We start from the raw sequence: 576,716 nt of genomic DNA, 5'->3' as shown, positions 1-576,716 counted from the left end.
TTTGCTTTGTGGTCACCCTAGGGTTTTCATAAAACATCTTATACTTAAAAGAGGCTATTTTAAGTTGATAACAACTTAGTTTTTGATTGCATAAATAAACTCTACACTTTTACTCCCTCTCATCTTATATTTTATGGTTTTGATATCACACTTTACATCTTTTTATAATTTGTAGTTTTAGTTGCTTTTAGTAGTTTTGACTTTTAACCTTTATGCTAAAGATGTAATTGATTTACTCACTGCCATTATAGTATTACAGTGTTTTGGATTTAACAACATTCTTACTTTTACCAGTGAGTTTTATACTTTCATATGTTCATATGTTACTAATTAGTGTCCTCTTTCTTCAGGCTGAAGGACTCCCTTTGGGATTTCTTGTAAGGCAGGTCTAATGATGATAAACTCAGCTTTTGTCTCAGGTCTTCATCACTTCTTTTTTTGAAAGATGGGATTGCTGGGTATAGTATTCTTGGTTGACTATTTTCTTTTCTTTTAGAACTTTGAATATGTCATTCCATTCTCTTCTGGCCTGCAAAGTTACTGCTGAGAAATCTGCTGATATTCTTATGAAAGTTCCCTTTTATGTGACAATTTGCTTTCCCCTTGCAGTTTTCAATACTCTTCCTGTCTTTAACTTTTGATATTTGCTATGATGTGTCTTGGTATGGGTCTTTTCTGATTCATCTTATTGTGTGTCCTTTGGGTTTTCTGGATTTGGCTTTCTATTTCCTTACCCAAGCCTGTGAAGTTTTCTGTTATTATTTCTTTAAACGTGTTTTCTGACTTTTCTCTCTCTTCCCCTTCTGGAACACAATGTGGCAGTTGTTCTGCTTTAATGGTGTCTTATAAGTATTTTAAGTTATCTTCACTTTTTTGAATTCTTTGTTTCTTTTTGCTCCTTGGATTTGTTGATCTCCAGTGACCTGTCTTCAAGTTCACTGATCCTTTCTTCTGCTTGATCTAGTCTGCTGCTGAACTCCTCTATTGAATGAGTTTAGTTTAGTTATAGTATTAATTCAGCTCTATGATTCCTGTTTGGTACTCTTTTATACTTTTATCTCTTTGTTGAAGTTCTCAGTTTGTTCTCACATTGTTCTTTTAACCCCAGTATGCATCTTTATGACCATAATTTTTGAATTCCCTGTCAGGTAAATCACATATCTCTAATTCACTCAGATTGGTTTCTGTATCTTGTCCTTCTATTTGGAATATATTTTTCTGCTTCTTCATTTTACTTGTCTTTGTGTTGGTTCTATTCATTAAAGAAAACAACTGCCTCTTCCAGAATGGTCTGGTGAAGAAGAAGGATTTTACCAATTAAGTTAGAGATTTTAAGGTGTCTCTCAAGTCTTTGTCCATACTACTGTCTCTGTTTTTGGTAGGCCCCTAGAGATTAGGATGTGCCATGTCCTGTAAGTACCCTATAATCATTAAAGTAGAAGCCAGATCCTCCAGATGTAATTGGGAAAGTTGAGGTTTGAATGCATGTTCCAGTGTTCCAGTTTCTTCTGTCTCAATGTTGAAGCTGAGTATAGGTGTTTTTCTCCCACTTGCTCTGCAGTAAGTTTGAGAGTCTCTGTGGCAAATGCCTGTACTTGCTTTCAGTCTTCATCCTCTAATCCTGGGGAAACAGCTGCTGGAAATCAGCCCATTATATGCCTATGTCTTTGTTTTCTGTGACCTAGAAAGTTTCAGGAATGCAAAGTCTCATTGATTCCCTTAGGTAAGAGATATAGAAGTTGTGACTTTTAGTTCATGGACAAACTCCTTCAAGGAAGAATGGGTAAACCTGGATTTATCACTGAATTGGGCCAGAGGAAAGGCTAAGGATGCATTGTTTCTGCTCAGACTGCCTGAACACTACTGTTTGTCTGCCCAATTACCTCCCTAATGCAAGTTAGTTAGAGGCCAGATCATCAAGTAGCCACTAGAAGAATATGCAGTAAACTCCTTCTGGAAAGAAAATAAAAGATGAACATTCCAGCCCCTTTTCTTCACTGTTCCCGTGAAATGTAGCCCCAGAAATGTCTGTGAACCTGTTATAACTACCTCTTTCTTCTGTAATCTAAGAAGACTCACATATGATTAGTCCTTTCTGCTCCAAGAGTTAGGAGGTTTGGGATGCAGTCCCATACTGGATGGGTGGATGTTGTAAAAGTTGAGACACTCAATGTATGGACAAACTCCTTCCAGGAGAAATTAGTAGAAGTGAGTCACAGGAAAAGGCTCAGGAAGTGCTGAGCTGCTGCCCCGGCTGCCAGAGTGTTACTTGTTGACTGCCCCCGTTAAGTCCCAGTGCAAGTTAGTTAGAAACTGACTGTCATGTAGCCATTAAAAGAGTGTGCCATAAATTACTTCTGGGGAAACACAGAGAGCTTCACTTTTTAAGTACCTTCTTCACACTGTTCCCAAAAGGTTTAGCCCCTGAAAGTATTTGCATGCCCATTTAAAACTGCCTCAAAACCACCTCTTTGTTTAATAATCTAGGAAGAGTTACACATGTCCATTCTCTTTTGCTGTCAAAGCTAGAAGATTTAAGATGCAATATTTTGGGTGGAAGCTGTAAAAGTTGGGGTGCTTAATATGCGAACAAACTCATTCCAGTAGGGCTTAATAGACCTGGAGTTATCACTGAGGTGAGCAAGAGAGGAGGCTTGGCAAGTACTGATCTGCTTCTCAAGCTGCTAGATTATTACCAGCAGTTGTATACCCCTTTAACTCTCTGGTGCAAGTTAGTTAGAATCCCAGCCGTCAATTAGCCACTGGAAGAGTGTGTCATAAACCCTTCATGGGAGAAATGGTAAGCTGTATTTTCAAGCCCCTTCTCTACTCCAGGAGCCTAAAGCCCAAGGATGTGCTTGTGCACCTGCATAAAACTGCTGCTTTTTCCCTGTGATCTAGGGAGACTTGTGGATGCCTAATGCCCTCTGCTCCCAGAACTGGTGAATTAAGAGCCGAACCATGGGGCACCTTAGAGTTAGAACGTTGTATGTGAGGTCCAAACCCTCCTCTCCACAGGAAGAAGCTGGATATTGGGAATTCATTTTTCAATTGTATAGCAAAGTACCCAGGACAGAGTCCATGCCCAAATGTGCCTCAGCTTTTCCTATTCATTCCATGTGGATGTTTTCTCAATTGCCTGGTGGGTAGAAGTCTCTCTCCTGGTCTCTGACTTTCTCTCAGAGGGAATTGATTCAGGAATGGACGCTCATTCAATGAAAGAAGAGTCAAGATCCTCCTCTTCTGACCCGTGACTGGCATCACTTTGAGCCCCTTAAATATTTACAAAAAATGAGGCTGTTATTCCCTCCTTTTGCCTCCATCTTGTACTGTGGTTACCCTTAGCCCAATTTGCTCACTGACTAGCACCTGGGAAGTACTTAATTAACACTCACTTCAGCCCCTGCCTGGGTCTGAAGCCCAGTCAGCTGTGACTCTCAGACTGAAAAGTTTTGTGCACAGCGCTCAGGGTTTTATGCAATAGGTCAGGATCCCAGTGCCAGGCACTGACACCGCATACTCAGGAGAAATGTTGGTGCTTAGAAGAGCTGGACATAAATGAAGGAATCAGGGAAAGTGGTGGAGACTTTTGAAGAGACGAGGATGGGTGGTCAGTGGAGAGTAGAGATTAGCAGACCATGCTCTATGAGGGTTGCTGAGCTGTGGAATATTCCACTTAGAGGATGACTCTGCATTTGACTCCTAAGCACACTCCTGTAACTTCTGGTGAGTCCTGGCAAGCTGAGGAGCTTGGAGCTCAGCTTAGACTAAGCCTTCCCTTCCTAGAGCCAAACACAGTTAAAGCCATGAAGGAAGAGAAACTTGTTTTCAATCATGCACCATACCTTCCTGGTGAGCACCCTGGTGAGCCAAAAAAGGAAGGTAAGGGAAAGGTTGGAGAAATAGAATGCCTTTATCTTCCTTATTGTGTCAACATATTGTAATGCTTTTAATGGCATTAATTTTAGCAATTTTTAAATTGGCATGATACAGGAGAAGATTTCCAAGAGGACAATGCCAAGTATAATCATGATCTTGTTACAATTGGGATGGCAAGGTATTCTAAACTGGATAGTGCCACGGATTAGAAGCTTAGCCCCTCTGTTCAGTTAACCTAAGCTGAATGTAAAAGGGAAAGTGTAATTCCTGTTCTACATTGTAGAATTTTGAGTATAAATAATTAAATTCACAATAAATAAATACCCATAAAACAGCCCCAGAGCTCCCTGATTATGTGGGGAGTGGCCACTTCTGCTTCCTCAAAATAGGCCTGGAAAATCAATCCTCTGGGGCAGCAGAAAGGAAGACCCTTAACATAACTAATGATCAAAGTATCTGGCTGCCTGTGTGGGGAAGCTCTCCAGGCTGTATTTACCAACGCCCTGCCTTTCTTCCTTCTAAACACAGAAGAAAAACAAAGAGGAATCCTGAAGTGCGTTTTAGAAAACCTCAGGCAAATTTCAGGATTAAAATCAGGGACACTCAGAGCTATAGAAACAACTGAGTTACAAAGCTAAGATGGATGCTGACAAATAAGCACAGGAAATGTCAGAGATGAGATCCACAATGTGAGGAAAAGAAAAACAGGTCTTTTAAAAGTTAATATTTTTGACTGAGTTTTCCCCAAACCTTTCAGAATTATAGTTACATATTTAGATGAGTGTTCTCCTTCTCATTAAGGAAGACAAGTCATTTATAAAAATAACCGTGGGAGACCACATGGGGAGAAGATAAGTTCTCTAAGATTTATATGCAATGCATGTTTGATGCATCTAAGAGGGAGAGACTTTCCTGGCTGGGGGAGTGGGGACGACTTCATAGAAGGGAAGACATATGGACTGTGTCTTCAGCGGTTTTGACAAGCGGAGATGAGGATGAAGGGCATTCAAAGAGGAAGAGAGCAATATTAACAAAGGCGTAGAGGGAGTTCAGTTTGATTAATGGGTAAGATTCAAGAATTATGAGAGTAATACAAAATTGGAATGAAAGAGTGAACTGGGAACAAATTATGAAAGGCCTTGAACACAGTAACCAAGAAGCTCAGACTGTATTCAATAAGCAATGTGGCATCATTGAAGGTTTACAGGTGGCAATGTGATCCAAGCTATGATTTTTTTGATTGGTTGATTATTTTCCAGGTGAAAGGCCAAGAAATAGATTAGCCTAGAGAGGAGAGTAGGGAAGAAAGACCATTTGGGAAATTTTGCAATAATCTGCTGAAAGGAGATGATGCTTTAAACTAGCGAAATAGAGACTTCTAATGATGCTGCTACTGACATTGATGGTCCAGAATAAGCAAAAAGACCTTTAAAGGTGATTGAATGAAGCAGAACTGTCAGTATAAGCATCTCAAGTAGGTATGATAGTAAGACACAAAATGTTTTTGTAGTTCAGGGAACTAAAAGGCAAAGTATGTAATGCTTGGTTTTCTGAAAGGCTGACACAGCTATTAATGAAAAAGCCAAGTGTCTACTCCCAATCAGAAAAAGTTACTCTGGAAGCCACAGGGCTGGGGCAGCATCTTCAAATAAAAACAAATGTAAACATCAAATGTACTTAGAAAGAGAAGATTAAATAAAGAACTCTTCTAGAGGCCAGGTGTAGTGGCTCATGCCTATAATCCCAGCACTTTGGGAGGCCGAGGCAGACAGATCACTTGAGGTCAGGAGTTTGAGATCAGCCTGGACAACAGTGAAACCCCGTCTCTACCAAAAATACAAAAATTAGCCAGGATTGATGGTGGGTGCCTGTAATCCCAGCTACTTGGGAGGCTGAAGCAGGAGAATTGCTTGAACCCAGAGGCAGAGGTTGCCATGAGCCAGGATCACTCCACTACACTCCAGCTTGGGTGATAGAGGGAAACTCTGTCAAAAAAAAAAAAGACCTTCTCTTCTCTGCCATTCATAAAAGAAGAAATAACAATGGCTGATATTACTTTTTTAAATCTTCATTCTCACTAACAACAAAGAAAAACAAATGAAAATGTAAAAGATTTTGCCTATTAATTTTACAAAGATTTTTTAAACTTTTAATATTCAAGTTGGTGAGAAAACAAAGCCATTTGACAATATGTATCAAAATTCTTAAAACTGTTTATACTCTTTGGCCCAATAATCCCACTTCTAGAAAATTATTCTAAGGAAATAATCATTGCTATTTGTAAACACTGAATTTGTTTACATCATTGAAAATTAGAGGTAACCCAAATAGTTCATAATTGGGGATTTCTTGAATAATGTTTGGTTCCTCCACTATGAAATAGTAGGTAACCATTTAAAAATATGAATTTTACAGCTGATGTATAATGAAACAATTTTGAAATCATTGCAAACATAGTGATTTCAAACTTGGTTTATTATTTATTAAATAAAAAATTAGTGAGCAAAAGAATATATTAGATACGATCTCATTTTTAAAACATATGTGTGATACATGATTGAAAACCATACCATTCTCTAAAGTTAACCATGCTTATCTCTGAAGGGTAAGGTAATAAGTGATAGGTTTTTTTTTCTTGTTTATCTTTTTTTGTAAAATTTCTATAGCAAATATTTACTACCATATAAGAAAAATGGATATCCTTAAAACACCTAGTCAATGGGCCTCATTAGTGTAATTATTGTAATAAACATTTATTGAGCACACACTGTGGGCCAGGCACTGATCTAGGTGATGTAACAGCAGGCACTATCCCTCCTCTCATGAGACTTAGCATTCAGAAGATTTACTTCTCTTGTTCAGTCAGTTAAAATGGGAAAGATACGTGCCTTTGCATCTGGACTCCTTCTGTTGCAAATGACAGCATCCAATTCAAAATAGCTTCTGCAAAAAAATAGAAAATAGAGTATTTGGGAGTTCATGAAACTGAAGTCCATGAGTAACTGACTTCACACATGGCTAAGATCATTTGGAATCTTCAGAACTTGGCATCTCACAAAATTTCACCCTACTTGTCTTTGTGTTTGCTCCATTTTCAGGATCTCCTGATAATGTCAAGACGACTGCCAGCAGCTTCAGACTTATATACAATGTCCTCAACAGACAGTAAAAATACAGATACTTTCTTCCCAATTGTTTTTTAAAAAAATGCTCAGATGGTTCTAATGGGGTCATGTGCCTGTCCCTGAACCATTGTCGATGACCTGAGAAATGTGATGCACTAATCAGTGAGTCTGAGGTCATGTAGGCTCCCTTAAATATGAACTGAGGGTGGAGGAGAGATTTTCCCCAAAGAAAATCATGAAGCAGGGACTGGATGCTGAGACTGCAAAATAACAGATGTCCACTATGGTCTTATAGCAGAAGCATGGAGCAAGATGAGCAAGTTGGAGTCCGGGCTTCAAGTATAAAACTTAATTCAAAAAACAAGCTGCATTTTCACACTATATTTAGTATAAGTAGATGACTTGAGCGTCACTAGGCAAATTTGCTTTTAGATTCACGTCAACCTAATTGCAGAAAATATACTTACTTGCATGTAAGAAATATGCTTACTTACATGTATGTTTTGACATATAAATTCTAATCTCATACATATTACAGGCGAAAAGAGAATTATCCATGTTAGAAATCTTCTCCTTTGGCAGGTGATGTGAGCGGGGCCCAAACAGCGCACATGGTAGACCCAGTGTCTTGCACCACTTATCAGCAGGCCAGGGCTACAGCCCTGACTCATCTCGACTCCCAGTGATGCTGCTGCACCTTAAAGACTCTCTACCCCATATAACTCCAGCCAACAATAAACTCTACATATTTTGAAGATTTCACTGTTTAAATGAAGCACACTTAAAACTTTAATAGATCAGCTCATAAACACCTTGTTTTTGCTCTGGTGAAAGATTAAACAGTGGTTATCTGCAGGAATAGCTAGCTAATTAGCAATATATGTCCCCCATTTAAGCAAGTGCTTCCTCATTAATTATTTTTCATAAATATTAACATTTCAAAGCTCATACTTAAGACTAAGAAACCAAGCTTACCAAGTATACTCATGGTAGAACATCTGTCATTCTGAATCTAGTTACACCCTCTGCTAACCATCACTCCATAACTGAGCCTTTTGATATATTTTTTCCAACACTGCACACACACATACACACACACACTCACTCGCTCACACTCTCACAGACTCAGATTTATCACAGGCCTACTCCTACTGATTACTTGGAGGAATGTGTTGAGAACTGTGAAGCTATGATCAGTTAATGATGCCTGCCATGAGCCCAGGAGGGGAATTTGGTATCATGTTCTCCTAGATTTCCAGTCCCATCCAGGATTTAATCCTAATCTTAGACTTAAGAGACTCCCAGGAGGACCCATCCAGGGGACTCAGTGTCCAGTCTCTCCTCCCAGACAAGCAGGAGGCTGGGCCACTGGACACAGGTTACCCTAAGCCCAACTGGAATCTCCAGGGCCTGGGTGAGGCATAGGGAAAAGGCAGAGAAGGACTGGCCACGAGCTGCAGAACATATTATTAAAAGCCCAAGATGGAGCAAGGCAACCCAGGCAACTCAGTTATCAACCCAAAGGGAATAAGTAAAGAGGGAAAATCCAGATTCAAGGAAACAGGAAGGAACCAGGGAAACCAGACCAAAACAATAGGGTTCAAAGTAAAGAATGGGAGGTAGAACCTGAAGGAAGTCCCTGAGCCATGGAATCATAGACGCAGCTGCGTATAGGGTCTTTGACCAAGTGCACAGGTGGAAAGGAAGCTATTTATTTTTTAAGGGCAATGACTTTGACTACCCTCGGCATCAAATCAGACTCACTGTTGGACCAAATACTAGATCTTGACCTTATTTCCAAAATGCAGCCCCTCTGTGTAACCAAGTCCTGGAATCCAGCATTAGTCATGTTCCCAGCATCTGATTCCCTATCTCACCTTGCTTTGGCCAACTCCCCACCTTCACCACCCCAGGAACAGGAATTTTACACCTGAAGCCCAGCTCTGCAGCTGGAACCTGCTAGCTTCCAACTGTTAACCACACACCTTTGGTGTTAACAGCACACCTGGCTTCAATCATTTTTTCTACAAATTATTGACATACTGTGTTGAGTGTCAGGAATACATTAGTAAGTGTTCTTCCCACTGTGGAGCTTTCAGGCTATTGGGATGATAGACATTAATAAAAGAACCATACAAATAAGTGCCAAATTATAACTGTGAAAAGCATTGTAAAAGGAAAGTGTATGATGCCTTTAACAGAGGCATCTACCCTAGACAGAGAGGTCATGGAAGCCTCCCCTGAGGAAATAAGACTGAACCAAACAAAGGTCAAGAATTCACTCATTCACTCAATTGTTCATTTATTCATTCAGTCAACAGACACTAATTGGACACCTGCTATGTTCCAGACACCGCTCTAGGTGCTAGGGATATGGCAGTGGACGAAATAAGACCTCAGGCCTCATGGAGCTTATAGTCTGAATAGAGAGTGAGAAAAACAAATATATAAGCAATTAGTCAAAATAATAATGCTCACAAGTCAGGTTAGGATTGTGCTGTAGTGAAAATAAAACATGGTGATGTAGACAGATTCTGGGGAGGTCAGGGAAGACCTCTGTGAAGGCAGATATGAGTGACAAGAAGGCAGAGCTGGTCGCTGGTCTCCAGAAGATTTGGGGAAAGAAAATTTTGATGCAGAGGAAGCAACAGATATAGAGGCCCTGAGGCAGGAATGAGCTTAGCATCTTTCAGGGATGCTAAAAAGGTCATCAGGAATGGAGCCCAGAGACAAAGCCATCATCAGCAAATAAATAATTGGCTTTAAACATGAAAGTGTCCTCAGAAAGCCAGCTTAAAATTGTGCAATTTTTCTTCCTGATTCAACTAGAACTGCGACTTAAATATGACTCATATTGCTACATGTTTGCGTGGGCACAAATCTTATTGGCAGTTCTGGTAAATAAATGTAGGACCAGTTTGGGTCTCCCTGACGCCTCTCACCACTGTGAACACAGCGTCTGATAACATTGTTTTGTCACTCTTCACTCCCACCAGCAATGAAGACAGATAAATGGCTTCCTGACAAATGGCCCCACTTTCCAAGGTCTGGGGCTCTGAAGGAAGGAGACGTGAGCCTTGAAACACTTCTGGATTGAACTCCTTGGAGGGTTCGTGGCCGTGAGCTCTCTGGGGCTACTGCATAAGGAGTCACTGCATTATTTCTGCTGAAAAATTAGATTTTGCTTGCAACCCATTACAATTTCCAAAGGTTCATGAAATGGATTCCAGACTATGTATCATTGTAATTTGCAACAAACAATGCCTGATCGTAGAAATAATAGAGATTTAAAGTGAAATATATTTTGCCTATGTCTAGCCACAATGCCCTGGAAAAGGCTGAAATATGTCATTTCTGATGTATTCTCACCCAGGTAAAATTCCTTCCCAGAGATAACCACTGAATAATGTCCCCCTAAAATTCACATCCATTTAGAATCTCACAATGTGACTTGATTTGGAAATAGAGTCTTTGCAGATGTAATTAGTTAAGATGAGGTCATATTGGATTAGGGTTGGCCCTAAATCCAGGGACTGGTATCTTTATGGGGAAAAGGAGAAGGAAATTTAGACACAGACGCACACACAGGGAGGGAGCCATGTGGAGATGGAGGCAGCTACTGGAGTGCTGCAGCTGTGAGCCAAGATCTCCAAGGATTGATGACAACCATCAAAAGCTAGGAAGAGTCTACAGCTGAACCACACTGAACGTGCCTGATCTCAAAAGAAGCTAGGAAGAGGCAAGAAAGAATTCTTGCCCGGAGCCTTCAAAGGGAGCATGACCCTGCCAGTACCTTGATTTCAGACTTCCAGCCTCCAGAACACATTTTTGTTGTTTTAAGCCCTCCAGTTGGTAGTGATTTGTTACTGCAGCCCTGGGAAACTAACACAACAGCCATGAGCACATATGACCTGGCACACAAGGAGAGAGGGAACCAGCCCAGGAAACTGCCAGATGATGAGAATCAATGGTACCTACTCTAGCAAAGCAGAAATGAAGCAGTTGTTTGATGAATTTGACTACTGATAATTTGGGAAAAAGAACTTGAATTGCACAATGGTTAAAAATTGGGGATTTGCAGCAATCCCATTACCAGGTATATGCCCAAAGCAAAATAGATCATTATACCAAAAAGACACATACCCTCATATGTTCATCACCAAGCTGCCCGTCAATGTTGAATTGGATAAAGAAAATGTAATACATAGACACTGTGGGATACTACACAGCCCTAAAAACAATGAAATCATGTCCTTCACAGCAACATGAATGGAGCTGGAGGCCCTTATCTTAAGCAAATTAATGCAAGAACAGAAAACCAAATACCACCTGTTCTCACTTATAAGTAGGAGCTAAACACTGAACACATATGGATATAAACATGGGAACAACAGACACTGCAGACTACTGGAAGTGGGAAGGAGCAGGAGACACGGGTTGAAAGACTACTTATTGGTTACTGTGCTCCCTACCTGGATGCAGTATACCTATGCAACAAACCTGCACATGTACGTCCTGTATCTAAAATAAAAGTTGAATTAAACAAAACAAGTACACATCCATGTGCTGGGAGGCTGACACACCCCAGCTCCATGAGGACAGAAGTTCCTGTCTCCAGACACTTCCAGACCTACTCTATGTACCTCTTCATCTGGCTGTTCATCTGTATGATTTCTCATAAACCAGCAAACATTAAAAAAAAAAAATGGGGATTTTGGAATCAGAAAATTCGGGCTGAGTCCCCGGCCTGTCATTTACCTTGTACAAGTTACTAAATCTCTCTAAGCCTCTGCTTTTCATGGATAAAACAAGGACTTACCTCATAAGGTGGCTGTGAGAGGTAAGAGGGGAAACCCCTAAAGAGCTTAGTGAGTGCCTACCCCATAGTTAAGCCCCCAGTAAAGGGGAGCTGCTATTACCATTATTACCATTACCATTATTATCACTCTTCCAGCCTCAGAAAGGCTTCCTCTCCCCAGAAAAGGAATGACTGATTTTATTCAAATGTGCTTTTAGAATCTATTCATCGGCTTTTGTTCCACCACCACTAAGCTAAAAGCATTAAATGTTCAATTCTGAATGATAGATAATCTTGCTATGTTCATAGTGAGTCCAGATCCAAGAAAACATATTTTTAAACAATTTCTTGCCTATCCCAAGATATAAATTCTTTTCCCAAAAATAAATTGTAAAGACCGTAGTATTTTTTCACAACAAAATTTATTGAGAGCCCACCATCTGCCAGGTCCTTTCATCTAGGTTTTGCAACTCTGCAAACGAGGCTACAGTAATCTTGTTTTGCAGATGAGGAGGCTGAGGCTCAGAGAAGCTTCTGACTGAGGACTCTGGACTGACTCCAAATTAAAGGAGGAGATAAAAGCAGTACTGGGGAAAGGAATTAGGGAGGCAGGAATGTTGCTGCAAATGCTCGCTTTCCAAAAGGCAGAGTGAAATACTCACTCAGAGCCATAACTGGGAATTAGGGGGCCTGTCTGAGTTCTAGTCTGGGGTCCACCATCACCCAACTGGGCAAAGCACTGTCAATCTCTGGGCCTCAGTTTCCCTAGATGTGAATCAAGGGATGAGGAAAGGATTCCTCACAACACTCTCATCTCCAAAATTGTATGAATATGTCCCTTCATTTTCGTCTTTTTAGGCAATTTAATGTGAAAAAAAATTAAAGATGCTGAAGTCGATGTTTTCCAAATTCACAATATTTACAATACAGTATTGTCATTTTAGTTTTCATAAAACTGATCCTACTCCTTTATTTCTGCAGCTAGCTCATAGCAAAACAGCATGGCAACATTTTTCACCAAAACCATATATTTTTTTCTTCTTACATAGGAAAGTCTGAGTAATACCAAAAATAAAAATCATAGTGCTTCACATTTAAACAGTATCTTCAATCCGAGGCCTTCCTGTATGGTATTTTTACAAGCCATGCATGTTGTTGTTTTTCAGTCACGTTAAAGCACTAGGATGTCTAGACCACTGATATTGTGGGAGCTCTTCAAAGTAACACATGACATTTAATAATAAACTCAGCTTTTTGCTTCATTGTACCTTACATCCAAGAAGTGTTGAACTTTTTAGTCTTAAGTAATGTTTCATCACCCTGTGTATTTTACAGATAGGAAAACAGAATCGAAGCAGATTCTAAAGAAAAATCCATTTTGGCTTAACGTGATGCTTATTAGAAATAGCAGCTCACGCCTGTAATACCAGCACTTTGAGAGGCTGAGGTGGGTGGATCATGAGGTCAGGAGTTCAAGACCAGCCTGGCCAAGATGGTGAAACCCTATATGTACTAAAAGTACAAAAATTAACTGGGCATGGTGGTGGGCGCCCGTAATCCCAGCTACTTGGGAGGCTGAGACAGAGAATTGCTTGAACCCGGGAGGCGGAGGTTACAGTGAGCCGAGATCACGCCACTGCACTCCAGCCTGGGTGACAGAGCGAGACCCCGTCTCAAAAAAGGAAAAAAGAAAGAAATAGTGGCAAGCATTTGTTAGGTATTTATAGCTCAGTTTTACAGATGAGGAACTAAGGCACAGAGAAGGGGTAATCTGGTACAAGGAGTGACTGATGATCCCTTACGAAACTGGGATCAACTCCAGAAGCCTGGCTCTAGAGCCCACAGTCATCACCATCAATCTGATGTGGGGAAACTGAGGCTGAGAATAGTGTAGTAACTTGAACATTTGCCAATAATCTGCATACACTCACTACCTTATGGTGAAATTCCATCAGCTGGCCCCTTTCAAGAGGAAATTATCATACTGTTGAAACGCTCCACCAACTTGCATTGTTTTCCCCCTTAGCAAGTACCACGCTGAAGACTTCACCAGACCACATCCATCTCTGATGGTAACTGCTTCAGCTGTCACATACTTGATCCTCACATCTTATTAAAATATACAGCAAGAAAGAGCAAAGTTTGGACTAGTCTTTATTTCTGAGCAGATTGAGTTTCACATCAAATATTTAATCTCCTTCCAATATATAAGCCAACCTCTTCCAAAAATCCATTACTGTTTTCATTGTATATTCATGCATTGTAAGAAATATAAAAATAAAAATAAAACTGAAAAAGCCCTAAGCATTGGATCAAATTCATTCTGTGCTATTTTTTATTCCTTGAAATCACTCTAGGTCACCTTGGCTAAAATTGCTATCATCTGTGAAACATTTTAAATCCCTTGACTCAGAAGTGCATTGGTCAAACTTGATTTTTACTGAGTTATTTTAGCAGACATTGCCTTATTTCTATGATGTCGACTCTAGTTCAGGGGAAACAGACCTCATTTCTTCCCCAGAGGAAGATGGAATAAACTTTGAAGCTGATGTAACTGCCACTAAGGAGCTGTGATAATGGCTGCTCTTTAATTAATAAGTTCTAGACCATTTAATTTTTAAAAAATTATTTGATCATGTATGTCTTTATTCTGTACCTGTTCCACAAAAGATTCAAACCTCATACGTTTTTAAAGATACATTGCTTAAGAATTTTTATCTTCCATGTGGCAGATTTCTTCATGGCTACAGACAATGCCCTCCTCTTATTTCTGACTTTCCTCTGTTCTCATGTCAGGTAAGGTCTTAGATCCGGACACATGAATGTTCCTCCCAACAGAACCCCTCTCCTACAACCCACTCCCACCAATTTCCTAGGGACCTCTTTAAAGGAGCCCAGAAATTATTTAGAAATAAACACAAAAAACAAAAAATGCATTTGTTTGTGTGTGGAAATTGGTTTTATCTCCCATCCATTGGCTTCTGTTATTAAGGAACCCATGACCTCCATCTTCTCCCCATCTGCTAAAAAGAGCTGACCTCAGTTTGAGGCATTCAAAGTTATCAAGGGGAGCAAGTGAGGGGGGTGGGCTGAGGGGGTGAATGTGCAAGCCTGGCGATGTCATAAGCATTCTTTCCAAAGGAAACCACGCTAAAAGGCTGATAAACCCCAATCTCTTTTCACAGCTGGCCTTCGGCGCCCCTTAATGTAACTCCCTCATTTGTTCATCAGCACTTTATGAGAAAATAAACAAAAACATGGCCTGTTTCCTCATTGTCAGCACATCAGACACTTCCTGCTCGGAGAGGCCACCATCCCACCCTAAGAGTCAGAAGCCCACTCCCTATTTTGCCTCAGCTTTTTAACAGCCATTTTTCTAAGCTGCATTCCAAGGGCCTAATCAAATCCGAAGGCCCCTCTGGGTGGATGTCATAGACTCTAGTGCTCTGCAGGGCACAAGGCTCATTTCAGGCCAGCCACTGTGGAAGAATAAGTGGGTGAGCTACACCGAAATCCTCAAAGTTGCTTCCCTTTTCTCCATTATCAGTTTACTTTAAAAAATAAAATGAAATAAGCTGAGGAAAAGGAGAAACATTTAAAATTAACTTTTCACCAAATCACTAGTTCTATCTATAGGGTATGCAAATTCTGTAATTTTTGTAACATTCTCAAATCAATCCAATCATTCCAGGTTTTTCACTAAATCTTTAAAAAGAAGATGAAAGAAATAGGGCAAATGTGAGAACTGAAGGGTTATGACCCCCATTTCTGGTTTTTGTTTTTAGAGAGAGGGTCTCACTCTGTCACCCTGGTTGGAGTGCAGTGGTGCAATCATAGCTCACCATAACCTCAAACTCCTGTGCTCAAGCAATGCTTCCTCCTCAGCCTTCCAAGTAAGTGGAACTATAGGTGCATGCCACCACATGGCTAATTTTAAATTTAAAAAAAAATGTAGAGAGAGTCTCGCTATGTTGTCCAGGTTGGTCTCAAACTCCTGCTTTCAAGGGATCCTTCCTCCTTGACCTCCCAATGCACTAATCACAGGTGCAAGCCACCAGGCCTGGCCCATGACCATCATGTTTAAATTCTCAATTGGCTCAATCATGCCCTAAGACAGGCTGGCATGGATATCTCCCTTGTTGAAAAGATTTGAAAGTTTGAAGAGGGAAGGCATGGATGCAGAGTCTGGCTGGGGGATGCAGCCAAGACTCTGGATGAATGTTGTAATGTTTCAGTGGCTCAGAGGTGTGTTGGACACCCACCATGCCAACTTCTAGGAGTCTGGCTTTTGAAATACACAAGTGGTATGGAGCTGCAGTTCAGAGCACAGGCTCTGGTGCCTGACTTCTTGGGTTCACAGCATGACTCTGCTACATGCTATCTCTGAGAACTTAGACAAGTTACTTAAACCCTCTAAGCCTCAGTGTCTGCCTCACAGGACAATTATGATGACTGAGTGAGGTGGTACGTGCAAACAGCAGAGGCCTGTGAGGTTGTGCTCAAAAAAAAAGTTAACTGTTAAATATCAGATGACATGAGTGAATTCTAGTACTTTTTACACAGTACAGATTATGGGCATGATCCTAAGGAGTTGTTTTTAAAAAATGCATACATAAAAGAAAGAGAGAGAATATAGTCACACAGTGGAACTTCAACATAGTTGCTGAGGAGTAGAATTCAGTATAAGTTGCATCTGTTTTAGAACTTATATAATAGAAGATTTATTATCACAAAACAAAGAGACCTCATTTAGAAATAAAGCAAACTCCTGCCATGAGCCTGAGGCTCTAGCATACTTTGGAACCAAAATCCTAGGGAAATGGTGAACATTACCACTGACTGTGTGATTTGTGATCTTGGCCAAGTCATTTAACCTCCCAGAACAAAAAACATTGAACCTCTCATCAGAACTAAAAAAAAAAAAGGAATTGGACTGAAAGGCATCAAAGATCTCTGAGAAGTCCCATTTTACCCTAACATTCTATGATTTTACATAACGCTATGAACTGTTTGAAGCTGAGTCAATGCAGTTAGTGAGAGTAATAACCCCCACATCTAGGATAGACAATTTAACACTGTGTCATTTAGACTTCAGCAAATAAACTATTGTTGAAAGTGTTTTAGTCTTGTCTCCCCAGCTAGACAAAAAAAAACTCTTTGAAGATAGGGCCCATGTGTCATTCTTATTCCTCACTGTCCTAAGCATAGCATTTAACACAGAGTAGCCACCAGTAATGTGTGAGGTAGAACCTAGTTCCATAAACCTTATACATCCAACTATATCATGACTTTATAATTGTTTGAGGTACTTATTGATCAATCACAGCAAGCTAACCCAAAACAGACTAGCCAGGCATGTGACTCAATAAAGCATATTTCTAGCCTTTCATTTATTCACAAATATTTATTGAATAACTACGACATGTCAGGCACTGTGCTGATTGTTAGGGATGCTCTGTGCCACCATCACAACTGAAGGTCCTCATGCACACAAATGGGCACCAATGGAGCATAACTAGAAACTCACTTGGCTCATCAATCCTTTTTCTCCCAAACCATGCTTCCCCTCACCAATGAAAGGACTCTGCAGCCACCCCTGGAGTTTAACTGGTATTTTATCTTACTAGCAGGTGTGACGTTACTATATTTGAAAAACAACAACAACAACCTGCATGCATGCATAAGGTTTCCTACAGATCTAAAACCTAGAGTGTTTATGAAATAATATTTCAGCCTTTCTTAAAACAGAAATATTACACTGTAGGCTAGTGACTCCTATTCCTAGAAGCCTTCTGAACTTAACATTTCCTGCTGCTGTGTTTCTGGTCTTAAGTACATCAGCAAAATACTCTGTGGTCTGTAGATTATTTGTAAACCAACTGACAGGTATCCAATGCAGACCATGTGCAGACGTTTCTTTCCCATCTATCACTGCCCTCAGATGATGCTGTGAAAAGTAAAAGTTCATCAGATGCTGACGGGGTTCGTGATAGAGCTGCACTGTGAATTCCTAAGGCTGAAGGGCTATTTGTGATTTATCACAGCTCCTGCTTATCTGCCATGGAGTGACTTTCCTCCACTTAAATAGCAGCCTGCTTCCCTCCTGTGGCTCCATCTCAGTTGCCAAGGTTCTCTAAATGCTAATCAGGAGATAGAGGACACTCTGTGATCTTGTAAAGTGCTCACCCAGCAATTTGGTAAAAACAGAGTGCAAACATCATGCCTGGGTACCTGTCTTTGGTGGTCAAGGTTCAGTTCAGAAATGACCACCACCGAGGCTGTGTCTGCCATTGCAAAGAGAAATGGAATATTCAAACACTTTTCTAGAAATTTTAGATGTATTTAAAATAATAATAATACGGCTAATACACCATAAAAAAGAATGAGTTTATGTCCTTTGCAGGGACATGGATGAAGCTGGAAACCATCATTCTCAGCAAACTAACACAGGAACCGAAAACCAAACACCGCATGTTCTCACTCATAAGTGGGAGTTGAACAATGAGAACACATGGACACAGGGAAGAGAACATCACACACTGGGGCCTGTCACGGGATCAGGGCTAGGGGAGGGATAGCGTTAGGAGAAATACCTAATGTAGATGACAGATTGATGGGTGCAGCAAATGACCATGGCACATGTATACCTATGTAACAAACCTACATGTTCTGCACATATATCCCAGAACTTAAAGTATAACTTTAAAAAAAAGAAAAAAAATAAGGCTAATACGCTTACACCAATGGCTATTTGTGGCACACACACAAAACGAAGAGACAGTTAAGATTATAAAGCTCACAGACCTAAGGCTAATACGCAGAGAAAAAACCTTGTTCTGTGGAAAATGTTTGAGATAGAAATACATAAAAGTGTCCAAGCAATGTGAATAATGGTATCTGGGTTCTTGTTTAGCAACAAAGACAATCACCAATAATATGTTTGATAGTCTTTTTAGAAGGTTGCTGCAATTTAGTGGGTAGAAAAATCAATTTGTACTTGAGATGTCATTGTTTGATTCAGTAACTATTTCCTGACGGCCTTCTTAGCATCACCACAAATACAATGAGTGTCTACGATGAAGTCATACCCCCTCCCTATATGTTACTTTTTTCAAGTTGTCAGTGAAGAGATCCAGTATCCACCTCTTTTGAAGGCTCTGAATCATCAGTAGTATTTATAAGAAGTATAAAAGATAATCCACCAACACATCATTTCACTTGAAGGCTAGTAAAGAGTTCTGTCTGATGACTTTTTAAAAGAATCACCTGCTAATTTTAAATGTATTCAGAGTGTCACAGAATCTCAGAGCTGGAAGCATCCTCAAGGGGTCACCACATGAAGTAAAATTTGGAAGCCATCCATATATACATAAATCAACTGAGACAGAACAATTAATGTTCAGCATTAGTCAAGTAGGAACTCATGAGGGACTTGAAACTGTGCAGGAATCAAGATGAGATGGTTCCCTGAAGGAAACAACAAAGATAAGACATTGAGCCAGGATTACAGAATCAAAACGAACCTCAAAACCTTCAGAGAAATCTATCCTCTCGGAAGTGGTGGTAATTTCAATTCAGCACAACTTCTTCTTTTGAATTTTTATTCATTAATGTCAGGCCTGGTTTTAATATTAATTGCTCCGGGTCAAGTTCAGATGCAAAAAGCACAGGCGTGCAAGTAGATACAACCTGATGTGTTTATCTTTTCAGTGCACACTTTCTGCTGTAGGCGTGTGCCAGATGTAGCAGCAGCTGTAGGAAGTTGTTTATCTATCCTCTTAACCTTTAAAGTGTTAAGAGATGGCAAAAATCTTGTTTTTAAATTATAGGCATCACCATCCAAACTAGCATCTTCTTAGTATTAGTCAAAACACATCAATAAAGGCATAAGAAGGTCAAGATTTGATTGTGCCCCAATGATATCTGTAAAAACATACTTCTGCTGTGATTTACATGCCCCAATAGCTCTCTGCTTATTTCCAAATGCACTTCACCCATTCAACATTCAGAAAATATTTCTTGAACTCCCACTGTGCGCAAGCTACAATTGAAAGGTACTGGTTAGGTAACTCTAATACCTGTAACTTTTGTGTCTTGCCTAAAGTTTTACAAATGTCAGTTGTTCTTTGTAAATTTATCCTTTAAATTTTTCAAAATATATTAATAGTCCCAGAATGAGAGATAGTTCAAAATCTTCAGGTATTCTTATTAAGAAAGCATTATTTGGGGGGTTCATAGCCAAATATCAACATTTCAGCATCACGGGACATTTTTCTTGCAGAGAAGAGAGCTTCCGCCAAGCTTCAGAGCCACACAGCTTCTATACTGATGGGCTTCCCACTCACACCTGCAGGGATTATGCTAAATGCAAGTGGGATTGATCTATCAACCTAATCACTCATGAGAAATAATAACAATGTCATTAGCTATGTTTCCAAAACAACCCAGTTCCTGCTTGAAAGTCAATCCTTCAGTAGCATGCTAAGCCTTACTTTTGTTATGACATTTGGATAAAGTCACAAAGATTCCTTTGGCCTTTGTCTGTCAACGTCAATGTCCTCTAGGGAAACCAGTGTGACGATATCAAAAGACAAAGAGAAACAAGTCAGGATCTCCAAAGAGAAAGATGCAAACAGTAATTATTTTTAAGAAAACCGGTTAGTTTCTCATTTTAGTTCAGAAATAATTAGAAAATAAATTTCTTTTCCCAAAAACCCCATTTGCAATCAAAATCAAAGTGTACTCTCATACATCTTTGTTGTGTTTACTGATTTGCCAGACTTCTAAATAATAAAATATTTGTAAACTTGGAAGTTCACATTAAGCTATATTTAGACATATTTACTATGTGTATATGATTCAATTATAGAGGAATAGATGGATTTTTTGGAACTCTAAAAGAACTGACAAAAAATTATTTCTCTTTGAGATGTATGTTTCTTCATTATGCATGTAGGTGCATATGTGTGTGTGCAGGTGTGTGTGTGTATTTGCTGGGAATACCAGGATTGACATACGTGGCCCTTGCCTTCAAGGAGCTCTTAATCTAGTAGTTGCATTGTTAGCTCATGACGTTAGAGTTTGACATGATTTTCTCTGGAAATCTTTGTTTGTATAATGAAAGTCCACTTGTACAACGGGCAGTGAGATGGTATAAGATTTAATTTGCATTTTTCTGATGGCCAGCGATGACGAGCATTTTTTCATGTGCCTGTTGGCTGTATGCATGTCTTCTTTTGAGAAATGTCTATTCATATCCTTTGCCCACTTTTTGATGGGGTTGTTTGTTTTTTTCTCATAAATTTGTTTGAGTTCTTTGTAGGTTCTGGATATTAGCCCTTTGTCAGATGAGTAGATTGCAAAAATTTTCTCCCATTCTGTAGGTTACCTGTTCACTCTGATGGTAGTTTCTTCTGCTGTGCAGAAGCTCTTTAGTTTAATTAGATCCCATTTGTCAATTATGGCTTTTGTTGCCGTTGCTTTTCATGTTTTAGACATGAAGTCCTTGCCCATGCCTGTGTCCTGAATGGTATTACCTAGGTTTCCTTCTAGGGTTTTTATGGTTTTAGGCCTAACATTTAAGTCTCTAATCTGGAAGGGGAACATCACACACTGGGGCCTATTATGGGGAGGGGGGAGGGGGGGAGGGGGGAGGGATTGCATTGGGAGTTATAACTAATGTAAATGATGAGTTGATGGGTGCTGACGAGTTGATGGGTGCAGCACACCAACATGGCACAAGTATACATATGTAACAAACCTGCACGTTGTGCACATGTAGCCTAGAACTTAAAGTATAATTTAAAAAAAAAAAAAAAAAAGATTTAAAATGTTCAGCTTCCACAGCTAGTTTTCCTATTTTCCAGTCAGTGTGTAACCTGAAGTTACCCTTTAAACTCTCTGGACCTGGGTTTTTCACTATCACATCAGCTTGCCCTAGGGAGCCGACCTGAGAAAACTTTCAAAATAACAATGACCAAACATTCAGTTTTGCAACAACAATACCAAAGGATTTTTCCGGCCACAAAAATTACATACACACAGAAACTGAGGAATTGACTGCAGCAGGACTAAAAGAAACATAAAAAACATTCTGAAAATATTTGCAGATTCTAAAGAACAAGACAATCATTCAAACATCCAATAAATATGTCCTAGATATCTACTTAGTGCTAGCTGTTATGACAGGAAGTTGCTTCCAAATGTCCTCCTAACTCACTTCAGGGCCATGGCGAATCATGAGGACCAAGGCTTGGTTTTGATCATAGAAAAATAGCCCAAATCCTTCCTAAGACATTCTTGTTAGAGTTCCTGTGAGAGTATGTTGACGGGGAAAGTGTTGAGTGTTGCTGAAGACAAAAATATGTATATTATTAGAATGATATATGGACTATTTATATGGTGTGATACACATAAATATGGCATAATTTTAGGAAAATAAAAAACCATAGCACAGCCAAGTTGACATGTAAAATTAAGCATTACAGTAATAATAAAGATTTTCTTTTAAACAAACATCTGTGTCTGTATATGTGAATTTTCTTTTTTCTTATTATTTTTTTCTTCTTGTAGAAATAGGGTCTGTCTGTCACCCAGGGCTGGAGTGCAGTGACTCAATCACAGCTCACTGCAGCCTTGAACTCCTGCATTCAAGCAATCCAAGCAGTTGGGACCACAGGTACGTGCCACCACATCTGACTAATTGTTCTATGTGTTGCAGAGACGAGGTCTGCTATGTTGCCCAGACTGGTCTTGAACTCCTGGGCTCAAGCAATCTGCCCACCTTGGTCTCCTAAAGTGCTGGAATTACAGGCATAAGTTGCTGCACCTACCCTGTGTAAGTGAATTTTCTAATTCCAAGTAGTCACCTTGGGAAGGTACACACTTACTCCATTGATGCATTCTTTGTTCCGTTTTGCAAGTCTCTTTTCATATCAGCCACAGAGCTAGTCACGAAGCAAAAAGGTAAATCTCTTCACTTATTGTAACTTTTCAACACTAGCCAAAATGATAGTGTTTGGTTTATTGAATCATGTCACTGAGGTAACTTTATTCCAAAGACTTCGGGGCTATTTGTAAAAGTCAAGTTCACTTTCAAAGTTGAAAAGGTACTACCTTTGAGAATCTTTAAAAGCATGTGCCACTAAAAACCATTGCAAAGGAGTTATTTCAAAAACTTTTCAAATACTAGCATCACTGAATTTAGTGTAACATTCCCAAAGGTAAAATCTTCAAAAAACTGTCTACACTCTTCTAGATGTGTAAGCACTGGCTGTTTATGGTTCAACCTTAGAACTAAGTTGTACCTCTGAAGTTGTACTATTGGCAATTTCAACGTGAAGGAATTATATAATGATAAACGTAGAAAACCTCAATCACATTGTTCATGATAGGGAAAAAATCTCTACAGGACTCTGAGTAAATAGATGATAGTATTAATTTAAATATTGGATGGAATATTGTGCAGCTGTCCATAATGGTACAAGCAGAGACAGGAAATATATGGACAATTTTCACTCAGTGAAACTCCTAAAATTCCTTGCAACATTATATGTGCACATTCATTTTCTAAGGAGAGAGACCATCACTTTGATACAATGTGTCATAACCCAAAGAGAGTTAAGAAGCTGTGTAACAGAAGAATATTTAGTGTAATGGAAAAGTGTTCAAGTTATGTTTCTGAGTGAAAAAGGCAAAATATAAAAGAGCAGGGACAGTATGCTGTATTTAAAGTATTTTTATGCATGCTTAGTAAATAACACTGGAAAAATATACACCAAAATAGCAGTAATAATCTCTGAGTAGCAGGATTCCAAGTAATTTTTTTATTGTCTTATTTTGTTTTGCTGCTGGCTTTTTGATATTTTCTCATTTTTTATAGTGTTACATATTGCTTTTACAAAGGAGAAAAAAAAAATTTAAGAAGCAAATGGAATACTGGAGAGAAAATCAATTTAATGAGAAGTGTACTAAGACCATGAGCTCTTTTCTTCTAGAACCAGTAAGTAGTCATCCTCAGAGTGAAATAATTTTTATACTAATCAGCAAGGCTTAATTACAGCAACATAATCATTTCTTTTATTAAATTAGTTATTAATCCAAGAATCTACTACTCCAAATCTATACCTGCAAAAATTTCATTCAAATTTCTAATTTTCTACCATCACAGATCACCAAGAATTCAAAAATATCGATCCCCCTTGACAAAGACACAGCTGAATCATATTAATACCAAGCAGAGGCCAGGCGTGGGTGGTTTATGCCTATAATCCCAACAATTTAGGAGGCTGAGGCAGGAGGATCACTTGAGTCCAGGAGTTCAAGTCCAATCTGGGCAACATAGTGAGGTCCCATCTGTACCAAAAAAAATTGTTTTAATTAGCTAGGCATGGTGGCATGTGCCTGTAGTCCTAGCTGATCAGGAGGCTGAGGTGAGAGTATTGCTTGAGCCTGGGAGTTTAAGGCTGCAATGAACTATGATCCTCCCACTGCACTCCAGCCTGGGCAACAAAAAGAAATCCCATCTCAAAAAAAAAAAAAAAAAAAAAAAAAAAAAAAATACCAAGCATAAATAATTTTTCACAACTAAGAGTCAGGACTCACCTTTCATTCCAGGCCACAATCCCTGAAATTCAGTTTACCTGGCCCTTTCTCACAGATAGAAAGGCAACCCACAAAATAAGAAGAGTGGACTTGGTATCCTTGAAGTAGAAAGGAAAGGAGATGTCAAAACCACAGACGTTGATACAATTTTCAAAAATGCAGACAAACAAACAAAACTCTCAGTAGACGTCCACTTCATAGGCAGAAGAAGCCACAAATGGTTTGAGCAATTAGCAGATGTATATCATTCTTTCAGTCCATTATCAAGCATTTGTGTGTGCCTACTATATGCCAAGCTCATCTGGGCTGAGCACATGTAATCATACTCCAGGTTCAGGCAACCCAAACAAAACCACCCTACAAGCAATCAGTGTGGTGTGAATTTCAGGTTTGATTCATAATAACTCAGTCCCCCGTATGAAAATAGGATTCTTCTGCTGTAAAGTCAGTAAGAAAATAAATCATCTTTCCCTAATGTCTCAGATACTAAAATTTACTTCATTATTTCTCTGATGTATCTAAAAACCATAACAATTATGCTCATTAACACAGAGAGTTAGAAAGACGGTACCAGAGGCTGGGAAGGGTAGTGGGTACAAAAAAAAATGGAAAGAATGAATACGACCTGCTATTCAGTAGCACAACAGGGTGATTACAGTCAATAATAATTTAATTTTACATTTTAAAATAACTAAAAGAGTTTAATTGGATTGTTTGTAACATAAAGGATAAGTGCAGGAGGGCATAGATACCCCACTCTTCATGATGTGACGATTACACATTGCACGCCTGTGCCAAAACGTCTTGGGTACTCCATAAATATATACAGCTACCATGTACCCGCAAAAAATTAAAATTAAAAATTTAAAAAGGGGATTTCTATGGTTTAAATTTCTTTCAAGTACAAATCAAAGACCTAAACCAGATATTTTTGTATCAAGTCCAAAAGGAAAAAAAGCAAAATGAAATGTAGCAAAATTTCTCCCTTTCCACCTCACCCACACATGTTGGTTCCTCGTGTGCACAAAATTTCCAAACATACGTCCTTAACATCTCTTCTAAAACATGTCCCGGCTGAAAAGAAACAGAGCAAATATTGAGAGAGGGGTTAGATGTGCCGTACACTGATCAGAGGGCTAAGGTTTTAATGCAATTTTGTTACTGAAGTTTGGAATCTAAAATATGAGTATCGGGGGAGGAGATAGAATTCAGGGTGGTCCTGGGATACCCTATGTCCTTGTTCACTCTGCCCAGCATTAACATAATCACAGGAGTTGTAAAGCCATAGAAAAATGTTTGCTATTCTGAAAAGCTTCATTCATTCTGGTATTTCAGCAAACCCCAGTATAAGTTTGGTTCCCTGTTATGAGAAACAGTATAATGCTCTGAGCCACAGCAAGTCATTAAGAAACCACAGAGGACAATTTAAGTGTCAGTTTTCATTTTCATCCCAAAGACCCTTGTTCTTGTCATCTTTATTGAGACATCAATTTCCCACTCAGTTCCCTCTACCCTTGAAGTAAGGAAAAGCAATTCCTTGGAGAAGACTAAAGGAAAAGAAAAACTGATAGGGCATTTGAAGAAGAGATAAAAATGGGTGAATAGAAGGTTCATAGACCCTTAGCCGCCCAAAACAATAACCAGGTCTATTTAGAAAATCTGCCCTAAAGTGGAAACCTGTAGCAGAATAGAACAAGGCAGTTTTGTTCTGGAAGGTTAGGATTGGTGGAAAGGAGACTAAAACAAAAATAAAGAAAAATATGAATAAATTATTGTGTTTTAAGAGAAACTTTGCTTCGTTCCATAAAACCACTACTTTCAATAATTATTATCATAGTTGACATTTAATCAGTGCTTAGTAAATGCCAGGCACCATATTAAGCCCACAGATCATCATATTTAATTCTCACAAAAATCCTATGAGGAATGTACTATTATTATCCCCGTCTTACAGATGAGGACACTGAGATACACTGAAGTGGAGGAACTTTCACAGGGTCAAGAAACTAGTAAGTTACAGATTCTAATTCCAAAACCCTACTGATCAACTCTAGCCTAGGAGTTTGGCTTCTTGTCCCAGAGGAATTTTTCCAGTTATGTATTGTTGGTAACAAACCACCCCACAACTTTGTGGCTTAAAGCTGTCATTTGCTCTTCCCTCTTGTGGTTCTTGGAGTCTCTCATGTGGCTAAAGTCAGATGATGGCTGGGCTAAACCTTTTCCAGGGCTTGACAGGGCTGGGCTGGATGTCCAAGATGGTGCAGTCACACGGCTGCCAGACAATGTGAATTAGGTTCCTCAGAGTATGGCATCTGGGTTCTGAAAAGTGTGCTGAGGAGGAAGCATCCTGAGAGTGAGTATTCCATGAAACCCAAATAGAAACTGTAAGGCTTCTTATCCAGCCTCGGAGGTGAACCCCCCATTTATATGGAGTCTACCCCTTCCCCAGAGAGTGTTGGAGGCATGGATCACTGGTGGGAACAAAGGAAAACACAGCTCCCCTCTCTATGGAAGCCCTCAGTATTAGAGACATACAGAGGTAGGTGAACAACATCTTTAGAATTCCCACCACATCAACTGTACAGAGACTCCCATACAGCAGCAGAAAGATCCAGGTAACATCAGACCCAACCCAAGGACAACCAGGGATTCCTTCCTACCACTGACTCAGATGCAGAAATCTAAGGAGATCTTGCTCTTGCATCTTTTCTCCTGGATCCAGCCCAGAAAGGTTCTAGTAGTTCCCAATCAGGGCAGCACAGCCCCTTAAGAGGTGTTTGAGATAGTCAGGGAAGAGGGTGGTTGTCATAAAGACTGGAGGGGCCTGGACATGACGGTTTACACCTGTAATCCCAACACTTTGGGAGGCAGAGGCAGGCAAATCACCTGAGGTCAGGAGTTCAAGACCAGCCTGGCCAACATGGTGAAACCTGGTCTCTACTAAAAATACAAAAATTAGCCGGGTGTGGTGGCAAGCGCCTGTAGTCCCAGCTGCTTGGGAGGCTGAGACAGGAGAATTGCTTGAACCAGGGATGCAGAGGTTGCAGTGAGCCGAGATTGTGTCACTGTATACCACTCTAGGCGGCAGAGCAAGACTCCATGGCAAAAAAAAAAAAAAAAAAAAAAAAAAAAAAAAAAAAAAAAGACTGAGGGTACTATGAGAATTTGTGTTGTGGGAAAAGGGGGACAATATTAAATATTCTGAAATGTGCAGATCAGTTCCACCCTAAGCTTTGTCCCAACCAAAATGAAAATAGCACACCCATACTCCACCAAAAAAACCCTGGTAGACCTGGGAGAGGAGGAGGTGTACATCTCAGGGCAGACTATTTCTCCTCCATCCTCGCATCCCCACCCACACCCAACACCACCCTCTCTATTCCAAGGCACTTGATTGGGGGAAGAGTGAAAAGACTCTCACCTTAGATCTTCCAGGTCTCAAGTCAAACCTGCAGGAAGACGGAAGAGATTAGACTTAAACTGCATCTGAGATTGATGTTTTAAACCAAAACGGACTGAAATGTTTATAATTGAAAGAGAGCAGAAAGTTAGGGAATCTGCCAAAGGTGTCAAAGGGCGGGAAACGGGCATTCAACTGAACATCATAGAAATCAATAATTGGAAAAAACACCAATATTTCATGTTTATCCCCCACTTAGTTAAAACTCTTCAGTTCACTCCGCCATACAGGGGAGTAGGGTCATGGTTTTCAAACATGCCAAGGAAGGAAGGTCACTGAGAATGTTTCTGTCTGCCTTACTGACCACTGCAGATAAGCAGCCGCTGCTCGGCCCGCTTGGAAACATTACATCCTGTTTCCGCCAAGGGTCCTGGGTGGAGCCGCAGAGCCTGCCGTCTAGGGCTGTGGCAGTTGGATGGGAAGCTCGTTGGAAACCTAGCAGGGGTGCTGGACCCTAGGCACAGATGCTGCATCCCTGCTAAAGGAGAACAATGGGTAAGTCATCATCGTGAGATGGGTTTTCCTCTCTCCCTGCTATGGACAGGTGCTTGATAGCAGAGCCCACTGCCAAGTGACCCCAGAGGGGAAAAATGCCCAGGTCAGAGCACGCTAGACTGGGATAAGCAGGCCTAGAGAGCATGTGCCTCTGATACAAATCAGAATTTACACTGAGTTTCCATCCATCCAGCTCAGGGCTGTCTCGACTCATGCAAAATGCGTGAGTCTAACCCCATCTTTCCTCAGCATTTTCCAGTCTCCCTTTCTTCCAATCTTTTTATCCACATTCAGAAAAACAAATCATTGGGAAGTGATTATTAACACCACATTAACCCTGTTAACACCACATCAAAATTATCCCACTTAATAAAAAATACCAGTTGATACAGATTTTGGAGGACAATTTGAATATTTATTAAAATTTTAAATGTGCTTTTACTCTGACCCAGCAATTCTCCCGAACCCAGATATTTCCAGCAGCTTTATTTGTAATTGCCAAAACTCAGAAGCAGCCAAGATGTCCTTCAGTAGATGAGTGAATATGTAAACTTTGGTACATCTAGACAATGAGATCGTATTCAGTGTTAAAAAGAAATGAGCTATCAAGCCATAAAAAGTCATGGAGGAGCTTTAAATGCTTATTACAGTCCTAAGTAAAGGAAGCCCATCTGAAAAGGCTATTTACTATATGATATCAACTACAAGACATTCTGGAAAAGACAAAACTACAAAGACAGTCATTGACAGCGTGTGGGGACAGAGAAGGGAGAAGCAGGCAGAGCACAGAGGCTTTTTAGGGCAGTGAAAATACTCTGCATAATACTGTAAGGGCAGGTACATGTCATTACACATTTGTCCAAACCCATAGAATGCACAGCATCAAGGGTGAATCCTAATGTAAACTGTTAACTTTGTGTGGTTACGACATGCCAATGTAGGTTCACCTATTGTAAAAAATGCACCACTCTGATGAGAATGTTGATTATGAGGGAGACTATGCATGTTCAGGGGCAAGGAACATATGGGACATCTCTGTACCTCCCACTTAATTGTGCTACGAGCCTAAAACTGCTCTAAAAGACAGTCAAAAAAAAAAAAAAACTAAACAGAAAATACCAATTGGTCACGGATTTTTTGGAGGACAATTTGACAATATCTATTAAAATTATTTGAAGTGCTTACCCTCTGACCCAGCAATTCTTCTAGGTATTCATGTAATTTACAGCTGTATTCCCAGTGCCTAGAACCCTAGATCAGTGGTATATAGCAGGTGCTTAATAAAAATGTGTGATGAATATGCAATTTTAAAAGATAAACTGGCAAGAAAACCAACATATTAAGTTATGATTTTATTTAGGTTTATTTAAAAAGCACAATTTTTTTTGAGACAGGGTCTCACTCTGTCACCAGGCTGCTACTGCAGCCTCGACATCCTAGGTTCAGGTGATCCTCCCACTTCAGTCCCCTAAGTAGCTGGGACTACAGGTGCACCCCACCATACCTGACTAATTTTTTGTACTTTTTGTAGAGACAAGATTTCACCATGTAGCCCAAGCTGGTCTTGAACTCTTGGACTCAAGCAATCCACCCACCTTAGCTTCCCAAAGTACTGGAATCACAGACATGAGACACCACACCCAGCTGCACAAATTTATTTTTCTGCTGTTTAAAAAGAATTTGTAAGCTTTTCCAGTTCACAGGTCATGCTTGGAGGTATAGAAGTTGGCACACTATCTGTACAAGGTAGCATGCTGCTTCTTCCCCTTCACATTCTTCAAATTCCCACTTTTGTTTTCTGCCCATTTTAATGTTTAAGATATATGCCCTCCCAACTGTATGTAGATAAAGAATGTTTTTCTATATGTTTGTATTTTACATAAGTAATTTGCATATAACTTCTTGCATTCAATTTCTTGCCCTTTTCACTATGTTAAGCTCAATCTGTGTTAATCTATGGGTACATTTATTAGGTTGGTGCAAAAGTAACTGTGGGTTTTGCCATTAAATTGTTTTTGCCTTAAAAGTAATGGCAAAAACTGCAATTACTTTTGCACCAATCTAATAGTTCATTGAATTGTGACTGCCATATAGAACTCCATACTAGATATCCACCATCGTTTACTTATCTGTTCTCATGGTGATGAACAAGTTCCTTCCAACTCTCTGCCACCACAAATGATATACAAAAAAAATGCTCTCCTATGTGACACGTTCTCGCCCCATTCTAGAGTGTCTCTGGGGCCAACGGCTAGGAAAGAGATCGTGGCTCAGATGGAATGTGCATTATTTTCCATTTCACTAAGAAATGCCGGATTGCTCACCAGAATGGCTGCACCAGCTCACACTCACACCAGCAGTGGCTGAAGGTTTCACATTCCCCAAGAAAAATTCTAAACAGGACAAAGCACAACAGGTCCATTACCTCCTATGATCTCTCCATAATTCTATTAATGCAAACTAAGGAGGCCTTCCCTTCTTAGCAGCACCAGCCGCCTGATGGCTCACTGAACTTGTGGCCAGCTAAATCCCCTGGTTTTTTTCGCATGAACGGTTGCTTATACCTGTGGAATTAATTGGCGCAGGGTGGGAGGCCATTTAGACAGTTTAGAATGCAAAATGAAATCAAAATATGTGGTTCAACCTACGCTTCAAACACTCTCACCCAATTTAATTAATTTAGTTCATGATTTTTCTCCCTTCTTGCCCCCATTCAGCTGCTATATGATTGATCAGACTTCAGAACTAGGTAGATCTGAGTTCAACTCCCACCTCTGCCTCTTACTAATTCTGTGACCTTGGAGAAATTATTTATTCACTCTAAATTTTTGTTGCTTAGATTTCCTTGGAAATAATAACATTGACTTCATAGTAACATGAAGTAAGTGTAATGAAGATTACGTGACATGCATGTTATAAAATATCTGACATGTAGCAGCCCCTCAGCATGCTCGTTCCTTTCTCCTGACTGTTTCCCTTTCCTGCCTAGACCTCAAAAGGAAAAAAAGCACCCAATTTATTCCAGATAGGTCTAGATCCCTGATTCCCACAATAAAATCTACCTGTCTCCTTTCATGTTCTCAACTCTCTGCTCTCTGGCACAAAACATGTTAACCGATCTATGATAATGCAGTGAGAAGTCATAGTGGATCAAGGTGTTCCTCTTCCAGGTGACATTTGGAACTTTACAGAAGTTTCCCAGACTCTCAATGCCTTAATGCTTGTGGGACCAAAGGTTAAGAGAAAGGGATTCTCTCCACGTCAGTGGTTTGATGTTGGCACAATGTGGCTGTGATATGCATCAGTAGGAGTGGCAGAGATGCGGGCATCAGATTGAGGAAGCGCCCTAGTCAAATGGGACCACAGTGGTGAAAAGCTTTGCATGGTATGGGGGGACCCAGAGGCTTTAGCACCTGACATTGTTGCACAGAGCTCCAGCCACATGTTTGCAATCACACACAAGGTCCCCCTGCACATTATCAGAAATCACTGAGGTGAAGATTGAGGTTTGCAGCAAATCATTTTTGAGCCCCTTCTTCCCACTCCCATCAGCCCACCTGATGTTAGCTCTGCTATGGTGGGCAGTTCTGCTTCTAAGTGCAGTGCCAGATTCCAAAACCCAAGCTTCTACCAAAGAATCTCCAGCTTTTCTGCTCAGGGACTTTCTCCAAAACCAGGGAAGGCCACTAAGATGGCATATAGCCACACCCTGGAAAAGAAAGAGAATTAATACCCCCAGAGGCTACCATCAACCAACAGAGTACAAGAGTCCATAGATAAGTGCCCCAGCTTCCTGTCATTGGAAGAATAATTCTGAGATGCCTTTTCCAACATTCTTCAAAATATCCCCAGTGGGACAGAGCCCCATGTTTTTCACTGCAACAACCAGCTCAATAATGCAACTTTATTGAATTTTCTCCCTTCCCTGTCTCATCCTCCCTACTCTCTCACTGCTTCCTGGGATGGTCTCCCCAAAACTACCTGCACCGTTGTCTGTATCCTAGACTGTCTCTGGAGATATCTAACCAAGGTTTAACATCAGCTAAACGAACAGTGGTGGGGGTGGTTTCCTGTTAATATAGCACTACTTTATCTTTAGACAGATATGGCCTGAGAGATGTAGAAACTTCTTGAATGTTACTGGGGACACTTGGTTATTTTCTAACTCCCTTTCTACTGCCAATAGAATTAATTTTTCTTTCTTCTGTGATATTTAGTGTCTTATACAAGCTTTTATTACATCACTTCTAACATTGCAACATAATTATTTGTTAAACATGTCTCCCTCTAGATTTTGAAAATCTATGTCTGATTCAATTTTGTGTATCTTCTGCCAATACTTCAATAAGTATTGGTGAATTAATAAATTCCCAAAGGGAGTGAGGGAGTTTCCAGTTCAATCTGATAGGCTGAGAATATTTATTTCCTCTCCCTCCTGGGCTCTATTAAAATGCTAGGGGAAAAAGGCATTCAAATGATGCAAACTCACAATAACTAAAGAATGCTTCTGGGATCATGAGTACCCAAGAGAGCTCAGCAAATTTGTGGAAGATGAAAAATACATGAAAGTCTGCTAATGGGTAAATGAGAAAAATACTTAGAATGTACACTTCTCGAGGGATAGGAGCCATCTATCTAGAGGAATTCCAATAAGACTCTGAAATCAAACATGGCAAGTGTCAGGGAGATGAAAGTGAGAAGTGCCAATGAAAGTGGGCTATAACCAAAGATCTAGATATAGAATAAGCACATCCCACTCTTCTCCTACCCCCTCACAAAAAGACTGCCTATAGAGTAGGCATTTAACCCAGGAAAAACTCAGAAGGTTCTTGTTCAAGGAAATTGAACATAATGTCAGAAAAGTAAGGTGCCTGGGACAAGTGTTAGTGCTCCAGAAAAAAGTCTTCCCAAATCTAGCATCTACCCTCCTCTCCGGTGTTGGCTTAGCTCTCTAGGGACTCACAGTAAAGCAAAGCATGCCTGTCAAGAAGCCATACTAATATAAAAGGAGCTCCTAAACATCCCTTCTGTCCACATGTGTGAGAAAACCTGCAACATGAAAGTGAAATGTTAAGACAGAGAGCTAGAGAGTGAGAAAGAGAAAAAAAGAGAAAGAGGGAGGGAGGAGCAGAAGGAGGAAGAGGAGGGGAAGAGGAAAAGACCCTTTTTAAAATGTTGACAGATTGTAGATTTGAGAAGTTTGTCTTTGAAACAAAAACAAGATGCTGGTTTAATGAAAAAAAAAAGAAAAAAAAACGTGTAATCAGGGAAACAGTAGAAAACAAAGCTAAAAATATAATTGTCTTTATAAAAGTTTAATGGAAGAGTTGGGAGGTGAAGTTGAAGAAAACTCTCAAAAGGTATACAAATACACACATGCATGTGCACACACACACACACATTCATACGAAAATAGGAAATACGAAGAAGATCAAGCCAATATATTCTAATACAAACTAATACAAGCTTCAGGGAAAAAAACAGAGAATACAAATGGGAGACAATCATTAAATAAACAATTGAAGAGAACCATCTATAAGTCAAGAAGGATGCAAGTCTTCAGAATGAAAGGACTGGCATGTTCTGAGTAGGACAAATTTAGAAAGACTGCCAACTAGATGTATGCACAGAAAATCTTAAAACACTAAAGATAAAAAATATTTAAAGTGGAGAAAGCAGGTCATCTATAAAGGAATGAGAATAAAATCAGCATCAGATTTCTCATCAGCAACACTGGATACTAGAAAACAATACAACAAAGTCTTCACATTTCTTTTTTTTGTTGTTCTCCTTACATAGAAACTTGTTAAACTTATTCAGGGTTAATTTAGTTTAGCAGTCATTCAATTTGTCAACCTTAGGAGTTAAATGATTAAAAATATTAGTGAAGAAAAAGTCCAATGTGGTGAAAAGGTAGCAAATGTAAATTATCTAAAAGTCAGTACATATGGATTCTTTTAACCAGCTTTATTAAGGTATAATTGACAAATAAGAATTGTATGCATTTAAGGTGTACAACATGATGTTTAATATTCATATACATTGTGAAATGACCACAATGAAGCTGATTAACGTATCCATCACCACACACAGTCACCATTTTGATTTTTTGTGGTGAGAACATTTATTGTTTAAATGCTAAGATCTATTCCCTTAGCAAATTTCAAGTATACAATACAATATTCTTAGCTATAGTACCATGCTATACATTAGATCTCCAGAATGTATTTATTCTGAATAACTGAAACTATGTACCCTTTGAACAATGTCTCCCTAAGCCCCTAGTAACCATCATTCTATGCTCTGTTTTTATGAGTTCAAAAAATTTTTTAGACTCCACATATGAGATCGTGCAGTATTTGTCATTCTGTATCTGGCTTATATCACTTAACAATGTCCTTCAGGTTTATTCATGTTGTCACAAATGGAAAGATTGTCTTCTTTTTAAGACTGAATAATATTTTATGTATACAAAAATTACATATATGATTATATAAATATATGTTAAATATATAAATATTGAATTATATATAATTATACAAATATTGAATTATATATAAGCATACTTTTATATAATTATATAACTACATAAATATAATTATATATAATTAAATATATTATATATTATGTATTTATGGAAATGAAATCAGTTTCTTGATGAGATATCTGCACTATCATATTTGTTGAAGCATTGGTCAATATCGCCAACATATGGAAACAACCTAAGTGTCTCTTGATGGATGAATAAAGAAAACATTATATATAGTAGATTATATGTATTTATGTATTTATACAATAAATATATAATTATTATATATGTATATAATTATATATAATCATAATATATTTATGTTATGTAATTAATAAGTATATTAATTAACATACTTATTAGTTATATTAATTTATACTTATAAAAATTAATAATTTCTATAAATATATAAATATATATTAAATGTTATGTTGATTAATATATAATTACATGTTATACATAATATATACTATATAAATACATAACTATATAAAATTATGTAATCTATTATATATGTAATGTTTTCTTTATCCATTCATCCATCAACAGCCACTTAGGTTGTTTCCATATCTTGGCTCTGTTGAACAATGCTGCAATGAACATGAGAATGCAGATATCTTATCAAGAAACTGATTTCATTTCCTTTGGATATATATCCAGAGGTGGGATTACTAGATCACATGGTAGTTTTATTTCTAAATTTTTAAGGAACTTCCATATTGCTTTCCATAATAGCTGTAACGATTTACATTCCCATCAAGAGTATACAAAGGTTCTCCTCTTATCTACATCCTCGTCAATCTTTTGTCTTTTTTGTAATAGTCATTCTAACAGGTGTGAAGTGATATCTCATTTGGTTTTGATGTGCATTTGTCTGATGATTAATGATGTTGAGTACCCATTCATAGGCCTGTTGGCCATTTGTGTGTCTTCTGAGAAATGTCTATTCAGGTCCTTTGCCCATTTTTCAGTTCGGTTATTTGAATTTTGCTATTGAGTTGCTTGAGTTTCTTATATACTTTGAATACTAACCCCTTATCAGATGAATATCCAAATTCATAGGTTGTCTTTTCACTCTATTGATATTTTCCTTTGCTATATAGAAGCTTTTAGTCTGATGCAATTGTTGATGGCTGATGTGATATCTCGATTCTTGTCTTCTTAGTTTAAACATATTTAAACAAAAGACATACAACAAAGGAGATGCAGCATAGAGTAATTGTATTGCAAAGGAAAAAGAATATTTTGAAAGTTAGGTGCAGAATAGACAGTACACCCTGAGAGAGAGAGGATTTCAGGGTGGGCTGCTTGTAAGGATGATATAGCAAAGACTGGCTCTAGGGAGACTCCCTTTATGAGGGTCTTACATGATTATTTATAAGGAGGTGGAAAGAGGGTTACTAGTAAGCATGTTCTGGGTAGTCCTCTGGGTGCACATGTGCAGTCACTGTATATACTTGTTCATACATCACATGTCTCATTGGCATCTTCAATCTCCACCCAGGGATATGTTCTTTACTATTATAATGAGCAAAGGGTCAGTTTGAGGACAGGTAAAATCAAAATGCGCATGCTCTCTAGAGGAGAAAGTCCCTACTGAAGATAGCTTTGCCAATATTAACTCAATTACAATGTGAATGCTGAGGCTGAGGATTATTGTGTTGACTGTAAGGTCACCACAATTGCCATGTCCCAAGAACTTGGTCACTTCCTTGACTACAAATTCGGCCTCAGTTCCACTTTATTTTTACTTTTATTGCTTGTGCATTTGGGTTTATAGCAAAAAATAAATAAATAAATAAATAAATAAATAAATAAATAAATCATTGCCCAAAGTAATGTCATGGGGCCTTTTCTCTAAGTTTTCTTCTAGTAGTTTTACCATTTCAGGTCTTATGTTCAAGTCTTTAATCCATTTTTAGTTGATTTTTGTATACCGTGTGAGATAAGGGTCTGAATTTCTAAATTCATTCTTCTGCGTGTGGATATCTAGTTTTTCCAGCACCATTTATAGAAGAGATCAGCAAAGCCATGCAGGGGGTGGAGGGGGCTGCCTGAGGCCTTGAGGGCCCAACCCCCACCCCAGTGTGTCCAGGAGGTGGCATGTGGAGTCAAAAGAGATTATTCTCCAACTTTAAAATTTAATGGCTGCCCTGCCAGATTTCAGACTTGCCTGGAGTCTGTTACTCCTTTCTTTTGCCTATTTCTCCCTTTTAGAATGGGAATGTCTGTTTTATGCCTGCACCATTACTGTATCTTAGAAGTAGATAAGCTGTTTTGATTTCACAGGCTCACAGGTGAGACTCTGGACTTGTGACTTTAGAGTTGATGCTGCACTGAGTTAAGACTTTGGAGCTGTGGGGTTGGAATAAATGTATTTGTGTGTGAGAAGCACTCGAGTTTTCAGGGAGCAGGGGCAGAATGCTAAGGTTCCAATCTTTGTCCCCTCCAAAACTCATGTTGAAACTTAATCCCCAGTGTGGCAGTATTGAGAAGTGGGACCTTTAAGAGATGATTAGGTCATGAGGGCACTGCCCTTATGAATGGATTAATCCATTTTTAGATTAATGGATTATCACAGGAGTGGGACTGGTGGGTTTATAAGAAGAGGAAGAGAGACCTGAGCTAGCCCACTCAGCTCCTCACCATTTGATGCCCTGAGCCACCTCAAGACTCAAGACTCCCCACTAGCAAGAAGACTCTTACTAGATGCAGCCCCTCAACCTTGGACTTCTCAGCCTCCATAACTATAAGAAATAAATTACTTTTCTTTATAAATTTCTCAGTTGCAGGTATTCTGTTTTAAGCAATAGAAAACAAACTAGGACAGATTATGTTATCTGCAAACAGAAACAATTTCTCTTCTTTCTTTCCAATTTGGATAACTTTTATTTATTTTCTTGCCTAATTGCTCTGACTAGGACTTCCAGCACTATGTTAAATAGAAGTGACATGAATGGGCACCCTTGTCTTGCTCCTGATCTTAGAGGAAAAGCTTTCAGCTTTTCACAGTTGAGTATGACGTTAGCTGCAGGCTTGTCTTACGTGGCCTTTATTATGTTGAGGTAAATTCCTTCTATATCTAATTTGTTAAGAATTTTCATCATGAAAATATGTTGAATTTTGTCAAACGTTTTTTCTAGAGAAATGATCATGTGACTTTTTAAAATTATTCTGTTGATGTGGTGTATCGCATTTACTGATTTGAGTATGTTGAATCTTCCTTGCATTCCAGGGATAAATCCCACTTGATCGTGGTGTATGATCCTCTTAATGTGCTGTTGAATTCAGTTTGCTAGTATTTCATTGAGGATTTCTGCATCTAAGTTCATCAGGGATATTGACCTAAAATTTTATTTTCTTGTGTTTCTTTGTCTGGTTTCGGTATCAGGATAATTCTGGCCTTGTAAAATCAGTTTGGAAGTGTTCTCTCCTTTTCAGTTTTTTGGAAAGGTTTGAGAAGGATTGGTATTAATTCCTTTTTTAAATGTTTGGTAGAATTTACCAGGGTAATCATCTAGGCTTGGGCTTTTCTTTGTTGGGAGGTTTTTGACTACTGATTCAATCTCTTTACTCATTATTGGTCTGATCGGATTTTCCATTTCTTCATAATTCTGTCTTAGGAGATCATATTTTTCTAGGATTTTACTTATTTCTTCTAGGTTATCCTATTAATTGTGATGTAATTGTTTATAGTAGTCTCTTATGCTCTTTTCTATTTCTGTGTTATCAGTTGTGATGTCTCCTGTTTCATTCATTATTTTATTTATTTGGGTCTTCTCTCTCTTTTATTTGGTTGGCCTAAATAAAGGTCAATTTCATCAATTGATCTTTGTCAATTTTGTTTTATCTTTTCAAAAAACCAACTCTGTGTTTCATTGATGTTTTCTATCATTTTTCTAGGCTGTATTTCATTTATTTCTCCTCTAATCATTATTATTTCCTTCTTTCTGCTAACATTTTTTTTTTTTTTAAGATGGAGTGTCACTCTGTCACCCAGGCTGAAGTGCAGTGGCACGATCTCAGCTCACTGAAACCTCCGCCTCCCAGATTGAAGCAATTCTCCTGCCTCAGTCTCCTGAGTAGCTTAGATTACAGGCATGTGCCACCACACCTGGCTAATTTTTCTGTTTTTAGCAGAGACCGGGTTTCACCATGTTGGCCAGACTAGTCTTGAACTCCTGGCCTCAAGTGATCTGCCTGCCTCGGATCCCAAAGAGCTGGGATTATAGATGTGAGCCACCATGCCCAGCCCTTTCTGCTAACTTTGGACTTTGTTTGTTCTTCTTTTTCTAGTTCCTCAAGGTGTAAATTTAGGTGGTTTATTTAAGATCTTCCTTCATTTTTAATGTAGACTTTTGTCATGATAAACTTCCCTGTTAGAACTGCTTTTGCTGTATCTCATATATTTTGGTATATTGTGTTTCTATTTTTAACTCAAGCTATTTTTTTATTTTCCTTTTGATTTCTTCCTTGATCCATTGGTTGTTCAGGAGTTTGTTGTTTAATGGACACATATTCATACATTTTCTAATTTTCCTTTTGTTATTGATGTCTAGTTTTATACCATTGTGATTAGAAAATATGCTTGATATAATTCCACTCTTCTCAAATGCATTTAGACTTGTTTTGTGGTCCAAACATATGATCTGTACTGGAGAAAATTGTGTGTGCTTTTAACAAGAATGAGTATTCTGCTGCTGTTGGATGGAATGTTCGGTATATGTCTGTTAGGACCATTTGGTCTGTAGTATGATTCAAGTCCACTGTTTTCTCATTGATTTTCTGTCTAGATTATCTATTAATTGTTGAAATGGCAGTACTGAAGTTCCCTATTATTATTACTCTCTATTTCTCCCTTCAAATCTGTTAATATGTGCTTTATATGTTTATGTGCTCCAATGTTGGGTGCATGTATTTTATAATTGTTACATCCTCTTAATGAATTTATCCCTTTGCCATTATATAATGACCTTCTTTGCATCTTGTGACAGTTTTTGACTTAAAGTCTATTTTGTCTGATGTAAGTATGTTCATTCATGCTTTCTTTTGGTTATCATTTGCATGGAATGTCTTTTCCATCCCTTCATTTTAATCCTATCTGTATTTTTAAAGCTAAAATGTATCTCTTGTAGACAGCATATTGTTCAATCTTGTTTTTTATCCATTCAGCCACTCCAGGTCTTTTATTAGAGAATAATTCATCTGCATTTCAAATAATTATTGATAGGTAAGGACTTACTATTACAGTTTTGGTCATTGTTTTATGACTGTTTTGTTCTTCCTTTTTTCCTCTCTTGTTGTCTTGCTTTATGGTTGGTTTGTTTGTTTTTGTGGTAGTATCCTTTGATTCCTTTCTCGTTATCTTTTGTGTATCTACTAGAGGTATTTTCTTTATAGTTACCATAAGGCTTGCATAAGACACCATACAATTATAATGATCTACTCTGAATTAATAACAATTTCAGTTTCACGGAAAAACTATAGACATTTACTTCTACATACACACATTTTATGTTATTGATATCACAATTTACATCTTATATTGTGTATCCATTAATAAATTATTTTAGCTGTAGTTATTTTTAATACTTTTGTCAATTTTTGTTCTAGAACTGAAAGTTATTTACACACCACCATTATAGTATTTTAGTATTCTGAAGTTTACTATATGCCTACCTTTACCAGTGAGTTTTATGCTTTAATATATTTTCATATTACTAATTAGCATTTTTTCATTTCAACTTAAGGAACTTCTTTTATCATTTCTCATAAGGCAGGTCTACTAGTGATTAATTCCCTCAACTTCTGTTTGTCTGGGAAAATATCTCTCCTTTATGTCTGAAGGACAGCTGTGCCAGGTATAGTGTTCTTGGTTGGCAATTTTTTATTTCAGCACTTTGAATATGTCATCCCACTCTTACTTGGCCCACAAGGTTTCTGCCAAGAAATTTGCTTATAGCCTTACGGAGGGAGGTTTCCTCATATGTTACAAGTTGTTTTTTCTCTTTTTGCTTTCAAGATTCTCTTTTTGTCTTTAACTTTTGATAACTTTATTATAATGTGTCTTGGTGTAACCTTCTTTGGGTTGATTCTATTGGGGACATTGGAGTTTCATGAACCTGGTTGTTCATATCGCTCCTAAAATTTGGAAAGTTTAGCCTTTATTTCTTTAAATAAGCCTTCTGCCCTCTTTCCTGCTTGTTTTTTCTGGGACTTCCTAATTGTATATATTGGTCCACTTGATGGTGTCCCATCAATTTGCAGAATTTCTTCGCTCTGTTTCATTTCTTTTTTTCCCCTTCTGACTGGATAATTTCAAATGACCTATTGTGAAGTTCACGAATTCTTTCTTCTTTTTGACCCAGTCTGCTGTTGAAGCTCTCTATTGCTCTTTTCATTTCACTCATTGTATTTTTCAGCTCCAGAATTTCTGTTTAAATTTTTTTTTTACATTTCTCTTTGCTCATCTTCTAGCCTTGTCCATGTATTGTTTTCCTGAATTTACTGAGTTTTCTGTGTTATTTTGCAGTTTGCCGAGCTTCCTTAAAACAAGTATTTTGAATTCTTTGTCTGGTAATGTCTAGATCCCCATTTATTTGGGGTTGGTTACTGAAAAATTACCATGCTGTTTTGGTGATGTCATGCTTCCTTGATTTTTTGTTTTTGTGTTTCTTGAAGTCTTACATTGCTCTCTTTACATTTGAAGAAGCAGTGACATCCTTCAGTCTTTGCTGGCTGACTTCAGGATAGAAGGACCTGCACCAGTCAGCCCAGTTGGTAATTCTGGGGTCGCTCAGACCTTTTTTATGGATGTACCTGCTTCACTTCTCTTGCCCCTCTTTGGTTGATGGGGTTGGGGGTGGGTCTTAAAATTGTTATGACTTCTTTTGGTCCCACACAGGCAGGCCAGGTGCAGGGAGTCTCCCATTTATTTTCCCTGGGGTAGTTCCCTGAAGTGTTTAATATCAAACACCTTTACACCTTCTGCCAATCTTGCAGAGCTGATCTAGCTGTCTGCATGTGTTTGTGCATAATTTGCAGAGACTCACATGCACCATCTGTAAGGGCATGCATGGGATGCCAGCTACAGGAGGTGGGGCTTGGAGTGCTGGGGGTGCCTGTTGGTCAGTTAGGGGAGCTGCAGGTGATGTGTTCTATGAGGTTTGTGGGCAGTCTTCTTAGTGAAGTTCATGAGGCAGTTAGTAGAAACCATGGCCCTTTGTTGAATTCCACCCCCCACTTGCGGTGAGACCCCACCTTTTTCCTCTGCTCCTAGCTATCCCCTGATTATTCAGCTGTGCTGATATTCCCAGTGATCTGAGTGGAATAAGACAGAAGTGTGGCTCCTGAGCATCATTCTGCATGACTAGGGAAGCCAGTTCTCACTATGCTTTCACATTCCCCTGTTGGAGAAATTGCAGGCTGAAGGAGTTTCTCTTGGCACCAAGGTGTGCCACATTGGATAGATGATGTGGGTAAAGTGTTCAAAACTGTTTTTCCTAGCCTTTTCAATACATCTATTCTTGGATTTTTTGTTTGTTTGTTCCAACAGGCACTGGGACTTCTTCACTGGGCTCCTGAGTACTCTCATCCATGGGTGATTATCAAAATCAGTGTTTCTGTGGGGAGCATGAAGGTTGAGAACTCCTATTCCTATCTTGCCTGTATTACCTCAAAGCCTTCCAATTTTAGAGAAAAAACTATTTTCAACCTAGAATTTTATACCTAGTCAAATAATCAATCAGAAAAGAAAAAACAAAAGCCTTCCTTATTTGATCATCCAAAACTATATCAAGGAAAAGAGTCACTTTCTCTTAAGAAGTTACAGGAAGATATCCTCCAGCCCAACAAAAGGAATAAAAAAGAAATGAAGGTTTAAATTTGTTTTTGAAATTGAATATAGAGATACAACTGTATCTAGAGGAGAATAAGGATGGATGAGGTAAGAGTATGAGTGAGCTAAATTATCAACAGAAAATGTCTAAATTGGATAGAAGAACTAATTCTATAAATACATCTTCTAGATTTATGGATAGATATTCCAAAAGAACACAAGCAAACTGTCAAAACCAATTGCTTCTGGAGAATTAAAATGGAGTAGACATCAGTGGAGCTAGGGACTATGACTTTTTATTACAAGCTCCTTGTTCTACTTTGTTTTTAAGCATGTATATCAATTACTTTCATTTAATTATTTTTACTTTAAATACTTTAAAAGATTTAACAATGCCTCAAATTACGAGCATCATTTATCAATGTGCAGACACATGATTGAAGTACAAGTCAATAAGTCATTAATATAATTAGAATGTCTCAATTTTTTAACTCTAAAATGAAGATATTAATGCCTACATCAAGGGAATATTATGATAATGTATGAATAGAAATTAGCATGATGCCTGACACATCATCAGGTCTCCAAGAATGATAGTTATTGTTACTGGAAGACAGATGATATGCTTGGTGATTCAAAGCCTAGCTCTGCCACTTACTACAAGCTATGCAAGCTTGAATAAATCTTATTTTCCTCACCTGTAACTTGAGAATAATAGTAACCTTGCCTTTAAATAAGTTAAAGCATGTAAAATGCTTATCACATTTCCTGTACTTAGTAAATACTTAATAAATGATAGATATTATTATTAAATAAATCTTAATTGTAATTCTTTTATTTTGATAGTTTTCATGATTAGATATGTCTTAAGTGACAGAGCACATACAGATTCATTCAGATCCACCAGAAAGGACCTCCTGCCTAGATTTTCTTTACACCCTACTCTACTTTTTAGTGTGGCTAAAAGTGTGGCTCCTGAGCATCATTCTCTATGGTTGGGGAAACTTTTAATATTCTATTTATCAGTGTTTCTCATCCCAAATTTAACAATGAACCAAAGAGAAAACCAAGTAAATTATTTCCTGAGTACCCTTTGGGCCCAGAGATGAAGAAGAGGAGGAAGGAAGAAAAAAAATCTATATCTCAACTTTTGTTATCAAGGATAGAAAAGGGAGATTGTATAGGTAAAAATTGCTTTTTTTAAAGTGCATTAGTGTTTAGTGGGAAATACTGCTCAAATACATGTTATACAAGTTATTTCATAAATAATACCAGAGAATGTATTATTAATAGAGTCCAAGATAACTTGCAAAAAAAATCAGTGGACAGTTTTCCTTATCTTCAGAGCAGGGTTTTTCCTGAGTGATCCAAAACAAGAAACATTCATCCTCTGTGAGAGAAGCATGCATATGATTACTAACCAGAGGCAAGAGAAAAAGGGCACAGACATGGTATACGTGTTCTGTGCCAGACACATACAGTTAACTCCTTGAGTGCTCACAAAAAATCCCTTGATGGACGTATGTTTGACTAACGAGGTCAATAAGGCTCAGAGACATCAAATAACTTGTACAAATGTATGCGGCTGGTAAGGGGTAGAGCAGAGATTGGAACCCATGACTCCAAAGTCTGTGCTGTTTCCACCAGACCTCCCCGGATGTCAGCCAGTCCATCACTGCCTGCTAGAGTGTCCTGGTTGGGGAATCTGGAGATGAAGGTTTAATTCCTGGTTTGACCACTGAATAATTTAGGCCAATTTACCCTTTTAAGGGTTTTACTGACTCTACTCAAAATATAAGAAAGAGAAAATTCATGTTTATAATGTACTATGTAAAGCCTAAATATACTTTTATTTTAAAAAATTCTTACATACAGATAAAAATTATACTCTCAAAAAGGAGTTTTAGGAGCCCAAATTAAGATCAGATTTCAATGTCTCCATTTCTTAACTAACCAGACACCAAATGATGTCTTTTGCTTGGAGCCTAGAAAATAAATGTCAATACTTGTGGTAGTTTCTGAAAATTTAAAAGTGCTAGCCCCGGTAAATATATACTGGGGGAGAAGGCAGTATAAACCAGGCCAATAAATATTCATCAAAAATGCTCATAGAGAAAACATGTGGGAATATGAATGTTTTGATTCAGAAGAAAGAAAGTAACTTGATGCCAAGATCGAGCTGGGATAAGACTTTAGCTCAGGCCTTGCCTGGCTGCCTATGATGGCTGGTGCTGCTCACTATTACCTGTGAAGTCTGGGTCAGGCACAAAACTCATATACTTCTAGTGGGATGGAAATGCACTCCAGATATCTAAAACAGCCTTCTTTTTACTACCATAATAAATTGGAGGCCAGACATGATGGCCCAGCCCTGTAATCCTAGCACTGTGGGAGGCCAAGGCAGAAGAATTGCTTGAGACCCAGAGTTCAAGACTCAGCCTGGGTAACATAGTAAGATAGATCTCTAAAAAAAAAAACTTTAAAAAAAATTAGCCAGCCACAGTGGTGTGTACCTGTGGTCCCAGCTATTTAGGAGGCTGAGGTGGGAAGATCACTCGAGCTCAGGAGTTCAACACTTCAGTAAGCCATGATTGCACCACTATACTCCAGCCCAGGCAACAAAGTGAGACCCTGTCTCTTAAAATAAGTAGATAAATAAAAATGGGTCTGGGCAAAGATTTCTTGAGTAGTACTCCACAAACACAGGCAACCAAAGTAAAAATGGACAAATGGGATCACACCAAGTTAAAAAGCTTCTGCATAGCAAAGGAAACAATCAACAAAGTAAAGAGACAACCCACAGAACTAGAGAAAATATTTGTGAACTACTCATCTGACTAGGGTAACCACAATATATAGAGTTCAAACAACTCTACAGGAAAAAAAATCTGATTTTAAAATGGGCAAAAGATATAAATAGACATTTCTCAAAAGAAGGCATACAAATGGTAAACAGACACATGAAAAGGTGCTCAACATCATTGATCATTAGAGAAATGCAAATCAAAACTACAATAAAATATTGTCTCATCTCAGTTCAAATGGCTTTTATCCAAAAGACAGGCAATAACAATTGTTGGCGAGGATGTGGAGAAAAAGGAACCCTCATACACTGTTGATGGGAATGTAAATTAATACAATCACTATGAAGAACAGTTTGGAGGTCCATCAAAAAAAACTAAAAATAGAGCTACCATATTATCCAGCAATCCTACTCCTAGATACACACCCAAAAGAAAGGAAATCAGTGTATCAAAGAGATATCTGCACTTCCATGATTATTGCAGTGAGCTGGGGTCTCACTCTGTCACGCAGGCTGGAGTGCAGTGGCATGATCTCGGCTCACTGAAACCTCCCCCTCCCCAGGTTCAAGTGATTTTCCTGCCTCAGCCTCCCGAGTAGCTGGGATGACAGGCATGCCACCACCACGCCCAGCTAATTTTTGTATTTTTAGTAGAGACCAGGTTTTGCCATGTTGGCCAGGCTGGTCTCGAACTCCTGACCTAGGTGATCTGCCCACTTCAGCCTCCCAGAGTACTGGGATTACAGGTGTGAGCCACTGCACCCGGCCTAGATATATTGTTCTAAAGATGATCAGTGTTGATAATCCAAGCCTAACATTTTCCAAATTCATCAAGGAATGATTCACACTTCATGCCTGCTTCCACAAAGGCTACTGCAGTGGGAGCTCAGCACTTGCCACCTACTAGGCTCAGTGAAGTCCCTATTTCTGAGCCTTAGTGTGATGATTAATTAATTTTATGGATCAACTTGGCCAAGCCACAGTATCTAAATATTTGGTCAAACATTATTTTAGATGTGTCTCTGAAGCTATTTTTTAGATGAGATTAACATTTAAATTAGTAGACTTTGAGTAAAGCAGGCTGTTCTCCATAATGTGGTGGGTTTCATCCACTCAGCTGAAGATATTAATAGAAAAGACTGCCCTCCCTGGGAGAAGGGGGATTTCAGACCAAAGTTCAATTCTTCCCTGCGTCTCCAGCCTCCCTGCTCACCCCTGCAGATTTTAGACTTGCCAGCTTCCACAGTCACATAAGTCAATTCCTTAAAATAATCTCTCTCCGTCCCTATGTTTCTCTCTCTCTCTCTTTCTCAAGATATAAATCTAGATTAGATACAGATATAGATTAGATATATAGATACACATATTTACAACAGGATGAATATACATATACATACATATACATCCTGTCAATTCTGTTTCTCTGAAGGACCATGACTAATAGACCTAGTTAGAATCACAGAACTGACGTTGACGCCAAAGGGCCTAAAAGAGCATCTGCAAAGCTGCATGCAGGCTGTCTTCCTAGGCCTGCAAGATTTAACCACAGGCATTTCACAGGTATCTGCAATACAACAGGTACCAATCCAAGAGACAAAAATTCAAATTCTGGCTGTGTCACTTGTTAGCTGTGTGACTTCAGGAGGTTACCTTACCTGCCTGTGCCTCGGTGTCCTCATCTGTCAAAGAATAATGGTATCTGCCGCATAAGGTTATCATATGGATGAAATAAGTTACTACACAGAAGGCATTTAGAGGTATGCCTGCCACCAAGTAAGGCTTCATTAAATGTTGTCATAATCCTCTCAAACACCATCTGCTGCTGCTTTCTGTTGTACTCCTGTAGGAATGTCCCAACAACATAGACATAATACCCAAAACTTCATTTTATCTTCATTTTCTGCCTTCCCCTCACCCACCCCAATATGCTCACAACCTATGGATTCATTGATTCTACATTTCCAATGTCTTCTCTATTTGTGCTTTATTTACTCAGTCTTCTATACTTCCCAACCTCTTATTCTGGGCCTGACACTGGGTTTGGAGGTGTTGTGGATACAAAAATAAGTAAATACTGGCAAATGGAGGGGACTTTGCAGCCCCATTGCCCTGGCTTTGGTTATCTTCAATACTCTCCCTTGGATTATTGATGGAGCTTTTTAAGCAATTTTCCAACTCTCCCCCTCAATCCATCTTTCATAGTGATGCTTCCCCAAACTCAGGTCAAATTGCTGCTCTTGGCCTCTAGAATAAAATCCACAACTGTCCCCAAGCAATCTTTATTTTTTTGTCTCCCAGAGTTATTCTCCACAGCAGGCCTCTGACCACTCCCCAGGAACACTGTGCTCCTCTGTGTCCCGTGACTGTGCTCCTGCAGCTGGTTCATTCCTCTGATCACCTGCCCGATGTCTTCTTTGACCTTCCCAGTCAGAAGTAACTGTTTTTCTCTCTCTTAGTTCTTGTCCTTCCATTTGACATCCCAGCTGTCATTGTTTATGTAGCTGGACCCTGGCTTGAGCCCTGGCTGCCTTCACTCCAGGATCCAGACAGGACCTGGCCAAGTCTGGAGGGCCCCCAGGGTGGCTTTGCCAAGGTTCTACTTTCATGAGGGTCTGAGAAGCCTCCTGGGAAATGAACTCATCTTGAGGGAAGAGAGGGCCAAGTCACACTAACACATTCCAAGGACAGTCAGCCAGTGTCAGAAGAAGGGATAATTTTTAGTACGGCATGGTGTGTGCCACTCAGCTTGTCTTGGCCACGTTCACAGAGATGCATGCCTGAGTCATGGAGTCATCCATTTGCATTTAGCAAAATATTTATTGAGTGGATAACATGGACCAGGCTCTGCACTGGGCATAGGCAGCAGGAGATGAAATAAGAGAGACCCAGTCCCTGACCTCAGGGAGCTTAACTTAAACTTAAAGTCTAGTGGGAATTCTAAAAAAAAGGGAGTTGCAATATAAAAAGTGAATGAATTTTGTTTTTTTATTTGTCTACTTATTTTTTTTTACAATTTATAATTTGAAGCGTTCCTATAAAGCAGGGAAAACACAAAGTACCTCTGCTTTGTAATCAATGTGTGAGAGTATAACAGGGTTATACTGTTGGCTCAAATGAGCAGTGAGCTGGACCAGCCAGAGAAAGAGCTGGAGATGGCAGCATTTTCCAGAGTCAGAACATCCGGATGACCAGCAACCTACTTCTGCACAGGGACAGACACCATGGGGGCTGGCAAAGCACTACTGGAAAGAGATGTGCGTAGAAGCCCTTCAATTCTGTGTGTGTCACAATCCTGTTTCTGCCTCCAGAGAATCTTTGGAAAACCAACTTTTTTTCATTTCTCAAAATCTGTCAGCTATGTGAGGGTGGACACTGTGTCTCATTGTTTGGACACTTAACCAGGAAAAAGCCAAAAATAGGCATGGAACAAAGTTTTAGTGAATTAAAATGAATATAAAGAACTTTTCCTTTAGGTAAAATAGACAATGTATACAAGTGAATAGAAGAAGAAATGTAAAGATTGCTTATAGTTGGGTGTGGTTTTTTCTCCCTTACTATAAAGCAAATTTGGCATTTAGTCTTCATTCCACTTTGGAGGCTTAAGTTACAATTAAAGCAGAGTTGGCAGGGCACAATAGCTCACTCCTGTAATCCCAGCACTTTGGGAGGCCAAGAAGGGAGGATCACTTGAGCCCAGGAGTTCAAGACCCGCCTGGGCAATATAGTGTGACCTTGTCTCTACAAAAACCTTTAAAAAATTAGCCAAAAGTAGTGGCATACAAAAGTGGTCTCAGCTACTAGAGAGGCTGGGTTGGGAAGATCGCATGAGCCCAGGAGGCAGAGGTTGCAGTGAGCCAAGATCGTGCCACTGCATTCTAACCTGGTTAACACAGTGAGACCCTCTGTTAAAAATAGTAATAATAACAATAATAGAGTAGAGTTAATTTTTTGCAGGCCATTTTATATAAAAATAATACATTCCGGGCCAGGGTCAGTGGCTTACGCTTGTAATCCCAGCACTTTGGGAGGCCGAGGCAGGCAGATCACCTGAGGTCAGGAGTTCGACACCAGTCTAGCCAATATGGTGAAACCCCATCTCTACTAAAAGTACAAAAATTAGCCAGGCACGCTGGCAGGTGCCTGTAATCTCAGCTACTTGGGAGGCTGAGGCAGAAGAATTGCTTGAACCCGGGAAGCGGAGGTTGCAATGAGCCAAGATTGTGCCATTGCACTACAGCCTAGGTGATAAGAGTGAAACTCTAGTCTCAAAAAATTAAAAATAATACATTCTTATGCTGAAAACAATAACACCTGGTGAAGGATGGAGAGGGGAAAGTAAAAGTGAATATCACACAAACACGTGGTGGAATGTTCCATGGCAGGATGGAAGTAAATTAAGTCATTTGGAAATTTCAAAACAATCTTTCTTTTCCTACTTCACTATACTTCAAGCAGCATATAATAATTCCCCATAGCCTGGAAAAGAGATGGAAATAAGAACAGAGCAATAAGGTGACATTCTTGCAGTCATACTAGCCAGTTGGGTTCAATAATCCAGACTCATGTACGAGTCAGCTGGATTTCCAGACAAAACGATTTGATCACTGGTCCAGCAACCAGAGCTTTGGCCCCTTTGAAGTTGCTCATCACAATCACCGCCCTAACACACTAGAATTTGTCAGTGAGAGGAAAGGTAGTAGCAATAGCCAAGCCAGTCAACAGGGACTGAAGTTCATTTTTCATTTGTTTTCTGGGAAAGCAACAAAAGTAAAGTTTCAATTATGAAGACAGAAGATGTTAGTTTTTGTTCATTGTCTGCTTGTACAATCACAGAGAAACAGGGCGCTGTGGGGAAAGGAAACAGAAGTGCTAAACCTGCTTCTCTGCTTAGTAGCTGGATGACCTACAGCCAATCATTTTGCTTTCTGAGCTGCGGTTTTCAGCAAAAAAATAAATAATAATGATAATTCCTACCCCACCTGGCTCACAAAACTGTTTCTGTTTTTGAAAACTCTAAACAGTGATAGAGACGGATGGTACGAAGCCTACATGATTCTGCAATATTTTACCAAAGGGTCTCAGACATTTTCTCACTGTATTTCTCCCAACAGGCCCCCCAACATGCCGCACCCTAAACTTAACCCCCACTGCTTCATACTATCACATCATCCTTCCTCCAGCAGGATTCTCTTATGACTGGGAAAAGTGCCGAATACCCACGGATCACTCAGCACAAGGTCAAGGGCTGACTGAGCAAGAAGGAAAGGCAGACTGAAGAAATGAAGACCACATGAAAGGAAAGCATTTTGCTTTCATGGCTCTGTCTATAAAGTCCACATGAAGGTCAGTATGACATAAAAAAGCTCTGGCTGCTACAGCGAGGATGGTGGAGGATGCAGAATATTTGCTAGTGTAACACACAGAGGTCCCGAGAAAAATCTAGGTGAGTGTAATGTCCTGGAGCTAGACCACAAGGGTCCCTAGATGTGACCTTGAGCAAATCGGTCTTTCTATGCCTCAGTTTCCTCATCTGCAAAAAGAAGTTTATAATTACGGCACCTACTCCATAGGCGTTGTGAGGATTCCATGAATAAACATGGATGGAGTGCTCACTTTGGCAGCACATATACTAAAATTGGAATGATAAGAGAAGATGATTAACATGGCCCCTGCTGAAGGATGACACACAAGTTCATGAAGCATTACATATTTTTTACCAAAAAAAATGTTTAAGTGAAAATAAAAATATTAAATATGGATAGAATACTTAGCATAGGGGTTGTGGTGGTGGTGGTGGTTTTGATTATATCTGCCAATGCTCCTGCATAAAACTAAGAGACAGAATGGAACAGAGAAAACAATGCCCCAGGAAGAGGCAGCGGAACTCTGCTTTCTGCAGAAGGCACAATAAAGGAAATCAGGCTTCTTCAAGGTCAGGCAACACAGAGGTCTTACAATAGCAATAGCAAATTAAAAACACCAAGAGTCCAGGTCATTGAAATAGGATCATCCTTAAATTGTAAACTTTGTACAACTTCATTCAGATAGACTGAGAAGTCTTAAAAATTTCTATTAAAATTCTCATAAAGGAAAGAACCCATTCCAGTGCACACAAGTGTGGGATTCAGAGGAGTGAGGCATTGACAAGAGGCTTTGGGACAATGCAATACTAGGGCCAAAAAAGAAAATTTGTCAGGGTATATGGAGCCAGGGCAGAATGAATTCTTCTGGCCTCTCTCCACTGAAGAGCTTACCAATTTCATAGTGAGGAAAACAAGTTAATAGTAGACCAATGATCTTCGCAGACTTATATTACTACATTTGTTTAAGCTAACTGTCTAGTAAAGTACTCATAGCTCATTCCATAGTGTGGATTCATCAATGAATTCTTCTCTTTCATTTTTTGTTTGTTTGTTTGTTTGTTTTGAGAGAGAGTCTCACTTTGTCCCCCAGGCTGGAGTACAGTGGTGCAGTCTCAGCTCACTGCAACCTCTGCCCCCCAGGCTCAAGTGACTCTCGTGCCTCAGCCTCCAGAAGTAGCTGGGATTACAGGCATGTGCCACCACACCCAGCCAATTTTTGTATTTGTAGTAGAGATGGGATTTCACTATGTTGGCCAGGCTGGTCTCAAATTCCTGGCCTCAAGTGACGCTTTCGTCTCGGTCTCCCAAAGAGCTGAGATTACAGGCATGAGCCACTGCATCTGGCCTGAATTCTTTTCATGCATTAATTCATTCATCAGATATTTATGGATTGCTACAGAACACCATGCCTTATGCTCAGGAATGAGAATCCAGTGCTCACAACTTACTGGGGGAGATAGAGTGTAAGCAACTGTTACACTGCAGACTGAAGTTCAACAGGAGTGATAAGTGCCCAAGGATCCCAAGGACAGAGGACCACTGGATTGGCTAGAGGGATAGATTGTAAAGGGCCTTAAAGCCTTGTTAAGAAGTTTGGATTTTATTTTGAGGGCAATGGAAGGCCACAGAAAGATAAACTGACTTAAATGCTCTACCGGTATTGTTATAAATGATTGCTCTGGGTGAACTCTGAAAATCTCATCCTGATACTGGCACCCAGAATGAACTGAATTAAAATCTCCCCTTGGAAAATCATTACCATCCAAAGATGATTCGTTTTGAGGACGGCTCTAAGTTACACTTTCCTCACCCAAAAGCTGTACAGAGGTAGCCAAGAGTTTCTCTGCAGTTCAGGAAAGAAATAAAACAGTGACCCAGAAATCCTCAATCTTAAATATATATATTGGAATCATATTTAGGCAAGCAAAGTTTTCATTTACTGTAAGATGTCAAAGATTATTCAAGATCAGAGGTGCCCAAGGCCAGTCGACTACTAAAATTTTAATGGCAAAAGGAAGGAATTTGAGTCATTTTGTGGCAAAAAATAAAACTACAGCATGCTGGATAGAGGCCAGCTCCTCATTGTAACAATCAGGGCATTGCTCTTCCTACATTTGAGGAATAGTGTCAAAATCCATGCCGGAATGTTTATTTTATTTTCTAAAACTGTTTTAAGAAAGATTTCTCTGTGGTAGCCATAAAGTCTCTACAAGGGCAGGGTTTAAAGGCAGCAACCCGGTTGGAAGAGATTTGTCATGAAGCTGCCTTTGGATAATTAGTAGCCTGTATTCATATTATATGTTTATTTGTAATGACATGGAGATTATAGAGAGAAAACTAATATACTCCTATTATGCTTGTGACATGCAACCTCTACCCCAACAACATATGTGATATATTTCACTCAGGGTAATTAACCTGTGAAGGTCATAAAGATTACTGATGGGAGCCTTAAAGAAGTTACAGAAGGTGGGTCTTCGTCCCTCTAGAACCTTTAGGATTAAGGGTTCCCTTGTAACAGGGAGGGGGGAAATATGTCAGAGGTGTTTGAACCAGACTCCATCCTGAATAGGATGGAATATTCAATAGGACTGGGTAAAATAAGACTGAGCCCTACTGGGCTACATTCCCAGAAACTTTAAGCATTCTGAGTCACAGGATGAGATAGAAGGTTATTAAAATCTTGCTGATAAAAGAGGTTGCAGTAAAGAAGTTGCCCAAAACCCACCAAAACCAAGATGGTGACGAAAGTGGCCTCTGGTCGTCCTCACTGTCCCCATTGGACAATCTCAACAGTGCTATGACAGCTTACAAATGCCATGGCAAGGTCAGGAAGTTACCCTATATGGTCTAAAAAGTGAAGGAACCCTCAGTTCTTGGAATTGCCCACCCCTTTTCAGGAAAACTCATGAACAATCCACACCTTGCTTAGCACATAATCAAGAAATAACTGGCTTCCAAGATGGCCTAATAGGAATAGCTCCAGTCTGCAGCTCCCAGCGAGATCGAGCAGAAGATGGGTGATTTCTGCATTTCCAACTAAGGTACCTGGTTCATCTCATTGGGACTAGTTGGACAGTGGGTGCAGCCCACAGAGGGTGATCCGAAGCAGGGTGGGGCATCACCTCAACCAAGAAGTGGAAGGGTCAGGGGATTTACCTTTCCTAGCCAAGGAAGCTGTGACAGACTGTCCCTGGAGAAATGGTACACTCCTGACCAAATACTGCACTTTTCCTGCCATCTTAGCAACCAGAAGAGCAGGAGATACCCTCCTGTGCCTGGCTCAGTGGGTCCCACACCCAAAGAGCCTTGCTCACTGCTAGCAGAGCAGTCTGAGATCAACCTGCAACATTGCACATTGGCGGGAGGAGGGGCGTCCACCATTGCTGAGGCTTGAGTAGCTCACAGTGTAAACAAAGAGGCCGGAAAGCGTGAACTGGGCGGAGCGCACCACAGCTCAACAAGGCCTACTGTCTCTATGTATTCCACCTCTGGGGGCAGGGCATAGTAGAATAAAAGCAGCAGACAGCTTCTGCAGACTTAAACATCCCTGTCTGACACCTCTGAAGAGAGTAGTGGTTCTCTCAGCATGGGGTTCGAGCTCCAAGAACAGACTGCCTCCTCAAGCAAGTCCCTGACCCCTGTGTAGCCTGACTGGGAAACACCTCCCAGTAGGGGCCAACAGACACCTCAAACAGGTGCCCCTCTGAGACAAAGCCTCCAGAGGAAGGATCAGGCAGCAATATTTGCTGTTCTGCAGCCTCCACTGGTGATACCCAGGGAAACAGGGTCTGGAGTGGACCCCCAGCAAACTCCAACAGACTTGCAGCTAAGGGGTCTGACTGTTAGAGGCAAAATCAACAAACAGAAAGGAATAGCATCAACATCAACAAAAAGGATATCCACACAAAACCCCATCTGTAGGTCACCAACATCAAAGACTAAAGGTAGATGAAACCACAAACATGGGGAGAAACCAGAGCAGAAAAGCTGAAAATTCCAAAAAACAGAGTGCCTCTTCTCCTCCAAAGGATCGCAGCTGCTCGCCAGCAAGGGAAAAAAACTGGATGGAGAATGAGTTTGACAAGTTGACAGAAGTAGACTTCAGAAGCTCGTAATAACAAACTTCTCCAAGCTAAAGGAGCATGTTCTAACCCATTGCAAGGAAGCTAAAAACCTTGAAAAAAGGTTAGATGAATGGCTAATTAGAATACACAGTGTAGAGAAGACCTTAAATGACTTGATGGAGCTGAAAACCATGGCATAAGAACTTCGTGATGCATGCACAAGCTTCAATAGGCGATTTGATCAAGTGGAAGAAAGGATATCAGTGATTGAAGATCAAATTAATGAAATAAACTGAGAAGACAAGATTAGACAAAAAAGAGTAAAAAGAAACGAACACAGCCTTCAAGAAATATGGGACTATGTGAAAAGACCAAATATACACTTGATTGGTGTATCTGAAAGTGACTGGGAGAATGGAACCAAGTTAGAAAACACTCTTCAGGATATTATCCAGGAGAACTTCCCCAACCTAGCAAGGCAGGCCAACATTCAACTACAGGAAATACAGAGAACACCACAAAGATACTCCTCGAGAAGAGAAACCCCAACACACATAATTGTCAGATTCACCAAGGTTGAAAGGAAGGAAAAAATGTTAAGGGTAGTCAGAGAGAAAGGTCGGGTTACCCACAAAGGGAAGCCTATCAGACTAACAGTAGATCTCTCGGCAGAAACTCTATAAGCCAGAAGAGAGAGGGGGTCAATATTCAACATTCTTGAAGAAAAAAATGTTCAAACCCAAATCTCATATCCAGTCAAAATAAACTTCATAAGTGAAGGACAAATAAAATCCTTTATGACAAGCAAATACTGAGATTTTGTCACCACCAGGCTTGCCTTACAATAGCTCCTGAAGGAAGCACTAAAGATGGAAAGGAACAACTGGTACCACCCACTGCAAAAACATGCCAAATGGTAAAGACCATCGATGCTAGGAAGAAACTGCATCAATTAATGGGCAAAATAACCAGCTAACATCATAATGACAGGATCAAATTCAAACATAACAATATTATCCTTAAACATAAATGGGCTAAATGCCCCAATTAAAAAACACAGACTGGCAAATTGGATAAAGAGTCAAGACCCACTGGTGTGCTGTATTCAGAAGACCCATCTCATGTGCAAAGATGTACATAGGCTCAAAATAAGGGATGGAAGAAGAGCTACCAAGCAAATGGAAAGCAAAAAAAAGCAGGGGCTGCAATCCTAGTCTCTGATAAAACAGACTTTAAACCAACAAAGATCAAAAGAGACAAAGAAGGTCACTACATAATGGTAAAGGGATCAATTCATCAAGAAGAGCTAACCATCCTAAATATATATACACCCAATACAGGAGCACCCAGATTCATAAAGCAGAGCTTTAGAAACCTACAAGAGACTCCCACACAATAATAATGGGAGACTTTAATACCCCATTGTCAATATTAGAAAGATCAACAAGACAGAAGGTTAACAAGGATATCCAGGACTTGAACTCAGCTCTGGACCAAGCAGACCTAATAGACATCTACAGAACTCTCCACCCCAAATTGACAGAATATACATTCTTCTCAGCACCACATTGCACTTATTCTAAAGTTGACCACAAAATTTGTAGTAAAACACTCCTCAGCAAGTGGAAAAGAACAGAAATCACAAAAACCTCTCTCAGACCACAGTGCAATCAAATTAGAACTCAAGATTAAGAAACTCACTTAAAACCACACAACTACATGGAAACTGAACAACCGCTACTGAATGACTGACTACTGGATAAATAATGAAATGAAGGCAGAAATAAAGACGTTCTTTGAAACCAATGAGAACAAAGACACAACGTACCAGAATCTCTGGGACACATTTAATGCAGTGTGTTGAGGGAAATTTATAGCACAAAATGCCCACAAGAGAAAGCAGGAAAGACCTAAAATCAACACCCTAACATCATAATTAAAAGAACTAGAGAATCAAGAGCAAACACATTCAAAAGCTAGCAGGAGGCAAGAAATAAATAAGATCAGAGAAGAACTGAAGGAGATACAGACACAAAAAAACCCTTCAAAAAATCAAGGAATCCAGGAGCTGGTTTTTTGAAAAGACCAACAAAATTGATAGACTGCTAGCAATACTAATAAAGAAGAAAGGAGAGAAGAAGAATCAAATAGATGCAATAAAAAATGATAAAGGGGATATCACCATTGATCCCACAGAAATACAAACTACCATCAGAGAATACTATAAACACCGCTATGCAAATAAACTAGAAAATCTAGAAGAAGTGGATAAATTCCTGGACACATACATCCTCCCAACACTAAACGAGGAAGAAGTTGAATCTCTGAATAGACCAAAAACAGGTTCTCAAATTGAGTCAATAATGAATAGCCTATCACCTAAAAAAGTCCAGGACCAGAGAGATGGTCAACCAAATTCTACCAGAAGTACAAAGAGGAGCTGGTACCATTCCTTCTGAAACTATTTCAATCAACAGAAAAAGAGGGAATCCTTCCTAACTCATTTTATGAGGCTAGCATCATCCTGATACCAAAGCCTGGTAGAGACACAACAACAAAAAAGAGAATCTTAGGCCAACATCTCTGATGAACGTCAATGTGAAAATCCTCAATAAAATACTGGCAAACCAAATCCAGGAGCACATCAAAAAGCTTATCCACCATGATCAAGTGGGCTTCATCCCTGGGATGCAAGGCTGGTTCAATATATGCAAATCAATAAACATAATCCATCAGATAAACTGAACCAATGAAAAAAACCTCAATAGATGCAGAAAAGGCCTTTGACAAAATTTAACAGCCTTTCATGCTAAAAACTCTGAATAAACTAGATATTGATGGGATATACTCAAAATAATAAGAACTATTTATGAGAAACCCACAGCCAATATCATACTGAATGGGCAAAAACTGGACGCATTCCCTTTGAAAACTGGCACAAGACAGGGATGCCCTCTCTCACTACTCTTATTCAACATAATGTTGGAAGTTCTGACTAGGGCAATCAGGCAAGAGAAAGAAAGAAAGGGTATTCAATTGGAAAAGAGGAAGTCAAATTGTCCCTGTTTGCAGATGACATGATTGTATATTTAGAAAACCCCATCGTCTCAGCCCAAAAATCTCCTTAAGCTGATAAGAAACTTCAACAAAGTCTCAGGATATAAAATCAATATGCAAAAATCACAAGCATTCCTATACACTAATAACAGACAGAGAATCAAATCGTGAGTGAACTCCCATTCACAAATACTACAAAGAGCATAAAATACCTAGGAATCCAACTTATAAGGGATGTGAAGAACCTCTTCAAGGAGAACTACAAACCACTGCTCAATGAAATAAAAGAGGACACAAACAAATGGAACAACATTCCATGCTCGTGGATAGGAAGAATCAATACCATGAAAATGGCCATACTGTCCAGGATAATATTTTATAGATTCAATGCTATCCCCCATCAAGCTTCCAAGGACTTTCTTCACAGAATTGGCAAAAACTACTTTAAAGTTCATTTGGAACCAAAAAAGAGCTGGCGATTGCCAAGACAAGCAAAAAAAAAACAAAGCTGGAGGCATCATGCTGCCTAACTTGAAGCTATACTACAAGACTACAGTAACCAAAATAGCATGGTACTGCTACCAAAACAGGTATACAGATCAATGGAACAGAACAGAGGCCTCAGAAATAACACCACACATCTACAACCATCTGATCTTTGACTAACCTGACAAAAACAAGAAATGGGGAAAGGATTCCCTATTTAATAAGTGGTGATGGGAAAACTGGCCAGCCATATGTAGGAAGCTGAAAATTCCTTACACCATATACAAAAATTAACTCAGGATGGATTAAAGACTTAAATGTAAGACCTAACACCATAAAAACCCTAGAAGAAAACCTAGGCAATACCATTCAGGACATAGGCATGGGCAGAGACTTCATGACTAAAACACCAAAAGCAAAGGTGACAAAAGCCAAAATTGACAAATGGGATCTAATTAAACTAAAGAGCTTCTGCACAGCAAAATAAACTATCATCAGAGTGAACAGGCAACCTACAGAATGGGAGACAATCTTTGCAATCTACTCATCTGACAAAGGGCTAATATCCAGAATCTACAAAGAACTTAAACAAATTTACAAGAAAAAAACAAACAACCCCATCAAAAACTGGGCAACAGATATGAACAGACACTTCTCAAAAGAAGACATTTATGCACCCAACAGACATATGAAAAAATGCTCATCATCACTGGTCATCAGACAAATGCAAATCAAAACCACAATGAGATACTATCTCACACCACTTAGAATGGAGACCATGAAAAAGTCAGGAAACTACAGATGCTGGAGAGGATGTGGAGAAATACGAACACTTTTACTCTGTTGGCGGGAGTGTTAGTTCAACCACTGTGGAAGACAATGTGGTGATTCCTCAAGGATCTAGAACTAGAAATACCATTTGACCCAGTGATCCCTTTACTGAGTACATACTCAAAGGATTATAAATCATTCTACGATAAAGACACATGCACACGTATGTTTATTACAGCACTATTCACAATGGCAAAGACTTGGAATGTCCATTAATGATAAACTGAATTAAGAAAATGTGGCACGTATACACCATGGAATACTATGCAGCCATAAAAAAGGATGGGTTCACGTCCTTTGCAAGGACATGGATGCAGCTGGAAACCATCATTCTCAGCGAACTATCACAAGGACAGAAAACCAAACACCACATGTTCTCACTCATAGGTGGGAGTTGAACAATGAGAACACATGGACACAGGGCAGGGAACATCACACACTGGGGCCTATTGGGGTGTGGGGGGCTGGGGGAGGGACAGCATTAGGAGAAATACCTAATGTAAATGACAAGTTGATGTGTGCAGCAAACCAACATGGCACATGTATACCTACATAAAAAACCTGCATGTTGTACACATGTACCCTAGAACTTAAAATATAATGAAAAAAAAAAGAGATTGTTCATGCCTCATTCAACAATTTTTCTGACTAACAATCATTTTTCTCACTATGTCTCAGCAACAAGTCCTATGGCTTTCCTCTAGTAATTTTTATTTGTTGTATGTTTTTAACAGAATTTTATGTTTCCAAAAAAAAGAAAAGAAATAACTATAAGTATACACAGTTGAGCTGCCCATGTCACTGCTCTACCTATGGAGTAGCCATTCTTTATTCCTTTACTTTCTTAATAAACTTGCTTTCACTTAAAATATATGCATATATATGTGTGTGTGTGTGTATATAGATATATATAGATATCTCTCTATATATATAGATATATAGATCTATCTATATAAATATATAGATCTATACACACACACACACACACATATAACTGAAGGGGAAATTAAGGCCTAGGTCCTGAAAGGAAATGTAACTATACCTAAGTCATTTTGCCCATTGATACCTTCTTCTAATTCTCTGGGGGTAATTTCTGCAACTTGGAATGAAATGAAAGAATAAATGCCATGGCAATGTCAGGAAATTACCCTGTCATACGCATTACCTATGATATGACATATTGTATGAACCAAATATGAGGTATAATTTCAGGAGTACTGAGAGATCTCACTTCATCTCTCTCCACCCTCCAAGTCCTGCCAGGGTGCTAAAAATTGCCACATTTTTTCACTGTTTTGAGTTAAGTCTTTAAACTACTATGAAATGCGTATTTCATCTGGGAGGGGCAGCACTCTGAGTCATTAATAATAACAATTACTCGAATGACTTCATCGAGTTATCTGGCCCGTTTCTGGGCAGTCTTCAGGGTGGTAGTGATGGTGCTTTTGATCCTGGAGAAAAAACCAGAGGACGTCTGAAAGACAGACTCTGGGTGTGGACCCAGGAAGACAGTAAAAGGACCTTGCTACTTCCCCATTTTTCTAAGACTGGCCTGGTCTCATTGTTTGAGAGGTGTGGGATGAGATCATGAGAATTATTCTGGCTATAGCTAATTGCTCTATTGTAAACTTCAGGCTGTGGCTGGATTAAGTGTTTTGGTTACACACTCACCAACTATGTGAATTTGTATGTCTTACTTAAATTCTTGGATCCTCAGTTTCCCATCTGTTATGTAAGAATAAAAACACATGCTTCACTTAACTCCTGTGAAAATTGGGTAAATTAATGAATGTGAAAGTATATTGCAAATAAAAGAGGGTTATGCGAAGGACCATGTTTGACCCAGCAATACTCCTTGGTATTTACTCAAAGGAGTTGAAAGCTTATTTCCACACAAAAACCTGCACATGCACATTTGTAGCAGCTTTATCCATAATTGCCAACGTGGAAACAACCAAGCTGTCCTTCAATAGAAGAATGCATAAACAAACTCTGATACATCCATACAGTGGACTCTTTCTCAGCGATAAAAAGAAATGATCTCTCAAGCCATCAAAAGACAGGAAGGAACCTTAAATGCATATTACTGAGTGAAAGAAGCCAATCTAAAAAGGCTCCATACTGTATGATTCCAACTATATGTCATTCTGGTAAAGGCAAAAACTTGGGAGGGAGTTAAAAGACCATTGGTTGCCGAAGGCTTGGGGGGACGGGATAACTAGGTCGAGAACAAGGGATTTTTAGGGCAGTCAAACTATTTTTTTTTTTTTTTTTTTTTTTTTTGAGATGGAGTCTCACTCTGTCTCCCAGGCTGGAGTGCAATGGCACAATCTCAGCTCACTGCAATCTCCGCCTCCTGGGTTCAAGCGTTTCTCCTACCTCAGCGTCCTATATTAATGAGATTATCTAATCCGGGTTCTAGCAAACCAACAAATCCAAAGTTGTGTATGACATCATTCATTTATAGTATAGTCATGTGTTGTTTAACAATGGAAATATTTTCTGAGAAATTCATCATTAGACAATTTCATCATTGTGCAAACATAATAGAATGTACTTACACAAACTTTGATGGTATAGCCTACTACACAGCTAGTCTATTTGGTATAGCCTAATGCTCCTGGGCTACAAACCTGTACAGCATGTTACTGTACTGTATACCGTAGGCAACTGTAACGCAATGGCAAGTATTTATATATTTAAACATAGAAAAAGTACAGTAGCAAGGCGCAATGGCTCATGCCTGTAATCCCAACACTTTGAGAGGCCGAGGCAGGCAGATTGCCTAGCATCAGGAGTTTGAGACCAGCTTGGCCAGCATGGTGAAACCCCATCTCTACTAAAAATACAAAAATTAGCTGGCCATGGTGGCAGGCACCTGTAATCCCAGCTACTCAGGAGGCCAGGGCAGGAGAATCACTTGAACCCGGGAGGTGGAGGCTCAGTGAACCGATATCATGCCACTGCACTCCAGCCTGGGCGACAAGAGCAAGACTTCATCTCAAAAAAAAAAAAAAAAAAAAAGAAAGAAAGAAAAGAAAAGAAAAAGTACAGTAAAAGTATAAAAGTTTTCTTTTTAATATAAATGTTTTCTATAAGAGTACACTTATATGGGGCACTCACCATGAATGGAGTTTGCAAGAGGGGAAGCTGCTCTGGGCAACTCAGTGAGTGAGTGGCGACTGAATGTGAAGGCCTAGGACACTACCGTAGATTACCATAGACTTTTTATAACACTCTGCACTTAGGCTACACTAAACTTTTTTTTTTAATTCTGTTTTCAATAATAATAAATTAACCTTAACTCATTGTAACTTTTTTACTTTATAAACTTAAATTTTTTAACTTTTTGACTATTTTGTAATAACACTTAGCTTAAAAGATAAACTCATTATACAATGGAACAAAAATATTTTCTTCTTTTATATTCTTAATCTATAAGCTTGTTTCTATTTTTACATTTTTTTTTAATTTTAAACTTTTTTGTTGGAAACAAAGACACAAGAAAACACACACATTAGCCAGACCTACACAGGATTGGAATCATCAGTATCATTGTCTTCCATTTCCACATCTCATCCCACTGGAAGTCTTTGAGGTAAATAACACACATGGAGCTGTAGTCATCTTCTATGATAACAATACCTTTTTCTGAGTACCTCCTGAAGGACCTGCCTTAGGCTGTTTTACAGTTAATTGTTTTCTTAGAAGGAATATACTCTAAAATAAAAATATCCCTGGTTGTCTAGTGTTCAGGACTTTTTAAAAAGTCAGGCACAGTGGCTCACACTTTTAATCCCAACACTTCGGGAGGCTGAGGCAGAAGGATCTCTTGAACCCAAGAGTTCAAGACCAGCTGGGCAACATAGCGAGTCCCCCATAGCTACCAAAAAACAAAAAAATTAGCGGGGCATGGTAGCCCGCACCTGTGGTCCCATCTACTTGGGAGGCTGAGATAGGAGGATAGTTTGAGCCCAGGAAGTAGAGGCCACAGTGAGCTATGATTGTGCCACTGCACTCCAGTTTGGGTGACAGTGTGAGACCCTCTCTCAAGAAAAGAAAGAAAGAAAAATAAAATAACCATAAAAAGCATAGTAGAGTAAATACATGAACCAGTAACATAGTCATTTATTATCATTATCAAGTATTATGTACTGTACATAACAGTATATGCTATGCTTCATATAGCTGGCAGCATAGTAGGTTTGTTTACACCAGCATCACCACAAACATATGAGTAATGCATTGTGCTATGACACTAAGAAGGCTATGACGTCATTAGGCGATAGGAATTTTTCAGCTCCATTATAACCTTTTTGGACTGCTGTCATATATGCAATCCATCATCAACCAAAATGTGGTATGCAGCACATGACTGTAGTTAAAAATTGAAAACACTCAATATCTAACAACAGGAGAATGGTCCAGTAAATTTGAATGTATCCCCTGTGTTTCATATAATGTAGCCATTGAAACTAATGCTAATAAAAAGTACAACATAACATGGGGAATTAGTACAATGAAAAGAGAAAAAGGCAGGATACGAAATTGTAAACAGTATCTCAAGGATGCAAACACAATTGGAAAGAGAACAATAGTCATGACCAAACACTATCATATATTAAGCACTTACTGAATGCCAGGCATGCACTGTGCTAAGCACTTTACATTCATTTTCTCATTTAATCCCCAAGAACCCTATGAGGTAAATACAATGATTATTTCAATGCTATTAATGAGAAGACAGACTCACAGAGATTAAGCAGCTTTTCCAAAATTTCACAGAACACTAACTCAGCTGTATCTGACACTCACTTGGCTATGCTGCCAGCCAACTTTTTCATGAGGTTTTTGAATGATTTTTGCAGAAATCACGTTCTATTTTTCTTCAGTTTCTGATTTTTCTAAAAGTAGCGTGATTATCTTTCTAATTAAAAATATAAACACAAAATAAGTCCTTTTTAAAAAAAGAAAGAACAAGTCCCACACACACGCACACACACACACGTGCAAACAAAATGTTTTGCTTTTTCCTAAGATGTTGTGTCAGAGCAGACCACCGAGCCTCAGAAAAGAGATGGTAGAAGTAAGCTGACAACTGAGTGGGATTAGATTTCTCACATTTCTTCATTCACCTTTCAACAAAATCCCACTAGAAATACTATGGGTCAGTAGTACTTAACCTTTGGTGGGGTCATGATTCCCTTGAGAATTTGTTGAAAACCATGGACCCTCTTCCCAGGACAATGCAAGAAGCATGTCATGGATACACACACACACACACACACACACACACACAGACACACATATTTTGAATGCTATTTCAGAAGATTAAACAGATGCAAACCACGCCTATCAATGTGTCTCGGGTAAAAGTCCCTGACATAAAATAATATAAGAAGTCAACTTCCGTCTGATTTACTGAAGCTTGACTAAAGTTCTGAAATTGCTGTCTACATAATAAGTCATAGCTGGCAGCGTTGTTCGCTATGATGCCTTACCATCAGCAGGGATGTGCTCTGAAGTATTTCTTGGTGGAAAGATGGATTTCAGGAGATTTATCTTCATTCTTGACTGATTCCCTGATGGCCAACAGTGTCTGGGGATGGTCAGAGGGAAACTAATAGGCCTACATGAATATGAACTTAGGAGGAAAGTCATGAAAACAACTCAAGGGGTAATTCCCAGAAGTGTATCCCTTTACGGTTTACAAAGCATTTTCATACCCTTGATCTCAGTTGATCCCTCACAACCCTATGAAGAGAGAGCATTGGTTCTATTTTACATGTAACCCAGATCTGCACTCCCAGTTTCATCTACAAGAGCTGACTCTATTTTGGCCAACCCCCAAACTTAATGCAAATTCAACACCTTCATTATTTTAATGAGAAATTAATTGGTTTAATTAAGCATATTGTAATTTTTCTAGATTTTATTAAATATTCACGAAGGCCCATGGAAGGGTCACCTCACACAGAACACAGCTTTACAAAATCTCAATTAAACCCTTCTCAAGTAAGTCTCTCCTCCTGCCCCACTCACCAGATACCCTCTCCCCACTGAAATCCTGCATTACATAGAGTTGCTTCCTTCTTCTAGATGAGCAGGAGTCTTATTAAAGCATCTTATCCACAAGGCTGATGTTGTGGACATTTGTGGGTTTGTTGTTTTGATTTGTTTTTGTCTCTTTATCTTGTCACCCGGCATCCACTTCCCTTTCTTGTGGTAACAGCCCACACACCTCCCCCACTCCCAGTCCATGTGATTAGATGATGAAGAAGAGCTGATGCTAGGATCATATGACTCGGGCCATGTCAGTCAGAACCTCAGATTCCCCCCGGCTACTGGGATCAGTTTGGGAACAGATGGGTGACTCCTCAGATGTAAGGAAGCCCCAGGAGGATCTCACTGAGGCATCTGGGAGAAAAAGATTTGCTTCAACCAGATTTGAAGTTGAGAGTATATAAAATCTAGAGCTGTTGCCACCATCGTACTATAAATGGAGACTGAAATCAAAGCCACACACCAGAAGATAGTTGAAAAATGATGTGAAACAAAGTGCTGATGACATAATTTGGGTCTGATCCAGCATGTCTCAAGCCAGCTGCAGTGAGCTGAATGGTGGCCACAAAGATAGGTCTACATCCTAATCCCTGGAACTTACAAATGTTGCCTTAAATAGCAAAAAGTGAGCATTATCTTATATGGCAAAAGATGGGATTGAGTTGATGGTCTTGTGGGGAAGAGCTTATCCTGGATTATCCAAGTCCTGAATGCAATCTCATGCTTCCTTATAAGCCAGAGATTAGACATAGACAGAAAGGCAATGTGAAGATGGAGACAGTGTGAGACACAACCACAAACACTCCACTTTTGGTTCCAATGAACTCAAAAGAATGTTGAGCAGAAGCTAAACAGGAAAATTCCTTCAGAGCCTCCAGAGGGAGCACTACCCTGCCAGTACCTTGACTTCAGACATCTGGCCTCCAGAACTGTGACAGCACACATCGCTATTGTTTTAAGCCACCAAGGTTTTGGTACTTTGTTACAGCAGCCCTAGCAAGCTAATGCACCTGCTCTGTCCCTGGACTTTTCATTTACTGAACCAATTCCCCTTATTTTTAGGCCATTTTAAGTTGAGCATTTTTTGGTTACTTGTCACAGAAAAACTTTTAATTTATAAAGAAAAGTTGAATAGGCTATAAAATATTAATCTCTGTGAAAGTAATAAAATAAATGTATGAACATTATTTTAGAGCTTCTTTTCCATAGATGTTGACCTACTGAAACAAGAGCAAAACCTACATGAGATGAATGGTTGTAAGCTTCTCCCTAGATTGGTGTCCAGTAATAATGCCTTTTAAGGCCATTGGAGACTTCTGTAAGATACATGCATTTGTCACCACAAATGGCTCCACATCCACATTGTCTGTTTGTAGATAGCCCATTTGAATTAAGTCTGAATATGCCATGCATATAGTCTTAACAAATTTGTTTGTTTCCCCAAATGTAGATACTAGAGCGTGATACAGTTTAGCTGTGTCCCCAACCAAATCTCATCTTAAATTGTATCTCCCATAATTTTCATGTGTTGTGGGAGGGACCCGGTGGGAGATAATTAAATCATGAGGGTGGTTTCCCCCATACTGTTCTCACAGTAGTGAACAAATCTCATGAGATCTGATGGTTTTATAAGGGGTTTCCGTTTTCACTTGGATCTCATTTTCTCTCTTGCCTGCCGCCATGTAAGATATGCCTTTTGCCTTCCACCATGATTGTGAGGCCTCCCTAGCCACATGGATCTGTGAATTCATTAAACCCCTTTTTCTTTAAAAATTACTCAGTCTCAGTTATGTCTTTATCAGCAGCATGAAAACAAACTAATACAGAGAATGTGGAATTTGTTTTCATTGATTGTGAAAGTGCAACAAGTTCTCCCTCCATGTTGTTGCTGACTACTGACAACACTTTAAGACTCCTCATGTGTGGAGTAAGAGTTTCACTGAGATAGTGCCTACATTTTCTATTCTGTTAAAAGACAGATCTATTATTTCCAGGGTAGCATTGCTTTTCAGTATGACAGCCAAATATACCATCCCATCATGAGTTATTTTATTGCAGCCAACGTCAAGGTAATGTAGGCTACTGTTCAGATGCGGGGCATCACAGCTCCTAAGGCAGGGGATTTCAGAAAGCACTTTCTATATAATAGCAGGAAACCATCTGTTCTGAAGCAAACCATTTCAATCACTGCTTAATATTCAGAGTCAAGTCCATAAACTGTGGATTAGAAAAAGAAATAAGTAGTAGCCAACAAATAATTTTCACAATAGAACTGAAATGATTCCAAACATTTAATTCAACATGTCTCTTAACTGTGAAAAATTGTGCAGCCTTATGCATTTATCTTCACCATGATAAACAATATTCTTTTGCACTTATGGAAGAAAATCTTTCTCCAAGAATTTGGTGTGCAAAATGAACAGCCAATTGCCTCTCCCATTGGCTGCATTAGAGAGTGGGAAGCAAGAAGGTATCTTTGTCTCCTCAGTTGGCACAACCTAGGAGCTTAGTAAATGCAGCTGAGACACTGGGCAGGCACAGGCTCATGTTTAACTTGGAGCCACTGATTCCCTACCCTCTATCTGGTCCGTGCTGCTAGACTTTTTCCCAGGCATCTAGGGCACATCTATGTTTTCCAACAACAGTTGAGGAAGGGTTGCATGTTCTTTCCAGTTGGGATTCCTGGGCCTCATGCAAATTAAGGGTTATCCCCTGAGAGTGCTCCAAGACAAAAGACAATTGTAAAGTTCTCCTATCCCTCCAGGGACATTTAAGAGGCTTGTCTACTCCTAGAACACATGGCACCTCTGGGTCTGAAGTCCAATTCAGCCAAGATAGTTTCACAGATTGTTGAGCTTTTTAAAGCTTGTGTGAGAATCAGAATGAGAAAAGCACAAACACACTCATAAACAACCTAACAGAGGAAATAAGAAAATGATCTTCCTGAATGTTTAAAAAATGGTTATAGCAGGCACTTATAAAATCTAGATAAAAGGTAGATATGCTTGTACCTGAAACTGTGTTTTCCTCAAAACATCTATTTTTTCATCTTACCAATGGTTAAGATGAAACAATGGTTGCCTTTACATGGAAGACAGATTTCTACTTCTTTTAACTTTTCAAGTTTTAAATAATGTACACTTAGTACTTTCATAATCACAAAACTTTTCTGTATTGTTAAAATTCCACAGTGTAGGTCCTCAATTTAAACACAATTGGCATATTAGGCCTAACATACAATACGTATAAATAGGAAAACAAACAAGGGGAGAGCTGGCATGTGATCATTTTACAGCATTTCTAAACATATCCTAATATTCTAGAGCTGGATCATGGATAGGCAAGCTATGAGAAGTTCCAAAATAGGAGCTAAGCCCTGCGGGAGAGGTGTGCACATGTGGAGCTCTAGACCTCCCCACCATTCCAGGCATCTTCTCCAGCCCACACCCTGGGGTGCTGAGATACAGCAGATCTGGGGATGGACTCCCCACTGCTTGATAAGAACATGAGAACTCCCTAATGAGGACATTTTTGCCATGAGAAGAAAAGTAGAAAAAAGATGCAAATGAAACCAACAATGAAATTGTTATTGTTGCTGTTGTTGTTGTTTTGAGACGGAGTCTCGCTCTGTCGCCTAGGCTGGAGTGCAGTGGCACGATCTTGGCTCACTGCCACCTCTGCCTCCTAGGTTCAAGCAGTTCTCCTGCCACAGCCTCCTGAGTAGCTGGGATTACATGTGTGCACCATCATGCCTGGCTAATTTTTGTATTTTTGGTAGAGACGGGGTTTCACCATGTTGGCCAGGCTGTTCTCGAACACCTGACTTCAAGTGATCTGTCTGCCTTGGCCTCCCAAAGTGCTGGGATTACAGGCATGAGCCACTGCGCCTGGCCATGAAATGTTATTTTTCTTCATTCCATTATATTGGCAAAATGTGTAATGTTGAAAAATATCAGGTGTTGGGGAGGGTTTGAGGAAATGAGTTTTCTTGACAGTGTTGTCAGGAGCATATGTTGGTATAGCCACTTTGAAGGGCAATTCAGACTATACTATTAATCCATAAACTACACACACACACGGCCCTCAACCATGTCAAGTGCAGGGTTGATTATTCTAAGAGTAATGCAAACCATATTTTTCAATCTGTACTATCACAAAAGCCCAAAAATAAAGATCATGAAAATTATAATGTACACAACTGGCAATTTGCTGAAATTAGAAAACCCCAACGGATCATGGTAACTCCCTTTTGAGAATAGAGGTTAAGTGGAGGATGGGAGCTAACCAACTAATTTCATTGTGACTCTGTATCCAGAGTCACAATATTATAGCATCCACCCTAGAGAAATACTCACATATGTGTATAAGTTTTTTGTTGGAACACTGTTTACAATAGAATGAAAACAGCCTTTAAAAGTTCATCAGTAAGGCCAGGTGCGGTGGCTCATGTCTGTAATCCCAGCACTTTGGGAGGCCAAGGTGGGCGGATCACAAGGTCAAGAGATCAAAACCATCCTGGTCAACATGGTGAAATGCCATCTCTACTAAAAATACAAAAACTAGCTGGGTGTGGTGGCACATGCCTGTAATACCAGCTACTCGGGAGGCTGAGGCAGGAGAATCACTTACACCCGGGAGGTGGAGGTTGCAGTGAGTCACTGCACTCCAGCCTGGTAACAGAGCGAGACTCCATCTAAAAAAAAAAGGGTTCATCAGTAGGGAAATGCTTAAATTACAGTGGCTTCACACTGTGTATCAGTAAAAGAATGAAGCAGATGCTTGTGTCCAGATGTGGGAATATCTCCAAATTATGTTATTGAATAACTATTTTTCAACAAACTATAGAATGGTAAGTACAATTGATGCATATACAATTGATATATATGTTTATCTAGATCTAGATAAATGTGTATAAATGAATTTTTTAAGTTCTAAAAACATACATACTAAAATGACAGCAACCTCTGGGGAAGGGACTGAGAAAAAGGAGGTCAAAAGAGATGTTAACTTTACCTGTAATGTTCAATTTTTTAAATTTACAATGAAAATGTATTCATGTATTTTTATGCAATTAATATGAACAACATTTTTAAAAGAAAGAAGCTCTTATGGAGAAAGTCACAAACCCATGTGGGATATGCTCACCAAGAAACTCCATGTATCCACAGATTTACTTCTTTGGTGCTTTCCTCGGGATACTGGAAAAGCCATATTTAGTGAAGAGTTTCAACTTTTGCTCACCTGTCTTTGTTTTCAACTTTCATTTTAGTTACAGGGGTATATGTGCAAGTTTGTTATATAGGTAAATTGTGTCTTCTGGGTGTTTGGCATATAGATTATTTCATCACCCAGGTCATGAGCATGGTACCCAATAGGTAGTTTTTCAGCTCTCTCCTTCTTCCCACTCTTCACCCTCAGGTAAGATCCAGTGGCTCTTGTTCTCTTCTCTATCTCCATGTGTACTCAATATTTAGCTCCCACTTATACGTGAGAACATGTGATATTTGGTTTTCTGTTCCTGTGTTAGTTCGCTTAGGATAATGGTCTCCAGTTCCTTCCATGTTGCTGTCAAGGTCATGATCATGTTCTTTTTATGGCTGCATAGTATTCCATGGTGTATATGTACCATATTTTCTTCATCTAGTCTGCCACTGATGGATATTAGATTGATTTCATGTCTTTGCTATTGTGAATAGTAGTGCAATGAATATACATGTGCATGTGTCTTCACGGTAGAACGATTTCTATTCCTTTGGGTACGCACCCCATAATGGGATTGCTAGGTCAAACGGTAATTCTGTTTAAAGTTTTTTGAAGAAATTGCCAAACTGTTTTCCACAGGCTTACCTACGTTTTAATTCTTTTAAACTTATCCTGCTTCTTTGGCGAAGAAAGCTTCATATCACAAGAAAGAGAAGAAGGGGGAAAGAGGAAGAGAGGGAGCAGAAGGGAAGAAGGCAAGGAGGAAGAGGAAGGAGAAGGGGAAGGTAAGACAGGGAAAACCATATCTCTATATTCCCCATGAGAAAAAGCATCCCTATCTTAGAATCTTGGCCCTATCACTTAATAGCTGTGTGAACTTGAGTGAGTATCTTCATTTTTGGATTCTCAGTTTTCTCTCCTGCAAACCAGAGTTCATAAGAAAGCCTAGGTAAGTTGTCTACCATGTTCTTGGACGGGGACTGCACTGTGTACTTTTCACAATATAGATATGTAGGGAGTAAGAGCTGAGACCCTGAGAGCAAGATGCTGGCTGGCTCTTCTACGCTGGAACATGATTAATTCCGTCTGATGGAGGCTGACCAAGTCCTCCCATCTGTTATTTAACAAAGAAAAGGAAACAAGACTTCATCAGTGAGCCAAACCTCAGATCTGCAGAAATCCATCAATGCAAGATGAATTAATTCTGTATGTTATTATTATCATTAGACTTTACATGTATGGCACTCAACCATTTACAAAGCACTTGCCTTTCCATTACCTAATGTGATTCTCACCACAACTTAAGGTTATCAAGGCAGATGATGTTTGCATTTCCATAGGAGGAAATTAAGGCTGAGAAGTTAAGGGGTTTGCCAGGGTCACTTAGGAGTAGAGCAGAGATTCAAACTCAGTTTCATTCAGTTACAAAGCCTGTACTCCTTCCACTGCACCTCTGTGCCTTACCCTAACCATTGGTCCCTCAATGATATGAGCAAATCCGTGCAGGGGGAGTAGGTGTGGGATAGGCAGGAGAGTGGAGAGTAGGTGAGGAGAGTAAAGGGCAATTGTCTCTCCTCCTTCTCCTCCTCCTCCTCCTTCTCTTTCTCCTTCCATAATCATTTCTTGATTCCCCCTCGCACTACCAGTTTAACACAGGAAACAGTCTGCTTTATAGTTACTCCATAGAAAGGACTGCAAATACCAACTTCCTCTGTGGGAAAATTCTCTCAACTCAACCTTTTATACAATCCAAAACCATCAGGCTTGAATTGTCCTTCCCTGCTGCATTAAGGTATCATTCATGTCAGGTCCTTGCCTGCCTTTCTCCCTGATAAAGTTGCCCCTCCATCTCCAGCTCTCTTCTCCTTTTACAAACATCAGAAACAGGGGCATTTTTATACTCCGTATTTGTCTGGGCTCCTTCTGAGTCCTGAGGGAATTTTCTGAGATCATGCTTTCCCTGTGAATCTATTGAAATCGATTTTCCTTCTTCCTACATGTGAGGTGAACTGTGATCTCTTGGCCTAGGTGGCTTTGTTCCTGGCCAAAAATAAAAGAGGAAATTTGATCAGGAAAAATCATTTGGGCTGGTTTTCAAGAACCTGGTGAAAAGTTTCAGAATTTGCATGTTCTCAGATGGAGTCATACACAGACTAAGAAGAAAAAGGAGGAGGGAGAGAATGAGGAGGAGGAGGAGAGAGAAAAAGAAGAAAAGAAACAAACAAACAAACAAGAAACACTTTTATATCAGGAAATGTTGACATTTTTAAAACAACGCATTTTTTCCTGCCTGTGAACCTTAAGCTATGCTTCCAAATCAAGACCTAGAAAAGTCAGCCCAGAGTCACGTTTTCATAGTATCTCCTCATCAATAATATATTAAAGTAATTGTAAATCCTCTGTCTGAAATATGGGACGGAAAGATAAAAAATTTTCATCCAGGTGACTTGGATAAGATCAGGAACCAAATACCACAATGTCTTTACAAGCCCCTTTCCATGGTATTACTAAGAAAAGTGGCTTTCACTGCCAAAGCAAAGAACTGAAGTAGTTTGGTGCATAATTTAGATTCACCTGGCCTAAATTCGTCAAGGAATTGAGAATTTGGGGGCATTGGAGGCAGTAGACTTTCTTTGCCTGGGGAATAGTCTCACTTTTCACCTTCATTTGTCACTAGATATCAAATTCCTCTAAAAACTCAAGTAAGCAGGCATATGAGTAGCTTACTGATATTTCTGTATTATTATTGTTCTGCAAAATTAACATTTATTGAAGATTAACTATGTGCTAGAAACTTCGCATGTATCATCTCATTTCATTCTCATGAAACATCCTCAGGAAAAAAAAATATATATCTCAACCCTGATTTTCAGTTAAGGAAACTGGTATTCCAAGAGAGATTCAGTAAGCTACCCAAGATGACAGAGCTAGTAGGTGGAAAAGGAAGGATGTGAATTCACCTCTATCTCAGACACACACACACATACACACACTCACACACACAGCATTTTGTTTGGATTCATCAAAAAGGGAGCACATGAAAAAACTGCTGGGAAATCTATGTGTGATAAAATATAGTGAGTTTGCTTTTACAATGGTTACTGGGAGGAATTTATATTTGTAAAGTGAGTTGTCATGAAATCAGGTGATGAATTTGATCTATACATTCATGAAAGAGATTTCCTATTCACTCTGTTTTATACACTTAGAAAATGAGTTTAGTCAGGAGATCAAGACCATCCTGGCTAACACAGTGAAACCCCATCTCTACTAAAACTATAAAAAATTAGCTGGGCGTGGTGGCAAGCATCTGTAATCCTAGTTACTCGGGAGGTTGAGGCAGCAGAATCCCTTGAACCCGTGAGGCGGAGGTTGCAGTGAGATGAGATCGTGCCACTGCACTCCAGCCTGGGTGACAAAGCGAGACTCTGTCTCAAAAAAAAAAAAAAGGAAATAAGTTTAGGTGACTTGGCTTAGAGAGTCATTAGTTAAATGAGAACTATGACAAAAGGCACCTGAGCTTTTGGCTCTCTGGCCTTGTTTAAAGCATGTCATGGGTTATCATCATAAAAGACAACCCTCGCCCGATCATGGATATGTAGATTTGGATATTGTAGATTGTGGTTTTGGTGACTATTTTGTTGACTGATTGGTAAATTTAGCTTAAGATAGAGGAAGAGAGCTTCCTCAATGCAGTGTAGTAGTTAAGCGAACAAACCTTAGGATCAAACAGACTGAATATGAATTCACATTCTACTTCTTAATGGTTGTGTGCCCAGAACAAGTTATTTAATATCTAGAGCACCCATTTTCTCATTTGAAATGCGGGAATGAGGAAAGTATCCACCTCATTGGTTTACTGTGGAGGTGAGTTAACTCATGTAACCCACTTGTTCACAAAACCTAACATATTTTAGTTATCATTAGAGGTACACTCAGACAAAAGAAATATCAGCCTTTTAAAAAATGGACAGTGAGCATACCTTCTTAAAACTAAGTGTGAGTATTAAAATTATTTTTCCAGAAAAAAGTAATCTTTCAGGTATACTATCGCTGGTGTATAGGCAAAATTAGAGTTGAAGCTGAGGTTACTTTTTATATTCATCATTTCCCTTTCAGAAAATTCAATGCATAAGCCACCAAAACAAAACACCAATCATCCTGTATTAGATAAAATTGAAGATGGAGAAACGTTCTCCTCCTTCTCATAAACAATCATGTCACAAAGATATTTAAATCTGACATACACTAGTCAGCAATTTTCCCATTTTCACTGTGACTCTATTAAATACCTGGTCACCATCCTATATCTAAAAATATTATATAATCACAGATCAATCTCATACAGCTCCCTACCAAGAATGGATAACAATGACCTTAAGTGCTCCTTCTATAATTTACTTTGGCATAATTAATAATAACTTTATTAGACATTAGTTATTGGACAAACTTACAGAGAATATAATATACTTACCGTTAGTAAATTCTAGAAATAAAAATGATTAAATGAAAGAAGAAAGGAATAAATGAGTAAATAAATAAATAATGTAAGAATTGCAGAATTCTCACCTATCCAAAAATGTGTTTTCAGGGACAAAACAAAGAACATTAGCGCCACCTCGAGGCAGAAGTCTATTTGAAACGTAAGATAGTTCTCTTAGGAGAACGTGATTAGCACTAAAAGGAGTAGCAGAGATGGTCATTAGGGACCTGTGTGGCCACAAATGGTAGCAAATAGGTGGTGACTGAGCACTTGAAATTTGGATAGTCCAAATTGAGATGTACTGTGAGTGTAAAATACACATCAGATTTCGAAGGTGGAAAAAAGAATGTAAAACATCTCATTCCTAATTTTTATATTGATGACATGATAAAATAATATTTTTGATTATATAATGTAAAGTACAATATTATTATAATTATTATTAATTTTACCTAGTTATTTTTATCTTTTTAATGTGGCTGCTAGAAATTTAAAATTAAATCTGTAGCTCACGTTATCTTTCTGTTGGACAATACTAATCTCATCCTTACTGCTCAGAATGTGGGCCAGGGTCCAGCAGCATAGTTATTTATTACCTGGGAGCTTGTTAGCAATGCAGAATCCCTGGCCTTATCCCCAGCCTTCTGAATCAGAATTTGCATTTCAGCAAAATCCCCAGGTGACTGGCATGTATATTAAGTTTGAAACTTGCTAATGTAATCCAATCCCCTTGTTTTACAAATGCACAAACTAAGACCCATGGTGGTGGCAGGGCTTGTTCATGGTTATGTACCTGGTGACCCTAAAACCTCGGTGATCTTGAAACTACTAAATATCCACTTTATAATACATCCTCCTGAGAACCCATCTATTGCTTGGAGTAAAAATAAAGTAAGACTACTGCTTCACTGGCAAACAAAACACATTATTGTAAGTATACAAGAAAATGTGATGTCCTTAGGGATCCTTGTAACAGAATTGTAGGGTATTCAGTATTTGTGTAAGTCGGTGACTACACTTAGAAAACCTCTGCTGTGTAAGCTATTACTACAAATAACATACTTTGGCCATGAAAAAAAAGGCCAGAGTGCAGAATCAATAATGTGTATTCCAATCACTGAGTCAGTAAAATCAATTTAAAGAAGACTGATTCCTTTATGCTAAATAAGAAGGAATTATAGTTTTGTAACTGAGTTCCTTGTGGGAAGGTCTTATTCATTCTTCCAATGTCCAGCTTCCCACCATATATTTAGCACCTAGAAGATATTGAATAACTATTTGTTGAATGAAAACATTCATTTCTGTTTATTGGGTCTATACCTCAGGAAACATCCCCTTCTTTACATTGTCTGGTAACAATGTAAAGAAACTAAGGAAAACACTTAAGTAGGAACCACAGCTAAAATTAGTAGTGATTTTATGCCAAAATCTCTTTGTAACTAAGCACATTGTTAAGAGAAAATTCAAATAGATGTTAGCATTGGTTGTGAAAATAAAATCCATTGCATAGAAAGGTGAGGTTCCAATTAAAATAATATTGGCAGGTGACTCCAAGGAGCAAAAGTGGTTAAAATATTTTCACTCATCTTTGTAAAGATTGTTATAAGACAGATTAATCAAGCTTAATCAATTCCCAGTGTGCTGTGCATATGAACCAAATGTTCCTCTCATAAGAGAGCATTTTTTTGAATACCAAATGGAAAATGTAGATTTAACTTAGGAAATGAAGTTTTGTGTTATATAAATTGAATATACTAAGTAGAATAGGAAGCACCTTAATGAAATGATTTTTTTTTATGATGTAAGTCATATAGGAAGGAAAGTTTAACTCCCACTCTCTTCCTTTCAATTGTCCCATTTCCTCATGTTTTATCCATTACTCATGTCACATTTTGTTATTAACCTAAATAAAATAATGGGACATCAATCCTACTTGTTATACAAAATAACAGATTACAGTCACATATAATTATTGAAATGGTAATAATAACGGTAATAATAATAATAAATAGTAAACCAAAATATTAATTTATATATCATTAATTTGGCAATACCTTATAGCATTTCCTCTGTCTTGAATGTATATTGAATAATTCATTCATTCAATAATATTTATTGAGAACTTATATGCCAGGCACTGATACAGGCACTAGAAATACATACAGCAGGGAATAAAATAGTCTTTCCCTCCTGGAGTCTGTACATAAATGATGAAATGCACAGCATATCAGAATGTTATAAGTGATGTGGAGAACAGTAAGGGGGAAATGCCAAGGAGGCAGAGGAGGTGTTTTACTCGGATTGGTCTTGCTTAAGGGGAATTTTGAGTAGGGACTTGAAAGAAGCAAGGGAGGAGGTCATGCAGATATATGGGGGTGAGCTGCTAATAGAAGAGAAGGACAGAGGCCCCAAGGCAGGAGCATGCTTAGCAGGTTGAGGAACAACATAGAGGGAGGAGTGGAGTGGACTCCAAGCCAGAGAGGTAGCAGGGCCCAGATCAGTCAGGCCCTTGCAGCCACTGTAAAGACTTTGGATTTTCCTCTAAGTGAAAGAGAAAGCCACAAACTAGAGGGTTTAGCAGAGATGAACATGATCTATTTATAACATCTTTGGAAGGAATCACTTAACTGCTGTTTTGGAAATAAATCTTAGGGCCCTCAGCAGAAGAGGGAGGTGAGTTAGAAGATTGTTATAATAATCCAGGCAGGAGAAGATGATGACTTGGACCAGGATGGTGGTAGTGAAGATAACGAAATGGTATCAAATCCTAGACATATTTTGAAGTTTAAACCGGCAGGATTTGAAGATGGTTTGGATATGGTATATAAGAAGACAAGAGAAAATGTCAAGCTTTTTGAGTAATTTGAAGAATAGAGGTACCAGTTCCCAGGAAAATAGACATGAGTAGATTTGTGTGAGGGGAGGCAGGAGAATGATCAGAGATTGCTTTTGGAGATCAATTTAAAATGGCTTTTACTTATTCTTTTTTTTTAATTGAATACATAAGATCAGGATTCAAGAGAGAAGTTGAGGCTGGAGTCCTTGGTGTTATTTCAGTCCTGAGACTGGATAAGATCACCAAAAGAGTGTAGATGGAACCAAGAAGGTTTTTCACAACTGAGTCTTAGACTATCCAATACCTAAAGGAGTTGGCTATTGTTTAACTGTTCAGATGCTTAGTGTTGTTGTTCTTCAACCAAAATGCCAGATCCTTGAGGCTACAGCCCATGCCTTTGTTGTATTCACTAGGCATTTTGCCCGTGGTAGTTACTAAGTAAATATTTAGTGAACGAGTGAATAAATGGGTGCACCACACAATGTTTGAAGGGGTTACCAAGATTAAGGAAGAAAAAGTATGGTAAGTCAGACATGGTGGCTCACGCCTATAACCACAGCACTTTGGGAGGCAAAGACAGGAGGATCGCTTGCATTCAGGAGTTCGAGACCAGCCTGGGCAACATAAGGAGACCTTGTCTCTACAAAAAATAAGACATTAACTGGGCATGATGGTGCACACCTGTAGTCCTGTCTACTCACGAGGCTGAGATGGGAGGATTGCTTGAGCATGGGAGGTTGAGGCTGCAATGAGCCATGATTGCCTCAATGCACTTCATCCTAGGTAATAGAGTGAGACCCCGTCGAAAGAAAAGAAAAGAGAAAGAGAGAGAAAGAAAGATGAAAGAAAGAAAAAGAAGCAGGGAAGGAAGGAAGGAAAGAAGGAAGGAAGGAAGGAAGGAAGGAAGGAAGGAAGGAAGGAAGGAAGGAAGGAAGGAAGGAAGGAGGGAAGACAAAGCAAGGAAAAAGTATGGGAGACTGGTCTTTTTTCAGTCACCATCACTTAACTTCTCCATCTGTTTAATGAATGAATTTGAGAAAGGAAACTGAAACCATAAGGCTCTGTAGATTCTGGGCTGTCGCTTTTCCAGGAGAAGCTGGAGTTCTAAGTGAGATAGCCATTTCTGGGCCAGAAGAGGGACAGGGGAGTGATAAATTATCCTCTCTCAGACGTCAATGTGTTGTTATGTGGTCTTTCGTGGCTGGCTTCTTTCACTTAGCATGTTTTCGAGGGTCATCCATGTTGGAGCATATATCCATCCTTCCTTCCTTCTTTGGCCAAGAACTATCCTGTTGTACGGAATGCCACATTTTGTTTATTTATTCATCAGCTGATAGGTGTTTAGATTGTTTCCACCTTTAGCTATGATGAATAATACCGCTATAAACATTCACGCACAACTTCTTGTGTAGACGTATGTTTTTAATTCTTTGGGAAGTGAAACTAGGAGTGGAATTGCTAGATCAAATAGTATCTCTGTGTTTAACTTTTTGGGGAGCTTTCTGACTGATTTCCAAGGTGGACGCACCATTTTTCATTCCCACAAACAATGTATGAAGTTTTGAGTTTCCCCAAATCCTGGCCAACACTTATTATTATAGTCATGCTAGTAGGTATAAAGTGGTCTTTCATTGAGATTCTGCTTGTTGCATTTCCCTGGTGGATACCAATGTTGAGGATCTTTTTAATTTAGTTTAATTTAATTTGAGACAGAGTCTCACTCTGTCACCCAGGCTGGAATGCAGTGGCGCTATCTTGGCTCACTACAACCTCCACTTCCCGGCTTCAAGTGACTCTTATGCCTCAGCCTCCCAAGTAGCCGGGATTACAGGCATCCGCCCCCACACCAGGTTAATTTTTGTGTTTTTAGTAGAGACGGGGTTTCACCATGTTGCCTAGGCTGGTCTCCAACTCCTGAGCTCAAGCCTGCCTTGACCTCCCAAAGTGCTAGGATTATAGGCATGGGCCAGTGTCCGGCCCATTGAGAATCTTTCGATGTGCTTCTTGGCCATTTCTATATTTTTCTGTATTCCTTCCCTCACCACACCACACACAAACTGGTTTGGATCCTATTTCTATTACAATGGACCTTACATTTTTAACATAAACTTGAGGCTTTAAGTCAAACATGATATTAATAGTTCTTATTCTTCTCCCAAACACAGAGATCTTAAAAGAATTTATCACTTTATCCCATCTTAATGATTATCTAGTATCTTATTCCAACTTTATTTTTCACACTTTAAAAGTTTTATCATTTTTTAAGTCAGTATTTACTTAGTAACTTAACTAAATACTCATTTACCAATTATATTGTTTACCATTGCTCACTACACTTCACTCTTTTCTTTTGGGTTCAACTTCCTTCTTCCTGAAGGACAAGCAACGGGATTTTATCCAACAAGACCCTATAAGTGATAAATTGTGTTTATTCTATCAGTTTTAAAAAACTATGTCATCATTCTTGAAGGATAGTTTCTTTTGTATAGATTCTAATGGACACTTTGCTTTAGTATTTTGAAACATTATTTCATTTATTTCTGGCCCCTGATATTGCTGTTTTAAGTCTGACTACTGCTCCTCTAAGTAATTTGCCCTTTTTCTCTGGGTGCATTTAAGATTTTTTGTGTGCTTTGTTTCTAATATTCATTTTTACTTCTGCATCTAGATACCTATATTTACATATTCTGCTCATTTCATTGTGTGTCTTAAACGTGAAGATTTTTTTTTTTTTTTTTTTTTTTTTTTTTGAGACCGCGTCTCAACTCTGTTACTCAGGCTAGAGTGCAGTGGCACAATCAGAGCTAACTGCAGCCTCATCCTCCCAGGCTCAAGAGATCCTCCTGCCTCCTGCCTTAGCCTCTTAAGTAGATGGGACTACAGGCACATGCCACCACATCCAGCTAATGTTTTTTATCTTTAGTAGAGATGAGGCCTCACTGTGTTGCTCTGGTTGATCTTGAACTCTTGAACTCAAGCAATTCTCCCACCTTGGCCTCCCAGTGCTGGAATTACAGGCACAAGCCACCATGTCCAGCCAAGATTCACATTTTTTTTTTTTTTTTTTTTTGAGACAGAGTCTAGTTCTATCACCCAGGCTGGAGTGCAGTGGCGTGATTCTGGTTCACTGCAACCTTCGCCTCCCCGGTTCAAGCAATTCTCCTGCCTCAGCCTCCCGAATAGCTGGGATTACAGTCATCCATCACCACGCCCAGCTAATTTTTGTGTTTTTAGTAGAGACAGGGTTTCACTGTTTTGGCCAGGCTGGTCCCGAACTCCTGACCACGTGATCCGCCCGCCTTGGCCTCCCAAAATGCTGGGATTACAGGCATGAGCCACCACACCTGGCCGAGATTCACATTTTTAATCAATTTGGAAATTCTCAAACATTACCCTTTCAAACCTTACCTTTTCTTCATTTTCTTTTCTTCTTCTGGCATCACACTGTTTGGCTCTCTCCCTTTTCTCCTCCATGTTTCTTATCTTCTTTCATTTTCCATCTCTGTTAATCTGTGCTGCTTTCTGGGTATCTACCAGAAGATTTAGCTTCTAGATCACTAGTTCTCTAGGTATCCCTAATTAGCTATTCAATCACCACTCACCTTTTACTTTCTAATTTTGTTATATTTTTTCAGATGGGTTCTTACTTTGTCGCCCAGGCTGGAGTGCACTGGCATGATCATAACTTACCACAGGAACTTCTGGGCTCAAGCAATCCTCCCTTCTCAGGTTCCCAAGTAGGGGATTATAAGCACGCACTACTGCAATCAGCTAATTTTTAAATTTCTTGTACAGATAAGGTCTCGCCATCTTGCTTAGGCTGGTCCCAAACTGCTGGCCTCAAGTGATCCTCCCATCTTGCTCTCCCAACATGTGGGAATTATAAGCATGAGCCACAGCACCCGGCCCACCTATTTCTTTTGTAGAAGTTCTATTTGAGACCAGGCACGGTGGCTCACGCCTATAATCCCAGTACTTTGGGAGGCCAAGGATGGGAAGATCACTTGAGGTCAGGAGTTTGAGACCAGCCTGGCCAACATGGTGAAACCCTGTCTCTACTAAAAGTACAAAATTAGCTGGGTGTGGTGGTGGGCATCCATAATCCCATCTACTTGGGAGGCTGAGGCAGGAGAATTGTTTGAACCTGGGAGGTGAAGGCTGTTGTGAGTCAAGATCACACCATGACACTTCAGTCTGGGTGGCAGAGCAAGACTCCGTCTCAAAAACAACAAAAAAAGAAGTTATATATGGATCTATAAAACTTGCCTGGTCTTTTCTTAATAGTGCATTCTTTGCTAGGGTTTTAAATTCTTCTAGTGTGTCTTTGATCACTTTGAACATATTTATTTTATATTCTTTCCCATTGTCATTCAGTTATCTCAGTTTCTTAGTGTTCTGTATTCTTGATTTTTATCACTCATAGCAGATCACTTCCCCATGGGTTCTGTGCCTTTTTAGGAACTCATCTTTAGTGAGTTTTTTTTGTTTTTCTCTCTGACCACCTTTCCAAGTGGTTTGGTATTTGTTTGTGCTAGACAGAACTATCAAAAGCTTAGACTGACATTCATGTTACCTTCTCACCTGAGAAAGTTGACTAATGACAGAATCAGTAACCAGGAAATTAGATCTGAGGTAAACAACTAGAGAGCAGATAGGTTGATACTTTTCCCCTTCTCAAAGTCCAAGCTGCTACAGACAAATAATTTTTTAAATCTACCTCTGCCAGTGAGTAGAGTTTTTTTTTTACTCATATTTATACATTTTTTAAATCAAAAGGCTCCAGATAAATCTTATAAACTATGTATTATTGGTTTAAGATATAGATGATAGCAGCAGGCTATCACTCCTGCCATAAGAAAGAAATAGAAAAGAAAAAAACATGCTGGATGCAGTGGCTCACGCCTGTAATCTCAGCACTTTTGAAGGCCAAGGAGGGCAGATCACAAGGTCAGGAGTTCGAGACCAGCCTGGCCAATATGGTGAAACCCCGTCTCTACTAAAAATACAAACATTAGCCAGGTGTGGTAGCAGGTGCCTGTAGTCCCAGCTACTCAGGAGGCTAAGGCAGAAGAATCACTTAAACCTGGGAGGCGGAGATTGCAGTGAGCCAAGACTGTGCCATTGCACTCCAACCTGGGCAACAGAGTGAGACCCCATCTCAAAAAGAAAAGAAATAGAGAAAAACATAAGCAAAAATAAAAACCATATTTTAAGACACTGAAAAACTACAGAAATAAAATCTAGAGAAATTAAATTCCAGAGAGGGAGAAGTCCTTTCTAGGAAATTGGCAGTCACTTCTATTTTGTTGCTCTATGTGCAACAAGAGTAAGAGTAAAGGGTGGAGTCTCTCTGAGGGAAAACACTGACTTCAATCTCTATAGTCCTTTTATACATAATGTCTGACGTATAATGAAAAAGTATGAAATGTGAAGCACAAAAAATTGTGACCTATAATCAAAGGAAAAATAGACACTAGAAGCAGATACACAGATAACTCAAATAAATAGACAGATGCAATATATTTAATGCTTATGCACCTCATAACATAGTTTCAAAATACACAAAGCAAACTGACAGAAATAAAAGGAAAGACAGACAAATCCATAATCATTGCATATATTAATATATCTCCCTTAGGAAATGGTAGACCAAGCAGACAAGAATATCAGTAACGATAAAACCGTCCCTATGAACTTTATAAAATAAATCAGGAAAGAAAGGAGGGGTGGGAACAAAAATAAACCAAGCTTGCAACACATTTAGCATTTAATCATTAGATCAGCTTCCCCTCTGACCCACTTCCTCACAATTGTTTGCCTATTGTCTTAGAATTATGTAGGCCCTAGATTATAGTTCTCTTGAACTGCTCTATAAACAAAACTTATTAAACATTATGCAACATTAAGTTTTCCTTTTGAGATATACTTTCAGGTCCTGCACACCAGTGAAACTACTGAAGTCAGCTGGTCTGAAGAACCCCACAAGGAGCTGACTCTCCAAAGAATGCAGTGTCTACATCCTGATGATTTCATCCCCTTACCCCAACCAATTGATACCAATTTTATAGTCCCTTCCCCTTCATTATCCCCTTAAAATCTCCAGCCCAGTCCAGGCGTGGTGGCTCACGCTTGTAATCCCAGCACTTTGGGAGGCCGAGGCAGGCAGATCACGAGGTCAGAAGACCAAGACCATCCTGGCTAACACGGTGAAATCCTGTCTCCACTAAAAAATACGAAAAAATTAGCTGAGCATGGTGGCGGGCGCCTGCAGTCCCAGCTACTCAGGAGGCTGAGGCAGGAGAATGGCGTGAACCTGGGAGGCCGAGCTTGCAGTGAGCCGAGATCGCCCCACTGCACTCCAGCCTGGGCAGCAGAGCGACACTCTATCTCAAAAAAAAAAAAAAAATCTCCAGCCCAGAACTCCTTGGGGAGGTAAATTTGAGGGTCTCCTCCTATCTCTTTACTTAGTACCCTGTGATCATTAAACTCTCTACTGCAAACCCTGATGTCTCAGTGTATTCGTATGTTACTATGCAGTAGGTACATAAACCTGTTGATCTTTTAACAGGATATGAAATATTTGAGTACTACTAACCAACTTGATTCCATTGAAATTTACAAAATACCATACTCAAATATTATAGAACACATTTTCTTTTCAATTATACATAAATATTTACAAAATACACCACATTCTGGAACATAAAGCAAGTCTCCATACATTTTGAAGGATTGAAATCATATAAAAATATGTGTTGATCACAGTGTAATTGAACTAGAAATCAGTAACAGAAAGATAACTAAAGAATTCAAATTATGGTGGAAATTGAGAGAGGAAGTTACAATGAAAATTATAAATTTTATTTAACTAAACAATAATAAAAATTTTTCAGTTGGGTGTGGTGGCTCACGCCTGTAATCCTGGCACTTTGGGAGGCCAAGGCGGGAGGATCATGAGGCTAGGAGATCGAAACCATCCCGGCTAACACAGTGAAACTCCATCTGTACTAAAAATACAAAAAAAAAATTAGCCAGGCGTGGTGGCAGGCCCCTGTAGTTCCAGCTACTTGGGAAGCTGAGGCAGGAGAATGGCATGAACCTGGAAGGTGGACCTTGCAGTGTGCCAAGATCATGCCACTGCACTCTAGCTTGGGCAACAGAGCAAGACTCCATCTCAAAAATAATAATAATAATGATAATAAATTTTCTATAAAAATTTGTGAGATGCAGTTAAATCAATGCCTAGAGGGAAAACAATAGTTAAAATGCTCATTAGAAAAAAATAGATTTTATTTCAGTGATCTAAGCTTCCATCTCAAGAAGCTAGAGGCCTTGTAAAGTAGCTCACGTCTGTAATCCTAGCACTTAGGGAGGCCAAGACAGGAGGATTACTTGAGGCCAGGAGTTCAAGACCAACCTGGGCAACAAAGGGAGACCTTGTCTATCAAAAAAAATTTTTTTTTTAATTAGCTGGGCCTGATAGCACATAAAACCTGTAGTCCCAGCCACTCAGGAGGCTGAGGTGGGAGAATCACTTGAGCCTGGGAGGTGGAGGTTACAGTGATCCGTGATCATACCACTGCACTCTAACTTGTATGACAGAGCGAACTCCTGTCTCAAAAAAAACAAGCCAGAAAAAAGTAGATTACACTCAAGAAATTAGAAAGAGGGGAATAAAATCAGAGCAAAAAAATTTCAACAAAATCAAAGACAAATATAAATAGGGAAAAAAATCAACAAATCCAACAGTTTGTTCTCAGAAAAGATTAATAAAATTTTATAAAACTCTAGCAAGACTGGTAAAGAAAGAAAATACAAATTATCAATGTTAGAGAAGAAAAATGAGACATAACTATAGATCTCCACTAACATTTAAAAGGATACAAGATTATTCTGTATAACTAGATATTAACAACTTAGAAGAAATGGATAAAATTCTTGAAAAACACAACTTTCCTAAACTGATAAAAAAACAAAAAGTGAATAATCCTATACCTGTTTTTTAAAATTGAATCCATAATTTAAAACCTTCCTACAAAAACATCTTCAAAGTCAGGTGGCTTTACTGGTAAATTCTACTAGCATTTAATGAAAAATTAAGCTATTCATATATAAACTCTTTCAAAGACAAGAACAAAAAGGAACAATTCCCAGCTTGTTTTATGAACTCGTATGACTCTGGTACCAAAACCTGACAAGGACATTGTAAGAAAATAAATCTTCAAACCAATATTCCTCATAAACAAAGACACTAATAATCCTCATCAAAATACTAACAAGTCAAACCCAATAATATATTAACAGGTATATTAAACAATGATCAAGTGGAGTTTATCCCAAGATGTCCCATCCTGCGGGATCGTCAATGTAGGCCCTAGAAGAGGGAGTGGGAACTCGGGGGGACAAGAGACACGAGAAATGGAGACAAGACAGTATCCTGATCAAGTCTCGTTTATTGGTGGCAGTGTAATGCCTTATATAGACTGGCGGGGTGGAGGTTGGGCCAGGGCGATGATGGTGGCCCTGCAGTGGGTGTGGCCAGGTAGGTATTGGTTTCTTCGGTGGGACGTCATGTTGCGCCTGCGCCGTCGGTTGGTAATTTTCCCAGGCGCGGGATGGCGCCTGCGCTGTAAGTTGACCATTTTCTGGGGCGTGGGAAAATGGGTGATGAAGAACCCGGAAGAGCGCCATTTTGTACTGGCGTATGAGACAGCAGAACAAGGAAGAAAGTAAATCTAGGGAGGAGGCATAAAGTGGAAATGTATAGAGCTCAGGCGTCAGTCGTCAGTTATAATCGCTATGGCAGGGCCACGCAGCTCCAGACACCAAGAATGCAAGGTTGGTATAATTTTTGTAAATCAATGAAATTAATCACATTAAGAGAATGAAAGGAAAAACATGTGGTTATCTCAATAAACACATGAAAGTATATAATAAAATTCAGCATCTTTTGTGATTAAAAAAAACTCTTAACAAACTTGAAATTAAAAAAAAAACTTCTTCAACCTAATAAATGGTTATCTGTGAAAAACCTGCAGCTAACATTATACTTAATGATGTAAGACTGAATGCTTTGCCCTTAAAATCAGGAACAATGCAAGAATATCTGCTCTCATCACTTCTTTTATCATTGTACTAGAAGTTTCACTCAGTACATAAGGCAATCAAAATAAATAAATGCCATTCAGATGGTAAAGGAAGACAGTTTTAGCCCTTATTCACAGATGACATGAATCTAAATATAGAAATCGTAAGGTACTCACAACCTCTTAGAACCAGTAACTAAATTCTGCCGGATCACAATCTACAAGGTCATTGTTTTAAAAAGCAATTGTTTTTCTACATGCAACCTACAAAGAGTTGGAAATGACATTATTAAATATCATTATCATACACATCAAATACCTAGATGTGTAAGGGTTCTACACTGAAATTTTAAAAATATTGCTAGGAAAAATAAAGAATAAAAAGACAGATCATGTTCATGTTTTAGAAGATTTAATATTGTCGAGATGATAATTGCTCCCATATTGATCAAATTATTCAATGTAATTGAAATGAAAATCCCAGCAAGAATTTTGTGGAAACTGACAAGCTGAATCTCAAGTATATATGGAAAACAAAGGGTCTAAAATAGCCCAAGATAATGTGGGAAAAAAACCATGCTGAAGGATTTACATTATCATATTTCAAGACTTGATATCAAGCCATACTAATTAAGAGAGTGTGACATTAGTGTTAGGATACATAGATATATGGAATAAAAATGATTCCATAAATAGACCAACACATATTGGTTACTTGATTTATGATGAAGATCCATGCAATTCTGTAGGGAAATAGTCTTTTCAATAGAAGGTACTGAAGCAATTGAGTATCAGCAGAGAAAAATCATACATATTTTTGGCCCTCATCTAATACCATATACAAAATTTAATTGAGATAATTCATAGATCATAGATTTCAATGTAAAAGATAAAAGAACAAAACTTCTAGAAGGCCAGGCATGGTGGTTCAAGCCTATAATCCCAGCACTTTGGGAGGCCGAGGAGGGAGGATCATCTGCACCCAAGAGTTCAACACCAGCCTGAGCAACATAGTGAGACTCCATCTCTACAAAAATTTTAAATTTATCTGGGCATGGTGGCTTAGATCTTTAGTCCCATCTACTCAGGAGGTAAGGCAGAAAGATTACTTAAGCCCAGGAGCTCAAGGCTGCATTGAGCTATGATAGCACCACTGCACTCCATCCTGGGTGACAGAGCAAAACTATGTCTAAAAAAAAAGAAACAAACAAAAAACTTTTAGAAGAAAACGTAGAAGACTATCTTCACCATCTTAGGATAAGAAAAGATTTCTTAAATATGAATCAAAAGCACTAACCATAAAAAAAGATTGTTAAATTGGACATCATCAAATTTAAAATGCCTAGATATCAAAAGATACCACTAGGAAAGCAAAAAGGCAACAAATGATTTTTATCCAAAATATATAAAGAACTCCTACAGACCAATAAAAGACAAAACAATTTCAAAATGGGCAAAATCAGACCCTTTACAAGAAGATAGCCAAATAACCAATAAGTATATGAAAAGGTGCTAACTTTATCAAGGAAATGCCAATCAAGGAAATGCAAATGAAACTAAAATGAGATACCTTTACAAACTCACTAGAATGGCTACAATTTTTAAAGATTAATAATTTATCCAGTTGGCCAGGACATGGAGCAAGTGAAACTATTGATAGACATAGAAAATGGTACAATGGCCTTGGAAAACTGCTTTGTAGTTTCTACTAAAGCTAAACATATGCTTACTCTATAACCAGAAACTTGTCTTAAAAATGCATACCCAAAATAAATGAGTACTTATGTCCAAAATAATTATACAAGGATGTTCTTGGCAGGTTTATTCATAATAGATTTAAACTGGAAATGATACTAATGCCCAAAAGCAGGAGAAGGTATCAGTTGCAGTATATTCTTCACTGCAATAAAAAGAATGAACTACTGTTACATATAACATGAGTGAATTTCCCAGATATTATGTCACATGAAAGAAGCCAAGCATAAAGAATATATACTGAATGATTCCATTTACATGAAGTTCAGGAAACAACTCTATGAGGATAGAAATCAGGATGGCAGTTACTGCTGGGGACAGGTATAACCTGGGAAGGATCACGAGTAACTTTTAGGTTTTATAAATGTTTTCTAGCTTAATCTGAGTGTTGGTTACATAAGTGTATGGGTGGATGAAAAACTCAATTGGTGCACTTGACATACTTTATTATGTCATGACTCAATAAAAAAACTACTTAGCATTAACACTTGTATTTTAATCAAACATAGACCTAAATGTGAAAGACAAAATAGTAAAACTTCTAGAAGAAAACACTGAGACTATCTTCATGATCTTGGGATAAGTGAAGATTTTTAAATATGACTAAAAAATACTAACCATAAAAAATTACAAGAGATTGCAATAAAGAATACCAGAGAGTCTATTAGTCTATCACCTTAACACATTTATCTACAGTTTATCCTGTGATTTTTTGAGGGTCCCAGCCTTGTACAGAAAGAGAAGATCAGTTCCAATCCCCTCCATCACAAGGCCTTAGGGCCTTCTCTCAGTCTTCATGTGAATGCTAAAACCCCAAGTCCTTAAGTCAACAACTCCCACAAACAGATCGCTAATTTTTTCTCCCTCCCCAATTCGGGTCATCAGCCTTACCTAATGTCTGATGCTAGGGGAAGGGAAATGTTCAACAAGCATTCTTCCTCATCTTTGCCTAAACCTTTTTTTTTTTTTTTTTTTTTTTTTTTAAGATGGAGTTTCACTCTTGTTTCCCAGGCTGGAGAGTAGTGGCATGATCTCAGCTCACTGCAACCTCCACCTCCCGGATTCAAGCTATTCTCCTGCCTCATCCCGGAATACAGTAGCTGGGATTACAGGTACATGCCACCAAGCCAGGCTAATTTTTTTATTTTTAGTAGAGACAGGGTTTCACCATGTTGGCCAGGCTGTCTCGAACTCCTGACTTCAGGTGATCCACTCACGTTGGCCTCCCAAAGTTCTGGAATTACAGGTGTGAGCCACCATGCCCATCTTTGCCTAAATCTATATATTTGAGCTTAAGCCAAAAAAGAAGTGACATCTTTATTCTCTAGCTCTTTTATGACACTTCTCTCCACCCCCACCCACTGGGTTATCCTGTCCCATGATCTTCCAACTCAAATAGGAAATATTAACAGCAGCAGGGAAAACGTCAGTTAACCACATTGTACCACATTTTATTCCATTACATTTGAGAAGCAAAACTGGTAATATTCAGTGTTTAACTAAAGTGGGAAAAGAAGTCCAGGCTTTTGGTACATACGCTTCTTCATGTGATCTTTTTCATAGTTTCTCCTGGCAGTCAGCTATTCTCTCCTGACAGAATAACGAACCCCTGTCCATGACAGTGGAAAACAAATAGGAATGAATTCTATGACCACTGTGATAACTGAAAAATGTGGGAAAACAGTGAAGCAGCGTCGTTGTCAGGGGTAGATACCTGAGGTTCATTGTCTTACACCAAGGGAATCAAGGATGCTGACTCATAAGAAGTGAGTTTAAGACCAGAGGTTTAATAGGCGAAGGAAGAAAAGAGAAGGAAGAAAAAGAAAACTCCTGCAGAGTAGAGTATCGGGGGAACCCGCCCCCAATAGTTAACATGGGTTCTTTTCTATTTCCCTAAGTGTCGGTTGGTTTGAGAAATAAAGGGAAAGAGTACAAAAGAGAGAAATTTTAAAGCTGGGTGTCCAGGGAAGACATCACATGCCGGCAGGTTCTGTGATGCTCCCTGAGCCATAAAACCAGCAAGTTTTTATTAGTGATTTTCAAAAGGGGAGGGAGTGTATGAATAGGGTGTGGGTCACAGAGCTCACATGCTTCACAAGGTAATAAAATATCACAAAGCAATTGGATGCAGGACAAGATCACAGGACCACAGGATGGGGTGAAATTAAAATTGCTAATGAAGTTTCGGGCATGCATTGTCATTGATAACATCTTATCAGGAGACAGGGTTTGAGAGCAGACAACCTGTCTGACCAAAATTTATTAGGCGGGAATTTCCTTGTCCTAATAAGCCTGGGAGTGCTACAGGAGACCAGGACTTATTTCATCCCTTTGGCTTCAACCATAAAAGACAGTCGCCTCCATTCATAGACCTACCCTCAGGAGCACATTATCTTTCTCAGGGATGTTCCTTGCTGAGAAAAAGAATTCAGCAATATTTCTCCTATTTGCTTTTGAAAGAAGAGAAATATGACTCTGTTCTGTCTGGCTCACCAGCAGTCAGAGTTTAAAGTTATCTCCCTTGTTCCCTGAACATTGCTGTTATCCTATTCTTTTTTCAAGATGCCTAGATTTCATATTGTTGAAACACACATGCTCTACAAACAATTTGTGCAGTTAACGCAATCATCACAGGGTCCTGAGGCAACATACATCCTCCTCAGCTTACGAAGATGACAGGATTAAGAGATTAAAGTAAAAACAGGCATGGGAAATCACAAGGGTATTGATTGGGGAAGTGATAAGTGTCCATGAAATCTTCACAATTTATGTTCAGAGATTTCAGTAAAGACAGGCATAAGAAATTATAAAAGTATTAATTTGGGGAACTAATAAATGTCCATGAAATCTTCATAGTTTATGTTCTTCTGTTGTGGCTTCAGCTGGTCCTTCCATTCGGGGTCCCTGACTTACTGCAACAGTAGAGTAAGAGGGGCGCCCAAGTGGATCTTCTGGTTTTGTAAAGAAATGCACCGGGTTTTATAGACGTGCTTAAGGAGGTGGTGTGTGATTTACATAGGGCCCAAAGATTGGTTGGACGAGAAGTTCTATTTGCATAGCATAGGAAGAAGCTGGCTACACCACCCTAATCTTTCATTTTTTAGGTGGGGTCTCTCTACCTGGCCGGAGCCATGTTATTTGTTCCTTATTGTACACGTGGTTGGCAAAGAAAAGGGAGGAGGCTCACGCCTGTAATCCCAGCACTTTGGGAGGCCAAGGCAGGTGAATCACAAGGTCAGGAGTTCGAGACCAGTCTGGTCAATATGGTGAAACCCCGTCTCTACTAAAAATACAAAAATTAGCCAGGCATGGTGGCGGGTGCCTGTAATCTCAGCTACTTGGGAGGCTGAAGCAGCAGAACCGCTTAAGCCAGGAAGGTGGTGGTTGTAGTGAGTTGAGATCACACCACTGCACTCCAGCCTGGCGACAGAGTGAGACTCTGTTTTTTTAAAAAAGAAAAATCATAGCTAACTGCTGCCTCAAACTCCTGGGCTTGAGTCACCTACTAGCCTCCCCAGAGTGTTGGGATTACAGGCAAGAGCCACAGCACCTGGCCTTCTATGGTATCTTTTGATGAAGAGAGGATTTTAATTTTAATGTTGCAGAATGTTTGGATATTTTCTTCTAGTTGCTTTTCATATCTTGAATAAGAACACCTTCCTTACCATGAAGTCATGAGTCTCCAAGGCCAGGTGTGGTGGCTCATGCCTGTAATCTCAGCACTTTGGAAGGCTGAGGCGGGCGGATCACCTGAGGCGAGGAGTTTGAGACCAGCCTGGCCAACATGGTGAAAGCCCGTCTCTACCAAAGATACAAAACTTAGCGAGTTGTGGTGGCCAGCATCTGTAATCCCAGCTACTCGGAAGGCTGAGGCAGGAGAATCTCTTGAACCTGGGAGGTGGAGTTTGCAATGAGCTGAGACTGCACTGCTGCACTCCAGCCTAGATGACAAGAGCAAAACTCCGTCCCAGGAAAAAAAAAAAAAAAAAAAAAAAAAAAAAAAAAAAAAAAAAGAAAACACAGAAAATTGTCTATTGTCTCCTATACTACCTTCTAAAACATTTCATTTTACCTGTCACATAGGTCTTTAGCCCACCTAGAATTATTTTGATGAATAGAATAAGGAAGTGGTCTCATTTCTTTCTATCTCTATCATCTCTATCTCCATCTCTATCTCTCAGAGTTTGCTGATTTGTCCTAGCCTCATTTATTGTCAAGTTCATCCTTTCCCCACTGACACATCATGCAACCTCAAACATACACCCAGTGTTGACACATGTGGGTGTCTTTTTCTGGACTCTCCATCATGTTCCATTGTTTATTTGTCTGTTCCTGCTTCCTTTACCACACTCACATAATTACACATAGTAGCACTCTGTATTAGACTTGATGCCTCATAGAGTAAGGCTTCTAACATTTTTCTTCACCTTCAAGAGTGCCTTGGCCACCTTGAGCCCTTCTCATTTTCATATAAACTTTAGAATCAGCTTAAGTTCCACAAAAGATTGGGATTATATTTATTACAAAAATCAGTTTAGGGAGAATTGTCATCTTAACCATATGGAGACTTCCAACTTGTAGGCTTAATATACCTCTTCTGTTAAACACATTTTCTTTAATATCAGTAACATTTTATTATTTTATTTGAAGAAGTCTTATGTAGAAAGTAAAAAGTTTCCTCTTCAAAGTTTTCCTTCTTGTTAAAGAATAAATCATAAGTGTTAAAAATAATAGTTTCTTTTAAAGACTTGCTTTGTGCCAATAACTCTTTGTTAAGCCCTATCCTATGTAACTGTTGGACGTGCTCACAGACACATTCCAGCTCACAGCCTATGCCCCTTCCTTATCTGGAAATGTTATTGCTTCCTTAAACCTTTCGTAAGCAACTTCTTTGTTCTTCCCTGCACTTAACTATTTAGGAAAGTTTCAGGTTATTAGTAAATCGGGTATCAGTTTAACATTGTGAGGTCCCACTCCAGTCAATGGATGCAGGACACAGAAGTAAGCATGACTCAAATGCGTAAGGGATAAATATGTCTGCTTTTCCTTTGTTCAAGGGTGCTCTTGCCATGGTTCCATCTGCGACTGAGCGCCCTTTCTGCAGAAAGTAAAGATGGCCTTGCTGAGGGATCTTTTGTCTCTGTGCTGACTTTTCTTCATGGCACCAATTATCTCTTTCTAACAATTTTGGTGGCAACTGTATGGGGATACATTCTCCTTCAGGGCATCTCTAGTCCTCTCTCATGAGGCCCCACACTGCCTCTTGTGGTGGCCTCAGGGGTAAGGGGCTGAGACCCACCCAGTGTGATGAATAAGCCCAGACTCAGCAACACGGAAAGAAACTGGCCAGCAACTTGGGGTAAAGGATCCTCATATACCACGGTGACGACTCTGCACACAGACCAACGAAAAAGCCACGAGAGTCGATAAAGTACTTCCTTGGTGGTGAAATTCCACAGGGCTGAATGTGTATGTGTGTGAATGATCACAGATAACCCTGCTTGCCGTGTTGTTTGTGTGGATAGTGACAAGTCCTGCTGCTGGATGGAGTGAGTGGGTCCTCTCCGCGGTCCCCTAGCTACCTCATATGGCTTAGGGTAGATCCTGCCGTGGGATTTATACCAACATGCCAACACTAAGAGGGGCCTAATTCTCCCTTGGGGAAGTGGCCAGAGAGGACAACATGAGTGGGAAGTGTGCAAGGGACCTTCTGAGGGAGAAAGGGAGGAAACAGGTCAACCTCCCAGGGCAGGTAAGGCAAGACACACATCCCTGGTTTGAGGGGTTGAGCCTTCCGGGGCAGGCAACGCAAGACATCCCTGGTTTGAGGGGTTGAGCTTTCTGCTAATTTCAGGAGACTGAATCTTACCGGGTACCCAACATGGGAAACGTTTCTAGTAAAATGAGGACAGGGAGTAAAGCTGACTCAGGGAGAGGTGAGGGTGATCAGATTCCTTCTGGTAGTCCTTTAGGGCATAAGTTAAAATATTAGAAGGATAACGAAAGGCCCAAACACAAGAAAAAAAAGCTGCTATTCCATCTTTACCCTCCTTAAGCAGCCATTCCACCTTGTTGTCAGTGTAAACAAGAGCGTAACCTTGGTAATACCCTAATCAAAAATCCTTAACCCAGTAACCTGTGGATGGCCCAAATGCATTCAATCTGTAGCGGCAACTGCTTTGTTGTAGGAAAGTAGAAAAATAACTTTTAGAGGAAACCTCTTTGTGAGCACACCTCACCAGGTCAGAACTACCCTGTCCAAAAAAAAAAAAAAAAAAAAAAAAGGGTAGCTTGACTGACCCAAGAACCTTAAAGTATGGGGCTGTTCTCTTAGAAAAAGATGATTTAACATTAACCACTAATAATTCCCTTAACCCAGCAGGTTTTCTAAGAGGGGAAGATGGGGAGGCATCTAAATCTTAATTAATTACCATACAAAGGTCCGACCAGACCTAGAAGCAGCTTCAGGACAGGACAATAGATGGTTCCTCCTGGGTGATTGAGGGAAAAAGACAATGGGTACTCAGTAAGTAATAGGGAAACTCTTCTAGAAGTAGAGGTTAGGAAAATTGCCTAATAGTTGGTGAGTTGTTTGCACTTAGCCAAGTCTTAAAATACTTACAGAACTCAGGAAGGAGTCACCTATACCAATTCTAAGTTAAATTTGGACTAAACAAGGTCTTATTAATAGCAAAGGATAATTGAAATCCCAAACTTACAAGGTTTTCAACAAAAGTAAAGTTTCCTAAAAGTTAAAAGTGTCACATGCGTTATCCTAACTTCTAATCGTGTGGCCTTAGGCAGTCTGGTCCACAGACATGAAGGAAGTTCGCTTTGGAAAAGAATGGTTATCATCCTAGAGATTTGTTTTAAAGGTTTAAGCAAGCTTTGAAACATTAATTGTAAAGGAAATTCTGTGTGTAAACATTGGCTAACGTTAAAGGGGTATAATCCAGTTTTTCTGTGAACTGGACATTAAAATAAAAGCACAACAGGTTTTTCTTAAAGCACTAACCTGCTCTTTAACAACAATTATAAAAGGTTAAAAAGAGTCTATAAAAATCTTACCTTATGGTCAGACATTAAAATTGGATAAATATGTCTACAAGGCTTTGTTAAAATTAAGTGTAACATTAATAACACACTAATGTAAAGGTAAAATTCAGTTTATTTGGTATAAAATCATACAGGAAGCATTGTCAAATATAAAATGGTGTTTGGCTTTCTTTGGTCTAAAAAACTAATAAAAATAGTTGCTAAAGAAATTTATCAGCAAGAAGGCACTAAGGACTATAAAGTCCACTGCTGATGTCCCCATATTTAAAACAAAAGATCAATTTCTCGGAAATTATATACTTGGTTTACCTGCAACCTTCTCTTCCCTTAAAACAAAAGGTCTTTTAGCACAGGCACCACCCTTGGAGTTTCCAGCACCACCCTGGGGATCACGTCCTCATCAAAACATAGAAAGAAGGGAAAATCAAGCAAGCCTGGGAAGGACCCTACCTTGTGCTGCTAACTACCAAGACTGCTGTTCCTACAGCAGAAAGGGGATGGACACATCACACCCAAGTCAAGCAAACACCATTATCATAAGAATCACGGGCCATTGTTCCTGGATCAAGCCCTACCAAATAAAAGCTAAGAAAAGCTTAGTCTATCTATTCCTTTCCTAACCCAGTTCCTACATCCATTACTATTCCTACCACTAGCAACTCTAACCCCACTTTAGAGCGTTTCTGTGGTCTAGGAGCAGAGGTCACTGGAAAGGATCCTATAGGCTTCTTTAAGACGTGCTTTGTTCTCCCTCCTCCACCTCCTACAACTGCCCCTTTCTCAAACCTATGACATCAAACTATGACTCGCCTCATGCCAAATGACAAAAGTAAGGTCTCAGTAGTAGAAATAGGAGACCTGAGGTAAACCATAGCCATTGAAACAGGGTATAAAGATGTAAATGCCTGGTTAAAATGGATTAAATATTCCTTTCACACTTCAAACAAAAGCAACTGTTAGGCTTGTGCACACGGTAGGCCAAAGGCCCAGGTTGTTCCCTTTCCACTGGGGTGGTCCTCAAATCAAGCGGACATGGAGTGCATGGTAGCTCTTTTTCAAGATTCCACTGCCTGGAATAACAAATTGTACCAAGCTCTTTCCCCGCTATTTCCTGAAGCTCAACACCCTGTGGGTCAGCCCCTGAGGGCCATCCAGTCTCCATCTTCCAAAACCAACTTTACCTTGTGTCTCTAATGACAAAAGGAAAATTTTGGCATTTCTTGGAGACTTAACAGGATGCAGTGAAGTCAGGCACTTCCAAGAGCTGATCCATCAGTCTGCCCTTACTCATCGCTGAGCGGATGTATGTTGGTATTATAGAGGGGCTTTACTGGACACTCTGCCAAATAATTAGAGCAGTACTTACACTTTAGTTCAATTGGCTATCCCTTTTACCTTGACATTTCATCAACAGAAAAAGAAAAAAACTGTAGCCTCAATTCTTACCTCTTTAACAACTATAATAAGTGTACTCTACTCCTTCATCTTAGGTATTATGTTGTACCACACATCCAGGAGTTAACCAAAACAACTAAGCCAACACATGTTAATCAAGTTTGAAGAGGAAAATTAAAAGAGGAGGGATTGTAGAAAGTAAAAAGTTTCTGCTTCAAAGATTTCCTTCTTGTTAAAGAATAAATTATAAGTGTTAGAAATAATAGTTTCTTTTAAAGACTAACTTTCTTTCTTTCTTTTTTTTTTTTTTTTTTGAGACGGAGTCTCGCTCTGCCGCCCAGGCTGGAGTACAGTGGTCGGATCTCGGCTCACTGCAAGCTCCGCTTCCCGGGTTCACGCCATTCTCCTGCCTCAGCCTCCCGAGTAGCTGGGACTACAGGCGCCCGCCACCTCGCCCGGCTAGGTTTTTGTATTTTTTAGTAGAGACGGGGTTTCACTGTGTTCGCCAGGATGGTCTTGATCTCCTGACCTCGTGATCCGCCCATCTCGGCCTCCCAAAGTGCTGGGATTACAGGCTTGAGCCACCGCGGAAGACTAACTTTCTTCAAGCCTCCTTGCTTTGTGCTAATAACTCTTCGTTAAGTCCTATCCTATGTAACTGTTGGACGTGCTCACAGGCAGGTTCCAGCTCACAGCCTATGCCCCTTCCTTATTTGGAAACATTATTGCTTCCTTACACCTTTTGTAAGCAACTTCTTTGTTCTTCCCTGCATTTACCTATTCAGAAAAGTTTCAGGTTATTAGCAAATCAGGTATCAATTTAAGATTGTGAGGTTCCAGCCTGACCAACATGGAGAAACCCCATCTCTACTAAAAATACACAATTAGCCAGGCATTGTGGCACATGCCTGTAATCCCAATTACTAGGGAGGCTGAGGCAGAATTGCTTGAACCTGGGAGGCGGAGGTTGCAGTGAGCCGAGATCGTGCCATTGCACTCCAGCCTGGACAGCAAGAGCCAAACTCTGTCCAAAAAAAAAAAAAAGATTGTGAGGTTCCACTCCAGCCAATGAATGCAGCACACAGCAGTAAGGATAACCCAAATGCGTAAGGGATAAATATTTATGTCTCATTTTCCTTTGTTCAAGGGTGCTCTCGCCAGGGTTCCATCTGCGACTGAACGCCCTTTCTGCAGAAAGTAAAGACCGCCTTGCCGAGGGATCTTTTGTCTCTGTGCCGACTTTGCTGCACCAATGATCTATTTCTAACAATTTTGGTATTTCTAACATCTTTTATATCCTTATTAGATTTACTCCTAGACATATATTTTATGCCATTGTGAATTGTATCTTTGAAACATACAATATATTGTTTGTTGCTGAGAAATAAAAATGTACAATTTCCTGTTTGTTGCTGGGAAATAGAAATCATATTTATGAACAGATTTTTATCTCCAGCAACCTCCCCAAACTCTCCTGCTAGTTTTGATACCTTATCTGTGCATGCCATTGGAGTTTCTATTATTGGAGTTTCATATACTCATCAAATAATGACAGCGTTATTTCTTACTTAGTAGTCCTTATATGTTTTCTTTCTTTTTCTGATTTATTGAGATAGCTTGTGACCTAAAGCACTGACTCTAAGGGTGATTGAATTTAGATTCATATTTTGAAGGTAGAGCCAACAGGATTTGCTGACTGACTGTATTTAGGCTATGAGAGAAAGATAGGAATCAAGGCTGAGTTCAAGGTTTTTCCCCTGAGCAACTGGAAAAATGGCTTTGCCATTTACTGCAGGCAAGACCAGTAGTTTGTTGAACATATAGTGCAGTTAATTAAATGAAGAAAAAAATGCTCACTGATATTTATTAGCAATGATCTTTCTAACAGATGTTAGCCTGGTATTCCACTTTCCAACTAACTCACTCCAGTCAGGATTTACATTTACATATACTCCCCGGAGGGTGTAGCTTATAGCTTTCTGTTCAGCCACTGCCATCTACAGGGGGCTTCTCTGAATATAAACTGTGCATGCTGATTATAATCTAAAAAATATCCAGGCAGGGTGGCTCACGCCTGTAATCCCAGCACTTTGGGAGGCCGAGGCGGGCCGATCACCTGAGGTCGGGAGTTTGAGATCAGCCTGACCAACATGGAGAAACCCCGTCTCTACTAAAAATACAAAATTAGCCTGGTCTGGTGGCACATGCCTGTAATCCCAGCTACTTGGGAGGCTGAGGCAGGAGAATAGCTTGAATCCGGGAGGCGGAGATCGCGGTGAGCCAAGATCGTGCCATTGCACTCCAGCCTGGGTAACAAGAGTGAAACTCCATCTCAAAAAAAAAAAAAAAAAAAAAAATCTAAAAAATATATGGGATAATTTTCCCCTCCAGCCTCCTCAACCCTTCCTGTTTCCACAACACACACACACACACACACACACACACACACACTCTACCTTGTTTTCAATCCTCCCCCAGGTCAGACAACTGTAAGAGAAACTCCTACCTAGGAAACTGAGTCCCTGCAATGCACTTACACACACACACTGGAAAAGCCAGCTGTATTTCCAGGGAGTTAACCTAAGAACAATAAACAGTGAAGTGGTGCCAGGTGCGGTGGCTCATGCTTGTAATCCCAGCACTTTGGGAGGCTGAGGCAGACGGATCACGAGGTCAGGAGATCGAGATCATCCCGGCTAACACAGTGAAATCCTGTCTCTACTAAAAATACCAAAAAAAAAAAAAAAAAGAAAAAATTAGCCGGGTATGATGGCAGCTGCCCGTAGTCCCAGCTATTCGGGAGGCTAAGGCAGGAGAATGGTGTGAACCTGGGAGGCAGAACTTGCAGTGAGCAGAGATCAGGCCACTGCACCCCAGCCTGGGCGACAGAGCTAGACTCCGTCTCAAAAAAAAAAAAAAAGAAAAAAGAAAAAAGAAAGAAACAGCGAAAGGGAGACTCCTGCAAAAGAGATCCAGGATCACTCAATAAGGCCTCATTGTCCTAGCTAGAATACCAATTTGACCATCCTTTATCTCCTGGCTGTCAAAGGATTGGTAAAGCCTTAGGTGTTGTTGCACAAAGCAGCAAAATTCTAAAAGCTTGGTCATTTAACAATCCAAAGTCCCACTAACCTACCCACCCTGATGTTTATTCAACACACACATCGGCTATCTCATTGGGGTAAGGGTGATGAGTTGGCTACCTCTCCCCTCTTCCACTTCTCACCCACCACCCAGTCTCAAAAATATAAGCTCCAAACAGGCAGTGACAATTGTCTTGTAAACCCCTCTGTCCTCAGTATCCAAAATGATGCCTGTCATACAGTAGGCATACAATATTTCAGAATTAACATTTTAAAGGCTTTTAAATACTTAAAAGAGCTAGATTTTCACTTATAGTAAATAAAATCAGTGTTGTTTAAAATCAGTGAGTTAATAAATAGCATTATCACTACCTGAGATAAATGTTACAGGAAACAGCTGATGGAATTTAAAAACTTTGCTTCTAAGGATTGAAACCCTATTGGGAAGCGACCGCTGTTTTTTAAACACAGTTTTTACCACTATAATTTTTATTATTACGTGCAATTACTTGTCTACATGTTTACATTATACACATATGCAACACATTTCCAACATCCTAACACGATTATTCATTTTTGTGTGTGATCTGCCTTATCCATATATACAAACATTCATATTAATACAGTTGTTTGCAATCACAGCTATGTATTTTTACAGCTGGTTTTTTTTTCCACTTCACATACTGTTTCCTAAACAGCTTTCCGTGTTTCTACACTCGTCATAATAATTCTCAATGACTGCATGATATTCGAACATGTTAGTGTAGCACAATTTAGCTAAATAAAGTGGAACATGTAAGGTTTCCATTTTTTGCCTTGGAGATAATGCTGATAAGAGTGGCAGACACGTGGTCTCATCTGTTTTGCGTCTTTACTTCTGATTAATCATATTCTCGAACTCCATCTAAGTATCTCCATACCCAGATTAGGGACTGCGAGCGACTAGCCTGCGCCAGCACAACCGGGACCAAGGACCTCCGCGGCTGAGCAGCGACTCCGGGAGGGGCTCTGCGCGTCCCCGCCCCGCACCACGTCACCGACGTCCCGCTAGGCTGAGACCTACGCGCGGCGCGCCAGTGGCCGCTTTTCCGCGGACAAGCGGGCGGTGGGGGCGCCAGCAGCTCGGAAGGCGGGCACGCGGGACATGTCTCCCTGGGCGGAGGCCGAGCTCTCGGCGCTGAACCCGCTGCGCGCGGTGTGGCTCACGCTGACCGCCGCCTTCCTGCTCACCCTACTGCTGCAGCTCCTGCCGCCTGGCCTGCTCCCGGGCTGCGCGATCTTTCAGGACCTGATACGCTATGGGAAAACGAAGTGTGGGGAGCCGCCGCGCCCCGCCGCCTGCCGCGCCTTTGATGTCCCCAAGAGGTAACCGAGCCGCGGTGGCCCAGGCGCGGAGAGTTCAGGGCGCCCCGGCTCGCGGGCAACCGGCAGGGGGCAGCAGAGGCGGGACCCGGCCTATGAGGCCCCGGCGGGTTCCCGGGCGCAGCACGGCGCTCCCTCCGCCAGACCCCGGCCATGCCGGGGCTGCTGCGTCGCTCGGGGGAGCAGTGCCCAGGTGTCCGCGGACGCCGAGGGAGAGCGGAGCCGCTTGCACTCGGCTGGAGGAATGTGAACTGGTAGCCGCACGGAGCCTTTCCCTGTGGAAAGTGGCAACGCATCCAAATTTAGGCCTGGTCATCCGAATTTAGGCGGCAAAATGAAGTCCCCCTTGCCCCAGATTCTCCTCTTGCCGGTCCCCTGCACTCCAGTGGCTCATACTCTAACTTGAGGTCACCAGAATCATTTGTGGAAATGAAGTCAGGCTGGCTCTTCGGCCTCGGCTTCCCCCATTTCTCTCCCCAACCCTCGCAGTGGGAACAAAGGACTGAGTCGCCCTAGCCCGCACCTAGGCAGGTGCCCCTGGGGAAGGTGATCCAAGGTGCACGTCATAGGCAGGCCCGTCCCGAAGCTCCATTTGACTTTCGAAAGATTCTGTAACCCAGTTCAGCGAAAGATTAAATCGTCAGGGTTTGAATAGAATCAGAGATTGTGAGACCTGTTATAATTTTCTTCTCCTTTTTCCACTTTGAATTCAGGACACAGCTGGAAAGAGTTGGCCAAATACTATTCGAGATGGTAGAAATAGAACAGTGCCTCTTAAGATGCATCTTAGGCCGGGCGCAGTGGCTCACGCCTATAATCCCAGCACTTTAGGAGGCCGAGGCAGGCGGATCGCTTGAGCTCAGGAGTTCGAGACCAGGCTGGGAAATATAGTGCGACTCTGTCTCTCCTGAAAATATAAAAAATTGGCAGGGCGTGGTGGCGTGTGCCTGTAGTGCCAGCTACTTGGAATGAAGGCAGGAAGATCATTTGAGATCAGGCATTAGAGACTGCAGTGAGCTACAATCATGCCACTGTACTCCAGCCTGGGTAACAGAGAAAGACCTTGTATTAAAAAAATTTTTTTAAAAAAAGTTTAAAAACATCTGGGTTATCGCTTGAAACACTCATAGGCAGTGCCCCAGGTCCGCAGGCAACAAAGGGACGAGTATAACTTGGCTTCTAAAACTTGGATAATCTGTGAGTTTTGACTGTCGGAGAAAGATGTGTCAGGTGTTAACACAGAGAAGGGAGAACCAGGTCATTCTGAGGCACCCTAAAGGGAAGAAGTAGAAGTACATGAAACAAACTGATCAAACCTCCTGTTTCCTAGAGGCTCTCTTTAAGCAAAAAATTACCTGTTACCCCATTTGTAATCAGGGTTAAGTCCTTTTAACTTCGCAGCAATTTATTTTCTGAGTTTTGAGAAAGGTACTAGTCTAGTGTACCTGGATTAAATGGCACGTGTGAAATCATCCCCTGAACTTGCATACACACCAGCTGTTGCAACTCAAGTCTGTTATTATATGACAGTCAAGAAAGAGACTTGGTGCCTTTTCCTTATTCATTACTGTAACAATTGGTACTCTTTGGACTTCCTGTAATTTCTACTGTATTGTGAAATAATTTACACCTTTTTCTTCTTCCAGAATTCTACAGTAGAACCTCCCATAGTGTTCAAGTGCCCTTTTTCCCCCCTCTCTCTAAATTTAAACAGACGTTTCTTTTAGTACTGGAGAAGGTACAAAACATCCAGACCAGTAATGAAAGGCATTTTTATTGCAACAAAAAAAAGATAACTTGCATCAAAACTGACAGTGTCTCCAAAAAATTTATACATGTATTACTCTCTTTTCAAATTTTGTACCCCTGTTTATATGAAAAAGGGAGATAGACTTGGGTGGAGGTAAGAGTCTATGGCCTCTTTTTTATATGTCTCTGTATTTTCCAAAGAGTCTTCATTGACAAGATGCTTATCACTTTTATCATTTTTAAAAAGTATGTTAATGGCTAAGGAGCATGTAAGAGAGATTTTACTGGTTTATTAATAGTAACCACCATTGACTAAGTGCTTACGTATATGATTATGTGATGACTACTAAGGAGTACATGCCTTTCCTCACTTAATCCTCACAGTAGACCTGTGAGGGAGATGTTATTGTCATTATTCCCATTTACACATGTGCAAACTCAAACTTAGAAGATAGCACTTGTGCAATGATGCTAGTACTAGCAAGGGTGGTACCTGAACCCTGCCTGTTGGAATTTAAATCCCAAGCTCTTCCGCTCTGGTATACTTCATGGGAAATATCTTGTACCATGTGAAGCTCAATCTGTGTGAAAGATCAAGTAGGAATGGATTTATCCCAGATGGTAGCATTTAGTAAATATCTTGGTTAATCCAAATTTAAAATCATTTGGTAACGTTAACCTTGATACTTATATTTGAATATTTTTCCTGTGCAAAATCTAGTAGTACTCTTTTGTTTTGAGATGGAGTCTCACTGTCACCCAGGCTGGAATGTAGTGGCTTGATCTTGGCTCACTGCAACCTCTGCCTCCTGGGTTCAAGCAATTCTCCTCCCTCAGCCTCCTGAGTAGCTGGGACTAGAGGTGCACACCACCATGCCCAGCTAATTTTTGTATTTTTTAGTAGAAATGGGGTTTCAACATTTTGGCCAGGCTGGTCTTGAACTCGTGACCTCAAGTGATCCACCTGCCTTGGCCTCCCAAAGTACTGGGATTACAGGCATTAGCCATTGCACCTGGCCCTCTAGCAGTACTCTTAAAAATGAAAAGAAGTTCATAATTGCTATAGTTAAAAATAGGCAGTTGTAAATCACATTTCTGCAAATAAGATAGTATGTAGGTAATTTTGTTTGGAATTGTTTTTTTCTTTCCTAAGGAGGCAAGAATAAAACCTAAAATCGGTTCTTGGAATGTTTGTTTCCATGACTCCTGTCTGGTAGATTTTTTTTTTTTTTTTTTTTTTTAATTGAGGTGATGGTTGCTTTTTTTTGTTTTCCTTTTGGTTCCTAGAGTTTTGATTTCCCAGAAAGTCTGAATAAACAGGCAACCTCGAACATGTATCATGATGCTCTGGGTTGCATAGTGAATGTAGAAGAACTTCTTAAATTTCAAAATGATTCCAAATGGTATCGAAGCTTTGCAATTGAATTGGGCTCTAGAGGCAAAAAGAGCTGCCCAGACTTTCCCCACTGGAATCCAGGGAGCATTAACTGGAGGTTCAGAGGATCTGTGGATAGAATTCAGGGCAAACTTGGATTGGAAGAAAGTTATGTCGTTGTTTTCACTAACCTCTAGCTGAAATTTAGCATTGCCTTAATTATGAATATAATCTACAAACCACAGTAGAATTAGCAGTGCCTGCAACTCTGTGATAGTTTTTTTATATTACATTAAGAATATTGATGATACCTCAAAATATTACTGTTTTCATCGCTATGAGAACACTGTAGTCTTTCACCACTAGATCTTGTTATTAGACACATTAAGAAGTATACATATTACAGGCCGGGTGCAGTGGCTCACGCCTGTAATCCCAGCACTTTGGGAGGCTGAGGCGGGTGGATCACCTGAGGTTGGGAGTTCGAGACCAGCCTGGCCGAAATGGTGAAACCCCATCTCTACTGAAAATACAAAAATTAGCCAGGCATGGTGGTGAGCACCAGTAATTCCAGCTACTCGGGAGGCTGAGGTAGGAGAATAGCTTGAACCTGGGAGGTATAGGTTGAAGTGAGCCAAGATTGCGCCACTGCACTCCAGCCTGGGCGACAAGATTAAAACTCTGTCTGAAAAAGAAAGAAAGAAATATACATATTACTATATTGCAAATTTGTTTTTTAGTAGTTGCATTACTTGTATGTCACTGTAATTGGTTTCCTTTGTAAGCCCGCTGCATTTTACTTTATGCTTGTATAAAAAATTGACAATTTATCATCGTATAAATTTATAGGTTACAAAGTGATGTCATAAATTGTGGATGAGATGTGGAATAATTAAATCAAGCTAGTTAACATATCCAATACTTCAGATACACTTCTGTGATGAGAACATCAATTTTGAAATGTGTAATACTCCATTATTAAGCATATGCAACACACTGTACAATATAACTCAAAAAAGGCATAAAACGTATTTTTCCTGTCTAAGATTTTGTACTTTTCGACTATCATTAATTTTTTTTTTTTTTTTTGAGACGGTCTTACTCTGTCATCCAGGCTGGAGTGCCATGGCCCAGTCTCCGCTCACTGCAACCTCCACCTCCTGGGTTCAAGCGATTCTCCTGCCTCAGCACCCCCAGTAGCTGGGATTACAGGCATATGACACCACACCTGGCTAATTTTTTTTGTATTTTTAGTAGAGATGGGGTTTCGCCATATTGTCCAAGCTGGCCTGGAACTCCTGACCTCAGATGATCTGCCCACCTTGGCCTCCCAAAGTGCTGGGATTATAGGCATGAGTCACTGTGTGCCTGGACTAAATTTTCTTTTTTTTTTTTCTTTTTTTTTCTTGAGACAGGGTTTCACTCTTGTTGCCCAGGCCGGAGTGCAATGGCGCAATATCGGCTCACTGCAACATCTACCTCCTGAGTTCAAGCGATTCTGCTGCCTAAGCCCCCCAGCAGCCGGGAACACAGGTACGCACCACCATGCACAGACAGTTTTTGCATTTTTAGTAGACATGGGGTTTCACCATGTTGGCCAACTGGTCTTGAACTCCTGACCTTAGAAGATCTACCTACCTACTTCAGCCTCCCAAAGCACCGGGACCACAGGCGTGAGCCACTGTGCCCGGCCTTGCCTAACATTTTTATGAGACAAAATATCAATTTCAAAACAGCATCAAAAAGTGAGCAGGCCAAGCATGGTGGCTCATACCTGCAATCCCAGCACCCTGGGAGGCCAAGGCATATTTTTCTGTGCTAAAAATATGTATTTGTCTCTACTAAAAATACAAAAAAAAAAAAAAAAAAAAAAAAAATTAGCTGGCAACTCAGGAGGCTGAGGCAGGACAATCGCCCAAACCTGCGAGTCAGAGGCTGCAGTGAGCTGAGACTGTGCCACTGCACTCCAGCCTGGGCAACAAGAGCAAAACTTCATCTCAAAAAAAAAAAAAAAAAAAAAAGGCGGGGGTGAGCATATTTAACCATCCTCAGCTCATAATAGAGCAAATAGGTCAACAGAATAATAATTCACGCTCTTGCATGTGTAATGAACTGGCAATAAGAAAAAGTTCGTTGAAGAAAGGCAGAGGAACTATCTTATAAGAATTAGAATCGAGGGGCTCCATAATCATCTGGCATTCATTCAATGTTGTATCTATGGTTAGAAATGTACATGATAGGAACTCCAGGAACCTTAGGGATTCTTCTTTTAAGGTCCCAGTCAACTGTGGCCACAATATAACACTTACGCTGAGTTACTCTCTGTACTAAGCAGTCATCTGCATAGGTTCCTTTGTGTGTACATGGTAATCCTTCAAATCTTGGATCCTTGGTGATTCTTAGAGTCACTTGATACTTCTGCTCCAATTTCTCAATTTCAGGCATTATATAATCAGTTATACAAGGAATACACTTGGCATACAGACAGTCCCATCATGGACTGCACTAAGTCCAGTTCGGCTTTTATGGAAAAGTCGGCAAAGGTTGGTATCAATGAGGATGTGGTAAGGGGGGCCCAGCTGTGTATTATATTGGAAAAATAAGCAGGTAGGGTATTGGGGAATTTCTCTTTCCTTTAACACACTGGGATCCTTCTTTTCTTTCTTTTTAGGTTTTAATCTATCCTTTTCTTTAAGCCTCTGATCTCCGAGACTAAGCATTCGCTTCATGGTCGCATATTTCCTGGTTTTCTCTTGCTTCCCCATGGTCATGCCATACTCCTGTGCTTGTATTTTGAGAAGGGCTGTAGCCTTCCCCAAACTGTCAAAGGGGTCTATGATGGAGAAATGGTGAGAACCCCTGCTCTAGACTGTAAACTTTTCATGCGTTTATTTTTGTCTTGTTTGCTACCATATCCCTAGCGTAACGCCTGACTGGTAATAAGGACCTTGGTCAGTGTGTTTTGAATGAATGACAAAAAGTGGTTTGAGGTTTAATTAGTTTGTCGATCAGCTGGATGCCTACTCTGAGAGTAACTTCAGAAGAGGTGCTTACCTTCTCTCATTCATTTATTTAACCAGTGTTTATAGATACCTACTGTGTGCCAGGAATCATTCTAGGCTCCTTAGAGCTTATCTTCTAGGAAGGCAGACAGTAACATGTCAATAAATATTGTAAAACCAGCCAGATAATTTCAGATGACTACAAGTGCTTTAGAGGAAATCCAGCAGGGTTATTTGATCATGAGCAAGACTGGAGTGGGCATGAGTGACAACACAGAAGGATGGATGGGGTTGGGGGGACAGCAGCTTGCCGGGGCCTTGCAACCTATGCTGGAGTTTGGATGTTATTCTGAGTGAGTGGAAGCTACTGAGGGCTTTGTGTGGGAGGGGGAGGCATTGCATTGTGTGATTTATGTTTTAAAGGATGATTGGCCATCATGTGGAAAAGACTGGATAAGAGGCTACTGTGGTGGTCCAGGCAAGAGATAGTGATGGTGTGCATTAGAGTATTAGCATAATAGTGAGAGGTGAAGCCACCTGGACTTCCTGGGTTGAGTGGGGAGTTGGAGAACTTTTCTGTCTAGCTAAAGGTTTGTAAAGGCACCAATCAGCGCTCTGTAAAAACGCACCCATCAGCGCTCTGTGTCTAGCTAAAGGTTTGTGAACGCAGCAATCAGCACTCTGTAAAAACTGACCAATCAGCATTCTGTAAAATGGACCAATCAGCACTCTGTAAGATGGACCAATCAGCACTCTGTATAATGGGCCAATCAGCAGAATATGGGTGGTGCCAATTAAGGGAATAAAAGCTGGCCACCGGAGCTGGGAGCAGCAACCCGCACTTCTATGCTGTGGAAGGTTTGTTTTTTTGTTTTTCACAATAAATCGTGCTGCTGCTTACTGTTGAGGTCTGTACTACCTTTATGAGCTGTAACACTCACTACGAAGGTCTGCGGCTTCACTCCTGGTGTCAAGTGAGACCACCAACCCACTAGAAGGAAGAAACTCTGGACACATCTGAACATCTGAGGGAATAAACTCCAGACATACCATCTTTAAGAACTGTAACACCGCCAGGGTCTGCAGCTTCATTCTTGAAGTCAGCAAGACCAAAAACCCACCGGAAGGAACCAATTTTGGACACGATAGCACCTGTTGGTCTCATTGGTGGTGATATTAAAGCATTCAGCACAGGGCCAGGGATCTAACCAGAACTCAGTAAACATTAATTCCCCGCCTTAATCCCATAACGCCTCTGACTGGGGCCTGGAGTCTGTTCCAGCAGTCAGCAAGTACATTTTTGTTTGTTTGTTTTGAGATGGTCTCACGCTGTTGCCCAGGCTGGAGTGCAGTGGCGCAATCTGGGCTCACTGCAGCCTCCTATCTCTGGGTTCAAGTGATTCTCTTGTCTCAGCCTCCCAAGAAGCTGGGACTACAGGTGTGCCCCACCACACCTGGCTAATTTTTGTATTTTTAGTAGAGATGGGGTTTTATCATGTTGGCCAGGCTGGTCTTGAACTCCTGACCTCAGATGATCTGCCCACCTCAGCCTTTCAAAGTGCTGGGATTACAGGCGTGAGGCACTGCGCTCGGCCGGCAAATGCGTATTACTATTAAAAATAGATTATGTCTTGTAGGCCCCAAACCGTAGAGTAGCTTCTAACTCACAGTAAAAGCCCAAGACCTCATATGGTCTCATTCCCACTACCTTACTGACTTTATCTCTAGTTTGCCCTGTCTGGCTCTATTCCAGGTTTGATGGCATTTCTGCTAGTTTTGTCTCCTACCTGCACTGCCTGTTTCCCTCTACCTGGAAAGGCCTTTCCCCACATAGCCACGTGGTTTATCCCCTCACTTCCTGTAATTCTACTGAAATATTACCTTCTCAATGAGGCCCCTCCGTGTCTATTTTGTTTGATATTATAATTCTGCCATCCAAGCATTCCTTCTTCCCCTTTTCTACTTTAGTTTTCTCAGTAGTATCACCTGACATGCTATAAAATTTACTTTGTGCGTGTGTGTGTGCGTACGCTTGTGTAAGCTCCACGAGGGCAGGAATTGTCTGTTGCGTTTGCTGCTGTATCCCCAGAGCCTGGAGCAGTTGTGACTTAAAGTAAGCACTCAAATGTTTGTTAAGCGAGGGAGGGCTCACTCAGCACCTTGTATTATCCTATAAGGATCCCCTTATCCCTACTTGCAAGGACTTGGACAAGTGCTACAAGTAAGCATAGTGCCAAAGGAGGAAAAAAGGAGAGCGTCCAAAACAGACGACAGTGGAGATTTTAGATCAGCTTTTGGAGGTTCAAGCTGGGTCTTTAAAAACAAACAAGAGCTATGACTTGCTCTAAAGAATAGAAAATGTATAGGCCTGGTGCGGTGGCTCAAGCCTGTAATCCCAGCACTTCAGGAGGCCAAGGTGGGCGGATCACGAGATCAGGAGATCCAGACCATCCTGGCTAACACTGTGAAACCCCATCTCTACTAAAAATACCAAAAATTAGCCGGGCGTGATGGCAGAAGCCTGTAGTCCCAGCTACTCGGGAGGCTGAGGCAGAAGAATGACGTGAACCCGGGAGGCAGAGTTTGCAATGAACCGAAATCGTGCCACTGCACTCCAGCCTGGGTGACAGAGCGAGACTCAGTCTAAAAGAAGAAAAAAGAATAGAAAATGTATGGAGGGAAATCAGGCAAGCAAAACAAAATGTGGGAATAAAAAGCAACACAATATGCCCGTGAATGAAAGACACCATGACACAAGTAGAGCACAGCATGGTGTAGCCTAGCAACTTACACAAAACCCACTTGAGTGATATGCTTGACTTTAGGCTTGATATAAATCGGTACGTGTAACATAAGGATAGAAAAGCAAGTTCAGGCATGCCTAGATTGCATGAATGAGAGCACAATAGTATGATTTTAACTTCACAGTCATCAGGGCTGCCGCTTACTGTCTGACATTGGATAAGTAACTTAACCTCTCTGAGCCTTGGGTTTCTCATCTGCCACATGAAAATAACCATATAAGCTTCATAGGATTGTTGTGAAGATGAATTAAATAGTCTTAACTGTTTTGCCACGCTCTACCTCGTACCTCTTACCTCCACAACTAGACTATTCTCTACGTAGTTACCAGAGGGATATATTTTCACTTAAAGAATAATGAAATATATGACCAATGCTTTCTTTTGCCTCCTTTTTTTTTTTTTTTTGAGACAAAGTATTGCTCTGTCTCCCGGGCTGGAGTGCAGTGGTGCAATCTCGGCTCACTATAACCTCTGCCCCCTGGGTTTAAGCGATTCTCCTATTTCAGCCTCCGAAGTAGCTGGGATTACAGGCATGTGCCAGCACGCCTGGCTAATTTTTGTATTTTTAGTAGAAACAGGGTTTCACCATGTTGGCCAGGCTGGTTTGGAACTCCTGAACTCAGGTAATCCGCCCACCTCGGCCTCCTAAAGTGCTGGGATTACAGGCCTGAGCCACCGCACCCAGCGTCTTTTGCTGCCTTTTAAAATGTTTTTATTGTAGTAAAGTATACATAACTTAAATTTTACTTTTTAAATTTTTTTAAATATATAGTTAGGTAGCTTTAAATACATTCATCTTGTTATCCAACTATCACCACCACCTATCTCCAGAATCCATCAGCCAGAGGGATTTTTAGGGTTTTGTTTGTTTGTTTTGAGACAGAATCTCGCTTTGTCACCCAGGCTGGAGTGCTGTGGCATGACCACCACTTACTGCTTGGCCCCCCGAGTAGCTAGAACTACAGGCATGCATCATCACACACGGCAAATTTTTTTTATTTCTTTTCTTTTTTTTTTTTTTTTTTTGTAGTAGAGATGGGGCCTCATTATGTTGCTCAGGCTAGAGGGATTTTATTTATTTATTTATTTATTTATTTATTTATTTATTTAATTTATTTGAGACAGAGTCTCACTCTGTTGCCCAGGCTGGAGTGCAATGGCGCACTCTTGGCTCACTGCAACCTCCACCTCCCGGGTAGGCTAGAGGGATTTTTAAAATGTAAATTACTACCTCAAGTCACTCCTCTGCCCAAATGGCTCCTCATTATAAAACCCAGTGGCCTTACAGGGCTTCATGTCCTCTCCCCACTCCTGCCTCACCTTCTACACTCACTATTGGCCATGCCACAGCAGCGGCACAGATGTCTTTTAATGTTCCTTGAACACTGCTAATATACACCCACCTCATTGCTTTTGCAGTTGTTATTTCTTCTGCCTAGAAAGTTCTTCCCCTGGAAATCCAAACAGATGACTCCTTCTAGCCAAATGTCACTTCCAGAGAAGCCATCCTTGACCACCCATCCAGAACAGCCTCCCCTCTGCACCCTCTGTCCCCTGACCCAGCATTATGCTAGATGTCTGCAAGTTTAGTTGTTGACTGTCTGACTCTCCACTGTAAGGTAAACTCCATCAAGGCAGAGACCTGGTCTGTTTACTCCCTGCTGAGTCCCCAGCTTCTAGAATATTGCCCAACACATTCGAAGTGCTCAGTAAATATTTGTGAAAAAATTAAGTAGGTAAAGTGGCTGGTCGAGAAATTGTCCTTCAGAAGCTGTCCCTCCTGCCTTTCCCTGGGAGGCTGCAGAATAGCATGTTCTTGACCTTCCACTCTGCTCCACGAAGCTCAGCCCATACCTGGGGTCAGTTGTGGGAAGCGTATCTTAAGGAAGACCCTGTGGTATAACGGAAGATCAGTAGCCACGGGTGGCGATTGACCTTGATGCGTGAACTTCTGTGAAAAGTAGGCTCTTGAGCCTGGAGAAGATCCCAATTGGGAATCACAGGATGGCTCTCTTCAAATAGTTTAAGAGCTATTGTGTGGAAATAAAATTCTTGTTCTGTGTGGCCAGAGATGGCAAATCCAGTGGTAAAATTTTATTTATTTATTTATTTTTTAAGACACAGGGTCTTGCTCTATTACCCAGGCTGGAGTGCAGAAGCAGGATCATAGCTCACTATAACCTCAAACTCCTGGCCTCAAGGGATCCTCTCACTTTGGCCTCCCAAAGCCCTGGGATTACAGGCATGAGTCACCATGCCTGGCCAGTGATAGAATTTGCTAACAGTAATTGGCAGAGTGGAGTGGGTTGCCATGGAATGATCAGGTTGGATCAGAGTTTATCAGATTGAGTGTGTAGGCATGATCTCAGGGGCTGTGCATTCTCTTACAAGCATATTCTGGATCATCTGGAGGAGCCCCTGAGATTATGTTTAATCCTCTTTTGGCGCCAGGTTGTCTTTTATTGTCATAGACTAATGAGAAAAAGAAAAGAAGGAGTGGGATTTAATATATACACGATGTATTGAAGACCAGGGAAAGCCAGATGACCGCCAGGCACTCTATAGAGTCAGAAAGATTTCAGAATGAATAGAAAAAAATAGAAAAGTATACATAAACAGACCTCAAAAGAACCCATGAGGGGCTGGACATGGTGGCTCACACCTGTAATCCCAGCACTTTGGGAAGCCAATGTGGGAGGGATCTCTTGAGCCCAGGAGTTTGAGACCAGCCTGGGCAACGTAGGGAGATTGCATCTCTATAAAAAATTTAAAAGTTAGCCAGGCATGGTGGACTACTACACGCCTGTGGTCCCAGCTACTTGGAAAGCTGAGGTGTGAGGATCACTTGAGCCTGGGAGGTCAATGTTGCAGTGAACTGTGATCACGACACTGCACTGCAGCCTGGACGACACAGCAAGACCCTGTCTCAAAAGAAAAAAAAAAAAAAAGAAGAACCTGCTAGGCCCTAGGCCCTTGTGCCATATAGGGTGATTTTTTTTGTTTCAGCATATCAACATCGTCTTTCACATTAAATTAACATTGCTAATTTCAATTGCATTGGTTTTGTGGTCCTGTTTGTATTTAGTTTGTAGATGTGTTGATTGTAAAACAGGCCCTATAGTTGTCTGAGAATTATAACCATAAGGAGTTAATACCTAGTTTTATGATTGTAGTATTAGTCATGGTATAATAAAAGTAATTTAGGTCAACCTAATTTGGAAAAACACTGAGTCATGCCTAAAGATCTTTTACTTCCTCTAGCCCCAAGTGTCTGTGATTATGCAAATCGTGTGTAGCAGTTGTATGGCTATTACTGCAATATTGTTTGGGATATAGAAATCAAAATCTTTCACAGATTTAGCTTGTTTTAGCACAATCTAGGTTCTCTTTGCAAGGACCTGCAGCCTCCGTTTTGGGAACTTGAACCCAATTCTGTTACCCAGCAATCTGAGAGATTGCTAACTAAACTTTATTCTAAGTTTAACACAGTCGGTTGTGTTCTTGTTAACCTCAGAGAGGCCTCTATTTCCTGAAAGTTAACTGGTCCCATTATTTGAAAGGAAATTTTAAAAATCTGAACACCTACAGGATTCGGATTCTATTAAAAAGCAAAAGTATACTTTGGGAATGGAGGGGTGGGGAAAGACAGAGAAACTAAAAATAATCTTCCCGTATAACAGCTTAAAGTGGATTTAACCTAATTATTGCCTCACTTGTTTTCCTTTTGCAGATATTTTTCCCACTTTTATATCATCTCAGTGCTGTGGAATGGCTTCCTGCTTTGGTGCCTTACTCAATCTCTGTTCCTGGGAGCACCTTTTCCAAGCTGGCTTCATGGTTTGCTCAGAATTCTCGGGGCGGCACAGTTCCAGGGTAAGGACTCCCCCGGCTTATGACAACACTGCATCCTATTCCTGTCGTTCCTGTCTGCAAGGGAGCGGTTTTTGGCATTTTGTCTCCTCTCTCAGGCGCCTCCTCAGAAGGGCCTGGGAAGTGGAGGATGAGGGCAAAAAAGAGCTTTGCACGGTTCATTGCTGGATGGCCAAAGGGATGTCCCTAAGCCCTTCCCTGAGAAGGAGACAGAGCCAAGAGTTAGCACTTCTGACTTCCCAGCAAGTGCTGTGCTGTGTATAGAACTGGCTGTCCTCCCTCTGGTATTTTTAGTACTGTTGATAAATGTATAAAGAAGTCTTTACACAAAAGGGGGAAAGCTTTTAGGATCCATCGGTTTTGTCTGGAAACAGTTATCATTTATACTGTTCCAACCAAAATCATGACTTAGAACTCCAGAAATGTGATTTAAAAATTACTTTTTCATTCGTACCTGTAATCCCAGTACTTTGGGAGGCCAAGACGGGTGGATCACTTGAGATCAGGAGTTCAAGACCAGCCTGGCCAATGGGGTGAAACCCTGACTCTACTAAAAATACAAAAATTAGCTGGGTGTGGTGGCAGGCGCTTATTGTAATCCCAGCTACTCGGGAGGCTGAGGCAAAAGAATCGCTTGAACCTGGGAGATGGAAGTTGCCATGAGCTGAGACCGAACTACTGCACTCCAGGCCTGGGCAACAGAGGGAGACTTCATCTCAAATAAATAAATAAATGAATGAATAAAATAAATAAAAATTGCTTTTTGAAAAACATGGAAAAAAAAGTTATGCTGCAATGCTTTGGTAGTATAATAAAACTGACTAAACAGTTGTTGAACAGACGATTACAAAATAGCCTTTAAATTTGCCATCCTCAGCATCAGGATGAAGAATATGTAAAACAGTTTTTTGTTTTTTGAGACGGAGTTTCACTCACGTTGCCCAGGCTGGAATGCAATGGCATGATCTCCGCTCACCGCAACCTCTGCCTCCCAGGTTCAAGCGATTCTCCTGCCTCAGCCTCCTGAGTAGCTGGGATTATGGGCATGCCCAGCTAATTTTGTATTTTTGTTAGAGAGATGGGGTTTCTCCATGTTGGTCAGGCTGGTCTCAAATTCCCAACCTCAGGTGATCCACCCGCCTGGGCCTCCCAAAGTGCTGGGATTACAGGCGTGAGCCAGTGCGCCCAGCCAGCACAGTTTTTAAAATAACGAACTGGGCCGGGCACAGTGGCTCACGCTTGTAATCCCAGCACTTTGGGAGGCCGAGGCGGGCGGATCACGAGGTCAAGAGATCGAGACCATCCTAACAGGGTGAAACCCTGTCTCTACTAGAAATACAAAAATTAGCCAGGCGTGGTGGCGGGCACCTGTAGTCCCAGCTACTTGGGAGGCTGAGCCAGGAGAATGGTGTGAACCCGGGAGGCGGAGCTTGCAGTGAGCTGAGCTCGCCCAACTGCACTCCAGCCTGGGCGACAGAGTGAGACTCCGTCTCAAAAAAAATAATAATAAAAATAAAGAATTGAAGGTGAAAACTATGAAATGTCCTCAATTAAGGTCAGGCAGAGTGTGAGGGGCAGAATTAGAAACAAATTGTTCTGGTTTTATCTCTGTCCTTTGTTCCAGTGGCCAAACCACTGGCACCCTGGAAACAGTCCTTTTCTGTATAACCAGAGAAACTAGTTGCAAGAGATGACAATTAGAAGAGCAAACCCCAGCTGGGTGTGGTGGCTTATGTCTGTTATCCCAGCACTTTGGGAGGCCAAGGTGGGCAGATCACTTGAGGTCAAGAGTTCAAGACCACCCTAGCCAACATGGTGAAATTCCGTTTCTACTAAAAATACAAAACTTAGTTGGGTGTGCTGGCGCATGCCTGTAACCCCAGCTACTCGGTAGCCTGAGGTGAGAGAATCGCTTGAACCCAAGAGACAGAGGTTGCAGCGAGCCAAGATTGCACCATTGCACTCTAGACTAAGGGGACAGAGTGAGACTCCATCTCAAAAAAAAAAAAAAAAAAAAAGAACAAACCCTGCTGGGCACGGTAGACAGTGACTCATGCCTGTAATCCCAGCACTTTGGGAGGCTGAAGCAGGTGTACCACTTGAGGTCAGGAGTTCGAGACTAGCCTGGCCAACATGGTGAAACCCTGTCTCTACTAAAAATACAAAAGATTAGCTGGGCATGGTGGCACATGCCTGTAATCCCAGTTACTCAGGAGGCTGAGGCAGGAGAATGGCTTGAACCCAGGAGGCAAAGGTTGCAGTGAGCTGAGATCATGTCACTCCACTCCAGCCTGGGTGACAGAGCAAGACTCCATCTCAAAAAAAAGAGCAAACCCGTGTACATCCTCTTTGGGAGGGCAGGATACATCAGCGGATCTCACTCCACTCATTAAAACGTCATCTCTTTGTTTACTGTGGGACTGACTGGGGTGGTTTCGTATTTGGAGGGTTGGTTGTGAGGATATGAGGAATTCTATTTGTTTGCTTTAACTTGTTTCTAAGGAGTTAAAACTAAGTTTTAGTTCATTTAAAATACAAAAACAGTCAAAGCTAATCTGTGCTGATAGAGGTCAGGATAGGGGTTGTTCCCCATGGTAAGTTTGGGGGAGGGGTAGTGCCTGGAAGGGAACACTAGGGGGTGCTGGTCGTGTTCTGTTTCTTTTTCTTTCTTTTTTTTTTTTTTTTTTGAGACGGAGTCTCCCTTGCTCTGTCGCCCAGGCTGGAGTGCAGTGGCCAGATCTCAGCTCGCTGCAAGCTCCACCTCCCGGGTTTACGCCATTCTCCTGCCTCAGCCTCTCGAGTAGCTGGGACTACAGATGCCCGCCACCTTACCCGGCTAGTTTTTTGTATTTTTTAGTAGAGACGGGGTTTCACCGTGATCCGCCCGTCTCGGCCTCCCAAGGTGCTGGGATTACAGGCTTGAGCCACGGCGCCCAGCCCTTTTTTTTTTTTTTTTTTTTTAGTATAGAGTCTGGCTCTGTTGCCCAGGCGGAGTGCAGTGGCCTGATCTCAACTCACTGTAACCTCCCTCTCCCGGGTTCAAGTAATTCTCCTGCCTCAGCCTCCTGAGTAGCTGGGACTACAGGCATGTGCCACCATGCCTGGCTAATTTTTGTATTTTCAGTAGAGACGGGGTTTCACTATGTTGGCCAGGCTGGTCTCAAACTCCTGACCTCGTAATCCACCCACCTTGGCCTCCCAAAGTGCTGGGATTACAGGCATGAGCCACTGCACCCAGCCTATTTCTTTTGGTTGTTTCATTTTTTTCTTTTTCTTTCTTTCTTTTTTTTTTTTTTAAGAGAGAGAGTCCCGCTCTGTTGTCCAGGCTGGAGTGCCATGGCATGATCATAGCTCACCCCGGCCTTTAACTCCTGGTCTCAAGCGATCCTCCCTCCTCTGCCTCTTGAGTAGTTGGGACTACAGGTGCATGCCACCGTGCCCAGCTAATTTTTTTAAATGTTTTTAGAGATGGGCAGCCTGCTGTGTTGCCCAGGCTGGTCTCAAACTCCTGGTCTCAAGCACTCTTCTCCAACCTCAGCTCCCTAAAGTGTTCTGTTTCTGGATCTGAGTGCTGTTATATGGGTGGGATTGGTTGACTTAATTTGTAAAAGTTAATTAAGTTGCATCTTTCTGGTGTTGTGCATGCGTGTGTGTGTGTGTGTGTGTGTATATGAGACTTTTTTTTTTTTAATGGAGATACAGTCTCACTCTGTCTCCCAGGCTGGAGTGCAGTGGCCCGATCTTGGCTCACTGTAACTGCCCCCTCCTGGGTTCAAGCAATTCTCCTACCTCAGCCTCCCGAGTAGCTTGCTGCCATGCCTGGCTAATTTTTTGTATTTTTAGTAGAGATGAGGTTTCACTCCTGAGCTCAGGCAATCTACCCGCCTCAGCCTCCCAAAGTGCTAAGATTACAGGCATGAGCCACCACGCCCACCTGTGACTCATTTTTTTTTTTTTTTTAAGTGACTGGGTGTGGTATCTCACACCTAAAATCCCAGCACTTTGGGAGGCTGAGGATGGAGGATGGCTTGAGGCCGGGAGTTCGAGACCAGCCTGGGCAACATAGGGAGACCCTGTCTCTACAAAAATAAATTTTTTTTAAATTAGTCAGGGGTGGTGGCACATGACTGTAGTCCTAGCTACTCGGGGAGGCTGAGACAGGATCACTTGAGCTCAGGAGTTCAAAGCTGCAGTGAGGTCTGACTATGCCACTGCACTCCAGCCTGGGTGACAGAGCAAGACCCTGTCTCAAAAATAAAATAAAGAAGTTGACACATAAAATTAACCAAAAAACAAAAAATAAAGAGAAAAACTAAGTGTGTGTTTTTTAAAGCCAGCTTTTCTTCAGATTTTTTGGTGGGCAGGTCATGAAAGACAGGTGGGGAAGTAGATCTTGGGCTCACCATCCCTCTAAAAGTATAATTTCTTGTTTTTAATGTGGAAAGAAATGCATAACTCTGTTTCTGTTCCTGTCCCCGTCTCTGCCTCTGTGGTGCCTGAGATGCTGGGAATCCCATGGCTGGGGCCACTCAGAGGCCACTGGGAACTCTTCCAGACAGTTTGCATCTGGCTGTTAGTGCCAGGGACCGGAGAGCCACAGACCTCTTCACAGACCTCCTGACCATGATGTCCCATGAAGCCTGGAAGGCTGTCAAACAATGAAGCAGAGTCGAGGGATGGGTGTTTGGGCCAGCCCTGTCACTAGATTACTGTATAACTGTGTAATTTGAGTGAAGTCAAATTCCTTGACTTCATTTGGCCCATTTCTTCCTTACTACCAAAAAGGAAGATGTTAGACGGAATTTCATACTCTCCTTAACAGTAGGGAAAAACAAAACTTTGGATTAATCCCGGAAGAGAAATGCTGACCCTATCGCCTTCTGAATTGTAGGAGGGGAGCTGGCGCTGTCTGCATTCTTAGTGCTAGTATTTCTGTGGCTGCACAGCTTACGAAGACTCTTCGAGTGCCTCTACGTCAGTGTCTTCTCCAATGTCATGATTCACGTCGTACAGTACTGTTTTGGACTTGTCTACTATGTCCTTGTTGGCCTAACTGTGCTAAGCCAAGTGCCAATGGATGGCAGGAATGGTGAGTGGGTCCAGCCCTGCCAGGAGCTCCCTCCCACCCCAGGGTATATGAGGTGCTCTCAGGGTTTGTGCTGTGCTGAGCATTGTAAGACATGCAAAAGAAAGAGACAGGCCCAGTGCATTTTGCAGAGTTTTGAGGAGATGAGCCTCAAATCGATTTAAAAAGGCCGGGCATGGTGGCTCACACCTGTAATCCCACCACTTTGGGAGGCCGAGGCAGGTGGATCACTTGAGGCCAGGAGTTCGAGACCAGCCTGGCCAACATGGTGAAACTCTGTCTCTACTAAAAATAAAAAAAAAAAATTAGCCAGGTGTGGTGGCACACGCCTGTAGTCCCAGCTACTGGGGAGGCTGAGGCAGGAGAATTGCTTGAAACGGGAGGTGGAGGTTGCAGTGAGCTGAGATCGCACCACTGCACTTCAGCCTGGGCAACAGAGCGAGTCTCCATCTCAAAAAAGAAAAGAAAATGAGGGAAGGGAGTGGTGCTTGCATGGAGTTGGGATTTGCAGAGCGGGTGGGGAGCCGTTTTGTTGCCACTTAGTTCTTGTGATTGTTCCCATCACAACAGAGCTTTTCTTCAAGTGATGCTGCCTGAGGGGAGAGGACAAAGAGTACTGTGATAGTGAAAATTGTGTTTTAGTCTCTAAGCTCTCACTAGCCAGGAAGAGGGAAGCCAAACCATGACCTTGTTTAGGAGAAGGAAATGAAATGGATTTTTTGTTTTATGGGGGGAGGAGGGGACGTTATCTAACACATATGACTACCATTTTTGTAAAAACAATGCATGATTATAAAGAAATCAAGTCACTTGGGGTGATAGAAATGAGTTTATAGTGCTGAGGTTAACCTGACCTTGCAGCCTTAGTATCTGTCAGTCTAGACCCTGTAGGTCTGTAATGACCATTGTCTCTAAACCCAGGGCTCCGTGTTTCCAGCTGCCCTATCCATCCTCGTAAACTCTAGCGATTTCCAACAATCTGTGAGTGAGCTTCCTCCTCAGGTTAGATTTTGGTACGAGTGCCCCATGAAAGTCTTCTCTTTTGCTGTAGCTCAACCTAAGGCCTCTGACTAGAGGAGTGATTTTAAAGGAGGATTTATTGACGATCTTTCTCAATTCATGAATTATTCATTGGCTCCAGCCACTTAGCTAGCATCTCTCTGTCTGATTCCTCTGGACTTACTCCTCCCTGGCATGTCTGTGGTGGCATTCTGCCAGCCAGTACAATGGAAGGGGCTGTCATTCCTGGTGGGCAGTGCTGGTTCTCCCCCTAAAGGAACTTTGCAGAGCGCTTGGTGGCTGCTAGCTTTCAGTGTGTTCATGTCTGTTGGCATTACCTGCCTCTCCCAGAGTTTCCTCTACTGGCTGCATCTCAACTTCTGTCTTCCCTCCTGCATAGACAGTCAAGGAAGAGGAGCCCATAAAAATAACTTTCCAAGCACTCCTTCCTGAAGCTGTTTTCTGTTTCACCTCTTGTCCTTCAAGGGTCATCTGGGATCATTTGGGACAATATGGGGAAAGTTGGTTTCAGTAATTCATTGAGAGAAAACACATTGGGGCATTTGCCAACCAAAGGGTGTGATAGAAATAACATGGGCTCCAGAGTCTCTTGGGCCTGCATTTGGCTCATTGAGCTTCTCTGAGCCTCAGAGCCTTCATTAGTAATTACTGACACATACTGATTTCACAGGGTTCTTCTTAAAGTGAAAAGAAGACTCTACAAACTAGGATGTAACTCTATAAGGACTGGGATCTTGCCTGACTTATTTCCTGCTTTATCCTTTGTACCTGCAGCAGGGCCAGGCTTAGTAGGCACTCCTTAACTAGTGAATAAACAAATAATTAAATACTGAGTAGAACTGAGGAAATGTGACCCTTCCATCTGCCTCCCTTTTCCTGCATTATAATTCTGGCATTACCCTTAACAAATCCTTTTTCCCATAGGTAAATTCTCTGCATTTAGAGTAAAGGACTTGTTAGTGATTTGAACTTCCAGACACTCTAACTTTTCATCCTGTTGACTTGCTCTTGAAGCCTATCAGATTTAAAACTGTATTTTTAATATTTTGCTTATTTCATTTTTGTAGAGACAGGTTCTCCCTATATTGGCAGGCTGGTTTCAAACCCCTCAAGTGATCCTCCTGCCTTGGTCCCCCAAAGTGCCAGGATTGCAGGTGTGAACCGCTGTACCCAGTCTGTTTTGAACTTATAAAAATATAACCTAGTAGTTAAATGCCTCAACTTGTAAACACTAAAAGACTATAGTAGATTGATTATATAAAACAAGCTTTTAAAAAATAAACTGAAACAGGTAGACCGGTGGATTTTCATCAGTCCTTAACTATCATTAACTGATTCCTGCCTCGAGGTGGCCATGTGGAATTGCATGATCCTGGGTTCTCTTACTTGAATCAGCTTTTTAGGGTTCCGCCTTGGCTCCAGAGCCTCAGGCTCTTGCCCATTATCAGTGGACACATTTGTTTCTTCAGTCAAGCCTCAGACTAGGCTAACTGCTTCCTGCTGCTCAGAGGGAAGTCTCTGTTTGCTTTTCTGAAGCCAGTGGTTTGCTCCACAGGTCATCAGGTGGTCTGTGTTTTTCCCTTCTTCCTAGCAGCCAAAGAAAGTGGAAGATGCTTTGAGTGTTTCCACTCCTGAAACTCAGTCTCTCGACTGTGTTCTCTCTTATCCAGACCTGGATGGCATCGAGTTGTTCATCTTGCAGTTTACTGTCCCCCTCTTTTGAGAAAGCCCCCTGGTAGCCTTTCCACTGGTGATTTCCTTCATTGGCTCGAGCTAGTCAAGTCAGCATTCTGCTTTCAGGCTCTCCCTAGCAGGATGGTAGCTCAGAGAGAGATTTCCTTAGAAAGTGTTTTTCTTCACTGTAAAACATAAGAAGACTTAAAACTGGACTTAGCAAGGTGAACACAAAAGAGTCTTACCATGCGAAAGTAGATCACAGTAGGGGAGCTGAACTTTGTGCTTGAACCATTTAGAGAAGAAGCAAGAGAATGTGTCTGTATGGAATTCTCTGCCAGGGGGACTAAAGCTGCCCGTAACTGATGAACATATCTCCTTTGTCCAGAGAGACAGAGCTCTGCCTTCTGTACTGGGAAATTACATCAGGAAATTACATCGGGATATTGAGGAACAGGTTCCCCTCTTTGTACTTGGGAAATTACATTAGGATATTGAGGAACAGAATAAGTAGATAATTGTGTTTCTGCTGACTAAATGATTTGTTTAATTCCCTGAGTCTGTGAAATTGTTTAGTGTTGGCTAACAATTCTTATTCCTATAGCCTACGTAACAGGGAAAAATGTACTGATGCAAGCACGGTGGTTCCATATTCTCGGGATGATGATGTTCATCTGGTCATCTGCCCATCAGTATAAGTGCCATGTAATTCTCGGCAATCTCAGGAAAAATAAAGCAGGTGAGACCTCTTTTAAAGCCTCCGCATATGGATTTTAACCCTCAGAAGTTAGTTCTCCATGGGCCTGCATACTTTTCCTTCCTGCCCTAGTTAGTTGACTATATCAAATATTTATTTTTGGCAAGACACTTCTCTGGGCCTCGATCTTCCTATCTGTGAAAATGAGAGCCTTACATTGAAAGACCTCTCTGGACCCAAGTAGCCCCGACATTCTGTGATTCTACATTTTGTGTCTCATCAGTATGTGAGAACTAGTGTTACCATGGAGTTAGTACCAGCCACAGCATAAAAACTTGACCTTTAAGTTAGTTTGTGTTGACTTATCACAGGTACAGTTTCCATTAGGTTTTTTGAAATACTAGAAATTGAATAGGCCAGGCACAGTGGCTCACGCCTGTAATCCCAGCACTTTGGGAAGCCAAGGTAGGCGGATCACCTGAGGTCAGGAGTTCAAGATCAGCCTGGCCAACATGGTGAAACCCCGTCTCTACTAAAAATACAAAAATTAGCTGGGTGTAGTGGTGTGGGCACCTGTAGTCCCAGCTACTTGGGAGGCTGAGGCACTAGAATCACTTGAACCTGGGAGGCAGAAGTTGCAGTGAGCCGAGATCATGCCACTGCACTCCAGCTGGGGTGACAGAGCTAGACTCTGTCTCAAAAAAAAAATTGAATAGTGTTTTATTTATTTATTTATTTTATTTTAATAAAATGTGCTCCAATTACAGGCGTGAGCCACTGTGCCTGGCCTATTATTTATTTTATTTTATTTTATTTTATTTTATTTTATTTTATTTTATTTATTTATTTTGAGACAGACTCTCACTCTGTCACCCAGGCTAGAGTGCAGTGGCGCCACCTCAGCTCACGGCAACCTCCGCCTCCTGGGTTCAAGCGATTCTCATGCCTCAGCCTCCCAAGTAGCTGGGATTACAGGCATGTGCCACCACACCTGGCTAATTTTTATATTTTTAGTAGAGATGGGGTTTCATCATGTTGGCCAGGCTGGTTTCGAACTCCTGACCTCAGGTGATCCGCCCACCTCAGTCTCCCGAAGTGCTAGGATTACAAGCATGAGCCACCGCGTCGGCCAAAAAATTGAATAGTTTTAATATTTATCAAGTACTTATTTTGTCCCAGGCCCTGTTCTGAGTGCTTTACATACAGCTTCACAATGCCGACATGAGATGACAGACCAGTCTTCATTTTACAGATGAGGAAACTAAGGCACAAAGAGGTTAAGCAATTTATCTAAAGTTACACAGCTAGTAAGTGGGAGAGCCAGGATTTAAACTTGTGCAGTCTGACTCTGGAGTAGTCTGAGCTCTTAAGTAGTAGCTTGGAGAATTGCTGGAGTAACTGGCTTTTCTCTTGTGCTTATTGACAGTTGACAATTTAACCTAAGCAGATGACTTTTCAATATGTAATAGACTGACAGAAGTGTGACAAGATGGTGGTTTACACACATCTATGATACTCTTCTAAATAAGAGTTTCTGGGCTGGGCAGGTTGGCTCACACTGGTAATCCCAGCACTTTGGGAGGCTGAGGTGGGAGGATCACTTGAGTCCAGCGGTTTGAGACCAACCTGGACAACATAGGCAGACCCTGTCTTTACGAAAAATTCAAAAAATGAGCCAGGCATGGTGGTGCGTACCTGTGGTTCTAGCCACTGGGGAGTTTGAGATGGGAGGATTGCCTGGGCCTGGAAGGATGAGACTACAGTGAGCCATGACTGCACCACTGCACTCCAGCCTGGACAACAGAGCAAGACTGTGTCTCAAAAAAATAAAAAAAGTTTCTGTAAATGATTTGGGAGTGAAGTGGTGAAACTTTCTTTTCAAACCTTTAAATGCTTATGAGATCTTCTTTTACCCTTTCAGGAGTGGTCATTCACTGTAACCACAGGATCCCATTTGGAGACTGGTTTGAATATGTTTCTTCCCCTAACTACTTAGCAGAACTGATGATCTACGTTTCCATGGCTGTCACCTTTGGGTTCCACAACTTCACTTGGTGGCTAGTGGTGACAAATGTCTTCTTTAGTCAGGCCCTGTCTGCCTTTCTCAGCCACCAATTCTACAAAAGCAAATTTGTCTCTTACCCGAAGCATAGAAAAGCTTTCCTACCATTTTTGTTTTAAGTTAACTTCAGTCATGAAGAATGCAAACCAGGTGATGGTTTCAATGCCTAAGGACAGTGAAGTATGGAGCCCAAAGTACTGTTTCGGCAGAGCTGTTTAAAACTCTCCGTTCCATTTCTATACCCCACAGGTTTTCACTGAATGAGCATGGCAGTGCCACTCAAGAAAATGAATCTCCAAAGTATCTTTAAAGAATAAATACTAATGGCAGATCTGCGATTTCTGGGTCCACTTTCTGAGATGCTTTATAAAACCAATGAACTGATAAAAAGTAGATGAAACGGGCCGGGCACAGCGGCTCACGCCTGTAATCCCAGCACTTTGGGAGGCCGAGGTGGGCGGATCACGTGGTCAAGAGATCGAGACCATGGTGAAACCCCATCTCTACTAAAAATACAAAAAATTAGCTGGGCGCAGTGGCGGGTGACTGTAGTCCCAATTACTTGGGAGGCTAAGGCAGGAGAATGACGTGAACCCGGGAGGCAGAGCTTGCAGTGAGCCAAGATGGTGCCACTGCACTGCAGCCTGGGCGACAGAGCGAGACTCCGTCTCAAAAAAAAAAAAAAAGTGGATGAAACTTCTCCAAGCTGCTTTGCAAGCAAACTAACCAAAAATATACAAACAGCTTCACAGACACACACACACACACAAAGGAAGAGATAAGATCATCAATGGCTGCGGTAGCCTAGTAGGAATGGACTATATAATAATATAGTAGGTGCTCAATAACCGTTTGTTGCATTTCAGTAAAGGCAGAATAACCTTTCAAAATAATAGGCTGGGTGCAATGGCTCACATCTGTAATCCCAGCACTTTGGGAGGCCAAGATGGGCAGATTGCTTGGGTCCAAGAGTTCAAGACCAGCCTGGGCAACATGGTGAAACCCTATCTCCACAAAAAAAAATAAAAATTAGCCAAGAGTGGTGGTACATGTCTGTAGTCCCAGATACTTGGGAGTGGGCTGAAATGAGAAAATCGCTTGAGCCCAGGAGGTCAAGGGTACAGTGAGCCGAGGTCATGCCACTGCACTCCAGCTTGGCGTGGGCAACAGAGCAAGACCCTGTCTCAAAATAATATATAATTTTCCACCAAAAGTTTCAGGGAAAAATGAGTTTGTTGGAGTTCGTTTATACTTTCGCATGTTACCACAAATATCTCCAGTTAAATAACTATCATTAGCCATTTCCATTCATCTCCCCCTCAAATCATAGCCTAACAGAACACTTTGAAAGCTCTTTAATTTTTTTTAAGTCCCTTGTAGGGAGTACTTCAAAAGTAAAAGCATCAGAAGAAAAAATATTTTTATATTTATGCATAGCAAGCCTTCATGAACGGAAGTGACACACTCTGGATTGAATAATACTGTAGCCTCATTCATATGTAGTTATTCAAATTGGATTAATGTCTGTGTGAGTTTATTTGAACTAGCAGAATGCATCTGAAAATATTCAGGAATAAAGTTTATACTTAAAATAGTTTATGTTAAAGAAAGTACCTGTGATTAATTCAGAGGGAAATAAATGCATGGTATAAAACAAAACCAAAAACTTAAAAATAATACTATAGCCTGAGCAACACATTAAAACTGCACATTTGTGCAGCATAAGATTCTCTGGCTTATTGACTGAGGTGTTAAGTGTATTCCTTTTATGAAGATGTCCTATTACAGTCAGCTAAGCACTAAAGCTTTGCATTTATATGTACTTTGCTATGGGGGAAAGAACCTTATGATTAATAAAATACATATCAAATGCATAGTCAATCATCCCCACCCCCATCCCTGGAGCTATAACCCGAAACCGTTAAACTAAGAATCTTTTTTTTTTTTTTTTTTTAAGACAGAGTCTCATTCTCTCACCCAGATTGGAGTGCAGTGGTGGGATCCTGGCTCACTGCAACCTCTGCCTTCTGGGTTCTAGCGATTCTCCTGCCTCAGCCTCCCAAGTAGCTGGGATTACAGGCGCCTACCACCACACCTGGCTAATTTTTGTATTTCTAGTAGAGATGGGGTTTCACCATGTTGGCCAGGCTGGTCTTGAACTCCTGATCTCAGGTGATCCACCTGCCTCGGCCTCCCAAAGTGCTGTGATTACAGGTGTAAGTCACCACTCCCGAATGCATGTCAAGCACATTTGAAAGTTCTTACAACAATTCTGATGGAGCATTTTCTCTCCCATCAACCAAACACCACTTAAGATTAACCTGTGGCTCACACTACTTAAATAAATGCCATATTTATTTTACTTATCATTTAGAATTTGTCATTGTCAGGAACAAAACTCTTTGTACATTGGAAATGGAAAGCATATTGCAATTTGGTCTTAATTTCCACATGAATATCAAGTGTAATTTTTAATAAATTATTTGGAGAAAAATGTATTTTATTTCAGCATGCAATTTTATGCCCAGGTTAGACTAGAGATTTGGCTGATGTTCTGGAATCTCATTGTACTCTTAAGTAAAATAATGAGCATCCGATGACGCACCCTGTCAGGGGTTGTGAGAAAGCTGCAGTGTCCAGTTTCCCACCCCTGTTTCCTGCTGTCTCTCTCCCACTCATCCCTGTTTCTTACTTTCCCTTTTCCTTCTTTGCCCAAACATCACATTTCTAGGCAAAGATAAAAGAGGAAATAGTGATGGCCTGAAAGGGGTTCAGAACAACGTAGCACGGCCTTTGGTGAAAGCGTCACCAGTAGGAAATAAATGAGAATTGAGCAGTGCTTGCGGTGTCAGAATCAGCACTGTTTTTTGTGTTGGTGAAAATATTCCATGTGCCTAGAGGGAAAGCATCAGGGATTTTGCAGATTCTTCACAAGGACCCAGAAATAGCTTAAAGGTAGAGATTCATGATTTTCCTGTTGGCTTAAATAGCCTTAATCTTTCATTTTCTACTACCATTAAGTCAGGGGAAATGACATTGAACTACCTCATTAGCAGCCTTCCCTTGATTAACTACTGACTAAAAGTGTGCTGAAAATGGCCTTTGTTTTTGTGAAGCTCATCCTACACACTAACATTCGCTTACTCTAACATGGATTATTTTGTCTCTAGAAAGCTGTGCCCTGTATTAGATTTTTACTTCAGTGAGTGGTTATTGCTAGAATTCTCACACACACACACACACACACACACACACACAAAACCTTTGCAGATATTTTTTTTTTTTTTTTTTTTTTTTTGAGACGGAGTCTTGCTCTGTCACCCAGGCTGGAGTGCAGTGGCCGGATCTCAGCTCACTGCAAGCTCCGCTTCCCGGGTCTACGCCATTCTCCTGCCTCAGCCTCCCGAGTAGCTGGGACTACAGGCGCCCACCACCTCGCCCGGCTAGTTTTTTGTATTTTTTTTAGTAGAGACGGGGTTTCACCGTGTTAGTCAGGCTGGTCTCGATCTCCTGACCTTGTGATCCGCCCGTCTCGGCCTCCCAAAGTGCTGGGATTACAGGCTTGAGCCACCGCGCCCGGCCTAACCTTTGCAGATATTTTTGTATGTAGCTTAATAGATATCTGGTTTAAGGAGACTGCAACATTTGCATAAGGTGCCTGAAAACTCAAGAACCATTGATAAGTGAGATCTCTCAAAATGAGCTGATATATTAAAGAAGACCGTAAAACAGTAAATGAGCAAGTCGAATTTCTTTACCCCTGTAAACTATTTAAGCAACTTCTGCCCACTCTTTCACATTACTTATCAGGGGAAAAAAACAAAACAAAACAAAACATTCAACTGGTTTTTTGTAAATATATTAGTCTAATCTAAGATTTTCCTGATAAACAGACAAGAAACAGTGGAGAGACCAGTGATCCATAAATAATGCATATGATACCTCATCGTTTTTCTCAAATAGCAGTGATCTAGGAAGCCAAGTATTGGTTTTGGGAGAAGTAAAACCTAATTATCCCAATGAAACTATTATGTCAAGAGCTACTTTATACATATAATTGAGAAAGTATAATATCGGTCTCTTCGTTCAAAAAGACTGAATGCTTGAAGCAATCTGAGGATACAAGTCCACAAGGGATTTTTTCAACAAAAGGGCACATCTCCCTCAAGCCCAGCCCTCTGGCTTAAACCTCATGGTGCATATGCAGTCTTTATCAGAGCTCGCTGGCCTACACAGCACCATTCTGGGAAGTAGAAAAGGCATGACCCAAGGAACAGCCCCATGGTGGCAGGGCATGAGCCTTTGTGGGCCAAAAATGTCAACTGGTGATGGGGCCACAGTCAGTGAGCAGAGTTTGGGATGGATCTCAGCCCGGTGTCCCTTGTGCAGTGTACAAACTGCACAACCTTCCACAGAGACCCTGCTCATCATGCTGCCTGCCTGTCTGCAGATTTTATTCACTCTTGAAAAAACAAAACAAAACAAGAAAACTTGATTGCATGGAATCATCACATTGAGAGAGACTAGAAGGAATAAGTAAGCACTCCATGCAAAACATCTGTCCTCCTACACACAAAAAGGGGAGTGTGGTGGTTAGCAGGTAAGTGATCCTCGAACAATAGAATGTCTGTTCAGATGCTAGAATGCCGACCCCAAACAGAAATAGTGTTGTTTTCTTCCTTTCTGACTACTAACACCTGCCTTTCCAGCTCATTGTTTTAGTACTGCAACTCCAACAATCTGTCAACTCTACTGGGATCTCCAGTCTTTTGATCTCATCACATTTTCACTGTCATTCATTTCTCATGAATCTTCTCTTACCTCCTTACCTGGATTAAATTCCTAGTAAATCATTATAATCAGTCCTTTATATATATCCCCAACTCTCTTGCCTCCTTACATTGCTTTTGCCTACCCACTTACCAAAGCCAAAATCCTGGTTAATTCAACCCTCCCTCCTTTGTGTGTGCACCCATGCAGTTGAACTGTGCCTGGAGAAATTCAGTACATTAACAGCTTACTTTAAATTCATGACACTAACCGCAAGTGGCTTTTTTTTTTTTTTTTTTTTTTGAGACAGAGTCTCCCTCTGTCACCCAGGCTGGAGTGAAGTGGTATGATCTCCACTCACTACAGCATCTGCCTCCCGGGTTCAAGCAATTCTCCTACCTCAGCCTCCCAAGTAGCTGGGATTACAGGCAAGCGTCACAACGCCTGGCTAATTTTTGTATTTTTAGTAGCGACGGGGTTTCACCATGTTGGCCAGGCTGATCTCAAACTCCTGACCTTAGGTGATCTGCCCGCGTTGGCCTCCCATAGTGCTGGGATTACAGGCATGAGCCACTTTGCTTGGCCTCAAGTGGCTTTTAATGCTGCAGTCATATTAAAATTCTCTAGTCCATTTGCCACTCTCCTAACTATTTTACATCTCTTCTTTTCTCAGAAAAGTGAAGCTATTGGAAAGAACTTGCACTGGTTGGCACCACCACTTCCACCCACCTAAGCATCTGTGTCTGTGTGCATTACCTTCCCTCGTGTTATTATTGTTGAAGTAGAAGAATCCTTTTTTTTTTTTTTTTTTTTTTTTTTTTGGTAGAGTCAATGTCTTGCTATGTTGCCCAGGCTGGTCTTGCACTCCTGGCCTCAAGCGATCTCCCCATCTCAGTCTCCCAAAGTGCTGGGATTACATGCACTGCACCTGGCCTCTTTTTTTTAAAAGAAAAAAAAAAGTTTCTCATATAAATATAAAATGAACATGTGCCAAAGATTTTACTCAACTCACTAATAAAGGAACCACTAAGATGTTGGAACTAGTTTAAAAAATAATCCTAAAAACAGATACATATATAGATACGAGGCATGTCAAAATGAATTTGCTTAACAGATGCACAACTGGCCTCTATAATGGGGGAGGGTAATCAACTGTGCCTCCACTGGGCAAAAGTCACTATATGTCTATGGAAAAGAATTATTTGCATTTCTATCAGTTGTCTGCCACTTACAGAGTTGTAAAATACCTCAAAGACAATGAAAGATACAGATAATAACTTGAAGAGACTACTAGATAAGACATCAGTAATATTTCTTGTTCATTTCGTCCATTTACATTTTTTTTCCTGAAACTATAAACAAACTTTGAATTTCTACCCAAAACTCAGCCCTCTTGGGCACTAGATTGGATTCCTTTTCACCTATCTGAGGACATTGACCATTCTTCCCTCTATTATATCAATTATTTGCCCTCTTCTCAACATTCCCACTTTCCTATCAGAAGATAAATCTGTTTTTGAGACAGGGTCCCCTTCTGTCACCGAGGCTGGAGTGCAGTGGCATGATCACAACTCACTGCAGACTTGACCTCTCTGGGTTGAGGTGATCCTCCTGCCTCACCTTCCTGAGTGGCTGGAATTACAGGTGCACACCATCACACCGGGCTAATTTTTGTATTTTTTGTAGAGACGGGGTTTCACCATGTTGCCCAGGCTGGTCTTGAATTCCTGGGCTCAAGCAGTTGGGCCGCCTTGGCCTCCCAAAGTGCTGGGATTACAGTCATGAGCCACTGTGCCTGGCCCAATTTTTTTTTTTTTTTTTTTTTAAGACAGTTTTGCTCTTGTTGTCCAGGATGGAGCACAATGGCATGATCTTGACTCACTACAACCTCTGCCTCCCAGGTTCAAGTGATTCTCCTGCCTCAGCCTCCCGAGTAGCTGGGATTACAGGCATGCGCCATCGCGCCCGGCTAATTTTGTATTTTCAGTAGAGATGGGGTTTCTCCATGTTAGTCAGGCTGATCTCGAACTCCCGACCTCAGGTTATCCACCCACCTCAGCCTCCCAGAGTGCTGGGATTACAGGTGTGAGTCACTGCGCCAGGCCCAGATATCTTGATATTTATTTTACTTATTTATTTTTTTGAGACAGAGTCTTATTATGTTGCCCAGGCTGGAGTGCAGTAGTGTGATCCCAGCTCACTGCAAGCTCCACTCCCAGGTTCAAGTGATTCTCCTGCCTCAGCCTCCCGACTAACTGAGATTATAGGAGTGTGCCACCACGCCCAGCTAATTTTCATATTTTTAGTAGAGATGGGGTTTCACCATGTTGACCAGGCTGGTCTCAAACTCCTGACCTCAAGTAATCCACCTGCCTTGGCTTCCCAAAGTGCTGGGATTACAGGCATGAGCCACCGAGCCTGGCCCCAAATATCTTTTTAAAACCTAACTCCATTTCCCTCACCAGATACCACCTGATTTCACTAGTTCCTTGGCAGCAAAGCTCCTGGAAAGATTAGTCTGTTCTAACATCAGTCCTTTCCCTCCCACTGCTAAACCCCCTATAGTCACTTTTTTTATTTTTATTTTTTTAGCTCTCAGAACTTTATTAAACTGCTCTTGAAAAGGTCTCCAATGACCACACTGCTAAACCCGACAGTTGTTTCTCAGTGTTCATCCCAGCATAGTAGCAGTTGGTTACCTCATTTAAGATGCGTTCTTTAATTGGTTCTGAGACATTACACTGGATTTTCCTCCTACCTCCCTGGCTGTTCCTTCCCAGGTTCCTCTGCTGATCTCTTCTGTTTCCTGATGTCTGAATGTTGAATTGCCCCAGTTCTCAGTCCTGGGTCCCTTTCTTTATCAATACTTGGTGAACTCATTCAGTCTCATAATTTTAAACACTATTTATATGCTGAGAACTCCTAAATTTATATATTCAGCCCAGACATCACCCTGACCTCTAGACTCATATATCCAGTTGCCTACTTAACAGCTCTACTTGACTTGAACAGCACTAGCTGTTCTTAAGTTCGACATGATTAAAGGTGAATTTCTGATTTTCCTCTTCCCTGCACCTGAGCCACCTACATTCTTCCTGTTTTTTCACTTACTCGAACCAAAAGCCATGGAGTCTTCCTTGACTCTTCTTTCTTTCACAATCCAGAAACCAGTGGGTCTATGTTTAGAGCATGTCCAGAATCTACCTGTTATCATCTTTCTACTAACTACCATCGTGATTTTCATTCATTTCTTGCCTAGATTATTGCAACCGACTAAGTGAGCTCTCTGCTTTCCCCCTTATACCTTACAGACAATTCTCAACACAAGCTAGAGTGATCTTTCACAAACATAAATGAGATCATGCCACTACTGTCTCCAAACCCTGCAACGCAGCTGCCAATTTCTCTCGGAGTAAGGCTAAAGTTCTAATAACCCACTAGGCCCAATATGCTGTGGCCTCCAGTCATACACGTTACCTCGTCTGCTGTTCTCCTCAGTGGACTGTAGATGATCATGTATATGATACTCCTTATACACATCAGTCATGCCATGCTTCAGTGTCTCTGCACTGGCTTTTCCTCTGCCTGGAATGCACTTCTCCAAGACAGCCGCATGGCCTTCTCACTCAGCTTCTTCAAGTCTTTGTTCAAACATCACTGTATTAGTTATCTACTGCTGTGTAACAGTCTTTAGTCCCCTAAGACTCCAAGTCTTAGGATCTAAAAACATCTATTTTCTCATTGTTTCTGGGGTCAGGATTCCAGGTACAACTTAGCTGCGTGCCTCGGCCTCAAGGATTCTCTGCAGTCAAGATGTCCCCAGGGCTCTTGCTCTACTGAGGGAGGACCCACCTTCAAGCCCACTCACATGGTTGTTAGTGGGGTTCAGTTCCCCATGGGCTCTTGAACTAAAGGCCCTAGTTCCAGGCCAGGCACAGTGGCTCACACATGTAATTTCAGCACTTTCGGAGGCCAAGGCAGGTGGATTGTTTGAGCTCAGGAGTTCAAGATCAGCCTGGGGAACATGGCAAAACCCCACATCTACAAAAAATACAAAAATTAGCCGGGTATGGTTGCTTGCACCTGTAGTCCCAACTACTTGGGAGGCTGAGGTGGGAGGATCTCTTGAGCCCAGGAGGTAGAGGTTGCAGTGAGTCAAGATAACCCCACTGTACTCCAGCCTGGGTAACAAAGGGAGACCCTGTCTCAAAAAAAAAAAAAGAAAAAAAAGAAAGAAAGGAAAAAAAAAGGGCCCCTCATTGGCTGGGGCCTCCTTCAGTTCCTTGCCTCTATGGAGGGACCTCTGCATAGAGCATCTCACAACATGGTACCCAGCTTCCATCAGAGCAAGCAAGGAAGGGCGCCCACAAAGGAAGACAATCTCATTATAACTTAATCTTGGAAATTAAAGCAAGCAAGAGCATCCACAAAGGAAGACAATCTCATTATAACTTAATCTTGGAAAAGTCTTGTCACTTTTGCCATATTCTCTTTGTTAGAAAGGAGTTACTAGGTCCAGCCCATACTCAAAGAAAGAGGATACTCAAAGAAGCCCAGGAAATTCAGACTACTGGGGACCATCAAAGAGGCTGCATACCACAGCTGCCTTCTCAATAAGGTGATCCCCTTATTTAAAATTGCAACCCAACCCCCTTGTACCTCTCCCTCTCTCTTCCTCTTCCTTTCTCTCTATCACACACACATTTCCATTTTCCTTTCCATTTGCTCTAGTGAGCAATAATAAATACTTATTGTTTTGAGTCACCTGGTTTTGAAGGTGGTTTGTTCTGTAGAAATAAACCTCTACAATGTACTTTTTCACTTATGTGACTGACTGCCACTAATACTGCTTGAGACTGTCATTACAAGACTGAAGGAAGGGAAGGATGTAGAAATGTAAACTTAAGACAAAAGAAACTATTTTAAAGGAAGGGGAACCAGGAAAGAAGAGAGCTCCCCGCTTCTAGTGAGCAAAGGCAGTCCCTGAGTTTCCACAGCCCTTCTTATTTATTGGGTAGAAAGTGCAGGGAGGAGGAGGTAATGATTGGTCAGCTGTTTAATTGATCACAGGTTCATATTATTACTAATAGGCTTCAGATATACCTAATCACAAGAAACACTGTGCTTGGGGCACGACTGCTCTCAGCATTCCTTCTAGTGGCAGACGCAGTTTGTCAGTTTGCCAACATTCTGCGTTTATGAGAAAGTTTGCTGTTTACTCATATAGCCTCCAGTGGTATACTGAGTTGATCATGACCCTCAACCTTTTGGCCTCCAACACACTTAGGTACATTATTTTTTCCTTGTGTTTCCTCAATGTAATGTGAGCTACATGAGGGCAAACATTTTTGTTTTTGTTTTTATTGTGTTGTTCACAGATACATCCCCAGCACTATTAAAGTGCCGGATATATAGCAGACACTCAACATTTATTAAAAATATGACTCTGTTACTGTTATCTGCATAAGTAACTAGTCCCCTGGCTTACTTTACTCTGTTGCAGAATTGCAATAATATCTTTCTTTCAAAGATTGAATGCAGTTTATATTAACACGTGTGAAATGCATCCAATTGTGCATTTATATTACCAAGAATCTGGTAACAATTCTCATAAAGAGGAAGTAAAATGAAAGCCAAAATACTTGTCTGGGAATCCATAAACTGTTACAATCTTATCCACATCTTTTTGTCAGGTTTTTCGATTTTTGGTTTTTTTTTTTTCTTTGAGACAGGGTCTCACTCTGTCACCCAGGCTGGAGTGCAATGGCATAATTACAGCTCACACCAGCCTCAACCTCCTGGGGCTCAAGCTGTCCTCCCACTTCAGTCTCCCGAGTAGCTAGGACTATAGGCACGGGCCACCACACCCAGCCTTTATCAGGTTTTATTAGAGAAATATAGCATTTGTGGGAATTGGAATAAATATATTTACCCTTCAAAATATTAAGATTAAGACCTGTTGGTGAAGAAGACAGTGATTAGTCTTTAACTTAGAGACTGAGATCTTTAATATTTGTTCTTCTCATAAACTTAAAAAAAAAAAATCAGCACTTTGAGATTTCTTGCTTCCTCACATCTAGACCTATAATCCTGTGATCTGCTATTAACTAATAGCATGACTAGTGATCATGAATTTTTTTTTCCCAAGACGCCCAGACTGGAGTGCAGTGGTGGGATCTCGGCTCAGTGCAACCTCTGTCTCCCAGGTTCAAGCGATTCTCCTGCCTCAGCCTCCCGAGTAACTGAGATTACAGGCACTTGCCACCGTGCCCCACTAATTTTTGTATTAGTAGAGATAGGATTTCACCATGTTGGCCAGGCTGGCCTCGAACTCCTGACCTCAGGTGATCCGCCAGCCTCGGCCTCCCAAAGTGCTGGCATTACAGGCGTGAGCCACCATGCCCAGCCAATCAGGAATTTTTGACATGTAGATTGTGTAAAATCTTTGAGGTTAAAAAAAATTCATGCCACAGGAACCATGTAATCCAGTAAATGGGAAATAACTCATTCCTCTATAATGTTATCCCTCCTTTCTGTCCTTATGCAGTGAACGTAAATAATGTTCAGTGCAAAATGTAGCCCATAGTAATAGATGGAAAAGGATGGACTTTAGCTTATTAGGTTAATAAGTTACTTCTTATTACTTTAAGTACTTTAGCTTATTAGGTTCATAAGTTTCATCACCCTTTCCCACCTAATTGTCATGGCCAAATTGTACTTCCAATCTTTTTTCATCTTCCATCTGAAATTGTCTATAGAGTTTCCTTCTATGATTTTGCTTCTAAGACACAGAAACAAAGGGGAAAAAATGAAATCCATCATGCTCTGTATGTGCAAGCAAAACCAGGATTCTCCTCTACCAAACTCAGAAAGTTTATACAGGGCACATTTGTGGAAAGAACACAGAAAACACAATGCTTACTAATGATATTTCTCCTCCTGGATCAGACAAGAAGATCAGATTTTTTTATACCAGTTTTGATCAGTTTAATGCCTTAAATAAAAGGACCACCTGTTCCCAACTCTACACGTTACCCTTCTGAAACAGAAAAATAGCAATTTATGTGTTCAAACTAATGTACTTAACATGTGCTATATGAAAGGCACAGAGGTAGGTCCCATGGGGAATACAGGGCTGCATAAGACAAGATTCTTGCTCTCAAAGAGCATACATTTCAGTATGAAGATGATGTAGATTTATCAACAACCTATTGCTTTAAGTTAAGATCATGGAAGAAATCTGTCAGTGCCCATCATTTTCTTGTCACCTTATCCTCTCTTCTACACAAAGTCCAAATCCTGACACCTAATAGACTATTTGTAGGACCATATGCTGTGCAGTTGCACTCTCAGAAGGGGCCCATGCTTGGTTTAATCCTCTGCTGTTGCTGTCTTGGAATTCTTAGTGATTTTATCTTTGAATTTGTGTTTGGTAAGTGAAGCCAGTGAGACAATGAAGCATGCACATGAGCAGTGGATGCATGTGTGCATGATTCAGGGCAGTCCAGAGTGCAGCTGAGCCAGTACCTGGGCCCCGTTGCAGTGGTAATGGTGGCAGCAGCAGAAGTAACAGTCAGGAGAGTGGTGGCTGTGGCTCCAAAGATAAAAGGGCTCTGCATATGGGCATTGCCAGAACTAGCAGTGCTCCCACTGGTCGCCTGGGAAGGGACCAGCTCACCTGTCCCTTCCCAGGGCTTAGCCCTGCATCATCTGCACAAATAGTAACTCTCCACCCTGAGTACTGGGACAGGAACTCCTTCCGCTAACTTGTCAGTAAATTAGTACAACATGTATACAATAAAAGTGTATACATGAACATAGTCATAGCATAGCAGGGGGTTATTAGAATTCTTGAAGCATTTAGAATGTCTAGTTTTGAAAACTACTACAACACTGCAAAGCAAATAACCTCAGGCTTAGAAACAGAAATTAAGTTTAAAGATTGTCACATTCTACAGAAAAGAATGCTATTGTCCTAGGAAGTACAAACCAATTGTTTAGCTTGTTTAGCAGAAAGATAATTAAACATTTTTATTCTTGTAATTGAAGAGTCAGTGACAGAATACAAAAACAGGCCTTATGAATTATATACAAATTATGAAGCCACTTTCACTTTCTTGTAAGACCTCCACAAGTTTCAGGAAATATTTCCTTATGTCTGCAGAAACATTAAAATATCATTGTATAAATTTATACTTAAAATTAAATTCAGATTTTTACTTAAAACTGAGTTGTCTAAGGAGTTAAGTCCCTTTAGAAAAATTATTCCACAAGAACCAATAACTCTAGAAGTACTAAAATTTATATTTCAAAATAATTTATCAGAAATTTATATCAGTGCTGTCACAGTTTATGAAACACTCTTAACAGCTGCATCAGTAGAAAGATCCTTTACAAAATCAAAAATTATCAAAATTTATTTGTGATTTTATATTTCCCAAGACTGGCTGGTGTTGCTTTCAGTCTTATCTATTGGTAAAGAAATTGTGTGACATAAATTTCATACCTATTGAAAATGAAAGTGAAATGAAAAGAATAAATTTTGATGAATTTGCAGAAAAATGAGCCAGAAAAATATAGTAGTCAGGACATCACATTAATAAATGATTATTGTTTATTGTATTGTATAAAATTATGACATCACGACTATTAGTTTTGCAATGTTTAAGTTCATGTAGTTACTCCAGTATCACTATTATCCCTATTACATTAGTATCTTTAACTGTATTTTTTCCTGTTTTTTACAGAGGAGGTCCCGTATTTTCATTTTGCACTGGTCTCAGCGAATTACACAGCCAGCAATGACCACAAGTAAGAGTATTACAGATTTTTGTTATAAGCCATCATAGTAGAAAATGCATGCCTATGAATGCTTAAGGAGAGTAGAAAAAGAGCAAGAGATGCAAGAAAATGCATGTTCTGAATGTGTGCCATACAAAATCTATCAGGTAATAGGCATTTAATCTATGTTAAGAGTAAAGCAATATAGCCGGGTGCGGTAGCTCATGCCTATAATCCCAGCACTTTGGGAGGCCGAAGCAGGAGGATCACGAGGTCAGGAGTTCAAGACCAGCCTGACCAATATGATGAAACCTCGTCTCTACTAAAAATACAAAAATTAGCTGGGCGTGGTGGCGCACGCCTATAGTCCCAGCTACTCGGGAAGCTGAGGCGGAAGAATCGCTTGAACCCGGGAGGCAGAGGTTGCAGTGAGCCAAGACTGCACCACTGCACTCTACCCTGGGCGACAGAGAGACTCCACCTCAGGGAAAGAAACAAAAAAAAACAGAGTAAAGCAATATAATACTGTGGGCTATAGTGCAGAATTTGTCATAAGGAAAAATCTGTTTGCATTTGATCCAAGACTGATGTCACAAAGCAATCGGGGACAATGCCTTCAATGGATGCCATTCTCATTAAAATTAGGAGTTTCAGCTGGACCCAGTGGCTCATGGCTGTAATCCCAGCATTTTGGGAGGCCAAGGCAGGAGAGTGCTTGAGCCCAGGAGTTCAAGACCAGCCTCGGCAATGTAGTGAGACCCTCATCTCTACAAAAAATAGAAAAAAAACTAGCTGGGTATGGTGCCACGTACCTATAGTCCCAGCTACTTGGGAAGCTGAGGTGGGAGGATAGCTTGAGCCTGGGAGGTCGAGGCTGATGTGAGCCGTAATCATGCCGCTACACTCTAGCCTGGGCAACAAGAGGGGACTCTGTCTCAAAAATAATAACAAAAATTTAAAAATTACATGTTTTGCTGTCCAAAGCATAAGTCTGACAGGGTTAAACAAAACATCCATTCAAATGGGAGTCAAATTCAGGTGTCTTATAAATAGCAAGACTGTTAGATTGTCCTTCTACAAGCATTCTTAGTTTTCAAATATGGAGAACTATTTTTCTAAAGATCAGAGAAATGGCCACCACAATATGGGCCCACCTCATCTATTTTTGGTTTCTTCAAAAATGATGACTCCAATGAACTTTGCAGTAAAAAAAAAAATGACAATAAAGATGACTTACTTGTGAAAAGTAAACAGCAGGGAAAAGCATTGAAGCCAGATAAACCAAACCTGCTTCCCATAAAGTGAAAAAAGATCCACTGAATTATAGTTGTTTTTATTTTTATTGATGGTTGCATAAACGTAACTAATTTGTTGCTGAATTAAGAAATACAAGACACATATTTACCCTAAATAATTTTAGTTCTATCTTCTGACTTTTAGTGAAATTATCAATTTCTAGGTGATATAATTTGTGTGCTGGCTGGGCACAGTGGCTCACACCTGTAATCCTAACACTTTGGGAGGTGAAGGCAGGAAGATCACTTGAGCCCAGGAGTTCAATACCAGCCTGGGCAATACAGTGAGACTGTGTCTCTAAAAGGAATTTAAAAATTAGCTGGGCATGGTGGTGCATGTGGGTAGTCCCAGCTATGCAGGAGGCTGAGGCAGGAGGATCGCTTGACCGTGGGAGTGAGCTGTGATCACGCCACTGCCCTCCAGCCTGTGTAACAGAGTGAGACCCTATCTCCAAAAAAAAAAAAAAAAAAAAAAAAAAAGTGTGTCAATGCTTTTTTTTCTTCCTTCTTTTCATTTTTATTTTTTCCTCACTCTGTCACCTAGGCTGGAGGACAGTGGTGCAATTATATCTCACTGCAGCCTCTATCTCCTGGGCTTAAGTGATCTTCCTGCCTCAGCCTCCCAAGTAGCAGAGACTACAGGCACATGCCACCATACTCAGCTGTTTTTTTTTTTTTTAATTTTTTGTAGAGATGGAATTTCACCATGTTGCCCAGGCTGGTCTTAAATTCCTGAGCTCAAGCAATCTGCCCACCTCAGTCTTCCAAAGTGCCGGGATTGCAGACATGAGCCACTGTGCCTGCCCCAATGCTTTTAATGGGCCCATTTTAGCCACATTTCTAGTACTTATATTATTCAAATAGACTCAGAAAAGCTGTAAGCCTGTACAGAATTACAGTGTAAGACATCACAAACAATGTTTTAAAAATTAGAAAAACCAATTACAATACTTATAAGAAAGAAAAAATAAATATTCACAATATATAAACTGCTCTTACAAATCAGTGACAACACAACTTTACAGCATGACAGCTTTGAAAGAGGAGCACCAGATAAGAACTGTCTGGGGCGAGTATAGAAGAGTCTCACCCAGTAGGGTGAGTGGAATGGTTGGTGATTATAGGCTGACAAAGCCCTGGGCTTTTTCTTAGCCCCAGCTCCCTGCCTTCTCCCCTCACTGCCCCCTCCTGTGACTCTAAATCACTACCTAGCAACTGAGGTTTGGGTTTTACAGTGAAAATAATTTTCTGAGTCAGAAAGGAGTCAGAAAAGTGTGTTATCAGATAGCATTCCATCAGCACAGTGGTAAAAGCAACACAAACAAAAAACAGGACTCTTTCTCTACATACTGTCTGGGACTTTGGGACCTTCACTGCAGACCTCTTGTGGCAGTGTATGTGTGATTCCAGTCGTATGGTGGGTATGTGGTTAGGGTATTATTACATCGTAGGTCTATATAAAGGGCCAAGTCCCTTGCTCCGACATGCAAAGAAAGGACTGCAAACTGGCAGGCTGCAGGTCATACCCTGCTCATAGACAGCTACTGTTTTGTATGCATAGTTTTGTAAAATTGTGAATTAGTGTAATGGTTAATTATATGTGTCAACTTGGTTAGGCTATGGGGCTCAGTTGTTTGTTCCAACACTAATAACGATGTGGCTGTGAAGATATTTTGCAGATATAATTAATATCTACAACCAGTTGACTTTAAGGAGTCTACTGTCAATAATGTGGGTAGGCCTCATCTAATTAGTTAACAGCCTTAAGAGCAAAATCCGAGATTTCCTGGAGAAGGACTGTAATATAAAAATCTGGCTTGAGTTTCCAGCCTGCTGGTCTTTTCTAAGATTTCAGATTTGCCGTGTGCCTCATACTGGTTCTGTTTCTCTGGAGAACCCTGACTGATATAGTTACTATGACACAGACTATTAATTGCTGACCCCAAGAGTCTTTCTCCTTTTATTCCCTATAGAAAGCGCCTCTGAAATAGAGACTACATTTCCCAGCTTCCCTTGCAATTAGCTGTCACCATGCAGCTAAGTTCTAGCCAATAAGACGGAAGCAGATGTGTTTTGCGGCAGTTCCCTTAAAACATACCTGAAGCATACCCTGTGTCTCCTTGTTTTTCCAGCCAGTCCTCCATCCTTCTGCTGGGAAGTTGGATGCTAGAGCTCTTGCAGCCACACTGGGCCATGAAGACAAAGGTCACCCCCTAGGAATGATAGAGCAAAAGGCTGGAAGGAACCTGGATCCCTGATCTCTGTGGAGCCACTGAACTGCCTCTAATGAAGGAAAACATTTCTCTCTCATTTATGCTGCATGTTCTTTTCGATTTTATGCTATGTTTAGTGGAGTATAATCCTAATTTGATACAATTGCCAACTTTTAAAAATTAGGAAATTTCACACAAATATTCAGCTCTCTGGCTTTTCTCTTGAAAATTTGGTGCATCTGACAAAACTTGAGGTCATGCTTTCCATTGCAGCAATTGACCTGGCAGAATAATGGATGCCTGCTTCAGACAGGGCTGGAGACCCCACCAATTTTTTTTTTCCCCTCATTTAGACTGGGGAGTGGGGCAAGATGGAAAAACTGTGGATGCCTACTTTATAACTGTCTTTCTCCCTGCATCCTTTTTAGCAAGAACATTTCAACATTGATGTAGTCTACAAGGGAAGATACTGTGAGAGGAGAAAGGAAGAAACCCTTCAGGCATCAGTTAGGGTGGGTCTTTGGTTAAATTCTTTCAAACAAAAGAATGGCCTGAAAAAATCAAGCTGCAGGCACAGATAAGGAGATCTGCACAGAGGGCCTTCCTAAGACATTCCAACAGCCGCACAGATATAAAAGCCTACAGAGATGACTTGCCCAGATATGCATGCAGTGGAAAATTCCATCCCCTAACACATGCGCAGTAAGGGGAACAAAGCAATACGGAGTAAAACTTTAGCTAAGGGCCCACACTCACACTAGAAGGATGAGGTGGAGTTACCAGAAATTCATATCTTATGCAAATGAGATGCCCAGTCCTCACCAGTTTCTTATAAAAGCCTTTGCGGTCACCTGTAAAAACAGCAACCCTCTTCTGGGTCCGCTCGCCACCGTGGAGAGCTTTCTTCCTTTGCTTATTAAACTTTCGCTGCAACTTCACCCTTTGCATCCACGCTCCTTAATTTTCTTGGTCATGAGATGAAGAACTCCAGGTGATACCTCACAATGAGAGACTGCTACATTATGGTGCACTGGTGAAAATGTAACATTTCTGATGGTGGTGGAAGCAGAGGCCATCCTTTGCCGTTTCATGCCCAATTCTGTAGGCCTGCCTCAGGGAGAAGGGGTGCACAGGTCTCAGCATCCATAGACTTCATGGCGGTGAAGTTCTACTCTCAAGGTTTGGGAAGAGGGAATGAGAGGGTCTTCTACTCCATGGCTGCAACTTTTTCTCATTTTAAAGATCCTCATCTAGTCTAATGGATTTATATTTCTCTGGCTGATGTAATTTTGACCCTACTTCTTGGTAATATCCAAGCCTTAATTTGACGAAAGAGTATCACCCCCACCTAATTTCCAACCACCTCTCTGCCCTGAGTAGCCTCATCAAACTTCACACTTTGACTTGACAATGGAGAGAGGATTTCCCCTAACCTGGGGGAGGATGGAGAAGATGGAGGGGATGGTGGGTGGAGCCTCAGTTGCTGTCAGACCTAAACCAGACTTGGCAATAATTGGGGGAGATGGAGTACCCTGGGTTGAAGGATTCTTGGTGAGTTACAGACCCATTATTGTCTTTGGCTGTAAATGAACTCAAGGTCGCTAGGAAGTGAGCAGAAAGTCAGATGAACTCTGTCTCTCAGAGGCAGGCCAAGGGCAAAGAAGGCACAGAAGCCACTTCAAAACTGCTCAGGCCTTTTGGGAGGAAGGAGTGGGTAGGGAATGGTACGGAATGAGGCTGACTTTCAAAGATGAAGCTGTGACAGATCAGAAATCTGTATTTTTGAGCCAGACTATGTCTGTGTCTAGATTTGCCTTTGTCTTTTTGTTGTCAGAATTTCATTAAACTAATTCTTCATTCATGTATGAGTGTTTTCTACTGCCAGGCACTCTTTAGACAAGATTCTAACCCCAATGACAGTTACGTTTTAGTTGCTAATACAGATAATAAATATAAGAAGTAAACAAAGGCCAGGCATGCTGGCTCACACCTGTAATCCCAGCACTTTAGGAGGCCAAGGAGGGTGGATCATTTGAGGTCAAGAGTTCAAAACCAGCCTGGCCAGTATGGTGAAATCTTGTCTTCACTAAAAATACTACAAAAACAACAACAACAACAACAACAACAAAAACTGGGCATGGTGGCACATGCCTGTAATTCCAGCTACTTGGGAAGCTGAGGCATGAGAATTGCTTGAACCCAGCAGGCGGAGGTTGCGGTAAGCCGAGATCACACCATTGCACTCCAGCCTGGGTGACAGAACGCCACCCTGTCTCAAAAAACAAAAAGCAGGCCGGGCATGGTGGCTCACACCTGTAACGCCAGCACTTTGGGAGGCCGAGGCTGGCGGGTCACTTGAGGCCAGGAGTTCAAGACCATCCTGGCCAACGTTGTGAAACCCCATCTCTACTAAAAATATAAAAGTTAGCTGGGCATGGTGGTGCATGCCCGTAATCCCAGCTATTCGAGGAGGCTGAGGGAGGAGAACTGCTTGAACCAGGACTTGGGAGGCGGAGGTTGCAGTGAGTGGAGATCACGGCCCTGCACTCCAGCCTGGGCTACAGAGTGAGACTCTGTCTTGAAAAAACAAAACAAAACAAAACAAGAAGTAAACAATTAGATAATCAGGATGGCCAGGCATTGTGGCTCACACCTTTAATCCCAGTACTTTGGGAGGCCAAGATGGGCGGATCACTTGAGGTCAAGAGTTTGAGACCAGCCTGGCCAACACGGCAAAACCCTGTCTCTATTAAAAATACAAAAATTAGCCAGGAGTGGTGGCATATGCCTGTACTCCCAGCTACTCAGGAGGCTGAGGCAGAAGAATCACTTGAACCCAGGAGGAAGAGGTTGCATTGAGCCAAGATCGTACCACTGCACTCCAGCCTGGGCAACAGAGCAAGACTGTCTCAAAAAAAAAAAAAAAAAAGATAATTTCAGGCAGTGGTAAGTGCTACGAAAAAACTTTCAAAAATTCCCAAACTTAAAAAGAACCAACAATGAGACAGAGTGACAAGGGTGAATGGAAGAGTCTATTTTAGATGGGTGGTCTGGGAAGGTTGCTCTTGAGGAAGTGAACTTTAACCTAAATGACCAGAAGATCTTAAAAAAAGAATGTTCTCAGAAGAGAAGAGCAGAAGAAGTATAAAGAGTCTGAAGTGGAAAGAAGCTCTTGGTTGGGCATGGCACATGAGGTGGAGAAAGCCAAGAGACGAGGTCACACAGGGAGGCAGGGGTAGCTCACATTAAACTTTCTTTTCTTTTTTTTTTTGTTTTGAGACAGAGTTTCGCTCTTGTCACCCAGGCTGGAGTGCAATGGTGCAATCTTGGCTCACTGAAACCTTTGCCTCCCGGGTTCAAGCGATTCTCCTGCATCAGTCTCCTGAGTAGCTGGGATTACAGGTGCCTGCCACCATGCCCAGCTGATTTTTTTATTTTTAGTAGAGATGAGGTTTTGCCATGTTGGCCAAGCTGGTTTCGAACTCCTGACCTCAGGTGATCCACCTGCCTCAGCCTCCCAAAGTGCTGGGATTACAGGTGTGAGCCAATGCACCCGGCTTAGCTCACATTAAACTTTCATTCAGAGATAGGGGCTTTGGACTTTATTTTCTGTCCATTTAGAAGTCATTACTTTTAAGCAGTGGAATGAAATTATTTTAATTTTGAAAGCTCATTCTGGCTGCTGGTTAGATTCTAGATTGGCAGAGGCAGGAAGACCAATTAGGATGCCATTTAATGGCCTGGGTGAGAAATGACACCTGGTTTGTACAAGGTGGTAACAGCGGAGACAGAGGTGAACAGATTCAGATAGATTTTAGAATTAGAGACAAAATTTGCTGGTGGATTGGATGTGGGGTATGGGGGAATGAAAGTAATCTAACATGGTGGGTGTTGGTTCCATTTACTGAGATGGAAAGCCTGAAGGAGGAACAGGTGTTTGGAGGGAGATCAAAAGACCTGTTTTGCCCTTGCTCTGTTGGAAATGCCTGTGAAACATCCAGAAGGAGATGCAAGTAAACAGTTGGATAAATGAACCTGGAGCATGTATTTAGCATTCTTTTTGGAATTTTCAGCCTGCTTGTGGAAACCTAGGAAAACTCAAGAATGTAGGGAAAGGGTTGCCCTCCCTTTCCCCTGCACCAGCAGAGTTCCCACACAATGGTCCCCATCATTTAAAGGGGTTTAGCAAGCTGATGGGTAGCAGTGTGCTTTGTTTCATGTGCTTTAAAGAGTTGAGAAGGTCAAGCAAGTTGCAAATTGCTATTCGTCATTCACTTACATTTGCTGAGTGATTTTTTTTTTTTTTTTTTTTTGAGACAGAGTCTTGCTCTGTTGCCTAGGCTGGAATGCAGTGGTATGATCTCAACTCACTGCAACCTCCACCTCCCGGGTTCAAGCCATCTCTTGCCTCAGCCTCCCAAGTAGTGGGGACCACAGGCGCATGCCACCACACTCGGCTAATTTTTATATGTTTAGTAGAGATAGGGTTTCACCGTATTGGTCAGACTGGTCTCGAACTCCTGACCTCAGGTGATACACCTGCCTCAGCCTCCCAAAGTGCTGGGATCATAGGTGTGAGCCACCGTGCCCAGCCTGAGTGCTTTAAATTTGAATGATCTTCAGTTGACTCTTAGCGTGAAGTTTCTGGTTTCTGCTTTTCCTCTTTCCTTATATCTCCCTGCCCTGGCTTCTCTAACCAACCTTTGCTCTGTGAACTATTTAAGGCAAAAAACTTTAATCTGCCCTTTGCTGATTATGGGGAAGGAGGGTTCTCCAAAAGAGTTCAGGAAATAGCTCACTTCTCCCTATTTCTGAAACATTGAGGATGAAAACAGAGAGTGATACAGACAGGAGGCCGGGTTGGAAGGAATAATTTTAGGTCTGGTGGCCAGGTGAGCTGGGCTAATACTGAAGTCCAGAATCAAGAGCTGTTCCCACCCAGTTACATGCAGCACTGGGCTAGGGGCAAGCCCCGCAGAGAACAGCAGATAATGTTTTTCCTTTAGGTGTCCGTCTCCCCAGAGGAAGAAGGCAATGGAGCTGAGCCCAATATGCTCAGTTACACTGCTCAGATGGACTCTACATCATCAGAGGGGAATGACGAGGGCACTGAGAGAGGCCAGGAAATAGTCCTTTTCTTTCTTTCTTTTTTTTTTTCTGAGACAGAGCCTCTCTCTGTCACCCAGGCAAGAGTGCAGTGGCGTGGTCTTGGCTCACTGCAACTTCCATCTCCCGGGTTCAAGCAATTCTTCTGCCTCCGCCTCCCAAGTAGCTGGGACTATAGGCACACACCACTATGCCCGGCTTACTTTTGCATTTTTAGTAGACACAAGGTTTCACCATATTGGCTAGGCCGGTCTCAAACTCCTGACCTCGTGATCTGCCCGCCTCGGCCTCCCAAAGTGCTGGGATTACAGGCATGAGCCACTGCACCCGGCAGGAAATAGTCCTTTTCATAGAACCCTAGAGTGGAGAAACAGTGTTCCCTAACAGTTAATGAAAATGTTCACCATTAATTAATTGGCTGGTCTTATATGTTTAAATTTTCATAAAGTAGATTTTCAGTAAGTGGAGCATAGATGAATTCAACAAACAGATATGAGGCATAATTCTGCTACTTACTAGCTGTGTAATTTGGGGAAAGTTCCTTGACCTAAGTCTCAAATTTCTCATTTGCAAAAATGATGACAGAAATAATTCATGCAACAAACTTAGTGCTCTGACTGGATCAGAATAGCATTCAATAAAGTTTTACTACTACTTTAATAACTATTCCTATTACCTTCTTATATAATCTACCGGGTGCTAGGAATATAAAGATAAAAGGCATAACCTTACCATCTAGAAGCTTAAGGCCTAGTAAGGATGTTGGAACAAAAGACATTAAAATACAGTGTAGACCCGGCGCAGTGGCTCACACCTGCAATCCCAGCACTTTGGGAGGCCGAGGTGGGTGGATCACTTGAGGTCAGGAGTTTGAGACCTGCCTTGCCAACATGGTGAAACCCTGTTTCTACTAAAAATACAAAAATTAGCCAGGCATGGTGGCGGGCGCCTATAGTCTCAGCTACTTTGGAGGCTGAGGCAGGAGAATCACTTGAACCTGGGAGGTGGAGGTTGCAGTGAGCCGAGATTGAGCCACTGCACTCCAGCCTGGGCTACAGAGCGAGACTCCATCTCTACATAAATAAATAAAAAATAAAATATAGGATGGGTGTAGTGGCTCACACCTATAATCCCAGCACTTTTGGGAGGCCAAGGCGGGCACATCATGAAGTCAGATCAAGACCATCCTAGCTAACACAGTGAACCCATCTCCACTAAAAATACAAAAAATTAGCCAGGCATGGTAGCACACGTCTGTAATCCTAGCTACTCAGGAGGCTGAGGCAGGAGAATTGCTTGGACCCGGGAGGCAGAGGTTGCAGTGAGCTGAGATCACACCACTGCACTCCAGCCTGGGCAACAGAGCGAGACTCTACCTCAAAAATATATACATAAATAAAATAAAATACAATGTAATGCACATGTAGTAGTGTTTCTTTCCATAGGATGCCTGACAGTGGTTACATTTTAGTAAGACTATATCAGTGTAGGCTGCGATAAAAAAAAAAAAATCATTGTGGAATTGTTGAGCCACCCACATCCTTACTGGGTAGGGGGTCAAATAAGTAGCTTCAGTTGTTCTTCAAGGAAGGTATCAGGAAAGCTCCTACGGTTTTTAAATTTTTTTTTTAAGGGAGTTAGTCATCAATGAGGACTAGAAGGATGATGGCTCTAAACCCTCAAGGTGGTGAAAACTAGAATCAGCCTTGATTTAGCATGCCTGAGCACCAACCCCAGGAGGTAGATGTGTGTGGAAATAGAAATAAATCCCATGAGAATCAGACACCTAGAGCCTAGCCTGGCAGCACCTGAGGGCCCTTGGATCAGGGTGACATTGGGGCAGGCTAGAAAGGTCTTACTCTGGCCCAGAGTAAGACTCTGATGCTTTGCTGACACCACTGTGCCAGTTTGCCAATGCTTTATCTCCATTTATGTTACATCTTCTGCCAAATAGCTTTGCTGCCTTGCCCCTGAGCCACTGCACACTCAGGAGCTAGTGCTTCAGCATCCTGCAGCTGTAGCCCAGAAGTCCTCACTGCCTCATATGTTGAGATGACTGAATTTGGCCAGGAGTCCTTCCTGAGACAACCCTGGAGTGTGGGCAGCCCATCCTACAAAATAAACAAAGCAGCTTTCAGCAATGAGGGACACACAGCCAGTTTTGCTACATTCACCCTTCTGGCTCTGTCTTTAGTCTAAGCTGCTCCTTTCAGGTCCCTCCCTTGGGACCTCAAGCCTCCCTTTCAGGCCCCTTTTAAGCACAGCAATTCCTGTATGATTAAAGGGAGGTAGTTGAAGAAGTTTGGGCTTCTGGGTTTTATGTTATTACTGGCTTATGAAAGCTCAAACATTTGCACTCCAGGAATGATAGTTGCATCTGTTAAATTTAGTGTAAAGCTGCCTCCTTACGTATTTTAAGTTCAGCTTAAAGGTTTCCCCATACTTAGTGAACTGTAGCCTAACTCGGTGTGTAAACAGACTGTAACCTATTCTTGTACGAATCACAGAGTTTTGGCCAATCACAAGTGTCCAACTGTTCAAACCGTGTTCAAATAAGGCAAACCCCAGCTATAACCAATCCAGCTGTTTTGTTCCCTCAATTATGTTTTCTGTAAGTCACTTTATTTTTTCCGACCACTCGGCAAGACTGGAGCCTCTCTGAACTTACTTTGGTTTGGGGTCTTTTTGATTTGCAAATCATTCTTTGGGTTCTTTGCTTGATTAAACGCTGTTAATTTGCCTAAGGTTTTTCTTTTAACACACCCCAAACTGTGTGGCAGCATCCTACTTACACAATAATAGAAGCATGCATAAAGCTATAACATGAGGAACAAGTGACAAATTCTGTAAGGGCAGGTGTCAGGGAAAACTTCTGAGAGTGGAGGCCTGAATAGGTTTTGGAAGTATGAGTAGGAGTTTACAAGAGGAATTGCGGACAGAGCAACATGGACGGAGGCCGGAAGCGCACACCTGTAATCCCAACACTTTGAAGGGATAAGGTGGGCGCATCACCTGAGGTCGGGAGTTCGAGACCAGCCTGACCAACATGGAGAAACCCCATCTCTACTAAAAATACAAAATTAGCCAGGCATGGTGGACCATGCCTGTAATCCCAGCTACTCGGGAAGCTGAGGCAGGAGAATCGTTTGTACCCGGGAGGCGGAGGTTGCAGTGAGCCGAGATGGCGCCATTGCACTCCATCCTGGGCAACAAGAGCGAAACTCCGTCTCAAAAACAAAAACAAAAAACCCAAAAAACAAAACAAAAAAAATAGATGGAAATTTTACTATCCTATGACAAACACGGTATCTTCGGTGAACTCAAAGTAGGTTCGCCCACTTTCCCACAGATTGTTTTGGTAAATTAATTTTTTGTTTCAGTTAGTGATAAACTTCCTTAGCTCTTTACTGAGTACAGGTTTACTGTATGTAAATATGTGTAATATTAGATTAGTGCCTGGCACATGGTTAGCACTATCGATTTTTATTAGGGACTCGGTCTCAGTCAAACTTATGGTAGCTCACTTTTCTTTTGGGAAGACGTAAAAATATTCTCAAGCCTAACCAACCATCCTTTCCTGTCTTCTAGTCTTGCTCACCCAAAGCTCCATCCTGCAAAAGTCTTAAACAGTCCATTTCAAAAGCCCAGCATTTTTAAAGGGTCTAAGGAGTAACACAAAACAAGATGCACCCAAAACGTCAAGGCCATACTGGACGAGGGCAACGTTAGCCATTTTTGGTCTGGGGTAATTATAGGCAGTATCTTAAAACAAGGCTTGAAAAATGTCATGTTATTTCCAAATCCCATTTCAGAACTTAAAAAAAAAATAGCGTTTTTAGCTCCTAAGAACGTTTTTGGCGGTAGGTGGGCGCATGGAGGGTGGCACAGAGGCTCGGCAAGGGAGAGCGGAACACAGCTCGGCGTGGCGGTGCCTGCGAGCCAGCGCCACGTAACCAGAGTCGCTCGCGCTAATTTGACCTCTAAGAGAAACTAAGCGCAGGGAACAGCGGGTGCGGACATGACGGCGGAAGGCTCAGGACCAAGCAGACGTGAAGAGCCCCGCAGTCCTGGGACGGTGGGGCAGAGAGAGAAAGGAGGGCCCGGACGCGGCGCGGGTAGGATGCGAGCAGAGGAAGGACACGCGGTGCCGGGTACCTGCCGGGAGCGCCGGGTCCAATGGGAGGAGGGCGCGCGCCGCTCCTCAACCTGGCCGAGGACGTCACGACGCCGAGGCGGACGCCGGGCCAATGGGAGGCCGTCGCGGGCAGGGACGGGGCAGAGAGGAGTCGGGGCTGGGTCGCGCGGAGTCGGTTGGTTGACTCCAGTGTAGCCGCCGCCTGAGAGGACTGGGGACTGCCCCTCACCTTAGTCCCGCCGCTTGCACTTCCCGGATGGTGCTGACTGCTCTCTAAGGGGCGGCGGCGGCGAGTCGTGAGGACGCGCCGCGAAGGCTGTTCGGGTTGAGGCTTCCCGTCGCCGCACTTCCTCTTGCGGTGCCCGTGCGCGGCCGGCCCGGCGGGCGGGATGGCGGCCGCGGCCCCAGGGAACGGCCGCGCATCGGCGCCCCAGCTGCTTCTGCTCTTTCTGGTTCCACTGCTGTGGGCCCCGGCTGCGGTCCGGGCCGGCCCCGATGAAGACCTTAGCCACCGGAACAAAGTATCGCCGGCGTTTGCCCAGCAGCTGCAGCAGCAGCCGGTGGCCGTGCAGGGCCCCGAGCCGGCCCGGGTCGAGGTGAGCGGGCCGGGCCGGGGCGGCGGGGGATGGGGCCGGCGAGGCTGCGGGGCCGGCTGCGCCGGGTACCAGGCTTCAGGCCTCTGAGAGCGCCGCCCTCCGCCGGCCTCTGCTGGGGGAGGGGAGCCCGGCCCCTGCTCCCGGGGTGGAGGGCGGTCGGCTGCGCTGTTTTCCGGTGAGGCCTGGTCCTGCCCGCTCCTTTAGGGAAAGGGAGAGGGAGAGTCCAAGAGGAGTCCGCTGTAAACGTTGATCTCCGGAGGACCAAGGTGCTGCTCAGGGATGGGCGTTTTATTGATCAGATGTGTCTTAGAGTAGCTGGAAAGACTCATCCCTACCAAAAAGTTTTTAACAGATGGCTGCTAGGAGGCTTTTTGTATTCCCTGAGGATCATCACATCGGCCATTTCATTGTTGAAATAGCTTATCCCAAACTGCTTACCCAAATTCAACTTGGCACTGCCTGTGCTTCTTGCCAAATAAATATGGATTATGAACCATGACTCTCACTTTTTTAAAACGTGCTTTGGCTAGCAGGAAGTACCCTTTAGGAACGCAGAGGAATTAGTCGCCGGCAGTACAGCGTCCTGCAGCGGTGTGGGATGTCAAAACTACATTTATAAGTAAAACAGAATCGTGTATTTTGTCCTTCACTGAATAGATACTATAAATTAACTTTTTTATCTGTTAATAGAATCAGTCCTTAGTCATTTGGCAGCGTTTTAACATTTCTTCTCTCTCCCAGTCGTGGGCTTTCGCGTCATTTCCAGTATCTGCTACCTGAATCCTGGCCAGTGTGGCACTCAAACCCTCACTCCCACCCAGGCCATCTCCATGTAACTAATCTTCCCAAACATTGAATTCTGCCATCTTGTCAGAAGTCTTCGGTGAGTTGCCTGCACTCATTTCAGTCCAGCCTTTTTAGGAGAGTGATGTTCAGGTTTCTCCTGATCTGGCTCCAGCTCACCTCCAGGCTTTTTGTCCACCGCTTTCTTGGCTCATATGCTAAAGGGATGTGCTCATCTGCAAAAAAGAATGTGCTTCAAGAACCCTTTGGGACAGGCCTTGTGCGCTCTTGCCAGTTTCTCCCTAACACAAGACCTTTTCAAAGAAAAAGACCTAGAGTTTGAAGCCACGGATCAACTCTTCCCACCTTGGAGAACCAGCAGATACCTACTCTCTGTGAAGCCTTCCCTAAAATTTCTTGGTTAAGAGTGATTTATCTCTGACCTTTCCTTTCCTTTCCTCCCTCCTCTCTCCTCTCTCCTTTTCTCCTTTTCTCCTTTCCGTTCCTTTTTCCTTTCCGTTCTTTTCATTTCTCCTTTCCTTTCCGTTCTTTTCTCCTTTCTGTTCCTTTTTCCTTTCCGTTCTGTTCCTTTCCTTTCCTTTTCCTTTTCCTTTTTCTTTGTTGAGACAGGGCCTTGCTCTGTCACCCAGGCTGGAGTGCAGTGGCGCCATCTTGGCTCACTGCAAACTCTAATTGATCCTCCCACCTCAGCCTCCTGAGTGGCTGGGACTGCAGTCGTGTGCTAACACGCCCGGCTAATATTTGTTTATTTTTTTTTTAAGAGATGGGGGTCTCACTGTGTTGCCGAGTCTGGTCTCAAACTCCTAGGCTTAAGCGCTTCTCCGGCCTTGGCCTCTCAAGTGCTGGTGAGCTCTCACATTGGTGCATTGTTTTTGTGTTTCATGTTTTCATTACATGTTGCTTTCTTAGGCTTTTCCAGTTTTCTGTTGTTTTTCTGTGTAAGACCATAGGATAGAAATTTCTGAGAGACTGATCTTGGTTTCACTAAGCAAGAACATTTGTAAGAATCAGTGCTGTCCCAGATGTAGTAATCGATATTGAGAAATAATGAAGTTCCCCTTACTGGAAGTGCTCAGGAAGAAGTTGAATAACTAACTGCTTATGAGGAGATTCTGGTGTGGGAGGGAAGCTGGGAGCTAAAATTACTGGGAAGTGAAGATTTTGTGAGCCGATTTCATCCTCACAACAGCCCGTTAAACAGGCAGAGGAGGTGCCGTTTCCTGTTTGTGGATGGAGAAACCTAGGTTTGGAAGGAGTAATGGTTTAATATCACAGCTAGTTTTCAGCAGAACCAGAGTTAGAATCTGGACTTCTATGCCTTACTAAGTTTTATTAGCATTCCTTGTGTCTTAACTTTCTCTTTTGACTTATTTAATTCATTAATGGATTTTAATGGTTTATTTGGATTGTATGCTGGTGTAGTTCTTTGATCTTGAGCTTAAGCTTTCTCTTTCTCCTTTTTTGGGGCGCTTTATTGTGTATATTGTGGCATGTTTACACACACATCTTGCTGCCTTGGATTCTTGCAAGTTGTGTACATGTTTTTATCTGCCCCTACTAGCTTTTGGGTGTCTTGAGAGCACGACTCTGGCTTACTCATCTTTGTCTATTCCAGAGGACCTTGTCTGTTAGGCATTTATGAAGTAATTTTGAAAGGCTGGGTAGAAGTATTTGCATGTCAAGTTTATATCAGCTTTTAAATACCTTTATGGAAAAACTGGCTGTAAAATAAACTCAACCAGGAAAAAAAAACAACAACCCTTTTTTTAAGTGTCTATCCAACATTTTTTTTTTCTTTAAGTTGCAAAGGGATCCACCAGATGGAATTACGAAAATTCAGCTTTTATTATCTGCTGGATATGATGTGATTTTGTAACCATTATTGGATTGGTGTTGATTTAGACAATTTAGTTTTAGCTGACTATATGGTTAATTCTGGGACTCCTATAAAGTTTTTTTTTTTTTTAAAAGAGAGAAGATCAAAAGCACTGAACTCATGAGTAATAAATAACCCATGATAACAGAGAGGTATAATGGAGTGATGTCAGAGGTGTACAAGAAGTGTGAATCATTTAACATGTGAAGCCAGGGTCTTTAGTCCACTTGCGGGGGGCAAAGTAGTGAGTGGGCTTCTCCATCTTTTCCCCTCTACCTGCCCTGCTGTCCCCAGGCATATGCTTAGAAGTGGGGCTCCCATTTACACTGCCCTGCTTGTCTCTCCTGGGCTCCGCTGACCCTGTTTGACATGTCCACTCCAGGAATTGAACTGAAATGCTGATACATGAACTTTACTCTTAGTGTTCATCTTTTAGCCCTGTCATTTACCCCAGTATCACATTATTTTAAAACAATCACTATTTTGGATTAAGTTAATTGTGTGAGAGAGAGATTATGAATATGTAACTTTGCAGGTATTTTGTTGAAGTTTTAGTCATACTGGGATTTTTAAGATAGAAATAATGGTAGGTGTAGAGCTACTAATATCCTTTTTAAGAAGCTAGGAAAAATCTAGCCTTGCAAAATGCCACAGTGGTAGAAACAGTGTCCAGTAAACATGTTAAATGGTCTTAAGGATTCTTGTCTTTTAAAGTTTTATTTAATTTTTTTTATAGAGACAAGGTGGTCTTGTAGCTCATAACTCATTGTAGCCTCCAGCTTCTGGACTCAGGCCATTGTCCTGCCTCAGCCTTCTGAGTAGCTGGGAAGGGATCCTTGTCTTTAAAACTAGGGGTGTGGAGGGAAGGGTGGGTATAATATAATATGATTTTTCCCTTTAATATTTTCATATGTTGGTGATTCATTTTAGTTATACATTTATTTATTATTGTTTATTCTAATTTTGTATTATAGTAGAATATAATTGTCTTGTTGTCTTCCTTTTTTTTTTTTTTTTTTTAAGAGACCAGGTCTCACTATGTTGCCCAGCCTGCTCTCAAACTCCTGGGCTCAAGGGATCTTCCCCTCTTGGCCTGCCAAAGTGGTGGGATTACAGGTATGAGCCATCATGCCTGGCCTTGTCTTGTTTTAATTATATTTTTATGTAACTTTTTGATACTGCTCAAGTATGTTTTTCTCTATCTACAGTACTCACTATGCTGAAAGATTTTTCTTTCACATGTTTTCTAAACTATGTAATATAAGTGTCATTTGCTTCTTTTGTCCACCTGATGGAGGTAAGAAATGATCCAAGTAGTTTAACAGCCATATAAGCAAGAGTTGAACATGTAAGTTTCAACGGATTTGCTTTGCAACTACATGCAGTAGATCTTTTAAGAGGGTAGGATATTTAACTATAACCTTTTTTGTGCCACTGTGTGAGAGTGGGCTTCTGAAAATGGAGCGGGGAAGCATCTCTCCTTGGTTAGTAGGCATTCAAGTGGAAGATAATGTTATAAAAACCTAGTTGTATCTTATAGGGTGTTAAAAGCAAGGTGACTGAACTTCTAACAGGGCATGCTACATTGAGTATGTACTTTTCTCTATAATTAGGTTAAAAAAAAGTTGGTAAGTAATATGAACTTACAGTCATGATTAACCTCCAATTTACAAACCCATGATAAAAAGTGTTGTTGATTACTTGGATCCTATCTTTTCTGCAGTTTATGTTTCTAGTGACTTAATATGTTTTTTTTTTCTTATTCCTTCCCTGGGCAGAATATGTAATATAAGAAACATAAGTCCTTTTAGTTAAGGGAGATCAGAGATTTAATAAAAGTCATTTATACCTTATTGCATATTCTGGAAGTCCAAAGAAGAATGACTCTGGTTGCATAGCACTTTTAATAAAGCCACAGGCTGGGCGCGGTGGCTCAAGCCTGTAATCCCAGCACTTTGGGAGGCCGAGACGGGCAGATCACGAGGTCAGGAGATCGAGACCATCCTGGCTAACACAGTGAAACCCCGTCTCTACTAAGAAATACAAAAAACTAGCTGGGCGAGGTGGCGGGCGCCTGTAGTCCCAGCTACTCGGGAGGCTGAGGCAGGAGAATGGCATGAACCCGGGAGGCGAAGCTTGCAGTGAGCTGAGATCCGGCCACTGCACTCCAGCCTGGGCTACAGAGGAAGACTCCGTCTCAAAAAAATAAATTAATTAATTAAATAAATAAATAAAGCCACAGAATCATTACCTGACCCAAGTGCCAGTTCTTGTTACCATATTTTTACTTTACTGTTTTTGGTATTTCATTTATTTATTATGTTTCAGCTGTGAGAGTACCTTCTACAAAACATTTTAAACTTCTTTCTATTTTCATTAAGTTGCAGTCCCACTCCACCCAGTCCAGCCTCCTAATTCTAACCTCTGTACAGCTAAGATTGAGGCCATCAGTTATCAGGACACCTGCTCATAATTACCTTCTCAGAAGGTAATTATATTAATACTGAATTTATTTAGTGGTGTTCTGTTATCAAAAAGCTCATTAAAAAAAAATCAGTGAAGACTGGGCACAGTGGCTCACGCTTGTCATCCCTGCACTTTGGGAGGCCGAGGTGGGTGGATCACCTGAGGTCAGGAGTTCTAGACCAGCCTGGCCAACATGACGAAACCCCATCTCTACTAAAAATGCAAAAAATTAGCTGGGCGTGGTGGTGCATGCCTGTAATCCCTGCTTGAGAATCCCAGGAGAATCGCTGGGACCCAGAAGGTGGAGGTTGCAGTGAGCCGAGATTGTGCTGCTTACTGCACTCCAGCCTGGGCAACAAGAAGAAAACTCTGTCTTTAAAAAAAAAAAAAAGAAAAAAAAATCAATGAAACTAAACACATTTAATAAATTTCAAGTGCATAAATACATTACAAAACAATAACATTCATAAAAATAAACATTCATTAAAACAGAAAAGATAATTTTATAACAAAATAATTATTAAATATAAATTCTAATATAAATTAACAAGTAACATTAGTAAAGTATTTAAAAATAGTGAAACCATTCACAAAAATACACAATAATGAAAATTAAAATATTTTATCTTTATTTTATTTTATTTTATTTTTTGAGACAGAGTCTCGCTGTGTCGCCCAGGCCGGAGTGCAGTGGCCGAATCTCAGCTCACTGCAAGCTCCGCCTCCCGGGTTTATGCCATTCTCCTGCCTCAGCCTCCGGAGTAGCTGGGACTACAGGCGCCCGCCACCTCGCCCGGCTAGTTTTTTGTATTTTTTAGTAGAGACGGGGTTTCACCGTGTTAGCCAGGATGGTCTCGATCTCCTGACCTCGTGATCCGCCCGTCTCGGCCTCCCAAAGTGCTGGGATTACAGGCTTGAGCCACCACGCCCGGCCTAATATTTTATCTTTAATGACATCCTTCTAAATCAGGTTTATGTGTGGTGTCATTGTTTAAGTGCATGTATATATATTATATATAAACATATAAAATATATATAATATATAACATAATATATAATATATAATATTTTATATATATATATATTTTTTGAGACAGAGTCTCACTGTCACCCAGGCTGGAGTGCAGTGGCGAGATCTTGGCTCACTTCAACCTCTGTCTCCTGGATTCATGCAGTTCTCATGCCTCAGCCTCCAGAGTAACTGGGACTACAGGTGCATGCCCCAGGCCCAGCTGTTTTTTGTTTTTATAGTAGAGATGGGATTTTGCCATGTTGACCAGGTTGGTCTCAAGCTCCTGACCTCAAGTGATCCTCCCACCGTGCCTCCCAAATTGCTGGGATTACAGGCATGAGCCACTGTGCCCGGCCTAAGTGCATATATTTTTTTGTGCACATTTTTACAACTTTTAAAAAAAGCTTTTTTTTTTTGTTTTGGAGACAGAGTCTTGCTCTGTCCAGGCTGGAGTGCAGTTGTGGGATCTCGGCTCACTGCAAGCTCCGCCTCCCGAGTTCACGCCATTCTCCTACCTCAGCCTCCCAAGTAGCTAGGACTACAGGCGCCCACCACCATGCCCAGCTAATTTTTTGTATTTTTAGTAGAGACGGTGTTTCACTGTGTCAGCCAGGATGGTCTCCATCTCCTGACCTCATGATCCGCCCGCCTTGGCCTCCTAAAGTGCTGGGATTACAAGCGTGAGCCACTGCACCCAACCCCTAAAAAAAAGCTTCTTTTGACTTAATATTAGTAGTGCCCAGGAGACAGTTCTAAGCAAATTGTAAGCATTTTCTTCTGACTCCTTTATCTTCAGATAATCTCACCTGTTGTTTGATAACTTATTGAGCAACTTTGTTTTTGTTTTTTTTTGCAGGGACATCAGTCTTTTTCTTGGTAGCAAGCTGTAGATTTTATTTCAAAGAAAGCATCTTCATCTTCTCTAGTTTCATCATGTATAGATGAAGATTCCGATGCAGGTATCTGTATCAAATTTCAATACAGTCACATTTGTGTTCATTTGAACTCTAGAACTAGAATAGGAATTACTTTTTTCTTTGATTTTCTTTTTCTTCCTTCTCTTGAGGATCATGAAAGTATAAAAGAATACTTTCTAAATGAGGGTACTGTTTTCATTGTTTTTTTTACAATTTTTAAATTTGGAATTAAAATTTTAACTAGAACAGAGTTTTTATTAAGCAAGTTTTTTTAAAAAAAATCTAAGTTGTTAATCCTGCTCTCAAGATGTAAATAAGGTGTGTTTCAGACATTATTAAAACACAGAAATAGTGGTATTTGTACCAAAACCCTAGTATCTCATTACTTACCATTATGTAACACTGTATAACTGAATAGTGGAATACCAAAATTGGAATTGCACACTGCATCTAACCCTGTATGCATCGAAGTATTTTCTTCTGTGCCCGTACTTTCTGCCTTTTTAATGTTTTGGACAAAACTGTCACCCTTTGCGTACCTCCTCTCTGTGTCCACGTTCCTATTCTGTTCCCTCAGTGCCTTTATTTTCTCCCTTCCCATTGCTTCCTTTATGTCTTCTGACACGTGTTCGTATGTTCCTCCGATTTTGGAAAAGAAAAACGTCATTCGTTTAATCTTACTTATTAGTTTCTTTTCTTTCTTTTTCTTTTTATTTTTTGAGACGGTGTCTCGCTCTGTTGCCCAGCCTGGAGTGTAGTGGCACAGTCTTGGCTCACTGCAACCTCAGCCTCCCGAGTAGCTAGGACTACAGGTATGTGCCACCACACCTGGCTAATTTTTTTTTTTTTTTTGGTACTTTTAGTAGAGACGGGGTTTCATCATGTTTGCCAGGCAGCTCTCGATTTCCTGACCTCAGATCTGCCCACCTCGGCCTCCCAAAGTGCTGGGAGTGCAGGCATGAGCCACCATACCCAGCCATATTAGTTTCTTCAGTTTTATAAACCAAACTTCTGACTAGGGGATTTGCTGCATTTTCACTTTACTTTAGTCTGTTGTTATCTGGCTTCAGTCCTTGACTTTTTTTTGAAATTCTTTTTTTATTTTTTTATTTTATTTATTTATTTATTTATTTTAATTTAAAGACAGGGTCTTGCTCTGTTGCCCAGGCTGGAGTTCAGTGGCACAGTCATAGTGTACTGCAGCCTGGAACTCGTGGGCTCAGGTGATCCTCCCACCTCAGCCTCCCAAGTAGCTGGGACTGCAGGTGCATGCCACCACATCTGGCTAATTTTATTTATTTTATTTTATTTTTTTCTGTAGGTGAGGTCTCACTATGTTGCCTAGGCCGGCCTCGAATTCTTGGCCTCAAGCAATCCTCCTGCCTCGGCCTCCCAAAGTGCTGGGATTATAGGCATGAGCCACCACGAATTCCATTTTTTTTTTTTTTTTTTTTTTTTTTTGAGACGGATTCTGGCTCTGTCGCCCAGGCTGGGGTGCAGTGGCCGAATCTCAGCTCACTGCAAGCTCTGCCTCCTGGGTTTACGCCATTCTCTTGCCTCAGCCTCCGGAGTAGCTGGGACTACAGGCGCCCGCCACCTCGCCCGGCTAGTTTTTTGTATTTTTTAGTAGAGACGGGGTTTCACCGTGTTAGCCAGGATGGTCTCGATCTCCTGACCTCGTGATCCGCCCGTCCCGGCCTCCCAAAGTGCTGGGATTACAGGCTTGAGCCACCGCGCCCGGCCAAATTCCATTTTTTGAAGGAAACTTGTAAGTTAGCAAATTGCTAAATCCAGGGATCTTTTTCAGTTCTCATTTGACACTGTTAGTTCTCTACTTTTTAAGAATCCATCTCAGGTGTATGAACTTGGAAGAATAATGAAGCCCGTTTGACCTCAGTTTTCTTGTGTTAAAACTTAAAACAGCTCTTAAGTTTTTTTGAGTATCAAATATAACAATATGTCTGAAAATATCTGGCATCTAGTTAGTAGCTCAAAACTAACCTGACAGTCTGTGATACTTTAGTTGCTGCCTGGCTCTCGAAATATCTAAAATAGTTTTTTTTTTCCTATTTTTTTCCTCCCTCCATCTTCTTTAAATAAAGACATTCTCTAAGGCACATATTTTGAACTTTATCTCTTTGCCTTATCTGTTGGAAATCTCATCTACTTGCAGATCTCCAGCTGATAATTTTGGGCTGCCAGCAACCAGATACAGTACGTCCTCACTTAATGTCATTAATAGATTTTTGGAAATTGTGTCTTTCAGTGAAATGACATCAAATCATGTCATTTTAATTCAGTGTTGTTTCATTATAACATGGATTAGAAAAGAAAGTTGGTTTTCTTTTACATCATTTCACTTAAAGTTGCATTGAGGACATGGAGGCTGTCAACCTTGAGCCTACATATCTTGAAGCTGTCCTAGGCTAAACTCTGGTGATCCATTTCCAATAACCTCTTCCAAATCTTCATTTGAAATGCTTTTTATCATCCCAAGTGGAATGTATATGAAACTAAACCCATTGTTTTTATTCCCCTTTCACACATACCTTTTAAGAGTACTAAATACATACTAGCGTTTTAAGGGTACTAATATTTCTGCCAACCAGTCAGAAAACCTCACCACCATCCTTGATTCCCCCAGCCCGCCTACATTTTTTAAAGGTCTAGTGGTTTTTCTTTCCATCATGTGCAGAATTTTTTCCTTCTCTTATTTGTCCTTAACACAGGTTTCGTGCAGCTGACCTCCTGATTGATCCAGTGGCTGGTATTCTCCACTCTGCCCTGGTAATTGGTCACAGTGCCTTGATTGTGTTTATGTGTTACACAAAATATGTAAGGACTTCCCTCTTGCCTCTGAGCTTGTCCGCAAACAGCTTGTCCACAAACATGAAGGATTTCAGGCCCGGTTTATCTTTCTAATCTTGCCCCAACCATTCTTCTGATGGTTTACTTCCTGTTCTCAGAACATGCCTGTATTCTTCCACATTGTCAGTGCAGAGTAGAGGTATATGCAGGAAAGGTGTGATGTATTTTCTTTCTTTTTTTTTTTTTTGAGACGAAGTCTCGCTCTGTCGCCCAGGCTGGAGTGCAGTGGCTGGATCTCAGCTCACTGCAAGCTCCGCCTCCTGGGTTTACGCCATTCTCCTACCTCAGCCAACTGAGTAGCTGGGAACACAGGCGCCCGCCACCTCGCCTGGCTAGTTTTTTGTATTTTTTATTAGAGATGGGGTTTCACCATGTTAGCCAGGATGGTCTTGATTTCCTGACCTCGTGATCTGCCCATCTTGGCCTCCCAAAGTGCTGGGATTACAGGCTTGAGCCACCGTGCCCGGCCGATGTATTTTCAAGTTAGCTACTCCATGAGTGACTAGTACTGAATCCCTCTGAAACTTCCAAAGAGGCTTATGAAATGAATCTTAGAACCAGCTTCCATATTGGTTGCCCCACAGCTATTAACTCCCCACACTTCCAAGTAGTGAATGAGTAAGTACAGAGCAGTGCTTTTTGGTTGGACCTGCTCGAAGCCGGTCACAGCTTACACGAAATTGATCCTTCATAGCTGGCATAAGATGTTGGGTCAAGAGGTTTTTGAAATGGTGCATAGCATGTGTCTTATAATGGTGTGAAAGTTAAAAATTCCAGAAGATACAGAAGAATGTAAAGTGAGAAGTTATGTCTCTTTTCCTTTTTTGTATTCTAGAAAAAGTTTGCCAACCCCTGTTCTAGTCATTCTGGTTCCTTTCCTGGAAACATTCGTCATTAACTTGTTTCTTGAGACTTGGTGTGTATTTATGATACTTACACCGTCCACATACACACATACTTAGTGTATACTTTTTCTCAACTTCAGAATATCTTAATGATTTTCTATATTAGTATATAGAATATTCTTATTATTTTTTTAGCTCTATAATATTGTTATGTGGATCTACCATTTATTTAACTAGTTTTCTATCAATGGACATTCAGTTGTTTTTTTCTTTCTCTTTGTTTGGAGACAGGGTCTCACTCTGTTGCCCAGGCTGGAGTGCAGTGATGTGATGATCTCTGCTCACTGCAACTTCCACCTCCTGGGCTCAAGCGATCCTCTCAACTCACAGCCTCCCAAATAGCTGGAAACTACAAGTGTGTGCCACCACACCCAACTAATTTTGTATTTTTTGTAGAGACAGGGTCTCACTTTGTTGCCTAGGCTGGTCTTGAACTCCCGGCTGGGCTCAAGGGCTCCACCCATCTCCCAAAGTGCTGGGATTACAGGCATGAACCACTGAGCTGACATTTAGTTATTTTGTCTCTTTATTACAAATGATAGCATTACATTTATACATATTTGTAATCCAAAAAGGTCAATTTCTTGAGTGTTCCTATCTTGAACTTTTTTCTGTAATAGGCCTCCCATACTCATTGCCCACAAGTTTGCATCAGTTTTATTGTAGTGGGTCAGGATTGTTAAGAGCTAGAGTTGCTGGGATAGGCCTTTCTCAAGAGGTTCTACTTGAATTGGACCTTGAGGAATCTAGATGAAGAGGGGGATAATGAAAAGGAGGTGGGGGCCGGGCGCGGTGGCTCAAGCCTGTAATCCCAGCACTTTGGGAGGCCGAGACGGGCGGATCACGAGGTCAGGAGATCGAGACCATCCTGGTTCACACGGTGAAACCCCGTCTCTACTAAAAAATACAAAAAACTAGCCGGGCGAGGTGGCGGGCGCCTGTAGTCCCAGCTACTCGGGAGGCTGAGGCCGGAGAATGGCGTGAACCCGGGAGGCGGAGCTTGCAGTGAGCTGAGATCCGGCCACTGCACTCCAGCCTGGGCGACAGAGCTACACTCCACCTCAAAAAAAAAAAAAAAAAAAAAAAAAAAAGAAAAGGAGGTGGGAAGGGAAAAAGGACTGTGTGGCCAAAGTCTTGTGGTTAGCAAAAGGCTGGCATGCTTTTGAGCTGCACTGCCCAGCACTCTACCCATGAGCCATGAGTACGTGTGGCTGTGAGCACTTGCTATGTGGCAAATCCAGAGTTGAGGTGTGCAGTGAGTGAGTACCCACCAGGGTCTGAAGACTTAGTATGAAAAAAAGAATGTTACAATAGCTCAGTAGTTTTAAAAATACTGCTTGTAATTTAAATAGTAGCATTTTGAATATATTGGGTGAAGTAAAATGTTATTAAAATTTTTACCTGGTTTTACTTTTAAATACATGGCTACCAGAAAATGTAAAAATGCATTATGTGGCCCACCTTTTTGGCTGCATGGTTTTTTGTTAGACTCTGCTCTGGCTCATGCTTCAGGATGGAGAAGCAGGTTCAATTGGGGAACCTGGTATGTGCTTCAGTGCGAACTGTTGGATAGTTACCGGAATCAAGTATTTGGTATGAAAAAACCATTATGTTTCTTAAAACAGTAAAGTAACGTGAAATTAGTTTCAGGAAGATTCAACTGTTCATATTTTGTAGCACTGCAAAAACTAATTGAGTACTTACTGTGTACTGAGCACCGTCCTAAAGGGCTTTATTCATTTAATCCTCACAGCAACCCTTTGAGACATAAGTAGCCCTTATGTTATAGATGAACTTGAGTCTTAGGGAGGTGTACCTACTGGCCCAAGGTCATGCCATAACTGATAATGCTTTGGCTATGAACCCAGGCAGTCTGATTCCAGAGCCTATACACTTAACCACTACACTGTGTCCCTGTGAAGGTGAATTAGACAAAGATGATGATCCTTGCACATAGCAGTGAAGGAATGGTAATGGATCACTTTCTAATCCTGTTAATATTTTAATTTAAAAAAATCTTGTGTCTTCACAGTACCTTGATACTTTTCGTTTTTAAGTTCTTGTCACCATGGTTGGTTGTATGATTTTGGCCACCCAGGACCAGCATAGTATGTAACAAGCTTTAAGTTTATTTTGCTTGTGTTTCGTGTATAGGAAAGTTTTAAGAATATGTAGTTTTTTTAAAATTTTGTTTTGTTTTACAGTCATGCATCACTTAATGATGGGGGTGTGTTCTGAGAAATGCATTATCAGGCAATTTCATTGTTGTGCAGACGTCCTAGAGTGTACTCAACACAAACCTAGATGTATAACCTGCTACACACGTAGGCTAAACAGTATAGTGTATGTCTCCTAGGCTACAAATCTGTACAGGGTGTTACTGTATTAAATACTGTAGGCAGTTGTAACATCATATATATATATAAAAACATAGAAAAGGTACAGTAAAAAATTTGGTATTGTAATCTTATGGGACTACTGCTGTATATTCGGCCCATCATTGATCAAAATGTCGTTATGTGGTGCATGTGGGTACTCTTAAAGCAAATTTTATTTTATCCCTACATTTCACAAAGGAACAGAGATGAAATAATGTGGCTGAGGTTTCATGGCTGGGAATTATAAAACCATGAGACTATGTAGCTTTGATCACTATTGTGTTTGATTTAAAAAGTAAACATTTTGTGTTTGAGCTTAGAGCTAAGTGATCATAAATGGTGTATATTTATTCCTAAAATTTTTCTGGGATTTCAGATCCTGAAATTTTACACTAACCTTTAAAAAGCATATTCAGGAGGAAAATGTGTCAGAGCCAAATTGAAATTTGAAATGCCTATATATATATATATATATATATATATATGAATTCTTAATATTGGAAGAGAAAGGAAGTTGTTGTTTTGAGAAGGGAGCTTGCTCCGTCACCCAGACTGGAGTGCAGTGGTGCCATCATAGCTCACTGCAGGAAGCTCATTTTTAAAGGACCATCCATGTAGATGGAACCAAAATAGTAGTGGAGAAGCCCTTAAAATGATACTTGCTTAATTAATTAAACTTAATTCATTAAGAGGTAGCTGTCAAGGCAGCTTAATTAAAATTAAAATTAACCATTTTGTTAAATTTGTTAAATTTCTCCAGTATTTAGCTCAGAGGTCTAGTCTTAATGGTAATGCTTAAATTTTTCTCATCTTTACTGTGGAATTTTGGAATCAGGTTTATGTTATGTGTTAAGGAATGACATGCACACTAAGAATTTACGATCGTATTCTTATCTCTGACTAGGGCCTTTGTAATAAATCTGTTTTTACCCTGTCCAAAATGACTATGTTCTTGGGTTTCTTTTTCTTTATCTCTTGGGTTTCTAGAGATTCATAAGCTTTAAAATTAAAAATAAGCTATTAGGATTGGAAGAGACCTTTGGAAGTGGTTTTTCTAGCTCAGGGCATCTCAGTCTGGGAACTGTTGACATTTTGGATACATCATTCTTGGTTGTGGAAGGACTGACTGTCCTGTGCATTGTAGGATGTTTAGCAGTGTATCTGGCCTCTACCCACTAGATGCCAGTAGTTCCCCTTTGATTGTGACAACTAAAAATGTCTCCAAACATTGTCAGATGTCCCCTGGGAGACACAATCGCCCTGGTTGAGAACTGTTTGTCTAGCCCATTTCCCGGGAGTGGTGGTTTCCTTCTCTGGAACTCAGACATTGAGAAGAGAAGGGTATTTACCACCTCCTCTAGCAGTCCATTCCAACTTCAGGTGCCTCTTTGGAGATAGAAATCTCTCCTCTCTGTTAAGCTAAAACCTGCCATCTGTAACTTTTTAGTTCTGCCTCTTAGGACCATATACATTGGATAGATTCACATATACACTTTCCCAATTATTGGAACATGATACCCTGTCCTTCCTGGTCCCCCATGGGGTTGTTTTAGAGCCAAGTCAGCACACTTTGTAGTTGCCAGAAAGTAAGTATTTTAGGCCATGTATTTACAGGCTACCAGTCTCTGATGCATAATCTTCCTTTCCTTCCCTCCCTCCTCCTTGCCTTCCAGCAACCTTCCCTCCCTTTCTCTTTCTTCTTATTTCTTGTAACCTCTTAAAAATGTAAAAAAAATTTTTTTGTTCTTACAGGCTGGGTTTTGGCTTCAGTAACTTGCCATCCCTGGTTTTAGAGTCTTTGACATCTCTGCTAATCTTCAGAAGGCAGTGCAGTGCCTTAGAACTGTGTATAGAACTTTGGGGAAGGTCTGAGCAGCATAGAATAACATTGGACTTGTCACTAACTCCTTCAAGCGAAAAGCTTACTGCTTTTTTGTAGCTTGTCACATTTTCAGCATAATGACAGCCAAGACACTGGTTTGTCTTTTTCATTAGCCACTGTACCTTCCCCTCCCCCACTTTTTTTTTTGAGACTGAGTTTCACTCATTGCCCATTGTGCAATGGCACGATCTCAGCTCACTGCAACCTCCGCCTCCCAGGTTGAACCAATCTTCCCGTCTCAGCCTCTCAAGTAGCTGGGATTACAGGCTCCCGCCACCATGCCCGGCTAATTTTTGTATTTTTAGTAGAGATGGGGTTTCATCATGTTGACCAGGCTGATCTGGAACTCCTGACCTCAGGTGATCCACCCGCCTCAGCCTCCCAAAGTGCTGAGATTACAGGCGTGATGTACGGTGCCTGGCTAGGCCACTTTACCTTCTAAGATATTTTTAGACTTCAGCATAGGACCATCCGTGTAAACAGCTGTATTAAACTTGTCTTAGCTGGAACCAGCTCTCTATACCCTGCTGAGGTTTGTGGGTCTTAATTTGTCCTTTAGAGTGTTAATGAAATTTTTCTTAGCTTCATGTCATTCAAATATTTAATAAACCTACCTGGGTCTTTCACGTAAGTTACTAATACAAATTTGAATGAGACATAGCTAATAACTAAATTTCAAATCACAAATGCCTAACAAAAAGGTAATTTTGGCCAGGTGTGGTGGCTCACGCCTGTAATCTCAGCACTTTGGGAGGCTGAGGTGGGTGGATCACTTGAGGTCAGGAGTTCAAGACCAGCCTGGCCAACATGATGAGAAACCCCCTCTTGACCAAAAATACAAAAATTAGCTGGGGGTGGTGGTGCATGCCTATAATCCCAGTTACTTCTGAGGCTGAGGCAGGAGAATCTCTTGAACCCGGGAGGTGGAGGTTGCAGTGAGCCAAGATCGCACCACTGCACTCTGCACTCCAGCCTGAGTGACAGAGTGAGATTTTGTCTCAAAAAAAAAAAAAAAAAAAAAAAAAAAATTAATGGATATAGCAGGTCTGTACTCTGTTCTTAAAATTGTTTTGGAGAATTTATTTATATATATATATATGTATCTGCATCATACATGTTTAGTATCCTCAATCTAAAATCACAGTGTTCCAGAATCTGAAACTTTTTGAGCACTGACATACTCACATGAAACGCTCAATGGAACATTTTGGATTTCTGGATTAGGGATACTCAACTATGATACAAATATTCCAAAATCTAAAACAATCCAAAATTTCCAAATACTTCTGGTCCCAGGCATTTCAGGTAAGAGATACTTAAATTGTAGCAACCACCGTCAGAGGTTACTGTCATTACTGATGGCTTTCAGAGTGATTAGACAGTAAATAAGTGTAATGACCATGACAAGAAAGTTTTCAAAAAAAAATCTTATTTACATGTAAAATAAAATAATTTTAGATAATGATTTTAAGAAGTAACTGATCTTTTGTTTTGCAGAAAATATTTACACCAGCAGCTCCAGTTCATACCAGTAAAGAAGATCCTGCTACCCAAACTAATTTGGGATTTATCCATGCATTTGTCGCTGCCATATCAGTTATTATTGTATCTGAATTGGGTGATAAGACATTTTTTATAGCAGCCATCATGGCAATGCGCTATAACCGCCTGACCGTTCTGGCTGGTGCAATGCTTGCCTTGGGACTAATGACGTGCTTGTCAGGTGAGTGTACTTTTTCCCCCATGGGTTCGCTGAATTAAAGGGAAAGCGTGTTGTGTGACATGAAGTCCTTGAGTCATTGACCTAGTCCTATGGGAATTTGGCTTACACCATATTTGTGGTCTTCCAACCTTTTATTTGTGTATTCTTTCCTTGTGTATCCTCTAAAATAACTTTGTACCCTCTCTCGCATAGGTGTCTATAATTTTTCATCTTAAATTTAAGGAATTGTAAAGATCTAATTTCTGTTATATTGTGTAAAGTAAGACTGTTGGGGCTGTGCACAGTCGCTCACGCCTGTAATCCCATCTCTTTGGGAGGCCAAGGCGGGCGGATCACGAGGTCAGGAGTTCGAGACCAGCCTGACCAACGTGGTGAAACCCCATCTCTACTGAAAATACAAAAATTAGCTGGGTATGGTGGCGGGCGCCTGTTATCCCAGCTACTCAGGAGGCTGAGGCAGGAGAATCGCTTGAACCCAGGAGGCAGAAGTTGCAGTGAGCCAAGATCGTGCCACTACACTCCAGCCTGGGTAACAGAGAGACTCCCGTCTCAAAAAAAAAAAAAAGAGACTTAGGATGTTTTAAAAATATACCCAGTGACTCTAAATACCATTAGCAATTTGATACCCACTATCACCATCATTCCTTTAAAACAAATGTGAATATACTTTTTTAACAGTTGGAAATTTACATTTTTTTCTTCCTATAATTTATATTTTCATTAACTTTCCTTAATTTTACCCTAATGATTATCAGTTTTTGCTTCAAAATGTATTACAGAGCTGATCCAAGTGCAGTAGTGTTTACAACTAATTGATGACAAACCAGTTACGGATTTCTTTCTTCCTTGTCCACTCCCACTGCTTCACTTTATGAGCCTAAAGAAATATATGTATGGATCACCCCGTCATATCTACCTGCAATAAAAATATGCATTTAATATCATTGAATTTTCAAAGATATTGTAAATTTCTCCTAGTAAATCTCTAAGTGTTAACTCTATGAATTGAGTTGGTATAGTTATTAGTACTCAAAGAAAATATATTACAGATTTAAATAATCATTTTTAAAAAGTGGAAATACATCTCTTAATGAGATGATAGAGCTATTTTTTATTCATTTATGTATTTTTTTTTTTTTTTTTTTTTAGAGACAGGGTCTTGCTCTATCAGAGGGCTGGAGTGCAGTGGCATGATCATAGCTCGCTGAAACCTGGAGCTCCTGGGCTCAAGTGATCCTTCCATGTCAGCCTCCTGAGTAGCTGGGACCATGTCACTATGCCCAGCTAAATTTTTTGTTTTTTTGTAGAGACAGGGTCTGGCTGTGTTGCCCAGGCTGATCTTGAACTCGTGGGCTCAAGCTATCCTTCCACCTCAACAGTACCAATGTACTGATATTATAGGTATGTGGGCCTGGCCCATCCTTTTACCTTGTATTTATTTTTTAAATTTTTATTTATTTATCTTTTTATTTATTTTGAGACAGATTCTCACTCTATCACCCAGGCTGGAGTGCAGTGGCATGATCCCGGCTCACTGCAGCCTCCGCCTCCCGGGCTCAGGCAGTTTTCGTGCCTCAGCCTCCCAAGTAGCTGAGACTGCAGGCACGTGCCATCACGCCTAGCTACTTGCTGTATGTTTTGGTAGAGATGGAGTTTCTCATGTTGGCCAGGCTGGTCTCAAACTCCTGACCTCAAGTGATCACCCGCCTTGGCCTCCCAAAGTGCTGGGATTATAGGCATGAGCTACTGCGCCTGGCCCCTGGCCCATCATTTTACAATTTTTAAACATTTTATAGAAATAATTTTAAGTTTACAAAGCAGCAAAAATAAAATAGTACAAAGAACACTTATATATCTTTTGCCTAGATTCACCTGTTAACATTTTATCCCATTTGTTTTAGCATTTGTACTCTATCTAAATAAAATTATAAATGTGTATATATACTCATGGTTTAAATACCTGTCTATAGTGTGTACATATACATACATTATGAGCTATGTAATGCACACTCATACACACAACGTTTAATATATTTATGTATTGATACAGTACTTGAATCTGTCATCAATATTTTAATTTTGGATGACCCAATGTCCTTTCTTTTTTTGTTTTTTGAAAGGACATAGGCCGGGCGCGGTGGCTCACGCCTGTAATCCCAGCACTTTGGGAGGCCGAGGCGGGCGGATCACGAGGTCAAGAGATCGAGACCATCCTGGCTAACACAGTGAAACCCCATTTCTACTAAAAAAGTACAAAAAAATAGCCAGGCTTGGTGGTGGGCACCTGTAGTTCCTGCTACTCGGGAGGGTGAGGCAGGAGAATGGTGTGCACCTGGGAGGCGGAGCTTGTAGTGAGCCGAGATCGCGCCACTGCACTCCAGCCTGGGTGACAGAGCGAGACTTCATCTCAAAAAAAAAAGAAAAAGAACATAAAATTTATTAAATATTTTACTTGTGACAGCAGTTTTATGTAATTTAAGTGGATGTAACAGTCTTTTTATTATTATTTTGTCTCAACTGTTAAGTCATATGTCTTTATTTCTACATCTTCCTTCTCTTTCACAGCTTTAGTTTTATAGATTTAACCACTTTTTTTTTTTAATACTTTAAGTTCTGGGATACATGTGCAGAACATGCAGGTTTGTTACGTTAGGTATACATGTACCATGGTGATTTGTTGCACTCATCAACCTGTCATCTAGGTTTTAAGCCCTGCGTGCATTAGGTATTGGTCCTAATGCTCTCCCTCCCCTTGCCCCCAACCCCTCAATAATGTCCTTTATATCAGTGTTTTTCCCTTCGGTCTAGGTCAGGTATTGCATTTAGTTATTTATTTATTTTTTTTAGTCTTTTAATCTGAAATATGTCCATCGCCTTTTTAAAAAATGTTTTCTGACATCACCTTTTTTGGGAGAACATAGTGCATCCCCCCTCCCCCGGCGGAATGGACTGTTCCCCATTTCTTGTTTGATGTTTCTTCATGGTTAGATTGAGGTAGGCATTCCTGACTAGAAAACTGCATAGGTGATACTTTGTCTCTCCAAGAATGTCTCATCTGGAAGCACATGGTGTCCATTTATCCCTCATTGGTGACATGAATTTTGGTGACCCAGTCAGGATTTCTTTTCTGTGTTGTCTTTGTCTTCCCTTGTAACTAATATCTAATCTGTAGGGATATACTTAAAGGCAGTACAAACACCCTCTTCCTCATCAAAATTTCTCCAAAGATTTTGCATCAGTTGATGATTCTTGCATAATTAAATCTTTCCTTGATGTTTGCAAAATGACGACTTTTAATTCTAGTACTTGCATATTCACCAGTAAGCCTTGACATTCTACTGCCAGCGAGAGCTCTCCTTCCTTTCCCATTTGTCTTTTTACTATTAGTACAAACTCATGGATTCCTTTTTTCAGTGGTTTATAATTAATTATTTAACTATTTTGCTGATTAAATTATCCCAGGTTAGGCCAGTGGGAGCCTTTTCAAACTGTGTCCTGTGTCTTTGTGGCATGCTTCCATTTATTTTTGCTCCTCACTTTCTAGTACAACAAGATATTCCAGGTTCATCATGCTCCTGCTCTGCCCAGTCCTGGAACTGGCCATTTCTCAGAGGAGCTTTGAGGAGCTTTTTAGGGGAGAATGTTATTAGAACCCAAGATCTCGGTGCAAGGTTACTGAGCTCATTGTTACAAATTGCCTCTTGTCTTTTCAGCGGACAGAGCTAGAAAATATGTGCTTGTATCCTGTGTGTACACTTACATATATACAAATACACATCCATACATACACACACACACAATAATTTAAATACAGATATGCATGCAGACATAGGTTTGCTACATTTCTAACCATGATTTTAAGATCTTTTAAGTTTTGTAATGTAGGGAATTTACATACAGGTTATACATTTAATTTTCAGGCAGGTTTATAAGTGTTGCACCCATTTTATAAAAAAAGCTAGTGAATTAAAGAGTAATTGTATTTTTCTTTCTTTCTTTTTTGAGATGGGGTCTCACTCTGTTGCCCAAGCTGGGATGCAGTGGCATGATTACAGCTCACTGCAGCTTTGACCTGGGCTCGAGTGATCCTTCTACCTCAGCCCCTCAAGTAGGTTGGAACCACAGGTGTGTGCCACCCCATCAGGCTAATTTTTGTATTTTTTTTGTGGAGACAGGATTTCACCATGTTGACCAGTGGTCTTAAGTTCCTGGGCTCAAGTAATCCGCCCGACTCAGTCTTCCAAAGTGCTGGGATTACAGGCATGAGCCACCGTGCCTGGCCAGAGTAATTGTATATATTATATGTATGGTCGTATCCTCTATTCCTTATGTAGTTGTTTTTGTTTGTTTATGAGACAGGGTTTCACTGTGTTTCCCAGGCTGGTCTGGAACTTCTAGGCTCAAGCAGTCCTTCCGCCGTGGCCTCCCAGAGTGCTGGGATTATGCCACTTTGCCCAGCCAAATTTTTAAGTTTACTGAATTAGTATTACTGATGTAGTTGTGTTTCACCGTTAGGATTTGAGTTCTTGATATAGTTCCAAGCATCATTTTTTATATAACTTACACAGATGTCTTATCAGTGGGAAAGAGTGGAACTGAATGTTTGAGCCTGTTGTAATATTATTTTAATATATGTTATAAGAATTTTTAGGTTTTTTTTTTTTCATAAAATGTACTTATTTTAAATAGTTACAAAGGAGCAGAGTTTGAATCTTGCTATGTGAGAATCTTGTCATGATGCTTCACTAGAAGTTTGTAATTTAAAGATTTGTGATGAAGAAATACCACTATGAAAGTGGTGTGGCTTCCAGGTTATAAAATCTCAACTCTTGAGAGGGCCTCTGAGCTAATCTCTACCCCAGGTACTGTGCCTTGCACAACGTAAGGGCAAGCCAGCCTGTGGCTGAACATGCCTGGAAAGGAGTTCAGTATCTTATTTAACATCTTTCTGAAAGATGTGCCATCTTCGGCTGTACCATTGGCTTCTGAATAAGCTGTGTTAGGCCTGGGCTAGATCTGAGGGTTTATTATTGGTGGAGGGAAAGAACTGGAACTACTTGAGTTTATTACATGCTAGATTAGCTTCTAATGTGAACCATTTTTCTTTCAACAGTGATAAATTTTTATTTCTGAAGTTAACTGTTCCTTTAGTCGGTCGTGATACACACTCATTAACAAACATACTGTTGTATTTTTTCCAGTTTTGTTTGGCTATGCCACTACAGTCATCCCCAGGGTCTATACATACTATGTTTCAACTGTATTATTTGCCATTTTTGGCATTAGAATGCTTCGGGAAGGCTTAAAGATGAGCCCTGATGAGGGTCAGGAGGAACTGGAAGAAGTTCAAGCTGAATTAAAGAAGAAAGATGAAGAAGTAAGCCATGGCACCATTGATCTGGACCAGAAAGGCACTCAACTAGGAATAAACACTCCAGAGGTTTCTCAGTGGCCCCATCTGTGTGATATACGTGGGCTACACCAAAATAACATCTTTTGCTTAGTTCTGTTCTTATACCTTTCTGTGATCTGACTTGGGGTTGGTGTGAATGTAGTAGGGAAAGGAAGCTGAGAGATGAATCCTGAGCACAGGTAATCAGTTTCCTTAATTAGGTTGATTATAAGCTCCTGAAAAGCAGGAACTGTATTTTATAATTTTACATGTTTCTCCCATAGTGTCTAGGATAGTAAATGATCAGTAAATCCTGTTTGGTTTGTTCAGCTGAGGAGAAACGGAAGAATTGAGACTATAGCATTTGTTGCTGTGTGAGACCAGTGCTTCAGAGGGGAGGTTTGGGGGTCACATAATTGTAGTTTTTTTGGAGCATATCTCATAGAATTTAAACACTTATAAAAGAAAAATTAAGTGATTTGTGTGCTATTTTATTTGCTTCCTGTGCTTACTTTCATTTGTTTATTATTTATTTTAGTTCCAACGAACCAAACTTTTAAATGGACCAGGAGATGTCGAAACGGGTACAAGCATAACAGTACCTCAGAAAAAGTGGTTGCATTTTATTTCACCCATTTTTGTTCAAGCTCTTACGTTAACATTCTTAGCAGAATGGGGTGATCGCTCTCAACTAACTACAATTGTATTGGCAGCTAGAGAGGTGAGTGATATTTGAGAGGAGACTGTTTAAAACGAAATGCAATTAATACTACTTTGTTCCAGAAAACACTGGACACACTCAAGTGGGCCACAGCATTCCTTCATATGCAAGACTGTTTAACATCTGATAATTCTGCCAGTCTCTAAAATTGGCCTTCTCCCAGTTCCTGCTACCTGCAGGTGATATTCTTGTAACCAAGCTTAGTTGGACTGTTTTTACTCATCCTCTTCCCTTTGGTTTTGCCAAAATGATACTGTGATACTAGTCATCTTAGCTTGGTTTTCTTTCTTATCATAGAACTTTCTTTTTTATAGTTGTTGAGAATATGAATCGGTATAATATTATTGAAGGCCATTTTGGTGTTTAATAAAGTGTATAGCTTTTGGTTTATCTGTTACACTAAAGAAATTGAGTGTTGCACAGACTACTTATAATTATTGTAACTTAGTAGAAATTTAGAAGCAGCCTAATAATCCAGCAGAAAATTGGTTCAACTGTTTACAAATCTCTGTGTAGCTCTTAGAATATTCACTCTTCAACATCATTTTAGTGACATGGAAAAATTTTAAAAGGAGGTTTACTTTTAAAATATAAAAAGAAGGCTGGGCGCGGTCCCTTAGGCCTATAATCTCAGCACTTTGGGAGGCCAAGGTGGGCGGATCACCTGCGATCAGGAGTTTGAGACCAGCCTGGCCAGCATGGAGAAACCCCTACTACTAGAAATACATGTAGAAATACTAGAAATGCCTGTAATCTTAGCTACTCAGGAGGTTGAGGCAGGAGAATTACTTGAACCGGGGAAACAGGTTCCAGTGAGCCTAGATTGCGCCACTGCACTCTAGCCTGGGCAGCAGAGCGAGACTCTATCTCAAGAAATTAAATAAATGACACATAAAAAGAACAAAAAACACTTAAGGAAATAAAAACATTGTTTTTATTTCAGTGCTTATGTATTGTTGAGTACTGCTATTATGCGTAATTTGTTTTATTTATTTACTTTTTGGTTGGGGTGGGGTCTCACCATGTTGTCCAGGCCGGTTTTGAACCCCTGGTCTGAAACTTCCTGCCTCAGCCTCTCAAATAATCCTTTTGGGATTATAGGCGTGAGCCACTGCTCTGGCCTAGGTGACTTGTTTGTTTCTGTGTAGGAACTTTCTGTTAGGTCTTAGCCCAAGAATCCTAAGTCCTGGAGTGGGAAGCTAATGGCCTCAGCTCATCTTGTTGTAGCTTTTACTCTTCAGATGAAGAACCTGACACCCAGAGAGATCGAGTGACTTGTGTGAGGGAGTAAGCTGGCTGGCTGTGGCCTTCTTCACAGTTGTTCAATGCCACTTACTTAAAACATGCCCATTGATTTTTCTATTTAATTTTTCTTTTGAGGAATAGCGAGGTTTTGTATGAGGTGCCTGTCATTGTTCAGACGGTTTTATTAAGATTTCCTGTGCAGATGGTTGTGGAATGGAATACTGCTACTGCTTTTCAACCTCTTTTTGATCTTAACTAATATTATTTCTTATCTGTGTTTATATCAAATTCTTTTTATAAGATTAAAATTGTTTCTAATTCCTTGGAACTGTCTACTGTAAAAGAACAAGTTCTTTAATTATAGACTGTGGTTTAAAATATAAGACAGTTGAAGACCAGGACTAAGATAGATGGGAAAGGCTGTTTTGTCAGAGAAGCCTCAAAAATGCTGTAGTTTGAGGAAAAAAAATGGAACTCTGATTTTCACTGGATTTCCGTAAAACAAACTTTCTTTAAAAAATATCACTTTAATTAGCTGGGCGTGGTGGCAGGTGCCTGTAATCCTAGCTACTAGGGAGGCTGAGACAGGAGAATCACTTGAACCCAGGAGGCAGAGGTTGCAGTGAGCCGAGATTGTGCCACTGTTCTCTAGCCTAGGTGACAGAGTGAGACACTATCTTAAATAAAAAAAAATATATATATGTGCGTGTGTGCGTGTGTGTGTGTGTGTGTATGTATATATATAATGGCTTTACCCTATATTATTCTTGATTTCTAGCCTTTTATTGGCTTTCAGATTGCCAGAGTTGGGACTCAAAAGTAAGTAACTATATTGTTGAAGTGGTAGTGGTTCTACCAGGGTGAGTTATCCTGACAGCAGAATCACTGCGTTTTTCTGTCTGCTCTATGGCATACAGTCTGTGGCATAGACTGTATGCCATAGAGTAATGTGTGAAAGGCTCGAGGCTCCCTACCTACGAGACACCCTGGTCCATTCTAGCAGTATGGCACGTGCTGACTGGGTCTGAGTCTCTTGCTGTATAATCATGTTACTACACTTCCCTGCATTTCCTCATCCAAAAATGGGGATTACCTGCTTTGTGGATCATTTTGCAGATGAAATAACACACGCAGCGTATCTAGCACGGTCCCACACGTGGCACATTCAGTGTTAGCCACACTTCCATACTAACTGCACTGTGGGGATATATAATGAGCTCTTAAATGGCAGGAATGTTGTGTCTTTTTCTGTTCCCTTAGTATTCCTATTTTTGTTGGTAATTTTTCTTATGAACCATGCAGTTGTTCAGGCCATTTTAGTATGCAGTTTTATCTTTGCTTCCAACATGATTTAATGTTCCCAAATTGGATTTCACATAATCCTAGTGTCTTTTGAGATGTGAATTGGTTCTAGGCCAAAAAAGGGTGAGGGGGAAGGAAGAAATTCAGAGTCAAATTTGGCAAATAGTATATCCCTGGTGTTTTGTTTTTTAAGACTCAGGCCGGGTGTGGTGGCTCACGTGTTTAATCCCAGCACTTTGGGAGGCCAAGGCAGGCAGATCGCCTGAGGTCAGGAGTTTGAGACCAGCCTGGCCAACATGGAGAAACTCCGTGTCTACTAAAAATACAAAAATTAGGTGGGTGTGGTGGCACTTGCCTGTAGTCTCAGCTACTCAGGAGGCTGAGGCAGGAGAATCGCTCGAACCCCGGTAAGCCGAGGTTGTGTCACTACACTCCACTCTGGGTGAGAGCTAGATTCCGTCTCAAAAAAAAAAAAAGGAAAGGATGACTTAGTATACAAATAAAGACTGAAAAATCCTATATTAAAGGAACTAGTTTACTACTAGTTTATTTTACTTAATCTAGTGCATTTTTAAATATCATTTTATTTCTTTTTTTTTTTTGAGACAGGATCTGGCTCTGTTAACCAGGCTGGAGTACAGTGGCACAATCTCAGCTCACCTCAACCTCCACCTCCTGGGCTCAAGCCATTCTCCCACCTCAGCATCCCAAGTCTGGGACTACAGATTCCCGCCACCACGGCTGGCTAATTTTGTATTTTTTGTAGAGATGGGGTTTTGCCATGTTGCCCAGGCTGGTCTTGAACTCCTGAGCTCAAGCAATCTGCCCACCTTGGCCTCCCAAAGTGCTGAGATTACGCCTGGCCTAAATATTACTTTCAGATAGAACCATCTTCATGGATAGCAGTTTATAATAAACAAGTAGAATTTGGGAAATGTACTCCCACTCTTCTATTCTTCACAGTGGATGCTTCAGCCAGTTTCCTGTCTCTGCACACACACTGCCCAGCAGCGGGCTTTCCCTTCTCCTTCAGAACAGCAGCAGTTCCCTTTCTTCATTCCCACCCATCACAGTGGCAGCCCTTCTACCCTCCTGTATTCTGAATTTCCACCCTTATAATATGCTTAAATTTTGGCTTTCTCTCAGCCGTTTTGTGAACATTGTTCGTGTGTACCAATTTTTTCTCATCCTTTAAAAAGAGAAAGCCCCTTTCCTCAATTCTACATCTCAAATCCCACTTGTGTCAGAGGGCTTGGCTGTGATGGGAATAAGCCTTGGCTCTGCTCTCCTTGCATACTTAGCCCATGGAAACCCAGTTTCTGACCTCACCAGGAACACTGTTGTGCTTTGAGCTCCCCATGGCCTTCGATGGTGCCTCCATTGGTCCTCACAGGAGGTAATTGCCTGGCCACCTCACTTGCTTTCTCTAGTGGACCCTTCTTTATCCTTCCTTGAATGCTGCCTTTGTCCCTCATGATTATGTCATCAACATTCTGCTGTTTCTGCTTTCTCTATACCAGGGTTATTGACTCTTTTTTTTTTTGAGAGTCTTGTTCTGTCACCTAGGCTGGAGTGCAGTGGTGCAATCTTGGCTTGCTGCAACCTCTGCTTCCTGGATTCAAGCGATTCTAATGCCTCAGCCTCCGAGTAGCTGGGCTTAGAGGCATGTGCCACCAAGCTTGGCTAGTTTTTATATTTTTAGTAAAGATGAGGTTTTACCATATTGGCCAGGCTGGTCTCAAACTCGCAACCTCAGGTGATCTGCCTGCCTTAGCCTCCCAGAGTGGTGAGATTACATGTGTGAACCATCCACCCACCATGATTCAGCTGACTCTTAACTTTAAAAATCGCATTGGTCTTACCATAGTTCATCCAAAGAATTGTGGGAGAGAAACTTGGGTGTCATGCTTGATTTTTTTTTTTTTTTTTTTTAAGATGGTGCAGTGGTGTGATCTCGGCTCACTGCAGTCTCCACCTCCCAGATTCAAGCGATTCTACTGCCTTAGCCTCCCCAGTAGCTGGAACTGCAGGTGCCTGCCACCACACCTGGCTAATTTTTTGTATTTTTAGTAGAGATGGAGTTTCACCGTGTTTTGATCTCCTGACCTTGTGATCCGCCCTCCTCGGCCTCCCGAAGTGCTGGCATTACAGGCATGAGCCACTGCATCCAACCAATTTTTCTTTTTTTAATAAGAGATGGAGTCTTGCTTTGTCACCCAGGATGGAATTTGTAGCACAGTAGTGTGATCATAACTCGCTGTAGCTTCAAACTGAGGCTCAAGTGATCCTTTCACCTCAGCTTCCTTAATAGCTGGAACTACATGCATGAACCACTGCACCATTATTTTATTTTTAAGAGACAGGATCTCGCTGTATTGCTCAGGCTAGTCTCGAACTCCTGGCCTCAAGTGATCCTTCTGCCTTAGCCTCCTGAGTGGCTGGCTCTACTGTGCTTGGCTCTGATATTTTTCCATAAAGCCTATCATTCATTTATCATGGATGTATATTAATTTTGCCTTCTTAATTTCTCTCAAATTCACCTGCTTTTTGCCTACAGTCATCTACCCTGATCTGGGGCAGTGCTCTTTCTTTCCAGGGCTGTTGCTGTAGCATTGCAGTGGATCACCCTTCCTTCGGTCTTGTTCCCCTCCGGTTCTTTCTCTTCACTAGACTTTAAAAAATTTTTGAGATAGGGTCTTACTCTATTGCCCAGGATGGAGAACAATCACAGCTCACTGCAGACACAACCTCCTGGGCTCAAGTGATCCTCCCACCTCATCCTCCCGAGCGGCTGGGACCACTTGTGGTTGCTAGGATGCCTGGCTAAGTTTTTATTTTTTTGTAGAGATGAGAGGTCTCACTATGTTGCCTAGGCTAGTCTCAAACTGCCAGGCTCAAGCAGTCCTCCTGCTTCAGCCTCCCAAAGTGTTGGGATTACAGGCATGAGCCACTGCACCTGGCCTAGTGGACTTTTAAAGCATAAATCTGTTTTGTTACTTTCCAGCTAAAAACCAGTAAGTGTCTTAGGACACAGTTTAAACTCCAAGATGGTAGGGTCCTCCCTGACCTGGGCTTCCAGCTACCCTTTTGTGAAATGCTGAAGGGCTCTGCAGCTGGTTGTCTGGTACTGCTGGCCTTTGCTTTCTACTTAGCATGTTCCTTCTCCCACAAAACAAAATCACATTCTCACCACCCCCTGCTCATTCTTCAGGGCTATCTTCTGGGAAACTTTCACTAAATACTCCTCTCCTCCGAATCTGAGTGCCTGCTTTGCTCTGGTAGCATGTGTTCACTGGATAAATCCTTGGTTCCTGGCACTGAGGCAGGGTTTCTGTTCCCAAGAAGCAGAGGCATACTATTCTGCGAAAGATTGACTTGAGTTTCTCATAATACCAAGCAGTACCTGAGGGAACAACCGTCTAGCTTAAAATCCTCCCTAGCACTTGTCATAGCAGTGCTACGTATTGCGTGTGAAGGAAGTTTAATAACTGCTAAATGGTTTGATTAGCTTTATTTCATCAGGATTTTTTTGACTTTACAAATTGATTTGGGTTATTTCAATTTTTAGGTCTAGTCTTAAGTATAACTGGTACATATTCCTTCAAGCAGCCATTACACCTTTCATAAATTTATTATACACCTGCATTTTTATAACTATTATGCTTTTTAATTGTTGGCCACCATTTTTAGTGCTTCTGAATTGTTATGGTTCTTATGAATTAATGCTTGGTTTTGAATTAATGCTGTGACGCTTGCTTCCAGGACCCCTATGGTGTAGCTGTGGGTGGAACTGTGGGGCACTGCCTGTGCACGGGATTGGCAGTAATTGGAGGAAGAATGATAGCACAGAAAATCTCTGTCAGAACTGGTAAGTCTTGAAAATTACAAATCAGATAACATTTTAGAATCACAGAGAGATTAAAGGGTGTTAGCTTTATTTAAATTTCTGCTGCTGAAGCATACTTGGTTTTTGTAATTACCTACCTACCATCTCTTAGAGGTGTTACTCTTGGTATTGCAAATATGGACTCTTTTCACCTGTGTAGAAGTTAGCAAAATACAAAGTCATTTTTATTGAATTCATAGTAGCTTCTTGTTAACATACTATCTTAGTAAAACAATTGCCATTTGGAAGTATGAGAAGTTTTTGGCTCTAAAAATGTGCCTTACAAGACTGGAATCATATGTTCAGACCATATACTGATTCTGCTGAATATGTCCTGTGAAGCTAGTTAAACTAGGTCTGGAGATGGAAGAATTGTCTCTTTGCTAGTCAGAAGACTTGAACATTTTTTTTAATAACTGGATTTTAAAATGAGTTATAGTTCTCCTGTTGCTTGTCAGCACTGTCTGGATTTAATACAATCCTGTCATTTCTCAAAACAGTGCTGGAGAAAAACCTGATTCTTATTGTTCACAGTCAAGCATGTTAAGTGTTGTTCCTTGCTATTTAAAAGGGGTTGAAGTGATTCTAATTTGTTTTCAAGGTTAGTTTACTAGATTGGAAGAATAATTGGCCACCTCATCGGCTCCCTTTTCATTTTGTATAGTATCAAGGTATAGGAATTTTGCTGTATTTGACTTTTTTTTTCTCTCTTCCAGTGACAATCATAGGAGGCATCGTTTTTTTGGCGTTTGCATTTTCTGCACTATTTATAAGCCCTGATTCTGGTTTTTGACAAGCTGTTTGTTCATCTGTATTTAGTTTAAAATAGATAATATTATCTTTCTGTACATAGTGTACATTACAACTAAAAGTGATGGAAAAATACTGTATTTTGTAGCACTGATTTGTGAGTTTGACCCATTATTATGTTTGAGATATAATCATTGATTCTATTTGTAACAAGGAGTTTTAAAAGAAACCTGACTTCTAAGTGTGGGTTTTTTCTCTCTCCAGCATAATTATGTTAATATGGTCCCCATTTTTATTTTGGTGCAGAACTGTTGTGCAGTGGGGTCTACTATGCGATTTTCTTTCAGCACTGACCCCTTTTTAAGGAATACAAATTTTCTCCTTCATCACTTAGGCGTTTTAAAGATGTTTACCTTAAAAATTTTCTTGGGGAAAGAATGAATGAATTTCTATGTTTTAAAACATTTCCCTGAGCCAGTAAGCAGTAGTTTAATCATCGGTCTTTTCAAAATTAGGTGTTTAAAAAAAGAGACATATATGATATTACTGTTATATCAATAACATGGTACAGTAAGAACTGTCTGCCAGGTCATTCTTCCTCTCTTTTTTTTTTTAATTGGGTAGGACACCCAATATTAAAACAGTCAATATTTGACAACGTGGAATTACCAAATTAAAAGAGAATACTATGAATGTATTCATATTTTTTCTATATTGAATAAACAATGTAACATAGATACAATATAAATAAAAGTGGTATGACCAGTGCTTGTTCTTCCTTGTGTGTTATATGCAATTATCAGTATTGATAGGCCAATTTCTAAAGCTGATGTAAAAAACTAATATATTAAACATTTGAGATATGCCTAAAGTAGCTAAACAGGAGCCAGGCATTCATTGTTCGAAAGTATTGTCGTCACCCTTACAGTTCTGTGAGCTAGTAGGTACTAATGTAAGGTTAAACAAGAAAAAACTAACTCACCCAAGGTTACATGGTAGAGTCACACCAGGCAGTTTAATTCCAGAGCCTAACATCATTCATTATGCTATGACTGCCTTGTTTTTTCATAGCAACCTCAGTCGTCACTGTCGTTTTGAGTATATTCTGACTACTACTCCACCCAACAGCTGTCAGCCTTTTATATTCTAGAATCATATGCAGTAATATTCCCATTAGTAGCCTCACTAAACTGAAGGACAATTCTACAGAAACATTCATGTTATTTGTGTGAAGTGTAAGAGACCCAGAGCAATTCAGGTTTATGAGCTACTACAAAGGTCCACAATGTAGTTTGCAATTTGAAGAGATTGTGAAAGAACCCAGTTAATCACCCAGCACTGTAGGATGCAGCAATTGTCCTACATGGTAACTCTGTGAGGAAGATAGCTACTACTGTGGAGATCTTAGAGGGGTCTTCAGCTAAAAAGTAACTTTTAAATGCCAAGTAGCACATGTTGGTGAAAAAGGTCATATTTGTGAACTTTTCAGTTCTCTGCTATAGGAAGTATCAAAGGGTAGAAAACTCAATGTCTGTGGATTAAGATAAACTCTGTGGTTAGACAGTCTATATTGCCTTAGATTATTATAAAGAGTGAGGAATTCTCACTAATACTTTTTTTTTTTTTTTTTGAGACGGAGTCTCACTCATGCCCAGGCTGGAGTGCAGTGGCACGATCTCAGTTCACTGCAACCTCCACCGCTCGGGTTCAAGCAGTTCTTCTGCCTCAGCCTCCCAAGTAGCTGGGATTACAGGCGTGCACCACCATGCCTGACTAATTTTTTGTATTTTTAGTAGAGATGGGGGTTCGAACTCCTGACCTCGTGATCCGCCTGCCTCAGCCTCCCAAAGTGCCGGGATTACAGTTGTGAGCCACCATGTTCGGCCTACTAATAATTTTTTTTTGCGACAGAGTTTCACTCTGTCACCCGGGCTGGAATGCAGTGGCATGATCTCAGCTCCCTGCAACGTCCGCCTCCTGAGTTCAAGCAATTCTCCTGCCTCAGCCTCCCAAGTTGCAGGGATTACAGGTGCCTGCCACCACGCCCGGCTAATTTTTTGTATTTTCAGTAGAGACGGTTTTACCATGTTGGCCAGGCTGGTCTTGAACTCCTGACCTTAGGTGATCCACCCACCTCGGCCTCCCAAAGTGCTAGGATTACAAGCGTGAGCCACCGCGCCCGGCTGTTTTTTCCAATATCAGAAGAGACAATTACTCGTAGAGAGTAGCTGGTACCATCATAGCCTAACCTCAGTTCAGATAGCTTAGTCCCAATACTAGCTTCATATGCAAATAACAACAGCGTCGCACTCTGAGGCACCACAATCTTGCAGCAGGACATAATTCCTCTGAGAATTTGGTAAGTCAGACCTAAGCTACAAAAAATCGCTATTGCAGCAATTAGGCTCCATAGTTGAATAAAAGAAAGGGAAATGTCATTGATTGTGATCTTAAAATATTTAATAGTCTTTCTTTAAAATCCAAAATGTGATTCTTACAAGTTATGTGCCACATGAAGCAGGTATTATTTCTTGAGAAATGCAGGTGATACTGAAAAACATAGCACTGAGGTATTTTTTATTTTTAAAATTGAAGGAAACAAAGTCTGGATCTAATTATTTTTCCATTTACAAAAAAACTACTGCTTGGCTCTTTTGCTATAAGTTTAGGTTCTGACTACATGACAAGAGTATGGGAAAGAGCAGAATAATAGCACACGCAGTTTTAAAAGCTATGCACATCATCACCTGGAATAATGATTACACAGCAAGAGGCCTGAGTGGAGGTAGGCTAACAACACTTTGACTTTCTCCTCAAAGAATAGCTTTGAAAAACAAGTGTAACCAATTGTTACACCAAATTAAAATGGCAATATTAAATCGGTAACAAAACGATCCACATTTTATACAATATTGTATTTCCAAACATACATAGGTCATGAAAATCAGAGAACCTAATATAGCACCGTTGAAACCATTCATTATCCCTCATGCGTGTATGCAATTCAGAATTTTGGCAGAAGACAACAAATGGAAAATGTCAGTTTCATTTCTGTAAATCAATTTGGATTTCAATTAAATCTTTGCCTTAGTAAAGGGTATTCTTAAGATCAATTAGCCGCTTTTAGCTCCACCGTTTTGGAAGTAAAAATGATGGGCTATATCTACTTTTTAATTTAAAACCAAGAACCAAGCAGTAAGGACAGCAACGTCAAGAATATCACATTGAGAACTACACAGAACATTATAAAGAATTTGGTGCATGTTTTAACAACTACCAACTGATGTTAACAATGAAAAATTTACAAAGATAAATTTTTTTTTTTTTTTTTTTTTTTTTTTTTGCACTGACTGGTTTCAATACAGCACTGAATTAAACTCATCTTTGGGCTTCAATCTTTACATAGAGTGAATATGAAAGTGCCATACTGAGGCCTTCCCCAACTTTGTACCATAGTAAAGATTTCGAAATCATTCCAGAATGGTCTAAGTGATAGCTGTTCTGGCTGACATATATATATATTTTTTTAAATAAAGACATTTCCTGGCCAATTTTTTTGCTTGAAGATGATTGTCTGGTTATACAAGACATCAATCTGAAAGTAACAACTTATTTTAACTACTGGCACAACCACTGCCAGCATTGAACTTGTACTAGTCCAAGCCAACTCAAAAACACACATTATAAACATTTGAATGTCATTTTTAAAAGCGATGTCACAGTTTGTTTCCTAAGAAATGTAAAAGCTTTTATTTGAAAACATTGTGTCTTCATTTTAACCCTCAGAGTTAAGAAATGTTTTTTAGATCATTGAATTGTGGTTGACGTGCTTTAACTACCATTCTCTAAGTTGTGTGCTATACCTAGCCTGTGGGACTCCATAGCTTCTCTGAGTCCTAAAGTGGAGGATTCTGTTCTAATGCATGTGACCAAGAAGGATCCTCAAATGTCTAGGCTTCCAATATTCCAACACTGCTTTATTGGGCAGTGCTGTGTATGGAAGTTTTGTTTTGTTTTCAAAGGACCAAGTAACATGACACCATGTTAAAGACAGCAAACATTTTTTAGAAGTTTTCAGCCTGTATACATTCCATCAAATTTAAGAACTTTAAATGGATTTTAATATGGATATAATGACAGCCATTAAAAGATGCTATTTCTTTTACTAACATTTCCCCAGTTGGGCAAAATAGAGGCATCGTGTGCCATTGGTTGTCATACTGGCCTTTGGCTGTGTTGGGGAAGTAATCATACAAAAAGTGCCCATAAAACAGAGAAGGCAGCAAGTGAAACTAGAAAAAGGTTGGAACTATATGAACCAGATTTGAAAGAAGTTATTTTTAAAATTCTTTCTTAGATGACTTGAGGGAAGTGCAGGGGCTTCTGGAGTCGGCCCCTCCACTGCCGTCCTGAAGTAAAGTAGGTTCAGACTGTCTGTAAAGATTATCGTGAGAGTTGGTGACTGCACCCCAAACCAGAGCCAGTTCTCTAAGAAGAATATGGTGCAAAACAAAACAAACCACAAATTAAATACATGACACTGAAATCACTTTGATGAGAAAAGAGAACATACAGATATTTTAAAATACAAATAAATACATTTAGCCATTTCTATTCAACAACCCCAGAGAACTGTTTTCAAAGCAATTGCTTCTTTGAATCCCTTTCTAAATTCTTTCATAAATACTTACTAGTTTGATTGTCACTTAATGCAGCACCTCAGTGTTTGCTGGTGGTGGTGATGGAATTTCACTTAACAGTCTCTCCATAAATTATTCCACTAAATAATGTTTCCCTGAGGAAACCCAGGCAGCTTAGAAAATACTGTTAAACACTCACAACAAAACCTGCAGAGTATTTTATTTAAGAAAAGGAATGTAGTGTTATGACATAGGGGGAAAAAACTATGCAAAACAGTCACATGGAAAGAAAGTATTTTAATTTTAAAAATCCAAGTTTGCTTAATTTCTTGTGAGCTGTTCAACACTGTTTTAAATATCCTGAATAACTGTGTCAACAAAATTCATCCCCAGTGTTTCCACGGGAGACATTAAAATTAAAGATCAAATTCTACTTTTTTTCCTTTAACCAAAGTAGTCTTTTTCTCAGTCCTTTTTGTGCAAAAATATTACAAGAGCAATTCAAATGGAAACGCTGAAATGACATGCCAACATTTCAGGGCACATTTAAAACACTCAGAATAATTCTTGAAATTATTATATTCTAAAATATTACTAGCAATCACTTTTAGATTAGTTCTGTACATCTACTCACACGGATGCAATTTTCCTAGACCTCTGAAAAATAAACAGGCTCATTGGTCTCTTTTGGTGTCCACACAATAGGCAAGATAGGTTTACAATAGTGTTTAAATCAAACTAGGCATCTACAATCTCTTGACTCCACCACATTCAAAACAAAAGTCAAAGTTCATTTGGCTATCTTGAAATCGCTCCCATAAACCAACTACGGTTCACTGGATCTAAACATTTCTCAGAAATGTGTCATTTTATATAATTTCACCTAAGTGATGATTTGGGGATCCTTCAGAATTGGTTAACGCCTAAGAATAAACTTTATCAAAATGAGTAATTGCAATAAAGTGCTTGTTACATTTCCAAATGATGATTTTAGACTGTGGTATGTTGTTTTAAAAGTGTGTGCTATTCCTTCCGTAAAGGATCCCCAGGCATGAGAGCTGGGTCTTCTCACCTGTCTCATAAAGCAGCAGCACTATCTTTTGGTAGGCTGACAATAGGCACATTACCCATGCGGATGAGGCTATACTAGTGCTATGGCAAAAGGGGAAGTAAATTAGAAAAGTGGGAGGCATGTAGAGGGTTCCTATTATACTCATAGTTATATACAAATATATTAAATATGCTATAAAAATAGTCGATTCTATTCCTTTGCAATTACTTCAGAAGCTCCTTTTAGAAGAAAGCTCACCCAATCCAAACTTAAAAGGTTCTCTTTCTCCAAACACTTAAAATGGCAAGTGCCTTTGTGCTGTTTCTTCTCTACCATTCAGAAATTCCAATCAGCTTGTCCTAGCTAGAAAGACTCACTCAGCAACATTAATATCCAGTGTTTACCCCTTCCAACAGGGACTCCCGTGGGACTAAGACAGGGCCACAGGTAATTGGAAAGGTTATAGACTTGAATGAGTTTTACACAAATATTCATCAACAAACTTTCAATTACCAAAGAAACAAAGAAAAAAGCAGAAATACTAAAGTAAAATGCTATTTGCATTCCACTTTTAAAAAGTTTGCCTCAGTGTAGTGGAAACATCTGAAAACATGTTGAGTAATATCCAGTTTAAAAGAATTTTCACTTGTCTGCGTAGAGTACTATTTTAAGGATCCCTTTCTAAGGCTTCTTGAACAAGGGTTCTTCTCCCTTCAACACAGTGCTCTTGATGGAGCTGGACTGCTTCAGTGCTCCTAACGTCAAGGAGACTGCTTTAAGGCAATGACCAACAACTATAGCACTTCTGAAGAATCCAAGTATTTTCACTATTTTGCACTGAATATCTACAACAAACTATTCAAAATCACTGACATCTTGTTATTACTAGTACATTCCTAAGCCAGATACAAATGACAAAGGAGAGCACAGCACTCTCAAGTTACCCCTGGAATTTGGGATGCTGGAAGGCTAGACTGTAGTTATTTACTCACATGCTACCAGCATCTCCCATACTTGTTCCTCCAATATTTTCCACTCAAAAATGAAGTACTTAAGTGTCTGGGTTCTGGTCTGACACCGCTCTGAGGAGCAACTTTATTAACGCTTGTAGTTCTCACTTGCATTTGTTAAACAATACTGACTCCCCCAAAACTATGATAACTGTATATCCAAAGCACGGTAACTGCAGAGTAGCTGGCATTTTTCCTGAAACTCAATAGTTTCTTACCTAAAAAGTACCACCCAGAATAAGTGTTTTTAAGAAAGATGAATACCTGTGAGAGTAAAGCAGAGGGAAGAGACTTTTTTTTTCTCTTTAAGCTGGAAGGTGTTTCTATTTGGTGTCTTTAAATGATAAAGATTTGGGATTTTAACAAACAGCTTTGGCTATAGAAATGAATGAAGAACAGACACTGCTGAATCTTCATTTGAATGCTCAAGTTTCATGGGGCAGGGTGTAGGGCGGGATAGCTTTGCACCCCAAATTTAAGAGAAGCAGGAGGAAAACAAAGCAGCAAAGAGGCAGCTGGTGCTTACTACTTCTTCCACTACTACACTTCAGACTGACAGAAAAGCAGCTAGCTGCTCCTTTAAATTAGCAATGGTTAATTCTAAGCAGGAAAAGATGAGCTATGAAGAGCAGTAAGAATCATAAAGGAAAATTTTAATTTTTTCCCCCAACTATTTGTGGAGATGGGAAATAATTGAAGGGGCTGGAGTAGGACAATGTGAGTAAACAGTTTACACATTTACCTGGGGCTTGTCTTATGCTTTGTTGCTGTCAACCTAAGTAGTACTCACAGTTCACCATCTTTTAAGTGTGGTATGTAGAAGACATGCCTTAATACAATAGTTCTTCATATCTTTTGTTAGCTAAATCCATATCACTAGGAATTGCCAATAAATAAATGAGGCACAACTCAGATATATATGGAATGGCATAAGGTTAAGAAAGGCAATTTGAAAGGGGAGAAGAACAATCCTTTTGCCATATTCCACAACATCCCCCTTGTCTGTGTATGTATGCTCAGGTACATACATATTCTGACAACTATTCTTGATATTCATGGGAATGTGGGAAATCTCTACTGGATGGTCATTGAGCTAGACGAGCTCCTTGATATGTTAATTACTGATTGGTATCTAGTCGCACTTCTCTTGTAGAAGGGTAAGTACCAATTTTCTTTGGTTGTTTTCTTTTTCAACATTAATGTTCAAAGTAATTGTGGCCAGGTAGAATTTTCTGCAGAAAGACAAAGTATATGCCTTAAGGATAACAGCAAAGCAGAGGACAGAGAAGTCTTAAGAACTGGCTTAGCATTCCCCTGACCTCTTTACCTAGCAATTCTGCATTTAGATTAATTTTCATTGTTCAGAACCTTTTCTGTTTTAACAATCTCAACTCTGTTACACATTTTTTGAGGTCAATTTTGATTTATTACACTTGTTGTCCTCTCCTCCCTTTCCTCAGTAATAACTTTTTTGTATTCTAATAATGTATTTTCTACTAATCTTCTTTTGTTCTATCACTGTAAATTTCATTAGTACCATAAAATCTATAAAGTGTTTTTAAAATGTATGTAACTTGTATTGGAATTTACTACTTTTAGAATATGATATTGCTCAAGGAAATCTTAGTTCACGTTTAGAAGGCATGTGAGTTACAATATTTTAGTGTTGTAGTGAAGGCATAGCCAAATCCCTATCCCTTCTTTTTTTCTTTGTAGGAATATCAAGATCATATTGAGCAAATATTTCTGGTAAATTCTTAAATGACTAACTTTAAAGAAAAATGCTGATTTAGGAAACCATTTTAGGATCACATTAATAACTATGATAGTGTTAGGTTGTCATCTTTTATTTCTAAATTATTTGTATCTCCAGTCCAAGAGACTGATAGCAGTCTTCAAAGGAACTTATTAGGAGACTAATGATGACACTGACACCCACATGCTGTTAAAAAGGTACTAAGGTTGTAAAACTGCTACGGAAACCGGACAATGAGTTCAAGATGGTGAGTTATCACCTGAATTAAAATCAAGGCACTATGGGGTTTTTCCCCCTCAAATAACCCTGAATCATTTCTGACTAAAAGAAGCACTGAAATTGTGAAGGATAATAAAAAATATTTCAACAAATCTCAAAAGTTAAAATTCCCATGATTGAGAATGTTAAAAAGTGCCTAAGATGTTTTGTGTGCAAATTTTACCTCTATAACTGAAACATTCTTGAAATTACTTTCAGGCTTGTTGAAAACCATTTACACAAATATTTCCAACTATGAACTATAACAAAATATGCAATCAAAACTCCCAACCACCTAAAATAAAGCAGTGCAAATTCTGTTTTCAAACATAATTGAAAAATAATGAAATGAGGGATATTTCTGAGTAACTTGAAAATCCTGTTGTATCAATAATTTAACCTGAAAAAAAAAAATCCATTCCCAGCAGCACATCATACCTCACTGAACAAACTGTGACATCACAGCCAAAGTATGAACAAAAAAACTTGTGCCCCGGAAAAGTGAACAGAACACTATTGTGTTGTAAACAAAAGGAAAAACAGAGGATGGATCAGTTTGCACATGGTGTCAGAATCTCAGGAAAGGTGCTCATACCTGTAAGGAAGAGATAACGCTTTCATGCAGCATACAAAATGTTTTGCTTTCTCTCCTTTTATCCAGACATATACATATTTTTACATCATCTGTACATAGAGAATTTGAACCCACACAACATTCTGAAAGTAATTACTGTTCCATCATTATCTGAAAAGGGAGAGGGGTCGGGGGAGGGGGTCGCTACCAAGTCTACTGGACTGTCTTCATGGCATCACTGTAAGCAAACCCCTGACATGGCAGTGGTACGTCCTCTGTAACACTTGGTAAGAGGCACAGAACCACTAAAAGTTACTAACATCATTAGTGCCTTTCTGATTCCCTGGAGGTCATTTCATAGCTGAGCTTCTTAACATTTGGCAACATATTCTTTTTCCATCAAAAATATCCGGGCAACTAAAACACTGTCAGAATTGGCTATGCCCCTATGATCAGCTCCTGCTGGCTGGTATTTAATGTACATCGGTAGCACTAGGCAGCATTTTCTCTGCCAACTAATTCCAGGAACTAGAACACTCAATACCGCATCTCATGAAACTGCTGGAACTTTTCCTCCTTTCCTCAGGTCATTTGAGTAACTCTTAATGGGCCATCCCCTTCCTCCCTTGATGTCAGAGAGGAAGCACGTGTGCTACTGTGGTTGAACCTTGGAAGGGTCGGGCAAACTGTCAGTCCTGTGCCGGCTGAGTTGCTGCTGTTGCTGAGACTGATGTTGCTGGTGATGTGACTGAGAGAAGGTGCTCTGTTGTAGAGGAAATGCAGCAGAGAGGATGAGCTGAGTTGAGGGATTCCCATGGAGCAACCTAGAAGTCTAAAAAACAAATGGATTATGTAGCATTGCTTTACTCCCTTTATGCCACCCATGCAAGATTTACTCACACTCTCCCGTCCATAGGGACAAAATCCTTAAAATTCTACATAATGCATACCACTTTCACGCTCTGGTTTAAAAATTCTAATTTGGAAAATGCTTATGAGGTCGGTCTTCCCTCTTTCTGAAAGTATGAGAGAGTTTCATTTTTTACAGGAATCTCAGCTGCAGATTTTATGGTATAGAAAGCAATCTATATCTTGAGCCAAATCACACATGTTCTTTCACTTTATGTCCTAAAGACCCATATTTTAAATTACAAAATTTGAGCATAGTTATGACTATATGAAAAACAAATACTCCTAGGCCAAACAGACAATGCCTTCTCCACACAGGTTCGCTCAGCTGGTTAGAGCGGCACAGTTAAGCTGCCAGGACCGTGGGCCCTGAGGTAGACTGAATGGTTCAAACTTGGGCTGCCCTACTTACCACATGTGTGACCTGGTCAAGCTGTTTACTTCTCTGGGCCTCAGTTTCTTTCTTTACAAAATAGGAATAACAGTGCCTACCACACTGGGCTCTTAATAAAGATTAAATATTAATATTATTTAAAAGCATCATAATTATGAGGGCAAAGTTGGAGCCTTAGGTCCGGTAAGTAGCAGTGTGGTATACAGACAGACAAAACAAAACAAATGAAAAAAGGCACAGGATTTGCAGACAGAAGCCTGCATTTGAGTTTTGCTCTGCCATTTACATAAGTAAGCTGTGTGACTTTGGGCAAGACTCAAATATATGAGCTTCCGTTCCTTTCACCAAATTTTTACTTCTGACGTGCTGTTCATTAACGTGAAACTCTCGGATACAAAAAAACGTTAACGGAAAGAAAGTCAATTTTTACAATGAAAGTCCTTTCCCTATTACTGACAGTACAACTTGATGCAGGGTTCTTAATTTCAAAATGGAGCTGTGGTGGGCGATTTTTGCAAATGTACATGAAAGAAACATGCACACACACACACAAAAGAGCAAATTCTTGACAAACCTTAAAGACCACTACACCTTGTCAAGGACCTTCAGAGTTTTCTTTCGCTCTTTGTTACTAGGAAAAGCTGTGTAAGGCAAAGACTTCAGGATACTTACGAGCCTTATAAGATTACAACAGGAGCATGTTTTAGAACTAGGTGTTACATAATTTAGAAAGGCCAAGTTGTGTATTTATTACCTACATACAAGTGTATTTATGAGAGGTATTGCCTATCTTATTTCTTTGTGGGCCCTATGTCTTTGGGATGCCATTTTTTTTTCTTTTTTGAGAATGTTTATTCTTGTAAGGGCCTTTGTTCCTTGATAACTTAGAAGACTGAGATGTTAAGGCAGGTCCTCTCCTTTTTTTAGCTTATGCTTAATTCTCATTGGATATATTTTCCCTACATAATAATTTAGAACTTGTTTTAAATTTTTGTTATTTCTTTATTTGTAAGAGTAGCTACCCCAGTTATGTCTGCAGCATAGGCTTAAAGTCTAAGAGACTGTATGACTATCAGATATGATGGCAACGAGCCTGTTTTAGTTTTCCACACCACAGACAAGGATTATATTTGGACCAGCACACAAAGGGTGACAAATTAAGACTATATTTGTGCCCAAATATAGAATACAATAATCACATCACATGTTGTATAACTCAGAAATTAATGATAAGTGCCCGGCCTAGATGAAGTGGTCTCTAGTACACTTCCAGGCTAGCCTACATTCAAAATTGCTCCAGCTAGGCCAGAAGGGGAAAAGGTGGATTTCTAGTGAGGATCCTGAGGTCCAGATAAGGGTTTCGCTCATTTCTCTGATGAGGATCTCGCCCTAGTGACTTTCTTCTGTATCCCATAGATAAGGAGAGATGGTCTGATTTATCTACATGGTATCTGTGTCTATATTTTGGCTAATCCAAGTGTCTATGACATTTGTCAATATAGCAGTCACAAATAACAGCTATGTGCCTTGTCTTTCTTATATTCGGTGATTTACAAGCATTATTAATCCATGAGGTATCAACTATTATAACCTCCACTTTACACGTGACGTTTAGCAAGAGTAAGCAACCTGCCAAAGGTCACGCAGTACGTGGTGCAGCAGTGACTCACCCCCAGGGCAGCTAGACTTTACAGTCCAAGTTCTTAGCTATACATATACTTAGCTCATACATATACTACACCTCCACGGTATTTCTCCTCTGATACTAATTTATAACTCAAAAATTATAATAAGATTGAATTCAACAAAATAATTTAAGGTAACACCCATACCAGAAAAAAGAAATCCCTGCTCTGTACAGAGCAGAATTTATGGTTGGCTAGAAAAAGGAGGAAAGAGGTACTTGCTTAAGTTCCAGAAACTCTAGCCAGAGACTGAGAAAACAGGTGGGCAGGAAGTAGGCCACTCACTCTGTCCAGCAGTTCTGATAACTGGGTATACCCAAAGGCAGGTCTAAAGTCTTCCAATGACTGAACAAGGGAAGAAAAAAAATTGCCAACCAGGACAGCTTTCTATCTTTGTAGAGATTTAAACTGTACAATAAGCTTTGTGAATTTTTCACATCACTCACAAAACTGTTCACTTAATGCTTAATTTCATTACATGAAAGTAATGAGTTTCAAGCAGCTTCCCCATGGCGAGAATTACCTGTAAAAACTGTTGCGGTGGCTGGGTCAGCTGAGCCTGAGATGGTTGCTGAACTGAAGTGAGCTGCTGCTCCTGGGAACTCTGCTGCTGCTGCTGCTGTGTTACTGACAATGTCTGTGACTGTTGCTGTTGTGTAGCAAAAGTAGGATATGCAGTCACCACCTGGCCCATGAGCATAGTACTAGGTACCATGACTGCCCCACAAGCTACAGGAGCAGTCACTAATTTGGTCACAAGTTGTTGACCTTGAGAAAATCTGTTAGAAGAAAGAAGGAAAAAAATTGGAGTCCAAAGTACAAGGTATACATCATAAAAGGCAGTGGAGTAAATACTTACCTAAGATAATACCCAATGACATTGCCAATTTAGTTTTTCAAGGTCTGTATATTCCTACTTTGTTTCATTTTAAAAGATTCCCTTTGGTATAACAGTAAAACAAACAATTCATACAGCAAGATCAACGTGTAACAAAAATACAAAACATTTTTGGATATCCACATTCAAAAGGATAAAGTTAGATCCTTACCTCACATCATAGACAAAGATTAACTTGAAATGGACCAAAGACCAAAACATAAGAGCTAATGCTATAAAACTCTTAGAAGAAAACATAGGGGAAAAGCTTCATGACAATGGATTTAGCAATAACTAGCAACTGACATTAGCAGTAATTTTTTGGATATGATACTGAAAGTACAGGCAACAAAAGAACAGATAAACAGATAAACTGGACTATATTAAATTAAACATCTTGTGAATCAAAGGGCATTATCAACAGAGTAAAAAGGTAACTCTCCCATCCCACAGATGAGAGAAAATAACTGCCTATCATCTTTCTGATAAGGGATTAATAACCAGAATGTCTAAGAGCTCCTTCAACTCACCAACAATCAACCCAATTAAAAAAATGGGCAAAGGTCAAACTCGAACAAACATTTCTCCAAAGAAGATACACAAATGGCTAATCAGCACATGAAAAGATGCTCAACATCACTAACCATTAGGGAAATACAAATCAAAACCACAACAAGAGGCTACTTTATACCCATCAGGATGGCTACTATAAAAGACAAACAACAACAGAAAATGACCAGTGTTGGCAAGCAAGTAGAGAAATCTTGCGCAGTGCTGGTGGGAATGTAAAAATGGTGCAGCCACTATGGAAAACAGTATGCAGTTCCTCAAAAAATTTACTATAGGATTACTATATGAAGGAATTCCACTTCTGCTTACATAACCCCCCAAAATGAAAGCAGGGACTCAAAGAGATATTTGTACACCCATAATCATAAGCAGCGTTATTCACAGGAGCCAAAAAGTAGAAGCAACCCAAGACTCCATTGACAGATGGAATGAATAAGTAAAACACAGTAGAGTGGAATATTACTTAGCCTTAAAAAGGAAAGAAATTCTGACAACTGCTGTAACATGGATGAACCCTGAGAACATTATCCTAAGTAAAATAAGCCATTCACAAAAGGACAAATACTGTATGATTTCATTTATATGAGGTACTTAGACTAGTCAAATTTACAGGGGCAGAAAATAGAATGGTGGTTGCCCAGGACTGGGGAGAGAAGAATGGGGACTTGAATAATGGGTATGGAGTTTCTGTTTGGGAAGATGAAAACAGTTCTGGAGATGGTAACAACCGTACTCAATGACAAGGAACTGTATACTTTATGTCATTTGCATTTTTCCACAATAAATTTTTTTAAAAATCTATAAAAAAAGAACCTTTTTCTTTTTATAAAATTACTAGGTACCAGGGAGGCAGATACATGTGGTACATGATTCATCTGCTATACTGGCACACAGTTCAAGAATAAACAAAGCTATCATAATGTAATTTTTTTAAACTCTAGGTTTACAGAAGAAATTTACACAAAATTGTATCTTATAAATATAATTCAAAACCAAATGACATTCTAACAGTGAACAAAACTCCTCTCAATTTATGAATTTATCAATGCAGCATAGCATCTGCTGTGCTAGAATTCATTAATGTTTCCCTCTTTCCCTGCTTCCTTTTGCTTATTGAAATGAAAGAACAATAACACAAAAAAATGATGCTTCTTTGTGGAACAATATTATTTCCATTTGCCTTTTCTGTGAGATGAAGTTAGTTTATAACATTGGTCATTACAGTGAGATATGACTCTAACATAGATGTGGCATGACATAACTGTACTTACAAACTGTTTAAAGTATATAATATTACACTTAGTACAGATCTTGAAAATACTGTATTTTATATATTACACAACCAAATACTTTAATGCAAAACTATAAAGAATTAAAATTGTCCATATTAAGAAAGCCCAAAGAAATAAGTAATATTTACAAAGTACACTTAGTCACAGAAGTGCTAAGTGCTGATTTCTCTGTAATCTTAAATGAAATTAACATCTGAATTAGCCCATGGCTCACTGGTAAATGTGATAAGATCATTTTCTTTAATCTGCTTTCGTGTAACTCACACTTCTGCAGCTTTGTATACACGACTCCCTCTGCCCAGAATGCTTCCCTAGACTCCGTGCCCACACTCACACCAAAAGCCAAGCTCTTGAAGAGTCCGGGCAAGTATCTCTGCCTTTGTGAAGCTTTCCTGACCACACTGTTATTCACCTGCTTGACTCAACCCATGAAACTGCTTACAAAAACAAAACAACAAAACAAAAACAAAAAAACAAAAACAAAAAACTGCTCACTTCCTTTCTCTTTAGAATACTCTAAAGTATTCATCATACCAAACAATACTGATTTGTTTATCTTTCTATTGCTTTTACTAGTCTGGTCTTTCCCTTGGGGAAGGGACAATGCCATACTCATCTAGGTAGGCCTTCAAATGTTTGCTAAGATGTGGTTTCTGTCCTCCTCAATAGATAGATGTTCAGGGAAACGCAACTTAAAACCACAGTTAAATATCACCTTACCCCAGCCAGACTGGCCATTATTAAAAAGTCAAAAAACAATACACACTGCTGGTGGGAATGTGAGATTTCTCAAAGAAGTAAAAGTAGATCTACCATTTGATCCAGCAATCCCACTACTGGGTATCTACCCAAAGGAAAAGAAGTCATTGTATCAAAAAGACAACTGCATACATATGTTTATATGCATATGCAGTACAATTCACAATTCCAAAGATATGGAATCAACCTAAGTGCCCATCAACCAGTGAGTAGATGAAGAAAATGTGGTATGTATACACCATGGACTACTACTCAGCCATAAAAAAAGAATAAAATAATGCATTCTGCAGCAACTTGGATGGAGGTAGAGGCCATTATTCTAAGTGAAGTAACTCAGAAATGGAAAACCAAATACTATATATTCTCACTGGTAAGTGGGAGCTAAGCTATGGGTACAGCAAAGGCATACAGAGTGATATAATAGACTTTGGAGGAGGATGGTGGGGGTGAGGGATAAAAAAACTATATATTGGATAGAATGGGCGCTGCTCACGTGATCAGTGCACTAAAATAAGTCCTAGATGATTGTTTTTCCAGAGCAGGCCACAAAACCTTTCTGTAATACATGTTTAAGCACTTGAGCATTGAAATGATGACACCAAGCTCTGTGTTCAGAGCTCCCTCCCTCATCACCTTAGCTAGCTATAGACCCCTTGGCTAATTACTGAAAATTTACTTTTTTCTTATCCGGGAAATAAAAGAAGGCCCTCATGTACATTTTCTTTTAATAAATGACAATTTGAGACAACATATTTTGAGCATTTAACAAACTTAAAAAAGGTAAGCTACCCTAACCACTGTTACTACATGGACATTCTCTAGCGTCTATATTGAAAAGACAAAAGATTCACAGTGACACAGAGCCTGTCATAAACCTTTTCTAACAATGTGCTGTAGAATCTGTATTCTATAATATCTTGCAGCACATTTTTGGACAAGAAACAAAATTTGTTGTTACCCTTTAATTATGAAGTCTTTAAACAATGAATAAATTATGTGTTTTTATTTCAAATTTAAACACTGGCTGCAGTGAGCAACACATTAAAGTCACATTAAAAAATTTGATTAAAAAATCACAGTATTGTTTTCTAATTAATCGGTTTACAATTTTCAAAATAACAAATGAAATATGACAACTACCTTATCTGCCTGTCCTGAGTGAATGTAGTTACTGCAGCACTCTGGGTGCTGTTTTGTGGCATACTAGATGGAATCTGGACCATGCTTCCGGCTGCAGGCTGAGAAATCACCATAGTGTTATACAGTGGGGCTGTAAGAGTGCTCTGTGTCTGACTGGGTAGAGATGTTTGCTGACTGTGCCCACTCAGTACATTTTGTTGACTCTGTTAAAAATAAAGAGAGATTTTATAGACAGATTAACTGAAAATAATCATTTGGGAAGTATGCTAGAATTCATCATTCTAACAATATGACAATATGACAGAGAAAGAAGTGGCAGGATATATTACTCTGGGAGAAATATAACCACGAAGGAATGACTCGTGGTAATTGAGAATGAATTAGTCTGGAATATCTTGCTGGAAGGTAAGCTATGACTTTAGAAAGAAGTGTGACTATAATAGAGATGACATAAAATATACCCAAAGAATTTCTGTTAAATGCCCAAAGTGAATAACTAATTAGTGGGTATTTTGCTATTTTTCATTTAAATCCTTGGGATTCACAGTCACAGATGTACAGTAATTGCCAATATTTTCTGGAATAGTCAATAAACCATTACTGCCCCTTCCCCCAACAGTCTATTCTGCACCAGCAGGCTTCCTGGTCAGCCTCTTGAGCAAGTCATACCTTTTTAACATACAGAAATAGTCTAAGTTATAGTAACTTGGTATAATTACTAGACTACACCTTTAAACAGATTGTGATATATTTTAAAGCTCGGCTGGGTGCAGTGGCTCATGCCTGTAATCCCAGCACTTTGGGAGGCTGAGGTGGGCGATCACCTGAGGTCAGGAGTTCGAGATCAGCCTGGCCAACATGGTGAAACCCCATCTCTAACAAAAATACAAAAATTAGCCCGGCGTGGTGGCGGGTGCCTGTAATCCCAGCTATTCAGGAGGTTGAGGCAGGAGAATCACTTGAACCCAGGAGGCAGAGGTTTCAGTGAGCTAAGATCATGCCATTGCACTTCAGCCTGGGCAACAGGAGCAAAACTCTGTCTCAAAAAAAAAAAACAAAAAGTTGAAAATATTTGATACTAACATGATTAGCACAAAATATTTTCATGATCACCTTCAATGCTATGCTTTCTAAATATGATTAAATTTTGAAATGATATTTTATCATTAGAGCTTTATTTCTGTTTCAGCAATAGTGTGCATTCCAAACACTAACCACTCCATAGCCCGCTGTGCTCAGTAACATTACCTGAGTTGATGTACTACTCTGTAAAGTCTGTTGTTGTATCATGTGCTGAGTTGTGCCAATGTGTCCAGTATTCATTCCACTTTGAATCTGGTTAGTAGGAACAACTTGGCCTTGCATATTTATAGGTGCAAGTTGCTGGATGTTAGATGAATTTCCAGAAGAAAGTTGAACAGAACCAAAATTCAACCCAGGATTTGATTGCTGCAAAAACATCTTTAAAAATAAAGATTATGTTAAAATGAGCTTTGTAGATTGAAAAGAAGAATGAAAGCATTAAAAAGAGGGCAAAATCAAGCTACAGAGTACATTTAAAAAGCAAGTAACAAGGTTAAGTCACTTTGAAGAATCAGCAATAAATAATTAGTGAATAAAACACGAAACTTCATATTCAGTCTTTCAGTTATCTTAATTCTATGTTTCCAATTGTCAGAAAAAGTGTAACTCGGTGCTACTCAGTCTGTGGACTGACAGCTCTGTATCACTTATCATTTATACTTTATAACATCAGAGAGAAGTAGTTTTCACTCCGTTTCCCTTTACCAAAGTCATAGTCTCCTGGAGTGGTCCTGCTGGTTGGTCATGTAAGACTAATTTGAATCATACATACTGGTAGTTTAATAAAAATATTACTGATGATTGATTTATAAATTCTGTACCCAAGAGGTACCTAAAACTTGATGTAAAATATAATTTTTATATTATGGATTCAAACTTACTAAAATTTGGACTGGTAAAAAAGATGACTGGAGAAACAAGGATGTTGACAGAAATACCCTCAGGAATGAATTATCTTTAGAGACTGTAAAGTATAATCATACTGAGTAGGTAACCAGTGAATATTTAACTGAATTGATAAAACATATCTCTTGCATCTCACTTTTAATTAAGAAAAGTTAACTTTGCTAGAAATCCAAAATGTGAATGGGATGCTTTGTTTGTGTTCAAATATAACAACTACCTGCAGCCCCTGGCCATGGACCATCTGAAGTTGTTCTTGAATTTTTCTTAGTTCTTCTTGTTGCCGATGAATATTTGCTTCTATCATGCGTGTCCGTTGTTCCAACTGGTCTTTCAGATGTTGCATGGCTCCTAATTGAGCTGAAAACTGAAACTGAAGTACCACGTATGGCAAAAGTACAAAATATTTTAGAATTACTTACTCCTTGTAATTGTGCAATGTGAAAAGTAAGCAGTGTAACATGAGTGAAGGAGGCTATGCTGATTATGCCCCTTAGCTCCTAATCCACCCATCTTTGCTCTGCTTTGTGATATTGGACCTGGACCTTCAAAATATTTCTCCTTTGCCAGCAGGCACAAAGTTATCCACATCAGTAGGTGGTGCTGGAGGGACACTGCCAAGAAAGGTGCTCAACTCCTGGTTCTGGTGCTTTTCCTTCTTGCTCTTATGTCGGGAAGCCAACGGGAAGCTTCCCAGTTAGCCTTGTCAGCTCCCCGGCAGGTGGCTTTCCAGCAAGTCTCAATGACATCCTAGCGGGCAGCTTCCCTGAAAGCTTTACCAGTACCCCAGCTGATGCTTCCAGCTCTCTAGCTCTAATCTGCGGCATGTCAGTGAACTTCTCTATTACCCAGTTGCTACAGCCACATCTGCCCCAAGAAGATCTGTATCTTAGCCTGGCATGGGGGGAGAGGAGGTTGGCAGTTTGGGGGGAGTCTTTTAAGTATGTTCCTTCCTTGGGTACTCTCCATCTGCCTTACAGAGTGGTTGCTCTCTGCATCTGCTATTTCTATATTCTTTTTTTGTTTGTTTGTTTGAGATAGGATCTCCCTCTGTCATCCAGGCTGTTGAGCAGCAGTGCGATCATGGCTCACTGCAGCCTTAACTTTCTGGGTTCAAGAGATCCTCCCATTTCAGCCTCCCCAGTGGCTGGGACCACAGGCATGCACTACCACACCTGGCTAATATAAACATGTATTTTTTGGTCAGGTGCGGTGGCTCACATCTGTAATCCCAGCACTTTGGGAGGCCGAGGCAGGTGGATCACGAGGTCAGGAGATCGAGACCATCCTAGCTGACACAGTGAAACCCTGTCCCTACCAAAAAATACGAAAAAAATTAGCTGGGCGTGGTGGCGGGCGCCTGTAGTCCCAGCTGCTCTGGAGGCTGAGGCAGGTGAATGACATGAACCTGGGAGGCAGAGCTTGCAGTGAGCCGAGATCACGCCACTGCGCTCCAGCCTGGACAACAGAGTGAGACTCTATCTTAAAATAAATAAATAAAAATTAAAAAAAAATATATATATATATAGTAGAAATAGGGTCTTCCTATGTTGCCTATGCTACTCTTGAACTCTCTGGCTCAAGCAGTCCTCCTCCTTCAGCCTTCCAAAGTGCTGAGAATATAGGCATGAGCCACCACACCTAGCCTTATTCCTACATTCTTTAGGTTCTCTTTATTTCTTTTAGGAGTTAATCTGTGTTACCATTAATACTTTTTTATATTATTCCTGTTCAAATTTCTGGTATGCTTCTGGCTTCTGACTGGATAGTGACTGATTACATATACACCCTGGATTTACAAGACCTGAGCTCATATTGTGGCTATCACTTACTGGAAAAAAATTTAACTTTTTTTTTTTTTTGGAGACAGAGTCACCCAGGCTGGAATGCAGTGGTGTGATCATGGCTCATTGCAGCCTCAACCACCCAGGCTCAAGCACTCCTTGCACTTCAGCCTCCCAAGTGGCTGGGACTATAGGCATATGCCACCATGTCCGGCTAATTTTTTTTTTTTTTTAAGAGATGGGGTCTCACATGTTGCCCAGTCTGGTGTTGAACTCCTGAGCTCAGGCAATCCTCCCACAAGCCACCGTGCCCAGTCGTATTTAAACTTCTTAGCTTCATTTTTACCCCTTAACAAAGGAAAAAGTAGTCTGCACTTGGAGTTAATTTGTATCAATTTCTGTCATCCCTAGAATGTCCTCTATGTGCACATGAGTAGAATTACTCAAAGTTGCAAAAATCTGACAGATAACCAATAATAATATTTTCACTTCTATCTTCAATGGAAACTATCCTCAGGTAAGTATAGAACATGGGCTTTTAAAGACTAGGCAAGTATGAATGAACACACACATACATGAATGAAGATAAAATTATGTTTTCAATCTTATTTCTCTGTTTTATTTGAGTCATGAGCAGCTCCTATTTTCTTCTGTTTATAATTTAGCCACATTTGGTGATTCATCTCTTAAGTCTACACAGGCTCTTTAATTATGCCCATGAATTTTCAGTACATGATACAGTGTAAGAGCAGGAAGAGTTTCTCTTTATTGGAAGGAAATCTGTCTTAAAGTAGCCTCTTACAGTGAACTGTATGTAAAAGCGAGAAATGTCCTTCCCATCCAAAGCTTTTTAACTCCATCCTGAATAGTTTGTATTCGGGATGCTAAATTACATTTCACAGCACACAACTTTGATTTTGGAAATTAACAATAACCAGACCATATCATATATTACATTATACTAGCTTGAGAAAATATAAATTAATTTAGTACCTCAACTCCCTCAAGCTTTTTTTTTTTTTTTTTTTAATTAGACAATGTGTTATAATTATGGCCAAGCATGGTGACTCACAGCTGTAATCCCAGGACTCTGGGAAGCTGGGGTGGGCAGAATGCTTGAGTCCAGGAGTTTGAGACCAGCCTGGGCAACAGGGTGAAACCCCGTCTTTACTAAAAATATAAAAATTAGCCAGGTGTGGTGGCATGCACCTGTAGTCCCAGCTACTTGGGAGGCTAAGGAGGGAAGATCGCCTGAGCCCAGGAAGCAGAGGTTGTAGTAAGCCAAGATAGCGCCACTGCACTCCAGTCTGGGTGACAGGGTGAGGCGTTGTCTCAAAAAATTAAAAAATAAGAAAGTTACATTTATATCATACAAATGTTATTTTATTATAACTAAAGTTATTTGTACCCTTGGACAAGCATTATATTGCTATCACTTAAAGGATTTCTATCAAGTACAAAAAGAAAATAGTAACAAACACAGAAGGCAGGATAACAGGAAGTAAAACCACAGAACTGAGGGAAAGCATTTGGTTTTATTAGTGAACAAAATGTGAGATATGAATGCTTACTAACATTTTTGACACAGTACATATCTTTTATTTCATGAAAATATTCCCATAAAATGTTAAGAAATGCTTTAGAATCCTGAGATTAAAAAACTAATAATATAAAAAGTATGTATCTCCTATCATATATGTATAACCTAAATAACCATATAAGATAGACCTTTTTTTTTTTTTTTTTTTGAGATGGAGTCTCACTCTTGTTGCCCAGGTAGGAGTGCAGTGGCGTGATCTCAGCTCACTACAACGTCCGCCTCCTGGGTTCAGGCGATTCTCGTTACTCAGCCTCTCAAGTAGCTGGGATTGCAGGTGCCCGCGACCACACCCGGCTGATATTTGTATTTTTAGTAGAGACGGGGTTTCCCCAGGTTGGCCAGGCTGGTCTCGAACACCCTACCTCAGGTGATCCACCCGCTTCAGCCTCCCAAAGCGCTGGGATTACAAGAGTGAGCCACCACGCCCAGCCCAGACAGAGCTATTTTAAAAAAAATACTGTTTTTACCTATTATTAATGATCATTCCTTGAAATCAAGACCTGCTAAGTTAAGATATATTTAATGCCAAACAAAACAGAAAAGTTGAAGAAAAATACTATTTCTCCGTAGTATTTTTAATGTGTTTGAGGCACTGAAGAGTACAGAGTCATAAATTACAAGTTGAGAAGTTAGGCTCCAAAGTAACGCAGCATCACTTTTGGAATTACTCCCCCCCTTTTCTGGCTACTTTCCACTTTCAGGCCTCCTTCTGAACTTAGGCCAAGAAACAATTCTAGAAAGTTTTCCTTCACTTCCTCAGATTGCATTAAGGATTCACACAATGTGCTTACATTATCAACTTATATACCTTCAGCACAGGCAATATAATGTGGTTAGCTGTCGTTCCCTCTAGTAATGGTTTTTTAGTATAGATATTATATTTGTACTGTCAGCATCTGCAATGCCTGTTACACACAAGGAACTCAATAAACATTCAAAGAATGAATATACAAATAAAGTTACTCAATTCTTCCAATATTCAAAGGAAGAACAAAATGCACAGCTACATTTCATCTTTAATATCTTTATGTCTATAGTGTTTCTCAATGAGGGAGTGTTATGGCATATTAAGCAAGACAATTCTTTGTTGTGCAAGACTGTCATGCATCCTGAAAGATAATTAGGATTCCTGGACCATGCTCACTAAGGGCCAGTGATACTCCACAATCATTACGACAACCAAAAATGTACCCAGATATTCTAAATGGCCCCAGTTAAGATTCACTGCATCTGTAACTATAATTATATATGTGCATGCGTGTGTGTGTGTGTGTGTGTGTGTGTGTGTGTGTATGTGCTCCTACCTCGGCCTCCCAAGTAGCTGTGCTTACAGGTGCTTGCCAGCAAGCATGGATTTTTTTTTTAAATTACATTAGCTTAAAAGCAATTTATCATTTTCAAATATGCAACTGAAACAAAAACCAAAAAATACCTGGGACATGCCTTGTGGAATTGGTAAATTTGTAGCTTGAGACATCACTGGCTGTGTTAATGATGAACCAACAGACTGGGAATTTATGGACTAGAGCAAAATAAAAAATAACACTGAAGTGATTCTCATTCCCATACATGAGTACTTCCAGCAGAAATATCAATATGATATTCATATTAATAAACTTACCATTTGCCTCATATTTTTGTTAGCTGAATACAGCTATGTCTTCCCGTCTATACTGGAAAGGCCTGTTCCCTATTTATATTTTATTTTCCAAGGAACTTCCTATAGTACACCTTGAACAAGCTCTCAATAAAAGCTGGCCAGACTTAAGACAATTGGTATTTGAACTCAGACATAAAACAGTTATCAATTATGAGCTTTCCACAATTAAAAAAAAAAAACAAACTAACATTTTACTTGAAAAATAATTGAAAGGACTGATACACACGACAACCACTTCACACAAAAAAAGGAAGTCTTGAGCGTCACATATCAGTAACTATTTTGATCTTTACAAAGAGGGGTAACAAATCAATGAATTTCTGAAGATTTATATCATTTTTTCCCCTCTTAATAAATCTTTATTCAGAAGAATATCCACTAAAGAGCTTACCTGACTACTAAATGATGACCTTCTTTGCACCATCTTCTCATGAGCCGGTAAATGCTGCCTGGGCGGAGTGCTCGTATCTGTCGGGATCTTGGTTGGTGTTGCTGAAGTCATTCCACAAAATCAGAAGAGCATTAGTACTTTGTAAAATATACTTTTTAAAGATTAATCTCAAAATGCATTTCAGTTAATAAAAATGGCTTTTGAATTATTTTTCCAAACCATTCAACGAAAGTGAAGTCCATGACAGATGATTCAATGTAGTTACTTCTATCTTTTTATGAGCACAAAGAAAATATTTTAAATAGGAAAACTTTAAATACAAAAAGTTACTAATTTAATGACAATTATACAAGTCTTTATAAAGAGAAGACAATAAAAAAACTTTCAAAAAGCAAACCTAAGAACACTTACTGGCCCTACAGTAAAAAACACAATAAATAGTTGCCTTTCTTTTTGAGGGATGATTAAAAACACCACCACCCCCATTACCACCTACACATTTTAATAGGCTACTTGAAGAACTTAATTCTTTGCTAAAAGTGGGCAATGTGCCTTTAACTTACTGGAAAGGTTAATATATTTCAGAAATGTAAAAACTTATAATTTTAAAGAAGCATTTGATGAGAAATGCTGATATAAGTAACTAACAGTTTAGTTACTTTAAAGAAGTCTGCTTTGAAGTAAGGGTACTCACAGGAAGGGTCTGAGACTGCTGTGTGAGATGATTTTCTTGAACTCCGAGAAGAGGCAGAAGGGGTTGGGCTGTGATCAAACCTTTCCAATGCTTCCTTGAGACTGACTGTGTTTATACGATTGTCTGACCCAGAATCTTGGCTCTAAGGAGACAGAGTAAAATAAATGTTTTCTTGTGGTTCAGTTCAGAGATCTAAAATTCACAATACTGTTATCAACAACAACAAAAAAATCAGTTTTTGTCTGTAACAAGGCAAAATTACCTGTATGTACATACACATGTAAAGAAATGAAAATTTATGTGTTATAGCCAGAAAGTTTTGGCTTCGTTTACTATTTAAAAAAAAAAGAAGAAGAATGAAGTTGGAATCTCTTACATCATATGCAAAAATTAACTCAAGACCAGGTGTGGTGGCTCACATCTGTAATCTCAGCACTTTGGGAAGCTGAGGCAGGTGGACCACCTGAGGTCAGGAGTTTGAGACCAGCCTGGCCAACATGGTGAAACCCCTTCTCTACCAAAACTATAAAAATTAGCCAGGTATGGTGGCAGGTGCCTGTGATCCCAGCTACTTGGGAGGCTGAGGCAGGAGAATCCCCTGAACCGAGGAGGCGAAGGTTGTAGTGAGCCGAGATCCTGCCACTGCATTCTAGCATGGGCAAAAGAGCAAGACTCCATCTCAAAAAAAAAACACAAAAAAACAAAAACAAAAACAAAAAATCAACTCAAAATGAATCGCAGACCTAAACGTTAACAGCTAAAACTACGTAACACTTAGAAGAAAACATAGGGGAGAGAGTCAGGTGAATGCTTGTGATGCCAACTACCCAGGAAGCTGAGGCAAGAGAACTGCCTAAGCCCAGGAGCTAGAGTGTCATAGTTTCATACAGCGACACCAATCTTTCCCATCACCAATGTTTCTTTCTCCATCATCTCATTCTCATCTGTATACAAAAACATGCTGTTATTTCTCTCAACTTAAAAAAAAAAAAAAAAAAAAAGGTAAAAACTTCCTTTAAGCCCACTTTCCCTTCCTACCACTGCCCCATTTCTCTTCTCTTTGTAGCAAAACCCCTCCCTATTCACTGTCCCTAATTCCCCCACCCTGGAAAATTCTCTTTTAAACCCACTCTAATCATGCTTTCACCCACACTATTACTCCACAAAATCTGTTATTACTGATCACCAATGAATTAAATGTTAAAGTCAATGCTCAGTTCTCAGCACTCATCTAAAATTTAACTTATTTCAGCTGAATCTGATAAAGCTGTTCATTCACTCCTCACTGATACTCTTGTCTTCTAAGTAACTACCTGGTTTTATTCCTAACTTACTAGTTATTACCCCCCTGTTGTTGACTCTTGTCTCCATCACCTCTTAATACTGGAGTGCTCCAAGACATACTCAATCCCCTTGGTGATCCCATCAAGACTCACGACTTTTTTTTTTTTTTTTTTTTGAGACGGAGTCTCACGCTGTCACCCAGGTTGGAGTGCAGTGGCCGATCTCAGCTCACTGCAAGCTGCGCCTTCCAGGTTTACACCATTCTCCTGTCTTAGCCTCCCGAGTAGCTGGGACTACAGGCGCCCACCACCTCGCCCGGCTGTTTTTTGTATTTTTTAGTAGAGACGGGGTTTCACCATGTTAGCCAGGATGGTCTCGATCTCCTGACCTCGTGATCTGCCCGTCTCGGCCTCCCGAAGTGCTGGGATTACAGGCTTGAGCCACCGCGCCCGGCCAAGACTCACATTTTTTAAACCATCCACACATTGAAGTTTCTCAAAAATATCTCAGAAGGACCTTGTCCCTAAACCCCAGGTGGATCATGATGCTGGCAGTAAATATGGTGAGAAAGTAGACATAGCTGGAGTGTATTTTGGAAATAGGGCAATTTAGGATTTACTAGGATTGAATCTTTGCATGAAGGAAAAAGGAGGATAATTAATCTCTGTATTACTTAAGTTTTCATAATGGTCCCCTAATCAAGAAACCCTAGATTTTAAGAACTTTTCTCAGAAAATAATGTCTTTTACCAAAACATACTATATCCTCTTCTTCTAAACATACAAAACCTCTTTCGAAAAGTTCTTTCGGATCTATGAAAGCAAGGAAGCTGTTTGCATTATTCAATGCTGTATTCTCAGCATCTAGAGCCATGCTGGGTAGAATGTACTTTATAACATTTGTTGAATGACTGGATGACATCCACCATATTGTCCCCTGGAATGCTGCCTATTTAAGTCAAGTTTTATATAGATTTTTGACTCTTTTCATTCCACTTATTTTCTGCAGGTCCAAAAATACTGTGGTAGGCAACTTCTGACATGGCTCACAATTCCTGCCTCCTGGTATTCGTGCCCTTGTATAATCCTCCCACCTTGAGTGTGGGCTGGACCTACTGATTTCCTTCTATAATAAATAGAAAAGACAAAAGTGGTGAAATATCAATTCTGTGATTAGGTTACAAAAGACTGTGACTTCCAACTTGTAGTTTCTCTCCCTGGCTCATCTTGCATGCTTGGTCTGATGGAAAAGGTCACCTGGAAAGGAACTGAGGATAGCCTTCAGCCAGCAAGAAACCAAGGCCCTCAGTCCAACTGCCCATGAGGAACTTGTGTGCCAGCGACCACTAAGTGAGGTGGAAACAGATTCCACCTCAGTTGAACTTTGAGATGACTGTGGCTCCCACCAACACCTTGATTACAGCCTCATGACAGAATCTGAAGTAGAGGGCCCAGCTAAACTGTGCCTGGATTCTTGATTCACCAAACTAGGAGATAAGAAGTGTGTTGTTTTATATCACTAAATTTTGGAGTTAGTTGTTACACAGCTACAGATAACTAACATACTACACTTTTGACCTGATATAACAAAAAAGAAACCAGAGTCCAAATTCTGACTATAATTTCCCAGCCAGTGTCTTTAGGGGAGATTTTTTTCCCCTCTTGAAACTCCAATTTCAGTATTTTCAAAGTGGGGGTATTATCTACCAGATAAAAGTATCTGAAGTGTAAATTATATTTCATAATTCATATAAATAACCTAGCCAGAGACTAGTACATCACTGGGAATAAATGGTAGTTTTAATCTGAGATCAGATATGTCTCTCATCCAGTTTTCTTTTTAGAGGCAGGCGAGACTCTAAAATATTAAATTAAAAATAAGAAGTAAAGTATAACCACATCCCTGTTATAAGTGAGGAAATAAAGTATTTGAAAAATAATTTTCCTATTAATTTTCGAGTTTCATCTTTCATTGGAGAGAAATTAAAAATCATGTTTTTTAAATTGTAAGAAACATACTTTGTCAGCAGCTGTCTCAGGAAGAGACTCTTCAATGCCAAGTTCTCGTCGTCTTTCAGCCCTAACTTCTGCATAACTACAAATGGAAAAATAATCAAATTTTAGTGTTTGGTCATTCATTTAAAATACTGCACAGTTGTAACTATTCAGTGTTATGTGTCTCATCTGCTCATCTAGACTATTTGCTATGTGCTACACAAACCTAAAATATACCTGTAATGTCTTAATTTAACTTGCATTTTTCTAGGCATCTTAAAGTTTCAAACACTGCTGTAGATGATCCATAACCCCACAATACTTAAATTAAGAAAAACTAAGTAAAGGAAGTGTATGCTTATCTACCTACAGTTTTCCTTTTACATGACTGACACTGCTACATAAATGACAGTAATAACTTCTGCTATAAAGCACAAAACTTGTATCAAGCCTTATGTATCTATATCATTCCTATATTTATATATAATGCTTATAGCAACATTGAAAGGATATATCAGAAATTGAGAAAAGAGCACTTTGTAGTTCTTTAACAAGTTACGCATAAAAGTTACATTGCCAAAATCATCACAGGATGTTACAATAATTCAGAAATTCTCTAAAAGAATTATTACCTTACTACAGTGTGAGTACAAACAATAAACTCTGGCCTTGAATTCCACTGATGGTAAGTGATATAATAATGAGTCTGAAGCCAAATCCACTGTTGCCCTTTAGTCAGGAACCTATAATAACATGATTTGCCTTTCCCATACTGCATTACTAAAAGGAAAATAGAAAAATATTTTTTCTTTAATTCATATTAGTTACAAAGAATCTGTTTTTTAACCAAAAGTTATCATTTACATTTAAGTTTACATACACTATTCTTTTTCAGGTCTTTTGATAACATATATGTCAATATGAAAATGTTATTCTTTAGAGCTAGTTTAAGGTCCCAAGCAATGATCAGATCTTCCACACTGCCCAACTCAGAGCTAGTCACTGCAGATCTTACAATCTTTCCATACACAATTAACTTCCAAATACTTAAGAATTCACACTGCTGACTTCCTCCTGCCTAGATACACAGAGGGTAATAACAATAAATAATCACCCCTGAGTTTTTTCTCCTAGCTACTCTGGCAGGCACAGAACCTTCAAAACATTTAATTTTAAACCTTAACTAACCAAAATCAAAATAACTTCACTGTCTAAAGTAACTGAGTGCAGTAACTGCCAAAACATGTGCTGTAGGTTTTAAGTTCTGAAGCCTTTTAACAGATATTAAGCAAAAAAATGGGTTTTGGGCCGGGTGTCGTGGCTCACGCCTGTAATCTCAGTACTTTGGGAAGCAGAGGTGGGCGGATCACTTGAGGTCAGGAGTTTGAGACCACCCTGTCCTACATAGTGAAACCCCATTTCTACTGAAAATACAAAAATTAGCCAGGCATGGTGGCACGTGCCCGTTATCCCAGCTACTCAGGAGGCTGAGGTAACAGAATCACTTGAACCCGGGAGGTGGAGGTTGCAGTGAGCTGAGACGCGCTACTGCACTCCAGCCTGGGTGCCAAAGCAAAACTCCATCTCAAAAAAAAAGGGGGTTTGTAGTTAAATTAATTTGGGAAACTTTCTGTTAAATAGGTGTCTTCAGTTTTCTCAAAACCTACAGTATGCTAATGCACGTGCAGATTCTCTGAGGGATTATGAAGTGTTACCCCGTCTTCCTTGACTAAAAAGTCTTTTTTGTATGGACCAATATTTGGTGGAACAAAGCTTAGGAAATGCTGGTCAAGGATCTCTCAATCTCTCCCCCAACTACCCCTACCTCGCCGCCACCGCCTCTCACTCTCTAAGGTGGAAATCAAGGTCTACAAACAAACTTGCTGTCCAAAGTTACCCAGCTAGTTAATACAGGTATCAGCTCTTTACACAACATCATGGCACTTAATGCCCACATCTTTTGTGCTGAAATGACTTTACTCTGAAAATTTTCCATAGAGTTAATGCTATTATACAACCTGCTTCATTTTCATACACAGAGGTTTATAAAAGCAGCATAAAATGTCATGAAAAAGTCTAAAATATCTAGTTAGGTTTTAGTGAACACTCAAGAGAGTAAGCATCTGGGAGGAGGATCAGAGAAGCAAATAAAACATATCATTAAGACAAACCTCATCATTAAAACAAACTTCTAAAATAAATACATGTGATAAAAGAGTCGGCCTAGGCTCCAATCCTGTCTCTGCCACCAATGAGCTATGAAATTATGGGTGAATTATTTAGCCTTACTGTGTTTTCAGCTTACTCACGAAGACATAATAGTATCTACCTTTTAGAACTACGATGGAGAATAATGGAGGTAATAGATGTAAAGGATTTAGAACAGTGCCTGGCACAAAGGATGATAATGCTCCTGCTCTAACAATAATAATAAGCAGGTAACACCAAGCACTTACTATGAGCTTTCTAAGACAGATTTTCCAAATATGTAGCTAGCTCCTGAAAAGATTCACATGCCTCAAAATCAAAATTTAGGAAACAATATTCCAAAAGTTTGACATATTACAATTTTCAAAGGAATCTACTCTTACTCTAGATATAGAGCTCACATGCTTCAGAACAAGGTGTATCAGATGCTATATTATGAAATTCTACTTATTATAGAAATAGGAACAAGTTTAATTTAAACTTGATCAATGATTCCCACTAGATTGGTTATATACACAGAGCAAAATCTTTTAGTACATTTCAAAAATATGAAAATGATTATAAATCTGTGTCTTAGACCTATAATTTCAGGATGCGACTTCTGTTTATATAAAAGTTAATATCACCAGAAATGTTAAAATCTACTTACAGTGCTCATGACATTTCGCCAAATTCTCTAGGTCATCCACATGATAGTAATCATAGCCTGATGTTCCCAGAACTTCAAATGGCAAATATCCTATTATAGGTGGTGCCCTAAATTACACACAAAAATCATTATTATAAGTTTTTCCATAATAAGAAATATTCCAACTAGAAATAAAATTGGGGGGGAGGTTTTATTTTTCAAAAAATGGGAACAGGTTTCAAAGTCCTAATTTAAAAAAGAGTTTCCCCTTGAAATCCATTAATTTTAAGAATTATATAACATGACTATTATCTTTCCATGGAATTAAAAAAGGAATTACCTGTGATCTAGAAACAGAAATTTCCATTCTAAACTATGTCTAGATGTAAACTCTTCATTGGGTTCTTCAACAGTGCACATTTCCTACAAATAAATAATTAAAATTTATAAATACTTTGTGTCCTTAAGAATATTAAATATTGCTACATATAAAAATAAAAGTCATGGCCAGGCACAGTGGCTCACACCTGTAATCCTAGCACTTTGGGAGGTTGAGGTGGGCAAATCACTTAAGGTCAGGAGTTCGAGACCAGCCCGGCCAATATGATGAAACCCTATTTCTATTAAAAATACGAAACATAGCAGGGCACAGTGACGGGTGCCTGTAATCCCAGCTACTCAGCAGGGAGGCAGCAGAATCACTTGAACCCAAGAGGTGGAGGTTAAATAAATAGTCATTACTAGATAACTTTTCCTAAACAAGTTAGTTGTTTCTATGTATGTATGCATATGTTTACTTATTTGTTTCAGACAAGGTCTCACTCTGTCACTCAGGCTGGAGTGCAGTGGTGTGATCTCAGCTCACTGCAGCCTCAACATTCCAGGCTCAAGTGATCCTCCTGCCTCAGCATCCTAAGTAGCTGAGACAATAGGGATGCACCACCACGCCCGGCTAATTTTTGTATTTTTATTTGTAGAGATGGGGGTCTCACTATGTTGTCCAGGCTGGTTTTCAACTCTTGGGCTCAAACAACCTGCCTACCACAGCCTCCCAAAGTGCTGAGATTCTAGGCATAAGCTAAAATGCAGGCCCTTCTAAACAAGTTAATACATTTTACTTTTCCAGTACTAAAGAATGTGGTAATAAATACCCTTTAGATGCAATATTTTGGGTGGGTACTTCTCACTCTACACATTTTCCATTCACACATGCCTATAAACACTTATTCAAAATTCAGACCTCTCTCCTGAATTACAGATCTTTATTTCCAACTATCTGAATGTCCTCACACATCTCAAATTCAGTATGTCCTAAAATAAACTAATTGCTTTACTCCTCACACCCAGTCACACAATCTTCCATATTATTCTATACATGTATGGTGGCCAGTTTCTAGAAATCTGATAGTTAAAACTTACTTTCATTTTTACCTTTCATCATCTAAGTGGCCACTACTAAATCTTTTCCATTTCATCTAAGTATTTAAAAAATCAATTCCATCTCATCCATCTTAAGTGCATTGGTTTAGACCCCTGCCATCACTGATTTGCTACAGTGTTCACTAGTCTCCCTGTCCTTCAACTCATCTTCTCTTCTAGGGCCACAATTACCTTACTAATACTCAAATATTATATGACTTCCCTGCTAAAAAACTTTTAATGGTTCCTTGTGCTAAACTCTCTTCAGCATGGAGAAATAAAGAAGAAATAAACAAATTTTATTTCTGGTTTCCGATTACTTTTGTAGCCTTACCTGCCACTATCTCTTCCCCCTCCACACACTAATCCTAGACTCTAGTCATACTAAACAATGTATTCCATCCTGCCTCTGTGTCCCTGAATGGCCTGCAGCACACTGTAATAGTTGTGAGGTTGGGCTTTGAGAAAAAAATAATTTTAATTAATAGAATCAAGTCCCGGTTTCATCACTAATAGCTGAGACTTTGGGCAAGTAACTTAACTTCCCTAAGCCTCTGTTTCCTTATAATGTAAAATGAGGGATCGTAATAGCATCTACCTTATAGGGCTGTCATAAGAATTAAATGAGATAATGCATGTAAAATACACAGCATGTAGTAAGCACTCAAACGTTAACAACTATTATTTCATAAGATCAAAACAAACAGAGCAAGACTGGTTTAAGATCTTCTAATAATTCAGTACTTTGTCCTATACTAAGATGTCTCCCCAAATTTATCTGAGACAGAGTGAGACTCGTCTCAAAATAAAATGCAAACACAGTTCACTGAAGTCTCGACCTCCTGGGCTCAAATGATCCTCCCACCTCAGCTTCCTGAGTAATTTGAGACCACAGGTGTGTAACACCATGCCTGGCTAATTTTTTGTATTTTTTGTAGAGATGGGGTCTTGTCATGTTGCCCAGGCTGGTCTCAAACTACTGGGCTCAGGCAATCCTCTCACCTTGCCCTCCCAAAGTGCTGGGATTACAGGCATGAGTTGCCTCGCCTGGCCCCGCCTAAATTTTAAATCTTAGCCTGGCTGCCTCTTTCCAGTCAGTTTCTAGTGGTTGAACTATTTCACTTTTCCACTTCCCTACTAATCATCTGTTTGTGGGGCCCAGGAAATAAAAACAAAATACTTAATTTTACATTTGAAAAGGTAAGTTATATGTAGTAAAGAGTCACTTGTACATTTCAAATAAAAATTTAAAAGTGACCTTCTAAAAATAAAGATTCCAAAAACCTAGATTTTTGGACTTTCCCTTTTAATAATGAACCATACACAAAAGGATCCTAAAATCTTCCACAAAAGTAGGGCATATTGATATATAATAATCACTGGTTAACTGCTAAGGATATATACTAAAAAATTAGTTATACAGTTTAATGAGTGTCTTGATAACTTGTCATTTCAAAAGTATTATCATGCATATTTAATGACTCAAAGCCATTCCACCTCAACGTCTGCAGAAAGTTTCAGGCAGTTTTCAGCATATGAACTGCAATCCCCTTAGGGAAATAAAATTAGAAACATACCTTGATGAACTGAGGTGTAGCTAACCTGACAGTAGCTACAAAACAAACTCTATCTTCATAAGACGGCCTATGTGTGCGTTGTATAGTTCCTTCAAAACCATTGTGTGCTGAAGAGGATACTAAAACAATAGGGAAAAAGGTATCATGAGTTATGCAAGCAAAACCTAGTTGTTCCTGATATTCAAACATCTATGTCTTTAAGAGCATAGAAAAATAACAAGTTGAAACACATTGTGAGAGAAGCATTTTAACTCACCACTGTTTAAAGATTTGAAATTTCCTATAAACTTTACATATTCATAGGTAGATGGCTCCTTTGGGTCTATTGTTCCTCGGAGCATATGACAACAGAATTCTAACTGATTTTTTGCTGAAATAAAGAGATTTAAAAAATCACACATTTGTGATATAAAACAATGATATACCACATAAAATAAGATCATAAAAGTTGTGTAAGTTTACAACCATTATTTTCCCCAACAGAAGTCGTCAATGACATTTAGTTCTTAAAAGCAGAGTAACTTCAGGAGAGGACCTCACTTTGTCTTTAACAGGGAAAACAGATTTTCTGGTGCAAACAACTTAATGTTTTCCTATTTTTATCTATTCATCCTTTTCCTTCTTTACTTACTTTCAAAGGAAAGTTTTGCTTCATGTTCTAAAGCTAATCCTTCCATCTCTACTATTTATAGTCTTTCCTATTTTCTCTAGGACCCGGGCCACATCACTGTTCCTTATTCCTTGAGCATCTACACCTTTGGGTCCTTACTTTCTTTTTTTTGAGACAGCATCTTGCTTTGTCACCCAGGTTGGAGTGCAGTGGCATGATCACAGCTCATGCAGCATTGAACTCTTGGGCTCTAGTGAGCCCCCTTCCTCAGCCTCCCAAGTAGCCAAGACTACAGATATGAGCCACCATACCTGGCTAATTTTTAATTTTTTGTAGAAATGGGGTCTCACTATGTTGCCCAGGCTGGTTGCAAGCTTCTGGGCTCAAGCAATCCTCCTGCCTCAACCTCCCAAAGTGGTGGGATTATAGGCGAGAGCCACTGCACCTGGTCAAGGATCCTTACTATCTACTTTCAAATTTGCTCAGTCTTCCATCAAAGGAGTTTTGCTAATTATTTTGGTATTATCGATCTCCTTCCTTTTCATTATGGGCTCCATCTTCCATATATTCATTTCCCATAACTTCACACATTGTGGCTTTCATCCTTACACCTCTACAGCAATTATTCTTCTCAAGATTACTAATATTTGTATTGTTAACTTCAATGGTTTTTCATTTCCATTTCTTTAAAGTCATGCTTTGTCATTCCCACAGCATAAACTTACCTTCCTACCTTACTGACTACTCCTATATCTTCTGCTAATCCATTTTCACACTAGGGGCTTTCACAAAGGTTCTTCTGATCCTAAATCTCTCTCTCCAACTCTAGCATTTTATGTGAGACAAAGTTTCCTATAATTTGCTTTCAGGACATTTGTACTTGATGGTCCCATCAGTAACTTAAATTCAAAATACCTGAAAGTGAATTTATCATTCTTTCAAGTTCCCTTCGTCTATGTATGCTTATTTCCCAAGTTAGAAACTATATCAATTTGGTCTCTTCTCTTCCCATCACAAGTCCCAAACCTAATCTGTCACCAAGACCTGCTACTTATTTCACAAAGGAAGCCCACCAATTTAGTGTAGTTGCAAATTACCTTGCATCTAGGTAACTGAAATATGTATTCATTATGCCTCCATATTCTGCCACTCTGATTCAGTCTTGCCTATTATTCTTAGACTTATAACTACTTTCACTGTACTACTTCAGCACTCAAGGACTAGTAACACCTTTCTTTGCTCACTACTTCAAGCTTATATTCTTCTGTTAACATCATCATAGATGGCTTTATCATCTAACCTAATAGGTTCAAAATCTAACTATCTTCAATATTCCCCACTGATGATTCTTAGTCACTTGGTCACCTGAGCCTATCACAACAAGTTCTATTGAGTTTACACACTTAACAGTCATATACTTTCCTCAACAGTCATATAGTCATATACTTTCCTCTCCATCCTTTTTTTTTTTTTTTTTTTTGAGACAAAGTCTCACGCTGTCACCCAGGCTGGACTAAAATGGCATGATCTCAGCTCACTGCAACCTCTGCCTCCTGGGCTCAAGTGATCCTCGAGCTCAGCCTCCTGAGTAGCAGGAACTACAGACATGTGCCACCACACCCCAGCCAATTTTTGTATTTCTCTTTATTGTGTACAGTGTTTCACCATGTTGCCCATGCTGGTCTTGAACTCCTGGGCTCAAACGATCTGCCCACCCTGGCCTCCCAAAGTGCTGGGATTACAGGCATGAACAACTGTGCTCAGCCCATCCTTACTTTTATTGCTAGGATTATATGGTTTTCCTTTTTGTCTCCAGTCTGGTTCTTTTAAAAATTTTCTGCCTGAGTGATTTTTTTAATCTCCCAAACCAGATGATGAAAGTGGCAGCAACTTTTATAAGCAAGGTACTGCTACTCTCTCTAGGCCAGAGATGCTGGTGAAAGATGCTTCCACTGCAATGAAGACCTGGACCTCCATGACACAGAATAGCTGTTACAGTCATAGTTACTGTACCAGGCAGCAGGGCCAGCTTTGTCATCAGAATGGTATGACCCATAAGATCTCTGGTTGTGTTTAACTGAACTCTAGGAATGAAACTGAGGAGTAACTCCATAAAGCTATCACTTGATTTGTATAGTAGGAAATCTGCAGGTCAGGTAAGCACAGCCTGAGTTGAGCCACTATGACAGAGAAATCCAGGGCTCTTATTCAGCTCTCAGACTCAGGGCCTCTTTATGAAGCAGAAGCCACGTAGGCCTGGGGTAGGCAACCCACCGCTGCAAGTTTTCTTCCTAGCCTTCTCCAAACAAACTTTCCACTATTTACCTGGTTTTTTTCTTTATTCTTTTTTTTGCAGACAACAAAACTACCCAAATCTCCTTCACTGGCTCTCTACTCTGTAAAAAATAGAACTCAAATTCCTTAGGATGAACTATAAGCACCTTTATAATTCTTTCCTTATTCCTTCTCTCAACACAAATTACACCACCTGTACCTCAACTTCATTATGGCCAAAATGACCTACCGAATTTTCTAAGCAGTTTTCCCTATGTTTTAACTTGTGTTTATTCTTTTGGCATGAAACTTTCTTTTTTCTGGGGAAAGAACTCTTCTGTATATCACTTGTTTAACGAGGAGATCAGCAAGCCATTTAATTAAGACTTTTCTTAAGTATTCTTGCCATTTTCATTTCTGTTCTTGGAAGCAGAACCCTAAGATCTTTCTGCCAAAGGCTTTTATTTAGTTCTCCATCCAATTTTATTCTTAGTAGGGTCTTCAAAGCAAACGCCTTCTCCTTTGTCTTCCTATTGCTATCTCCAAAGGGTTCCACCTTTCTTTTCTTTTTTTTTTTGAGACAGTCTCTCGCTCTATCGCCCAGGTTGGAGTGCAGTGGTGTGATTCTGGCTCATTGCAACCTCTGCCTCCGGGGTTCAAGCAATTCTCCTACCTCAGTCTCCAGAGTAGCTGGGACTACAGGAATGCACCACCATGCCTGGCTAATTTTTGGTAGAGACAGGGTTTCGTCATGTTGGCCAGGCTGGTCTCTAGCCTCAAGTGATCTGCCCGCCTCAGCCTCCCAAAGTGCTGGGATTACAGGCGTGAGCTACTGGACCTGGCTGGGTTCCACCTTTCTAATTCTTCTCTCCTCGTTCTATATATTTACCTCAAGCAATACCATTCCATCCATCGCTTCAAACACTAATTGTAGGCATCTATTATATCCAGCCTAAATCTTTCTAAGTACCAGACTAGAGTGGCCTAGTAATGGTCAATGTCATATAAACTTGGTTTTAAAACAAGGCTTCAAATGAATTCTCTAAGTCTAGTTTTTTTCAACTCTCGCTGAAAGGCCATCCACTCTTATCAAAGTTATAGATACATACAAATTTGTGTGCATATGTGTATCTTAATTTTTAGACAGTATGGTATAGAATTTTAGGATTCAAACACAAAGAATCTTTTAAGATAATGTATTAGCAGATGAGACACATTTAAAAATAAAGAAAAAGGTGATTCAATAAGGTATCTAATAGCTAATGGCCAAATATAGTGCTGTAACAATTCTGGATTTTATACAGGGTAATATATGAAGAAAATGAGGTACTCTGGTGAAATCAATTTGTCAATGGACCCAGTAGAAATGTCTGATTCTACCATAATATGTTGTTTCTTGATGGTGAGAACTATTTTCACTATTCTTGATATTTTTATGATACAGCACAAGTGCCTAGCAAATTAGATACATCTAACAAACGACTGTTTAATTAATAAAGTAGATAATTTATCTTTATATTTAATAACTTTAAGAGAAACATAAGAAATTTTTTCCAGTTTGAATGTCCAATTGGTTAACAATGGTGAAAATCAGAAAGTTTAATGTTCCCTCATTAAATACAGTAAGGTTTTATTTATAAATTAGTAGCAATGTATTGCTAGCTCTCACTTTTGCATAAAATACAGCTTTATGGCATAATGGGAGTCCAGGATTTATTATAACAAATAAGATGCAATTTCAATATACTCTGAAATAGATTTCAGATTTTTAATATGGACACAATTTCATCTTATATATATTTTAATATTGAAAAAGGACCTAACAGGGCATATGGAGTAATGCTGTATTTAAAGAAGTCTGTATTTTTCATAAACTTGCAAAAGGATAGTGCTACCGAATATAACATTTGACTTTTTGCTTAACAGCTACTACTTACATTTTAAATATTCTGGGGTTAATGAATCACTTTCCAGCAGATGAGTAGAGAGTATTTTATAAACCTCTGAATGTTCCCCTTCTGGGATAAAATTAAATATACTTTGATCCACAAGATCAGACTGAAAAGGAAATTGTTAAAAGTAAAATAACTTTAATGATTCAAGAGACAATTGTTTTAAAAGTACATAATCGCTATTAAACACAGAAGTTAGCTTTCAATTATCTGTGAAAACCAACAAATGTCAAGTTACAGACCAAATCTCAAAAAACAAGATTGAGATGATACTAATGTCATCTAATCCATGACCAATATGATCCTGAAAGCCTGATAAATTATTTGCAAAGCTGTGTTTCACCAAAACATTTTGAATATTTCAAAATACAATGTGACCAAGAGAGCTAATAAGAAAAATCTCTGGCGACAAGTCAGAGCCTTAACATGTATTCAAACCTATGGTAAACAATGGTGGTATATCCCACTATAAAGGACTAGGCACAAACTAAATAAAGAGGAGATTTTGCTTTGGTGTGATTTCAGTTGTCCGATGTGTTCTTTACTTCATCTTTTCCTGGCATTTATCCTACATCCCATTGTACAAAAGCCTTATGTTTAGTTATCCCCCCTCAAAAGGACACCTAATATGTTAAGCATTATAATCCTTGCTAATATATAGCTTTAATCGTGATTAATCGATAGCAATTAGACAAACATCAGGTTGGCTACAACGTGCCACAGCTGTGGAATCAAAGATGAATAAGATAGTTCTGATACATAAGTACCATTGATAACAAAACTTCCATGACTTTACATTTGCTACTATGCATTCTACCTGGTTTCCTGCATTTCAAACTGCTCTGTGGAATCCTAGGGATACTGAGACAGTATCTCAAGGACTGTAAAGGTGGGACTAGAGGTTGGAGAAGTAAAAAGGAGCTGTGAAGCAGGGCTCAGGGTCCTGCCCCTGCATTAAATTAAAGCAGTTCTACTTTTTGTTTTTATTTCACGCATCTGTAAAGATTTTGTTTGAAGAGCTCTACTACTTTAAAACAAAAAACAAACAACAACAAACAGAGGCAGTAAGAATGGCAAGAGGGTGTTGTATTAGGTTGGTACCATACTTTTACTAACAAAAAATGCAATCACTTTTGTACCAACCTAATACTATTCTTCATACAGGGCACACATTCCCATCATTTCTTCTGTCTTTTCTCCAGCCCTCCAAGCCCACTCCATGAAGTGAAATGACCATCCCCTTCTTTAAATATCGGTATCTTTCACCTTTCAAAGACCAGTTCAAATTACTTCTTTCAAGAAAGCATTCCCTTAACACCATAATCCACATTAAAAATAAAATTCCTTTAGTATTTATTACTTGTATCATTCATTTCCCATTTAGCAGATTTCAGCCAACTATGGATCAAAACTATTCAGGAAAAAAAAAAACAAAAACAAAAACAGATGGTTGTGTCTGTACTGAATACGTGCAGACATTTTTCTAATCATTATTCCCTAAACACTGTAGTATAACATATATTTACATAGCATTGATATTGTATTAGTTATTATAAAATAGAGATGATTTAATGTAAATGGGAAGATGTGTGTAAGTTACATGTAAATACAACACCATTTTATTTATGGGACTTGACCATCCATGGATTTTGGTATCTGCAGCGGGTGCTGGAACCAATCCCCCATGGATACCAAAGGATGACTATATTTTAATGTCTATGCCCTGTTGTCCTATAGGTGAATAAAAGGGCCTATCTCTTACACCTTTATCTTTCTCACTTCCAATCAAGGCACACTAACACCGTGCCCTGTGTTTAACAGTTATTAGTACAATAACTGATTTTAGACTAAGGAGGTATTTGATAATGGCTTATGGGGTAATCACACCAAAAATATTCTATATTTCAATAAAGGATTTTTCTGGAAGTCTGAAAAGCCTCTACAACTAAAGGAGTGGTGAACTAAAAATTCATGCATGGCTGGGTGCAGTGGCTCATGCCTGTAATCCCAGCACTTTGGGAGGCTGAGGCAGGCCGACTGTCTGAGGCAGGCTGATTGTCTGAGGTCAGGAGTTCGAGACCAGCCTGGCCGACATGGAGAAACCCCGTCTCTGCTAACACAAAAATTAGCTGGGCATGGTGGTGTGCACCTACAGTCGCAGCTACTCGGGAGGCTGAGGTAGGAGAATCACTTGAATCCAGGAGGCAGAGGCTGTAGTGAGCTGAGATCCGACCACTACACTCAAGCCTGGGCGGCAGAATAAGACTCTGTCTCAAAAAATAATAAATAAAAATTCAGGCCTGAATAACACAAATGCTAGAAAGTTGCCTTCTATTGACAAAATAAAGAATCAAAATACAATAGTACACGATATTGATGCAAAAAATCTGATATGGTTCGGCTGTGTCCCCATCTAAATCTCATCTTGCTGTTCCCATAATCCCCATGTGTCATGGGAAGGGCCCAGTGGGAGGTGATTGAATCATGGGGGAAGATACCTCCATGCTGATGTTCTTGTGATAGTGAGTTTTCCCAAGTTCTGATGGTTTTGTAAGAGGCTTTTCCCCTTTTTGCTCAGCACTTCTGCTTCTTGTCACCATGTGAAGAGGGACGTGTTTGCTTTCCCTCCACCATGATTATAAGTTTCCTGAGGCCTCCCCAGCCATGCTGAACTGTGAGTCAATTAAACCTCTTTCCTTTATAAATTACCCAGTATTAGGGAGTCCTTTATAGCAGTCTGACAACAGACAAATACATCGTCTTAATAGAAAAACATGCCACCAATTTGAAATATTAATAGGAACTAAAATTTTCATTTTTGAGAATGATTATAGTTTTCTACTATTATTTGTTACTAACAATTTCTACTACCATCAGTAAATCATGATGTGACCTATCTTACCCTTGTTTTTCCATCTATAACTTCATAGGATATTTCATATTCATAGAGAAAAGAAAATGAATGGCTGTATCAAGAGTAGTAGGATCACAAGCAATGCCTCTCCCAACCACTCTGCCTCTCCTGCCACTTTAATAGGTGTCAAACTTTCCATTAACCACTACACTTAAAATCTCTAAATGAGGCTGACCATACTTTATGTGGCCATACATCCACTCAGTTCTCAAACACAATTCAATAGTAAGAAAAGAAAATGGTAACTACTTGGATCTTTTTATCTCCCTTACTCATTTCATGAAAAGGAAATATAAGTTCTGCTGATTTACTTATATGACATAAATCAATAGCCTTTCTGTTTTTTTCTACATTAGCTCAACATTACCATTTAGTGACTGGATGACACAATTTTTTAAAATCTAGATGTTAGTAAGAGGAAACGGTATGGGGCACAAGGGAACTCTCTGTACTACCTTGTCCATTTTTCTGTACATCTAAAAATGGTTCTAAAATTAAAAATGTTTTAAAAAATATCCAGAAGAAAATGGGAAGGTGAGAGTGTTTTTATTGAGGGAAGTGTTAATCAAACACTTCGATTCCAATGAGATCTATCACATGTTGTCTATTTCAAAAGGGAATTAAACTCACTAAAGATTAGAAAGGGATTTTTTAAAACAGCCAAATCAAGTAGCATACTCATCTTCATACATTCAACAAATAATCACTGAGTGGCTCTCCAAGAAACTAGCTAGCTCCTCTGGATACAGAGATAAAGTTCCTGCCTGTAAGAAGCTACAACTACCATAACTATCCAAATAAACAGAAAATTACAATTCTCTGTATCGTGACAGTAGTACATACAAGGTAACAGTAGAACAGAGATGAAGGACATCTAATTCTGAATGAAATTCAAGCAAGTGCTAAGAAGCAGACTTTTAAAAGTGCAAAAACATTGCAAACGATGCTCTATGACTAGATTAGACAGTTTCTGTAAGCATGACAAAACCCAGTACAGTTATATATAGTTTAAAAGCATGTAACTATACTTTTTTCAAATTACTTAAACATTATCTTAATCCTATAATCGGATTCTTTCCCTGGGTTTTCTTGTCATGAAAATATTTTTTTAAGTTGTCCAGAAAATTTAGTTAATCAGTCTGTCCTTTTTTCTGCCTATGCTAGCTTACTTATGTGTTGCTAATAATCTCATGTGTTACTCTCAAACAAGTTTTTAAATGTTGGGCTTATCCTACTATCTGAGTTTACTAGAAAATAAAGCCCCAGAGGAGTAGTAAAGTAAAAGTTATTTTCTGTATGAACCAAAGAAATTAGCAAATTATTCACTGCATGGCTTTCATCTTTAAACAATGCCCTTTTAGAGCCTGGACTTTTAAGTGCTAAAATCCATTCATTCTCTTTACAAAATATGAAGTATCAGAGTAATCAAAGGGAGAGAAATACCACTTTTCAATATCTCTTGAAAGAGACATGTACAAGCAGAATTACTTTACCCTGTTACAGAGATAAGCTACTTTTAAAAATTTTTTTGTAGAGACAGGATGCTTCACTATGTTGCCCAGGCTGGTCTTGAATTCCTGGCCTCAAGCAATCTTCCCACCTAGCCTCCGAAAACATTAGCATTACAGGCATAAGCCACTGCACCCAGACATAAAGGGGCATTTTAAGAGTAGTTTATAAGTAACTTCAAAATATTTATACCACGAGCTCCATCTTCAGTAACATTACATATTAAAAACTGAAAATTCCCCCCAAAAGCCTATCAGTTGTGGCACAGCACCTAGCTCAGTGTCTGGCACAGAGTAGATACTAATAAATAGACATTAGAAAAAAAGTAAGCACACAAACCAGGTATTCACCATCCTAACCAAACAAAATACACTTTTCTAATTCTTTACCCTTTTGGTCATACAGATAATAAATTAAAATATGGCCAATATGACTTTATCAGTTCAAAGTCACACAGCATAAAAAGTTCTGTATCTACTATTTTTAGAGCGTTTTTTTTATAAGTAATTCTATTGAGAAAAATATTTACGAGTTGCCCTAATTGCAACAAGTATCTCAGCAGAAATTCATTCTCAAGACATTCTCAGTGATTTAACATTTTCAACAGGCTGATTAAAATGGAAACACTAAAAAGTTAGCAAAAGAATAAAGAAGACAGGAAGAAGAGAGGTCAGATAAAGTGGTACGACCTTGTATTGCATTAACAATGTTTCAGTCAACAATAGACTGCATATATGACCACAGGTGGCCCTAAGATTACAGTGGAGCTGAAACATTCCTACTGTCTAGTGATGTCGTATCTGTTGTAATGTCATAAATCAATGCATTACTCATCCTTTGCACTTGTGTTTGTGGTGATGCCTGTGTAAACAAACCTATTGTGCCACCAATCATATAAAAGTTTAGCACATAAAATTATATACAGTACATATGTACATAATAAACAATCATCTACTAGTTTATGTATTTACTATACTTTTAATGATTTAGAGTATTCTCTATTTACATTTTTTTTTTTTTTTTGAGATGGAGTTTTGCTCTTGTTGACCAGGCTGGAGTGCAATGGCTCTATCTCGGCTCACCGCAACCTCCACCTTCCAGGTTCAAGCGATTCTCCTGCTTCAGCCTCCCAAGTAGCTGGGATTACAGGCATGCACCACCACGCCCGGCTAATTTTGTATTTTTAGTAGAGACGGGGTTTCTCCATGTTGGTCAGGCTGGTCTCAAACTCCCAACCTCAGGTGATTCGCCTGCCTCGGTCTCCCAAAGTGCTGGGATTACAGGCGTGAGCCACTACCCCTGCCTTATATATATATTTGTAAGTTAACTCTAAAACAGCATCAGACAGGTCCTTTAGGAGGTATTTCAAAAGGGTACTGTTACTATAGGAGACGACAGCTACATCTTTTTAAACAAAAATGTTTAAAAAGTTAAAAAAAAGTTTTTTAAATAGAAAAAAGCTTTTGAAATAAGGATATAAAGAAAGGAAATATTTCTGTACAGCTGTATGATGTATTTGTGGGGTTTTTTTGGTTTTTTGAGGCAGGGTCTTGCTCTGTCACCCAGGCTGGAGTACAGTGGCACTATCACGGACGGCCCACTGTAGCCTTTGCCTCCCAGGCTCAGTGCAAGCCTCCTACTAGAGCCTCCCGAGTAACTGGGACCACAGGTGCATACCACAACACTCGGCTAATTTTTATTTTTTTAAAGATGGGGTTTCACCACGTGGCCCAGGCTGGTCTCAAACGCCTGAGCTCAAGCAATCTGCCAGCCTTGGCCTCCCAAAGTGTTAAGCTAAGTGTTACTACAAGATTAAAAAAGTTTAAAAAAAAAATTTAAGTTTACACAGTTAAAAAGTTAAAATAAGCTAAGGTTAATTTATTATTGACAAAAACATTTTTATATAAAGAAGCCTAAGTGCACAAGTCTATAAAGGTGTACAGTACTGTCTTAATCCTTCACATGTACCTTTTCTATGTTTAGGTATTTTTAAACATATAGATACTTATTGTGTTACAATTACCTATAGTATTCAGTACAGCTGCATGCTATACAGGTTGGAGTCTAGGAGCAACAGGCTATACCATATAGCCTAAGTGGGTAGCAGGTTATATACATCTAGGTTTTCATAGGTATACTCTACGATGTTCCCACAGTGACAAAAGTGCCTCAGAACATATTCCCGTTATTTAATGATGCATAACTGTAGTTGAATATTAAGTTACTACAGATTAGTTATGACTGAGCTGAGAAAACACATGCTAAAACAAAGACATACTTACAGCTCTTATCCCTACCCCTTTAACCACTGTTGTACATTGCTCTCAAAGTCCACTTCCTAGTGCTTTAGAATATTTAAAATAGGCATTTTAATAAGAAGTAGATTGTAGGATCTTTATACTTACTGGTAAATGTTCAAGTAATGAAGTTACACTCTCAGACACATATATTATGCTTCCATCTGTCATGATTGCTAAAAAAAAACCATCAAGAGCCTGAAATTAAACATAATGATATGTTAAATGAAAAGAAGAAAGTATTTCACAGGACAGAAATAAAAAATCTAAGATAAATGACAAAGGATTTAATATGGAAACATCCAAAGTTCTGTCAAAATATAATACTAGCTTTCCCCCTTTACAATACCTTGGTATGTATCTTTGTTCATTTTTAAATGCTTCTGGAGGAAAAAAGTCTCTCTCTGGCCATCTATTGGACAACTGGTCTCTAAAAGATAGAGACAATGTTCTACCTTCATCACTAGGTATATTACATGATCTAACCATGTATATACAGTATCATGGCTTATTTGAAGATGCTGACATCTCCAAAGCATACAAGACATCAAAATGTTTTGTAGGCACACAAAGGAACACATTATTATCATGGATATGTTAACACAGAGGTGTACATTTGAAGTTTAAGGAGATATATGGAGGATAAAGTAAAAGGGAGTAGCAGGAAATTAAGGTGAAAAATTAGGCTGAGTTCATATCATAAAAGGCTTTGGCATAAGAATTTTATTCTGTATACAATGGTAAGCCAATAGAAGATTTTAGGGCAGGGAGCTGTGCTTCAATAAGAGTAGTGTGGAAGCAGGGTGTTAAATGGATTTAGAGGGAAAAGAAAATTCAGTTAGGAAAATCATAGTGGCTTTTGGAATAATTAAGTTAATGGGAATCTCAATGAAATCAGTAGTATTAGGAATAAAGAAAGTACTTTGAGCAAGCATTGAGAAATGTGAAGCTTAATTTCAGAAGAGAAGTCAGAGCAGGGAGTACAAGACTTAATAAAAAAGCAATTTTGTACTTTATACACTACAATGTATTTTCATTTGAGAATCCTAGGCACAGAAGTGACAGTTGAAGAAATGAGATCTACAAAAGACAAATCCTGGAAGAATTATCTACATATAAGGGATAAGGAAGAGAAAAAGGCCAGAGAAAATAACAGAGAAAGCTGGGTGCAGTGGTTTACGCCTGTGACAGGAAGCCAATTTGGAAGCCAAGGCGGGAAGATCACTAGAACCCAGGAGTTTGAGACCAGCCTGAGCAACATGGCGAAACCTTGTCTCTGAAAGAAAATTTAAAAATTAGCCAAGTGTGGTGGCACATGCCTATGGTCCCAGATGCTTGGGAGGCTGAGGTGAGATCACTTGAGCCCAGGAAGCAGAGGCTGCCATGAGCCATGATCATGTCACTGCACTCTAGTCTGGGCAACAGAGTGAGACCCTGCCTCAAAATAGTAATAAAAATTAAAATTACAAAAAAGAAAATGATAAAGACAGAATACGCTGTCATCAAGGAATCAATTGAAGAGAGAATGACAAAGTGAAGAGGAGAGGAATGGTTTGGTATAAAATGAGATAAAATAAAGAATAAGAATGAGAAATGAATTTTGGTGATTTTCAAAAAGTTATGTTAACAGGAAGGCAAGTCAGACTAAAATGAGTTTAAAAATGAGTACAAAATCAGAAGGCTATTACAAGTCATTCATTCATGAACTTTAGAAGGAAAGAAAAAGGCAAACATTTCTAAGGGGGTGAAGTATCAACAGAAGGCATTTAAAAAAAGAGCAAGTATATTTGTAGTCAAAGGGAAAGGAAGATCCAGTGGAGAAGAAGTAGAAGATACACAGCGGAAAAGATACTACAAGAGGGATTCTTCTATTAAAATGGTTAACACACTAAACTCTAATTTCTTGTTTAATTAAATGGCTCTCGAAAAGGATAGTGACCTCTGGTAGGAACCATGTATATCTTATTAATCCTTGTATCTACAGCACTAGTGTAGCACAAGTAGAAGTACTTGCAGTATATAATTTATAGAGCTGGGAGTCAGAGTAACCTTCCCTAACTCTACGTAATTGATGAATATATAGAAAATGGTACCCTCCCCCACGTCCACTTCTTTTGGGAAAGAGATCTGGATATCACAAAGAACTTATTTTGAGTAGATGCCTATCTTTTAGAATGGCTCAAACAAATCCAGTCTTTGCTAATATAGAAGTAGAAATCTTGTCATTCGAGCAAATTCATGAATTATTTTTTTCAACCCTTTAGTACCATAATGCCAGTATTATTTCATAATAGGGTCAAAAGCAGACAACTGTTCGCCAGGCTCACGCCTGTAATCCCAGCACTTTGGGAGGCCAAGGCAGGTGAATCACCTGAGATCAAGTTCGAGATCAGCCTGGCCAACATGGTAAACCCTCGTCTCTACTAACAATAAAAAAAATTGCTGGGCACGGTGACACACGCCTGTAATCCCAGCTACTTGGGAGGCTAAAGCGGCAGAATCACTTGAATCTGGGAGGCAGAGGTTGCAGTGGGCAGACTGTGCCACTGCACTCCAGCCTGGGCAACTGAGTAAGACTCCGTCTCCAAAAGAAATAAATAAATAAGAGACAGTGTTCCTCAATTTTCCCATCTGAAAGCAAGAAACAGATACTATTGTCTACTTTATAATACTAGCTATTATGACACATAGATACTAGTGTTTACTTCATAAGAGTGTTATAAGGATTCAATGAGCTAATACATAAAAATTATTCACTTATTTTTCTGATTTAAAGTACAGGTTTAAATGTTTATATTTATACTCTAACAAATTTTCATATGGTAACATTTCTGCTGAATACATAAAGAATCACACACAATTAACTGTCCCATCTAAAATACAAACAGAAAAATAACTCAATTTGCCAAATACCTTGCTTCAGACTTGAGATGTGGCCATAATCTATTTATACAGGCATACCTTGTTTTATTGTGCTTCGCTTTATTGAACTTCAGTTACTGGGTTGTGTTTTGCTTTTTGTTTTTTTACAAAGTGAAGGTTTGTAGCAACTTTGGGTCAAGCAAGTCTATCAGCATCATTTTTTTCAATTGCATATGTTCACGTTGTGTCTCGTGCCACATTTTGGTAATTCTTGCAATATTTCAAACTTTTCCCATTATTACTATATCTGTAATGGTGATTCGTCCACATAAGATGGCGAACTTAAATGTTGTGTGTGCTCTGACTGCTCCACCAACTCACTGGCCATTCCCCCATCCCTCTCCCTCTCCTTGGAGCTTCCCATTCAGAGACACACAACAATATTGAAATTAGGCCAATTAATAACTCTACAATGGCCTTTAAGTATTTAAGTGAAAGGAAGAGTCCCTCATCTCCGACTTTAAATCAAAAGTTAGACGCGATTAAGCTTAGTGAGGAAGGCATGTCGAAAACTGAGACAGGCCAAAAGCTAGACCTCTTGCAACCAAACAAGTAGCAAAGTTGTGAATGAAAAAGAAAAGTTTTAGCAACTACATGTATGCTAAGAAAGTGAAACAGCCTTATTCCTGATATGGAGAAAGTTTGAGTGGTCTGTATAGATGATCAAACCAGCCACAACATTCCCTTAAGCCAAAGCCTAATCCAGAGCAAGGCCTTAATTCTCTTCAATTCTGTGAAGGCAGAGAGAGGTAAGGAAACCACAGAAGAAAAGTTCGAAGTGAACAGAGGTTGGTTCATGAGGTATAAGGAAAGAAGCCATCTCCATAACATAAAAGTACAAGGTGAAGCAGCAAGTGCTGATGTAGAAGCTACAGCAAGTGATCCGGAAGACCTAGGTAAGATCACTGATGAAGGTGGCTACACTATATACCAGAGTTTCAATGCAGATGAAACAGCCTTCTATTGGGAGAAGATACCATTAGAACTTTCAAAGTTGGAAAAGAGAAGCTAAAGCTGGCTTCAAAGCTTCAAAACACAAGCTAACTGTCTTGTCAGGGGCAAATGCAGCTGGTGACTTCTAAGTTGAAGCCAATATTCATTTGCCATTCTGAAAGTCCCAAAGCCCTTAAGAAGTATGCCCTATAAATAGAGCAACAAACCCTGGATGACAGGACATCTGATGACAGCACATCTGTTGACAACATGGTTTACTGAATATTTAAAGCCCACTGTTGAGACCTACTGGTCAGAAAAATAGATTTCTTTCAAAATACTATTACTCACTGACAATGTACTTGGTTGCCCAGAGTGCTGATGGAGATGTACAAGGAGATTAATGTTGTTTTCATGCCTGCTAACACAACACCCATTCTGCAGCCCATGGGTTAAGGAATAATTCTGACTTTCAAGTCTTATTTAAGAAATACATTTCACAAGGCTACAGCTCCCACAGATAGTGATTCCTGTGATGGAACTGGGCAAAGTCAACTGAAAACCTTCTGGAAAGAATTCACCCTTCTAAGATGGCATGAGAACATTTGTGATTTATGGGAGAAGGACAAAATATCAACATTAACAAGAGTTAAGAAGTTGATTCTAACCCTTGTAGATAACTTTTGAGGGGGTCAACGTGTAACTGTACATGTGGTGGAAATAGCAAGAGAATTAGAATTAGAAGTGCAGTCTGAAGATGTGACTGATTGCTGTAATCTCCTAATAAACCTGAACTGATGAGGAGTTGCTCCACTGATGAGTAAAGAAAGTGGTTTCTTGAGATCGACTCTACTCCTGACGAAGATGTGAATATTGTTGACATGACAGCAAAGGATACAGAATATTACACAAACTTAGTTGACAGAGCAGCAGCAGGGGTTGAGAGTACTGACTGTAATTTTGAAAGAAGTTCTACTCTGGGTAAAATGCCATCAAATAGCATTGCACGTTACAGAGAAATCTTCTTGTAAGGAAGAATCAATCGATGTGGCAAACTTCATTGCTGACTATTTGAAGAAATTGCCACAGCCATCTCAACCTACAGCAACCATCACCCTGATCAGTTAGTAGCCACTGACACTGAGGCAATACCTTCCACCAGCAAAAAGATTAAGACTTGCTGAAGGCTCAGGTGATTGTTAGAATTTTTTAGCAATAAAATATTTTTAAATTTAGGTATGATCAATTTTTTTTATATAATGCTATTACACACCTAATAGACTACAGGGAAACAAAACAATTCATGTGACTCATTTTATTGAAATATTAGCTTTATTGCAGTAGTCTGGAACTCAACTTGCAATATCGCCAAGGTACACCTGTATATTAAGTCACCCGGTGATTTCTTTTTTGAGGAAAATAAAACTTTCAAAAATTAAATCTGGACATACCTCTAACATTAATTGTGTAAACTCTTCATTACTAAGGAATGTAGGTTTCCAGTCCTGTCGAATTTCACTAGCATCTGACTGTGCAGTGATTTCTGTAAACAGATTGACATATTAGTGGCATACTCCAACCACCAGAGGAGTACAAAAGTCCTACAAGTTGTCTTCTCTCTTCCCAGTCTAATTAAAGATGACAACCATAGGCATTAACATTTATTGGGTAGGTATCAAAAGGTTCAGGTTTTGGTATGATGAAATATTTGAGATAACGTGGCAAGTTATCTCCTTGGATTTGGTCTCTTGGTGATACCAGTCTCTTTAGTTTTTCTCTTGGCGCTCTGTTATGTTGCTGATGGGCCTGAGATTGCTTCCTATTTGACACAAGGACCAAACAAGATTTTTGCTCCAAGAATTTTGAAGACATTCTTTTTTTCCTTTTCCTTCCCTTGGCATTCAAATAGCAATGTCTACAGCAGCATTAGGGAAATTAGCTGAAAAAGGTCAAAGAGGTCACTTGGTTTGCTTTCAATACAGAAGGCCTTAGCTGCCTACTGCTGGGCAAAAAGTTTTTTCCTAATCTTAAGTGCTCCATCTTAATTAATCAAAGAGACTAAATTACTATTTTGCACAAAAACTTTACTACAGTAATAGTCCCACAGTGATTTTTCTTAGTGTCCTCTTTGTACAATAGTAGATAGCTGGTCAAAAATTTGGAGATCCCTGCTGTGGGACATATATTTGTAACAATTATTACTATTTTATTTCACTACATACTTCTAATAGATTTAGTTATGAAAAAGCTATTAATAAATGATGAAACCTAATAACACATTTTTTCTATTTTTAAATGTAGACATATTAAAACAAGCAGACAGAATAAAAATCTATGTCATAGACCATATTCTACAAAATATACTCTACTTTGTAGTAAGTATAAGCTAAATTCTGATTTTATCATCAAAGAAATATAGCATACTGTCTAATAAGTTAGCATATTAGAAATGCCTGTAGTGAAATATGAAGAGTAACTAAGAAGTATAGCTACTAAATGTGTGGAATATAGTGCTTTTAAAATTCATATCAATTATATACATTTGGGAAAAGGATTTAAACCCACAAATCCAATCAAGTTTCATTAAACATAGGCCTATTTTAGGATGATATGTATATAAAATCCTTTCACCTTAACAGAAATACTACTTTTGTGAGAATTATGTATCTGATTTTGAAAAAACAAATTACCTAATGCCAAAATTCATCCTCTATTGTCAGGGGGAAATATATGCATTTCATTTCATTCAACAATCATTTATTGAACTCCTAGTATTTTTGGACTGATTTCAATGAGTGTGCCATTTAACAGGCACTGAGGTTAGTGAGATACTATTTGTAGAGGTAAAATGTGATGATAGTGGTGGCAATAAATATTGACATATTTACAAAAGAATCAACAGAATTTGGCAACTGTGATATGGCGCTAAGGAAGATGAAAAAAAATCCTAAAATTTTTTCAGGTTTAAGTCTTAGGTGACTAAAAGGCCGGTAGTATAAAAATGAAAAAAGGCAAGTTAAGAGAAAGAGGTAACTTGACATAATGAAAATAAATTCAATTTTAGATGCACTGAGTTTGAGGACATGCAAAAGAAAGATCTAGAAGTTATCTGGAAATACATGGCTAAAATGTTTGCATCTAAAAATAGAAATCTGGTAGTTTAATAGAGACACAATAGCTGAAGCTATGGAATGAGAAAAGCAAGAGAGAGAGTGTACAGAAAGCAAGAGAACAAGGATAAGACTTAGGAATGTCACATTTAGAGGGTAGAAAAAGAGAGAGAAAAGAAGTTAGTTTCAGTTAGAAAAGGGGAGGTGAAAGTACAATATAAGGGAAGCCCAAGGGAGGAAGGATAAAAATTTCCAGTGCTGTAGAGATGCAGAAGAAGATGAGGTATAAGAAAAAGCTATTGCTTTATTTGGAGATAGGAAGGTAATGTCATAAGTGAAATTAACAAAAACAGTTTCAACGAGTGGTGGAACATAAACCAGTCTGGTAAGGCATTACCAACTGAGCTAGGCAGAAGTAAAACAGAGGCACTAATTACTAACTGTCCTGACTTTAACAGTTTCATTCACATTTGAAAAAGGAAATTTCCTTCTACAGGTTTTTTTTTTTTTAATCTATTATCTGTTACCAAAATACTTAATATTCTTTAAATTTTCTTTTCATGACTCATTTGTCAAGATGATTTTCTTCTATTAACAAATACTTTATTTTATAGTGTTGATTTACTAGATATGAATTGAAAAAACCTTTTAAAATGACATATAAGAACTTTATATTATCTAGCTTTTTCCTTTCTTTCGAATACACCCATAATTTTCCAACACAAACATGCTTCAGTGACAGTGAAGTCTCCCTGCTTCTCTGCTTTCGCACATATTCCCTCTGTGTGACGTGCTGTCTTCCTTAATCTAAAAGACTCAGTTGAAAAATCAACTAGTTTTAAAGTCTCCCTGATATACTCTTTCCTGTGTTTTTGCTGCAGTTGACAAGCACTACTCATATTTGTAATTATGTGCTGACATGTTTGTCTACCCTGGCTTGACTTACTTGAAATTCAGGACTGTTACCCTGCATCATGAGGATTTATCATGTAGTAGGCATGGAATAAATGTTTGTTGAATGAAAGAATGAACATATTAGGAAATCTTTTAAAATGCAATTGATTTCTCTCTCTTAAAAAAGCCAAGGAAGCATCCAATCTTAAGCATCTATGCCAAGATTCTAACTAATGCTTTGAGAGTCTGTTCCATTATACAAAGTTAAAAATTTACCTTTATGTTTTCGTAAAAAATCAATGCTTTTCTGCAGAACAGTGGATTTGTCCATCTTTCTAGCATTACCAGGAAGCATGGATCCCAGTTCTTTAATGAGAACATTAAATTGATCTCTACGTTTCTTTTCAGATTTGTTTCTAGATACTCTGATGAAATGAAAAATATGCATTTTTTAAACAATCCATTTAATTACACAAGTAGTTTAATACAATGTTAATTGAGACATGACACAACACGTACTTCTATCAACACAGATGGTAATAAGTATCTCCCAGGTTACCAACAATATACAGTTAATTTGCAATAATTTTTCAGCTTAGTTTATTACTAAAGAAAATTTTACAAATCATGCATTTCACATACATGTTTTTACGAAAATGCCAAGAAAAACTGCATTCAAATCACAGGTTTTATTTAATCTAATACTTCCAATGATTGTTAACTTATATGGTTATTATAAATACATGTGCTAAATGAATAATGACTGCTATTCTATGTGAAGCAGTAACCAGTAAACAAAGAGCTATTGAGAAAAATAAACTTGATTATTTATAAAACAATCATTTTATGATACCTGTAGTTATCTGCTTTGGGAAGTCAGATTTTCTAATTCAGTTTCTGTTCAAGCAAAGCATAATACTTTTCCAAAAGGTCAGAAGATATTTAATTTATAAACTACATACCAATATTCTAAGTTCTTCCACCTTGCTAATATATCTAAACTCCTAAAGCAGACAGCTTTTGGAAATCATTAATTCACTATTTATTTACCATTATATTTATTATTCACTTATTTACTATTTTACATCTCTAATCAAACTACCTTTTTGCTTTGTCCTTGTCATCTTCTTCCACCAACCCATCAAAAATACTACTGTCATCTCTAAAAGAAAGCGGATAGAGAAAATAAGAGCAGACTCGCTAAGCAACAGCAATACTAAAATGACATGTAAATCAACTCAGTTACAACCTAGAATTTTTGTAAAGTTAATGGACTATAAAATTCAAACTACTAACATATTTCCTAGTAAACATTTGAAAATCAAAATTCAGTAATAATTATATTTTTAAGTTTATTATATATATAAATTGTAAAAGTATTTATACTTAGCTATATTATGAACACATTACACTAAACAAGAATTTAACCAGTTTAAATATCTTGTTTCAAACTTTTAGTAATCAGTAAAAACTTACAGAAAGTCAGTGTTTGCCATTATATAAAATTATTTTTGTTAACTATAACAGCATAATTTAAATTTTTTCTTATTTACTTTATAAAACCACAAATTACTCATAAACATCACAATCTAATGCATTAACTTATATCAATACATTTCATTCATTTACTAATTCATTTGACAAATATGTAGTAGCACTCATGTGCTCTGTTCTGGACATGTTTAGTAAACAACGAACAAGACATTTAGCTGCTTTCCTACAGTTTTTCCTTTTTTTTTCTTTCTGGAGACAGTGTCTTACTCCGCTGCCCAGACTAGAGTACAGTTGCATGAACATGACTTACTGCAGCCTCAACCTCCTGGGTTCAAGAAGTCCTCTTGCCTCAGCCTCCTGAGTAGCTGGGACCACAGGTACATGCCACCATGACTGGCTATTTTTTAAAATTTTTGTAGAGACAGGGTCTTGCTATATTGACCAGGCTGGTCCTAAATTCCTGGGCTCAAATGACCTTCCCACCTCAGCCTCCCAAAGTGTGATTACAGGTGTGAGCTGCCATACCCATCCTTATTTTCCAGTAGATAGAAACAAGTATAAAAATGGGTGATGAGTTTTAATTTTTTTTAAAGGGGTGATGTTTTAGTTACTCGAGTCTGAGTGGTTAGTGGGGAACATGTGAGCTAGGATCTAAGTGACAACAAGGGGCTGGCTATGGGAAGATGTAAGGAAAGACCATTCCTAAAAAATAAAACCAAGAGCACTGGTGGCTAACTCAACCCTAGGAGCAATATTAAAGTTTCTGCTGATTTATGAGGTTTTATATAAATTCACTATTCACTCCTTTAGCCTCACCTTTCTATGGCCTATAAAGGCCTATGTGCTATAAAATGGGGTCACTATTGAGATCACCTGTAACACTTGTATCATGGTGGAGGTGTATGTATGAACTTTGGGGATTCCATGTATGCCCTGAAATTTATTAAAAATTTTTGTATGTACATGAATTTTCTGAGGACAGAGTTCCTAACTTTCATGACATTCAGAGATAAGGAACCCATATTAATAATCACTGCTTTATGTCTGAAAACACAAATGTCATCCCTAGATGTCATACTATCTAGAATGGGAAAAGCATAATGCCAAATTCGTATTTTATCTGTCAAAGGCAGTGAAGAAATATCCTTTCCAAAGAAAAGACTATCATTAATTCTGCCTGTAACTATGGCACAGTTCAAAGCTATGGCCATAGGGCAGGCAGGCCTCTTTAAGGAAGTTTCTGGCTCCTCAGACCTTAAGTTCTGGTGGAGTATATATCTTTACTATTTAGCTCATAGAAAGGGAGAAAAGTTGTCCCCAGATGTCAAAAGTCACTTCTGTGTACAAGTCTATGTGCAAAACTCTTCAAGAATCCCCAATGGATGGAGCACCCAGCAACAGTGCAATAAAAGCATAACAACTTTAATGTCCAAACCAACACAAGTAAAAATTCCAGGTATCTTACTAGCTATGTGACTTTAAACAATTATTTAACCTCTCTGACCTACAGTTTTCTTATCTGTAAAATCTTACGTAATTATTGAGGTTAAATAACATATAAAAAAGTATTCGGTACATCTGCTATCAAAGAGTAGATGCTTTAAAAATGTTATTGGATTATATCAAATTTAAGATATTATTGACTGTTAAGATCACCACTATTTTATGTGCCCTTAAGAAAGAAAAAAAGAGTGCTACCAATTAAATTATGATAAGAGATGTTAAAATGTAAAAAATAAAGACAAAGTCTTTTCTTTTCTACTTTTACTTTAGTTTCCAGGGTGTATGTGCAGGTTTTTCACATGGGTAGACTGCATGTCGCTGAGGTTTCGTGTACCAATGATCTCACCACCTAAGTAGTGACCACAGTACCCAATAGTTTTTTTAACCCTCTCTGACCCCTTCTACCCTCCTCCAAAAATTTCAAGTATTAAAATCAAAGGAATATGGAGATTTACCCTTTTCCCAAGAGTAAGATGTAAAGATTACAATTTTAACTAACGAAATCCTAATTATAGTTACCTCTTATCAGTCACAAATGCTAAGATGCTTGAAGGGATGAAGTTAGATAAGAAGAAAAAGGACTCTAGAAGGTTCCAAGGAAACATCTGCAACTGTCAGAATTTCCTTCAGAGCAGCTATGACCAAATCACTCAAAATTACAGGTCAGGACTCATTTAAAACACACAACCCATATGTTGCTGACTTTGGCTCTAGAAAAACATTGATATACCTTACTTTTTTACACTATATTTGTTTAATACAGAAACTGAGTGCAACAGTAATTATGTTTAGGCATAAAACTCCTTCTATCAATATCATATAGACCATCATTCTAATAGTGCATTTTAAAATAACGATATATAACTTAAAATAAGAGTCTTCAAAAACATACCTGTCAACAATCGAGCTCATTTTACTACAGCTTACGGTAAACAACATAACATACTACGTTTTCGTCTTGTAGTAGACATTTGTACTTCTCCTTATGTGAAAAGAGAAATATATGGTCATTAGTTTTCTAAAAATCTTACTTCCACAAAGTTATCCTGAGAAATACTATATGTTATCACAGAGACTTCAAAACATTTTGTTTGTACTGAAGACTAGAACATTATCTTCAAGCAAATACCTATGGCTGAGGTACATTTGAGGCTTTTTCTCCCCTCCTAAAAAACAACTACAAGAAAAAAAGTAATTCAGGCTCATATTAACTTTCTCTTTACTATCAATCAAAATAAAACAGACATTCTCAATATTCAGTATATATTTGACTATATAACTACAAATAGTCTGTAATAACACCATCTATTCAGCAATAAACATTTGTTGAAAGCCTATTTTCTGCTAAACAGTACGGCAGGCTTTGAGTACACAACAGTGAAAGACACAGTCCCTGCAGGAAAAACTGCAATTGAGCAGGAAGATAGATATCTAAATAACTATAGTAAGAGGTATAATGAAGGTATATACTGTGTAATGCTATCACTGGGCAAGGAACAATTATGTGTACCCCTGGGAATTAGAGGGGGGACACAAGAGGAAATATTCTTCATGACAGTAAGTCTGTCAGGAGTCAAGATTCTTTTTAATGCAAACATGGTGCAGGGACGGGCAGCATCACCATCCTCTGAGAGCTTGTTTTCAAAGGCAAAATCTTGGGCCCTATCCCAGCCTTAACAACTAGAATCTACATTTTCACAAGGGCTCCATGTGATAATGTATGACCACTTAACTTTGAGAAGCAACAGGCTGAAGGACAGAAATAGGTAATAGGTGAAAGAATTTTAAGCTACAAGAATGGCAATTTGTAAAGGCACAGGCCTAAGTGAGACAAAAGAATATCGTATTTGACAAACTAGGAGGTTTAGCATTTTCCTCATGAAAAACCTGGCATGTTACCATTTAAAGTTTTAATTATGAGACCATAAAGTGAGAATACAAGTGGTAAACTGGCAAAGGCAAGTCAAGTACAGGAGGGTCTTACTATAAAGAGTCTCATACCAAATTGAAGGAAGTAAAACTTACTGCTTTAAAGCTGGATCACAAGCCTAAAATTTGTCTCTTTATATTCTACAGGTTGAGTATCCCTAATCTGAAAACCTGAATAGCAAAATGCTCGAAAATCTGAAAGCTTTTGAGCATCAACAAAATGTTCAACATTCAAAGGAAATGCACAATGGAGTATTTCTAAACCAAAGAAGATTAAAGATATTACAAGAACATGAGATTCTAAACATTCGGTCACTGTTTTTAAATGCACCTTCATGAGAGGAAAGGAGAATAACGCTGGTAACATTGCTGCATTGCCTGTATGGTTACGGCTGCAGAAGTAGAACTGTGAGGGGCTCAGAATATTTTTTTTTTCTTTTTGTTTTTGAGATGGGGTCTTACTCTCCTGCCCAGGCTGGAGTGCTGTGGCATGATCATAGCTCACTGCTGCCTTGAAATCCTGGGCTCAAGCAATCCTGCCACCTCAGCCGCCTGACTAGCTGGGATTACAGGTACTCGCTACCATACCCAGGACTAAGAGTTTTTAAAAGAAAATGAGTGGCAGAGTCAAAGATAGAAATAATAAAATAAAAAGAACACTAGGATGAAATGTTGTGATTTCAAGTGTCTGAGGTAGTATCAGCAGATGGAACACAGAACTACAGAATTTTAGAGGTAGAAGAGAATTTAAAGACCACCTAAGTACATCCCTCTGGTCCAACAGACGTATTTATCTTCATGGTAAAAACTGAGGCTGATTCTATCACTAGAACAAGAAGAATAGTATAAAAGTAACGGGGCAAATTTCAGTGAATTAAAAAAGAATTATTAACAGTAAAAAGTTTAAAAGGCCAGATCTGAGCCTTTTAAGGCACCCAGTAAGCCATCAGTATGGCTTAATTATCAAAAGGTAGAAAATAAGACAAACTACCAAAAAAAGGGCAGGCGGCGGGGGTGGGGGACTGGCAACGCCAAGAATTAAGGGTTATACTACAGGAAGAGCCTTGCTGACTGCGAGAAGGGTGAATCTAATATAGTTTAGAAGATATAGGCTGATGCTTCATTAGGCTGTTTAACTACTGTTGTTAACAATATTCTTCTAAAAATTATTTGTCGTCTAGCTAATAGAATGTAAAATCTCTCTTTTTTTGAGACAGGGTCTCCCTCTGTGGTCCAGGCTGGAGTGCAGCGGCGTGATCTCAGCTCACTGCAACCTCCGCCTCCCAGGTTCAAGCGATTATCCTGCCTCAGCCTCCTCAGTAGCTGAGATTAGAGGCACATACCACCAAAAGCCAGTTAATTTTTGTATTTTTAGTAGAGATGAGGTTTCACCATATTGGTCAGGTTGGTCTCGAACTCCTGAACTCCGGTGATCTGCCCGCCTCAGCCTCCCAAAGTGCTAGGATTACAGGCTTGACCCACCGTGACCGTTCAGATATCTCTCTTAACAGTCGAGCACAAGATCTTCATCTTTCCAGTCAATTGACAGACACACTTTACTTAAGGGAAAGGGAAAGGAATAAGTAAAATAGGCTGGACATGCACCCTAAAACAAATGTTAGAAGATTTCCCTAAACTTTTTAAAATGGTGTCAAATTAACTTTAGCGACTAACTGGTAAGGTGGAACAGCCAAAATGTCCCATGCTTTCAATTCAGAAAGAGACTAGCTAGAGTCACACTTGTCCATGGTGTGCAGTCTAAGGATACAGATGCCATGCCACTTCCCTACACAAGCTGAAGTGGAATGTCAAACATATCACCTAATACAGAATAAATTTCATTATATTTTAAGTTCGACATGATTAGACCACAATGATAGGCAATGTCTTTAAAAGGCTCGGTTGCAGTTACTGGAATCCAAAATTCACCAGTTACATTTAAAATAACGAAAATAATGTAACTGGATTGTTTGTAACACAAAGGATAAATGCTTGAGGGGATATCCCATTTTACAAGATGTGATTATTACATATTGCATGCCTTTATCAAAAAATCTCATGTACCCCATAAATATATATACTAGGTACCCACACAAATTAAAATTAAAATTAAAAATTCCAAAAAACAAAGTTTCCCAATTATAAAGGATCAAGTTACAGCTAGCAATTGAATGCTCCTTTACTTAAGCAACTTGAGATCAGAGTTATCTGGTGATATGACTTCCCAGCTCAGCATGCATCACATTATTATTTTATTCATACACATGCACACTTCCCCAATTTCTCAGTATCATAATTTTGGTTAGGTGGTTATATTTGGAGTTAACATCATTTTGACACTGTAAATGTCAATTCAGAGCTGAGCCATAGAGTATACTATAATTACTTTTCCTTTTGAGTTTTTCCTAGAGTTACCGTTTTGTTGTTTACCTAGTTTTGTTTATACTTACTAGCAACTTAGCTACAAATTCTTCCCTGTCTAAATCTACTATTTCTTCAAACACATTACACATTCTACCAATTTCACCTTCTCACAGTAGTATCACTAGAAATCTTCCAAACTGTTTCTATTGGGACTGGAAACTATCTACTAACCTGAGGACCAGCTGTCTTCTTGTGACCATTATTCATCATCATCTTGGTGATTCCCTGGGTCTCTAGTTAGGTCATGTTCCCTGTTACTGGTATCCTATGCCTTCACCTTTTTTAGTTTATTTCTTTATTTTTGTTGAGTAATTCCTCCATTAACTGCCTAAGAAAGGGGACATGACAGGTAAATTTTTTTAAGACTTCGTAAGTCTAAAACTGTCATTAGTCTATCCTTAATCAATAGTTTAGTTGGATACTGAATACCTGGTTGAAAATCACTTTTCCCTCTGAATACTGAAGGCTTCACTATCTTCTGGCTTCCAGTGTGGTGTCAAGAAGTGCAAAGACATTCTGATTACTGATAAAGGATTACATCCTTTATCAGTAAAATAATATGACCTGTTATTTATCTCAATCTGGAAGTTCCCTTGTTTCCTAAAGTTGAACAGTGATGTGCACTGTTTTGGCTTGTTTTTGTATCTGTACTGGTCACTCAACAGGCTTTTCCTAACTGGTAACTCTAATTCTGGAGAGTTTTCTTGAGTCGTTCTCTATTCCTTGTTTATCTCCTCTCTCTCCTTCTGGAGCACTTATTTGAATATTGGAAATCCTGGACAGTTGTAATTTTCTTATTTTTTCTCTATCATTTTCCATCTCTTTGGCTCTTTGCTCTACTTTCAATAGATCACTTTACTTTTCAACCCTTCCAATGAGTTTTTCATTTCTAATTTCATTTCTTATTGTTTCTCGTTCATATTTCATGGATATAGCATCCCTCTTAACTTTATCTAAGGTTTGTGTTTAATTTTCACCTGCCTAACTGCTCTCCATTTCCCCTAACTTGGTGTTTTACCTTTTGGTTTGGCCTTTATCTTGCACATAAGAGGTTTTTCCTCAGATGTCTACTGATCTCTGAGCATGAACTCATATTTAAGGGTAAGCACTAAAAAAACTGAAGCTCTGTGTGATACAGCTTGCTGACTGTTAACTTTATTGTAGGGTTATCAGGTTGAAATATTGATTTGGGGAATTCTCAATGTCAGAATCTTTAGATCTTTTCTTTTAAGATGATTATAATTCAGAGAAAAGAATTATGTATCTTCTCAACTCTTGCCTGAAGAGTATAAAAACCTGGTACCCTGGGTTCTTAACCCTTCTATTTTTAACATGTCACCCCCATTCTCAGCCATGTTTGAGGCTCCTTTATTTTATTCTTACTAGGGAATAAATCTCCTGACTTCTGCTAAGATAGGAAAAAGGTGGCTGCTTTGGTTCCAAAGCTAAGAAAAGGACCCATGGAATATAATCACCCCTTAAATAGATTTGCACAAATTATCCTGTTTTAGTTCCACCATAACTCATATTTCCAGAAACAGTGTTTTCAATTCAAGAAAATTATAGAGGTTCTATAGTCCCAAGAAGTTTGTTTCTCAGCTTTCCCACAGCAGGCTTAGGATCCTGGGATTTGCAAGAAAGTTACTATGCTCCCTTTTGCTTTTCAGTTCCAAATTTTGTTGCCATTGTTTCTTTTCCATTCTCTCTGTCCTGTGAAGTTATGCTTTTTGTAAGACTCTTTTTACTTTAGCTTTAGTGAGGTCTCAAGAGAAAATAAAATTTAATTGTATTGTTTGCCACCTCTAACCAGCAGTTTCCCATATTCTTTCTTCATCACTCTTAATTAGGCTTTCATCTCTACCACTCCACTCAAATTGTTCGCTCTTAGTATCCAAAATCTCCATATTGCCAAGTCTAATAATGGCTGTTTATCCTCTATTTGACCATTAAGTAATATGTGATGTAGATGACCACTTCTGCATTTATTAAGTACTTTCTTTTCTTGGTTCCAGTGACAGAATATTCTCCTGCTTTTCTACTCATCTTGCTGGCTGTTCCTTCTCCTCTAATTAATACTGGCATGTGCCAGGGCTGAATCCTTCTCAATCTGTATATACTTCCTAGATAAATCGCACTTCTACATACCAGTGACTCCCAAATCCACACCCCTAGAATAGACTGTCAAATGCAGTCAGATATCCAACTGCTCTTTAGACATTTCTACAGATTTTAAAGGTGTCCAAAATGCCATATACTTTGAACACTTAACTTTCTTCTGTAAATTTGCTTCTCTCCCAGGTTTTTATTTTGTTTTTATTATACTTTTAAGTTCTAGGGTACATGTGCACAACGTGCAGGTTTGTTACATAGGTATACATATGTCATGTTGGTGTGCCACACCCACTAACTCATCATTTACATTAGGTGTATCTCCTAACGCTATCCCTCCCCACTCCTCCAACCCCACGACAGGCCCTGCTGTGTGATGTTCCCTACCCTGTGTCCAGGTGTTCTCACTTTTCAATTCCCACCTATGAGTGAGAACATGCAGTGCTTGGTTTTCTGTCCTTGCGATAGTTTGTGAAGAATGATGGTTTCCAGCTTCATCCATGTCCCTACAAAGGACATGAACACATCCTTTTTTATGGCTGCATAGTATTCCATGGTGTATATGTGCCACATTTTCTTAATCCAGTCTGTCACTGATGGGCATTTGACTCCCAGGTTTGTTTCCCCAACCGGATCTCCATATACTCTCTCCATCACTTACTATATTCCAGTCACATTGTGCTCTTTATGTTCCTCAAACATTTCACTATCTTTCTTGTTCTCACTACCTATAAAGCTCTTCTTTCAGATCTTCACACAGCTGGCTCCTTTTGCCATTCAGATCTCAACTAAAATTCCCCTTTTTCAATTAGGCTATCCCTGACTGCCTAATGAAAGCAGTCACCATTCTCTACCACATTATCCCTTTTTTGTATGTGTAAGACAAGGTCTCACTCTGTCTCCCATGCTGGAATGCAGTGGTGCAACCACAGCTCACTGTAGCCTCAACTTCCTAGGCTCAAGTCCTCCTGCCTCAGCCTCCCAAGTAGCTGGGATCACAGGCATACGTCATTATGCCGAGCTAATTTCTAAATTTCTGGTGGAGACGGGGTCTTACTATGTTGCCCAGGCTGGTATCAAACTTCTAGGCTCACGCAATCCTCCCACCTTAGCCTCCCAAACTGCTAAGATTACAGGCACAAGCCACTGTGCCCAACCTTACACTATCCATTTTAATTCTCTGCACAGTACAAACCACAAATTTCTCACTTGTGTATTATTTGTCTTCCTCTAGAAGGCAGTTTTCACGACAGCAGGGACAGCTTCTGTCTTGTTCATCACTGAATCCCCAGTATCTAAAGTAATTATCGGAACATAGCTGGTACTATGGTGGTAAATTAACACACACAAAATTTTTTTTTAAATTAAACTTAGTGTGTCAAAATAGTTCATGGATTTCTTTTATTTTTCTGGAAAAATATCATTTTATGATGCATTCTAAGATGCACCTTTCTTTACCTTTTGTACTCTTTGGATCTTTTAAACTGATTCTTCAGGAAACTGTAAGTTCAAGGTACTGTTCTATATGACCAACCGTAAGTCTCAGAATTCTGTTTAAACAAGAAAAAATGTTAGATTTATTAAACTTACATAGAAGTTTATCATTAAAAGGGTTTTAAAATGATTTTTAAACATAAAATTTAGAACTGTCACAAAAATGTATATAACCAATTTTAAATTCTATAAATTATTTCTAAAAGAAAACAAAATAACTTAAAACATCATGAATAAACTAAAACAACCACTTAACTCTGGTACGGAAGTTAAAATGTAAAAGTATTAAAAAACTGTTACTATGAAAACATTAATGAGTATACAATATAAAAGGATAAATTGTGACATCAATAATAAGGGGAGAGTGAGAGAGTTAAATTTTTATATGCAATTGAAGTTAGATTGTTATAAGCTTAGGATAGACTAACTGTAAGGTGTTTTTATATATAAGCCCCATGGTAATCACATGTGAGGATTCACACAAGAAAATGCAAAGGGAGTCAAAGCACAACTACACTAAAAAAATAAATAAATAAATAATAAAAAATAAATTAGAAAAGAAACATACAGAAAAACAGGAGGAAAGAAAAAGAGGGACAATAGCACTACAAGAAAGACAGAAAGCAAGCCCTTCTCTATCAGTAACTACTTTAAACGTAAATGGATTAAACTCCTCAATTGAAATACATAGAGTGGCTGAACAGATTTAAAAAAAAAAGATCCAACTACATGTTGTCTGCAAGATTCACCTCAGATTTAAGAACAGAAGCTGAAAGTGAAAGAATGGAAAAATATATCCCATGCAAATGGCAGCCTAAAGAGTATGAGTGACCATACTTAGATAAAATACATGTTAAGTCAAATACAAGAGACAAATAAGAGTCAATTCATTAGGAAGATATAGCAATTATAAATATATACATACCCAACATCAGAGGACCCAAATATATTAAGCAAACATCAATAGAACCGAAGGGAGAAATAGCAATAGCAGATGCAATAGCAGCAGGAGATGTCAATATCCCACTTTCAATAATGGACAGATAATCCAAGAGAAATCAAGAAGGAAAGCATCGACTTAAACAGTGTATCAGTACAGTCATCCTTCATTATCTGAGATGGACCGGTTCCAGGACCACCCCCCACCAAATATTAGCATCAAAATCTGCAGATGCTTAAGTCCCTTATATAAAATGATGTAGTATTTGCATATAATCTATGTGCCTCCTCCCCTATACTTTAAATCATCTCTAGATTACTTATAATGCATAATACAATGCAAATACGATGTAAATAGGTGTTACACTATATTTTTTTAATTTTTATTATTTGTAAATGGTTTTATTCTCTGAATATTTTTATCCACAGTTGGTTGAATCCACAGATGTGGAACCTTCAGATACAGAAGGCCAACTGTACAGACCAAATGGACCTAACAGACATACACAAAATATTCCACACAATAACAGCAGAATACACATTATTCTCAAGTACACAGAGAACATTCTCTAGGACAGATCACTTAACAAGTCACAGAACAAGTTTTAACAAATTTAAGGTTGAATTACTAAGTATCTTCTCTGATCACAGTGAAATGAAAATAGAAATCAGTATCAGAAGGAAAACGAGAAAATTCATAAGCAGATGAAATTTAAACACACTGTTGAATAACCAAAGAGTCAAGGAAGACATCAAAAGAGAAATCAGAAAACATCTTGAGACAAACGAAAACACAACATATCGAAATGTTTGGGATGCAGCAAAAGCATTCTGACAGGGAATCTTATTTCAGTCAATGCCTGCATTAAAAATGAAGAAAGATTCCTGCCAGCAGGTGTGCTAAAAAAAAAAAAAAAAAAAAAATCTCAAACAACCTAACTTTACACCTCAAAGAACTAGAAAAAGAACAAAGCCCATAGAGAGCAGAAGGAAGGAAATATGATTAGAGTAGAAATAAAACAGTGAATAGGAAAAACAACAACAAAACAAAACAAAACCTAAGAGGTGTTTCTTTGAAAAGACTAACAAAATTTACAAACCTTTAGCTACACTAGGAATACGAGAAGACTCAAAATCAGAAATAAGGGGAGAAATTACAACTGATATCACAGAAATAAAAAGGCATTTTTTTTTTAGACAACTCAATAAATATACACCAACAAATTGGATAACCTAGAAAAAATGGGTAAATTCCCAGAAATATGCCATCTACCACCAAGGCTGAATCATGAACAGAAATCTGAACAGAGTTCACAGCACCTTTATTCGTAATGGTCTAAAACTAGAAACAACCCAGATTTCATTGACAGTACAACAGATAAACAAAATGTGGTATTCACATAATGGAATGCTATACAACAAAGAGAAGACTACATGCAACAGCACAGATGACTTTACAAGACAGTACAGAGTTTTTTTAAGAATAGACAAATTAATCAATGATAATAAAGTCAGAATGATAAAATAAAAAAAGAAAATCTGAGCAGACATGTATAACTTGTAATTATATTGAATCAAAAACTTTCCAACAAAGAAAAGCCCAGGACCATATACACGACTTCACTGAAGAATTCTACCAAACAGTGAAAGAATGAATACCAATCCCCCTCAAATGCTTCCAACAAACTGAAAAGGGAACACTTTCAAACTCTTTATGAAGCCAGCATTATGCTGATATCAAAGCCAAAGACACCATAAGAAAAAAACTACAGACAATATTTCTGATTAATATTGATGAAAAATTCTCAACAACATACTAGCAATCCAAACGCAATAGTAAATTAAAAGGATTATTCAACATGACCAAGTGGTATTTATCCCTGGGATTTGAACAAGGTTCAACATATATTAATAAAACCAATCCATGTGCTACATACCACATTAACAAAATAAAGAATAAAAATCATATTAGGGATCTCAACTGATGTAGAAAAAGCATTTAGCAAACTCCAATGCCTACTCATGATTTTAAAAAAACACCATTCAACAAACTAGGAATAGAAGGAATTTATAAACCAGGAAAAGGAAGAATTTCTCTTTCTTAAAAAACAAATTGGTTTGAAAATTATGCCCTTGACCCAGTAATTTCACTTTGAGAAATAAGAAAATAATCAAAGATGCCTCTAAACTTTTATATTCATTGAGATATTATTAAAAATAATAAAGCTAGGCCAGTCACAGTGGCTCACGCCTGTAATCCTAGCACTTTGGGAGGCCGAGGCAGGTAGATCACTTGAGGTCAGGGTGGACCAGCCTGGCTAATATGGTGAAACCCTATCTCTACTACAAATACAAAAATTAGCTGGGCATGGTGGCACACACCTGTAATCCCAGTTACTCGGGAGGGTGAGGCAGGAGAATCGCTTGAACCCAAGAAGCCGAGGTTGCAGTGAGCTGAGATAGCACCACTGCACTCTGGCCTGGGTGACAGAGCGAGATTCTGTCTCCAAAAAAATAAAAAATGAAATAAAGATAGTAAAGTTAGAACAAATTTGAATGTCTAACTGCATTAACAGTGGCATGAAAAGATACCAGACATAAACCTGAATATACCAAAAGTATCAACTGTGATTGCTCCTAGGTAGTTTATGGATGGTGTTTTTTTGTTCCTTCTTTAGTACTTTCTAAAATTTCTCCCATGAACATGCATTACTTTTATAATCAGAAAAAACTTAAGTGCTGCATTTTTTTTCTTTTTATTTTAACTGTACAATACTAAGGTCTAGCTATACGTGAGGAGGCTAATAAGATAAAACACAACCTGTTATCTATTCCAGAGAACAAAAACTTAAGTAACAGAGACTATTTTTCTATGTTCTAGTCATTTAAAGAAAAAAAAGTTTCATCTAGTTAATAATTTTTAAATTATTAATTAAAAATGGCTGACTCAGGAATTTGAATTTTAAAAATTAAAACTACAGTTTTTCCCTAACCTAATAACCTACTGACCCACTGATCTACTTTGGAATTTAGGTATGTTAATTCTGATACCACAGGTATTTCGGGAACTGACAGATCTATTAACGTTAATTAAAAGTAGTGCTGAAATTTAATTGATTGGTATAATACAAAACCCAAGCAACAAAGCTTAACTACGTTTATTACTATTTATGAAAAATTCTAACTTGCTTCTGCGGATTACTGATTTTGTATTATAAATGAAATGATAATTATTTTAAGAGAAGAACTATTTCAACTTGCAAAGAAAGGCCCAAATATTTAATACTTTTTAGATTCGTTGTTTAATGTATGAGGAAAAAATGAAATTAACAGTAGTTCTCAATTTATTCAATACTGAAAGTATTAGCCAACTCTACAACCAATATAAGGTACTGGCAAAATAAAACACATATTTGGTTTTACAGCTATCTCTATGATCAATTTAAATTTGAAAACTGACCTGTAAGAATAACAATCACATCCCAAACCATTTTGCGGGGGTGGGTGGTTAATTCTACTTTTTTAAAAATTATTTTTAATTTTATTATTATACTTTAAGTTCTAGGGTACATATGCACAACGTGCAGGTTTGTTACGTATGTTTACATGTGCCATGTTGATGTGCTGCAGCTGTTAACTCGTCATTTACATTAGGTATATCTCCTAATGCTATCGCTATCCCTCCCCGCTCCCCCCACCCCACGACAGGTCCTGGTGTGTGATGTTCCCCACCCTGTGTCCAAGTGTTCTCATTGTCCAAACCAGTTTTATGAACCAAACCTCTCAGAGCCAGAGAGGATTCTGGCTCAAGACAAACATCAACTGATACTATAACTCTAGCCTGCTAAATGTCAAGATGTGAGATATTCACTAAACCGCATTAAATAAACAAAAACTAATAAATTAACACAGTTCTCTAAGTAGAACAATACTATTCCAATGATTCAACTAATATATATATAATATATATTATAAAAACATATATTTTTTTGAGACGAAGTCTTGCTCTGTCACCTAGGCTGGAGTGCGGTGGTGCAATCTCGGGTCGCTGTAAGCTCTGCCTCCCCGGTTCACGCCATTCTCCTGCCTCAGTCTGCCGAGTAACTGGGACTACAAGTGCCCACCACCATGCCCAGCTAATTTTTTCTATTTTTAGTAGAGACGGGGTTTCACCCTGTTAGCCAGGATGGTCTCAATCTCCTGACCTCATGATCTGCCCACCTCTGCCTCAGCCTCCCAAAGTGCTGGGATTACAGGCGTGAGCCACCACGCCCAGCCCCTAATCTATATATTTCAAGTAATGTCTGAGCTTTGTATTCATGTAATAGACTGATCTTGCCCAGAGAGTATAGGAGCACCTTATCCCCTTTTCAGAGATAAGACTGAGGCCTACATCTGTCCTCAGCCTCAAGTAAGACCCACATAAAACCTGAAGGTGGAGGGAGAGCGCTAAGCCTCAGAATGAATTTCACATGGTAATCAGGTACCATAAACCTGAAGCTATACCACTCTACACCTGGCTTTCATCCTAACACCAGCAAGAAGAAAGAGGGACCCCTGTGGTAGGCAGAATAACAGCCTCTGAGGAATGTCCATTCCCTCCTCCCTGGACCCTATGAAGATGTTACCTCATATGGCAAAAAAGGACCCTGCAGATGTGATTAAGGGTAAGGATCTTGAGATGTGGAGATTATCCCGCATTATCCTAGTGGGGTCCAAAATAAGTGAGTTCTTAAGAGGGAAGGACCTTTCCTAGCTGTGGTTTGATATACCAGAAAGAAGGGTCAAAAAGATGCCAAGTTAAAGGCATAAGAATGATACAATGGACTATAGGACTCGGAGGGAACGGTGGGAGGGGGGAAGAGGGATAAAAGACTATACATTGGGAATAGTGCTCAAGTGATGGGTGCACCAAAATCTCAGAAATCACCACTAAAGAACTTACCCATGTAACCAAACACACCCTATTCCCCCAAAACCTATTGAAATAATAATTCTTTTAAAAAGATGAAAAGTTGCTGGCTTTGAAAGTGAGAGAAGGTGCCCACAAGCCAAGGAATTCAGGTAGACTCTACAAGCTGGAAAAAACAAGGAAACAGATTTTCTCCTGAGGCCTCCAGAGAGAAAGGCAGCCCTGCTGACACCTTGAGTTCAGGCCAGTGAGATTTGTGTTGGCCTTCTGAGCTGTAGATCCATAAAACAATAAATTTGCACTGTTTTAAGCCATTAAGTTTGTGGTAATTTGTATGGTAGCAACAGAAATCTATACAGAATCTGGTTTCTCTCGATAAACCTGGCTCTCACCAACACCTCCCTTTCAATATTTACAGCAACCTGAATAGGAGATCATCAAAGCAAATCCCATTAACATCAGTCACCAAGAAATGCCCAAGACTCCCAAGACTCGCCATCCCTATATACTTTCATCCCTGTATACTCTGTATGTCTCTACACTGACCCCTTTTCTCTTCCACCCCCAATTCTCAAAATCTTTTTGCTATGTCTTCTGGAACTCATGGTATATATCGTCACTAAAATATCCTATTTCCTCAGTATTGTTGTTGTACACTCTTCACTTTTCTTGTACCAACTGTAACCTCTCTCCCCCTCTAGGAGTTCTGCTCTAGCTCCAGCCCTTTCAAACAATGGCTTCTCTCCCGTGTGAGAGAAAATATGTTTTTTCTCCCATATCTCAGATGACCAAGCCCTGGTGGCAGGGTGAACTTCCTTGTAACTCATTGTCATTTGTCATTCACAAACCCCAGGATAAGCCCCTTCACTCCACGAAAGGTACTACCATCTCCAATACCTCTTTTGAATTTCAGCGTACACAAAATGATCCCCCCAAACTGGCCAGTCAGTTCCTTGAACTCTTCTGCAACAATTTTTTGTTCCACCCCACCCCCCACTCATTCTGCTAGTGTTACCCCAGAATTCTAATAACCAAAAGATTAACCATTACTAATAACCAAAAGACCCTCCGTATCCTCAATTTTAAGCACCTAACCCCTCTCTCTCACAAACTGGGATAGCATGTGATCCACTTGATGCAAAAAACAAACACAAGCAAAAAAAAAAAAAAAAAAACTGCTGGGCGCAGTGGCTCACACCTGTAATCCCAGCACTTTAGGAGGTCGAGGCGGGTGGATCACCTGAGGTCAGGAGTTCAAGACCAGCCTGGCCAACATGGTGAAACCTCGTCTCTACTAAAAATACAAAAATTAGCCGGGCGTGGTAGCAGGCGCCTGTAATCCCAGCTACTTGGGAGGCTGAGGCAGGAGAAGTGCTTGAACCCAGGAGGCGGAGGTTGCAGTGAGCCAAGATTGCTCCACTGCACTTCATCCTGGGCAACAGAGTGAGAGGCCATCTCAAAAAAAAAAAACAAAAACAAACAAAAAAAACCTGACAATATAGCTCTAACTTATTTATGCTTGGTCTTTAAAAAAAAAAAAAAGGACTGTGTCAGCTCATAATCTTTGTTGGACCCCCAGTTTCTCTTCCTAGTAAAGGCACAAGGGAGTAAAGCAAGTTTATTTGATATGATAGGGAAGACTAAATATAGTGACAGTCAATGATTGGTCAGGTTGTTAATTATCTTCTATGAGAAATGCTTCATTCTTTTTCATGTTTCTCTAAACTCTAGCCTTCCTTTTGACCACTGAGTCCTTTATACACTTATCATATTGATAAGCTATTCTGTGGCAAAATGTGATGATTGCTTACCACTCTAATATAGTTCAAGTTGTGCTGACTATAAAACCTTTTTAAAACTCCAATTTACAGTATTTACTAACACAAACACATATAACGCAAATAATGAAAAACTTGTTCAGGGCTCCAAGGCTTCTGAAGATTATTTATCACATTCCAAGACACCAATTTTCCTTTCTAGCTTTAGTCTATTTCTCCTTCCTCATTTCCCATTCTACCTTACTGTACACAGACTCCTTATTCTCCAGCTACAATAATAAGGAATCACGTCACCATTCCTAGATAGTAGAAAATAAAGACCTCTACGTAAAACAAAGGTTTGTCCATCAGTACCCAACATATTATCAACATAAATGTCTTAATACAATAAACTGGAACTGACCTTCACAGAAAATCATATTGTCATTCACATCAGGATTCAACTAATCACAATATAAACTTTATGTTATTAGTGAAAAACTGAAGAGGTACTATGTGTTTCCTACGGCCTCTCTAAAAATTATCACAAAGTTAATGGATTAAAACAACACAAATTTACTATCTTACAGTTCTGTGGGTGAGAGCCCAATACAGGTCTCACCGGGCTAAAATTAACGTGTTGGCAGGGCTGAATTCCCTCCTGGAAGCTCTAGCAGAAAATGTTTCCTTGCCTTTTCAAGCTTTAGAAGCCACCCATATTCTTTAGCTCATAGTTTCCTCTACCCCATCTTCAAACCAGCAGGAGGCCAAGTCCTTCTCAGGCTGCCATTTCTTCCGCCTCTTTCTTCCCTTATTACATTAAGCCCACACAGATAGTTAACTGATTAGCAACCTTAATTATTCCTTGCCATGTACCCTAACATAGTGGCAGGTTCCAGGAATCAGGATATGAATCTCTCTGAAGGGTCAGTATTCTGCCTACCATGTACCATGGACCAAGAAGTCTCTGTTTGGCAAAGACAAAATCAAATATTTTTTTGGGGAAAAGATGAAACATCAAAGGATAATCTGATCTATTAATAGATAAAAGACTACAGTACTATGCCAGTAGTTCCTAACTTCTAAACTATCTTATCCTTTCATATTTCTTAAAGGGAATTGAAAAATAATGTGTATGACAATTCAGGCTGTATGAGTTCAACTGTAACTATTTTAACTTTATTGCTATATGGTAGCAACAGGCTCTAAGCATATTCTTCTGAACGGAAAAATCTGTCAATGTCCAAATGAATACTACGGCATATTTCCCCTTTTGGAAAATTAATTGTTCCACCATAAACAAATATGATATAATTTATATGCACTAAACAGATGTCCAAAAAAGATGAATTAAACCCCAGACTTTGTAGAAGTCTATTTTTTTAACAGGGCAAATGTATGTAGATTTCTGAGATGGATCTCCAGAAAAAAAAAAAGAGATACAGAATTTTATCAACCTAAAAAAAGTACAGAATTTCATTAGTACTATAAATCCTCTAGGGACCTCTTAGCAAATATGATTATTAAGTAGTAGTATGACAATACTAGGCTTAGAGCTAACTCATGAGATATTTAATTACAACTAATACGTATAAATATAAAGACAATGTTTGACGTATTATGCACTACATCTATGAGGTCACCAGAGCCACTTAAAACACCACCAAAAAATGCATCAAATTTCAAGGCCACAAGTATTCCTCTTTGTGCAGTAATCCTTTCACTGAAAAGATAGTTGTTTTGACTTATTAAAACTCGGGTAAACTGCCAGTTGCTTTTGTGTAGCAAAGTAGGCCAAGCAAATGCAAAATCATCTGAAAAGTATTTCAAAGAAGTTTAGATGCATCCTGAACTACAGATAATTCAGGGAAAAAAAAAACTACCATAAAGCATGTCTTCCTCACTAAAATAACCATTATATCTAAGTTTACGTTTAGGAAAAAATGTGCTCCCTTTGAACTAGAAGGTTTTGCAATATATAATTTATACATGTTACCTGTTTCTGCTTATCTTTCTGTCCCTATTTACTTTCAAAGCATTCAAATTTTAAAAATTGATCTATTTAGTTCCTTATTATTATTATTTTAACCCACTGACTGTTTGATCCTTACCCTAAAATGACAAGGTCTGGGAAAATGGCAGGCCAAGATGGTATCTCAATCTGTGGATTAGCAGGGGAAATGGGGCTCAAACTGCACAGGTCTTTGCAACACATAAATATAGGATAAATGAGGACATGTAGATAGTACAAGAATCCACCAGCCAGAAGGCCTGTGACCAGGTTTCACAGAATCCAACATGGACATAACAAGTATATTACAGAACAGACATATATACTCTTGATACAGAAGACACAAGATCTGATGAGATTTCTACTGATTCATCTTTAGGCTCACTGACTCTTCTGTCATCTCCATTCTGTTATTGAGCCCATGCAGTACATGTATATTTCATATATTGTATTTTTCGGCTCTGAATTTTCCATTTGATTATTTCATATGGTTTTTATTTTTCAGAGAACTATTTTCCCACTCATTTCAGAAGTGTTCACTTTTACCTCATGAGCATGAGTACCTTAAGGCTTTTTTTCTGATAATTCCATCATTTGGATCATCTCAGAGTTGTCATCTGCTTATGTTCTTTTCCCTTTAAAAATGGTCAGATTTTACTGTTTCTTTGTGTGTCAAGTAATTTTGGATTATATCCTGGACATTCCAGATATTAAGTTATGAGATTCTAGGTTCTATTAACATCCTCTAAAGCAGCAGTCCTCAACCTTTTTAGCACCAGGGACTGGTTTCATGCAATACACTTTTTCCATGGACAGTGGGGATGGTTTCTGGACAAAACTGTTCCACCTCAGATCATCAGGCTTGTTAAGTAAGATTCTTATAAGGAGTATACAACCTAGATCCCTTGCACTCACAGTTCACTGCAGGGTTCACGCTCCTATGAGAATCTAATGCTGCTACTGATATGACAGGAGGTGGAGCTCAGGCGTTAACACTCATTCACCAGTCACTTACCTCCTGCTATGCGGCCTGGTTCCTAAGAGGCCACAGTTAATTGATTGCATTTCTTCAGTTTTCAAAGCCTTCACTATGCCTGTTCCTAACAGGCCACAGTACCGATCATTTCTTCAGTTTTCAAAGCCTTCACTATGCTGCTTGAATATATCCTCCGCATGCACCTCTCAGGGGCAACTCTGGGATTTGAGCAGTGGTTTATGACATAGTTCAGCTCTCTAGGTCTTTGCTATGTTTCTTTGGCTCTGTTCCATGTACATGTAGCTCATGAATGCGGTAGGACCTTTGTGCGTTCATACACACAATTTGGGAATCTCCTCCCACATTATTTCTCTTCTCTCTGAGATTTCCAAAGCATGCTCCAGCTTCCAGGGTTCTCTTTCCCAATTCCTCTGGCCAGAGAGATGGCTTTCTTCTTGGGATTTTAAGTGCACGTACCACTATGGCAATGTAATTTTACAAATGGAGATGGTCTCAAGACAGGGCTGGGAGAGGCAAAAAAGGGGAGACCTTTCCTTGTCCTATGACTAGAAATACAGGGTTTCTCTTGGAGTTTTTGCTAACTGCTGCACACGGTATGTACTTCTACAACCCAGCTTACCATCTGGTTAAAGCTGGATTACAAAAAGAAAAAAAATGGTAAGCTAAGCACTATACAAGCTATACAGGTTTTCACTTCCCTTCTCAGTTTGCCTATTACTGTTTACTTTTGAAAGTCTTCAGATAATTGTTTTTGTTTCTATCTAGAGGATTTTTGTTGTTGCTGTTGTTTTGTTTGGCAGGTGGGGAGAGGGGTTGTTTTCAGATAGGGCCTCACTCTCTCACCAAGGCTGCAGTGCAGTGGTGTGAACACAGCTCCCTGTGGCCTCGACCTCCTGGGCTCAAGCAATTCCCTGCCTCAGCCTCCCATGCAGCTGGGATTACAGGGACACACCATCATGTCCTGTTAATTTTTAACTTTCTAATATTTTGCAGAGACAAGATCTTATTATGTTGTCCAGGTTGGTCTCTAACTCCTGGGCTCAAGCAACCCTCCTGCCCTGACCTCCCAAATTGCTGGGATTAAAGGCGTGAGCCATAGCACTGGCCTAACCAGGGTTTTAGGTTCTAATCAGAGAGGCTTACTCCACTTCTGGCTATCCAGTATGTTTTATCCATTTCCCAATTAAATTTCACCTAATGGCTTTACTAGTCACGACTAATTGTTACCTAGAATCATTATTTCATTAGGAGTATGCACTGTGGTGAGTTTGTAAGCCGATCATTCTCCAGTGTTTCTGTTTGTTTGTCTGTTTTTGTGCTTGTTTTTGAGACAGAGTCTTCTTCTGTCACCCAGGCTGGAGTGCAGCGGCACAACCTCAGCTCACTGCAGCCTCGATCTCCTGGGTTCAAGTGATCCTCCTGCCTCAGCCTCCTCAGCAGCTGAGACTACAGGCACGTATCACCATGCGTAGGGCTAATATTTTGTGTTTTTAGAAGAGACGAGGTCTTGCTATGTTGCCCAGGCTGATCTCAAACTACCAAGCTCAAGCAATCCTCCCGCCTCAGCCTCCCAAAGTGTTGAGATTATAGGCATGGACCACCACACCTGAACTCCAACGTTTCTTAATAGCTACAATTCTTCTAAAGATATGCTTTCCCTCTTGACTACTGGCAGTCCTGGAATATAATCTGTACAGAAAAAGATTAATAAACAGTTGACTTTTTCCTTTCACTTACCAAATATTTTCAGAATAATAAATTGGTGTCTATGAGGGATTTTTAAAGAATTATTATGAATTCTTGAATTCTTATATATTTGTGTATCTCAATCTACTATAATCATTACACTTTTTAGTATTCATTTATATTAAAATTTCTGTCTTTTTTTTTTAAGAGACAGGATCTCACTCTGTCACCCAGGTTGGAGTGTAGTGGCATAATCACAGCTCACTGCAACCTCAAACTCCTAGGCTCAAGTGACCCTCCTGCCTCAGCCTTCCAAGGAGCTGGGACTACATGCATGAGCCACCATGCCTGGCATATATATATATATATATATATATATATATATATATATATATTTTTTTTTTTTTTTTTAAATTAGTCAAACGCAGTAGTGAGATGAGGGGGGAAGAGTAGAACAAGGAGTTCAATCTGTAACTGACTGTGAACAATCAAATGAAATAACCCATTACCTTTAGACTAGTCACATTACACTTTTTAAAACCTATTTTTATAGGAAATTACAAATATACACAAAGTAAGAAGAATAATATAATTAATCCTATATATCCATCACCCAGCTTCCACAATTATCAACTCATGGCTAATCAATCTTGTTTTATCTATTTTGCTCCTTCCCTTCCTCTCCATTCTTTTGGATTATTTGAAGCAAATCCCAAGTACTGTACCATTCCATCTGTAAATAGTCCAGTATATTTGTATAAATTACAAGAGCTTTATAAAACATAACTACAATATCATTATCATACCTTAAGAAGTCAACAAAAGACAGATAAGACCTTTCTTTACATGCAAAATAACAAAACACCCTGAGAGAAACTATGAAAGTCTAAATATAAGAAGGCATACAACCTCTCAATTGACTGGAAGTCTCAACATTGAAAAACATCCAATATCTCCAAATTGATTTATAAATTCTACACTAAGCTAGACAAAATCCAATCAGTTTGTGGTGGGTGGTGGGGAGGACTGCTTATAAGCTGAGTGCAGAATTTTTATTGAAATTCAAAGGACCATGAAAGCCAAAGTAATTCTGAAGAACAAATTAGAGGATTTAAACTATCAGATATCATGACTTATTATAAAGCTACAGTAATTAAAAGAGTATGGCAATGGCACAACAGACAGACCAACAGAATAGAGTCCAAAAATAAATCCATGAATAAACAGTCCCTTGAATTACAACAAAAGTATTACTGCATTACAACAGAGAAAGGATGGTCTTTTCAATAAATACTACTGGAACAACTGGACTTTCACACGGAAAATAATATGAGGCTTACATATATCATATATAAACCTAAATGCAATAGTTTTAACAGTCAAGTCTATAGAAGAAAACATAGATAACATCTTCTTGGCTTTAGGGTAGGCAAAAATTTCCTTTTTTTTTTGAGATGGAGTCTCGCTCTGTCACCCAGGCTAGAGTGCAGTGGCACAGTCTGCCAGCTCCACCTGCCGGGTTCACGCCATTCTCCTGCCTCAGCCTCTCAAGTAGCTGGGACTACAGGCTCCCACCACCACACCTGGCTAATTATTTGTATTTTTAGTAGAGACAGGGTTTCACCGTGTTAGCCAGGATTGTCACGATCTCCTGACCTCTTGATCTGCCTGCCTTGGCCTCCCAAAGTGCTGGGATTACAGGCATGAGCCACTGAGCCTGGCCACAAAGATTTCTTAAATGAAACATAAGAAGCACTAACCATAAAAAAATTTGATAAAATGGACTTCATTAAAATTAAGAAATTATCTTAATCAAGATAAACTATTAAGAGTGAAGAAGCAAGTCAAAGACTAGGAAAGATATCTTCAATACAACTGAACAACTGAAATTATCTGTTTCTGGGGTAATCAAGACAACCAACTCAACAGAAAAATCAGCAAAACACATAAACAGTCATATCCCAAAAGAGGATATTCAAATGGTCCGCAGGCATCTGAAAATATTCTAAGCCTTTTAAATGATCCGGGAATTATGAATTAAAACTACAACAGACCTTTACTACACATGCTCCATAAGAGCTAAAATTAAAAACACTAATAATTTCAAGTGTTGGTGAGGATGTGGAACAATGAGAACTCTTTGTACACTGCTAACAGGAATGTAAATTAATTTAACTACTTTTGAAAACTAGGATAATCTCCTAAAGCTAAATATCCAGATACCTTAAGACTCAGCAATTTCACTCTTAGGTGTTTACTCAACAGAAATGTGTACACATGTGGACCAAAAGACATGCTCAAGAATGTTCACAGAAGTATTCTTCATAACAGCCAATCCTAGAAACACCCCAAATGTTCATCAGAGTAGAATACTGACATATCCATACAATGAAGTACTTCACAGCAACAAAAGAAAAGATGAACCACTGATACATGCATCAACATGGATGAGTCATAAACAAGATTTTAAAAGGCTAGGCACAGAATTCAAAAATAGACAATACTAATGAATACTGAATGAGTCACATAATAGTTACCTTCGGGAGTGTGTAATAACTGTTAAGGGGCATGAAGGAGGCTCCTTGGTTGATGAAAATGTCCTATATCTTATTCTTGATATTGGTTAAACGGGTGTTGACGTCATAAAAATTCATCAAAATGACACTCAGGATTTATGCACTTTATAACATGTGTGTTATAATTTGATGAAAGAGTAAAAAAAAAGTTAGTGATACCATGTCAGTCCCTTGATTTTTTAAATTTAATTTTGTTATTTTATTTGTCTATGAAATTAAAAAGTCTAGTAAGTTCTACATCTGCCTGCCTCTTTGTGGGTACTAAAAGTCATGTTCACGTTCTTTCTTAACACAATTTACTGAGGAATTGTCTTGGTATGTGGATCCTTCCCATAACAGAGGTCAACAGAAAGTCTAGCTTGAAGCTACAGTTATCCAATATTCACAAACTAGAAAATTCTAACACTACAAGTACTTCTTAGTGTGATTATAAATGATCAATTTTTCTTTATTACATTCCAGATCACTAGTTTCCACAGCTTCTGTTTGGCAAAAAGAGGTTAAAAAATAACATCAACAAAAAAAACACACAACTTGAGGCTTCACACCTTAGTTTTAATTGAATTGAAAACATTCAGCAAATCAAGGCAATGTATCACAATAAAAGGGTGTTATAAGAATGAAATAAATATTAAATGTAAAGTGTTTGGAATATAATGCCTCAAACAAAGTAAACGCTCAAAAATGTCTGTAATTATTAATACCATTCTAAGAAACACATGTAACAGACCCTTATTCTTGAATTTCCTTCAAAATATAATAAATACATGGTAGCAAAACCAGATCCACTTTTAAACAAAGCATTTTTATGGAGTTGGGAACAAAATCAATTTTTAATGAATCTGAACTGAATATATTAAAGTACAGGATCAATAAAAACTTAGTAAATGTTACTCAAGAATTTTTTAAATTCTAAATTATACTTATTGGTATTTAACTATGACCCTACAATTAAAATAACTGAAATAATCAAGAAAAATACTGCTAACAGAAAGAACTCATCTTTGCATTGCATTTTTTACATTTGCAAAGTTGTATTTCATTTCATCACCATATTACTATAAAATAATTAAACCTATTTTATAAAACAATTAAATCCAGCAAAGAATGGCAGAACAGGCCAGGTGCAATGGCTCATGCCTGTAATCCCAGCACTTTGGGAAGCCGAGGCGGGCAGATCATGAGGTCAGGAGTTCGAGACCAGCCTGGTCAACATAGTAAATCCCTGTCTTTACTAAAAATACAAAAATTAGCTGGGTATGATGGCACATACCTGTAGTCCCAGCTACCTGGAAGGTGGAGGCGGGAGAATTGCTTGAACCCGGGAGGCAGAGGTTGCAGTGAGCCGAGACACCACCACTGCAATCCAGCCTGGGTGACAGAGCAAGACTCTGTCCCCATCCTCCCTCGGCCCAAAAAAAAAAAAAATCAAAGAATATTTATACTTGTGATCACATAATGATATGCCACCCAACAAAAAAAATTATTTTCAATAACAGTACCATCTTGTAAACAAAGTATATGTAAAAGCAGTTTGAAAAAAAAAGGGGGGGCTATATTTTTTAAACCTATTGCAATACTGTAAGTATATTTTTAACGGAAATAAATGTTAATTTAAAAGTAACAGTAGCTAGGCAAAGTGGCTCACACCTGTAATCCCCGCACTTTGGGTGGCGGAGGCAGGCAGATCATTAGAGCTCATGAATTCGAGACCAGCCTGGGCAACATGGCGAAAACCCATACCTACTAAAAATACAAAAATTAGCTGGGTGTTGTGGCAAGTGCCTAAGGTCTCAGCTACTTGGGAAGCTGAGGCAGGAGGATCAACTGAGCCCTGGAAGTCCAGGCTGCAACGAGCAGTGACTGCACCACTGCACTCCAGCCTGGGTGACAGAACAAGACCTTGTCTCAAAATAATAAATAAAAAAAATTTTTTAAAAGTAACTGGATGCAATTTCCAGTTTTATACACAGCTGCTAAACATGTTTCTTAAACTTTATACTTGGAAATCATTCAAACATGCAGAAAAGTTGTAAGAATAGCTCAAAGAGCTTCTACATATCCTTTATCCTGATTTGACCAACTGTCAACAACAATCCTGTTGACCAATTTGTCAACATTTTGCATTATTTTCCATATCATACATAAACATATTTTCTGAATCATTTGAAAGTAAAACACACATCTCATACCTTTTTACCTCTAAATACTTCAACTATACCTCCTAAGAACAAGGATATTCTCTTAAATATCTACAGTATAATTACCAACTTCAGGGAACTTAACAGTTATACAATATCTTAATGTAATGCCTATTTTCTCTCTTTATTTTAGTTGAGCAAAAACTGCCCTCCAAGACTTTTTCCCTCTTCCAGTACAGAATCCAATCCAGGGTCATGTACTGCATTTAGCTGTCATGTCTACCCAGACTTCAAACTGAAACATTTTTCTTTCAATAAATATTTTTTGTTTTGTTTTTTTGAGACAGGGCCTCACTATGTTGCCCAGGCTGCTCTTGAACTCCTAGGTTCAAATGATCTTCCTGCCTCAGCCTGCTGGGTAGCTGGGACTACAGGTGCATACCAACATACCCGGCTTCTGCTAAATACCTTTTAAACAATTTTTTCTTTACATGGTTTCCTGTAAGATAAGATTATGAAAGTTGAATTCTTACAAAAAACTATATAGGGAAGTTCCATTTAAAAAAGAGGTTCAGTGGAAGAGCTGCGTAAAGTTCATAAGACTTAGATAAAAAATACATAAATCTTCCTACTCAAGAGTGACTTTTTAGCATATAGTCTTTATTTTATTTTATATTTTATTTATTTTTTATTTTTTTGAGATGGAGTCTCACTCTGTTCAGGCTGGTGCAATCAATCTTGGCTCACTGTAAACTCTGCCTTCCAGGTTCAAGCAATTCTCTGCCACAGCCTCCCAAGTAGCTAGGATTACAGGCTCCTGCCACCACACCTGCCTAAATTTTTGTATTTTTAGTAGAGATGGGGTTTCACCATGCTGGCCAGGCTGGTCTCAAACTCCTGACCACAGGTGATCCACCCACCTCAGCCTCCCAAAGTGCTGGGATCACAGGCGTGAGCCACCACACCCGGCCTTATAGTATATAGCTTTATAATGAGGAGGTTTCTAGGTTTCTTTGAGATCAGCAATTCTTAGATTAGAGGTTTATATTCTATTAAATAGCAATATATAATCAATTTATACAAATAAATCTGGCCAAAGATTTGATTGGTATCTGTAGAAAATGGATCTGGGTCGGGCATAGTAGCTCACACTTGTAATCCCAGCACTTTGGGAGACTGAGGCAGAAGGACCACTTAAGTCTGGGAGTTCTAGACCAGTCTAAGCAACATAGTAAGACGTCATCTCTACAAAAAATAAACAAAATTAGCTGGGCATGGTGGTATACACCTATAATCTCAGCTACTCAGGAGGCTACGGTGGGAGGATAGCTTGAGCCTGGGAGGTGCAGTGAACTGAGATCATGCCACTGCACTCCGGTGTGGGTGACAGAGCAAGATTGTGTCTCAAAAAAAAAAGGGGAGGGACTGGGGGGGAGCCAGGTGTGACGGCTCACATCTGTAATTCCAACACTTTGGAAGGCTGAGGTGGGGGGAACATCTGAGATCAGGAGTTCGAGACCAGCCTGCCCAACATGGCAAAACCCCATCTCTACTAAAAATACAAAAATTAGCCAGGCATGGTGGTGCACACTTGTAGTCCCAGGCACTCAGGAGTTTGAGGCACAAGAATCACTTGAACCCAGGAGGTGGAGGTTGTAGTAAGCCAAGATAGCACCACTGCGCTCCAGCCTGGGTGACAGAGCAAGACTCTGTCTCAAAAATTAAAATAAATAAATAAATAAAATAACTTCTAAAAAAAGAATCTACAGAAAATTACTATTTTCATCAAAATCCTCTCCTCCAGTTAACAAAAACACCCAGTCTCAATAAGCAAACCTTTAAAGAAAGAGGAATGACTTTGATCATGCAGAGATATAATAGTTATTGGAACTGGCACATACCTTGTTCTTTCACTGGACACTTACTGTGTGCCAACTATGTGCCCGGCCTATGCTAACTGGAGAGTTGCGGAATCCAGTGGTGAGCTAAAAAGGCACAGTATCTACTCTTAGGAAACTTGTAATTTAGCAAACCACCAAAGACTCCTGTTTTCAGACAGGAAAGGTATTAGTTTACCCTAATTTGGAAATGAAGCAATTAGATTCAGAGTGGTAAATGTGCCCCGAGTCACATAACTAAGTATTCTCAAGGGACAAAGAAGGTAAACACTAAAATTATGGTCTTCTGTCTCCTAATACAGTACTTAACCTGCCTGTGTCTGATTACAAAAGAGTTCCTTAACCATATCTTTTAGGCCTATCTATCCATTGACTCCAAAGGGACAGTGTACTTTCATCTCCAATGAACTACTTTTGTTATACTGAGTCAGTCATCAACTAATCTTTTAAGTACTTAAGATATTAGGTATGTAAGGTATTACAGTAACATTAAAACTTGGTTAAAAACAGAGTAGCATACTAATTTTCTTTTTACATATTCCCATATATTCATTTTAGAATAAAAATAATAAAAGAATCCATTTCCCCTGGTTTGCTATTTTAAAACAACACAGGTCAATATAATTAGAATATGGGTTATACTTTCCACAAAAGAAAAAAGTACATATAAGTCACTGAGAATTGGCACGGACTCCTATCTCTAATTTCCCCCCCAATTCATCTCTTAAACCATAGCACTCAAATCTATAAATACTTCTCCAACCATGTAGAGAAAGGATCAGCTAAACTTATTCTGTAAAGGCCCACACAGGTAAATTTTTTTTTTTTTGAGATGGGAGTCTCGCTCTGTTGCCCAGGCTGGAGTGCAGTGGCGTGATGTCAGCTCACTGCAAGCTCCAACTCCTAGGTTCACGCCATTCTTCTGCCTCAGCCTCCCGAGTAGCTGGGACTACAGGTGCCCGCCACCACACTTGGCTAATTTTTTGTATTTTAGTAGAGATGGGCTTTCACCATGTTAGCCAGGATAGTCTCGATCTCCTGACCTCATAATCCACCCGCCTCAGCCTCCCAAAGTGCTGGGGTCTCTGTTTTAACTACAGACATGTGTCATGGGGATACATTCTGAGAAATGCATCCTCAGGCAATCTGTCATTGTGCCAACATCACAGACTGTATTTTACAGACCTAGACGGTATAGCCCACTACACACTTAGGCTACATGGAATAGCCTACTGCTCCTAGGCTACAAACCTGCAGAGCATGTAATGGTACTGAATACTCAAAGCAACTGTAACACGATGTTAAGTATTTGAGTATCTAAACATATCTTAACATAGAAAAGGTAACGGGTTGTGCCATGATGACCTGATGGCCATGATGTCACCAGGCAACAGGAATTTTTCAGCTCCATTATAATCTCATGGGACCACTGTCATATATTTGGTCCATCACTGACCACGTAATGCATGACTGTACTTAACTGCTGCTATAGCCTAAAAGCAGTCACACACAAGACCTAAAAAATAAGAGTGGCTAATGTTCTAATAAAGCTTTACTCATAAACACTAAAAATTAAATTTCATATAACTTTCACATGTCACAAGTTAGTCTTCTTGAGATTTTTTTTCAACCATTTACAAATGCAAACACTACTCTTAGCTCATGAGTCATACCAAAGCAGGCACCAGGCTGAAAAAATTTGGTGGTGTGCAGACCCCAATGAAGGCCTGCTTGTAAATAGGAGCTGTAGTCCGGCTCTTGTTTTACCTCAGTCAACTGATACTTTATACCTAAGGCCTGGCAGGAAATAATTCTTATTTGACTTTCAGTCATTTGCAAATCATCTTCCTTAAACTCAGGAAAAGATAAGTTATGATTCTTACTTTAGAGCACTAGTTTTGAGAAATTTCAGGAATTGCTAAAATACTTCACATCTGGATTTCAATTATTTTTCCCAATGAATAACTTTCTTACTCCTCATAAGAATGAAAATTCTAAAGATAAATAAAAGCTGCCACGTAGTAGATCATTCCCCAATTATTTTTATAATTCCTTGTCCTATGCATCTACCAGGACACTGCAAATCCCAACCTACCATGATTAAGGGAAAAAAACAAAGATAGCATACCTTTGAGCTCAAAATGATGATTGAAGGTATCTAGTGAAACTCGCCAAGTTCTAAAGACTCATTTAAGAGGACCGTAGAATTATCCATAGGCATCTTACAATCTGATAGAATCAGCTTCTGAGCTTCAGCAGCTTTGCGGGAACAAATAAAAATTCTGTAAAAAAACAGCAGTTGCTGAAATAATGCTACCCAAATTTTAAGTAACATTATTATCTCTAGTATTTTTGTTTCATCGACGTATAGAACACTTATTGCGAGCCTCCCCTACGTGCCAAGAATTGGGAATGTGTCCATAAACAGATCAGATCTCATCAACCCCTCTGGGAACTCAGCCTGTAGGGCAACTGTAAATGGGACAAAAAGTTTGAAAAATCACGATGGTGTGAAGGGAAAGCATAATACAGATACAAACCAGTTTGCTGGGAATTGGTTAGAAAAGTTCTCCTGGGATGGGTGCGGTGGCTCACACCTGTAACCCCAGCACTTTGGGAGGCCGAGGCAGGCGGATCACTTGAGGTCAGGAGTTCAAGATCAGCCTGGCCAATATGGTGAAACCTCATCTCTACTAAAAATACAAAAATTAGCCAGGCATGGTGGCACACATCTATAATCTCAGCTACTGGTGAGGCTGAGGCAGGAGAATAGCTTTAACCTGGGAGACGGAGGTTCCAGTGAGCCGAGATTGCTCCACTGCACTCCAGTCTGGGCGAAAGAGCAAGACTCTGTCTCAAAAAAAAAAAAAAAAAGTTCTCCTAAAGGAGGAGAATTTAATGCAAGAATGTGTATGATCTAGCCAAATAAAGCAAGAGGGGAGAGGTGAGAAAGAAAATTTTTTGTCCAAAGGGAACAGTGTGTTCAAATGGCCAGGCACAGATGAAAATATGACATTTGTGTGGAAGTAATATAAGTCCAATGTGGATGCTCAGAATAAAACAGGAAATGAGAAAAGACATTTCCTGAGACAAGATGGGCAAAGAAAGAAAGTAAAAAGTGAAGCAATTTGCCCTGAATCACACAGGGCTAAAGGCAGAGCCCATTTTAAACCCTTACCACTTGTCTGCAATATACTAGCCATTCTGACATTCTGAGCAGGAAGCTAAAAGTTCCTAGAGAGGATTTCAGGGGACTTTTGGAAAAGCCCAAGGAAGAACAGCCCTGGGCCGATAGCTGACCTTGCCATGGATGGATAAAAGAATCAACTGACTATCAAGGGTCCAATGTGCAGAATGAGAAAAAAGTCTCATCACAATTGTCAACTAATAATTAACAATTACTAAGCACTTTACTATGTGTAAAGCCCTGTTTTAAGCACTTGACATGTATAATTCAATCCTCACAACATCACTATCAAGCAAGTGCTCTCATTATCCTATTTATCTAGTGTGATTTTAATGACACAGTCTAATCACAGCTATTAATTTTCTTGTACTGACAAAATTCACAGAAATGTCAACAATACTTCTTGACACAATATTGAAAGCACTTTAGTTACTCCTCCATCAGAAAAGTACTGTTTAAATATCAACAAAAAAAGACTTTAGAATATTAATTTGGTTCCTTTAGCTTTTCTAATTTAATACCACTGTTTTAGGTTCACATAAAAAACTGAGGGTAAAGTACAGAGATTTCCCATATACCCCCGACTCCATTAATGCACACCCTTCCCCATATTCAACGTTCCCCACCAGAGTGGTACATTTACTACAACTGACAAACCTACAATGACACACCCTTATCACCCAAAATTTATAGTTAACTTTAGGGTTCACTTGTAGTGCTGTACATTTTATGAATTTGGACAAACATAATGGCATGCATCCACTATCATATCATACAGAGTAGTTTCACTGGCCTAAAAACCCTCTGTGCTCCGCATGTGCATTCCTCCCCTCACTAACCCCTACACCACACTCATCTTTTTATTACCTCCATAATTTTGCCTATTCCAGAATGTCATAAATTTGGAATCACACAGTATGTAGCCATTTCAGACATTTAAGATTCCTCCATGTCTTTTCATGGCTTGATAGGTAATTTCTTTTTGGCACTGAATGACGTATTTCATTGTCTGAATACACCACAGTTTATCCGCTCACATAATGAAAGACACTTTGGTTGCTTCCAAGTTTTGGCAATTATTTAAAAGGATGCTATAAACTTCCACATAAAGATTTTTGTATGGACATAAATTTTCAATTCTTTGGTTGCTAGATCATATGGTAAGACTATGTTTAGTTTTGTAAGAACCTGCCAAACTGCCTTTCAATGAGGCTGTACCATTTTGCATTCTAACCAGCAATGAATGAGAGTTCCTATTGCTCCACATCCTCACCAGCACTGGGTGTAGTCAGTATTTTGGATTTTCACCATTCAAATACGTATGTATCTCATTTTAATTTGCATTTCCATGATAACAGATGATATGGGACATCTTTTCATATGCTTCTTGCTGTTTGTACATCTTCTTTGGTAAGGTATCTGTCAGCATACCTGGCCCATTTTTTAACTGGTTTGTTGGTTAAAGCTGTTAAGAGTTCGTTGTGTACTTTGGATAAAAGTCCTTTATCAAATACGTCTTTTGCAAATACCTTCAAGTCTGTGGCTTGTCTTTCTATTCTTTTGATAAGTACCTTTCACAGAGCAGAAATTTTTAATTTTAATTAAATTTAATTTTTTTCTAACATGGAATACATCTTTGATGTGGAGGATAAAAACTCGCTGCCAAACCCAACGTCATCTAGATTTTCTCCTATGTTGTCTTCTAGGAGTTTTATACTTTTACAACTTACATTTAGGTCTGTGATCCATTTTGAGTTAATTTTTATGAAGGGTATAAGGTCTGTCAAGATTCACTTTTTTGCACATGGACAGTTGTTCCAGTACCATTTGTTGAAGACTATATTTTCTCCATTGTATTGTCTTCGTTCCTCTGTGAACCATTAGTTGACTATGCAATAATGAATTGCACAACAGTATTTCAGGACAGACCGTATAGATGACAGTGGTCCTGTAACATTATAAGAGAGCTGAAAAATTCCTATTGTCTAGTGACTTTATAGCTGTTGTAGCCATCATAACATTGTAGTGCAAATTACTTTTTAAATACATTTAGTGTAGTCTAAGTGTACAGTGTATATAAAGTCTATAGCAGTGTACACTAATGTCCTAGGCCTTCACATTCAATCTACGCTCACTCACTGACTCACCCTACGCAACTTCCAGCCCAAAAATCTCCATGGTAAGTATTCTATATAAAGTATACCGTCATCTTTTATACTGTATGTTTATGTTCCTTTTCTACCTTCAGATACACAAACTCTTACTGTTACATTAAAATTACGTACAGTATTCACTACAGTAACATGCTGTACAGTTTAGGAACAACAGGCTGCACCATACAGCCTAGGTGCAGAGCAGGCTATACACCTAAGTTTGTGTAAATATACTCCACGTTATTTGAACAACGACAAAATCATCCAACGATGCATTTCTCATCTCAGAATTTATCTCTTTCATTAAGTGACACATGACTGTACTGATGTGGATCTATTCCCGGGCTCTCTATTCTGTTCCACTGATCTATTATTTGTCTACGCTGATCTAGTAAAATATTTGTCTATGCTTTCACCAATACCACACTGCTTGATGACTGTAGTTGTACAGTAAGTCTTGAAGTCAGGCAATGTTGGATCTCCAACTTTGTTCTTTTCTTTCAATTTTAAGTTGTCTGTTCTGGGTCTTTTGCCTCTCCATATAAACTTATTGGAACCAGTTTGTTGATATCTACAACAAAGTGCAATTTTGACTAGGATTATATTCAGTCTACAAATAAAATTGCGAAGAACTGACATCTTGTTAATATAGTCTTCCTATCCATGAACATGTTACTTAGTTCTTGTTTGATTTCTTTCATCAGAGTTTTGAAGTTTTCTTTGCACATATTTTATATATATTTTATTAGATTTATACCGAAGAATTTATTTCAGGAGATTAATGGTATTGTGTTTTTAATTTCAGAATTCCACTTGTTCACTGCTGGTATATAGGAACATAATCTACTTTTGCATATTAACCTTGTATCCTGCTACCTTGTGCTTTTGGTTCCAGTTTGTCAATTCTTTTGGAGCTTCTAAATAAACAATCATATCAACTTGCAAACAAAATGAGTTTTATTTCTTCTTTCCCAATCAGTATATATTTCATTTCATTTTCTTCTTATTGCATTAGTTAGAACTTCCAGTATGATGCTGAAAAGGAGTGGTAAAACAGGACATCCTTATCCTGTTCCTGATCTTACTGGGAATCTTAAGTTCTAGATTCTCACCATTATGTAAAACATTAGCTATAGTTTTATTCTCACATTCATAAAATACTTTTAATCTTCCATTCATATCCCAATACCAATACCTAATTCAGTGATGCTCTTTACTGTATTTAGGCTGTTATGTCCCCTTATCTCTTTTTAAAAAATTATTATTTACCATTCTGAGGCACAATTCACACACTATATAACTCAGCCATTTAAAACCTACGATTCAGTGTTTTTTATATTTACAGAGTAAATATAAATGTAAATTTATATTTACATTTATATATATAATGTAAATTTTATATTTACAGAGTTGTGCAACTATCACTATAATCTAATTTTAGAACATTTTTATCCCTCCCCCACTTTGCTGAGCTGTAGGTTTTTTCGAAGATGTTCTTTTTCAAGTCGAAGAAGTTCCTCTCTATTCCAAGTTATACAGTTACGGAGAGTTTTTTTTTTTTTTTTTTTTAAATCAAGAATGGGTGCTGGGTTCTGTCAAATGTTTTTTAAACATCTATTGATACGATCATACAATTGTGTTTTCTTTAGCTAGTTAATGTGACGGATTATATTAATTTCTTACATGCCTTGGATAAATCCCACTTGATCATGGCATATAGTTCATTTTATAAATGTTGAACATGATTTGCTAATATTTTGTTGGGGATTTTTGCATCTACATTCATAAGAGATCAATTGGTCTACAGTTTTCTTTTCTTGCAGTATCTTTGTCTGGTTTTGGTATTGAAGTAATACTGGCCTCATAGAACGAGTTAGAAAGTATTCCCTCTGCTTCTGTCTTCTCAAAGAGACTGTTAATATTGGTATAATTTCTTCCTTAAATGTTTGGTAGAATTAGAACTCACCAATGAACCCATCTCGGCCTGGTGATTTCTATCTTAAAAGATTATAAATAATTGTTGACTCAATTTAATAGATATAGGCCTATTCAGATTGTCTATTTCTTGCATGACTTTTGGCAGATTGCGTCCTTCAAGGAATTGGTTCATTTCATCTAGGTTATCAAATTCATGGGCACAGAGTTGTTCATAATATTCCTTAATATTTTTAATATAAATGGGAATCTGTTATGATTTCTACTTTCATGTCTTCTATTAGTAATTTGTGTCCTTTTTCCTTAGTCTAGTTGGAAGCACATCAATTTTATTAACCTCTTCAAAGAACCAGCTTTTGGTTTTGTTGATTTTCTCTAAGATTTTTTGTTTTCTACTTCACTGGTTCTGCTGTTTTGTTTGTTTGTTTTCAGATGGAGTCTTGCTCTGTTGCCCAGGCTGGAGTACAGTGGCAAGATCTCGGCTCACTGCAAGCTCCGCCTCCCGGGTTCAAGTGATTCTCCTGCCTCAGCCTCCCAATAAGCTGGGATTACAGGTGCCTGCCACCATGCCTGGCTAAATTTTTGAATTTTTTGTATTTTTAGTAGAGATGGGGTTTCACTGTATTAGCCAGGATGGTCTTGATCTCCTGACCTCGTGATCCACCTACCTCTACCTCCCAAAGTGCTGGGATTACAGGCGTAAGCCACCACAACCAGCCTCTGCTCTAATTTTTATTGTTTCCTTTCTTCTGTTTACTTTGGATTTAATTTGCTCTACTTTTTGTAGTTTCCTGAGGTAGAAACTTTGGTTTTAGATCTTTACTCTTTTCTAATATACGTATTCCACCCTATAAATTTCCCTCTAGGCACTGTGTTTGTTGCATCCCACATATTTGGTTGTTTTCATTTTCATTTAGTTCAAAATATTTTTAGATTTCTCTTGATACATCAGGGTAGTGTGCAAAAAAAGATGAAAATAAAAAAATTAATAATAAATTAAATTTCTTGAGAATCTCTGACCCATGTGTTAAGAGTTTTGTTTAATCTTCAAGTATTTGGGGATTTTCCAGCTCTCTTTCTGTTATTGATTTCTACTTTAATTATATTGTAGTCTGAGAACAGACACTGTCTGATTTTTATTCTTTCAAATTTGTTAAGGTGTTTTATGGCCCAAAATGTTGTCTCTCGTGGTGAGTGTTCCACATAGGCTTGAGAAGAATGTGTATTCTGCTGTTGTTGGATGAAGTAGACTATAGATGTCAATTATATCAAGTTATTCGACAGCACTGTTGAACTTGTCTATGTCTTTACTGGTTTTCTGTCTGCTAGAACTGTCCATTTCTAACAATGGGATAAAGTCTCCATTATAAGAGCAGATTCATCTGTTTCTCCTTGCAGTTCTGTTTTTGCCTCACATACTTAGATGCTCCACTGTTAGCCGCATAGATGTTTAGGACTACTATCTCTTCTTGGAGAACTGACCTATTTATCATTATTTATGCAATGCCCCTCTTTATTCCAGATAACTTCCTTGCTCTGAAAGCTGCTCTGTCTGAAATTAAAATATAGCTATTCATGCTTTCTTTTGGTTAGTGTTAGCATACTGTATTTTTCCCCATCCATTTTCTTTTAATCTGTGTATCTATATTTAAAGTGGTTTTTTTGTAGACAACATAAAGTTAAGCCTGGATTTTTCATCCACTCTGGCACTGTCTTTTAATTGGTGTGCTGAGATCACTAACATTTAAAGTGATCATTGATATAGTTAGATTAGTAGCTACCATATTTGTGATTGCTGTTCTTTATTCCTATTTTAGTCTTCCAGTCTTTTTCTGCCTGTTGTAGTTTTACATGATTCTATTTTCTCTCCTTTCTTGGCATACTTTTTCATTTTCTTTTGTTTTTTCACTTTTTTCGGTAGTTGCCCTGGAGTTCACAATATACATTTATAACTAATGTAAGTCTGCTTTCAAGTAACACTAAACCACTTTATGGGTAGTGCAAGTGCCACATAATAATCCTAATACCTCCCTCCTATCCTTTGTATCATTCCTGTCATTTATTTCACTTTTACATAAGCACACATAATTGAATATACTGTTGATAATATTATTTTGGACAAACCATCAGTTAAGCCTGTTAATGTGGTGGATCACATTGATTTTTGAATATTTAACCTGCCATGTATCCCTAGAATAAACTCCATATGATTATTATAGTATAAGATTCTGTTGTCCGGGCACGGTGGCTCACATCTGTAACCCCAGCACTTTGGGAGGCTGAGGTGGGTGGATCACGAGGTCAGGAGATCAAGACCATCCTGGCTAACATGGTGAAACCCTGTCTCTACTAAAAATACAAAAAATTAGCCGGGTGTGGTGGCACGTGCCTGTAGTCCCAGTTACTTGGGAGGCTGAGGCAGGAGAATCACTTGAACCTGGGAGGCAGAGGTTACAGTGAGCCGAGATCACGCCACTGCACTCCACCCTGGGCAACAGAGACACTCTGTCTCAAAAAAACAACAAAACAAAACAAAACAAAACAAAATGATTATTTTTATATGTTGCTGAATTTTATTTGCTAATATTTAGTTAAGGATTTTTGTGTCTCTATTTACAAATAATATTGGTTAATTTGTTATTTTTGTTCTGCCTTTGGTTGTAGTATCAGGATAATACTTGAAATGTTCCCTTCTCTTCTGTTTTCTAGAAGAGACTGTGTAGATTAGACTCTACAGTGAAACCAACTGGGCCTAGAGATATCTTTTTGGGGAGTTTCAGAATTACAAAATCAATTTCCTTAATGATTATAGGATAGCAGTAGTAGAATGTTGGCTTTGTCATTACTCTTACACATTGATGGTGGGAGTATAAATTGATATAAACTTTATAGAGAACATTACGTCAGCACCCTTAACAAAATTACAAATGTTTTTACCCTTTGGTACAGAAATATAGGGGTTATAACCAGCATTTAAAAAATGAAACATGGTGGGGGTTGGGAGTCGGACCACAGGACACCTAGTTATGGTAAAGGGTACTTCCTGAAACTGTTGTTTCAGATATGTGTTTGAGTGTGTATGAGTGTACTAGTCATAACATAAAATATTATTTCTTACTATGAGTTGTGGTCATAGAAGTTGGGAGCTACTGTTTCAGCTTTAAAAGGATAACCTGAGGCAAAAATCATAAACTGACACTTAGGGAAGAGAGGGTATAATGTCAGGATATGAAGAGAAAGTTAAAGAAAATAAGGCAGATAAGGAGACAAAGCAAACATGAGGTATGACATTACCAAGCTATGTAGAGCCATGAGAAAACTGGCCTATTTGGGGTAAATGCAGAGGAGAGAAGACGGGGAGAATTTATCTGATCAGTGCTAAAGAGAAATAAGAGATCCGGCAAAGATTTTCCCACAGGATATTAATCCCTAAATAAAAATCCCAAATATTTATTGTTTTCCTCATGATACCACCTTTCCTTAAAAGGCTGACTGTAGACATTCACTGTGCCCAGACGTCAAAGAACTATATCAGTGCTATGTTGTAAATGTTTGTGTCCCTCCAAAATTCTTATGTTAAAACTTAATCCCCAATGTGGTAGTATTAAGACATGGGGCCTCTGGCAGGTAATTAGGTCATGAGGGCTCCACCCTCATCAATGAGATTAGTGCCCCTTATAAAAGGCCCGAGGGAGCTTGTTCCCCTCCCTTTCCATCATGTGAGGACACAGCAAGAAGGCAACAGAATGAGCCTTCACCACGATACTGAATCTGCTGGCAACTTGATCTTGGACTTCCCAGTCTCTAGAACTGTAAATAATAAATTTCTGTTGCTTATTAATTAGTCAGACTAAGATACTTTGTTACAGCAGCCAAATGGACTAAGACAACCGACAAGTTATAAGAGGCAGTTCCAATGCCCTGGAATGACACTGAATCCCAGATCATTAATGAGTATCCTCATGTCAATACATTTTCCTCAAGCTAACCTTATATTCTGCCCCCATCTAATCCAACACCTTTCAAAACATTCTCATACCTGTTTCCCTGGTTTCTCTAGATGCTTATTATTCAAGTCCTGCAATTTTATTTTATTTTATTTTTATTTGATAGGGTTTCGCTCTGCTGCCCAGGCTGGAGTGCAATGGAACAATCATAACTGACTACACCCTCAAACTCCTGGGCTCAAGTGATCCTCCCGCCTCAGCCTCTAGAGCAGCTAGAACTACAGGCACACACCACCATGCCCAGCCAATTTTTTAAAAAGTTTTTTGTAAAGACAAGGTCTCACTATGTTGCCCAGGCTGGTCTCGAACTCCTAGCCTCAAGTGGTCCTCCCGCCTTGGCTTCCCACAGCACTGGGATTATAGGTGCGAGTCACTGAGCCTGCAGTCCTGCAATTCTTTTTGTATACAGGATAGTTCTTTCCGGAGCAGGGCTTGTAATTCTCTTACTGGGCTGTGCTAAGACCCTAACTATAGTTATTAACCAGAGGATAACAAGTCATAGTAGAGGCAGATCTTAAGAATAAACGTCACTGGACCAGGCGTGGTAGCTCATGCCTGCAATCCCAGCACTTTGGGAGGCCAAGGTGGGCAGATCACCTGAGGTCAGGAGTTCAAGACCAGCCTGACCAACATGGTAAAAATACAAAAAGTAGCCGGCTGTGGTGGCACACACCTACAATTCCAACTACTCAGGAGGCTGAGGCAGGAGAATTGCTTGAACCCGGAAAGCGGAGACTGCAGTGAGCAGAGACTGGCCACTGCACTTCAGCCTGGGCAGCAGAGCAAGAATCTGCCTCAAAAAAATAAAATAAATAAAATAAAATAAAAAAAGTCATTGAACAAAGCTCCTTCTTTGGATGGGATCACTGCACAGTCTTCAAGCAATGAGGACGGGGGGGTGGCAGGGGGTCTTTCCTCTGCCAGAGGGAAATGGGATGTTTCTCCTTGCCAGGAAGTTTCAGCAGGAATTGTAGGATTAAAAATTCTGAAGTACAGGGATCCACTCTCTCCCTATTAGAGCACTGACTGAGACACAGAAGACCTGTCAAGGTTTGCATATTTAGTCTTCTCTGCAGTTTTATCACCTTAATAATCCGATTCAAGGCCAACATTTTAGCATAGTCTTCCTGAAGCCAACAGGGTAAGATTCTGTTATCCTATAAAACTGTCATAGAAGCCCTCTGGGTTCCAGAGTACGCCTTACATTGGCAATTAGTTGTGCTAAATCTAACTACCTTTTTAAGGCCACCGAATCATCAAAAGCAACAACCTCATATCACAATCCTTAAAATTATCACTGCCCCCACACCAATCAAGTGAAGTATCTGTTTTCTCCCAACACCCTGACTTCTATGAGCCTTGCTCCCATTAATTACAGATGAAAGTTTTAGGATTATGATGCCAACTGTATCCAAGGGTCATCAACACCTCATTTACTAACAGCAATAGTTTTCCCTACTGTGCAGATGAACTGGTGAAAATTCAACTCCTAAAATATCATTATGAGGATCTGCTTTTGTAGTATGAACTACTCCTAGAAAGCAACACCTGAGGCAAAACAGACTGTTGACACAGGTATCCTACTGCTTCAAATTTATATTAATTTTACAATATACATTTAAAATAAACAAATCCACAGTAGACATAAAGGGTTTTTCTCCCTCCAAAGTATTTTTAATACTAAGGTTCAGTTCTAAGGAAACAAAGTGAGGTAATGTTAAACTCATACAAGCTACAAATTTTAGAGGCATTTTAAATACTCTTTCTCCCTTACTCCTTCAAAATTTTCCCAATTCTGTGACTGGAATTAATCTTCATAAATTCCTCTTCCCATCCCCTTCCTCCAGCACCAGCCCTCTTGAATCCATCCCTTGCTTTATATCAGAAGACTCTAACATTCATATTTGATCATGTCTCTCAAATTCCCTAAGATATAAAAATTGCTCCCTATAACAACTCCTTTGTGAACTACAGATTTAGTCCCCAAGGTTCAGCATTACCTCTTCCGAGTCTCTCATGATTTAACCCTTTCCATTTACTTGCTATTCACTACATACATCAAATTTTGTCACACCTCCAAGTTTATGCTCACTGTTTCTTCAGTCTACAATATTTTTACAGATATTCTCTTACAAAAGTGCAACTTTAACATTGGTAAAACAGTTTCTTTCTAAAATGTACTAGAAAAAAATTCAATTTTAAATGGAACTACAGTAATTTGTGTCCCTTAATTTATCTGTCACATAAATTCAAACTTCTATGTTTTTTGTGTGTGTTTTTTGAGATGGAGTTTTGCTCTTGTTGCCAAAGCTGGAGTGCAATGGCATGATCTCAGCTCACTGTAACCCACACTTCCCAGATTCAAGCGATTCTCTTGCCTCAGCCTCCCAAGCAGCTAGGATTACAGGCATGCGCCACCACGCGTCGCTAATTTTTTGTATTTAGTAGAGATGGGGTTTCACCATGTTAGGCTAGTCTTGAACGCCTGACCTCAGGGGATCCACCCACCTTAGCCTCCCAAAATGCTGGGAATGCACGCATGTGCCAATATGCCGGGCTCAAATTTCTATGTTTTACAAAGCTCACTTATACATTTTAGATGTGTGCTGGTGCTCTCCAAATTCTGATTCTTGCTACTGTTATACTGTAGTGGTAATGCCTCATGAATTACTGGCCTTTAAAAGTATGCAAGGAAATGGGCCTCCCAGACTCAGACATACTTGAGCAAATTATTCACTTTGCTTGAATTTCAGTTTCCTCACCTCTGAATTCTCTCTAAATACATCTATACATCTATGGATGCTATGCAATTTTTATTAATATCTTATATTGATTTATTTCCATATGGTACGCATATATGAGTGTGTATGTAACTAGACAAACTAATCTTATTATTTATGTGGAAGAGCAAAAGGCTAAGAATAGCTACAGTAATTTGAAAAAGAAAACGGAGAAAGCAGTCCTACAAATAATCAAGCCTTATAATATGGGTCTTTCAAAACAAAGATAGAGAGAAGATCAGAAATAGAGTTATACATATACTAAAAAGGCAGCATTATAAACAAAGAGGGAAAGAATGGACTATCCATTAACAGTACAGAGACAACAGGTATCCAAATAGGGCAAAAAGTTATACTGGATTTCTTTCTTACCACACGAAAACAAATTCCAAGTGCGTCAGACCCAAATATGAAGGCAAAACAGAAATTTTTAGAAGAAAACACACAATACCTTCATATGTATAGAGTAGAAAATAACTTTTTAAAACTATCATAAACCTTAAAGGAAAACAAGCCAAGCACAAACTTTAAAAAATATATATATTTGGCTTCATTCTAATTAAATCTAATTTAATGTTTATTTTTAACTTTTCTAATTACCAAAATATCCCATAAACAAATGAAAAGACAAATGAGACTGAGAAAATATACCACAGATTAGTATCCAAAGTTCTAACAAGATACTACATATCAGTAAGAAAAAAAGATAAGACAAAAGACGTGAACCAGTAATAAACGATGTTTTTTTGTTTGTTTTTTTTTTTTTAAAAAAGAAGCATAAAGAACCAATAAACGTAAGAAAATATGCTAAACCTCATGAACAGAATAAGTAGTTGGAAAAATAGGTAACTCAAACAGGTATCTTACCCCTTAAAGAATAATAAGATTAACAGCCATACATTCTTCACCTAGATTCATCAACTGTTAACAATCTGCCACATCTGTACACTTTCCACCATATATATGTATTTGTGAATGCACTTTCCCTCTCTCATATATATGTATGCATCTCCATATACGACATACAAATACGCACATGTACATATGGGCAGATCATGAGGTCAGGAGATCGATATCACCCTGGCTAAGATAGTGAAACCCCGTCTCTACTAAACATACAAAAAAAAATTAGCCAGGCATGGTGGCGGACACCTGTAGTCTCAGCTACTGGGGAGGCTGAGGCAGGAGAACGGCGTGAACCCAGGAGGTGGAACTTGCAGTGAGCCAAGATCGCACCACTGCACTACAGCCTGCGTGACAGAGCAAGATTCTGACTCAAAAAGACAACCGAGCAAATGTAAAACTCTCACTTGTGACCAAAGAGTAGCTAGAGTATCGAGTCAACCCTCAGGGTACAGAACAGTCATCACTATTTACACCTTCTTGGTCCAACGGACCCTTTATGCTTTCAAGTCACTTTATGAATTATTTATACGAGAATAAAGGGATAATAAAAAAAATTACTGACACTTAAAAATTAAACATATCACAACCAAATTTTTATTCCCTTTTTTGAGGCTTTGAAAATGTATCTACATGATATGGGTAATGTTCTCTGAATGCAACTGACTGATCGTCCATGCATGAATCTGGAACATAATCATCTTGTACTGCTTCCAGGTTTCACATACATCTCTAATACCTCTCCAGATACATCTCTACATACATTTCAAATATATTTCTAATACTTCTCCAGATTTCTAATACATATCTCTAATTTCATATCAGCTTATCAATATTTTGACTCTTGTTGCAATTTCATTTAAAAAAATTGAAGAATTTTTTGAAACCTTTGATGGCTTATAATTTTATTAAAAGTGGATACCACCTTTTTTTGCACCAAAACTGCAAAACATTCTTGTTTTTAAGCACCAATTAAAATGAGCAAACAACTTTTTTCTTTTTAAATAATCTATTTCCTTCCAGTCACTTTTGTTACACATCTTTAGTATTACAAACTGTTATCTAGTAAATTTTGGCATGCAAACATCATAAAAGATGAAAGAACACATCATTCTAGCAAAACAGGATGGTGTAAGGCTTATCAGAAAATATTCATACCTGGCTGGGCACAGCAGCTTATGTCTGTAATCTCAGTACTTTGGGAGGCTGAAGCAGGCGGATCACTTGAGGCCAGGAGTTTGAAGACCAGCCTGGCCAACACAGCAAAACCCTCTCTCTACTAAAAACACACAAAAAAAATTAGCTGAGCATGGTGGCACCGGCCTATAGTCCCAGCTACTCAAAGAGGCTGAGGCAGGAGAATTGCTTGAGTCTGGGAGGCAGAGATTGCAGTGAGCCGAGATCACACCACTACACTCTAGCCTAGGCAACAGAGTGAGACTGTCTCAAAAATAAAATAAATAAATAAATAAAAAGAAAAAAGAAAACAGAAAATATTAACACCTGTTAAATGACTGACTAGATAATAACTATATTTTTATTTTTTCACTCAGAAATATAATTCTTCATGCATTGATTTCTGAGTCTGAGAAAATTCACCTATTATACGAATAAGTACAGTCTGAGATTTTGCTTAATTTGCTTGACCTATTTTTATTTATTTTAAATTATACCTATTACTTACATTTGTGGTTCACATAAAATTTCTATTGGACAATGATGGTCCAGTGATTCACATGAAATTTCTATTGAATAAAGCCTGAAGTGCATTTATTTTTCTCTTTGCATTTATGTGCTGGTTTGTCAAAGAGATGTGAAACATCTTCCTGTAATTTTTCCTCTTTGCCATAATGGGCAGAAATGAAAATTTCTAAATTCTCAACTGTTTCTAATGAAAGCAGAAAGCAGCCTACAATGATGGTATCTCCAGACATATAACTTTTAGAAAGATGATATAATACTTTGGGAAATGCAAAAATCTTAAAAACAAACAAACAAAAAAATACAAAAGTGACAATTTATTTCCATATTCTATCACTCTCCTAGGTGGTTCCATCATTTTTCCATTTTCATATTATCTTTTAGGAGGGATGGAAATAATTGATGAGTAATATGTTATGAATGGAATGAAACAAATCTTAGTAATGAAACAAGTCTTAGAATGATGAATCACAATCCTTAAAGCTACAGGAATATAAGCAATGAAAGACAGAATGAGTTTTATTCAGTTTTTAAAAAGAAAATCTTGGCTGCGCACAGTGGCTCATGTCTGTAATCGCAGCACTTTGAAAGGACAACATGGGAGGATCACTTGAGGTTGTGAGTTCGAGACCAGCCTGGGCCACATACCCTGTTCTTTAGAAAAAAATTTAAAAAAGAAAAATAGCCAGACATGGTGGCACATGCCTATAGTTCTAGCTACTCAGAAGTCTGAGGCAAGAAGATCGCTTGAGCACAGGAATTGGAAGTTACGATAAGCTATGATCACACCACTGCACTCCAGCCTGGGTAACAGAGCAAGACCTTGTCTCTAAATAAATGAATAATTTTTTTTTTTTTTTTTGAGACGGAGTTTTGCTCTTGTTGCCCAGGTTGGAGTGCAATGGCACAATCTTGGCTCGCTGCAATATTCATCTCGAGTAGCTGGGATTACAGGTGCCCACCACCACACTCAGCTAATTTTTTTTGTATTTTTAGTAGAGACGGGGTTTCACCATGTTGGCCAGGCTGGTCTCAAACTCCTGGCCTCAAGTGATCCACCCGCCTCAGCCTCCCAAAGTGCTGGAATTACAAGCATGAGCCACCACATCTGGCTAAATAAAAAAAAAATTTTTAGGTATATGTTACCTTTCTTCTTTCAAAGGCCTTTAAGAAAAAATGACAGTCAAGAAATTATTAGTCCTTCAATAGTTAGAACTGCTATTTAAAAAAAAAAAAAATTCCAGTGTGTACTGATGGTATGCCAAGGGTTAATAAGAAAATATTTAAGTATAGGTTGAGTATGCCTAATACAAAAATCGAGGATCAGAAATGCTACAAAATATGAACCTTTTTGAGCAATGACATGACACTCAAAGCAGTATTTCAGATTTCAGATTTTCGGGATACTCAACTGAAAAGTATACTACAAATATTCCACAATCGGAAAAAAATATGAAGTCTGAAACGCTTCTAATCCCAAGCATTTCAGATAAGAGATATTCAATCTATAATAGGAAATTAACAAAGCATTTTCCTTGCCTGTCCTGTCAAACTGTATTTCAAGGTAGGCAAAGGGACCAAAGTACTGAGAGCTACTCCTTTAAAGAAAAATTTCAACTAAGAACAAAAGAGATTACGTACATAGGCAAAAATCATCAACCCTAAAAACCATTAGGTGAAAAAGTAATGGTGAATTTCACAATGGATCATATTGTCACCAACTGAATTCACTGATCAATCTTAACATCTCTAACACTGGGACAACCACATATCATGATGTAGTATGTAGTAACAGTACTACTTACAGAATATTCTTGTTAAGAGTCTAACTAGAATTTATGAACCTTTAGATCATACATTCTCAACAGTAGTAATGTCACATTCAAGAAGGCAAAGAAATCTTAAAACAGTAAATTAAGACAGTTTCTCATCCTCCAAATCACACCACTGTGTCTGCCCCCAGGTCTGGGGAAGAGGTGCAGTGTTGACAATACGGAAAAAAAAAAGTTCTAGGCTGGGAGCGGTGGCTCACGCCCGTAATCCCAGCACTTTGGGAGGCCGGGAGGTGGGCGGATCATGAGGTCAGGAGATCGAGATCATCCTGGCTAACACGGTGGAACCCCGTCTCTACTAAAAATACGAAAAATTAGCCAGGCAAGGTGGTAGGTGCCTATAGTCCCAGCTACTTGGGATATTGAGGCAGGAGAATGGCATGAACTTGGGAAGCAGACCTTGCAGTGAGCCAAGACGGTGCCACTGCACTCCAACCTGGGCGACAGAGCGAGACTCTGTATCAAAAAAAAAAAAAAAGTAATAAGTAAAATGACAGCAAAAGGAATAAGAAAACGCAGAACGTGAAACATTATAAAGGAAAATAGACCCAGTTCCTTCAACATGGAGGGTAAAAAGACTTGGGAGTCTTTACTGTGGTAATCATTTTTAGAAATATACTTTAAAATATTAACAGATAAATAATATGTGGAATACACTTGAAAATAATATTAGAAGAGGGTAAGGGATTAAGGTATAGATGAAACGAGAGGTGTTGAGTAAATAAATCACTAAAAGTAAGTGATGGGTACATAGGAGTTCATTTTACTATTCTATATGCTGTTGTATATGTTTAAAACATCCTGTAAAAACAAAAGCATGTTTGGGGCAGGTTTTACTTTCTTAGGATATTAGAGAGAACAAAACTATACAACACATAGCTTGCCCAAACATTTTCTATCAAAGGTGATCTACAAACTGATGTCATTCCTCTCCCAAATAATATCTTTTTTAAAAAAAGATTCGATCATTATATAGGCATGACTGAAAAAGAGAAAATAGAATTTTTAAAAGACTAAAAAAAATAACTGGCAGGTATATACCTGATTTAAATATTTATTTGTTTCAAATAAAGCAACAAAAAGGCATTTTTGAAAAAATCTGAATATGAACTAGGTGTTTTATGATATTAAGGAAGTATTAATTTTGTTAGGTGTGATAATGATACTGAGATTATGAAAGAAAATATCAGCTGGGTGTGGTGGCTCACACCTGTAATCCCAGCACTATGGCAGGCGAGGTGGGTGGATCACCTAAGGTCAGGAGTTTGAGACCAGCCTGACCAACAGTGAAATCCTGTCTCTAATAAAAATACAAAATTAGCAGGTCTCATGGTGCATACCTGTAATCCCAGCTACTTGCAGGAGAATCACTTGAACCCAGGAGACAGAGGCTGCAGTGAGCCGAGATCATGCCACTGCACTCCAGCCTGGGAAACAAGAGCAAAACTCCATTTCAAAAAAATAATTAATTAATTAATTAAACATATTGAAGTATTTAGGGGTGAAATGACTATTTCTTTCACCCCCGCCCCCGACTGCCTTATTTTAAAGAAACTTGGGGAGTGAATGAGATGATGATGACGATGATGATGATAAACACTCATGTTTGCCGCCCCTGCCATGCAGAAAGTCTGTGCAGATGAGCACATAAAAACAAACAAAAAAGAATAAATCTGTAAGACAATGAAAAGAACAGAGAGAAAGTGTTTACAATTGATTTCTGGAGAACAGAAAGGAGATCCAAGTGTGTGAAGTTTAAACAGAACTAAGTGAAGCACAGCCCAAAATCTACACATGAAAGGACTACAGTGGAGGTCGAAGTCAATCTTTCAGAGATTCTAGGCTCAGTGTTAGTAGGTAAAGAGGCTGAAAACAAGAGAAAGTTTCACCTGTTCTTTCTCCCTACCCTCTCAATGACTAAGCAAGGGCCAGTGTTACCTGTAGGTACAAAAGGTGAAATACTCTTTTTTTTTCTAAAGACAGTTAACAAACCGAACAGAAAGAAACTAGGTCAGGCCAGGCGCGGTGGCTCAAGCCTGTAATCCCAGCACTTTGGGAGGCCGAGACGGGCAGATCACGAGGTCAGGAGATCGAGACCATCCTGGCTAACACGGTGAAACCCGTCTCTACTAAAAAATACAAAAAACTAGCCGGGCGAGGTGGCGGGCGTCTGTAGTCCCAGCTACTCGGGAGACTGAGGCAGGAGAATGTTGTAAACCCGGGAGGTGGAGCTTGCAGTGAGCTGAGATCCGGCCACAGCACTCCAGCCTGGGCGACAGAGCGACGACTCCGTCTCAAACAAAAAAAAAAAAAAAGAAACTAGGTCTTCTGGTGTGAATATTTGTATCTGTAGAGTCCATTTCTATACGGCAGTTGGAAAGCTCCTACGCCTAAAAACACGTTCCCTGATCTTCTGCCCTAAACCTAACTTGCCAGGAAACAAGAGATGCTCCAACTATGTACAAAGAGTTGCCAAACAGTCTTCTCATTCCAAGATGGCAATTAGAAAACAAGTCCACCACTACAATACAGGAAACCAACAGCAGCACCTAATATAATCAAGACAGTCCTTTAGCAAGAACCATGAATTAACAATAAGGATCCCTAGACATACAAGAAGAAACAACAGCTAGAAAAAGACCAAGATAAAGATATTATCTATTTTTTTAGCTTTTAAGAGAGACAGTCTTACTTTCTTGCCCAGGCAGGAGTGCAGTGGCACAATCATAGCTCACTGCAGCCTCGAACTCCTGAGCTCAAGTGATCTTCCAGTCTCAGCCTCCCAAGTAGCTAGGACTACAGACATGCATGACCATGCTCAACTCATATTTTAATTTTCTTGTAGAGATGGGGTCTCATTATGTTGCCTAGGCTAGTCTCAAACTCCTAGCTTCAAGCAATCCTCCCACCTTAGTAGACTAAGAAATATTACCAAGGAAATAGTAAAAGAACATTTTCCATAACTGAAGGGAGATACTTGCATTTCAACTGAAAGGACCTACTGAGTCTAGCAAAGAATGACAAAAACAATTCATATCTAAACACATAATTATAAAATTCCACAACTACAAAGGACAAAGATACTAAAGCTTGTCTTTGCGAGTGAGGGAAAGGATCATTTAGAAAGTAGCAAGACGGAGTAGCATCAGACATCTTACCATCTTGATGCTCAACAGAATAGACTAAAAACCTCTAAGTTGTAAGAGAAAATTAATTTGAAAGTAAATTTCTACACCCAGCCAAACTATCAAGCAATTATGACCCAGGCCAAAGCTATTTTCAGATATGCAAGAATTCACAGTATTACATTGTAAGTACTCTGTATACTGAAGTTAATTTAAAATACATTCAAAGCAGGATGTGGTGGCTCATGCCTATAATCCCAGCACTTTAGGAGGCCGAGGAGGGTGGATCACTTGAGGTCAGGCGTTTAAGATCAACCTGGCCAACATGGTGAAACCCTGTCTCTATTAAAAGTACAAAAATTAGCAAGACATGGTGGCAAACGCCAGTAATCCCAGCTACTGGGGAGGTTGAAGCAGAAGAACCGGCTGAACCCAGGAGGTAGAGGCTGCAGTGAGCCAAGATTGTACCCCTGCACTCCCGCCTGGGAAAAAGAGTAAGACTCCATCACACACACACACAAAAAAGTAAATACATTCCAGCTAAAAAAGGAAGAATGCCATAAAAGAGAAAGATGTAGCATCTAAAACAGTAAATCTAACCAGAAATGCAGTCATGGAATATCTCAGAATGACATATATACAGCAGCTTACAACCTGTCAAGACTGAAAAAGGAAGTATGAGGGCTCTAAGAGTGATATCTCCAGGAAAAGGGATTCCACCTAACAGTTAACAGATGTTATGATCCAAGCAGGAAAAATATCTGAGAATATGATAAAGGTATATATTTCTTTATCAAGAAAAAAAGACAGTTACAAACTGTGGGAGGAAAAGATGAACAAAAAGTCATCTAGATACAAGGCAATCTAGTGGCATGATTTTGAAAAACTGATGAAGTACAAGAAGAAATAAGTAAATATTTTATTTCTTGAGTTCCATTAGCATTATGACTTTAGACCACAGAAAAGAAAAATCACCCTAGCACAATAATTAAGTAAAGTGTGAGTTAATCCTCATCTTTCTTAGTAATGAGTCAATAGATATAATTTGAAGTTAGTAAATCAAGAAATAAAAGCAGATCTCAACAACAACAATAGCCTAAGAGGCTCTACTGGAGAATCCTACCAATCATTTAAAAGAATTAACCAGGCCGGGTGTGGTGGCTCACATCTGTAATCCTAGCACTTTGGGAGGCTGAGAAGGGTAGATCACGAGGTTAAGAAGTCCAGATCACCCTGGCCAACATGGCGAAACCCCATCTCTACTAAAACTACAATTAGCTGGGCATGGTGGTGCGCGCCTGTAGTCCCAGCTACTCAGGAAGCTGAGGCAGGAGAATCGCTTGAACCCAGGAGGTAGAGACTGTAGTGAGTCGAGATCACGCCACTGCATTCCGCCTGGTGACAGAGCAAGACTTCGTCTCAAAAAAAAAAAAAAAAAAAAAAAAAAAAGAAAAGAGAAAAGAAAAGAAAAGAAAAAAGAAAAAAAGAAAGGAATTAACCCAATCCTCCTCAAACTCTTCCAAAGAACTAAAACAGGAGGGAACATTTCCAAACTCATTCTAAAAGGCCACCATTACCCTGATACCAAAACCAGACAAAGACACCACAAGAAAAGAAAACCACAGTAATAACCATAATGAATACTGATTTTTTAAATCTTAAACCAAATTCAACAGCACATTAAAAGGATTATATACCATGACCAAGTAGGATTTATACCAGAAATTCAAGGATGGTTCAACACACAAAAATCAATTAGGGTAATATACCACATTAATAGAATGAAGCACAAAAACCACGTGATTCCAATTGATGAACCAAAGCATTTGACAAGATTGAACACCATTTCATGATAAAAAAAATTCAATAAATGAAGAATAGAAGGAAACTACCTCAACAAAATAAACACCACACATGAATACCCCACAGCTAACATCCTATTCAATAGTAAAAGACTGATCACTTCTTCTAGGATTAGGAGCAAGTCAAGAATGCCCACTCTCATCACTTCTATTTAACACAGTACCAGAAGTCCTAGATAGAGCAATTAGGCAAGAAGAATAAATAACAGGCACTCAAATAAGAAAGGAAATTACTTCTGTATACAGATGACATGATTTATATATAGAAAGCCCTAAAGAAGAATCCACAAAAAAACTGTTAGCACTAATACATGATTTCAGCAAAGTTTCAGGATCCAAAATCAATACACAAAAATCAGTTGTGTTTCTATACACTAAAAACGATCAACTGGAAACGAAAATTTTGAAAAAAAAAATCCCAATTTACTATAGTATCAAAAGAGGAAAGGCCAAGCATGGTGGCTCAAACCTGTAATCCTAGCACTTTGGGAGGCCAAGGTGGGAGGACTGCTTGAAGCCAGGAATTTGAGACCTTATGTCTATAAAAAAAAAAATCAAAAAATTAGGCAAGTGTGGAAGCATATACTTTTAGTCCCAGTTACTTGGGAGGCTGAGGCAGGAGGATCATTTGAGCCCAGGAGTTCAAGGTCACAGTGAGCCATGATTGTGCCACTGCACTCCAGCCTAGGTGACAGAGACCTTATCTCTTTAAAGAAAGAAAAGGGGTTGGTGGGGGTGGGGGGGTGGGGGGGAGGGTAGAGTGGATAAAATACTCAGGAATAAACTTAACCAAGGAGATAAAAGACTTGTACTCTGAAAACTACAAAACGTTGCTAAAAGAAATCACAGAAAGAATACAAATAAATGGAAAAACATTCCGCATTTTAACAGTAATTAAACATTACTGTTAAAATGTCCATACTACCTAAAGCAATCTAAAGATTCAATGTAATCCCTGTCAAATTCCCAACGACACTTTTTTTGCAGAAACAGAAACAAAACCATCATAAAATTCACACAGAATCTCAAGGGACCCCCAAGTAGTCAAACCAATCTTGAAAAACAACCAAAAATTTGGAGGCTTCATACTTTCTTATTTCAAAACACACTACAAAGCAACAGTAATCAAGACAGTGTGGTACTGACATAAAGACAGAGCTACAGACCAATGGAACAGAATAGAAATATACCCTTGCACATACCACCAAATGACTTGCGACAAGGGTGCCAAGACTACCCAATGGAGAAAAAAACAGTCTCTACAACAAACAGTGTTGGCAAAACTGAATATCCGCATGCCAAAGAATGAACACAATATACCTCTCCAAAATGTGAGAAGCCAAAATGTGATGTTGATTTTTTTATGATGACCTAAAAGTTTTGATCTCCAAATATTTTTTCCAACACTTTTTAATTAAGTATTTGATACATATTAGAATATTTTTCTGCCTAGAAAGTAATTTAAATCATTTCACTGACTAAAGATTTTTGTGATTGTTCATAAATCCATTAAAAAGTGCTTGTTTAGGCCATGCATGGTGGCTCATGCCTGTAATCCCAGCACTTTGGGAGGCCAAGGCAGGTGGATCACCTGATGTCAAGAGTTTGAGGCCAGCTTGGCCAACATGGTGAAACCCCGTCTCTACTAACAACACAAAAATTAGCCAGGCATTGTGGCACACGCCTGTAATCACAGCTACTCGGGAGGCTGAGGCAGGAGAACAGCTTCAACCTGAGAGGCAGAAGTTGCAGTAATCCCAAATCACACCACTACACTCCAGCCTGGGCAACAGAGCAAGACTCCATCTTAAAAAAATAAAACAAAACCAAAGTGTTTGTTTAAGATGTAGGAGAGTGGATACTTGTTTACTAAATTCAAGACTCATTACAAAACTTTTGCTTTTCAGTAAACTCTCAATGTTTTCCTTTTTGCGTGTGTCTTAAAATATTTATAAAGAACCCAGTAAGTAATAAAATGCTTTGTACATTTGTTTGCCATTTAATCTAGGTTGTACTACCTTACGATTACCAGCACAGAAATAATTAATAATTACAGTTGTAATATGCAGCAAGTCAAGTGGAGTATCAATGAAACAATACGAAACTTGAAACGAGTGCTTATTCTACTCTCAACTATCACCAAGCCAATCCTCAAACTCTTCCAAAGAACTATATGCGAGAGAACATTTCCAAACTCATTCTAAAAGGCCAGAATTGCCCTGATATCAAAACCAAAGATATCACAAAAAAAGAAAGCTACAGCAATAAACTTAATGAATACTGATTTTTTTACTCTTAAAAAAAAAAATACTCACAAACCAAATTCAACAGCACACAGTCTATGTGCTGCCGAACTGCAGTATCTAATACTCCTGGGTATTTTTATTATAGCAGCCAAAACTAAAATATCCATTCTATCCTTACATGCTAATAGACTCTAATCCTGACGCCTTGATTTGGTTTTCTCCACAGTACAAATATCCATCTAGCACATATTTAACTCACTAGTTTCTCATCTGGTTTCCTCAGTTAGAACATAAGCTCCCTGAAGGCAGGACTTTGTTCCCCAGCAAACAGAACAGTACCTGGCACTGAGGAGATGCTCAATATATAGCTGCTGAATGAACAAGATAAAGACCACAATTAAAGGTATACTAAAAGACTCCAAAGCACTACTGAGAAAAATGAAAGGCCTAAATGAATGGAGAGGTATATTGTGTTCAAGGATCAAAGGACTCAATGTTGCTATCAATTTTCTTTAAATTAATCTATAGAGTAAATACAACCCTAAACAAAATCTCAGCAGCCTTTTCTGTATAAAGTGACAATTTTTTTCTTTTTTTTTTTTTTTGAGACAGTCTTGCTCTATCATCCAGGCTGGAGTCCAGCAGCAGTCAATGGCTCACAGCAGCCTCAACCTCCTGGGCTCAAGCAATCCTCCCATCTCAGCTCCTGGGTAGCTGGGATCACAAGCGCATGCCACCACGTCTAGCTATTCTTTTTCTATTTTTTTGGAGAGCCAAAGGCCTCGCTATATTGCCACTACACTCCAACCTGGTCAATACAGCAAGACCCCGTATCAGTATAAAAAATTTTTTTTTTTGCTTCTTGATTGTGGTGGTTACAAGAATGTTTAGGTTTGTCAAAACTCAATCTGCATACTTAAATTGAGCAGATTTTAACATATATACATTACACTCCAATACAAATCAATTTTAAAAAACATACTACATCAAAAACTGAAACCCAACAACAAAATACCTAAAGAACACTACATAAAACAGCTCATAAAGATTGAGTATTCTGCACACCTTTAAAAAACAATAGGGGCCAGGTAAAGTGGCTCATGCCTGTAATCCTAGTACTTTGGAAGGTCAAAGCAGGAGGATCACTTTAGCCAGGAGTTCAAGACCAGCCTGGGCAACAAAGTCAGATCCTATCTCTGCAAAAATAAATGACAATAATAATAATAGGAAACTGTCTGCACTTAGGTAAAACGAACTAGTTTGAAGCAGGCCAATATTCTTGCTAAGAACAACTTAAAAAGCTAAATAAATTATAAAAATCATATTTTTAAAGGTAGTGAAGAGTTGTGGAAGCATGGGAAAGAAGAAGGTCTAAAATTATAGTGATGAGGAGAACCTTTTTTTTGTTTTTGAGATGGAGTCTTGCTCTGTCACCCAGGCTGGAGTGCAGTGGTGTGATCTTGGCTCACTGCAACCTCCAGCTCAGAGATGGGGAGAATATTTTAAGGGTATTTAGATGACCAGCATCTGTCTTTTCCCTGGGAGTATTTCCTAATTATTGCTTGGGCTAGAGGCTGAAAATTGAGGCCCGACCTGTGTAAAATATTGTTGCTGAGGAACACAGAAGCCAGGACAGTTTTCGGTGTTCACACAGGGCGGAAATAACAAAACTAGGAGGCTAATTCTCATAAAAAGTTTCATGCAAGGACCTCAAGCTTAAGGGTGGTATCTCCCCTCAGCATATTTGCTGAATTTTAAAACCGTGCAGGGTAAAAGGCTACAAAGTTAACTAAAAAACTTTAAAAAGCAAAGTGAAATTTCCCACCTTTGGCATTGCTAAAGGGACAAGACCAACAGGCTTTGAAATGAAAGCCTTAGAAGACAACACCTGAAAAAATAAGGAAAAATAAGGATAACAAACTATTAAAATAGCAACCCAGCCTCCACATAATTTAAGATGATGGGCTCTTGATATGGGTTGGATGTTTGTCCCCTCAAAACTTCATGATGAAATGTAAATGTAATTCCCAATGTTGGAAGAGGGGCCTAGTAGGAGGCAACCAGATCATGGGGGCAAATCTCTCAAGAATGGCTTAGTACCATCTCCTCGGTAATAACTGAGTTCACACAAGATCTGGTTGTTGAAAAGTCTGGGACCTGCCCCACCTTGCTCTCTTGCTCCCACTCTTGCCATGTGATGTACCTGCTCTCCCTTCACTTTCAGCCATGACTAGAAGCTTACTAAGCCTCACTATAAGCAGATGCCAGCACCATGCTTCCTATATACCTTGGAGAACCATAAGCCAATTAAACTTATTTTCTTTATAGATTACCCAGTCTCAGGTATTCTTTTATAGTAATGCAAACAGATTAATATAGCTCCCTAGCCTATCTGCATGGAACTTCCCCTTCCCCCATCCCTCTCCCAACCCGGCAAAATGTACCATTACCTGGTAATGCTTGCTTAATTTTTTTACTACACAATGCCTGGCATTCAATCAAAAATTATGAGACATAAACAAAACAATCAACAGACTTAACCTAATTGACTTTTGTAAAACACTCCACCTAACAACAAAACACACATTCTTTTCAACTGCACATGAAGAACCCTTACCATGACAGAATATACTCTAGGCCATGAAATAAATCCAAATAAATTTCAATTTATCTTATCACAATGGAATTAAATTAAAAATAACAATGATCTCAGGAAAATCCTCGAATATCTGAAAAATATATAACACACTTATAAATAAACTATAGACCCAATAAGACATCAGAAAAGAAATTATAAAGTATTCTGAATGGAATGAAAATGGAAACATAATATATCAAAAACTGGAAACGGCCAGGAGTGGTGGCTCACATCACAGCACTCCAGGAGGCCAAGGAAAGAGGACTGTTTAAACTCAGGAGATCAAGACCAACATGGGCAACACAGTGACATCTTTGTCTTCAGAAAAAATTTTAATAAACTGTGGCCAGGTATGGTGGCTTACCCCTGTAATCCCAGCACTTTGGGAGGCTAAGGCATTGTCTGATTGCCTGACCTCAGGAGTTCAAGACCAGTCTGGGCAACATGGTGAAACCCTCTCTCTACAAAAAATACAAAAATTAGCCAGGCATGGTGGCACACGCCTGTAGTCCCAGCACTTAGGAGACTGTGGTGGGAGGATCTCTTGAGCCCGAGAGGTCAACGCTGTGGTGAGCCATGACTGTGCCACTGCACTCAAGCCTGGGCAACAGAGTGAGACCCAGTCTCAAAAAAAATAAAATAAAAATAAAAAATTAGCCAGGCATGGTGGCACACGCCTGCAGTCCCAGCTAGTCAGGAGGCTGAAATGGGAGGATCACTTGAGCCCGAGTGGTCAAGGCTGCAATGAGCCATGATTATGCCACTGCACTGCCTGAGCAGTAGTGAGATCTTGTCTCAAAAAACAAATAAATAAATTATAAACAATTAAAGGGAAGTTTATAGCATGCTTACATTAGAAAAGAAAAAAGGTCACAAATCAATGACCTCAGCTTCTATCTTAAGAAACTAGAAAAAGAAAACAAATCAAACCCAAAATAAGCTGAGGAAAGGAAATAAAGACCAGGGCAGAAATAAGAAAACTACAGGCAGTCAAACTAAAAGTTAACTTTTCAAGAACCTCAATAAAATTAGTAAACTTCTAGCCAGACTAATCAGGGAAAAGGGGAGCACACACAAATGACTAGTATTGGGAATGATACTAAATCTCTACAGGTTATACAGATATTAGACTCATTACACTTTCTACAGATAGTAAAAGAACAATAATAGAGTATTATAAGCAACTTTTTGCCAATAAATGCAACAAGTTAAATAAAATGGATAAGTTCCTTGGAAAACTTACCAGGCATGTGAAGAGACAGAACAATACAACCATATGACCAATAACCAACAGAAAAACAAACAAGATAAACAGACCAATAGATGATGCCGATATTGGAAAAGACAAGCATTTAAATAACTATAATTAGTATGTTCAAGAGAACTAGAGTCTATTACAAGTCTATAAAATAAGATCAAAGGAATACTCTAGAACTCAAAACCACAATATAAAATTAAGAATACAAAAGATTAGTTTTGCCAAAAAGAGAAGATAGTTTTGGCATACTGGAAGGCAGGTCAATAGAAAATATCCAAACAGAGAAAAAAAAAAAAATTCAACATGTGGAACATGATAATTACCTTTAATATATGTGTAATTAGGATCTAAAAAGAAAAAAAGGGGCAGAATATATGAAAAGGTGATAACAGAACTTTCCAAAACTAAAAGACATCCAGCTACAGGTTCAAAAAACTCTATAAACATAAAGCGACAAAGAAAACCACATCTGAACACATCATAGTCGAAGTGCTTTAAAAGTAAGACAGTCTTAAAAGTAGCCAAAGAAAAATAAAAGACACATTATCCTCAGCAAGAATATAGCTAATACACTGCCTTCAATAAGACTGGTAGCTGACTTTAACAAAAAGAAATGAAGACAGAAAGCAACCAAACATTCTTGAATGTGTTGAAAGAAAATAACTACCAACTTAGAACTTTATAGCCAATGAAAACACACTTCAGGCCAGCCACAGTGACTCATACCTGTAATCTTAGCACTTTGGGAGGCCAAGGTGGGCAGATCACTTGAGGCCATGAGTTTAGAGACCTGCGTGGCCAACATGGCGAAATCCTATCTCTACTAAAAATACAAAAAAATTTAGCTGGGCAAGGTAGCACACACCTATAATCCCAGCTACTCAAGAGGCTGTGGCATGAGAATCATTTGAACCCAGGAGGCAGAAGCTGCAGTGAGCTTAGATCAGCCGCTGCACTCCAGCCTAGGCAACAGAACGAGACTGTATCAAAAAAACAAAACAAAACAAAACAAAACACTTCAAAAAAGGTGAAACTGCCATGCATGGTGGCTCACACCTATAACCCCAGCACTTTGGGAGGCCAAGGTGGGAGGATCTCTTAAGCCCAGGAGTTCAAGAACAGACTGGGCAACATGACAAGACCCTGTCCCTTCAAAAAATTTAAAAATTAGCTGGGCATGGTGGCATGCGCCTGTGGTTCCAGCTACTGAGGAGGCTGAGGTGGAAGGATTGCCTGAGCCCAAAAGCTTGAGGCTACATTGAGCCATGTTATTACCACCACACTCCAGCCTGGGTGACAGAATGAGACCTTGTCTCAAAAAAAAAAAAAAAAAAAAACAGGTGAAATTGAGATATTTTCAGAGAAACAAAAATAGAAAAAAATCACTGATAGTAGGTGCCGGCCAGTATCAAAATGCATAATATAGGCAAATGACAGTATTATTACTCTAAAAATTGAAAACAACTTCAATGTCCAACAGAAGATTGATAAGTATTACAGAGATGAGAACGTTACATACCTACTAAAAATAATCACATAGCAGAAAAATACTGACGTGAAAATATGTTGATTCACTGTTAACAGCTTGCACTACAGTGGACTACATTATGAACCCGTAACATCATATAAGTATACATATACTTATGTAATGGCTAAACAAAATGCGGGAAGCAGACAGATAATCAAGAAGATTAACAACAGCACTCTTGGTGGTAGGCTCGCCAATGATACTGTTTTAATTTTTTTTTTTTTTTTTTTTTTTTGAGACTGAGTCTTGATATGTTGCACAGGCTGGAGTGCAATGGCGTGATCTCTGCTCACTGCAACCTCTCCCTCCTGGGTTCACGTAATTCTCCTGTCTTAGCCTCCCAAGTAGCTGGGATTACAGGCACTTACCACCATGTCCAGCTAATTTTTGTATTTTTAGTAGAGATGGGGTTTCACCATGTTGGCCAGGCTGGTCTCGAGCTCCTGACGTCAAGTGATCCACCCACCTCGGCCTCCCAAAGTGTTGGGATTACAGGCATGAGCCACCGCGCCCAGTCTAAAATGTAATCTATGCTTTCTTAGTGTTTCCCAAGTTTTCTACATTAGGGATGTGCTATTTTTACAACTGGGGGAAAGACAGGAGGGGAGGGGAAGGGAGGGGAAAGGAAGGCAGGGGAAAGGATGGGAAGGGAGGAGAGGGGAAGAGAGGGGAGGGGAGGAGAGGGGAGGAGGGGAGGGGGAGGGGGGAAGGGAGGGGAGGCAAGGGGAGGGGGAAGGGAAAAAGGCAACTTTTTATATTAAACTATATTTTAACACAAATGATAAGTTCTTAGCTAGGGATATGGTCTAACCTTTATTGGTATATCCCCCATTTGTGCTTTTTACCTTTTTTTAAATACCAAAACCTGCCAACATGAATCAACCTGTACTTTCATTTTCCACTATTTGGACCTTGAGAGCTTGTTCGAAGGTTCTAGCAGGGAAGCGCAGCTACTCATACACCCTTGACCCAAGACCAGTCCTCCTCTATTAGGGATGGTCATCCTCTTCGCCCAAGCATGCAGCTTCAGGAGGGACACACATGGAGCAGTGAGGGAGGAAGGGGATGCCTGCCGAGTCAGCCAGATGAGCTCAATCAGCCCTGGGGATCAATGAGGTAACATGTCACAGCCAGATAGCCCTCACATCTCATTTTCCACTATTTGGGATGAGAATTAAAAATGTTAACTACCTGAATATGAACCCTTTGAAAAAGAAAATTAATATCCGTCATTATTAATGTAAAAAATGAATGTTTCTGTAAAATGAAAAGCAAATTATATCTGAAACAGCATACTTTAAAACACAAAGTAATTCACAAAATTTCATTTTTCACAAGTGATTTCTTTCTGTAGACTTCTAAGACTTAAAATTAGCAGAATTATATCTCTGAAATATCCAACTAAAGTAATAACTCAGAGTTGAGGCTATGAAAATAAATTTAAATAATTTAACATCTGCATAATCAAAAAAATGGAAAAAAACAGGAATCTCTTTATCCACCTATTTAAGTTACACCTAATAGGGCTGTTAACAAATGGTTGTAAAGCAACCTGTAAATATAAATGCCATTATGTAATTATAGTCAATTAGTAATAATTATATTGCTGACACGTGAGTGTTCTATAAATAATTCATACAACTCCATCTAGAATTTTTGATTCAAAAAAGGAGAAAATGCAACAGCCATTGGTGTAACGCCTACAAAGAACTTAAAAAATATTTTACCTTATGCATCTATAAAAAACTATAAGGAAACAGATAAACATCAAAAGGTTTAGCTACAGTGTGGAACTTTGACTTTTCCCCCACAGTGTTGTTTTATTAAAATAGTCACAGCAAATAAATATTTTGACACAGCACTAGAAGTAAAAATGTGGGGAAGAGGTGACATAAAATACATGCTTCAAGACTGAGATAAGAGGGAACAATTTTCTTTTAATATTAACACTGGCTGACATATTTGGTGGTAGACAACAGTTAACTGATAGGATTTAATTTCCAAATTTTTCTAGCAATCTTGAAGTGATTAAAGAGGCTGTATTATAATTATTAAATAAAACATCAAAGGGTTCTTTCCAGTGGGAAAGCTTTAAAAAAAAAACTATTGAAATAGCTCTGTCTCACAGATACCTGCTAAAAGAATGTAACAACTCCTTACATTATCAAGAGCTAAGATCTGAGCTAAGTTTCCTTTCTCAACTAATTAAAAGGTTGAGATACATATTCTCCCTCAAAACCCCGTGCCCACCAAAAACAAAAACAAACAAAAAAACAGCCAGAAATAGGCTCACCCTTACAAATCTTGTGTGTAATTTTCTTTTAAAATTTGTCACTTTCTACCTTGTGTTATAATGTCTATGCTTTTCAGCTGGGCATGGTGGCTCACCCCTATAATCCCAGCACTTTGGGAGGCCGAGGTGGGCGGATCACCTGAGGTCAGCAGGTCAAGACCAGCCTGGCCAACACGGAGAAACATCGTGTCTACTAAAAATACAAACATTAGCTGGGTGTGGAAGCAGGCACCTGTAATCCCAGCTACTCTCGGGAGGCTGAAGCAGGAGAATCGCTTGAACCCAGGAGGCGGAGGCTGCAGTGAGCTGAGATCATGCCACTGCACTCCAGCCTGGGTGACAGAGCAAGACTCTGTCTCTAATAATAATAATAATAATAATAATAATAATAGTCTATGCTGTTTTAACCATACTAGATTCCACCGAAGGCAGGGTCAATTATACTGCATCTTTCTAGGTATCTCCCATAGTAAACAGTCTTTATCAATACTCTGAACTTTTTGCAAACTCTATCAGCTAAAAAGAATTAAGGTTTGGTAATTCTTTGTAACCTGGTTTAAAACAAACAACCCTCTGGAACTATTAGAGAACCAGAGGGATGGATGGAGGAGAGAGTAGTGCATATTAGTTGTTTGCTGTCAGTTAAGCAAAAGCCAGACCAAAGAGCCTCTTCTCTCCTTTTCCCTTCAAAAGCTAAATTTTATCCAAGTCAGTAACAGTGTCCCTTAGCTAAGGAGAGTCTGCTTAGGTTTACTTCAGAGAAGCTCAAGAGGCTGGTGTAATCTAGGAGGCTTTCGTAGGAGTCTGCAAGCAAGTACAGAAGGAAAAACAAATCAAAGTTTAACCCATACGCTATTGCTCAAGTCAAAAGCCAAAGAAAACCCTAAAACTTGGATTCTGAAGAGTCCTATAAAATTCATGTAATCCAAGTACTTCTTGGGTTTTGTTTTGTTTAAAAAAAGGGTGTCAACTCTGTCACCCAGGCTGCTCTTTTAGAACTTCTGGGTTCAAGTAATCCTCCCACCTCAGCCTCCCAATTAGCTGGAATTACGGTGCGCACCACCCCATCTGGCTATTTTTTTAAAAAACATGTTGTAGCAAAGAGGTCTCACTATGTTGTCCAGGCTGGTCCTGAATTCCTGGGCTCAAGCCATTCTCCCACCTCAGCCTCTCAAAGTTTACAGTAAATTCAATCTATACCAGATAAAATTTACATCAGTATGACCTCCCTGCAAACTCTGCAAATGCCTCCATAACAACTGGCCCCTCACTAGTGAAAAAATGAGTATGACCTACAGTCTATATCACATGTTAAGCTTTCTCACAGGCTCCAAGTCATGTCCCTGTCCTGCAGGTAATAACAGAGCCCATACTAGAGGCAAAATGACAAAGCAGATGATCATTCAAAACGATTCTGTTTTCGAGACTGAAAAGGACATATTTGCTAATGCACAGAAAAATATCTAGAAGATCATACAGTGGTGCTAACAGTGACACCCTTCAGTCAAGGTATGAGTAGCTGGGCTCCGCAGATTCCTCTGGGGAGGAATGTGAGCTAGAAGTGGATGTAAAGGGGTTGTCACTTATTATATATACACCATTGTTTTAACTTTTTATGAGTGTCAATTTACTTCTGTAATGTTAAAAATAAGAGTCCCGGCTATTCAGGAGGCTGAGGCAGGAAAATCACTTCAACCCAGGAAGCGGAGGTTGCAGTGAGCTGAGATTGCGCTACTGCACTCCGGCCTAGTGACAGAGTGAGACTCTGTATCAAAAAAAAGAAAAAAAAGAAAAATAAGTGCCACTTTGCAGAAGTCAATCAGAAAAACCTACATATCAAACAGAAATAATACAAGTATCCTATCCTACAAAATAAAAAGGAATACTGGTAATATTACAAAAATGCTCACAGCAACTGTAACCCATTACTCACTATTCACTACTTTGATTACACAATGTTAGTCACCAGGGGGAGTTTGAGGGTCCATCTAACAGCTGCCTGTGCAGTCTTAACCTCATTAAAAAGGTTTGCAACAATTCACAGTCCTAAAAAAATGTTCATTTGGTACACTGTCTCTTTTTTCATGAGAAACAACCAGACACACACACACACACACACACCCCAATTTACATTTCACCAGGGTTCATGTTTGATTTCCTCAAAAGAAAGAAAAGTTTCCGAATCTGAAAAGCAAACCAACCTGGACAATCAAGTTTACTAGCACTTTAAGGGAATGTTCACATACTCCTCACAATTGTTTGTCATGAAACTTTGGGATTAAGTAAAATTTTATCCACTTATGACTCCTGAAAAAAAGAGGAGGGGGAAACACAAACTACACTCTGAAAGCAGCATAATCTAGCCATAATGCCAAATGTAAACAGTCATTATACATTTTAGCAAGGCAAAATATAACTAAACATCTTTAAAAGATAAATGCCTGTGACCTCTGCAATCTTAAAAAATAAAGTGTAAATAGTCATAAAATGTATCCCAAACTTTCTTTTTAGTTGATTTTCCTAAAAAATATTAAAAGCAATCATATTGAAAATGACTCAAATCACCATAAATTAGGCAACAAAAATCACATAAATTATTTGGGAGAGGAGGATTTTTGTTTAACCCAGTTTATGAGTCCACAATATACACAAAAATTTGAAAACATGAAGACATACACATAATACATCTCATTTCCCACCATTCCCTCAGACACTATTTCTCACCCTCCTCTATTACTACTAGTTTTCTAAATCCTCCCAGAATTTCTTTATATAAAGACCAAACATAAATTTGTATTATTATACCTCGCCCTTAAGACATAACACGCTATTCACAATATACTACTTAGACCTTGCTTTTTTCACTTCATAACAAATTTTTGTGATCTTTCCCTGTTAGTACGCAGAAAGCTCCCTTATTCTTTTTTCATAACTGATTATGCCTAGCTTTAGAACATTTTCAGTCTGCTTTCTCCAGGCTAACCTTTTTTTTACTTCTTTTTATTATTATTACACTTTAAGTTCTAGGGTACATATGCACAACCTGCAGGTTTGTTACATATGTATACATGTGCCATGTCGGTGTGCTGCACCCATTATCTCATCATTTACATTAGGTATTTCTCCTAATGCTACAGGCTAACCTTTTAAGACATTCTGTTCAGCCAACTACTTAACACCGGAATTAATTTCCTTCTCCCAAGATTTGAAAACCAACCAGATTTGCGATGTCCCCAAGGGATACGTTTCAGAGAAAGCAACTCATTATCTAAACTACATCCTTTTAAGAATGTTTATTTTCAAACAGGTAGAGAGGAATATTGCACAATTTTCTCCTCTAATCGCTTAAAGCTACAAATCAGAATGCAATCTTCAAAGTAAAATTACCTTTCATTTGAGGGGTTCAGTGTTATAGTCAAATCAACAACGACTGTAAAAGTTTCTTTACTTCTTGTGCTTTATCTTCCACTGCAATTTTTTTTTTTTTTTTTTATTTTTTAAAGAAGACTAGAAAGCCTTAAAGTCTAATAGCATGGCATTCTAATAGCAGGAAACCACAACCCGATTTGATCTTTCATCTCTCAGGTCAGAGACTGAGGCTTTTATCTTGCAGAATTAGGCTCACCTACCGTCAACAAGAGGACTTCTACAAAGCAACAAACACTTTCAAAGAATATAAACTCTGCGGCGCTGCGTGTAGGAAATTACACTCCAAGGGCCAGAGCCAACTCCAGAAAACCCGGCTTCACTGGCGAAAAGCAATCTACAAACGCCAGCGAGGGTGACCGGGAACGGGAAGCGCGGGTGGAGGAAAGAAGAGAAACCGAGCGCCTCGCCGCCAACCCTCGAACCCGCGCGCGGTCGCCAGAGTCAGACACTAAGAGCCGCGCGCTGCCCAGGGACGGAACCCCGGAACCACGACCACTTACGGAACCAGCCCGCGGGCGGCAACGGCGGCCGCTCGGACTGCGGACCGCGGCACGCGGGCCGGGCGCCGGGAGGGCGGGGGTTCCCCGGAGGAGCTGGCCGCCCCGGCGCCCCATTGGGCGCTGCTCCAAACGTGCCCGAGTGGTGACAGGAATAAAGTGGGTCACAAGGCCTAGCGGGTCCCCAGCGAAAGCGCTCTCGGCACCCAGTCCCCGGCTTTCCCCGCCTCCCAGTTGCTGGAATCAGCAGCAGCTCCGGGCGCCCTCAAGCCACCCGGCCCCGCTGTGCACCCCACTCCCGCCCCTGCCCCGCAGGTAACCCCAGCTGCCCCAGAGGGCCTCTCAGGCAGGGCGGGCCTCCGCCCCAAGTCCAGGGAAAAGACACACTAGAACAAGACGCCAAACTTGGGCTTCAGCTCCCGCCTTCCCCACCCTTGGCCGCCGCCCCCCGGCCCCACACACGCCGCCCCCCGCTCCCTCCCCCTCCCCGCGCCCTCACCGTGTGGCTTGCGGCGGCTCCGGCTTCTTCCCTCCCCCACCCAGGTCTCCCGCTGCGGTGGCTTGGAACCACTGCTCTGCCCGTGTCCAGGAGGCGCCGCGGCTCCCACCTCCAGCAGCACCTGGGGCTGTGAGTGGCGCCCCCCACCCACCCCCCCAAAAATTCGCCGCTACTGTGGCCAGCTCCTCCTCCCCCTCCCTTCCCTTCCCTTCCTCCACCGACCGGGAGCGCGCATGCGCCGCCGAGGAAGCCAACCGGTGGACGGCAGGCCCTGGGCCCACCGGGCGGGCGCCACTCACCGGGAGCGCTCACGGCGGCGGCCAGATTTCCTTCGCGCTCTCGCTCTCCGGGGTTTCCTTTTTTAAAACGGCAGCCGCAAGCCGAGTCAGTGATTGCGCCCCCTCCCGGCGCATGCGTCGTCAGCTACCCCGCGGGCTCCGACGGCCGGCGGAGGCTCTGCGCTCGCCCCTCCCCTCACTCTCCCTTTTCCCGGCGCGGCTCGGTGCGCATGCGACTTGCCCGGTTAGGCAGCACGGAGCCGCGCCAGGGATCCCGGACGCCCGAAAAGACTCCCGCTCCCTTGGGCCGAAACCTGGCTCTGCAGGCGCCCAGTTCCCTGCCCGGGCCGGGAAGGGCGCCGGTTACTAGAAAGCCGGGGAGGCGGGGCCTGGTCGGGTGGAGGGCGCGGCCGGCCAGCGGAGCGCTAGCCTTAGGTCCTGGAGGATCTTTGGCTTTCCCCCCGTGTGCCGGGGGCGAGGAGGAGGAGGAAGAGCTTCCTGCCGGATGAGGGATCCGGAGGCCAGAAAGGGAACCCGCTCTCCCTTCCAAAGCAAAACACTGCAGACGCCAGGTTAGATTTTTCGGGTGTTGGCAGGAGACTTTTTCCCCCAGTGGCATTACTCGCGTTTCCTCTCCTGGTGCTGGGAGTGAAGAGTTGAAGAGGCGCCTGGACCGCCAGTGACATCCTCTCCCATCTGGAGGAGCGAGGCTTGGGTTGCTTCTTATTGGTGGGTGGGTTTGGGGAGACAAGGCATGCGCCCTCGGCCGGAGGAGGGAAGCGAAAGGACGTCGGGATTTATTTGCTCATTTGGAGATTTTCCCCCTGCCTTTTACAAAAACCAAGTGACAGTATGATGGAAGATGGGGAATGAAGCATCAGAAATAAACCAGGGCCCTAATTTGCATGGATTTCCTCGTTGCAACAACGTGTGACTACTACGTATCTTCGGGAAATGACTTCCCTTGATGCTTTAAGGCACTCTTGGTCCACAGGGGAAAGCACTTTTCAGTGCTTCTATTGGAGAAGAGATCTTTACAATCTTAATTCCCAGTAATTCCTATGTTTTAATGAATATCATTTGGATTTGAAATAAAAAGCCATCTTCTTGTTTCAAAAAATACACTTTACTTTTTTGGCTATAAAATCCTCCCTTTAAAGTAACATTCACCTCAGTAAACATTTTCAGTTCTTGCTGTATGCTCGGGGCAAAAGAACATCAAACTGAAGCACTTATTCAGATACTTGATCCTTCACCTAAGGATTTTTCTTTCAGGAGTGGGAAAACATGATTTGTTAATTGACCCCATCATATAACAGAAGATATTTTGGTCGACATTTTTGCCTGTTCAGCATTCATTCCCTATTCTGATAATTTCCTTTGAAGAACTATCATTTATCCACTCTCAGTCCACATGGTCTGAGCAGGACACACGGGGAAAGCATATTTGAGTTTAATCCTCTGTTGCAAACTACAGTTCCTAAGAAAGGTTTTACCTCTTTACCAGTGGGTTTAAATCTGGGAGAATGGAAACCTGGAGCCGTCTTTCCACACGTGAATTCTGAGAAAGAAAGCAACGTGGAAAATAGATTTGAAGACAGAGGTTTGGCCTAAACACACGTTTGAGGCCCTGAAACAAATGTCGACTAGATTCCTCTGGAAATTTCATTAAACCAGTCAGTAAATTCTTGCATCTGTTTTATTGCTTAAACCAATGAGAGGTTTTCTTTTACATGCAATCAAGAGTCCTGACTGACAAGAGGTAGGTAGGAAGACAGGAGGCAAAGTTAATAATACTGATAAGTTAGGTTGCAGCCAGATAAGAGAGGGTTTGAATGCTTTCCCTAGGATGGATTTTTGAATTTTTTTTTTTTTTTTTTTTTTTTTTTTTTTGAGGCGGAGTTTCGCTCTGTCGCCCAGGCTGGAGTGCAGTGGCCGGATCTCAGCTCACTGCAAGCTCCGCCTCCCGGGTTCACGCCATTCTCCTGCCTCAGCCTCCCGAGTAGCTGGGACTACAGGCGCCCGCCACCTCGCCCGGCTAGATTTTTGTATTTTTTAGTAGAGACGGGGTTTCACCGAATTTTATTCTAGAGACACTGATCCCTCCTTATAGTCCCCGTCATCTAGAACGTATTATCTTCAAAAATACCTTTGCCCTTTTTACTGATTTCATTGTCCTCTCAGTCACCAAGATCAAACCATGTCCATCTTTGACTCCTCTCTCTCTCATTGTATTTAATTATTTACCAAGACCTGTTGATAATCCCCCGTTTTTCTGCTCAGTCCTCTCTCACTGCCTGAACATTTCCCATGGTTCAGTTTACAGCTTCTCCTTTCTCCCAGATTCTCTCCAAGAAAAGAAAAAATGTACTAGATGTGTTTTTTGTTTGTTTTGAGACAGAGTCTTGCTATGTTGCCCATCTGGAGTACAGTGGCATGATCTCAGCTCACTGCAACCTCTGCCTCCCAGGTTCAAGGAATTCTTCTGCCTCAGCCTTCCAAGTAGCTGTGATTACAGACTCCCACCACCACGCCCAGCTAATTTTTGTATTTTTAGTAGAGATGGGGTGCCACCATGTTGGCCAGGCTGGTCTTGAACTCCTGGCCTCAAGTGATCCACCCGCCTCAGCCACCAAAAGTGGTGGGATTACAGGTGCAAGCCAGTGTACCGAGCCTATATTGGATATTTCCAATAGCTTTTCCAACTTCCAGATCCCACATTTTCATAAAACAAAAATCCTGCCTCATAGTTTCATAGATCCTAAATTTATATTCCATAACCTTAAACATAATTTCAGATACTCTGTTCACTCCTTCTTGTGAACCTTGCTATCATTTAAACTGATTATTTTCTCAACTCCTCTGTCAACTGATTTCCCCCAGTTGGTAGGCAATGTATCATAGTGGTTAAGAGTACAGAATCAGGATCTAAACTGCCTGCATTTAAATCATAGCTTCACAACTAATATCTGCATGACTTTAAGCAAGTTATTTCTCTGTTCTTTAATTTCCTCATCTGTAAAATGGGATAATTACAATCCTATCTCATAACATAACTGAGACTGTGTGTGTGTGTGTCTGTGTGTGTGTACTTTTATCTGGTACATAAGAAATCCCATAGAAATGTTGGCTATTCTTGTCAATGATGTTCCTTTTTGGGTAATTTGCATATCTCTTTTGCTCTAATTCTTGCCCTAACTCCTATGTCACTCTGTCAGTCACAAAGTCATATCTGTTCTTTCATAGTAACTCATCCATTCATTGACATTCCTAGTTTTACTACCATGCTTTAAGGTGAATTGGAGAGCAGGAAGCTTTAAGATATGCTTAATACGGAATATAAGGTTAAGTATTTTTTTAAAGCTTGCATAGTTTATTCAGTTACTCATATTCTTTCTAATCCCTTTAAAATAGAACTACAAAATCCTGCCTCATACTTGAGGTAGTATTATAGACTTTGTGGTCAAAACTCTTGGCTTAAATTCTGACTAATGCTGAGAGATAGTGAGCAAATCAAGTAATTCCTCTGAGCTTCAGGTACTTATCTGTAAAGTTACAAGAATAGGCATTTCAGAGAACTGTGATGATCAAAGATAAACTGCTACATAAAGGTTAGGTGGTGATCTTTAAAGGTTGTAAATCTTTACAATTTCTTGTTGGAACCCTAGGAATAGTTGAAATGACTCACAGATTTTTTAATTCCAGCCTTTAGTTCTCCCCTGGGCTCTATACACACTGTCCAGTTATCTACCTGATGTCTTTTCTTCTGTATCACAAATATCTTGGATGCTCCCTTCAATCTATTCTCCACAGAGCAGCCAAATTATTTTGAAAATATAAATGAAGTCACGTTATTTTCTTCTAAAACCCCTTTTATCATTTCCCATTACATACAAATTCCTAATTATGGTCACAATAACCTGTTTGATTTGGCCCCTCCAACCTCTCCAACCTCATGTCTTACCATTTTTTTCCTTTTCCTGTAACTCTCCAACTGAGAAACTGCCTTTCATTTCCTTGCTAATTTCTCTCTGCTCTCAGGCTTTCAGGCATGCTGTGCCCTTGACTGGACCCCTCCTACCTTTTCTCATGGCTGGCTCCTTCTCAATCATCACATCTCAAAGATCTAACTACCCTATTTAAGGAGGTCTCCTGCCAACATCCCACCTGCCCTCCCACCACCAATAATATGCAAAGTTATTCTCTTCTATTGTGTCCAGTTTCCCCCATAATACTTATAAGTTTAAATTATGTATATATTAGTTATATGTATATATGATATTTGTTTTCTTATTAACTATTTTCCCTACCACCACAAGGTAAACTCCAGAAGAGCAAGAACCATGTATTTTCTTTGCCACTCACTGTATGTGTAGCATCCATTTCAACACCTGAGGTGAGCTGGGTACAGCTCACCTCAGGTATTGAAAGCTCGAGGATTGCTCGAGCTCAGGAGTTAAGGCAACATAGCAAGACCCCATCACTAAAATAAATTAATTAAAATTTAAAAATAAAAACCAGGTTGGGTGTGGTGGCTGACGCCTGTAATCCCAGGACTTTGGGAGGCCAAGGAAGGCAGATCACTTGAGGTCAGGAGTTTGATACCAGCCTGGCCAACATGGTGAAGCCCTGTCTCTACTAAAAATACAAAATAATTAGCCGGATGTGGTGGTGCATGTCTGTAGTCCTAGCCACCTGGGAGACTGTGGCAGGAAAATCACTTGAACCTGGGAGGCAGAGTCTGCAATGAGCCCAATTCGTGCTGCTGCACTCCAGCCTGGGTGACAGAGCAAGTCAGTCTCAAACAAACAAAACAAAACCACCAAGGCCTGAGGTGAATAAATGATTTAATGAGTGAATGAAATGCCAGAAAGAAGATTTTTAGGATTATCTTTATCCTAAATTATGACTGTAGGCAGATTATTGTCAAGGGGTAGCCTTAGTAATGTGCATGAAAGTGTGTCCGGAATTTATTCCTTCTGGTGGGTTCTTGGTCTCACTGACTTCCAGAATGAAGCCGCGGACCCTCGTGGTGAGTGTTATAGCTCTTAAAGATGGTGTGTCTGGAGTTTGTTCTTTCCGATGTTCAGATGTGTCCGGAGTTTCTTCCTTCCGGTGGGTTTGTGGTCTCACTGACTTCAGGAGTGAAGCCACAGACGTTCCCAGTGAGTGTTACAGCTCTTAAAGGTGGCGCGTCCGGAGTTGTTTGTTTCTCCTGGTGGGTTTGTGGTCTTGCTGACTTCAGGAATGAAGCTGCAGACCCTCGCAGTGAGTGTTACAGCTCATAAAGGTAATGCGGACCCAAAGAGTGAGCAGCACCAAGATTTATTGTTAAGAGTGAAAGAACAAAGCTTCCACAGTGTGGAAGGGGGCCCAAGCGGGTTGCTGCTGCTGGCTTAGGTGACCAGCTTTTATTCCCTTGTTTGGCCCTGCCCACATCCTGCTGATTGGTCCATTTTACAGAACACTGATTGGTCTATTTTACAGAGTACTGATTGGTGCATTTACAATCCTTTAACTTGACACAGAGTGCTGATTGGTGCATTTTTACAGAGTGCTGACTGGTGCGTTTACAATCCTTTAGCTAGACACAGAGCGCTGATTGGTGCATTTACAATCCTTTAGCTAGACACAAGAGTTCTCCAAGTCCCCACCCAACCCAGAAGCCCAGCTGGCTTCACCTCTCAACAGTACAAAGGAGAAACAAACTAAAATCAGTCGGTGAAATATGATGTGACTAATACTATTCTAGTGATTGAATACTTGAGAACCAACAAGAATATGTAACACTAATAAGTGCAGCTAATACCTGTATAAGAAGATGCTGACTGAAATCTAAAATAAGGAACAAGTGCATGAAGTACCTCACCTTCTAAAGAGCTGCCGACATTTGGGGTCAGATACCCACTCCTTCACCCAAGGATAAAAGTTGGACAAAAAGGGATCTACCATAGCCAAAACCTCCAACTCTCTACTCTCAGACCATATAAGCCCAACACTTGGCAAGAGGGAAAAACACCTGAGAGAATCACTGAAGCCAGGTTATTGGTGTGTACTGTGGTTTTTCCTTTCCTTTTTATGCCTTACCCTACCCCAAGTGAACAAGACTCCAGCAGAATCAGGTGACTGTGAGGGAGGGAGAGTGGCATCTGATTCACTATCAAACTTGCTGATATTGCCTTGTACCTACATGAAACAGGAAAATAGTTGGAGAAATAGCTGGCCAGGGAGTAGGCTGAAATAAAGCAATCTACAACATCTACCATGTGGTGTAGCAAGGATACCATGGATGTGTAAGTTTCTCATGTGTCAATTGATGCTGTGTGGAAAATGCTGTTCAGATTTGAACCATCTTGACACCCAAGGGGGAAGGAAATTCTAGTAGCAAGAGGCTGGATTTACTTCTAGGAGAGGAAACTAAGAGAGTTAGCAGAGATAGAGCTAAGACTGGTCCATCTCTCATGTCAATCAAGGGACTGTGCAGTTGGGAAGCTGTTTCAGAGTTTCTAGGAGAACTCAATGTGCCCCATTAAAGAGTGAACAATTTGGATGCAGTATTCATTGTACAGTTAAGGGAAATTTATCCCTTTCATCCCTGTTCTCTCTCCCAGTCCCCAACAGAAGAGGGATAGGGCCTGAAAGTGTTACTGGTAGAGGGTCTTGACTGCAAGGTGTCCAAGTTCTTGGTGTTTTGAACAAAGAATTGGACAAAACGCCCAGCAAAGTAAAGACAGAATAAAGCAACTAAAGAACGAAAGCAGGGATTTATTGAAAATGAAAGTACACTTCACAGTGTGGGAGCAGGCATAAGCAGTGGCTCAGAATCTTCTCCGGGCCAAATACCCACTAGAGGCTTCCTATTGGCCACTTCATTTTATGAAGTGGTGGCTTGCACCAATCAGAGGCTGAGGTGAAGTTACAAAGTTGCAAAAGAACCCTCAGCAGGCAATCAGTCTGATTGATTGCGGACAGCCAATTTCCCATCTGCCAGGCACAAAAGGTGGGGGTTTGCAAAGTAGCCTCTGGTCCTTTTGTTACTTAGGCATGGAAAGTTTTCCTTTCAATCTAGCTCTAGGAAGTTGGCGTGAGCCTTAGGTTCCCTGCCTCTAGACCTTATTCTCCTGCCTCAAAAGGAGAGAGAAAAACTGGTTAAAAACCCCACCTTTCATCTTCAGAGTTCCTTAAGTCACAAGTTCAGCCAGAGAATGTTTGCTTGGAACTGACACTGGAGTGTTCAACTAGACAGACTTAATAACCCACACTGTGGAATGGGTAAAAGAAGATGCTCAGGTTGCCTTTAAAGGATTTGTTGCCTAGTGCTTCTTGAATTTTAATGTGCATATCACCTGGAGATCTCGTTAAAATGAAAATTATGATTCAGTTAGTCTGCGATGGGGCCAGAGATTATGCATTTCTAACAGGCTCCTTAGGAATCCTGCTGATTCTAGGACCACATTTACCACATTTTGACAAAAAGGGCACTATAGAGAAGGGAGATTCAATAGAGCACAGTTGGCAAGAATAGACAAAAATATTAGGATAAAATATCAATTTTTATAGATCAAAAAATGACTGAATATTGGCAATTAAAAAAACTTTGTACCCCATTGAATATTCATTCAGTAAAATGGGGAACAATATTACATATTAAATAATTTCTGCATATCCTGACAAATATTTTTACCCTAGTCAAATGAGAATGTATACATGAAGCAGTGTATGGAAGTAGTAGTGACCTGTGTTGGTAGGCATCAATCAGTCCTTGCTAAAAGAATGTGTGCGTGCACTTTGCTAAAGAGCGGGGCCGGAATCACAGGCAGCCAGTTCTAACATGATATACTTTTATTATTTTTACAAATGTTAGTCTTCAGAACTGTTTGTGGGTAAAAACTTACTGCCACCTGGTGGATCTGAGTTAAGACAAAGGGAAATAGATATTTTTTTAACCTTTCCTAAATACTATTATTATTTCGTTATTTTAACTTTAAAAAGAAAACAGATAAATATGTATTTACTTTTTAAAAGACTTCATTTAGGGGACTTTCTGCATTTGGTTTCAATTGGAGGGGAAAATAATGTATCTGAAAGTTATTTTGATAAATATGGTTATATGCATTAGATGGCATTAGAGTTACATTGTAACTGTAGAAGATGGCTCTTCCTTTCATTTCCACAGCTGTTTTTATCCTGAATACTAACTTACCCATTCATTTCTGGAAGGTTCAGGAATTGGACAAATAAAACTAGGTAATTACCTCTCTGACATGTGTATGTAATGCTATAATAAAGACCACTGTGTGTGACCTCTCTGAACTTTCCTCCATCTAGTCTCAAGATGTATATTTACTATCTCAGAAGAATTTTCCTAATCCTTCCCAGAATTAGATCAATTGATTTTTACCTGGTGAAATAAATTCTTATTACCTTACCCAAATGTGTATTTAACTTTCCTTCCACTTCATGGTTCTCTGTAGCCTCTAAGATCCCTAAATAGCAAGAGCCTTTTCTTGACTCAATCTTCAACTGCCTCAGTTCTCACCAATTTATTTTTGTGATCTAGGCATTTAAGCCTAGTCTAGATTCTCTCACAAATATCAGTGAACATCCATAATGAGAATTATGGATCACAAATACAAACAAAGTAGAAAAAAATCTGTTACTGAACTATTATATGCTGGATTTACCAACCTTTCCTCTAAAAGTGATGTTCATTATTATGCCAAGATGAAACATCCTATAGGCCTTCTGCAGTGTACTAATGTATGTATATTTTCTCATGATGAATTCTTCTGTGATTACTGTTAAAACATAGGTCATCCTACAATATATTTTTCTCACCTCTGCTCAGGATTTAGAAACTTACATGGTGTAGTGTTCTAATGATTCTATAGTTTAACTATTAATGAGAATACTCAGTAATTTTCTAACTTGATAGTAACTACTCAGAACAATAACAATGAATACAGATTTTTTTAATTGTTATGTTCTTTATTAGGAATTCATATCTCTAAAAGAATTGAAAAACTGTTTATGTGCATATGCCATCAAACACCATATCTTCAAAAGAGATATCTTTTGAAGACGTTAACAGTTTAAAATTCCTCACTGGTGAAGAAAAACATGAGTTTTACATAGCAGATGTTACATTTTAGGATGGATGTATGTGTATAACCTCTCTAGGGAAGTCCTAGAACAAAAATTTAACAGTCATGAGTAAATTTGCATGCATATATATATATATGCAAGCAAATATTATTAATATTTGCATGGCAAATGGATTATTAAATAATGTAAAAGCTTACTAAATTACCAGCTGGTTGGACTATTTATTAATTAATGAGATAAACTTGAGGAGAAAGCAATAATTATAAATATTTTTATTTATTTATTTATTTATTATTATTATACTTTAAGTTCTAGGGTACATGTGCATAACGTGCAGGTTTGTTACATATGTATACTTGTGCCATGTTGGTGTGCTGCACCCATCAACTCGTCATTTACCTCAGGTATAACTCCCAATGCAATCCCTCCCCCGCTCCCCTCCCCATGATAGGCCCCAGTGTGTGATGTTCCCCTTCCCTAGTCCAAGTGATCTCATTGTTCAGTTCCCGCCTATGAGTGAGAACATGCGGTGTTTGGTTTTCTGTTCTTGTGATAGTTTGCTTTTCAAAATCTATTAATTGCATTATGCTATTAAGTGGTTAATGTTTTAATAGGTAAGAGATTTCTAAGAAAAAGCTTTATGGTCATAAATTTAAAACTTTTTACTTAAGTCTCTAGATTTTATAATGTGTTGACTTAAATACAATTTCATGGTTTTCTTTCATTGCTTTCATTCGTAGTTCTCTTTGGAAGTGAGTAAGCAAGAAAGGTCTTGTAATATTTGTGTTTTTGTCCAACATGAGTTAGTTAGAAAAAGGATAAACCACAGAAAAATACTAAGGGCTTAATACAAATTCTGTTTTGTTTTGTTTTTTGTTTTGTTTGAGATGGAGTTTCACTCTTGTTGCCCAACATAGAGTGCAATGGCGCGATCTTGGCTCATCGCAACCTCTGCCTCCTGGGTTCAAGCGATTCCTCTGCCTCAGTCTCCGGAGTAGCTGAGATTACAGGCATGTGCCACGATGCCCAGCTAATTTTTGTATTTTTAGTAGAGACGGGGTTTCTCCATGTTGGTCAGACTGGTCTCGAACTCCCGACCTCAGGTGATCTGCCCACTTTGGCCTCCCAAAGTGCTGGGATTACAGGCGTGAGCCACCATGCCTGGCTGCCAAATTCTATTTTTCTCAGAGGCAATGAATATTCTGAAATGCCTGAAAATTTTTTAAATGACATATATGCCATAATTCTAATATAAAAATGAAAATAAAATAAATCTGTTCATGAATTTTCTGATCCCTAATTATAAAAGCAGTCATAAGTAAAACATTCAGTACACATATACTAAAAGCCATTTACTGAATATTTCTCTCTATTTGGTATCATTATCACTGTCGGAGCTATCACTCTCATCATGAATAGAAGTGTTTCTAATTGAAGATACCATCATATCTACAATGTCTTTTTGCGGGTTTTCTTCCAAATCAGTCTGTATTGCTCCAACTTCTGCTAGCTTCCATTCAAGTTCTGTAATAAATAACCCATCATTAAGTCAGTTAAAAATCTTGAAAAAATGAATAATTTTTCATCTATATGAAATAGGAGTTGACTCTTAGTAATATTATCATGGAAATGATGATATATTTATTTATAGTTTTTCTTTCTTTTTTCAGACAGAGTCTCACTCTGTCACCCAGGCTAGAGTGCATCTTGGCTCACTGCAACCTCTGCCTCCCAGGTTCAAGCGATTCTCATGCCACAGCTTCCTGAGTAGCTGCAATTACAGGTGCAAGCCACCACACCCAGCTAAGTTTTATATTTTTTAAGTAGAGTCAGGGTTTCAACATGTTGGCCAAGCTGGTCTCGAACTCCTGACCTCAAGTGATCCCCCTACCTCAGCCTCCCAAAGTGCTGGGATTACAGGTGTTAAGTCACCACACCCAGCCTGGTATCTTTAGAACTGGTTGACAGTAAAAGTGCTACAATATCAAAATACACATTGGATATAGCAAAGTTATACTTAAAGGGAGAAATTATGGTTAAACTGGTTCCAAGTCTGTTTTGTGATAAAAGAATACCTGAGACTTGAGTAATTTATAGAGAACAGAGATTTATTTCTTATACATCTGGAGACTGGGAAGTATAAGGTTGAGGGGCCTACATCAGGTGAGGGTCTTCTTGCTGAGGTTATCCCATGGCAGAATTCAAGTGAGTTAGAGAAGGTGAATGAGAGACAACAAGAGAGGGCTGAACTCACTTCTAAAACAAACCCATCCTCATGACAACAACCCCACTCTGCAATAATGACATTAATCCATTCATGAGGGCAGAGACCTCATGACCTAATCACCTCTTAATGACCTAATCACCTAATCACCACTTCTCAACACTGCTACATTGGGGATTACTAATTTTGGGGGACACATTCAAATCATACCATTCCACCCCAGCCCCCAAAATTCATGTCCTCTTACATGCAAAATACATTCATTCTATCCCAGTAGCCCCCAAAGTCTCAACTTGTTCCAACATCAACTCAAAAGTCCACAGTCTCATCTAAATCAGATACAGGAAAGACTCAAGACACAATTCATACTGAGGTACATTCCCCTCCAGCTGTGAGCCTATAAAATTAAACAAGCTGGCCAGGTGTAGTGGCTCACACCTGTAATCCCAGCACTTTGAAAGGCTGATCCTCACCTGAGGTAAGGAGTTTGAGATCAGCCTGGCCAACATGGTGAAACGCCATCCCTACTAAAAATACTAAAAAAAAAAAAGAAAAGAAAACATTAGCCGCGCATGGTGGCAGGCACATGTAATCCCAGCTATTCAGGAGGCTGAGGCAGAAGAATCGCTTGAACCCTGGAGGCAGAGGTTGTAGTGAGCCAAGATCGAGATCGTGCCATTGCACTCCAGTCAGGGCAACAGTGCAAGACTCCATCTCAAAAAAAAAAAAAAAAAGAAAAAGAGTGAAGTGAAATTTTAATAAATGGTGTTGAAACAGTTGCATTTTCTTACAGAAAAAAAGTAGATACATTCCTGATATGGTTTGGCTATGTCCCCACCCTAACCTCATCTTGAACTGTAGTTCTCATAATCACCACGTATTGTGGGTGGGAGGTAATTGAATCATGGGGGTTGTTATCTCCATGCTGTTCTCTTGATACTGAGTGAGTTCTCACCAGATCTGATGGGTTTTATAAGGGGCTTTTTCCCCACTTCACTTGGCTCTCATTCTTCTCTTTCCTGCTGCCATGTGAAAAAGAACATGCTTGCTTCCCATTCTGTCATGATTGTAAGTTTCCTGAAGCCTCCCCAGCCAGCTGAACTGTGAGCCAATTAAACCTCTTTCCTTTATAAATAACCCAGTCTCAAGTATGTCTTTATTAGCAGCGTGAAAATAGACTAATACAATTCCTTACATCAAATCATACACAAAAGAAAAGCCCAATATTATTCAAGATCTAAGCTCAAAAATAAAAATTTAAAACTCTTAGAAGAAAGTATAGAAGAATATATTTTTCACCTTGGGAATACAGAAGCGTTTTGAAAAGAAAGCACAAAAAGTGTAAAATAAAGAAAAAGATTAGTAATTTTCACTATGCCAAATCATAACTTTTATCTGACAATCAAAATGAAATGATAAGCCATAACTGGTGAGAATATATTAGTAATACTATAAAAATAGTATCCAGAACTTTACACACACACTCATGCACACATACCCACTCTTACAAGTCAATGAAACAACATATGCACACATACACACTCTTATAAATCAATGAAAAAAACACAAATGACAAAATGGACAAAGTATATAAACAGGAGAGGAAATCAGAATGAGCAATGCATATGAAAAAATCCATAACCTCACTTGTAATGAGGGAAATCCAAATTTAAACAATGAAATGATACCATTTCATATCCATCAGATTGACCAAAAAACCAACAGTCTAAAATTAACAAGAAGTGGTGAAGATGTAGGTATATCTTTAAACACAGATGGAAGGATAAATTGATACTTCCATTTATAGAGCAATCTATCAACTATCAAGTGAAGTTGAAAATGTGTATACCCTATATTCCCACAATTCTCCATATATCCTTGAGAAATTTTTACAGGTGGACACAACAATTGTCACAGCAGAATTGTTCATAATGGGAAAATTGGAAACAACTCACATTTCTCACAATAGGGGAATGATAAATTGAGGAATAGCTGATTATAGAATGCTAGACAGGAGATAAAGTTATTGAATCAGACATATATGAAATAAACGAGATTCTGAATACTATGATTGAGATTTTTAAAAAAGCAAGTTGCAGAATGATATTACAATATAATGCCCTTTATTAAGTACTTTCGATTTTGCAATTAATTATTCCTTCTATTTCTATAGATATACTTAAGTTAAAGCATAACAATATAGACCAGATAGTTTCTTTTAAAATTAAAAATAGAATTATCATATCTAGCAATTCCATTTCTGTGTATATTCCCAGAATAATTAAAAATGGAGATAAGCATATTATTTGTACACAGATGTTCATAACAGCATTATTCACAATAGCCAAAAGGTGAAGACAACCTAAGTATCCATCAACAGATGAAGGGATACTCAAGATATACTTAAAAAGGAAAAAAATTCTGATAACATGCTACCACATGGACGAAACTTGAGGACATTATGCTAGGTGAAATAAGTCAATCACAAAGGACAAATACTATATGATTCCATTTATATGAGGTATCTAGTGCTGTCAAATTCATAGAGACAGAATCTTAAAAAGGTGATTGCCCGGGCTGAAGCAACTGGAGACCAAGGAGTTTTTGTTTAATGAGTACAGAGTTTGTTATGTAAGACAAAAAAAACTTCTGGAGATGATGGTGATGGAATGTGAATGTGCTTAATGCCACTGAACTGTATGCTTAAAAATAGTTGATGGTAAATGTTATATTACACATATTCTACTACAATGTTTAAAATACACCAATAAATTTCATTGATATCTCCCTCTCAAAAAAAAAATTAAATAAATAAAGGGACGAGATACACTCTACATTCTTGATAGTTTTTGCCCCTAAGGAAGCAGGGAGGGGAACAGGACTAAGTATGAAATACAGGTAATTTCAACTTTATCTGTAATGTGTTTTTAAAAGATAAGCAAACAGGCCAGGCATGGTGGCTCATGCTTGTAATCCCAGCACTTTGGGAGTCAAATGTGGGAGGATTACTTGAGCCTAGGAGTTTGAGACCAGCCTGGGCAATATCGTGAGACCCCATCTCTACTACAAAATTTTGTTAAAAAAATAGTTAGGTGTGGTGGCCGGCACCTGTAGTCCCAGCTACTCAGGAGGCTAAAGTGGGAGGATTACTTGAGCCTGAGAAGTCAAGGCTGCAAGTGAGCCATAATTGTGCCACTGCACTCCAGCCTGGGTGACAGAGTGAGATGCTATCTCAAATAAACAGCTGAAGCAAGCATAAACAAATGTTCACATTTGTTACTTTTGGTAATTACTATGGTCCTGAATGTTTGTGTCCACCCAAAATTCATATGTTGAAATCCTAATCCCCAAGGTGATGGTATTAAGAGGTGGGGACTTTGGGAGTGATTAGACCATGAGGGCAGAGCACTCTTCAATGAAATGAGTGAACAGAGAGGCCAAAAGGAGCTTGTTTGCCCCTTCCACCACGTGAGGTCAATGAAGAGGTCACCATCTATGAAGAACAGGTCCTCATAAAACACCAAATCTGTTGGCGCCTTGATCTGGGACTTCCCAGCCTCCAGAACTGTGAGATATTAATATAAAGTTTCTTGTTTATAAGCCACCCAGTTTATAGTATTTTTATTATAGCATCCCAAACGGAGAAGACAATAATGATTTCATGAATGCTTACTATATGATTATTCTATGTATTCTTTTATGTACTCTTATGTCGTTAATTTTTTTAATTAAAAAGAAAAGATCCAAGCTACAAAAACAAGTGGTAAAACAAGGAAAGGCCTTAGAAGACTAAAAGAAAAATGGGAAACTTCTGGAAAAATTAAAGTGTCAGAGGTCTCGGTAAGGCCAAAAACAAGTTTGGGGGACTGACAGAGTGAAAGAATACCTATTGAAACCAACCGGCCAGGCACAGTGGCTTACATCCGTAATCCCATCACTTTGGGAGACTGAGGAGGGCAGATCTCCCGAGGTCAGGAGTTCAAGATCAGCCTGGCCAACATGGCGAAACCCTATCTCCACTAAAAATTATGAAAATTAGCCGGGTATGGTGGTGGGCACCTGTAATCCCAGCTACTCAGGAGGCTGAGGCAGGCAGAACTGCTTGAACCCAGGAAGCAAAGGTTGCAGTGAGCCGAGATCATGCCACTGCACACTAGCCTGAGTGACAGAGCAAGGCTCTGTCTCAAAAACAAACAAACAAACAAACAAAACGAACAAAAACTGAAAACAGCCATTCATGATGGCTTTAACACAGTGGTGAGAGAAAATGATTTTTAGTTTTGTAAAATAGAGTTAAAGCACTGCCAAAAAATGAATGTATCAAAGAAATGACCTTAGGAAGTAAAAACAATTAAAGAAGATAAAAATAGAAAGTCTTGTGCTGTGTGCTAAGAAAAATAAAGTAATAGGAGGCATGGTCCCTGCAATTTTTAGGAAGATAAAATTCAAAGCGGATTGATTCATCAACAAAATTAGATATCATGCTAATAAGTGAAAAGTGAGATGCATTGAATATACACTATAGAAATTCAGTAGAGAAGAAAAAGATTATGAATTGGTTCAATATTACATAATGCAGTAAATAAAAATAGAGCAGACTCATGTAGGAATAAAGGTTGGATATGGAGAACAGAGAAAGGTAGAATACGTTAGGTACAAGCAGAGAATGTGTAAAAAAGTGTGATGGCACAAATGAGTTAACGTATATTTAGTAGTAGCTGAAGACCAGCCTAGTAGTGGCTGAAGACCAGCCTAACAAGAACAGAAACTAGAAAGCACTGAGCAATATAGTTGGAGAGGTGGGTGGACATTCTAAAGGAGAAGATTCTAAATTTTTAACTTACTTGAGACAGAGAACTATTAAGGATTTTAAGCAAGGGGCTGTTATTAGAGTATTACTATAGGAAAATTAATCTGGAGGAATACAAAAAGAGACTAAAAGCAAGGAAAAAACCTTGGTACAAAGGAAGAAAACTTTCAGGATACTTGTTAGTTTCTGGATGTTTTCACCTATCATTTTTATAAACAAAATTTGTAACATTACCTTCCAGCTTGAGATTTATCCCTCCACATTCTAAAATTCCAATGAATTTGGCTTCTATCTGACCATTTTTATAAACAAAAATTGTTGGTAAACAATTGTCACGGTAGTGTTGAATACAGCTATTCACGATGGCTTTAACAAATTTAGTTTCTGGAAACTTTCTTGCTAGAAGACTAAGATGCTGGTTAACCAACAAACACATTGGGATGCTAAAAAGAGAAACAGTACACACAATCTTTAATAAACAGACTACTCATCTCAGTCTAATGAAATAAGTAAAATATCACCATGGCAAAAATAAATCTTAGATTAATATAAAAACATGTTATTATCATCCTCTATTGTTACCTTTAGCAATGATGAACTGTATGTAGAGTCCTCTGGTTTTTATTGCAAGCACCATTATAGCCTGGGAATGAAGCTAGCTACCAGGCAAGCGGATGCTTAACTTAAGGAAACTACATCCAACTGAGCATCAGTTTGGTTCAAGCAGGTTCCCAGTTTGTAAAAAAAACAAAAACAAAAACAGAAACAGGACACTTCTAGGAAATCCTTTGCAGTTCTGAGTTGAAACAAAAGGATCCCAACTCTTGTTGCCATCACCAGCTTCTTTCCATGTAATGAGTTTACCATATCCAGAACTGTGTTTCCTGACTCCAACAAACTTCTCCCACAGTCTTTGGAATCCCACTCCATGTCACATTCTGGTGGCCCCATCATCCAGAACTATTCCTTACCAGAAATTTAATATTGATTGGAAGTGTGACCACAACCTCAGTTCTTCCTGCTTTATCACTTAATTCTCATCACACTCATTGATCAATTAGTTCCTTTTCTCCCATTTTATCAAACTTTCAAGTGAATCCCTTCACCTCTACTTTATTCCACATTCCTTCCATCTCCCTTGGGACCTTTGTTGGTTATTCTGCTTCCCTCTTTACCTGTTTTCTCATCTTTCCTTCTCCAAAGACTCTTTCTCCACTTTACATAAACATATTCAATTGGGGCTGGGTGCAGTGGCTCAAGCCTATAATCCCGGCACTTTGGGAGGCCAATGTAGACAGATCCTTTGACGTCAGGAGTTCAAAACCAGTCTGGCCAACATGGTGAAACCCCGTCTCTACTAAAAAATGAAAGGTTTTAGGGGCCAAGGGAAAATTTCTTTGTCCTCCGAAGGAAGGTTCACTGAAAGATCAACTAACAAAAGGCAGATTAATTGGAGAAAAGGCACACATGTTTATTAACATGCACATGAGAGAGGAAACACAAAGTGATTACCCAAACCCTCCAATGAGGTACAGAAGCTTATATGCCATCTTGAGGCTACAGAAAGAATGGAGGCTCTGGCATGACCAAAAACGTGTTATTGGGGTAAATCAGGTTACAGTGACAAGACAGGCTATGGGGGGCAGAGGAGGCCTGGCTAGCAAAAGTGGTCTTGTTATGTAGATGAAACCTTACAGGTAGCAGCCCTCAAAGAGAATAGATGGTAAATGTTTCTTTTAGCCCTTTAAAGGCATCAGATTCTCAGTTAACTTGGTCCCAGATCAGACAAGGGAAGGCCCTCAGAGAAGGCCTGACTGCATGAATGCAGATTTTCTCTACAGTTGCAAAATCTCCACAAAAGACAGCTTTACGGGGTTACTTCAGTTTTGTTGGCTCTCTGAACACCCACCTCAAAATATGTCAAGAAAGTATATCTTAGAGTAAAATGTTTTGATTTTCTTCAAGGTGAAATGAGTCCACTAATATCTAATTCAGAGAAATTTTATAATTTTCATTAGAAATTTTATCAGAATGAAAGCTCAGTCAGTAGTACAACAGATATTTGTGGGATGGATCAGTAGTGTGAATGGCAAAAGGCAGGTAGGTATTGGTGGTGGCAGTGAAAAGTATAGATTTAAGAGAATATTGCATAACAGACTGTGATGCAGGGAGAAGGGGTTACCCGAAGAAAGTTCTGACAGCAAGCAGTAGGTGAACAAATTTGGTGTTGGGGTTGAGGGCCAGAATTTTAACCCCAGAAGAGCTGTAAAATATGAGGCAGACCAGTAACATCACAAAGCAAGTTAAGAGCCTATTTATGATATTCAAGCTTCAAAATATGCACTTCGGTATAAGAATAATATAAAAGCCCCAAATTAGAATTGGGGTACAGGCATAAGATTAAATAAAACCGGAAACAAGACTGACTTAAAGCTAAATCATTAGGCTTACTGGCCCAGGTTGAGTTAGATCCCTCTAAAGCACCTTAAGGAGGCTAAGCCTTCATTTGGATAAAAAGTGGGTCTAATCCTATCAATTTAATGGCAAGGAGGCATTGAAATTATAGAATTTAGGAGTCTAATCAACAAACACACACCACCTTTTTATAAAATTGAAAGAAAGTAGCTAAAAATAAAACCACCTTTGCAAAAACTTTAACAGTGAGAGAATTATGACAGTGAAAGAGATGTGATCTAACCAACCCCCATCTTCTCTTTAACCTCCAAACTGCCCAGAATCATTCCTGGACTTGGGCCAAGCTAACTTTGGGAGAAATTCAGTTCATAGTTTAAATGATAATAGCTTTTCCCCAAAACTAAACCACCTTTGTAAAAGCTAAGCGAAGACTAGGTTAGGAGGATGAGAGGAGCCTGAATTCTGCTAAGATACACACTTAAACAATTACCAGCCATTATTCTGGAAGTCACAAGATTTGCAACTTCCTCAATTACTCCTGCAGACAACAACCCTATTGTAGAACCTAAGATTGGTCTCTCTGATACATCTTTTAAGGTTTTTGCATTTCTGATGACTGATGCCTCTACCTGGACCCACCAAGCGGTCCTGTGGCCCCATACAGAAGCAGACTTAGCCCGCATGAGGACTGTATTAGTCCGTTCTCATGCTGCTAATAAAGACATACCTAAGGCTGGGTAATTATAAAGGAAAGAGGTTTAACTGACTCACAGGAAACTTACAATCATGGCAGAAGGGGAAGCAAACACATTCTTCTTCACATGTGGCAGCAATGAGAAGTGCTGAGCAAAAGGGGAAAAGCCCCTTATAAAGCCATCAGATCTCAAGAGAACTCACTCATTATCACAAGAACAGCATGAGGGTAACTGCCCCCATGATTAAATTACCTCCACCAGGTCCCTCCCTCGACAAATGGGGATTATGGGAAATTCAGTTCAAGATGAGATTTAGTGAGGACACAGCCAAACCATATCAAGGATCATTTTCTACATCCCTATGATTGCATTCCCAACCAATCAGCAGTACCCATTCTGTGGTCTGGCAAACTATCCTTGAAAAACCCCAGCCTCCAAATTTTGGGGGAGGCTGATTTGAGTAATAAAAAAACTCTGGTTTCCTGTTCAACTGGCTCTGCATGAATTAAACTCTTTATTGCAATTCCCCTGTCTTGATAAATTGGCTCTATGTGGGCAGCAGGCAAAATGAACCCCATTGGGTGGTTACAAAAACATAAATTAACAGCTGTCCTTCAACTTTATAATATTAAAAAGCTGTACATAAATCCTTTTTTTCTGAGATGGAGTCCCGCTCTGTTGCCCAGGCTGGAGTGCAATGATGTGATCTCAGCTCACTGCAACCTCTGCTTCCCAGGTTCAAGCGATTCTCCTGCCTCAGCCTCCCAAGTAACTGGGATTATAGGGACACACCACCATGCCCGGCTAATATTTTGTACTTTAGTAAAGACAGCGTTTTGCCATGTTGGCCAGGCTGGTTTCAAACTCCTGACCTCAGGTGATCTGCCCACCTCAGCCTCCCAAAGTGCTGGGATTACAGGCATGAGCCCCAAGCCTGGCCAGTAATTCCATTGTTAAAAACTAAAGTTTTCTAAGGAATATTTATAACACAATTATTTTCTGTTATATTTTATAAATTTGGATTATTACAGATTAATTTTCAAAATATATGTTTTATACCAACACAGGAACGTATTTTCTGTTTTTTTTTTTTTTGATTCAGAGTCTTGCTCTGTCACCCAGGCTGGAGTGCAATGGCGCAATCTCAGCTCACTGCAACCTCTGCCTCCTGGGTTCAAGCCATTCTCCTGCCTCAGTCTCCCACATTGCTGGGACTACAGACATGCGCCACCAAGCCCGGCTAAATTTTTTTTTTTTTTTTTTTTTTTTGTATTTTTAGTAGAAATGGGGTTTCACCATGCTGGCCAGGCTGGTCTTCGACTCCTGACCTCAAGTGATCTGCCTGCCTCGGCCTCCCAAAGTGCTGGGATTACAGGTGTGAGCCACGGCACCCAGCCCCAGGAATGTATTTTCTTAATGTCCAGAAAACTAATATGTAACTACTTTAGAGTGGCCCAGAAAAACCTTCTGAGGTGGTCACAAATACTTAAAATATTATGAAACCACATCCTTCTTTTTGAGTCTATCAAAGCATATGACAATTTGAAGCAGACTAAAACACATGCAACCTCTTTATGAATTTTTAAAAATTATTTCTAAAAACTAGTAATTTATATGGAAATAACCATTAAACTAGATAATTTTACTTAGAAGCAATATCTACTCTGCTAACCACACAGGGTCAGAAAAAACATTCAGTAAACCACTTCAGTATATAATATTTACCACAAACAGATCCCTGTTTTATAAATGTCAGTGTTTCTCATCCTTATCTGTGAGACCTACAAGCAGCATTTACAAACTGGCTAACCAAATAAATAGTATAGGTAATGTGGAAGTATGATTTCAGGAAATAACTTTTCTCTGAAGAATGCAAGTCCTTTTAAACGTTTACACCCACAGAGTCATTAAAATGAGACAGCAAGCCAGGCACAGTGGTTCACGCCTGTAATCTCAATACTTTGGGAGGCTGAGGCAGGAGGATCACTTGAGGCCAGGAGTTTGAGACCAGTCTGGGCAACATAGCAAGACCCCATTTCGATGAAAAAATTTTAAAAATTAGCCAGATGTGGTAGTGCAGACCTGTAGTCCAAGCTACTTGGAGGACTGAGGCAGGAGGATCATTGCTTGAGCCCAAGCATTAAAGGCTGCATTGAGCTACGATCGTCACTGCACTCCAGCCTGGGAAACACAGTGAGACCCTGTATCAAAAATAAAAAGAGAGAATTACAACCTACTCCCTCCTTCACCTATCCATTCCTCTCTTGAAACTGCTTGCTATTGCTTGCAAGTAGCTATAAATCAACCCAATAATACATCAGACACTGTAATTTTCATAGCTTAACAATGTATAGCCAATCACTAATCAATGTCATTTCCTTAAGCCAAAGAGAATTCCTGACAAACAGCTTTGTATTAGTCCACTCCCTGTCCTCCTTTTATGTCTTCACAAACCTGCTCATAACAAAGGCTAAAGGGAGATCGTATCCAAGGTTACTTGGGTTTAGTCTTCTGGGTAGGTATCCTCACTTTGGCTCAAGTAAACTCTTTAAATTATATTTTGTGCCTCAGCCTCTTCCTTTTAAGTCAACACATTCTTTTAAAAACTTTAAAGCTACCTAAAAATTAATCTACCAAGAGTTTTAGTTATAATAAAATAACTTTTATGGGGCATTTTCTTTTATGGTGCATGTTGTCCTGTCAAAGTTCAACTCAGGAACTGCAAAGTATAGCCCCATACAGGCTATACAGGGTTATATACAGGGCTATAATTTGCATAAATTGCTCTGTACATAATTTCCCCAAGGACCTAAAGAGAAAAAAAATTATTATTCAGAGATTGAAATAAGGACAGTGAAGGTTGCTGTCATGGCCTCTGTTCCTAGAATGGTTTATAGCTCTGAGGCAGAGGGGTAGGGACCTAAAGCTAGAAGGACTGTTTGAATGAGAGAAACAGTTAGGGAAAAGTCTACTTTCCCTATTTACTAGGCAAGGCTGGTGAGGCCTAGCAACAGTGGGTTATACCTAGTACCACCAGGTATATTTTTAAATTAACTGTCTTGGAGGAATGGGGGAGTATAGGGGTGCAGGGGAATTGTTCTACTAGAAGAGACTTAAGAGAGCTGATATATCTAAATGTGCTGCATAATTCTTGATTGACTCCTTGTCCAAAACATACGTATTTATAAAAGACATTTTTAAGTCACTTGGGAAAATCTGAGTAAAGACGAGGTATTAAATGGTATGAGGAATTACTGTTAATTTTGTTAAGTGAAAAAATGGTATTGTGGTTATGTAGAAGAATGCTCTTGCAGGGATTCATAATATGCCACACCAAAATAAGCCACTCTGGCATAAGGATTATTTTGAGCTAAAGACAACTGAAAAGAAACAAACACAAGAAAAATATTCTCCACCCAGTAACATCCTCACTCTTGTCTCTACCAGGAAGGGGAGGACACTCTTAATCACTGGATAAAGCTCTAGATTCTTATCATCCCAGTGAGGCACCAGAGGAATCTATATAACAAACCTTGCTAAAACAACCTTTAATTTCCATTAAATCAAACACTCTAAATATTGACCATATAGATTCAACAAGTTGAATACATAGTTTCACCCATGTATTTACCATCCCACAGTTTGTTATTCCCAGAAGCTCAAAGACCCTTTTTGTTGTCTTATCACATCTCTATAAATTTGCTGTTCTTCTGTTAAGATGCTATATAAGTCCAAGCTCTAACCACCACTTTGAGTTACTTATCACTGAGCTCTCCTCTGTGTATGTGTAATGCACTTGTTAATAGGCTTCTGTTTGTTTTTCTCTTGTTAACCTGTCTTTTGTCAGTCCAATTTGTAGGATCCCAGCCAATAAACCTAAAATGGGTAGAGGAAATAGAACTTTTTTTTCTTTCCAACACCTTTATATTTTGAAGATGCATGCTGAAGTACACAGGAATAAAGCATCATGCTATGGTCAGTTTACTTTCAGTTTACTTTCTACAAATGCAAATATACACACACACAGATACAATTATATAAATATGGCAAAAGGTTACTTGTTGAATCTATATGGTCGATATTTAGAGTGTTCATTTTCTCATTCTTTCTACTTCTCTGTATTTTTGAGATTTTCTAGAATAAAAAATTTTTAACAAAACTACCAAAGAGTGCTTATTTTTCTAAAAAGTGTGACAAGTTCCTGAAATTAGAAATGAAAGGATCTAAAATACCTAATTTATTCCCTGAAGCCAATGACTATCAAAAACTCTATGGATGTATATGTGTGTAATATATAGTTGCTTTTTCTTGAGTACTGTCATATGCTTTGTAAAACCTTAAAACCAAAAATATGCCTTTTAAAATAGTAGTGTATTAACATTTTGAAATACTATGATCTTACCTTGATCTGTATAGATGAATTATAACCCACACATCTTTTTCTGCATTTGTGACTTCATTCACATACTGATTTCCAGAAATTTCTCTTAATTCTCCAAATTTTTGTTTTTTCTTAAGAGATTTCCATTCCTGTAACCGCTTCTCTCTAATTAAAACATGAAATTAAATTACATAAGAATACTGTCATATTCTTAAGGTCATTCTCATATGTAATAACAATTTAGGGCAATGAATATAATGTCTATACATATCAAACACTTTAAATGATGGGATATTAATGAATGATCTTATAAAGCCAATTTCTCTTTTTACATGCAAATTTCTGTTATCATGGATATTGGAAAGTATAAGAAGTTTGCTATTGACTTTTAAATTTGTTTGTATTTAAGACTAGGTTTAAATCATTAACTGTCTTGGAGGAATGGGGGGGTGCAGGGGTGCAGGGGAGTTGTTCCCTGCTATAGAGAGTTTATCTGGATGTTGTGCCAACAAATTCTCATGTACAAGTTGAATACTTCATTAAGGAGAATAATGATATCCAACATTTACCAAGTGCTTGCTATGTTGCCAGGCACTATTTTAAATACATAACATTAATGAACTTAATCCTTGTAAAAATGTTACAAAGCCAGTACTATTATTATCCCCATGTAAATGTTAGTAACTATCATGCTAAGATGATCTTCACTTTGAAGCTTTTGTGGATCTTTGCAATTACTTATAAACATAGATTTATTATAGAGAGGTAGTAGAGAAGAGTGATTATGAGCTTGGATTCCAAGGTCAGACTAAACTGGGTTTAAATGCCAGTTCCAGTACTTGTTAATAGCATAAAGTTGGGCAGTTATTTAATCTCTCTACACTTCAGTTTCCCTAACTGTACATGGGAATAATACTAATAACTACTCACAAGGGATTATTGGGAAAAAAATGAAATAATACATGTAAATTTCTTAGCAGGGTGCCTGACACACTGTGAGCATTCAATAAACATTGCTACCTATTTATCTATCCATAGAGAACCTTGCAACTGTTTAAAAAACCCAACTTTCTCAACATCTACAATTTGACAGTTTCGCTGTTGAATGCCTGGATTCATGAAGCAAATCTAAATGGTTTCTGACATGCCTGCAAGTTTATTAACATTTAATGATTCTATACCTCTAAGTTTGCTGGGAATATTTACTCCCTTTCTTTCTCTGTATACTAACCATATTTTCCCATTTTATGTATTCTTGATGCTCTGGCATCTGGCACATTGCTGACTCTGTAGAGTCTGCCCCTCCCAGGGCTAGTGAACTCCACGAAATAGCAAACACTCTTCAAACGCAAACCAATCAATCTAGGGCCCATACCCTCAATCACTTCATTTATCAGATTGAGCCACAATCCCCTGCCCTAATCATCCCAGGGCCAGGTACCAAATAACTAGAGATAGCCTCTACAGCCCAGAGCCCCCCAAAATTATTGAACCTAGCCAATCCTAACTCTACTTACCCTGCCTTGCCTTGCTTTTCCCATAGAAACCACAATAAAAGCCTTATGCCCATGCTTTTCCCCTTGCTCCTTCTGACTTCTGATCAATTCAGGTGCTTCACTGCATGGCCCCAGTGTGGCATGATGTGGCATGCACCCCTCCTCTTGGAAACTGTGAGTAACCAACTATCTTTTCAATAGCAACCATCTCCTGCCATACTTGAATAAAAACAAAACCCTGGGTATATTTTAAAACATTCTGACCTTATTTCACATGCTAGAAACATTTCAAGTAAAACCTCTTACTTTACATAACCAGTAATCCAAGCAAAATCAAACCTAGAAGAAAATGCCAAGGATAGTAACCCAAGGCTGGGGACCTCTCATAGTTTTCAAATTGAAGTCCTTCAATTTTTCCTCCACTGGCCCAGATATTTGGAACCTAGAGTTACTCCACTGTTCTTCTGGGAGCCCTACTTTGTTTGTACCAAGTATCTAACTTCCCTCAATTTGATCTTACTGGCTTAACATCTTTCAGAAATTTCAAAATATTCTTATTCCAATGATGACACCATGCTCTAATTAATGGTGCAACTATCAATAACTTCTCTTCCTCCTCCCCTCTTCCACTTCTTCCTCCTTCTCATTTTTCTGTTATTTCAACTGAATTGGGCAGGGCAGAACGGTAAATACACGGGCTGCTTTTGCCATTAAGAGTTCACACAGTGTTCAATGGAGTGCATTTTTCACCTAACAATCCTATCATTTGGGATTCAGTTGCATAAACAGAAGGCCCACTAGCTATTTTAAGCAGAAAGGAGCTTAATATGGGGAATTAAATGCTTTATCAACCCAATAAAAAGGAGCAGCAGGCTCTAGGCTGGGATACCAGGCATGACTCCCAGAATAACATGCAAAACTGGTCGGCCAAGGCTTTCTCTACCACAATCCGGACACTAGGGAATCTGGAACTACCACTCCATTGTTGGTTTTACTATCAGACTATTCTGAGAATCAGAAAGCCAGTGTAACAACTTTTGTCTCTAGAACCCTATCTTCTCAGTAATAATCTAAGGACGAGAAATTGTTGCCAAAATAATGGCTGCATTGGATACTATGCTCCATACCTGGACGATGGGTTCAATCATATCCCAAACCTCAGTATCATGCAATGTACCAGTATAACAAGCCTGCATGTGCATTCCCTGAATTTACAGTAAAAGTTGAAATTATAAAATAAAAAAAAGAATAATGGCTCCAAAACCATGATGCAAATTCTACATCAGTACCACCTAAATGCATGCTTTGTTTTTAATTATTATTATTATTATTACTATTGAGACAGAGTCTCCGCTCTGTCCCCCAGACGGGAGTGCAGTGGCGCATCTCAGCTCACTGCAAGCTCCGCCTCCCGGATTCATGCCATTCTCCCGCCTCAGCGCCCAAATAGCTGGGACTACAGGCGCCCGCCACCACGCCCAGCTAATTTTTTAGAGACGGGGTTTCACCGTGTTAGCCAGGATGGTCTCGATCTCCTGACTTCGTGATCCACCCACCTGGGACTCTCAAAGTGCTGGGATTATAGGCGTGAGCCACCGCGCCCGGCCGTGTGTTTCTACTTCTTTCCCCAGTTAATTTAGTTCTGAAGTCACATCCCCGGTGAAATATCTAAATCACATCCTTTACCCTTTACTGCAACAAAGTCTGAGAAATATCATGTTAGGGTTTTAGCTTCCATGGTACTGGAATACACCAACAGAAAGGGGAACATGTCTAAAAGGCCAATTCAGTATTATATGACACCAACAATATACTTGTTTATTGCTATGCATAAATTTTTTTCATCCTTTTAGCTAGAAGAGCTTCTGAACTGACTCCCTTGTTATTTTATAATTAATTATCTACACAATAACATTTGTCTCTTCTTGTCAAAATATTACATCTTTTTTTAAAAAGAAATCTTGTCCTAAGCTACTGGCTAGGACCTATAGTATGATGTTTAATAACAGACGAGGTGGCGTGTGGTGGTTCAAGCTTGTAATTCCAGCACTTTGGGAGGCCAAGGCGGGCACATCACTTGAGGTCAGGAGTTCGAGACCAGCCTGGCCAACGTGGTTAAACACTGTCTCTACCAAAAAAATACAAAAATTAGTTGGGCGTGGTAGATGTGCCTGTAGTCCCAGCTACTCCAGAGGCTGAAGTAGGATAATCACTTGAGCCCAGGAGACATAGGCTGCAGTTAGCTGAGATTGGGCCACTGCACTGCAGCTGGCGCAACAGAGCAAGACTCTGTCCTTTGCCTACCGACAAAAAAAAAAAAAAAAAAAAAAAGGAATAATTCGGTTTTTCCTCATACAAGTTGTTAAAATTTTTATCAAGTAAAAAAAAGTTGTTACTTTAGTTCATAGTTCTGTTTGTTTGCTTTTGAGACAGTCTCGCTCTGTCACCAGGCTGGAGTGCAGTGGCATGATCTCGGCTCATTGCAAACTCTGCCTCCCGGTGTGTCTGGAATTGGTGGGTTCTTAGTCTGGCTGACTTCAAGAATGTAGCCGCAGACCCTCGCGGTGGGTGTTACAGTTCTTAAAATGTGTCCAGCGTTTGTTCCTTCTGATTTTCGGGTATGGCCGCAGTTTCTTCCTTCTGGTGGGTTCCTGGTCTCGCTGCCTTCAGAAGAGAAGCTGCAGACCTTTGCGGTGAGTGTTACAGCTCTTACAGGGGGTGCATTTGGAGTTGTTCATTCTTCCTGGTGGGTTCGTGGTCTCCTTGACTTTCGAAGTGAAGCTGCAGACCTTCATGGTGAGTGGTTCATGACTGAAGCTGCAGAGCTTCAAGGTATTACAGCTCTTAAAGGCAGCGTGGACCCAAACAGCAACCAGCAACAAGATTCACTGTAAACAACAAAAGAATAAATCTTCCCACCTTTGGAAGAGAGCAGAGTGAGTGGCCACTGGTTGCTTCTGGCAGCCAGCTTCTATTCCCTTATCTGGCCCCACCCACATCCTGCTGATTGGTCCATTTCACAGAGAGCTAATTGGCCCATTTTACAGAGAGCTGATTGGTCTGTTTTGACAGAGTGCTGATTGGCGCATTTACAATCCTTTAGTTGGACACAGAGTATTAGACAGAAAAGTTCTCCAAGTCCCTACTAGGTTAGCTAGATACAGAGTACTGATTGGTGTATTTACAGACCTTGAGATAGACACAGGGTGCTGATTGGTGTATTTACAATCCCTTAGCTAGACATAAAAGTTCTCCAAGTCCCCACTAGACTCAGGAGGCCAGCAGGCTTCATCCAGTGGATCCCATATGGGGGCTGCAGGCAGAGCTGCCCACCAGTCTCCAGCCGGGCCTGCACTCCTCAGCCCTTGGACTGCGGATGGGACCAGGTGGCATGGAGCAGGGGGTGGCGCCAATCGGGGAGGCTTCTGCCCTGCGGAGCCCACCGCAGAGAGGGGGCTGGGACATGGCAGGCTGCAGGTCCTGAGCCCTGCCCCATGGGGAGGTGGCTGAGGCCCAGCGAGAATCGAGTGCAGCGCCTGCAGTGCTGGGGTACCCTGCGCAACCTCAGCAGCTGCTGGCCCGCATGCTAAGCCCCTCACTGCCGGCCGCTCCCAGTGCGGGCCCCGAGCCCGCACCGGCTGGAACTCGCCCTGGCCTGTGAGCACCCCACTGCAGCCCCGGTTCCTGCCCCCACCTCTCCCTCCACACCTCCCTGCAAGCAGAGGGAGCCGGCTCCGGCTTCGGCCAGCCCAGAGAGGCGCTCCCACAGTGCAGTGGCGGGCTGAAGGACTCCTCAAGCGCAGCCAGAGTGGACGCAGAGGCCGAGGAGGCGCTGAGAGCGAGGGCTGCTAGCACATTGTCACCTCTCACTGCGTTCAAGGAATTCTCCTGCCCCAGCCTCCCATTTATCACTAGTTTTTAAAAAATATTTTCTTGCTGTTTTGTTTTTACTTTAAATGAGAAATTTGCTTTAAATAAGCACTAACAAGTACAGAATTTCTTAAGAACAAGTAATATTTTTAAACATTACTGGTTCAGGTACAGAAATGAAAATAATGTCATAATTTGGTGGCAACTAAATTTGTGATTTTGATGTGGAATATACAAATAAAAGAATTTCTATTTATAGTATCACTCTTCAGTCTCTGGTAGAGTCAGGTAGGGTGATCATCATTATAGCTTTCTCTTCTGGGGAAGCTACATTTACCTGGAAGACTACATTTGCCAGCTTGCCTTGCACATCATGAGACTAGATTACAGCCCATGGCACATGAGTGAAAGTGATATATAAATTTTGATGACTCACCCCTAAAATGTTCCATGTGACCTTTCACATTTTCTGCAAATAAAGGTTTCTGAGATTATGTAGCCCCTAATGAAACAGCCCAGGTTCATAGTCATCACCTGGAGGAGAGCTGCTCAGGAGAACGATAGGACAAGCATCAAAGAGTTGGTGCAACCATCACCACTACCTAATTCAAAAACATTTTCATCACTCCACAATAAACCCATATCTATTTGTAGTTACTCCCTATCCTCCATCTCAGGCCCTGGTAAACAATAATTGCATTCTGTCTCTATGACTTTTTGTACTGGTTCTTTCCCCTAGCATGTTTTCATCCGTGTTGTAGAACATATTGGTACTTCATTTCAAGTATGGCTGAATAGTATTCCACTGTATAGATATATCACTTTTGGTTATCTTTTCATCAACTGATGACATTTAGATTGTTTCCATTTTGGCATTATTGTGAATCATGTTGCTATGGCCATTCCTATACATGTTTTGAATTTTCTTGGGTATATACTTAGAAGTGGAATTGCTGGATCATATGCTCACTTTACATTTAACCTTTTGAGGATCCACCAGACTGTTTTTCAAAGTGGTTGTACCATTTACATTCCCAATGGCAATTCACAGGGTTCCAATCCCTACCAACTTATTTATTATAATCACCTTAGTGTTTGAAGTAGTCTCCCAATGTGGGGTCTTCCCTAACTCCAATAGTTAGTGTCAGAATTGAAATGAATTGTAGAACACCCAGTTGGTGTCCAGGAAGTTGGAGATTTTGGTTGTGGGGGACCCTGCCCCAACATTTCATGTCAGAAGAGGTATGAGTAAAACACACCAGAGGAACTAAAAAGTACAGTAACTAAAATAAAAAAAATACATTGGAGAGTTCCAAAAGCAGATTTGAAGAAGCAGAAGAATCAGCAACCTTGAAAATAGGACAACTGCAATGATCAAATCTGAGGAACAGAAAAAAAAGAATGAAAAAAAATAAACAGGGCCTAAAGGGTCTATGGTTATCAAGCAGACCAACACACATGTTGTGTGAATCTCAACAGAAAAGAGAGAGAGAAAAAGCATAAAGCATATTCTAAGAAATAATGGCTGAAAACTTCCCAAATTTGATGAAATACAGGAATCTGTAAATCCAAGATGTTCAACAAACTGCAAGTATGATAACAGTATGATAAGCTCAAAGACACCCACATGGGGATACCTCATCAACTACTGAAAGGCAAGAAGAGACAATGAGAATCTTGAAAGCAGAGAGAAGCAAGTCATCACATACAAGGGATCCTCAATAAGACTATCAGCCAGTTTCTCAGTACAAATTTTGGAAGCCAAAAAGGCAATGAGTTGGTATTTTTTAAATGCTGAGAGAAAACAACTGTCAAGGAAGAATTTGATATTTGGCAAAACTATGCTTTAAGAATGAGGGTAAATTAATGCATTCCTAGATTTTAAAAAATAAAAATAAAAAGACATCAAGGGACCTAGACCTGCCTAAAATATATGTGAAAGGAGTCCTTCGGGCTGAAATGAAAGGGCACCAGATAGTATCCAAAGCCACATGAAGAAACGAGGAACATGGTAAAGTTAACTACATAGGGAAATACAATAGCCAGTATTACCACTTGGCTTTTACATAAGAAAATGTAAAAGCCATTATTGGAGTTGGTTTTTTTTTTTTCTTTTTGAGACAGGAGTTGGTTTCTTTTTTTTCCCTTTTTGTTGCCCAGGCCGGAGGGCCGTGGCGCAATCTCGGCTCACTGCAACCTCTGCCTCCCAAGTTCAAGCAATTCTCACACCTAGTGTCCTGAGTAGCTGGGATTACAGGCGTGTGCCACCATGCCTGGCTAATTTTTTGTATTTGTATTAGACATGGGGTTTCACCATGTTGGCCAGGCTGGTCTCGAACTCTTGACCTCAGGTGATCTGCCCACCTCAGCCTCCCAAAGCACTGGGATTACAGGCATGAGCCATCATGCCTGGCCTACAGTTGGTTTCTAACTTCTCTTTTTCTCCTGCATGATATAAGAGGCAAATACATAAAGCAATAATAATAAATCTATGTTAATGGATGCACAATATATAACAATGTAGTCTGTGACACTAACAAATAAGGAAAAGGATGGAGATGTGTTTACATGCTATTGAAGTGAAGTTGGTATTATTTAAAGTAGGCCATTGTAAGATGTTAATTTTTATCCTTAGGATAATCACTATGAAAAAACTAAAAGATATACAGAAAATGAAAGAAGAAGGAAATAAAAATCGTACACTACAAAAATCAGCTAACTGTGAAAAGAAAGCAGTAATGGAAGACTTAAAAAACAAAAATTATATAAGAAATACAGAAAACACCTAAGTAGCAAAAGCAACTCCTTTCTTAACAGTACTTACTTTAAATGTATGTGAATTTTAAATTAATGTGATTAATCTCCAACTAAAGGCAAAGATTGGCAAAATGAATCTTTAGAAAAGCATGTTCCAGATTTCTCAGTCCTTTTTTTTGAGACAGAGTCTTGTTCTGTCACCCAGGCTGGAGTGCAGTGGCACAATCTTGGCTCACTGCAACCTCCGCCTCCCAGATTCAAGCAATTCTCCTGCCTCAGCCTTCTGAATAGGTGGGATTACAAGTGCAGGACACTACACCCAGTTAATTTTTGTATTTTAGTAGAGACAGAGTTTCACCATGTTGGCCAGGCTGGTCTTGAACTCCTGACTCAGGTGATCTGCCTGCCTTGGCCTCCCAAAGGGCTGGGATTACAGGCATGGGCCACTGTGCCTGGCCTTCTCAGGCTTCTTTTATAAGAGCACTAATGCCATTCATGAAGGGAGAGCCCTCATGACCTAATTACCTCCCTAAGGCTCCACCTCTTAATGCCATCACCTTGGGGGGGATTAGGTTTCAACATATGAATTTTGGGGGAGGGAGGACACAAACATTCAGACCACAGCACCATCATTTAGTGGTTTTTAGGGAGGTTTCATTAGACAGGCATGATTGAATAAATCATTGGCCACTGGTGATTAACTCAATCTCTAGCCCCTCTCCCCTCACCAGAGAGCAGGGAATAGTATTAAAAGTTCTAACCTTCTTATCACATGGTTAGTTCCTCTGACAACCAGCCCTCATCCTAAAGCTACTAGGATCCCCTCCCCCAAGAATCATCTCATGAGCATACCAAAGGTACTTTTATCACCCAGCAAATTCCAAGTATGTCTGTGTCAGGAACTGGGGATGAAGATCAAATATATATTTCTTATTATCACAGTTCCAGAATATCTTTTATTCCTGTTTAAAACTTCTATTTCTTTATTGCTATTCTCTTTTTGATCATACATTCATATCTTTTTAGCTCCTTAAGCATCTGTAAGATAGTTGTCTTAAAATCTTTGTCTAGTAAGTCTGACTTCTGGGCTTCCTCAAGTGCATTTTCTATCAGTATATTTTGTTCCTTTGAATGGACCATACTTTCTTTGTACGCCTTGTGATTTTTGTTGAAAACTAGACATTTGAATCCTATAATGTGAACATTTCCCATAATGTGAACACATCCTATAGTGAATCCTATAATGTGAACACATCCTATAATGTGAATCCTATAAAGTGTGACATTTGAATCCTATAATGTGGTAACTTTGGAAATAAGTTCTCCTCCTTTGCCAGGGTTTTGTTTTAATTGTTGTAGGCTGTCTTTGTACTGGGAATCATTCTGAGGTATAAGCTTTAAGGTCTTCTCACGTATTTTCTGAGCCTGCATCTTCCCCAGAGTAAATGCACTGGCTTTCTGTATTTTCCCAAAAGTACAGTTGGTTTTGAATCTTTAAAAAAGGTTATAGCTCTTTTAAATCCTCTGATAGCTGCCTGAGCCAGTGGGAGTTCACACAATAGCAGCCAGTCTCTGTCCCTGTACATCCATGTTCAGAAGCAGCAATCTGTAATAAGAACACAGAACCCCAATATTTGGAGGAAAAGATCCTATTGTCCACCTTGGCTCCAGCAAGCTGTGTCAGAAATATAGGTTGTCAGCTGCCTATCATGGAGCTAGGGATTGAGTATGAACAACTACTACTGAACTGAGGGCTGAAATCAACTGATACTGCCATTTACCAGTCAAGTTTTCACTTGGAAACTACAAGCATTCAACATTCTCCAGAGTACTAAAACAGTCACTTCAGGCAGTTCCTGCTAGTACAATCTTCAATTAGGTAGAGACATGGATTTTTGGAGCTTCCTATTCTGCTATTTTCACTGATGTCTCATTAGTGGGTTTTGTTTATTTTTAAAGAGTTCTTCAATTAGGGTTTATTTGAAGTTTTCTTATAATTAAAGTTATGCATTACTGAGAAGGATACCACAGAGGTGATATGTCCTTCTCAGTACAACATACCAGGGATTACTTGATCACCTCCCAGCATATTTTACTGGTGATGATGTTAGACTTGATCATTTGCCTAAGACAGTATCTGCCTATAAACTTAGTATTTCCTCCTTTATAATTACTAAATATTTGGGGAAGAATTCTTTTAAATTATGCAATATCCTGTTTGTGTTTAAACTTTCAACCAATCGTTTTAGCATCCACCACTGGATCTTACCCATAGGAAATTACCACTGTTCTGATGGTGATTTTTCTATTTCTCTCATTTCATTTACATTTATTAATTAAAATTCTTCGTTAAGGGAGAGAGATTACTTCTTCCAAATTTGTTCATATATTAAGTTACTTATATCACTATGAATTTTTATATATTCATTTCATTATTTGCTTTATAATCCAATCATATAATTATTGATTTTGTTGTTCAAGTTATTCTAACTTTGGCCCTTGGAAGATCTTTCCATTTGACTCCTGGGACTTTTTTTTTTTTTTTAAAGTACTTTCTTACCTACTGGCAACATAAGATGCTTCATATTCATATTATACTTTCCTAACACACACCGAAGGATCAAGCAGTTCACTAAGGAGCACTGATTCCTGTTATTAGAGAAGAGTACTTATTTGTTTTTGTTTGTTTGTTTGTTTGAGATGGAGTTTCGCTCTTGTTGCCCAGGCTGGATGGAGTGCAATGGCACGATCTCGGCTCACTGCTACCTCCACCTCCCAGGTTCAAGTGATTCTCCTGCCTCAGCTTCTCAAGTAGCTGGGACTACAGGCATGTGTCACAATGCCTGGCTAATTCTGTATTTTTAGTAGACACAGGTTTCATCATGTTGGCCAGACTGGTTTGAAACTCCTGACCTCAGGTGATCCACCCACCTCGGCCTCCCAAAGTGCCTGAATTACAGGCGTGAGCCACTGCACCCTGCCTGAGAAAGATCTGATTGCTATATCTGCTCATTGCTCCCGGAGTATTGCTGTTCTAACTCCATTCACTGGTGGGTTTTGGTTTTTATTTTTGTTTTGTAGAGACAGGGTCTTACTATGTTGCCCAGGCTGGTCTGTAACTCTTAGTCTCAAGCAATCCTCCCACCATAGCCTCCCAAAGTCAGAGATTACAGGCATGAGCCACTGGGTCCAGTCCCAATTCACTGTTTTTTTTTTTTTTATTGTTAAAATGACCTTGCATTCCTGCAACCAATACCATTTGATCAACATTTATTATTTCCTTAAATTGCTGGACTTAATTTGCTAATATTTCCTTAAAGATTTTGTGTTTACAGTCATGAGGGATATTTGTAGTACTCTTAGTGATATCTTTCTCTGGTTTTAGTATCAGGATAATACTGGTCTTGTAAAAATTATTTTAGAAATTAGAACAGGTTCATACATTTCCCAGCTTATTTTAGTTGTGAAGTAAGTTGGGAAATGTATGACCCTGTTCTAATTTCTAAAATAATTTGTTTAAGAGTAGTAATTAATTACTCACGAAATGATAGTTGCCTTTGACAGACATCATGCTAGAAGGAAAATCATGGCCATCTTTTTATTGGCCTCTTATTGCTATATTCCACTTTAATCATACGTAGCTTGATGAAGTTATATTGTACATTATTGGATAATTTTCTATTCAATCAAAGGCAAAATATTAGGAAAAAATAAAGTAATGATGTAATAAAATTCCACCTTACATAAAGGGAGTTAAAAAATGTTACTTAAAAATTAGTTTTGTTCTTTGTAAAACCTATCTGACAAGACAAATCTTTTTAGTTTTATTCTTATAATACTTCATTCAAAAATTTATAATTAACCCAAACGAATTACTGTACCTGTATGTTTCAATAGCTTGCATATCTTCTTCATCAAATTCATCTTCAGCTTCCTTCAGCTGTGCAAGAGTCATCTTTTCAAATGGTTTCACTAAAACAACATAAATTATAGATTATCAAATTGTTTAAAATTTTTTTTACTATACAATCAATGTCTAGAAAAAAACTGTCTTAGACAAAGGATATCAACAGTATCTTTAAACAGCCGGGTGTGATGGAATCCCAGCACTTTGGTAGGTCGAGGTGGGCGGATCACGAGGTCAGGAGATCGAGACCATCCTGGCTAACACGATGAAACCCCGTCTCTACTAAAAAATACAAAAAAACTAGCCAGGCAAGGTGGCGGGCGCCTGTAGTCCCAGCTACTCGGGAGGTTGAGGCAGGAAAATGGCATAAACCCGGGAGGCGGAGCTTGCAGTGAGCCGAGATCCGGCCACTGCACTCCATCCAGCCTGGGCGACAGAGTGAGACTCCGTTCCCGCCCCTCAAAAAAACAAAAAAAAACTAGGTATGAAAATCAATTAGATTTCATAAATTCAGATTTCCCTCAAGTACCTGGAAATCTTGATAAAGAAGACATACTATACATACTATAAAGAATGATAAAAATAGATAGTAATAAGGTAGAGGGACAGGGTGGGAGAAGAAAGCTCCCTAGTTTATGCAACAGGCTATTTCAGCTCTGTTATTAACTAGTATGCGATTTTCAAAATGTGAAATTAGTCATTTTAGGTGTATACAAATACTGAAAGAATACAAATACTGAAAGTAGTTGGGGTTTATATTAAATGTTTTTTTTGTTTTGTTTTTTTGAGACAGAGTCTTGCTCTGTCACCCAGGCTGGAGTGCAGTGGCACAATCTTGGCTCATTGCAAGCTCTGGCTCCTGGGTTCATGCCATTCTCCTGCCTCAGCCTCCCGAGTAGCTAGGACTACAGGTGCTCACCACCATACCCGGCTAATTTTGTTTTTGTATTTTTAGTAGGGACAGGGTTTCACCGTGTTAGCCAGGATGGTCTCGATCTCCTGACCTCATGATCCGCCCGCCTCCGCCTCCCAAAGTGCTGGGATTACAGGCGTCAGCCACCGCACCCAGCCTATATTAAATGATTTCTAATGTCCTCTCTCCCACTATGTTCATGAAGTACCTTACTACTAACTTAACTGTATTATTCCCATCATCCAGCCCACCAAATCTACAACCATACCCATTGCTTCTTTCTGTAAACATAAAACCATTTCTTCAATTTCATCTTTTGACTCTTCTTTAGGAGGAAGAATGCCAAAATCTCTTAAAATGTCATTCCATTCTGTATCTTCATTGGGATCCTACACAAAAAGGAAAGAAAAGAAAATTAACATGGTTGTACACTTTAATATGTATTTGGAAAATTCATTGACATGTAGCACTTCAAGTGTTCAATTGTTCATGAGCTCTACAGTTAATTGGTTTTGAAGAATAAAGCAAAGTGACCTACTTTCTCCTACTTTCCAGCACTAATGGGATTATGTGCTCCATTGAAAACTTTAATAAAGTATCAATTTAGAATACATATATAGAATATTAAGGAAGTATCTCCTAAGTCATGGAAAATTTGCTGAAGACTGCATTGGGCAAAACCAATTCACATCATACACAAATACAGTTTGGTTTCCTTTTCTACGTAAGCATTCGAGACCATCAGATGAACTTCCTTTTTTTTTTTTTTTTTTTGAGACAGAGTCTTGCTCTGTCACCCAAGCTGGAATGCAGTGGCATGATCTTGGCTCACTTGCAACCTCCACCTCCTGGGTTCAAGTAATTCTCATGCCTCAGCCTCCTGAATAGCTGAGACTACAGGCTTGCTCCACCAAGCCTAGCTAATTTTTGTATTTTTACAGGGTTTCCCTATGTTGCTTCAACTGGTCTTGAACTCCTGGCCTCAAGTGATCCTCCCTCCTCAGTCTTCCAAACTGCTGGGATTATCTTTGCTAATTTTAAAATTGGGTTGTTTTCTTACTACTGTTATTTGAGTTCCATATATATTTTAAGTAGTAATGCCATGTCAAGTGTATTGCTTGCAAATATTTTTTCCCAATATATAGATTGTCTCTTCACTTTGCTGTTTCCTTTGCTGTGCAGAAGTTTTTTAGTTTGATGTAATCTTGTCTATTTTTGCTTTGTTGTCTGAGCTTGGGGGATTAAATCCAAAAATTCACTGCTTAGACCAGTAGTGTGTAGTTTTTCCCGTGTTTTCTTCTTGTATAATATTTTCACAATTTCAGGTCTTATATTTAGGTCTTTAATCAATTTTTAGTTGATTTTTATAGACGGAGTGGGATAAGGGTCCAATTTCATTCTTCTGTATGTGAATATCCTGTTTCCCAAAACCAATTATTGAAGAGACTGTCCCTTCCCCCATTGTGTGTTCTTGTCCCCTTTGCCAAAAATCAATTGACTGTAAATGTATGAGTTCATTTTTGAGTTCTCCATTGGTCAATGTCTATTTTATGCCAGTACCATGCTGTTTTGATTACAATGGCTTTGCAATATAGTTTGAAGTCAGGTAATGTGATGCCTCTAGTTTTCTTCTTTATGCTCAAGATTGTCTTAGCTATTCAGAGTTTCTTGTAGTGCCATATGGATTTTAGAACTGCTTTTTCTACTTCTGTATAAAAGGGCAAATTGGAATCTTGATAAGGATTATATGGAATCTGCAGATTGCTTTGGGTATTATGAACACTTTAACAATAATTTTTCCAATCCATGAACATGGAATATCTTCCTATTTATTTGAGTCTTCTTCAATCTCTTTCATCAATATTTTATCATTTTCAGTCTACAGATTTTTCACATCCTTCTTTAAGGAGTATTTAAATCCTAAGTATTTATTTTTTTGTAAATATTATAAATGGGATTATTTCCTCGATTTATTTCTCTGATAGTTCATTGTTAGTATACAGAAATGCTACTAGTTTTTTGTTGTTTTTGTTTTGTTTCGTTTTGTGTTTTGTTTTTTGAGATGGAGTCTCGCTCTATCGCCCAGGCTGGAGTGGAGTGGTGCAAACTCAGCTCACTGCAACCTCTGCCTCCTGGGTTCAAGCAATTCTCCTGTCTCAGCCTCCCGAGTAGCTGGAACTACAGGTGCCTACCACCTTGCCCGGCTAATTTTGTATTTTTAGTAGAGATGAGGTTTCACCATGTCGGCCAGGCTGGTCTCAAACTCCTGGCTTTGAGTGAGTCACCCACCTCAGCCTCCCAAAGTGCAGGGATTATAGGTATAAGCCACCATGCCTGGCCAGAAATGCTACTAGTTTTTATATTGATTTGGTATCTTGCAACTTTACTGTATCCATTTATTAGTCCTAACAGTTTTTTGGTGGGGACTTTAGGGTTTTATATATACAAGATTACATCATAAGCAAACAGCAACAATTTCACTATTTCCTTTCCTGTTTGGATGCCTTTTATTTATTTCTCTTGCTTAATTGCTCTGGCAAAGACCTCTGGTACTATATTGAATAGAAGTAGTGAGAATGGGCATCCTTGTCTAAGAAATAAAGCTTTCAACCTTACCATTGAATATAATATCATCGGTAGGCTTGTGATATATGCCTTTATTGTGTTGAGGTATATTCCTTCTACACCTAATTTGCTGCAAGTTTTTATCATGAAAGGATATTAAATTTGGTTGAATGCTTTTTCTGCATCTAACAAGATTATCATATGATTTTTGTCCATAATTCTTTTAATGTGGTGTGTCACATATGTAGATTTGCATATGCTGAAACATCCTTGCATCGACAGGATAAATTCCACTTAATTGTGGTACACTATTCTTTTAATGTGCTGTTGACTTCAGTTTGCTAGTATTTTGTTGGGGATTTTTACATCTGTGTTCTTCAGAGATAATGGCTTGTAATTTTCTTTTCTTGTAATGTCCAGGTCTGGCTTTGATGTCAAAGTAATGTTGATCTCATTAAAAAGATTTAGGGCCGGGTGCAGTGGCTCATGCCTGTAATCCCAGCACCTTAGGAGGCTGAGGTGGGCAGATCACCTGAAGTCAGGAGTTCGAGACCAGCCTGGTCAACATGGTGAAACCCTGTCTCTACTAAAAATACAAAAATTAGCTGGGCACAGTGGCAGGCACCTGTAATCCCAGCTACTCGAGAGACTGAGGCAAGAGAATCACTTGAACCCAGGAGGAGAAGGTTGCAGTGAGCCGAGATCGCACCATTGCACTCTAGCCTGGGAGACAAAGTGAGACACTGTCACAAAAAAAGACAACAACAACAACAACAACAACAAAAACATTTAGAAGTATTCCTTTTCTATTTTTGGAAGAGTTTAAGAAGGATTGGTATTAGTTCTCCTTGAAATGTTTGGTCGAATTTACTGGTGAAGCCATCCAGTCCTGGACTTTTCTTTGATGGGAGACTTTATTTTTTATTCAATCTCCTTATTTGTTATTGGTCTGTTTAGATTCTGTATTTCTTCTTGATCCACTGTTGGTAGGCTCTATGTGTCTAGGGATTTATCCATTTCTTCTAGGTTATCCAATCCATTGGCATGTAACTGTTCATATTAATGTCTTACGATGCTTTGTATTTCTGTGGTACCAGCTGTAAGGTCTCCTCTTTCATTTCTGATTTTATTTGAGTCTTCTTTATTCTTAGTATTGGTAAGGTTTTGTTGATTTTATATTTTCAAAAAAACAAAGATTTTGTTGATTTTTTCTATTGTTTTTCTAGTCTTTATTTCATTTGTTTCTGCTGTTTGTTATTTCTATCCTTCTGATAACTGTAAGCTTAGTTTGTTCTTTTTTGTTGTTGGCATTTATTGCTATGCATTTCCCTCTTAAACCTGCTTTTGCTGCCTTCCATAGGTTTTGTTGTAGTTCCATTTTTGTTTTCCTCAATATATTTTAAAATTTCTCTTCTAATTTCTTCTTTGACCCATTGGTTGTTCAGTAGCATGTTGTTTAATTTTCACATGTTTGTTAATTTTCTAAGATTTCCCCTGTTATTCATTTCTATAATAGAAAATCTGTACTCATAAAATGATAGCCCCTCATTCTCTCCTCTTCCAAACTCCAGGAAACCACTGTTCTATGTTCTACTTTCTACCATGTATTTGACTATTCTATGTACTTCATACAAGTGGAACCGTACAATAATTGTCCTTTTGTGACTGGCTTATTTCGCTTAGCGTGTTTTCAAGGTTCAACTACATTGTAGCACGTAGAAGAATTCTATTCTTTTTTAAGGTTGAATAATATTCCATTGTACATATATACCACATTTTGTTTATTCATCCATCAATGGACATTTGGGTAGTTTTCACTTTTCATTGTTAGGAATAAAGCTGTTGTAAAAATGGGTATACAAATATCTGTTTAAGTCCTTATGTCCTTACTTTCAATTCTTTTGGGTATATACCTGGAAGGAGAATTACTGGATCATATGTTATCTGTTTAATTTGGAAGGAAATTACCAGTTTTCTACAGCAGTTGCACAGTTTTACATTCCTACCAGCAATGCAAAAGGGTTCTAATTTGTCTACATCCTTATCAACAGCTTTGTTATTGTCAATCTTTTCTATCATAAACATTCTAGTGGGTGTGAAGTAGATTGTGGTTTTGAGCTGCATCCCCCTCATGATTAGTGATGTTAAGCATCTTTTCATGTGCTTATTGGCTATTTATAGATCTTCTTTTAAGAAATGTCTATTCAAGTTTGGCTGAGTCCATTTTGTACTCTATAACAAAATATCTTAGACGGTAAATTATAAAGAACAGAAATTTATTTTTCACTGTTCTGGAGGCTGGGAAATCTAAGATTATGGCACTGTCAAGTTCATTGTCCAGTGAGGGTCTGATCTCATCTTTCAAGATGGTACTTTGAACACTGTGTCTTCCATAGGAGAGAAACACTGTGTCCTCACATGGCAAAAGACAGGATAGTTAAAAAAAAAAAAAAAAAAAAGGGACAAACTCTAACAAGCCCTTTTATAAGGGTATCTAATCCCATTTACAAGGAAGGAGACGAATGGCCTAATCACCTCTTAAAAGCCCCACCTCCTAATACTATCACATTGGAAACACCTGAATTTTGGAGCTTACACAAACTATAGCAAAATCTTTTGCCCATTTTTATATTGGGTTGTCTTTTTGTTGTTGAATTTTAGGAATTCTTTATATTTTCTGGATATTACCCTCTCATCAAATATATGATCAGCCAATATTTTCTATTCTGTGGGTTGTCTTTTTTTTTTTTTTTTTTTTTTTTTTTTTTTTTTTTTTTGAGATGAAGTCTCGGTCTATTGCCCAGGATGGAGTACAGTGGAGCAATCTCGGCTCATTGCGAATTCCATTTCCTGGGTTTAAACGATTCTCCTACCTCAGCCTCCTGAGTAGCTAGGATTACAGATGCCCACCACTACACTCAGCTAATTTTTGTATTTTTAGTAGAGATTGGGTTTCACCATGTTGGCCAGGTTGGTCTCAAACTCCTGACCTCAATGATCCACCTGCCTCAGCCTCCCAAAGTGCTGGGATTACAGGTTTGAGCCACCGCACCTCACTACTTATCTTTTCACTCTCTTGATAATGTCCTCTGAAGCAAAAAAAAAAAAAAAAAAAAAAAAAAAAGCTTTAAATTTGGTAAAGTACAATTTATTTATTTCTTTTGTTACCTGTGCTTTTGGTGTCATAACCAAGAAATTACTGTCAAACTCAATGTCATGAGTCTATCTTATGTTTCCTTTTAAGAGATTTCTACCTTTAGCTATAGGACTTTGATGTAGTTTGAGTAAATTTTTGTATACAGTTATGAAAGAAAAATAAATCTTAGGATCCCCAAATCAGTAAGCCAAGGGAAAAGTCAAGTTGGGAACTATGTCAGGCAGATCTGCCTCTCATTTTATTCCTAAATAAAATAGCTACAAAGACAAAAAGCTACACACCTCCCTCACAATTTGCCCAAAAGGAAATTCCTTGTGGCCAAAGGACAGACTGGAACTGAAAATCATCCCTCTCAGACTCACCTGAGACAAATGCATATCTGACTGCTTCCTCTGCTCTGTTGTTTATGTAAAAATGCAGATTCGCTGAGCCAGACTAAATTGTGTATTCAGTGGAAAGCTAATCAAGGACTCAAAAGAATCAAGGACTCTCTTATCTACTTCTGACCTGAAACCCCCTCTTCAAGTTGTCTTGCCTTACTATACCAAACCAATATACACCTTACACATATTGAGAATGATGTCTCCCATCTCCCTAACATATACAAATGCAAGCTGTACCCCAACCACATTGGATGCATGTCATCAGGACCTCTTAACACTGTGTCACGGGTACATCCTTAACATTGGCAAAATAAACTTTCTACGTCAACTGAAACCTGTTTCAGATATTTCAGATTCACAAAGTCTAAGATAAGGTTCCAGTTTACCCAGCACCATTTATTGAAAAAAAATTAACTATTGCCCATTTAATGGTCTTAGCACTCTTGTTAAAAATTTTTTGAAAAGATGTGTGGGTTTATTTCAAGGCCTTCTATTCTACTCTTGTCTGTTTTATAGTTTTCAGTATTTATAAGTACAGTTGTTTTTGTTGTTATTGTTGTTGTTGTTTTTTGAGACAGAGTCTCGCTCTGTCGCCCAGGCTGGAGTGCAGTGGCGGCTCACTGCAAGCTCCACCTCCTGGGTTCATGACATTCTCCTGCCTCAGCCTCCCGAGTAGCTGGGACTACAGGTGCCCACCACCATGCCCGGCTAATTTTTTGTATTTTTTTTTAGTAGAAACAGGGTTTCACCGTGTTAGCCAGGATGGTCTCGATCTCCTGACTTGTGATCCACCCGCCTCGGCCTTCCAGAGTGCTGGGATTACAGGCACTGTGCCCGGCCAGTCTGGTTGTTTTATAACCTATTTCTGATCATTCTGTTATCTAAAAATCTCTGTAAATCTGTTTTTCTTGGTTCATGGTCTCATGGTGGCTTATTTCCTTGTGTGCTTGGTTACCTTTGACTGATTTCTGCTTTCTGTCCTCGAAAACATATTGATGGGAATTCCTTAAAGCCTAAACTAAACACATCTTCCTCTATAGAGGATTTATATTTTTTTTCTTCCAGGTATTTGAGGGCACTATAATATATAATGAATTCACAGTTTAAGGTTGCTGGACTACCCAACAATACGACTCAGATTACAAATCCATATGAGAGCTGTCTTGGGCCGAAATGTTTTTCGACGGGGTTTAATCCTTTTCATTTTCTCCTCTGTTCCACTAAGCACCAAGATATCCTTCCCTAAATTCTCCTAGACATGTGTTTACCGCCGGCTCACCCTCCTACTCATCTCCCATCCTTTGATGAACCAAACCCTTTGGTTCCACCTCAAATAATTTTCTATCATTCTGACTTCTTAGCTGGGACAGACTCCTGTAATAAAAGACAGATTAACAAGAGAAAAACCTGTTTATTAGTATGTATACTTCATGGATACATTGGAGATACCAGGGAAAATGAGTGTATCTCAAAGAGGTTGCTTAGAATTCAGACTTAAATAACATGTTTAGCTGGAAAAAAAAAAAAGGTATGTGGGAAGCAAGTGATGGGGAGGAGACCAGGAAAAGCAGGGTGTATTAAGAGTAAGTTTTGTTAGCCAGGCACTGTAGTCCCAGCTCTTTGTCCCATTATCCCAAGATTATAGGTTGTGTCCCAACTCAAGCCTGTAATCCCAGCACTTTGAGAGGCCAAAGCAGGCAGATCTTTTGAGGTCAGGAGTCCGAGACTAGCCTGGCCAACGTGTTGAAACCCTGTGTCTACTAAAAATACAAAAAGTGGCCAGGCGTGGTGGTGCACTCCTGTAGCATATATAAATGCAAGCTGTACCCCAACCACATTGGACGCATGTCATCAGGACCTCTTAAGGCTGTGTCATGGGTACATCCTTAACCTTGGCAAAATAAACTTTCTAAGTCAACTGAAACCTGTTTCAGATATTTCAGATTCACAAAGTCTAAGATAAGGTTCCAACTTCATGCTTTTGCATGTGGATATCCAGTTTACCCAGCACAATTTATTGGAAAAAAAATTAACTGTTGCCCATTTAATGGTCTTAGCACTTTTGTTAAAAATTTTTTTAAAAAGATGTGTGAGTTTATTTCAAGGCTTTCTATTCTACAAAAACTAGTAGGTTTTCTGTTCTTATCATTTTTTAAGGTAGTGGAGGAGGACAAATTGAATTACACTTGGGCTAATGTTGCTGGTCTATTTCTTAAGTCAAAAATAGTATGCAGCAGTAAGATTTCTATGATTCTGGTGTGAAATACAATATGCAGCAACTCTTAACGTTTTCTCCAGCGACAGACACAAGTCTTAAAAGCTGAAAAAACGGCGTTTTCCTAGAGGATTTTTCTCAAAACTAGACAGAGAAGCACGCAAAATTTAGCACTTTTCAAGAACAAATGTTAGAGCCTAACTCTTGTGTCCGCCCTCCCCATTTGTGTCCCTTGGCTTCGGGCCCAGCTGGAGACCCACTGGGTGTTCCAGGGTCGCCCGGCGAGTCCCTACCCTCACCTGCATGATGTGCTGCTCTGCCCCTCACGAGCCCGCGTCGTCCTGTAGCTGGCGAGGCGCCACGGATTGAGACCCGCAGCCTCCTCCAGGCAGGAAGCGCGCCCGTTTCAGGCCCGGCGGTTTCGAGTGCCCGCCGGAAGAGGCAGAGGCGAACAAGGACTTGTTACGCTTGTGCGGACGAGGCAGCTTGGTTGCCAGGCAATGCAGAGGCCTAACACAGGGGATGGTTGTGGGTACTGACGCCCCAGAGCCTGGAGCCTCTATCCCAAGCACTGCCTTTCCCGTTCGCTGTGTGGTGCTGGTGTGGACATTCCTGTCAACTTTTTCCTCCATCACCACCACTGAATCAACCGATTGTTTCAGAGCCTCTGGCACCCTTCAAACCGAGTCCTGTCTTCATGGAGAAATAACAAACTCCTGGAACGGAGAACCTTTATTCAGAGGAGGCGTTCTTAACCTGGAATCCATAGACTATACATATTTTTTTGTTTTGAGACAGGGTCTTACTCTGTCGCACCGGCTGGAGTGAAGTGGTGCAAACACTGCTCACTGCAGCCTCCACCTCCAAGGCTCAAGCAATCCTCCTGTATAAGCGTCCCAAGTAGCTGGGATCACAGATGCATGTGCCATCATACCCAGATAATTTTTTTAAAATTTTTTTTGTAGAGACAGGGGTCTCACATGTTGCCTAGGCTGGTTTCAAATTCCTGGGCTCAAGTGATCCTCCCACTTCAGTCTCCCAAAGTGCTGGGATTACAGGCATGAGCCACCACACTTAGCCCATACAATATATTTGGATAGACTTTAGGGAATATCTTGCTCCCCAGCCCCCAAGTGTACACATAATTTTGTTGTAGGTGTACATTTTTTTTTCTGAAATTAAGAACCAGAGCTTTCATTAGATGCTTAAATGGGACTGTAGGCCCCCCAATTCCATCTTAAAAATCCACACTGCCTTAAGTGACAGAAGCTCTGGCTTTAGGCCAGGCACGGTGGCACACGCCTGCAATCCCAGCTCTTTGGGAGGCTGAGGCAGGCAGATCACTTGAGCTCAGGAGTTCAAGACCAGCCTGGCCAACATGGTGAAACTCCCATCTCTACTACTAACGGGATGTGGCGGGTGCCTGTAATCCCAGCTACCCAGGAGGCAGAGGTTGCAGTGAGCCAAGTTCATACCACTGCACTCCAGCGTGAGTGACAGAGTGAGATCTGTCTAAACTAAGGGGGAAAAATAAATAAATAAATAAAGCTCTGGCTTTAGGTAGGATATCTAGACAGGTGGGGGTTCCTTTGTGTTTAAATTAAGGAAAGGATGTTTACTGGGAGCTGCCAGGAACTTGAGGAAAACACTTGGTGTTTTACACAAGTTGTTTTACACAGTTCCAGAGATGTACTCACAGGACTTGGAAAGAAAAAAAATTGTTTTTAATGACATAACTTTAAACTTGGGTTCAGCATGGGACCAGTCCATCTGTAGTGCCCAGCTGGTACTTGATAGAAATCTTATACTCCTAGTAGCCCATATATTCTGTTGTGTTTGCATATGAGACATGAATTTGTTAAATATAAATAATTAAAAACATATCACAATTTTTGTAATAATGTCTTGGTATTTTCCTCATCTTCTTCCTCTTCCTCTTTCTTCTTCTTCTTCATCCCCAGAGCCCTAAAAATGTTACCTATATCTCTCTGGATTTCTGAGAGGCCCTGGGAACTGCTGATTAAATTAACATTCTTTTCTTGTTCTGACAATCCAAAGTCCAGGTTAGTTGAAGTACTGTGCACAGAACTAGCTAATGCAGCCCCATGCATTTGTGGCTTTAGGGCAGCATGCTCTCCTTGCTCTCAAGTCCCCATCTTATCAAGGCATTTTTTCTTTTTCCTAAAAATAATGTATGTTTTTCTCTTCTGCTTCTTCTTATGTTCTTCACTCAGGCTGACAGGAAGTGAAATTCAGGAACTTTGTTAGTAAAAGGTGTAACTTAAGCTATAATAATTGCTCAACATTAGGAAGACAAAGGTTTGTTAGATACTCTGCTCTGAAGAATATCTGTGTAGACCTAATTCTACCTACTCAAAAGAGCCACTGCTTTCTAATCAGCCAGCAACCTTCTTGATGGAGGAGGTGGGAACCTAAGACAGAGGTCAGAAGAAAAAAGATCAAGGGAACCTGAGAGGAGATAAATTCAACCTCCATCTGAAGTTAATTCTGTGCCCACTAAACATTGATTTGATGTTAAAAGTTCCCAATTTGTGTTCATGATCCTCTATTAATAAGATTATTTTCTTTCTGCTAATAGACAGAACTGCTTGCCTTTCAGATGTTGTGAGGTGAAGTAACTTATTTTAGGATAAACTGAATACTATGAATTGGTAGAGAAAGTTGGTCCTTTGATATATTTGTAGCAATCAGATATCCATTATACAGTTTATAAATCAGAACTTGATTATTGGACTATTGGATGGGTTATGGCCCAATCCTCCAACTAGTATAGTTTCAGTTGGTGCTCACATTCTAAGATTGGTAGCTACTGGGCATTCTGGTATTTATGAGAGCTGGTGTTTTGTCACTGACAAAATCCAAATATGATAAACTAATACAGCTCATTAAAACTCAACTCTCAACTCTCTATGAGTGCCTTTAATGAAAACATCAAAAATGCATGTGGGCAGGGCACGGTGACTCATGCCTGTAATCCCAGCACTTTGGGAGGCCAAGGCGGGTGGATAACCTGAGGTCAAGAGTTCGAGACCAGCTTGGCCAACATGGCAAAACCCCGTCTCTACTAAAAATACAAAAAATAAAAATAAAAAATTAGCTGGGCATGGTGGTGCATGTCTGTAATCCCAGCTAGTCGGGAGACTGAGGCAGGAGAATCGCTTGAACCCAAGAGACAGAGGTTGCAGTGAACCAAGATTGCACCACTGTACTCTAGCCTGGGTAACAGAGCAAGACTCTGTCTCAAAAAAAAAAAAAAAAAAAAAAAGGATGTCAGTACTGTCAAACCCGGCAGGGATCTAAGGAACATCATTATTTACAGGTTTATTACACAGTATTTCTCATTAAAACACTAAGCAAAAATATTTTTAGATTTTTTAATTTTCAACAAATTAAACATTTACAACATTGTTACAACTGAAAACATCAACAACACAGGAATTTTCAACAGGGTAAATTTAGCAAGGATTTTTTTCAGAAGAAAACAAAATGTCAGTACATTTTGTATTCCATAGCATTGCTCTGTGGAAAATTAGTTGGCATCCTGCAAAAAAAGAAAAACTGAATTAGATTTAAGTGCAAACGACCACGTGAATATGTGTATATAATTTCTATATTTTGTCATAGAATAACACTAGCATCTGAAATATTTCCCAGCTGTTCTTCTGTGTGTTGTGTGTGTATTGTGTATGTATATATATATATACACACACACAGAAGAAATATATATATATATATATATATATGTATTTTTCTTTTTTCAGACAGAGTCTTGCTCTGTTGCCCAGGTTGGAGTACAGTGGGGTGATCTCGGCTCACTGCAGCCTCCACCTCCTGGGTTTAAGCAATTCTCCTGCCTCAGCCTCCTGAGTAGCTGGGATTACAGAAGTGCACCACCACGCCTGGCTAAATTTTGTATTGTTAGTAGAGACAGAGTTTCACTATGTTGGTCAGGCTGGTCTCGAACTCCTGACCTCTAGTGATCTGCCCACTTTGGCATCCCAAAGTGCTGGGATTACAGGCGTGAGTCACCGTACCTGGCCTGTCTGTATATTTTTAACTATATATCATTTAATCTATCTCTAATGGAACACTTATTCTGTATGTCTGTGGCTTCCAACAGTTTACAGTATTTAACTATTTAAAAGTGATTTCCTAAAGCTCATTCATACCAATAAGATTTATGAATAAGCTATTTCAAAAGCTACATTTACTCCTTGTATATCTATTTCCTCATATATTTGCAACTAAATAGTTCTATTTTATGTTTAACCACTTTCTAAATAAATATAGGTCATCAGGATAGAGAAAGGCCTTAGAAAATCAGATGTGAAAAACAAAGAAAACATGATTATTATGTTGTCTTTCTATTGGCAAAATGAAATGAAATCATGAGTACATTAGTTTATGTATACCCTAATCTTGAAAATAATCTGAATAAAGCAATTATTCTCAATTTTGGATTTTTTTTTTTTTTTTACTAAATTCACCAAATCATGGATTAAATTTCATTTCACATTCTGAACACTCCAATACTTACTTCGATGTTACAAATGCAGCTATTTTTTTCCCATTTGGTATTAAGCTATTTAAAAACATTTTTAATGCCAATTTACATTTATAATATTATAAAAGGTAAAATAGTTTCTTATCCATTAGCTCTCTGTTCTTTGTTCCTTGAAAAAATACAAAATTAAGAATATGTTTTCTCATATTCCTCATGTGAACATAATTTATCAGGCCTCTTCTGAAGCAGGAGTTAATACCAAACACAGTTTGCAAATTCAAGTTCCTGATTAGGTCCCATGAGCACATTAAATTTTTCCTTCGCTTTTCCACTATTTGAATCTTTTATTTCTTTCTTTTCTAATTGAATTGGCTAACACATTAAGAACTACATTAAATAAGAAATTAGAGAGTATCTTTATCTTGTTCCTGACATTAATGGAAATGCTCCAAAGTGTTTCACTAACAAGCCAGCTACTGTACTAACTTGGTTTGAGACCATTATATAAATCATGTCAAGAAAGGCTTAATCTCTTCCTAATAGATCAGAAATTGATGTGAAATTTTACCAAAAGTATCTATTGAGATTATCATATAATTTTTCTTCTAATAGTGAAAACTTTTAACACACTTCTTAATATTGAACCATCCTTGAGTTGCTGGAACAAATCTTACTTAGTGGGGTCATAAAATTATTTAAGTATACTGATGAATACTATTTAATAATATTCCTTTAAAATTTTTACATTAATATTTATAAACAATTGACTTACAGATTTTTTATACTATTTTTAAAGTTTTGGTATTAATATTATGCTGGCTTCATAAAAATATTTGGTAGTTTTTCTTCTTTCTCTGAGCTGAAAAAATTCAAAATTATTGGCTTAGCACTTTTTGAGGGTATATTGTGGGTATAGTTTTTTTTTTTTTCTTTTTTTTGAGACAGTATAGTTTTGAATGAGTAGTTTCTTTATTTTTTTTCTTTTTCTTTTTCTTTTTTTTTTTTTTTTTTTTGCTCTTGATGACCAGATTGGAGTGCAATGGTGTGATCTCAGCTCACTACAACCTCTGCCTCCTGGGTTTAAGTGATTCTCCTGCCTAAGCCTCCCGAGTAGCTGGGATTAGAGGCATGCACCACCACACCTGGCTAATTTTGTATTTTTAGTAGAGACGGGATTTCTCCATGTTGGTCAGGCTGGTCTTGAACTCCTGACTTCAGTTTCTTTATTTTTGAAGGTGATCCACCCACCTTGGCCTCCCAAAGTGCTGGGATTACAGGCCTGAGCTACTGCGCCTGGCCAAGGGTATAATTTCTAGATAACATTTTCCAATTTTCCCCCATACCTATTAGTCCGTTTAGTGTTTTTCTTTCTTCTGAGGTCAATTTTGGTAGCACCTACTTTATTAGACAATCCTCCATTTTATCCAGGTTTCCAAACTGATATGTGGAGAGATGTACAAAGTACTCTTCTGTGATTTTTATTTCTTCTCTGTTTCAATTTCTCTTTTCATTGTACTTTTCTATATTTATGATTTTACCCTTTTTCTTGATTACACTAGGCCAATTTAATTTTTGCAAAGAATTACTATAAAAAAAGAATTACTATAGATTTTTGCTTTTACTGTCCTCCTTCTTTACTGCTTTTTTTAAAGTTTTTAAACTTTTCATTTGCATATTTAAAAAATTGTGCATTCCAATAATTAAAATCATTTCAGCAAAAAATAAAAATAAAATAAATGGCACTCTGATTAAACTGCATTACATCCTGCAGGACACCTTGGGCCAGCTTGGTTTTACTCTAGATTTCACTGTCGTCCCACCCCACTTCTTCTACCCCACTTCTTCCTTCACCAACATGCAAGTTCTTTCCTTCCCTGCCAGCCAGATAGACAGATGGGAGAGGCAGGCGCGGCCTTCGTTGTCAGTAGTTCTTTGATGTGAAAGGGGCAGTACAGTCATTTAAACTTGATCCAACCTCTTTGCATCTTACAAAGTTAAACAGCTAAAAGAAGTAAAATAAGAAGGCAATGCTTGTGGAATGTACAGTGCATATTGGTGGCGCATGCCTCATTACGATTCGCCTGCTTGCTTCTCCTGTTCCATCGTTTCTTTGGAAGGCAGTGGATTTTTCTCTTGCGTCTCTGTCTTCTTCAGTTTCGACTTACCGAATTTCTCTAACTCAGCCATATCGGGTTTGTCAGACATGGTTGCGGAGGGAAAGCGGAGCCAGGCACGCGAGAACAAGCGAAGTCTGGTCTGCGCAGTGGCCACCACCGAGTTGTCCTATTTTACTGTTTTTAACATCAATTTCTTCTTTCATTTTTATAACTTCCTTCTGCCCTCTTGAAGTTTGCTTTGTTGTTTTGTTTTTATTTTATTTATTTATGTATTTTAAGATTAGTTCTTATTCTATTGCCTTGGCTGGAGTGCAGAGGAAAGACATAGCTCACAGCCTCAAACTCCTGGGCTCAAGCTATCCTCCCATCTCAGCCTCTGAAGTAGGTAGGACTACAGGCATGCGCCACCACATCTGGCTAATTTTTTTCTTAAGTTTTTGTAGAGATGGGGTCTCAAAATCCTGTGCTCAAGTGATCCTCATGCCCTAGCCTCTCAAAGTGATAGGATTACAGGCATGAGCCACTTGCCCAGTCTAAAATGAATGATGTATTTGAAAAAATACGTTCAGCATAAAATCTGGATTTAGGATTACAAAAGCTTAGTAGAATACACTTTTATTTCTGTGGTGTAAATTTATTAATCTGCATTTGGGTTTGATTTCAACATTTATTGTCTAATAAAATATTAGGATTAACATATTTATTAAACATGTGGGAACAGTCAACAGCTACTAAATTTCTACTGTATGTCTAGCACTGAGGTAGAAATTCTGGCAGCACAAAAGAAGAAGTCATTCTCTCATGTCTTTCCACATTTTAAAAAATTCTCTAGAAACCAGTAAATCACCAGCTTTTACAAAGAATCTTTGAGTATTGGTTATTTAGATGACAGAAGTACTTTCAGTCTGTAAATCTTGGCCCATTATGGTAGACACTGATTACTGCAATAAGAATTCATTCCTTGACATATCCTACTTGCACAATAAATGATGATAAGATCAATGTCTACAAAATCACTTATGATAATTATTACTGTGACATAGTCTGAGGAATAAATGACATGGGCAAAGCAAATGAGGCCCTAAAATACTGGTATTTTCTCATTACAATAAAGCCCTTATAGCTGCTATCATTGTAGTATTTATGTGGGACATTCATGTACATATGCAATCAAATAATAGAAATATATTTAGCATAATTTAATTTGTGACTGTTTGAAAACAACAGAAAATGTCAAACTGTGTTGAACTGTGAAATGTATACCATTTTATTTATTTATTTCTCACATACCATTTTAAATGAACCCTGCTGACCTTCTTCCATTGCGTGGCTGAAAAATAACAGATTAGAAATAAATCAGTGTAACTAAAGATGGAAGCTAATAGTCATAGGAACAGATTGATGACTTAGAGGAGTGTTTAATGTGCATCACAATCATCTAGAGGGCTTTTTACAACATAGACTGCTGGACTCCTTAGCCAGAATTTCTGATTTAGTAAGTCTGAGAATCCTGAGAAATTTGTATTTCTAACAAGTTCTGAGGTGATGCTAATGCTGCAAAGACCACCATGAACTAGATGCTATTTGACTTTAATTATTTCCTTGATGGTACCAACATTTTAAAACAAATGTTCTCAATTTTAATTTGATATGAACCAAAATGAACTTACTGAAGTCAGGGCTGTTTAGCTGCTTACTCCTTCCTGCTACCAGTCCAATTCCTTCATTCAATCCATTCTCTAATTTGCTATTAGAATTATTTTCCAAAAGGCAAATCTTACATTTGCCCCCTCCTTAGCCTTTAGTGTAAAGCTGAAATTTCTTAGCTAAATATTTCATCAACCACTTCCCATTGATTCTTCAGGATTCAGCTCATGAAGCTTCCCTGTACCTCTTCCATTCCCCAGCTGGAGTTAAATGCTTTTCTTTTGGAGACCACAGCCCTTGGATTACAAGTGCATTTCACACAGTACTTTATATTTGTTTACTTATCTGCTTTCTCTTAGAGCCTATCTAAACTCCTAGAGCACAGGAATGGAATCCTATCTGTCTTTATAGTCCGAGCCCTTGGTACATTGCTCAGCACCCAGTAGAAGTTCAATAAATACTTGTTGAACTAATTAATTAAAACTGTCTGGTAATGTATTAAGGATGCAAATATTTTGCAAAGTGTAGCTGCCTAGAATAAAAACACATTTTATAGACAATGTGGACAAACAAAATCAAATGTAATCCCGAAATTCTGTCTACTTATACCTTTTATTATGATTGGTTCTTTTAATTTTAAGAATTTGTGAATTATCTTCCAATCTACTGAGTTAAAAATTTTGTAAATAATTCCATAGAAATAAGGAATAGTGTATTTTTAAGACACCTATTTTCTACATACAAAATGTCATAGAATTAAAGTGTCAAATAGGTGACTGTTACTGGAGGTGTTTAAACATGAGCAATAGATCAAAGATGAGATCAGAGATACTATGGTATTGAAGCAATAAAGTGGTGACAGAAGTGAATGTCAGACTGTAACACCTGATGCCAAACATCTATAAACTTTAAAACTTAATTGAAATGTAAAAGTTAATTAAATACACAGTGAACATGTTTTTAAATTTTGATGTAGATTGATTTTTTTAAAAAAATACAGTATGTACCTACCCTGAATAAAAAATATCCTCGACTTTGACTTGCAAAGGGACTTTGGAATTCTTCCTAGAAGAGAAAATGAGGGCATTACAAATCAAATAACACTAAAAATAAGTGCAAATTCTCCTTGAAAGTACATTGAGGGTCAGAATTACTTTCAACTATCATAACTAAACATAGAGGGAATCAGGGACTTGAATAGAGAATTTTTGTATTATACCTGAAAATTTTCAACAACTAGTAGTATCATCAGAATCTTATATTTAGAAATAATTTCCTTATCAGTGTGACCAATTTGCCTTTCAGGAATTTTGTCAGTTGTAGGTGAATTCATCAATAAGTAGAAAGAGAAATGACAGACACTTCATAATTGACTATATTTAAATTCTCCTTTCAGCATTTTGTTAGAATTAAATAATTTATTTAAAATACATATTGCATGTGTTAACACATGAACAGGGGAAAATACAAAACAGAATTGTGTCAAAGCTAAAAAATATTATACAATATTTCTACAGAAATGTATTTTGAAATTAAGGGACAAATTTGGTAAATTATGTTTATTCGATGAAGCTTTAGGACAGATGTTCCTAATATAATTATATATGCAGAATGCTAATTTTTAAATTTCCAAATATTAATAGGAACGACCCAATTATTCATAATAAGTATATCTTTTTCTTAAACATTTCATTTTAAACTTTGTGAAAAAAATACATTAACATTTTATGGTTTCCATAAAATTGGCTTATAGCTTCCTATTTTCACTAACAATTATCTATATCATAAAAGCATTATCAGCATGGCTATCACCATGAAATCTGTCAGCCAAGACCTTTTTCAACTATTTTATAATATGAATACTATCATATTAAATTCTAAGAAATGGCTCTGATATATGTTTAAATTCTGAAATACTTAGTTTGCAAAAAATGTATCTTAAATTCTCAATATAGTATTTAATTTTCATCTTTACTATAACTCCCCAAATTACTTAATATTGAAAAAATCTGTATTTAAAAATGTACATACTGTATACATGTATCAAAATATCACATGTACCCCCAAAATATGTATAACTATAATATACCAATGAAAAATAAAAAATAAAGTTTTTTTAAGTTTTCAAAATTAAAAACAGTGTACACATATAAACCATATGTTTACATACCTATGTAAGCAATGTTCTCAGCTGGGTACAGTGGTTAATGCTTGTGATCTGAGCACTTTGGGAGACTGATGTGGGAGGATCACTTGAGCCCAGGAGTTTGAGACCAGCCTGGGCAACATAGAGAGACCTAGTCTCTAAAAATAATAAAAAAATTTAGCCAGGTGTGATGGCATACACCTGTGGACCCAATTCCTCAGGCTCCTCAGGAGGCTGAGGTGGGAGGATTGCCTGAGCCCAGGAGGTCAAGGCTGCAGTAAGCCATGAAAACGTTACTGCACTTCAGCCTAGGTGACAGAGAAAAACGCTGTCTCAAAAAAAAAAAAAAAAAAAAAAAAATTCAAATGCATATCATATTAAAGAGAAAATACTAAAAGGCAGGACAAAATGTAAATGTAAATTTAAATGTGCCAAATATTTAAAACTTCCAAATGCAAAACCCAAACATACAGATCTTTTTAGAGTCTTATCATTAAGCATAGAGTAGTATATAAAATAATTTGGGAGGTAGAGATAAAAAAAAGATGTGGGAATGAAATTGGAAGATGTCTAGCAATCAAAATTTAAGAAAAGTGTTTTAAGATCTAAAAACCTCATTTCTTCAAGAATCCAAAATATTTCACTATCAAAGATACATTTTAAAATTAGACGACTTAGGCCCAGCAAAGCGAACACTCTCCTGCAATTGCATTTCTATTCATCTTTTAAATTATTTTCTTTCGTAGGTTTCTAGGAAACTTGACTGGCTGCAAAATACCCTTAAGATTTATCATTTGTCTGAAAATATAGATGATATCACTGAAGGTGGAAAATTCAGTCAATGTACTAAACTGGCCACAATACTGAGTGATTAGCTTTGGTTTTGTAAATCACGGCACTGAAATAATGTAGTCATACTAATGATTGTTGGTGTCTTTTAAGAAACTGAATCTTGGCCGGGCGCGGTGGCTCAAGCCTGTAATCCCAGCACTTTGGGAGGCGGAGACGGGTGGATCACGAGGTCAGGAGATCGAGACCATCCTGGCTAACACGGTGAAACCCCGTCTCTACTAAATATTACAAAAAACTAGCCGGGCGAGGTGGCGGGTGCCTGTAGTCCCAGCTACTCGGGAGGCTGAGGCAGGAGAATGGCGTGAACCCGGGAGGCGGAGCTTGCAGTGAGCCGAGATCTGGCCACTGCACTCCAGCCTGGGCAACAGAGCAAGACTCCGTCTCAAAAAAAAAAAAAAAAAAAAAAAAAAAAAAAAGAAACTGAATCTTTAAGTTGAAATTGTTTACTAATTCATAACTCAAGCAAATACTTTAAGAAGTAAAAGTTAAATCAAAAAAGCATGTATTACTTCTAGAGTTTGATGACAACTACTTTTTTCTTCATTCTGCAAATTCTAATATTTTAAGGGGCTACTGCCTAAGATCTTACATTTCTCTTTACAGTTGGCATCAGATATTGTCTTCTTTGATGGAAGCTTCATTTAAGAATGTGAAGATTCTGGCCGGGCGCGGTGGCTCAAGCCTGTAATCCCAGCACTTTGGGAAGCCGAGGTGGGTGGATCACGAGGTCAGGAGGTCGAGACCATCCTGGCTAACACGGTGAAACCCCATCTCTATTAAAAATACAAAAAAATTAGCCGGGCTTGGTGGCAGGCGCCTGTAGTCCCAGCTACTCGGGAGGCTGAGGCAGGAGAATGTCATGAACCTGGGAGGTGGAGCTTGCAGTGAGCCAAGATCGTGCCACTGTACTCCAGCCTGGGCTACAGAGCAAGATTCTGTCTCAAAAAAAAAAAAAAAAAAAAAGAATGTGAAGATTCTAGGGAAAAAATACTGGCCATAAAAATAAATTTTGAGGAATATATTCACCTAAACTCTATGCATTTTTAAAAGTGTCTGAAAACTTTGGGTAGCATTTTAAGAAGAATAAATTAAATATGGTATTGAAATTAAAGAAAACTGTGATCTGAACTCAAATTTTTTTTGTTTGTTTTGAGACGTAGTCTTGCTCTGTCACCCAGGCTGGAGTGCAGTGGCACGATCTCGGCTTACTACAACCTCTGCCTCCCTGATTCAAACTATTCTCCTGCCTCAGCCTCCCAAGTAGCCGGGATTACAGGTGCCGCCACCAGGCCCAGCTAATTTTTTTTTTTTTTTTTTTTGTATTTTTAGTAGAGACGAGATTTCATCATGATGGACAGGCTGGTCTCAAACTCCTAACAGGTGATCCACCCACCTGGGCCTCCCAAAGTGCTGGGATTACAAGCGTGAGCCACCGTGCCCAGCCTGAATTCAACTTTTAATAAAAAAATACATAATTTAAAAATAACATAATAAAAGTACCCAAGATTAAACTATAAAGGATACAGCATAGTGAAAAAAAGTTTGCCTAGATCAGAAGCCAGAAGACTATTTTGCACTTTATCTTACTATTACGATCTTGGGAAACTCCTTCAACTATTCTGACTTGCTTTCCCTTTTGTAAATGGGAAATAATACTTGTAAAGTACTAACAGAGTTCCTCAAAGAATAAAATAAGACTGAAAATTATAATGTATTACAGCAAGGGAAGGCATTACTTAAAAATAATCCTAGAGGCGGGGGGCGGTGGCTCACGCCCGTAATCCCAGCACTTTGGGAGGCCGAGGTGGGTGGATCACGAGGTCAGGAGATCGAGACCATCCTGGCTAACACGGTGAAACCCCGTCTCTACTAAAAATGCAAAAAATTAGCCGGGCGTGGTGGCGGGCGCCTGTAATCCCAGCTCCTCGGGAGGCTGAGGCAGGAGAATGGCGTGAATACGGGGGGCGGAGCTTGCAGTGAGCCAAGATCACACCACTGTACTCCAGCCTGGGTGACAGAGCGAGACTCCGTCTCAAAAAACAAAAACAAAAAAGTATATAATATATATGTATACAAAATAATTGCAGAAATTATCAGTGTTACAAGGGTTAGGATTCTTTTTTTTTCTTTTCTTTTCTTTTTTTTTTTGAGATGGAGTCTCGCGCTGTCACTCAGGCTGCAAGGGCAGTGGCAAGATTTCGGCTCACTGCAACCTCCGCCTCCCCCGTTCAAGTGATTCTCCTCAGCCTCCCGAGTAGCTGGGATCACAGGCGCCCACCGCCACACCCGGCTAATTTTTGTATTTTTAGTAAAGACGGGGTTTCACCATGTTGGCCAGGGTGGTCTCAAACTCCTGACCTCAAATGATCCACCCACCTAGCCTCCCAAAGTGCTGGGATTACAGGCGTGAGTCACAAGAGTTAGGATTCTTTTTAAATGACTGTGAAAACTCCACAGTGTAACACAGTTAGACTGTATTAAAGTGGTTACATTCATCTTACACATATTGGCAAATAGCTAGGATGGCAAGCTTTCTGCTCAAGTATTTAAATGTTGTTAAGAGTAGGCCAGGCCTGGTGGCTCACACCTGTAATCCCTTCAACTTTGGAAGGTCCAGGTGGGTGGATCCCTGGACTTAGGTCACATTTTTTTGTTGAAAAAACCAAAGTATATATATTTAGTTTCTGATGTTTACTTCACGAACCATAGTCTTACCGACTTTTTTTTTTTTTTTTTTTTTGAGACGGAGTCTTGCTCTGTCACCCAAACTGGAGTGCAGTGCAACCTCTGCCTCCTGGGTTCAAGCGATTCTTATGCCTCAGCCTCCGAGTAACTGGGATTACAGGCATGCACCAATATGCCTGGCTAACTTTTCTTCTTTTTTTTTTTTTTTTTTGTATTTTTAGTAGAGACGGGGTTTCGCCATGTTGCCAAGGCTGGTCTCGAACTCCTGACCTCAAGGGATCCACCCACCTGGACCTTCAAAGTTGAAGGGATTACAGGTGTGAGCCACCAGGCCTGGCCTACTCTTAAGAACATTTAAATACTTGCAGAAAGCTTGCCATCCTAGCTATTTGCCAAGCTGGATACAGAGGGGCAGTACATTGTCCTTTATTTGTTCTCTTATTCCTACCTAAGGACTGGATACAAGCTTTCTTAAACCAAGAATAGATTTTCTCACCAAGAGAGTCATGGCTTTTGGAAAACAGTGTAGTTCCAACTTTCCTCAATGTCCACAGCTTCAGCTAGAAGGGACACAATATTGCAGGGGCCCATGGAAGGGCGGCTTGAACAATTCTCTTCTACTCTGCAAACAGATGCTCTTACGTTGGCTAACTCGGTATTAGTGTGGGCTTATCCTGAAGAGCAGCATTTGATGAACTACCACAGCTGGGAATTAACAGAAAGGGCTGCCCCACGCAGAATGGCAAAGCCAGCATGCAGTTTGTATTACATACGTCCACTCTGAATCTCTTCATTCTTCTCTCATGCAGGTGAGGAACGAGCTGCAGCAACGGATGCACAACAGATGACTGAGAGGACATGAACACACACGCAATGAGCACACGGCTTTTCAGCACTGGCCATCAAGACGCTTCCTATTTGTTTTTGTTTTTACCCACTAAACTTGTCCCAGACAAAACAGAAAATTAAAGATGTCACCTAAAACAGCTCTTTGGGAGCAATTCAAAGAACTGTGGAGAATGAACCAAGAGATGGGATAAAATTTGGTAGCTCTACACTGGGATTTTTGTCCTCATATTGAGAAGAAGCACTTTCCCAACAGCTGCAGCTCTCTTGTGAACTGTCAGCAAGTAAAACCCCTCATTGCCTCTTTGAGAGGCAAAAGGCAGTCTGTCTGTTACTAGACTTACTCAGAATAATTCAGGCCAGGCAAAACCCACACTGCCAGTAGCAATTTTCCACTATAAACATGTTTATCTGGAAGATTATACTATACACACATCTAATAACCTCCTTTATAAATTATATACTTAAAATAGAAACGTTGGGAGCAACACAACAATGTGTGAAAATGACAATGTGTTCTCGATAGTGAAAACTGTGACTAAGATACATTTTCCCAAAATGTAAAGGTGCCAAGCCAAAGAAAATGAAAGCACACTTGAGATATATAGCTACCTGCCTGATATGGCTGCATTTTTAAAAAAGGTATGGGTCACACTGAGACTTCTCATTAATGTTAAATTCATTTATGACATGGATTATGTTAAGCCCTATATAACAGTTATCTGTTAACTAATTCAACTTGTACTTGGTGTAAAGCCAGTATAATCTTTCGCCTCCTCCTATGTTAAGAATATTCCATGTGATAAATATTTCAAACTGAGTTTAAGATTACAGTTACCTTTCCATAGGTATGTATCTGCTTAAAATACACTATGCTCCTCATTCCCTAAATTGGTTCACGGAAGTGAATCACAAGTGTGAAAATAATATTATAGTCAAATAATTTCTAAGTATTCTAGATTGAAACACCAAGTAGGCTGGTTAGCATTTTTAAAATCCATGCCTACAAAAAGAAAAACTACTGCTAATACTACATGATTTTAAAGTGAACTGAATTCAAGTTACTGGTTTTTGGCTAACCTTAGAGAATACATTCGCACATTAAATGCTTAATTACTAATAAGAACATCTTAGGAATAAAAGAGGATATTTCTAATTATATTTAATTACATTTTCGACAATCATCCTTTAAAATAAAAAATGCCCTTGGATCAAATGATTTTTTAATTTGCAACAATTGCCATCTGAAACAATACGTTTTACTTATTTATTTGCTTTTTTATTTTCTTGGTCTTTAGAATGTGTTTCACAAAAGCAGGGACTTTTCTTTTCTTTTCTTTTCTTTTTTTTTTGAGACAGAGTATTACTCTGTCGCCCATGCTAGAGTGCAGTGGCATGATCTCAGCTCACTGCAACCTCCACCTCCTGGGTACAAGCAATTCTCTTGCCTTAACCTCCTGAGTAGCTGGGACCACAGGCGTGCACCACCACACCTGGCTAATTTTTGTATTTTTATTAGAGACAGGGTTTCACCATGTTGGCAAGGCTGGTCTTGAACTCCAGACCTCAAGTGATCTGCCTGCCTCGGCCTCCCAAACTGCTGGGATTACAGGCATGAGCCACCATGCCTGGCCAGGGATTTCTTTTTTAAATTTTGTTTTATTTATTGCTATATTTCTAGTACCTAGAATTGTGCCTGGCACATAGCATATAGCTAATACTTTGTAAATAACTGTTAAAGAATGAATGAATTAAAGAATGAATTTAATGTACAGGTAGTAATTGACATATAAAATAAATCAAAGGGATAATAAATATTGAATTTCATTCTTTTACTCACATATAAACTTTTAAAGTAAAAAATTTGAATTCTGATGTAGCTCTGTTATGCTGCAAAAACAGGTTCATTCTTTTAAACAAATATTAGTGATTACTAAGAAGTAGTTCTACAACTTACCACAACATTTGAATTGCCCAACTTCTGTGTCTTCGAATAATGAAATAAGAACTGTTTTAAAAAAGCAGTAAGTTTTACTATAAGAATTAATGGTTTCCTTATTATTTTATAAGGTATAGATTTATGAAAATCATCTTACCCTTTTAGTATTATCTTTTTCATCTTGTTCCTATTGAAAAGAGATATTATATCATTATATATTGTAAAATTTTACTATCTTATATACAATAATTTTATAATGTTATAGCACATAATTGTTTAAAACACATGACTCATGTTACATATAAAATATAAGACTGAAATTAGTTAAGCATCCGTTGCTCTAAAAATAAATGGGAAATTAATTGAATATTGTTTACAAATACGATGTACATAAAGATCTCTTTACTGCAACTTTATTCATAAGAGTGAAAAATTGGAAACATCCTAAATATTCAACAGTGGTAGAATGAGAAATTATTATATCATGACATGATGGAATATTCAGAGGAGAAGACTGAAAGAATCACATGAAAGTATTTTTACTGTTTATCACTAAATAAGAAGGTTATGAGTTGTTTTTGATGTCTTTCATAAAACAATTTTTAGCCGGGTGCAGTGGCTCACACCTGTAATCCCAGCACTTTGGGAGGCCGAGGTGGGCAGATCATGAGGTCAGGAGATCGAGACCACCCTGGCTAACACGGTGAAACCCCGTCTCTACTAAAAAAAGACAAAAAATTAACTGAGTGTGGTGGCATGTGCCTGTAGTCCCAGCTACTTGGGAGGCTGAGGCAGAAGAATGGTTTGAATCCGGGAGGCAGAGCTTGCAGTGAGCTGAGATGATGCCACTGTACTCCAGCCTGGGTAACAGAGCGAGACTCCGTCTCAAAAAAAAAAAAAAAAAAAAAATTTTAAATCGTATAATTCCTTTTTTGTTGTTGTTCTTTCTCACTTGTTTTTAATACAAATGGAAGGTCATGAATAAACACCATTGTCATTTATTTTATCTTAATTAGGAAAAAAATCAATTATGCTTTTTGGGACAATGTCACCGTTAGAAACAATGGATAAATATACAATTGTAGGCAGAGATTATTTAGTTTCATAAAACATTTATGCTTTCAAATTATCAATTTTTTCTTTGAATTATTATATATAAAAGGTATGAAAGTCAGAGTGTACCAATGACCACAGATTAAGTTAGAATTGCAAATGAAAAGTATAATTCCAAACCTGACGCTCTCATTTTTAATAAAGTAGCTTAAAAATAAGTTCATCCATAAGACAGAGATTATAAAATTAGGTATAGTGCTTATGCTACTTTTCAAGTTCCCATCTACCCTCACTCTAGGACAGAAAGTTCTCCCAGAAGAATCAAGTAATTTTAATAAGAAACCAAGACAATGACAATACAGTTTGCTTTTGTTTTGCATTCTTAATATCCTACTCTCCCACAAAGTACAATGTCCTAACCTTTGAACCATTAGATGTGCTTAGCAGCTTAGAAAGATGCATCTGTTCTCCAAAGTAGCATGAGTCAGGGCAAAAAAACAGAGCCAACATGACCCCATATTTATTCCTCCGGACTGGAACTCATTTTATATTTGATAGGGACATATGATTTCCCAATTAGATTACTGTAAGCTCCATTAATATGATGCTCAATTCTCAGACATCAGAGAAACTGAATTATTTCTTATCCAAAAACAATTTTTCCTCTTCTAACTTGTCTTGGCATGCTTCCTAAATTGAGTATATTTTCTTCCAGGAGAAATTCCAAGAAATTTTTGGATAATTTTTGTCTACAAACAAAACACTATTTCAACCTTACCTGAGGCTTTGGTAGCATTCCCATAATCACAAAGCAAAGCTCCTCCAGTGCATTGGATGCCTGACAGAAATGAGAAGATATGTAAGTTATGCTTCTGCTTTAACGACGTTTACATAGAAGAGATAACTATAAAATGTTAGGGGCATGAGGAAACGCTAACTACCTAGAAAAGAATCCTTCCGTAGATTATTAAAACTGCTGGAATCCTTTGATTTCTCTCACAACAAAAACTTGGCTGTAAAAGTAAAGCCTTCCTTCTCACCAGAAACAACAAAAAAAGGTTAAGTACTGTACATACGCACTCATGAAGGCTTCCGCTGTGATCTAGATACATAGTTCTCAGCACTTGCTAAAATATTATGAAATTCTATGACTGAGGGTAACAAGGGACAGTGCCAGAAGAGGAATTATTCTTCCCAGCTTGTAGCAAAATCTGCATCTACATGCCAAAGCTGTGAGCCTTACTGAATATTACTCATTATTGGCTAATCTGAAAATCCTGCAATTGCTCGAAAACAATGGGAAGTGGAGGAGAAGAAGCCATGTGTGGTGCACCTAATCTGCGTACCACCCTTCCAGGTTGCTGACTGCACACCCCAGGATCAGGTTTTTCAAAGCATTCAAGCACAGAAGTAGGGCAGGGCTCTGTGGTTAGCAGCCAGCTGGGTGTGGTAAGGAGTAGAAGAAATGGACAAGCAGGGGCGAAACCTGCTTTGCGCAGAGTTTAGCACAGTAGCACCATAAACAATTGATTACTTAATATATGCATTTTGGAAGTAATGAAGAACTAGAACAGTGGGGAGGGCAATATAATTAGTGGTTAAAAGCATGAACTACGGAGTTGGGAAGGCTGTAACTCTACACAGTGCAAATTCCATTTCTGCTCTTTATTAGCTGTGTAACCTTGGACTGGTTACCTAACCTCTCTAAATTTCTGTTTATTCAGCTCTAAGCTGGGGATGACATCACTGCAGAGAGTTCTTAGAAGAATTAAATGTAGGTAAAGTTCTCAGGTTGATTTACAGCTGAAGTGATTCTTAATTTAGAAGTTATATGAAAAAGAGGTCAGGTGCAGGGGCTCTCGCCTGTAATCCCAGCACTTTGGGATGCTGAGGCAGGCGGATCACCTGAGGTCAGGAATTCGAGATCAGCCTGGCCAACATGGTGAAACCTAGTCTCTACTAAAATACAAAAAATTAGCCAGGCATGGTAGCACGCGCCTGTAATTCCAGCTACTAGGGAGGCTGAGGCAGGAGAATCACTTGAACCTGGGAGGCAGAGGTTGCAGTGAGCTGAGGTGGTGCCACTGCACTCCAGCCTGGATGACGGAGTGAGACTCTGTCTCAAAAAAAAAAAAGAAGACATATGAAAAGAATTGTTCAGGGCCTCCAGTAGTCTCACCTTCTCTCCCTTTGAACAACAGTACATGCTTGACATGGTTGGTTGTGGTACGAGATGCAGGTGGAGTCGACAGTTTTCCTGTGCACCCTTCCTAGCATCAGAGGTCTGCTTTGTTCTCTTCATTCCATTTGTTTGCTTGTCATGCAAATTCTTGGGATATTTATTAATAATGCCTCACATGCATATAGTGTTTCAATAAATTATAAAACACTTTCATATACAGCCATGCACCACATAATGGCATTTCAGTCAATCAGTCAATGATAGAGTGCATATACAATGGTGGTCACATAAGATTATTATGAAGCTGAAAAATTCCTATCATCTAGTCACAGCTTGATGATCCTGACCTGTGTAGGCCTAGACTAATATGAATGCTTGTGTCTTCATTTTTAACAACAAAGTTTAAAAAGTCAAAAAAAATTATTTTTAATTTCAAAAGCTTATAGAATGAGGATATAAAGAAAGAAAATATTTACATACACCTGTTCAATGAATTTGTGTTGTAAGCCAAGTGTCATTACAAAAGAGAAAAAAGTTCTAAAATATTAAAAAGTTGGCCAGGAATGGTGGCTCATGCCTGTAATCCCAGCACTTTGAGAGGCCGAGGTGGAAGAATTGCTTGAGCCCAGGAGTTTGAGACCCGCCTGGACAACATAGCAAGATCCTGTCTTTACAAAAAATACAAAAAATTAGCCAGGTGTGGTGGTGCATGCCTGTAGTCCCAGCTACTTAGGAGGCTGAAATGGGAGGATCATCTGAGCCCAGGAGTTCGAGTCTACAGTGAGCCGTGATTATGCCACTGCACTCCAGCCTGAATGACAGAGTGAGATCCTGTCTTGAAAAAAAAAAAAAATTAAAAAGTTGATAAAGTATAAAAGTTACAGTAAGCTAAGGTTAATTTATTATTGAAGAGAGAAAAATTTTTAAATAAATTTAAAGCAGCCTAAGTTTACAGTGTTTATGAAACCTGCAGTAGTGTATAGTAATGTCCTAGGCCTTCACATTCACTCATTACTGACTCATTGACTCACTCAAAGCAACTTCCAGTCTTTCAAGCTCCATTCATGGTGAGTGCCCTATACAAGTGTATCATTTTTTATCTTTTATATTATGTATTTACTGTACTTTTTCTACATTTAGATATGTTTAGATACATACTGTGTTACAACTGCCCCCAGTATTCATTACAGGAATGTGCTGTACAGGTTTGTAGTCATATAGCCTAGGTGTGTAGTAGGCTGTACATCTAGATTTGTGTAAGTACACTCTATGATCTTTACACAATGACAGTTCATCTAAGGACACGTTTCTCAGAATGTATATCCCCATTGTTAAGTGATGCATGAGTATACATAATTTGTATTCTGTCCTACACAGGACATGAATTGTGATTCTCACATACAGAGGAAGTGAGGTTCTAAGAGACTGTCACTTGCCCAATACCACACATGGCTAGGAGTTGGAGGAGCATGGCCTGGGACCTTGGCCTTCTGATTTGTAGATATTCTTGTGTTGCATTGGTATTGCCTGCTAAGCCTAGAGTTGGGAGTTGGCAGCGAGAAAAACTAGAGCGTGAACACTGATACATCCTTTCTCACTGGTTATACTTAAGGGCTGAATACACAGGTCACCCCACAAAAATCTGAAATAAAATCCCTAAAACTTCTCTTACCAGCCTAGGCAAGATGGTGAGACCTCCATCTGTACACAAATTTTTTTTCTTTTAATTAGCTAGGCATGGTGGCATGCGCCTGTAGTCCCAGCTATTCAGGAGGCTGAGCTGGAAGGATTGCTTGAGCCAAGGAGTTCGTAGCTGTGGTGAGCTATATATACTTGTACCACTGCATTCCAGCCTGGGATGGGTGAGACCCTATCTCTAAAAACAAAAACAAAATGCTCCACTTAACGATCATTTCAAAATAGAAAATACAAAACAATAAGAAAAAAATACGCAGTGATATCATGTGTCAAAAATATATTTCACCTCAAAGAAGAACAAACACTTATAGCTGATTTCAAAATAGAAAATACAAAACAATAAGAAGAAAATGTCTACAATGTCATGTTTCAAAAATGTATTTCAACTCAAAGAAGAATAAATTCACACATGTGAGCTGTTTCTCCTTAGGAAACAGTTTCTAAGCTGGATGAGGTTCAGTAAGATTGTACTTTGAAAAAGTTTCAAAGCAAATGCATTTCCCCAACTCCCCTTTACAAGAAGTCAATTCTCAACTATTCTTCAAGGATTGAAATACAAGAAAGTTTTAATATCTTATTTTTAAATTTATAGACCTTAAAGATAACATTTTCTACTTGGTAAAAGTGTTTCAAAGCAATGGTCACATAATCACATAAATAATAAGATAATAGTGTATGTGAAAATTAACAATGTTTTAAAATTTTATCAAATTTGGTGGTACATATACACCACTGAATACTATGCAGCCATAAAAAAGAATGAGATCATGTCCTCTGCAGCAACATGGATGGAGCTGGAGGGTATTACCCTAAGCTAAATAACACAGGAACAGAAAACCAAATACCACATGTTCTCACTTGTAAGTAGGAGCTAAACACGGATGCACATGGCCAAAAAGAAGGGAACAATAGATACCAGGGCCTACTTGAGGGTGGAGGGTGGGAAGAGGGTTAGGATCAAAAAATTACCTATCTAGTAATATGCTTATTACTTGGGTGATGAAATAATCTGTACACCAAACCTCCACAACACACTTTACCTACATAACAAAACAGCACATTTACCCCGAACCTAAAATTAAAAAGAAACTATTTAGGGTCTGTGGGCTGTATCAAGGGATTTTGATATTATTCTAATTGCAATAAGAAACCGTAAGAAGATTTGGAACAAAGCAGTGATATGATGGCTTAGTATTTTAAATGACTAAGTGATTCTAAAACCTTAAATCTGAGTACAATAGCTATACTTACAACTAGTTTTCAGTTGTGTACTGAATTGCCCACTCATGAATTGAGTTTATTATCAATGTTTTGAGAAAATAATGACAATTTTTAGAAATTATAGTAATTACTGTTATGATAATATCCCCATTGAATCACACCTCCCTGTATCCATTGCCTTTATGTAGTCAGTCCCCTAACGCAGACAGTGAGTGTGGCCCCCCACATTGACTCTGTGTCTTGCTTTGGCCAGTGGGGTATGAGTAAACATGTTACAAGCAGAAGTTTGAAACCCACTTAGGTAATGAGCTTGCTCTCCCCACTGCTGGTGGAACCCAGCAACCATGTGAAAAAGTTCAGACTAGCCTGCTGGACTGTAAGTAACACTTCGCCCAGCTGCCTCCACCACCCCTGCTAATAGCCAGCCAACGATCACCAACCATATGAAGAAACCCAGCCACAGAAGTAAGCCCATAAAATGATATATTCCCAAAACATCAGGAATACAATTTTTAAAAACAATTCCTAATTTATTAATATTACTTATTCCTGTGAAGGTACCCAAATACAGTTACTACACATAAACACCATTCCAAAGAGATGCATCTGTATTCATTTAGCAGCTATTTCTAGGGAAGGGACTTGTAAATCTATCTCTTTTATACAATTTATTTCATTTATTTCCTTTGAATTTTGAATAATTCATAATTTCACACATTTCAAAGCAAAAAAATTATAAGATGATATCCAGTTAAAAAGTCCTCCTTTTTCTGTTCTATCCACCTAGAACTCCCCTTCCACATAACCATTATCATTTATTTTGTATGTATTCTTCCAGAATTTATATTTTTTACTTGAGAGCTAAATCAGTAAAACCATATTTATATGGTTTTTAAACTAGTGAATGGGCCATAAAAAGGGATGATATAATGATATTTGTTACAAGAGAACAATTTCTGCATAGCATGCTTGCTGCTGGGTTTTATTAACAAAGTATTTAAAGAGATTTTTAGTGAGTCTCTTCTCAAGCATGATTCTAGGTGCTGGCTATAAATGTATCCCATATAAGAACATCACCAATATACTATGGTGAAACCAAAATTAGGTTTTAATGCATAGCTTTAATTTCACATGTAATAAAACAATATTTTTTAAAGTATTAAATTTATTACTATTTACATTATAAATGTAAAAGTTACAAATAGTAAATTTACTAAGCTCCTCTTGAAAGAGGCACAGTACTGAAATCCAGTCAAACATTAGTTTATCTTGATGAAGTTTAAACGAGCGCTTTAAAATTCATCCTCTTAGTACTGAAGACCTAAAAGTGATTTTGAGGATGTTCCTGAATTTTAAATACAACACAAATGCATATATACTGGTTAATATCTATCTCATGTTATTAATATATATCTGCCAATGCTCCTGGATTAATTTGAAATATTGTTTAAAAACGTCATCTATGGTGATCTTGTTCTTGCTTTACTACCTAATACCTCAAATTTCCAGCAGGTACCTAGGGTATAGATTGAGGCAGGAGAAATACAACACTATACAAGGCTGCTTCTTCACACCGGCCAGGAAAACACAAATGGAGACTATGTGACCAACAGCCTGGACACCTCGGCCAGACTGTGTAGGGATTATGCCCCAGGCGCATAGTTGATGACTCTGAAAGCAGCAGCATCCAGTAAAGACAATGTAAGAACACACTTATTCCCCACTCCTTAAGTGTCCATGTGGAGGGGCTAGATTAGCACTCCTGGCCTCTTTCCAAAACCTTCTCTTAATTCTTTTCTATTGAAGAGGAGTGAGCTGTCTGGTAGGTGAACTGAGAGGTAGAATTGGGCATGTTCAGTTCAGCTCCTTCCTCTATGGAGTCAGTGTTCTTACTCTGGTCAGCTGTTCTTGCCTGGTCTCTGCCCTGTGGCTGAGAATCTGACTGGTGGAAAGCTCAGAGTCACTGTCTGAGACTTGCAGGCAAGTTTAATTTTGGAGGCAATTATAGCAGACACACTTGATATCAGATCTGAAGCCACAGTCACAAATGGACTTTTCCATTATAATGACGACATTTTGACCTCCAAAAGTCTGACTCATAAATTCATCTCTCAATGGGTTTCGAACTCAATTGGGAGATAGGATATTTGTCCCCAAATACAGCAATAGATACAGTATTTTAAATTTTTATAATTATTTAAACTTTTATTTTAGGTTCAGCAGTACATGTGCAAGATTGTCATATAGGTAAACTTGTGTCACAGGGTTCTATTACACAGATTATTTCGTCACCCAGGTACTAAGTCTAGTACCCAACAGTTATTTTTTCTGATCGTCTCTCTCTTCCCACCTCCACCCTCAAGTAGGCCCTGTGTCTGTTTTCCCCCTCTTTGTGTTCATGTGTTCTTATCATTTAACTCCCACTTGTAAGTGAGAACATACAGTATTTGGTTTTCTGTTCCTGTGTTAGTTTGCTTAAATTTTTACTAATATGATTTGGTAGAGACAGGGTCTTGCTATGTTGCCCAGGCTAGTCTCGAACTCCCAGCCTCAAGTGATCCTCCCACCTGGACCTCTCAAAGCACTGGGATTACAGGCATAAGCCACTGCACCCTGACAGTTATAGTATTTCTAACTTAACATATAATTTGATTTTGAAATTAACATTTTAATTTGACATTACAAAATATGTGTATATTATCTGCAAATCTATTTTATTTAGAGATGAAAGCCCTAGCACATTACAACACAAGCCCACAGTATTGATTATTATCCGCAGCAAATGTAATAATATCTCATATGTTGACATGTTTTCGTGAGCACATAAAGGTTCCAAAGGCAGCAATGGAGAGTTTAAGCACTACACAAACACCTACATGATGACAAAATACCTTCAGTTGGAATTACCTGAGGCTGGGAATCAATGGACAGAAAAGACGAACAAGCATCATCTATCTGTAGAAAACAAAAATGTCAGTTACATCCTGGGAATGGACAGAAAATAACAGAGAGTAGATTTTACAAAGTCACATTACCTATGGAATATTAACCACAGTTCCATGACAGTTTAGGACTCTGGATTTGGAAGAGAGGAGCCTCAAAAACTTTATCAGAAAGTCTTGGAAATGAGACTTCCTTCAAGATGTCACCCTAACCACAGGGTATACGTCTCCAGTGACTGCTGACGGGGACCATCCTCGGGCATGGAGATGCCTCACATTAATATATTGAGGAAAAGACTGTCATGTATTATTTAGTCTGAGAAATGTGAGAGCTGACTAAAGAATGAGCTTAAAATTAAGGCAGACCTTTGGTTACCATATGGTTCTGTATGACACATGAACCTAATGTCACCTAAATTAACATAACAGTATGATAAACAGCATGCCAGAAAAATTGTTCATACAACATAGGCAATCCACTAGATCTCTCCCGTGAAACCAGTATTGGAAGAGAGTTCTATTTTATAATGAGGGTTTACTGAGCTACAGTTGGCAACTAACTATTCTCAGCCCTTATCCTTGAAAGAAAACTTGAGACTTTAAATGGTAGAATGAGAGATTCATATTAATCATAAAAACTATGCTGAGAATTTAAGCACTAAGCTGGATGTATGGCATTGTTTATGACATTTATTTCTTTGATGGCCTTTTAAAATGGAACTGGAAAAAATGGTACTGATTCTTGTCTCTCTGGAATGATTGAGGTTGAGTCCTATTTATGGCATTCCATCTCAGAGGCCCGTTTCAGTCCCAGAATTCTTCTCGTACCAGGGGGTGGATTATTATACTTCACTGTCATAAATTCTCAAGCTCCTCATTGCTTCTAAGTTGAACATGTCCTAAAATATATTATTTCGTAACTTAGAGAATAACAAAGGTATAAGATAATATAGAAAAGCACAAGCTTATGTCTCCTTTCTTTTTATCCTCACAGAACTTTTATCCTCCTTTTATTCTCATCTTCCCTTTATTTCCCAAATATTTGGGGAATTGTTTGTTCCACTCATCCTTTGCGCCCACCCAACTGGTCCCTCTTCCATGCCTTACAAACCTGAAATCATGGTCGCGTGCGCGCGCACACACACACACACACTCTCTCTCTCTCTCTCTGGGTAGGGGCCGTGTCATTGCTAAATCGCCCAGAATAAGTGTTTAACAAAAATCCTTTAATTAAGTTGAATTAAACTTGCGGGGGAAAAAAGTGAATTGAGAGGGCAAAGTCAAAAAGATAACCATTTTAAAGCTCTGACTTTTGAGCAATGCTTACTACATCACCTCCAAATGTCACCTTCTGTGGTTTAGTAGGGTAAAAGTAAGTAGTTTCTCCTGAGTTTTTTATGGTGTGCAGGTATCTGAACACATTACCCACTCCAGTGGAACGTTGTCCACACACAGACCAGGCTGCCCGTCTATGTGAGGTGGCCCATGTTCAAGAACAGAGAACCTTTGAATCTCAGGACATCAACGCCATTTGAATAAAAACATGACACTTTAAAAAACCCCCGTTGGTCAAATTAGGAGATAGTTGCAAAGTTTTTCAGTCTTTTCTCACATTTCTTTGAAGGACACAGGAACACTGCTTGCCCACTTTCCATTTGAGTAAGCGTTTGTTCATTGTACTCAGCATATGGCTCTAATGGTTTTTTATGCCACTGATTGCTTTTGAGAACCCTGTAGAGACCATTGGTAAATCTCATTGAAAATGTTTAGGTCTCTATATATGGTTAGGAAGAATGTGTTTCTAGTGTCTGGGTAGCTCTGTATTTATTTATTTATTTATTTTTATTTTACTTTAAGTTCTAGGAAACATGTGCAGAACGTGCAGGTTTGTTACATAGGTATACACATGCCATGGTGGTTTGCTGCACCCATCAACCCATCATCTGGGTTTTAAGCCCTGCATGCATTAGGTATTTGTCTTAATGCTCTCCCTCCCCTTACCCCCCAAGCCCCTCCCACCAACAGGCTCTGGTGTGTGATGTTCCCCCTCCCTGTGTCCATTTGTTCTCATTGTTCAACTCCCACTTATGAGTGAGAACATGTGATGTTTGGCTTTCTGTTCCTGTGTTGGTTTGCTATAGCTCTGTAATTTTTAAATCTTCAAGCAGAAAAATTAACTATACATTCCTAGCATCTTAACTTCTTTTTTTCTTTCTTTCTTTTCTTTTTTTTTTTTTTTGAGATGAGGTCTGGCTATCACCCAGACTGCCAGACTGGAGTGCAGTGGTACAAAGAGAGCTCACTGCAGCCTTGACTTCTTGGGCTCAAGTGATCCTCCCACCTCAGCCTCTTGAGTAGGTGGCACCACAGGCAAGCACCACCATGCCTGGCATATTTTTTATTATTTATAGAGATGAGGTCTTACTATGTTACCCAGGCTGGTCTTGAACTCCTGAGCTCAAGGGATCCTCCTGCCTCAGCCTGTCAAAGAACTGGTATTAGGCCTGAGTCACCGTGCCCAGCTGCATCTTAACTTGTTTAAATATCTTTTTTTCTGTAAAAGAATGTATACTGCTTTTGCAACTCTGAGTTTTTTCCAGCATTATCATCTAAAGTATTTTTCCAAATATTTTCCATGGAAATATAGAATATTTCAAGCTAAAATAAATGTGTCTGTACTATACATTAATATCTGTTATCTAAGTCACTCTTCATCTTATTTATATTTCCAGCATGTAACTAGATATTCTACCAAGGCAGAGGCCCTTGTAATACACACTTGATGAATTTCTATACTATTGAAGACTGTTTCGTACTTGGCACTTGGCATCTATCTTATCTTTTCCCTTATGTATTTTGTTAGGGGTGGCCTAGGTACAAAGGGTACTCTTCTCAGTTCATAGCTCACTATCATCATTAGCCTTGCTTTATTTATTTATTCTTTTTGTATTTCCATTTCCTACCCCCATTCCACCCTCCTATAGGCAACTCTTCTAGTGTATTTTAGGCATATCCTCCATTTGTATACGTTTTTGTAAAACCCATATTGTTGTTTTGTGTGCATGTATATTTTCTTACTTTTTTTCCACTTAACACTATCCACTGAGACCTATCCATGTTGCTGGGTGTGTATCTAGCATGTTGCTTCAAGTGCTGTAGTATATTCTATAATGTGTGCCCACCACATGTTGCCTAACCACTCCCCAGTGAGAGACAGCTGGGTTCCCTCCAATTCCTCCCACTATAAGCAAAGCTATAATCAACCCCCTTGAATCTGTCCTCCACTTATGGATCTGTGGGAGAATATCTTTGGCCTATCTACCCAGGAGAGGGAATGCTGGATCATGGGGATATCTAGGTTGTTTTCTAGATGGCTCTACCAGTTGGCACTCTGCCCAGCAATGCATGAGGGTTTGTAGACCCCACATCCTTGTTAACATTTGTGATTAACTAGATTTCAATTGTTTTGCTAGTCTAATAGGTAGAAAGTGACACTTTGCTCTTGTCCCAATTTTCATTTCATTGTTACTAATGAACATGTTTATATGTTTTAGATGTTTGTTAACCTTTTGAACTTCCTCTTCTGTAAACTGTTCTTATCCTATGACTATTTTTATTTTGAAGTCTTATCTTTATCCAGTTGATTTGGTGTAGTTTCTTATATAATCTAGAAAAGCAACCCCGTATCGGTTTTAGACATTGTCAATATCTTCTTTGAAAGGCTCTTACCAGTTGGGCAGGGTGGCTCACATCTGTAATTCCAGCACTTTGAGAAGCCGAGGTGGGTGGATCACTTGAGGTCAGGAGTTCGAGACCGGCCTGGCCAACATGGCAAGACCCTGTCTCCACTTAAAATACAAAAACTAGCTGGGCATGGTGGCATGTGCCTGTAGTCCCAGCTACTCAGGAGGCTGAGGCACGAGAATCACTTGAACCCAAGGAGGTGGAGGTTGCAGTGAGCAGAGGTCACACCACTATACTCCAGCCTGAGCGACAGAGCAAGACCCTGTCTCAAAAACAAAAACAAAAAACCAACAAAGGCTCTTACTTTTTTCCATGGAGTCCTTTGCTGAAAGAATTTTCACTTTTAATGTAATATAATTCATGAATGTTTTTGGCCTTACGATTTATATTTGAAGTTTCTTACGATTTATATTTGAAGTTTCATTCAAGAAGTTTTTTCCCTGCACCTAGCTAACAAAGATATTGTCCTACAAGATTTTCTACTAACTCTGTAATTTACAATATATTTCCTTCTTTAAGGGTGAGGTGGCTAAGGTATTTATCTACCAACTCCCTTTGGTCTCCAATTGGGGGCTGCTCTCAGTGGTGGGGTCATTTATATTCAGGCACTTCAGGCTGGCCCAAGTACAGGCAGCACAGGAAAAGTCATGGACGCTTGCAATCAGAACCTATAAATTTCCAGTGCCCTGGGATGGCAAATGCCAAAGGGATATGACAGGTACTGGTGGTGACTGCTGTACTTGCCAAGCTCTAGTCTCTGTTCCATTGGTTCATTCTGTCTGTTCTTGTGCCATTACCATGCCTTTTTTTTTAATTACTGCAGTTTTTATACTATGTCTCAATATCCAATAAGACAATTCCCAGTAGTAGTTCTTCATATTTAAAATATCTTCAGCTATTTGTAGACCTGTATTTTTCCATATCAATTTTAGGTTAAATTTTAAAGTTTTTTTTTTAAGGTAAATTAAATTGTTTGGGATTGCATTGATTTTATGGGATTTATATTAATTAACAAGGAAAAATGATATTTTTATTATGTTAAATTAATTGTTTCATCCAAGAGAGAATGTCTCTCCAAATACTTATATCATCATCTATTTTCTTTATTAGAAACTAATTTTCTACTGCATAAATTTAGGGTGTGTTTTTGGTTAATTCCTAAATACAGATTTTGTCACTATTGTGTATACTACAGTATTTTAAACTGTACTTTTATGTTACTTTTGCCTGGTGAAAAGAAATGTTATTGAGTCTTGTATATTGGCATTATATCCAAAAATCTCCTGAACTCTCACACTAGTTCTAATAGTTCCAGAGCAAGAAGTTTGTTAATGCAATTCATTGCAGTTATAGACTAAAAGAGAAAAAGCATATTGTTTATCTCAATAGTGACACAAATAAAGTATCTAAGTTCACGTTTTATTTAGGATTAACAAAACTCTTAGCAAGATAGGAAAATAAGGGAACTTTCTTAACTGGGTAAACGTTATGTATCGAACTTCTAGAGCAAGTTTATACTTTATGGAGAAGCTTTAGATACATTTACTGTGTAAGATAGTAAGCAGGCCTTGGCCAGTGATACAAGGGAAGAAGAAATTCTTCCTTCAGTGCTTATCATGTTACCACTGCACCTTTTTTGGCACAGCATATTGATCTAGGAATTTATCCATTTCATCTAATTTCAAAATTATTACCAGATAGCCGTCCATACTTTCTTTTTAACAGCTTTACTGAGATATAATCCACAAGCCATACAATTCACTCACTTAAAGTGCACAACTCAAAGGTTTTTAGTGTATTTACAGAGTTGTGCAACCATCCATCACACAATCAATTATCCACAATATTATTTTTAAACTTTTTTTATATCTCTATTTTTCTTGGGTTCTACCTTTTTTGGTCTGTATCTTGTTTCTTTGCCTTCCCCTCTGCCTTTTGAAATCAGTACCACCAGCGTTTAACTTACCGAAAGAACAAATATATGGTTTTGTTAAAACTGTTGCTCCACTCTTTTTTAAAAATTTATTTCTGCCATTATTATTATTACTATTATTATTTATTCTTTTTTGAGATGGAGTCTCACTCTGCCGCCCAGGCTGGAGTGCAGTGGTGCCATCTCGGCTCACTGCAACCTCCACCTCCCAGCCTTCCGAGTAGCTGGGATTACAGGCACGTGCCACCATGTCCAGGTAATTTTTGTGTTATTAGTAGACGGGGTTTTACTATGTTGACTGGGCTGGTCTCGAACTCCTGATCTCGTGATCCACCCACCTCGGCCCCCCAAAGTGCTGGGATTACAGGCGTGAGCCAGCACGCCCTGCTTATTTTTATTATTTACTTCATTCATGTTTCTTTTAATTTTCCCTGTTCTTTTTCACCTCATTTTTAGCAGAATGCTTAGCTTATTAATGTTTTTAAATTTTCTTCTCTCCTGATAAACACATATGAAGCTAAAATTTCTCTCTAGCTACTGTTTTAGCTGTAGCTTATACATTTTGAGTTATAATGTTTTTATTTTTTTCCTGAAGGTCTATCAGTTGTTAAATAAATTTTAAGGTTGCATTATTAGTTTATATTAATGATGTCTATATTTTCTTGTTCTGGTTTTCTTTTATTAACATATAAGATCCTTATTTGTCTGTTATGATGGTTTATTTATTTGAATTCTATTTGATCAGATATATTCTCTTTCAGTTTGTATTTGCTTGCTACATCATTTTCCATCCTTTTATACTTAATCTTTTTTTGTTTTCTGTTTTAAGTGTGATACTGATAGACAATATATATCTGGATCTATTTTTTAAAATCAAATCTTAGAACCTCTGTCTTTTAAGTACATACACATTTACTGTAACTACTCTGTTCTTGTATTATTCTATTTTATCCTGTTATTGGCATTTATTTCTGCCCTCTTAACCATTTACAAAATTTTTGTTTCTTTTCTTCTTTCCTTCTCTTTTATTTAATAAAAATAGTAATTCTGGGTTTTATTATGAGATTATTGGTAAAATCATAGTTCTCCCAAAGCTCAATTATAGATTTTAACATGATAATTTCAAAGAAGGGTAAAGTTTCTACAAATTTGTGTGATGATAGTTCCTTACCTCATTCCACAACTGTAGCTGTTGTGCAGGCTGTAATCCTTGAGGTGATATTGGAGCACCTAAAAATAAAGTTATAGCCACAGGTTAATTTTATAGCATTTCTTCTAAAATTAAATATTCATATATAATTCTTTTTGGACACTTTCTTCATTTTTCACTGTACATTATCACCCACCTATTTCAACTAAATATTTCAGCATTAGATTTAGTACAAGGAGACATAATTACTAAACAAATCTTAATAACATTACAAAGATATTACTCTCAAGGATGAATTACTTATGTCTACAGACAAATAGAAACACACTTCATGCTCATGAATTGGAAGACTGAATATCGTGAAAATGATCATACTGCCCAAAGCAATCTACAGATTCAATGCAATTCCCATCAAAATATCAACATCATTTTTTACAGAACTAGAAAAAACAATCCTAAAATAAAACCAAAAAGAGCTCACATAGCCAAAGCAATACTAAGCAAAAAGAATACATCTGGAGGCATTACATTACTGGACTTCAAATTATACTATAAGGCTATAGTTACCAAAACAGTATGGTACTGGTATAAAAATAGGCATTTAGACCAATGGAAAAGAATAGAGAACAAAGAAATAAAGCCAAATACTTAAAACCAACTATTCTTCAATAAAGTATACAAAAACATAAATTGGAGAAAGTATACCCTTATTCAGTAAATGGTGCTAGGAAAACTGACAAGCCACATACAGAAGAATGAAAGTGGATCCTTATCTCTCACCTTAAAAATCAACTCAAGACATATCAAGGACTTAAATATGAGACTTGAGACCATAAAAATTCTAGAAGGTCCATTGGAAAAACTCTTTTGGACATTGGCTTAGGCAAAGAATTCGTGACTAAAACCCCAAAAGCAAAAGCAACAAAAACTAAAGTAAATAAATCGGACCTAATTAAACTAAAAAGCTTCTGCACAGCAAAAGAAATAATCAGCAGAGTAAACAGAGAACCCACAGAGTAGGAGAAAATATGTGCAAACTATGCATCCAACAAAGGACTAGTATCCAGAATCTACGAGGAACTCAAATCAGCAAGAAAAAAATAATCCCATCAAAAAGTTAGCAAAGAACATGAATAGACATTTCTCAAAAGAAGATATACAAAGAGCCAGCTAACATATGAAAAAAAATGCTCAGCATCACTAATCATCAGGGAAATGCAAATTAAAACCACAAGTTAATACCTTACTCCTGCAAGAACAGCGATAATTAAAAAGTCAAAAAACAATAGATGTTGGCATGGATGTGTAAAAAGGGAACACTTTTACACTACTGGTGGGAATGTAAACTAGTACAACCACTATGGAAAACAGTATGGAAATTCCTTAAAGAACCAAAAGTAGATCTATGGGTTGATCCAGCAATCCCACTACTGGGTATCCATCCAAAGGAAAAGAAGTCATTATATGAAAAAGACACATGCGCACACATGTTTGTAGCAGCAAAATTTGCAACTGCAAAGATATGGAAACAACCTATGTTCTTATTGACCAACAAGTGGATAAAGAAAATGTGGTGTATATATACACCATGGACTATCTCTCAGCCATAAAAAGGAACAAAGTAATGTCTTTTGCAGCAACTTGGATGGAGCTGGAGGCCATTATTTGAAGTGAATGGGAAATTAAATACCATATATTATCACTTATAAGTGGGAGCTAAGCTATGAGGACACAAGACATAGAGTGATGTAATGGACTTTGGGGACTCTGAGGTGGGAGGCTAGGAGGAGGCTGGGGGATAAAAGACTACATATTGGGTATAGTGTATGCTTCTTGGATGACAGGTGCACTAAAAACTCAGAAAATCAGTCTGGTTGATTGCATATCCTGACAGATTTTTTTTCCTAATTTTATCACGTTTTAGGCAACTCTTGCCTTGAATTCATACAAGTTTTTACTGTTATTTCATTTAAGTTCTGATAACAACAATAATAATGACAGTAATCAACTACATTTTCTGTGGCACTAAGCATTAGAAACAACTTAGAGAGGTCATGCAGTCCATAAAAGAGTGACTTTATTTCAGAACCTGACAGAGTCCCCTCTCATGGGACAACTATTGAACGTGGGTAAACAATCTTACACACTTCTCAAATATATATTTCTCACCCTACCATAAACATATATCCCAAAGTCACAGTTGTCTGGTAGATCCTACCCGGAGCTCATTGTTTTCAGGAAGGGATAAAGCTGTGCTTCTCAAATTTCCATATAAAACACCTGGTGATCTCACTAAATGAGATTCTGTTTGACAGAGCATTCCTGTTTAAATAATGCTATTTTTTATTCTTATACTTTTGACCATCCCTGGCTCCCAGTAAAAGTGGAAGCTTCCACCTCAACTTCACTGTGTTCAGATACACTGCCTCATCAGGACCATGGAGAGTTTGCTTCCTTCCATTTCCCAAGCTCGCATGGGCCCTTAGAAAGGCCACTATGCCTAACTTAGCCCCAGGCACTTCCATAAAATAGAAAAAGGACATTTTGTGGCCCTTCTAAAAACATGTAAACACAGTTTCATGGTTAAAAAAAAAAGATAAAAAGAAGAGACAAAATAAAAAAAAAAATTCTATGATTTGTAGAAAACGACTAATATCCTGGCCAGGCACAGTGGTTCACGCCTGTAATCCCAACACTTTGGGAGGACGAGATGGGCGGATCATGAGGTCAGGAGATCGAGACCATCCTGGCTAACACGGTGAAACCCCGTCTCCACTAAAAATACAAGAAAATTAGCCGGGCATGGTGGCAGACACCTGTAGTTCCAGCTATTCGGGAGGCTGAGGCAGGAGAATAGGGTGAACCCAAGAGGTGGAGCTTGCAGTGAGCCCAGATGGGGCCACTGCACTCCAGCCTGGGCGACAGAGCAAGACTCCGTCTCACGAAAAGAAAACGACTGACGACTAATATCCTATGACTGAACCCAAACGTAAGGGGGAGTTATTCTTTCCTTTGTCTATGTGTTAATTAGAGTCAATGTGATTTTCATTCTGGATATGGACTTCACACTGTCAAAGAGCAATACTGTACTTAGATCACTTTCCGTGTTTTCAGAGACAGTGCCTGTATCATAAAAACTGTACTGTTTTTGATAAGTTTCAGTGAGAAACTTCAAGATATTTATACTTCATTACTATTTAGCAAAGTGAAATCTTCAGTATTATACAGTATACTCTGCTGAAAATAAAAACTTGTACATCCGTAAATACATTATGTGTAAGAAAGACAGACCTGATTATTCTAAAAGTAGTGCCAATTTTCTTTTCTCATGGCGAGTATGTAGTTCACTGTGGGTTTGGGAAGTGAGAAATCTTTACTGCCAAGTGAACGTTAAGAATTATTCTATGAGCAAGAGGCCTGGGCAGGAAAAGACACTCCTTAACTTAGTCTTGACCATTTGGTAACTTATTGTCACAGGCAAAATCAAGTAACAGTTTGTTGCAGATATCCAAAATGTGTTCCTCTTATAGAAGCTTCCTTCTTTATTTTACTAGTGTGCTCTGAATAGTAAATTGTTTCCATCCACTGAATCTGTGGCTGACCCTTTATCTTCGCATGACCCTTTATCTTTTTTTATTTTACTTTTTTATTTTTTTTTTATTTTTTATTTATCTTTTTTTATTTTAGTGTGTTTATTTTCCTTCTTTATTTTACTAGTGTGCTCTGAATAGTAAATTGTTTTCATCCACTGAATCTGTGGCTGACCCTTTATCTTTTTTTCCCCAAGGATGCTGCATTTAATGACACTTTTATTTTCCTCTGGCATTGCAACATTTGTTGTGTTGTTTTTTGAGGCATCCAGTTGCATCTTGCATGATGATTGACCATGGTAGATAATCTCTGGGTTTTGCTAATGTATGTCACGTCCTCCTCGGTGCCATCTTTAGGGACTCAGGACTCGGACAGATCACATGGCTATTCACCTTCTCCCCATCCTACCACATTTTTAAAGAGATACAATTCATTTTTTAGTATTCAGAGCAGGTCTGAAGGGGAATGAAGATGCAAAAGGGCAATCTAGGGGGCCTCTGGGTAGTAAAGGAAGTATCTCATTCTTGTGCTTGAAAAATATCGGGGTTATCTACAAGACGATTGATATGTCAGCAGATATGCTCTTTTGGAAATAAAAACCAAGACTCATCTCTTTTAGGAACAAGCTGCTGCTTTCTATACTGTTCAATCACCAGCAGTCTGAAATTCTCCAACCCATCCCAAGGCAGTTATCTCTGATGCAAATTTCTCTGCATGCAAAATTCACTGATGCCAAATTCACTGCAAGCATATAGCATGCAAATGCATAGAAATCCATTTTCTTTACATAGCAAAGTCACTTTTCAAACTATGCTTATCTGCATCCTTAAGAAGGCAGATAAAGATTACCATCCTAAGTTACCAATAATATATTTAAAATCCTAAAAGAAGGTTTGGGTTTGCTAGCTTCTGACTACCTGGATTTCAAAGTCAAATTATCTTGCTTTTCAAGTAGGGGAGTCTCTCTCTCTCTCTCTCTCTCTCTCTCTCTCTCTCTCTCTCTCTCTCACACACACACACACACACACACACACACACACACACACACCCCTCCAATGCCTCAGGAAAGGACAAAATCAAAACAATGAGAGGAGAACAGTAAAAATAAATAGATTAGGAAAAGCATAGCGGTCTCCATTTCCCCATCTCTAATTGAGGGCTGGACTACAGGCTCTGCAGTTGTGATTTTAAGTACCCAGCGTTCTGAACAATGACACAACAGTCTGCCACTTTTACCTCACTGACAAGAGAGCAGAGGGAAGCTAAGAGAACCTCCTGCCAAGCTAGAAAATTTATGGATGTAGCCAGGCAGTGGTTGACAATGGAGGGACCCCTGACTTGGGGATGAACAATGGTGCCCATAAGCCACCTGCAAACGTAAGCTGTAACCCTTGGAGAACCCAGAAAATGATCTCTCCATGCAAATCTCTCCAGAACGTTTGCATTCTGCTCTGCTATGTCTCCAAAGCTTCAGATCTCCTTCCCTGACCTTGCGTTTCCTATTTCTTTCCTCTAAGCCAAGCTCAGGAAGTCCCTATTGTTATCAAATCACATCTGCCATTACTTGCTGTAGCTGTCGCACTGCCTGAAAGCCTGGCTTGCACATTTGCCTCTTCAACTTTGTGTGATGAGAAGTTCTCTATTCCTTTTCCTGATCTAGTGCCTGAAAACCGATAAAACACAAAGCCCACTCCTTCTCCCTTCTAAGCGGTTAGCGCGTGACGCCCGTTGTACCGCTCAGGTTTATGTCAACATAACACGAGCTCACTCACCAAACAGGCTGAGCACTCGCCAAGTTTACCTTGCCTCAGCGGACGAAGTATCAGGCTCACTCTTGTTTTGCTTCGACCATCAATCCCTTCAATAATTGCAATCAAAGGGAAGGCATTTTAACGTTCACTATTTTAATACCCGTTTCCACGGGCCAGCGGGGCTGGAAATCCCGAGGATGAGGGAGCCCTACCAGTCTCCACCTATCGCAGTCGGCCCCGCGCAGGGTCTCCGCTGGGCATCAACGCGCGGGGCCTGGGGATTTCGGCCCCGACCGGGACCCTTGCTCCTATGTCGCTAGTTGCTCTAGGGGAGCGATCTGTGCCTGGGAGGCGGGAAATCCCGCGGCACCAGAGAAGTCAAGAGAAGTCCCAGAAGCCAAGTGAAGGTGAAAGAAAGGGCGGGAGAGAGTGGTGAGTGGAGCCAGGGAGAGGCGCGCATGGTGTGGCGGCGGCCGGGTGCGGGGCCGTCTTACCTCCGCAGGCGCCCGCGCAGCAGGCGAGCAGCAGCAGCAGCAAGAGCGGGGACGCCGCGGCCACCTGTCCGGGGGGCGACCTGGGGGGGCAGCTCGCTGTTCGCAGCATCTCGGCGGCTGCGGGAGGCTCGCTGCTAGGGACCCTGCGCTGCGCCACGCCGAGCTGGTGCTCCACCTGGTGCCCTGGCAGTGCCTCCAGCGGCCCTGGAGCGCCGCTCGCGGGGCCCACACACAGAACTGAGAGCCCGGCGCGCCGACAACTTTTAAATCTCGCGCACACGTGGGCTGGGCTGCGCAGTCCTCGCCGCACGTCACCTCGCCGCCTGCCACCCCCGGCCTACCCCGCGTCACCCGCCCCACTGCCTGCCCGCGCCCCACCCTGCAGGGGGACCCGAGCCCTCTGGCCTGAGTTTCTGACCTAAGTACCACGCATTTTCGCTCTGGGATAAAGAGAATGGACTTTAAATAATGCACCATTCACACCTTTGGAAGGACTGGAGTGGGAACACAATGGAGGTGGCAAACGAGGCCGTCTGAGTTTTTAAACTTGGTAGTGGCGACGCTGTCTGGTTTCCTGGGTCTGCGTGGGACGCGCTTTCTCCTTCACCTCTGCCAGAGCTCCGGCAGCCCCTAGTACGCACGTCTGTGGAAGCGCCTCTGTTTTGTTACCCGGTTTATCCCCAGGTCCAAGCTCAATGCCTGGTGCATATCAGGGCAGTGCTGGTTCAACGGTGATGTTGATGCTATCTACCCTCCCCCAAATTCCTGCAAAATCACAGACCCCTTAGGGAAATGCAGTTGCCTGTTAATAAAGGATAAAGAAGAAAGGACTGCTGGGGCTTGACCACACACATTTCTAAAGCTCTGGAGCGCTGGTTATCCTACGGATTTCCAAGCCTAAGGAAACTCCTTTTTCTATGCATTTCTGCTGCTATTGCATCCTGATTTCTACCGTGACCTGACTCCCTCTTTCCATCTCTATACTTTCCTTGATTGGAAACGTTCAGGAAGCAGCCTCTTCCAGGACACCAGCTAATACAGTCCTAATTTCCTTCTACAGAAAGAGAGAAAACTCGTCTTTATTATTATTATTTCAAGTTCCGGGGTACATGCGCAGGATGTGCCGGTTTGTCCCATAGCTAAACGTGTTCCATAGTGGTTTGCTGTACCTATCAACCCATCACCTAGGAATTAAGCCCAGAATGCATTAGCTATTTTTCCTGCTGCTCCCCCTGTCCCCGCACCCCACCCCCCCATAGGTCCCAGTGTGTGAAAACCGGTCTTATTTGACCTCCCTTTGAAAGGCGAGGAACGCCGAGGAAAGGGCAGGAGTACATTAACATTTCTGAAGGGGCACTTTTGCGTCAGGCATTTTCTCATGTTATTTTATTTAATATTCATGGCATCTCTGGGATGTAGACGTACTGAAATTCTCATTTATGATGCCAGGAGGGCTTAAACAATCTGCTCAGGGCTGTCAGCACGTGAGGCAGCCACTGGCTATTCTACTCCACCAAGATACTTCTCCCTAAATACAGAGTTTTAATGTATCAGGCACACACAGCTCAACCTACTGTAAGCAAGACCTGACCTTTGGGGATACAAGATTTAGTGACAGTAGGACCTTTCTCTCCTAAGGAAGTTATAACTTGGTAAAGGACCCTAAACCCTTACTCAAATAGCTGAATTACAAGGCAGATTGGGATAGTGCTCTGTCAGAAATACGAAGAGAGGCAGGAGTAAAACCCTGACAGATTAGGTAAAAAAATAATGGCCACCTTCTTTAAATTCTTTATACACAGGAAGCGTGTAAGAAAGGCTGGATTATAGGGTCTGGTCCAAGTTCAGGGATGGGTGAGAAAATATTTGATTCAAGATTCTTGTACTTTGATTTATTCCCAAAGTAGTAAAAAAAAGAAAAAAAAAAGAGCACAAAGGATGTAAATGACCTACGGATGCAAGCAAGTGAACATGGCTCTGCTTCCCTATGACCTTCTTCCTGGTGTCTCCCAGAGGTGCACTGAAAGATCACCAGTCTCAGCAGCCAGTGTGAGCGTGAAATGTCAGCCAGAGCAGAGAAGCCTGAAACAGTGGGCTCAATGTTTTTTATATCCCCAACAAGTCAGCAAAATAAACAACTTGTGTAGTAAAGGTGTTTTTTTTTTTTTTTTTTCTTGCATAAACCAGCCTGCTTAGAACGTTCTTGTACATGCCCCCTAGTGTACACGTGCAAGAGTTTTCTGAGGAATATTCCCAGGAGTGGAGTCATGAGGTCATAGGTGATGATCTAGCTAATCTCTGTTTTCCACTGTTTTCCGAAGTGTTATACCAATTTACATTCCCACCAACCATGAATGAAGTTTCCATGGCTATTCATTCATGCAGAAACCCTTGTCAACTGGTGAGTGTGACTTCTTTCCTTTTTTTATTTTTTTTCCTTCTTTTTTTTTTGAGATGGAGTCTCACTCTGTTACCCAGGCTGGAGTGCAGTGGCACGATCTTGGCTCACTCCAACCTCTCCCTCCCAGTTCAAGGGATCCTCGTGTCTCAGTCTCCTAGTTGGGACTACAGGTGTGCACCACCACACCCGGCTAATTTTTGTATTTTTAGTAAAGATGAAGTTTCACCATGTTGGCCAGGCTGGTCTTTGAATGCTTGACCTCAGGTAATCCCCCTGCCTCAGCCTCCCAAAGTGTTGGGACTATAGATATAATCTGCTGAGCCTGGCTAGTGTGACTTTTTATTGTGGACTTAATTTGCAATCCCAGTTTACTAAAAGAGGTTGAGTAATTTTCCACAAATTATTGGCCATTATTGCTTCCTCTTCTGTGAAATATCTCAGTGAAAATTTATTTCGCCCATTTTCCCCCATTGGGTTGTTAACTTTTTTCTTAATCATTATAGCAATGCTTTATGTATTTGGGAACATTTGTTTGATTAAATATGTGGCAAATATTTTCTCCCTATTTATGGCTTTTCTTCCATTATTTTTAATATGAGTTGTTATTTTTGAAGAAATATTCAGGAAAAGACTTGCAGGCTTGAAGGTCATGCCATTATATGACTTGAATGATAACAGAAGATAGATAGGGGAGTAGAAAAGTGGGGGCAGATAGGCACTGGATTCCTCTGGGAACAGATGACTAAATGGAAGCTGATTCTACAGGTACCCCTTTGTCCAAGCATTGCAAAGAAGTGAAATCCCAGATCACTGCAGTGGTCCCTTGATAATTTAGTTACAGACATTCCAATCTGTACTTCTAAATTCACATTCATTTGAGCTTGTATATCCATATATACAAGCTTTGAGAGCATTTCCATTTATTCTGTATCAGATTGAAAGTTGGATTTTTAGTGCCATGCTGATTCCTCTCACCTATTATCTCTTGCATTCTTCACCACAAATTGGCAACTGGACTTTGCTTTCTGCTGACAATCTATAACAATGAAAGTTCAATTGGTCAAGGGCCTACAGATTAGCAAGACCTACTAGCTTGTGATAGAGATGTCTAGAAAAGTTGTCATGGAAAGGATTAGAAGGGGAGGAGAGTGGGATATCAGGAGAATGAGAGAGTCAGCAATAGATAAAAACCAGTCAGGCAGCTTAGTGGTATTTCATGCCTGTAATCCTAGAGCTTTGGGAGGCTGAGGTAGGAGGATCACTTGTGGCCAGGAGTCCGAGACTGGCCAGGGCAACATAATGAAACTTCATCTCTACAAAAAATAAAAAGAAAATTTAGTTGGATGCAATGGCATGCACCTGTAGTCCTAGCTACTCAGGAGGCTGAGGCAGGTGGATTGCTTGAGCCCAGGAATTTAAGGTTGCAGTGAGCTCTGATTGTGCCACTGCACTCCAGCCTGGGAAATAGAGTGAAACTGTGTCTCTATGAGTGGATGAATGAATGAATGCATACATATATACATACATATATACACATATACAGTCAGTTGGCAATAGGGAAGTCTAGTAATAAGCAAAAATATCCAGCTTCAGGAACTAAGAGTAGAGGCAAGATCTGGAAGATGTAAGCATTCTAGGCAAGGTGAAATCATGAAGTCCTTCAAATATTAATCAAACACCTACTGGGCTCCATTCTGGGAGCTTGGGATATAGCAGTGATGTCTCTGCCTTGGAGTTGGCAGATTTTCAAGAGAGTCAGATAATAAGAAAGTAAATTTTAAAATTAGCAATTTCAGCTAGTAGCAAATGCTATAAAAGAAATTAAGCCGGGGTAATGAAATAATAGAAGGTGGCTGGCAGTTGGGGGAAAGATACTTGAGTCAGGATCATCTAGGCATGCGTCTCTGAGGAGGGGTTATGGGAGGCCTGAATGATGAGAAGGAATGAGTTATGGGAAGAACTGGGAAAAAGGAACCCCAGGCAGAGGGGCCATCAAGTGCAAAGGTCCTGAGGCAGAAACAAGTCTCAAAGGTTTAGAGAGCAGAAGGAAGCCAGTGTAGCTGGCACAGAGTGAGTAGGCAAGGTAGGGTCTTGATCATTGATGAGTCTTAGAGGCCATAATGAGTTCAGATTTTTCTCTAAGTAAAATGGGAAGCCTTTGGGGGATTTAAAGAAGAGGAGTGAGATGATCTGAATTATATTTGAAAAAGATCACTCCAGCTTCAGTGAGGAACAGGCTCTGGGGGACCTGAATAGAAGCAGGGAGACCAGGTAAGAGGACACTACAGAAGCTCATGCCATGGCCAAAAGGAATGAAGTACTGATATATGCTACAACCTGTGTGAAACTTGAAAACACTTATCCCAAGCAAAAGAAGCCAGACACAAAAGGCCACATATTGTATGATTCCATTTATGTGTAATGTCTAGAATAAGCAACTCCATGGAGACAGAAAATAGATTAGTAGTTTTCAGGGATTGGTGAGAGTGACTGCTTCTAAGTATAATGGTTTCCTTTTGGGGTGATGAAAGTGTTCTGGAATTAGACAGTAGTAACAGTTGCACAGCCTTGTGAATAGACTAGAAACCACTGAATTATACACTCTAAAAGGATGAATTTTATAATGTGAATAATATTTCAACTTTGAAAGAAGATCGAAGTCTAGATCACCTATTATAATATGTTGGATCGGATGGTGGCAGTCTTTGCATCTTAGCACAAGCAAAATTTGTCTATTTTTGGCATGAAATATCCAAATTTTATTACATAGTCCTAGATGTTCTTAGTAACTCGAAATCCTCCTCTTCCACTTCACGAAGGCATTCACCTAGGACATGTCTGCATCAGTGACTCTGCTGTAATTCCTAGTTTTAATTTTTTCAGGGCAGAAAATACTTTATAAAAGCCAACTGGAGAGCATTGGTCTTTACACTCACTTTGATATGATTCTTAACTAAGAACAGCATCATTATGTAAAAAATGGACAGTGGATACTATCTGTGAAATAATAATAACCTGCTACGAATAAATGCTTTACAGGATGTGTATTCACCCATTTAATGAGCATTCAAGTGTCAGCCATGTATAGACTCTCAAAATTCTGAAAATTCTGTGTTCTGTTTTATCATCTCTAAGACCACCTGCACCCTTTCATACATGCTGTAGACTGAAGGTATTCCCCCAAAATTCTTAAGTTGAAATCTTAATCCCTATGTGATGATATTTGGAGGTAGGGCCTTTGGGAGATGATTAGATAGTGAGTGTGCAGCTCTCATGAATGGGTTAGTGCTCTTAGAAAAGAGGCCCCAGAGAGCTCCCTTGCCCATTCTACCACATGAGGAAACAGCAGAAAGACAGCTATCTGTGAACCAGGATGTGGGCCCTCACCAGACCCTGAATCTGCCAGCACATTCATCCTGGACTTCCCAGTCTCCAAACTGTGAGAAATAAATTTTTGTTGTTTATAAGCCACTTAGTTTATGGTTTTCTTGTTTTTTGTGTTTTGTGTTTAACAGGGTCTCGCTTTGTCACTCAGGCTAGGGTGCAGTGGCACAATCACAGGTCACTGCAATCTCAGTGTCCCAGGCTCGAGTGATCCTGCCACCTAAGCCTCCCAAGTCGCTGGGACTACAGGTGTGTACCACCACATCCAGATAATTTTATTTTGTGCAGAGATAGGGCCTCCCTATGTTGCCCAGCCTGGTCTCCAACTTCTGGGCTCAAGTGATCTTCTCACCTCAGCCTCCCAAAGTGCTAGGATTACTGACGTGAGCTACCCTGCCTGGTGTATGGTACTTGTAAATAACGGCCCAAATTGACTAAGACAATATATCTTCCCAATGTCCTATTATTCACTGCTTATGCTGATGCAGGCTGAGTCATTTAGAAATACTGCCCTAATTTCAAATTTGAAATGCAGAGGAAAGTTTTTGCTTAAGGATGTCTAATACCAAAAATTCAAAGTTTTACTGAATTTGAAAGCAAAGTACTCCAAAGACCCAATTTAGCCTGTGATCTCTAAATAGAGTTCAGGATAGAAGCCAATTGTGGAGCTATAGAGCTAAGGCTCTAGAACAGACAGTCATTTGTGACAACTGCAGGAAACTGATCAAGTGATTGGGGGCCTGTTTGTTTCCGAACATGGATGACTGTTATTCAATGACAGGATACCTTTCAGTCCTCTCCACAAAAGCCTTTGGCATCTGGATAGAACTCCTTTTTTATGACTGGGTTCTCTTTCAACACTAATATTCCATGAGCTCCATGAGCTATAGTAACCCCAATAATCCTAATTCATAACATTTCATAATATATAGTAACCCCAATAATTAGGATTACTATAACTGATAATTAGGATTATTGGTGTTACTATAACTATGGGGTTCCCATTGGGATTACTTCAAACTATGTAGATATCAACCTCTCTGCTTGCAGGAAAATCTCTTGATTTGGAAGGACTTTTGTCTTTTGTTTTTGTAATTTTTGTGGACACATAGTAGGTATACATATTTATAGGGTATATAAGATATTTTAATATAGGCATGCAATAAGTAATAATCTTATCAGGGTAAATGGGGTATCCTTCGCCTTACGCATTTATTCTTTGTGTTACAAACAATCTTATATTCTTTTTGTTATTTTTAAATGTACAATTAAATTATTATTGACTATAGTCACCCTGTTATGCTAGCAAATACTACATCTAATTCATTCTTTCTATTTTTTGTACCCATTAACCATCCCCACTTCCTCCCCTTCCCCACTAGCCTTCCCAACCTCTGGTAACCATCATTCTAGTCTCTACCTCCATTCGTTCAATTATTTTAATTTTTAACTCCCACAAATCAGTGAGAACATGGGAAGTTTGTCTTTCTGTGCCTGGCTTATTTCACTTAACATAACGACTTCCAGTTCCATTCCATGTTGTTGCAAATGACACTATCTCATTCTTTTTATGGTTGAATAGTACTCCATTGCATATATGTATCACATTTTTTAATACATTCATCTGTTGATGGACACAGGTTGCTTCCAAATCTTGGCTATTGTAAATAGTGCTACAATAAACATGGAGTGCAGATATCTCTTCAGTATACTGATTTTCTTTCTTTTGGATATATACCTAGCAGTGGGATTGCTGGATCATATTGTACCTCTATGTTTTGCTTTTTGAGGAACCTTCAGACTGTTCACCATAGTGGTTGTACTAATTTCGTTCCCACCAACAGTGTTACAAAGGTTCTCCTTTCTCGACATCCTTGCCAGCATTTGTTATTGTCTGTCTTTTGGATATAAGCCATTTTAACTGAGGTGAGATGATATCTCACTGTAGTTTTGATTTGCATTTATCTGATGATCAATGATGTTGAGCACCTTTTCATACACCTGTTTGCTATTTATATGTCTCCTTTTGAGAAATGTCTACTCATATCCTTTGCCCATTTTTAAATTGGATTATTAGATTTTTTTCCCTATAGATTTGTTCGAGCTCCACATATATTCTGGTTATTAATTTCTTGTCAAATGGATAGCTTGCAGATATTTTCTCCCATTCTGTCGGTTGTCTCTTCACTTTGTTGATCGTGTCATTTGCTGTGCAGAAGCTTTTTAACTTGATGAAGTTTTTTAACCCTTTGTGCATTTTTGCTTTTGTTGCCTGTGTTTGTGGAGTATTAGTCAAGAAATCTTTGCCCACTTCAATGTCCTGGAGAGTTTCCCTAATGTTTTCTTTTAGTAGTTTCATGGCTTAAGGTCTTAGATTTAAGTCTTTAATCCATTTTGACTTGATTTTTGTATATGGTGACAGAGGTCTAGTTTTATTCTTCTGCATACGGATTGTCAGTTTTCCAAGCACCACTTGCTGGAGAGACTGTCCTTTTTCCAACGTATGTTCTTGACAACTTTGTCAAAAATGAGTTGCCTATAGATGTACGGATTTGTTTCTGGCTTATCTACTCTGTTCCATTGGTCTGTGTGTCTGTTTTTATGCCAGTACCATGCTGTTTTGGTTACTATAGCTCTGTAGTATGATTTGAAGTCAAGTAATATAATTCCTCCAGTTTTGTTATTTTGCTCAGGATAGCTTTGACTATTCTGGTTCATTTGTGGTTCCATATAAATTTTAGGATTTTTTTTTCTACTTCTGTGAAGAATGTCATGGGTATTTTAATAGGGATTGCATTGACTTTGTAGATTGCTTTGGGTAGTATGAACATTTTAACAATATTGATTTAGAAGGACTTTTGAATGAACTGAACTATACTGAGAAATCATCCCAGGAGAAATGCTCTTCTAAAAGACAATGAAAGTACAATGAATATAAGAAATGGAAGACTATAGACCAAATAAATTGATGTTTCTTAAGACTTCCTGTTGTAGGATAATTAACTTTGCCCTGACAATGACACAACGGTTCACGTAATTGTGAGAAATACATCATCCTTTACAGGAAAGGAAAGCTTTTCTTATTTCTCTAATTACTTGCTAAAATTAATTTTAAACCGTTTACAAAAATTATGAACAACATTATTAAAAGTCCTTCCTTTTGAGGTTCTTTTCAGATTCACCCAGTGAATGTTGTGTGGACTGATGGGCTAATGGCAAAAAAAAAATTTGTATGAAAGTCCAAGAGCCATTCTTTTGCAAAAGAGGTTTCATCTCTTCAGCCTTTTGGGGTCATGAAGTATTGCAGGTGGGGATAGTTTTGATGAATTCTCTAAGTGCTGGCCATGGAGGGTTAAGATGCCATCTGAAAGCAGCATGGGAGAGCCTTGAGAAATCAATTTATTTTGAGAAAAGTAATAAGATAATTTTTTAGAAAGCAAAGTCAGTAGCTTTTTACAGTTACATTGATGTCCACAAGGCTAGATTTTCACATGATAGATGTTCTGAGACTAAAGCCATTAAAAAAAAGCAGCAATGTCACTGCAAATTTGGAACATGGCATTAAAAAAAATTCAGTCCATTGAAGGCAGACTCTTTTCTTGTTCCTTAAATTGCAATGAAAATATTAATACCTACTAATGAAAAATTTATTAGATTTTCTTGACATATTTATAAATCACATCTGGACAAAGCTGGCAAATAAAACATATTTCCAGACCTATGAAGTTTTGTAAAAATGGAACCTAAAATTAAATGATAGCTATAAAAATACAAGGACAGATGATAAAGTAATTTTTATTATTTCTACACATTATAGCCATTTTTTATTGCTAGACTAGTTTTCAATCTATTTAAAAATAAATCAAAACATTATTATGTTTTCTTAAGGCATCTGGTATTTATGAAAAAATACATAAAGTTTTTATATAGATATGTTCAGATCAAAATTTTTATTGCATTTGGGCAAAAGTGATTGAAAAAAGTGAAGAGAAAAAAGTTGGTAAAATTTAATATTTTTTAAAAAGTTAAAATAATTGAAAGAGACCTGGAATGAATTTCTGAATATAAAAATAAGAGACATGTTAGTTAGTGTTATAAAAGGGGTAATCACTACTCATTTTATCTCCAGTATCTCAAATAATTTTAGCTCTGATTTTTTAAGTAAAAAAATCTGTATTTTTAAATATAGATATGAAATGCTGAAAGTTGCATAAATATGCATGTCATGTTGCTCTAAATTAAATACTAATTGACATTATTTTAAGAAATTTAAGAAATTTCTGAGAATAAAAGTAGCCAGTGTTGAGCAGTTTATTCTCTTTGTTCATCTGTAAAGTAATCAAATCCTTTTTTCTAAAAGGTTAATCACATGTCCTTTTTCTGTTTTCATCCATTAGTGTGAATTCAGATGTAAGCTACTTTCAATCTTCCCAAGTTTCAAACATAATTTTAAAGTTTTTAAACAGTTTAAGGGAAAAAGCAAAAATAGACAATATATTTAATTCTTAGAGAAGACTGAAAAAGTTAAGGCAATCATTGCATTAACTGAGTAGGTTTGCAAGCAGGTCATCTCTGGTCTTCTCTATTATGACATCTATTCGTTTGGTGCAAAGTAATGGCAAAACCTCAATTACTTTTGCACCAACCTAATATATGTTTAATGTCTATTGGTTCAATTGCCAACAATTGATTGGGGGCAATTGTTGATCAATTAAAATCAACTTGAACTTTTTTACTTTCATCCTTCTCTCCTCCTATACTTTTATTCCCTTTTCACCATGGTGGCTCACGCCTATAATTCCAACACTTTGGGAAGCCGAGGTGGGAGTATTGCTTGAGCCCAGGAGTTCCAGACCAGCCTGGGCAACATAGGGAGACCCTGTCTCTACAAAAATAGAAAAAATAAAGTTAAAATTTAAAAATATAAAAGAGTTGCCTCTAACTCGTATTCTATCCCACCACATCATTATTACTCCATCTTAGAGATCTTCAGGTGTACGGAGTTAATTCTATCCTGGGAAAGGCATATGAGGTAGATAGTGTGTTATCTTATTGATGACATCTTCCTTCCTTGATCACCTGATAGTTAACAGAAACTTCCTTCCTCTCAGCATTTCCTATCTACTTTGCATAGCTTTTCTTCACCCTAAGCGCTTATAACCTCCTGATAATACTATACTACATGTCTATATCTAGATAATTCTTCATTTGCTTATTATCTATCCATCTCCTTTTAGTAGAATGAGAACTCCAAGCAAGGTTTTAAATCCCTTTTTATCATTTTAGAAACACTCATTTTATATTTGCTTTTATATTCTTCTAATATCTCAAGTTCTTGGTGGTGTCAAGATAACTTGGCACATAGTGGGCACTACAGAATATATGTAAATGAATCAGGGAAATAAATAATCTGATTTATGAAGCTTCTATTTATACTATCATTCAAACTTTAAGCACATATGCATAAATGGTGATATACCCTTAAACTATACTGGAATAATGAACAATCTTTCACTGTATAAACCATTGCTTAGAATCTTCCTGAGTTCTATTTCCTATTTTGTTGTAGTCAATTTGGGAGACGAGAACTTGGAAATGATAAAGAGTCAATTGGCATATGGTGGAAAATAAAAATACAGAAGTATTATTAGGAACTGGGATTTTCTAACCAGGAGAGCAAGGATTCTTGGAAGTAGTGTGACCTCATGATTGAGAGATTGAGCAGTGGAGCTGGACAACCTGACTTTGAGTCATGGCAACACCACCTGCTCAGTGGAAGACATTGGGATGATAATTAACTTCTGAAAGCTTCAGTTTTTGTTATTTTTAAAATGTGAGTGTATGACTTTTTGCTTTTTGGCCTACACAGCACCCCTGTTTTGGAAAACTATGCCTTCCCTCTTCTATAATAATCTTACACAATTCAGGGATCAATCTCTGTATTTGTGCAGCGGCTATGGTGAAGGCATTCTCATTCTCTGTTAATCTGACATGTGAGGACAATACTTACCTAGAGAGAGGCTGTTTAACAATGACACCAGCCAGCAATGAGAGATGAAGAGAGAGAGAGAGAGTGAGAGAAAGAGAGATTAACATTGATATACATGCTGACATTCAGCTGTGCCTGAAACCAGGTCCATCCTTTGGAGTTTGGAGTTAGGTAAATCAAAAATTTCCGTTTTTCTTTTAAGTTGGGTTTGAGAAATTTACGACAGTGACTGAAACAAAATACATACCCAATACATTTTAGTGTGTTGGTGATGATAAATGGAGGAGGAAGAAAAGTCATCACAAAGCAAAGAGGGCTTTAAAAACTAAAGTTTTATTCGATTTTGTGTGTATTTCATAATGAGAGTGGCAATGTCTAAAATAGGATGAAAAGATACGAGAAAGGGGAGAATTCATTTTCTTTCACCAAACTTTCAAAGACCTAGACCCACCACTTCTTCAGGGAGAGAGGAGGCTACTATACTAATTACTACGTAGCTTCCTACTATTTGGGCCTTTCCATAAACACACAACCCAAGCTCTCATCAATTTTTAAACACTTTTAATTTTGATGTAATTATAGATTCACAGGAAATCATCAAAAAATGTACAGTGAGGTCCTATGAATCCTTTGCTTAGTTTTCCCCAGTGATAACATCTTGAATAACACAATATTAAAACCAGGAAGCTGACATTGGTACAACCCATAGAACTTATTTAGATATCACCACATTTACATGTACTCATTTGTGTGAGTGTGTAATTCCATGCAATTTTATCAAATATGCAGACTCTCGTAACCACCACCGCAGTCAAGATACAGAACAGTTCCATCTGCAAGGTTCCCTTACATTATCTCTTCTTTTTTTTTTTTTTGAGACAGTGTCTCGTTCTGTTGCCCAGGCTGGAGTGCAGTGGTGTGACCTTGGCTCATTGCAACCTCCGTCCGCTGCCCCACTGCCGCCTGAATTCAAGCGATTTTCCTGCCTCAGCCTCTGGAGTTGCTGGGATTACAGGTGTCCACCACCACACCCAGCTAGTTTTTGCTATTTTTAGTAGAGACTGGGTTTTACTATGTTGGTCAGGCTGTTCTCGAACTCCTGATCTCAAGTGATCCTCCTGCCTCGGCCTCCCAAAGTGCTGGAGTTACAGGCCTGAGCCACTGTGCCCAGCCACATCATCCTTTTATAACCATACCCACCCATCATGTTCTTATCCCCAGCCCCTGGCAACCACTAATCTGTTCTTCATCCCTATAATTTTGTTATTTTTTTATTTTATGAATGTTATATTATTTTGTTTTATGAATGTTATATATTTTATTTTATGAATGTTATTTTATTTTATGAATGTCATTTTATGAATGTTATATAAATAGAATCATATACCATGTTATCTTTGGATATTGACTTTTTTCACTCAGCATAATTTCCTTGAGATTATCCAAGTTGTGTGTGTCAATAGCTTGTTCCTTTTTATTGTATTCCATTTCAGACTTCCCCTCCTGAAGGACATTTGGTTGTTTCTGGTTTTTTACTATTGTGAAAAAGATGCTATGAATATTCTTTTATAGGTGTTTGTGCTGCCATAAATTTTCACTTCTCTGGAATAAATGCCCAAGAGTGCAATTGCTGAGTTGTATAGTAAGCACTTATTTAGAGAATGAGAAACTATTTTCTAGAGTGGCTGTACCATTTTACATTCCAACCAGCAGTGAGCAATTCCGTTTCTTCATATCTTAGTAAGCATTTGGTGTTATTACTACTTTTTATTTTAGCCATCCTTAGAGGTGTGTAGTAGTATCTTGTTGTAGTTTTAATCTGCATCTCCCCTCAAAAGCTAGTGGTGTTGTGTTGCGGGAAGTCAGGGACCCTGAACAGAGGGACCTGCTGAGGTCATGACAGAAGAACATAAATTGTGAAGATTTCATGGGCATTTGTTAGTTCCCCAAATTAATACTTTTATAATTTCTTATGCCTGTCTTTACTGCAATTTCTGAACATAAATTGTGAAGATTTCATGGATATTTGTCACTTCCACAATCAATACTCTTATAATTTCCTATGCCTGTCTTTACTTTAATCTCTTAATCCCGTCATCTTCATAAACTGAGGATGTACGTCACCTCAGGATCCTGTGATAATTGCGTTATTTGCATAAATTGTTTGTAGAGCATGTGTGTTTGAACAATATGAAATCTGGGCACCTAAAAGGAACAGGATGGCTGCGATTTTCAGGGAACAAGTGAGATAACTATTAGGACTAACTGCCTGCAAGGCCGGACAGAACAGAGTCATATTTCTCTTCTTACAAAAGCAAATAGGAGAAATATCGCTGAATTCTTTTTCTCAGCAAGGAACAGTCCTGAGAAAGAGAATGCATTCCCAGCGGGAGGTCTCTAAAATGGCTGCTCTGGGAGTGTCTGTTTTACACAGTTGCAGATAAGGATGAAATAAACCCCAGTCTCCCGTAGCACCCACAGGCTTACTAGGATTAGGAAGTTCCTGCCTAGTAAATTTTAGTCTGACCAGTTGTCTGCTCTCAAACCCTGTCTCCTGATGTTATCAATGACAATGCGTGCCCAGTGGGACTTGAAACTTTATCAGCAATTCTAATTTCACCTTGGTCCTGTGATCTCACCCTGCCCCCATTAGCCTTGTGACATTTTATTGCCCTTGAAGCATGTGATCTCTGTGACCCACACCCTATTCATACACTCCCTCCCCTTTTGAAATCCATGATAAAAACTTGCTGGTTTTGTGGCTCAGGAGGCATCACAGAACCTGCTGACATGTGATGTCACCCCCAGACACCCAGCTTTAAAATTTCTCTCTTTTGTACTCTTTTCCTTTATTTCTCAGACAGGCTGACACTTAGAGAAAATAGAAAAGAACCTACATTGAAATATTGGGGGCTGGTTCCCCTGATATCTGGTGCCCAGTGTGGTTTTTTTCTTTTTTCCTAAGTGCATGTGGAAACCTGATTCCCTTTGGTAGGTGCAGAGAAACATCATCAGTTCAGTCCACAGAAACGCTTGTTCAACTCCCTGATGACTGGTGAGTAGTCTGTGTATGGTCTGGGTTAACTATGAGTCACACGGAGTCTAAAAATTATACTTATCTCTTCTATATTACACTCCGGTTAAAATAAAAAAGGGTTCGAGTGCTCATGGAAACTGTGATCACTCTATTCAGTGCAATGGAAAAATACTGTCCTTGGTCTCCTGAAAAAGGAACCTTAGACATAGACCTGTTAAAACAGGGAAGAGTCTGAGTAACCATGGAAAATATGGTCACTCTATTCAGGGCGGTGGAAAAATATTGTCCTTGGTTTCCTGAAAAAGGAAACTTCAATGTAAAACTATGGGATTGTGTTGGTGCAACATTCCGGGAGCTGGTCCCAGTGGGGAATTGTGTTCCCGTCACTGTTTGGGGTGGTTGGGCCTTGGTGGTGTGCCGATCCTGTGACCCCTTACAGTTACCACAATTTTCTGAATCTGATGACCCTCTGCCTCTTCCTCAACTTTCCTCTCCCACACGGCTTTCATTATCTGATCTTATTTCTTTTCACGAAGAGCCGGTACTCGTAGCTCTTGTGGCCCCAACTCAGACAGTCCAGGACCATATATATGCTAATTCTTCCCTCTTCAAACCTTTGCAGCACTTGCCTCTGGGCATCACCTAATGGCTCTGGGGCCAAACTACAATTTACCTGTAATCCTGCAGGCCCTCTCCTGCACATTGCAGCCCCTTACCCTTCTGTCATTTTGGTTCCTCAACCAGTCACTTTGTCATCCACTCAACCTGCTTCTCTGTACCTTCTTGTACTCAGTATGGTACTACTTCTCCTTATGTTAAAATGGTATTATAAACTTTTTGTACTGAGATTGTGTTGCTTCCTTTAGACTGGGACCTTTTGGCAAAAGCTGTTCTAACTCCATCTCAGCATTTACAATTTCGTACCTGATGGTCAGAGGAGGCCCGTTTGCAGGCTTAGCTAAATCAATTGGACTAATGGCATTCTAATTACTCAGGCTCAGCTCACAGGCTCCAATAGTTTCTCTGATACTTATGCCCAATTAAACTTTGATACTCTTACCACAGAACAAGTAACAAAGATGTATATGAGAGCTTGGGATAAATTACGCACCCCAGGCCAAGCTCCTATTTCTTTTACTACGGTTAAACCAGGTCACACTGAATTATACCCTGATTTTTTAGCTAAATTACAAGATGCTGTTGAAAAATCTGTCTCTGATGAGCGCACTCAAAGTATTCTCCTTCGTATGTTAGCTTTTGAAAATGCTAACCATGAGTGTAAAATGGCCATGCGTTCCATCCAATGACAAAATTTACCTCATCATGAGGTGTTGCCTGCATATATTAAAGCTTGTGAACGCATTGGATCAGACACCCACAAAGCTATCCTGTGGGCATGGGCCATGAAGAACACCAATCAAACTGGCCCCACTAACTCTTTTCTTGGAGCCTGCTATAATTGTGTTCGACTTGGTCATACTTAGAAAAATTGCACTCTTAAAAACTTAAAAGTGGCCAAGTCGGCTCAACAAACATGGACAAATGCTGCTGGTACTATTTGCCCACCTTGTCACAAAGGTAAACATTGGGCAAGTACTTGCCACTCTAAGTATGATATAGATGGAAACCCCCTGCCACAAACCCAGGGAAATGGGGAGCGGGGCCAGTCCCAGGCCCTAATATCAAATGGGATGCTTCAGACTCAGACCAACATTGTGTTTCTGCTTCAGGAGGTCCTAATGCAGCCCCCAGAACAAACAAATTTACCTACAGTCAACCCAAATGGGTCCCAGTCTCTCCTCTCTCTGTACAATACTTGTCCACCTCCACAGTAGGGGGCGGGGTGGTCAATCTCTGTAGTACTATTCCTCTAAATTTACTACCCAACTTTTTGCCTTTAATTGTCCCCACAGGGGTCACTGGCCCTTTACCTCAAGGTTTGATGGGCCAGGCGTTAGGTAGGGCATCCACCTCCACTAAAGGAATCACTATTCACACAGTTCTCATTAATTCTGATTCCATTGATGAGATTAAATTAATCTTGTCTCCCAAGGTTCCTGTTTCCATTCCAGCTGGTGAGTCAATTGCTCAATTGTTTTTACTTCCAAATATCGTTTTAAACAAAGGAAGTAAGACACGTGACCCTGGGATGGGCTCCAGTGGTGAAAAGGCTGCTTATTGGATTAATGTAATTTCTAAACAACAGCCCACCTGCACCATACACATTCAAGGAAAAAAGTTTGAGGGCCTAGTAGATACTGGTGCCGATGTTTCTATTATTTCCTCTAGTTTATGGCCTTCCTCCTGGCTTAAACATCCTGCTAACATGGGACTAGTAGGTGTTGGAAAAGCCGAGGAAGTTTATGAGAGCACATTTATCTTACCTTGCACCGGCCCTGTTGGTCAAAAGGGTACAATTCAGCCTTATATCACGCCAATCCCCATTTATCTTTGGGGTAGAGATTTACTGGCACAATGGGGGGCTGAAATTAATATTCCACATAACTCTTATAGTGCTCCCAGTCAGTATATGATGGAAAACATGGGGTTTGTTCCTGGACTTGGTCTCGGTCCAAAACATTAAGAGATTACTAAACCCCTCCCAATTACTGTAAAATAAGACAGGGCTGGTTTAGGTTATCCCTTTTAATGGCGGCCTCTGCCTCGCCTCCTAATCCTATCCCTTTCCAATGGAAATCTGACACACCTGTGTGGATTGACCAGTAGCTGCTTTCTAAAGAAAAACTGGAGGCTTTGACTCAACTGGTTTCTGAACAGTTACGACTTGGAAACATGGAACCTTCTCTTTCCCCCTGCAATTCTCCTGTGTTTCTAGTAAAAACGAAATCAGGCAAGTGGCAGATGGCAACTGATTTAAGGGCCATTAACACTGTAATTAAACCTATGGGAGCCTTCCAACCTGGCATGCCTGCCTCTGCTTTAATACCTAAACATTGGCCTCTCATAGTTATTGATCTTGAATATTGTTTTTTTTTTATATTGCTTTACATAAATCGGATTGTGAAAAATTTGCTTTTACTGTACCGTCTATCAATAATCAGGAGCCTGGAGCTCGTTATCAATGGAATATACTTCCTCAGTGAATGCTAAATAGCCCTACAATCTGCCAGCTTTATGTTGGACAGGTGCTTTCACCAGTTCCTATAGTCTTCATTATATTGATGATATTTTAACTGTGGCCCCCACTGATAAAGAATTAATTGTCTGTTATCAAATTTGGAGCTGCCATGTTACAGAGGCTGGATAACACATCGCTCAGGATAAAATTCAACAGACCACCCCTGTTTAATATTTAGGAATGGTGGTCAATAAACAACACATTCAACCTCAAAAAGTTCAAATTAGGAAAGATTCTTTGAAAACTTTAAATGACTTCCAAAAACTCTTGGGTAACATTAATTATTTAAGACCTACTTTAGGCATTCTGACCTATGCACTGTCTAACTTGTTTTCTATGCTGTGGGGAGATTCCAATCTCCACAGTGCCAGGACGTTGACCCCTGAGGCTTCACTAGAACTGGAATTCATAGAGGAAAAAATCCAGACTGCCCAGTTATCTAGAGTACAGACATGTCAGCCTTTTCAGCTTCCAGTTTTCACTTAATTGCACTCCCCTACTAGGCTAATAGTTCAACATAATGATTTAGTGGAGTGGTGTTTTCATCCTCATTCTGTGTCAAAAACTTTGTCTGTTTATCTGGACCGACTGGCCATCTTAATTGGACAAGCTCGGGGTAGAGTACTTAAAATGTCTGGATTTGATCCGAATTTAATTGTAATTCCTTTAAATCAGCTTGAAGTTCAAGCCACTTTTCAACATTCCGTACTGTGGCAAATTCACTTGGCTGATTTTATTGTCATTATTGACAATCATTATCCAAAAAACTAATTGTTTGATTTTGTAAAAATGACTTATTGGGTGGTCCCTCGATTAACCAAAGATCAGCCCATTCCTGAGGCTGTTACAGTGTTCACTGATGGCTCCAGCAATGGAGATGCTGGTTATGTCGGTCCTACAGACAAGCTTATTTCTACCCCTTATACCTCTGCTCAAAAGGCAGAGTTAGTTGCTGTAATTACTGCCTTACAGGATTTCCCCAAACTTATAAATGTTGTCTCTGATTCTACTTAACATGGGAAAGAGGATATGTTTGTGTTTCACCGGGAGATCATCAGACGAAAACCACAGGGAAAAGACGTCTGCGTCAGAGACCACCCTCAGACATGGTGAGATCTGTGCCAACTCCTCAGAAGCTGGCACGCCAAATCAAAATGGGTCTGGTTCAATCTCCCTGATGGCAACAGAGACCCATCTAACTAATCCCACTTCTCCTAATTACCTTTCTTTTTCTCCTTACAAACCTAAAAATCTCACCATTTCTATTAGCCTGAAAATAACATCCCTCTGTTCTTTTCCTCCTTCAGCACTGAATCTCACTTACACTAGGTTTTATTTAATGATTCTCCTCCTTATACTTTCTGTCTCACCAGTTTCCTCTCACACTGATTTACCTGCTACACCAAATTACTCTTGTTCGGCTTATGTGCCTTTTCCTCCACTGATTTGACCTCTCACCTGGATGGATGCCCCTGCGGAAATCTACACTAACAATAGTGTGTGGATGCCTGGAGCTACAGATGACCACTGACCCGCTCAACCAGGAGAAGAAGGCACTGCATTTAATTTTACTATGGGTTATAGATACCCACCTCTGTGCCTCGGACATGCACCTGGTTGTATCCATCTAGAAATCCAAGTCTGGGCTGCTTATCTTCCAGAGAGATCAGCTACAGAGGAACCAGGACATTTGGTCTCTGGCCTCTCCCTTTCTCCTTTAAAACAAATGAAAGGGGGAGTAATGGGAGATACCCCATACTTTCAATATAAACCTGCAGGAAAACTATGCCTTAAAATTTTTGAGGGCCTATCTAAAACTTTAATTTGGGAAGATTGTGTTAACTAACATGCAGTAATATTAAAAAATGACTCATATGGTTCAGTAATAGACTGGGCACCAAAGGGCCATTTAAAAAACAATTGCTCCTCTGGCAGAAGGGAATGCCTGGAGGCTACTTATTTTATTTCTTATCAGAAGAACGAGAATCATCATTCTACTTTGCATAGCAGGTTCAGCTCATTCTTTCCCTTAAATGGGAAGAGAAAGGCATTACCCCCCCCCACCCCCCCGCCCCAAGGCCTTGTATGATATTCCCCATTCTGAGCCCAGAACACCCAGAACTTTGGAAATTGGCTATTACCATGTCTGGACTGTGAGTATGGGAAGTGGAAACTATTCTGTCTGTTGTCCCTGCTACTGTCCCCCTCTCTCAGTATCAACGTAGATCCAGTCATTCTGTTTTACTTACCTCCAGCCTGACTGTTCTCATACAGAGTTGTGTTAAGCCTCCTTACATGCAATTAGTGGGAAATATCAAAATTTGGATGAACAAACTGTCCAATGCATAAATGGTCATTTATACACTTGTATTAACTCCCATTTTGACTCCAGGAAAAGTGTTGGTTCCAGGAAATGTTGGTTTGAGCTCGAGAAGGAATCTGGATTCCAGTAACTTTGCCCAGACCTTGGGAATCCTCCCCCTCAATACATTTAATTAATGAAGTGTTACAGTAAATTCTAAAAAGATCTAAGAGATTTGTTTTCACTTTAATTGTTGTGATCATGGGCCTAATTACAGTCACTGCAATGACCACCACTGCCGGAATGGCGTTACATCAATCTATTCAAATGGCTAATTTTGTTAATGATTGGCAAGCCAATTCCACCCAAATGTGGAATTCTCAACAAGGCATTGATCAAAAATTGGCTAATCAAATTAATGATTTAAGACAGTCTGTTATTTGGCTTGGAGATCGGGTAGTGAGTCTCGAACATCGCATGCAAATGCAGTGCGATTGGAATACTTTGGATTTCTGTATCACCCCGTATTACTACAATGAGACTGATCATTCATGGGAAGTGGTCAAAGGACACCTTCTGGGTAGGGAAGATAATTTATCATTGAACGTAACTAAATTAAAGAAACAAATGTTTGAAGTCTCTCAAGCTCATTTATCCATTGTGCCTGGAGCTGAAATGTTAGATGAGGTGGCAGAAAATCTGGACTAAACCCCGCAACTTGAATTAAGTCTACTGGGGGCTCGACTGTAGTAAATTTTGGAATTATGTTTCTCTGTTTAATCAGCTTGTCTTTAGTGTGCTGGACCAGTCAAAAAAATCCTGCATCAAAATTGAGAGACCAAACAAGCCTTCATCACCGTGGCACATTTATATAAAAAGAAAGGGAGAGATGTTGTGGGAACTCAGGTACCCCAAACAGAGGGACCTGCTGAAGCCATGACAGAAAAACATAAATTGTGAAGATTTTATGGACATTTATTAGTTCCCCAAATTAATACTTTTATAATTTCTTGTGCTTGTCTGTACTGCAATCTCTGAACATAAATTGTGAAGATTTCATGGACATTTATCACTTCCACAATCAACACTCTTACAATTTCCTATGCCTGTCTTTACTTTAATCTTTTAGTGCCGTCATCTTCATAAACTGAGGATGTACGTCGCCTCAGGATCCTGTAATGATTGCGTTATCTGCACAAATTGTTTGTAGAGCATGTGTGTTTGAACAATATGAAACCTGGACATCTGAAAGGAACAGGATGGCTGCGATTTTCAGGGAACAAGTGAGATAACCATTAGGACTAACTGCCTGCAAGGCCGGACAGAACAGAGTCATATTTCTCTTCTTACAAAAGCAAATAGGAGAAATATCGCTGAATTCTTTTTCTCAGCAAGGAACAGTCCTGAGAAAGAGAATGCATTCCCAGCGGGAGGTCTCTAAAATGGCTGCTCTGGGAGTGTCTGTTTTATACGGTTGCAGATAAGGGATGAAATTAAACCCCAGTCTCCCGTAGCACCCACAGGCTTACTAGGATTAGGAAATTCCTGCCTAGTAAATTTTAGTCTGACCAGTTGTCTGCTCTCAAACCCTATCTCCTGATGTTATCAATGACAATGCATGCCCAGTAGGACATGAAACTTTATCAGCAATTCTAATTTCGCCCTGGTCCTGTGATCTCACCCTGCCCCCATTAGCCTTGTGACATTTTATTGCCCTTGAAGCATGTGATCTCTGTGACCCACACCCTATTCATACACTCCCTCCCCTTTTGAAATCCATAATAAAAACTTGCTGGTTTTGTGACTTGGGGAGGGCACATAGGAACCTGCTGACACGTGATGTCACCCCCAGACACCCAGCTTTAAAATTTCTCTCTTTTGTACTCTTTCCCTTTATTTCTCAGACAGGCTGACACTTAGGAAAATAGAAAATAACCTACATTGAAATACTGGGGGCCGGTTCCCCCGATATTTTGGGCATCTTTTCAGGTGCTCATTTGCCATCTGCGTGTCTTCTTCAGTGGGACACAGTGTGTCCAGAATTGGTGGGTTCTTGGTCTCACTTCAAGAAAGAAGCCGTGGACCCTCACAGTGAGTGTTACAGTTCTTAAAGATGGTGTGTCCGCAGTTTTTTCCTTCAGACGTTCAGATGCATCTGGAGCTTCTTCCTTCTGGTGGGTTCGTGGTCTTGCTGTCAGGAGTGAAGCTTCAGACCTTCGTGGTGAGTGTTAGAGCTCTTAAAGGCAGCATGTCTGGAGTTGTTTGTTCTTCCCGGTGGGTTCGTGGTCTCGCTGGCTTCAGGAGTGAAGCTGCAGACCTTCGTGGTGAGTGTACAGCTCATAAAAGCAGCGTGGACCCAAAGAGTGAGCAGCAGCAAGATTTATTGCAAAGAGAGAAAGAACAAAGCTTCCACAATGTGGAAGGGGACCAGAGCGGGTTGCTGCTGGCTGGCTCGGGCAGCCTGTTTTTATTCCCTTATCTGGCCCCACCCACATCCTGCTGCTTGTCCATTTTACAGAGAGCTGATTGGTCTGTTTTGACAGAGTGCTGATTGGTGCGTTTACAATCCTTGAGCTAGGTACAGAGTCACAGAGTACTAGTTAGCTAGATACAGAGTTAGCTAGATACAGAGTACCAACTGGTGTATTTACAAACCTTGAGCTAGACACAGAGTGCTGATTGGTGTATTTACAAACCCTGAGCTAGACACAGAGTGCTGATTGTTGCATTTACAGTCCTTGAGCTAGACAGAGTCACAGAGTGCTAGTCTTCCAAGTCTCCACTAGGTGAGCTAGATACAGAGTACCATTTGGTGTATTCACAAACCCTGAGGTAGACACAGAATGCTAATTGGTGTATTTACAAACCCTGAGCTAGAGACAGAGTGCTGATTGGTGCACATACAATCCTCAGGCTAGATATAAAATTTCTCCAAGTCCTCATAGGGTTGTGGAGCCCAGCTGGCTTCACCCAGTGGATCCTGCACTGGGGCTGCAGGCGGAGCTGGCCACCAGTCCCCAGCCGCTCCTGCACTCCTCAGCCCTTGGGCTGTGGATGGGACTGGGTGCCACCGAGCAGGACTGGCCAGGCGCCCCTCGGGGAGGCTCAGGCCGCTCGGGAGTCCACTGCAGGGGGAGGAGCTCAAATATGGCGGGCTGCAGGTCCCAAGCCCTGCTCCGCCGGGAGGCAGTTAAGGCCCAGCGAGAATTTGAGTGTGGTGCCCGCGGGCCGGCACTGCTGGGGGACCTGGTGCAACCTCCACAGCTGCTGTCTCGGGTGCTAAGCCCCTCACTGCCCCTGGGCCGTGGTGCCGGCTGGCTACTCCGTATGTGAGGCCCACCTAGCCAGTGCCTGGGCCCTCTGAACTCACACCGGCCAGCGAGCGCAGCCACGGTCCCGCCCACACCTCTCCCTCCACACCTCCTGGCAAGCAAAGGGAGGAGGTTCTGGCCTCAGCCAGACTAGAGAGGGGCTCCCACGGTGCTGTGGCAGGCTGAAGGGCTCCTCAAGCGCCGCCAGAGTGGAGGCGGAGACTGGAGGCCGAGGAGGCGCTGAGAGTGAGGGCTGCTAGCACATTGTCGCCTCTCAACAGGACATTTCCTTCACCCAGGAAATGTTTGTTCCTGTCTTTTGCCCACTTTCTAATTGGATTGTTTAGTTTTTTACTGTTGAGTTTTGAGTGTTCTTTCTATAGTCTAGATGCAAGGCTTTGTGTTGAATATGTGATTCACCATTATTTTCTTCCTGTCTGTAGTTCATTTTTTCATCCTCTTGATAAGGTCTTTTGCAGAGCAGATTTTTAAATTGTGAGGTCCAACTTACCACATTTTTTCCTTTTATGGATCATGCTTTTGGTGTCAAGTCTGAAAACTCTCCACTTAGCCCTGGGTTCTGAAGAGTTTTATGATATTTTCCTACAAGTTTTATAGTTTTATGTCTTATATTTAAATCTGTTATTAATTTTAAGTTAATTTTTGCATAAAGTATGAGATGTAGGTGAAGGTTAACATTTTTTTGCCTATAGATATCCAATTGCTGCAGCACCATTTTTTGAAAAGGTGCTCATAAATTTTTAAAAACATTACATTGTCTTTGACCGTGTTTCATGCTTTTGGTATTGTTTTCAAAACTATTGAGAAAGTGGCATAACCACTTTTTATTTAAAAGTCACTTTAGGATAATCTTGTTTGCTTTGATTTGATTGTACTGTACCTACAGTCTCTGAAAGCCATTTTTGCTGACAGATCAGCTGCATCTCGTTACATCTCAGGAGAAGGAACAGCAGCCCTCCAAAAGAGTATACTCTTAGAAATGCCGTAATCTTTTCTAGTCCAGAAAAAAATGCTGCTTATAAAAGTGATACCTAAAAGCCAATGTTTCCATTATTTAACATAGTTTCTTCTCAAAAAAACTAGCATGTTCGTAAGAGTTAATGAGACTGTAGAAAAATAAACGCCTCAAACTGTTACGTGGAAACTTTTCAGAAAGCTCATGTACTGAGTAAGTCAATGTGCAGTAAGTTTAGATCAAAACATATGCCAGGACATAACTTTATTTTCAACAAAACATACTGAGTTTAGAACTTGAAAATGCCAAAGGAAAGACCTGTACAACCCTTCTGTCAACTTGAAAACTATACTGGACTGTGAATAGGGGTCTCTGGATAAAATAGTAGGTATCTTTTTCCCTCAATCAACACAAAGATCTTTACATTCTCAGGATAATTTAAGCAGATCTGTGTATACTTTAAAGAAATAATCAACTTATTGGAAGATAGGTAAGTGTGGCCAGATGTGGCTCATGCCTGTAATCCCAATACTTTGGGAGGCTGAGGCAGGTGGATCACCTGAAGTCAGGAGTTCAAGACTAGGCTGGACTACATGATGAAACCCCATCCTACTGAAAATATGAAATTAGCTGGGTGTGGTGATGCATGCCTGTAATTCCAGCTACTTGGGAGGCTGAGGCAGGATAATTGCTTGAACCCAGAAGGCAGAGGTTGCAGTGAGCCGAGATCATGCCATTGTACTCCAGCTTGGGCAACAAGACTGAAACTCTGTCTCAAAAAAAAAATATATTATAGAAGATAGGTAAATATATGTAAAGCTGCTGAAACACGTGTATCCATTTCCTAGCTATCACTTAGATATGGACATGATAGAATAGCATCATATAGTATGCTTGGGGCTTCAAAATTCAATATAATTCCACTAATAGAATTTATAGCTGTAAATTTTCTCAGGAATCTATGCCTATGGAATAATATCATTATTAAGAATAATAATAGATACTATACATATATTATCTCAGTGAAGAAGAAGTAGTTATAAAAAAGATGGAATACACTAAAATGGTCATTGTCTTTTTTTTTTTTTTTTTTAATTTTCTCTCATTTGAACTTGTTTTACAATGTGGTTAAATTACTTTTCCAGGTAAAAATACATGTGATATATTTAAAAGATCATTGTTTGCATTTTATTATATGTAAGTTATTTCTCCACAACATACTTAACAAGAGAGTAAATGAAATGCATGTGCAAAACACATACTACCTAAAAATCAACTTTCTTCTTTTTCTTGAGGGAAAAGGCTTGAGAGGGAAAAGAACTGATGACAATTAAGAGCAATGTATGGATCAGTTTAGATGCCAATTCAAACAAATCAATTATATAAACATAAACAAGGGATTCAGAACTGTATATTTTATGGTATTGAAGAATTATTGTTGGCTGGGCACAGTGGCTCATGCCTGTAATCCCAACCCTTTGGGAGGCCAAGGCAAGTGGATCACCTGAGGTCAGGATATCAAGACCAGCCTGGCCAACATGGTGAAACCCTGTCCCTACTAAAAATACAAAAATTAGCCAGGCATGGTTGTGTGCACCTGTAGCCCCAGCTACTTAGGAGGCTGAGACAGGAGAATCACCTGAACCTGGGAGGTGGAGGTTGCAATGAGTGGAGATAGCACCATTGCACTTCAGCCTGGGTGATAGAGCAAGACTTGTCTCAAAAACATAATTATTGTTAAGCTTTTAATGAATGTATAATTTGCATACAATAAAATGCACAGATTTTAAGTGTTCTGTATGACAAATTTTAATAATTGTATCCCCTTGGGTAATTATTACCAAAAACAAAATATAGATGTAGATATATAACATTTTCATCACCCCTGAAAGTTCCCTCTAGTTCCTTTCCAGTCAGTAACTCCCCACTCCTACCTCAGAGGCAATCACTTTCTGCCTTCTGGCATCACAGATCAATTTTGCTGTTCTTGGAGTTCATATAAATGGAATCATACACTAATGTACTCTTTTGCATCTGGCTTCTTTCACACATCATTACACATCATGAAATTCACCCATTCTAAGTGTACAATCAAGTGACTCTTAGTAAACTTATAAGATGTGCAACCATCATCATAATCCAGTTTTAGAATATGTATATCACCCCAGAAAGATTCTTCATACTCATTTTCAGGTAATCCCCATTCCTACTCCCAACCCAGGCAACTGTTGCTTTTCTGAACATTTTATATAAACTGAATTACACAACATGTGGTTTTTTGTCTCAGGCTTTGTTTTTATAAGTGAGATTATATGGTATTTGCAACTTGCTTCATAAAACTCCATTGAGGGAGAGAAGCAGTGAATGAGGTTGAGTTAGATGAAACAAGAGGCCATGAGTTGATGGTTTTGCAGCTGGGGGATGGATGCCTGGGGGTTTACTGAACCTTTTTAATTCTGTGTTTGAAATATTCATAATAAACTTTAAAAATTGAAGAAAATATATGTACACAGGTTTTTTTTAAAGGAACTAAGTATTTAAGTTGTTGAACCAATTATAATAGTTCATTCTGGAATTTCTATAATCTGCTACTTAGGATTCTTAGTAAATAGCTGTCTTAGAACACAAAAAGATATGAATGCGTTATATGTAATTTCCCCTTCAAAGCTATTCTTTTTTTTCTTTTTCTTTTTAAGATGGAGTTTCACTCTTGTTGCCCAGGCTGGAGTGCAATGGTGCGATTTGGCTCATTGCAACCTCCACCTTCCAAGTTCAAGCAATTCTCCTGCAGGTTCGAGCAAATTCTCCTGCCTCAGCCTACCTGGATTACAGGTGTGCACCACGACACTTGGCTAATTTTGTATTTTTAGTACAGACAGCATTTCAGCATGTTGGTCAGGCTGGTCTCGAACTCCAGACCTCAGGTGACTGCCCACCTTGGCCTCCCAAAGTGTTGGGATTACAAGTGTGAGCCACCATGCCTGGCCTCAAAACTATTCTTCTTGTTGAAGAGATTATCATTGATACATTCAGTAATATAATAGCTTTATTGTCCCTTTTTTTTATTATTATACTTTAAGTTCTAGGGTACATGTGCATAACATGCAGGTTTGTTACCTATGTATACTTGTGCCATGTTGGTGTGCTGCACCCATCAACTCGTCAGCACCCATCAACTTGTCATTTACATCAGGTATAACTCCCAATGCAACCCCCCCCCATAACAGGCCCTGGTGTGTGATGTTCCCCTTCCAGAGTTCAAGTGATCTCATTGTTCAGTTCCCACCTATGAGGGAGAACATGCGGTGTTTGGTTTTCTGTTCTTGAGATAGTATGCTGAGAATGATGGTTTCCAGCTGCATCCATGTCCCTACAAAGGACACAAACTCATCATTTTTTATGGCTGTATAGTATTCCATGGTGTATATGTGCCACATTTTCTTAATCCAGTCTGTCACTGATGGACATTTGGGTTGATTCCAAGTCTTTGCTATTGTGAATAGTGCCACAATGAACATACATGTGCATGTGTCTTTATAGCAGCATGATTTATAATCCTTTGGGTATATATCCAGTAATGGGATGGCTGGGTCATATGGTACTTCTAGTTCTAGATCCTTGAGGAATCGCCATACTGTTTTCCGTAATGGTTGAACTGATTTACAATCCCACCAACAGTGTAAAATTGTTCCTATTTCTCCACATCCTCTCTAGCACCTGTTGTTTCCTGACTTTTTAATGATTGCCATTCTAACTGGGGTGAGATGGTATCTCATTGTGGTTTTGATTTGCATTTCTCTGATGGCGAGTGATGACGAGCATTTTTTCATGTGTCTGTTGGCTGTATGCATGTCTTCTTTTGAGAAATGTCTGTTCATATCCTTTGCCCATGTTTTGATGGGGTTGTTTGTTTTTTTCTTGTAAATTTGTTTGAGTTCTTTGTAGGTTCTGGATATTAGCCCTTTGTCAGATAAGTAGATAGCAAATTTTTTTTTACCATTCTGTAGGTTGCCTGTTCACTCTGATGGTAGTTTCTTTTGCCGTGCAGAAGCTCTTTGGTTTAATTAGATCCCATTTGTCTATTTTGGCTTTTGATGCCATTGCTTTTGGTATTTTAGACATGAGGTCCTTGCTCATGCCTATGTCCTGAATGGTATTACCTAGGTTTTCTTCTAGGGTTTTTATGGTTTTAGGTCTAACATTTAAGTCTCTAATCCATCTTGAATTAATTTTCATATAAGGAGTAAGGAAAGGATCCAGTTTCAGCTTTCTACTTATGGCTAGCCAATTTTCCCAGCACCATTTATTAAATAGGGAATCCTTTCCCCATTTCTTGTTTTTCTCAGGTTTGTCAAAGATCAGATGGCTGTTGATGTGTGGTATTATTTCTGAGGGCTCTGTTCTGTTCCATTGGTGTGTGTCTCTGTTTTGGTACCAGTACCATGCTGTTTTGGTTACTGTAGCCTTGTAGTATAGTTTGAAGTCAGGTAGCATGATGCCTCCAGCTTTGTTCTTTTTGTTAATGATTGTCTTGGCAATGCGAGCTCTTTCTTGGTTCCATATGAACTTTAAAGCAGTTTTTTCCAATTCTGTGAAGAAACTCATTGGTAGCTTGATGGGGATGGCATTGAATCTATAAATTACCTAGGGCAGTATGGCCATTTTCACGATATTGATTCTTCCTATCCATGAGCATGGTATGTTCTTCCATTTGTTTGTGTCCTCTTTGATTTCACTGAGCAGTGGTTTGTAGTTCTCCTTGAAGAGGTCCTTTACATCCCTTGTAAGTTGGATTCCTAGGTATTTTATTCTCTTTGAAGCTATTGTGAATGGTAGTTCATTCATGATTTGGCTCTCTGTTTGTCTGTTACTGCTGTATAAGAATGCTGGTGATTTTTGCACATTAATTTTGTATCCTGAGACTTTGCTGAAGTTGCTTATCAGCTTAAGGAGATTTGGGGTGAGATGATGGGGTTTTCTAAATATACAATCATGTCATCTGCAGACAGGGACAATTTGGCTTCTTCTTTTCCTAACTGAATACCATTTATTTCTTTCTCTTGCCTGATTGCCCTAGCCAGAATTTCCAACACTATGTCGAATAGGAGTGGTGAGAGAGGGCATCCCTGTCCTGTGCCAGTTTTCAAAGGGAATGCTTCCAGTTTTTGCCCATTCAGTATGATATTGGCTGTGGGTTTGTTACAAATAGTTCTTATTATTTTGAGATATGTTCCATAAATACCAAATTTATTGAGAGTTTTTAGCAAGAAGGGCTGTTGAATTTTGTCAAAGGCCTTTTCTGCATCTATTGAGATAATCATGTGGTTTTTGTCTTTGGTTCTGTTTATATGCTGGATTACGTTTATTGATTTTCGTATGTTGAACCAGCCTTGCATCCCTGGGATGAAGCCCACTAGATCATGGTGGATAAGCTTTTTGATGTGCTGCTGGATTCAGTTTGCCAGTATTTTATTGAGGATTTTTGGATTGATGTTCATCAGGGATATTGGTCTAAAATTCTCTTTTTTTGTTGTGTTTCTGTCAGGCTTTGGTACCAGGATGATGTTGGCCTCATAAAATGAGTTAGGGAGGATTCCCTCTTTTTCTATTGATTGGAGTAGTTTCAGAAGGAATAGTACCAGCTCCTACTTGTACCTCTGGTAGAATTCAGTTGTGAATCCATCTGGTCCTGGACTTTTTTTTGGTTGGTAGGCTATTAATTATTACCTCAATTTCAGAGCCTGCTATTGGTTTATTCAGGGATTCAACTTCTTCCTGGTTTAGTCTTGGAAGAGTGTAAGTGTCCAGGAAATTATCCATTTCTTCTAGATTTTCTAGTTTATTTGCATAGAGGTTATTATAGTATTCTATGATGGTAGTTTGTATTTCTGTGGGGTCGGTGGTGATATCCCCTTTATCATTTTTTATTGTGTCTATTTGATTCTTCTCTCTTTTCTTCTTTATTAGTCTTGCTAGCGGTCTATCAATTTTGTTGATCTTTTCAAAAAACCAACTCCTGGATTCATTGATTATTTGGAGGGTTTTTTGTGTCTCTGTCTCCTTCAGTTCTGCTCTGATCTTAGTTATTTCTTGCCTTCTGCTAGCTTTTGAATGTGTTTGCTCTTGCTTCTCTAGTTCTTTTAATTGTGATGTTAGAATGTCAATTGTAGATCTTTCCAGCTTTCTCTTGTGGGCATTTAGTGCTATAAATTTCCCTCTACCCACTGCTTTAAATGTGTCCCAGAGATTCTGGTATGTTGTATCTTTGTTCTCATTGGTTTCAAAGAACATCTTTTATTTCTGCTTTCATTTCGTTATGTACCCAGTAGTCATTCAGGAGCAGGTTGTTCAGTTTCCATGTAGTTGAGTGGTTTTGATTGAGTTTCTTAGTCCTGAGTTCTAGTTTGATTGCACTGTGGTCTGAGAGACTGTTTGTTATAATTTCTGTTCTTGTACATTTGCTGAGGAGTGCTTTATTTCCAATTATGTGGTCAATTTTGGAATAAGTGTGATGTGGTGCTGAGAAGAATGTATATTCTGTTGATTTGGGGTAGAGAGTTCTGTAGATGTCTATTAGGTCCACTTGGTGCAGAGTTGAGTTCAATTCCTGTATCCTTGTTAACTTTCTGTCTCGTTGATCTGTCTTATGTTGACAGTGGGTGTTGAAGTCTCCCATTATTATTGTATGAGAGTCTAAGTCTCTTTGTAAGTCTCTAGGGACTTGCTTTATGAATCTGGGTGCTCCTGTATTGGGTGCATATATATTTAGGACAGTTAGCTCTTCCTGTTAAATTGATCCCTTTACCATTATGTAATGGCCTTCTTTGTCTCTTTTGATCTTTGATGGTTTATAGTCTGTTTTATCAGAGACTAGGATTGCAACCCCTGCTTTTTTTTGTTCTCCATTTCCTTGGTAGATCTTCCTCCATCCCTTTATTTTGAGCCTATGTGTGTCTCTGCATTTGAGATTAGTCTCCTGAATACAGCAAACTGATGGGTCTTGACTCTTTATCCAATTTGCCAGTCTGTGTCTTTTAATTGGACCATTTAGTTCATTTACATTTAAGGTTAATATTGCTATGTGTGAACTTGATCCTGTCATTATGATATTAACTGGTTATTTTGCTCGTTAGTTGATGCAGTTTCTTCCTAGCATCGATGGTCTTTACATTTTGACATGTTTTTGCAATGGCTGGTACTGGTTGTTCCTTTCCATGTTTAGTGCTTCCTTCAGGGTCTCTTGTAAGGCAGGCCTGGTGGTGACAAAATCTCTAAGCATTTGCTTATCTGTAAAGGATTTTATTTCTCCTTCACTTATGAAACTTAGTTTGGCTGGATATGAAATTCTGGGTTGAAAATCTTTTCTTTAAGAATGTTGAATATTGGCCCCCACTCTCTTCTGGCTTGTAGAGTGTTTGCCGAGAGATCTGCTGTTAGTCTGATGTGCTTCCCTTTGTGGGTAACCCGACCTTTCTCTCTGGCTGCCCTTAACAGTTTTTCCTTCATTTCAACTTTGGTGAATCTGACAATTATGTGTCTTGGAGTTGCTCTTCTCGAGGAGTATCTTTGTGGCATTCTCTGTATTTCCTGAATTTGAATGTTAACCTGCCTTACTAGGTTGGGGAAGTTCTCCTGGATGATATCCTGAAGAGTGTCTTCCAACTTGGTTCCATTTTCCCCCTCACTTTCAGGCACCCCAATCAGGCGTAGATTTGGTCTTTTCACATAATCCCATACTTCTTGAAGGCTTGTTCTTTCTTTTTCCTCTTTTTTCTTTAGACTTCTCTTCTCACTTCATTTCATTCATTTGATCCTCAATCGCTGATACTCTTTCTTCCAGTTGATCAAGTCGGTTACTGAAACTTGTGCATTTGTCATGTATTTCTCGTGTCATGGTTTTTGTCTCTGTCAGTTCGTTTATGGCCTTCTCTGCATTGATTATTCTAGTTATCCATTCTTCCATTCTTTTTTCAAGATTTTTAGTTTCTTTGCACTGGGTACGTTATTCCTCCTTTAGCTCTGAGAAGTTTGATGGACTGAAGCCTTCTTCTCTCAACTCGTCAAAGTTATTCTCCATCCAGCTTTTATCCATTGCTGGCGATGAGCTGTGTTCCTTTGGAGGGGGAGATGTGCTCTTATTTTTTGAATTTCCAGCTTTTCTGCCCTGCTTTTTCCCCATCTTTGTGGTTTTATCTGCCTTTGGTATTTGATGATGGTGACGTACTGATGGGGTTTTGGTGTGGGTGTCCTTCCTGTTTGTTAGTTTTCCTTCTAACAGTCAGGACCCTCAGCTGTAGGTCTGTTGGAGATTGTTTGAGGTCCACTTCAGACCCTGTTTGCCTGGGTATCAGCAGCAGAGGCTGCAGAAGATAGAATATTACTGTCTGATTCTTGCTTTGGAAGCTTCATCTCAGGGGTGTACTCCGCCGTGTGAGGTGTGGGGTATCAGTCTGCCCCCAGTGGGAGATGTCTCCCAGTTAGGCTACTCAGGGGTCAGGGACCCACTTGAGCAGGTAGTCTGTCCGTTCTCAGATCTCAACCTCCGTGTTGGGAGATCCACTGCTCTCTTCAAAGCGGTCAGACAGGGTCATTTGCATCTGCAGAGGTTTCTGCTGCTTTTTTTTTGTTTAGCTCTGCCCTGTCTCCAGAGGTGGAGTCTACAGAGACAGGCTGGCCTCCCTGAGCTCCACCCAGTTCGAGCTTTCTGGAGGCTTTGTTTACCTACTTAAGCCTCAGCAATGGTGGGCACCCCTCCCCCAACCTTGCTGCCACCTTGCACTTAGATCTCAGACTGCTGTGCTAGCAATGAGGGAGGCTCCATGGGTGTGGGACCCTCCCAGTCAGGTGTGGGATATGATCCCCTGGTGTGCCATTTGCTAAGACCCTTGGTAAAGTGCAATATTGGGGTGGGAGTTACCGGATTTTCCAGGTGTTGTGTGTCTCCGTTCCCCTGGCTAGGAAAAGGGATTCCCTCTCCCCTTGCACTTCCCAGGTGAGGCGATGCCTCGCCTGCTTCAGCTCTCGCTGGTCAGGTTGCAGCAGCTGACCAGCACTGATTGTCCAGCACTCCCTAGTGAGATGAACCTGGTACCTCAGTTGAAAATGCAGAAATCACTGGTCTTCTGTGTCACTTGCGCAGGGAGCTGGAGACTGGCGCTGTTCCTATTCGGCCATCTTGCTCCGCCTCTTTTTTTTTTTTTTTTAGATAGGGTCTCACTCTGTCCCCAGGCTGGAGTGCAGTGGCATGCTCACTGCTCACTGCAGGCTCAATTTCCTGGGCCCAAGGGCTCCTCCCACCTCAACCTCCCTAGTAGCTGGGACTACAGGTGTACAGTGCCACACCTAGCTAATTTTTGTATTGCTTTTAGAGAAAGAGTTTTTCAATGTTGTCCAGGCTGGTCTCAAACCCCTGGGCTCCAACAGTCTGCCCACCTCAGCCTCCCAAAATACTGGGATTATAGGCGTGAGCCACCATGCCCATAAAACAAGTCTTACTAGTAAGAAAATGCTATCATTTAGAGTTTCTCTGACTAATGTGGGTGATTCTAATATTAATTCTTACGAGATTCTGATTGTTTCAGTTATATCGTCTTTCTTAGAATCTACTGGGGGCAAAATAGAAGGATTCATAAATCACTCAACTTTTTTTCTTCCTCTGAGCACCTTGATAGCCCAGGTGCATCGGAAACTACTTAAAACCATTTCTATGGTTTGAATGTGTTCCCTAAAAAGCACATTTTGGAAACTTAATTCCCAACTGCAACAATGTTGGAAAGTGGGTGGGGCCTAATAGGAGATGTTCAGGTCAAGAGGACTCCACTCTTATGAATGGATTAATGCAAACTTTAAAAGGGCTTGAAACTGCAAATTCAGTCTCTTGCTCTCTTGCGAGTGCTCTTTTGCCCTTCTGCCTTCCACCATGGGATGATGCAGCAAGAAGGCCCTCACCAGATGCCCATTCCACAATCTTGGACTTCCCAGCCTCCTGAAGCAGTTGCCAAATAAACTTCTGTGTATTATAAATTACCTAGTCTGTGGTATTCTGTTAGAGCAGCACAAAACAGTCTAAGAGAGCTATTAGAGCTATTGTAATCAAATTATTTTAAATAATTAGCATTATTTTCAATATCTCAAGGAAACGAAATAATTTGCCCCAGACCATAGATTGATAAATAAAAATCAGCATCTTGGAAAATGAAATTCTAATGTATTTTTTATTGTCTTAGAAATAAGGTTTTATATTTATTAGTGATACCACACCTATCAAGTATTAGCATTCTCGTCTATAATCATTGCCATTTTTCAAAAACCAAAATAAGGATACCATCTAGACCCAGTTAATAAGATAACTGACCATTCTTATTCTTATTATGTCAAAGGACGGTCTAGAGAAAACAGTTCATTTTAAACATCATCCCTAAGAATTACTAACATTCTCTTGGGACAGAGAAGAGAAGGCTCCCATTGCTTGTCAGTAGATTTGACAGCAGACTTTCATTCTTTTCTTTTTTTCTTTTTTGGATACAGAATCTTGCTTTGTTACCCAGGCTGGAGTGCCGTGGCACTATCTTAGCTCACAAAAACCTCTGCCTACTAAGTGCAAGCAATTCTTGTGCCTCAGCCTCTTGAATAGCTGGGATTATAGGTGTGGGCCACCACACTCAACTAATTTTTAGTATTTTTAGTAGAGACGGGATTTTACCACATGGGCCAGCCTGGTCTCAAACTCCACTTTCTTTGGTTTGTTTGTTTGTTTTTTGAGACAGGGTTTTGCTCGGTTACCGGGGCTGGAGTACAATGGCACAATGACAGCTCACTGCAGCCTGGACCTCTTGGGTTCAAGTGATCTCCCTGCCTCAGCCTCCCATGTAGCTGGGACCACAGGCCCATGACACCATGCCTGGCTAACTTTTTCATTTTTTGTAGAGATGAGGTCTCATTTTGTTGTCCAGGCTGGAACATCAGATTTTCATTTCTAAGCACATATAGTACTCATTTAAAACTTATACAGCTATCAAGTGGATAATATCTCTCTTCTTCCCAAGATTTGATTGATGATTTAATTCTGTGATCTTCTACTTCATGAGGGTGTGATTTCATGAGAGTCATTTTAATTCTCTAGGTCTGAGATGGAATTGAAGTGTTACTTTTTTGATTGTTAATTGTGAAGTCTCAAAATTCATTTAACCCACTTTTGAATCTTATACACCAAAAAATGACACACTCCAGGCATCCCAAGTTATTTAACTTTATCTTGCCCTCTAGATTCATGATCAGCACTTAACTTAAACTCAGTTGGATTGTAAATGTAAATGGCTCTAGACAGTCCCTGAATCCTGTTATCTCCCCAAGTGAAGGGCTCTTAATCATCAAAAAAAGTGCCCTGTCAATGTATTAGATTAAAAATAACATCAGTGGAATGTCTATTTCCAAATGCCTTTTTTTGGTACAGGAGTGCAAGTAACTTAAAAGTAAAATTTTAAAACTTATAAAAGTTTGGTTTATGAACGAACTTTTTGCACATTTAAATATTTAAAGTTCTCTTGCTTTGGCAGCCATTATCTAAAAATTATAACTATTTCTTTTCAACTTCCTGGAGAAATTACAAGTTCAAATCAAGTTACTAGATGTAAATGACTACTGTTTTCAAAACTCTCTGGACATAGTTTTTTTTTTTTTTTTCCAAGTACAGGCTTTCAAAACCACTTTGATATTATCAAAAGTCCAAGCTTAGCCACATATTTTATTTTTACATTTGGACTTTTCTCATGAATGTGTCATGCCCAAGGCAAAATATAACTGCATAAATAGAAACTAAGTTTGTATCTCTGCTTAAATAACCAAGAGATGTTGCATTTGAAACAGCAAAACAAACCAACATTTTCATTCCAACTACTCTTTGAATGATCATTATTATTATTATTTTTAGATGGAGTCTTTCTCAGTCACCCAGGCTAGAGTACAGTGGCACAATCTTGACTCACTGCAACCTCTGCCTCCCAGGTTCAAGGGATTCTCCTGCCTCAGACTCCCAAATAACTGGGATTACAGGCATGCACCACCATGCCTTGCTAATTTTTTTGTTTTAAGTAGAGATGGGGTTTCATTATGTTAGCCAGTCTGATCTCGAACTCCTAACTTCAGGTGATCTCCCTGTGTCAGCCTCCCAAAGTGCTGGGATTACAGGTGTGAGCCATCGCACCTGACCTGAACAATCATTTTCTATAAACTCCATCATCTAGACTGCCCACTACTTACAAGTGGCAACACATTAGCTAGTTGATAAACAACTGGGCTTAGTAACAATTTACTAAATTTTGTGAGAAATTATATTATCTGTTAATACTCACAAGTTTGTGGTTTCATACGATCTCAATATATAACCCGTGGGAATATCAAGGATCCACAAAGTTACCATACATATTTTATAGATGAGAAAAATAAAGTTCAGAGAAGGTGACTTTCTCAAGGAAACACACTTAATAAATGGCAAAGTCTGGGAGCCAGCTCTAGTGAGAAAGCGTATTCCATTTCCTCCGTGAATGGGACCTTCTAAGCACCAACACTCAGCAAACATTCTATGCATAGGTGATATTTTTCTTTTATAATCAAAGCTTGAGCTATATAGTGACAAAGATGATAGAGTCCACAAACCCATATTTGCAATTCTGAAATTCAAAAAGCCCCAAAGTAGGTTTTGTAATTTGTTTCACACCTGACCTGACTTGAATTCATTTGGTGGCAAAACTTGGCCTGAAATGTAATGATTTTTCATGGCTCTTATTTATTTCATTTAGTGTGAATAATCCTATATTTTGTTGCATAATTATTAATATGTTAATTACAGGGCTCTTCCTCAGACTAAATGGGGCTGTTATGTCATATGTGGTAAATGTACAGTATTACTTATAATTTTTTTTAATTCTGAATTTCAAAACACCTGGTCTAAGGGTTTTAGATAAGAAACTATAGACCTGAAGAACAAAAATATTAATTGCAATAGCAATCAGAGCAAAACTTGCATTCTACAGTTTGATCTCATCTTTATGTATTTTTACAAAATACTTTCAAGTATATCTTATTGCATTGTCACCAAATGTGAATACTTCCTAATGTCTTTGGACAGATTAGCGCTGTTATCAAGTCCCTTGGCCAAATATAGGCCTGATATCAAACTGATGCAGGATTTTTCTTCTCTCTTTGTGAGCCGGTGACCCCTGGCCAGCGACACTCCATGCAGGGCCTTGCTCAGCCACACTGGTATGCCCCAGCTTGCCTGTGATATAGCTTGTACCCACATTTGTTCCTGAGCTCTTGTATTGTGCACAAGAAGAATGAGGATATGCAAGACATTGGAGGGTGAAGAGGGTGGAGAATAATTGTATTGAGCAATGTAAATGGCTTTCAGTGGAGAGGAGACAGGGTGGGGGATGGGTCCCCTGTGTGGCTGGGTCTGAGGCCTTTTATGGACTCAGAATGGGGAGTGCATGCTGATTGGTTTGTGAGCATGCAAAAAAAGTTAAAGAGATGACACCACTGAAAGGTGGGCATGACAGTGTAGAAAACCAATTAGGAAAGGGTAGGTATATGTAAAATGGGTGAAGGATGGGAACTAATTGGAGGAAGACGCACCAAACAGGAAGACAAGTTCTCAATCCAGCCCAAGGATTTAACTTGTAGCTTGGCTTTCAGGCTTTAAACTGTCTTCAGCCTGGAGATGGGGTTTTGCTGGGGATCTGCCCCCTATCTGCCTAGGTATTTGTTTGCCTCTGTCAAAACTAAGTTTTGACATCTTAAGTAGGATATTAATTTTAAAAATGAATAATATTGTATGTCTGTGTGTATGTCTGGTGTCTGTGTATGGTTTTCCTTCTCCTGGGCTTTTCTTATAATTAAATTTCTCTAGTGATTTTATTTTTATATTGGATGGCATAAGATTTTTATTTAGTTGTCTAAATGTAACTATCCCACTGTAATAAATTAAGGGCCTTAGTAGTCGGGCATGGTAGGCTTACACCTGTAATCCCAGCACTCTGGGAGGCCAACGTGGGTGGATCACCTGACGTCACGAGTTTGAGACCAGCCTGGACAACATGGTGAAACCCCATCTCTACTAAAAATACAGAAACTAGCTGGGCATGGTGGTGTGTGCCTGTACTCCCACTACTCAGGAGGCTCAGGCAGGAGAATCACTTGAACTCAGGGGGTAGAGATTGCAGTGAGCCAAGATCACACCACTGTACTCCAGCCTGGGCAACAGAGCACGACTCCATCTCAAAAAAAAAAAAAAAAAGTTAAGGGCCTTAGTGAACTGTGTTATGAAAAAGGATTCCTGCATATATACAAAGAAAATAAAAGAGTTAATTCTTATATAAGCATAAAAACTGTTTCTTTGCCTCAAAAATTATGGATAATCATATTTAATCAAGATAACAAGATATTTTCTTTACTGTCCAGAACATTTTAAATTCAAATCAAGATTTCAAATATAATATTTGTTGTTTACTGGATCAGTAGTTTTCAAAATTTTTTCCTACTGCAAAACACATAATGGATACAACATATTCTATCCAGTAATGGTGGAAAGAATTATTCACAAAATAGTTATTATTTATACATCCAGCAATCATTCCCATGCCTAGGGTCCAAAAGGACCAGTGTGGATCAGCTTAAATTTTAATAAAAATCCAACACATTTCATAAAGCTCCCATCATAGGTTCTGGAAGCTCATTTCCTATAGTAGCAACTTACCCTTACTCTAGCATGCTCTTTGCTGGCCTTGGTTGCAGGCCTAGTGTGAAAGGAATCTAGAATGGATGAAAGAGGAGGTAGATTATAAATACCAACTATAGCTTTGGGACCACTGCAGCAGTAGGGAGTGTAACCTGTTCTTTTTTTTTTTTATAATTTAAGTTCTAGGGTACATGTGCACAACATGCAGGTTTGTCACATATGTATACATGTGCTATCCCTTCCCCCTCCCCCCGCCTCATGACAGGCCCCAGTGTGTGATGTTCCCCTTCCTGTGTCCAAGTGATCTCATTGTTCAATTCCCACCTATGAGTGAGAACATGTGGTATTTGATTTTCTGTCCTTGTGATAGTTTTCTGAGAATGACGGTTTCCAGCTGTATCCATGTCCCTACAAAGGACATGAACGCATCCTTTTTTATGGCTGCATAGTATTCCATGGTGTCTATGTGCTACATTTTCTTTTTCTTTTTTTAAATTATACTTCATATTCTAGGGTACATGTGCACAACGTGCAGGTTAGTTACATATTTATACATATGCCATGTTGGTGTGCTGCACCCATTAACTCGTCATTTACATTAGGTATATCTCCTAATGCTATCCCTTCCCCCTCCACCAACCCCACAACAGGCCCAGTGTGTGATGTTCCCCTTCCTGTGTGTAAGTGTTCTCATGTTCAATTCCCACCTATGAGTGAGAACATGTGGTGTTTGGTTTTCTGTTCTTGTGATAGTTTGCTGAGAATGATGGTTTCCAGCTACATCCATGTTCCTACAAAGGACACAAATTCATCCTTTTTTATGGCTGCATAGTATTCCATGGTGTATATGTGCCACATTTTCTTAATCCAGTCTGTCATTGATGGACATTTGGGTTAGTTCCAACTCTTTGCTATTGTGAATAGTGCTGCAGTGAACATATATGTGCATGTGTCTTTATAGCAGCATGATTTATAATCCTTTGGGTATATACCCAGTAATGGGATGGCTGAGTCAAATGGTATTTCTAGTTCTAGATCCTTGAGGAATCGCCACACTGTTTTCCACAATGGTTGAACTAGTTTACAGTCCCACCAACAGTGTAAAAGTGTTCCTATTTCTCCACATCCTCTCCAGCACCTGTTGTTTCCTGACTTTTTAATGATTGCAATTCTCACTGGTGTGAGATAGTACCTCATTGTGGTTTTGATTTGCATTTCTCTGATGGTGAGTGATGATGAGCATTTTTTCATGTGTTTGTTGGCTGCATAAATGTCTTCTTTTGAGAAGCATCTGTTCATATCCTTTGCCCACTTTTTGATGGGGTTTTTTGTTTTTTTTCTTATAAATTTGTTTGAGTTCTTTGTAGGTTCTGGATATTAGCCCTTTGTCAGATGAGTAGATTGCAAAAATTTTCTCCCATTCTGTAGGTTGCCAGTTCACTCTGATGGTAGTTTCTTTTGCTGTGCAGAAGCTCTTTGGTTTAATTAGATCCCATCTGTCTATTTTGGCTTTTGTTGCCATTGCTTTTGGTGTTTTAGACATGAAGTCCTTGCCCATGCCTATGTCCTGAATGGTATTGCCTAGGTTTTCTTCTAGGGTTTTTATGGTTTTAGGTCTAACATTTAAGTCTCTAATGCATGTTGAATTAATTTTTTGTTAAGGTGTAAGGAAAGGACCCAGTTTCAGCTTTCTACTTATGGCTAGCCAGTTTTCCCAGCACCACTTATTAAATAGGGAATCCTTTCCCCATTTCTTATTTTTGTCAGGTTTGTCAAAAGTCAGATGGTTGTAGATGTGTGGTATTATTTCTGAGGGCTCTGTTCTGTTCCATTGGTCTGTATCTCTGTTTTGGTACCAGTACCATGCTCTTTTGGTTACTGTAGCCTTGTAGTGTAGTTTGAAGTCAGGTAGCATGATGCCTCCAGCTTTGTTCTTTTTGTTAACGATTGTCTTGGCAATGTGGGCTCTTTCTTGGTTCCATATGAACTTTAAAGCAGTTTTTTCCAATTCTGTGAAGAAAGTCATTGGTAGCTTAAGGGGGATGGCAATGAATCTATAAATTACCTTGGGCAGTGTGGCCATTTTCACGATATTGATTCTTCCTATCCATGAGCATGGAATGTTCTTCCATTTGTTTGTGTCCTCTTTTATTTCATTGAGCATGGTTTGTAGTTCTCCTTGAAGAGGTCCTTCACATCCCTTGTAAGTTGAATTCCTAGGTATTTTATTCTCTTTGAAGCTATTGTGAATGGTAGTTCATTCATGATTTGGCTCTCTGTTTGTCTATTATTGGTGTATAAGAATGCTTGTGATTTTTGCACATTAATTTTGTATCCTGAGACTTTGCTGAAGTTTCTTATCAGCTTAAGGAGATTTTGGGCTGAGACTATGGGGTTTTCTAAATATACAACCATGTCATCTGCAAACAGGGACAATTTGACTTCCTCTTTTCCTAACTGAATACCCTTTATGTCTTTCTCCTGTCTCATTGCCCTGACCAGAACTGGCAAGACTAATAAAGAAGAAAAGAGAGGAGAATCAAAGAGATGCAATAAAAAATAATAAAGGGGATATCACCACTAACCCCACAGAAATACAAACTACCATTAGAGAATACAATAAACACCTCCATGCAAATAAACTAGAAAACCTCGAAGAAATGGATAAATTCCTGGACACATACACTCTCCCAAGTCCAAACCAAGAAGAAGTTGAATCCCTGAATAGACCAATAACAGGCTCTGAAATTGAGGCAATAATTAATAGCCTACCAACCAAAAAAAGTCTAGGACCAGATGGATTCACAGCCGATTTCTACCAGAGGTACAAGGAGGAGATGGTACCATTCCTTCTGAATCCATTCCAATCAATAGAAAAAAAGGGAATCCTCCCTAACTCATTTTATGAGGCCAACATCATCCTGATACCAAAGCCTGGCAGATTCACAACAAAAATAGAGAATTTTAGACCAATATCCCTGATGAACATCAGTGCAAAAATCCTCAATAAAATACTGGCAAACCGAATCCAACAGCACGTCAAAAAGCTTATCCACCATGATCAGGTGGGCTTCATCCCTGGGATGCAAGGCTGGTTCAACATACGCAAATTAATAAACATAATCCAGCATATAAACAGAACCAAAGACAAAAACCACATGATTATCTCAATAGATGCAGAAAAGGCCTTTGACAAAATTCAACAGCCTTTCATGCTAAAAACTCTTGGTATTGATAGAGCGTATAACCTGTTCTATTAACTTTCCTGAATTGAGTCTTTTGTAGATTGTTGCCAGCCACCATCTTGAAGGCTTTGGATTGGACTTCATGTAGGACACAGTGGATCTTGTGGTACAAGGGGTGAACTGCAGTGGATACCTCTTATGCTCCACTTCACATCCTCTCAGCCCATCTTTTACTAGCGGCATTACAATGGCCTATACAACCTAAATGTTCAAAGTTTAAGGGAATCATTATCTTTCTGAAAAAAATCCTTGATACATGGGTAGTGGGGATGGGTGAATAAATGCCCCTACCTCCTCTTCATGAAGACCACTGTGAGAGATATTTTATGTCTCTTTAGAATATCCCAGCAGCATCAAGCCTATGGATCAACTTGATAACATGTCCTTTTCACCCTTCTTTCTCTTCTGTTTTCTAGATCACTTCTTAAGTAAGCTGTCTTAAGGGGCCACCCAGGATTAGTCTTGCCTGTTATATGTTTCGTTGGAAGTTCTTAAGGCTACAGTTGGGCTTGAAGATTTGCAAGAAAGACTCACAGAACTCAGAAAAGCTGGTATGTTCATGATTACTGCTTATTACAGAGAAATGAGTACATACTAAAACCGGCAAATGGGAAAGGTGTATGGGTCAATGTCCAGGAGATATCAGGCACAAGCTTCCGGGTGGAGTTGCATGGGGATGCATTTAATCCTCCAAGCAATGGTATGTGACAACATGTGTGAATTATTGCCACTCAGGAAAGCTCACATAAGTCTTGATATCCAGTGTTATTATTGCAAATTGGTCAGGTAGGCAGGACCGACTTTAATTACTTGGCCTACAGCCTCACCCCTCTACTTATGTCAAATTGATACAGCATGGTCCAGGACCCTCTGGCATACGAAAACATGCTTCATCAGGCAGGATATTCCAATGGCTCAGAGGTTATCTGCCAGGACTGGCCAGTCAAGGACCAGTCCTGTGAAGACAGGCTTTCTTTGGATCTTAAAGCATTTGAGCAACCTAGACCTGCTGAGTTAATCCTTTACTGCACACATGTGTTGGTCTTATCACTCTAACTACAACATAAGGTTCTCAAAGAAATGGATATTTATATAGTTTTCCCCCCCAAGTAAATACTTAGCAAATTCCCTCTGCCAGAGTTAGAGCAAATCAGCATTCCTGAATTCCACCCCACAACCTTTTTTTTTTTTTTTTTTTTGAGACAGAGTCTCATTTTGTCACCCAGGCTAGAGTGCAGTGGCACCATCTTGGCTCTTGGCTCACTGCAACCTCTGCCTCCTGGGTTCAAACCATTCTCATTCTTGAGCCTTCCAAGTAGCTGGGATTACAGGTGCCTGCCACCACGCCCAGCTAATTTTTGTATTTTTAGTAGAGACAGGGTTTCACCATGTTGGCCAGGCAGGTCTCCATCTCCTGACCTCAAGTGATCTGCCCACCTTGGCCTCCCAAAGTACTGGGATTACAGGCGTGAGCCACTGTGCCCGGCCAGTATTCCTGAATTCCCAAACTAATTTTCTCACAAGAGTATGTTTCAGTGTGCATTTTGAAAAGTACTCTGGGGTGTTTGTACACCAAGTCCCATCAGTCCTCAGTTGAGGGTTCTCAGGGATATTAATTTCCCCATTTCTTCCCTCTGGCCTGCCATTTTGCATCTGGGCAGAGCACATGACCCCAAAATGCCGTCAGGCAAAGAGGTGCAGGTACCCACAGCTGGAAGTGAGCTGGAGTATGCTGAAGGGGCAGGGAGAGGAATCCAGGTGAGGCACTGCAGCAGCTGCTACAGTGCTCCAAAGTTCCCTAGGGTTGAGGATGAGGAAAATGAGTTAGAATTTTTGAAACCTTCAACTCATTGTCACTTGATAGTAGCGTCTCTTATCTCCTAGAACACAACACAAATTCCATCTTTGGAGCTCAAAAAGCTGAAAGTCATACAAGACTAATAAAGTGGGTAAATTCTAATGTAAACTGGTATTGGCAGTATGTTTGCATTATAGTTTAGGTTAGAACTTCAAGGAATAGGTGCACATCCACTATAAATCAATAATGATTTTTTAAAGGTTTAGTCAAAACAAAATGAGCACGCACTGCAGATGGAGAGCGTGGCCTTTCATCATGAATATTAACTAAATAAACATAAAGACATTTAAAGACCAAGTTAATAAAGGAGTGAGCAGATAGGATCTGGAATAGCACATCCCAAAGGGAAAAAATGTATTAAGAACCTGAATAGTCATCTGATGTGACTGTGCTTGTTGTCTGAAGATCTCTTCTGGGGTTTTGTAAGGGAGTTTTATGGAGAACAAACGAACATGGGGCAAAATATAAATGGCTGGAGTCTATGATAAAAGCTTATAGGGAATAGTGCTATATTATTTCTTTAATTTTCTCCAGCACTGTTTTTACAGCTATCTCAGTGAGCAAAATGAAAATTTTATAAATAACTTCTTGCATGGAGCTCTCTGATTTACCCCATTCAGAGCAAGCTACATCTGTGCAGGCATCATAGCTTAGCCACGGAGGCAGGGGGCAAAGAACTGACTTGACTGAAAAAAATGAACACATTGGCAAAAGGTAGCCAAAATCTAAAAAAAGCAAGGGTGGAGGAGTAGCTTTTAAGAGCTCTGGCTCAAAAATAGAAATATAGAATTGATCTGAGTGATATATTAATATTGCTTAATAAAGAATATTGTAATGCGAGTGGGTGGCTTAAGTGAAAATGCAGAAAAGGGAATCAGAACAACCAAAGTCAGTAGTGTCCTTCCAGCTGACGTTGACTCTGACCCTAAGGAAAACAAATACACTTACTAAGGGCTCTTAGTTAGAGGTAAGTTAGAGATAACTCCCTGCTCTGAGTTAGAAACGACTCAGCTTCTGAAGATATTCTGCCATTTCTATCAACCTCCCTTTGCTCTGAATGCATGCTCACAGAGCAAACTACTGATTTGTTTTCACACAGACTTTAAGATATCTTGAAACCAGGAAGAACTTGCTGAAGAGCGGACATGACTAGTCTGTCATTGTAAAAGAACAGCCCCGATGAATAAATTGATGATTTGGTAGGTATTGTTATCTTAAGTCAGATGGCTGCTTTGGTAGGCTGAAAAAGTCAATTTCCTGGCTTATGAAGTGAAGGACCATATTTGGAAGTATTAAAGCCAATCCATGAGGCCTGGCCTGGAAAACTAGCCATGCAAGCCCCACTCAGTTGACCTATACACCTTCAAACTGGACAATAGTACCCACATTAGTAGTATATGTGTAAGAACATATGTAAGAGAAAACCTCCTCAAAGCACACAAACAAAAGGGCCTAGGACACTATGAAGAGCTCAGACTCTCCAAGGAGCATTACCCAGACACTCTGTGCCTCTACTTCTACTCCTTTAAGATTCCAAAATCTATACATACAAACGTTGTCCTCCAAATTCCTTCTGAGAATCTATATGTTCTTTCAAAAAAAAAAAAAAAAAAAGTTACTCACCCTGAGTAACATAGCAAGACCCCATCTCTACAAAAAAATATAAAAATGAGCCAGACATGGTGGCACACACCTGTAGTCCCAGCTACTCAGGAGGCTAAGGCAGGAGAATCATTTGAGCCTAGGAGCTCAAGGCTGCAGTGAGCTATGACAGCACCACTGTACTTCAGCCCAGGCAACAGAGCAAGACCCTGAATTTTAAAAAAAAACAAAACAAAAACAAAAACAAGCAAACAAAAAGGTTTCTGTCCAAATGCTTTTTGGAACTTTACTTTGGAAATTTCCCTTAGAGCTATTTATGCAAAAATATCTGTTGTTTAAGCCACTCAGTCTATGATAGATTTACCGTAGTAGCTTGAACTGACTGAAACACTCTCAACCACATTCTCATCTCCTGGAGAACAGGAACCCGGTCCATTCTCCTCTAGAGTCCCCTACACTCTTGTGCAAAGTAGGTGCTCAGTGGAGGTTTGTTAGACTAATGAGTGTGATTACTCATACCTCTACATAGGAAACTTTTTGCAAATAGACTCAAAAATATTTCTTTGACTTTTACCACTTAAACTAGAAAACAGTTAACTACTTGGCAGCAGAACAGGGATCTAGACCTGATACTCTTGTAGGAGGAGTTCATTATCTTGTCCATTGGATCATTTAGATAGTCCTTTCAGAAAGAGACAGAATGCCTAAAAGATAAAGGGTCGTGTCATGACAAGGGTCTTTTTACTTGCCGCCAACAGTTTTGGTTGCAGAGCAGTTCCAAGACTCTGGGTGTTGCCCATTGTCGGGTCCTGGTAAGAGTTCCCCAAAGAGCATTTCCTGTCCTTTTGCATGACAAATGCCAGCCACAGTCTTACCACACAGTCGAGTGAATGGATTGATGCTCTGTCACATAAGAAATGCCATGCTAAATAAGCATGATACAGGTAATGGTTTTGTCCTTTTCATCTGTATAATATATTATAACGTGTTATTTTCTATTATGAGGTCTTCATAAGCAAGACAATATGTTCTTCAATTTCCTGTTCTTGTCTCATTGTTTTCTCTGACCAATTTTATTCAAAATTCTCCTGTATGCTTGTTTTTTTTTTTTGTCAAACTGACCACAATGTAAGTTGAGAGCAATGTAAAACAGAAACTTCGAAATTGGCAGCCATGAGACAAGAGGCTGTTTTTAATTCGTTGGGAGAAATAGGATTAGGGAAAGATGTTTTTTATGTGCTATCAGCAGTTTAATTCATTAAGATTTTAGTAAGGTACTTCTGAATGGCTACTTCTGGTGGCTTTGCTTTATTTAAATTGATTTAACTCCACCATGTCTCAATATTTGTTCTTGACATTTCTGTGCATCATTTATGTTCCGGAAAAAAGGTAGTCCCTGTCTTGAGAGAGCTTGTATTAGTCTTCTCTCATACTGCTAATAAAGACATATCTGAGACTGGGTAATTTATAAAGGAAAGTAGTTTAATTGACTCACAGTTCCACATGCCTGGAGAGGCCTCACAATCATGGCAGAAGGTGAAGGAGGAGCAAAGCCATGTTCTTACATGGTGACAGGCAAGAGAACATGTGCAGGGGAATTCCCCTTTATAAAACCATCACATCTTGTGAAACGTATTCACTTTCACGAGAACAGCACAGGAAAGAGCTGCCCCCATGATTCAATTACCTCTCCCCAGGTCCCTCCCATGACATGCGGGAATTATGGGAGCTACAATTCAAGATGAGATTTGGGTGGGGACACAGCCAAACCACATCAGAGCTTATGTCTTAGGTTGGAATATAGAGAAGCAAACAAAAATAACCACAATAATATGTTATATGTTATAATAAATTGTAATGTTTTGTGTTATATAAAATACAAAGATACAGAATGGTTGATTATTTCTGGCTTAGAATAGGCAGCTTAGGCAAGCAAAGTGAAAAGAGGAGTTCCAGGCAAAGGGAAATGTAGGAGAGGAGAATTGAGGCTGGAATGTGCACAGGATATTCAGGTAAACAACAATGAGTGATGGGAGGTGGTGGGGAGAACGGATGGAGGTATATCTGGAGAGCTGGGCTCAGGTGAGGTTGTAAAGGGGCTTTGTTTACTGTGCTAAGATATTCATGTACTATCTGGAGTGGGTGGTGAGACGCCATCAAGAGTTTCAAGTGGGTTTCAATGAGTACACAGAAATGAGGCTGGAATGTGCACAGGATGTTCAGGTAAACAATAGTGAGCGATGGGAGGGTGGGGGAGAACAGATGGAGGCATATCTGGAGAGGTGGGCTCAGGTGAAGTTGTAAAGGGGCTTCATTTATTGTGCCAAGATGTGCGGGTACTATCTCGAGGGGGTGGTGAGAAGCCATCAGGAGTTTCAAATGGATAGGTGTTATGGTAAGATGTGTGTTTTAGAAGATCACTCATGCAATGTGGGAGGTTAATGGAAGAAGAGTGAGCCAGGAGACGGGGCTGTTAAGCACCTTCAGGACTGATTCAAGCAGCAGGAGTGGAAGAGGAGATGGATGCGAGAGACTGTTCAATAGATCCCAGCAGCCTCACTCTTCAGAGAGATTATGACAACATAATGGGAGATAGACAGAAGAGTAGCATGCCAGAGTGTGTGCACAATTGTCCATCTATGTCCTCAAACTCAGTTTGCTACTTATTTCTTAAGCACAGCACCCTAAGACACTGCAGGTTGTGAATTTTATTCTATTTATTTATGATTTGTGATTACTCATTATTTTAGACTAGATCAGAATTTGTGATGAAGATAGTTGGGTACAATTTGACTTGGCCCCATATATTAAAACAGAAAGGAAGACTTACTGAAAAAATTTAAAGTTTTTTTCTTTTTTTAAACTCTTTTTTGAGACATAGTCTTTCTCTGTTGCCCTAACTGGAGTGCAGCTGTGCTATCATAGCTCACTGCGGCCTCAAATCCCTGGGTTCAAACAGTTCTCCCACCTCAGCCTCTTGAGTGGCTGGACTTCAGGTGTGCACCACCATGGCCAGCTAATTATTTCATTTTTATTTTTTGGTAGAGACAGGGTTTCACTGTGTTGCCCAGGCTAGTCTCTAACTCCTGGCCTTAAGTGGTCCTTCTGCTTTGGCTTCCCAAAGTTCTGGGATTACAGGTGTGAATCACTATGCTCAGCTAAAGATTTCTTCTAAAAATAGCAGTTTTGAGCCTTTAAAAAGCACAAAAGGCCACAGAAATGTAACATGTGCCAGGTCCCCCATCCATGCAGGAGCCATACCACTGTCCTCCCCTCTCCTGCTCTTCACCTAGGTTTCTCTTCTGTGGTTGCCAAAGAAGCCAGTGGGACCAATCTTAGACATATTAGAAAAACTGTGGGTTTGGGAGTGAGGAAAAAGGGAAAATATTCTCCCTAACGATATAGGAAGAGGTGGAAGGAACTACAGCTTTAAAATCCCCTGCCAATTTTAATTTTGTTCTTAGGGACATTCCAGCACAATGGAAAGAAAGAGGGATTTGCTATTAAGAAAGTAAAAGACAAGAGTGCTAACATTTTTGGGTTTTGTTGTTAGAATAAGGAAAATAAAGCTAGGTAACTTACCCAATGTCACAGAACCAGTAAACAATAGTAGAACTGAGGCTTGAACCAATCACATGGCTTCCTAAACAATGGGAGATTTTGGGCCAGGCGTCGGGGTTCACACCTGCAATCCCAACACTTTGGGAGGCCGAAGTGGGTGGATCGCTTGATCTCAGTAGTTCAAGATTAGTCTGGGCAACATAATGAAACTCCCATCTCTACCAAAAATACAAAAAATTAGCCAGGCATAATGACGTGTGCCTATAGTCCCAGCTACTTAGGAGGTTGAGGTGAGAGGATCACTTGAGCCCCAGGGCAAAGGTTGCAGTAAGCTGAAATTGTGCCACAGCACTCCACAGCACTCCAGCCTGGGCAACAAAGCAAGACCCCATCACACACACAAAAAAAAGAATGGAAGATTTTTAAGAAAGAGAAAGGTACTGATGTGGTACTTATGAGAACAAAGAAGAAAACGTCTAATATTTGGGGATCCAAAATGTAAAACAAACCTAGAAAGATGAAGAAGACCATATGGATTAAATCTTTCATGAATGACTAAAATTAAGCACACGTCCTCCCAATCCCTGGTTTTCTGTACTCTGTACTCTTATAAATTTATTTTTAAAACTTTTATGGTTACAGATGTACAGGATTATCACTTGCTATTTTTGTCTTTTTAGTGGTTATTTAACTTAAAAGCACAAACTATAAATTATGTTTAATGCAATGATACATTCAATAGCTGGTTCTAGACAAATAACTCCAGATTAGAGATCTGACCAATAATACGGTCACATAGAAATAGCAAAAATATGACCTGCCCGTTGACCTTAATTTCAGTTGGAATTACTAGGGATTTAATAAAAGATGAATAACTTATCTCCATCATCATTATCATCCTCATTACCACTAACATTGATCAAGCACATCAAGTGTCCTAGGAACTGTATATTATCATTTAATCATCATTATCATTCTATGAGAAGGTGTATTGCAATCGCTTGTCACGGATGCAATAACCATGGCTTAGGGACTGTAGCAGATGCTTTTGGAGCACTATGCTACATGCTCTGCTACACCTGATATCAATCCATCTTGGTTATACAGTTCCACACATGTTGCCCACATCAATTCATTAGCATTTTACTAATGGGGGCTTCTCTATAATTGTTAATATGACATTGAGATAATGCATGCTATGGCAACATTCTGGCACAATTTATTCTTTGCATAGGATGGGTTCCAGGGCCAAAGTCACTTCCATGGAGTTAGCTAGTTGGTTAAGGACATCAGCATTGCTCTACTTGGCTGCCTCGGGAAGCTTTGAAGCCTCAGGAAGCTTCTCAACCACTTGACAATCTGGAAGTGTTGGGGAGCTAACGACCAGAGGGGACTCTCAGTCAGTGAGGGCAAGAATCAGGGCTGAGACAGCTTCTGAGATGCAATCTATGCATAGTTCCTTAGAAGGTCCCCACACAATTGAGTCTCAGTTGCCCCCAGTGGTAACCAGATAATTTGCATGCTCTCTATTGGCTTCTCTTCCTTCCAAGTCTCATTTTTCTCATTTCTGTTTCCCAGGATCACCTTTGAAGCAAATTATCTTTACCCAAGTTCTCAAGAGAACCCAAAATCAGGCAGGTATATTAAGTAGCTTTCCCAAAGACACTCAGTAATAGGCAGAGCCAGGATTTGAACCCAGAAAGTCTGTTTTCAACACCTGTGGTCTTAGGCACTGTCCTGAGGAACATGGGCTCTAATGCAAACAACAGGCACCATGTTATATAAACTCCAGAGAGTCACATTAAGAGTATTTACACAGAGCACTGAGTCTAGTGATAAATAAGTGTGATCTTCATAGCTACATCAGGGTCATTAGTAAGAATCCATTCAAGGTGGAAAGTAATATACAATTGGAGTAGTTATCAGGTTTAGAGGCAAATTTTGGACAGTCTTTGCAGACCTGTGTTCTGGTTCTGACTCTACTACTAAAAACACTTTGTGATTTGGGGCATGTTATTGAACTCCTCTCCTCATCTGTAAGGTGAAGACAGCAATTCTCACTCAGCCTGCTTCCTAGGACTACTGAGAAGCCCAAGGGAGATACTATACCTGAGATTTCTTTGACTCTTACAAAGCACTTGGCTATTATAAATTACTATTGTTAAAACTTTGACTCATCACCCTTATCAATTTCTTTGATTATTTCTGCATATGTTATGCAACAGTCACAATGAACAAACTTTTTAAGGGATATGCTAAATAGTATAACATATGACCTTGCTGTGATGTTAGTTACAAGAGAGTGGAATTGAATATAGAACAGATCTGATTTTGAGCCTAAGAAATAGCATTTTACTAATAGGGGCTTCCATATAATTGTTAATATGGCACTGACATAATGCATGCCGTGGCCACATTCCAGCATACTGTATTCTTTCCCTAGGATGGATTCCAGGACCAAAGTCACTTCCTTGGAGTTAGCTAATTGGTTAAGGAAATAAGTTAACTCTTCCAGACCATTATCCTTAGTACCAATTAGTGCTAATGGATACTAATAAAGAATAGGCTATAATAAAGAATGGGCCAAAACCAACCTAAGGACGTTTAATGAGATAAATGTAAAATCATAGTCCTAGGGACAACGAAGTTTAGAAAAGGAACACTGGTCATCATCTCATTGTTTGGGAGAACCCAATAAATATTACTCTGTGCTGAACCAATTGAGAAATAAGATAATGAAGTAAGACAGTTGGGATCAAAACTATTATATTATCACTGATAAAGTTGATAATGAAGAAACTGGTTTAAGCATGCAGGGAAGTGGCCCTCCCAACAGGGAATCCTACTGGACTACTGCAGACCTCCCAGCCCGAAAAAACTGCTTGCAAAACTTAAGAACATGGGGAGAGTAGGCCAGAGTACGTGCTTTTGGTAGCCTGTTTATTCCTGAAGAAAGATGAGATTGTGTAGCAAGTTGGTGACAGTGCCAGGGCTGAAACCCAGTGCTGTTCTATTTATTTATGCTTTTTAAAAAGGAGAAAAATCAGAATGGCAGAGACCTGCTGCTTTATTAGCATTGCGTCGGAAAAAAGCTGGAGGTGGGGATTGTTTCGTCAACTACCAACTTAATATGAAACAGTCTGTGATGGGTGCGGCTCTGGTATAGGGTCCAGGTCACAGACAATAGCATTTCTTGTGTTCCTAAAACTGAGATGATAATTGTACGCAGCTACAGAAGCCACGTTTTATGAGGAGGATTGAAAATAAAAAGTACAGGATACCATGAGGATAGTAAGAAGCTGAAACAAAACTGGAGTTTCAAAAGCCCTCACAGAAAAGAGAAAGGACACTTGTTTCTGCAGAGCTCCAGAAGAAAGAAGGTGGAAACCAAGACTAGTGGCAGAAAGCTGAACGAAGGCAGTTATAAGCCAATAGAAGGAAGAACTTTCTTTTTTTTTTCTTTATTATTATTTTTTTATTTTTTTATTTTTTATTATTATACTTTAAGTTCTAGGGTACATGTGCATAACGTGCAGGTTTGTTACATATGTATACTTGTGCCATGTTGGTGTGCTGCAGCCATCAACTCATCAGCACCCATCAACTCGTCATTTACATCAGGTATAACTCCCAGTGCAATCCCTCCCCCCTCCCCCCTCCCCATGAAAGGCCCCGGTGTGTGATGTTCCCCTTCCCAAGTCCAAGTGATCTCATTGTTCAGTTCCCACCTATGAGGGAGAATGTGTGGTGTTTGGTTTTCTGTTCTTGTGATAGTTTGCTAAGAATGATGGTTTCCAGCTGCATCCATGTCCCTACAAAGGACACAAACTCATCCTTTTTTATGGCTGCATAGTATTCCATGGTGTATATGTGCCACATTTTCTTAATCCAGTCTGTCACTGATGGACATTTGGGTTGCTTCCAAGTCTTTGCTATTGTGAATAGTGCCACAATAAACATACGTGTGCATGTGTCTTTATAGCAGCATGATTTATAATCCTTTGGGTATATACCCAGTAATGGGATGGCTAGGTCATATGGTACATCTAGTTCTAGATCCTTGAGGAATCGCCATACTGTTTTCCATAATGGTTGAACTAGTTTACAATCCCACCAACAGTGTAAAAGTGTTCCTATTTCTCCACATCCTCTCTAGCACCTGTTGTTTCCTGACTTTTTAATGATCGCCATTCTAACTGGTGTGAGATGGTATCTCATTGTGGTTTTGATTTGCATTTCTCTGATGGCCAGTGATGATGAGCATTTTTTCATGTGTCTGTTGGCTGTATGAATGTCTTCTTTTGAAAAATGTCTGTTCATATCCTTTGCCCACTTTTTGATGGGGTTGTTTGTTTTTTTCTTGTAAATTTGTTTGAGTTTTTTGTAGGTTCTGGATATTAGCCCTTTGTCAGATGAGTAGATTGCAAAAATTTTCTCCCGTTCTGTAGGTTGCCTGTTCACTCTGATGGTAGTTTCTTTTGCCGTGCAGAAGCTCTTTAGTTTAATGAGATCCCATTTGTCAATTTTGGCATTTGCTGCCATTGCTTTTGGTGTTTTAGACATGAAGTCTTTGCCCATGCCTATGTCCTGAATGGTACTACCTAGGTTTTCCTCTAGGATTTTTATGGTATTAGGTCTAACATTTAAGTCTCTAATCCATCTTGAATTAATACCATGCTCATGGATAGGAAGAATCAATATCGTGAAAATGGCCATACTGCCCAAGGTTATTTATAGATTCAATGCCATCCCCATCAAGCTACCAATGAGTTTCTTCACAGAATTGGAAAAAACTGCTTTAAAGTTCATATGGAACCAAAAAAGACCCCGCATCTCCAAGACAATCCTAAGTCAAAAGAACAAAGCTGGAGGAATCATGCTACCTGACTTCAAACTATACTACAAGGCTACAGTAACCAAAACAGCATGGTACTGGTACCAAAACAGAGATATAGACCAATGGAACAGAACAGAGTCCTCAGAAATAATACCACACATCTACAGCCATCTGATCTTTGACAAACCTGAGAGAAACAAGAAATGGGGAAAGGATTCCCTATTTAATAAATGGTGCTGGGAAAATTGGCTAGCCATAAGTAGAAAGCTGAAACTGGATCCTTTCCTTACTCCTTATATGAAAATTAATATGCACCCAATATAGGAGCACCCAGATTCATAAAGCAAGTCCTTAGAGACTTACAAAGAGACTTAGACTCCCATACAATAATAATGGGAGACTTCAACACCCCACTGTCAACATTAGACAGATCAATGAGACAGAAAGTTAACAAGGATATCCAGGAATTGAACTCATCTCTGCAGCAAGCAGACCTAATAGACATCTATAGAACTCTCCACCCCAAATCAACAGAATATACATTCTTCTCAGCACCACATCGCACTTACTCCAAAATTGACCACATAATTGGAAGTAAAGCACTCCTCAGCAAATGTACAAGAACAGAAATTATAACAAACTGTCTCTCAGACCACAGTGCAATCAAACTAGAACTCAGGACTAAGAAACTCAATCAAAACCGCTCAACTACATGGAAACTGAACAACCTGCTCCTGAATGACTACTGGGTACATAACGAAATGAAGGCAGAAATAAAGATGTTCTTTGAAACCAATGAGAACAAAGATACAACATACCAGAATCTCTGGGACACATTTAAAGCAGTGTGTAGAGGGGAATTTATAGCACTAAATGCCCACAAGAGAAAGCAGGAAAGATCTAAAATTGGCACTCTAACATCGCAGTTAAAAGAACTAGAGAAGCAAGAGCAAACACATTCGAAAGCTAGCAGAAGGCAAGAAATAACTAAGATCAGAGCAGAACTGAAGGAGATAAAAACACAAAAAAACCCTCCAAAAAATCAATGAATCCAGGAGTTGGTTTTTTGAAAAGATCAACAAAATTGACAGACCGCTAGCAAGACTAATAAAGAAGAAAAGAGAGAAGAATCAAATTGACGCAATAAAAAATGATAAAGGGGATATCACCACCGACCCCACAGAAATACAAACTACCATCAGAGAATACTATAAACACCTCTACGCAAATAAACTGGAAAATCTAGAAGAAATGGATAATTTCCTGGACACTTATACTCTTCCAAGACTAAACCAGGAAGAAGTTGAATCCCTGAATAGACCAATAGTAGGCTCTGAAATTGAGGCAATAATTAATAGCCTACCAACCAAAAAAAGTCCAGGACCAGATGGATTCACAGCCAAATTCTACCAGAGGTACAAGGAGGAGCTGGTACCATTCCTTCTGAAACTATTCCAAACAATAGAAAAAGAGGGAATCCTCCCTAACTCATTTTATGAGTCCAACATCATCCAGAAGGAAGAACTTTCTAATGCACACACTCACAGACACACACCCCTAAGCAGTGAGTAGGATGCAAATTTGATCATGTTTCCTCCATTTGATCCTGTTTCCCCTTGTCTAAAACTACTGAATGGTTCCTCAGTACTCTTAGGATAAAGATCAAGTTCCTTAGCAGAGTTTACAAGGTCTTTTGGGGACTGGCCCCTCCTTGGTGTTCAGCCACAGCCTGCACCTGGTCCCCTTTCCCACTGATGGCAACCATACTGACCTCCCTTCTGTCCCTGGTGCACAGCAGCCTCCTTCCCACCTGTTGAAAGTGCCAGTCCTTCTGCCTGGGTAGTCTTCTTTCATTTCTATATCAAGCCAGCATGTACTCATTCTTCAGCTCTCAGTTTACCCATCCTCTGGGAGAGCTTGCTGACCAACAAGAGGAGGTCATTTTGCCTCTGTGCGCTCTGTGCACTGCTCTTCTTAAGCATTTGTCAGAGTTGTGCCTTTACTTTTGTTTTGTTTTGTTTCTTTTTATTGTGGCAAAATATACATAATGTAAAATTTACCGTTTTAGCCACTTTCAAGTGTATAGCTTAATGGCATTAAAGACATTCACATTGTTGTACAACCATACCATTATTCATCTCCAGAACCTATTCATCATCCCATACTGACACTCTATGCCCATTAAACAATAATTCCCCATTCCCTCTTGCCCCCAGTCCCTGGCAATCGCTATTTCACTTTCTGTCTCTATGAATTTGACTATTGTGGGTGCTACTTTTTTTGTTTGACTCTTTTATTAATGTTTGTTTCCCCTACTAATTAATGAATTCCATGAGAACAGGGAATGTGTTTTTGTTCACAATATCCCAGAGCCTAGCACAGTGTCCGGCATATGGATCTCCTGAAGAAGGAGTGGAGGGGAGGAGACAAGGAAAGAGGAAGGAAAGGGTTTCCTGGAACTGGAATGTCTTAAGCAGAAAATATTAAGGACCATCTTAAAGAAACATAGTTGAAAATATTTCTGCAATGGACAGCAAGATTGAACAAGATGAAGTTATTCAGCAAATATTTACTAAGCACATACTGTGTTCTAGGTACGAGGCACAGGGGATGCTGTACTGAACCAATCTGTGCACTGATGTATATGGTACATTTCAATTCTAAGAATTGCTTTTGTTTTGATTAGATGGAACAAATCCATTTAATACGTGGTATACGCAACAGAAAAAATAAGAATGTACAGCATTCTGGACCAGGTTTTCATCCCAAATTGCAGTCATATCTAACTTCATTAACTACATGTTCTTGACCTTGAATATTGGAATTACTTTTTATGGTGAGCCATAGCTATGATTTACAGAGGATGGGAAATGGAGAATTAAGTTAATATCTTGTGGAAAACAACTGTGAGAACTAAAATAAAGAACCATTCCAGTGATTCAGACCAACACTTTTTCGTGACCACTAAGTACGCAATTAAATAGAACCCAACTGAGCTTGTTTCCACTGAGTGCTTCCAAAGAGTTCGAATATGTAAGAACAGAGATGAGAAAAATTCTAATTCCCTTTTCCTGGGATGTTGTCCATAGTAAAAGGCTCCATTTGGAAGCAATTGCTTAAAACAGTTTTAACTTTGGTATTCTAAAACTGTGTACTTGTGATGAAAGAATGAAATCAGACGCAGTTCTTTCTGTCGGGAGAGGCAGAGGCAGAATAGATCACGAAGGAACAGAGGGACTGTGAAGGAAAAAGAGCGGATTCTGAGCTTAAAGAGCACAAAATTAACCCCTTGCTGATACTTAATTTCTCTGTGCAATTTGTTATTTTATTATTTTATTTATCTTTTTGAGACAGAATCTTGCTCTGCTCCCCAGGCTGGAGTGCAGTGGTGCGATCTCGGCTCACTGCAACCTCTGGCTTCCTGTATTCAAGCGATTCTCCTGCCTCAGCCTCTCAAGTAGCTGGGATTACAGGTGTCCGCCACCACACCCAGCTAATTTTTGTATTTTTTAGTAGAGACGGGGTTTCACTATGTTGGCCAGGCTGGCCTCAAACTTCTGACCTCGTGATCCGCCCGCCTCGGCCTCCCTAAGTGCTGGGATTACAAGCATGAGCCACCACACCCAGCCTATTTTATTATTTTCTTGCTGGCCTATTCAGAGTCGCTGGTAAGACTCATTCATTGTTATTAAATACCTTCTCACCATCACTGACCTTGGAGCATGCTGCCTAGCAATAGCCATGTGAGAAGCAGCTTGAAGGCCAATTAGCGCCACAGTGCATAGCCTCTGCCCTTGGGACATTTGGTTTGGGATCCACGTTTGCAGTCACTGCTATCTCTGTCCACATTGCCTTACCACCTACAGCCTATGCCCTTGTCCTCTTCTTGTGTATCAGCAAGAGTTTTGTGCACGGGAAGAGCATTATTGTATCTTCAGGAATATCAGATCAGACTAGTCTACGAGATGCAGAAAAAGTAAGAATATGGAAAGACACTGAAGATACTTTGAAAGAGAAGATGATGGAGTGAGATTTTGGAGGAGGTGGGAGGGATGAAACAAATGCCCATTCATCTGAAAAGTCATTTTAAGACTGAGTCGCAGAGGGCTGCTAAAAATGCTCAGGGTTCTCTAACTTGGCAACTGCTCAAATGCGCAACTCCTGTATTATTGCTCCTTCTATATCTGTTTCTTCTCATCAAAGTACTTTAGTAAAATAATAATAATTCAAGAGAAATTTATCATTCAGCTCTCAAAACACAGCCATTCAGAATACAATTTAACTACACTGGCTTCAGTGCTTTGTAAATGTTTGGGATCTCATTAATTTTGACCTAAGTTGATTAGTATATTTAAGAACCATATTATATAAATGTAGTTTTATAAATTCCTATGTAATAGAATAGGCATGACATAAATAGTTTATTAACAATTCAGGTATATCCAAATGGTGAAATATCTAAACACAATTGTATCAAGGTAACCATATAGATATACTTGAATACTAAAAACAAACAAACAAACAACAACAAAAAAAACCCGTAGAAAAGTGGCTTTCTTTTTTTTTGTTTGAGACAGAGTCTTGCTCTGTCACCCAGGCTGGAATGCAGTGGCGCCACCTAGGCTCACTGCAAGCTCCGCCTCCCAGGTTTCACGCCATTCTCCTGCCTCAGCCTCCTGAGTAGCTGGGACTACAGGCGCCTGCCACAACTCCCGGCTAATTTATTTTTTAAATGTATTTTCGGTAGAGACGGGGTTTCACTGTGTTAGCCAGGATGGTCTCGATACCCTGACCTGTGATCTGCCCGCCTTGGCATCCCAAAGTGCTGGGATTACAGGCATGAGCCACTGCACCCGGCCCCAATATCATTTTCTTTAATCTGTGTCTATGGATTACAATTTTAACTATTGCTACTAATGCTTACTTCCTAGAATTGACTCGTCAGGAGTTTGTTCTAACACCATTTCTAAATACAATTCGTAACTTTTACCGTTAGTAACTGATTGCAGCAAAGCTGCAGTTTTGTACCATAGGTGACTAGGTAGCCATCCAGGGATCAAAAGTTCTTCATTTTCTCTCTCTCTCCCCTCATTCTTTCTCTTCCCAAACCACATGTTTCCTAAGCCAAGTTTATTTTAGCAAATCCTGCCTCTCTGACACCAACTGAAGAGGGAAAAAACATTTGTTTGTTTGTTTGTTTGTTTGTTTGTTTTCCCCCCTTATATTCTCACTTAATACTGACAACACTTCACTTCTGGCCACCAATTGTGTAGGGATCTTTTTCACACCAAGCAGTTCCCTAGTTCGCTGCAGACACTGACTGGGCATTTTACAGTTTAACCCAATTTTAACAGTATCTACCTGGAAATGGCTTTCAGAGCACACAGGTTAAGGGCTCAGTCCCACAAGTGAAGATGAGACCCCACTTCAGATGCCAATCACAGCCTTGTCACCTGCGTTTCCGGCTGACCAGCTATAAATCAGAGGTTTGCATGACCTCCTGCTGGGTTCAGTCATTTGCTAACGCAGCTTATAGAACTCGGGAAAACAGTTTAGGAGTCAAATTTTGAATTGGAAGCAGTGTATAAAACTAGATTACCAGATTATTACAAAGAATATATTGAAAGATAGAAATGAACAGTCAGATGAACAGATACATAGGGAGAGGTCCAGAAGGGTCCCAAGCACAGGACCTCCTGTCCCTATGGAGCTTCTCGGTATGCCACCCTCATAGCATGTGGCTGTGTTCTTATTCATCACCCAGAAGCTCTCTGAACTTCATTCCTTTGGGTCTTTATGGAAGCTTCATTGCAACAACATGATTGATTAAATCATTGGCTATTGGTGATCAACTCAACCTTGAGCTCCTCTCCCCTCCCTGAAGGTGAGCACTGGAGCTGGAAATTCCAACTCTCTAATCACATGGTTGGTTCTCTTGGCAACCAGACCCCATCCTGTGGTTATCTGGAGGCTTTCTAAAAATCACCTCATTAACATAAATTTATGTATGGATAAAAGGGGCTTGTTATGAATAACACAAGATGCTTCTTTCACTTTTATCATTCTGGAGCTATTTCAGGGACCAAGGGCAAAAAATCAAATATTATAACAATAAGATACAACCATAGCTCTAATAGCTTAGGAAATTTCAAGGGTTTTAGGGGCTGTGAACCAGGAACACTGGATGAAAATCCAAAACATATACTTCTTATTATATCACAATATCACACAACTCTATGCGATAAATATTATCTTCACATTTCAGATGGGGAAACAAATGTAAAGAGAGGAAGGGACTTCCCCAAAGAGAAATATAAATTAAATTGAAATGAAATCAAATTAAATCATATTGTGAAAGTAGAATAGAGGTGAAGCATGAATGACACTTGATATTTTAATTAAATTCAGAATTTAGGTCTTTGAGAATGAAAGATTAAAGGTTCCTGACTGAATTAAATAGTTTAGTACTATAAACTATAAACTTTCCTCTTAGTACTACTTTCACTATATCCCATAAGTTTTGGTATGTTGTGTTTCCATTATTATTTGTTTCAAGAAACTTTTCAATTTCCTTCTTAATTTCTTCATTGAATCACTGGTAATTCAGGAGCATATTATTTAATTTCCATGTGTTTGTATAGTTTTTTGAATGTTTTAAGGCTTGTTTTGTCCTTTTCTTTCAGCCTGAAGAACTCTCTTTAGCATTTTTTTGTAGAAAAGACCTGGTGTTGATGAAGTCCTTCAGCCTTTGTCTGGTAAAATCTTTATTTCTCCTTCATGTTTTAAGAAGATTTTCACTGCATATACTATTCTAGCATAAAATATTTTTTCCTTCAGCACTTTAAATATGTCATGCCACTTCCTCCTGGCCTGTAAGGCTTCCACCAAAAAGTCTGCTGCCAAACGTATTGGAGCTCCATTGTAGGTTATTTGTTTCCTTTCTCTTGCTGCTTTTAGAATCCTTTTTTTATCCTTGACCTTTGGGAATTTGACTATTGAATATCTGGAGGTGGTCTTCTTTGGGTTAAGTCTATTTGGTGTTCTATAACTCTCTTATACTTGAATATTGATATCTTTTCCAGGTTTGGAAAGTTCTCTGTTATTATCCCTTTGAATAAACTTTATATCCTGATATCTCTCTCCACCTCCTCTTTAAGGCCAATAACTCCTGAATTTGCCCTTTTGAGGCTATTTTTTCTATATCTTGTAGGCCTGCTTTATTGCTTTTTATTTTTTTGTCGCCTTTGTGTATTTTCAAATCGTCTGTCTTTAAGCTCACCAATTCTTTCTTCTGCTTGCAATTCTGCTGTTGAGGTTCTGATGCATTCTTCAGTAGGTCAATTGCATTTTTCAACTCTAGAATTTCTGCTTGATTCTTTTTAATTGTTCCAATTTCTTTGTTAAATCTATCTAATATGATTCTGAATTCCCTATGTTATTTTAAATTTGAGTTTCCTCAAAACAATGATTTTGAATTCTCTGTTGAAACGGCACATATCTCTGTCTCTGCAGGATTGGTCACTGGTGCCTTATTTAGTTCCTTTGGTGAAGTCACGTTTTCCTGGATGGTCTTGATGCTTATGGACGTTTGTTAGTATCTGGGGATTGAAGAGTTAGGTATTTATTGTAGTCTTCACAGTGTAGGGTTGTTCGTACCCATCCTTCTTGGGAAGGCTTTCCAGGTACTCTAAAGGACTTGGGAGTTGTGATCTCAGTCTTGGCCATTGTAGCTTTATCTGTATTAGAAGATACCCCAAGCCCCGTAATGGTGTGGCTCTTGCAGACTCGTAGAGGTACTGCCTTGGTGGACTTGGATAATACCTAGAAGAATTCTCTGGATTATCAGGGAGAGACTCTTGTTCTCTTCCCTTACTTTTTCCCAAACAAATGGAGTCTCTCTCTGTGTGCTGAGCTTCCTGAAACTCGGGGAGGAGCGACACAAGCACAGTTGTGGCCACCACCACTGGGACTGTGCTGGGTCTGACCTGAAGCGAACACAGCACTGGGTTTTGCTCAAGTCCCACAGTAACCACTGTCTGGCTACTGCCTGTATTTTCTCAAGGTCCTAGGGCTCTATAATCAACAGGTAGCAAAGTCAGTCAGGCTTGTGTCCTTCCCTTCAGAGAGGCAAGTTCCTTCCCCACCCCAGGGCCTGGGCAGATCTAGAGATGCCATTGGGGAGCCAGGACCTAGAGTCAGAAACTTTAGGAATCTACCTGGAGCTCTATTCTACTATGACTGAATTGGTACCCAAGCCAGAAGTCAGAGTTCTTCCCACTCTTCTCTCACTTTTCCACTAGCAGTAAAGTCTCTCCCTACGGCCACTACCACCAGAGACCCACGGCCAGTACTGCAGGACTACTGCCGATGTTCACTCACGGCTCAAGGGCTCTTCAGGTAGCGTATGGTGAATGCTTCCACACCTGGGACTCTCCCTTCAGGGAAATTGGCCTCCCTGTGGCCCACGATAGGTCCATAAATGTCCAAGAGCCAAGACTTAGAATCAGGGACCCCAAAGGACCACTTGGTGCTTTATACCATTGTGGTTGAGCTGGCACCCAAGCTGCAAGACAAAGTCCTCTTTACTCTTCCTTCTTCTTTTGTCAAGCAGAAGGAGTCCCTCCCCATACCCACCATAGCTGGAAATGTGCTGAGTCACACCTGAAGCCAGCATATCTTTGAGTTTCACCCAAGACCCATGGGAAACACTGCCTGGGTACTACTACTAATTATTCGGGGCCCAAGGGCTCTTTAGTCAGCAGGTGATGAATACTACCATGACTGGGTTCCTCCCTTCAAGGCAACTGGTTCCCTTCTGGCCCAGAATGTGTCTAGAATTGTTGTCTGGGAGCTAGGGCCCGGAATGGGGGCCTCAGGACTCTGCCTGGTGCCCTATCCTACTGTGGCTGAGCTAGTATCCAAGTTGCAAGACACAGTTTTTTTTACTCTTCCCTCTCCCCTCCTCAAGTGAAAGGAAAGCATCTCTCCCAGAACTGTGAGCTGTGCTGCCTATGGTTGGGGGAGGGGTGGTACAAGCACTCCCTTGGCCATCCAAGCTGGTGCCTCATTGGGTCACATGCCCCTCAAGTCCACTGGTTTAGAGCCCATCACAGCACCAGGACTTGCCCTGGAACTGCAGTCCTTGTGGCCTAGACTGCCTTTAAAGTTTATTTAGGACACCAGAACCCTTTAGCCCACAGTGGTAAGGCTTGCTGGAACTCAGGTTCCAACCAGTGGGATGGGTGACTCCCCTCTGGCTAGGGCTGGTCTAAATGCTCCCTCCATGGGCACTGGCTGAGTTCTGCCCAGTGCTGCTTTCTGTTGTGATAAGGCAGCACTGAGTTCCAATGAAAAGTCCCACAATCACTGTACTTTCCCTCCCCTAAGTACCTATCTCCTCCTTCAATGATATGAAGTTCAACCAAGTACTGCGATAGCTCACCTGGTTTTTGGTTCATATAAAAGTGTTTTTTTGTATGAATAGTTGTTCAGTTTGGTGTTCCTGCAGGGAGGATGATCAGTGAAGGTTCCATTTGGCCAACCTGCTCCAGCAGGTTGCCATTACACTTCATTTGTACCATCAACTCTAATAGGTCTCCAGCCTATCACCTACACTGCAGATTTTAGATTCTCCAGCCTCGGTAATTGCATGAGCCAATGCCAATCAATCAATATAAAAATAAATAAACTGAAGTGTTGATCTCCATTCTGGCTGTTCAGACCTAGTCCTAGTTCAGTATCTTAAAAGCAGTCACCCATATATACTCATTTTAAATAATGCATTGATTCAAATATGGCTAAAACTTGCAGCGAACACCACTCTGATGAGAACAAAGAAAAGGCCATCTGTGAGATTGCTGCTACAGGCTCCAGGAGATAGCCAAAAAACTGAGTGCTCAAAGTGTGAAAGTGTGAAAAGCGAATTTTCTGCCCCCGAACACACATCCTCACGGGGGAACCTGAAAGTCCAGATCACAGGAGAAGGATTTGACCTTACCTGGAGGTGAGATGAATTTAGAGAGCTAAGTGAAATACAGGGATAGAAGAAGCAGCAGGAAGAGCCCTGTGGGAACTCTCAATCCCCAGGGAAGCCATCTCTGACTTTGTCTTGCAGAAGCGCTTGGGGAGAGCTGCCAGTGGAATTGGGCAAAGACCACAGGGAATAGGAAACTTCCAGCTGAACTTTGTAGTAATTTCAATGAAACACAGAGTTTCCTGGATAGGATCTGGGGGAGGGGGTGAACCAGGAGTGCAGACACCATCACAGAAGCCATGGCAGGCAGGGAGGTGTGAAATCTGAAAGCCCTGCTTGCTTTCTCAGCAGGGAGGCTTGTAGCCTGGGGCAAGTTCTCAGCCATGCTCACCAGCTGCCTGGAAATAAACTCAGTGATGTTAGGGAGCACAGTGGGAGAGAGACTGGCCTTTAGGAGCTGGGTGAGGCCTGTCACGGGTTGCTTTCCCCCACTTCCTTGGCGACTTGTATGAAGTAGCAGAAGCAGCTATAATCCCCCTGGGAACATAACTACATCAGTCTGAGAACCACAACCCCATCCCCCATAGCAGCTGCAGCAAGCCCTGTACAAGGAGAGTCTGAGCTCAGACATGCCTAATGCTGCTCCCACCTGATGGTCCTTCCTCTACGCATCCTGGTAACTGAAGACAAAGGACATAATCTCTTGGGAGCTCTATGGTCCTGCCCACCATCTAATGAATCCAAATACTTATCCAGGCAACCTTAGGGCAAGCTTGTCTCCTCCCTATACTACTACAGCTGATGCTCTCTTGAAAGTCCCACCTCCTGACCAGAGGCCAACTAACCCAAAACCAGCACACTAAATGAAACTATAATCAAGGACCCTCACAGAATCCACTTCACTCCCCTGCTACCTCGACCACAGCAGGTACTGGTATCCGTAGCTGAGATACCTAAAGATGGATCACATCACAAGACTCTTTTGTAGACACCCCCCAGTACCATTCCAGAGCCCAGAAGCTCCACTGGGTGGCTAGACCGAGAAGCAAAATGACAATCACTGCAGTTCAGCTCTCAGGAATTCCCATCCCTAGGGAAGCAGGGAGAGCATCGCATCAAGGGAGCACCCCGTGGGACAAAAGAATCTGATCAGCAGCCCTTGAGCCGCAGATCTTCCCTCTGGCATAGTCTACCCAAAGGAACCAGAAAAACAATTCTGGTAATATGACAAAACAAGGTTCTTTATCACCCCCAAATGATCAAACTAGCTCACCAGCAATGGATCCAAACCAAGACAAAAATCTCTGAATTGCCAGAAAAAATTCAGAAGGTTGATTATAAGCTAATCAAGGAGGCACCAGAGAAAGGTGAAGTCCAACTTAAAAAAAAAAAAATGGGCCAGGCACGGTGGCTCACGCCTATAATCCCAGCACTTTGGGAGGCTGAGGCAGGCCAATCATGAGGTCAGGAGATGGAGACCATCCTGGCTAGCACGGTGAAACCCCGTTTCTACTAAAAATACAAAAAAATTAGCTGGGCATAGTGGCAGGCGCCTGTCATCCCAGCTACTCGAGAGGCTGAGGCAGGAGAACGGTGTGAACCCAGGAGGTGGAGCTTGCAGTGAGCCGAGATCACGCACTCCAGCCTGGGCAACAGAGTGAAGCTCTGTCTCAAAAAAAAAAAAAAGAAAGAAATGATAGAGAATGTGAATGAGAAAATCTCCAGAGAAATAGATAACATAAATAAAAAACAATCACAACTTCTGGAAATGAAGGACACACTTAGAGAAATGCAAAATGCACTGGAAAGTCTCAGCAATAAAACTGAACAATAAAAGAATGAACTTCAAAGCTTGAATACAAGGCTTTTGAGTTAACCTAATCCAACAAAGACAAAGAAAAAAGAGTTTTTAAAAAATTAACAAAGCTTCCAAGAAGTTTGGGATTATGTTAAATGTCCAAACCTAAGACTAATAGGAGTTCCCAAGGAAGAAGAGAAATCTAAAAGTTTGGAAAGGTTATTTGAGAGAATAATCAAGGAAAACTTCCCTGGCCTTGCTAGAGATCTAGACATCCAAATATAGGAAGCTTAAAGAACAGCTGGGAAATTCACTGTAAAAAGTTCATCAGCCAGGTACGGTGGCTCATGCCTGTAATCCCAGTACTTTGGGAGGCTGAGGCGGGTGGATCACTTGAGATCAGGAGTTTGAGACCAGCCTGACCAAAATGGTGAAAACCCATCTCTACTAGAAATATAAAAAATAGCTGGGTGTGGTGGCATGTGCCTGTAATCCCAGCTACTCAGGAGGTTGAGGCAGGAGAATCACTTGAACCTGGGGGCTGGAGGTTGCAGGGAGCTGAGATCTTACCACTGCTCTCCAGCCTGGGCAATAGAGCAAGACTCCATCCCGGGGGGGGGGGGGAAAGATCATTGCCTAGGCACATAGTCATCAGGTTATCTAAGGTCAAGATGAAGGAAAGAATCTTAAGAACTGTAAGGCAAAAGCATCAGGTAACCTATAAAGGAAAACCTATTAGATTAACAGCAGATTTCTCAGCAGAAACTCTATAAGCCTGAAGAGATTGGGGTCCTATCTTTAGCCTCCTTAAATAAAACAATTATCAGCCAAGAATTTTGTATCTAAACTAAAACTCAGCTTCATAAATGAACGAAAGATACACTTTTTTTCAGACAAACAAATGCTGAGAGAATTTGCCACTACCAAGCCAGCACTACAATAACTGCTAAAAGGAGCTCTAAATCTTGACATAAATCCTCAAAATACACACAATAGAACCTCCTTAAAGCATAAATCTCACAGGATCTATAAAACAATAACACAATTAAAAACAAGGTATTCAGGCAAGAACTAACACAATGAGTAGAATAGTACCTCACATCTCAATATTAACATTGAATGTAAATGGCCTAAATGCGCCACTTAAAAGATACAGAATGGCAGAATGGATAAGAATTCACCAATCAAAGGTCCGCTATCTTCTAGAGACTCAACTGACACATGAGGACTCACAGAAAGTTAAGGTAAAGGGGTGAAAAAGATATTCTATGAAAATGCACACCAAAAGCAAGCAGGAGTAGCTATTCTTATATCAGACAAAATAAACCATAAAGCAACAGCAGTTTAAAAAGACAAAGATGGACATTATATAATGATAAAAGGACTTGTCCAACAGGAAAATATCACAATCCTAAATATGCATGCACCTAACACTGGAGCTCCCAAATTTATAAAACAAATAATTGCTACTAGACCTAAGAAATGAGATAGCAACACAATAATAGTGGGGGAGACTTCAATATTCCACTGACAGCACTAGACAGGACATCAAGACAGTCAACAGAGAAGCAATGGGCTTAAACTATACCCTAGAAAAATGGACTTAACAGGTATTTACAGAACTTTCTAGCCAACAACTGCAGAATATACATTCTATTTATCATACATGGAACATTCTCCAAGACAGACCATATGGTAGGCCACAAAACAAGTCTCAATAAATTTAAGAAAATCAAAATTATATCAAATACTCTCTCAGACCACAGTGGAATAAAATTGGAAATCAGCTCTGAAAGGATCCCTGAAAACCATGCAAACACATGGAAATTAAATAATCTGCTCCTGAATGATCATTGGGTCAAAAGGAAATCAAGGTGGAAATTTAAAAATTCTTTGAACTGAACAATAGTAGTGACACAGTATCAAAACCTCTGGAATACAGCAAAGGCAGTGCTAAGAGGAAAGTTCATAGCATTAAATGACTACATCAAAAAGCCTGAAAGAGCACAAATAGACAATCTAAGGTCTAAGGTCACATCTCAAGAAGCTAGAGAAACAAGAACAAACCAAACTCAAACCCAGCAGAAGAAAATAAATAATGAAGATCAGAGCAGAACTAAATGAAATTGAAACAAATGAACAAAAATACGAAAGACAAATAAAACAAAAAGCTGGTTTGTTGAAAAGATAAATAAAACTGATGGACCATTAGTGAGATTAACTAAAAAAAGAACAGAGAAGATCCAAATAAACCCAATTAGAAGTGAAAAGGGAGATATTACATCCAATGCCACAGAAATACAAAAGATCACTCAAAGCTACTATGAACACCTTTATACAATTAACTAGAAAACCTAGAGGAGACAGATACATTCCTGGAAATATACAACCCTTCTAGATTAAGCCAGGAAGAAATAGAAACTGTGAAGAGACCAATAACAAGCAGCAAGATTGAAATAGTAATAATAATTTAAAAAATGCTGCCAACAACAAAAAAGTTCTGGACCAGATGGAGGATAACTGAATTCTATCAGACATTCAAAGAAGAATTGGTAGCAATCCTATTGACACTATTCAAAAAGATAGAGAAAGAGGGACTCCTCCCTAAGTCATTCTATGAAACCAGTATCACCCTAGTATCAAAACCAGGGAAGGACATAATAAAAAAAGAAAACTACAGACCAATATCCCTGATGAACATAGATGCAAAAATCCTCAATAAAATACTAGCTAATCAAATCCAACCCTACATCAAAAAGATAATCCACCATGATCGAATGGGATTCATTCCAGGGATGCAGGGATGGTTTAACATATGCAAGTCAATAAATGTGATACAACACATAAGCAGAATTAGAAACAAAAATTATATGATCATCTCAATAGATGCAGAAAAAGCATTTGACAATTTCCAGCATCCCTTTATGATTAAAACCTTCAGCAAAATTGGCAAAGAAGCAGCATATGTTAAGGAAATAAAAGTCATTTATGAGAAACCCACATCCAGTATTACACTGAACAAGAAAAAATTGAAAGCATTCCCCCTGAGAACTGGAAAAAGACAAGGATGCCCACTTTCACCACTTCTATCCAACATAGTACTGGAAATTCTAGCCAGAGCAATCAGACAAGAGAAAGAAATAAAGGGTATCTAAATTGGTAAAAAGGACGTCAAACTGTCGCTGTTTGTTGATGATATGACTGTATACCTAGAAAACCCTAAAGACTCATCCAAAAAGCTCCTAGAACTGAGAAATGAATTCAGCAAAGTTTCAGAATACAAATTAATGTACACAAATCAGTAGCTCTCCTATATACAAACAGTGACCAAGCTGAGAATCAAATCAAGAACCAATCACTTTTACAACAGTTGCAAAAAAATAAAATCCTTAGGAATATACCTGATCAGTGAGGTGAAAGGCCTCTACAAGGAAAACTACAAAACATTACTGAAAGAAATCATAGACAACATAAACAAATGGAAATACATCCCATGCTCATGGATGGGTAGACTCAATATTGTGAAAATGATCATACTGCCAACAGCAAATTAAAATTCAATTTGTAGATTGAATTGTAGTCATCAAAACTGCATGGTACTGGTGTAAAAACAGGCACATAGACCAATGGAACAGAATAGAGAACCCAGAAATAAAGCCAAATACTTATCACCAACTGATCTTCAACAAAGCATACAAAAACATAAATTGGGGAAAGAACACCCTATGAAATAAATGGTGCTGGGGTAATTGGCAAGCCATGTGTAGAAGAATAAAACTGGATCCTCATCTCTCACCTTATATAAAAATCATCTCAAGATGAATCAAAGACTTAAATCTAAGACCAGAAACCATAAAAATTCTAGAAGATAACATCAGAAAAACCCTTCTAGACATTGGCTTAGGCAAAGACTTTATGACCAAGAATCCAAAAGCAAATACATCAAAAACAAAGAGCTGGTTTGCTGAAAATATAAAATTGATAGACCATTAGTGAGATTAACTAAGAAAAGAAGAGAGAAGATCCAAATAAACTCAATTAGAAATGAAGAGGAAGATATTACAACTGATACCACAGAAATACAAAAGATCATTCAAAGCTACTATGAACACCTTTATACGCATAAACTAGAAAACCTAGAGGAGATTGATACATTCCTGGAAATATAAAACCCTCCTAGATTAAGCCAGGAAGAAACAGAAACTGTGAAGAGACCAATAACAAGCAGCAAGATTGAAATAGTAATAATAATAAAAAAATGCCAACAACAAAAAAGTTCTGGACCAGATGAAGGATAACTGAATTCTATCAGACATTCAAGGAAGAATGGGACTCCATTAAACTAAAAGCTTCTGTACAGCAAAGAAATAATCAGCAGAGTAAACAGACAACCCACAGAGTGGGAGAAAATCTTCACAATCTATACCTCCAACAAAGAACTAATATCCAGAATCTACAAGGACACCAAACAAATCAACAAGAATAAAATAAATAATCTCATTAAAAAGTTGGGCTAAGGACATGAACAGACAATCTCAAAAAAAGAAATTCAAATGGCCAAGAAACATTCGAAAAAATGATCAACATCACTAATGATCAGGGAAATGCCAGTCAAAACCACAATGCAATACTACCTTACTCCTGCAAGAATGGCCATGATAAAAAAATAAAAAATAATAGATATTGGCATGGATTTGGTGAAAAGGGAACACTTTTACACTGCTGGTGGCAACGTAAACTAGTATAACTGCTATGAAAAACAGTGTGGAGATTCCTTAAAGAGCTAAAAATAGAAATACCATTTGATCTAGCAATTTCATTACTGGGTATCTACCCAGAGGAAAATAAGTCATTATATGAAAAAGATATTGCACACACATGTTTATAGCAGCATAATTTGCAATTGCAAAAGTATAGAACCAGTCCAAATGCCCATTAATCAACAAGTGGATAAAGAAATTGTGATATATATATATATATATATATATATATGCGCCATGGAATACTACTCAGCCATAAAAAGGAATGAAATAATGGCCTTCACAGCAACCTGGATGGGTTTGGAGACCATTATTCTCAGTGAAATAACTCAGGAATGGAAAACCAAATACTGTATGTTCTCACTCATAAGTGGGAGCTAAGCTATGAGGACACAAAGGCATAAGAATGATACAATGAACCTGGGGGAAAGCGTGGGAGGAAGGTGAGGGATAAAAGACTACACGCTGGGTACAGTGTACACTGCTGGGGTGATGGATGCACCAAACTTCAGAAATCACCATAAATAACTTATTTTTGTAACTAAACACCACCTGTTCCCCAAAAACCTATTGAAATAAAATAAATAAAATGAAGCATGAAAAAATAATTAACAATTAATAATAAACAAACAGATTCATACATGTATCCCAGTGGTTCTGTCTCTCTGGAGAACCCTGACCAATACAAGGGGCATGATGTATGCAGCCTACTCTCAAATGTTTCTAAGAAAATTTTACATTAAAAATATGTGGCACAATGTTAAAATTGGTGACTCTGGGTAAAGGTATATGAAGTTCTCTATACTATTACTGTAACTCTTCTATGTGTTTTAAGTTATTTCAAAATAAAAAGTTGAACATTTAAAGTGGTAGGCCATTTATGTTTCAGCTAACAAAATTCTAGTCAGGGGAAGACCCTGACTAGCATTTTTCATAATAGGCCAGGATTTTTCTTGTTTTGGGTTCTGCTGAAATGAGAACCTAAATCAAGCTTAGGTTTAGGCAAGTTATTGGGCATAGGAGGGTGTATCTCAGGAAGCAGAAATGAGAGAATGGAAGAGTCAAACAGGGAAGAAGCATTATCAGTTGAGCTCTCACTGTAGGTACCTGTGACTCAGTCCTGCTGGAGACCTGTGGTAGCCAGTCTCCAGGATGGCCCCAATGAACCCTGCCTCCATGTAGTCATACCTTTGTGTAATGCCCGTTCACACTGTACTAGGGTTGGTGTGTCTGACCAATGGCACACAGCAGAAGTGATGGTAGGTCACTTACAAGATTAGGTCATAAAAAAGACCATGGCTTTTATTTTGGGCACTGGCTGTCCCTCTGGGGGAAGCCATGTGTTGAGGAGCCTTATGAAGAGGTCCATGTGGCCAGGTGAAGCCTCCTGTCAACAGTCACAACTGAGCTTGGAAGTGGATCCTCCAGACCTAGTCAGGCCTCCAATGACTGTAGCCTTGGTTGACTCAAGGCTCATTGATTATAGCCAATGAGAGCCACTGAGAGTCTCTGAGCCAAAGCCACCCCGCTAAGCTTCTCTCAGATTCCTGATGAACATGAATTGTGAAATAAAAAACATTTGTTATTTTAAACCACTGTTTGAAGTAATTTGTCACACAGAAATAACTAACACAGGACCCTCTGAGGAACTGTGTTGGATATATCTCAGAACTGTTCCTCCAAAGATGGGGAAGCTGAGGCATTTATCCACAAAATCCCATTCCCACCTTTGCTGAGGGTTAGGAACCCTCAGTGTGAACACTGGAGGTGAGATGGCATCAACATGCTGGAGCCGTTCAACACTGTTGAAATTGAAACTGACCCAATTTTCCCATAGAGCTGATGTTTATGGTTTCTTTGAACAGACATAGAAATTGATCCTCTCAGTCTTAAAACTTGAGAAAATTAACATTTGTCTTACCTGAGTTCCTTTCTCAGGAAGCCAACCATCAGAACTTCCAGATAGTATCAAGGAGCTGAAACTCACTAGATTACTGCATTTGGACAGTGAGAGGTCAGACCCCCTCACCTGCCATGGCTGCCTAACTGACCATCCGCTTCCTATTGACCAACTCTTCTTGCTTACCCTCCCTAGTTCCTGTTTTCCCACACATGGTTACATTTCTTCCCTGCTATATAAACCCCTTATCTTAGTAGGTCAGGGAGATGGATTTGAGACTGATTTCCCATCTCTTCAACTGCAGTACCTGATTAAAGTCTTTTTAATTCTACTTTAAGTTCTGGGATACATGCACAGAACGTGCAGGTTTGTTACATAGGTATACATGTGCCATGGTGGTTTGCTGCACCCATCAACCCATCATCTACCTTAGGTATTTCTCCTAATGCTATCCTTTCTCTAGCCCCATACCCCCCAACAGGCTCTGGTGTGTGATGTTCCCCTCCCTGGGTCCATGTGTTCTCATTGTTTAACTCCCACTTGTGAGTGAGCACATGCGGTGTTTGGTTTTCTGTTCCTGTGTTAGTTTGCTGAGAATGATGGTTTCCAGTTTCATCCATGTCCCTGCAAAGGACATGAACACATCCTTTTTCATAGGCTGCATAGTATTCCATGGTGTATATGTGCCACATTTTCTTTATCCAGTCTATCATTGACGGGCATTTGGGTTGGTTCCAAGTCTTTGTTATTGTGAATGTAGTGCAGCAGTAAACATACGGGTGCGTGTGTCTTTACAGTGGAATAATTTATAATCCTTTGGGTATATACCCAGTATTGGGATTGCTGGGTCAAATGGTATTTCTGGTTCTAGATCCTTGAGGAATTGCCACACTGTCTTCCACAATGGTTGAACTAATTTACACTCCCACCAACAGTGTAAAAACTTTCCTATTTCTCCACATCCTCTCCAGAATCTGTTGTTTCCTGACTTTTTAATGATCACCATTCTAATTGGTGTGAGATGATATCTCACTGTGGTTTTGATTTGCATTTCTCTAATGACCAATGATGATGAGATTTTTTTCATATGTTTGTTGGTTGCATAAATGCCTTCTTTTGAGAAGTGTCTGTTCATATCCTTCACCCACTTTTTGATGGGGTTGTTTATTTTTTTCCTGTAAAATTTTTTAAGTTCCTTGCAGATTCTGGATATTAGCCCTTTGTCAGATAGATAGATTGCAAAAATTTTCTTCCATTTTGTAGGTTGCCTGTTCACTCTGATGATAGTTTCTTTTGCTGTGCAGAAGCTCTTTAGTTTAATTAGATCCCATTTGTCAATTTTGACTTTTGTTGCCATTGCTTTTGGTGTTTTAGTCATGAAGTCTTTGCTCATGCCTATGTCCTGAATGGTATTGCCTAGGTTTTCTTCTAGGGTTTTTATGGTTTTGGGTCTTACGTTTAAGTCCTTAATCCATCTTGAGTTAATTTTTGTATAAAGTGTAAGAAAGGGGTCCAGTTTCAGTCTTCTGCATGTGAAAGCCTTCTTCTTTAGCAGTATTCATCCCAGTGATTGGCTCTCTGCGTGACGAGCAGACTGAACCCCTGGTGTTCCGTAAGGAAATCAAAGGTGGGCCATGATTTCAGGAACATATGTGGAGAGGGGGCACAAAGGAGCATCTAATGATAGTATCATCTTTAACGTTATCAAAACGAGATACAGGTTTTAAACAATGTGAAGCTCTCTTGAGGATCTTTTCCCTCTTTATTTACTGTTAGTTTCTCAATCTTCAAAGTTTATCTCATGGAAATATTAATCCAAGCAGAACTGGAACTGTTTTAAAAACTCCAAAAATGCGTAATTCACAGATTACCATTGTTAAAATTGTGTGCCATTTTGTATGTTACAAAAATACACACACGTTTTTATTGAAATCACATTAATCATAGTTTATAGCTTGCTTTTGTCACTAAAAAATATATGGAAAACAATGTCCAATGTCAAGTGATACCATTTTAATAACTAAATCCTGAACACATCATCCAATGAAAAACAACAATCTAATTTATCAGGCTTCATTGTGTTTTCCAGTGTGAGGAAGTTACCAGATGGAGCTTTGAGCAAATGAAGGGTATGATGTCATTTACTTAAGTGACACAAAATAAATCCTGTGCCCTGACCTCTGTAGAGGCACTTCTAAGAGTGTATTGAAATAACTTTACAATTACATTTTTCAATCTAAGTTTTCTTGTTAAAAATAAAAATGAGGCCAGGCACGGTGGCTCACACCTGTAATCCTAGCACTTTGGGAGGCTGAGGCAGGTGGACTGCCTGAGCTCAGGAGTTCAAGACCAGCCTGGGCAACGCAGTGAAATCCCATCTCAACTAAAATACAAAAAATTAGCCAGCGTGGCAGCATGTACCTGTAATCCTAGCTACTTGGGAGGCTGAGGCAGGAGAACTGCTAGAGCCTGGGAGGCAGAGGTTGGAGCCTGAGAGGCAGAGGTTGCAGTGAGCAGAAATCATGCCACTGCACTCCAGCCTGGGTGACTGAGCAAGAATCCATCTCTAAATAAATAAATAAATAAATAAGAGCTGAGCCAATGGTTCTACTTCCCTTTGTCAGGTGGGGTGCCAAGAGCTTGGCCTGGTACTCATTCCACACTTGCTGCTTGACCAGGTGCTTACTAACGGCCTCCCGTGTAGGTAGGCGCACACCAGCTCTAAAGCCCTTCTCCTGAATCCAGTGCTGGCTTCTACTAGAAACAAGTTCTTGGGAATAAAAATGAATTTCGTTCCTTCACTAATATAGAAGAGAGAATAAACATTTTGATATTTATTTTGAGAGATTTTTAGTTGCTTAATGCATAAAGGTAATGCAGGTCAAACATGGTTTTGAAAGAGTTCATATGTCTCCACCCACCCAAGGGCCTAATGAATCAACATGGACGTGATGTATATAAGAGGAGTGGCTTACTGGTCTACCCAATCTAGGAACCAGGATGGCAACTGTGAAGTCATTTGGGTCCATTATGTCCTAACATCCCTCCTAACACATAAGACATTCTGCATAAGCACTGTAAAAGGATTAGTCTAGAAAATATGAGCCCTAATGGGGACAAATGATACACAGGTAAACTATAAGATAGGTAGTTATTTAACAACTGGCAGGTAATCTGGAATATGGGTGTGATGTTAACTGTTAATTCTCCCTTGGTAGGCCATGGTGTTCTCTGTCTCTGTTCCAGTCCTTGTCTAGATCTTTCCCTTCTTCTATTGGGCCAGGTTTTATTCCTCTGACCTCTATTGTACATTTCTATGTGTAGATGGATCTGTATGAGCCAGGGACACATTTATGAACAAGAAATTGATCACTCTCTCATATTAGAATTCATTCTCTCTTCAACTCAAAATATCTGTCTCCCCCAAGGTTCAGCAAGGTTTTTTTTTTTTTTTTTTTTTTTTTGTTTTTCAATTTGTGTTCTTTTTAAATTGCTATTTTCCAATGCCAATGTATCAGACGTTAGGATCCTCGTTCTTTAAAATACCTTCTATACCAGTGTGGGAGTAAATTAGAATCCTCTAAGATTTTAGAAGAGGAAGAGAACATATTCTTGGTTGGCTGGGATGCAGTCTCTATTGCTGTTTCTCTGTTCTAGTAACAATGCTTCCATTGTAACTGCCGGCTCTGGAGAACAGAGATTGGCCCCATAGTGGACTCTGTAGGCTAACTCTGCGCAGGTCCTATAGGCACAGGGAAGGCTCCGGCTATGTAAGTTTCAAAACTTCTTTGAATACTCAACTTTATATTGCTTGAAAACTTTTGTGAATCTCAAAAAGTGAGAAAAATTAGGAAAATCTGAAAAGTTTCAGTTAACATGGGATAAATTCTGAATATACATGACATGGAAAATGGCAGATGAAAACTGGTATTCACTCTTGAAAACAAAAAACAAAAAAACACCAATAGACCAAAAAATTTCCAAGGTAGGCTGGGCGTGGTGGCTAACACCTATAATCCCAGCACTTTCGGAGGCCGAGGCAGGTGGATCACCTGAGGTCAGGAGTTTGAGACCAGCCTAGCCAATGTGGTGAGACTCCGTTTCTACTAAAAATACAAAAATTAGCTGGGCATGATGGTGTGCACCTGTAGTCCCAGCTACTCAGGAGGCTGAGCCAGGAGAATCCAGGAGGCGGAGGCTGCAGTGAGCCAAGATTGTGCCACTGTGCTCCAGCCTCGGTGACAGAGCAAGACCCTGTCTCAACAGAGCAAGACCCTGTCTCAAACAAACAAACAAACAAACAAACAGACAAAATCCAAGGCAATTTAAACATTTTAAATTCCATTTTAAAATGTTTCAATATTTCTGAACCCAAGTTTTTTGATTTCCATAAACCGCTTTGGATTTCTGCGTTGTAGGATGCTGCTAGGACACTGTGCCCTTTCTGTGAGCTTCTGTGTGCTGAGCAAATGAACACAGCATGTGACTTTTCGAAGAGTGATTCAAAGACCACTTTGGGAAAAAGATGTGCTTTTACCAGACACAAATGAAGATCACATGACTTGTCCAGTGCTTCCTCCAAGCCCTCAAATTGTAAGAGAACCCAAGTCACTAAATATCAAAGGTAACTTTTTTATTAATTAAGCAAGAGACCAGAAAAATAAAATCAGCAGCAGATTTTTAATTAATCCTACTGTGGCAATGAGCCTACACATGATTCTTTAGGAATCAAATAAAATAAGAACGTAAACTATGTACTCTAAAATCCATGTAAAGTTCAGGATCAAATATTCAGAAGGATTGAGCCATACTACCAATTAAAACATCTCTTAAAAATCCAAGGCAGATAATCCATTTTTGTTTTGAGTCTTAAAAGATTTATCATAATGGCAAAAATATATGATTATTACTTTTGGGGATAGCCAGACTTGAGCTAGGACTTGCAGGACAGAAAAGCTCTTGCTCAGGAGGGTAGATGATCTAAATTAATTTCCTTTTTTTTTTTGAGACGGAGTGCTGCTCTGTCGTCCAGACTGGAGTGCAGTTGTGTGATCTTGGCTCACTGCAACCTTCACCTCAGGGTTCAAGTGATTCTCCTGCCACAGCCTCCCAACTAACTGGGACTACAGGTGCCTGCCATCACATCTGGCCAACTTGTATTTTTAGTAGAGACAGCATTTTGCCATGTTGGTCAGGCTGGTCTCGAACTCCTGACCTCAGGTGATCCATCCGCCTCACTCCCTCAAAGTGCTGGGATTACAGGCATGAGTCATCGTGCCTGGCCTAATTTCCATTTTCTTAGTAACCAATATGCATGAGTCTTATTTCCTACCTCATACATGATTCTCAGTTCTTAACTCACGAGAAAAATCTTTATACATTTTTCTTAAGTTATAGAGCCCAGAACTAGACAGTTTATTGGTAAACATCTGTTCAGCATTGAGCTTTCATTTCTATACAGGAAGGCAAACACCTAAATTAAGCAGAAACCTACAAACCAGTTTGAGGAGATAGCACCCAGAAGCTAGGTGCCCCCATTATCTTTGAATCAAATGTTTGTGGAGGGAAAAATAGAATGCTTCAAAGTACGCCTGTATGTGATTGCATAACAAACAGTTTGGCTAGTCTAAATAAAACTGTTTTGGTCTTTTTCAACAACTTAAAACTTATTTAAGAATATTTTTCTGAGCAAATGTAGGTTCTGCCAAAAACAAAATTTTATAATAATCATCCTCTTTTAACATAAAATATCCCAGTTTTCTAATAATTTTATTTTTGAGACAGTATCTTACTCTTGCCCAGGCTGGATTGCAGTGGTGTGACCTCAGCTCACTGCAGTCTCGACCTCCCTGGCTCAAGGGATCCTCCTACCTCAGCCTCCCGAGTAGCTGGTACTACAGGTGCACACCACCACATCCATCTAATTTTTATATTTTTTGTAGAGACGGGTTTTCACCATGTTGCCCAGGCTGGTCTCAAACTCCTGGCCTCATGTGATCCGCCTACCTTGGCCTCCCAAAATGCTGGGATTACAGTCATGAGCCACTGCAACCAGCTGGAAATTTATAGATATATATCTGAGTTTGTTGTTTTATACTACCTGTGCCTATGTTGGACCTTGTTCTTACTTAAGTTTTTGCATATATTCCAGCTCGTTTTCATTTTCATACCTTTTGTCTCTATGAGAAAATGCTGATATTATTATAAGAGTAGAAATTTTGGAATCAGATCCTGGTACTGAAACTTACTATGTAAGGGACACTAGACTCAATCCTTTATTTTAGGGTGCCCAGTTGGTTTTTTATTTTTTATTTTAATTTGTAAAATGAGGATAAAATCACTTATAGGTTCATTGTAAGGATCAAATGAGTGAACATACATAAAATCCGTAGTGTAGTTTCCCCATATTAGCTACTCAATAAATGAGAGACTCCTCCTTTTGTATGAGGTAGCTTTTTAGACATTCTCAGTCTAAAAATTAATAGTTGTCTAGGCTGTGAGAGCACATGCAAATATCCATTTTAAAATAATTATTTTTAAGGCAGGGCATGGTGTTTCACACCTGTAATCCCAGGACTTTGGGAGACTGAGGCAGGTGAATCACTTGAGGTCAGGAGTTCGAAATCAGCCTGGCCAACAAGGCAAAACGCTGTCTCTACTAAAAGTACAAAAATTAGCCAGGCATGGTGGCAGGTGCCTGTAGTCTTCAGTCTGTAGAGGCTGAGGCAGGAGAATTGCTTGAGTCTGGGAAGCAGAGGTTTCAGTGAGCCAAGATCACGCCACTGCACTCCAGACTGGGTGACAGGGCAAGACTCCCTGTCAAGTAAATAAATAAATAAATAAATAAATAAATAAATAGTAAAATAATTATTTTAATTACATATATGCAAACTAAGAATTAAATATAACATAGATTAGACTTCTAATAGCAGGCTCTGAGAAGACTGTAATGTAATTTTAAGTCTCATTTCTCCAGAGCTCATCAAGAATGGAGTCTAAATGCCAGATCATATGAAACCAAATGAGTTTTGTTTCAGATTCTCTGCCTGAGCCTCATCCACAGCCTAGCAACACATGCAAAGCCCATAATCCATCTTTTTACTTCCTTGGTGACCACTTGAAGTTCTGGGAAAAGGAATTTCTTCAGTTGAGGTTTATAGTGAATAGTAACCCATAAAAGTGACTGAAAAGTAGTCTATAAATATATATGCCTGAAAAAAGTGATTAGCAATCAGGAAATATTTATTTATAATGTGTGAGACTATAAGGTGTATTCTTTGCCTTCAAGAAACCTCAGTCTGCTTTAGAAGATTTGCTTTTTGCATTGATCTACTTGCTTTCCAAAAAATGCAAGGACTTTTTAAAAAATGAGCTAAATTTATGTGAGGAAGAAATTGTTACATTTTCCATACTTAATATGTACCAGGCACTGGACACATATTATCTCACTTAATGCTCTTGGCAATTCTGTGAAGTGGATATAATTATTCTCATTTTTTAGGTGAGAAAACTGAGGGTCATGCAGTTTAGGTGACTTGCATAAGGTCCATAGGAGTGGCATTTCCAAGAAGGCAGTGCAGACCTGTGTCTCTGGATCCAGTGTCCACACTATTTTCACTATCACTGATGGTAGCAGGGAGAATGGAAGGGAAGAAATAATTGTGAAATACACTTTGAAGAAACAATTTATAAATTTTTATAATTTCTTGGATATGGATGTATTAATATCAATACTTTATTAACAAAACCATATGAAGCCTTGGTTGAATTTTAATGAAATCTTTCATAAATGAAACAAGGTGGGAGGATCAGGAAATGAAATCCAATTAAGTGTGTTGAAGGAATCAGATTAGTTTTATCCTCCTATTTTAAAAGACTTAGCTTAATAATTTACATAAGTATATTACTGTGCTTTTACGCAATGTATTTTTACTGTTGGCATTTTAAATTTAGAAGGCAACATTGTGAAAAGGAAAAAGCGTTAGGTTACAAGATCTGGGTTTGAGTTTTAGCCCCCAAGTTACTATGGTGTGTTTGATCGTGGGAAGCTCACATAATCTACTTTTAATCTTGTAGGAATATTATTACCTATTCTATCTGATCCAGCCATCTACCCCTCCACTTATTCAATTATTTATTCAATATACATTCACTGAGCATCTACTAAGTGCCAGTCACTTTCACTTGAGATATCTTACAGTTAAACTAGATTCAGACTCTGCCCTGGAGGAGACCAGTATAGAAAGAGAGACAGACATGAATACAAAACAAGGCAGTGTAAAACATCGTAGGTGACATAAAGAAAGCCTGTCCTGATCACAGGACAGAAAGAAGTGGTCACTTCTTGGTGGGAGGCAGAATGGAAGGACATCTCACTTACACCATGGGAGAGAAGTAGGACAGGCATCATGAAAAAGGTGACTCTTGAGCTTAGTCTTGGTAAAGCATAAGTAATTTTTTCCCAGTGAATCTGGGGTGTGATGTTGGGAAGGGTGTTACACCCAGAGGAAAACACATACATAAATACTCACAGGTATGATATGTTGTGGTAGTCAACAACATCAGCTTGATTTGGCTAAAATGTAGGGTGGGAGGAAGATGCAACTAGAGATGAGGCTGGAGAGGATGATTTGCCATGCCGAGGAAGTTTAATTTTATTCTATGGGCATTGGGAAGTAATTAAAAATTTATAGTTAAATGATCATATTTGCATTTGAAAAAGACTGCTGGTTGTGGAAAATCAATGTGAGAATCAGGAGAGGCAACATATGAAGACCCATTGTAAACTGCAGATCACTATATAAATCATTATGTAAATGTTTGCTTTTATTCTTAGTTTGATATGTTATCATTTGCTTTATTATAGTCCATGTGTGAGTGACAAACCATGAATCCTATATTTCTAACTGTATATGTTTATTTAAACCTATGAAACAATATACTTTTCTTCACTTAGAAATGAATTGAAATAATAAATGAAAGAAACTCACAAAAATTCCATCTTGTTCCAAAATTCTTGTATCAAAAAAAAAAAAAAATGTTACTGGTGAAGATCCCCAAAAAGAATAAATAAAAATATTGATAATCTTTGAAATTAACAAGTTGACAAGGATTTGGATAAATTGGAACATTGTGCACTGTTAGTAGTAATGTAAAATGATGCAGCTGCTATGGAAAACACTATAGTGGTTCCTTTAAAAATTACAAATAGAATTACCGTATGATCTAGCAGTTTTACTTTGGTGCATGTATCCAAAGAATTGAAAGCAAGAACTCAAATGGGTACTTGTACACCTATGTTCAGAGTAGCATTATTCACAACAACCAGAAGCTGGAAGCAACCCAAGTGTGCATGGCTGGATGAATAGATATACAAGAAGGTGTACACATAAAATGAAATATTATTCAGCCTTAAAAGAGAAGGAACTTCTGACACATGCTACAATATGGATGATCCTGGAGGACATTATGCTAAGTGAAATAGGCAAGTCATAAAAAGACAAATATTGGATGATTCCACTTATATGAGGTACCTAGAGTAATTAACATTCATAGAAACAGAAAGCAGAAGAGTGGTTGCCAGGAGCTGGTGGGGAGGGAGAAATGGGGAGCTATTGTTAAGTTGGTATAGAGTTTCAGTTTCCCAAGAGGCAAATACTTCTAGAGATCGGTTGCGCAACAGTATAAATATATTTTAAACTACTGAACTTAAAAATGGTTAAGATGGTAAACTTTCTGTTATATGTATTTTACCACAGCTTGAAAATATGTAGATGATCTTTAATAGATTAAAATATTCACTCAAGGGATGTATGAACAATGATCATCAAATAAGGCAGTTTTTGATTTTTTTTGGTTGGTTTGTTCATTGTTTTAGAGACAGGGTCCTCCACATTAAAGTGCAGTGGTGTGATCACAGTTCACTGTAACCTCAAACTCCTGGGGTGAAGCAATCTTCCTGCTTCAGCCTCTGGAGCAGTCAGGATTACAGGTGTGCTAACACACCTGGCTAATTATTTTTTGGTAGAGATGGGGGTCTTGCTGTGTTGCCCAGGCTGGTCTCAAACTCTTGGCCTCAGAGATCCTCCTGCCTTAACTTCCCAAAGTGCCAGGATTACAGATGTAACCCACTGCACCTTGCCAAGAGTTAGTTTTTAAATCATTGACAGTGTGAAGGGTTTCTTTTCTTTTCTTTTGGTGGGGAGATAGTGGCTTACAGTAAAAAAACAAAACAAAAAATTATACACTATATCTCCATTAGAAACTAAATGAAACTAAACTAGTTATACTTTTGAGATATTAGGATGAAATCAAAAACTAATGCCAATCATACTTCCAAACTCATTTTATGAGGCCAAAATTATCTTCATATCAAAGCCAGAGAAGGACACTATATGAAAATTACAGGCCAATATCCCTGATAAACATAGATGCAAAAGTCCTCAACAACATATTAGCAAGCCAAATTCAACAGCACATCAAAGGATAATTCATCAAAAGGATAATTCATCAGGATCAAGTAGGATTAACCCTCGGATGCAAGGAAGGTTCAACATAGGCAAATTAAATATATGTAATGTGTAATGTACCGAATTAAGAGAATGAAGGACAGGAATCACACAATCATCTCAAAAGATGCACGAAAGGCATTTGACAAAATTCAACCTCTCACCATGATAAATACTCTCAATACATTAGGTACAGAAGGAATATATCTTAACACAATAAAGTCTATATATGACAAGTCAATAACTAGCATTAGTGAAAAGTTAAAAAATCAGAAAGGAAGAAGTTATTTCTGTTTGTGTTGACATGATCTTATATAAAGAAAATCCTAGGGTCCATTCCAAGATGGCCGAATAGGAATAGCTCTGGTCTGCAGCTCCCAGCGTGATTGACGCAGAAGACGGGTAATTTCTGCATTTCCAACTGAGCCTCCGCTGGCGATACCCTGGCAGACAGGGTCTGGAGTAGACCTCCAGCAAACTCCAACAGACCTGCAGCGGAGGGACCTGTTAGAAGGAAAACTGAAAAACAGAAAGGAATAACATCAATATCAACAAAAATGACATCCACACCAAAACTCCATCTGTAGGTCACCAATATCAAAGACCAAAGGTAGATAAAACCACAAAGATGGGGAGAAACCAGAGCAGAAAAACTGAAAATTCTAAAAACCAGAGTCCCTCTTCTCCTCTAAAGGATTGCAGCTCCTCGCCAGCAATGGAACAAAGCTGGACAGAGAATGAATTTGAGGCATTGACAGGGATCGGCTTCAAAAGGTCAGTAATAACAAACTTCTCTGAGCTAAAGGAGGTTGTTCGAACCCGTTGCAAGGAAGCTAAAAACCTTGAAAAAAAGACTAGATGAATGGCTAACTAGAATAAACAATGTAGAGAAGACCTTAAATGACTGATACAGCTGAAAACCATGGCACGAGAAATACGTGACATATGCCCAAGCTTCAGTAGCTGATTTGATCAAGTGTAAGAAAGGGTATCCGTGATTGAATATCAAATTAATGAAATAAAGCAAGAAGAGAAATTTAGAGAAAAAAGAGTAAAAAGAAACGAACAAAGCCTGCAAGAAATATGGGACTATGTGAAAAGACCAAATATACATTTGATTGGTGTACCTGAAAGTGACAGGGAGAATACAATCAAGTTGGAAAACACTCTTCAGGATATTATCCAAGAGAACTTCCCCAACCTAGCAAGGCAGGCCAACATTCAAATTCAGGAAATACAGAGAACACCACAAAGATAGTCCTCGAGAAGAGCAGCTCCAAGATACATAATTGTCAGATTCACCAAAGTTGAAATGAAGGAAAAAATATTAAGGGCAGTCAGAGAGAAAGGTCGGGTTACCCACAAAGGGAAGCCCATCAGACTAATAGCAGATCTCTTGGCAGAAACACTACAAGCCAGAAGAAAGTGCAGGCCAATATTCAACATTCTTAAAAAGAATTTTCAACCAGAATTTCATATCCAGTCAAACTAAGCTTCATAAGCAAAGAAGAAATAAAATCCTTTACAGACAAGCAAATGCTGAGAGATTTTGTCACCACCAGGCCTGCCTTACAAGAGTTCCTGAAGGAAGCGCTAAACATGGAAAGGAACAACCAGTACCAGTCACTGCAAAAACATGCCAAATTGTGAAGACCATCAATGCTGTGAAGAAACTGCATCAGCTAACGGGCAAAATAATATCTAACAGCTAACATTGTAATGACAGGATCAAATTCACACATAACAATGTTAACCTTAAATGTAAATGGGCTAAATGCCCCAGTTGAAAGACACAGACTGGCAAATTGGATAGAGTCAAGACCCATCAGTGTGCTGTATTCAGAGACCCATCTCATGTGCAGAGACACACATAGGCTCAAAATAAAGGGATGGAGGAAGATCTACCAAGCAAATGGAAATTTAAAAAAAAAAAACAAAACACCAGGAGTTGCAATCCTAGTCTCTGAAAAACAGACTTTAAATCAACGAAGATCAAAAGAGGCAAAGAAGGCCATTACATAATGGTAAAGGGATGAATTCAACAGGAAGAGCTAACTGTCCTAAATATATATGCACCCAATACAGGAGCACCTAGATTCACAAAGCACAGGGAAAATGCTTCAGAACAATGATCTGGGAAAGATTTTTTGAGTAAGACCTCAAAAGCACAGGCATCAATAGGAAAAATAAACAAATAGGATTATATCAAACTAAAAAACTCTGCACAGCAAAGGAAATATCAACAGTGAAAACACAACCTAGAGAATGGGAGAAAACATTCAAAAATTACTCATCTGACGGGATTAATATCCAGAATATACAAGGAATGGAACCATCTCAACAGTAAAAACAAAATCTGTTTTTAAAATGGGCAGATGATTTGCACACACATTTCCCAAAAGAAGACATGCAAACAGCTAACAAACATATGAAAAAATGCTCAATATCATTAATCATCAGGGAAATGCAAATCAAAACCACAGTGAGGTATAATCTCACTCAATTTATGATGGCTATCATCAAAAAGACAAAAAACGATGCTGATGAGGATGCAGAAGAAAGGGAACTTTTATACACCATTGGTGGGAATGTAAACTAGTACAGCTACTATGGAGAACAGTATGGAGGTTTCTCAAAAAACTACAAGCAGACCAACCATATGATCCAGCAAGCCATGACTGGGAATTTATCCAAAGGAAAGGAAATCATTATATTGAAGAGAAATCTGTACCCCCATATTTATTGCAGCACTATTCTCAACAGCCAAGATATGGAATCAATATCACTATCCAGCAACAGATGAATGGATTTTTAAAAGTAGTATATATACTATTTAGCCGTAAAACAGAACGAAATCCTGTTATTTGTGGCAACATGGATGGAACTGGAGGACACTATATTAAGTTAAATAAGCAAAGAACAGAAAGTTAAACCCTGAAGGTTCTTACTTAGATGTGGAAACAAAAACATTAATCTCATAGAAGTAAAAAGTAGGACAGGATACTAGAGACTCAAAAGGGTAGGGGAAAGGAGGGGATAATTGGGAGAGAGATGTTAGAGGATCCAAAATTACAGCTATATAGGAGAAATAGTGTTCTATGCCACTATAGGATGACTGCAGTTAACAATAATATGTTATATAGCTTTGAATAGCTAGAAGGAGGATACTAAATCTTCCCAACACAAATAAATGATAAATGTTTGAGATGATAGATGTGCTAATTACCCTAATTGGATACATTATGCTGAAGTATCACTATGTACTCCATGAATACGTATGATTATTATTTGTCAATTAAATAGAAATGAAACAATTTTAAAATGTCTATAATTTTTAAAAATTGCTAAAATGTCCATATTGCTCAAATTAATACACAGATTCAATCCAATTTCTATCAAAATTCCAATGACATTTTTACAGAAATAGAAAAAAAATCCTAAAATTCATATGAAACCACAAAAGACTCTGAACAGCCAAAGCAGTCTTGAGCAAAAAGAACAGAGGGAGGTATCACACTACCTGATTTGAAAATCTACAGAATTACAATAACCAAAAAAGCATGGCACTGGCATAAAAACAGTCACATGCACCAATGGAATAGAATAAAGAGCCCAGAAATAAATCCACACATTTAAGGTCCATTGATTCTCAACAAGGATGTCATGAACACACGATGGGAAAAGAACACTCTTCAATAAATGGTGCTTGGAAAACTGGATATTCATATGCAGAATAATGGAATTAGGTCATCACCTCACACCACATAAAACACCCAATGCAAAATGACTTAAAGATTTAAATGTAGGACTTGAAACTTCAAACCTCCTAGAAGAAAACATAGAGGGAAAGCTGCATAACATTGGTCTAGACAAACACTTTTTGCATATGACTCAAAAAGCATGGCAACAATAGCAAAAATAGACAAATGAGATTATATCAATCTAAAAAGCTTCCGCACCACAAAGGAAACAATTAACAGAGTAAAAAGAGACAACCTATTGAATGGGAGAATATGTTTGCAAACCATATGTCTGCTATGAGGTTAATATCTAAATATATATAAGGAACTCAAACAACTCAATAGTGAGAAAATAAACAGCCCAACTAAAAAATGGGCAAAGGACCTGAATCGACATTTCTCAAAAGAAGACAAACATATTGTACAACATGACAGCTATAGTTAACAAAATACTGTGTTCTTGAAAAATGCTAAGAGAGTGGATATAAAATGTTCTCACCAGAAATAGGAATGCTTTTACACTGTTTGTGAGAGTGTAAGTTAGTTCAACCATTGTGGAAGACAGTGTGGCAATTCCTCAAGGATCTAGAACCAGAAATACCATTTGACCCAGCAATCCCATCACTTGGTATATACCCAAAGGATTATAAATCATTCTACTATAAAGATGCATGCACACATGTTTATTGCAGCACTATTCACAATAGCAAAGACTTGGAACCAACCCAAATGCCCATCAATGATAGACTGGATAAAGAAAATGTGGCACATATATGCATGGAATACTACGCAGCCATAAGAAGAGTGAGTTCATGCCCTTTGCAGAGACATGGGTGAAGCTGGAAGCCATCATTCTCAGCAGACTAACACAGGAACAGAAAACCAAACACTGCATGTTCTCACTAATAAATGGGAGTAGAACAATGAGGACACATGGACACATAGAAGGGAACATCACACACCGGGACTTGCCAGGGGTTGGGGGACAAGGGGAGGGAAAGCATTACAACAAATCTCTAATGCACGCAGGGCTTAAAACCTAGATGATGGGTTGATAGGTACAGCAAACCACCATGGCACATGTATACCTATGTAACAAACCTGCACATTCTGCACATATATCCCAGAACTTGAAGTAAAATAAAAATAAAAAAGATTTAGTTGTAAGAATGTCCTATAAATTTTTTTATTATGGAAAAATGTTATCACCACAAAAATGACAACCATGTGAGGTAATGCATATATACTTCAAAACATTATGTTGTACACAATACACACAATTTTAAAATAAATTGTCAATTTAAAAATAAAAAGCAAATATTTACTTTGGGGTATGATAAAGCAAATATCTTCAGTTACATGCTGTTACTGAAATTTAAGGACTATTATTTTTCAAGAACAATTTTTAAATTAAAATTCTTTCTACTCAAAGAAGAGGACAAACAAATGGTTAATAGGTATATTTTTTAAATGTTCAACATCACTAATCATGAGAGAATGCAAATTAAAACCACAATGGGGTACCATCTCATACCTGTTAGAATGGCTATTATCAAAAACATGAAAAATAACACGTGTTGGCAAGGATGTGGAGAAAAGGGAACCCTTGCACACTTTTGGTGGGGATGTAAGTTAGTACAGCCTTTATGGAAAATAGTATGGAGGCGCCTCAAAAAATTAAAATAGAACTACTATGTGATTCAGCCATCCCATTTCTGCATATATATCCAAAGGAGATGAAATCGGTAAGTCAAAGAGATATGTGCACTCCCATGTTCACTGCAGCAATATTCACAATAGCTAAGACATGTAAACAACCCAAGTATCTATCAGCAGATGAATGGATAAAGAAAATGTAGTGTATATACAAAGTAGAATACTATTCAATCTTAAATAAAAAGGAAATCTCATTTGAGCCAACATGGATGAACCTGGAGAACATTAAGTGGAATTACCCAGACACAAAAAGATTTAAAAATTGTATGATCTTATTTATATGTGGAATCTAAAAAAGTCAAACTCATAGAAACAGAGAGTAAAATGGTAGTTACCAGAGGCTAAGAGGTAGGGAGATTGGGGAAATGTTGGTCAAAGACACAAAGTTTCAGTTACACAGGAGTAAGTTCAAGAGATCTACTACATACCATGGTACTACAGTTAACAACAACATATTGTATACTTGAACATTGTGAAGAGATAGATTTTAAGTTTCTTACCACAAACAAAAAAATGGTAAATATGTGAGGTGATGCATATGTTAAATAGCTTGATTTAGCCATTTTACAATGTATACATACATCAAAATATCATGCTGTGTGACACAAATAATACAATTTTTAGTCGTCAATTAAAAAAATAATAATAAATAAGCAGTTTTCTATATTAAGTATAGAAACTTTAAAAAGACAAAAATAAAATAATTTTATCTATCACTTTTAATTTAATGGCAGCTAAAAATAAGCAGAAATGCTACAAATCTAATAAATTCAAGAACAGAAATTTACGAGGAAGATATGCAAATGAAATTACTCATAGGATTATATGTTACAAGGCAAATCAAACTGTTGTATAGGTCAAGCTAATCTTTTTTTTCGGTATAATGAAGTAGGATTTGCCCATTAACTAAGTTATGTAGATCTACCTTGCTTTTTTGCCTATGTTCAACAAGATACTTAGAAGGGAATTATTTCCAACCCATTAGCATGGTGGTTTTCCACACCTGAGTGTAAGAATCACCTGGGGAATCTGTGAAAATTGCAGATCCCATGGCTCCATCTCCTTCTGCCAGATTCTATTTCAGTAGGTCTGGGGTGAAACCAAGGAATCTGCATTTTAGCACACATACAAGGGTATTTTAGTGCTTCAGTTTCACAGACCATATTTTGAGATAAACTATATTGTAGATGGTCAAATAAAAAAATAAAAACAATCTATCCCACATGTATCCTGAATTTATTTTTTTATTTTTTTATTTTATTTTATTTTTTTTGAGACACAGTCTTGCTCTGTCACCCAGGCTGGAGTGCAGTGGCATGAAATCAGCTCACTGCAACCTCCGCCTCCTGGGTTCAAGCAATTCTCCTGCCTCAACCTCCCCAGTAGCTGGAATTACAGGCACATGCCACCAACCCTGCCTAATTTTTGTATTTTTAGTAGAGACAGGGTTTCACCATGTTGGCCAGGCTGGTCTCAAACTCCTGACCTTGTGATCCACCTGCCTCAGTCTCCCAAAGTGCTGGGATTACAGGCATGAGCCACCATGTCTGGCCATGTATCCTGAATTTTGAGATACAGTTGATAAATGATCAATTCTAATTGGAAGATTCCTTCAGCATCAAAAGATAAACTCATGTTATGTCATATTTATCCTTTGAACAAGATCTCCATGGATTTGACCATGATCCTCAAGTTAGACTTGAGGTCCAAGATGGCTGTGACTGTGACATGTACCTACAGCCTCCCAGTAAGGAAGAGTGTCACCCATCGCCTCTTCTGTTGGAAACTTCTCTGCTCTCCTGAAACCCATAATGGATCATTTTAGGGAATTTAAATTAGTGTGAGTATGCCCATTGGTGTGCTTTGACATGTAACCAGAGGAGATAGGGAAAAGTCAGGGTTGAATGAATCCTGGAATTTCAGAACTAGAAGATGATGCTTGAGGGTCTAATCCTCTAAATGTACAGATGAGTAAGCAGGCAGCCAAATAAATAAATAAAAATATAAGCAACTTACTAAAAACCACATTTGTGGAGTTTCCCTGTGCTCTACGTCAGATGATAGCCTGACCTTTAATTCCTCCATAATGATGGATTGCTTCATCCATCCTTCCATACACCAGGAAAAAACAAACTAATTAGATGCATCTTTTCTATCTACTGAATGGCAAAAGGGATTCTTGGAGGGGGGCCCCAGGCAGTTTGGGCTCTTGCAATCTTCCTTATAATTATGTCATTTAAAATTTTTAATCTGTCTTCTATTGAGATGTCTTCACTGGTAATGAATGATGACAGACGCAAACTTACTAACTAGAATTTCATATGTTATGGAAATACTGACTCTCAGAGATGAAGAAAACTCATTGGTGTTTTTGCTGATAAAGTACATAATTTGCTTTTAGTTGCTCCTAGATTTTTATGCTGTATACACCAGCACAAAAAGAAATAACTGACATAAGTAGTACCTGATTTGATAAATAACTAGCAATCATGGTAATAGTTTGATAACAGTATGACAGATAAGAAGAAAAGAAGCAGCTATTCTATATAGTCTGTGAGGACCAGAAAGTGAAATCTATGCCCTTTACTGTAGCTGAATACATAGATCCCAATAAAAATAGCATAGGTATCAATAAAACAAGAAATGAATTGATTCCTAAATTCAAGGCCAAGTGCTTCTTGTAAGCCAACACAAACCATTTTGTGAAACAGATCAAGGCATAGATGAATGCATGCACACACAGCACATTCATATACACACATAAAACTATTTTTCTCTTTCACTTCACCCTCATTCATTCAATTTATTCAACAAATTTTTACTGCATGCCTACCAAGTGCCAGGCACTCATGTGAGTCACAGTAGCAAACAAGACATACCAAGCCTTCTGAAGCTCATAACCTAGAGGGAGGAAGACAGACCATAAGCAAAAAAGCAGACAGATATACAAGGTAATTTCAGAAAGTAATAAGAACTCATGGTGGACCAAGACATGAGAGACACCCTGGGTAAGAGGTCATTTTGATGGGAAGACCCCCAAGGAAGAAGTGACTCTGAGATGGGAACAATGAGAAGGAGCCTGAGAGTGTAAAGCACTGTGTGAAGAGGGAGGAACATTCTGAGCAGGGCAAACAGCAAGGACAAGGTCAGTCAGGAGGCAGGAATGAGCTCAGCCCTAAGCATCGTGAGCAGGTGAAATGAGCAAGAAGGGGATGGTATGAGCTGAGGTTGGCCAGGTAGGCAGACGGCAAGTCATGCTGGACTTTAGGGATTATTCCAGTGTTGCATAGCAATAAGGGTCAGAACTCTGATTTTCTGACTTATAGCTCAGGTCCTTATTCTCCCCTTTGCCACTTTCTTTGGTGGGAAACATGGAATGGAATATTTAGCTGCCCATTCAAACAAAACAGAGGCCTGCCAAGCTCTGGGAGGCATGGAAGAGGTGACTATGTCCCCACTCGCATTTCGCCTTCTTGGCTGTGGCTCCACCCAGTGTTCTCTTGCTTTGATTCCCATTACTCCCATCCTGCCCAAGTCCCTGAAGTAAGGTGGTCCATACATGGACAAAGAAATACTGCTGTCCTTGTTTCTCCTTGGCATGTCTGAGATAAGCAGATGTTTTTAAAGGAGAAATGTAGTAAATATAAAGGGAGAAGTAGATTTCCAAAATACAGGTTCCTGAACATAAGATTCATTCATCCCTATGTTACCCAGCCTCCATGGATTGGTGCAGATCCTCAAATATCCTGACCAGCTTTTTTCCCACCCAAGTCCCACCTGTTATTTGACATTAGATCTTGGGGACCCATCCTGTTTCCTGACTGTGGGAGGTGATCTTCCTGTCCAGTCTGTCATTCTGAGACGAGTTTGCAAAATAATCAAATTAAACTTTAATTCAAACTTGCTTTCCTTATGAATGAAAAAAAAAAAATTACTCTCCCAAGAAGCTCTTTCTTCATTGCCTATCCAAACCTTAATGAACGAATTTTCATTCATTAAGATCCAGTTCACATTCTACCTGATCACTCTGGGTTATATTACTGTCCTTCTCTAAATAGCTACCTACCTACCATGTATATAAGACAACAGAGCATTTATTTACATAGGGATTTATTCCCAAATTGTGGCAGCAAAGCCATAAACTTCTCAAGGGTAGAGACAATATCATAATCTTATATTATTACTGTCTGTTATAACTTGAAATGTAAATTTTTTTTTCTTTTCTTTTCTTTTTTAAACAGAATCTCACTCTGTTGCCCAGGCTGGAGTGCAGCAGTGCCATCTCAGCTCACTGCAAGCTCCGCCTCCTGGGTTCATGCCACTCCCCTGCCTCAGCTTCCTGAGTAGCTAGGACTACAGGCGCCTGCCACCACACCCGGCTAATTTTTTTTTTTTTTTTTTTTTTTAGTAGCGATGAGGTTTCACTGTGTTAGCCAGGGTGGTCTCTATCTCCTGACCTCATGATCCGCCTGCCTCAGCCTCCCAAAGTGCTGGGATTATAGGTGTAAGCCACCACACCTGGCCCTGAAGTGTAGATTATATTTGTTGGATTGTTATTCTTCAGTTATTTAAAAAAAAAAAAACATGAACTACATTTATATCTTAAATAAATTAAACAAAAAGATATCTTTCTTAATTAGACAGTCTAACATAACTTTAGGCACAAGATTATGTAACTAACATCCTTATTAAATTTAATTAGGAGGTAGGGGGTTGCACTAATACACTAACATTTTTTCTTTGTGCCAGCCAATGTTCTTAGTGTTTTGCATAAACATTTTTATTTAATTAAGTGGAACAAAATCTGAGTCACATGTAAACATTATTGTACATTTAGGATGTTTAAATAAGATGAATTATTTTTATCAACTTGAAAATGTCAGTTAATCTAATTCAGCTACCCAAGAAATCATTCCTCAGAATCCCAAATTTCTGTCTTGACCCACCTCATCATGATGAAAATATCAAACTTAGAATATTCAATACACTGTAACATTGCTAAGCATATTCTCTGATAATGTATAATAATCATGTTCTTAAGATATGATTGCAAAAACTATTTCAATTGTCCTAAAACTATTTTCATTTTATGCATTTGAATTATGCCATTAAGTCGGTAAGTTCCTCTAAAACAATTACTTTATCTCACTTTCCTTGGTATCTTCTCTTAGTACTCAAGAGTAGCTTCGTTTATATTAGATTTACGTGACTGTCCAAATACGTAACTGTGGATACCAGAAATATTTTTCAGATTAGGGCAAATAGTTACTGGAAAAAAATTATTATTTTTCTACTAAAATAGTCACTGGAAATTTTTTTCTAAAAATACCCAATATAAAATGTGGTAGAATTATTTAATGTTGGAACCACAGCTTATAACTCAAATATCGTTGGCATCAGTGAGAGCCTGTGTCACTACATAAAGGAAAAAAACATAGCCCTTATTATAAATGAAATATTAAAAATATTTCAGAAAGATATAAATTTAAAAGAGGTTGCTTATATTTAGTGATATATTTAGTGATACAACTTGAAATGTAAATGTATATTTGTTGGATTCAATGTTATTCTTCAGTTTTTTTTTAAAAAACCATGGACTACATTTATATCTTAAATAAATTAAACCAAAAGTCATATTTTCTTAGACAGTCTAGCACATAGCATCACTCAATAAATGTAACCTTTCATGTGATATGAAAGGTTACATGACTCTCAACATTTCCAATGGTGAGATTTAATGAGTGACAGGGATAAGTTACTTATACGTTAGTCTTTCACAACAGTCTCAATCAACACTTATTTTAAATATTTACTCACGCAGATATTCATTCCTAAAACATTTTTGTCTAATATGTGCCAAGGACTGAATAACTGCATGTTTTCTATAATACATACATGATGTGCATATGCATCAGTACCTAATCTATTATACTCTAAAATTTAAATATTATCTCATGCTTTCAGCAGGGAGTGATTATTTCATTATGTGTATATCATGCTTCTATTCACACCTCTAACTTTAAGTAATAAATAGAGGCGAATTTGCCAAGAAACTATGAATCTCAAACTTTAGAGTCCCTCACTTGCACAGGCCCCTTGCAAGGTCTAAGAGGAAAGAGTTCCAGCAACAGAGTCACAAGGACATATATTTTTGTCAAATTTGAAAAAGTAAGATATTTTAACTACAATTGTTTAAGAGCTTTCCCTTTCCATTACCGCTTTTCCTCTATCACATTTTGCATTTTGTTGAGTGGCCTTGGTGTGACCAGAGGTATTTTTTTTTTAATTTTGCTGCTTTTATTTATTTATTTGTTTGTTTTATTATACTTTAAGTTCTAGGGTACATGTGCACAATGTGCAGGTTTGTTACATATGTATACTTGTGCCATGTTGGTGTGCTGCACCCATCAACTCATCAGCACCCATCAACTCGTCATTTACATCAGGTACAACTCCCATTGCCATCCCTCCCCCCTCCCCCTTCCCAAAATAGGCCCCGGTGTGTGATGTTCCCCTTCCAGAGTCCAGGTGATCTCATTGATCAATTCCCACCTATGAGTGAGAACATGCGGTGTTCAGTTTTCTATTCTTGTGATAGTTTGCTGAGAATGATGGTTTCCAGCTGCATCCATGTCCCTACAAAGGACACAAACTCATCCTTTTTTATGGCTGCATAGTATTCCATGGTGTATATGTGCCACATTTTCTTCATCCAGTCTGTCACTGATGGACATTTGGGTTGATTCCAAGTCTTTGCTATTATGAATAGTGTCGCAATGAACATACATGTGCATACATGTCTTTATAGCAGCATGATTTGTAATCTTTTGGGTATATACCCAGTAATGGGATGGCTAGGTCATATGGTATTTCTGGTTCTAGATCCTTGAGGTATCGCCATACTGTTTTCCACAATGGTTGAACCAGTTTACAACCCTACAAACAGTGTAAAAGTGTTCCTATTTCTCCACATCCTCTCCAGCACCTGTTGTTTCCTGACTTTTTAATGATTGCCATTCTAACTGGTGTGAGATGGTATCTCATTGTGGTTTTGATTTGCATTTCTCTGATGGCCAGTGATGACGAGCATTTTTTCATGTGTCTGTTGGCTGTATGCATGTCTTCTTTTGAGAAATGTCTGTTCATATCCTTTGCCCACGTTTTGATGGGGTTGTTTGTTTTTTTCTCGTAAATTTGTTTGAGTTCTTCGTAGGTTCTGGATATTAGTCCTTTGTCAGATGAGTAGATTGCAAAATTTTTTTCCCATTCTGTAGGTTGCCAGTTCACTCTGATGGTAGTTTCTTTTGCTGTGCAGAAGCTCTTTAGTTTAATTAGATCCCATTTGTCAATTTTGGCTTTTGTTGCTGTTGCTTTTGGTGTTTTAGACATGAAGTCCTTGCCCATGCCTATGTCCTGAATGGTATCACCTAGGTTTTCCTCTAGGGTTTTTATGGTTTTAGGTCTAACATTTAAGTCTCTAATCCATCTTGAATTAATTTTCATATAAGGAGTAAGGAAAGGATCTGGTTTCGGCTTTCTACTTATGGCTAGCCAATTTTCCCAGCACCACTTATTAAATAGGGAATTCTTTCCCCGTTTCTTGTTTTTGTCAAAGATCAGATGGCTGTAGATGTGTGGTATTATTTCTGAGGGCTCTGTTCTGTTCCATTGGTCTATATCTCTGTTTTGGTACCAGTACCATGCTGTTTTGGTTACTGTAGCCTTGTAGTATAGTTTGAAGTCAGATAGCATGATGCCTCCAGCTTTGTTCTTTTGACTTAGGATTGTCTTGACAATATGGGCTCTTTCTTGGTTCCATATGAACTTTAAAGCAGTTTTTTCCAATTCTGTGAAGAAACTCATTGGTAGCTTGATGGGGATGGCATTGAATCTATAAATTACCTTGGACAGTATGGCCATTTTCACAATGTTGATTCTTCCTATCCATAAGCATGGTATGTTCTTCCATTTGTTTGTGTCCTCTTTTATTTCACTGAGCAGTGGTTTGTAGTTCTCCTTGAAGAGGTCCTTTACATCCCATGTAAGTTGGATTCCTAGGTATTTTATTCTCTTTGAAGCTATTGTGAATGGTAGTTCATTCATGATTTGGCTCTCTGTTTGTCTGTTACTGCTGTATAAGAATGCTGGTGATTTTTGCACATTAATTTTGTATCCTGAGACTTTGCTGAAGTTGCTTATCAGCTTAAGGAGATTTTGGGCTGAGATGATGGGGTTTTCTAAATATACAAGCATGTCCTCTGCAAACAGGGACAATTTGACTTCTTCTTTTCCTAACTGAATACAGTTTATTTTTTTCTCTTGCCTGATTGTCCTAGCCAGAACTTCCAACACTATGTCAAATAGGAGTGGTGAGAGAAGGCATCCCTGTCTTGTGCCAGTTTTCAAAGGGAATGCTTCCAGTTTTTGCCCATTCAGTATGATATTGGCTGTGGGTTTGTCATAAATAGCTCTTATTATTTACGTTCCATCAATACCGAATTTATTGAGAGTTTTTAGCATGAAGGGCTGTTGAATTTTGTCAAAGGCCTTTTCTGCATCTGTTGAGATAATCATGTGGTTTTCGTCTTTAGTTCTGTTTATATGCTGGATTACGTTTATTGATTTGCCTATGTTGAACCAGCCTTGCATCCCGGGGATGAAGCCCACTTGATCATGGTGGGTAAGCTTTTTGATGTGCTGCTGGATTCGGTTTGCCAGTATTTTATTGAGGATTTTTGCATTGATGTTCATCAGGGATATTGGTCTAAAATTCTCTTTTTTTGTTGTGTCTCTGCCAGGCTTTGGTATCAGGATGATGTTGGCCTCATAAAATGAGTTAGGGAGGATTCCCTCTTTTTCTATTGATTGGAATAGTTTCAGAAGGAATAGTACCAGCTCCTCCTTGTACCTCTGGCAGAATTCGGCTGTGAATCCGTCTGGTCCTGGACTTTTTTTGGTTAGTAGGCTATTAATTATTGCCTCAATTTCAGAGCCTGCTACTGGTCTATTCAGGGATACAACTTCTTCCTGGTTTAGTCTTGGGAGAGTGTAAGTGTCCAGAAAATTATCCATTTCTTCTAGATTTTCTACTTTATTTGTGTAGAGGTGTTTGTAGTATTCTCTGATGGTAGTTTGTATTTCTGTGGGGTCAGTGGTGATATCCCCTTTATCATTTTTTATTGTGTCTATTTGATTCTTCTCTCTTTTCTTCTTTGTTAGTCTTGCTAGCTAGCAGTCTACCAATTTTGTTGATCTTTTAAAAAAAAAACCAGCTCCTGGATTCATTGATTTTTTGGAGGGTTTTTAGTGTCTCTATCTCCTTCAGTTCTGCTCTGGTCTTAGTTATTTCTTGCCTTCTGCTAGCTTTTGAATGTATTTGCTCTTGCTTCTCTAGTTCTTTTAATTGTGATGTTAGAATGTCAATTTTAGATCTTTACCGCTTTCTCTTATGGGCATTTAGTGCTATAAATTTCCCTCTACACACTGCTTTAAATGTGTCCCAGAGATTCTGGTATGTTGTATCTTTGTTCTCATTGGTTTCAAAGAACATCTTTATTTCTGCCTTCATTTCGATATGTAACCAGTAGTCATTCAGGAGCAGGTTGTTCAGTTTCCATGTAGTTGAGCGGTTTTGATTGAGTTTCTTAGTCCTGAGTTCTAGTTTGATTGCACTGTGGTCTGAAAGACAGTTTGTAATAATTTCTGTTCTTGTACATTTGCTGAGGAGTGGTTTACTTTCAACTATGTGGTCAATTTTGGAATAAGTGCGATGTGGTGGTGAGAAGAATGTATATTCTGTTGATTTGGGGTGGAGAGTTCTGTAGATGTCTGTTAGGTCCGCCTGGTGCAGAGTTGAGTTCAATTCCTGGATATCTTTGTTAACGTTCTGTCTCGTTGATCTGTCTAATGTTGACAGTGGGGTGTTGAAGTCTCCCATTATTATTGTATTGCAGTCTAAGTCTCTTTGTAAGTCTCTAAGGACTTGCTTTATGAATCTGGGTGCTCCTATATTGGGTTCATATATATTTAGGATAGTTAGTGCTTCCTGTTGAATTGGTCCCTTTACCATTATGTGATGGCCTTCTTTGTCTCTTTTGATCTTTGATGGTTTAAAGTCTGTTTTATCAGAAACTAGGATTGCAACCCCTGCTTTTTTTTGTTCTCCATTTCCTTGGTAAATCTTCCTCCATCCCTTTATTTTGAGCCTATGTGTGTCTCTGCATGTGAGATGGGTCTCCTGAATACTGCAAACTGATGGGTCTTGATTCTTTATCCAATTTGCCAGTCTGTGTCTTTTAATTGGAGCATTTAGTCCATTTACATTTAAGGTTAATATTGTTATGTGTGAACTTGATCCTGTCATTGTGATATTAGCTGGTTATTTTGCTCATTAGTTGATGCAGTTTCTTCCTAGCATCGATGGTCTTTACACTTTGGCATGTTTTTGCAATGGCTGGTACTGGTTGTTCCTTTTCATGTTTAGTGCTTCCTTCAGGATCTCTTGTAGGGCAGGCCTGTTGGTGACAAAATCTCTAAGCATTTACTTGTCTATAAAGGATTTTATTTCTCCTTCACTGATGAAACTTAGTTTGGCTGCATATGAAATTCTGGGTTTAAAATTATTTTGTTTAAGAATGTTGAATATTGGCCCCTACTCTCTTCTGGCTTGAAGAGTTTCTGCCAAGAGATCTGCTGTTAGTCTGATGGGCTTCCCTTCGTCGGTAACCTGACCTTTCTCTCTGGCTGCCCTTAACATTTTTTCCTTCATTCCAACTTTGGTGAATCTGACAATTATGTGTCTTGGAGTTGCTCTTCTCGAGGAGTATCTTTGTGGCGTTCTTTGTATTTCCTGAACTTGAATGTTGGCCTGCCTTACTAGGTTGGGGAAGTTCTCCTGGATGATATCCTGAAGAGTGTCTTCCAACTTGGTTCCATTTTCCCCCTCACTTTCAGGCACCCCAATCAGGTGTATATTTGGTCTTTTCACTTATCCCATATATCTTGGAGGCTTTGTTCATTTCTTTTTCCTTTTTTTTCTCTAGACTTCTCTTCTTGCTTCTTTTCATTCATTTGATCTTCAATCATTGATACTCTTTCTTCCAGTTGATTGAGTCAGTTACTGAAGCTTGTGCATTTGTCACATATTTCTCGTGTCATGGTTTTTATCTCTGTCAGTTCGTTTATGGCCTTCTCTGCATTGATTATTCTAGTTATCCACTCTTCCATTCTTTTTTCAAGGTTTTTAGTTTCTTTGCGCTGGGTACGTAGTTCCTCCTTTAGCTCTAAGAAGTTTGATCGACTGAAGCCTTCTCCTCTCAACTCGTCAAAGTCATTCTCCATCCAGCTTTGATCCGTTGCTGGCGATGAGCTGCATTCCTTTGGAGGGTGAGATGCGTCCTGATTTTTTGAATTTCCAGGTTTTCTGCCCTGCTTTTTCCCCATCTTTGTGGTTTTATCTGTCTTTGGTCTTTGATGCTGGTGATGTACTGATGGGGTTTTGGTGTGGGTGTCCTTTCTGTTTGTTAGTTTTCCTTCTAACAGTCAGGATCCTCAGTTGTAGGTCTGTTGGAGATTGTTTGAGGTCCACTTCAGACCCTGTTTGCCTGGGTATCAACAGCAGAGGCTGCAGAAGATAGAATATTGCTGAACAGCGAGTGTTACTGTCTGATTACTGCTCTGGAAGCTTCGTCTCAGGGGTGTGAGGTGTGAGGTGTCAGTCTCCACCTAGTGGGGGATGTCTCCCAGTTAGGCTACTCAGGGGTCAGGGACCCACTTGAGCTGGCAGTCTGTCCATTCTCAACCAGAGGTATTTTGAAGACCCAGCTTAGGGGAAGTTGTACTGGAGACACTTAGCCTGAATTTAGTGGGATCTATTGATTCAGTCATCAGTCAATTCTCTGTGCAGTTAGGTTACTACTGGCCTCCCAGGATAAAATTTCCTTGATGGATAGTCCAAGTGCCCACTCTGGGACTCATCTGGTATCATAATTCAAAGATTAAGGGCATGGGCTATATTGTGTAATGAATGTGGAGACAAACAGAGTTTTGAAATAAACAGAGCCAGATGCTAGTCTACGAAGAATTCTTTCAATTATCAGATAGGTAAAATCGTAAGTTGAAGATTTGATCTCATTTTCTACTATTCAAAATGGAATTTCTATTTTGTCAGAGACATGCTTGATATTGCAATGTATTCAAATGTAAACACATTGTATTTTTTTTAAGTAGGAATCCTAAAATAAAAATGTTCAGAATTCCTATGAATGGAGGGTACAAATTTACAGTGACACTACAAACAGTGTTTCTGTAAGCAAACTTGGATATCCATGATCTCAACATATCCACTCATACCTTGGCATATCTGACACATCTTGCAGTGTGACAATTCCATAGGAAATGGGTTCCAAAATTCTTTTTCTTAAAAAGTGATCTCTAAATTATATAAGGTTCATGTTCCACAAAACCTGAATCTGTCCCTAGATTATCCTGACCCAGTGAATCATAAAATCATAACATCTTAGAAATGGTATAGACTTTAAATACCATGTAGTCTGGTGGGGTTTTTTTCCCGTATATTTTCTTTTAAGTTTCAAGGTTTTTTTTTTGTTGTTTTTGGTTTTTTTTCAAATAAAGGCCTATGTTAGTTTCTATTCCACTTCCCAGGAAGTGCAGTAGAAAGTATTAGTAGTTGATGTTATGAAAAAAGTAGAAAATAATAAACTCTGGAGTTATACGTGTAAGATGTATACTTGTTTCTATTTAATAAGAGAAGAACATATGCAGAGAACAGGCACACCAAATAGTTCTAGAAAAAAAAATAAGAATTGTACCAAAATAAAGAAAGGATTATCTAGAATGGGTAATCAAGAATCATAAGAAAAGGAATCCAATGATATGTGCCCTAATGATAAATTAACCAAATGTCCTAAAGACAAAAATTAAATATGTGTCTTCAAGCTCTCATAGCTAGGGGTTGAAACTTCTATACTACCAAACTAACTATAATAAAACTCTTGGCCGGGCACGGTGGCTCACGCCTGTAATCTTAGCACTTTGAGAGGCTGAGGTGGGTAGATCACTTGATCTCAGGAGTTCAAGACCAGCCTGGGCAGCATGGCAAAACCCCATCTCTACAAAAAAATACAAATTATCCACGCATGGTGGTGTGTACCTGTAGTCCCAACTACTAGTGGGGCTGGGGCAGGGAGGATTGCTTGAGCCCAGGAGGTGGAGGTTGCAGTGAGCCAAGATTATGCCACTGCACTCCAGCCTAGGTGACAGAGACCCTATCTCAACAAAAAATAATAAAAAGATTCTAATACAATGTACACAGTTTTATATAATTTTACTCTTATTTAATTTTTTAAAAGATAATGTAGCCACATGGTTCAAACTTCAATTATAAAATTAATATTTTAGATATAGATAATTTTAAATTTTATGTTTCTTTTTAAATCCCTCTTTTTCACTTGTCCCCCATTTGCTCAGTTATGAGTGTCTCAGAAGCTCTCCCAATCCAGGTAACCACTGATCAGTGTGTTATGTCTTCTTACAGAGTTTGTTTGTGCATAATAAAGAAAATAACGAATTATTAGTCCCTCTTTCTAAACGAATTTTATTCTCTTCCCAGGTTTTAAAAATTGAAATATAATATACTATAAAATTCACTCTTCTAAAGTGTACAATTAAGTGGTTTTTATTATATTCATAAGATGTACAGCCATGACCACCATCCAATTAAAGAACATTTTCATCATTCCAAAAATAAATGCCCCCTAGCTATCACCCTCCTGCCTCCAGTTCCCCCATCTCACTATCCCTAAGCAATCATTAATCTACTCCTGTCTCTATAGATTTGTCTATTCTGGACATTTCATATAAATTGAATCATACAGTAGGTGGCCTTTGTGACTGACTTCTTTCACTTAGCACAATGTTTCACTTAGCACAATGTTTTCAAGGTTCATCCATGTTGTAGCATGTATCAGTGCTTCATTCCTTTCTATGATTGAATATCCCCATTGTACAGACACATACCACATTTCATCTACTCATTAACTGATAGATATTTGTTGTTTCCAAGTTTTTGGCTATTATGAATAATACTGCTACGAACACGCATGTACACATTTTTGTGTGAATAGGCATTTTCAATTGTCTTGGGATGCATCTAGGAGTGGGATTGCTGGGTCATATGGTAAATCTACATGTAATTATTTTGCAAAACTGCCAGACTCTTTTCCAAAGTGGCTACATCATGCTACCTTCCCACCAGCAACGTATGTGTGTTCCAATTTCTCCACTTCCTCACCAACAGTTGTTATTGTCCATCTTTCTAAATTATTTCCCCTTTTAATACGAAAAGAAGGAAGCATACCATGCACACTGCTGTGAAACCTACTCTTTCACATAATATCTTAGGGAGATTTTCCTATCTGGAAAACAGAAAGGACCTGTTTCTGGGAAGCAGCCTCAGCTGGTACAGAGGAAGGGGATGTGAGGGGAACCCTGAATGCATGTGTGTGCATGCACACACACACATTAATACAATATAGTTTATATAATATATATGTGTGTATAATATATATACTATATAACACACTATAGTATATATACACTGTATATACATACTATTTCATTTGTTCCACAGTTTCTGTATCACAAACACTCACACAGAAGCCCCTGAAAGGCTCCAAGAACACCATCAAAAACTACTTATCTGCTGTAATCGCAGCACTTTGGGAGTCCAAGGCAGGCAGATCACTTGAGGTCAAGAGTTCGGGACCAGCCTGGCCAAAATGGTGAAACCCCATCTTTACTAAAAATACAAAAATTAGCTGGGCATGGTGGCAGGTGCCTGTAGTCCCAGCTACTCAGGAGGCTGAGGCAGGAGAATCACTTGAACCCAGGAGGTGAAAGTTGCAGTCAACAGAGATCATGCAACTGCACTCTCCAGCCTGGGTGACAGAGCAAGACTCCGTCTCAAAAAAACAAAAAAAAAACAAAACAGCTACTTATCTGGTTCATTCCTCACTTGACTTGCAAGGAAACCAAGCCCAGAGAGGCCATGTGACCTTCCTAGGTAGACTGGTTTGCCGAAGCTGTTGTAATAAAGTATCATAAACTGGATGGCTTAAACAACAGACATTTATCATCTCAGAGTTCTGGAGGTTAGATGTCCAAAATCCAGGTGTCAGCAGGGTTGTGAGAGAAAATCTCTCTTCTGAACGCTGTGAGAGAAAAATCTGTCGCAGGCCTCTCCCCTGGCTTCTGGGAGTTGGCAAGCAATCTTTGGAGTTCCTTGGATTCCAGAAGCATCACTCTGATCCCTGCTGTCAGGTTCACATGGCTCTCTCCCTGTGTGGGTCTCTGTGTCCAAATTTCCCCCTTTTATTAAGACACCCATCGTATTGGACTAGGATGCACCCGAATGCCCTCATCTTAACTTGATTCCCTCTGTAAAGACCCAGTTTTTAAATATAGTCACATTCTGAGGTACTGGGGGCTGGGACTGCAATGTATGAATTTTGGAGAAACACAATGTAACCCGTAACACCGAAGTTACCGCCACTAGCAATGCTTTCTGGATTTCCCCGATGTCTTTGAATTTCATAAGTGTCTTTTATACCAAGGATCTAAGCTTATAAAACATTTTCATTAGTAACACCTCTAATTAAAGACAAATCCCTTAATTCAACAAGAAAACAACTGAGATTTGATGTCAATTCAAAAGCTAGTTATCAATCGATCGTAACCCATTTTGTGGGCATTAATGGAGGATAACTCTTCATGCACACTGTGGGCTGAGGGTCAGGAAATTCGGGGTCGAGCCCTGACTCTGCCATTCATTCACTGTGGGATCACTTACCATCTGGATTTCCCTCTTCCTGTGGAGGAGTTGATAAGATTTCTAAATTCCAGATGATCCTCTGATTCCTATTCTATTTGGTGATGCTCTGTTTTGTGCTATTCTCTTCTATGCCCACACACAAATATTGGCAACAGAGAGACAGATGATATATACAAGCAAGCATACTTATAACACTTATTCACAGCCTCCCAGATTCTTAGCAATAGAAGGCTTTCACTGACTGTCCTCATTTAACAAAGAAGTGGAAGCCTAGGGGGCTTAAGTGATTAGTCCTATGACACCTGTCATTCCTTGCTTGAATACCTTCAAGTACAGCAGTGGTCCTTAAATTAGATCCACAGACCCAGGGTCTTCATGGATGAATTTTAGGGGTCTATATACCTCCTGAGAGTTAGTACACAGAAATTGGTATGAATGTACATGAATACATTTTAATTTTTTTCTGTTGGAATGAGTCCCTAGCTTTCATCAAACTCTCGAAGGGATCTATTTTTGTTCTGATAAATCCTCAGCTCTCAGCACAATGCCTGGTATATAAGGCATACCTAAGAAACATCAGTTGACTTATGTGTGTCAAGTTCTCAACCACAGAAAAGTTAATAACTACTGAAACAGAGTAAAATAGAATACAGTCATTCTCTGGAAAATAGTCCTCACTAGTTCCCATCACCAGAATGCTCTCCCTATACAGAGTCTTTCATCATCCTGCTGTTCCAAGTCCTGGATTACACCATGCTGTGCTTGTCTATTAAACCAATAGAGAAAGATGTTTAAAATTACTATTTCATCTCCTTCAGGAAATCATCCATCTTTTAAATTTCACTTTACTATCCTATTTAATTAATAAGGGTTTAAAGGTAGTTAATAAATTATAATTAATTTAGGAAATGACTGTTTTGTCCTTATTAAAGTAATTCAAATTTTAAATGCTTCTAATTTTCATTAGTTCAATCAAGTAAGACATCCCCATTCCAATTAAACCTAAGCTAACTTACTTTACTGTTAGTCCAGGGAAAATCTCTGATACATTGAGCACATGTGATAGAATGATTATTAAAACTGTGACTTTGATAACTTAATTATTTCTGTAAAGAAAAAAAAATGTGACTTTGAAAAAGGCAGGGAAATGCCTTGGGTCCAAGACAGGTGGTATCATAAGCAGAGAGCAGCGGCCCCATAGAGTAGGTGCTCAATATATGTGTGATGAAGCAATGAATTAAAAAGAAGTAGTTGGCCAGGCACGGTGGCTCACACCTGTAATCCCAGCACTTTGGGAGGCTGAGGCAGGCAGAGCACCTGAGGTCAGGAGTTTGAGAGTAACTTGGCCAACATGGCAAAACCCCATTGCTACTAAAAATACAAAAAATTAGCCAGGCATGGTGGTGCATGCCTGTGATCCCAGCTACTCAGGAGGCTGAGGCACGAGAATCACTTGAACCCAGGAGACAAAGGTTGCAGTGAGCCAAGATTGTGCCACTGCACTCCAGCCTGGGCAACAGAGCGAGACTGTGTCTCGAGAGAAAAATAAAAAGAAGTAGCTGATGCTTCTAAGAGAACAGAAAACTCTCTTTGAGCAGGAAACTGTCCACCTTAAGAACAGCTGATAGGACATCCATCAGTGGAGGCTGATACAATGGTGAGATCCTTGACTAAAAGATCATGTGTTTTTGTGACCCATTAAGGAATGGTGCCTTGCTGACAGTTATCAATATGGATATCAAATACAATTATCTGTCTGTAGTTATTAAACATTTCCTTCTGTCAATTTGTTACTAAGGACATGCCAATATGGAAGAAGCCCACAGGTCCAGGGACAGGGCCTCAAGACAGAAGAAGTAAGCCTTCTTACTACAAGAAGCAAGCCAGGCCATTTGTGCCATAGATATGTAAAATAATGAGTTATGTAAAAAAAAAAAATCAAATCTTATTTGAAAATAATGTATATTGTTAAGAAGTATTTACAGATAATGATTAACTTTGCCAATGGAGATTAAAAGCTCTCTTCCTTACAGGATGGGGTGTTACTCGTGTTTATGTCCCCAATCCCAGCAAAGAGTAGCTGCTTAATAAATGATTGTGGATATAAATTAAGTTTAATCAAGAATATTATTAAGTATAATCAAGGAAGATCCTACAAAGTTTTGCCATTTGTCTTGTCTAGTTTGTTCAACTACCTTATATTACAGGGAAGCAGTGACTTCTGCATCCTATAAACTTCCTGGAAGAGTAGTTACCAGTTAGACATCTAGGAACCATCCAAGACTTAAAGAAATGAACACAGGAATTTTGAGTGCCCACTTGGTGAGCATCAAGATAAAAAGGATCTTTATATCTCATTACTCTGTACTCCTTTGAGCAACAGTCCTCAATATTTTAGATAGTGAAGAACCTAAGATCCAGATGTTCAAGGAGACGTCAAATTTATTCCATTTATCTTACCTGGAGCTGAGGTTTCTTTGTGTTACGTGTTGTTTTTATAGAAGCTGAGAATGATGTCTTGGGAGAAACTGTGGATGCTTTCAGAAGAGTACATATTTTGTTGTTACATTTTATTTTAAAATTATTCATATTATGATCCATTTATTAGATAAAATACTAGGCACCTCTTAAAATGGGGTTGTAGAAGGATATTTAATGAAAAAGGAAATACATATTTTAAGCTTTCTCCTGATTTTTATGGTACATTGAAATTATTTTATGTAATTAATAAAAATAAATACGTGACAGATACAGGCCCACTATTCTATTGGTAGATTCCAACTCAGAAATCAGTTTCAATATTAGTATAACATCATTTCACAGAAATGTTCTTACTTTCTAAACTTCTCCCAGGTATATCAACAGTTCCTCTTGGTGCACATGTGATGGAAATTTCCAGTGTGGAAATTTTTCAGGGTGAAAGAATCTGTCATTACCCAGGAATGCACAGATATTTTCTCATAATTCACCTGAGTAATTACCAGACAATGGCCCTGAAAAAAGACTGAATAACTGAGTACCAAAGAAATCTGGAGTTCTTTAATGCATCATCTTCTATGTTGACATGTAAAGATTATTTAATTTAAAATTCCAAAGAGGAGTTGAAATTACTACTGATTAGTTATACTATTGAATCATCTAATATGTCAATGGGTAATCTATGGTCAGGTTCAACTAGCTCCTATTCTAGAGATGATCATAAATATGGGGGCATTATAGAAGATATATAATCTTTGGTTGGAGCTCTCTACCAGAATTTTAACTGTAAAAGTTAATGCTTCTCTTACGTACTTACAGATGTGATAAATACAAGGAAATTGGAGTTTAAATTATCAGAGATAATGGTTGTTCCAGCCCTGAAAGAAAATGGGGGATTTAAGATACATTGAAAAAGTGTGTATTTATTCATACAAAACACTCATTGAGACTATTACGCACTAGGCCTTAGATAAAACGAGTGAAGTAGAGAGAGCTTCACTGTGAAGTGTATGTATTTATCCACTCACAGGTACCTCTTGAGCATCTTCTATGTGCCAACATCGTAGTTTTGGGGTGGAGAGGGTCATAGCCCATAGTCTTCAAAAGGAACAATATATTCTATTTGTGCTCTACCTGAAGATATTGAGGAAACACACTGCTTAAAAAGTTGGGGGAGACCATTACATGATATCATTTAAGCAAATGTGCAGTGGTATAGGCAGAATAATTTGAGGTAGGATTGTGAAATAGATGACATTTGATTGCAGTGCTCCGCTTCTGTTTTCCTTTCTCTGAGTGTGTCTAAAGTTCCCCAGTGCCTTCTTGAGGTCTCCCCCTAATATTCATCATCCATGTCCTCACAGTGAATTCAAGGCCAAATAACTAATTTGATAAACTAATCTCTACTAAATTGCCATGGAAAGTAATTTAGGGTTAGTCTCTTAACTAAAAGATAAGAATTTTAACTTCAGCCTTGTAGAGATACCTGGAATACAACCATCACACCTCATATTCTAATTATGCTGTTAATTTATGTGCAAACATCAGTGCAAGGTACTATGTGTTAAGCACTAAGGCGATGTGTAAAGGAATAAGACGCTAGCTCTATCTATCAGCGGCCTCATGAGTTAGTAAGGGGGAGAGATTAATATAGAGACAACTTTGATCAAAGCAGTTAATAGCATAGGCGGAATAGCTACAGTGCCCAGAGAGGGCTGAGCATTCACCTGTGCCAGCTGTTGTGCACACCTGAGATTCTGACGCTTGATGTTAATGGGTGTTTGTAGCTAAACCTGTTGTCACATTTCGCTAATGAAACCAAGCCCTAGGCAGGGAAGCGGAGAAATGAGGGGTGACCCCAGTATAACAGAGAAGCAGGGCAATTAGTGAGCTCCCCAAGGGAAAGATAACCTCTAGAAAGAGAAGGCAGGGCTCTGAGGTCCAGCCATTCCCATCCACATGAAGAATCTCTCTTCTTTCATTAGCTTGGAGGGTCCAGGTCCAATTTTTCCAAAGAGTCAGCTTTTCTTAAATTCATACATAGCTTTTCAGAGATAGAAGGGGGGCTGATGAAAGGTTACTGTCCCAGCCCACCAGGTCCAGAGATTTTTAAAGGAGTTTTGTCTTTGTGGTTTAACCCAGCAGTGATGAATACTGGTAATTCCAGGTCAAGTTGGGGGAAAGAGAGTGCTTTGGCAGGGCAACAAGGATACAACTGTGGGCAGCCAGTGCCTTAATTACCTCTCAAGTTACACTCAGCTTTGGAGGCTTATGCCAGGAAGATAGGTCATGAAACTTATCAACAGGTCCCAAGTGCATCCTCAGGTCTCCTGGATCCTTCCCCCCTTGTGTTTTCATTCCTGTGACATTAGATCAGATTTTTAATTCTCTCCAGATTACAACAACAATATTCCTTGTTTCCAATAAATCTGATGGCAATGCATCCTCTTTTTTTTTTTTTTTTTTTTGAGATGGAGTCTCGCTCTGTAGCCCCGGCTGGAGTGCTGTGGAACAATCTCAGCTCACTGCAACCTCCGCCTTCCGGGTTCAAGCAATTCTCCTGCCTCAGCCTCCTGAGTAGCTGGGATTACAGGTGTGCACCACCACACCCAGCTAATTTTTGTGTTTTTGGTAGAAACGGGGTTTCACCATGTTGGCCAGGCTGGTCTTGATCTCCTGACCTCATGATCCACCCGCCTCGGCCTCCCAAGGCAATGCATCCTTTCTTAGCAGTCACCAGAATAATCCTTAAACACAAATACACTATGTTAATTATATAGATAAGGGTAGTTTTCTTCTAATGTCTTTTGGAGGCTGAGCCTAAAGTATTGAAAGCTTCCACCTGCCTCATCTTGTCTAAGTTAATTTTTTCAGCCCTCTATGTTACACACACTCTCCTCTTCAACCCAGAAACACAATTTAGGGTTATCTGCTGAAGCATGTTGTTACACTATCTGTGCTATTTACTTCTCTGGATGCTTTATCCAGAGAAGTTACCCCAAAGCTGGCTTTACACCTATTATTCTCGGAAACCTCTAATCGTTGACTCTAACTTAACCTTTCACATCTGGAGTCAACGCTGCTAGTATTAATATTAATTTGATTGTGAACCTGCTTGTTTTGATTTCTTTATTCCAAATGTGTTATTTTGTTGTTTCATGTCACATTCTAACTTCCTAAGGAGCTTTCAAAGCCTTGAAATCGGAAACCATGTCCTCCAGTTGTGTTTTGTTTGTTTTTGTACTCTCTGCGTCCCATCTCCCCAGTCTCCAAGACCGTTTATTTTGAGCTATGTATTTCTATCAATTAGCAGATCACGAAATCAGTTTAGTGAGTCTCCTACTAATATCTCTAAATGAAATAGAATTGAACCTAAGAGAATTGAAAACATGAGAGTGACAGATGCATGGTAAGGGCAAGTATCTTTCTGAAACTCTGACACAGGAGTGTGCATCAGGCTATGATATAAAATATATTTCATAACTATGAGTTGTGGTCAAAAAAGCTTGAGAAACACAGGTAAGTATGAAACATCTGCCTGAAGCAAGAGAGTTACCTTGTGCAAATTTATTTGGGTCCCCCTAGCATTTGCTCCCAGATTCCTGGGTTTAGTTTGGCTTTTGGTGTCACCCAGTTGGCTCCAAGCATTACCCAGGTGACTTCTCAGGTTGGATCCTGCTTGCCCCTTGGATTGCAGGCTGACCTTGGCATGCCACTGTTCACACTGACCCTATACACCTTGGTCTCGAAACTTTCTGCCCCATATTATTTTTTTATGTTTTAAGACAGAGTCTTGCTCTGTCACCCAGGCTGGAGTGAAGGGGCGCAATCACGACTCACTGCAACCTCCGCCTCCCGGGTTCAAGCGATTCTCCTGCCTCAGCCTCCCGAGTAGCTGGGACTACAGGTGTGCGCCACCATGCCCAGCTAATTTTTGCATTTTTAGTGGGGACAGGGTTTTGCCATGTTGGCCAGGCTGGTCTCAAACTCCTGACCTCAGGTGATCAGACCGCCTCAGCTTCCTAAAATGCCGGGATTACAGGCATAAGCCACTGCACCCGGCCTCTGCCCCACGTTATACCGCATGCAACCTTGCTCCAAGCAAAAGCCCGGACATGATGAGACTACTCCTGATATACATAAATGCAGACACCTGGCTCTTTTTGGAGAGAGAGTCCAATATTCTCTTTCTGTATTAAAGTATTGGGTGCCCAGTACCTGATTTTATTATATAATGGGAAAAACAGACTCCAGGAAATTAACATTTCTTGGAGCTTCCTGAGAGTAAAACTCTAATTCATGGAGGAGTACTTAAACCTATGATCTTAAATTAGCAACTTAGTTGAATTTTGAAAATACAGCAGTAAAAATTTGGCATTCTTGAAGAAATAAGTCCTGTGAGAAAATATTCTAATTACTAGTTACATCTGAGATGATATAATCTTTTTAACTTTCCTAGTGCAAATGATCTGCTTTAAAAATGGCCTAGAAGGGACTTCCCTCTACAATAATTTTGCTTAAAATATAGAAATTAGGTATTGATTTGGAGGAAATCTGTAGCTTTTCTTGTTGCTATGGTAACAATCTACATTTCCACGTATTTGTACAGTCATAATGGTCCATGCATAGTTTGCCCTGGAGCCGTAGATGACTATGTTGGTGCCATCAAGCGCTCTCACAACATCTGAAAAATGATAATCATGTCCTTATCTTATTTGCTGCCATTTAGCCAATGTAGAGGAAACAACATATAAATGAGGTTTCTTTTGCAGAAGCAGCTATAACTTAATGAAAAACCTGCCAGTGGTTCATTTTATTAGACATTAATATAATGTATGAAGTACACACAAGCTAGAATAGAAGTTCCTTGAAAAAAATTGAGGGATATCCAGTCTCCCCAGCATAATTATATGAATGTCTTTACAGTCTTGGCATTGAAGACTTTAGAACTTGAAAAAGACTCAGAGAAGAGCTAGCAAGATACCGATGGAGTGGGAAGGAAGGTCTTTGATGAAAAATACTAGCACCATCAAGATTACACTGTTGCCTGGTTTCTAGAGACAGACAATAATAAGGAGTGGGTGATTTCATGAGAATATGGGTAGGTCAGGACTGAATGATTAACACTAAAACTCTGGTGAAGGTTTGAAGCTGGTCTCTGAATGTTTCCTGGACCATAAGCCACAGCTTTGCCCTGGGTCGGGTCTGTATTCCAGGAGAGCAGGCACTGTCTATCATGTGGGACATGACTAGTGTTCAATAAATATTTGTAACACTTGGCTTCATCTTATATTCCTATATTTATTTTTCTCTCATTTGCATTTTCTCATTTATATTATATTTTCTTCTATAGATTTCCTTTGTGGAACAGGGAGGGTTATAAATTAAATGTTGTTGAAGAGTAAAAGGAAGAAAATAAAATGGGAAGGCCATAAAGAACTTACAAACAAAGGTGCAATGTATGGGGTTTGAAGGATGGAGAAATCACCTGTCGATGGAGGAAGCAGGAGAGGTTTCATGGAAGAGGTGATTTTTGACACGATTATAATCAGTAGGTAGTAGCGTGACTGGCAGAGAGGATTCTGAAAGGTGAAGACAGCCAGGTCTTCCAATTCATTAAAACAAATTTTTACTCAAATATTTATTTATTCTAAAAAAGAAATTGAAAGTACAAAATATAGCAATATAACCTGTAGTATCGGCATAAGGAACAGTGAACCAGAAAGTCTATCTTTTCTTTGGGCCAAGAAGAAAATAATGGGAGATTCCTACTGAGAGAGGAAAACAAATTTATCAGAATTTAGAATCATTCTCCAGGCTCTTTTATTAATTTTAAAACATTTTTTGAATGTTTGTCAGTACAGAGTAGGCGTATATATTTATGGAGAACATGAGATATTTTGACACAGGCATGCAATGCATAATAATCACATCAGGGTAATGGGGTATCCATTATCTCAAGCATTTGTCCCTTGTGTTACAAACAATCCAACAATGCTCCTTTAATTATTTTTAAATGTACAATTAAATTATTTTTAACTATACTCACCCTTTTGTGCTAGCAAATACTAGATCTTATTCATTCTTTGTAACTATTTTTTGTACATATTAACTGTCCCCACTTCCCCCTACCCCCATCTTTCTAAGCTTCTGGTAACCACACTTCTATTCTCTATCTTCGTAAGTTCAATTGTTTGGATTTTTAGACCCCACAGATAAGTAAGAGCATGTGAAGTTTGTACTTCTGTGTCTGACTTACTTCATTTAACATAATGACCTCCAGCTCCATCCATGTTGTTGCAAATGACTGGATCTCATTCTTTTTTTATGGCTGAATAGTACTCCATTGTGTATGTGTACCACATTTTCTTTATCCATTCATCTGTTGGTGGAAATTTAGGTTGCTTCCACATCTTAGCTATTGTGAATAGTGCTGCAGTAAACATGGGAGTGCAGATATCTCTTCAATATACATATTTGTATATTGAAATATTTCCTTTCTTTGGGGTCCTAGCAGTGGGATTGCTGGACTATATGGTAGCTCTATTTTTAGTTTTCTGAGGAAGCTCCAAACTGTTCTCCATAGTGGTTGTACTAATTTACTTTTCCAGCAACAGCGTACAAGGATTCCCATTTCTCCACATCCTCACCAGCATTTGTTATTGTCCAGGCTATCATTTTCATTCTTTAAACGTGGCTGTAATTTCTCTTGTTCATTTGATGATCAAAGTCAAAATGCATTACTTCCTAATCTATCAATCCCTACTCTTGGTCAAACAGCACCCACTGATCATTCCCTTCCATCTCACATGCACCTCCACCTGCCTGCTCCAGCCTCACCTGAGAGTAATGAACATCACCAAGGCATCCTCCAAGACTGCAGGAGACTAAGGCTGCATTATGGGTTGGTCTCCTGGGCTTCCTAGCACAATCTGGCCCTCCAAGATTCTCCTTCATCTTAGGGAGATCTAGCACATGATCACCCCCACTATGACCCTGCTGGACTCAAGAGGGTGAAGCTTCAAGGACACCCAGATCCTTTTACATCTGAACCAAATGGACTGAAGCTTTGAAAGAAGCTGGAGTTTCCTCACGGCCTATCCAGCCTCCTTGGTGAATACTGGTGTCGGAGGACCTTTCATTTGCTCTAATGGCTGCCATCCAGTAACAACATCCTTCTCAATAGAGAGGCACCACTCAATTCTTACCCATAAGGGTACAGTCTAACCCCACAGCCCATCAAGACAGGGACACTACACAAGCCTAAATCTTCTGTTTGCACTGAGAGGGCTGGAGGTAGTTATCACCACTCCCATCTCTGTGGCTGAATGCTTGACGGATGGTATATTTCCCAGGATCTTCTCTGGTCTCCCACAAGCACTAGAGCCCTGGCTAAAATAGTTTCAGTTCACTGGAGCCCTAATTCCCACATCCAGAACATGATAGCCCTATTTCTCAAGGCTGTATCTTGCTTCCAGGATGCCTTCCAGATATACCATGTACACACCCTTCTGAATCCAAAAAGTTCTTGCTTCCCAGCCTTGCTCTACCCACTGAGTGAGAGAATTTGAATACTGATGCCAGATTGGGTTGGACTAAAGCAATGTTTTCCAAATTTCTCTAGTCATACAAACTCATCAGGAGCACTCATTAAAAATACAGAATCCTAAGCTCTTTCCTAAAGATCCTGCTGTTAGAGACATGGGGCAGGGCCTGGCCATGCGTTTTTAGCAAATGTCCAAGATGATCGCTAGGACTTTTTGATATTTAGAGAAACACTAGATTAAAGTTTGCTATACCTTCTTAGACCTGGTGATTTGGGTTTCTAGCCCTAGAAGGGCTCAACCCTTTGTCCCAACTAATTTCCCATCACTCCAACCTCAACCACTTCAATCCTGCCTGTCTTTCTTCCATTTCCCAGCATGGCTTATAGCCAACATCACCCTCACCATGACACTCCTTTTACACAGAAAGACTTTCCTAAGATTCTGTTACTAACCTTGCAGAGAACTAGCCTCACCTTCCTGCCCCTTGGATCTGTCCCCTTGGACAGTATGGCTGGCCCATATCAGAATGGAGTTTTCCACATTCCATGGACAAGGTGATTTTAATCTCTCAGCCTTCCTGAGAGGGCACCAGCTTTTTATATTCATTAGTTTCTTTTGACCTTTGCTGGTAACTTCCTTCAAGCCTATGTATGGTAATTCTAACACTTCAAAACAATATAGAAATACAGTCTCTACCATAATGTTATGCATATACCTATATCCTCTAATAATTTTTCCTAGGGGTGTCATGTTTACAAGATTTGTCTCTTCCATTTAACCACAGACCTAGTAGTTATTAAAACCACTTATTTAGCACCTTTATTTATGCAAACCATTTTATAAACATATATAATACAGTAAATATTTTAAATTTTCATTGTATTTCTTTTTTCCTTGAGAATAGAATCCAACCCCTCAACTTGTTTCTTATCCTTCCTTATTTCCCACAGAACTAAAATGCGAAGACACAAAGTAGGCAATCAATAACTGATTACAACTTTAGTTAATAAAATAAATGAGGCACGTAAGGTATACAACTGAGTGAGAGTGGGAACACATAATCAACCTCAAAGACTAGAATGCTTGGAAATCACTTATTAGATGGATGTAATATATCAGGCATGAAATGTCAAAAAGAGAAGAAAAGTCTGCATTTTTGGACCCCTAGGTCATCCTAGACATTAAAGAGGGCCACACCACTCTGGCAACGAAATGGGACAAAATAAAAGTTTGGCCATCAATACCGCCTCTCAGAAATCTCAGGCAAAAGGAAGAAAATGAGAAATAAAATGAAATCCTAAGTGCACCAAGCAACAGAACAGACCTCCTCTTTGCCAAGGGATCCCAGAGAAACCTCAAAAACTGAGTTCCCAGCCATGACAGGATGGGAGGCTGGAGAAACCTCATTATAATCCCTCTGTCACTTTTTCCTAAGGATTAAACAGAAACCAGCCCTTTGGAAAGACTCACTCCACCCCTAGTATCAACCACCTGATGCTACCTCTCCCTTCTGTGGTTTCTACAAAATAACCGGCCAGCATTCCTTCCTGGTAAGAGACCATGGAGGATGCGCAGTAAGGGTTTTCATGTCCTCTGCTTCAACTTTTGACCTCAGAGGGCTGAAAACTCCTCCATGGGATCATGCCAACTCCACTGTTTTTTGAACATGGTACCCATGAAGGGGCATGAAGTTTATTGGGGAATGTGCATATTTCTCCTTTCATAAATATTCATGACTTCTCCTATAGTTTATTGAATATGTATGTTTGGCCACCCCTTTCAGCATAAATTCGTGTTCCCTTTGCTCCTCCCTCAAAGAGTCTGTTTCTAGCTTCTCAGAATGGCCACCCTGTAAGATGCAACCTTATATGAGAAATAAAGCTCTCCTTTCCAAAAAGAAATAGAGCTATATATTAATCTTAATCTACTTGACAAGTGGAAAATAAAATAGAACAAATAAAAACACAACTCAACTCAACTTAACTCTTCTGCCTGAAAATGCTGAATGTTCAGGTTGACAGAAATCTAAAAAAAATGGTGTTTTCCATGTTTATGTTGGTATAGATCCTATGGAGATGTGATTAGCTGAGTTAGGGTTTGTAAAGCTAAGAAATACAGGGAGAAGTTCATTCTGTTTCCAGGGAATTCTGATCCTAGAGACTCTTCTTAGAAATCATGATAACCTTCTATGAAAATGCTTCACTTTGAATCAGTTGCATTCAGGAAAATAGATAATTCTAACAGAAAAAGGGTAGGATGGCTGTGAATTCATGAGGGAATGGTCACTGACTAAGCATCTGATACCTCCCAAACTCCGTGCTCAGTCCTTTGTGCATACTCTCTCTGCTGAGGTCCAACAGCACCTGGTATATCAGAAAACTGAAGCTCTGGGAAGTGATATACTTTGTCCCAGGTCACTGAGTGACAGAGTCAGAACTCTGACCTAGGTCAGTCTGACTCCAGAGACAAAATTATTTTCCCAACATCCAGTTACCAACCCAACTCAGTCAAAGGCTATTGAGCACTTGCGCCAGACACTGTTCTAGCACTGGGATGGCAGTGATCACAGACAAAATCCCTGCCTTTGAGAAGTCTACATTCTAGGGGTTCCCAGATTATCATTTGGGATATTTAAAATATTTAAGATATCTTTGAGATATCTGGGGAGACACAGCAAGAAAGGAATGATGAAGCTATTGGAATCCTAAATCAACAAGAAACCACATCCAGAGATTTTTTTACACTTATTTTTCTAAGGTTCACTAAAACCAAGGCAATTTTTTTCTTTATTTCAAAATGAATGAAAGGCAGAGAAGGCATGCAGGCATGGAATGACATTAGAAATGGCCTGACAAATGACTCATAAATGTTGACTTTGTGATTCATCTGCTACTACTACTATTACTACTACTCCACAATACCAACATTGCATTAAATACCCATAGACACCAGGGTCCACTTCGATATTTGTTTCTTGTGTTATATTTAATAAAAGAAGTTATGTTCTGTATTCCACACAGACACTCCACGTAGCTGCAATTGCAGTTCTTATTCTGGTCTTCCCTTGACCTTAAAACTTCTAAAGGCTTTGGAGAAGAGTTTAGAGTGGCCCAAACTATAAAGATAATTGAATTTAGCAAGAAATTCCCCAGACTCTCCAAAGTTCTTTTATATAATTGCCAATGCAGAATCATTTTTAAATCTTGAACAGAAACCTCCTTTTGCCTTCACATTTTTTCCCCAAGTATAGAGTAAAAATCAATTAAGAATAATTGTCTTCAGATTTGGTATGGTACTGATCTAAAGCTTCAAATAAGCATCAACCCTGAAACAGCTTTGGGAAAACCTACTTTGACCCTGTAGTACCAGGAGATCTTGCACTGGAATGAGAAAATGAGCAATTTTGAGTGCCCCCTTATATTGTCAACATTTTGACCAAGGTGAGCATTATTGAAAACACTATCAACCTGGAGGTGCCTTTATTCATATGCAGTTATGTTTGTTGCTTTTAAAAATCTAGACACATTCTTGCCATGCAAAGGAATAATTCAGACATTTAAATGCTGAGACTCTTGCCCTCAGTACTATAGTATAAATAAAGAGAACTTCTCTGCTCTGCTCTCCCCACCTAGCTCTGCCAGTCAGATTCTTCCAACACCCCATCCTCTCTTCAGAAATACATATGAGTGCACACAGAGCAGAGACCAGATTTATGACTATAAATGGAAGTTGCTGACCTGGATTTGGGTTTTGTGAGGATAAAAGAGAGAGATTACATTAGGCATGAGGAATAGAAGGCAGTGAAAAAGGGAGAGAGAAGCAGAGAGCTTTCATATATTAAAAAGGAGCAGAAGAGAATGATGGAAACTGGATCAACAGGAGGGAGAGAAGAAGCTAACACTGAAAGGGAATATTACTGAGGAAACTGTGACCAGAAAATTGTTATGGATTATTGTCAACTTTCCTTTTTTCCCAAAGCATTTGGCATTACTGCCTTATACACGTACTCCAAGAACTCACATTCTGGCATTTAAAATTTTCTTTAAAACAAAACCCTTTCATAGACCTAATTACTTCTTTCCACTGATTTGTTAAAATTTGATCTTTTTGTTTGAAATAGTTTCTCACAAGAACTTGGAAAAATAGCACAGAGAATTACCATGTACCCTTCACTTCCCCTAACAGTATTATTACATATCCCCAGAGCACATTGTCAAAACCAGGAAATTGATGTTGTTCAGTATTATTACCTCAGATACAGACCTTATTCATATTCCAGTGTTACTTACACTTTTTCCTCTTTCTTTTCTTGGTCTATAGTTTTATGAAGTTTTATCACACATACAGATTTGAATAACCAAAACCACACTCAGGACACAGAACTGTTCCAACATTACAAAGAAACCCCCAGTATTCTTCCTTAAGAGTCACACCCTTCCCCCAGTGCTAGCCCCAGGCAACCTCTGATCTGTTTTCCATATTATAATTTTGTCACTTGGGGATTGTTATAGGATTGTTATATAATCAATCATGTGGTATAGTATACAACCCTTTGAGACTGGTGGCTGCTTCTTCTTTTTTTTTTTTTTTTAGAAAGATAGGGTCTTGCTACATTGTCCCAGCTGGATTCAAACTCCTGGGCTTAAGCAATCCTCCTGAGTAGGTGGGACTACAGGCATGTGCCACTGCACCCAGCTGTGACTGTCTTTTTAAGCTTGCCTTTAAGATCCACCCTTCACATTGATTTTTAAAGTTCCAATTAAGCAAAATTTAAAATAAGACCAACACCTTGTTATCTAAACATTTAATTGTTTTCCATGTGCACTATTCAAGAAAAAAAGTGTTCAGAATTTTTTTTGAAATTAAAAATAAAGAGAGAATGGTGACATGCAATTTGGAAAGAATTGCAGAGTTAATAATTTTACTTTTTTGGAGGTGATTAAGAAGAAACAGCTTTGGCAAGTTGAAGCATCATATTCTGACCTCCCTACAAACTATGACATTAGGATCCTTGGGACCATAAGCATTTTAGTCCATGGCTCAAATGGCTATTGCTATTTTAGGAGAGCAGACTAAAGTTTTGGAGATAAAATTTGCATTAAGAATCAGTTTCACAGAACCCAGAACTTGATCAAATGCTGATTACCACAATAATTCTCTATCTGTAACTGGCACTATCTATGAAAAGCAGCAGATTTTCATAACCATTTCCATCACCAATAAAGTGGCACATTTGCAAAGTTTCTGTTAAGATATGTTTATTCTCTCAGAATTTTAAAACTTTGGATTTTAAGAATTTAATGTAAAACCCACATGAAGTTAATGTTAACGAAACAGTCAATTCTTCGTAACAGAAGAAGCATTTGTGGCTGTATAAGTTTGAAGAATAAAAAGTAATTCAGATAAATGGACTTTCTAAAGGACTCTTTTTGGCATAAAAACAGTTTCAGAAAGATGGTATAAAGTTATGTCCAGAAACTATAGAGTTGGTATTTAAATAAATGTTAATAGGAAAGTTCTGCTAAGCCACTGCAGGAACATGTATCCTAACGGGTGTGCCCAGCTGGCAGCTTTCCAGTTGCACAGCCTCATATGATTCACTCTGTTGGCGCCTTTGGCCTGGACTACCTGCTCCAAATGCACACAAATACAGAGCTTCTTACTCGGTCTGCCCCGGAACACCTCACCTCGCCTTTCAGACTTCCTATGACAGCTGTGGTAATGCCGCCTTAGGTGGACTCCTGCCTGGAACGAAACAGGTTTTATGGCGGTGCAATGCCCCAGGTGGCATGCTTGCTGATCTTCAAGCTGTGCTAGCAGAGACCAGCAGTCTCTATCCAGACAGACAGACCACTTCCCAGATCCACTTTAAAAATCACAGCGTTTCTGCTTTTGTTCAAAAGTCAAAAAACTGACAGATGTTGGTAGGGCTGTGGAGAAAAGGGAATGCTTACACTCAACGTGAATATATTGGTGGAATGTAAATTAGTTTAGCCACTGTGGAAAGCAGTTTAGAGATTTCTCAAAGAACTAAGAGTTTAATGACCATTCAACCCAGTAATCCCATTACCAAGTATATACCTAAAGGAAAATAAATAATTCTACCAAAAAGATATGCACCTGTATATTCATTTCAGCGCTATTCACAACAGTGAGGCCAGGCACAGTGGTTCACACCTGTAATTCCAGTGTTTTTAGAGGTCAAGGCAGAAAGATCCCTTGAGGCCACGAGTCCAAGAACACTATATATATGGGAAATATAGTGAAACCCTGTCTTTACAAGAAATAACTTAAATAAAATTAACTGGGTATGGTCACATGTGCACGTAGTCCCAGGTACTTAGGAAGCTGAGATGGAAGTATTGCTCGCGCCCAGGAGCTTGAGGTTGCAGCAAAGTATGGTCGCACCACTGAACTCCAGGCTGGGCAACTGAGCAAGATGCAGTCAATCACTCTTTTTAGATCATACTCTTTTTGAAAAACAAAGCAACAACAAATATAGAGACAATAGCAAAGACATGGAATCAACCTAAGTGCCCATCATTGGTGGATTTAATAAAGGAAATGTGGCACATATATACCATGGAACATCATGCAGCCATAAAAAAGAATGAAATTTTGTAATTTGCAGCAACATAGACACAACTGGAGGCCATTATCCTAAATGAACTTATGCAGAAATGGAAAACCAAATACCATGTGTTCTCACATATAAGTGGGAGCTAAACATTGGGTATATATGAACATAAAGATAGGAACAATAGATACTGGGGACAACAAGAGTGGGGAGGGAGGAAGGGGGGCAATGGTTGAAAAACTACCTATTGGATACTCTGCTCACCACCTAGGTAACACGTTCAATCATACTCCAAACCTCAGCATCATGCCATACACCTTTGCAACAAACCTGCACATATACCCTCTGAATCTAAAATAAAAGCTGGAAAAAAATCACAGCCTTTCTGAACATGTGCAGGTGGCAAAGAGATCCTATGCACAGTGCAGCTGAACAGCTCTTTTCTGAAGCATCAGGCCCGGTGATTTGGAGGCAGGGCAACATTTGGGGGTTGGGGAGTGGCTAACGCTGCAGCAGGAATGGGGATTTTGTTAGGTCAAGGGGAGTGGTGGACATACCCAGTTGTCAGGGATAGCAACCATTCAAGAAGGTGGGCAGGCAACTGGCCCCAAAGAGGTACAAAAAAACACATCAGGCGGTTGTCCCAGCAGTGCATGGGCCAACAGGAAACTGAAAGTAACAAGATGGTGAGATCCAGCCAGTGGTCAGCATCAGGAAGATTTGGAAGTAGATTACCAAGGTATGCGTAAGGTTCAGGGGAACGCAGCAGCATCCCTGTTACCGGCACTGGGGTACACACTTTGAGTTGGAGCACAGGAATAAGGTAAGAAAGGGGAAGGAAAAGGGACTGAAATTGATAGGCCGCCTACTAACCTAGGTGCTTTAAGCATGTGATCTTATTTAATTCCCACAACAACCATGCAAAGTAGGAATTAGCCTTATTATATAGGAGAGAAAAGTGAAGTTCAAAGAGAATATGAGTTTTGTCAAAATAACACACTTAACAAGGGAAGCAGTGAGAATTTGAACTTAGGACAAGTTGACTCCAAAGATACCATTGCTGTATTCACATTGTCATTTGTCATCATTGTTATTTTTTAGTGCCAAATCTTTGAGAACACAGCCCCCAATGCATATTTCCCATTGTGTCATTTATTTTTTCCCCTTTAAATTACATTGTGTCATAAATTAGAGACTTTAAAAATTGGTCTAAATTCACTTCCAGTGCCTATGGGAGGGAAATAAGAGCCAGACCTCTCTGCGAATGATGTGTGGAGGCAGTCAAGAGGAAATCAGTGTGTTGGATGAACAAGCTTCTGCAGGGTCCCCTGAGGGGGAAGGTGAACCAAAAGCAGCAACCAAAACTTGGAGAATACGGCCAGAGTGTGTTTGGTGAGGCCAGGTTGGATGCAGAAAACTAGACTCCTCCCATGAGCTTTTCACAGCATTTCACAGACACACAGCTGGGGGGTCGATGGCTCCAATGGAGCCAGTGTCAGCCCTAAGGAACTTCCAGGAGGATACGTAAACATATAGATTTTTTCGTGCAAATATTTATTGCATTTCTCTTGATTTTTAAAATTGTATACTTTATGTCCAAGAAAATAAAAAATAATTTAAACAGCAATCTCCAGTTTTCCTCCTAAATGTCATCTTTCAAATACAAATGTTGTATGTTTTTATACAGTATAAATATTTTTGAATAAAGGGTGGTCAGCCATGTATCTTTTCCACCTTCAATAATAGGTGGAAGGTCTAGGAAATGTAATTTTTAAAATTAAAGACTGAAGTTTATTTGGTATTTCAGAGCACCACCTGGTGGATTAATTAACAATAACAGTCCAAAGCAAAAATGAATCTTAAAACTGGCTCTGAAATAACAAGTATTGGGACCCTTATGAGGCTCACCCCTTCTATTCTTTTTCCTCTCCTTTAGTTCTCTTTTTTCCCCTTCTCTCTCTCTTTCTCTCACTCTTGTCATTTCCTACCTAGTCATTTCCTCCCTCCTATTTTGTTTATACCTTAGAGCTTGTCCATATCATCTACTGGTATTGATGAGTCCTTAGAGTGGGTAAGGAACTTACTTACTTATGCCTGCTTTAATAAAATCTACAGGGTCTCTAAATTTCAAGTAGAAAGGCAAATATAAAGTTGTGAAATTCAGTTGTCTTTCAGAGACTGAATCTTTCTACCTAGGAATCGGCCTGTATTTCCCCAAGGTGGAGTTTTTATTTGTTAGTTTGTGTATCTGTTGTACACACAAACATTCATTCCAATAGAATCCCTCTTTCCTATTTTATTTGTAAATAATGCCTAAAGTTGACTAATTTTCGTGTTTTCGCCTGTTGTTCTGAGTAAGCTGCCCAATAGCTTTTGAAAGAGAGGCAAGTTGGTTTACTGCAACCTTCTTAAAGGTATCTGATCTCACATGACCCACAGGTAATATGAATGAATGGAACGGGAAAGATATAAGACACTAGGGAGTGGGGCTACTGAGGACCTGGAGACCTCAAGGCTTGTCAGTGGGGGTACACATTATTTTGATCCAGCTGCTTCTTTTAGTTTTTTAAAGAGAAGCCAAAAAGCTTGATTTTTATTTTTATGAAGATCCTTAAGTGTCTAAATGTTAGCAAATTTTCAAAACATACCTGCAGGCCAGAAATGACCCATGGGCCAATATCTGATTTAAAGTGGTGGGAAACAGCAAAAAAGTAATATACCATGATCAAGTGGGTTTCATCCCAGGGATGCAGGAATGGTTTGACATATGCAAGTCAATAAATGTGATACATCACATATGCAGAATTAAAAACAAAAATCATATTATCATCTCAATAGATACAGAAAAAAACCCATAAAATCCAGCAGCCCTTTATGAGAAAAACCCTCAACAAACTAGGCATAGAAGGGACTTAACTCAGAATAATAAAAGCTATATATGACAAACCCACAGCCAACATCATACCAAATGGGAAAAGTTGAAAGCATTCCACACTGAGAACCGGAACAAGACAAGATGCCCATTTTCACCACTTCTATTTAACATAGTACTAGAAGTCCTAGCTAGAGCAATCAGGCAAGAGAAAGAAATAAATAATATCCAAATTGGAAAAGAGGAAGTCCAAATTGGAAAAGAGGAAGTCCAGTTGTCACTGTTTGCCAATGATATACCTAAAAACCCCTAAAGACTGCCCAAAAACACTCTCAGATTTGAGCAACGAATTTGGTAAAGTCTCAGGTTACAAAATTAGTGTACACAAATCAGTAGTACTGCTATACATCAACAATGACCAAGCTGAGAATCAAATCAAACAAAACAAAACAAAAACAATAAACTCAATCCCTTTTACAACAGCTGCAAGAAAAGTAAAATACCTAGGAATATACTTAGTCAAGGAGATAAACAATCTCTACGAGGGGAACTACAAAACACTGCTGAAAGAAATCACAGATGATACAAACACATGGAAAAATATCCCATGCTCATGGATTGGAGGACTCAATATTGTGAAAATCACTGTACTGCCCAAAGCAATCTACAGATTTGATGCAATTCCCATCAAATTACCAACATTATTTTTTCACAGAATTAGAAAAGACAATTCTAAAATTGATATGTAACCAAAAAAGAGCCCACATAGCCAAAGAAATCCTAAACAAAAAGAACAAATCTGGAGGCATCACATTACCAGACTTCAAATTATACTCCAAGGCTATAGTTACCAAAACAACATAATAGTGGTATAAAAATAGGTACATAGGCCAGAATAGAATAGAGAACACAGAAATAAAGCCAAATACTTACAGCCAACTGATCTTCGACAAAGCAAACAAAAACATAAATTGGGGAAAGAACTCCCTATTCAACAAATGGTGCTGGGGTAATTGGCAAGCCACGTGTAGAAGAATGAAACTGGATCCCCATTTCTCACCTTAAATAAAAATCAACTCAAGATGGATGAAAGACTTAATCTAAACCTGAAACCATAAAAATTCTAGAAGATAACATTGGAAAAACTCTTTGGGGCATTGGTCTAGGCAAACAACTCATGGCTAAAACCGCAAAAGCAAATGCAACAAAAATAAAAATAAATAAATGGGACCTAATTAAACTAAAAAGGTTCTGCACAGTAAATGAAATAATTATCAAAGTAAACAGATAACCCACAGAATAGGAGAAAATATTGCAAGCTATACATCTGACAAAGGACTTGTATCTATAACCTACAAGGAACTCAAAGAAATCAGCAAGAAAAAAATAATCTATCAAAAAGTGGCAAATGAAATGAGTAGACATTTCTCAAAAGAAGATATACAAATGGCCAAGAAACATACACCGGGGCCTATCATGGGGAGGGGGGAGGGGGGAGGGATTGCATTGGGAGTTATACCTGATGTAAATGACGAGTTGATGGGTGCAGCACACCAACATGGCACAAGTATACATATGTAGCAAACCTGCACGTTGTGCACATGTACCCTACAACTTGAAGTTTAATAATAATAAATAAATTAAAAAAAAAAAAAAAAAAAGAAAATGCGCTTAACATCACTAATCATCAGGGAAATGCAAATTAAAACCACAATGAGATACCACCTTAATTCTGTAAGAATGGCCATTATTAAAAAGTCAAAAAACAATAGATGTTGGCACAGATGTGGTGAAAAGGGAACGCTTATACATAGCTGGTAGAAATGTAAATTAGTACAATCTCTATGGAAAACAGTGTGGAGATTCCTTAAAGAACTAAAAGTAGAGCTACCATTCAATCCAGCAATCCCACTAGTGAATATCTGCCCAAAGGACAAGAAGTCATTATATGAAAAAAGACACAGGCATACGTATGTTTATTACAGCACAATTCACAATTGCAAAGATATGAAACCAACCTAAGTGTCCATTGACCAATGAGTGGATAAAGAAAATGTGGTATATATACACCCGCAGAATACTCCTCAGCCATAAAAAGGAAAAAAAATAATGTATTTTGCAGCAACTAGTAATCGTGTGTGTAATCCCAGTTGGCTAGAGGCCATTTTTCTAAGTGAAGTAACTCAATAATAGAAAACTAAACACCGTATATTGTTGCTTATAAGTGGGAGATAAGCTGTGAGTATGCAAAGGCATACGCAGTGATGTAATGAACTTTGGATACTCAGTAGGAGGAGGGTGGGAGTGGAGTGAGGGATAAAAAAACTACACATGGGTACAATGTACACTACTTGGGTGACAAGTGCACTAAAATCTCAGAATTCACTACTATATAATTCATCCATGTAACCAAAAACCACTTGTACCCCAAAAGTTATTCAAATAAAACATATTTTAAAAATAATAAAGTGCTGGGAATATAGACTTAACTCACTGGATGATACAATATGAGTAAAGAATAAGTCTGAGGATAAAATCCACTCTGTTCTCTGAACAAATGACTTTTATTATTCCCAAGGATCTCTATCACCTCTCACACTCTGAATCCACATTATCTACCCCCATTCTTGACATAATTACATCACAGGATCATATAAAATTGAGATATCCTGGCAGTGACCTTTTATCCATGCGAATGACATTTGTCTTGAAATAATCTGAGGTTCTGATTTTAACTCCAATGAGAAGCTGCTGAGCAAAGCTAAGAAAAGTAGTTATAGAGTTTACAGGCTTCAGATTAGTACTGTACTTCCTAACAGATTAATCCATATTTAAGTTTAAAATGTATAAGTTAAATATTTGGATTCTAATTTTGACCATTTATAGAACCTACTCATTTATACACCCTAGTGGGGCAACCAGAAGCACTTTACTGGTAACTGATTTAGGAAAGATGTTGATTTAGGAAAGATATTTCAAAGAGAAATAAATTAATTTCCTTGCAGTTCTCTGGGAAACAGCACATGGAGTTTTGTTTGTTTCTACTTTTCATTTGGCAGGAAAAAAACTCATAGAGTGTGATGTTTTAGTAACAAATTTCATGGCAAAAATGATTTGAAGGGGAAGAAGGAATTAGGAATATTTTGTTATTATAAAGTACTTGCACTACCCTTGAAGTGGTATAGTGCTGAGACAGTGGGCTTGGATTAGTTGTAAATGTACATTAGAAACGCTAGGGCAACTACTAAAAATAAGTTTAAAAATATATAATTGATATGATAAGAAGGAAAGAAAATGGAATCATGTAACACACTCAATTAAAAACCACAAAAGGCAGAAAAAGTTTGGAGAACAAAAATAGAAACTAAGATTAAGGGCAACAAATAGGAAACTATAACAAATATGGTAGATATTAATGTAACTCTATCAATAACCAACCTAAATGTCGATGGTCTAAATATAGCAATTAAAAGACAAAGATTGTCAGAATGGATCAAAGATCAAGACCCAACTATACATTATCTACAAGAGACCCCCTTTAAATATAAAGACAGGTATAGATTAAAAGTAAATGGGTAGGTGCTGGGATAATTGGCAGCCACAGGTAGAAGAATAGAACTATATCCTCATCTCTCACTTTATACAAAAATCAACTCAAGATGGATCAAAGGCTTAAATCTAAGATCTGAAACCATAAAAATTCTAAAAGACAACATCAGAAAAACTCTTCTAGACATTGGCCTAGGCAAAGAGTTCATGACTAAGGACCCAAAAGCAAATGCCACATAAACAGAGATGAATGTGTGGGACTTAATTAAACCAAAAAGCTTCTGCCCAGCAAAAGAAATAATCAGCAAACAGACAACCCACAGAGTGGGAGAAAATCTTTGCAAACTCTACATCCGACAAAGGACTAATATCCAGAATCTATGAGGAACTCAAACAAATCAGCAAGAAAAAAACAAATAATCCCATCAAAAAGCGGGCTAAGGACATGAATAAACAATTCTCAAAAGAAGATATACAAATGGCCAACAAACATGAAAAAATGCTCAACATCACTAATGATCGGGGAAATGCCAATTAAAATCACAGTGTGATATCACCTTACTCCTGCAAGAATGGGCATAAGAAAAATTTTTTTAAAAAAATAGATGTTAGCGTGGGTGTGGTAAAAAGGGAACACTTTTACACTACTATTCTACTAAAAGTAGAACTACCATTTGACCCAGCAGTCTCACTACTGGGTATATACCCAGAGGAAAAGAAGTCATTATATGAAAAAGACACTTGTACATAAAAAGACACTTGTATAAAAAGACACTTGTTTATAGCAGCACAATTCACAATTGCAAAAATATGGAACTAGCCTAAATGTCCATCAACCAATAAGTGGATTTTAAAAATCTGACATATATTCCACACACCTTGGAAAACTACTCAGCCAAAAAAGAACAAAATAATGGCATTTGCAGCAACCTGGATGGAGTTGGAGACCATTATTCTAAGTGAAGTAACTCAGGAATAGAAAACCAAACATTGTATGTCCTCTCTTATAAAGGTAGCTAAGCTATGAGGATGCAAAGGCATAAGAATGACATAATGGACTTTGGGGCCTTGGATGGGGAAGGGTGGGTGGGGGGCGAGGGATAAAAAACTACACATTGGGTGCAGTGTATACTGCTTGGGTGATGGGTGCACCAAAATCTCTGAAATCACACCTAAAGAACTTATCTATGTAACCAAACACCACCTGTTCCCACCAAATTATTGAAACAATAGTCACAAAAAAATAGTTTCCCATTAGCTCCTTAAAGCATTTATCTTTGTATCTTATCTACCGGTACAGTATTCGGCACAGACTCAGCATTTGGTGAATGCTTATTGAATGAGTGGATGAATGAGTAGAAAAGCTACTTGTCTAATTCTGAGAGTTATCTGGTTGAGACCATAACATTTTGACACAAATTGCAATTCCTTCATTTTTCTCTTCACTTTGCCCACCCACCCTGTAAGGAATATGGCTGTGCTTTGGTCAAGCATAGGCCGAGGTAAACATCCAGAGTGACTCAGCAAGTTTAGAGCGCAGATGCATAACTCCACTTGTTATCACAGCCATGTAGCCATAACATGGGAAGGCTCATCATTTGGCTCTAAGCCAGTATTGTCTGTAAAGGGTATAATTGCTCTGCTGACACTGTACAGGCATTTGTGCCCAGAGAAAGACAGTCAAAGCTGTCCATTTTGCACACAGAAGGGAGCCAGGGCACAGCACAGCTTGGCTCATGCCCAGAGAGAGAAAGAGTTAAGCTGCTGACCCTGAAGGTAGGGGAGAGCCGGCCACACAGCTATGTGTGGGAGCCAGCTGCCGAGAGGAGCCGTAGGGCTGGAGCAGACAGTGGAGACAAGGCTCAGTGTGAGAGAGCTGGTGGGAGTAAGCTGCTGCTGAGAGAGCTGCTGAATAAAACTACATTTCACCTGCTTATGGCCGCCTGAGTGTTCTTTCAGCTACATGCCCATCTGCCGACTCCCCTCGAACTTCAGCATGGGCTGGAACCTGAACCCAAGCAGGGCATTTGGCATAGTGATGAACCTGACACACCGTATCCCATGAAGCACAAAACTTTGCAACATCTCTACCCGTTCTCACTCCAGGAAGCATTTACCTGGAATTTAGTCTAAAGCCACAAGCTCTAGAGCCCACCAAAACAAAACAAAACAAAAAGCAAATGGGTAAAGAAAGACATACCATGCTAAGGCTAATCAAAAGGAAACAGGAGTAGCTATGTTAACTTCAGACAAAGCAGGCTTCAAGCAAGGGAAATTAGGAATAGAAGGGGACATGATGATAAATCGGTCAATAATCAAAGAAGACATAACAATCCTTAATGTGTATATGCCTAAAAACAGTGTCACAATGTGAAGCGAAAATGGATAGAACCTCAAGGAAAAATACTTGAATCCGCTTATAGCTGGAGACTTTAACACCCTTCTCTTAGAAATGAACAGATCCAGCAGGCAGAAGAGTCAGGTTAAACTCAACTGTACCATTAATCAACTGGATACAATTGACATGTGCTCCACATTTTGAAATGTATTCACTAATTGGGTAATACATTTTTGTGGTGTGTCTCTCCTTTTAGATGTCTAACTTCTTACTGGCAAAAGTATTCTGCATTTCCCGTTCTTTCCTTTCTCTGGGCCTTTATTCCTCATATAAAAGTCTAGGCTGTAAAAGGGAGGCACAAGCGGAAATGAACTCTCAGAATACTGCTCTAACAAAACCAAACATAAAGGAAACAAAAAATAAATTGAGCTGCTTTTAAGCTCTATGGCCCTCAGCTGCTTGACTGTTGTAGCACTGGACCCCTATTAACTCCAATAGGGATGGAATCAGGTTCAAGAGGCCAAAGAAAAGACCTGCAGCCAGTGAAGGAAACATAGGGCTTATTTGGGGGAACTTACAGGGTGGCCCAGTAGTGGTGGGCTGGACGAAAAGAACCACAACCGCTTATGAAATGCAAGCAATTTATATAGCATTTTCACTTAGCACTCTCCCCTTAGCAACCTCTTCATGGCAGCTCTCATTCCTTAAGTGACTGCTGTCAGGTGTATCTGCCATACGGCATATGTTTAAGTTATGCCGTCAGGTGCGTCTACCATACAGTGATGATTATCCTTCTTGATTTTCAAAACATTTCCATTACTTGTCTTATAGTCTAGTTAATTCATGCACTTATTCTTAGACAGTGTAATCTATGGCCAGTCTGATATCAGCTGTGGTAAATACATGACTCATATGTAAGTTAAATACATGACTCATATGTAAATTAAATACATGAAGATGTATTGACCACATCAAATGCATTTGTGTCATGAAATTAACAGCATTACACAGTGCTCAGTCACAGATGCTACTAATTTCTGACAAGTGATTGCACTCCCTGATTCAGTGATGCTCCAGGAATAGACCAAGCAGTAGGAAAGAATAGAAGACCCAGAAACAGATGCAAACTCATAGGGTTTATAAAACAGTTTTAGTATTTTTAACCTGTGCTATTCATTCAATCATTTATTTATTCAACAACTATTTATTGAATATGTCAGGCACTGTTCTGGGTATCCTGAATAAGATAAAGATCAAAAAGTATTTTTATTTTGTTTAATCCATGGCAGCTCAATGAGAAGTGTACTGTGAAGTCCATTTTATTGATGGACAGGTAGAGGAAAATTTACTTGACCAAATAAATATAACCAACAAGGGGTAATCATGGGGTTCAGATTCTAGTGTATATGTCTTCAAAGCCTATGGGCCTTCACCACACCCTGTTGCCCTCCACCATAGAAAACATTTAGAAAGGATTAGCCTGACTTTTCAAATAAAAAATTTCAAATGACTCTGTCAATGTCTTTCTTTTAAAACCGTAAGAACTGTCTACAGTAAATGCATACCTTAGAAAGCTGCATGTTTCTTGATATTGTTCTTGGACTCTCTGTGCAAGTATACAGTAAAAATCCTAGAAGACAATGTAAAAATAATGAATCTCTCTCTTTCTTTCTCTCTGTCCACACATACACACACACACACACACAAAAACTACAAACATACATAAAGACTACACACACACACACACATATATGAAGCAACCTTGCAAAATCATTCACCCTATTATTCCCTGGCCAAGTCACATGATTTCAAAAAACCCCATATACCTCCCTTGAAATAAAAATTTGCTAGAAAAATTGTTCATCATTTATTTTGTGAAATAATTTTAATGGTAGTAATATTTTACATTAATATTACATTAATAAATATTACTTAATAAATTAATTTCTTTTTACTGAAAAATAAACTAAATGCATGATAGTTTCAGGTAGCTTCAATTATTAAAAAATAGATCTTTAAAAATAAATAGGGCCGGGCACGGTGGCTCACGCTTCTAATCCCAGCACTTTGGGAGACCGAGGTGGGCGGAACACAAGATCAGGAGATCAAGACCATCCTGGCTAATATGGTGAAACCCCGTCTCTACTAAAAATACAAAAATTAGCCAGGTGTGGTGGCGGGCGCCTGTAGTCCCAGCTACTCAGGAGGCTGAGGCAGGAGAATGGTGTGAACCAGGGAGACGGAGCTTGCAGTGAGCTAAGACCGTGCCACAGAATTCCAGCCTGGGCAACAGACAGAGACTCCGTCTCAAAAAAAATAGATAAATAAATTAAAAAATAGGTTATTTCTTAATTTCTAAATTGCATACTTTTCTTATAAAGTGGTGACATTAATGGCCCTTCAAACAAGCTATTCTATTTCCTATAGTATATTTTTCAACAAGTGATACTACATGAAAAGATACTGGAGTACAAACGTATAAAATGATTTTTTAAAAGACAGTAGTCAGTTTTACCATATCCCCTAACACCAATATAAAACCAAATTTGTACAGTAAAGGTAAATACAATATAAATAAATGCATTGTATTGCATTAACTGCACACTAAGATGTGTATATGTCAGTTAAAGACCAAAATCCAGCAAAAGACCAAAATCCAGCAAAAGACCAAAAAAGCATAATATATGGGAAAAAAGAAAAGATACAACAATGGGTTAAAAAGGCAATTTTCTCCTCTATTGAAACAGAAACCAAGGATTTTTTTTCCTTGCGTTTTCCTTGTTTCAACCCTGGTTATTGACATTAGCATTTACATTTTGCAACTGAACATTAATTTCCAAAAACATCCTTAGACTTCCAGGGCTTAGCTGTGTACCAGGCGGGATAGGCTAGGTTACTCTGCAGTATCGAACAACCTGAAAAGTCTCAGCAGCTTAAAACAACACTTGTTTCTCCCCAGGTGCACATCTGTCATGGGTCAGCAATGAGCTTTGCTTGCTCATGGAAGTCACCAGGAAACTCAAGCCAGAGGCTCCATCCTGACAAACCCAGAGGCAGAACATAACTAACCACACTCTGGCTCTTCAAGCTTCTGCCCGGAAATGACACACATCACTTCCACTCACATGGGGTTTTGTATTTTTTGTTTTGTTCTTAAATTTTTATTTATTTATTTTAATAGACAAACATGTTTTGAAATCTATATGCATTTTTGAAATGTGTACGCATTTAGAATTGTGAAATGGCCCTGTTTATGTATCATTGGCCAAAACAAGTCACATGACCATGCCTGCCATCAACAAGGGGCGGATGAACAGCTCTTCCCCGGGAGAGGTACTGAAGGTTTATAAGTGATAGAGTCTTCCACAAGCTTTAAGATTACCTTACAGCTGGGACTACAGTTTACCAAATAGGCTCATCCACATCATCTCACTGGATCTTGATAACATCCATGTGATGCCAAGGGCAGGAAGGGTGCGGGTCGGTAGCAACAGCAGGCGCTGCAGAATATTTAAGCAGAACTAACTAATCAGTGTTACCTGCTTCTGCTATTCCTGGTCTTCCACATCAGCCGATCGGTCTGGGAGCAAAGAATAGGACAAAGCCAGACTAACAGTAGAAGGAAAATCACAACTGCTTTTAAATTGCCCTCGAGTCTGCCAATTTCATCCACCCTGGGTCCTGCCTTTGAAGTGCTCCCCATTCCTCCTGCTCTCTCACATCTACAGGAATGGAGAGGGAGGCGCCAGAGGGGAGATGACTGATAGGACAGGGCCACAGTGAGACATATTGAAACCCACCAGGGGTCATCTGCTCTGAGGTCATAGAGCTATGCTGCAGTGCAGCTGCATCCCTGGATAGTGATAGAAATATTATCACATGTCCTATCACAATGATAAGGACACAGGGCACCTGTTCCAGGTCAACCCTTGTTGGATAAATAATACCACTGTGTAACAGGTAATTGTGAGCTGCCGCCGCCGCCGCCGCCGCCGCTTCTTCTCCTTCTCCTTCTCCTTCTCCTTCTCCTTCTCCTTCTCCTCCTCCTCCTCCTCCTCCTCCTCCTCCTCCTCCTCCTCCTCCTCCTTCTCCTTCTTCTTCGAAGAGGAGTCTCACTCTGCAGCCCAGGCTGACGCACAGTAGTGCAATCTCGGCTCACTGAAACCTCCGCCTCCCAGGTTCAAGTGATTCTCTTGCCTGAACCTTCTGAGTAGCAGGTATTACAGGCGTGTGCCACCATGCCCAACTAATTTTTTTTTTTTGTATTTTTAGTAGAGACGGGATTTCATCATGTTGGCCAGGCTGGTCTCGAACTCCTGACCTCAAGTGATCTGTCCACCTCGGCCTCCCAAAGTGCTGGGATTACAGGCGTGAGCCACTGTACCCAGCCAGAGTGTGTGCTCCTTAGTTGATAAAACTTAGCCAGGTTCAAGGGTGCTGGGCCTTTTGATCTCCAACAGGGGCCCAAGGTTACCATAGCTCACCTATTGTTTCCAACCCAGCTGTCAACCCAGCTCTCTGCTTCTACCACAGTGGTGGGTAAATTCCTCTCGCCACAGTCATCATAGTCACAGCACCCTTCCCTCCTAGAAGAGTCGAAATGCAGACAGTAGTAGTTTGTCAGCTGAGTCTCTCTGTTCCTTCCTGGATGACTGCTGCCATCCTGAAGCTCCAGGTGCTGTGCTGCACTCCCTAAGGGTGTGGTAAGAGGAGTCCACAGCACTAGAGTGGGTCCCAGAGCCTCTTGCTCAGACCCTCCACCTATCTGCTCAAGGCAGTGGAGCACAGTGGGTAAGCACACAGGTGCAGCCATCAGACAGACCTCAGCTCAAACCGGACTCCATCACTTGCCAAGTGCCTGTCTTTCAACAACTCTTCGCTCTTACATTGACTCCTTTGTAAAGTGGAAATGATAATAATAGTAGTTACCGCCGAGGCTTATTGTAAGGTTTAAATGAGTTCTGGTGGTAAAGCATTTACCCGCCACTGTGGCAGAAACAGACAGCTGGGTTGACAGTTGGGTTGGGAACAATAGGTGAGCCATCTTAACTTTGGGCCTCTGTTGGAGACCAAAGGGCCCAATACCCTCGAAAGCCCTTTTATCATCTCTGCTTCCTTCCCGGGGGGGGTGAAAGCTAGCGTCTCCCGATGCCTGACCTGCAGAAATCACCCAATTATGCTGACTGTCACTGTCAGTTGTCATGACAATTATCATGTGCTTCTCAGCTGCATAGAAGACCATACACCGCCCCTCCTGCCTTGGGCCTGGGTCTCCAGGACCCTACTGTAAAGCCCCCGTTTATTCCACCAGGAAACTGGCTCTTGCACTCTCCCGCTAACCCAGCAGAGCAAAGAAGCCACATGCCTTCCCTCCAAAGCCCCAGAACTCTCTTGTTTTGTTCTCTCAGAAGCAAAAAGTACAATGACTTGAATTCTCCCCACCAGTCCCTTCCATTCCCAATCTTGGGGCTGAAGTATCTCCTAAACGAAACCCCTGCCTGACACCTGCACTTTCTATTTGTCCTTCCATCTTTGCAAACCTTGCTCCTCCAGGGTCACAAAACACCCCACAAGATGCCTGCCATGGACTACACAAATTAACACTCATGGATCACAGACTATGTTGTAATGTGGATAAAGAAAAACAAAATTAGCTTTAAAATGCTTAGAAAATGACATCCATTAAATTTAGACTCTCACAAAATCCAAGGCATCTCAACTGCAAATTCTAAAGTTCCATTACATTGGTTTCTTCCTCACGCTGTTCTGCCTACTGCCCATGATTCCTATTGAGCAAACATAGAGCAAATTAATTTGTTTTTCATCTTTTGGCAGGTTTCACGGTATTTAGAGGAAAATAAAAGTGTTTTATTGATTCGACAGTGAATCTGAAAGGCTTTCAGATCTATCCTCAAGTCAATGAGTGCTCTAAGGGTATAGATCATCAAAAATAAAACAAAATCAAGGGCTGAAAAAAATGAAGAAAGAAAAGGAATAGCTGTCATATCACTGGAGTCCTCTAGAAAGCAAACTTTAATGCTAAAACTGTCAATAAATTGATTGCATAGCATAAAGTTGTGCAAACAGCCTTGGGTGGGACGAAGGAAGGCCCCACACACCTAGAGCATGGTGGGTGAAGAGGTAACCGTTGTGAGATGTTAGAGAATGATGTGGTTCATTAAGTTATTAGCCTAATCTGCCTCTCTCTCTCTCTCTCTCTCTGTCTCTCTGTCTCTCTCACGTCCTTTGACATGTAACTTTGCAGTGCCTCCCATGAAAGACAGAGTATATTTCCCACCCTTGGACTTTGAGTATGCCATGAAATTTTCTTTGGTCAATGAGACATTAGCAGATGTGACACTGTGCTCAAATACATAGGTATACCTCTTGTGCTCTGCCATTGCCTATTGGTGTCTGGTCCCAAGAGGTGAATGAGGGACAAATGGCAGAATGTCCCCATGTGACCCTGCCACATGAAGCTAAGCTGCCCAGTCCACAGAGCCTGCATCAGCCAGTCCCCACCCAACCTGCAGGCATGTGAGCAAGCCAGCTTCAATCGGCAGAACTGCACTAGCTGCCTGGCAGCCCCATGAGAAAAAGAGCTGTTTTACACCAGAGTTTTCAGTGCATTTTGTTACCCAGTATTATTGTGCCAATATCTAACCAGTACCAATGGTGACACTTTAGATTTTTGACCTGCACAGGATTATGATGCCACTTACTGAAATTAAGATGTTCCAGCAGAGAAACAGTTTGGGGAGAAAACAAGAATTCTCTTTTGGCTGTGTTGACTATGAGGTGCTAATCTAACAAACAGTTGGGGGAAATATTCTCTTGTTGACTTGGAATTGCCAGCAAGGCTTATACTGAAAAGAAAAGGTCCTCAGGACTCCATATTCTAAAGATAGCCATCAATGAACCACGAGCATTGTGACCAGAGGTGATCCCCACAGGGCTCACTAAGAGAAGCCAGAACTCATCCACCACCTTCCAACTCCCTTCCTCCTATCTGAAGTCGTAAGAGAATGACTAGAGGGACTGGGAGCTTGGCCTTTTGGACAGAGCAGTGATGGTGGAGAGATGCTCCTTCTGGGGAGGAGATGCTTTTCCTAGTTTAAGGCAAGTAAGTGACGAGAGGCTCCAAGAGAAGGTCACGATGGAGCAGCATCACTTTGAGCTGCCTTTGCAAGGATACCAATCTTTTGTTCCCTGGCTGAGTGCTTGCTGCAGGCCCGTTAGGAGATATTGGTGGAGCAGAGTATGGTGAATGACATCTGAGGACAGCTTGACATCTGCCCCTGAAGTCTTCAGTCTTCTAAAGACTGGTGCCCACTTGTGGTCTAGACTTTTCTTAAGCCAGGTGGTCTTCTGGTATAGCCTGTATCCAAAAGACATAAAGGGGCTGTGGCATCACGTGCTGAGGGAAAAAATGGGCATCCCCCAACCCTTCCAAGTTCTCTGAGTGCTCAGAGGGTGTGGAGGAGGATCACAGAGGTTCTTTCAGCTCCTTGTGGAGAAGCAGGTAAGTGAACAGAAGGATGCGAGCCATGGGTTGCCTACTCAGTGAGATACCCAACTCTCTGAGGGGTATCAGTGACAGGGCGAAGATCTGTGCTACTAAAGGAAAGACTACATCAGGAGAAGAGGCCAAGGAAGGCTGCTCCCTTAATGAAACCTTTCACTCCTCTATGCCTCATCTCTGCCTCCTCCCAAGGGAGAGAGAGCTAGTGTCTCAAACCAGATCACAACCCCTCTGGATTCATAGCAGCCAGGACCACAGCTTCAGATTTCACTGGAAGGAAGAGAGAAGCCAAGAGGTAAGAAGCTATATTTAAGAATTGAAGTTTTGGATTGGACTAGATTGTTTTAATAACTGAAAATGATTATGGAATTGGGCCAGGATAATGTTAAGGGAGCCACTAACCAGCAAAAGAGTAGGAGTCAAGCCAGCACAACGAAAATCAGGTAAATAAATTAAATAAAACCATTTTGTGTTTGTCTTGGTGACATGAGACTGAACAAACTCCAGTTACACCTACTAGACACTTGTGTAGAAACACATGAATTTGGGTATATAAATCTAGAGCCCAGAAGGAAGATCAGGAATGGAAAGATAGACTTGGAAATGATGGTTATAGAGATGGACGCTGCTGATGGTTAAAACCATAGGACTAGGTAAGAACTGTAGAGACAGTGACAAGTCCTAGGACACTCCACATTGACACATCAAGCAAGAGTGGAGTCAGCAAATCACAGTGTTAAGCAGGCCTTGAGAGAAGCACTTGAGAGAAGTGAAATACAGCATAATGTGTCCCAGAAGCAAGAGAAGAAACTGTTTTCTGAGGAAGAGAATAGGTAACTGTGATGGTATGTGGAAATGGGGCCTTTGGAAGGTGATTTGGTCATCAGGGTGGAGCCCTCGTGATGGGACTAGTGCCCTTATCAAAGGACACATGAGAGCTTGCCTCCTCTCTCTGGTCTCCACCATGTGAGGACACAGTGAGAAGTCACCATCTGTAAGCTAGGAAGCAGGCCCTAGCCAGAAACCAATCAGCTGGTGCCTTGCTCTCAGACTTCCACTCTCCAGAACTGTGAGAAATAAGTTTTTGTTGTTTAAGCCATTCAGTCCATGGTATTATAGCAACCCAAACAGACTAAGACAACTGAAGCAAAGACATCGAGATGTCTAGAAATAAGAGAATAATCTAGAAACTACCATGGTTTTTTGGTCACTCAGCAGTGACTTGACAGAGGCCACCTTACCAGAGTGGTGGGAGCAGAGGTACAGGTGGACCGAGGTGAGGAGAGACCAAGAGAGGAGGGTGTAGAGGCCACTGATGACCCTTTCAGGAAGCTCTGTTGTCAAGAGGAGCAGAGCAATGGAGTGGTAACTAATGGGTTGGGGAGTATGGAAGGTTTTGTTTGCGTCTGTTGAAAAAAATGAAATCTCTTGGGCATGTCTGCATGCCAAAGGGAAGGATCTAGGAGAGAGGGAGAGGCTGACCATGGGACAGAGTAGCCACAGCAGCAGACCACACCCTGTTCTGAGCATTTCCCAGAAACTTACTCCTGTAACCTTCACAACAACTCTGTGAAGGAGACAGCATTAACTCCACACTTTACAGATGGGACAACTGAGGCACGGAGAAGTTACATGATTTTCCTAAACTCATCCATTTTCATTGGCTGCCAAGGCAAACTACTACAGGAGCTGTGTCCCCAAGAAGTGACAGAGGATGGGACCAGGGCATGTGAGGAGAGGCTGGCATTTGACGGGCTCAGGGACACCTCCTCCACAGACAGGAATGAGATGGAGACTATGGTTACAGATGGAGGGAAGTTATGTAATGGAGCCATGATGGAATGAAGAGGGGCTTCTGCTTTCTTATTTGTTTTTACTAAGCACTGTATAAGGCAAGACCATCAAGTGAAACCAAGGGGAGAAAATTTAGGAGAGAAGAAAAGAAGTGAAATCATCACTTCAGGGAATGAGAATACTAACATATTAAGGAAATAAAGTACGATGATGGTGCATGGCCATACACCATGCAGACAGACTAGCTAACACACTTGAGAGGTATTTCCTCCATGTTATTCAGCTGTTCAGATTCCCAGTTTATACGGGTTTGAGAGAGAGAGAGAGGAGGAGGGAGAGAGGAGGAGGATAAGGATATTTGTAGAAGTATGGTTATAGTGAAAAACCAAGGGATCTAAGTTGGATATGGAGAGAACCAACCACAGGAGTAGAAAGCATGACAGTAAAGAGACAGAGAGAGAGAGGTGGGTCCGTGGGTGAGAGGTCCCAGTGGAGCTGAGGCACTGTTGGAATGGGAGAACCAGAGCACACAAGCTAGAGGCATAGAAGAGCCTGGTTGGAAGATGAATACTTCAGTAGAGATTTGGGGAATAGTCCAGTTATTATAAAGATCAACATTAGACCATGGGAGTGGTGGGTGAGGTGGAGAGAAGCAATCCAGGATCAGAGAGAGTTGGGTGCTGGGTGCAAATCACCAAGAATGAAGACAGAGAGTAGTGACAGGAAGACAGTGAGGCAGTCTGTGGTCAGCAGCATGTGAGGAGGAACCAGGAGGTTGTAGTAACTGGAACAGGGAAAGGGGAAGGGGTGGGAAATCACAGGCCATGAGATTCAAAGGAGCTGGGTGTCTAAAGGAACAAAGAGGAGATAAGGTTGGGAAGCAGCAGTAGGGTGCTAGGAGGACACTTACCCCACCCCCAGGGCTGCAGTACTTGTAGTGTGAGAAATAACAACAACAATAATAATCAACTGCATCCATGGGAGAGGGCTGTGGAGGAGATGGTGTCTGTAGGAAGTTTCAGTTAGGTCCAGGTGGTAAGGGTGTTCGGCACAGCAGTTGGGGAGACTTGAGGATGCAGGACAGTTTGCTGTGACTCATCCTAAGTTCCAAAGGGCATGTGGAAGAAGGTAGAGGTTGGGGAGGAACAGAAACTGGGTCAGATGAGCAGAAGCACATAATGGTAACAGAGGGTATGAACAATATGGAAACCCTTTCAGTGGACTGTGAGGCATGATGGGATTCATTCTCATAAGCCGCTGGTGTCCAGTCCAAGCGGAACAGTATGGTGCCACTGGGCAACGGTCCTCCCCTGCTGACCTCAGAGTCCTGTGGTGCCCTAAGTAGGAACCCTGGGTGTGAGGGCCTCTTTTAGTTGTCTATAGTTCAAAGGGGCTGGCAATGCAGGCACAACAGCAGGGAGGAAGAATTAGAAAATTAATTAGTCACAGTTCTGTTTCTACTGTACAGCAAAGACTAATCATTTACCAGCTTAAGTAGGACAGTGATTAAAGGCAGTAGTTATTAGAAAGTATTGAATTGGTCTGGTTCTTGCTATGAATTCCAAGTATGATTTGAAAATGAACTTATGCCCTCAACTACACTCAAACGCTAGTCACTTGAATTAATTCAGAATTAAAACACACAGATGATTTACTTGGATAGAATAAGCAGAAGCAAGCTTCTTAAGGGTTCTTTCTTGCTGCAAACATTGATTAGAGTCCTCAGAACAGTAAGTATTCAGACTTGATTCTACTGAAAATTGCAATATGACATTGGTGGGCATTCAGTTGTTACTTATGACAGACCTTGTAATAAATTGCCCTGTTTATAAATTGAATATTTCATAATCCAAATGTCCATGAATGGATGACTAGTTGATAAAATTATAATATATCCAGATAACATACCATATAATATACTTGTTTAAAATGAGGTATACAAAATGAGATATCATCTTACACTAGTCAGAATGGCTATTATTAAAAGTCAAAAATAATAGATGCTGGTGTGGTTGCAGAGGAAAGGGAATGCTTATACACTGCTGGTGAGAGGGTAAACTAGTTCAACTATTGTGGAAAGCAATGTAGTGATTCCTCAGAGAACTAAAAATAGCAGCATCATTCGACCCAGCAATCCCACTACTGGGTATATACCCAAAGGCATATAAATCATTCTACCATAAAGATACATGCACTCATATGTTCACTGCAGCACTATTCACAACAGCAAAGCCCTAAATGCCCATCAACGGTAGACTGGATAAAGAAAATGTGGTAAATATACACCACGGAATACTATACAGTCATAAAAAAGAATGAGATTATGTCCTCTGCAGAAACATGGATGGAGCTGGAGGTCACTATCCTTAGCAAACCAACACAGGAACAGAAAACCAAATACTGTATGTCATCACTTATAAGTAGGCGCTAAATAGTGAGAACTTATGGACACACAAAGGGGAACATTGGGACCTTCTTGAGGGAGGAGGTTGGGAAGAGAGAGAGGATCAGAAAGAAAAAGAAACTGTCAGGTACTATGCTAGTGCCCAGGTGGTAAAATAATCTGTACACCAAATCTCTGAGTCATGAATTTAACTATATATCAAACCTGCACATGTACCCCTGAACCTAAAAGTTAAACTATTTAAAAAATTTTTTAAATAAAAATGAGGTATATCTATATATACCAATGATGTATTACTAAGTGAAGAGAGGGACAGTATGGGAATACACACTGGGGAAGGGGGAGGGGAGAGAGAGAGAAAGAGAGAGAGAGAGATTAGATAGAAAGATAGATAGATAGATAGATAGATAGATAGATAGATAGATAGATAGATAGATAAAAGAGATCTTTTATTTTCAGGGATTACTTCTCCATGGCAAAAATATTGAACGTTCTATTTTTAAGTTTCTTCAGTCTTATATTTTTCACAGTGTCCAGTTGTAGCACAGAGGAATAGGAGACAAATAAATAAGGCTTGTATTTATCATGGCCAGCAGAGAATCTCAAAGCTTAACCAAAAGGTTGTATTGTTCCTTGGATGAATCCTGTTTGTTAACTTGTCTGAAAACTCAGTATTGCATGGAATTTTGTGCTTCCCTTGTGCCTAACGTTTCCTGTTTCTCAGTTAAAACTACATTTGCAGCAGAGTGTCCTGTGTCCAAACCAGACTGTGGTTTGCAGCACTGGTGACCAAGTAATCCCTGTAGAAATCAATCAGTGTGAGTTGATCATCAAGATGGCTCATGTCTGACTGAAGAAGGAGATGCATTTCTTTTCTGGGGTGAGCAGGGATGCTCAGAAGAGGGACGACAGGAGATGAATAGGATGGGATGGAGTTTGTGCCCTTCACAGTCCAAGGCTCTGGTTCTGAATCATAATGGAGAGAAGGTTTAACCATATAACTGAAGGGCATGGAGAAGAAGTCTACTGTATCCCACAACAGACCAAAAGATCACAGTGTAGAACTGACACTGTTCCTGGAGGCATTCTCCCAGCAGCCAAAGGAACTTAGAAGGAGAAAAGAGCAGAAATTTTGAGTGGACAAGTTTCTAAATACAAGCAAACACTACCTTAGGGATGCCTGAAATAAGAAGGGAGATTCTAGGGAGGGAATGGGGAGACAACAGCTACGATAGTTTGTTCTTCAATGTCAATACAGCTGCGTCTGTAGTCAAGGCATGAGGGAGGCTATGTGGGGTTCACTATCAAACAAGGTTATCAGGAATTAGTTAGCCTGTCCAAGAGTGTGGGTCCATATTCCCTTTCTTGCTGGGAGATTCCATTACGTATTACTCATTTCCATATTTCTGGCCCCTTAAAAAACTGTCATTTACTATATTTATAGGACTACATTCCAATTTAGGTCAGAACTTCTTTAGCCAATCCTGAAGGCTGTCAAAATACTTGGTTTCTCTTTTTACATTCAAATTACTCCATGCTATGCCGGGCGCGGTGGCTCAAGCCTGTAATCCCAGCACTTTGGGAGGCCGAGACGGGCGGATCACGAGGTCAGGAGATGAGACCATCCTGGCTAACACGGTGAAACCCCGTCTCTACTAAAAAATACAAAAAACTAGCTGGGCGAGGTGGCGGGCGCCTGTAGTCCCAGCTACTCAGGAGGCTGAGGCAGGAGAATGGCGCAAACCCGGGAGGCGGAGCTTGCGGTGAGCTGAGATCCGACCACTGTACTCCAGCCTGGGCGACGGCGTGAGACTCCGTCTCAAAAAAAAAAAAACAAAACAAACAAACAAACAAAAAAAACAAATTACTCCATGCTAATATCAGAAAAACTCATGGAATCTTCCATTTATCTTTGAGTTTTGATCTAATCTTATGTGACAAATTTCCACTTGACAGTGCGATTTTTGAAAACTGTTCTCTTTAGGCATTTAATCAAACCCTGATCACATAATGGTTCATTTTTCAAAGAACAGACCCATGAACTGAGAATCCTTGAAAATGTATTTGATTTTAAGTGAAATGGCTGGCCATTCGGAAATAAGAACAGTAGGGTTTTTAAAAAACAGAGGTTTAATGGCATTTGTCATGTGTCTGCATTCAAGTACTAGGCTGTAACTTTTAGCAAAACTAAGTCTTTAAGAATGTGCCCTAAGCTCTACTGGAAAGAACATAAATAATGGAAGCCGGAGCCTGGAAAATGGCAAGCTGGCTCGGCCTCCTGTAGCATCATTCATTAGCTCCAACTCCAAAAGCTAGAAGTCATAAAAAATGCATGCAGGATTTCTTTTTAAGCATTAACACACCACTACTTTAAATGTTGTTTCTGACTGAGAAATTCCTCTCTGCAGGTACTTTTTACCCCTGTAACCTCAGCAAACTGCCAGGGCCTCAGGAGACTAAACAAATTGCCAACTTAAAAATTCATTATGATATCTGCTCCCTTTCCAAACATAAAATGTACTCTGCAATATTTGCTCTTCTGAATCCTGAGACCTTAATCTTCAAGTCTTCCTGTGCTTGTATGACACCATCTCTTGTCCATTGTTTTTAAAAAGACATCATATCTGAAAGTCCTAAAATGAGAAGTGAAAATGCTACTGGTCAGCATATTAATTTCCCTGAAATAAGCAATATCAATAGTGATGACAAAAGTTATATCAATACACTAGATTCCTGGGAAGGAAGTGTGAAATGCTAAACTACATAGTTTGCAGTTACCAACCAATGGTAGCAAATGGATGATAAAATCCAGGGGCATGAACTCACTGTTAGTAGTCCATGAACAGAAGAAATTCAATTTCATACAGCTACGAAGATAACATAAAATTATCAAGTATATAACATAAAAGTGTGATGGTCAGGCACCATTTTGAAAACATAAAGACTAGCCATCTGGGCAAAGGCTCAGACTTAGTACAGATAAAGCAGGTGGCTGCTTACCTTATCAAATAGGCGTAGTCCAAGACCTCTGCACACTGCAGAATGGGCAAATAGAAAAAGAAGGGAACGAGCAACCAGAATGAAGGAAACTAACTCAGCCGAAGAGCAAAGAGGGATTCCTGAGGAAGTGATAAAAGAGTGAAAAATAGAGGTTATTGGCATTATTTTATTTTAAAATAATCCCTTAGGGTATAGATCATGATTAAGAACCAGATTTTCTTTCTCAGAAAACTTGGGGCTGAATTCCTAAGTGAATTCACTTCAAAGTACTTGTCTAAAATTTAGTCTGTGGCAAATATAGTAGAAATGAGTTAAATGAATTAAGGAATTGAAAGGACTAATAAAAAATCATAGATTATTTATGGATAATGTTTCTGTTCTAAACAAATACAGTACTTTTTTGAATGCAGTAAGAGAACAAAGGCAAAGAGAACAATTTGGTTTGACAGAGTTACAAGAAAAGCCCCCAAAACTCTGAGAGTTTAGCCAATAATCATAACCCATTATGAATTAAATCAAAAATAAGCGAAGTCACTTCAAAGGGACGGAATGGCTAATTTAAGAGTATGATCTGACTACAACTTAACCTTGATGATATTCATATATGTCATGAGAAAATGTGTCACTCAGAAGAGCAATCGGTCTCAAAACACAGGACATGGGGACTTAGAAAGAGTTAGCAATCAGTACCCAGCTCTGGCGAGCCACTGAAGCTGGAAATACAGTTGCTTCACTCTCGAAGCGCTCTTAGCTACAGGGCTTAGATTTCTACCAGGTAGCCCCTTGGCCTGGATAAAAGATCCCTTAAAACCACTTACATAAGTTTACTTCAATTCTGTCTTCACTTAGCAACCCTCTAACTGTTAATTCAGCCTCTTAGTCATCCTGATACTGGAATGGTTCATTAGATGATAAAAATGATTATTTTAGTAACGAAGGAGATATTCTCCATAGAAATTAATAAATCAACAATCAGATTTATACACCATTTGCTCATAAGTTAATATGAAACTGTCTTCTCCTCTTGTCACAGGAAGCATCCTGTGAGACACTGGCACAGAAACTTCCAGAATTCAAATTTAATATCAGGCCCAGATGATGGGAATTCCACCACCCCATGAGTCAGCTTGGCAGCCAGTTAGCTAACCCCCTTAAGTGGCTCTATCCCCTCATGTTATAAAAAAAGAAACATGTGGTAGAGCACAGTGGCTCACATCTGTCACCCCAGCACTTTGGGAGGTGGAGGTGGGCAGATCGCTTGAGGTCAGGAGTTCAAGACCAGCCTGGCCAACATGGTGATACCCTGTCTATACTAAAAACACAAAAAATTTAGGTGGGCATGGTGGTGCTCACCTGCAGTCATAGCTACTCCGGGAGCTGAGGTATAAGAATTGCTTGAACCTGGTAGGCAGAGGTTGCAGTGAGCTGAAATTGCGCCATTGCACTCCAGCCTGGGTGACAGAGCAATACTCTGCCTCAGGAAAAAAAAGAAAAAAAAGGAAAGAAAGATGTAAGAATACATGATTCATTTCATATCCTGAGAATTTAGTACTAGATGATTACATGAGTCAAAAGTCAACTATATACATCAATAACTAGTATTAAATTCATTAGGTTGTGCAAGGAGAGATACTATATCTTTTTTGTTGTGGGCCATCATACAGTGTCCGACATTTTAGGAATGCATGAAGTATTTTTCTAATAAAAATATTTTAAGAAAGGAAAGGATATGAAGAAGAAATAATCCAGTTTCTTTCCAGAAGATTAAACTACTGATGAGACATGATGACTTTTCATATGACTTACATCAAGTGGTTTCCTTCCTCTTGAGGAGCTATTCATAAAACTTTTGGAGGACAGAGAGAACTATGAAAATAAATCAATCATGTAATTGGACTGTTCCTTATGGTACAAGGGTGTGAAGATGTAAGTCGTTCCTGCTTTAATATAAATATAAATTAAGGTTATCTTAAAATCATTTCCTGTTTATATTTACTATCCTGCCTGAAGAAAAGAGACACCTGAAAGTCCACTGTGTTTATCTATTATATGACTCAGGTATACACAGTCTACAGAGTAAGTTTCAACAAAAAAAAAAATGGAATGTTGAAGAAAGACTAATAACCCATAAAAAGGTGATAAACAGCTACGCTGATGTTGTGCTTATGCTCTCCGAGGGAAGAGATGAGATAAGCCATAGTAGATCAATCAGGGCATTCAAAGCCTTGTCATGGAGACTCAGCAAGCCTTTTGCACACACTATAGACACTGCTGCGTCATCCTGAATTATGCAGTGTGGAAGCATTATGAGTTGCCTAACATCTAAGCTAGTCCTATGCTGTTATGAGGTCAGAGATTAGGGTCCAAAAAAGGGACTTATTAAAATTTAGTGAGGACATCATGCTAAGTGAAATAAGCCCATCACAAAACGACAAACCCTATATGATTCCTCCTATATGATGTACTTAGAGTAGTCAAATTCATAGAGAAAGAAAGCAGAATAGAGGTTGCCAGGGGTTTGGGGAAGGGCAAACGGGGGGTTAATGGGTACAGATGTCATTTGGAATGACAGGTTCTGGAGATGGATGGTGTTGATGGCTGCACAATATGAATGTACTTAATACCACTGAACTGTACACTTAAAATGGTTAACACAGTCCATTTTATGTTGTGTATATTTTACCACAATAAAAAAAACAAAATCTAGGCCAGGTGCGGTGGCTCACGCCTGTAATCCCAGCACGTTGGGGGGCTGAGGTGGGTGGATCACAAGGTCAGGAGTTCAAGACCAGCCTGGCCAACATGGTGAAACCCTGTCTCTACTGAAAATCCAAAAATAATTAGCCAGGCATGGTGGCAGGCACCTGTAATCCCAGCTACTCAGGAGGCTGAGGCAGAGAATTGCTTGAACCCAGGAGGCGCAGATTACAGTGAGCCAAAATCATACCACTGCACTCCAGCCTGGCAATAGAGCGAGACTCCATCTCAAAATAAATAAATAGGTAAGTAAATATCTAGTGAGTAAAAAAATATTGTGAAGGCACAATTTGAATGGGGTGAAATCAGCCACCCAGATGCAGCAACCTCTTCTTCCCACTCAGATGCCTGGCATATTAAAATGCTCTGAGAATTAGTCTTCCATTATGACCCCTAAGCATAGTTAGAATGTCCCTCTCCTACTGGAAATAAATGATTCTAAGAACTCAAGCATCTGCTGCTAATAGCCATTGCCTTCATTTACTGAGGGCAAGCTTTGCGCTAGCACAGATCCCTTTACATAAGCCATTTCTTTGGAATGAGATTCCACACCCTTGTGTTCTTGCCCTGGCTTGACTCTCCAGCCTCACTTTTCTCCAGCTCTATGTCCAATTGCTGCATTTCCCTAGAATGTCCCACATTCTTTTGTCCCTCCAGCTCTACACACACACACACACACACACACACACACACACACACACAGAGCTTTTCCTGTATATGTGGTTCCTTCCTCCTCACATTAGCCAACTCTGGTGCAACCGGCCAAGTTCAGTTCAAGACTTCAGCTTCCTTTGATCAACATCCCTGATCAGTGCCAGAACCAGTGTTCCTCAGACCTGGCTCCGCGTTAGAATCACCTGGGGCAGCACTGGCTACACTTCCAGAAATTGATTTAATTGGTCTGTGACCAGGGCATTGTTCGTTTGTTTAAAACAACAACAACAACAAAAAAAGTCTCTATGGGATCTTATTCAACAGTGGAGGCAGAGAACCACGGCCTAAACTGGGTTATTTTCCCCCTCACCACCTGATACCTCTCATGCTTCTCCCTATCTTAGCCCGCATCTTGAATTAATTTTACACCCACTAAATGAGGATCAGAGAGGCTAAATCATTTACCCAAAGTCACACAGCAATTAAGCAGCAGAGTAAGGACTAGAATTTAGCTCTCTCTGACTACAAAACCCTGTTTACTACACCACATTGCTTTCTGGCTTCTTGAATAAGTTGCTCATAATGAAATGAGTTATTCCTACTGAACAAGCTCAAAATAGAGACGAAACCAGAAGTGTACTGTGAATAACTGGATGACACACATCCAAAGATCACTCAATATCCTAAGAACTCAGGGACAAGCTTTTGTAAAATCTGGACCTCAGATGAACAATCAGCAACATACTCCTGAACAGACTTAATCACCACTCTCAGAGGGACATTTATTTCTCAGTGCTTAGAACTCTTTTTTCTAGTACTCTAGATCCATTAAAACCTAAAATGGTTTTGATGTATCAAGTTTCTGAGCAAACAAACAACAAACAAAACAAAACAAAACCAGGAAGAGAAAATTGTGAATTGTAATGGCCACTGTAACTTTCTTAGGCAACCACACCAGTACTGCTGATAGCCACTCACTCAGTTTTAGATAGGACCTGTAATGCATGTGTTCAAAATACAAAACTAGGACTTCAAGTTTCCCGTGGTCACTCAGTCTCTGCCACAGTATTTGTTTTCCCACAAAGGCAGACACTGCTGAAGCTGCTCCACTGCCTGGCTATAGCGGAGCACACACCATGGTTCTAGATGCACCAGCATGAAGCTGCTTTCCAAAATACAGGCAGTTGTTGACATCTGAGGTTTGCTAATGTCCTAAGATGAACTTCCACTGCTGAGGTTTCCCTGACTGCTCAGGAGAGGAGCTTGGCTGCCAAGTGCCAGATGACATAGAAGTGCCAACTGCTTACTTCTCAGTACCCAGCCCCAGCTTTTATTATGGAAAAATTTTAAGCATATACAATTGTAAGTAAATGCTTCTACCCACTATGGAACCAGATAGTAAGCACAGAGCGTATGAGTCTTTGATTAAGACAGTGAGTCAGGGCCAGGTGGCTCAGGCCTGTAATACCAGCACTTTGGGAGGCCAAAGTGGGCAAATCCCTTGAGTCCAGGGGTTCAAGACCAGCCTAGGTAACATGGTGAAACCCCATCTCTACAAAAAATACAAAAGTTAGTCTATTGTAGTGGCATGTGCCTGTAGTCCCAGCTACTTGGGAGGCTGAGGTGGGAGGATGGCTTGAGTGTGGGAGATACAGCCTGCAGTGAACCATGACTGTGCCATTGCACTTCAGCCTGGGTGTTAGAGTGAGACCTTGTCTCAGTGTAAATAATAATAATAATAATATGGTGAATCAGGCTACAATCCTAGGTTTGCACAGTGTCCTAGTGGCGTATTTGTCCGACGGGCCACTTGGCACTTGGCACAAGTGAATAAAGGTACGTTTTTTAAATTTAATTTTATTTATTTTATTTTATTTTATTTTATTATCCTGGAAGTCTCACAACCATTTCTCCAAGCTTGCCAGTGTCATCTTTAGGAACTTTATGGGGCGGTCTATAGTTTTCATTGCATCGCTCGCTGGGAGTAACTTGACAGGAAACCACAGTAGTTATGAGTAGAAGCTTTGGTCAGCTACTCTGGATGTACTCTGGGTGAGTCCCAGTTCCACCACTTATTAATCTTGTGAACCTTGTACAATTTGTTTAACATCTCTTAGCTTCCTTTCCTTCATCTATGAAAGATAAAAAGAAAAGTAGCTAATAGGGTTATTGAGAGAATTAAATGAGATAATACAAGTAAAATACTTAGAAGAACTCAGTTTGGTTTTTTTTAAAATAAGAGTTCCATAAATGGCAGTGGTGGATACTATGAGTTACAGCTGTGTTCATTTCTATAATCTTTTCCTACTTGGTCTTGGTTTTATTAAAGGCCTCCACCCTAGCAGCCATTCCCTGGGGTCCCATGGTGTCTCACGACCATAGCCACTTCACTTACATTTCTCGCTGTAATATTCAAAGAGCCTACAGATGACTGAGTGAGTTGTATAATCAAAGTAGCTCTGATGTCAGGGGATGGTGAAGTCACTCTGGCCTGAATATATGGAAGGCTTGATGCAGGAGATGAAACTTTTAAAGTTAATTTAATTTAATTGTATTTTACCCCAATCCCTAGTATTTGTTGGATTCATTAAAAATACACATAATACAATGGGGAAAATAAACAGTTTAGAGTGAGAGAGAGGGGAGAATATAGATAGGGAAATAGAAAGCTAGCTACAGTATTTCACTGAATTGTGTCCCAGGCAATCTTGGGCTTGATGTGCACAAATCAGGATATAAATGTCCTCTTACCAAAGCAAAGAAGGAAAATATAATCAATTGCAAAACTCATATATATCAATATATATCTTATATGCCAGGCTCTGTTGTAAACATTTCATCTGTATTAGCTCACTTAATGGTCACTGTTAACACTCTATCAATTGGTGGTGTTGTTGCTGTTTTTATGGATGGGAAACTGAGGCTCAGAAGGTGAAATAAGTGGCCCCATGTTCACTGTGGCTGCACTGAAATTTGAACCCTGGTAGCCTGGGTTCAAGGCCCATGCTTTTAAAGACTGGACTGTTGTGGGAAGTCAGGGACCCCGAACAGAGGGTCCAGCTGAAGCCACAGCAGAAGAACATCAATTGTGAAGATTTCATGGACATTTATTAGTTCCCCAAATTAATACTTTTATAGTTTCTTACACCTGTCTTTACTGCAATCTCTGAACATAAATTGTGAAGATTTCATGGACACTTATCACTTCCCCAATCAATACTCTTGTGATTTCCTATGCCTGTCTTTACTTTAATCTCTTAAACCTGTCATCTTTGTAAGCTGAGGATGAATGTCACCTCAGGACCCTGTGATGATTGCGTTAACTGCACAAATTGTTTGTAGAGAATGTGTGTTTGAACAATATGAAATCTGGGCACCTTAAGCACAGGGTAACAGTGATTTTCAGGGAACAAGGGAGATAACCTTAAAGTCTGGCTGCCTGTGGGCAGGGCGGAACAGAGCCATATATCTCTTCTTTCAAAACTAAACAGGCAAAATATGGCTGAGTTCTTTTTCTTAGCAAGGAACATCCCTGAGAAAGAGAATGCGTTCCTAAGGGGAGGCCTCTGAAATGGCCGCTTTGGGAACGTCTGTCATTTATGGTTGTACATAAGGGATGAAATAAGCCCCAGTGTCCGGTAGCACTCCCAGGCCTATTAGGATGAGGAAATTCCTGCCTAATAAATTTTGGTCAGACCAGTTGTCTGCTCTCAAACCCTGTCCCCTGATAAGATGTTATCAATGACAATGCATGCCTGAAACTTCATTAGCAATTTTAATTTCAGCCCGGTCCTGTGATCTCGCCCTGCCTCCATTTGCCTTGCTATATTTTATTACCTTGTGAAGCATGTGATCTCTGAGACCCATACCCTATTTGTACACTCCCTCCTCTTTTGAAAATCACTAATAAAAACTTGCTGGTTTTGTGGCTTGTGGGGCATCACGGAACTTGACAACATGTGATGTCTCCCCCGGACACCCAGCTTTAAATTTTCCCTCTTTTGTACTCTTTCCCTTTATTTCTCAGACCAGCCAACACTTAGGAAATATAGAAAAGGACCCACATTGAATATTGGGGGTGGGTTTTCCCTGATACTGGACAATACTGTTCTGATAGACAGTGTGGCACAGATAATAGCAAACCAGCAGCATAGAGAAAGCATTTGTTGTCACTGAGATCTGAGTCCCCATAAAGACAAAACAGGTTAACAAAGTGTACCAGTTTCCAGATTTGAAGATTTCCCAGATCAATTAAATATTTTTTAAATGGTGGGTGTTGAAGAATATTATGTACAATTGACAACCTCTTTTTTGTTTGTACGTGCCAAGTAACAGCATTAAAATAACTACCAGGGTTGGGAAAACTGGCTAGCCATATGCAGAAAACTGAACAGAAAACCAAACACCACATGTTCTCACTCAGAAGTGGGAGTTAAACAATGAGAACACATGGATACAGGGAGGGGAACATCACATACATGGGGCCTGTCAGGAGGTGGGGGGCTAGGGGAGGGAGAGCATTAGGACAAATGCCTAATGTAGATGGCAGGTTGATGGGTGCAGCAAACCACCATGGCACGTGTATACCTATGTAACAAACCTGCACGTTCTGCACATGTATCCCAGAACTTAAAGTATAAAAAAAAGAAGAAAGAAAGAAAGAGAGAAAGAGAGAGAGAGAGGAAGGAAGGAAGGAAGGAAGGAAGGAAGGAAGGAAGGAAGGAAGGAAGGAAGGAAGGAAGGAAGGAAGGGAAGGGAGGGAAGGGAGGGAAGGGAGGGAAGGGAGGGAAGGGAGGGAAGGGGGGAAGGGAGGGAGGAAGGAAGGAAGGAAGGAAGGAAGGAAGGAAGGAAGGAAGGAAGGAAGGAAGGAAGGAAGGAAAGAAAGAAAGAAAGAAAGAAAGAAAGAAAGAAAGAAAGAAAGAAAGAAAGAAAGAAAGAAAGAAAGAAGGAAAGAAAGAAAGAAAAGCTACCAAGAGCATCAACACAGCTCCTCACAAAATAAATGACCTTGGCCGGGCTTGGTGACTCACGCCTGTAATCCCAGCATTTTGGGAGGCCGAGTTGGGTGGATCACCTGAGGTCAGGAGTTAGAGACCAGCCTGGCCAACATGGTGAAACCCGGTCTCTACTGAAAATACAAAAAAATCAGCTGGGCATGGTGATGGGTGCCTGTAATCCCACCTACTTAGGAGGCTGAGGCAGGAGAATCACTTGAACACAGGAGGTGGAGGTTGCAGTGAGTCAAGATCATGCCATTGCACTCCAGCCCGGGCAACAGAGGGAGACTCTGTCTCATAAAACATAAATAAATAAATAAATAAATGTAAGCACTGAAATATATTTACACACACACACACACACACACACACACACAGAGCATAATCTAAAAACTAAAGGACCTTGCTTTAAAAATGTGAATAAATTCAGTTTTGTGAAAAATATACACATACACTGTCCATATCATTCTCATTTTACCTGTTTGGTGAAGACCAGTCAGAGAAACTCAGTGGTGCATTTGAGAATCACTGACAGTCTCCCCCCGGATTACCTCGGTGACCTCAGAACACCAAGGGCCTATGGCAGAACTGAGGGCTCCATCCTTCTGGTTGGTCTCAAAATTAGAACCAGATGACGTGATCAGATCAGAAAACACAGAAGGTCTGCGAAGAGCAGCCTGAGAGGGAGCCCTTGGTTCCGTGATTTTCACACAAAGTGTATGACATGAAATGTAAAAAGAAAATATTAGATTAACACCAGAAACATTATTAGATTTTCCTGATGCTAACAGACTCGCAGCATTTCTTCCTATTTTGTTTGGTAAACAATTTGAGTTGCTTATAAATTTATTCTAAAACTCACTGGACACTTTCAGAGGCTGAAGCGAGCAGCCCAGGGTTTAGGGAGTTGTGTTTACAATACCTACTGTCCCTCTACTTCCATTAGAATGCAATTACCCTGCTTGGGGAAAAATAAAGGTCACTGGGTTAATGGAGCTCACCTTTCCTTTCTGTCCATAAATAATAAATCAAATATAATATTTAAAAAGAAAACCACATCCTATATATCACTGTATTTCTGATTTTTTTTTCATAGGACATTTGAGTATATGACGCTTACTCTGGCCATAATAGTCGCAGTCCAGCAAGTTCTTATAGCACTGGTTCAGTAAAGAAGAACATAGGATGCATCTATTAAGTTGATATTCATAGATACTACAATATTCCAGAAATTTCTCATGACATTTTCAAATCAGATTACTGTATATTCTGCTCTGAATTTGAGGAGCATGTCACAGAATGATTTACATACAGAAAATCTCATGAGCTTTATCTGGTAAGTATCGACAAAGGTATCCACTTGAAACATTCAAATCAAATATAGATTCAAGCACATTCCTGGGCTTTCACAATGGCCTACTGAGAGTAGAGAGTAGACAGTGCTTATGACCACACTAATACTAATAAATATCTCCAGGCAAGATTCTGCTGCTACTAGGTTCCCTAATGAAAAACACAAAGACTTTCCTGCCAGTTAAATAGCTGAACAGGGCTCTCAGCCCAAAGGAGTCTAATCAATGCTTTCACTTCAGTTTCCCAAGGGATCAACTAAGCAATCACTGCAGTACCTGGCACATCAAGGTTTATAAGGCAGGGGAGGAATGCATGGCCTAAATAGCTTCAGAAAGCCATTTCTCATGAGTAATAGAAAAACACCTTAGAGTAGGTGCTGTTAGATCACCATTACCCTCAAACTAAGGCTGCATGTCTCACAACATTTATCTGATAAATTTTTTGAATAAAAAGGGAATTATAGTACCCTCCTGAGCCTGCGGTAAAAATTGTTAAACACTTGTAATTACTCCCCAAAAATAATAAAAGTGAAAAACTCTGCTTTCCCACTTGACACAGGTTTGCGCAACAAAAACCATTGTGATTGTCAAACAACAGAGTCACACACAGCTCCTGCCTCATTAAGTGTTCCAGCAGCATCATAACATGGGCCTGGGAAGAGGTATTTTAACTTCAAATTATAAACCCACCAATGAACCAGTCAACCATTTCCCTAAACAACACAGCACTTATAGTCACTTGACAATTTTTTTAATTTGACAAACATGTTTGCCGTCAACAGCGTCATTATTCCTTATTATAATTAACAACAACAACTAATAGTAATAATACAATTTGTTCAGTTTTGTTCTGCCAGGTACTAATCAAACAGATTTACATGGACTATACTGAAAACATCTTATGGTCTGTGGCAATCTGTTATCAAACTAAGATTACTGATCTACCAGCACAAAGCATCAAGATCTAACACTATTTTTGCCATAGACTAAATTTTTGTTAGTATTCATTCTCAATGTAACTATTTTGGGCTTTGACATTTATCAAGGTTTCCCAAAAAGGTTTTCTCAAAATATTAGATGATTTTAGGAATATTATCAGATATTTACCTCTTTACTTACTACCAGTTGTTTTACATCTGTTTCTCATAAAATTGAAGTAAGTAGATTGGCATTAGTTGAAAGGCAGATTTCCTGCAAAATAAAAATAAATGCCTCTCTTCTAGAATTATTTCATCTCTCATTATTCTTACAATAAACTCTGGGAAACTGGAATTATAAGTATGTATTATTTTAAGCAAATAATTTTTAAAAAATAAATTTTGAGCTTACAGAATTAAGAAATATCAACTATTTGGACTTTACTTTCAAATAATTCATCAGCCTTGGCAGAACTAGTTTGGGCAAACTATTGTGCTAAAACAGAACATCAGGTTGAATGATTCTTTACTATGCAATGCCTCATGTGTTAAAACAGAAGCATGATCTGTAAGAACACATAATGCTGTATCCTACCTACCGTCAGCACTCTGTTACTGAGGAAAGGGTGTGATTGTTCTGAAGATGACAGGCCTGAGGGAGAAGCTAACAGAGATCCATGATGCTCAGTGAGGGGGGATAGTGTTAGTGTGACCGTACACAAAATTATAACACTTTTTATGTTTATAAAATTGTTGGGAGGCTGAGGCAGGAGGATTACTTTAGGCCAGGAGTTCGAGACCAACCCAGGTGGCACAATGAAACTCCGTCTCTATAAAACAATTTTTTGAAATAGCGAGTGTGGTGGCTTGCTCCTGTAATCCCAGCACTTTGGGAGGTAGAGGTGGGCTGATCACCTGAGGTCAGGAGTTCAAGACCAGCTTGGCCAACATGGTAAAACCCTGTCTCTACTAAAAATACAAAAAGTAGTGGTATGGTGGCACGTACCTGTAATCCCAGGTACTTGGGAGGCTGAGGCTGGAGAATTGTTTGAACCCCTGAGGCAGAGGTTGCAGTGAGCCGAGATTGCACCGCGGCACTCCAGCCTGGGTGACACAGCAAGACTCTGTCTCACAAATTGAACAAACAAACAAACAAACAAAATCCAAGCATGGTGGCAGGTGCCTGTAGTCAGCTACTTGGGAGGCTAAGGTGGAAGATGGCTTGATTCCAGGAGTGGAAGGCTGCAGTAAGCTACGATTGCACCACTGCACTCCAGCCTGGGAAACACAGCAAGACCCTGTCTCTAAAAAAATAATAATAATAAGTAAATAAATAAATAAAATTGAAAAAGACGTGGCAATAAAGACCCAGGGTAAGGGTATCTTAGAGAAAGGAGCGTGCTGTGACTTCAAAGTTAAAGTTGAGAAACACCAGTCTAGATGATCTCCAAGTTCCTTTCCTTTAGTTGAAAAACCAATAGCTTGATTTGCTGTCACACAATTGAAGCACCACAATGGAGTGAACAAGCAGTAAAATCAGTATTCTGCTCTTATTTCTGCCACTCATCAGCTGTGTAAACAGGAGCGATTTGGTTAACTGCTCTGGCTCTCCATTTTGAAGGAGTAAAGTCAAAAGGTGTGTTTAGCTAACCGCTGTGGCTCCATCTCATACTAACAATTGCTGATCCTGGGCAGGACCTTGGAGTCCACAGAGGATCAGAAAGTCCTAAGGGGGCCTCCTGAGCGCCTCCAGCACTATAATGTCTGCCCTGTCACAGGCTGGCCGGCTCTCTCGAGTAGCTGGGATTACAGACACATTCCACCACACCCAGCTAATTTTTATATTTTTAGTGGAGATGGGATTTCATCATGTTGGCCAGGCTGGTCTCGAACTTCTGACCTCAGGTGATCCGCCCGCCTCGGCCTCCCAAAGTGCTGGGATTACAGGCATGAGCCACTGCACCCAGCTAGGTTTGATTTTTTTTTTAATTGCTAGAAATACATGATTTGTTTTCTCCTTTTCCCTTCACATTGAATTTGTTACCAATAAAATATCTGTAATCCATTTCCTATTTGGTATCTTGATGGCTAGTGGCTTGGTTCAGGGTCCACTGATGAGTTTCCCAACTACTCTCCAATTCTATTTTGTCTTCCCTTTGCTAATAGCACCCCCACATCACCACAGTCATTTATTTAGAAGTTAACTGATCCATTTCCTCCCTGCTCAAAAACCTTTAGTGAGCTCTACTGCCTGTAGTGTTAAGTCCAGACCCTTTAGCATTGTTTCTAATCCTGTGTCTCACCTTAATTGGCACTTTCAAAATCAACCCCAGCAAATGCTCCCATCTCTCAAGACCTTGTTACTTAGAGGTGTTTGGATTTGAGGATCACCAAATCCTATCTGACCATGACTCAATATAGAAATGAAATGTTTTATTATTTATATACAAACTGCTTTATTAGCCTAAATCTTGTCCTTTTTATGTAAAATCTTTTACAAGAATAGAATTTTTGTAAAGAATCAAAAAGAGCTCCTTGAATCAATAACTATTTGGGTATAATGATTTTATTTGTGAATGCCACCCTACCTCCAAGGCTACATGGTTTACAAGTCATTCATTTAGCTGGTCAATCTTTCATATAATAACTTGTGACTCTTATTGTATGTCCTATATGTTGACAAACTACATATTAGGTTATATATTGGCTCTACATTACTAAGTAAAAATGTGCTTTTATTCTAAGTATTTCAATTACTGAGACATTTGATACTTAAGGACAATACTATAGCACATTATGTTAATTATTTTAATGCAATATCATACAGATTACATAATTTAATGATGATGAGAGACTGAGAGATTGAGATAATATTTATCCCTATGAAGTCACCTCTTCAAACTCACTTAAAATGTCAGAGTTGGAATTTTTGTTTGTGCTTGTATTGCTTGAGATGACCTTTAAACGTCCAGCAAGAATCCAGTAGCACTCAAGTGGTATGTGTCCTTGTTTTAGAACCAGACTTTCAGCTTCATACCTGGAGAGAAAGAATATCAAAAACATTTAGCATGTGAAATGGCTAAGATGAAGTCATTGGTGACAAACAAAACACAAAACCCTTTCATCTTCATATGTAAAGAAATTTACATTTTGTTAAGAAGCAAGTATCATCCTCTTCTGGTATAGACCTTGAAGGCAAGGATTTCAGCTACCTTATCCACTACTGCAGCACCGTACCTAGAATGGTGCTTGGCCCAGAAAGCAGGGACTCCATGTACATAAATTGAGTGCATTTATGAATAGACAAAAGGAGGTGTTGCAAAACCACAGAATAGAAGGTCTCCACACACATTTCTTAGATGAGTCCTGCAATTTCACAAAATACAGGCACGTTTTTTAATTGTTACTGCTGAATTCATGATGTAAGGCAAGATTTTTGATTTTCTAGAGGATAAATTTGGTGTTGGTTTGCACACCTTTTATCAAGACTTTTTTTTAAGTACTATATTCAGCAACAGTTTGTATATCTGCCAGTTCTCCTATTTGTAGGTATTTAGCCAGAGGATGGTCATTTTCTCACCCTTGGTTTATAAGAATAACCTATCCCTGGCAGTAATGCATGCCAAACTACAATAGGCATTAAAAGTCACCTCGGACATTTGAAAAAAAACCACACAGGATTCCTTTGCACCTTGGATATTCTGATTAGGTAGCTCTGGGGTGGAGCCCAGGAATCTGTATTCCTAAAAGGCTCTCCAGATTATTTTGATGAGGACCATACTGTGAGAAATGCTGTGTTTGAGGCTAAGAATGAACATTATTGATATCATTTTATTTTTCTTATATGAGTATTATTTTTGTGTGAAGACTGGAACAAATCATGTTGAAATATTGAAATACTGGGAACTCTGCATAATTTCAGATTTTCAGTTAGTAATAGCACTAGCCAGAATCCTTTCTTCCTAGAATAGCAATTATAATTTCTTTATTCCAAATTAAGCAAAGAGAAATGTTAGTGAGAAAAAAGATGGCAATATTATATAGTAAAGATACTACCATTTCTGTGTTATCAGTGAGAAGGCCTAAAATCTAGCACTTGACCTGCTACGAATTAACTAAATGATTCTGAGAAGGTCAGGCATGGTGGCTCACACCTGTAACCCCAGCACTTTGGGAGGCCGAGGCAGGAGAATCGCTTTAGCCCAGGAGTTAGAGACCAGTCTGGGCACATAGTGAGACCGTCTCTATAAAAAATACACAAATTAGCCGAGTAGGGTGGCAAATACCTGTAGTCCCAGTCACTCGGGAGGCTGAGGTGGGAAGACCACTTGAGCCTGGAAGGTCGAGGCTGCAAGGGTCCAAGATCACACCACTGCCCTCCAGCCTGGGTGACAGAATGAGACTCTGTCTCAAAAAGAAAGAAAATAATCTTGAGAAAAATCACTTATCCTCCACTTCCAATTCTTCACTTATAAAATGGAAAAAACCTGTATCTATATACTTCTCAAAAATGTTTTAGGAGAAAACAGAACATATAACAATGACTTGAATTCTTTACACATAAAGTATTGGGATTTTGCCCTATTTCACTATGTTTGATGGTATGAAGGAAACTTAGAAGCAGGAAAACTCCCACCAAAATAAATACGAAAGCTAACAAGTTAGCCTGCCACACTTCTGTTAATGCTGACTGAAGGCACTAGACCCCTGAGCTAGAGACAAAGGACATTCTTAGCTGCAGCAGAACAGTAATGAGATTTACCAGCGTGGTTGCAACAGTTTCTCAAGTCCCAAATCCCGTAGGGCAATATGGAAGACCCAGTAGAGCTCGCAAATACAGTGGGGTGAGTCACAGGAGAGGAACCCAAGCTTAGGGAATGTGTTGTTGTTAAGCAAGCCTATTCTTTGTCTGGAAAAAGCCCAGGTGCGGTGTAAAAACTGCAATGCACCATCATCTCAGAATTACCAGGTACATAAGCAATCCTGAGAAGTGGCCCAGGGACAACATTCAAAGCCCTGGGATGTTGGCAAACGCAGCAAGTTGTGTAGGAGCCAAAGAGGCCCATGGTGGACTGTATCTCAGCATACAGGGCATAACAATGAAAATGAATACAATTGTTTTAAAAGGCTATACGGTTACTTAAAGAACTATGATTCTAGTTCCAAAGGAAAAAGATGCAAGGAGGAAATTTTACCATGCTATTTTCACTGCCTTTGGAAAGAGGATCAAAAGATTAAAATGTGGAGACTACTGACTTTCCACTGTGAATGTTAACAGATTCCAATTTTTAAAAAACCACTACTTGAAGTCCATAGACTTGGAAAAATTATTAAAAATTACTGAAGTCACTGCCACATCATGTAAATATCCTTAAAATAGTGATTGTTTTTTATGAACTAAGAAGAAAAGAATAGTCCTTTGGACCACTGTGCAATCATGAGAAGGAGGCCAATAAGATGTGATAGAAAAGGAAGGAGAAGAGGGCATGTAGAAAGGAAAGGTTACAGAGGGAAGAACTGACATGTGGATGATATTTTTTCCAACAGAAAAATCCGGGTTTTGAAGACTCAGTTGGGTTTAAAGCATCACAGAAAAAGTAGGAGGATTCCACATCCTGTTTCCTCTCCCTTGTATTGCAAAAGTATGGATGAGAGCCAGTCATTCTCAGCCAGGCTTTGAAGTGTGCCATTTGGCTGCCAGATACCCATTACACTAATTGGATCACCAGCCTCATCTAGATCTCATTGGCACAAGGATTCCAGGGCTGTCCATTTCTTCTGCAGCATTAAATTGACATACAATAAACCATAAAATATTCACATGGACCTGTACTCTCCTTTTGTATTATATGGTAACCCAAGAATGATTTCTCAACAGGCTACTTGAATGATTTGAAGAAATGTCAATACTAAATATGTTTGTCGGGCTTAAAACACTTAATTTTACACTTTCAGAGGATTTGAAACATTTGCGAACGGAGTCACTGTCTGCCTTGAGAATTTTTTCTCATTAAGCCTATAGACACAACTGCTCCAACCTAACAAATACAGACATCAGAATATGTTTAAGAACAGAAAAAGAAAGATTTAATATATTCACATTCAGAAAGAAAAATGTCTACATCAACATGCATATGGCTATATACAGTCATGTGCTACATAATGACATGTCAATCAATGATGGACCACATACATATACAATGGTGGTCCCATAAGATTATAATGGAGGTAAAAAATTCCCATTGTTTAGTATTTACTATACTATACATTTTATTGCTATTTTAGAGTGCATTCCTTCTGCTTATATTTTAAAAAGTTAACTGTAAAACGCCTCAGGCAGGGTTTTCAGGAGGTATTTCAGAAAAGGCATTGTTATTATAGAAAATGGTAGCTCCATACCTATTGTTGTTCCTGAAGACCCTTCAGTGGGGCAAGATGCAGAGGTGGAAGACAGTGATATTGATGATTCTGACCCCATGTACGCCTAAGCTAATGTGCATGTTTTTGTCTTCATTTTTAACAAAAAGTTCAAAAAGTTTTAAAAAGATTAAATAGAAACAAAAAGCTTAAACAAAGGAACAGAAAGAAAGAAAATAAGTTTGTACGGTTGTACAAGTATTTGTATTTTAAGTTAAGTGTTATTACAAAAGAGTTTAAAAGTTTAAAAATTAAAAAGTGTATAAAGTAAAAACGTTACAGCAAGCTAAGGGTAATTTATTATTGAAGAAAGAGTCTGGCACAGTGGCTCATGCCTATCATCCCAGCTACTCAGGAGGCTGAGGTGGGAGGATTGCCAGAAGTTCTAGAGCAGCCTGGGCAACACAGCAAGACCTTGTCTCAAAGGAAAGAAGGAAGGAAGGAAGGAAGGAAGGAAGGAAGGAAGGAAGGAAGGAAGGAAGGAAGGAAGGAAGGAAGGAAGGAAGGAAAAAAAAAAAAAAAAGCCTAGCTGAGTGTGGTGGGACATGCCTGAAGTCCTAGCTACTCAAGAGGCTGAGGTGGGAAGATGCCTTGGGTCCAGGAGTTTGAGGCTGAAGAAAGCTACTGCCACTATACTTCAGCCTGGGTAACACCGCAATATCCCGTCTCTAAAAAATATAAAGAAGGAAAACAATTTATATAAATGTAATGTAGCCTAAGTTTACAGTGTTTATAAAGTCTAAAGCAGTGTACAGTAATGTCCTAGGCCTTCACATTCACTCACTACTCATTCAGTGACTCACCCAGAGCAACTTCCAGTTCTGTAAGCTCCATTCATAGTAAGTGCCCTATACAGGTGTGCCATTTTTAATCTTTTAAACTGTATTTTTACTGTATCTTGTCTATGTTTCCATATGTTTAGATACACAAATAATAACATTGTGTTATGACTGCCTACAGTATTCAGTACAGTAACATGCTATTCAGGTTTATAGCCCAGAAGCAATAAGCTATATCATATAGCCTAGGGATGTGGTAGGCTATATCATCTAGGTTTGTATGAGTCCACTCCATGTGTTTGCACAATGACAAAATCACCTAATGACACATTTCTTAAAACATACCCCTTCATTAAGCAACATGTGACTATATGTAAATTTTATATTGAAATCTAAGAAAAACCTATGAACACTAACTACTTATATATTGATTTATTTTTTGTTTTTATGCTCCATTTAAACCAGTAGATTTGAATGAATATTAATGTCAATTTTTATTGAAAGAACTAACGCTTAATAAAAGTAACTCTCCACTAAAACTTTTGGATATCCACAATTTTTTAAATGAGACTTCATGTTAACGCTACACTATTAAACTTTTTCCAAGGGAGTCACATACTCAACAGATTCTTTGTTAGACATTTCTGAATTTCAGACAACAGAATTCACTTCAATTGGTCTAAGAACAAAAGGATTTACTGCAGGTAGCAGGTCGCTTACAGATCTTTGGGAAGGTTTGTTCAATGGTTTCTAGATCAAACTTCCAGCAACAACTCTGGTGAAGATGCTGGGCTGACCTCAGAATCACAATGTTTCACCACAGTTAGGAAGGGGGCGGCGGGGGTAGGCACCATATCTGACCAAAGAATGGCGTGATTTTTGCCAATACCTGCACCAGAAAAAACTGATGTCCCATGTCCTTCCTTTTTCCCCACATATATTGATTTCAAATCAAAATATCATGAAGAGCTATCTAATTGTCAGAATCTGAATCATTATGCTTTACAAAGAAAAGGTAGGCTCAGAAAGGTAGCTTTTAGTTTGTTTTCTCTTTTGTTTTGTTTGTATTCTACACTGAGATGATGGTGTTTACACTGTGAAAAACCATAAAATCATTAGAATCTGTTTAAAATATTTGAGACGACCCAAAATTACACATGTTAACTGTATTTTATTTATCATAAAATACAAGGTCTTCACCTAACCCATTTTGCATATTTTTTCACATTCTAGATAGATAAGTGGATTATTATAGCAGTCTAATAACTTTTTTATGTTTTGGTACTTTGCTTATATTAAGTTTGGTCATTATCCTTCCTTCCTTCCTTCCTTCCTTCCTTCCTTCCTTCCTTCCTTCCTTCCTTCCTTCCTTCCTTCCTCTTTCTCTCTTTCTTTCCTTCTTTCCTTCTTCTTTCTTTCCCTCTTTTAATTTTTTTATAGGGCCTCACTCCATCACTCAGGTTGGAGTGCAGTAATGCAATCTTGCTCACTGCAGCCTCAACCTCCCAGGCACAAGTGATCCACCCCAGCCTCCCAAGTAGCTAGAACTACATGGATGCACCACCACACCTGAATAATTTTTGTATTTTTTGTAGAGACAGAGTTTCACCATCTTACCTAGGCTGGTCTTCAACCCCTGCACAAAAGCAATCCTCCTGCCTCAGCATCCCAAATTGCTGGGATTAGAGGCATGAGCCAGTAGGCTCAGCCCATCATTCTAGTTTCAATTCTACTTTCCTTCAGGCTGGTTTGAAAACTCACCATTATATTATAGAGTTCAAATAACAAACTCCAAATTATTACATACTTTTTGGTCAATATTTATTTGTAATGTGTCTTCTTTTGTCTCTGAAGTTTTGTTAAACTCTATTCAATACCTGCCACTGCCTTTTTTAGGGAACTGCCAAGACCTAAATGGAACATTTTTGTGTTACTTACTTTTGATAGATTGCAGTCTGGCAAAGTTGGAGCTGCACTGTACTTGGCAAACTGAAAAATGACCTATTCTTCCTTAGCCATAGTTGAATCTTCCAAAAAAAAAAAAAAAATAAGGAAAATAAATAAATAATAGCTTATAGAAAGGTTAAAGGAAAATTATTATAATGCTTTGCTATTATCACAAATTCCTTCAATGTTTCTGAAACCAAAACAAGAATAGTTTATATGCGTTCTCCAAGGTCTAGTCATTTTTTATGTGATAGATGCCAAGAAGTAAAATCTTCTATATACAGATTCATGAGAATTTGATATGATCCTAATAAAGCAAAACTTCTCCTATGGAAGGGAAGGAGACATCAGATACAGTAAGGAGCACTCATGAACTTCTGTGATGCTAGGCCAACTACCTCCATGAAGAAATTGGTAAGGAATCTTTCAGAACCTAGCTTGCTCAGCAAAACAGGATAAACCAAGGACCAGAAAAATAAAATCTGATGGTGGTCAGGAGTGCTTCATTGGAAGACATTAGAGGTGAGATTTAAACATGCCTTTTTTCCTTTTCCAAAGTATTAGGTTTTGAAATGTATTACCATTGCACCTGCCTGCTATTTTTAAGAAAGAATAGTCTTACAAGAAATGCTTGAAGGAGTTCTTTAAGCAGAAATGAAGGATGACAATTACTATCGTGAATACATATGAAAGTATAACACTCACTTGTAGAGGTTAATACATAGTCAAATCCAGAATACTGTAATGGTGGTATGTAAATCATACACATCTCTAGTATGAAGGTTAAAAGTAAATATGATTAAATAATAACTAAAGCAACTGGGCACGGTGGCTCACACCTATAATCCTAGCACTTTGGTAAGCTAAGGCAGGCAGATTGCCTGAGCTCAGAAGTTTGAGACCAGCCTGGCCAACATGGTGAAACCCCGTCTCTACTAAAAAAGACAAAAACTAGCTGGGCATGGTGGCTGATGCCTGTAGTCCTGGCTACTTGGGAGACTGAGGCATAGGAATCACTTGAACATGAGAGGCAGAGGTTGCAGTGAGCCGAGATCACACCACTGCACTCCAGCCTGGGTGACAGAGCAAGACTCTGTCTCGAAAAAATATAAAAAATAAAAAAAATAAAGCTATAATAAGTTGTTAAGAAATATACAGTTTAAAAAGATATAAATTGTGACATCAAAAACACAAAATTGCAGGGGGAAGGGTAAAAAAGTCTAGATTTTTTTGTATGTGACAGAAGTTAGGTTGTTATCAGCTTAAAATAGTAGACTATAACTTTAAAAGTTTTTATGGAAGCCTTATGGAAACCACAAAACAAAAATCTACAGTACATATTCAAATGATAAAGAAAAAGGAGCCAAAGTTTAGCATTAAAGAAAAATCATCAAATCACAAAGATGGACAACAAGAAAGAAAGAAACAAACAACAAAACAATGAGAACACACATAACAAAATAGCAGTAGTAAGTCCTTACCAGTAAATAATGCTCTTGAATATAAATGGATTAAATTCTCCAATCAAAAGACAGAGTGCATGACTAGATTAAAAAAAAAAAAAAAAAAAAGAACCAACTGTATGCTCCCTACAAAAGACCCACTTAAGCTTTAAGGACACACATAGGTGAAGGTGAAAGGATAGAGGAGGATATTCCATGCAAATAGTAACCCAAAGACAGCAGTGGTAGCTATACTTATATCTGATAAAATAGACTTCAAGTCAAACACTGTTGCAGGAGACAATGAAGGTCATTATTTAATGATAAAGGAGTCAATTCATCAAGAGGACACAACCATTGTAAATACATATGTATTCGACATTGGAGCACCTAAATACATAAATCAAATATTAATGGACCTGAAGACAGAAATAGATAGCAATACAATAACAGTTACAGACTTCAATACTGTACTTTCAACAATTGATAGATCAACCAGACAGCAAATTAAAATGGAAATACTGGACTTGAATGAACAGTTTTGACCAAATGGATCTAATAGACATACACAGAGTATTCCATCCAATAGCAGCAAAATACACATTTTTCTATAGTGCACATGGAACATTACACAGGATAGACTATAAGTTAGGCTACAAAACAAGTCTCAACAAATTATTGAAATTGTATCTAGGATCATTTCAGACCACAAGGATATCAAACTAAAACTGTGTAACAGGAGGAATCTTAGAAAAGTTACAAACACATGGAAATTAAGCAACATACTCCTGAAAAACAAATGGGTCAAAGAAGGAATCAAAAGGAAAATGTAAAAATAGCTTGAGACAAATGACAATGGAAACACAATATACCAAGACCCATGGGATGCATCAAAGCCAGTTCTAAAAGGAAAGTTTATACTAGTAAATGCCAAACACCGCATGTTCTCACTCATAGGTGGAAACTGAATAATGAGATCACTTGGACTCGGGAAGGGGAACATCATACACTGGGGCCTATCATGGGGAGGGGGAAGGGGGGAGGGGTTGTATTGGGAGTTATACCTGATGTAAAGGATGAGTTGATGGGTGCTGACAAGTTGATGGGTGCAGCACACCAACATGGCACAAGTATACATACGTAACAAACCTGCACGTTATGCACATGTACCCTAGAACTTAAAGTATAATAATAATAATAATAAATAAAAAAGAAGAAATCTCTCCAATAAATAGTTTAATATTATGTCTCAAGGAATAAGAAAAAGAGAAATAAACTAAACATAAAGTTAGCATGAGGAAAGAAATAATACCAATCAGAACAGAAATAAACCAAATAGAGAACAGAAAAACTGTAGAAAGAACTGATAAAACTAAGAGTTGGTTTCTTGAAAAAATAAAATTGACAAAACCTTGGCTACTCTATCGAAGGAAATATTCAAATAAATCAAATCAAAAATTAAAGTGAAGAAATAACAACAGATACCTCCATGGGAAAAATGATTATAAGGGACTATTATGAACATTTTTATGCCAACAAATTAGACAATCTAGAGGAAATGGAAAAAATCCTAGAAAAATATAACCTACCAAGATTGAAATAGAAAGCCCAAACAGACCAATAACAAATAATTAGATTGACGGAGTGATTTTAAAACCTCCCCAAAAAGAAAAGCCCAGAACCAGATGGCTTCACAGATGAATTCTTCCAAAAATTCAAAGAGTTAATACCAATACTTCTTAAGTTCTTTTGAAGAACAATGATAGAGGAAATACTTCCAAATACATTTTATGAGACCAGCATCACCCCGATGCCTAAGCCAGACAAATACATCATCATAAGAAAAGAAAACTACAGGCCAATTTCTCTGATTAACAATGATGTAAAAATCCTCAATAAAACATTAGTAAACCAAAACTAACAAACATCAAAAAGATTATACATCATAATCAAGTAGGATTTATCCCCGACATGCAAGACTGGTTTAACATATGCAAACCAATAAATGTGATACATCACATTAACAGAATAAAAGATAACAACCACATGATCATCTCAAATGACTCAGAAAAAGCACTCAACAAAGTCCAACATCCTTTCTTGATAAAAACTCTCAAAAGTTTATGTATAAAAGGAAAGTTTTTCAATGTAATAATGGCCGTTTTTTAAAAACCCACAGCTAACATTAAAATCAATGGGGGAGAACTAAAAGCTTTTTCACTAAGATCCAGTACAAGGCAAGGATAGCCAGTCTCGCCACTTCTATTCAACATAATGCTGAAAGTACTAGCAAGAGCAATCAGACAAACAAAAAGAAAAAAAAAATGAAATGAAAGGCATCCGAATCAGAAAGGAAGAAGTCAAATTATCTCCATCTGCAAATGACATGATTGTATATATTTAAGAAGCCCACCAAAAAATTGTTACAACTAATAAACGAATTCAGTAAAGTTGCAGGACACAAAATCAACATGCAAAAATCAGTAGCATTTTATACACAAATAACAACATAAATGAAAAAGAAATCAAGAAAGTTATCCAATTTATGATAGCATTAAAAAATTAAAACACTTAGGAATAAATTTAACCAAGAGGTGAAAGATCTGTACACTGAAAACTATAAAACATTGATGAAAGAAACTGAAGAAAACACAAATAAACGGAAAGATATCTTGTGCTTATGGACGGGAAGAACGACTGTTGTTTAAATGTCCATATTACCCAAAGCAATATACAGATTTAATGCAGTCCCTATCGAAATCCCAATGACATTCTTCACAGAAAATTTTTTTAAATCCTAAAATTTTTACTGAACTATAAAAGACCCCAAATAGCTGAAACAAGTTTGAGAAAGAAAAACAAAGTTGGAAGCATGACACTTCTGCTTCATAATTGTATTACAAAGTTATAGTAATCAAAACAGTATGGTACTGGCATAAAAACAGACACATAGACCAGCGGAATACAATAGACAGCCCAGAAAAAAATCCAAACATATTTATGGTCAACTAAATTTTGACAAGCACACTAGGAGGACACAATAATAAAAGATTAGTCTTGTCAACGAATAGTGCTTGGAAATTTGCATTTCCACGTGCAAAATAATGAAATTGGACTCTAATACTATACACAAAAATCAACTCAAAATGGATAAAAGACCTGTATATAAGACCTTGCAATTAGTTTTTGGATATCACACCAGAAGCTCAGGCCACAAAAGCAAAAATAAATTAATGCGATTACATCAAACTAAAAAGCTTCTGCACAGCAAAGGAAACAATCCACAAAATGAAACAGGTGCTTATAGATTAGGAAAAAGTATTTGTAAACCATATATCTAGGGGTTACTATCCAAAATTTAAAGAACTCATACAACTCAATAGTGAAGAAACACATAACCTGATTTTTTAAATGGGCAAAAGTTCTCAATAGCCATTTCTCCAAAGAAGACATAAAAATGGCCAACAGGTATATGAAAATGTGCTCAACATTATTAATCATCAGGGAAATACAAATCAAAACCACGATGAGATACCAACTCACACATGGCTATTATCAACAAGTCAAAAGATAGCAAATGTTGGTGAGTGTGTGGAGAAAAGGAAACTCTTGTACATTGTTGGTGGGGATGTAGACTGGTACAGCCATTGTGGAAAACAGTATGGAAGCACCTAAAGAAATTTAAAATAGAACTACTATATATATGACCCAGCAATCCCTCTTCTGGGTCTATACCCAAAGAAAGTGAAATCACCACCCTCTAAAGATATCTGCACTCCCATGTTCATTGTAGCATTATTTACGGTAGCCAAGATATGGAAACAATCTAAGTATCCACTGATGAATGAATAAAGGAATTATGATATGATATGATATGATATGGTATGTTCATTGTAGCATTATCCACAATAGCCAAGATATGGAAACAACTTAAATGTCCCTTGACAGATGAATGAATAAAGAAACTGTGGTGTGTGTGTGTGTGTGTATAATGGAATATTATTCAGCTCTAAAAAAATAATGTGAAGCTTAATACCCCTGGATTGGACTTAATAACTCCAGGGTCTGAACTTCATAACTTCATAACTCACTTCCAAAGGAGAAAGTATGGAAAGCGGAAATGGTAACTTTACAGTGCACAGACCTGGCAGATAGTACCTTAACCAAGTGATCAAGCCCAGCATCACCAGTAATAACACATAGTGACATTCAGCACCCAAAGTCAATAACCTCAGTCTAATCATGAAAAAACATCAGACAAAACCAAACTGAAAGACGCTCTACAAAACATCTAACCACTGCTCTTCTAAAGTGTCAAGGTCATGAATGACAAAGAAAAACTGATAAACTGTCACAGACTGAAGGAGATTAAAGAGGCATGACAACTAAAGGCAGTGCAGTATCCTAACCTGAATGTAACCTGAATCCTGGAACAGGAGAAAGACATGTGTGGAAATACTGGGGAAATCTAAATAGTCTATAACTTAGTCAATAGTATTTTGTTGAGCTAATCTTAATTTCTTAATTTTGATTAATATCTCACATGGCTATGTGAGATATTAACATTATGGGAAGCCAGATAAAAGGTATATGGGGACTGTCTGTACTATCTTTGCAAGTCTTCTGTAAGCCTAAAATTATCAAAATAAAGAGTTTAAAATTTGTTTAGCCTCAGCTGAATATAAGGGTTATACTCAGCAACTTGAAGTAGAATGGTTTCAAACCCTGGTGACTGAAGTTGAAAATTAAAACAACTCAGCAGTAACCACTTACTCCTTATTACTACTCACCAGGGTAATTTGTGTCCAAGTTTCCCAAACTAAAATCTACCAGGAAATTGACTAGGGGAGCGTTCTCGGTTGTTGCTCTGCAGGCTGGCCCTATTTCAATCCACCCGGTTGCAGGCCCTGCAGTGGACTAGCGAGATTCAGCTTCCAGTTCAACCCCTTTCTCCTGCTATCCCTGCATCATGAATGTAGTTTAGCCCTGGTGAGTAATTTGGATATTTGGGATGGCTGAGCTGAAACAAAACAGATGGAAATTGGTGATAATTGGTACTTTGTGGAAAGGTGAGAAAAGCATAAAGAATGTACAGTTGATCCCTAAACAACACAAGTTTGAATTGTGTGGGTACACTTATACAAGGATTTTCTTCTGCCTCCGCCACTCCTGAGACAACAAGACCAACCCCTCCTCTTCCCCTCCTCCTCAGCCTACTCAACGTGATGACAACAAGGATGAAGACCTTTATGATGATCCACTTCCACTTAACGAATGGTAAACATATTTTCTCTTCCTTATGATTTTCTCAATAGCATTTTCTTTTCTCTAACTTACTCTGTGCTAAGAATACACTGTAACATACGTATAAGAATACACATTACATACAACATACATGTACATATAAGAATACATATAACACACAAAATATGTGCTAATCAACTATGTTATTGGTAAGGCTTATGGTCGACAGTAGGCTATTAGTAGTTTTGGGGGAGTCAAAAGTTGTATGTGGATTTTTAACTGCACAGGGAGTTGACACCCCTAACCCCTACATTGTTAAAGGGTCAACTGCAGTAATGTTCAGCTTGTCCTTTCTTCTTTTTTTAATTAAGTTTTTTTTTTTTTTTTTTTTGAGATAGAGTCTCACTGTGTCCGCCAGGCTGGAGTACAGTGGCGCAATCTCGGCTCACTGCAACCTCTGCCTCCCGGGTTTACGCCATTCTCCTGCCTCAGCCTCCCAAGTAGCTGGGACTACAGGCACCCGCCACCACGCCCAGTTAATTTTTTATATTTTTAGTAGAGACAGGGTTTCACCGTGTTAGCCAGGATGATCTCGATCTCCTGACATCTTCTTACTGAAAATGCATGCAGCATTGAGGTAAGCATCTACCTTAAGGGCAGTGCAGAGGAAACCCTCTGGCTGACAGAAATTTTATTCCCTGAACTGACAACTACTCTTACCTGATTAAATACAAACTTTCCATCCCTGCTATCACCTCTGGAGCTCCTTGAAGAAGTAAAAGGGGATTGGGGATAAGTAGGATTTTGAATTTTGAGTATTTCCAAATGTCTAATGAGACCATTTATTTACCTGTGATAAAGCCACCCAGAATAATATGTAAATTGTATTTGCTTCAGCTGGAATCACATCCACTCAGCATGGAAATATGGGTTATTTTTATTGTATTTTTATTTATAAAGAATAACTGATCAAAAGTGCTGATAGGAAGATACATTTTAAATTTTCAAAAGTGGGAGATAAATGGACTATTAATGAATGACTTTTGTTCAGGAGGCAAAAACCTTTGAAAACATAGGGTTCATGGAGCAGCAATGATTAGGAACTAGTGCACTACTGTGTAAGATAGATACCCTGCCCTTGGCTCTTGACTCTGAAAGTCCCCACTCCTACCCCATCATCAGCATCCTCACCCCCAGCACTTTTTCCTACCCTGGAAAGCCTTTTCTGGTGATATTTTCCTGTAAATTAGAAGTGCTTGGTAATTTAATGTCATCTTAATTGATTTATGCATATACAAGAAAGCTATAAAACATGCACATGATTCATAAAGACTCGAGTAAATATAGTGTCTATTTTTACATCTTCAGGTTTACAATTTGTTATTTAAAATAGATGCTCTAAAAAAGATGAACTGAATTTAAATCATGTTTATTTATACTCCTTTTTCCAAGTTGCAAATTCACTGTTAAGTTGAAGTCTGCCTATGCCCACACATGAATTTCAGGTCATCGTAACAAGAATTTATATGGCTGTGATATTTACTAGTGTTAGATCCCTCCAGGCTAAAAGGATGTCAGTGAATTCAAGGTAATGTCATAAGCACAGAAAACACTGACTTTTAGAAATGTCTGGTGCCAAAAGATGATGAAAATACTTGTAATAGAGTACTTTATTCTTAGGATATTCTGAAATGCTTTACATCTTAAAATGTTTAAAAATCAATACTGCTTTTTACTTTATAGCTGGTTTACAAAACATAGTACACATCCTTTAGAAGCTAAAAAACAACTGTAAATTCAATTTACCCAAGCATACAAAAATTTTCACAGAAGCAGAAAAGATTCATCTAATCTTTTAGGGACAGAAATCTATATCTATGTAATGGATCACTGAAGTCTGCTGGTGAAGTGTACTAGTTCCTAATCTTGCTGCCCCATGAACCATATGTTTTCAAAGGCGTTTGCCTCCTGAACAAAAGTCATTCATTAATAGTCCATTTATCTCTCTCTTTTTAAAATTAAAGACATATGTTCTTATCAATCAGTACTTTTGATCAGTTATTAAATACATTAATTTATATTGAAAATTAATTATCTATCTCAAACATATTCCACAAAAAATACACATATTAGGAACTCAAGGATCAATATTCCTTTAACCAATGTACAAAATACATGAAAGGGAAGAACTGCTTCATTAGACCAAAGAAAATAGAAATATCCCAACCACCTTTATTTAATACCATTTTGTTTTCTAAAACACTAAAACTAAAGGAAGGATTAAGAGAGTACACACGTGAGAAAAACAATTTGGCATGACTTTTTTATAGTGTGATATGGTTTGTCTCTGTTTCCTGACCATCATCTCAAATTGTAATCTCCCCACATGTCAAGGGAGAGAAGTGACTGGATCATGGGGGCAGTTCCCCCATGCTGTTCTCGTGAGAGGAGTGTGTTCTCACGAGATCTGATGGTTGCATAAGTGTCTGGCATTTCCCCTGCTTACATTTCTCTCACCTGCTGCCTTGTGAAGAAGTGCCTGGTTCCCCTACACCTTCTGCCATGATTGTAAGTTCCTGAGGCCTCCCTAGCCATGCAGAACTGTGAGCCAATTAAACCTCTTTCCTTTATAAATTACCTGGTCTCAGGTATTTCTTTAGAGCAGTGTGAATATGCACTAATACAGAGTGCTAGCCTGTATTTGCTTAAAATAATAAAAGAAAAGCATAATTGGATAGTATTGGAATAATCATATATCAGAAAAACATCTTTTTTTTTTTTTTTTTTTTACCTCTCTGAGATTTTCTTGGCTTCTTAGATTAGGTTGAATGAACAACAATGTCTTCAGCTTTTTCAAAATCTTTGCTCTATAAAACAACGTGTATTTATATTGAATGCATCCCATTTGTCCCCATGGACACAATTTCTTCTAAAAACTTGGAAAGGATTTATCGCCTGTGCAACATGAGGTATTATGTTTAATTTTGCACATACATTTTGTTGACATGACTTTAAGAAACAGATTTACTTAAAATAATTGAAGCACCAAGCATGGAATTCACTGGTCATGTTATAGACAGACAAGTTTAATTATAACTAAGACAATAGGCCCATCATAATCAATTGAGAGTTGTTTGCATAATGAAATGCTATTTTTTGAGTTATGATTATGATTTACCCCATGAATACAGCTTAATCTCAGAACAAACAGGGTTCATATTCACCAAACAGATTTCATGTACCTATAAAAAAGGGTCAATAGTAGTCATTTTCTTTTTATCTAGGGAATTCAGTTTGAAAACAGTGTTACCAACTAAGGGCTATGCCATAAGGTGAAACACAACTCAGTTCAGTTCTGTTTATTTATCCCAATTACGCATTATCTTTAACTATTTATTCCAGGTCTTCAGTATCAACATAAAACATTATTTCCATGCTATATCTTGCTATCACCTTGCTCTTCACATCACATATGTGATGATAAAAAAACTGAATACAGGCCAGGCATGGTGGTTCATGCCTGCAATCCCAGCACTTTGGGAGGCCAAGGTGGATGGATTACCTAAGGTCAGGAGTTCAAGACCAGCCTGGCCAACATGGTGAAACCCTGTCTCTACAAAAATACAAAACTTAGCCGGGCATGATGGTGGGTACCTGTAATCCCAGCTACTCAGGAGGCTGAAGCAGGAGAATCACTTGAACCCGGGAGATGGAGGTCGCGGTGAGTTGAGATTACACCAATGCACCCCAGTCTGGACAACAGATAGAGAATCCATCTCAAAAAAATAAAAATAAATTTTAAAAATCTGAATATAGATCTAAGATACTCCTAGACCTATTCTGATAACTGTTTGTTCTTACTGAGCATTTAGTATGTCAGACACTATTCCAAGCACTTTATATGTATTAATTAACTCATGAAAGCAGTTTCCATTCTTTGGTTTCCTGTATAAGAAAAACTCTCCTGGTTATTTAATATGCCTATGAATGACAGGCAACATTCTGACTTAATCCTTCTGGTTTTTTGTAGCTATTTGTAAAAAGGGAATGAAGGACAGCAGTACCATATAGCCTATCAAAGAAATATAGCAAAGATGACACAACACATAATCCTATACAGCTTGACTACACAGGGAATTATTAATATGTAATAAAGGGTGAAGCAAATTAACACTCCCATCATAGCTGGAATTGTTCTAATGTCATTCACATGAGCTCATGAAAAATGAACTTTTACCCAGTCTAACCCTAATGAGTCCAATCTACTCAAATGTATGCCAGCAAGCAGCAGAAAATTATTACTGATGTAATAAATAGCAATGTAACTATGCCAAATAAAAATAACAGAGGAAAGTAAATTGTTTAATGTGATGTCAATATATTCCCCAAATACATATATCAAGAAATTTAACCCTATTAAGCATAATCAACTGTAATTTTCAGAATTAAGTTTTAATCTGTGATGGAATGCACATATGTAAGCTTGAATTATTTTAACATTAAATATGTTAAATTTCAAACTAGTCTACAAAAACACGTAACTATGAAAATAGTTAATACATTCATGTGCATAGAAAAAATGGAGGAAAATATACCAAAATGTTAAAATTAATTATCTGTCATTTAGGAAACGGAATTTTTTAGCCATTTTTATTTTCTTCTTGATAACCTTTCTATAATATCCAAGTTTCCTACACTAAACCTGTATTACTTTTATTTTAAATTTTTTAAAATAGCTACAATATTTTCTGATTATAAAAATAATACATTTACATTTCAAAAGTGAAAATTTGTTGAAATTCTACCAACCATAATCACTGTTATATTTTGATGCATTCTAGATCTTTCTGATTCTCTGTGTCTTTGTGTGTGTCTATAGAGTGGGAGAGATGGAGAGAGGGAGATGTTTACATATGTATATGTATGTTAGTATGAATATTTATTCACACACACATATATACATCTGTACAAATACAGAAACATAATTTTATAGAAATAAAGTTATACAATTTTTTTTGTAGCTGATTTTTTTCCTCAATGGTAGATTTTTTCCCAAGTGTATATTATTATTTCTAATAGCTGCATCTCATTCCATTACATGATACATCAAAATATATTTAACCCAATCACTGCTCAGCATCCAGTTTAAATATCAGTTCATCTAAAAAGCCTTCGCTGCCTCTCCAAGTTAAGGTTCAACACCCATCTTATGTGCTCCAACCACAGTCTATACCACCAGCACCACACTCAATTATGTTTAGTCGACTTTCTTCTTTCCTAAACTGTAAGGTATATGAGGACAGGGATCATCTATCTCTAGTTAACTTTTATAGCCCAGTACCTACTACAGTGCCCAGTAGGGGTAGGTACTCTATAAATCATTGCTGAAATATAAATTGTTTCCTTCTTAAAAACTATAAACAGTAAGATGAACATCCTTGAACATACAAATCTGTGAACCTATCCAATTGTCCTCATGAGGTAAATTTCTAAAATTGGAATTGCAGAAAAAAATGGTATGGGCTTTTTGAACTTTAATACATATTTTTTAATTGCCCTCCAAATCCCTGTAGGAATTTACATTCTCACCATCAGCCAATGAGTGTTTCCATTTTACCATGTCCTTAAAATACTGAGCCTTGTAATCCCTTTTAAAAACCTTTCCGATAGGCGGAGCAAGATGGCCGAATAGGAACAGCTCCAGTCTCCAACTCCCAGCGCGAGCGACACAGAAGACCAGTGATTTCTGCATTTTCAACTGAGGTACTGGGTTCATCTCACTGGGGAGTGCCAGACGATCAGTGCTGGTCAGCTGCTGCAGCCCGACCAGCAAGAGCTGAAGCAGGGCGAGGCATTGCCTCACCTGGAAAGCGCAAGGGGGAAGGGAATCCCTTTTCCTAGCCAGGGGAACTGAGACACACAACACCTGGAAAATTGGGTAACTCCCACCCCAATACTGCACTTTAAGCAAACCGGCACACCAGGAGATCATATCCCACACCTGGCCAGGAGGGTCCCACACCCACGGAGCCTCCCTCATTGCTAGCACAGCAGTCTGTGATCTACCGGCAAGGCAGCAGCGAGACTGGGGGAGGGGCGCCCGCCATTGCTGAGGCTTAAGTAGGTAAACAAAGCTGCTGGGAAGCTCGAACTGGGTGGAGCTCACAGCAGCTCAAGGAAACCTGCCTGTCTCTGTACACTCCACCTCTGGGGACAGGGCACAGTAAACAATAACAAACGCAGCAGCTCTGCAGACGCAAACGACTCTGTCTGACAGCTTTGAAGAGAGCAGTGGATCTCCCAACACGGAGGTTGAGATCTGAGAAGGGACAGACTCCCTGCTCAAGTGGGTCCCTGACCCCTGAGTAGCCTAACTGGGAGACATCCCCCACTAGGGGCAGTCTGACACCCCACACCTCACAGGGTGGAGTACACCCCTGAGAGGAAGCTTCCAAAGCAAGAATCAGACAGGTACACTCGCTGTTCAGAAATATACTATCTTCTGCAGCCTCTGCTGCTGATACCCAGGCAAACAGGGTCTGGAGTGGACCTCAAGCAATCTCCTACAGCTACAACCTACAGCTGAGGATCCTGACTGTTAGAAGGAAAACTATCAAACAGGAAGGACACCTACACCAAAACCCCATCAGTACATCACCATCATCAAAGACCAGAGGCATATAAAACCACAAAGATGAGGCCGGGCGCGGTGGCTCAAGCCTGTAATCCCAGCACTTTGGGAGGCCGAGACGGGCGGATCACAAGTCAGGAGATCGAGACCATCCTGGCTAACCCAGTGAAACCTCGTCTCTACTAAAAAAATACAAAAAACTAGCCGGGCGAGGTGGCGGGCGCCTGTAGTCCCAGCTACTCGGAAGGCTGAGGCAGGAGAATGGCGTGAACCCGGGAGGCGGAGCTTGCAGTGAGCTGAGATCTGGCCACTGCACTCCAGCCTGGGCGGCAGAGCCAGACTCCGTCTCAAAAAAAAAAAAAAAAAAAAAAAAAAAAACCACAAAGATGGGGAAAAAGCAGGGCAGAAAAGCTGGAAATTCAAAAAATAAGAGCGCATCTCCCCCGGCAAAGGAGCGCAGCTCATCACCAGCAACGGATCAAAGCTGGATGGAGAATGACTTCGACGAGATGAGAGAAGAAGGCTTCAGTCCATCAAATTTCTCAGAGCTAAAGGAGGAATTACGTACCCAGTGCAAAGAAACTAAAAATCTTGAAAAAAAAGTGGAAGAATTGATGGCTAGAGTAATTAATGCAGAGAAGCTCACAAACGAAATGAAAGAGACGAAAACCATGGCACGAGAAATACGTGACAAATGCACAAGCTTCAGTAACCGACTCGATCATCTGGAAGAAAGAATGTCAGCGATTGAGGATCAAATGAATGAAATGAAGCGAGAAGAGAAACCAAAAGAAAAAAGAAGAAAAAGAAATGAACAAAGCCTGCAAGAAGTATGGGATTATGTAAAAAGACCAAATCTACGTCTGATTGGGGTACCTGAAAGTGAGGGGGAAAATGGAACCAAGTTGGAAAACACTCTTCAGGATATCATCCAGGAGAACTTCCCCAACCTAGTAGAGCAGGCCAACATTCAAATCCAGGAAATACAGAGAACGCCACAAAGATACTCCTCGAGAAGAGCAACTCCAAGACACATAATTGCCAGATTCACCAAAGTTGAAATGAAGGAAAAAATCTTAAGGGCAACCAGAGAGGAAGGTCGGGTTACCCACAAAGGGAAGCCCATCAGACTAACAGCAGATCTCTCGGCAGAAACTCTTCAAGCCAGAAGAGAGTGGGGGCCAATATTCAACATTCTTAAAGAAAAGAATTTTAAACCCAGAATTTTATATCCAGCCAAACTAAGTTTCATAAGTGAAGGAGAAATAAAATCCTTTACAGATAAGCAAATGCTTAGAGATTTTGTCACCACTAGGCCTGCCTTACAAGAGACCCTGAAGGAAGCACTAAACATGGAAAGGAACAACCAGTACCAGCCATTGCAAAAACATGCCAAAATGTAAAGACCATCAAGGCTAGGAAGAAACTGCATCAACTAACGAGCAAAATAACCAGTTAATATCATAATGGCAGGATCAAGTTCACACATAACAATCTTAACCTTAAATGTAAATGGACTAAATGCTCCAATTAAAAGACACAGACTGGCAAACTGGATAAAGAGTCAAGACCCATCAGTCTGCTGTATTCAGGAGACCCATCTCACATGCAGAGACATACATAGGCTCAAAATAAAGGGATGGAGGAAGATTTACCAAGCAAATGGAGAACAAAACAAAGCAGGGGTTGCAATACTAGTCTCTGATAAAACAGACTTTAAACCATCAAAGATCAAAAGAGACAAAGAAGGCCATTACATAATGGTAAAGGGATCAATTCAACAGGAAGAGCTAACTATCCTAAATATATATGCACCCAATACAGGAGCACCCAGATTCATAAAGCAAGTCCTTAGAGACTTACAAAGAGACTTAGACTCCCATACAATAATAATGGGAGACTTCAACACTCCACTGTCAACATTAGACAGATCAACGAGACAGAAAGTTAACAAGGATATCCAGGAATTGAACTCATCTCTGCAGCAAGCAGACCTAATAGACATCTATAGAACTCTCCACCCCAAATCAACAGAATATACATTCTTCTCAGCACCACATCGTACTTACTCCAAAATTGACCACGTAATTGGAAGTAAAGCACTCCTCAGCAAATGTACAAGAACAGAAATTATAACAAACTGTCTCTCAGACCACAGTGCAATCAAACTAGAACTCAGGACTAAGAAACTCAATCAAAACCACTCAACTACATGGAAACTGAACAACCTGCTCCTGAATGACTACTGGGTACATAACGAAATGAAGGCAGAAATAAAGATGTTCTTTGAAACCAATGAGAACAAAGATAAAACGTACCAGAATCTCTGGGACACATTTAAAGCAGTGTGTAGAGGGAAATTTATAGCACTAAATGCCCATAAGAGAAAGCAGGAAAGATCTAAAATTGACACTGTAACATCGCAATTAAAAGAACTAGAGAAGCAAGAGCAAACACATTCGAAAGCTAGCAGAAGGCAAGAAAAACTAAGATCAGAGCAGAACTGAAGGAGATAGAGACACAAAAAACCCTCCAAAAAATCAATGAATCCAGGAGTTGGTTTTTTGAAAAGATCAACAAAATTGACAGACCACTAGCAAGACTAATAAAGAAGAAAAGAGAGAAGAATCAAATCGACGCAATTAAAAATGATAAAGGGGATATCACCACCGACCCTACAGAAATACAAACTACCATCAGAGAATACTATAAACACCTCTACGCAAATAAACTGGAAAATCTAGAAGAAATGGATAATTTCCTGGACACTTACACTCTTCCAAGACTAAACCAGGAAGAAGTGGAATCCCTGAATAGACCAATAGTAGGCTCTGAAATTGAGGCAATAATTAATAGCCTACCAATCAAAAAAAGTCCAGGACCAGATGGATTCACAGCTGAATTCTACCAGAGGTACAAGGAGGAGCTGGTACCATTCCTTCTGAAACTATTCCAATCAATAGAAAAAGAGGGAATCCTCCCTAACTCATTTTATGAGGCCAACATCATCCTGATACCAAAGCCTGGCAGAGACACAACAAAAAAAGAGATTTTTAGACCAATATCCCTGATGAACATCGATGCAAAAATCCTCAATAAAATACTGGCAAACTGGATTCAGCAGCACATCAAAAAGCTTATCCACCATGATCAAGTGGGCTTCATCCCTGGGAGGCAAGGCTGGTTCAACATTCGCAAATCAATAAACATAATCCAGCATATAAACAGAACCAAAGACAAGAACCACATCATTATCTCAATAGATGCAGAAAAGGCTTTTGACAAAATTCAACAGCCCTTCATGCTAAAAACGCTCAATAAATTCGGTATTGATGGAACGTACCTCAAAATAATAAGAGCTATTTATGACAAACCCACAGCCAATATCATACTGAATGGGCAAAAACTGGAAAAATTCCCTTTGAAAACTGGCACAAGACAGGGATGCCCTCTCTCACCACTCCTATTCAACATAGTGTTGGAAGTTCTGGCTAGGGCAATCAGGCAAGAGAAAGAAATCAAGGGTATTCAGTTAGGAAAAGAAGAAGTCAAATTGTCCCTGTTTGCAGACGACATGATTGTATATTTAGAAAACCCCATTGTCTCAGCCCAAAATCTCCTTAAGCTGATCAGCAACTTCAGCAAAGTCTCAGGAAACAAAATTAATGTGCAAAAATCACAAGCATTCTTATACACCAGTGACAGTCAAACAGAGAGCCAAATCAGGAATGAACTTCCATTCACAATTGCTTCAAAGAGAATAAAATACCTAGGAATCCAACTTACAAGGGATGTAAAGGACCTCTTCAAGGAGAACTACAAACCACTGCTCAGTGAAATCAAAGAGGACACAAACAAATGGAAGAACATACCATGCTCATGGATAGGAAGAATCAATATCGTGAAAATGGCCATACTGCCCAAGGTAATTTATAGATTCAATGCCATCCCCATCAAGCTACCAATGAGCTTCTTCACAGAATTGGAAAAAACTGCTTTAAAGTTCATATGGAACCAAAAAAGAGCCCGCATCTCCAAGACAATCCTAAGTCAAAAGAACAAAGCTGGAGGCATCACGCTACCTGACTTCAAACTATACTACAAGGCTACAGTAACCAAAACAGCATGGTACTGGTACCAAAACAGAGATATAGACCAATGGAACAGAACAGAGTCCTCAGAAATAATACCACACATCTACAGCCATCTGATCTTTGACAAACCTGAGAGAAACAAGAAATGGGGAAAGGATTCCCTATTTAATAAATGGTGCTGGGAAAATTGGCTAGCCATAAGTAGAAAGCTGAAACTGGATCCTTTCCTTACTCCTTATATGAAAATTAATTCAAGATGGATTAGAGACTTAAATGTTAGACCTAATACCATAAAAATCCTAGAGGAAAACCTAGGTAGTACCATTCAGGACATAGGCATGGGCAAAGACTTCATGTCTAAAACACCAAAAGCAACGGCAGCAAAAGCCAAAATTGACAAATGGGATCTCATCAAACTAAAGAGCTTCTGCACAGCAAAAGAAACTACCATCAGAGTGAACAGGCAACCTACAGAATGGGAGAAAATTTTTGCAATCTACTCATCTGACAAAGGGCTAATATCCAGAACCTACAAAGAACTCAAACAAATTTACAAGAAAAAAACAACCCCATCAAAAAGTGGGCAAAGGATATGAACAGACAGTTCTCAAAAGAAGACTTTCATACAGCCAACAGACACATGAAAAAATGCTCATCATCACTGGCCATCAGAGAAATGCAAATCAAAACCACAATGAGATACCATCTCACACCAGTTAGAATGGCGATCATTCAAAAGTCAGGAAACAACAGGTGCTGGAGAGGATGTGGAGAAATAGGAACACTTTTACACTGTTGGTGGGAGTGTAAACTAGTTCAACCATTATGGAAAACAGTATGGCGATTCCTCAAGGATCTAGGACTAGATGTACCATATGACCCAGCCATCCCATTACTGGGGATATACCCAAAGGATTATAAATCATGCTGCTATAAAGACACATGCACACGTATGTTTATTGCAGCACTATTCACAATAGCAAAGACTTGGAATCAACCCAAATGTCCATCAGTGACAGATTGGATTAAGAAAATGTGGCACATATACACCATGGAATACTATGCAGCCATAAAAAAGGATGAGTTTGTGTCCTTTGTAGGGACATGGATGCAGCTGGAAACCATCATTCTCAGCAAACTATCACAAGAACAGAAAACCAAACACCGCATGTTCTCACTCATAGGCGGGAACTGAACAATGAGATCACTTGGACTCAGGAAGGGGAACATCACACACCGGGGCCTATCATGGGGAGGGGGGAGGGGGGAGGGATTGCATTGGGAGTTATACCTGATGTAAATGACGAGTTGATGGGTGCAGCACACCAACATGGCACAAGTATACATATGTAGCAAACCTGCACGTTGTGCACATGTACCCTACAACTTGAAGTTTAATAATAATAAATAAATTTAAAAAAATAAAAATAAAAAAAAATAAAAACCTTTCCAAATGTGATATCTTGTTACTATTCAGCATTTTATCACTACAGAAGCATTTATATATATTAGAGATTTTGCTTAAAACTAGATTGGGATGTAAATAAAAAATACTAACCAAGTTATATTTGGAAAAATTGTTCATGCTAAATAATGGTCCATTCACCAAATGATTCTTCATATTCAAGTAAAAAAGTGCCGACCCTTCTGTGTGACTCTTTTCAATGTACCTAAAGGAAAGATGATATAAATTTAAAATATAAACATATAGAAAAATATATATATAAGTACCTACTTGATGGAGAAAATCTGCACAAAAGCAAGCTAACATTGAGATAAATCTACTGTGGGACAACTCTATGGTATGGATTCAAAAAACAAGGTGAAATTGTCAATTTACTGCCGAGGAGGTGATGTGTTGCTCTGACAAAGGAAGTTGGAAGATGCTCTGTTGTGCTACTCTAGAACTGCATTCCAGTGATCTATTGTCTCCATGCACAGGGATGCCAAACAATCCCCAAACTCACTGGGTCCGAAGCAAAACTCATGTTCTTCTTCTTTTCCCCGAGAACACTTAGTGCATTGCAGATCCAAGGCTATCAAATTATGTCTAAGAGTTGTGCTGCCCAGTATGGAATAGCAGTTAATATAAAGTGAGATGTGCTGTAAATGTAAAAACTACCCACTGCATTTTGAAGACTTAATATGAAAAAAGAGTGTAAAATATCTCATCAATAATTTTTAAGTAGATAACTTGTTGAAATGACCATTGTTACTGGTGGAAGGTATTTGAGTTACCAGTGCCAAATCCATACATGTCTGCAGCTATCTCAATTCTTGCCTCCTCAGAAGAAGGTATGCGACTGAGGGGCATAAGGCAGAAAAAGAGACCGAGGCAAGTTTCAGAGCAGGAATGGAAGTTTATTTAAAAGCCTTTAGAACAGGAAAGAAAGGAAAGAAAAGAATACTTGGGAGAGACCCAAGTGGGCGCTAAGGTCAAGGGCCCCGTTTAACCACGATCATAGGACTTTATAGGCTCACCTCTTTCCCATGATTCATTCTTCCCTTAGGGTGGGCTGCCAGCATGCTCAGTGCCCTCCTTACCCTTGGGAAGAGGGTATGTGCAATGTCTTTAAGAAGTTGTATACATGCCCATCTGAGCCTTTCTTCCCTTTTCCAGTAGAGTGTCCCTGAAAAGTCATAATTTGCCATTTCGTCTCTTAAGGAGCATGCCCGGGAAGTTCCTTCTCCCTGGCATCTGCATTCAATTAACACTTTAATATTAACAGCTGTGGATCATCAGAAGATTGTCTCTCCTTGGCACCCTGGTGCCTGGTTGCCAAATTATCATTTTTAGAGAGGCAGTGTGATCATTGTTGAACCATCACCTGACATCCCTAGTGGGTTGGGGAGAAGAGCCCTCTCTTGCCCCACTCATGCCTATCTAACTACTTGTAACAACTGTGTTTTTGAGATATTAGGTTGAAAACATATCATTCAAAATAACTTTACCTGTTTCTCTTTTCCCTTTTTAAAATTATGTATGTGGCTCATGTTTATGATCTGCATTATATTTGTATTGGACAGCAATGGTATAGACCAGTGAGATCAAGGGCTAGATTATGAAGCTAATCATCAGGTTGGATGTTATGCCCTAATAATCTGCAGAAAGGAACAAGAAAGTGAGAATAAAAAGGAGAAAGGGAAATCCCGTGAATTGTGCGTGGCGTGGGCTTTGGCAGTCAGTGAAGGGATCTTCCAGGCATGAGAGACAGAGTAGAAGCTGAGGAGAACTATAAACCTGAAGATAAGACACCTATGTTGTACATGCCAGATTATCTAAATCTATGACTCTCACTGTGTTATCTCTCTGATGTTGTTGCCAGAGACTTTAGCAGTGCCTCAAGACATTCTAATGATGTCTGAGTTGGACTACTAGGTAGCAAACTTGAGCTAGAGTTAATGTTAAAATGAGAAGGTGTGGAAGCTAAACAACTCCATTTTGGATGCTAATCCACCATGTTGACTTATTAGCCCCAGTTCTGGGAATGCCTCTAAGATTTCTATTTTATCTACCATTCCTTGTGCACATAGATCCCCTTAGATCAAAACAACCTTGACCATAAATCCTGCCCTTAGGTAGACTCACATAGCATTCCTGCCTTTCCCTGAGGGGTCAACTGTAATTGTTCTACACATTCTTTCCCTAAGGTCTGGGGGGTAATGGGGTTAAGAGTGGGTAATCCACTATCTTGTCTTATGCCGCCTGAGGCACAGACATGGCTTCTGTTCATAAGTCCCTATTAAATGTTTCTTTCTAAGAAACTGGATTTGTCAACCTCTTTCTTTGGCCTCCCTGCTTCCTTGGACTCTGGGGGTCATTTTGCATAGACCTGCCCACCACAGAATGATCGTACGTCTCCCATCACCAGAAGTGACCCATAAGAGAGCCAAGAGGATGATGAATTTGAAGGACAGAAATCAGCTGCCCCACTTACCAGGAAAGTCCTTTTCCACTGCCAACCTTGAAGTTCTGGGTTTGGGTGGGGGTTTCTGTTTGTATGTTTTTATTTTGGTTGTGCAGTTCAAGGATGGCGTCATCCCCTAAGGACCTCCTTTAAAGGACCTGCAAAACCTCAGTCTACCCCAATCTTAAAGTTTACCTGAACCCAGTTGCCACTGGTTCTGAAGTTGCCACAGGCTTTGGAATCTGTGTCCTGTTATCACCTAGTTCCTCTTTGTATCGATCCCCTTTCCCAGTGAGCAGATAGCAGCCTAACCCCAGTTACTTCAACTTCCCTCCTGGTCTTATTCCATGGAAATTTCTGAATGTTGAACTACTTGGTAACAAAGGCTAATGATCTCTAAGGTCTTTTTCAATCTATTGTTACCATAGCAAAAAGCATATCAGTGGTTGCCTGAGGCCAGTATGGGAGTTATTACAATAACTTTTGGGAGTAATGGGTACCTTCATTATTTTGATTGTGTGATGGTTTATGGGTATATATATATATATAAATAAAGGTATCAAAATGTACACTTTACATATGTCAACTACACTTTCATAAAGCTGTTAAAAAACAGCATTAACGTATTTCATTCTCATATTCAATTTCATCAAACAAGAAATCAACGAGGAAATGCTTACGTAAACCCCACTCTAGCTATCTGAGTTCCTGGTAGGAATAGGGACTCTCTTGGCCAAAAAGCATCTCAAAGGGAAGTTATTCTATCATCTGCTTTACACACATAAAACAATATTTTAGCAGCATACCTTCCATAATGTATCTCAAGGTGCTCATCAGAAAAGTCATCTGATATACATTTGAAACCATTGAATTGGTTAGTCGTCTTTCCATATAAAGAAGTATCTCTAGTGAATAAAGAATAAAACTCTGAAAACCTTCACCACCTAGTATAATAGAGTCGCTGTCTTAGGTCAGGTTTCATAGAAGTAGAGCCTGAGAGGAGAATTCTTGTGCAAGTGATTTGAGGCTCTTGAGTGAAAACTCTCAGAAAGTGCCACAAGCAGGACAGGAAATGAAAGCAGCCAGGCAAAGATGCAGGGCCAGCTGCAGTCCAGCCCCAGCCTGATCCCACAAGGAGCAGTGGAAAATGAATGACACCACAAAGGTGTTCCCTGTAAGGTAGCAAGGTTGGCTCTATGTAACCCCTGGTCAGTTATCCTTTAGCTATTGACCACACACGAAAGTCTTGAGGTGTAACCTCCTGGGCATCTCCCAGCAGGCAGCTTCCATCAGCAAGGACAATGCTTGAGACAGGGTGCAGCTGTGAGCTGTTGGCAACCTACTCTCATAGCACCTGGAGAATGGGGATATTACTTGTCCTCACTAAACTCGTGTTGAAATTTGATCCCCAGTGTGACAGTGTTGGGAGGTGAGGCCTAGTAGGAGGTGTTTGGATCATGAAGGTGGATCCCTAAGAATGGCTTGCTGCCCTTCTCATGGTGGTGAGGAAGTGCTCGCTCTGCCAAGGCTGCATTAGTTCTCACAAGAATTGGTTAGTTCTTGACAGAGTGGGTTGATATAAAGCCAGGACATCCCTCGTGTTTTGTCTCTGTTGCATTTGTCCACTGCCCCTTTGACCTCTGTGCACAGGGTCAGTCCACAGACGTGCACCAGCACCCCGGCGACCCGTTGCAGCCTTCTCCTCGCTGTGAGGGGAAAGAACTGTGAGCAAAATAAACCTCTTTCTTTATAAATTACCCAGTCTCAGGTATTCTGTTATAGCCACATAAAATGGGCTAAGACATCATATAATCTTAGAAAAGTTACTTAACTCTGTATTTCAGTTTCCTCATCTGTAAAATGGGGCGTATGAGAGCAGCTGCTTCACGTGCTTGCCAAAATGAAATAAAATAACAAAGCACTCGGAATAGTACTTTATATTAAACTGTATATGCAATTTACTTAAAGTCATGCATAGCACATAATGATCAATAACTTATAAATTTTGTTGTTGTTGCTGTTATCCTGTCCTCAGAGATGCCTGCACCAGGTGTCTCATTGCTCAAGTGCTATCCAGGTGCTTTATACGTCTGTACACCCAGGAGTGAAATTTTTTGTCTCAATATTGACCTTAAGGGTAATCTAAAGATTCTACATCTAGGTGACTGCCTAAATAAATATATGCACGTATCCATTTAATCTGACATTTCTCCAAGCTCAAAATCAAACGAATGTAGAGCCAAGCCAGGTGGCTCATGCCTGTGATTCCAGCAACATGAGAGGATTGCTTGAGCCCAGCAGTTAGAGGCTGCAGTGAGCTATGATTGCACCACTGCACTTGGCCCTCTTAAAAAAAAATAAAAATAAAAAATAAACAAAGGTAGCCTTTTGTGTGTTTCTCTTTTAAAGAGTGGGATGGGTGCTATTTCATCATTGGCTGCTTTTTACTTACGTGGAGACCCTCAATAGGCAGATTCTTCTAGTCTGTGGTAGGAAAAACAAAGAAAAATAAAACCCCTCTCTTTCCTAAGCCTCCAGACCCCAATCATGAAACCAGTTTCCCTCAGGCAACAATGTCCCCACAAAGTTGCATCCAAGTGTAATTTTGCACAAAGTTATACTTGAAGCAACACTTCAAATCAAAGTCCCAGCAGCCAGTTCTCTGATTCTTGCACCTTCCAGAGGCAAATAGGAAAAACTTCAGACTCTTCCTCCAGTTCTGTCTTTCAGTTTGGGGAAACAAACTGGCATCTCTGTCCCACACCTGACTAGAGAAGGTGGGATGGGTCAGTGGCGAGTGGGCACGGCTCTCGGGAGAGGGAAGGCAGCGATTCCAGGAGTAGGGGGCGCCTCCCTGCGACGGCAGGTTCAGCTTCGGTTCACTAATCGCAACCAGCCCCCGCGGGAGACCGGGAGAGTCCTGGCGGCTGCAGGCCGGCACCTGAGCGGATGTTACCTTTTCCTGCACAGGGTCAGTCCACAGACGTGCACCAGCACCCCGGCGACCGGGAGCGCGGCCTCCGGGTCGCCCTCATGGCTTGGGGCCAGGACCATGGCCATCCATGCGCTTCGGCCTCGCAGTTCCCGGGGATGCTGCGGGCCCTCTCCGTCCTGGGAGGCTGGGTCCGGGGAGGACACACCCCTGGCCCCGCCTCTCGGAACGACCCTTCGGATTTTTCTCTTCCACATCGGTTCATGCAGTGGAGCCCCCCACCTCACACCCCGCAGAAATCTGGGGATGAGGAAGAGGGACGGCCGCTAGCGGTGGCGCTGCAGCTGGAACCGACCATGCGTATGTGGAGGTGGGGGGATTTGAACTTTTATTTTATATGAAATTAATAAGCATATAACATCTTCATTCATTCTTAAAAGAATGCATGGCTTTAAAATAAACGTAGCGGGACACGAGAGACCCTCGGGGTAGCTTTGCCTTGGGTACAAGTTTGAGAAGCGCTGTTAGGTACACAGGTGCTTCTTTCTAAATTCGAGTTCTTGACGCTGAACCCCGCGGCGCGCTCTGGGTCCGGGTCTAGGACACGCCCTCCGGCTGCGATCCACGTTGACCCCCATCAAGCCGCGGTGCGAAGGAGGATAGCAGACCTTCGCCCAGGTCCAACTCCTTTAGCGAGACAGAGTGTAACCTGCATCTGGGCCTTCCTGTAGAAAACAGAGAGGCCTGGGGCATAAAAAACCATGTGCAGAAAGTTAGCCAACTGGACGGTGAAAGCAGAGGTCTCTCCTTGCGCTGTAGGATAAACCGCATTGATGGCTTAAGGGGCCCTAGAACTGTTCCTTCTGTTAGGCTGATTCATAAGTCATTGCTGTGTTGGTGGGTCAACAGAATAGGCCCGGTTGCTTTAAATTTACCGGGAAG

At 39.4% G+C, this 576,716-nt stretch overlaps 6 protein-coding genes, 1 long non-coding RNA gene, 1 other non-coding gene and 1 pseudogene across 24 annotated transcripts; 4 read left to right on the top strand and 5 right to left on the bottom strand.

Annotated features, from left to right (window-relative positions):
- The first annotated feature begins 51,134 nt into the window (after positions 1-51,134).
- LOC119621089 (U6 spliceosomal RNA) lies at positions 51,135-51,243 on the top strand. Its single transcript, XR_005237612.1, has one exon. It is a non-coding gene; the product is annotated as a U6 spliceosomal RNA (small nuclear RNA).
- Positions 51,244-101,102: 49,859 nt separating this feature from the next.
- On the top strand, positions 101,103-146,446 carry SRD5A3 (steroid 5 alpha-reductase 3). Of its 3 annotated transcripts, XM_073017367.1 has the most exons (6): positions 101,103-101,657; positions 114,315-114,457; positions 119,346-119,543; positions 122,839-122,973; positions 138,511-138,574; positions 141,972-146,446. In XM_073017367.1, the coding sequence occupies exons 1-6, from the start codon at positions 101,437-101,439 to the stop codon at positions 142,054-142,056; spliced, it is 846 nt and encodes a 281-aa protein (XP_072873468.1). In that variant the 5' UTR covers positions 101,103-101,436; the 3' UTR covers positions 142,057-146,446. The 3 variants fall into 3 exon arrangements, with proteins under 3 accessions (XP_072873468.1, XP_072873469.1, XP_072873467.1); XM_073017368.1 differs by lacking the exons at positions 138,511-138,574; positions 141,972-146,446 and adding an exon at positions 124,111-124,830 and having other exon boundaries at positions 101,106-101,657; XM_073017366.1 differs by lacking the exons at positions 138,511-138,574; positions 141,972-146,446 and adding an exon at positions 124,853-125,655 and having other exon boundaries at positions 101,117-101,657.
- LOC103235667 (rRNA-processing protein FCF1 homolog pseudogene) lies at positions 106,701-107,727 on the bottom strand (annotated as a pseudogene).
- Positions 146,447-151,421: 4,975 nt separating the features above from the next.
- On the top strand, positions 151,422-182,784 carry TMEM165 (transmembrane protein 165). Its single transcript, XM_007998684.3, has 6 exons — positions 151,422-151,889; positions 168,495-168,720; positions 173,922-174,097; positions 174,651-174,833; positions 181,143-181,248; positions 181,983-182,784. The coding sequence occupies exons 1-6, from the start codon at positions 151,683-151,685 to the stop codon at positions 182,057-182,059; spliced, it is 975 nt and encodes a 324-aa protein (XP_007996875.1). The 5' UTR covers positions 151,422-151,682; the 3' UTR covers positions 182,060-182,784.
- On the top strand, positions 158,072-167,937 carry LOC140711988 (uncharacterized). Its single transcript, XR_012093343.1, has 3 exons — positions 158,072-159,776; positions 161,694-163,513; positions 163,838-167,937. It is a non-coding gene; the product is annotated as an uncharacterized lncRNA (long non-coding RNA).
- A 1,674-nt stretch (positions 182,785-184,458) lies between the features above and the next one.
- On the bottom strand, positions 184,459-303,720 carry CLOCK (clock circadian regulator). 14 transcript variants are annotated; one of them, XM_073017365.1, is made up of 25 exons: positions 303,614-303,720; positions 267,570-267,723; positions 265,445-265,528; positions 246,489-246,580; positions 243,093-243,249; positions 239,461-239,550; positions 236,674-236,733; positions 235,848-235,996; positions 233,019-233,110; positions 227,821-227,910; positions 220,978-221,098; positions 216,413-216,526; positions 216,157-216,275; positions 213,501-213,583; positions 213,182-213,288; positions 210,957-211,104; positions 210,349-210,424; positions 207,047-207,188; positions 206,353-206,453; positions 205,734-205,823; positions 201,138-201,290; positions 200,180-200,392; positions 198,932-199,134; positions 194,817-195,072; positions 184,459-192,137 (listed from the first exon to the last, which is right to left on the bottom strand). In XM_073017365.1, exons 6-25 carry the CDS (start codon positions 239,505-239,507, stop codon positions 191,958-191,960), a joined length of 2,544 nt encoding a protein of 847 aa, XP_072873466.1. In that variant the 5' UTR covers positions 239,508-239,550; positions 243,093-243,249; positions 246,489-246,580; positions 265,445-265,528; positions 267,570-267,723; positions 303,614-303,720; the 3' UTR covers positions 184,459-191,957. The 14 variants fall into 14 exon arrangements, with proteins under 14 accessions (XP_072873466.1, XP_037845356.1, XP_072873464.1 ...); XM_037989428.2 differs by lacking the exon at positions 265,445-265,528 and adding an exon at positions 261,364-261,505; XM_073017363.1 differs by lacking the exons at positions 243,093-243,249; positions 265,445-265,528 and adding exons at positions 245,418-245,536; positions 246,240-246,325.
- A 10,308-nt stretch (positions 303,721-314,028) lies between these two features.
- Positions 314,029-348,926, bottom strand: PDCL2 (phosducin like 2). The gene is made up of 6 exons (XM_007998671.3): positions 348,785-348,926; positions 340,434-340,554; positions 339,227-339,317; positions 327,244-327,387; positions 319,966-320,174; positions 314,029-314,221 (listed from the first exon to the last, which is right to left on the bottom strand). The coding sequence occupies exons 1-6, from the start codon at positions 348,788-348,790 to the stop codon at positions 314,067-314,069; spliced, it is 726 nt and encodes a 241-aa protein (XP_007996862.3). The 5' UTR covers positions 348,791-348,926; the 3' UTR covers positions 314,029-314,066.
- A 2,940-nt stretch (positions 348,927-351,866) lies between these two features.
- NMU (neuromedin U) lies at positions 351,867-387,268 on the bottom strand. Of its 2 annotated transcripts, XM_007998667.3 has the most exons (10): positions 387,002-387,268; positions 381,187-381,245; positions 374,304-374,351; positions 367,074-367,133; positions 365,400-365,429; positions 365,261-365,311; positions 363,231-363,305; positions 357,786-357,839; positions 356,418-356,457; positions 351,867-352,047 (listed from the first exon to the last, which is right to left on the bottom strand). In XM_007998667.3, the coding sequence occupies exons 1-9, from the start codon at positions 387,108-387,110 to the stop codon at positions 356,422-356,424; spliced, it is 522 nt and encodes a 173-aa protein (XP_007996858.1). In that variant the 5' UTR covers positions 387,111-387,268; the 3' UTR covers positions 351,867-352,047; positions 356,418-356,421. The 2 variants fall into 2 exon arrangements, with proteins under 2 accessions (XP_007996858.1, XP_007996861.1); XM_007998670.3 differs by lacking the exon at positions 365,261-365,311.
- Positions 354,659-355,269, bottom strand: LOC103235716 (thymosin beta-4-like). The gene has a single exon (XM_037989421.2). It carries the CDS (start codon positions 355,213-355,215, stop codon positions 355,081-355,083), a length of 135 nt encoding a protein of 44 aa, XP_037845349.1. The 5' UTR covers positions 355,216-355,269; the 3' UTR covers positions 354,659-355,080.
- Positions 387,269-576,716: the final 189,448 nt, after the last annotated feature.

The sequence above is a fragment of the Chlorocebus sabaeus genome, chromosome 7 (genome assembly GCF_047675955.1).
Source record: "Chlorocebus sabaeus isolate Y175 chromosome 7, mChlSab1.0.hap1, whole genome shotgun sequence".
NCBI lineage: Eukaryota > Metazoa > Chordata > Mammalia > Primates > Cercopithecidae > Chlorocebus > Chlorocebus sabaeus.
Note: the sequence above shows the minus strand (reverse complement) of the source record. Positions and strands in the feature narration are given on the sequence as shown.

Bases quoted from the DNA above. Each gene is read 5' to 3' on its own strand.
- SRD5A3 (XM_073017366.1), top strand. From the start codon at position 101,437: ATGTCTCCCTGGGCGGAGGCCGAGCTCTCGGCGCTGAACCCGCTGCGC. The intron at 114,458-119,345 runs GTAAGGACTCCC...TCTGAATTGTAG, and splicing joins CGGGGCGGCACAGTTCCAGG to GAGGGGAGCTGGCGCTGTCT. The intron at 122,974-124,852 runs GTGAGACCTCTT...TTACCCTTTCAG, and splicing joins TCTCAGGAAAAATAAAGCAG to GAGTGGTCATTCACTGTAAC.
- TMEM165 (XM_007998684.3), top strand. From the start codon at position 151,683: ATGGCGGCCGCGGCCCCAGGGAACGGCCGCGCATCGGCGCCCCAGCTG. The intron at 174,098-174,650 runs GTAAGCCATGGC...TATTTATTTTAG, and splicing joins TAAAGAAGAAAGATGAAGAA to TTCCAACGAACCAAACTTTT. The intron at 181,249-181,982 runs GTAAGTCTTGAA...TCTCTCTTCCAG, and splicing joins GAAAATCTCTGTCAGAACTG to TGACAATCATAGGAGGCATC.
- CLOCK (XM_073017365.1), bottom strand. From the start codon at position 239,507: ATGTTGTTTACCGTAAGCTGTAGTAAAATGAGCTCGATTGTTGACAG. The intron at 216,276-216,412 runs GTGAGTTAAAAT...CTATTGTTTTAG, and splicing joins TTTCAAATCTTTAAACAGTG to TATCCTCTTCAGCACACAAT. The intron at 205,824-206,352 runs GTAAGCTCTTTA...ATTTTGCTCTAG, and splicing joins GGTCATCATTTAGTAGTCAG to TCCATAAATTCCCAGTCTGT.
- PDCL2 (XM_007998671.3), bottom strand. The intron at 327,388-339,226 runs GTACAGTAATTC...TGTTTTAATTAG, and splicing joins CAAGCTATTGAAACATACAG to AGAGAAGCGGTTACAGGAAT. The intron at 314,222-319,965 runs GTAATGTTACAA...TATTTATTACAG, and splicing joins GATAAATCTCAAGCTGGAAG to AACTTGAATGGAAGCTAGCA.
- LOC103235716 (XM_037989421.2), bottom strand. From the start codon at position 355,215: ATGTCTGACAAACCCGATATGGCTGAGTTAGAGAAATTCGGTAAGTCG.
- NMU (XM_007998667.3), bottom strand. From the start codon at position 387,110: ATGCTGCGAACAGCGAGCTGCCCCCCCAGGTCGCCCCCCGGACAGGTG. The intron at 367,134-374,303 runs GTAATTCCAACT...CATTTCTGTCAG, and splicing joins CCATTGATTCCCAGCCTCAG to GCATCCAATGCACTGGAGGA. The intron at 357,840-363,230 runs GTATGTAATACA...TTTCTCTTCTAG, and splicing joins TGAAGAGATTCAGAGTGGAC to GAAGAATTCCAAAGTCCCTT.